Here is a 576,716-nt window from a genome sequence, read left to right on the forward strand (position 1 = left end):
TTTCATGGTCGAGCGGCTGCTCATAAGCCACACATCACGCCGGTAAATGCCGAACGACGCCTCGCTTGGTGTAAGGAGCGTAAACAATGGACGATTGAACAGTGGAAAAACGTTGTGTGGTGACGAATCACGGTACACAGTGTGGTGATCCGATGGCAGGGTGTGGGTGTGGCGAATGCCCGGTGAACGTCATCTGCCAGTGTGTGTAGTGTCAACAGTAAAATTATGAGGCGGTGGTCGTTACGGTGTGGTCGTTTTTTCGTGGAGTGGGCTTGCACTCTTTGTTGTTTTGCGTGGCACTATCACAGCACAGGCATTGATGTTATAAGCACCTTCTTGGTTCCCACTGTTGAAGAGCAATTCGGGGATGGTGACTGCATCTTTCAACACGATAGAGCACCTGTTCATAATGCGCGGCCTGTGGCAGGTTGGTTACACGACAGTAACATCCCTGTATTGAACTGGCCTGCACAGAGTCCTGACCTGAATCCTATAGAACACCTTTGGGATGTTTTGGAAGGCCGACTTCGTGCCAGCGACCGACATCGATACCTCTCCTCAGTGCAGCACTCTGTGAAGAATGGGCTGCCATTCCCCAAGAAATCTTCCAGCAACTGATTGAACGTATGCCTGCTAAAGTGGAAGATGTCATCAGGGCTAAAGGTGGGCCAACACCATATTGAATTCCAGCGTTACCGATGGAGAGCGCCACGAACTTGTAAGTCATTTTCAGCCATGTGTCCGGATACTTTTGATCACACAGTGTATGTTCACTCGCTAGCCGGGCGCAACCTATCGACTCACGGCAGGGCTCAGATCTGACTACCGGACGTCCTCCTCCTCTTTCCTCTACTAGGCCAGCACCCACTTCCTCTCTTGAAAATATCCTTTCATAACGAATAGGCTTCTTTCTTTCATATAAAACTACTAACAAGAATTATTTTTTAATTGATATCTGGTTTGCCACTATAAGGTAAAAAATGAGCAGGCTGTCCGTGGAGTCAGGGACAAGAAGAATATGTGGATAACATTGGAAAAAAGTACAACATGATATGACATATGTGAAAATATTGAGGAATAACGTTCATGGTACTTGGAGGGAGCTGTAGAAATTGGAAAATATCAAAGAAACGATTGAAAACGTCGCTTGCAGGTGCTACTGGACATGAATCGATTGGCACAGAAGAGGATTTCGTGGAGGGTTGCATAAGACTAGACAGAAGACTGATGACTTAAAATAATAATTTGGTCTTCAGGATATAAAGATATTGTCGTTTGGCAGTCATCGATATCGAGCATTATTAAGCATAAAAGTGATGTTTGACACTATCTGAAAACTGAATACGAAAGCGCAGAGTGGCCCGGACTAGTTGGTGCTACTGGACCTCAATGTATGCATACTGTCACACCCCGTGATGTGCACACCACTTGTAAGCCCGTCACGTGATCCACACCAGTGCAGAGTGTAGGGCGGGTTGTGTCAGTGTGAGAGAAACAGTACAAAGGAAATGATGGTACTCACAGTGAAGCAACGGTTATTCGCTGTGAAACGTGATAACAAAGTCGTGGAAACGGCGTGGTCACTTGTTTGGTGATAAGTTTAATACCGTTTTAATGGAGCGCGAGTGCCAGCAAAGAATTCCATGCAACGCTTATTCCGAAAATGACGTCAGTGCACATGCACCCCCACCGAATGTCTGTTGTTCATGTATTAAAACCAGCAGGTGCTTCTCAGTGCAAGTTCTAGGGGACTAATGACCTCAGCAGTTGAGTCCCATAGTGCTCAGAGCCATTTGAACCTTCTCAGTGCCTCCAGTTTTGTGAGTGGCTGTTCACAGAGATAACAATAAATACTTTAGGTACGGAACTGTTCTGTATGTTTGATGAAGCCTGGTTCCAGCTGAGTGGTTATGTTAACTCACAGAATCACATTTTCTGGGCAGCGGAGAATACGCATAACTTCCACGAAACACCACTGAATAATCAGAAGGTTGAGGTTTGGTATGCAGTGTCTGCACGCCGCAGTATTGGTCCCATCTTCTTTCATCAGACGCTGACTTCGGCAAGTTACATTACCAAAATTGTGAAACCGTTTGTGGCAGTAGTAACGGAGGAGAAAAAGACGTGCAATTATTTGCAAGAGGATGGAGCAGCTGCCCATACAGCCGGCCGAGCCTTGGAGCACATTTACACAATCTTCAAGCCCGACGGAGGTGTTAGCAGAGGTCAGTCTGGTAGCGGGCGTAGCTGGTCACCCAGGCCATCTGACCTGTCAAGGTGCGATTACTTCGTGTGGGAAGACCTCAAGATGTATCGCAACAACCATTACACTCTTCAAAAACTGCAGCAGAACATTTCGGATGCGAATGCAGCAATTCCAGCAGTCTGGCTTCCATCCACCTTCAGAAACTTTCTGATTAGGACCCAAAAGTGCCACGAAATGAATAGTGGTCACTTTAAACATCTGCTATAGTCAGGTTAGTACCGTCTTTTCTTTCCTCTGCTGTTTTTCTCTCTACCCTCGAACTCTGTTCTCCTGGCGACTTTTATTTGCCCCATGTCGTAATACCCAAGCGCTTTCAGTAAATTTAGGGGACTAAGTGCAAATGATCCAGCAATTTAGTTTGATATCTAGACAGACTATAACTAAACTGAAACCTATAAGTCGAGTAAGTCATTGAATTTACTTCGTTACACACACAAATGCTTGGAATTCATGCTTATGGATGGAACATATTGTACCAGAAGAAAGCAAAAGACGCCGCTTGTCTGTTTTCAATAGGAGGCGCCCTTGATCGTAAGGCAAATGCCTGAATTGAGAATCGAGAGACTATTCAAAATGAATAATTCGATTACTAACAGCTGTAACTATTTTACTATAGGGAACCAAAAAAGAAAGTTCAAACTTTTTAGATACTTTCTATCTGCACTCCCCTTAATCACACAGACAGGCATCTAACATTTCACGCCATACATTCTGAAGAATATGTAGAGTCACCGACGCTGAAGTATTAGAAATGCGCATTTTAAGTTATGAAATTGTTTTTGCAAGGGAGGTGCACATACAAGGTCTTTCACAAAATCCCATAAAAAGAAATCCATGGCTGTCAGGTTCAAAAATCTAGGTGCCCAAGTCCAGAACAGAGCGTCTTCATGTTCAGCACGACCGACCAAAGGTTTAGAACACACTGTTTTAAAAACATGAGAACCTGCATTCCCCTATGTAGGGGTGCACCATCTTGCTGAAAGACGTAATCCGAGGAATCGGTACCAAGCTATGCATCAGCCATTGCTCAATCATATACAGATAAATGCCTGATGAAACAGCTCAAAGGTAAAATCTGATGGTAGAACTTTTGTGGTTCAAAATGGCTCTGAACAATATGGGACTTAACTTCTGAGGTCATCAGTCCCCTAGAACTTAGAACTACTTTAACCTAGCTAATCTAAGGACATGACACACATCCATGCCAGAGGCAGGATTCGAACCTGCGACCGTAGCGGTCGCGTGGGTCCAGACTGTAGCGCCTAGAAATTTTGTGCTGACACCGTACAGATCACATTAACTTTCGGTGAGTCACGCCCACATTCAGTTAGGCAGGAAGGCTTTTCTGTACCACATAACAGAATGTTGCGCCTGCTATCCTTACTACTTAAGTCGCCACAAATAACGAGACGTGCTGCGTTTATATTTCCATGTCTTACAGCACAACTGTTACGTTATTCGTAACTTTGACGCAATGTTCCCGTTTCAACTCCCCTAAAATCTGCATTACTTCTGGTTACATTTTCAGCTTCGTTATGAAAATACGACAGACCGTTATATTTTGAGATTGTAGCTCTCCAACAACTTCGTACTTCGATTTCCGTGGACTACGTTCATATGAAAAGCGATTTATTTTAACCTTTTGTGCTCATACACGTGGCCAGTCAGTACTTTCCCTTGAAAAACCATTCTGCTTTATTAAACTACCGATGTCATGTGTGAATGTTGACGGCCTCTGGAGCTGCCTGACTGCACTACCGACGTGCAGAACAGTGATGACACAACCACTGTTAAATTTTAATACGTAGAACGCCATCTCTGTGGGATCCGCTTTGTTCACTTACTATAACATAATTTGTCTATGGTTCATTTAAATTTTTTTAAATAATTTTTTGCTTTAAAATTTTCGCATATTGGTACTGTATTTTCTGTATATGTAAAGTGTGCTTTACTGGAGACTGAAGTTCTTTGCATTGTATGTGAGTAATGTATGTAAAATACTATGTAAATTGTTTATTACGTTAAATAATTTTCTGATGACTTTTGTATTTAAAAGTACTTGTGTGTATAAATTGTTCATGTTGATGTAAATTTGACATTTTCAGAAATGGTCACCTTTAGGAACAATGTAAGAAATAGCTGTTTTGCAAAAGGTAGTGTGCTTTTGTTTGAAACGAAAGTGGCTGTGGGGAGTGGGAAAGGTGGCAAGGGCGAGTTGGCGTACTACCTGGAGCAAGCGCTGGAAGTCAGTCACACAATCTGGAGGCAGCAGTGATTGAAGCAACACCCTTGTGGAGTAGAAGCTTTGCCTGTAGATTTGCACAAAAATGCCTCGGATAAAGACTGCAAACGGCTTACGGCGTAGCTGCGAGTTGTTTGGCTACTGTATGTAAAATTGAACGACGCCAAGAAGAGAAATTGAACCCACACAGCAAGATATTTGCAGGCCTTACTGTCGGTAATGTAGCCGTCGTAATTGTTCGCCACACCCAAGTCTACAGCCACCAGACAACATTTATTTGTATTTTTACTTTTTTACGGCGTGAACCATTACTTTAAACTCTGTTTCAATAATCATTCGTGAACGTTAAAGAAACTGGTTCATCCTGTTAATTCATCCTAATTATATAACTACATAGGAGTTCCTTCCTGGTATTTGATTAATTCGAGTATCCCATTTTACAGACTTATGAAGTGTCAAGTTAACATAAAGAGACACTATTTAAATTGTTTTTGTGTAAATAATGAGAAAGTTTTCTTAACTATTGCAAAGTGTTATAGTTAAAGTTTGCTTACGAAAAATTCAATCAGAGTGAAGGAAAGTTACTAAAATCTATTAAATGAATACACACAGGTAGTTCAAAGAGTATTAGCTTTTGAAAGGAAAGTCCAGTAAAGGTTTTCTTGAAGTGAAATGTTCAATATAAAAAGTGTGTGCTTTAGTATCTAAGTATTTTAGTATTTAAGTTTGTTGATTACGGAAAGTGCTTTTCTAAAGTTCCCTCCTGGCCAAATTTGTTTAGCTTCCCCGAAGTCGTCTACTGGGCTTATTCTCTTTTTTAAAACATAATGTATAATGTTGTAGTCCAACATTGTTTAAGTGTAGTAATATTTATTTGAAGAACCAAATTAAACAGTAGCAACAATGTAGGCAAAATTCATACTTCTGCTTTTCCAGTACTTCACTGCTTCATTGCCCGGACATGCTGGCGGCTGTTAGTACATGTTTTAAACTACTAAATGAACTTGGAACTGAGTTGTCCTAGCTTCGATATAATATTATTCATACTCAGTTTCTATCTAACCGCTATGTAATATCTTAGGAAAGGAAGTGAATATTCTGATTTACTTAAGCATTAGACACAACACACTGTCAAATCTAGTAAAAAGAGTAACCCTACTGATTAGCTTTTCCTATTAACAGGACTATCCTCCCATAGTGTACATTATTTCTAAACTAAACTAAATTTTAGTAAGAGGGCTATACGTGGCTTTTCCCGCGACTAGACTATTTGTGTATATTACGACACGGAAATTTTCACTAAGACGCTATCACGCATCCGCCACCTTCCGACCCATTGCGTTTACACTGTAGGGAAGCAGCCTACTCACGCCTTATAAAATTCGCATCAGTCTTTCCATTGTGTGCCAGCCAGTCCGCTGTAACTAGCTCTGACATCATAAATGTTGCACAATACTTTAAAAATCAAGTAAATAACCTGAAACGTTTCTAGCATGTCAGGAGTAATACTAAATCAATATGTGTTGAATATCAGTTCAATAACTTTAGCCATTTTCGAAATCTGGATGTTTTTCTGTAAAAATCATTGGCGCAACAGAAAAGAGCTAGAAACTTAAAAATTTATATTTAGATTCCTTTTGCATAATAATTTAGTAGAAACAGTATTCTGGATCTCACAAATAAAATTTTAGTTGAAATTCATGATTTTCTGGTTTTTACCTTAAAAATTAAGGAGGCAAGATAGATTAAGTAGACGAATAAATAAAGCTAAGTTGTTTAAATTTAAGTAGAAGGGAGATCCGCTATAATCATAAGGATGTGAGAAGTTTCAACTGAATAACTATAAAACTATAGCGATAGCGTATCTCCAAAGAGCAAGTTCAGAGCTCGTCTACTGCATGTAGTATAATTAAATTAATTATCTCGCCCAAAATATTTGACTTAGCCACGTCAGACTTTTATTATGATTACTAACCTGTGTGCTGATTGCACAATTAAATTGAAAGCTTCATCAGCCATCAGCAAAGGAAGCAATGATTTATTGGATAACCTAAACTGGTGCATTACTAGCCCAGCGGCTAGTCGGGAGAGCAGATTTGATCAGGCGTTCCCTTAGCTGTCCGCACCGCGGCTTTATATGTAAGAACGCTGCGTGAGAAGAGGAAGGCCCCAGTTCTCTCCAGACGCTGATTAGCGCACTACCTGTGCCGGGAGTCGCGTCGCGTCGGTATCGTTGATATAAACAGCCTCGGATGCAGTAATAAGTTACCATGAAATTGTTTTCGAGCGAAGTGTTTGGGATGACATTAATGATCTATCTTTAGTTTGCGTATGTCGTATTTTCAGGTGCCGCCGCAGGACAGACATTCTACCATCATTAGCATGGCGTTTGATGAACATTATCATCAAATTATGGCGAGCATTCACTTAAACATTTAATTTGAACAGTTATAGCTGCATCAGAGCATTAGACTCTGAACTGCTCTGGTAGTTGGATTGTGTGGATTCTTTTTGGTCTGTGACTTTTAGAATATAGTGAACACCTTAGAGAGAATGGTTTCTGATTATGAATCCCAGACAATCTCCTAATTCCTCAGAGCTATAAGCTGTAGCTATAAATGTATTTCTCAGATGAAGTGGGCACTAGGAATTCTAATTACGGGCTTCACGTTTTGCTAATCACTTTCTGGTTGCCAATATTGTAGTTAGAGAGCCAGTGTTGAGAACAGCAAACAACAGCATTAAATAAATAATAGGAACATTAACAATTATTCCACCTGCTGCCCCACAACACAACAGTGGAAATGTTGAAATCGTGAACGTTCTTTTATGTTCTCAATAACTCTTACTGACGTAGCGCCAAGCACTGAACAGTTATAGCCACCTGTAATCACTATATTAATTTTCAGTTGTCCTGTACTGCCTATTCAGAAGAATTCACATGCTGAAACAAAGGGAGCTGTAAAGTGTGTCCTCCTACAGGCTATTTCACGCTGTTACGATCCCTCCACAGCGCACCTTTTCAAACAGTAGCGACGCAGTATGCAGAAAATCCTGGTAGTGTTTGTTACACTCTGAGAAAAAAAAAAGTCTACGCACCGTGAAGGAATTATCCAAATGCGGCGGAAATTGGTAGAAATGTTGTACATGGACACAGATACAAAGGAATACAATTAAAAAAAGGATAATTGATTAAAGACAAAGAGCTTCATAAACTGAGCACGTTAATGATGCGTAGGCCCATCTCTGGCCTCATTGATAGAGCTGTTGCATTTTCTTCTAAGGGATAATGTGCCAAATTCTATCCAATTGGCGCGTTAGATCATCAAAACTGCGAGATAGTAGGAGAGCCCAGTTCATAAAACTCAAATGTTCCCACTCCTTGTGTTTGTGCTTGTCAAACCTTACCTTGGCCAGCTAGGTAGCCGATCTCTCCCCCACTGAGAACGTTTCCATCACGATCGGCAAAGTCCTGTTCGGGATTTTGATGCTCTAACACGCCAATTGGACATAATTTGCCACGATATATCTCAGGAGGACATCCAACAATTCTATCAATGTCAGGCTCAATAACTTCTTACCTAACGGCCGAAGGCGGACGCCCGCGTTACTGGCTCGCTCAATTTGTGAAGGTCATTGTTACGAATGAATCATCCTTTTTTTCTGAAATTGTAATTATTTGTTTGTCAGTACGTGTGCTTCACATTCCGTACTATTCGGATAATTTCTTCGTGGTGAGTCGTTTTCTTATTTTAGGGCGTATTTTACATTAAATGTGTAACCATTGTTCAGAATACAGTAATTCATAACTAACGTTACTAACGGAAGAAATGTATACGAACTAACATAAATGACAGCACTCTGCACTGCACCACATGGAGGGAAACTGATTCTCAGTCACCCTGCACGGCATTTGTAGCTTTCTGCCGCTAACAACCATTTCCATCACCACAAGCGATGCTCGCTCTTCAGTTTGCAGACAGACCATTCTCTGCAGGAAGGAAAGACGGAAAGTTAGTGTTTAACGTCCTGTTGACAACGCAGTCATTAGAGACGGAGCAAAAGTTCAGATTAGAGAAGGATGGCGAAGGAAATTTGTCGTGCCCTTTCAAAGGAACCATCCTGGTATTTGTCTTAAGTGATTTAGGGGAAACACGGAGAACTGAAATCTGGATGGTCGGACGGGGATTTGAACCATCGTCCTTCCGACTGCGGGTCCTGTGTGCTGACCAGTGCGTCCCTTCACTCGGTACACCATACTATGGACTGGATTTTAAAACAATGAAAACATGAGAAAAATGAGACTTATGGCACTCATAATAAATTGTATGTGTTGTTGCGTTCTATATGTGATATGAGAACACTGCACACGCACAAAAAAGCAAGCAAAACAAAAAGAAAAGATATAAAAATAGTAAACACATCTTTGTCGGGAGAAAATTCGAAGCCCTTGCAGTCCGTGCGTTCTGACAACGTAAATGGAATATAACAGCAGGGCAGTGTCTTGTGTTTTAGAGTCCATTGTTTCTACGGATATGCGAGCATGGAACAGACACTACTGACGATCGAGAGTCGTATTAAACTGTGAAATGTATTCGCTAACTGCGAATACGGTTATAAATGCAACTATATAAATACGAAGACAGTAACCTGTTCTCGAAAGAACAGTTACTGTTGATGACCGTGCAGCTTTTCCCTGGAATAAATGATGACTAACTGACAACCTCACCTGCCGATAGGTGTTGTTGATATACCTCGATGTGGACAGCTGAAAATGTGTGCCCCGATCAGGACTCGAACCCGGTATCTCCTGCTTACATGGCAGACGCTCTATCCATCTGAGCCACCGAGGACACAGATGAATAGCGCGACTTGCAGGGACTTATCCCTTGCACGCCTCCCGAGAGACTCACAGACCCATAGAGCGTCTGCCATGTAAGCCGGAGATTCCGGGCTCGAGTCCCTTTCGGGGCACACATTTTCAGCTGTCCACATCGAGGTATATCAACAACACCTGTCGGCAGCTGAGGTTGTCAGTTAGTCAGCAGCTATATAATTTACTAGAAGCGTATGAAAATTTATGCCCGCATTTGATTGCCTTGCTTTGGCATGAATTACAGCAGCACAGTGTCAGTATTGTGCAGTGTGCACACACGTCCGAAGGAACTTTACGTCGAACTATACAGACAGTCTAAAATACAGACACTGTCATGCCAAGACAAAGGAATCTGAGGAGAAAAATAATGTCTCCCCCAATGCGGGAATCACGTGAGCACTGTGGGATGTAGAGACTAGGACATGTTGAAATTTGGGTGACATGCTCAGATAGCAGAAGTTGTTAGGGCAACCGCTCGAGACATGCACGAAACACTGTTCGAGTCGTATTCCGGGACAGATTTTTATATAATTTTAATAAATAGTAAAACTATTGTATAAATGAATTCGCATTTTGCGAGTAAATTTCATAATTGAAATGTATATTGTTCTGTCTTCAGTTACAATACCGATTTACGTAGTCCTTACAAAGTTGTCCACACAATTCTAACCTTCATTTACAAGATGTTACTCCTGGCGGGTGTAAAACGAATGTCCGCAACGGCAAATACTGAACGCGAAAATAAAGATTTGGCCCTGACTGACTACCCCCTGAAGCAAATCTTAAGATCTCTTAACTGTGATGTTATTTCTTCCTTCTTGCTCTTTAACATATCAATTAAACCTAAACATAAATGAATGATTAATGGAACTAGTAACTACTGAATGATAAATGTTGTTTCTGCTTATACATTTATTGTAGATTAAAAACCCCTTTATATTACAAATGTTTATATTTCCAAACTAATATTACTGATCAATTGCCCAAATCTGCCCCTTTTTATGGCTACTGAACCTAATATAAGTAACACGAAATGACTGACATCATCTACGTACCAGGCACTAGAAAACACTACTTTTCAAAGATGATCTACAGTGGTGTGCAACCTCAGTGGAAATAAAACTTACGTGATCACAGCTGTTTAGCCCTAATAAGCCGAAGCAGTTAGCAATATCACCGTAGCTACCACATCCAGTGCGTCGGTGTGATGGTTCTCGTACACATCTGCAACGATGCAAGAACTCCAGCTACAAAATAAACTCTTTCAAACATTAGGTCGGCAGAAGGCGGTCCTCTGACTAATATAATCTAATAATGTCTTCTCCTCTCTGTGTTGTACAGACAAGAAACGCGAACTCCCAGCCACAAGGACAGAATTCAGATAACGTCTCTACATGAGTATAGACAGAAGAAGAGCTCTCAATCACCGATTGCTGCATACTCAACGACGACTCCCTACCTGGAGGCGAAGTCCAGAATCGTATAGGTTCACAACAGTACAGTTCTAACTATAACATCTGCTGAGAGCAAAGACAGCAAGTCCATCTGTACAAACAAAAGCTGATACTGAGCTACTGTGAAACATGGGCGCTCAAAACGGAAGACCTCTTTCTCTCCACTGCTGGCTTCCCAGCAAAGCTCGGCTTCCCTCGCTCGTAACTGCAGAAGGCGAATCACATTCTCGAAACCACAGAATATTCTCCCTCTCTACAGATTCTTCCGAACGCCGACCAACCATATTTTAGACTTTTGTCGTACAGTGCGGGAAGTTTGCAAGGAAATACCTACACCTGTTAATTAGGAATTCATACAATGGTACGTTCCTCTGAGTAAAAATCCTCGGAAATAACCCAGCCTGCGTGATTTACGAGGCAACGCTTCCTCGTTGCTCTCTGTGGCGCCCCAGTTTTTCAGAGTTTCCGAAGTATTATCTGGTTATCCTTCCGGCTCCACTACAATACTGGCCGGGCGCCGCTGTATTGTGCTTCAGCGCTAAGGTGTCCAGACCGTCTGTCTTGGAATATTTCCTGTGTTAAGCAGCCCAACACACCTGTGCGTGCTTTTCCACCCAGAGCCTGAGTTACGCCTGCCGTTTCATTTCCAATGGCATTCCAACCTCTGCTAGTACAGGCAATCATTCATTACGCCGATTTGATAATAGACACACTCCATCACCTACCATGCAATAAGCGTTAACAACTATTTACAAGGTGCACTTGACAGTGTCAGTCTTCTTTAAATATTCATGTATACGATGTATAACATATCAAATGATACCTAATTCCGGTTGTAAATCACGGCAAAGTACGTAGATGAGATCTTGTAAGGTGTGAAATTATAGCCATCTTACATATGTTGCAGATTTTTACCCTTGAATTCACAGGTTATATGCTGTCTTGGGTGTTTTACAACTATACGGCTGTACTGGTAATATTTGTGTCAGTTTCCCCTCATTTGCTAGCGTAACACTCTTCATCTAGAGAAGACAGAAGTATCACACTTCGTCTTCAAATTGTAAAAGAAAAGAAAAGCTATTTTTATCTATAATATAAATTCTGTGAAACACTCGTTTGCATTTCATGCTATCTGCTGTAATTAGTTCTGGAATAAACCACTGAACTTCCCATGCAACCGTATTCGTTACTTACTGAAACAAATGAACTAAGGAACTGAAGTACAAATGAGGATGCCTCACGATCGGTGCCGAAAATGTTGTCCCACGATGGGAACCAAAATGTTATAAAATGAACTTACCGAGAAACTGAAATGCAAATGACGTCCCCCCACACTGGGTACCAAAAATGTTATGGAAATTCAGAAATGATAAATACTTGCAAACATTTACTTTTGTTATCAGTTTCAAGTCAACAATGCAAATATTATCTCAGGACCGGTTTGACTGGGCGCACGCAGGACTCAGTAACTGAGTAAGTAGGGGGAGGGGAGGAGGGAAGAGCTCGGGAATTAGCCGTCTCATCTTACACTTTGACAGAGTCGCTGTTACGAACAGGCGACAGGCGCGGGCAGCCCATGAGACGACGTCGGGTCTCTTGTGGTGTCACGTGGCAGTGGGCTGACGGGCGGCTCTTTGCATCTCCTTGTTCCTCGGCTCTAGGCGGTGCTCCCGTCAGGTCAACTCCCTCCTTTTTCCTCTGGTTGACAGCCGGCCTAATCCGTTCCCAGGTAGAGGCTGGCCGGTGGACGACGCTATGTTCCTGTCCGCAGTAATTAGCTCACAGAGGCAGTCTCACTGCTGTATCTGGAGGATGAAGTCAGACGAGATTTCCGGCCGCTGTGGCCGAGCGGTTCTGGGCGCTTCCGACCGAAACCGCGTGACTGCTACGGTCGCAGGTTCGAATCCTGCCTCGGGCACGGATATGTGCGACGTCCTTAGGTTAGTTAGGTTTAAGTAGTTCTAAGTTCTAGGGGACTGATGGTCTCAGATGTTTAGTCCAATAGTTCTCAGAGTCATTTGAACCATTTTTGAACCAGATGAGATTAGCACAATAGGACTCTTAGATATCCAAGCATCGGACCGCAACAAGGACCATCCAACAAAGTATGGAAAACGAGCACCTTACAAAGAGATCCGAATCAATGTCTCAAACTGAGTCGACAATAGGCTCATACGCCTCCAAAGGGCAAAGTCAGAACACTTTTAGCGAAACAGCATGCAAATCACTCGATAAGGTTGATCCAGCTGACGATGAATATGCTACTTGGCCCTGATTGTTCTTTAAGCGATTGCTCTCCCTGTTATCAGTTACATACTACTGCCTGCAACGTTAGCGTGTTTGGTATTATTTCTATGGGAATACACCTTTGAATTAATTTACAATAAACGAGAACAGAACACAATGGCAGATGCGTTATCGCAGATGCAGGAAGGAATGAAAAGGTCATCTTTGTGTAAGAAAGAGATCGGAGACATAAAAAATTTATTGATGTAAGGTGGATCATATCACAGGTACTACCTAGACATACGTAAAAATATGAGTCAGTTGCAAGACGCAGGTCCTGCATGCTTAACAGTAAAACAAATTCTGAAAACAGATCCACACAGCAAGCCTGCCACACACAACACCCTTGTCGGAAAAATGAAGGTCTTGTCATGGTCCCCATTTATTATTTTGGTCATCAATCTTGGGACTGGTTTCATGAGGCCCGCCACGAATTCCTCTCCTGTGCCAACGTCTTCATATCAGAGTAGCACTTCAAACCTACAGCCTTAATTATTTGCTGAATGTATTCCAATCTCTGCCTTCCTCCACAGATTCTGTCGTCTACAGCTCCCTCTGGTACCATGCAAGTCATTCCCTGATGTTGTAACAGGTGTCGTATCATCCTGTCTCTTCTCCTTGTCAGTGTTTCCCACATATTCCTTTTCTCTCTAATTCTGTGCAGAGCCCCCTCATTTCGTAACTTAACAGTCCACGTGATTTTCAACATCCGTCTGTAGCACCACATCTCAAAAGCTTCGATTCTCTTCTGTTACGGTTTTCCCACAGTCCATGTTTCGCTACCACACAATGCTGTGATCCAGACGTACATTCTCAGAAATTTCTTCCTCAAATTAAGGCCTATGTTTGATACTAATAGACTTCTCTTGGCCAGGAATGTCCTTTTTGTTAGTGCTAGTCTGCTTTTTATGTCCTACTTGCTCCGACCGTCACTGGTTATTTTGCTGCCCAGGAAGCAGAATTCCTTAACGTCATCTACTTCGTAACCATCAATCCTGGTGTTAAAGTTTCTCGCCGTTCTCATTTCTGCTACTTCTCATTCTTTCGTCTTTCTTCGATTTATTCTCATTCCATATTCTGTACCCATTGGACCATTCATTCCATTCAGCAGACCATGTAATTCTTCTTCATTTTCACTCAGGATAACAATGTTTTCAGCGAATAATTGATATACTTTCATCTTGAATTTTAATCCCACTCCAGAATCTTTATTTCCATCATTGCTTCTTCGATGTACAGATTGAATAGCAGCAGCGAAAGACTACATCCCTGCCTTACACCCTTTTTACTCCTAGCATTTCGTTCTTGGTCGTCCACTCTTTATTATTCCCTCTTGGCTCTTGTACATATTGTATATTGCTCATTTCTCCCTACAGCTTACCCCTATTTTTCTCAGAATTTCGAACATCTTTCACGATTTTACACTGTCGAACGCTTTTTCCAGGTCGACAAATCCTATGAACGTGTCTTAAATTTTCTTTAGTCTTGTTCCATTATCAACCACAACGTCAGAATTGCCTCTCTCGTTCCTTTATCTTTTCTAAAGCCAAAAATGATAGTCTTCTAACACATCGTCAATTTTCTGTTCCATTCTTCTGTATTATGTTCTTCTAAGTAACTTGGATGCATGAGCTATTAAGCTGATTGTGGAATAATTATCGCACTTTTCAGCTCTTTCCGTCTTCGGAACTGTGTGAATGATATTTTTCCGGAAGTCAGATGGTATATCGCCAGACCATACCAACGTGAATAATCGTTTGGTTGCCACTTTTCCCAATCACTACAGAAATTACCCTGGAATATTATCCATCCCTTCTGACTTACTTGATCTTAAGTCTTCTAAAGCTCTCTTGAATTCTGATTCTAATGCTGGATCTCCTATTTCTTTCATATCGACTCCAGTTTCTTCTTCTATGACATCAAACGTATCTTCCCCCTCATAGAGACCTTCAATGTACTCTTTCCACTTATCCTCTCTCTCGTCTGCATTTAACAGTGGAATTCCCGTTGCACTATTAATTTTACCACAATTGCTTTTAATGTCACTGAAGGCTGTTTTGACTTTCATGCCTGCTGAGTCGGTCCTTCCGACCATCACTTCTGTTTAAATTTCTTCACTTTTTCGTGCAGCCATTTCGTCTTAGCTTCCCTGCACTTCCTATTTATTTTACTGCTCAGCGACCTGTATTTCTGTATTCCTGAATTTCCCTGAACATTTTTGTACTTCCTCCTTTCATCAAGTATTTCTTCTGTTACCCATGGTTTCTTCGCAGTTACCTTCTTTGTACCAATGTTTTTCTTTCTAACTTCTGTGATTGCTCATTTTAGAGATGTCCATTCCTCTTCAAATATACTGCCTACTGAGCTATTACTTACTGTTGCATCTATAGCTTTAGAGAACTTCAAGCGTATCTCGTCCTTCGTTACTACTACCGTATCCCACTTTTCTGCGTATTGGTTCTTCTTGAGTAACCTCTTAAACTTCAGCCTACTCTTCATCACTACTACATTGTGATCTGAGTCTGTATCTGCTCCTGTCTACATCTTACAATCCAGTATCTGATTTCGGAATCTCTGTCTGACCATGACGTAATGTAACTGAAATTTTCCCGTATCACCCGGCTTTTCCAAGTATACCTCCTCCTCTTGCGATACTCTGAGCAGGGAATTCGCTACCACTAGCTGAAATTTCTTATAGAACTCGATAGTCTTTCTCCTCTCTCATTCCTTGTCCCAAGCCCATATTTTCCTGTAACCTTTTCTTCTACTCCTTCCCCTACAACTGCATTCCAGTCCCCCATGACTATTAGATTTTGATGTTCCTTTATGTACTGTGTTACCCTTTCAGTATCCTCATCTACTTTCTCTGTCTCTTCATCTTCAGCTTGCGATGTTGGCATGTATACCTGAACTATCGTTGTCGGTGTTGGTTTGCTGTGGATTCACACAACAACAACGCTATCACTGAACTGTTCACTGTAACACAGTCTTTGTCCTACTTTCCTATTCATAACGAATCCTACTACCGTTATACCGTTTTCTGCTGCTGTTGATATTATCCTGTACTCATCTGACCATAAATCCTTGTCTGCTTTTCATTTCACTTTACTGAAACTTACTATATCTAGACTGAGCCTTTGCGTTTCCCTTTTGACATTTTCTAGATTGCCTGCTACGTTCAAGCTTCTGACATTCCACACCACCTGTCCGTAGCTCGTGGTCGTGCGGTAGCGTTCTCGCTTCCCGCACCCGAGTTCCCGGGTTCGATTCCCGGCAGGGTCAGGGATTTTCTCTGCCTCGTGATGACTGGGTGGTGCGTGATGTCCTTAGGTTAGTTGGGTTTAAGTAGTTCTAAGTTCTAGGGACTGATAACCATAGATGTTAAGTCCCATAGTGCTCAGAGCCATTTGAACCACCCCACGCCCCTACTCGTAGAACTTTGTCCTTTCGTTGGTTATTCAATCCTTTTCTCGTGATCACCTCTCCCTTGGCAGTCCCCTCCCAGAGATCCGAATGGGGGACTATTCCGGAATCTTATGAGAATGGAGAGATTATCATGGCACTTTTTCAACTACAGGCCTGTGGATACCGTCATGTGTCTTTAATGAAGTGCTTTCCATTGCCTTCTGCATTCTCACGCCGTTGGTCAGTGCTGATTCTTCCACCTTTAGGGGCAGCTTCCCACTTCAAGGACAAGAGAATGCCCAGAACCTCCGTCTGCTTCGTAGGCCGGAAGTCGTCGGCCGCCAGTGCTGATTATTAATCAAAATTTGAGCTGTGGCGGGTTTCGAAACGGGTCCTAGGGCTTTTTGATTATGAATCAAAGATAAAGTAACTACTTTATCCCTACTAGTTCTGCTACTACTGGAATGTATTTTTCTTCATTTTACTAATGTAAAATTCAAGGAATTAATCATATCACTGTAGTCATGTAACACACAGAACTTATTCTCTGAAAATCACTGGTTTATTTGAAAAAATGTAAGACAATTTGTAAGGGCACCTTTTTTATGTCTACAAAGTCCCAGCGTTAGCAGAGGAAGGCAAGATGCTTTTTCTTCTCTCTAGCCTCACTTGTTTCGCGACAAATGAAAATCACAAAGCAACAGAGATCAAAATAGCTCGTGTGAGTGTCTAATCTATAACGAAAATGTACTTGATGAGTAAAAATAAACACGAAGACGGTACCTAAAACCATAAAACTAAAGGGACGGAGTGATATACTACAAATAATGACTGGGTGTCGACTTACTGATCAATTCATGTGCACTCCTCACACCACTGAACTCGCGGCTACCCCTACTCGGCAGTTTTGTTCGTTTTCTTCCTCTCCCTCCTTGAGGCTGCTGAATTTCCCGTCTCCGCATCTTTGCTGTTCTAACACTCTTTGTGCAGGGACCTAAAATTTCCAATTATACAGCGGATGGCGTGTTATCTGGCAACTCCTGATTCTTTCGCATGCTAACGCTTCCCACCGCTGCTACAGGTTCCCTAGTGGCTTAAATGATAGATTTTCCTGGGAAAACAGTTAAGAACTCCTCCAAGTATTTATCTAAATTCTTGAGTTGGCAAGACGGCTGCATGTGCCTCAGCCGCTCGGGATTTGTCAGTCACTAAAAGATCGCAGCCTTTCATGGCGAAGTAGACATTTAAATTAAACCGTGCCTGCCCATCTTCTGCGACTTTGCGGAAAGTCTCTCTGTTTAGATGCTATCTAAGTGGAGGTCTTTTTGTCCTGAGCATCTGGCGGCAAAGTATCCATACATATTATAAAATTGGATATATGTATGTTCCACATCTTCTCCTCAACAAGTGGAACAGTTTCAACTAAACTTCGTACACATATCACTTACTACCTAGAAAGAATCACTGCGGCCGTAGAACCACCTGCCTCTCAAAGGGTTGAGGGAGGGTGAAAAAGAAACGTAGCACACAACAGGCAAATAGCCATACTATATTAACACAGTATTTGAGAATGAGAGCACTTAGTGACTTATAACTAACTTAACAGTGAAGGCAGCAGAGGATGAAGAAGGTAAAAGATGAGGGCTAGTAGAAACCCCTGGGTAATAGAGGAGATATTGAATTTAACTGATGAAAGGAGAAAATATAAAAATGCAGTAAATGAAGCAGCCGAAAACGAATACAAGCGTCTCAAGAATGAGACCGACAGGAAGTGCAAAATGGCTAAGCTGTGATGGCTAGAGGACAATTGTAAGGATGTAGAAGCATATATCACTAAGGGTAAGATAGACACTGCCTACAGGAAAATTAAAGAGACCGTTGGAGAAAAGAGGGCCACCTATACGAATATGAAGATCTTAGATGGAAAACTAGTCCTAAGCAAAGAAGGAAAAGCAGAAAGGTGGAATGATTATATAACTGGTTCATACAAGGGAGATGTACCGGAGGGCAGTACTATGGAGATGGAAGAGGATGTAGATGAAGATGAAATGGGTGATATGAAACTGCATGAAGAATTTGACAGAGTGGTGAAAGACCTGAAGAATTTGACAGAGTGGTGAAAGACCTAAGTAGAAACAACACCCCGGGCATAGACAACATTCCATTAGAACTTCTGATAGCCTTGGGGGAGCCAGCCATAACAAAACTATACAATCTGGCGAACAAGCTCTATGAGACAGGCGAAATACCCTCAGACTTCAAGAAGAATATAACAACTCCAATCTCAAAGAAAGCAGGTGTTGACAGGTGTGAACAGTACCGAACTATCAGTTTAAAAAGTCACGGTAGCAAAATATTGACACGCTTTCTTTACAAACGAATAGAAAAACTGGTGGAAGCTGACCTCGGGAAAGATCAGTTTGGATTCCGTAGAAATTTTGGAAGACGCACGGCAATACGACTTACCTTAGAAGGTAGATTACGCAAAGACAAAACAACGTTCCTTTACTGCTTGCTCAATATACAGATTGAACAACGTCGGGGAAAGGCTTCAACCCTGATTCACTCCCTTCTCAATCACTGCTTCCCTTTCATGCCCCTCGACTCTTATAACTGCTATCTGGTTTCTGTACAAATTGTAAATAGCCTTTCGATCGCTGTATTTTACACCTGCCACCTTTATAATTTGAAAAAGAGTATTCCAGCCAACATTGTCAAATGCTTTTTGTAAGTCTCTATCAAAATCTTTCATCTGCTAACTATGCCTATTAGCAGTTAGTGCCTCCAGTAGTTAGAATCTTTCATTTAGCTGGCAGTATTGGTGCTCGCTATATTGCAGTAGTTCGAGTAACGAAGATTTTTGTGAGGTAAGTGATTCATGAAAGGTATAGGTTATTGTCAGTCAGGGCCATTCTTTTGTAGGGATTTTTGAAAGTCAGATTGCGTTGCGCTAAATATATTGTGTGTCAGTTTAGTGTTGATCAGAATAGGTAAAGAGCGAAATGTCTGAGTACGTTCAGTTTTGCTCAGCTGTTTGATAATCAAATAATGTAAGAGGTTTATCAGCACAGTCATTCATAAATTTTTCTAAGGGGACGTTTCATATGGTGACCATGAGATTTCGTTTCTACACATTTGTACCGTAATTTTTCGACCTGTGAATTTTTATAGGTATCAAACTGTCACTGTAGCGGATACATAAATGTTTCGTTAAGGAAGGTAAGTGACCATGACGTAATGCGTAATGGGCACCCAGCTGTAACAGTCACCTGCCTTGAAAAAAACCATTAGGTGGAGAAAAAAGAGGTAATTAGCCACACTATTGACATTCCTTTGTTGAAAGTATCGCAAATATGACACGCTATTTCTTGGAAACATATGATTATACTGTGGAGCTCGTACTTTCTGATATTTACTGAAATGCCTAATGGACTGATGAGAAATATTTTATGTCTATACACCTGATTATGACTACTGTCTTTCTAGTTGTAGAGACTTTTTTTACTGCCTTACGAAATGCCATATGGCTACTGAATGATGTTTCATGCCTTGCTTTATGTATATATTTGCCAATTTTGTTTGATATCTGGTTTCCAGCTGTGTTGCAGCATTGGTTTTATGAAATAAAATTAAATGCATTTGCTAATGTGAACACTTTCTGTCAACAGATCTATTAAATAATAATTTTATGATCCATATTCTTCGAGAAAGGAGCACTTGGAAAGGAAAGAACAATAAGAAGGGACTAATAGCAGTAACTGGATACATAATTTACTTTTCAACTACTCGCTAATATTTTTGTAGAATAAGTTGTTGTGGTGCACCACTTTAATTGCATAGACATTATGATGCGAATAGATATTCCCCTTATCTGCATTGTTGTCTTTAGTGTACTATTTTTTCTGCTTGAGCTTTGTCATGTTTAGGTATAAGTTATAGTAATTGCTGCTGCTGTTTGCCAGGCATAGTGTTACTGAATTTGACTTTGTATTACTCTGTTAAGCCAGTTTTACTACTGATTTATTTTTCTTGTTGCTGCACATTGGCTCATATCCGTTGTAATGTTGCATTTGCTCTGCTAATTTAGATATACTGCTGCTTGCTTTGCCAATTTCCATTTTTTTGTCATTGCTGTTTGTGTTAATTTGTTACGTGCGGCCGCATTGCCTCGTCCCTTAGTATATATATCTGAGCTCAGTAGATTTAAGTTAGCTTAAGAGGGGGTAGACTATTTAAGAAACTAACTACGAAGAATAGGGAAAGAATGCATTGAGAAGTATATGAAAAATATTGGGGAAAAAATGAGTATTATACAACGTGAAATATCTATTTTGAAAGAGGATACGAACAAAACAGCAGGGTTTAGGGTCATCAGGGTTAGATAGGATGTTTTTGTGCAGTAGCAAATGTTGAAATAAGAGGAAAGATCTATGGAATAAAGATTTGGGTTGGACTGCAGTACCAAATGTTACACTGAAAACGAACCCTGTCCTTTCCTTTTGTCTTATTCCGCTATGTGTATTTATGTTTTTCCTGTCTTTATGTCTTTAGCTAATATGATTTATGTTGTAGAATTTTTCTAATACTAAGCTACATTCACTATGATGAGGAATACTGTTATCCTCAAATATAATTTGCATTAATAATATGTTATTTACTTTGTTAAAATGTTTAGACATTATTTTCGAAAGCTATTCTGATCTTTTATGTATTTACTTATGTCATAATTCCTGTAACACCGATGTATATGTTTATTTCTATTCTTTTGTAAAGCCTGTATTGCTACAAATGTTATCTGTACTATTACGTTCTTTAATGATGTATTTCGTACCTTTGTAATTGTTTTGTTATGTTGTAAATTTATAATTGTATAGACACCAGTTCTTCAAATTAAGTTACATTTCACTGCACACGTTTCTGTTGGGCATAGTATATGCACAATATGCGAGAAGTTGGGACTGTTAGTGTTTGCACACGTGTTGATAATTCAGCAAGTGACTGGTTAACAGCATTTCTGGTTCTAAGGACAATTCCACAAACTTTGTGAGTGCATAAGTGGTGGTTTATGGACTTGCTATATTATCCGCAAGACTCTTTTATGGTGATTGTGCACCTGCACAGTCGCAACAGATGGCTGCTGACCGTCTCTACAAGAACTACAGTGATTCTGCATCTTTGACGGCCCACCAATACCATTATTTCTACAAGGACTGCAGTGGGTCTGCACCTCTGGTGGCTCACCAATACCATAATCTCTACCAGGACTACAGTGGGTCTGCTCTGTTATGATCTACCTACCAATATTCTTCAAACCTGCGACTGACTCTGCTGTGGGTTCGCTCTGTTGTGGCCAATTACCTGTCTGCAGGTCAAGAATCAGCACTGTCGTCCGTTGGAAGGACAACACTACTTCTTCAAGACTGCATGGAAATCCACTACTTCCGTGTGCATTTTCTTTTACTGCTCAGACTTTGTGCATAAAATTGTTATTAAAACTGTGATGAATGATCAGGACTGTCTTTATGGACTGTGAGAAAATTTTAGCTATTCATCAACATTGTATCGATAAGTGTGTGCATTTTATATATTTGTTAGCGTTAATATAAAATTTTTTTAACAAATATGTATTGGCCAGTGCCCAAAACAATTTGTAAATTTTTTTGTGGGGAGCATGGGGGCTATGTAAGTAGGCTGTTTAGGTTTTTATGCTGGTAACGCCACGTAGCGCTCTATATGAAAATCACTGGCTGTGCTGTGTGCAGTCTGTGGCTGGTTGGGATTGTTGGAACATTCGCTATTGTAATGTTGGGCAAATGGATGTGAACAGCGCGTAGCGTTGCGCAGTTGGAGGTGAGCCACCAGCAGTGGTGGCTGTGGGGAGAGAAATGGCAGAATTTTGAGTGCGGACGATATGGACGTGTGTCCATCAGAAAGAGTAAATTTGTAATATTGGATATCATGAACATGTGATGACTTTGGAACATTATTAAGGTAAATACATTGTTTGCTCTCTATCAAAATCTTTCATTTGCTAACTATGCCTATCAGTAGTTAGTGTCTTCAGTAGTTAGAATGTTTTATTTAGCTGGCAGTATTGGCGCTCGCTGTATTGCAGTAGTTCGAGTAAAGAAGATTTTTGTGAGGTAAGTGATTCATGAAAGGTATAGGTTATTGTCCGTCAGGGGCAATCTTTTGTAGGGATTTTTGAAAGTCAGATTGCGTTGCGCTAAAGATATTGTGTGTCAGTTTAGTGTTGATCAGAATAAGTAAAGAGCGAAATGTCTGAGTACGTTCAGTTTTACTCAGCTGTTTGAAAATCAAAAAAATGGCTCTGAGCACTATGGGACTCAACTGCTGAGGTCATTAGTCCCCTAGAACTTAGAACTAGTTAAACCTAACTAACCTAAGGACATCACACACATCCATGCCCGAGGCAGGATTCGAACCTGCGACCGTAGCGGTCTTGCGGTTCCAGACTGCAGCGCCTTTAACCGCACGGCCACTTCGGCCGGCGTTTGAAAATCAGGTAATGTAAGAGGTTTATCAGTACAGTCATTCATAAATTTTTCTAAGGGGACTTCTCAAGTTTGAGCAGTGAATTTTTCAAAGGGCGCACGAGTGCGCAACGTTTACATATGTGGAAATGTACAATTTCAAAAAACCACTTCCAGTGCAAATTTTAAACGAACAATATTAATTTTTTTGAAGAGTTGATTTTCTGGTGATACCTTATGGACATTGTGTTCTCCGTAGCGGACGTAGTGGCCGAGCGGTTCTAGGCGCTACAGTCCGGAACCGCGATGCTGCTACGGTCGCAGGTTCGAATCCTGCCTCGGGCATGGATGTGTGTAATGTCCTTAGGTTAGTTAGGTTTAAGTAGTTGTAAGTCTAGGGGACTGATGTCCTCAGATGTTAAGTCCCATAGTGCTCAGAGCCATTTGAACCATTTTGTTCTCCGTATTATCTGATGCATTGCGCGTCAAGGAGATGGTTATCAATCATGTGCCTGAAATGCTATACGAGTACAAAATCTGACGCCGTACCTCCCAGCTGTGAGCACGTTTTGCAGGCGTGCAAGACGTGTCAGGGTAGTTCCTCCTGTCCCATCCACACTGCCATCGCACCACTCCAATCACAAAAATAAGAAGAAGATAAGAGCCCCCTCCCCCTACAGATCACGAACCGTGACGACAACACTAAGACATCTGTCATTCAATTCTACTTTTAAATTTGTGACCGTTGGGGAAATAATTATGTGACTTTATCAATCAGATTTTTACTTACGTTCGTTCCTTTGATTTTTAGAATTTTATATGCTGTGTAGTTACAGTAATAAACGAACATATTTGTTTAGTTTTATGAGACTGGAGGTCCCGACGTCGTCAGTACTCGTTTTTCCTCATTTCTTTTTATTCTCATAATTGTGGTTCATTGTTAAAGGAGACCACTCTCCGAAAAGCATAGGTGGTGAGTTATCGATAGGCACACAAAAGAGAAAATTTGCTAGTTTTATCTTTTGCCAAGCAAGATTGGAGTAAAACACACACACACACACACACACACACACACACACACACACATGCTGATACATGGTAACGGCTAGATCCACACTAGATCCACAATGTACCAGCTGGGACCATGCAGGGGCATAGGTGTGTGTATGCCCATGTGTGAGGTGTTTAGAGCATAAGTGCTGGAATTTTATTGGTGACTAAGGACGGTGTACTGAACAACATTACAGCAGTAATTACTTCATTTGCAGACTTAGAATTATAGCTATTAGGAGAAGTATGTTTTTAGGTTTGTTAGTGCCTCCAACTACACGCAGAGAAAGCAAGCTTATTCTCACCTGGGCAGCAGGTCAGTTGTTGGAGTGTAGACACGTGGACGCGAAACGGTTAATCTACACTGGCAGGCGTAATCCACTTAGTCATGGAGCTAGGACGGTGAAGAAAACAGCAGCGTTTTTGCAGGAAGACTGAAGACACAGATAAAAACAACTAATACCTTGAAATGGATACATATTAATACACTAATGATCGCAATATCTGCACTTATACCGCTGACGCCTGCACACACATGTCAGAAAGCGTCCTCATGTACCATCTCATAAATACGAAACATGAGCAGATATGGCTTTGAATTTTGTCCTTTCTGTAGTTTTTAGTTCTGGCAATGACTTACAGAGTTCGAAACGATAAACTGTTGTGAGTGTAGGCAAAACAGTGAATGAAACAATATTTTACAAAATAGATCGTTAGTCCACTTTCACAACGTCAATTTTCACTGCACATATTTTTGTTGTAATGCCCAGTTACGGCCGAATTTGGACTTGACACTGACCTAAACATTTGACGAAGTATATCACCTGAAACTGGTGAGAGCTATCATATCTCAACTTATGAAAAAGTAATCGAAATAAGGTGCTAACCTTCAATTTAGTATGGATTAATCTGGTCACGTTATCTGTTGTGTTTTCGAACGCAGCACATGGTGGTAACAAGTGGGTCTATATGCTACGCCAGAAAATGCCGTCTATTACATAAATTTCCCTATCTTATTGCATTTCTGTTGTTTTACTTTATTTTAACCAAAAACCTAACATGGAATAACGCAAAACATGCCCTTGTGGTTAGCACTTTCTTCTACCAAAATTGAGTAATAAGGTTGAAAGTGATCACAGCAGTAACAACAAAATCGTTCAGATGGCTCTGAGCACTATGAGACTTAACATCTGAGGTCATCAGTCCCCTAGACTTAGAACTACTTAAGCCTAACTAACCTAAGGACATCAAACACACCCATGCCCGCGGCAGGATTCGATTCTGCGACAGTAGCAGCAGCGTGGTTCCGGACTGTAGCGCCTACAACCGCTCGGCCATAGTGGCCGTCCAGTAACGTACAACGCTTCATTTCTGCATACGGCGACCTATTCATAATTAATTATATCACAAGTCGTTTACGGTATCAATCGACGTTAGACATGTAATGGGTATTGTAAAGACATTGAAATTTATCGGAGATAAAGTTTTTCTTTTTCTTCTCTCTTTCCTTGTGCTTCACTTACTCTGTACGCATATGTTAGACAGTTTAAAATACTTTTGTCTGTTCTACAGTACCAAATACAAATATTTTTAATTCAGGAATCTCTTACTGAGTACGCAAAAGTTTCAATGTAGGTTTACTCTTCTTTGTTATACTTATGGGAAATGCATTGTGTAACACTAAATGTAATATGCAGCACTGTTAAACGAGCAGTGATGCGAGAGCGGAATCAATAGCCAGCAATCGAACAGTTAAGAGTGAACTTGTGTTCAGCGTCACGGCGTACGCGCTTTTATGTTGTGTATTCATACTGGACAGAAACACACGAATATTTACGGCCGCGTTCTTATTTTTCGGTCACAGTATAAACCAACTTTCACCGTGGACGTTGTGAAACAAAATGTTAAACAGAGAATAGTGTAATCGGATTGATTCGCAGCTAACCGAACTGCACGAACTAACGCACTTTGGATTTATTATCTTGTGTGCAACTTATGGAAATTTCTGCGGGACCGAGCGAGGTGGCGCAGTGGTTAGCACACTGGACACGCAGTCGGTAGGACGACGGTTCAATCCCGCGTCCGGTCATTCTGATTTAGGTTTTCCGTGATTTGCGTAAATCGCTTCAGGTAAATGCCGGGATGGTTCCTCTGAAAGGACACGGCCGACTTCCTTCTCCCTCCTTCCCTAATCCGATGAGTCCGACGACCTCCCCAAATCAACCCAGCCATTACTGCGGGGCTTAAAAAATTAACTGTTTCCGATAAGAATCTTTTTTAATTGTTTATGACGTGCGATACTATTTTCGGCAGATCTTTGAACTCGCAATTGTGATTACTAAAAGCGTATGAACTGTAAATTCACAGTCGTCGACTCAAATTGAATATTATACTAATGGACACTGATAACACTCTTGTGTTTAAGAAACCTTACGTCACGCAGATACGAAATCACGCAGATACGAAAATAAGCCTACAGCACAGCGATTACGACGTTCTATCGGCTTATGACAAAAGGAATGCAAAGAACGGCTGTGTTACCGCCTGGAGAGTCGTACTCTGAACAAGAGCAGGTATTCGCTGCAGCTTCTCGACTGATGGAGCCACTTTAATTATACCGCCAGCATCAACGAACTGGCGCTGACGTCACAACGCATCTACTAGAAAAAGACAAGCTGCATTGCAAAGCGCTCCCCCCCCCCCCCCCCCCCTCTAAAGACTCAAAGCGTTTCGGGTATTTTCAAGTGGAAATTCCTTCTTTTTCGTAATAAAGTTTCCTCAGTATTTGCTTTCTTTGAAAAGAAACGTAATTTCAGTGACGTGTTCTTCGTATTTATCTTCACATTATTGATTCCACTTTTAACAGCAGTTATTACTTTTTACCACCTTTGCCTTGTTTTTATTTTACTGCAACTGTTATTGCGTGTACTTTAATAGTCTTTTGGAGGGGTTTGTTCTCATATACGCCTGTAGTGTTTCTATCGGGTGCGTATAGGTTGTGCGTCCGCCATTAATTCTGAGCGTCGACCAGTCACAGCTAGGCGTCTCGTTCGCTATTGGTGCAATACACGTCATAGGTGGAAATTTTGAATCTGGTAGCTGTCAGCTAGGTAAACTGTGTTTATATTCAATAAGATGTCACATTACCACAATGACTGAGTATGAGGTTGTTTGGCTTTTCGTTACCAATTGAACAAAAAGACAGCCATTTCGGCCGGTGTGGCCGAGTGGTTCTAGGCACTTCAGCCCGGAACCGCGCGTTGGTACGGTCGCAGGTTCGAATCCTGCTTCGGGCATGGATGCGTGTGATGTCCTCAGGTTAGTTAGGTTTAAGTAGTTCTAAGCTCTTGGGGACTGAAGGCCTCAGATGTTAAATTCCATAGTGCTCAGAGCCATTTGAACCATTTGACAGCCATTTCCATAAATATCTACAAAATTATTTACGGAATTTTTTCGCGTTTATGTTTTTTTGTCGGAATTCTGAAGGGGCTACTTTAGTTAGCCTTGGGAGTAAAACGGGTTCTTTTGAGTTTAGTTAATCAAAATTCATGGTCAGAATTGTGCGAAGTCGATATACGTGAACCCTTTTTTGACAGTATCTAGGTGTGACATGCACATAATCTGATATCAGCTTTACCCATATTTGCATCTGTACTCCTCAAGTCACATTGTGGTGTGTGACTGAGGGTATTTCGTGTACCTGTCACTTCCCCAATTTCCTGTGCGAATTGCAAATTGCGTGCGGTCCCACTAATTGCTGGTAGGTGACCGGATGAGCTTGAATCCCTGTACCGGTCTTTTAGTGGGATACATATAGGAGCAAGCAATACAGGGCGACTTTCCTAAACGGTGACAAAGTGCAGGAGACCAACCCAGAGAGGATACTGTGCAAAAAAATGTTAGTATGGAAATGTGGCCAAAAATGTGTTCCGTGGCAAGTACACCCACTTGAAGATGGAGACAAAATTTTTTTGGCAGTGTAGGTTTCAGTGACTGAAAGCAAAAAAGGCAACACACTAGACAGGTGAGAATGTTCAGTCTGGACTGGTGGTTTAGCTCTACACTCAAGAGATGAATGAGATGGAGCACCATGATATACTAGCCACATAACCCATCGTACCTATTCCGCCAGAGGACGTAGGGTCACCCACAGGGGGTGCTGATATACCTCGCTTGTAAGACACTGTGGGGGGATGACTGGTCCCCATGAGAAGGTCAACAATAATCTTCACCCTCTCTAAACCGGTGCTAATGGTTCGCTGCCACCATACCACGTGGATACCCCGTAGTCCACTGGGAGGTGTTGTGGAGGTTGACCGTAGCGCCCCCCGCCCCCTTCCCCATAAAGGTAACCTCATATCTGTAGTGGCATGGATGAGAAATATCCCAGCACCTTGGTTGCCTGTGTGACGAACCAGCGACACCGTGAAGGTAAGTCCGGTCCCGCATGCTTTGAAAGTGATACGGGTAGCGGCAGATGTCACGCAGAGTGTTCCACACGGTCGTCTGGCTTAGCCCATGCTGACGAAACACCTGCGTGGTGCTGATGCCTGTGTCACCGCCAAACATCTTTTATCTCCACCTTCAGGTAGGTGTACTTTACTCGGAACGCATTTCCAGCCATGCATCCATATGACCGTTTTAGCTCCTTGTCTTCTCACGGTTGATTTCCTGCAGTTTCTTCCCGTTGTTGCAAAACCGTTCTGTGCATTGGTCCAGTCCACTAGGAACGCACGTTCTCAGAAATTTAACACTGAACCACTTCGTGATACACAAAACGCTTCTTGTAGGATATGCCAGTGGAGTTACATGAGAATCTAAGCGAAGCTTACGTGATTATTAAACGAACCTATGACGAAACACCCTGCTCTTTGGACCTTTTTTGTTTCCTCTATCATTACTATGGGCTGAAAGACCCAGACGTACGAATTCTGTTCAAGTAACGGTCGAACTGCCTTGTCGGTCGTTACACTTTAAAAATTATTTATGTATACTCTCGGATTTTATAGTTGAATGGTATATATATATATATATATATATATATATATATATATATATATATATATATACTCCTGGAAATGGAAAAAAGAACATATTGACACCGGTGTGTCAGACCCACCATACTTGCTCCGGACACTGCGAGAGGGCTGTACAAGCAATGATCACACGCACGGCACAGCGGACATACCAGGAACCGCGGTGTTGGCCGTCGAATGGCGCTAGCTGCGCAGCATTTGTGCACCGCCGCCGTCAGTGTCAGCCAGTTTGCCGTGACATACGGAGCTCCATCGCAGTCTTTAACACTGGTAGCATGCCGCGACAGCGTGGACGTGAACCGTATGTGCAGTTGACGGACTTTGAGCGAGGGCGTATAGTGGGCATGCGGGAGGCCGGGTGGACGTACCGCCGAATTGCTCAACACGTGGGGCGTGAGGTCTCCACAGTACATCGATGTTGTCGCCAGTGGTCGGCGGAAGGTGCACGTGCCCGTCGATCAGGGACCGGACCGCAGCGACGCACGGATGCACGCCAAGACCGTAGGATCCTACGTAGTGCCGTAGGGGACCGCACCGCCACTTCCCAGCAAATTAGGGACACTGTTGCTCCTGGGGTATCGGCGAGGACCATTCGCAACCGTCTCCATGAAGCTGGGCTACGGTCCCGCACACCGTTAGGCCGTCTTCCGCTCACGCCCCAACATTGTGCAGCCCGCCTCCAGTGGTGTCGCGACAGGCGTAAATGGAGGGACGAATGGAGACGTGTCGTCTTCAGCGATGAGAGTCGCTTCTGCCTTGGTGCCAATGATGGTCGTATGCGTGTTTGGCGCCGTGCAGGTGAGCGCCACAATCAGGACTGCATACGACCGAGGCACACAGGGCCAACACCCGGCATCATGGTGTGGGGAGCGATCTCCTACACTGGCCGTACACCACTGGTGATCGTCGAGGGGACACTGAATAGTGCACGGTACATCCAAACCGTCATCGAACCCATCGTTCTACCATTCCTAGACCGGCAAGGGAACTTGCTGTTCCAACAGGACAATGCACATCCGCATGTATCCCGTGCCACCCAACGTGCTCTAGAAGGTGTAAGTCAACTACCCTGGCCAGCAAGATCTCCGGATCTGTCCGCCATTGAGCATGTTTGGGACTGGATGAAGCGTCGTCTCACGCGGTCTGCACGTCCAGCACGAACGCTGGTCCAACTGAGGCGCCAGGTGGAAATGGCATGGCAAGCCGTTCCACAGGACTACATCCAGCATCTCTACGATCGTCTCCATGGGAGAATAGCAGCCTGCATTGCTGCGAAAGGTGGATATACACAGTACTAGTGCCGACATTGTGCATGCTCTGTTGCCTGTGTCTATGTGCCTGTGGTTCTGTCAGTGTGATCATGTGATGTATCTGACCCCAGGAATGTGTCAATAAAGTTTCCCCTTCCTGGGACAGTGAATTCACGGTGTTCTTATTTCAATTTCCAGGAGTATATATATATATATATATATATATATATATATATATATATATATATATATGTGTGTGTGTGTGTGTGTGTGTGTGTGTGTGTGAGAGAGAGAGAGAGAGAGAGAGAGGGAAAGACGGAAAGCTTAGGCCACTCCCACAGGTACTGACAAGCAGCTCCTGATATGCAGAATGAATTATGTTATGCTCAACGTAAAAGTTTCTAACACTATCTGAATTGAGAACCATCTCTAACATAATCACGCGCCACATACTTTCATAAATTCTGCGCAATGGAAAGAGATAAAGGGTCTTCGTCACTTAAAACAGTACGTAATGCATGAGTCAACAGTTTCGTGAGTATGCGTTAGCCTTTCGCTGGTAGCATCCAACAGTGCAATGGAGCGCTTCCCCCGGTTTGTGCACATAAATTCAGAATTCGGAAAATAGTTAACTGGCCGTAAGATCATTTAACAACAGACCGAAATTTTACCGACCGCGTACTGACAGAAGTTCAGTGAAGCAGTGCAACCAACTTTTAGTGATGAGAAGCAATTGCAAATTGCTTTGCACCTGCTTGTCATCAGTGAAAGTTAGCTTGGTATTTGTTATCCACTATGGTAACGTCAGTCTCGGTTATTACGCATGAATGGTATTGTGTATTTATGTCTTAGAAAACGATGAAAGCCGATACTCGTAATGCATAACAAGTGAATAAATACTGTTGCCAAGACATATAGAAGCTGCTGAGTGCCGTCAGTGGCCGTGCCATCTCACAATTGTTGTGACCGTAGAAAATTTTTAATTTTTATTCTTGCTTTTGTGACCATATTAAGAGTCCAGGCTCCATAGGCAAACAGCCAGCCGACATTAAGAAATAGTCCACCAGGATGTATGGACAAGATAAGCGGCGGAGGCTGCCAGAGTAAGCAGCATGAGTCAAACTTGCGCAATGGAAGATGCAAACACCAGGGCGACAATACAACAAGAGAGTGTGTGCGGAAAAGACTCATGTGGAACCAAATTAAGTTGTGTCCAGCTAGAGACGAGAGTGTTGTGTGGAACCATAGGTATTCTTGTGCAATCCGATCAGTTAGAAATGAAAGGGTCGTGTGAAACAAATTAACTCGTGTGCACCCAAGTACATGAGAAACGAGATAAAAGGCCAGGCAGCGGAATAGCTAGAGGCAGAGATTCAGATGCAGATTCAGAGCCAGTGCCGGCAGTTTGGAGATTCCGCAGCGAGACGCCAGCAGGGGCCGAGTAGGTCCATAGCAGCCGATACAGCTGATAAAGACTTCAACTACGAGAAGACGGTGATAGACTCTGGTGGACACTCAGGAACTGCAGGTCAAGTGGGATTTTTAGAGTTTCATTGGAATAGTGTTGAACAGAGGCTGTCAGTCTTTGTCTCAATTGCTTAGAGAGATTTCAGTGCTAACCAAGAACAAGTCATTGCTTTGTACTTGTTTCTTATATGTGTCGGCAATTAGCTTTGAAGTAGCAAGTCCGAATAAATAGACTGAATCTTACTAAGGGGTGTATGGTCCAACACCTCACATAAGTACAGGATGTTACAAGATTCGGTGACCGATGGATTGGTAGAGACGGACCAATTCCATGGCCTCCACGCTCTCCTGAACTCAACCCTCTTGACTTTCATTTATGGGGGCATTTGAAAGCTCTTGTCTACGCAACCCCGGTACCAAATGTAGAGACTCTTCGTGCTCGTATTGTGGACGGCTGTGATACAATACGCCATTCTCCAGGGCTGCATCAGTGCATCAGGGATTCCATGCGACGGAGGGTGGATGCATGTATCCTCGCTAACGGAGGACATTTTGAACATTTCCTGTAAAAAAGTGTTTGAAGTCACGCTGGTACGTTCTGTTGCTGTGTGTTTCCATTCCATGATTAATGTGATTTGAAGAGAAGTAAGAAAATGAGATCTAACATGGAAAGGAAGCGTTTCCGGACACATGTCCACATAACATATTTTCTTTCTTTGTTTGTGAGGAATGTTTCCTGAAAGTTTGGCCGTACCTTTTTGTAACACCCTGTATATGTGAGAACAAACTTGATAGAAACTAACCAATCTTTTCTGCCTACTGCAATTCTGTAACCTATTTTCAGGAAACTTATTTGCTTCAAACCAAGGAGATTCCCTCCCTCTCATCTCTGATATAAAGGCTGACAGCAATTTATAACCAACCCATTGTCGTTAACGTCCCGATTGCGCTACGCACTTTGCACTTACTTCATTCTGGTATAGTGAGGCTGTGCCGGGACGCGACACAATACATTTATCAAATTTGTAGGTGGTGCTTAATACAAATAATCAATATTTGTTACTGAAACTGAGTAACAACAGCATACTTTAATATCACGAGATGGCAACTGGGTACTGTGGCACTTCTAAATAAGGTATGTATTGGAAAATATGTCTCAGACAAACAAGTCCTAAACACAAAGATTTTAGAATTAACGTATTGTCCATTAAGAACTAACCACGTAGTTTATATCTTCGTGGTGATGTTCAAACCCATACTTCTTGTTACACAATCAAGATATATCATCATGAAGATTATCCAGAAACTTCCTAGAGAAAGAAACTTGACTCTCCAGAAACAGTCAACAGTGAAGAATTCAAGAGTGTGCAGAATGAAATGAAGTTATAAACGATGCAGAAACTAACCTCTATGGACTTGATAATTGTCAACATCTCTGGAACTATTCCGTCACGCACAAGCACGGGGAAGGATATCAGCGAGTGGAGCGGTACTAATAAACAAACCCGGCTTAACTATCATGGTAAAGCGTACTTCAGCACAGGAAAGAAATGGTACTGATCTTACCAGACATCTTCCACGTAGTAAAGACTTCTCAATAACTCAGCTCTTCAAAAAACGAAAATGACTTCATCAGAACAGCCATACAGCCTCAGTTGTTGCTCCCGATCATACATGTATTAGCACTTCAGAGTACTCAATAAGCAATGGAACTAAGCAAATAGAAGAATGGCTCCCTTCCTTCGGACAAGAAGCTCACATGGTTGCTAATGGTCAACGAATTCTGTTCTCTGATGGCCAACCAACACTCCGGAGGTCAACTACCGATGCATTGTTGTAGCAAAGAGTTTGCAAAAGTATCTGAACCGATGTACAAGTATACGAGTATAATGGATTTTGTTAGTGCAACTTTTCAAACACAATAGTAAAATACATGTTACAAATAACAGAAAAATAAAATTGATGTCTAATTCCATGGGGAACCGTGTGCACAATGATAGTATTATTGTCAATGTATTTTGGATAAATATCAGCATCGGTCGTAAAGATTGAAATCCTTTATTTTACAGATCGATTTCAGTCACTGTGTGACCATCTTCAGCGCTAAAAATACGTAAGAACCATCAGACACGAGGATCTTAACACAAATGTGGCCCTATTTATAACCACCATCAAAAAATAAAGAAACAGAAAAACATACACAAAAAAAAGATTATCGTACATACCAAACTATTCGAACCTTGTAGACCCATATCATAATTCCAACAAATTTTCTATGACGTGTAACATGTACTGTGAAGATTATTTCCAACAGATGTTTTCGCTTTTACTGCATATAATTGTGGTGTCACCGCCAGACACCACACTTGCTAGGTGGTAGCTTTAAATCGGCCGCGGTCCACTAGTACATGTCGGACCCGCGTGTCGCCACTGTCAGGGATCGCAGACCGAGCGCCACCACAAGGCAGGTCTCGAGATACGGACTAGCACTCGTCCCAGTTGTACGGACGACTTTGCTAGCGACTACATGGACGAAGCTTCGCTCATTTGCAGAGCAGATAGAATAGTCTTCAGCTAAGTCAATGGCTACGACCTAGCAAGGCGCCATTAGTAACGTTGCATGTATCTAAAGAGTCTCACTTGTATCGCCACAATCTCCAGATGTACCAAAAGAATGGATTAAAGTTAAGTATTCCAGAAGCTACGTACTTTTCTTTATAGCATTCATTACGAATCCTGTTTCAGACCTCACGCACCCTGCTTTGGCTTAGCGCGTGCTTTCGGCTTCCTCTCATTGTGTCTAGGCTGTCTTGTCTAGACACAACAATAATTATTTTGAAATTACGGAAGAGCCTATCTTGCGGCCTCAGCAGTTGCCGATCCAAAATACAGTGAACTTATAGCTTACACAGCACACTAGCTAAGCTCAGTATAGAAAAAACAAGCATCGTTGTGCCCTCTATGTCCAAAAGCGTACAACACGCAGACGTCATATACAACATATACCATTAATTGAAAAACCAAAGCTTGCATAAAGTAACCTTTATAATCACATGACGAGTTTTTACCGTCGGAAGTCATAGCAAAACTTTAAAAAACGTAGTACAGGTATGATAAAAATACAGGGGATTATGCCCTCTGACGTAACGTACAACGTAAAATTTTTATAGGAATACACCTAACTTTAAAGGACGCAGTAACCTCTCAGAAACAAACACAGAAATGTTACCATCAGAAACATCCTTATTACATTTTCAAAAGTATCGATTAAGTATAAAAACATTAATCCTTTATAATGGGACTTTACGTCCTCAAAATATAATATATTGTGAGGAAACGAAAGAGTCAACACACAAGTAGCTTTCAATAGAGGTACTGTAATCCTGTTAGCTCTCTATCTTGTAAAATTTTCTGTATGTATGGTATGTATATGTGAACACACATCAACAACAGTTTTGCACCATCGCTATGCGTCGCGCAAGTGTGTTACTATTGTGACTGTTCCTGTACCGATTGGAAGGTCACCCCTGACGTTTGTGAACGTACATGCAGTTGACATGAGTGCTACTTACAGGTCAAATGCCACAAGCGAATGAATTGCAGCATTTAAGTTCAAAATAAGGCAAGAATAGGAACACATTGTAGACGTCTGTGTAACAGCAAAGTGATGATCCGCCATGCCACGAAAGACACTGGCAATCAATGATAGGGGCTGTATCGTCACGTTACGTGCAGGAGGCTTGTCAACCACGGATGCAGCTCGATGAGATGCTGACTTGGAACCGATTCACATTGGCAACCGAGCGGGGTGGCGCAGTGGTTAGACACTGGACTCGCATTCGGGAGGACGACGGTTCAATCCCGCGTCCGGCCATCCTGATTTAGGTTTTCCGTGATTTCCCTAAATCGCTCCAGGCAAATGCCGGGATGGTTCCTCTGAAAGGGCACGGCCGACTTCCTTCCCAATCCTTCCCTAATCCGATGAGACCGATGACCACGCTGTCTGGTCTCCTTCCCCAAACCAACCAACCAACCATAACATTGACAGGTAATGATGAAGAGAGACATCGCTCAGCCCGTCACTTTCGACAGGTACAGAGGTTGATCGATACCGACGAACGAAAGGAACCGTGGCCAGGTTGCTCCGTAACTGGATTCGGCGCTCAGAGAGGCCACAGGACGTCAAAAATCACTCCAAACTGTTAGAAAACGGCTGCATGATGCGAATCTGAATTCCCGATGACCATGACGACCACCAAGTCGTACACTACAGCAACAAACACTGTTACAGATGGGAAAGAAATCATGCAGATTGGATGCCCCAGGATTGTAATCGACTGTGGCCGGCCAGGGTGGCCGAGCGGTTCTAGGCGCTACAGTCTGGAACCGCGCGACCGCTGCGGTAACAGGTTCGAATCCTGCCTCGGGGATGGATGTGTGTGATGTCCTTAGGTTAGTTAGGTTTAGGTAGTTCTAAGTTCTAGGGGACTAATGACCTCAGCAGTTGAGTCCCATAGTGCTCAGAGCCATTTTTTTTTTCTAGGGGACTGATGACCACAGAACTTAAGTCCCATAGTGCTCAGAGTCATTTTTTTTGTAATCGACTGTTGTTTACGGACGAGATCGAAACCGTATGGACCCTCATAGACGCAGGCAACGTGTTTAGAGACGAACCGATAACATCGAATGCCTTAAACAGAGTCTGAAGTGATGTTCTAGGGTGGCATTACATGCGCCCACCGTAAACCTCTTGTGGTTGTTGAAGCCTGTTGCACCGCTCCATGGTACAGGGACGAGATTCTGCAACCAATAATCTGACCGTACCGTCGATTACATTATGACAATTACTTCTTGATGGATGATAACTCCCTTGTTCATTGTGGCAATCTCGTGAATATGTTCCATCATCAGAATGGATTGGCCTGCCTGTTCCCCGGACATGAACACTATGACACATTTGCGGGGCTGATTGAAATGAGATGTTTCTGGACGTTGACAAAGACTACGTACCCTGCGCGACTTACGCACAATCTCCATCGTAGTGTGGTCCAGTTTGGGCCAGGGCTGGCTGGCTTGATGATTTCGTCGATGATATGCTACGACGGATTCAAGCGAGCATCTCAGCAAGGGGGCGTTCCGCTACGTATTGACGTTTCTCAGAAGTGGAGTGAAAAACCCCATTGGGGAGGGTTACAAAAATGTTTTTTTTTTATTTGGTGATTTGGACATATTGCAAATGAATATATGTGCAGGCTTCAGAGTCAGTTTTTGTTTCCGTCCCATGAATTTCGAAATAAAGGGGTGATGCAAAAATTTTGTTAATGCAGCAAAGTAGTGGTGAAATGGTATTCTGGGGTGGCATTACATGCGCCCACAGTAAACCTCTCGTGGTTGTTGGAGGCAATCGCACTACAATCCCAATGCTCGCGCGCGTGCGTGTGTGTGTGTGTGTGTGTGTGTGTGTGTGTGTGTGTGTGTGTGTGTGTGTGTGTGTATTAAACATCTCTTCCTAAACTATTGGATCAGTTTCAGCCAAATGTGGTACACATACCACTTGCTGTCTCCAAATAAGCACTATGTGTTAACAACTACATACCTCTCAAGCGCGTGTGGATGAAAAAGTAGCGTAACGAACTGCACACAATTGCCCAGAATATACTGATCGAATGGTTGATGATGAGATTACTACGCGACTAGCAACAAACTTTCCATAATTTAAAACTTTTACGAAAATTTTTCTCGCTGACATATCTCAGAAATGATTCAAGAAGGAAAGTTCATGGCTTACTACATTTTTCCCTGTGCATGCCTTAAAACTGCTGCATCACGCATGACGATACAATCTAGTACAGTTTTACTACTAACACTATCCGCAACTCATTTTGCAGGCAGTATCCACACATTAAACTACACGTGCCTGCAAAATTGTATAATTCTACGACATATGGTTCAGGAAATATGATTTCAGAAACATTGAATTGCGTGCAAAACTGCAACATCAGGAATGCCATTTTAATTTATTACGTCTTTACTTGTAACTCTATTCGCAACACATTTCGCGACTAGTGTCTATATATACCACTGAATCTACCTGCAAAACTATATTATTGTACGACACATAGCTCAGCAGAGATGACGTCATAAACTCGGAGATGCGTGAAAATCTAGGGTCTTCTTAAAACAGCGCCCAAGATATGCAGAGTCTACTCATAAAGCCCGCCTGGCTAGCCGCGCGGTCTAACACGCTGCTCCCCGAGCGTGAAGGCGTGCCGGTCTCCAGCACGAATACGCGCGGCGGATTAGTATCGAGGTCCGGCGTGCCGGCCAGCCTTTGGATGGTTTCTAAGACGGTTTTCCATCTGCCTCGGCTAATACCGGCTTTCCTCTTATTCCGCCTCATTTACACTACGTCTACATCTACATCTACATCTACGTCGGCGATTGCTGCGCAAACACTGCCTCCACGTACGTGTACACCATAATTGCTCTACCATGCAGACATTTGGGGCTACACTCGTCTGGTATGAGACGGTCCCGGGGAGGGGAGGGGCGGGGGGGGGGGGACACTGGTGGCCGAACCGGGGGCGGGGGAGGTGGTCCATTGGTGGCCGAACCGCACATTAACCTTGGGTTCGGTGGGGGGTGGCGGTGGGGTGGGTGGACTGCTGTGGCCTTTTGTGGGTTTGTGAATCACTGAGGGCTACGTCAATAAGCAAAACTGGCGCATTTGGGGGACTGAGGATCCACATTTCGCGATCGAGAAATCTCTTCATCCTCAACGGGTGACTATGTTGTGTGCAATATCCCTTCACGGAATAATGGGTGCGATATTCCTTGACGGCACGGTGACTAGGTGAGAAAGTCTTGGAAGATGATTTCGTCTCTATTATCTAAAGTAATCCTGATTTTGACAAGACGGAGCTCGACTCTACCGAAGCAGGAGAATGTTTGATAACCTGGAGGAGCACTTCGGGAATCGCATTCGGGCTCCGGAGAACCCATAGGCCACTGGTATGGGCCTCGATTTGCCGCCATATTCACCGGATCTGAACACATGTGACCCCTTTCTGTGGGGCTGTATTAAAGACAAGGTGCACAGTAATAACCCCAAAACCATTGCTAAGCTTAAAACAGCCATGCAGCAGGTCATCGACAGACACTTGGGCGGGTCGTGCAGAATTTCGCTATTCGTCTGCACCACGTCATCGCCAATGACGTCAGGCATATCGAACATGTAACCTAAATCCGAATATCTGTAGTGACATTCACATGTTGAATAAAATGTGTGCACGCCGTAGTTTGTACCTAATTTACGTTTTTCTTTCCATATAGTTCAATAATTGTCACCCCCTACGTAGCGTGCTCGTATGTTCAACATCTCCTCCTTGATCGGTTTCAACCACACTTGATACATAAATTATTTAGTATCTAGAAGGATATTCTGTGGGGGCTAAAAATCACCAAAGTGCAACTGTAGTGGGGATGCGAGTGATAACGAGGTGAGGGACAGAGTAGGGCTGGAGGAGTAGGTGGACAGTGAGAGAGGGATGAGAAGGTGGACAGACAGAGAGGGGGGAGGAGAACGGGTGAGTGTGGGGGGTTGAGGGGGTGGATAGACAGGGAGGGGAGAGGAAATTGACAGAGAGGGAGGATGAGGAAATATGGAGGAGACAGAGGGCACCGGGGGGGAAGGGGGGGGGGAGGAGAAGGGCGGAGAAAGGTGGGAGACAGAGACGGACAAATAAAGGGAGGGAAGGAGTAGATGGAGGGGTGAAGGGGAAGGAGAGAGTGAAGGGGACGAGGAGATGGAGAGAGGGAAGATGAAGCGATGGACAGAGAGATGGAGGAGACTAGGAGGTGGATAGGGGAAGAGGGGAGGGGTAGATAGAGAAATGAGGGAGGAGGAGATCGACTAATACAAGACTGGAAGAGATAAATAACACAGCCCATGCTGGGTTTATAGGCCATTCATACAATAATATCGCTTTTGACTGGTGGTTATCAAGTGGCTGGACAGTGTTTGTGTAGTGTGTGAGCTGGTGCGTTGCTGGCGCCAGTTTCCATCTATTATTTCTTTATATCGTTGAGTCGACTTCGATGTTGATTTGTCTTCTTCACATCTTTGGCAACGGGGAATTTCAACTGCAGTGTGCCCGCTCTACTGGGGGCTGGTGTGCGGGTATCCGCGGTGTGAGTTGGAGTGACGTGGGACTGTGTTTGTATGCAGTACGGCGAAAGGCCGACTCGGCATGACGAAGGAGCGTGGCTAGTCGCTATTGCGAGTTTAACCGTTACTCTGGAAATCTTCTGCCCATGGTGATTGGGGATTCCCTCGAGGTTGGAAGGACAAGTTCCGTCGAGTTGGTTACAAGTTACACAGGCCGAATGAATTGGAGTCGTCAAGTTGCTTCGGTGGGTGGTGTTCATGTTAACTAAATATATATTATGACTGAATTTGGTGTCGTCACTTGATACCTTGACGGCAGTTAAGGAAGTGTAACGAAGCCCACCAAACAGACATGAAGCATGGCTAAACACGTAGCTAGAAGTGTAACTAAGTAGTGCGTAAGTCTGTGTTTGGCGTTCCAATATACGCTGAAATATTTTTCCCCTGCTACCTGTTATGTCATTATTTTAGTCTCGCCTTTAAATGTGTGCCGAGATTGTTCTTGCTAATCTAACTTAAATGCCATTATTTTAGTGATGGTTTTAAGGGATTGGCAAACCAAAATTTAAGAGCCGTGACTACCCAAGTAAGTCACGGTGGTTAATTCTGTTCGTTTCATTTGTGGAGTATATCACTGAAAGATATTGATAATTAGTTATGCAGTTAGGGTTGTGTATCTGATGCTTCAAAGTACTGTCTGCGCTGATGTGTTCTATGTTGCAGTTAATTTGCAGTGGGATCGGAGTACCACGGTGGCAGAGTTATACTTAAGGCCCTGCCCCCCCCCCCCCCTCCCACGTCTCGGGTTATGTTGTTACTGTCATGTGATTCCATTCCTTCGATCGAGAGTTATGGTTTCTGAAGCTCAATCGCAGTGCAAAGTTGAGTACTTTTCAAACTTTTAACCTTTTATTTCATTTCTATCACGTGGATTTCTTGTATTGGTTACACTCTTTTGGTGTGCTACCGTCCATCACTAATTCTCATGGAGAGCGGAAGCGGCCGTGTTAAGTTTTTCTTGGGAATATCTGCTCGTTATAGTCAGGTAATGAAATCATTCGAACCTGGTCTGTGCAAATAGTATTGTTCTAATTTATCAGAAGTTGGCTGAGTAAACTTTAAAAATTCTGGTGTTTGTTGAACTCGGAACTTTGATGTGAGTTAGTCATATTTTACGAATCCGGATTTTGTGAACATCGTATTAATGAAAACTTGGCCTAGTAAACCTTAAAATTTTGGTGTTTTGTGGACTCAGAACTTTATCTGATATAGTTACGTTAGTCATGTTTTATGAGCATGCTTTTATGAATATTGTGTTTGAATTATGAAAAGTTGGCCAAGAAAGCCTTAAAACATTGCTGTCTGTTGAAACTGGGTTGGTTATGTCAGCCGTATTTATCTTAATAACGGTTTTATGAATAGTGTTTCATTTGATGAAAAGTTACCTGAGTAAACCTTACAAATATTGGCATTTGTTGAACTCAGAACTTTTCTCTGAGCTAGTTAAGTCAGTTACATTTTTCGAAGGATGTTTTTATGAATATTGTCTGTAAATTACGAAAAGTTGGCCAAAGAAGTCTTAAAACATTACTGTATGTTGAACTCCGAACTTGGATGTGATGAAAAGACAGATGAAAGGGTTTCCATGCAAGTGATGAAGTAGGTGTAATTTATTTGTCAGTCATATTGAATTAATTATGGGTCCATGGACATGGTCAAAATTAATGTAAGTGGTTGAAAGAAAACGATATGTGGAAGATACCTCAAAAGATCTTTGTGTTCTATAAGACAAGCTTTGTTGCAATTGTGGTTCCTGTGAATGTACACTACTGGCAATTAAAATTGATACACCAAGAAGAAATGCAGATGATAAACGGGTATTCATTGGACAAATGTATTATACTAGAACTGACATGTCATTAAATTTTCACGCAATTTGGGTGCATAGATCCTGAGAAATCAGTACCCAGAACAACCACCTCTGGCCGTAATTACGGCCTTGATACGCCTTGGCATTGAGTCAAACACAGCTTGGAAGGCGTGTACAGGTATAGTTGCCCATGCAGCTTCAACACGATCCCACAGCTCATCAAGAGTAGTGACTGGCGTATTGTGACGAGCCAGTTGCTCGGCCACCATTGACCAGACGTTTTCAATTGGTGAGGGGCTGGAGAATGTGCTGGCCAGGGCAGCAGTCGAACATTTTCTGTATCCAAAAAGGCACGTACATGACCTCCAACATGCGGTCGTTCATTATCCTGCTGAAATGTAGGGTTTCGCAGGGATCGAATGAAGGGTACAGCTACGGGTCGTAACAAATCTGAAATGTAACGTCCACTGTTCAAAGTGCCGTCAATACGAACAAGAGGTGACCGAGACGTGTAACCAATGGCACCCCATACCATCGCGCCGGGTGATACGCCAGTATGATGATGACGAATACACGCTTGCAATGTGCGTTCACCGCGATGTCGCCATACACGTATGCGACCATCATGATACTGTAAACAGAACATGGATTCGTCCGAAAAAATGACGTTTTGACATTCGTGCACCCAGGTTCGTCGTTGAGTTTACCATCGGGGGCGCTCTGTCAGTGATGCAGAGTCAAGGGTAACTGCAGCCATGGTCTCCGAGCTGATAGTCCATGCTGCTGCAAACGTCGTGGAAATGTTCGTGCAGATGGTTATTGTCTTGCAAGCGTCCACATCTGTTGACTCAAGGATAGAGACGTCGCTACACGATCCGTTACAGCCATGCGGATAAGATGCCTGTCATCTCGACTACTAGTGATACGAGGCCGTTGGGATCCAGCACGGCGTTTCGTATTACCCTCCTGAACCCACCGATTCCATATTCTGCTAACAGTCATTGGATCTCGACCAACGCGAGCAGCAATGTCGCGATACGATAAACCGCAATCGCGATAGGCTACATTCCGACCTTTATCAAAGTCGGAAACGTGATGATACGCATTTATCCTCCTGAAGCATCACAACAACGTTTCACCAGGCAACGCCGGTCAACTGCTGTTTGGATATGAGAAATCGGTTGAAAACTTTCCTCATGTCAGCACGTTGTAGGTGTCGCCACCGGCGCCAATCTTGTGTGAATGCTCTGAAAAGCCAATAATTTGCATATCACAGCATCTTCTAACTGTCGGTTAAATTTCGCGTCTGTAGCACGTCATCTTCGTGGTGTAGCAATTTTAATGGCCAGTAGTGTATCATGAGCAAGGTGTTTGTAAGAAAGAAGTGTGTGGCAACTACAACTGATTTCGATCGTGATTTCGGTGTGTCCTTAGGGGCCACACCCGAGTGTGTTTCCAAAATCTGCGTGTTCAGTTGGAATGTGGGTGGGGAAACGCCGCCGTCCGCCGTATCGAACGCAGCAGCGCCGCCACTCACGCTGTGGCGGGGCGGTCGGCACGGGAGTTGCGCGGCCGGCGGTCGCGTGCCGCTGGGCTGGGCCAGGCGGGCTCGCTTTTTCCTATCGCGATGCATACGAATTGCCGGCCACTCTGGCGCCCACCTGAGCTTCCGAAAGGAGTCACGCGCGGCCCCAGTCGCTGGCGGCGCGCCTGTATATAACGTGTCGGCCGCTGTGCAAACACGCCGCGGCCCGCAGTGCGGGGAGCTCTGGCCGCCACGTCACCTGCCTCTTCTCTGTCTGGGCCTCTGCCAGCTCGGCACTAGCGCATCAAATGGCTCTGAGCACTATGCGACTTAACTTCTGAGGTCATCAGTCGCCTATAACTCAGAGCTAATTAAACCTAACTAACCTTAGGACATCACACACATCCATGCCCGAGGCAGGATTCGAACCTGCGACCGTAGCGGTCACGCGGCTCCAGACTGAAGCGCCCAGAGTCACACGGCCACTAGCGCATCAGTCCCCCACTCGGACCTCAGGGAGGGGAGTTTAACGAAGAGAAAAACACTGATTAAGCAACGAAAGGGTGGCGTACTAAACCAGTCAGAGCGTGGAGTTTCAGAAGTTTGGACATAGTAGGTGAAACGCACGCTAAATCATGCAGAGGTAACAGGTAATTAGGGTTGTGGAAAGGGCCAAGGGAGTTGCGGTCGGATTCATTTCACAACTGTAATTTATTATCATTTAGTTCACAAATACACTTTTGAAAGAATTAAATTTGCTTCACGGCTGAAGGCCTCCAAACAGATGCTTTAGAATAAGTTCATGTTTGAAAACACATAACACACAGTTAAATTTACGAATTAGATAAATCGTATACATATACGAGATCAGCATGCGGAGCGGATGAAGGCCGCCGGATTAAATCTTCAAAATTCCAAATACAATATGATGATTACTGAAGGCAGAAGGCCTCAACGTTTTAAGATGCTAAAAGGGCTGATGGCCCGCAAGGTCCACAGAAAGAGATAAACAAACGCAAGAAGATGGCTGAAGGCCGCAAAGTTAAATTCTGAAAATTAAGGAAATATATATATTTCAACAATCAGTAAAAGAATACACTAACTTTACAAATTCCCTTTTGCAACACCAACGCCGGAAGGGCCACAATAACATATAAAATCTTTCAGAGGAAATAACCTTTCAAGAGCAGAAGGCACTAATGTTTGGACCTGAAGGAAGCTTTGAGTACATGTTTTCAGGGCTGAAGGCCCTCAATTAACTTCGCCCAGTTGAAAATATAAAATAGAGTAAAGCCCCAAAAAACCTTTTAAAATAAATTACAACAACATTAACACTGGCAAAGAATGATTAAGGGAACAGCACTCAGGAGCCTTCAGGGGATCGGTCTGCCCTTCTTCACTTAGCCGGCCGTGGTGGCCGAGCGGTTCTAGGCGCTACAGTCTGGAACCGCGCGACGGCTACGGTCGCAGGTTCGAATCCTGCCTCGGGCATGGATGTGTGTGATGTCCTTAGGTTAGTTAGGTTTAAGTAGTTTTAAGTTCTAGGGGACTGATGACCTCAGTAGTTAAGTCCCATAGTGCTCAGAGCCATTTGAACCATTTGAACCTCCTTCACCTAGGCGAGACAGGCGGTGAGCCCAACTACACTCGATTCATCCGAATCCAACCAAGGACAGTTACGGACCGACCGACCAACCGCTTGCTTGCCACGTCGGAGTACACGAGAATTCAAGGCCCCAAAAAAGTTACAAGTGTCACTAATCCCAAACAAACGTGTATGTGAACTGAGCTGCCAAAACTACACACCATGTTGGGCAGCAACAACAGGTGAGGAAAAGACACTGCCTAAAACTTACGTTAGCGGCCAGGGCAGGTAACCAGAACACTAACGTCCACAAGGCAGAAAATTCGGCTGGTGCACTTAACTACGGATAAATTAATTTAATCTCGAACACTTCACTCGTTTTTGCTCACAGGAAAACCTCCACAACAGCAACGCCGGAAATAACAACGCCGTGAACTCTCCTCCTCGCACGTCCCGACTCACTCCACGACAGATGACAACCGGGAAGTCATAGCAGCCGAGCAAAGATCCTATCAGAGGGGATATATCGATACTCGCTACTAGCGCCGATGACGGTCAGGCAAAACAGCAACTCAGTAACGCCAGTAATTTAAATCAACGTGGTGAGATAGAAATACGTTAAAACAGGGTGTAAAATACCAAATAGTTGAACGGCGAGCCATGCACGGCTCAGCAGGAAAGACAAAAATTCTGAACAGGGCTCTGTCTAGACACAGTGTGGTCACCAAACTGAAATGCAATGAAGGTAAGGTTTTCTCGTCACGTGAATGTAAGGTAATATGGACAACAGCAGAAAATAACGGGAGCGACAAGAAATTAGGGCTGAAAGGGAGTTACCCTGAACGTTTCAGTCATAGGGGTATTTACGTCACAACTAACAACAAACCAACAGTAACAACAATAGACCACGTACACACGTCGACATCAGAAGCAGACGATGATGAGTTAGAGAAAGCATATGAAGGATTGAACGCGTATTTCAGTAGTGGTATGTAGAATGAGATGGTCATCCAATAATCGTGGGGAATCGCAGTTCGGTACTAGCGGAAGGAATGCAAGACAGACCTAAAGGACAGTATGGACTTGATTGTAGGAATAAGGGATGAGTAAGAATAACTGATTTCGGTGATACATTTTAGTTAGTAAGAGTGAAAAAAGCAGATCAAAAATGAGAAGAGGAGGAGGCATATTTGAAAAAGGCCTGGTTCTTCAAGGCTATAGAAACTGCAGTAATGAATATCGAAGTAGCCAGCTCAATTGACGAGATGTAAAAATCTCTAAAAAAGGCAATTACAAACGTTAGGCGGACAAACATAGGTAAAAGGAAGGTAACTGCGAAGAAACCTTGGGTAACAGGAGAAATACTACAGCGTAGTACACAAAAGGTTTAGGGAAATCCGGAAATATAGCAATATAGGCAGTTATAAGAGTCGAGGGGCATGAAAGGGAAGCAGTGGTTGGGAAGGGAGTGAGACAGGGTTGTAGCCTCTCCCCGATGTTATTCAATCTGTATATTGAGCAAGCAGTAAAGGAAACAAAAGAAACATTTGGAGTAGGTATTAAAATCCAGGGAGAAGAAATAAAAACTTTGAGGTTCGCCGATGACATTGTAATTCTGTCAGAGACAGCAAAGGACTTAGAAGGGCAGTTGAACGGAATGGACAGTGTCTTGAAAGGAGGATATAAGATGAACATCAACAAAAGCAAAACGAGGATAATGGAATGCAGTCGAATTAAGTCGGGTGATGCTGAGGGAATTAGATTAGGAAATGAGACACTTAAAGTAGTAAAGGAGTTTTGCTATTTGGGAGCAAAATAACTGATGATGGTCGAAGTAGAGAGAATATAAAATGTAGACTGGCAATGGCAAGAAAAGCATTTCTGAAGAAGAGAAATTTGTTAACATCGAGTATAGATTTAAGTGTCAGGAAGTCGTTTCTGAAAGTGTTTGTATGGAGTGTAGCCATGTATGGAAGTGAAACATGGACGATAAATATTTTGGACAAGAAGAGAATAGAATCTTTCGAAATGTGGTGCTACAGAAGAATGCTGAAGGTTAGATGGGAACATCACATAACTAATGAGGAAGTATTGAATAGGATTGGGGAGAAGAGAAGTTTGTGGCACAACTTGACTAGAAGAAGGGAGCGGTTGGTAGGACATGTCCTGAGGCATCAAGGGATCACAAATTTAGCATTGGAGGGCAGCGTGGAGGGTAAAAATCGTAGAGGGAGACCAAGAGATGAATACACTAAGCAGATTCAGAAGGATGTAGGTTGCAGTAAGTACTGGGAGATGAAGGAGCTTGCACAGGATAGATTAGCATCGAGAGCTGCATCAAACCAGTCTCAGGACTGAAGACCACAACAACAACAATGTCACCTGACAATCACACAAACAGACAGTGCGGGTAAGCGAAGGTAAAATGGCTCCAGGACATGTATGAAGAAACAAAAAAAGAAATTGTCATCGGATGAAAAGATTCAGCAGATAAAACGTCAAAACAAACTTACAACGAAGTTCAAAGCAAGCGTGTCAACATCAACAGTGCCATGGGAATTGCACTGTTATGCGCAGAGAGAGCAGGTAGGTGGAAACAGTACACTGAAGCCGTCTTGTCGGATGATGTAGTAGACAAAGAAATTGGAGTTGATATGGAAGACACAGGGCGTCTAGTATTAAGAGCCAAACTCTAATTGAACTTTGGAAGTTTTTGGGATGAAATGAAGGCAGAAGGCATTGACAAAAATACTTCGAAACTTTTGAAACTACTGCGACCGAGCGACGAGGCTTAGTGGTTAGCACACTGGACTCGTATTGTGCAGGACAACGGTTCAAACACGAATCCTCCTATCCAGATTTAGATTTTCCGTGATTTCCCAAAATCGCTGCAGGCAGATGCCGGGATGGTTCCTTTGAAGGGCGCCGCCAATTGATGTAGACGGGACGTTAGACCGAATCTTCCTTCCTTCCTTTTATTGAAATCATTGGAGGAAAAAGCAACCAAATGAGTATTCAAATCGGTCGGTAGAATTTATTAGTCTGGAGAGGTACCATCATACTTCCGAGAAAATTATCCACAGAACCCCGAAGATAGCACGAGAAGATTGTTGCGAGAACTATCGCAGTATCATTTTAACAGCTCATGTGTCCAACTCGCTGGCAAGAATAATGGAAAAGAAAACAGAGGATCTGTTAGATCACAATCAGTTTGGCTTTCGGAAAGGTAAAGGCATCAGTGCGGCTATTTAGCCGTTGCATTTGATAATGAAAGAAAGCCTGAAGAACAATCAAGACACGTTCATAGGATGTATCAGTCTGGAAAAGCCGTTCGACAATGTAGGATGGCGCAAATTTTTTCTGAGAAAAAAGGGGAGGTAAAATATAAAGAAAGGCAGATGATGTGCAAGAGAGTACAGTAAGAATGGAAAAGCAAGAACGAAGTTCCCGGTTTGAAAGATAGGTAAGACTGGGATGTAGTCTTTCTCGCATAGAGCTCAGTCTCTCCATGGAACAAACAATGACGGAAATAAAAAAGAAAGGTTCAACAGTGGGATTACAATTGAGGCTGAAAGAATATTCATGACAGCACTCGTTGGTGACATTGCTATCCTGAGAGAAAGTAAAGAAGCATTTCAAGAGGACGTGTTGACTGGAATGAACAATCTAATGAGTACAGAATTTGGTCTGAGAGTAAACCGAAAGAAGACGAAATTAAGAACGAGTTGAAGAAATCAGATTAGCGATAAACTTAACATAAAAATTGGGGACCACGAATTAGAGAAAGTAATTCTGCTACATTGCAAGCAAAATAACGTATGACGGACGAAGTAAGGAGGACATAAAACACAGACTAGCACAAGCAAAGAGGCATTTCTGCCCAAAATAAGTTCACTGATATCAATCATCGACCTTAATTTGAGGAAGAAATTTATGAGGGCGTACGTTTGGAGCAGGATACGATTCGAACGTGAGTGATAGACTGTGGGAAAAACGGAACAGAAACACATCGAAATGTTTGAGATTTGTTGCTACAGACAAATGTTGAAAATTAGGTGGACTGATACGGACTAAAGAGATTCTCACTAGAATCGGCGAAGAGAGGAACATATAGAAGCCACAGACAAGAAAAAGGGACAGGATGCCAGGACATTACGGAATAGCTTTGATGGTACAAGAGGAAGCTGTAAAGTATAGAAACTGTAGTGGAAGACAGAGTTTACATTATACAAGCTGTTCCAGGAGGAATGCTCAATAATCAGGGATACTGCAATAATACTGATTTGAAGCAAAACGCTTGGGATGAACGTATACCCCATTTTGAATGTTTCTCGAGGTAGAAAACAAAGTACGCCTCTTTTGGGCTAGTAGCGCACATGTGTGTGTCTTACCAAAAAATGGTTCAAATGGCTCTAAGCACTATGGGACTTAACATCTGGGGTCATCAGTCCCCTAGACTTTGAACTACTTAAACCTAACTAACCTAAGGGCATCACACACATTCATGACCGAGACAGGATTCGAGCCTGCGACCGTAGTAGCAGTGCGGTTCCGGACTGAAGCGCCTAGAACCGCTCGGCCACAGCGACCGGCTGTGTCTTACCCCCTCAACCTGTTTGACGTTTTATACTAACCCAACATACCTCGCTGCTTTTAACCTCTTCGCTCTCGGTGTCTTTTTGCCATTAAGATAGAATTTGAACGCGGAGTTGTCCATGGTGTGCTGTAAGTAGTAGCAGGGACTGAGGATGTATAAGAAACAAGCATTGGTTAACTGCGTTTGCGTTTGTACACGCACTGGCTAGAGCGTCACACATCTATACTAATAAAGAATATACGTATACAGAGCACGTTTACGATTTCTGCTGTAGAAGAATACCTTCGGCGCTTTGCAATACATCGGATACTGATCGTAGAGTGTTTACTAGAGTTTTCGACACATTGCGTGTAACAAGATATTCTCCCAAGCTCCCATTTTCCTTCTGAAAATGTTGTTCGACAACCTGTGCAGGAACAGCCACAAATTGTTGAAATGGTGCAGTGTAGACCTGCTACATGCTACTACCACACAGTGACTTTCTGCACGTGTCTGCGTCCTATAAACATGGGTATGGCGAATATTACATGCGGAAGACTTGTACCTATTTCACATATAAAGAGTCCACAATCTTCACTTTCGCGACAGTGCCACGCTGCTTGAATTTTGCCACTGGTTAAGTTACAGTTTTTATTTTCTTCCATTAATACTATTTACTGATGAAGCCACATTTACACAGAATGTAATAAACAACACACGTAACAGTTATCGATGGTCACAGGAAAATCAACACCGCACAGTGGAAACCAATTTCCGAGTTTGTTTATCGATCTGTGTTTGGTGCAGCATGTCCGGTAACATGTTACGAGAGTCATTCAATAAGTAACGCAGCACTTTTTTTCTCGGATAATTTCGCTTGAAAAATGCGGAATTTGTTGTGGTACATCACAGAATATTCCGGATTCAGCACCTGTAGTTTCATAGAGTTCCAGTAGGTGGCAACACTATATGTAGCCTTCAAAATGGCGTCTGTAACCGGGGTGCGTTCCAAGCAGAGAACTGTCATTGAGTTTCTCTTGGTTGAAGAGCAGAGTATCGCAGATATTCATAGGCGTTTGCAGAATGTCTGCGGAGACATGGCAGTGAACAAAAGCACGGTGAGTGGTAGAGCCTCGTCTGTCATCATCGCAACAAGATCGCGCAGATGTGTCCTATCTCCTGCGTGCCGGCTGGCCGCACACAACTGTCATGTTGGAACGTGCGGACACACTCACTCGAGGTGATCGATGGATCACAGTCAGACACATCGCTGTACAACACGACGTATTCTGTTGGCAGTGCAGACGCACTCGTCCACCACATGGGGTACTCGAAGATGTGTGCCCGTTAGTTTCTTCGCCGCCCAATGGAAGACCATAAAGAGCTTTCCTCTGTTTAGCCCAATCAAGGATACACTTCGTGGGAAGCAGTCCGTGGGTGGTGGGAAGGTCATTGATGCAGCAAGACGCTGGCTCTGAAGTCGACCAGTAGAGCGGTACCATGTGGGCATACCGTGATGTAAGGGCCGACGCACTGAACTGAAATTATGCTGAAAAATAGGATTTTGTAGGCAAAAACTGTGGGGAATAATACGGTGTGTTGGAATCGTGAATGAAAACAACCTGATTTCAGAAAAAAAAAGTGTTGCATTACTTACTGAAAGCCCCTCGTAACGGGCAAAGTCGCTTTAGAAGAGCCAACGACGGCACATAATTATCCGCATTTTTTATTTTATTTTTGAAATTTCGTTTGTTGAACACATTTAGGACGACCTTTTGGCCACGCCGAATGGACTGCAATGTACTTCTAGCATGATGGAGCCGCTCCACGTTTTACCAGAAGTGTGAGGGAGAATCACAACCGCACTTACGCCTAATCGCTGAATTAGTCGTGGTAATACAATTTACTGACCACCAAGATCGGTAACCTTACGCCATTAGATCTTTGTTTGTGGGGTTGGATGAGGTCTGAGGTGTACAAACGAAAGGTGAATAGGCGAGATGAACTGTTTGGTCGCATCACGGGCGCTGCTGCCTTCATTGGAGAACGTGCAGAGGCACTCAGACAAAGAACACATGTTGTCTCAAAAGTGCACAAATGCCTTGAAGTTGACAATGGCGCATTCGAACATTCATTGTGAACTATGACACGAGAGCTGAATGCCTTAAAATACGCATTTTTTTCTTGTAAAATACATTTTTAAATGTTCACTAATTGTTGTACATGTGTGCATATGTAAACCTGACAATGTAGTGAATGACAGAAAATAAATGACACTGTACATTACATGTATACTATCTGGAAAATCATTCGGAATAAAGAATATGTTCATATCACCGTAAACGATTGTTCCTGTCATACACCTGAATACTGATCATTCCTCGTCGGGCAACCTCTTTTAACAAATCGTTGAGGACTTCGTTGATGGGGGTTGGGGGGGGGGGGGGGGGCGAAGGCGAGATGAAGAGCTTGGCACAGGAGAGAAATTCGTGATGGGCTGCGTCAAACAGGTGAGTTGGTTGATGACCACAATAAATTGTATGTAATAAGGAAATATAGTTTTGCCTTGAGGAGACAATTTTTCTTGTTTCACTACCCATACATGTGTCAGGGAAGTTTTCCGATCATAAAAAATTCACCGAAGATGGAAATATATATAAGTAGTAAATATACGTAGTAAAACAAGAACAATTGTGGTTTCTCAAGGGAGAACCACATTTCCTCATTACATATCAGAAAGCAAACGCGGACAAGGAAATACAGGGTGTATCAAAAAGAATCATCCGATTTAGCAGGTATGTACTTCCGAAAGTAATAAACATATACAATTAATTTTGTTTTTTTTCATGAACGGAAAACTCAATCTTTTTTCATACCTTTCCATAAGTGTTCAACTTGCCCTCCTTGAGATGCAAGACGTATGTCAATGCGGTATGCAAATTTTTCCCATACTGCAGCGAGCATATCTCGACTTACACCTGCTGTTATGCGATGTCTCGGTTCATTCATTGTTGTTGGTAACGGAGGCACATAAACAGAGTCTTTCATAAACACCCGCCGGTCAGGGTGGCCGAGCGGTTCTAGGCGCTTCAGTCTGGAACCGCGCGACCGCTACGGTCGCAGGTTAGAATCCTGCCTCGTGCATGGATGTGTGTGATGACCTTAGCTTAGTTAGGTTTAAGTAGTTCTAAGTTCTAGGGGATTGATGACCTCAGAACGTAAGTCCCATAGTCCCATTTGAACCATCATAACTCCCCATAAGAAATAATCACATACAGTCAAGTCCGGTGACCTTGGAGGCCAGTAATGTAAAGCCGGTTCATTTGGTCCAGTGCGACCGATCCATCGTTCAGTAATCCTTTCATTTAAAAAATTCCCGCACTTCTAGATGTTGGTAAATGAAGTCGTTCCAATCAGTATCCAACTGTGGGAAAAGCAAGTTCTCTAGCATATCAAGATATTTGCTTCTTGCAACAGTGCTCTCGGCAAAGAAAAATGGACCATACACGTTTTCCCGCGAAACCGCACAAAACACATTAAGTTTTCAAAAAATGGTTCAAATGGCTCTGAGCACTATGGGACTTAACATCTTAGGTCATCAATCCCCTAGAACTTAGAACTACTTAAACCTAACTAACCTAAGGACATCACACACATCCATGCCTGAGGCAGGATTCGAACCTGCGACCGTAGCAGTCCCGCGGTTCCGGACTGCAGCGCCTAGAACCGCACGGCCAACGCGGCCGGCCTATTAAGTTCTCGAGAGCCCCTCTCATGTTGCGCAACCTCATGTGTTGTTCCGTACCCTATGTTCTCAAATTATGACAGTTCACCTCCCCAGTTAAATGGAATGTTGCCTTGTCACTATACATTAAGCGTGGAAGTGCTCACGTTGTTATTTGTCGCCTTCACGAAGAGCTTGCGGTATCTGAATGTTGTATGGTTTCATGTGTGAACGTCGACACAACACACGCCACATGGACATTGGTGTCATGTTGAGCTGTCGAGGTGCACGATGAACGGATTTCTGCGGACTCCTTGTGAAACTATGGCGGACACTCGAGGACGGCCCGGCGATTTTCCTTTACACAAACAACCCGTTTCTGGGTATTATGCATGCGATCGTCTAATGCTCTGTGCTGCAGGAGAATCTACACCATATTGTGGCGTGTATGGTTTGATTGCGTATTGCACAAGTTCAGCAATATTACAATAAAAGTAGTTACTTATTATTAATGCAACATGAGGTTTTATTTAATCACTGCTTTTCCCTGCAAATATTCGTTATTTTGTTGAAGAAATCTCCACCTGAAAATGTGTTGCAATGTATTCTGTCAAGCAGTATAGATAGCACTAAGTTAATGCACAGAAGTAATCATATATAACAAGCAGACAAGCTAAATGTATGATAAGTAATCTAAACTAAACAAGAGCAATGATTTTTAGTAATTTTCAGTGCTGTCGTATAATAGCCTTGTGCCATCCCCATGACGTTACTGCGAAAATTTACGAAACTAGTGCGACGATACAAAAACGATCGTAATAACGAAAATATTGATAAAAGTTCAAATGGTTCAAATGGCTCTGAGCACTATGGGACTTAACATCGGAGGTCATTAGTAGCCTAGAAGTTCTTAAACCTAACTAACTCAAGGTCATCACACACATCCATGCCCGAGGCAGGATTCGAACCTGCGACCGTAGCAATCGCGTGGTTCCGGACTGAAGCGCCTAGAACCGCTCGGCCACCGCGGCCGGTGATAAAAGCCATAAAGACGATGTGTTGTGATTATTGCAGTGAAATATTGTAAAATAATATAGGAAAAGAACAATGAAAATTACTATTAATATGAAAACTATGTATTTCGAGGAAAATCTGTGAACAAAGATAAAAATGGATAGACAGTCCTCTAACGAGGAAGAAAGAGAGAAAAAACCACTCTTCGTTTTGTTCTTGAAGGACGCCATTGACGAGTCGTGATGAGAATGATATGTGTGTGTTACAAATACTGTAAGAAAAAAGGTTCTTACGAAAATAATAGCCGGCCGCTGTGGCCGAGCGGTTGTAGGTGCTTCAGTCCGGAACCGCGCTGCTGCAACGGTCGTAGGTTCGAATCCTGCCATGGGCATGGATGGGTGTGATGTCCTTAGGTTAGTTAGGTTTCAGTAGTTGTAAGTCTAGGGGACTGGTGACCTCAGATGTTAAGTCCCATAGTTCTTAGAGCCGTTTGAACCATTTTTTGATAATAATACTTAATTCTGTAAATGTATTCACTTGTGTTTTCCTTTCAGTACTGTAGGGAAAGGCATCCCATAATTATTACTGAACAATTTGAAGTTTTGATATATTGAGCTGATTTTGTTTCAAAGACGCCATTACGGGCAAGAACATAATTTTAAGTTTTTCATTACGTCACATGGCTTAAAAATAGGAACTCACTCGCTGAAAATTATCTACTTAAGAGTTTCACGCGAAAGTGAATTAATATTTCATTGCAGAAACAGTTTTGTGTTAGCCCGGACCAGTCAGCACGGATCGGGTCTCACACGATTCACTACATAAAAAATAACTGTAATTCAGATGTAAATAGAGAATGTCATTCAAAGAATTTTAATCAGTTCAATAACAAGATTTCAATGCGAACCTCACAGAAAGCCCAGAGTCTCTTCTCATTAACAGAGCAATCAAGGTGGTCGGATTTTAATGTGCGCGACATTTAGCTTTGCTGCATTTCATGTCTAATACATTAAACACAAACATGCTAGACTGCTTAAACTCACAGTTGAAAAGAAATTAACACTATGCGCACAACAATCGAAGCCTATCACGTAACCGTCAAGATTATGGTGCACTTTAACACAGCATTTCAGCATCGTATTGAAGAGCAATACTGCGCGTCTGCAAAAGACGAAAGGTACGTGAAACATAACGACAGGCCCTCAGAAAACCAGAGTATCTGGGGCCAAGGCGCCCAAGAAAACTACATTTCTTTTTATTGAAAACAGCAAAGCTGCATTAATGTGGCTTTAATGGTGTTTCATTTTCTAATTTGCAACCTTTCATATCAGAGAACATCATTTCGTGTTAGTAGAATTGAGTATTCTGCATTTAGAACTGCATTTACCATTGATACTGAGAATAAGTCATCTTAATTATTTCTTGTGCTGCACGAACATTGACAATAATATCATACAGCACGGAAAGTAGTACAGCCTCTTTACTAGTTGCAGATCGTTTATTGCATTTCATGCTAATGTTATTCGAGGTAACAACACTTTTCTTTAAGCAAACTGAACAGTTTTGCCACACAATACCACACGCATACTACATTTATGCATTTTTTCCTGTCAAAAGATTTCATAAGAGTTGTTACGAAATAAGCAGATAAGAATTTATATCACGTAAGATGCTGTTTGCATTCATATAAGTTCACTGTATTCACAGTATAACTGGAATATATTACCTCAGAGTGGGTACTGGGCCACCAATACAAAATTACTATCGCAATTATGACCAAGAACATTTATGTCTGTACAAAAAATCAATTTAATACTGCCGCTGCAATATTTCACTAAGATGGCGGTTCAAAAACAGTTCAAATGGCTCTGAGCACTATGCGACTTTACTGCTGAGGTCATCAGTCGCCTAGAACTTAGAACTAATTAAACCTAACTAACCTAAGGAAATCACACACATCCATGCACGAGGCAGCATTTGAACCTGCGACAGCAGCGGTCGCTCGGCTGCAGACTGTAGCGCCTAGAACCGCACGGCCACTACGGACGGCTAAGATGGCGGCGAACATGAAACAATCACTTATAGATTCTGCTTCAGGCCCTGTTTTACTACTAACAAATAATATATATTAAACGTTTTTGTGCCTTCACTATATGCATTAACACTTGAAAATATTTCTCAATGTTAATCGCTTATTTTTCTGCATTTACCAATAAACCGCGCTGTAGAGCAATAGCGCTAAAGGCTGCACTCTTTTGTAGCTGAGCAGAAAACTTAACATTTATAAAGGACGAGAATTAAAATGAAATAAAACTCCAAACAAAGAAGATTCATTTCAATAACACACAATCTCTGTTTTTCAAATATTAAATTGAACATGATACAGTTTTTTACAGACCTCTGTGTTACGAGACATCAGTCACATCCTATCAGTAGAACAGTTCCAACGAGAAGAAGGCTTTTTCTAGAAGAATTACAGATAACAAAAGATCGAGATTTTCATTATCTTTTTCCATGGGTGTTGTCTGAGATGTAATTATTTAGAAAATATGAAATTAAATGGTTGTCAATAATTATTTATTATTTTATTAACGATTAAGTCCTTTTTATTAATATCACGAGAATAGGATTAATGTTCATTCAAATTCCACACAGAGTGCTTTCGTGAAAATTATTCTGAATAAAATATAGGCGTGGGTATTACAATACCCAGCACGAAATTCACGCTGAACTGTTATTACTGACACGCAATGCGCAAAACCTAGAATACAAAACGTTTTTAGTTGTCCCGACACCATTTTTACAAGAACTGAAGTGGACGCACACTACTGCTACCTAGCGGGAACCATGTAAAACTCGGGAGTTTCCACTTCCCAAAAGTACATTATTTACGCACATGTCCCAAATAACATAATAGTTGTGAATAAATTTCCTTTACTTTACGTCTATGGTCACAATTTTTTGTCATCAGACTACCGGTTTCGCTCTATAATGACCATGTTCAGATCTTTTTTATTAATCAGACCTGCATATGGAACGAAACCGGTAGTCGGATGACAAAAAATTTGTGCCAATAAACGTAAAATAAAGGAAATTTGTTCTATATTGGGGTCATTCTTTTATTCGCGACCATGTCGCAGCAGGTGGTAATACACTACTGGCCATTAAAATTGCTACACCAAGAAGATATGCAGATGATAAACGGGTATTCATTGGACAAATATATTATACTAGAACTCACATGTGATTACATTTACACGCAATTTGGGTGCATAGATCCTGAGAAATTAGTACCCAGAACAACCACCTCTGGTCGTAATAACGGCCTTGGTGCGCCTGAGCATTGAGTCAAACAGAGCTTGGATGGCGCGTATAGGTACATCTGCCCATGAAGCTTCAACACGATACCGCAGTTCATCAAGAGTAGTTACTGACGTATTGTGACGAGCCAGTTGCTCGGCTACCATTGACCAGACGTTTTCAGTTGGTGAGAGATCTGGAGAATGTGCTGGCCAGGGTAGCAGTCGAGCATTTTCTGTATCCAGAAAGGCCCGTACAGGACCTCCAACATGCGGTCGTGCATTATCCTGCTGAAATGTAGGGTTTCGCAGGGGTCGAATGAAGGGTAGAGCCGCGGGTCGTAACACATCTGAAATGTAACGTCCACTGTTCAAAGTGCCGTCAATGCGAACAAGAAAAAAATGGCTCTGAGCACTATGGGACTCAACTGCTGTGGTCATAAGTCCCCTATAACTTAGAACTACTTAAACCTAACTAACCTAAGGACATCACACACATCCATGCCCGAGGCAGGATTCGAACCTGCGACCGTAGCGGTCCAGACTGTAGCGCCTTTAACCGCTCGGCCACTCCGGCCGGCTGCGAACAAGAGGTGACCGAGACTTGTAACCAATGACACCCCATACCATCACTCCGGGTGATACGGCAGTATGGTGATGACGAATACACGCTTCCGATGTGCTGCGTTCACTGCGATGTCGCCAAACACGGATGCGACCATCATGATGCTGTAAAAACAACCTGCATTCATCCGAAAAAATGACTTTTTGCCGTTCGTGCACCCTGGTTCGTCGTTAAGTACTCCATGGCAGGCGCTCCTGTCTGTGATGCAGCGTCAAGGGTAACCGCAGCCGTGGTCTCCGAGCTGATAGTCCATGCTGCTGCAAACGTCGTCGAACTTTTCGTGCAGATGGTTGTTGTCTTGCAAACGTCCCCATCTGTTGACTCAGGACTCGAGACGATGCTGCACGATCTGTTACAGCAATGCGGATAAGATGCCTGTCATCTCGACTGCTAGTGATACGAGGCCGTTGGGATCCAGCACGGCGTTCCGTATTACCCTCCTGAACCCACCGATTCCATATTCTGCTAACAGTCATTGGATCTCGACCAACGCGAGCAGCAATGTCGCGATAAGATAAACCGCAATCGCGGTAGGCTACAATCCGACTTTTATCAAAGTCGGAAACGTGATGGTATGCATTTCTCCTCCTTACACGAGGCATCACAACAACGTTTCACCAGGCAACGCCGGTCAGTTGCTGTTTCTGTATGAGAAATCGGTTGGAAACTTTCCTCATGTCAGCACGTTGTAGGTGTCGGCACCGGCGCCAACCTTGTGTGAATGCTATGAAAATCTAATCATTTGCATATCACAGCATCTTCTTCCTGTCGGTTAAATTTTGCGTCTGTAGCACGTCATCTTCGTGGTGTAGCAATTTTAATGGCCCGTAGTGCAGTTATGATTTTTTAAAAATCGGATGATTCTTTTTAACACACACTGTATGTTGTGTTTCTCGCGATTGGCTCGCGACACTGGAAAGCCGCTCTCGCACAGCTGTAGCGGGACCCTCGGCAGCGGCGACCCATTTCTCCTGCTTGCGTCACGCCGTGCGGCGTGGCGGTTCGCCAGCGCGGCGGCCGGCGGGTGGGAGGCGGCGCCGGCGCTGGCGCCTGCGAGGTGAAGGTCGCGGCCGCGTGGCCCGGCTGCCGGCTGCCGCGGGCCACTGCCCTGGAGCGCCGCAGCTGGCCGGTCGAGAGCACCCAGCGGGGACGAGAGCTACTGGAGCAGGCGAGGCGCGGGGTCAGCCGCGGCGCGAGGAGAGGCGAAACGGCGTACCGAGGGGGGGTCACAGCCGAAGCGATTACGTTTTCACACACACACACACACACACACACTCATACCGATACCTTCGCGACTACGTCGCGTACCTCATACGTCCCAAGACGCCGCGCATCAAAACGGGGTTCTTCAGGAGCTCATTCCTCGGACACTGTTGGTGATAGAAAAATACTGTCAAGTGGTCTGGATAGTCTACGTGCTTGGGACCATTCGGATACCCAACAGAACGATCGTCTTAGTGTAAGTATCGTATAGTACGCTGTCAATGCCCACCCCGTTAGCCGAGCGGTCTAACGCACGGCTTTCCGGAGTGGTAAGGAGCGCCAGATCCCCGGCACGATTCCGCCCGGCTGACTTGTGTCGAGGTCCGGTGAGCCAGCCAGTCTGTGGGTGGTTTTTAGGCGGTTTTCCATCTGCCTCAGCGATTGCGGGCTGCTTCCCCTTATTCCGCCTCCGCCACACTATGTCGGCGACAGCTGCGCAAACAAGTTCTCCACGTACGCGTACACCACCATTACTCTACAACGCAAACATAGGAGTTACACTCGTCTGATGTGAGACGTTCCGCCTGCTGGAGTGGCCGAGCGGTTCTAGGCGTTACAGTCTGGACTTGCACGACCGCTTCAATCGCAGGTTCTAATACTGTGGACCACTGCGTCTGCGGTGGGGACGGAGCCTCTCCGTCGTATCTAGGCCCCGGTTCGCAGACAATACAGTACAATATGCGGTCAAAGTACACTCCTGGAAATGGAAAAAAGAACACATTGACACCGGTGTGTCAGACCCACCATACTTGCTCCGGACACTGCGAGAGGGCTGTACAAGCAATGATCACACGCACGGCACAGCGGACACACCAGGAACCGCGGTGTTGGCCGTCGAATGGCGCTAGCTGCGCAGCATTTGTGCACCGCCGCCGTCAGTGTCAGCCAGTTTGCCGTGGCATACGGAGCTCCATCGCAGTCTTTAACACAGGTAGCATGCCGCGACAGCGTGGACGTGAACCGTTTGTGCAGTTGACGGACTTTGAGCGAGGGCATGTAGTGGGCATGCGGGAGGCCGGGTGGACGTACCGCCGAATTGCTCAACACGTGGGGCGTGAGGTCTCCACAGTACATCGATGTTGTCGCCAGTGGTCGGCGGAAGGTGCACGTGCCCGTCGACCTGGGACCGGACCGCAGCGACGCACGGATGCACGCCAAGACCGTAGGATCCTACGCAGTGCTGTAGGGGACCGCACCGCCACTTCCCAGCAAATTAGGGACACTGTTGCTCCTGGGGTATCGGCGAGGACCATTCGCAACCGTCTCCATGAAGCTGGGCTACGGTCCCGCACACCGTTAGGCCATCTTCCGCTCACGCCCCAACATCATGCAGCCCGCCTCCAGTGGTGTCGCGACAGGCGTGAATGGAGGGACGAATGGAGACGTGTCGTCTTCAGCGATGAGAGTCGCTTCTGCCTTGGTGCCAATGATGGTCGTATGCGTGTTTGGCGCCGTGCAGGTGAGCGCCACAATCAGGACTGCATACGACCGAGGCACACGGGGCCAACACCCGGCATCATGGTGTGGGGAGCGATCTCCTACACTGGCCGTACACCACTGGTGATCGTCGAGGGGACACTGAATAGTGCACGGTACATCCAAACCGTCATCGAACTCATCGTTCTACCATTCCTAGACCGGCAAGGGAACTTGCTGTTCCAACAGGACAATTGTAAGTAGCGTGAATAAAAGGACGCTATGTGCAAGAAGCATGAAGCGCCCTTTGAATGTATCCAGATAGCTAAAAGAGCCACGCGCACTTTGAATAAAAAAATGCTACTTGACACTGAAATCAATATAAAAGATAGGGTCGCCACCAACTCTAGCCACACAACAAAGAAGAGGTAGCACTGAGTCGGAAAATTACTTAATTTATTAATAAGAAAAACTCACAAAAGAACATTCATTGTAAATTCATTGATAAAGAATGGGATGTAGTTATTAATATGATCCAGGCATTCTTCCCGTGAATCAAATATTGAGTAAAGTAAATAGCTCGTGAACACCATGCATAAGTGCAGCCTGAAGCAAGATTCGTGAAAACACGATCTATTCCAGAGCATTTGTTTCAGATAAAAAAAGGGACACTAATCACTACACCTGTGCACATGGAAACGCTATAGGTGGGCCAACAAGGAAAACTACAAGGTAAATGGCGAAGGTAACGGCGACGTAACATCGGTACACAAGATAAGATTGAAGGCAAAATTATTTATTCCTAAAAACATTGATGTAGTGCATCTATAGACTGCTGTTGCAATCTAACTATGTACAATTGCTTGTGAAATGCTATACGTTTCATAACAGACTCGCGTGCCCACTCGGTCCGCGGAGACAACTTCTATGGACCTTGGCCAAATTTTAATCACATGAGACAAAGAAAATCCACAAATACACAAAAATTACCAAGATCCGGAAAAGATTAGAAGCATACACACACAGTTGTAGGCACATAAACATTCACACTGAACCGAGGGCACTTCAACATATGCAACTCCTTTGTGCTGCGTTCCTCTCACGGATCAAAGTCAAGACTGCATTGGGAATCAAACTGAAAGTCTACAAAACCCTTGCATTCCCTGCTGCAACCCAGCAAGTAAATCTTTATAAGACGAAATTCGAGACCAAAAGCTAAAAGCTCCCCTCTCTATGTGACAACGCGCCACGCGGTCAGTCCAACTCACCCTTCTTCGACTGGAGCACAGCTGTGTACGCTTCCCGTACCGGCGGCAGACTCCTCCCGCTCCTCCAGCCTCTTCCACGCTCCGCGTGGACCGGAAAACCCCAGGATTCCATTTCCGCCACCAACCTAACGCAGGTGGATTTCTCCCAAGTAGCGGAAACCTCTTTGCCGACTTGACCACTACGAGAGTTGGCAATGAAAGGTGGCTACAGGACCCTTTCATCACCCCAAACGTCCCGGAGAAGACTGTGCCGCGAATTTTCTCGCCATGCTAGGAGATTCGCCAACAGTCTTCGAAACAAACATACCCTAACGAGTAACAATTGCAACAGTAAAGAGCAGCACAAAGGAGTTGATTAATCTCTTATATCCAAGTGAGCTTTATCTGACCTTAGTCAATAATTGTGACCTCATGCGGTCCGCAAAGCAAACAGAACAAATTAAATTAAGCGTGATATACTACGCTAACATCATGTCATCTGACCTACTACGACCACAACCATGAGATATTATTTTAAAATTGCTTTAACCAACTATCAAAAGTTAACATAGAGACATAGGTGAACAGGTACATAATATATATAAATACATAAACAAATACAATGATGCAAAATCATTATCACGAACCAAAGCAGTATCATCTGGTGCTGACATATATAAAAACATGCAAGTGAAAGTGCAAAACACAATATTCATAACAAATACAGTGATACAAAATCATTAATGAACCCAATGGTATGACAGCTGGTAAATAATCACCTATGGAAAGTAAGACATGAGTACAAAAACACATCCAGAAATCAACTCGTTGACACGCTGTCATTTTTTCAGTTTTGCCACATGGTTGTTTCACTGGGTATTCTCTTTGGGTGCTGGGGTGGGCGTCTCTTCTAAAGGCGACTTGGAGGATAAGCTACTAGAGGACCACAACACTGAACTGGGGAGTTCGCAGCAGCGTTGATTGTAACGTCCGTTGTAACCCAGGTTGTTCATCCTAGACAGCACCCCGCGACGTTGCCTCGTGCCCGTTTCCACCCTCTGCGTCCATACTGTGGGATGGTTCGGCGTTGCAGATTTGCAGGACATCGCCACTTGTGGGCCCTGCCTCATCATCGAGAAGGCGGCTTGGCGGTCGTCGTCCGTGTGTTGTGGAGGAATGTGTTCTACCGACACACGCCCTCGTCTCCTGTCATGTCAATGGGGAGACACGCGCTCTTCTGCGTCGCATCGAGGTCGACGTAAACTCGTGCGGGTGTCGGGCTTGAGACCCGCTTATCACCTCTTTGCACCGTCTCAGCTGATGCGTCAGTGGTGGGACCCGCGTCCCTCCGGGCAGTGGGCGTTACCTCACCGCAGCAGCCGTCTGGACTAGCGGCGCTCAGGGATCGGCGGCCTCGCCTGGTGTGCGTCATACTTTCCCTTTCGCTTGTCAGATGACTAGCGCATGGGGTGGAACGCCGGCCATCAGCTGGTGCTGCCGTGGTGACACGCCTGCGGGCTCCGGTGTGAGCCTGCGCCTGGGAGAAGACCAGCATCCCCTCCCCTCTGACGGGGAAACAGCTGTGACCGCTCGCCGCATCACTGCTTCGCCGTTGATACCAGGGTTCGGCAACGCCTGCCGGTGGACCAAGCCCTGTGCTTTCTGATGCGGAGGCTCCCTAGGCGGCCTTGCACCCACTTAAGAACTGCGCTCACAGGGATCGTTACAAAATATCATGTGTACAGATTCCCACAAAATCTTCGGAGTTTCTCACTCCTGATCAATACATGGAATAGTGCCCAAAATTAACTTGACAAAAAGGGCCTTCTTAACATTACTAATAAAAAAAAACAATGAAGAAAATTAAATAACCAATATTCACACAAACAAAAAAAAAATCCTTTTTATAAAATATAGTTCCAGCATTACATCTGCTGTCAATCATTCAGGGTAGATCTTGTACAAGGTTTGGTCAGGATTTGGATAGGATTTGGCGCCGCTGCTAGCTACAGACACAAAACTCTACCTGCTCCTAACTACGCTCTCACACACAATCTACACAGCTCGTACTAGTCACCATCACCATATAGCCCGACTACAATTCCCACATATAAACAAAATATTCCTTTCAACACCAATACCCATATCGTTGTTCATTGACTGCTCCTCCAAGGTTTGCAGAACATGTTTGCTGATCTGTGAAAAATTTCCGAGACTTCTTTTCTATGGACATTGCATAATAAAAGTTAATGATTAATGAGACACAGAAGGTTCATTCAAGTCACATCTGGAATGGTAAATGTTTCAACATCTATTCATCAGACTAATGCAAAAGGTCAGTGGGCATAAAAATGAAAATAAAAAATCATCCTATCCTATTAGCAAACACATAACCACTTCGTCCTATAAGTACATAAAAAAACTGTCAAAAGAAATCCATTGTCCAGGGCCATGAGTACCCAACTTAACTGCTATCATAAGATACTCATAATGATTACACACTTACTCACCACATGTCCCCAGGGGTCCTCACCTACCGTCATGTTATTTTAGCTTGGAGGTAGTCGCATTGATTCTCTATTAAATATCAAGCTGCTTGAGGTTATAAGCTGTTTCCATATACATCTTCTGGGGTTTCACACCCTGGTGTCCTCAACCGTACCTAGTAGTATGTGACGGCAAGTTACACTTTCCAAATATCTTATAAGATGGCAACTCTGAAAATCAAACACCATTAATCTCCCTTCATACACAAGTCCTTCACCTACAAGTCACCAAGTTGCTTCATTAACATCGCAGTACATTTGAAAAATCTCACTGAATCATGTTCACCTAAGGGGAATAATAACACTACAACTGTAATTTCTTAACAAGAATTACCTTACGACCATTGACTCGCCACGCCAACACATCCGATACCTTTTTAGTCATCAAAAAACGAAAGCCATCTTACCGTAACAGGAAACACTTCATATGAGCCTCATGATCATTCACATTCAGACGTTTTGAAGCTGCACAACACTACTCCTTTCTGCTGAGAAGAAGAAATAACTACACACATATTGGGGGACCCTTTACAATTCATAGAAAATATAAACTTTAATTTCAATCACACCAGAGTGAATCAAAACATTGGAAAATATACACTGTAATTTTACGAAACAGAGGAGACTGGGTTTACCGCGGGCACACCAATACTGTGGCCCTCCCTCAACAAATCTTCCCTAATATCGCCTTCCTTTATTCAAATGCACATCAATATCATCAATAGCGCCGGTCCCCATTAAGTTTGACGCCAACCGAGCCAGCCAACAGTCATTGATCCCTTTGATTAGAGGCATTTGTCGGATTGTGCCGCGGGTTTGCGGGACGAATTTCAACACCCACTGGCGGACCACCCGTACTGTTTACGGCACCCCTGTTGTTGCTTGTTCGATAATTATTCTGGGGTCGGTCACGACTACCGTTCCTAGGTCCGCTGTAATTGCGCCTAAATCTCTGCTCATTACCATATCTTCTAAACTCCCAGGGGTGTCTTTGATTTCCTCTAGGCGAATGATGACCATTGGCATAGTTCGTTCTGCCCGCGTTCCGTGAGGAGTCGCGACGCTGCCAACGCTCGCGCATTCTGTAACTCTCAGGCGACTCATTACGTCTGTATTGCCACCTGTCTCTACGGCTGCGGCTTCGCTTGCGCGGCCGCTGCTCGTAGGCGCTCTGGCCGTAATTCTGCGTGGTGCCATTCGCATCGCACTCAAGCTCTAAAAGGAGACTGCGAAACCCCTCTACGTCATCCTGACATCGTCCTGCAAGGATAACGTGCCGCAACTGCATTGGAAACTTTCCCAGGCAAATACGAATAATTTCTGCAGGTCCATAAGGATCGTCAAGATGTTCATTCGCCTGCAGCATGTGCTCGAACATCTGCACAGGGCTGGAGAATTTTGACCTGTTTAACTCTGGTAGCATAATGAGTCCGTGTTTTACACGACTTTGCGCTGCCACTGACCAATATATCGACAGGAAGTGTTGACGAAACTCCCCAACAGTGTAGCAATTGCGTGCAATTGACCTCATCCGCGCTGCTGGCTCACCTTCGAGGTAGCCGCACATATACTCTATTTTGTGCGCACTGGGCCATGTAGGAGGGAGGGAGAACTCGAACTGCTGTAACCAGGCCCGCGGGTGAATCCCCGTAGCCGAGTTACGGAAGACTTCAAACTTCCTCACGGTCAGAAAATGTTTAAAGTCAAATTCGTGAGTTTCCCTTGGCGAACGATCCTGAGGGGATCCGCGCCGTTCCCACCTGGTACGAGATCCGTGATCGTGACGATGATCAAATTCGCCATCGTTCCCGGAATCATCGTCGGAATAATGGCCCTTTCGTTCATTTCTTTCAACTTCATGGGCCTTTAACCCTTTTAGGTGAAGTTCTAAACGGGCCATGCGCTCACGTATTCCCTCGATAACCCCTTTTTGTTGTATTTTTATTTCACACTGTCCACGCCGACATTTCGCTATCGACCGTATTTCGTCTGCATCCGCTGATGACGAGGTAATCGTTTCCCTATTATTGTCAGACTTACGCGCCACTGCGTCTGAGATCCTGGCTATTTCTTCTCGCATCTCTCGGTGGGCCGTGTCTTGTTTTGTTTGCGTGAGCCCTTGCTCTCGCTCGAGAGCTATTATCGCCTGGCTGAGGGTTTCTACCTGCGCGCTAAGGTGGACCGGGCACTTAGCCGCAGTGTCCTCTATTCGGGACACAAGACCCGCGTGGTCACTCTGGCATTGTTCTGCTAACGCGCGGAGATCCCTGGCGGAATTTCGTCCTACTCGGGACTCAAGAGCCGCTTGTTCACTCTGGCATTGTTCTGCTAGTATACGTATATTCCCAGCGAACCTTTCTTCTTGCTCCATCATCTGCTTGCTAATGACTTGCTGCCCCTCTTCTAAGGCGGAGATGCGTTGGTCAATGATCGCAAGTTTCTCCCCAACACCCTGTACTATTTCACTACTCAATCTTTTATTTGCTTCCTCGATATCCCTTTTATTACTGTCTAGTAATTGCCGTAGCATAGTCTGTAATGAATTTGCATCTATCGACTGATTCGAAAACACTACAGCGGGCTCAGGATGGACAACACTTGTGCTTGCGTTTTCTGCGTTTCGTTCCTGGTCGGACTCGACGTTCTGATCTCGTCCTTGTTCAGATTTGTTGTCTGACTGGTTTTTCCGATCGCGGCTCCCTGAACAGCTACGCGTCTCCATCATAAGGATAGTTACTCCGTGCTCCAAAATACAAGAATAGTACCAAAGTCTCCTAATGGATTCACAGTCCCCACAAGGCAGCCAAGATTTACTATATTACACCGATACACGACACAGGACAAGAATCGACCCACACTTGTAACACAATTGAATACTAAATCACAATATCTATACAGTAATACATATACAAGATAAAACATGTAAGAAAATGCACACCTATATCATAAATTCACGTAAATTCTGTATCACAGAAAGACAATATACCAATTAGCACATCCAACCGAAAATAACTAATCCTCACTGCGCATCAGAAGATCTCTGGTTTACCGAAATCCGTGAGCAGGGTAAGCCATGTGTAAGTAGCGTGAATAAAAGGACGCTATGTGCAAGAAGCATGAAGCGCCCTTTGAATGTATCCAGATAGCTAAAAGAGCCACGCGCACTTTGAATAAAAAAATGCTACTTGACACTGAAATCAATATAAAAGATAGGGTCGCCACCAACTCTAGCCACACAACAAAGAAGAGGTAGCACTGAGTCGGAAAATTACTTAATTTATTAATAAGAAAAACTCACAAAAGAACATTCATTGTAAATTCATTGATAAAGAATGGGATGTAGTTATTAATATGATCCAGGCATTCTTCCCGTGAATCAAATATTGAGTAAAGTAAATAGCTCGTGAACACCATGCATAAGTGCAGCCTGAAGCAAGATTCGTGAAAACACGATCTATTCCAGAGCATTTGTTTCAGATAAAAAAAGGGACACTAATCACTACACCTGTGCACATGGAAACGCTATAGGTGGGCCAACAAGGAAAACTACAAGGTAAATGGCGAAGGTAACGGCGACGTAACATCGGTACACAAGATAAGATTGAAGGCAAAATTATTTATTCCTAAAAACATTGATGTAGTGCATCTATAGACTGCTGTTGCAATCTAACTATGTACAATTGCTTGTGAAATGCTATACGTTTCATAACAGACTCGCGTGCCCACTCGGTCCGCGGAGACAACTTCTATGGACCTTGGCCAAATTTTAATCACATGAGACAAAGAAAATCCACAAATACACAAAAATTACCAAGATCCGGAAAAGATTAGAAGCATACACACACAGTTGTAGGCACATAAACATTCACACTGAACCGAGGGCACTTCAACATATGCAACTCCTTTGTGCTGCGTTCCTCTCACGGATCAAAGTCAAGACTGCATTGGGAATCAAACTGAAAGTCTACAAAACCCTTGCATTCCCTGCTGCAACCCAGCAAGTAAATCTTTATAAGACGAAATTCGAGACCAAAAGCTAAAAGCTCCCCTCTCTATGTGACAACGCGCCACGCGGTCAGTCCAACTCACCCTTCTTCGACTGGAGCACAGCTGTGTACGCTTCCCGTACCGGCGGCAGACTCCTCCCGCTCCTCCAGCCTCTTCCACGCTCCGCGTGGACCGGAAAACCCCAGGATTCCATTTCCGCCACCAACCTAACGCAGGTGGATTTCTCCCAAGTAGCGGAAACCTCTTTGCCGACTTGACCACTACGAGAGTTGGCAATGAAAGGTGGCTACAGGACCCTTTCACAATGCACGTCCGCATGTATCCCGTGCCACCCAACGTGCTCTAGAAGGTGTAAGTCAACTACCCTGGCCAGCAAGATCTCCGGATCTGTCCCCCATTGAGCATGTTTGGGACTGGATGAAGCGTCGTCTCACGCGGTCTGCACGTCCAGCACGAACGCTGGTCCAACTGAGGCGCCAGGTGGAAATGGCATGGCAAGCCGTTCCACAGGACTACATCCAGCATCTCTACGATCGTCTCCATGGGAGAATAGCAGCCTGCATTGCTGCGAAAGGTGGATATACACTGTACTAGTGCCGACATTGTGCATGCTCTGTTGCCTGTGTCTATGTGCCTGTGGTTCTGTCAGTGTGATCATGTGATGTATCTGACCCCAGGAATGTGTCAATAAAGTTTCCCCTTCCTGGGACAATGAATTCACGGTGTTCTTATTTCAATTTCCAGGAGTGTATAAACATTACACACTTCCTCCTGCTTAGGCAAATGGAGCAAATCGATTGGTTCTTATTGCATATGATGCGGTCTACGTGGGACTTAACGGCTAATGGAGGCTACATTAGTCCACCGGCGCTTCGTTAGAAAACAACAAAAAAGGTTTTACCATTTTTTTTTCGTACGAAACCCGAGCCGCGGGCTCCAAGACGTCTGTGCACAACAAACGGCTGAAATTTTTACGATATGTTCCTAAGATCCCGATCTCAAACAACGTTGAAAATCGTATTGTTGTCTGTTTCTGAGACACACAGGGTCGAAGTTAACATGTTTGCACACGTAAAAGACGCACGTAAAATCCATATTAAGCTGAAAAATGGTGTGCGCTGTGACGTCGAGCGCAGAAATGTGCAGTACAGTATCTGCCTTATTATCATAAGGGTTCTGAGGCTCCCATCTTGCAGTTCGAAAGGACATGCAAAATACTTTTGCAAGTAAAATCCGGTCTGAGTAAAATTAGTTTTGCATTATTTCAGTCTGACGTAAGCAAGATATCAAAATCCCGATGACCAATACAGGGTTATTACAAATGATTGAAGCGATTTCACAGCTCTACTATAACTTTATTATTCAAGATATTTTCACAATGCTTTGCACACACATACAAAAACTCAAAAAGTTTTTTTAGGCATTCACAAATGTTCGATATGTGCCCCTTTAGTGATTCGGCAGACATCAAGCCGATAATCAAGTTCCTCCCACACTCGGCGCAGCATGTCCCCATCAATGAGTTCAAAACGGTAAGGCTTCTGCTTTAGCCTTTTCCGTAAGATTTTCCAAACCGTCGGCTGTGGTACGTTTAGCTCCCTGCTTGCTTTATTCGTCGACTTCCGCGGGCTACGCGTGGAACTTGCCCGCACGCGTTCAACCGTTTCTTCGCTCACTGCAGGCCGACCCGTTGATTTCCCATTACAGAGGCATCCAGAAGCTTTAAACTGCGCATACCATCGCCGAATGGAGTTAGCAGTTGGTGGATCTTTGTTGAACTTCGTCCTGAAGTGTCGTTGCACTGTTATGACTGACTGATGTGAGAGCATTTCAAGCACGACATACGCTTTCTCGGCTCCTGTCGCCATTTTGTCTCACTGCGCTCTCGAGCGCTCTGGCGGTAGAAACCTGAAGCGCGGCTTCAGCCGAACAAAACTTTATGAGTTTTTCTACGTATCTGTAGTGTGTCGTGACCATATGTCTATGAATGGAGCTACAGTGAATTTATGAAATCGCTTCAATCATTTGTAATAGCCCTGTACTTTTCGTATTATATGAGCGACATGCCCTGCTGCAGCAAGGAAAAGAAGTAAACCAGCGGAAAAATCCTCTTATTGGAGCACAAAAATTGCGAATATATTCTTTATTTAAAAGACTCTGAGTGAAAAGTGTGGTACCAGCTGCCTCATTCTACCTTCCTCAGCACATTTAAAAATTTTCACAAAAATTTTGGCATGTGAACATATTCCCTTTTTTTGTACCGGGAGAGAAATATCTAGTGACAGTGGCTGTGGTATCGATAGCTAGGATGCCACGGCGTTGCTGCCAGTTAAGTTGGTGCTACGACAGACAACGACGACAGCGCCCTCTAGCAGGCGCTGTTCAGCTCTACGTGCACCACTTAAACTCAGCCCATTTGATCAAGAGCAGACAGCCGGGACACTTCGCACCTCATTGTAAAGTTATATAACCATTTATCAACTTGTTTTTGCCTATAGTAAACATCTATAAGTTGAAACGCAGTACCGACGTGTATTTCCTTTTTCTGCTCCTACTCACTTCCCTCATTCGGCTAACCTTTCAGTTTTCCGGAGCACACCCACGCGCCGCCTTCCAGGCGGGATACAAAAGTGGTAAAGACGGAAAAGTAATAAATAATGGAAGATAGTAGAAAGCGGTTGTGTTATAGAGAGTGAGATAATGCCAGTGTGAGAGAAAGGGGAGGAGGCAGCGACATTGGAACGTAGCTGACAGTGACACGACAGTGATAGGAAAGGAGTGAAAGAGACAGAATGTCACATCAAACACCTTTCAGCTGTCTAAATTACGAAACTCTTATTTTATTGGGCAGATGATCTTCAAAGTGATCGCTTTATCAATAATCTACAGATACCAGTATCTGAATGGTGGCCTCTATTTTGACCGGAACCAAGGTTGGAGTCTTCCTACATATCGGTCACGGGGCCTGAAAATGGTGTAATATATCGCCGAAATTGGTATCCCAATAAAATAACAATTGGTTATTTAGACGGCTGAAAGGTGTTTGATTTGATTATCTGTACTGAACAGCCGAGGTCCTGTTAACCATTCTGAAAAGATGGCCATACAGAGTCTGAAAGAGACAGTGCCAGTGGCACAGGAGGAAATAGGAGGGGAAAATGCAAGTGGGTGAGGGCCAGTGATCAAGAGAGATAGAGTCTGTGACTCTGAGAATGAGAAATAGGAAGATAGTGGCTGTGAGAGATACGGCGACAGTGGGAAAGAATGAATGAGATAGTGCAGTAAGAGAGAGCCAGAGGGAGACAGTGATAGAGGAGACAGTGGTAGTAGGACAGCAGATTGTGGCTATCAGACAGAAGACAGTACACAGACACAAACAAAGAGACATTGGCAATGAGTTAGGCTTTATGAGTGAGCGAGAATGGGAAAGTTGGAATTGATGGGTAAGAGCGACTTACAGAGGTGTAAAATAGTTCAAATGGCTCTGAGCACTATGGGACTAAACTTCTGAGGTCATCAGTCCCCAAGAACTTAGAACTACTTAAACATAACTAACCTAAGGACATCACACACATCCATGCCCGAGGCAGGATTCGAACCTGCGACGGTAGCGGTCGCGCGGCTCCAAACTGTAGCGCCTAGAACCGCTCGGCCACTCCGCCCGGCTACAGAGGTGGACTAATGGGTGTGAGTGAATTACATTTACGTTAGATTGTGGGAGTGAGAGGTAAGTAACATGTTAAAAAGAGCTCAACTATTTTCGCTTGCCAAAATCTTTGAGGAAATTTTTAACCGTGCTGAAGGAGGTAGAATGAGGCAGGTAGTCCCAATTCTCGCTCAGTGTTTTAAACAGCTTTTTCTGCTCCTATAGGAGCATTTTTCTGCTGGTATACCTTCTTCTTCTTCTTCTTTAGGACCATGGGGCTCGTTACGACTTTTTACAAGGGTCTTCTCCTTCTTCTTAGCCCAGAAATCTTTCATTTTCTGGCTGTAAGCAAGCTTCTTGCCCTCTGACACTTAGCTCAGCTGGTTCCTGTGATCTCTTTGCTGGGAAGGGACACTGGAAATGCCACTTGTCGGGTGATCTGTCAAAATTCGGACCGGTCCCGTATGGATTCTAATAGAATTCCTCGTTGCTCCAGATTTCACTACTGTGATCCGTTTGTTCTTGGAAACTTTCCCTCTGCCTGTCTTGATGACGTAGCTTCAAAGGCTTACAGTATTACTGAGTTGTAATGTTTGAGATTAAGGTTCTTCGAAAGGTACGTGTAGATGAAAATTCTCTTGCAAAAGTGGTAGACCACTCCAATTTGGCACACCTGGTATCGCCAATTTCTCACTCTAATTTACTGAAATTCAGTATCCTAAAGATTTGACTGCAGAGACTTTACGAATGAAGGTGCTTTCTAGTGGAATTGTAGATGAGGCTCGCTGTATGTTAGTAATTAACGCAGATTTTTGTATGCTGAGCTTGATAACGGTCTTAGCTGTTACGCTGTAGAGCAGTGGTCGCCAAACTGCAACCTGTATTCGTGTGGTCCGCAGTTCTCAGCTGGATTTTATAATAATGAGCATCCAGCAACTAATGGCCGAATCCAAAAATTCCAACTAACGTTAAGAGCTTATGAGAGTAGCTTCCCTGCTCAGCAGAAGAAAAAAAAGAGCTTACAGAGACACAGATATTTTAAGATGTGCCTTAGCTTAATTGATGATGATATATTCGGTCATGAGCTAAATTTAGTTAGTTGTTTTCCTCAGGGGAGTAAGTCCATGGCCACTGCAGGTTTAGATTAGTTGTCTTCGAGTACTGGAATCGCATGAGTGTACACGACTCACAGTAACGAGCTGCTGTGGGTATATTTTTACACGAAGTAACAAGGATTTACCGTGCGGAGTGGCCGCGCGGTCTGTGGCGCCATGACACGGGCTGCGCGGCTCCTCCCGCCTCAGGTTCGAGTCCTCCCACGGGCATGGGTGTGTGTGTTGTTCTTAGCATAAATTAGTTTAAGTTAGTCTAAGTAGTGTGTAAGTCTAGGGACCGATGACCTCGTGTCCCTTAGGAATTCACACTCATTTGAACATTAACAAGGATTTAGGTATGCGGTTTATAGACATGGTCATATTCAAATGCCATACTCATTTATAGCAAGGAAATTAAATTAAAACTGTGTAACAAAACGCAATGAGAAGAAGAAAAATAACATTCAAACAATTTAGTACATTTATGACCATGTGTCATATTGCACAGTGAATTTAAATACAAGTACAATTACTGTTATTAACAATAAATCATCCGCTCATACAGATTACTTATCGATACTTCATCGGGCAAGTACAGTGTCACAACTTTGAGGTCGCTGAAAGTGGCAGCAGCGTGGAAAAGAGGAAGTCAACACGAAACGTTCCGACTTACTTTTCTGGGCCAGCGGCCAATTTATGGTGTCCTTACTACTATTTGTGTGGGCTACCAGTTACTTTTAAGTTCAGTACATATACGGCCCGAGACGCCATCCCACATTGTCAGTGATGACTCTTTAGGGAAAAAGTTCCACGACCACTATTGCAGAGGCTCTGTAGTGGCGAGAAGCTTCCCTTATATTGTTGGCCAACAAGACCAAGTCAACTGTAAAGGCTAGGCAGAGTACACTGAGGTTAATTTTCTTCTGGCCAATCTTCATTCCAGTTACAGATGAGAGAGTGCAAGTCCATTCCCTGATAATCTCCAGTAGACAACTGAAGAGCATGCACCGGAGGCCATCACATTCTTTAATTGCCCTTTCAATGATGAAACTCTCAGACAGCTCGTCTCTAAATTTGACTTTGGAGATGGTGTTGTACAAAGTGGCCTGAACTAGCCTGATGGTCTTCTCATCTAGGTCCAGTTCTCGCAAAGAGGAGATGAGGGTCTGCTGAGGTTCCTACTACCTTGAACTGAACAAAAATTTGACTGCTTTACATGTTTATACTCCAAAAAGTTTTCAACTGTTTAGACTGTGTCTCAGCTCTGAAAAAGCGCCCCTCCACAATGAAATACTCTTTCCTACTGACTAAAATTTGCCGGCCGCGGTGGTCTAGCGGTTCTAGGCGCTCAGTCCGGAACCGCGCGACCGCCTCGGGTATGGATGTTTGTGATGTCCTTAGGTTAGTTAGGTTTAAGTAGTTCTAAGTTCTAGGGGACTGATGACCACAGAAGTTAAGTCCCCTAGTGCTCAGAGCCATTTGAACCATTTGACTAAAATTTCAAAGGGCGAGACAGATACATGCATAGTTTCAGAGAGAGAAATATTGTCAAATAATGTACAAAAGAGTATTGGAAGTTTGGAGAAGTATTTTGTGGTAAAGATCGCGCGAAAAATATTGCAATTTTTTTAGAAATTGTATTGCGGAATAGAGGCATGATAAAAATAACAAATTTCTCATGGCAAGTAAGTGTTTAAATTCTATAATCAGATACATATGCCAAGTGATCTTAGTAGCTAACCACGTGAACAGGAGCTGTTGCATCTAGTCCTTCAGTATGAAATAAATATTATATATGGAAGGAAATCTTTGATTAATTATCACGCTACACAAAGCTCTTAGAATCAGTGAAACGAACACAAATGGAATTCCAGTGACATTAAGTGGCGTGTATTGGAGGAAAAGAAGTACAGAGCTACTCTAAAAAGGGCTTAATGTGGCTGGAGGACAAATAAGCTGAACCTTGTTTACAAGTGTCACGGTATTTGGAAAGTTCGTGACTTCACATCCCACCGAGTAGAGAACTTCACTCCATTCCACAGTATTTACAGTTGTCTGGCCCCACGGAAGTCATGAGCTTTGAAAAGACATCAACAATCAGTTTTCAGGAGGCAGGGACATACAGATGTCCGTATGTGCATTAAACTAGCAAAAAGTCACTAAGAAACGTGATGATGAAAGCCTGCGGAATTTACAACCACCTCCAATCGTTGACTGGATGGTGGGAAAAAAAATAAAAATGATTTTTAGTGCTTTAGGTACGTTAAGTAGAGTTTCAGAACTAATTCTCTGATGTAAAACTTTCATCCGTTATGGATACGGGGCAATGCGACTGTGGTGAATAGAGGTTTTTCAGCTCCAATCAATCGCCTTTCGTGATCATTCTATTTTTATAATTCCACGATTGTTTTCAAATCGTCTAACTACTCATTAACAAGTGATACACACTTTTAATTAGTGACTGTGGCAGATACAGCTACATCTTTCCATCTCATCCCCCGTCGCAACCCCCTCCCCATTTTTCAGTCGCACACCTACTTACCCCTCTCTCTGTTTTTGCATAGACATGGAACCCCCTTCATCCCCCTCCCCTCACCAGCTCCGATGCTCTCTCTAAGATGACCCCCAAGCATAATTATCATTAAATGACGAGACAAACATGCCATTCTCTGGTGTCTAGAGCATGATCAATGAGTATTAAGTAAGAATAAAAATGTAAACTTAATTTCGGTACCACACGTTGTAGAAGAATTATTATCTTGAAACCAGATTTGAAGACTTCGTTAGAACATACCAATTTTGCAATAGTGAATACATGTTACTTTTGTCATAATCAATGTAATTCAAATCAGTGTAACAAACTTTCAGAGGTGGTAGTATAAACCAAAACAAGAAAGAATGCCTATTAAGCATGGGCTCTAGAATGTATACCTTAAGAGCTGTGAACAACTGTTCAGTAGAAGAGAAGTGTTACGCAGTAGCGAAGATGAACAAGTGCTCATATCGCTTAAGATATGCATTTTAGAGCCCATGTTTACTTGACCTTTTGTTTTTTGTCACTGGCCAATATTAGTTTCTGGAAGTTTATCGGTGGAGTTCTGGTTCACCCTGTATATATTAACTGCCATCGATGTACAGCTCTCGCGAATGCGAGTGCTGACAAAACAAAATCACTGCTCCCACTCTAAATGTCTCTACATTAGCTTTAGTCACACCTCGTTGGCTTACATCCTGTAAAGCATGTGGCCAAGTTTGTTTAGTGTTGTGGAATTAGAGCAAATGGAGGATATGGATGTATCAAAATTAAACTCGTGGACGCTAATAACTGCACGTAGTGCCTTCTACGAAACCTCACGATGCAAATCGTTCCTGACACCTCGCCACATTCATTCAGCAGTTACTTGTTTCATTTTTGTATCTTGCTACAGGTACGCAACAACTCCCACATTTCTATAAACAGTCATTAAAAACGTGTACCATCTGATGATGAGTCATTAGGCGACCTGAAACTTGTCACAGTATAAAAATAGTAGAATTGTCACAAAACGCGGCTTGTTACCACAATTCTGAAAACCATTAAGTGTCTGAAGTGCATAAAAGCACAGTTTACGAGCAAGGGTTTTGGTACTCGTCACCTACCACAGTAAAAGTAGTAGTTTTATTGTGGAAAACTTTCAAAACCGTAGGGTTGCCTTGTAAAGAGTGGTGAGATGGAAATTACTTTGAGGGACTTGCCTGAGTAGAAGTAATATGGACTGCAGTGGGAAAGAAATGGGGACACGCGAAACATTACTGTTGGAAAGTAACTGGACGAAGAAGTTCATTTCTGTATCTCAAGAGATAAGGAAAGATCGAGCAGACGTCCTGATCGAATGTGAAGAGATGATATTATAAAATTTTCTGCAAGAACTTGGATGTGCATAACTGAAGAGAAGTCTGGAGAAGACTGTGTCCAGCAGCGAATGTCAAACGCTTGATGGTCATGACGATAACTGAAATTATTCCATCGGTAAAGCTGAGTAAAATTTATCAGCATAAAGAACTCGTTGGCACTAAGTTCGTGAGTTTGCCGTTCTGAGAAAGTTTCACCTTGCCTTAGTACTTCCGACACCATTTATATACCGTTAGTGCTGAGTGAGTTTATCCTTCTGTGCTCCATCTGTTGAAGAGCGATGTCATCGCTGTATCAGCTCACTGTAGGCACATTTACATTTATTTAGGCTGAATACATCGGTCTACAAAAACACGCAGATTCACCCTCCTCGAGAATTCTTCCAACAGGTTGTTCGTCAACCATCAGAATCTGTGTTGTTAAATTACAGCGATACCCTCTCTTCAGGCCAATTTAAATCAGCTCACCTTCTGATACCACCACCCACTTCTCAAGATAAAACAGTCCAAAACCAAGGCATTAATAATAGGACAAATCAACAAAAGTTCCCGTAACCATGGTCTTTCTTTCTTTCTCTTTTTTTTCTTGGGACCGTTTTAACCAGTTAACTAACGCACTAAAATACCTGGGACTAATCTTGAATCATGAACTAAAAGCCGGCCGTTGTGGCCGTGCGGTTCTAGGCGCTTCAGTCCGGAACCGCGCTTCTACTAGGGTCGCAGGTTCGAATCCTGCCTCGTGCATGGATGTGTGTGATGTCCTTAGGTTAGTTAGGTTTAAGTAGTTCTAAGTCTAGGGGACTGATGACCTCAGATGTTAAGTCCCATTGTGCTGAGAGCCATTTGAACCATAAACTAAAATGGAAAAGCAACCTCGTAACCATCTAACAGAAAGCTCACAGTAGACTTAAATGATGGAAATACTAACTTCCACAACAAGGGGATTGCATCCCCTCCATCATCCTCCACGTCTTTAAAGCTTCGATTCATCCCATCTTCTACCATGCCTATGCAACCCAGAGTTGAATCACTCTTTAAATCCTCGAGCCCCATGCAGACCGTCTTGCTTCCCTCATTCATTCACCCTCTCCTATACTATTACTTTTACCAGCTCATCACTTTCGCTTTCCTTCTCACTAACACTGACTACCTCCGCATTTCCTATATGTCTCGCAAGCATGACTCTAGTAACACCGATGAGCTCGCACCTGGCAGCACTGTTGCCATCTTTCAGCACCTACAATCTTTTAATTTCGTCTCCCTACGTATCCGTAGCAAATTCCCTTTACCAGCCAGTGAAGCCAGATGCCTCAAATAACAATATGAAAATTTTTATTTTTTAGTACACTGATGGAAAAAAATCGCAACACTAAGGAACTGTGCGACATAAATCAAAGTTGATAAGCGTGTTTTACATCTGAAAGATGATGTTTATTGCAATTTCGCAACAGTCGTATAAGAGTGGCGCTACTTTGCTTTAAATAAGCGCTGTAATTGACGGGAGCGCTAATTACCTTTGAGACTGGACGTGGTGAGATCATGTTAGTCAAGAACGCCTTTAAGGCGACAAAGACGCTATGTCAACAGTTCACTAGGTTTGAACGAGGACGTGTAATACGGCTACGAGAGAAAGGATGTTCCTTCTCTGATACTGGAGGAAGTCTTGGTAGGAATATGGCCACAGTAGTTGATTGCTGGCAGCTGTGTTCACGAGAGTGTACAGTCGCAAGAAGACCGGACTCCGGGCGACCACGTGGCTCTATGTAGGTGTAAGACATCGTGGTCGGCGTGTGCCTCTGGTACACTGTACCGCATCTGCAGCAGCAATTTGAGCAGCGGTTGAAACCACAGTAACACAAAGAACTGTTACAAATCGGTTACTTCTAGCACAGCTCCAAGCCTACGCCTCGTAGCACGCATTCCACTGACCCCAAACCACCACCATTAGTGACTTCAGCGTTGCCAAGCGACAGCTCACTGGAGGGTATGGTGGAGGTCTGTTGTGTTCGCTGATAAAAGCTGGTTCTGCCTCGGTGTCATTGTGGCCAGTTGATGGCCTGCGACCAACCTGTCTGCATTCTAGGCTCGCTGGAACTACAACTGGAGTTGTGATCAGGAGTGCATTTCGTATGACAGCAGGCGCACTCTCGTGGCTATCCCACGCACTCTGTGTACAAATTTGTGCTTCAATATGGAGATTCGACCTGTTGTGCTGCCATTCATCAACAGGTGTTTTCCAACAGGATACCGATCGCCCACATACCCCCGTTTATCCAACATGTTCTACAGAGTGTCGACATGTTTCGTTGACCTGCTCGATCACCAGATCTGTCTCCAATCCAGCACAACTGGCACACCATCGGACACCAACTCCAGCATCATCTACAGACAGCATTAATCGTCCCTGTACTAACCGAGGAAGTGCGACAGGCATGGAACTCCAATCCACACACTGACAAATTCGGCGCTTGTACAAGACAATGCATGCACGTTTGCATGCTTGCAAATCAACATTCTGTCGGTTACACTGATTTTTATTGTGACAGCATTTCGCGTTTCCAGTGGCTGATGGTTCAAATGGCTTTGAGCACTATGGGACTTTTTAACATCTGAGGTCATCAGTCCCCTAGAACTTTAGAACTGCTTAAACTTAACTAACCTAAGCACATCACACACATCCATTCCCGAGGCAGGATTCGAACCTACGACCGTAGCAGTCGTGCGGTTCCGGACTGAAGCGCCTAGAATCGCCCGGCCACGGCGGCCGGCTCCAGTGGCTGATCTCGTGATCAGTTAAATATGTCACTTAGAAAACTGTATTTTCAAAATTTCATTCTTCATTAATAACTTTTTGTTTGTTTTTCACATTGCTCACCATGTTTCTCCATCTTTATGTAATGAAGTTACAATATTTACGTTGTTAAAAGCACATTGTCCGAAGAAATAGCTATATCCAGTGTCAAAAGAACAATAGTACACAACAAAAAAGAAAGAGAAACATGGCGAACAGTGTGGAAAAATTCGGAATGCAAAATTGTACTTATGTGTCGGAAATAAAGTGGCTGTGTGATCTTCAGACCAGATGAGAGGAAACGCAGATTACAGCAAACCATCCCACTGATGATCCCTTAGAGCAAGAAGAAGGCGAAACGCTTCTGGGAAAAATAAATTAAGTTGTAGCTCTGGCCGGTTTTATTTAGAAAACAAGTATTTCTGTGCTTGCTGCGGAGGATGGCCAAGCAAACAAACTTGTTAAGAGTTACAATAGTCTTTATTTTATTTTTAAGAACTCGCAAATTGTTGTTACAAAGCGCCGTTTTCCCCAGCTTTTCTCACTGCTTGCTAAGAAAATCGACGATGAAAGTTGGTGTTCCAGGGTTTGGTGCTAACGGTGGTTTGAATGCACGAGTGAGGCGGGTTGCCTAAAGGCAGGAGGCCGGGGACACGCTAGTCGATCAAAGTGCTCTTTTCGGCAGCCGTCGCGCTGGAGCCGTTGTTGACACACCTCGGGAGCGAACAAGCGCCCCAAAGGTCTGACGCAAGGCAAAGCGCGAGATGAAAGCACGCGTCACAGTCGCTGGTAAACTTGCGACAGTGCCGGCTCGTGAGAGCGGGACCAAAAATTCCGCTCTGCGGGGACGGCGGGAGAGCGTTGCCGATAAACGAACGCTGCAACCGGGAAAATCTCTCTTCTGCTTCAGCAGTTCGCCGTCCACTAGCAATTCGAGTTGTTACTGGCTCGGAAAAGCAGGAACAGGTTTTGTGTACTTAACTGCGTACTGATCTATGACATACGTTCTCATGTATGAAGCTTGCCCAGAATGTAATGCACCGCATTTTTTTCTTCAACAATTCTTTATTGAACATAGTGAGAATTGCACATACGAAAGAATGGTGTTTTATCTACACACCCTACTTTTCCACGTAATTTCCATCCCATTCTACGGCCTTTCTCCATCGCGAAATAAGGGCGTGTATGCCCCGTCGGTACCAATCCTTGTCCTGGTGGCGGGGCCAGTGCTTCACTGTGTGAATCACCTCCTCATCGTACTCAATATGTCTTCCACCTATGGCAGACATTAATGCCCCAAACAAGTGAAGGTCCGACGGAGCCAAGTGAGAGCTGTAGAGTGGAAGCGGTAACACCGTCTGATAAGTGGTACCATGGATGCGGTAACACCGTCTGATACGTGGTACTTACTGGAATTAAGGAAAACGTGGAAGGGAGGACCCACCAATATAACTTTCTTTTCACACAACCGGTGTTCAATAATGGTTCAAATGCCTCTGAGCACTGTGGGACTTAACTTCTAAGGTCATCAGTCCCCTAGAACTTAGAACTACTTAAACCTAACTAAGCTAAGGACATCACACACATCCATGCCCGAGGCAGGATTCAAATCTGCGTCCGTAGCGGTCGCGCGGTTCCACACTCTAGCGCCTAGAACCGCTCGGCCACCCCGGCTGGCACAACCTGTGATTAACAATATACAAACTGTCTTTTACAGATAATCGCAGCATTTCGACATAAAGTTTTCAAATGTTTTGAGTCACTCAATCTCTCTTGTCATCAATGGCGCTTATATAGTTTTCATGATAGTTTTCTTTGATAAAATAAGCAAATTGGCCAAATTCTTTTGATCTTAAACCTTGAGTCGAATAAGCTTTTAATCTTAGCAAAAGAAATCTGAAGTTCTGTATTGCAAAACAGCAAACAGTATGATAATGATTACAAGACGGCCGGACCTCCAGCCCGCCCGTTATCGGGTGAAACAGTGGTGTTTACTACAGCGCTGGACACAGTCTATCTTATTAAACGCTCTTCAGCAACACATGAAAACTATATAAGCGCCATTGATGACAAGAGAGATTGAGTGACTCAAAACATTTGAAAACTTTATGTCGAAAGGTTCGGGGTTAAGATGCGCACCTGTACTTAAAAGTTAAACAGATTACCAATATGACAATGATATGGCTTACTTCAAAGCAACCAACCTCTCAATTTCAATCGGCAACCAAGGTGCGACTCGCTCCCAACCCGTCCCTTCTGACAATTTTATTTTAACTAAAGCCCTGTTGACAGCTGGCTCTTAATATTTTCAAAGTTAAACTGATTGTCAATTATTAAGAAAGCTCCGAAGGAACGTCTTGAAACATTACTTGTGAACACTTACTACAAGAGAACTCACTCGGGGCAACCAAAAGATCCAGCTAAAATACGACAATAGTGACCTGGTCTTTCGAACACAGAAACGAACACCTTAGTACAACAGGTTGTTCAGATTATAATTAACTACAGAGAAATGCAATTACAGTCAAAGAATTGAAACGGGTAACAGCTACATCTAACCACAAGGCCGCTCTTTTGTTTAACGGCGACTTGTGCCTTAGTACAATAGTTCCGTCGGTGTTTGCGACCAAGAGCTGATTAACTATGACATTAATGACCGGATACAAACCAGAAAGGAAAAGCCATATGATACCAGTACAAATTTTCAAACGACAACTAGTGTCTTGGTACAACACTACTGCCTATATTTACGACCAAAGAGCTGACCGAGTGAACCTCTGAGGGTCTGGTGCAAACCAGAAAATAAAAGGAGGGCAGGTAGACAATGACACAAATCACCAAGAGGATTACAGAAAGTTACTCCCCTTTATCAGCAAGCAGTTGTATGGATCCACGGTGCGTCGCAGCGGTTGCTGCGGTTGCTGATTGGTGCCGATGGAAGCCAGGTAGAACGGGGCAGCCAGGCCACGAGCGGTCCTCCGACACAAATTTTGCCAACCGACCTACTGGATGTGGTCGGCCTGCTGCTTGTAGTCGACGCTGACCGCGGTGGAGTACTCCGGTATCCTCGCTCTGTGCACGCCCTCCTAGCACAGCTCGTGGTTTCGGCCGCTCGGACCTCGCCGTCACCTCTTGTCGCGAAGCTACCGACAATCGCCAAACTTCCTGGTTCCGTCTTGGGCCAGCGTACCCCGTATATATATCAGCAAGCAAAGACCTTCTAAGGCCACAACCCACTGATACCAACTCTTCTTCATAGATATTGGCAATTGTGCCGAAAGTGGGATAGTTGATACTACACCTGAGACAGTGGCACAAGACAGAACAGTTTACTAACTCCATGGCGCCACGGCTCACTGTCCAACCCTGTTTTGCGATGTGTTCAGCAGTTCTCAGAGCGTTATCGTGTTGCAGCAAAACATCTCTTGGGTTGCTGTGGCGCCGAAGTCGCTGGAAGGGCGTCGTGAGTTTTGTTAATGCGTTGACACATGCTTCTGAATTAATGGTGCCGCCTCTTGGCATCACATCAGTGAGAATCACACCTCCACCGTCCCAGAACACGGTGATCACGACCTTACCGGCGGAAGCAGTTGCTTTGAATTTTTTTCTTCTGCGGGGAGTGGGAATGGCGTCATTACATCCACCGTCGTTTTGTTTCGGGCTCAAAATGGTGAACACATGTTTCATCACCTATCAGCGACAAGAAGGCTTCCCCCTCAGCTTCAAAACGCTGCAACAAATCAAGAAAAATGTTTTTTCTTTGCGAATTGTGGTCCACAGTTAGACACACCCATCTTGCACACACTTTTGAATATCCAAAAGTGCGGCTAATTGCATCCACACTTGTTTTGCTGGTTGATAGCTGCAACGCCAACGACCGAGTCGAAATGCGTCTGTCCTCATGAATGACGCCATCAGCTCGGAACATGTCAGGCGTGATAGCCGTGCATGGTCTCCCCGAGCGCTGAAAATCGTGGAGCTCCGCCGAACCGCCCTCCGTGCCCAGCGACTAACTGTACTTCTGTCGACAGCAGATGCTCCATAGACTCTGCACAATCGTTTGTGAATGTTCCCCACAGTCTCTCTCTCTGCAGTGACAAATTCAATTATGACACGTCGCTTGTAACGAACAACACCTACAGACGTCATTCCTGCCGCTACGCTATCTGTCGGAAGTGACGAAAACTTGGCACGCTCACTCGAGAGATTTCAGATAATACATACATGACGTTTCGCATTTGTAGCATTGTTTTCGGCTATGAAAATAAAATGTGGTGCATTACTTTCTGGGCAACCTTTGTATCTACACTCACGCTCATAAATCGAGGATAATGCTGATACATGGTGAAACAACGCTCCGGTGGGCGGTTTGAGAGTCTAAATCACCTCGGGGTATGTCCATACGGTGCATTTGACCTGCGGTCGTCGGACGGTGGCGCTGCCAGCAGTCCACACACGCAGAGGTGTGTCGGTGCATGTCAGAGTACGGTGCAGCGAGTGAGTTTGCAGACGTTTTCAGACGTACTAATGGTGACTGTGTGTTGAAAATGGCTCAAAGAACGCATATTGATGATGTTATGAGGGTTAGAGTACTAGGGTGACTGGAGGCTGGTCAAACAAGGTCATAGCAAGGGCCTTCCGAGTGCCGCAAAGTGTGATCTCAGGATTATGGCAACGATTCCAGCAGACAGTAAACATGTCCAGACTCTACAGTATGGAACGTCCACAGTGTACAACACCACATCAAGAACGATATCTCACTATCAGTGCCCGCAGATGGCCACGGAGTACTGCAGGTAGTCTTGCTCGGGACCTTACCGCAGCCACTGGAACACTTATCTCCAGACGCAAAGTCTACAGACGACTGAACAGACATGGTTTATTCGCCCGGATACCTGCAAGATGCATTGCACTGACCCCTTGTCACAGGAGAGCCCGTAAAGCATGGTGTCATGGTCATTGGAACAGTGGTCCCAGATTATGTTCCTGGACGAGTCCAGGTATAGTCTGAACAGTGATTCTCACAGGATTTTCATCTGGCGTGAACCAGGAACCAGATACCAACCCCTTAATGTCCTTGAACGTGACCTGTATGGAGGTTGTGGTTTGATGGTGTAAGGTAAGATTATGATTGGTGCACGTACACCCCTGCATGTCTTTGACAGAGGCACTGTAAGAGGTGAGGTGTATCGGGACGTCATTTTGCACCAGTATGTCCTCCTTTTCAGGGGTGCAGTGGGTCCCACCTTCCTCCTGATGGATGATAATGCACGGCCCCACCGAGCTGCCATCGTGGAGGAGTACCTTGGAACTGAAGATATCAGGCGAATGGAGTGGTCTGCCTGTTCTCCAGACCTAAACCCCACTGAGCACGTCTGGGATACTCTCGGTCGACGTATCGCTGCACGTCTTGAAACCCCTACGACACTTCAGGAGCTCCGACAGGCACTGGTGCAAGAATGGGAGGCTATACCCCAGCAGCTGCTCGACCACCTGATCCAGAGTAATCCAACCCATTGTGCAGCCTGTGCACGTGTGCATGGTGATCATATCCCATATTGATGTAAGGGTACATGTACAGGAAACAGTGGCGTTTTGTAGCACATGTGTTTCGGGACCGTTTTCTCAACTTACAGATCTGTGGCGTGTGTGTTCCCCATGTGCCTATGCTGTTAGCGCCAGTTTTGTGTAGTGTCTCGTGTGGCACCACATTCTGCAGTTATCCTTAATTTATGAGCATGAGTGTACATCTAGATCCGCTGACGAGCCAAACCTTTCTAGCGACGATACGGGTAGCAAATGCAGAAATCCACCGATATAAGTCATTCAGAGACGGCGAAGCTGGTCCGCTGCTAGTTCTTAATTCTCGTGAACGTCGAAGAAAAGGGTTGAAGAACGGTGAAACAAAGAGTTGGCAACAAGGTGTTGGGTGTCGACGCCTCATCACAGGACGTGGAGGCTTACCCTCTCTGTAAAGCAGGATGGACGGCGATATGCTGCAGATCTCTCGACAGAATACAGTGCTGACGAACGCACAAGTGTTTCGCACCACACCGTTCAGAACACAGTGTTAAACATGGGGCTCTGCAGTAGCAGTATCTGCGTGCTGTCCCTACAACATCGTCAGTTACTATCGCAGTTGACACTTCACCGTCGAAACTGAACCGTGAATCAATAAAAATGTATCCGCTTGTCGGAAGGACGACGTTTCTTGTTACGCCAGGCTGATGGTCGTGTCCGAATACATCATCAGACCCGGGACCTGTGGTGGTAATGAAAGGCAATGTGACAACTACGAACAACGTGATTATTTCGTACCATCTGCATCCCTTCGTGTTTGATGTGTTCCCCCACGGAGACGGCATCTTGCAGCAGGAAAGCTGTCTGTGCCACAACGCCAGGAAGGCGCTTCAGTGGTTTGATGAGCGCTATAGTGAACTCAAGCTGTCGTCGGTCTCAACACGATGGAACAAATCTGGGACACTATCGGGCACCTGTTCCGCGCACACAAGCCACTGCCTTGTAAAGTGCAGAAAATGCGTGCCTTGTTTGTAGACATCTGGTGCTACACCCCTCCAGAAACTAACCAAGAGCATGTCGAACGCATGTCATGCAGAATCACTGCCGTACTGCCCTCCAAATGGGAACCAGCACGTCATTAAGCACCACATCTCATACCCTTAGATTATCTTTTCTTCCGGTTTTGCCACTGTCCAAACCAGGCTATGTCCAAATGTTCATTCTCAAAAATTATTTCCTTGAATTGCACTACTGGCCTTTAAAATTGCTACACCGCGAAGATGACGTGCTACAGAAGCGAAATTTAACCGACAGGAAGAAGATGCTGTGATACGCAAATGATAAGCTTTTCAGAGCATTCACAGAAGATTGGCGCCGGTGGCGACACCTAAAACGTACCGACATGAGGAAAGTTTCCAACCTATTTCTCATACACAAACAGCAGTTGACCGGCATTGCCTGGTGAAACGTTGTTGTGATGCCTCGTGTAAGGAGGAGAAGTGCGTACCATCACGTTTCCGACTTTGATAAAGGTCAGATTGTAGCCTATCGCGACTGCGGTTTGTCGTATAGCGAAATTTCTACTCGCGTTGGTCGAAATCCAATGACTGTTAGCAGAATATGGAATCGGTGGGTTCAGGAGGGTAATACGGAACGCCGTGCTGGATCCCAACTGCCTCGTATCACTAGCAGTTGAGATTACAGGCATCTTATCCACAAGGCTGTAACGGAACGTGCAGCCACGTCTCGATCCCTGAGTCAACAGATGGGGACGTTTGCAAGACAACAACGATCTGCACGAACAGTTCGACGACGTTTGCAGCAGCACGTACTATCAGCTCGGAGACCATTGCTGCGGTTACCCTTGAGGCTGCAACACAGACAGGAGGGCCTGCGATGGTGTACTCAACGACGAACCTGGGTGCACGAAAGGCAAAACGTCATTTTTTCGGATGGATACAAGTTCTGTTTACAGCATCATGATGGCCGCAACCGTGTTTGGAGACATCGCGGTGAACCCACATTGGAAGCGTGTATTCGTCATAGCCATACTGGCGTATCACCCGGCGTGATGGTATGGGGTGCCATTGGTTACACGTCTCGGTCACCTCTTGTTCGCATTGACGGCACTTTGAACAGTGGACGTTACATTTCAGATGCGTTACGACCCGTGGCTCTACCCTTCATTCGATCCCTGCAAAACCCTACATTTCAGCAGGATAATGCACGATCGCATATTGCAGGTCCTGTATGGGCCTTTCTGGATACAGAAAATGTTTGACTGCTGCCCTGGCCAGCACATTCTCTAGATCTCTCACCAACTGAGAACGTCTGGTCAATGGTGGCCGAGCAACTGGCTCGTCACAATACGCCAGTCACTACTCTTGATGAACTGTGGTATCGTGTTGAAGCTGCATGGGCAGCTGTACTTGTACACGCCATCCAAGCTCTGTTTGACTCAATGCTCAGGTGTATCAAGGCCGTTATTACGGCCAGATGTGGTTGTTGTGGGTACTGATTTCTCATGATCTATGCACCCAAATTGCGTGAAAACGTAATCACATGTGGGTTCTAGTATAATATATTTTTTCAATGAATACCCGTTTATCATCTGCATTTCTTCTTGGTGTAGCAATTTTAACGGCCAGTGGTGTAGATGCGACATTTGATCCTAGCATACGTCTTTCGCCAGGAATGTCCTCTTTGTCCTAGTCTGTTATTTATACTCCTTCATTTCGTCGGTCAAGCGATATTTTGCTTCCGAAGCGGTAGGATTCTTTTATTTCACCTACCTCGCAGTCACCAGTTTCAACGCTAAATTTGTCACTAATCTCATTTCTGCTAGCCGTTATTACTTTCGCCTTCTTTCAGTTCACCTGCAGTCCATATTTCGTACATCAGTCGAATTTGTAATACATTTTCATTTTCACTAAGGTAAGCAATGTCGACAGCAAATCTGGTCATTGGTACAAATTCACCTAGAATTTTAATGTCACTGCTGAAACTTTCCGCCATTGCTTCTTCGGTGCACAGACTGAACAGCAGGGCCGAAAGAGTGTCTTGCATCGTTTTTATTCCGAGCACATCATTCTTTGTCTTCATGCTCACTGTTCCCTCTTGGTTTTTGTACACGTTGTGTATTACCCGTCTTCACCTGCACCTTACACCTATTTTTCTCAGAATTTCAAAAATCTTGCACTATTTTACATCATTATCAAGTGCAACGTCAGAACTGCCCCTCACATGCCTTTAAGTTCCCGAAATCCAAACTCATCGACAACACAAAACGTGGTTAGTACGCGTCATATAAAGAAGGAAGATTGGAATTGTCCAATGGGAAAGTTTGAGGAGATAATTCGCCTTTATTAACAGATTGTATGTCATGGTGGACGTTTACCCAGACAGTATCGGTGGTTTCACGCAGCTTCCATCTAGAAGAGGGTTCTTAGCCGGGGATACATGTTGAGACACTGGCCACCAGTAATCCCTTGCAGCGACAATTGGAGTCGCAAAAGGTACGAGACAAGACGACTCCAGATTGTGGAGAAACGAGCAGAATTGTCATTATTAATAATTTAATACTATCCCAACATACCATTCAAGCTTCAGAGAAATTCCAATGTTTGGATGTTCGAATGCGAGCACAACTAGCCACTTTCACTTCGAATAATTAATAAGTGACTGGATAGCGATACTCACATATGCAGATTGCGGTAGTGTGTGTGTGAAATCTTATGGGACTTAACTGCTAAGGTCATCAGTTCCTAAGCTTACACTCTACTTAACCTAAAGTATCCTAAGGACAAACACACACATTCATGCCCGAGGGAGGACTCGTACCTCCGCCGGGACCAGCCGCACAGTCCATGACTGCAGCGCCCCTGACCGCTCGGCTAATCCCGCGCGGCATTGCTGTAGTAACGTAGTACAACCTTCAGAGATCCACAGTGTCAAGAGTGTGCCGAGAATACCAGATTTCAGGCATTACCCCTCACCAAGGACAACACTGTGGCCGACGGCCTTCACGTAACGGTCGAGAGGAGCGGTATTTCCATTGAGTTGTCAGTGCTAACAGACAAGCAACACTGTGTGAAATAACCGCAGAAATCAATGTGGAACGTACGACCGATGTATTCATTTGGACCGTGCTACGCAACCCGGGGCGTTAATGGGCTATGGCAGCAGACGGCCGACGTGACTGCTTTTGCTAACAGCACGACATCGCCTGCAGGGCCTCTCCTGGACTCCATACCGGTTGGACTGTAGGCACTGTAAAACTGTGGCTTGGTCAGACAAGTCCCGATTTCAGTTGCTAAGAGCTGACGGTACGGTTCGAACGTGGTACAGACCCCATGAAGCTATGGACCCAACTTGTCAACAAGGTAGTGTTCAAGCTTTTAGTGGCTCCATAATATTGTGACCGTGTTTACATGGAATGGACTGTGTCTTCTGGTCCAACCGAACCTTTCATTGACTGGAAATGGTTATATTCGGCTACCTGAAGACCATGTGCAGCCATTCGACGATGGATTTTTTATGGACGTCAATGTGCCATGTCACTGGGCCACAACTGTTCGCGACTGGCTTGAAGAATGTTCTGGACAGTTGGAGCGAATAATTGAACCACCGCCTTCCTCCGCATTGACAGGAAGTGTCAAGTGTCTGTGTCGTCCGAATGACTGTCCGCCGAGCTTAACGTTCGCATCTGACAGATGGCCACTAGCATGTGCCCTCACTTCATGAGACACTGTGGACAGATCTGGAACTTAATCTAGGACATTGGCGGAAAGGCCGGTGATCAGGAGCCCTACGTCCCCCTTTACCGGCCAGATACTGTCAATGAAAATTTTGCACCACCAGGATTCGAACCCGTATACCTTATACCTCCGAGTCGAACTCCCCTGCACAGACGTGCGAAAGCGACGTCGACTACGGAGGTGGACTCGTTTAGCATCCCATATGCAAATATATCCGGGAGTCAAGAACCAGTGTTGGATCTGTTATACTACCTTGAAGGAAGTTTCATATTAGCACAAATTTTTCTGTTGGCGATTTTTCTTTGTATATATTTGCCCCCGTTTTTTCTAGACGAGGGTGGTCTACACCAGCCACAAAGTGTTGTGGATCACATATGAAGATAGGTTTAAGTTCTTACAGTACGAGCAGGTCTGAACGAGTTTTCCGACTTCGTTTTAACAGCTTTTGTCTGACCTTTGAAGACGTCGCCGTCAGATTACGTCCTACTTGGTTAAACGCGAAGCTCCAGTTCAACCGCGATCCTTATCTAATCCGAGTAAGTGCTTTATCTCGAATGAGCTCGATGCCAGCGTGAATGCGGCCCTAACAAAAAGGTATTATCTCTCTTCTCTCTGTTAAGTTTTTGTGTTTCCAAATAATGGAAAAAGAAGTTCTTTGTTTCAGAAAGACAAATGACTGATAGGCTGCAGCTGTTACTGTTCGGGCCATTGATACAATACTATGGCAATCCAAGTCTTATTTTGAAATTATAGAGGATATCACAATGAATGGCTTGCAGTATTCAAGACGAGATACAAAGGAAAAAGCTATTGGACGGAAGGTGGCCCCAATTTTTTAGAGGACCCTTTTTTTTGTCAGTGGATTTAACTGGAATAAACAAGTAGGGCATTTTTTTGAGTGACTTACGTTCACCTACGTAAGCATTTCATTAATCTCAGTGATCATGAAGTGAAATTGATCTTCCTGATTTTATTCGTCAGCTCTGTCCGTTGACGGCAGCTTCTAACGAAAATTTCTAATTCCAGTCCCCGAGGCTGTAGTTAAGCCAGTTCTCAGCATTGGCCTTCGTTCCAGAAGTGCTAGAGCCTCAAGATATGCAGGAAGAGTTCTGCGAACTTTTAACTTCAACTCCCGTTTCTCACAGATGTAACATGGCGGTGGGCTGGCAATAAAACCAGTTTTGGTTGTGTTTCTGCAAGGTGAGTTACTGTGTAAGTGTGAAATACGGTCAGTCATATATATAACAGTGAAACACGTTGTATTTCTTTGAGACGGGTTCCTGTGGAACTATGAATATGATACGAAGGTGGGCGACAGTCTGAAGCAGGTTATCGTGAGATCATAAAGAACATCGCTCGACAGACTGGAAATAAGCGTATTTTCTAGAAATTATGAACACGGGTCACTCCTTACTGCGAGGTATGTCCTGTTTCAGAAATAATTTAGAACATTCACAGCATTCACGTTAAGGTGATGAAAGTCATGTGATAGCGATAGGCACGTATACAGACGGCGGCAGTATGGCGTACATGACGTATTAAAGGGTGCATCGGCGGAGCTGCCATTTGTATTCAGACTATTCGTGTGAAAAGGTTTCCGACGTCATTATGGCCGCACGACGAGAATTAACAGATTTTGAACGCGCAATGGTACTTGGATCTACACGCATGTGACGTTCGATTTCGAAAATCGTTAGGGAATTCAATATTCCGAAATCCACAGTGATAGGAGTGTGCTGAGTTGTCAGTGCTAACAGATAAGCAACACTGCCTGAAATAACCGCATAAATCAATGTAGGACATAGAAAATTGAGAATGCGCTAGGTGACGATCAGTTTGGCTTTAGGAAAAGTAAAGGGACGAGAGAGGCAATTCCGACGTTACGGCTAATAATGGAAGCAAGGCTAAAGAAAAATCAAGACACTTTCATAGGATTTGTCGACCTGGAAAAAGCGTTCGACAATATAAAATGGTGCAAGCTGTTCGAGATTCTGAAAAAAGTAGGGGTAAGCTATAGGGAGAGACGGGTCATATACAATATGTACAACAACCAAGAGGGAATAATAAGAGTGGACGATCAAGAACGAAGTGCTCGTATTAAGAAGGGTGTAAGACAAGGCTGTAGCCTTTCGCCCCTACTCTTCAATCTGTACATCGAGGAAGCAATGATGGAAATAAAAGAAAGCTTCAGGAGTGGAATTAAAATACAAGGTGAAAGGATATCAATGATACGATTCGCTGATGACATTGTTATCCTGAGTGAAAGTGAAGAAGAATTAAATGATCTGCTGAACGGAATGAACAGTCTAATGAGTACACAGTATGGTTTGAGAGTAAATCGGAGAAAGACGAAGGTAATGAGAAGTAGTAGAACTGAAAACAGCGAGAAACTTAACATCAGGATTGATGGTCACGAAGTCAATGAAGTTAAGGGATTCTGCTACCTAGGCAGTAAAGTAACCAATGACGGACGGAACAAGGAGGACATTACAAGCAGTCTCGCTATGGCAAAAAAGGCATTTCTGGCCAAGAGAAGTCTACTAATATCAAATACCGGCCTTAATTTGAGGAAGAAATTTCTGAGGATGTACGTCTGGAGTACAACATTGTATTGTAGTGAAACATGGACTGTGGGAAAACCGAAAGAGAAGAGAATCGAAGCATTTGAGATGTGGTGCTATAGACGAATGTTGAAAATTAGGTGGACTGATAAGGTAAGGAATGAGGAGGTTCTACGCAGAATCGGAGAGGAAAGGAATATGTGGAAGACACTGATAAGGAGAAGGGACAGGATGACAGGACATCTGCTAAGACATGAGGGAATGACTTCCATGGTACTAGAGGGAGCTGTAGAGGGCAAAAACTGTAGAGGAAGACAGAGATTGGAATACGTCAAGCAAATAATTGAGGACGTAGGTTGCAAGTGCTACTCTGAAGTGAAGAGGTTAGCACAGGAAAGGAATTCGTGGCGAGCCGCATCAAACCAGTCAGTAGACTGCTGACCAAAAAAAAAAAAGGACATACGAGAATGTATTTGTTAGGACAGTACGGCGATTTTTGGCGTTAATGGGCTATGGCAGTAGACGACCAACGCAAATGCCTGTGCCAACAGGACGAAATTGCCTGCAGCGTCTCTTCTGGGCTCGTGACTGTATCACTTGGACCCTAGACGACTGCAAAACCATGGTTTGGTCAGGTGAGTCCCGATTTCTGTTGGTAAGACTTGATGGTAGGGTTGGCGGAGATCTCACGAAGCCATGGATCCAAGTTGTTAACAGGGCACTGGGCAAGCTGGTGGTGGCTCCATAATGGTGTGGTCTGTTTTTATGTGGTCTGGACTGGCTCCTCTGATCAAATTGAATCGCTCATTGACTGGAAATGTTTATGTTCGACTACTTGGAGACGATCTGCAGCCATTAATGGACTTCATGTTCCCAACCAACCATGAAATTTTTGTGGACGACAATGCGCCCTGCTACCAGGCCACAATCGTTCGCGAGTAGTTTCAAGAACGTCCTGGACTAATCAAGCGAATGATTTAGCCTCCCAGATCGCCCGACAAGAATCTCATGGAATATATATGGGACATAATCGAGGGGTCAGTTGGCGGACAAGAACCTGCACCACCAGCACTTTTGCAGTTATGGACGGCTCTAGAAGAAGCATGGTTCAAATGGCTCTGAGCACTATGGGACTTAATTGCTGAGGTCATCAGTCCCCTAGAACTTAGAACTACTTAAACCTAACTAACCTAAGGACAGCCTACAAACCCATCACCGAGGCAGGATTTGAACCTGTGACCGTAGCAGGTCGCGCTGTTCCAGACTGAAGCGCCTAGAACCGCTCGGCCACTCCGGCCGGCGAAGCATGGCTAAATATTTCTGGAGGGCACTCCCAGCGACTATTTGAGTCTGTGCCAAGCCGGGAAGAAGGAGGTCCGACACAGTATTGGGAGGTATCACATAACTTTTGTCACCTCATCATAATTAGTACTAACGGTAAAAGAACAGTTTCAAGGCAGGTCTATCCATTAGTTAAGAGGTCGTGGTCGATGTACAAAACTGTTCGCTAACGTTTCGTTCCTGTCTTCTGGAGGTACCTTCAGGGATAAAACTGAAACGTTTACCTCTGAAGATGCCTCTCGCAGATGGGGGCGAAACGTTAGTGAAGAGTTTTATACTTCAGGCAAGACTTCTAAAGCCGTAAACCTTAACTGAGATATAAGTAGCGCTCTTCCCTATATACCTCAGCTGAAGCAATAATGCTTCATTGACGCAACTCTGGAGTGATGTGAGCTAACGGAATGGCAGTCTGAAGTTATATCCCCACCAAGCATCTTTTTAGCGTTGACGTCGACTGTCAGTCATGACCTCAGATATCAGCATGATCCTGAGTGGACTGCGCACGTGACACCTACAGAATTTTAAAACGAAAATAACATCGGAGTTACAAACGAAGCTCCCCATATGCGATCAACCGTGACTATTTACTACAGAACCTGGCAATGCTTCGCAATTGGTATATACGAGGGCTGTCCATAAAGTAAGTTACGATTGATCGCGAACTGAAAATCACAGTGAAAATCAGAAATGTTTCATTTTTAACAGTTAGCTACACCTTTCAGCTACTTCACTACGTAGTCGCCGTTCTGACTCAGACATTCGTCGAAGCGTTGTACCAATTTTCCAATACCCTCACCACAGAAGGCAGCCGCCAGTGCTTTCCACCAATTCTCTACGCTGGCCTAAAGCTCGTTGTCTGTGCCAAAATGAAGTCTTCAAAGCCAACGGTTCGTTTGAGCAGAGATGAAACTCAGTGGGAGACAATTACGCGCTGTATTGTGGGTAACCAAACATTTGCAATTGAAGCAATGCAGGAACATCTTCATTGCCCCTGCAGAATGAGGCTGAGAATTGTCTTGAAGAAGAAACCGCACGACAGTTATGTAATGTTGGTTGCATAGCTTCAGGGGAAAATTCTCACCAGGCCCTCGTACTTGGAGGGAGACACTAACATCTTTACGCGCTCACTAAGAACTCAGGAATGAAAAGAGCGACATAATTCTACCTAGAGTCATACTAGAGACACTGCCCAACACATCTTTGAAAAGCTTTATCGGATTTTCATAGTCGTTTCCATTTCGCAGCCGATCGTAACTTACTTTCTGGACAGCCCTCGTATGTATGGGAACTGTACATTCGTTCTAATATCCTTCTCCAACCTCTCTCTTCCTCTACCATCTCTCTGTGCATCTCCAAATTCCTCTCTCTCTGCCCATGACCTTCTCTCAATGTCAATCAGCTCTCTCTCACTTCCTCTCCTCTCTCTGTCACTTCCCCCTATCTATGTCCATTTCCTCCCGCCTCTCTGTCCATTTTCCCTCGCCCCCCCACTGCAACTATAAATACAGTTTTCATGTATTTTCTTAAAATCGTCTTTGGGGAAGAAAACAAAACAACAGATTGTTGTGTATACAATATATGAGGAAAACGAATATACATGGGAGGAATAATTTGATAGTCTCTTAAATGTCAGGTTGTTGTAGTTCAAATTGAATGCGGAAAAGAAAATGAAACTGCACATTTTCACAGCGCAGTACAGCACTTTCTTTTTCATTACTGGTTGTAAAAGAAAAGCTGCGCACTGTTGCTTAGAAAGTTATATACCCTCTGTCCGACTGAATATTATAGCACCGAGCAAAAATTTGAAATAAATCGGTCAAGTATTTTTCGAGATTTTTGCCAACTACGTTTCTCGATTATATATTACATGTCTACACATATTTATGTATTGGGGAAGGATATAACCTATATAAAAACACGGGCATATTGGAATGAAACGTTGCCTCAGAATTTCAAAGAAGTGGCAGAAGAACTTTCGGTGATTTAAGAGTTTGAACAAACGAACATTTACGTTTTTATTTGTATAGATTTAACTAAATATTAATTTTTCGTAGGTCCGGCATTAAACATGGATTCTTGGTTGTCTTTAAATTGTTAATAATTCGTGCTATATTGTAAATTTACGTGCATATGAATGAGGAATTACAATTTTTTTTAAATTTATTGCAGCTTTTTGCCTCTGTTTCTGCCAGTCTTCTCCTGTCACATATAATTCCGTTTCAGTAAATGCAGAGATGAACGGGAATATACAGGACACAATTTCCTCATTGTGTGGTGACGTACTGGCTTGGATTTTGAAAATATACAGAGTGTACATCAAGTCCGGAAACACTTGCAGTTATTTGTGCACAAGACCTAAACTTTGTACAAATGTCATACATATTGCATTTTGAAGAGAAACTAAAAGGCTTTTTTTTTTTTTTTTTTTTTCAAACATTCGATATGTGAACCATGAGTGACCCGGCAGAAGTCAATACGGTAATCGAATTCTTGCCATACCCGTCCCAGCATGGCATCGTTAACTGTGGCAGTCGCTTCCCGTATTCTCTCCCAGAGCTCTGCTACATCACGTGGCAGAGGCGGTACGTACACCAGATCTTTAATGTGTCCCCACAGAAAAAAGTCACACGGAGTGAGATCTGGTGATCGGGGAGGCCATTTCAAGAAACAGCTGTCCCCTTCTGTAGCACGGCCGATCCATCGATGCGGCAGCTCCCTGTTCAGGTACCTACGAACTTCACGATGAAAATTGGGTGGAGACCCATCCTGCTGAAAGATGAACGGAGAGTCCGATTGTATTTGAGGCGTCAGCCATTGCTCCAGCATATCCAAGTAGGAATATCTAGTGACGGAGAAGAAGAATGGCCCGTACAGTTTTCGCCGTGACAAGGCACAAAAGACATTTACCTTTGGGGAATCACGCTCAAATTCAGTGCATTCATTTAGATGTTTTGACCCGCGATTTGACAATTCTGCCTGTTCACTTTCTCGTTAATTAAGCGATCGTCAGTGCCATCCCCATCCTCATTTAGTTGTTGCAACTGCGAACAAAACTCAAAGTGCTTGTCTTCGTTGTCGTCATTGAGCGTCTGCACTAGCTCCAATTTCAATGGTTTCGTAGACAGCTTCTGTCGCTCGACTTTCCACACTGTCATTGGAACCATTTCGAGTTCACGAGATGCACGACGCACCGATTTCTTTGGACTTCTTATGAATGTCTCTCGTACGCGCTCCACATTAACTTCACTCATACTGGGACGTCCGCGTTTATTTGCCGGGCACAATCAACCCGTCGTAACGAATTTGTTGTGCCAGTGGTAAATGATCTTACTTTTTGGTGGCTTCTTGCCGTACTTGGTTCTAAACATCCGTTGAACAGCTGTAGCACACTTGTTTTTGTCGAACTCCAACACACAGAAAGCTCGCTCCGCACCTGAACTCGATTTGACTATCGGCAACTTACCAAGGCACGCTGTGGCGGTATACATGAAAAAAAAAAACTCTCTTCAAAATGACAGTATGATATCTGTACAATGGTTGGTTCTTGTGCAATAAATAATTGAAAGTGCTTCCGGACTTTATGTACACACTATACTGTCGTTTGTTGGAAGTCACCTTTTGCGAGAAATATTTGTCATCATTCGTTAATTTTCTTTGGATTTCTTTAATTCATAGCGTTTCAAAATATGAATCATCATTGCAGATAATGTATACGCACTAAATTAGTCTTTAGGATTGCTTTTTATCCAGTCATATGATTTCTTGCATTCTCTCGCCACTGAGCGTTTTAGCGTTCTGACCCGGACACAGAGATTACTAATGAAATGACACAACTTCGATATGATTTTATGTATACGGACTGAAGCAGTGAGTGAAAATTTGGTCTTCTGCTAACTAGGCAGGTGACGTAGCCAATAAGCCTTGGTACAAATTTTACTCGCCGCTTAAGTACATATGATCATGTCTGTATGAGACTAGTAACCTCTCTGAAGTTGTGGGTGGGTGGGAGATTTGGGGGAGGGGGCCAAACAGCGACGTCATCGGTCCCGTCGTATTAGGGGAGGCTGCGGAAGGAAGTCGGCCATGCCCTTTCAGAGCATTTGCCTGAAACGATTTGGGCAAATAACAGAAAACATAAATTAGAATGGCCGGGCGCGGATTTGAACCGTCGTCCTGCTGAACGCTAGTCTAGTGTGCTGACGACTGCGCCACCTCAAAAAAATGGTTCAAATGGCTCTGAACACTATGGAACTTAACATCTGAGGTCATCAGTCCCCTAGAACTTAGAACTACTTAAACCTAACTAACCTAACGACATCACACACATCCATGCCCGAGGCAGGATTCGAACCTGCGACCGTAGCAGTCACGCGGTTCTAGACTGCGCCACCTCGCTCGGTGCCTCAAGTTGTGTTATTTCATCTTCATAAGTACCATCGCCTGGGTATCAGGTTCGATCCTCCATTTACATTCGATACTGAGGTACTGTTACAGAACATGGACGGCCTGGCCAATTATGTTCGGTTGTAGGGGGAAATTTAAAGTAGGTTCAGGTGGTAGTGAGCATTTGGATCAAAGAGGGATGTGTGCCTGGCCAATCCGTGCAGTTTTATCAACCTCTGTGCCAAGGTGGCTTAGTGGCTAACACACCTGCCTGTTAAGCAGAGGACACGGGTTCGAATCCCGGCTTCAGTCTATATACGTAGAAATTACTGCTGAGGAAACGCCTGTTAATAAATGTGGACGAAAACTGAACTAGAAGCTACTTACTGGCGCTAAACGGCAAGAACGCTGACGACAGGTGATAACAACGGCGAAAGAATCGAATGTTTTCATTCAGAACTAGATACGCCGTCCTGCGTCGACTGTGTTCATTCGGTTGCTCCCGCAAACTGGTTTCATGCGAAAGAAATGAACGAATAATAACCTTACGGATTCATAAAACTTCAGCCGACTGAATAGACTGTTTTCTTTTGGTTGTCTCAAGAGACTGGTTTCTGTCAGGAGACTGAGTGAAACGTCTAACCGATACGTAAGACTACAGCTGATGGAGTCGATTCTTTTCATTCCCTTGCTGCCATATTGTGGTTTTACTCAAAAGAGTGATGGAATAATTCAAACAATACGTAAAACAACACTGATGCTCATATATTAAGGACAACTGCAGAATGTGGTGCCACACAATGTGGCACTGCACGGAACTGACGCTAATATCATAGGCACATAGGGAACACACACGACACAGATCTCTAAGTCCACGGTATTGGTGATAAGTTGAGAAAACCGTCCCGAAGCACATGTGGTGCAAAACGCATGTACCCCGACATCAGTATTGGACATGATCACCATCCACACGTCCACAGGCCGAACAACGGGTTCGCATACTCTGGATCAGGCGGTCGAGCAGCTGCTGGGGTATAGCCTCCCATTCTTGCACCAGTGCCTGTCGGTGCTCCTAAAGTGTCGTAGGGGTTTGAAGACTTGCTGCGATAGGTCGACCGAGAGCATCACAGACGTGCTCGATGGGGTTTAGGTCTGGAGAACAGGCAGGCCACTCCATTCGCCTGATATCTATTGTTTCAAGATACTCCTCCACGATTGCAGCTCGGTGGGGCCGTGCGTTATCATCCATCAGGAGGAAGGTGGGACCCACTGCACCCCTGAAAAGGCGGACATACTGGTGCAAATTGACGTCCCGATTCACCTGACCTGTTACAGTTAATCTGTCAAAGACATGCCGGAGTTTACGTGCACCAATCATAGTCCCACGCCACACCATCAAACCACAACCTTCATACAGGTCACTTTCAAGGACATTAAGGGGTTGGTATCTGGTTCCTGGTTCATCCCAGATGAAAACCCAGCGAGAATCACTGTTCAGACTATACCTAGACTAGTCCGTGAACATAACCTGGGACCACTGTTCCAACGACCATGTAATGTGTTCTTGACACCAGGCTTTACGGGCTCTCCTGCGACCAGGGGTCAGTGGAATGCACCTTTCAGGTCTCTGGGCGAATAAACTATGTCTGTTCAGTTGTCTGTAGACTGTGTGTCTGGGGTCAACTGTTCCAGTGGCTGCGGTAAGGTCCCGAGCAAGGCCGTCTACAGGCACTGATGGTGAGATATCGGTATTCTTGTGGTGTGCACTGTGGAAGTCCCGTACTGTAGCGCCTGGAGACGTTTCCTGTCTGCTGGAATCGTTTCCATAATCTTCAGATCACACTTTGTGGCACATGGAGGGCCCGTACTACGACCTGCTGTGTTTGACCAGCCTCCAGTCGCCCTAGTATTCTGCCCCTCATGACGTCATCAATGTGTGTTATTCGAGCCATTTTCAGTACACAGTCACATCAGCACGTCTGAAAGCGTCTGCACACTTGCTCGCTGCACCATACTCTGACATGCACCAACACAGAAAAAAAAAAGGTTCAAATGGCTCTGAGCACTAGGGTACTTCTGAGGTCATCAGTCCTCTAGAACTTAGAACTACTTAAACCTAACAAACCTAAGGAGATCACACACATCCACGCCCGAGGCAGGATTCGAACCTGCGACCGTAGCGGTCGCGCGGTTCCAGACTGTAGCGCCTAGAACCGCTCGGCCTCTCCGGCTGGCGCAGCAACACACCTCTGCATTTGTGGACTGCTGCCAGCGCCACAGTGCGACGACCGCAGATCAAATGCACCGCACGGTCATACCCCGAGGTGATTTAAACCCGCAAACCGCCCATCAGAGCGTTGTTTCACCACGTATCAGCATCATCCTTAATTTATGAGCATGAGTGTGCATCTGAACGAGTAGATTGTTTTCACTCGGTTGTTGCCACAGGTTGGTTTCACTCGAAAGATATGAATGAATAGTAATCCTACGGATAGGTAAACCCGCGACGGGTCATTCTGTTGCCCGCACGACCGCTTTAGGGAGGTCGACCGTTCGGCAAGTGTGAGGCGGGCGTACCGCGCGACAGGAAGAAAGCGGGCGGGCCAGCAGTACGAAAAGCGAGGCCGACCGCCGCCGCCGCCGCCGCCACGCGGCAATCAACCTCTTTCTGCCGGGTCGGCGGCCTCGGCTGAGGCGCTGCACAGTGGCAGAGGCAGTGGTGGAGGCAGTGGCACAGCGGTAGTGGCGGAGGCGCGGCCGGGCTGCTCGCTTTGTCGGCCTCCAGTCCGCCTGCTGGCCGCATCGCATCGCCTCGCCATGCCGAGGCGCCGCCTCGCCTCCGCGCCGAAGAAGAACCGCAGCAGCCTTCGTCGCTCTCCGCTCTCACAGCCATGCTGCTGCAGCTACGGCTGCTGCTGCCGCTAGCCACGGCTGCGATCGTCTTCGCAGCTGCCGGAACTCACGGCTCGTTCCCGTCTCCGGTAAGTGACCAACTATCTGCACACTGTTTTGCTACATTTTACGTCGTCCGCCCAAAACGTTACGAGGCTGTTCTATTGCCGGCCGAAATGGCCGAGTGGTTCTAGGCGCTACAGTCTGGAGCCGCGCTGCTGCTACGGTCACAGGTTCGAATCCTACCTCGGGCATGGATGTGTGTGATGTCCTTAGGTTAGTTAGGTTTAAGTAGTTCTAAGTTCTAGGGGACTGATGACCACAGATGTTAAGTCCCATAGTGCTCAGAGCCATTTGAACCATTTGAACCTACCTCGGGCATGGATGTGTTTGAGGACCTTAGGTTAGTTAGGTTTAGGAAGTTCTAAGTCCAGGGAACTGATGACCTCAGATGTTAAGTCCCATAGTGCTTAGAGCCATTTTAACCATTTTTGAAAGACAAAGAAACATGGACGAATACCGCGACTTGGTTCAGACGCAAAACAAGGACAATTCTTTTCTGCGAAAAATCATGGCGGTTGTCAAGACTTGACACTATCAATCCGAACCTTCCACGGAAGGACAAAGCGCAGAAATACAAATGGGGGATCACCGATTCGACGACGGAACCTACATTCAGGCCAATGGGACTAGCGAGGAAGAACAACATCCCAAATAAGGACTTTTTTCACAGTTTGACATGGTTGTTGTATGAGCACTTTGTGCGTTGTATTCTACTCGATGGCGGGATGGGAGGGGGGAATGTGTGCATTATCGTAACTTTCTCTACTTTTTACTAACCCAGTCACCAAAATTTTAAAGGTTTATGGGATATGTCGTACCTCAACACCAATGAATGGGTTTCTAATCGGATTTTTATTCAACAATATCTTGCAAGTTTCTTATCACGCGCTGTCAAGAGCTGCATAAGACATTTCGTCCGCTATTATAATCTGAGCCATCAAAAAACACGGGAACGGTTGTCGCACTTGAAGGCGAGCCGTGTCTGACGTCCGAATATACGTCTAAACTTTCCAAACCTGTGTGAAATTTATGGCAGAGGATACGTACTATTGTACCAGTTGTTAGCGCTTTCTGCCGTTCCACTCACGTAGGGAAAATGGTGCAAATGGCTCTGCGCACTATGGAACTTAACATCTGAGGTCATCAGTCCCCTAGAACTTAGAACTACTTAAACCTAACTAACCTAAGGACATCACACACATCCATGGCCGAGGCAGGATTCGAACCTGAATCGCCTAGAACCTCTCGGCCACACCGAACGGCTCACGTATGGAGCCAGAGTACAATTATTGTTCAAACGCCTCCTTGCTTGCTGTAACTAGTCTAATATTCTCTTCACGATCCCTGTTGGGCCAATACGCAGGAGCTTATAGTATATTCCTAGATTCTTCATTAGAAGCTGGTTCTAGAAATCTTCAAAGTATCTTATCAAGGGACAGTCTATCTTCAAAAGTCTGACCAGTTTCTTCAGCTTCACCGTAACACTCTTCCACGGGTCAAACAAAACTGCGAAAGTTCGTGCTGTCCTCCTTCGTATCCGTTCAATATCCCCTGTTAGTCCTATTTGGTACGGGTCCCACACACTTGAGCTCTATTCTAGGATGTATCAGACGAATGGTTTTTAACCAGTCTCCTTTGTTAACTGATTGCATGTCCCTAGCGTTGTAACAATAAACCAAAATCTGCCACCTACTTTACCAAGGACTCAACCTATGTGATAGTTCCGTTTCATGTCCCTGCAAATTGTTACACCCAAGTGTTTATATCAGTTGGCCGATTTCTACTGTGACTGACTGGTATTGTACCCATAGGACAGTACATTTTTTTCGTCGTCTTAAGTTCACAATTTGACATTTCTCAACATTTACAAAAAGTTCCCCATCTATGTAACAGTGTGAAATATTATCAAGGTATGAATCAATATTTGCGCAACTTCTTCACTGTAGACAGTTCTTCACTATAAATAACTGCATCTTCTGCAAAAAGTCTGAGGTTACTATTAATATTGTCTGCAAGATCGTAAATATTCATCACCAACAGCAATGGTCCCAACAGAATTCCTTGGGCCACTCCCAAAACTACGTCTGCATATGTCGACGACTTTTCGTCCAACATAACATGCTGCATCCTTCGTATCAAGAAATCCTCAGTCCAGTCACAAATTTTTCTTGATAGCCCAACGACTGTGCTTTTGACAATAAGCGTAAGTATGGAACTCAATCAAACGCTTTTCGGATGTGAGGAAAAACTGCAATTACGTGGTTACCTCCATCCATGGCTTTTAACATGACTCATAGGAAAATTAAGAGTTGAATTCATATGATCGTTGTGTACGGAACCCATGTTGGCTGGCATGGTGGAGGTAATTCTACTCGTGGTACATTATTAGGTTTGAACTCAGAATATGATCCAAGAGTCCACAATAAATGAATGTCAGGGATATTGGACGATTGTTCTGTGTATCACTTCTGCTACCTTCCTTGCAGATGGCTGTGACCTGTGCTTTCTTTCAATTAGCGGTGCGGCTTACTCGCGTATGGCGCAAGCGTGCACAGTCTGTTACAGTGAGGCGTGAACTAATCCTGGTAGCGCGCAGTGGCTGAAGCGACTTTATTGAACACGCAACGATAGCCGATGAAGGACGTACGGCCGATATGATTTTGAAGGTAACACAGGATGGCGGGTTACCGAAAAAAAATATCTGGGTTGATTCTTCACTATGGCAGAGACAATGTTTCCATAGGTGCGCACCACCGTATAGGGCGTGCACACGTGTTAGAGGTAGAACCGTACGGGGTGACCGACAGCCTTCTGCAATATGACCGCCTTTTTGAGTGTGGAGTGTGTGGGAGCCATAACCCGAAAACTGTTAATTTGTATTTCTCACACGACAAAACATTTCTTCTCGTGTTATCCGACTATCTGTCTGTCAAGACTCATTTCTGTCAGGAAAGAGTACGAGTATCTAGTTGAAATGAAATTTATGTCACATACTGAAGTCCACAGTCCCTTGTCAATGTAAAAATTTAAGTATCTACATAAATGAAATCAAAATATACGGCCTTCATGTCAGATATTTTAATATGTTGCCAGTATCGATGTCAACAACACGCAAAAATTGTAAAAAGTCTCGATTCCCGGGACGTATGAACTTTCTAAATACAAAATAAAATTTGTACAGAACCCGCGGAGCTTGAGTCATGCTCGCACATTTCCGGATTTTTATTTTACGAGTCACTTAAAAATTCTGTAGCACCACGTCTCGAACGCTTCGAGTCTCTTCCTGCTTTTTACTTTCCACAGTCCAGAATTCGTTTCCATACAGTCATTTGCTCCAGATGTTCATTCTCAGAAATGTGTTTCTCATTTTGAAGCCAGTAATACAACTTTACCTGTGCAAGTCTACTTCCAATGTCCCCCTTGTTTCTTCCGCCATGAAAGATTATACTTCCCAGCTAGGAATTCAGTCTAGTACGTGACACTTAATTTCAAATTTACGTTCGTCGCTAGTCCTACTTTTTCTGATCCTCAGCAGTTTCTTTTGTTTGCTTTTAATCCCTATTCGGTGCTCAGAAAACTGTTCACTCCGTACAAAAGGTCCTTCACTGTCTCTAAATATTAGTTATTTACTTAGTTTCATGTTTCATTGATCATTTTTATGATAAATCGTAATGGGGTGTGAAACGAGTCACTTTACACTCACATCGAAAATTAGTTTGTACATATGGTTACATTCTGAATATTTCTAGGTGTTTTTTGAACAAAAAGTTACACAGATGTGAGTTAGTAGTTCTTACCCACCACCTTTTACACCTTACAATAATAGAAATTCTTCTACGGAAGAGAAAGAGTTGTGAAGGAGAAACTTTCTCATTTTGTTTTCAAATTTGGCTTTGCTGTCTGTCACATATTTTGATAGGAGTATCGTCAGCGAATCTTATCAGTGATATTCTTTCAACCGGTATTTTAATCCCATTTATGAATCCTAATCACTCACTACTGCTGCTTGTATCGCAACCTTGATGGTCCTCGGCGATTCCTTCTCTCAGCAACTTCTTGTACTCCTGTCTCAATATCTTGTTTTGCCTTGTGACATGTCCCACGAATTTGTCCCTTTCTGTTTGGAGGAGGAGGAGTTTAGTGTTTAACGTCACGTCGACAACGAGGTCATTAGAGACGGAGCGCAAGCTCGGGTGAGGGAAGGATGGGGAAGGAAATAGGCCGTGCCCTTTCACAGGAACCATCCCGGCATTTGCCTGAAGCGATTTAGGGAAATCACGGAAAACCTAAATCAGGATGACCGGAGACGGGATTGAACCGTCGTCCTCCCGAATGCGAGTCCAGTGTGCTAACCACTGCGTTTTGTTTGGATGTCATTCCAGAGAGGTTTCCTGAGTTCTTCTCACCTCCTATTCACTAGTAACTCCGCCTCTCCAGATGATCTTCAATGTCCTTCTGCTGCACTAAATGAGTAGCGCTTCAGGCTGTGTCAGAAAGAGAGAGAGAGAGAGAGAGAGAGAGAGAGAGAGAGGGAAAGGGAGAGAGAGAGAAAGGGGGGGGGGCGCCGACCCCTCTTTCTCTCTCATCTTTTTTTGTCTAACTGTAAAGATCACACTCCAAACAAACGCTCTCATGAGCCGTTTCCTTATTTACAGACTGTTGTTTTTGCTGGTAAGTTCGTTTTTCTTGACTTGAATGCGATTCAAAAACCGCAGTATTCTGTTCGCAGTCTCTTCCTGGATCCTACCATAACTTTGTATTTCGCTTCCCAAGTAGGTAAATTTAACTATCTCTTCCAACTCATTTTCAATTCTCATTCGTCACTGTTCACTTTCTCTAGTTCTCCGTTCGGAAATGGTAGTTTTATTCTTATATCTCTTAACAGGATGAAAGGAAACTGGGAAGACATCCACAATAAAGATCAAAAGTCAAGATCACTTTATGGCGTATCACAACATGAAGTAAACAAATATGCAGACTGGTACTAAATATTAGTTGAGGCCGAGCGGCCAGTGTTTGACGTTCCGTCGACGATGGAGTCATTAGTGATGGACCGCAAGTTCAGATTGGGTAAGAAAGGGAAACCGGCCGTATCCTTTCCGAAGCAATCATCCCGACGTGTCTTCAGCCCTAAGCGAGTTAAGAAAATCACGGTAAACGTAAATCATAACGGCTATTCTGCCGACTCCGAGACCAGTTTCTTAACCACCGCAGCTATGCTGGGTTTACAGGAAGCTTAGTGTCTAATGTCGTCCTCTATCAATGAATTTCTCATAGTCCTTTAGGTTTAAGCGGTCATAATCTTTCTGCTGACTTTCCTTTGGTCTTAGCTATTTGATACTCTCTTCAGTGCCGATCGTGTAATACAACATTGTGCTATTTTACAGAATGAATTTTTCACTCTGCAGCGGAGCGTTCGCTAATATGAAACTTCCTGGCAAATTAAAACTGTCTGTCGGACCGAGACTCGAATTCGATACCTTTGCCATTCGCAGGCAAGGACTTGGGTTCTTCACTCGGTAAAGCACTGGCCCGCTGAAGTCTCGGTCCGTAACAAAGTTTTAACCTTCCAGGAACTTTCATTGTGTGCTTTCTTCTCGTTTTCATCTGTGGTTGCACTTGTAACACTTCTTCCTAGTGGATCATCTAAATGTGATGTGCGATCCTTTACGAAATAAGCCTTCAGAACTGTTCGGGACAAAAGAAGAGACACCTTATGAACTTGCACGTAATTGGCACAGGTTTGCGCCGTTAACAAACCATCAAAAACAAAAACAATCTTATTCATTACCTCTATGCTCCGTAAGCCACCTTACAGTGACGGAGGGTACTTTCGCTAACGCTGCCGTATCCCGCCGCCCCTTCCTAGTTCCATTCCTGAATGTCTTGTATGAAGAACAATAGTTGGTATCCATATGAGCAATAAATTCTCTGACCTTTGTGGTCATTCTGCGACGTGGAAGAAGCAGAAGAAGTAGCACAATGCCTCTTCTTGCAACATTCGCTCTCGAAAACTTAACAATAAATCGCCCAGCAATGTGTATTTACAAGTGCTATTCTAGGATGAAGAGGCTGGCACAGGAAAGCAATTCGCGATGACCCGCACTAATCAGTCAGAAGACCGATGACTAAAAATTTAAAAAAATTAAGAAAACGAAGAAAAGTCCCAAACGTCTGGCCCTGGAGTCTGTTGGCCACCTCTATAGCCCTAATCTTCTCGCGCTTACTGACAGAAACAATGATGAACGTACCTCTCTTCTTGGAACCTAGTCCATCTCCTCTATTTATTTACTTTACGTGTCCAGGACACAAAATAACAAAAATAATAACGAAATTTCTCGAGACACTACTGATTTACTATCAAATGAATCGTAAGCTCCAGAATTCCATTGTGTTGATGGGCTTATCACTTGCTGCATATATGTAGGCCTTCTGTAGGGTGAGGATCGGGCAGGTTTCTGCAGACCAGGAGATAATGTGAGTCCTGCAAGTCACACACTCACAGAACTCCTCTTCATTCAAGAAGCGCCATTTCTAGACGTTCGTTTCACATCGTGACACTCCTTTCCTCAATCTATTCATTGCCTTTCATGCCACACACGACCGATGAAATCCCACTGCAAGTTTCTCTTTGATGTTCTCCCGAACGCTTTCGATTAATGCATTTCGCTGTAGCTCTGTTTGGCTAGTTGCAGGTGCTGATGGAATTGCTGATGATGGGCTCGTGAAGCTCCTTCTTGACTTCAGCCTAGGTTTTTGTGGTTCATGTCCGAACAGGGTGCGTCTGGGATCGATTTCCTGCATCTTTTTCTGCATTTCTGCGGCTGTTCTACCGGTAAGGGACTCGCGCTGAGGAGCAGAACTCAGCAGCTGGCGGAACGCGTGTTGCACGCCACTTCTCTCGTGGATGACCCGCAGTCTGCCGTCACCTGTTCCTAGAACTACTTTCATGTAGTCGCTCCACTTAGGTCGCCCCAGACGGGTACTGCCAGATACCTTACGACTGTTACTGTTTCCAGGACTCACCGCCATTAGAATAGTCGAACAGCTATGAGTCTTTCTGCCTTTCATGCACAACACGTCACCTTTATTTATGTTGAGTGTCAACTGCAAACTCATGCATTAAGCGTCGTTTTCAGCAGGTCTTCCTGAATTTTGCTCCAGTTTTCTGGTCCCAAATTTGCTATATACATCATCGTCCTCCAACAGCCTCATAGAGTTTTCTCTGTTTCCACAAGCTCGTTGCGATAAATTTCAGTTACCCATTTAAATTACGTACACGCCTCTGCTAAAAGAAGTAGCTTAAACTAAATTATATGCATTTAAGTAATGGAGTAAACACCAGTGACGTTGCTAGAAGCGTTTCAGGAATTTATTACCATTTTAGAATGCTGTAGATTGCGTAGCACTGTAGTATGCTAACGTCGTCTGGCCGGTACAACTAAAGAATGCATGCATATTATCTGGCAGTGGCGCGGCGAGAATACGAGGTTACAGTGAAGCGTTCTTTGTCTGGGAAATGGATACCAACGGAATTTTTTTTGTTATGTTGGTGAATGCCACGCAGTAAAGTCAGTCGTATGGCAATTCTGTGTTCCAAATGATTCTAAAATCTCGCACCGCTAACGATACTTCTGGGAAACCTGCAGCACTGTCGTCAATGATTTAAATAATAATGTAGTGCACCATTATGTTGTTCTTTTTAAGTGTAGCACGACGCTACATTCCCATTTTTAAGTGTTCTGAGAGTTTACGTTTCAATAGATGTGATGTCTGCATGTGTGTTGACCTTGCTCTCTTTCCCTGTTGATGTTTTCTTATTTTTTGAAGATATAATATATTCTTAATAGGGCAGAAAATGGCTCTGAGCACTATGGGACTTAACTGCTGTGGTCATCAGTCCCCTAGAACTTAGAACTACTTAAACCTAACTAACCTAAGGACATCACACACATCTATGCCCGAAGCAGCATTCGAACCTGCGACCGTAGCGGTCGCCCATTTCCAGACTGTAGCGCCCAGAACCGCTCGGCCACTCCGGCCGGCCAATAAAGTAGAAATTCGCACACAACCAACATATCATTCACAACGTAGGCTTACTATGTATGGATTGATGTTAAAAAATAAATAAAAATAAAAAACTACGAATGATTAGTTGTGAGTGTGCGAATTTCTGCCTGACGGAGGCATAGTGCTTTGAGAACATAAAATGGTGATTATAGCGAAAGAGAGGCAGAAAAACATACACACAGAGACACCACATCCAATACGTGTGCACTCGAAAATGGAAGTTCATTCCTGAAACGCGTTGTGCTGCACATTAAAAGCGCAACTATTGCAGTTCGCAATTATTTAAATATTTATTGACACAGTGGTAAGTCTTGCAAAAACATCGTTGGTGTTGGGCAAAATTCATATTGTTTGATACATCTAATTGACGCATGAGTGACGTTGTTGCTGCTGATGTCTTCAGTCCGAAAGTTGGTTTGATGCAGCTTTCCATGCTATTCCATTCAGGGAGAGCCTCTCCATCTCCGAGTAACTACTGCAACCTACATCCTTCTGAACTTGCTTACTGTATTCACCTCTTTTGAAGTCTCTCTGTGATGCTCCCCACCACCATACTTCACTTATCTTCCATTTCCATAATACTGCCTTCAAGTTCATCTCCCTTGTACAGCTACTAACGTTGTACCATGAGACGTACCAACGTCTTGCTGTTGTGCTTATCAGCCAGAAGTCTGGTTTGAGGCAGCAATCCTGTGTGAGTCTTTCCATCTTAGCACAGATGTTGCTGCCTGCATCCTTCTGAACCTGCTCGTTGTAATCATGCCTCGGTCTCCCTCTACCATTCTTACGTCCTCCCCTCCCACTGCCCCCTACATACTTCCCTCCATTAACACATTAGACTGTTCCTTGATGACACAGGATGTGCCCTTTCAAGTGACATCTCATTGCAGTCAGCTTGTACCATAAATTTCACTTCTTCCCAATTCCATTCAGAGGGATCCAGAAAAATGTAGACACTGTATGGTAGTTAATATCTTTGGAACAAAACGACATATCGTGGCAATTTTGCGCAGTATCGTAGTCCATCGTTTTTTCAACAGATCTTGGCGTGCGTGTTCCGCCACATGACAGTGGTACTGAAAGTACCAGAACATGATGGAGGTACAACGACAGTGGCGTAATGTGTACGGAACTCAGCCACAAACACGTACAACAATTTGTCGCATTCGGCATATTTTTTAAGCCGACGGTACTGTCCAGTATGCGCATAAGGACTGAAAACATCACCAATTCCTGCTTCCGGCGCTGCTATGTTGCAATATTTTACTAGGTCATCTCAGAAATCTGTGAACTAGGGTGCACGCGACGGTGGGGTAAGCCGATCAAGGGTACGATGTATTCTGAAGGTTGCAAAGTGGAAAACGTAAATGCCAAGATCGCTGCATTCTATGAAGGGGACAACCTGGACTGAAGGATGCAGTACTGCGAGTTGCTTGAAGGCATGCTTTGCGAGGATGAACGGTTTGCAGGAATGGTTACCTTGTCTGAAGAGGTGCAATTCAAACTGAACTGCCACAACTGAGTGTACTGGGTTCCTGAAAATCCTCATGTTGACGTGGTCAAACATGTTTATCTACCGGGTGCTTAAGTGGTGTGTAGTGTGCCATCGCCCGTTTTGATTGGTCCATTCTTCTTTGAAGGTACCGTAACTGGTGAGGTGTATCTTCATATGCTGGAAACATCAGTTTTAGCTGCCATCCGAGAGTTGTTTGGATGTGAAAGATTTTACCCAAAACAAGATTACGCTCCGCCTAACTACTACTGAGATGTCACAGCCTACTTGAATGAGAATCTACCTGGATGATTAAAAGGTCGAAGAGGAGCCGTTGCTTAACCACCACAGTCTCCGCACTTTACACCTCTTGAATTCTACCTACGGGGGACCTCGAAAAATGAAGTTTGTCAGAAGAAACCAGCTACATTGAACGAGCCACGAGAAACCATCGAAAGTCACTTTGAACACATAAAATATTCTTTCCTGCCGTGCAAGAATTATAACGGTGTGTCATAATGTTCCATTAATACTGATTCTCAACGAGTATCTACTTTTTTCTGGAAGCCTCTGTATAAGACCTCGTCATTAGTTATTCGATGTATCCGTCTAATCTTCAGCAGTCTTCTGTAGCGCCACATTCGTGTCTCAGCCGTTTATCGTTCCCGTTTCACTTACGTAACAACGCTACACTCCAAGCAAATACCTTCAGAAACGTGTTGCTAACCTTTAAATTTATATTCAATGTTAACACATTTCTCGTCTTCAGAAATTCTTTCCTTGCTACTGTCAGTGCACATTTTATGTAGGAACTTTAGAAAGTACGTTGCGTATGTCATCCCTCCCACACTGAGCCTTACTACGCAAAAGTAGTGACATACTTTGAGAAGAGAGTACTTGTTCCGGGTTTCCTACCGATTCAGTTATGCTGCGGTACGCTGAAATGGCGTCGCAACTGCAAACGTACTCCAAAGTTTAAGAACGCGGGACAGGGCGATTCTTGTGTGCAACAACCGAGCGAGGTGGCTCTGTGGTCACCACACTGGATTCACATTCGGGAGGACGACGATTCAAATTCGCATCCAGCCATTCATATTCAGGTTTTCCGTGATTTCCCTAAATCGCTTCAGGCAAATGCCGCGATAGTTCCTGTGAAAAGGCACAGCCGATTTCCTTCCCCATCCTTGACACAGAGATCTTGCTCCGTCTCTAATGACTTCGATGTCGAAGTGACGCTAGACCCAGTCTTTCTTCTGTAAACTCTCTTGTGCGCAAAACGTCTAAACTGCACACAGCTTCACCGTGAAATTCTGATGGTATGTGGAGCAGTGCCAGGGCCGTTGTGAAACGGTGACAGTAATTTGACCGAGACCGCAATGACGTCGGTGATGCTAATCGGGAGCGAAGGCCAATGCTATTGGGCACAGCGGGCGATGTCCAGGCAATCGTGGAGAACGTCTGAGGGGGAAAGAGAGACTCCAAGGATGAAGACGTTCACACAGTGATTCTCGAATGGCTCCCTGGTCGAGGAGCAGATTTCTGTCGTCAACGATTGTAGATTGATACTTCCTGGCAGATTAAAAATGTGTGCCGGACCGAGACTCGAACTCGTGACCTTTGAATTTCGCGGGAAAGTGCTTTACCATCTTTTATTTTTTAAAAAAATCTCATTTTGTTCGTTTTTTAGTTCGTTGCATCTGCTCGGGGCGGACATCGCAAGACACCGGTTTCAGTTCGTCGTTTATCCATTAACTCAGTTTTTTTATTATTTTTTTTATTTTTTTTATTACAGAGGGCTGCTAGCTGCTAACCCTCTGAGCGAACACGCTGAGATACCGTACCGGCAGCATCTGAGCTACCCAAGCACTACTCACGCCCCGTCCTCACAGCCATACTTCTGCCAGTACCTCGTCTCCTACCTTCCAAACTTTACAGAAGCTCTCCTGCGAACCATGCAGAACTAACACTCCTGAAAGAAAGGATACTGGAGAGACATGGCTTAGCCACAGCCTGAGGATGTTTCCAGAATGAGATTTTCACTGTGCAGCGGAGTGTGCGCTGATATGAAACTTCCTGGCAGATTAAAACTGTCTGCCAGACCGAGACTCGAACTCGGGACCTTTGCCTTTCGCGGGCAAGTGCTCTACCATCTGAGCTACCCAAGCAAGGCTCACGCCCCGTCCACACAGCCTTACTTCTGCTAGGAAGTTTCATATCAGCGCACACTCAGCAGCAGAGTGAAAATCTCATTCTGGAAACATCCCCCAGGCTGTGGCTAAGCCATGTCTCCGCATTATCCTTTCTTTCAGGAGTGTTAGTTCTGCAAGGTTCGCGGGAGAGCTTCTGTAAAGTTTGGAAGGTAGAAGACGAGGTACTGGCAGAAGTAAAGCTGTGAGGACGGGGCGTGAGACGTGCTTGGGTAGCTCAGATGGTAGAACCGCGAAAGGCAAAGGCCCCGAGTTCGAGTCTCGGTTCAAATGGCTCTGAGCACTATGGGACTCAACTGCTGAGGTCATTAGTCCCCTAGAACTTAGAACTAGTTAAACCTAACTAACCTAAGGACATCACAAACATCCATGCCCGAGGCAGGATTCGAACCTGCGACCGTAGCGGTCTTGCGGTTCCAGACTGCAGAGCCTTTAAGCGCATGGCCACTTCGGCCGGCTTCGAGTCTCGGTCCGGAACACAGTTTTCATCTGCCAGGAATTTAATATCAGCGCACACTCCGCTGCAGAGTGTAAATCTAAACGATTGGAGATTGTTCTGAAGGCTACCTACAGAGACCTGGTAACTATATAAGGAAACCGTGCTATGCATCTATGTTAGTTTGAAGTGTAGAACAGCAACCAGTGAAAGTTACTTGGCCTGCGGTAATAATGTTTACCTTACATTCTGAAGTCCCCTAATATATCCTCTTTTATTTGGCTACCGTTGCTTATTCTGCTGCCCAAATATACTAAAAGCTAGTGTCTCATTTCCTAATCCATTTAACTCAGCATCCACTGATATAATTCGAATACACGGCTTTATCCTCGTTTTAGTTCTGTTACGTTTTTTCGAGACACTACCGACTCCATTTCGGCTGAATCTAAAACAAAATTCCATAGGTACCTGTGCATCTGCCAGAAAATGGTTCAAATGGCTCTAAGCACTGTGGGACTTAACATCTGAGGTCATCAGTCCCCTAGACTTGGAGATTGTTCTGAAGGCTGGCTACAGAGACCTGGTGACTATATAACTAACCTAAGGACATCACACATATTCATGCCCGGGGCAGGATTCGAACCTTCGAAAGTAGCAGCAGCGAGGTTCCGGACTGTAGCGTCTAGAACTGCTCGGCCACAGCGCCCGGCCGTCTGCCAGAGAACGTTTCACCGTGACCTCGTACTCTCAGGGAGCTACTGCCAAATAATAAGAGTACATTCATTAGCTGCACCGGCTGCGTTGTTAGCATACTAGTGCTACGAAATCGACAGTGACGTTAGATAGTAAAGAAGACAGGGAGAGTGTGGACCAGGCAGTTGTCCGATGTGCTTCTCGTGTGTTTACGCAACACGTTCGCGAGGAACTCGCCGCTCGGCTTGGCAAAAGAGGTCAGCGTACGCTGGAACAAGGTCGCTCTCGCCCGCGCGCCGTAGCGCACGCGGCACGCTGCACCGGGTCCCGAGGATGGGCCCCACGTCACAGGCCAAAACGTCCGCATCGGGCGCGCAATTTGTGAAATGGAACCCTCCTGACTCTCCCCCCCCCCCCCATGGAGTAATAATCGCGGTAATGCCGACCTGCCAAATGCTCGAGCCCCTTCCCATGTTCGGGGTCCCGTTATCCGGAGAGATATACAGAGCAAGAAGTGAAACCCTGCCTCTCCGTGGCCGAATTCCTATGTGCGTGCGTAGGCGCGTTTGTGTGTGTGTGTGTGTGTGTGTGTGTGTGTTTGTGTGTACATGGCACCACGTTTTCTGCGTACGTGGCATTTTTCCGGCGTATACGTCACCTGGGGAACACATTTGTTCCACCGCAATGAAAGGGGCACAGTTCATTGTCAAGTTGTGCGGCCGTTTGCAGCAAGAGATGTGGCACTCCTAACGTGTCCATCAGAAACAAGCGGGATGCCAAGATAACCGTGCAGCATCTCGTAGCGTCGTAGCTTCATTTCGTTTACGACTTGTTATCATACAATAGGCAGCAGAAGTAGTAATTGAGAGTTATATTTAGCAAAACACCTCTTTTTTTCAGAAAGTTTTAAACATAGCTGCGAAGTGAGCTATCGTTTACAAATTAAAGTTAAAGCAATTACAGCCCTCGGTCACAAAATTTACGTCTTTTGACCTGCCCACAGCACTAAACATTCTCTCCTATTTCAGATATGTTGATGATATTTTTTGTCATCTACAACGGACCTGCGAGCGGTGAAAGGTCTCTGTTGAATTCCTTTCATGTTAATTTCTTAAATCTGTTGTCATTTACGGCATAAATTCCTCTCCTAAATTTACTGTGGTGTTTCTGACTATCGAGGAGGAGACTGAGCAGTGGAACGTGTTACTTTTACACATAAACAAGAACGATCTGTCACACTACTACACTTTAAAACACAGTTTATAGGTAATTCATGACACACAGTCTCATACGGAACCTACATCCGCTTTCTTTGATATACTGTATATGATAAGATACTGTCATCCTCCTTCCCTTCTGTGTGAGAGGATGAATGAGCAAATGTATTTCTAGTTGCATGCTTGTGGGTAGCAGACAAGCCTGTCTGCTAGAGAACAGTAGGACTAACGTCGGAAAAGGTAGCTACGCTTTCTAAAAGCAGAGAGGTTTCTATTCTTAGTATGGTCCTGTCCGTCTCTTGTCATGTTGGTATAGGAAGCTGCCTCTCTGGTCACTTCCGTTTGTATCTGTTAGCACGCTCGGTAGGAGCCCAGGTCAGTCTGTCCGCGGCGAGCGTGTGAAGTGGTAAGATCTCCGGCTAAGCGCGTGTCTGCTAAGTCCGTAGGACAATGGATTTCTTAAGTTCAGCCTAAATGAAAATTTAATCACCTTTATTTCAGGTTTGGATCTAAAATATCTAATGTTATCTTAAATTGCAACGCAGTGTATTTCGAGTGTGAAGTTCAGAATATCTTCCAGTAGTTGCTTTGTCACTACTTCGTGAGTAAAGTGGAACCACGTGTTGATCAGTAACTCTAACTAAGATCATCAATCTTAAATGCGAATGTGCGTGAGATTATAACGTCTCGTCTTGACAATATTTTTCAATATAGCAACTTTTCTTTATGTTCAACCCACGTGGGGTGTACTTTGTGAGACCAGTACCACGTGCTTATACAATTGTTTGACCCATCAGGTTAATAATAAGACGATAGTAACCAGTTCGAGGTTTTTCTTTAGTAAATTGCGTTTCGATGTAATTTATTTTAATTATCAAAATTATTGTGGAGTTACACTCTTTGTGTAAACCAAGTTGACCACGTGAAGCATGTGGTGTAAGCACCAAAGTAGCCCTCAGCTATTCTTTTCGGGAAGATTTCACAGAGAGTTTGTATGAATTTAGTATACCAGTGTGTGGTAAATTCATAACGGACAGGATTGCGCTACGAACGTAACTTCTTTGGGTGAAAATTGAATCGGTTGGTTGTGGTTAATTTCCTCTTGCATATGTTTCAACGTTCTTTGTGTGTTATTTTATGAATGCAGTGTTGTATGCAGTCTCCCAATCTTGGCTCCATATTTGATGTGTTCCGTAAGATTACAAGCTCACATTTTCACAATCCTAAATAAGGCACCAGCTTCGTTACGACTCAAGTTTAATATGCTGAAATTTCAATGATCAATGTTAAAATAAATTTCCAAATATAAACTGATTTATTTCTTTTTATTTAAATTCTCTTATATATATATATATATATATATATATATATATATATATATATATATATATATATATATATATAATCACCGGTTGTCGTATGACTATTAAAAGATTATAATTAATGTTAGTCTGGCTGGGAATTTGGTAAGCTAGACTGGATACCTGGTGCAACATTTGCGCAGTAATGCAAGGTTAACTTCCCCAGACAGCTCACAGCTTTTAAACAACAACATTACACCGGCATTGGCCGTATTTTCAATCTCCTTATTGAACTTCGTGAGAAAATATCCGTCACCATCGAACTCAAAAACGAGGCCCGCCAATTGAACTTCCTTGTCGCTCACAGTAGAAGAAAAAATCTCGTTCAATGTTTTGCGTAAAGAATCATACACTGATCAGATCGTATCTGCGTATTCCATGCACACACAATCTCATAAAAACGCTTTCTTTCACTCTGCTATTCATAGAGCTACTTCTCTTCCACTCTCGAAAGAAAAATTCAATGAAGAAATTAATTTACTCAAAACTATAGCAATTAATAACGAATGTGAACATGGCATAGTGGATGACATCCCTGAAAGGAAAACTGTTGAAAGAGTTACTACGCTCGGCACTTCTATAATTGAATCTAACCCAAAAAAATATTTTTCTGTTCCTATCTTGGGGACCATCTCCTATCAGATTCAACGCCATCTTCGTAATAAGTACAACTGTAACGCTGCCATTTCTACCAATAATAATTTGAAAAAAAAAAAAACTTCATTCATAATTTCAAATCGATTTTCTTCCCTTTTGGAAAAGTCTGGCATGTATAAGATTTTCTTCCTACCCCAGCTCTTCTTACTATATAGGACAAACAGGACGTGCTTAGCGACCAGATATAAAGAACTTCTTTTAAGAAAAAATGGCACTAGCATCCAAATGGGCAGGCCAGGGTGGCCGAGCGGTTCTAGGCGCTGCATTGTGGAACCGCGCGACTGCTGCGGCCGCAGGTTCGAATCCTGCCTCGGAAATGGGTGTGTGTGATGTCCTTAGGTTAGTTAGGTTTAAGTAGTTCTAAGTTCTAGGGGACTGATGACCTCAGAAGTTAAGTCCCATAGTGCTCAAAGCCATTTCAACCCATCCAAATGGTTCAAATGGCTCTGAGCACTATGGGACTCAACATCTGAGGTCATCAGTCCCCTAGAACTTAGAACTACTTAAACCTAACTAACCTAAGGACATCACACACATCCATGCCCGAGGCAGGATTCGAATCTGCGACGCAGCGGTCGCGCGGTTCCAGACTGTAGCGCCTAAACCGGTCCGCCACTTCGGCCGGCTCGATTATGGATCAATTGATGCATAAATTTAAATATAACTGCATGTCGTGGGATCAACAACTAACTACGAATCCACAATGCTAATTTGGTCAAATGTCCGCCCCGGGTAGCTGAGTGGGCAGCGCGACAGAATGTCAATCCTAAGGGCCCGGGTTCAATTCCCGACTGGGTCGGAGATTTTCTCCGCTCAGGGACTGGGTGTAGTGTTGCCCTAATCATCACCATTTCATTCTCACCGAAGCGCAAGTCGCCGAAGTGGCGTCAGATCAAAAGACTTGCACCCGACGAACGGTGTATCCTAAGGGAGGCCCTAGTCACACGACATTTACATTTGGTCAAATTATGAACTGAAGCGTAATTTCTGTCATTAACGAGAGGAACGATATACATACAAAGATACTGACGACATCGAACATGAAATATCACCTTAGTACCCTTCACATGGTCGCCGAGATTCAGTCTCGGGAAAGATTCAATGATTGAAAGGCAGCGGAGAAACTATTCCACGATTTAGATTCTCGTGTATTCATCCCACAAAAATTAAGGTCAGGGGTGCTACAGTTTTGACTTTATGCATGGCGAGCGCTGCTGTCGTGTCACATGATGAGGTGGCTCGTGAAATAAAGTGAGTATGTGAATCAGGCCCGCCGATCACCAATGTCTGTCCATACCTTCTGTGAACATTGCTAAAACATGTTGTTTTCTATGCAGCTACATATGAAGCAGAGATGCTGTAAATTTATAGAAATACTGTATGGATATCATCCAATTCATGAAAATATTCCACAAAGAATCCGTAGTCACAGATCCAGTTCAACTACATAAACATACACTCCTGGAAATGGAAAAAAGAACATATTGACACCGGTGTGTCAGACCCACCATACTTGCTCCGGACACTGCGAGAGGGCTGTACAAGCAATGATCACACGCACGGCACAGCGGACACACCAGGAACCGCGGTGTTGGCCGTCGAATGGCGCTAGCTGCGCAGCATTTGTGCACCGCCGCCGTCAGTGTCAGCCAGTTTGCCGTGGCATACGGAGCTCCATCGCAGTCTTTAACACTGGTAGCATGCCGCGACAGCGTGGACGTGAACCGTATGTGCAGTTGACGGACTTTGAGCGAGGGCGTATAGTGGGCATGCGGGAGGCCGGGTGGACGTACCGCCGAATTGCTCAACACATGGGGCGTGAGGTCTCCACGGTACATCGATGTTGTCGCCAGTGGTCGGCGGAAGGTGCACGTGCCCGTCGACCTGGGACCGGACCGCAGCGACGCACGGATGCACGCCAAGACTGTAGGATCCTACGCAGTGCCGTAGGGGACCGCACCGCCACTTCCCAGCAAATTAGGGACACTGTTGCTCTTGGGGTATTGGCGAGGACCATTCGCAACCGTCTCCATGAAGCTGGGCTACGGTCCCGCACACCGTTAGGCCGTCTTCCGCTCACGCCCCAACATCGTGCAGCCCGCCTCCAGTGGTGTCGCGACAGGCGTGAATGGAGGGACGAATGGAGACGTGTCGTCTTCAGCGATGAGAGTCGCTTCTGCCTTGGTGGCAATGATGGTCGTATGCGTGTTTGGCGCCGTGCAGGTGAGCGCCACAATCAGGACTGCATACGACCGAGGCACACAGGGCCAACACCCGGCATCATGGTGCGGGGAGCGATCTCCTGCACTGGCCGTACACCACTGGTGATCGTCGAGGGGACACTGAATAGTGCACGGTACATCCAAACCGTCATCGAACCCATCGTTCTACCATTCCTAGACCGGCAAGGGAACTTGCTGTTCCAACAGGACAATGCACGTCCGCATGTATCCCGTGCCACCCAACGTGCTCTAGAAGGTGTAAGTCAACTACCCTGGCCAGCAAGATCTCCGTATCTGTCCCCCATTGAGCATGTTTGGGACTGGATGAAGCGTCGTCTCACGCGGTCTGCACGTCCAGCACGAACGCTGGTCCAACTGAGGCGCCAGGTGGAAATGGCATGGCAAGCCGTTCCACAGGACTATATCCAGCATCTCTACGATCGTCTCCATGGGAGAATAGCAGCCTGCATTGCTGCGAAAGGTGGATATACACTGTACTAGTGCCGACATTGTGCATGCTCTGTTGCCTGTGTCTATGTGCCTGTGGTTCTGTCAGTGTGATCATGTGATGTATCTGACCCCAGGAATGTGTCAATAAAGTTTCCCCTTCCTGGGACAATGAATTCACGGTGTTCTTATTTCAATTTCCAGGAGTGTATTAACTGATTACTTTGTAGATACAGGCGCACTGCCATGGCAGCTGGATTACCCTCTCTCAGTTCGTATGTAGTTTCTGTATTAATAAAATGTAAATAAGACAAATAACTTACACGGGGTGAATTGTTCCTGTGCTGTTGTACATTCGCTGCCAATGAAATCAAACTCATTTCTTACCACATTTTCTCTTTCTTTGAATGTGTTATATGACGCATGGATTGTCACCCATGTAGAATGAAGAAGACGTCAGGAAGATAGTAGATTTTTTAAAATAACTTCTTTATTCTGATCCTCGGCTGAAGTACATCACAAACAGCTTGGTGGAGGCGTCCAGTTGCCTCTTATGCGAAAGAATAGATGTCCAGCATTGCTGAGAGCGCAAAGATCGGGGCCAAGCAAGACGTCACTCGAATGCCGCTGTCAGCTGGCTGTGACCTTGATGACAGCATTGCAGCGCAGCTGACCATTCCCCGTTGGCAGCCGTGACCTCCCTCCAGTTAGCAGACGGCTTTCGGCTCTGGCGGTGGCTGGTCTCGCGACTCAGGGAAGGCTGGTCAAACAGCAGACTCGGTATTGCATTCCGGGATATCACTCTGGGTGTCACAGGCTCGTGGTGTAGGCTTTGATACTGAGACTAGAATATTTTAGTATGCAAATGGCTTAGTACTTATATGCTCCAGACTATGTTCGTTTAGTGCTTAAGGTACTTACTATAAAATCTTCCGAGGTGGCGCTAGCGTATTGCAGCATCGGCTGTTGCTCTGCTGCAGCCAGCTGACTCTGCTTTGTAACCTGTCAGCCGTGTCTTGCTTCGCAATGCATAACTCTTGTGTCTGCCTGCAACTGATTCTGTTGCAACACACTCCTGCTCTGGCATACTTTCTGAATGATTACGTCTGACACATTACACTGCCCTCCTTCTTGTCATGACCCGGCCCCTTGAGTCGACCAAACTAGATTATCCTTTACAGTAGACTTCCTGGCAACTGACCCTTCCGGCTCTGTTTTGGCTCTGAAGAATTATCCTAACAGTTGCTTTCCTTAACCCTATGACTTAATCTTATATATTTGTACATGGGCCGTTGCCCTGTTCCATAACTCAAAAACTATGGAACTTATTTTATTACGCGGCTTCTTGCACAATAACTTCTGACCCATTATTCAATGATTAAAGCTAAAATGATTCAATTAACCTTAACAACCCCCTTGTGTGATCATCTTCCTTCTGCTGCCATTCTGCTCGGGGAATACAGTTCACTGGGATCCAAACAACGGATGGGTCCAAACTCAGTCTTGTGCTTCGTCTTATATGTACCAAAAGAAGTGGCCGTGCGGTTCTAGGCGCTACAGTCTGGAACCGAGCGGCCGCTACGGTCGCAGGTTCGAATCCTGCCTCGGGCATGGATGTGTGTGCTGTCCTTAGGTTAGTTAGATTTAATTAGTTCTAAGTTCTAAGCGACTGATGACCTCAGAAGTTAAGTCGCATAGTGCTCAGAGCCATTTGAACCATTTGAGCCATCCTCAGCAGAAGAACTGCTGCTGCGGTGTTGGTATGACAATAGTCAGTGTACTGATTTTCCCAATAAAAATGTATACGCTGCAATAACGTTTCCAAGGAGACTCGCCCCTCCTGTTGCTTCAGTAGTCTGTTTATAAACTGCATTCATTCCAGCCCTAGAGTTTGGTTTGTGCTGGTTAGACTTGCAGCAGGTATCACTCTGGCCAATAAAAACGGGGCTGCGAAATATTGAGGTGAGTTATCCCTCAAATCGCGGCGGGCGGATGGAGAGTAGGCCTCATTATCTCGCACGCTGTTCCATTTAATAACAAAACACTCCCCTTTAATTCTAGCCTCTTTGCTGACGTGAAGTTCCCCTGCTGGAAACAACTAGTCACTACTAGTGTCTTGGCAAAGGTATAGTACAAACGATGCGAATAGACATGCTGAAAGTACAGTTCTGCCTCGATCACTTCTTTATTGCATTCTATTGGCTCCTTTTGTCTCAGTAGCAATTTCACTGCGCAGGAATCCTGCCTCTCTCTTATTACCATATTCAGACTTACTGTGATTTCTCCCTGGTAGTATTTTTGTAACTTTGCTTCCTCAGTTTCTACGTATCTTCCCTCATCTTTTGAAATTAATAATAGTTCCTGTGTTTTTACTCTTACAAAGTTCTTCAATATCCCCCATTTGATAGGGTATGCATGAACTATGTAGCACTCGTAACGTGTTTCTTTCCCTCCTACTGGTATACGTACGGAAATGTAAAGTTCCACTCCATCAGATTTCACCAATACTGTGTGTGGCTACCTTGAATTGAAATGGTAAGTTTTTGTACCCACGTTCTAAAACCAACCCCAAATCCGACGGATCCTTCTTAGACCCTCTAAATACTGCTCCGGCGCCAACAAGTTTACCCCTAGCTGACTTCTTACAGCCTGCTGCACAGCCTCCTGTAGTACTCTTACTTTGCCTCGTGCTTCCCAAACATTATCTTCTACAGACTGATACCATTCGTCATTACTACTTCCCTAGCTAACACTTCTGCTTCGGTTTGTAGTTCCCTGGTATTCTCATTAACTCCCCCTTCTATAGCTCTAGCACACCGCGTTTCTTCTTCAGTCAGTTGTTGTAATAGTTATGTGTTACTCAATACAATCTTCTCTAAACTCGAATTTCTGCATAGTGTGCCAGTCAGTCACAGCTTCGTTCCCTTTTGCCCACTGTTTAACCTCTTCTACGGTGTCGTTCACACTTCGAATGTCTTCCTCATCAGCAGCGCCAAATATTCTTTTCACTAGCCAGCCTCCAGCGTCGATCCAACCCTTCTTCGTTTAAGTAGGCGGAATAATCCCCAGTACCTGGTTCATTTCACTCCTCAATTTCTCGTATGCCCCATGTACTCCCTCATATACCCCGGCATTGCCTTCGAGTATCCTGTGCCTTTGTGTTCCCTGATGCAGCTTGTCCAATGCGCCTTCCCATCTTCTCGCCTTACGCATCTGCCATGTATTGAATACCACCCGTATCACGCAGTGATGATTCATGATCACTATGTCTTCTTGTTTGGCGAACAGCACTCCCCCCTTCCGGGTGCTGATCCGTAACACTTCAATCCCGACGAAGGTCAGTAGTCCCGCTACGAACCACATCATCTCGCCTTCCCTGCACCTTACCTACGGCCAGAATACCTATTACTTTCTCCACCTTAAAGTCAAAGCTGCTTCGCAGCTGCTTATACTAATTACACTAAATCTATCCCTAACCTAAGAAAAATATTAAATGACTATCTCGTAGGCCGTAATCCATAGGGGTTCCTGTTACCATTTCTTTCACAGTCTCTTGTTTACCTTCCGATACCTTTCTTCTCACTCTTCCTTTCCGGTCCACATCTCCTATCCCTCCCCTTGAAAAGGTTCAAATGGTTCAAATGGCTCTGAGCACTATGGGACTTAACATCTAAGGTCGCCGGCCAGGATGGCCGAGCGGTTCTAGGCGCTACAGTCTGGAACCGCGCGACCGCTACGGTCGCAGCTTCGAATCCTGCCTCGGCCATGGATGTGTGTGACGTCCTTAGGTTAGTTAGGTTTAAGTAGTTCTAAGTTCTATGGGACTGATGACCTCAGCAGTTGAGTCCCATAGTGCTCAGAGCCATTTGAACCATCTAAGGTCATCAGTCCGCTAGAACTTAGGCTACTTTAACTTAACTAATCTAAGGACATCACACACATCCATGCCTGAGGCAGGATTCGAACCTTCGACCGCAGCGGTCGCGCGGTTCCAGACTAAAGCGCCTAGAACCGCTAGGCCACAGTGGCCGGCCCTTGAAAAGGTTTCAGCCGCCCTACGTGCACAATTGTCGTTCTCGTCGGCAACTGAATTTTGACATTTACTGGTGGCTTGGTATGGAACCTGATACTTCGAAAAAACTGCTTTGTCATTCCCTTCGGTGTATATGAAGTTGATAGCATCACCGACTGAACAACCTTACACTGTGGCATTATTGCGGTACGCCCGACTGCTTCCTCCTGATTCTCCAGTGCTAATGTATTTGCTCTCGTGATAACTCTGGCAAAGTTCGTAACAGATTTTCCAGTCTTTCCACAGAGTGCGGTGGCGTAGTAGTTAGCACATTGGACTCACACTCGACAGGACGACGGTTCAAACCAGCATCCGGCCATACAGATTTATGTTTCCTGTGATTTCCCTAAAATCGCTCCAGGCAAATGCCGGGATGGTTCCTTCGAAAGAGCACACCCGATTTGCATTCTCATCCTAGACACAATCCGAGCTTTTGCTCCATCTCTAATGACCTCGGTGTCGACAGGACGTTAAACTCAATCTTCCTATTTCCCAAGCTTGCCTTTCCTGGTTCTCGACATGTCGAACGGTGGTGGCATTTTACAACCATATACTGCTTCATATAGCGATAATATAGTATTCGTATGCCGTTTTGAGTTGTAGATGGAGACAATGTACTTCAAATAGACATTCCAAATGGTTCAAATGGCTCTGAGCACTATGGGACTTCACTGCTGTGGTCATTAGTCCCCGAGAACTTAGAACTACTTAAACCTAACTAACCTAAGGACATCACACACATCCATGCCCGAGGCAGGATTCGAACCTGCGACCGTAGCGGTCGCACGGTTCCGGACTGAAGCGCCTAGAACCGCTCGGCCACTCCGGCCGGCTTAGACATTCCAGTTGGTGTGTTGTGAATCAGGGATAGTTGGTTGATTTGGGGGATGGGACCAAACAGCAAGGTCATCGGTCCCATCGGATTAGGGAGGGATGGGGAAGGAAGTCGGCCGTGCTCTTTCAGAAGAACTATCCCAGCATTTGACTGAAGCAATGTAGTGAAATTGCGGTAAACCTAAATCAGGAAGGCTGGACACTGGTTTGAATCGTCGTGCTCCCGAACGCGAGTACAGTGTGCTAAACACTGCGCCAACTCGCTCGGTGTGTGAGTCAAGGTAGTATCCAAGCATCTTCCTGATTGACCTATGCACTATTTAAGTTCTTCCACTGGTTTGTGGATGGAGAGGTCTTTCACTTCTTTAGTACCCTACACAATCCCTAGAATAGATTTAACATGAATTCGCTTCCTGGTCTGTTATTATTGTCTCAGGGACTCCACACTTCAGTATCCAATTATTCACAAGTGCTGGTGCCACTGTTGCTGCCTGTTGGTTTGTTTTACTGCATGTATCTAAAGATGTCAGTCCTCAAAAAGACGAATGGTGTTAATGCTTCAGGTAATCTCTACAATTGTACTCATGTTCGGCCCAAATCGCCATCTGTGGGTACTGTTTGCAATTCTGCACATATTGACTTGCGTGCGTCTGCCTATTCCTCCACCAGTACCTTTCTGCTTTCCTTTGGTAGATCTGCAACCTCTGTGACCTGCTAACATGTGATCAACAGCTTCTTGTAGCTCTCTATTCCTTGGCTTGATAGATACCACTTAACTTGGGTTCTCTGCATAGCAACCCATCCTACATACAAAAATGTGACTGCTGAAAATCTACATCTACATCTACATCTACATTTATACTCCGCAAGCCACCCAACGGTGTGTGGCGGAGGGCACTTTACGTGCCGTGGTCATTACCTCCCTTTTCTGATCCAGTCGCGTATGGTTCGTGGGAAGAACGACTGTTTGAAAGCCTCCGTACGCGCTCGAATCTCTCTAATTTTACATTCGTGATCTCCTCGGGAGGTATAAGTAGGGGGAAGCAATATATTCGATACCTCATCCAGAAACACACCCTCTCGAAATCTGGCGAGCAAGCTACACCGCGATGCAGAGCGACTCTCTTGCAGAGTCTGCCACTTGAGTTTGCTAAACATCTCCGTAACGCTATCACGGTTACCAAATAACCCTGTGACGAAACGCGCCGCTCTTCTTTGGACCTTCTCTATCTCCTCCGTCAACCCGATCTGATACAGATCCCACACTGATGAGCAATACCCAAGTATAGGTCGAACGAGTGTTTTGTAAGCCACCTCCTTTGTTGATGGACTACATTTTCTAAGCACTCTCCCAATGAATCTCAACCTGGCACCCGCCTTACCAACAATTAATTTTATATGATCATTCCACTTCAAATCGTTCCGCACGCATACTCCCAGATATTTTACAGAAGTAGCTGCTACCAGTGTTTGTTCCGCTATCATATAATCATACAATAAAGGATCCTTCTTTCTATGTATTCGCAATACATTACATTTGTCTATGTTAAGGGACAGCTGCCACTCCTTGCACCAAGTGCCTATCCGCTGCAGATCTTCCTGCATTTCGCTACAATTTTCTAATGCAGCAACTTCTCTGTATACTACAGCATCATCCGCGAAAAGCCGCATGGAACTTCCGACACTATCTACTAGGTCATTTATATATATTGTGAAAAGAAATGGTCCCATAACACTCCCCTGTGGCACGCCAGAGGTTACTTTAACGTCTGTAGACGTCTCTCCATTGATAACAACATGTTGTGTTCTGTTTGCTAAAAACTCCTCAATCCAGCCACACAGCTGGTCTGATATTCCGTAGGCTCTTACTCTGTTTATCAAGCGACAATGCGGAACTGTATCGAACGCCTTCCGGAAGTCAAGAAAAATAGCATATACCTGGGAGCCTGTATCTAATATTTTCTGGGTCTCATGAACAAATAAAGCGAGTTGGGTCTCACACTATCGCTGTTTCCGGAATCCATGTTGATTCCTGCAGAGTAGATTCTGGGTTTCCAAAAACGACATAATACGCGAGCAAAAAACATGTTCTAAAATTCTACAACAGATCGACGTCAGAGATGTAGGTCAACAGTTTTGCGCATCTGCTCGACGACCCTTCTTGAAGACTGGGACTACCTGTGCTCTTTTCCAACCATTTGGAACCTTCAGTTCCTCTAGAGACTTGCGGTACACGGCTGTTAGAAGGGGGGCAAGTTCTTTCCCGTACTCTGTGCAGAATCGAATTGGTATCCCGTCAAGTCCAGTGGACTTTCCTCTGTTGAGTGATTCCAGTTGCTTTTCTATTCCTTGGACACTTATTTCGATGTCAGCCATTTTTTCGTTTGTGCGAGGATTTAGAGAAGGAACTGCAGTGCGGTCTTCCTCTGTGAAACAGCTTTGGAAAAAGGTGTTTAGTATTTCAGCTTTACGCGTGTCATCCTCTGTTTCAATGCCATCATCATCCCGGAGTGTCTGGATATGCTGTTTCGAGCCACTTACTGATTTAACGTAAGACCAGAACTTCCTTGGCTTTTCTGTCAAGTCGGTACATAGAATTTTACTTTCGAATTCACTGATCGCTTCACGCATAGCCCTCCTTACTCTAACTTTGACATCGTTTAGCTTCTGTTTGTCTGAGAGATTTTGGGTGCGTTTACACTTGGAGTGAAGCCCTCTTTGCTTTCGTAGTAGTTTCCTAACTTTGTTGTTGAACCACGGTGGGTTTTTCCCGTCCCTCACAGATTTACTCGGCATGTACCTGTCTAAAACGCATTTTACGATTGCCTTGAACTTTTTCCATAAACACTCAACATTGTCAGTGTCGGAACAGAAATTTTCGTTTTGATCTGTTAGGTAGTCTGAAATCTGCCTTCTATTACTCTTGCTAAACAGATAAACCTTCCACCCTTTTTTTATATTCCTATTAACTTCCATATTCAGGGATGCTGCAACGGCCTTGTGATCACTGATTCCCTGTTCTGCACTTACAGAGTCGAAAAGTTCGGGTCTGTTTGTCATCAATAGGTCCAAGATGTTATCTCGATGAGTCGGTTCTCTGTTTAATTGCTCGAGGTAATTTTCGGATAGTGCACTCAGTATAATGTCACTCGATGCTCTGTCCCTACCATCCGTCCTAAACATCTGAGTGTCCCATTCTATATCTGGTAAATTGAAATCTCCACCTAAGACTATAACATGCTGAGAAAATTTATGTGAAATGTATTCCAAATTTTCACTCAGTTGTTCTGCCACTAATGCTGCTGAGTCGGGAGGTCGGTAAAAGGAGCCAACTATTAACCTAGATCGGTTGTTGAGTGTAACCTCCACCCATAATAATTCACAGGAACTATCCACTTCTGCTTCACTACAGGATAAACTACTACTAACAGCGACAAACACGCCACCACCGGTTGCATGCAATCTATCCTTTCTAAACACCATCTGTGCCTTTGTAGAAATTTCGGCAGAATTTATCTCTGGCTTCAGCCAGCTTTCTGTACCGATAACGATTTCAGCTTCGGTGCTTTCTATCAGCGCTTGAAGTTCAGGTACTTTACCAATGCGGCTTCGACAGTTTACAATTACAATTCATTTGTGCAGTCTGCGATTACTTATGCTCATTACCCCCAATATGTAATGCAGATACTTTTCTGCTTAAGTCGTCTGCATTTCCGTGCTTGTTCGCCGCTTGTGGTCTATGGACTAGCGTTGCTGCCTCTAGATCACGGCGTCCCGAGTTCGATTCCCGGGAGGCTTGGGGATTTTCTCTGCGCGGGACTAGGTGTTTGTGTTGTTCTCATCATTTCATCATCATCATCATTTGTGAACTAGACTGGATTGTGAAAAGACATTGGACTGTGTAGAAAGTGAGACTCTGTACGGGCGCTGATGACAGCGCAGTTGAACGCCCCACAAACCAAACATCATCATCATCATCATCATTTACATGCTTCTTCCGAGGTTTACGTGTGACTTCGAACTCAAATTCACATAGTATTACTGCCCACTGCATCAACCTACTAGAAGGATCCTTCAACCCTAGCAACCATTTTAATGCCGCATGATCTGTTATTACTCTAAACTTTTTACCGTACGGATATCATTTGAAATATGTGATTCCATAAATAAGGCTGAACATCTCTATCCCGTTGTGGAATAATTTCTTTCTGCAGAATTTGATGTGTAAGCATCTGGATGTTCTCCACCTTCTACCTCATGTGACAACACACGGTCTAGTGCACGGTTTGATCCATAAAATGATAAAACAAATTCTCTATTAAAATCCAGAAACACCAGTATCGGACTCGATGTTAAAGCTTCATTAGCTCCTCGAAAGCATGCTTGCGCTTTTCTACCACAAAATAACATTTTTCTGTACGTAGTGTTATCATCGACTCTTTTAACCTTAGGAATACTTCCCCTAATTAGGAATGGAACACACAGAAAACCAAGAATCAATCAATGCAACTGTCCTTAATCGCTGCATATGCTGTCCCACATCACTCACACAGATGATTATGTCATCGAGATACACAAAGCATTGTCATGGTCGTAAGCCTCTGAGTACTTCGTTCAACAGTCTCTGAAATGTAGCAGCTGCATTTTTTAATACGAATGGCATTCTTCGGAATTCTTGATGCTCCTAGGGAGCCAAAAACGTGACCTTACGGTGCAACCTCTATCTGGCGGTAACCACTCTTCAAATCCATTGTTGAAAAATATTTGCATTGCCCTGAATGATCCAAAGTTTTTATGATGTTTGGTAAAGGGTGGCCATCCGTTATGGTTTCCGCATTTAGCTGTTTGTAATCACAACAAAACCTACGTGTTCCATCCCTTGATTTTTTTGGCATGACAACTGTTTTCACCCCCCCCCCCCCCAATTCACTACTACTTTCTTAAATTATTCCATCTTTCAGAAGTCGATAGATAAATTCTCCAAAATTGGCTGCAAGTACTTAGGTATTCTGTAGGGTTTGCAGTATACTGATGACTTATTTCCTGTTGGTATACAGTGCTGTGTAATATTCATAGCTCTTAATGGCCCTTTTGGAAAAAATAAACCCTTAAATTCAAAAACTAATTTTCCCATTCGTTCCTTATTGCTTCTCTCTAGGTGCTTCACTTTTCCTCGTGATACAGTTTCAATGGCATCTAACGATTGTCCGTGGTTGGCACCCCTCATGTCCCATTCTTCTTCCTCCAGGTTATCCATCTTAGAGATTAACAGGATCTTTGTTAATCCTATGTCCTTTGCGCTAAAATTATCTATAAAAACAGGTACTTTCTTTTCACACTTTATTTCTTGTACACATACAATACGTCTTTAAACTAAGCAAAATGTCAGATCTAATATTTCATTCTCTTCTAACAATTCCACCATACACAAAATTCCTGCCGGCAAGCTAGACTCAACACTGATCCAAAAGTGATTTCACAGTACCCTAAGGCACACAATCGTCCGAATCAAGTCTTAGTGAAATCGTTTGTGATTTAATAGGTTTGCTTTCACGATAGACTGTGCTGCACTGGCAGCGGCTTCACCTAACTGAAACACTTTTCCGTCAAGTTCCACCCTATGTTGCCGAAGATGATCATGGCACAATGCTGATATAAGAAATCTAATCCTAGAATCATGCCATAGCTGCCACTCGTGTGTGGCACAATCTCTACATATTGTATAAATTGTGCCATATCAAGGCAAAAGTCTATATCCACCGATTCTAAGGATGTGGCACCTCCACGCAATTTATACCACGACGGGCCCCATTTCTTACATTTCACCAGATCACCACTGGCGATTGACACATGCGCCCATGTATTCAATAATATCCTGCAACACTTTTTTCCCAGTATTCCCCTTCCCACACAACCCACCTATGCATACGATTTTGTACCATCGAATCTTACTGGGCATGACAGTAGGTAGACCTTGGGTTCCCATTGGCGTTTAGTATCTTTTTCTTTGCCAGTCCTCTACTTCTAAAACTATTACTTCCTATTGCTTTATTCACATCACCATGAGGCAAGCAACACTGCATTCTTACATGCCCTGTTGGTCCACACCTGAAACATTTTATACTAGCTGCTAACACTGTCCGTTTACCCTGCAGTTGACGGTCCGATCTCCTCACACCCTATAGCTAATGGGACTGCAGTGTGCGAATCCATCAGACCCCCCGTCCATATAGATCTTGACATTCCTCCATGAACTCTCTTAAAAGAAGCATTGAGCACCCTCTGCTCAGCTTATTGCAAAATAATTTCATTTACTGGAGCATTATGTCCTAATTCATAGGCACATCCATTAATCTTCCTTATCGTATCCGCAAATTGTTCCACAGTTTCCGTATTTCTCTTAGTTATTACCCCTAATTGTTCCCTATAGTCTCTGGCACTATTCTTCGAACGGTGTAGCTCCCTTAAGATCTTCTGTATACTCTACCTAAGTTTTAACTGCTGTACCACACCGTAGCCAATCTCTCCTTATCGTCTTATCGTTGTGTACGTAGTCGAACAGAACAGAAACGACGAGCTATACATCAAGGAACGCGCTTCTCATCGTGATTTGGGACCACAACGGTCTCCAACGGCAGTTTCCGGCTGCACCTGGCGCGTGAATCACACAATTTATTCACGAAAATAAACGAGCGTAAAATAGTTGCGTCAACTCTTTTAGCGATTGTCGAACAAGAGCAGAGAAAATCGCGATGAAGATTCTGGACTCGTCGATGACTTGAACAGCGAGCTCCTGAGAGACGAAAACTACAAACGTTGTGCAACGATTTGAGATCCATGCTGGTAGAAATTATTCGTTAACTCAACTGAATCTCCATCTCATTTCCGGTTTTACATTGAATACAATAAAAGTATACCCTGTAACGTCAGTTTGCACGTGCATAATATTGTATTGGCTACCATCACTTTAGAGAAACGTAGCTGACGTAGGTTTCAAGCCCTGGATTCGTTTTGTAATTTCATTCGAAAGGAAGACGAGATTTTTTGGAAGCTGTTTACTATCACAGAAAATTGTATTTCCTGGAAAGACAGGCAGTCCGTAAAACAAAGAGGTCTTTTGGGTTGGCGGCACCTTCGTTTTACGAGAGCCTGAAAACTATTTTTGTGGTCAGCAAGGAAGCGATGGAGAACAAAAAATGGTTCAAATGGCTCTGAGCACTATGGGACTCAACATCTACGGTCATCAGTCCCCTAGAACTTAGAACTACTTAAACCTAACTAACCTAAGGACATCACACAACACCCAGTCATCACGAGGCAGAGAAAAATCCCTGACCCCGCCGGGAATCGAACCCGGGAACCCGGGCGCGGGAAGGATGGAGAACATACTGACCGTAGTTTCCAGTCTGCAAGTCCGCATTCTTCTTTAGTTCATTAAAAGAAATGTTTCTACTCTCCATTTACTTAAAAGGATCGGGAACTATGATTATAAATGAAAGTTTTGAATTCTAACTGATCGATATATTTTATAAACCTTCACTCGCACAACTTAATAATACTCAATTATAATAGTAATAATGATTTCTCTGTCATAATCAGCACTATGAGCAGTTCAGAGGTGACCTCTACAGTAAGTTCCCATTGAATGATTTTTCGCCCTGACTTCTGATAATCAAAGTTAATTGCTCCCACAAAAGTGGAAAATAATCTCACCACTTGCTGCCCGCTTCTGTTAACATTACGGGCGCCACACAGACTGTTACTGTCGTGAAATCTAAGCAATCCAGGAGGTGAACAGTCTTCACGAGTTCACTTCCCATTTGTGCCAAAAACATGCGATTAGCAGCACCATAGGTGTGACGTCATCCGAGGCAGCGGGTAAGCTGGCGTTGACTGACGCGGACCGTGTGGTAGATGAGTGCGAAGTTAAGTCGTCTCACTGCTTCTCAGGCCGTATTTATATATGGGCGCAGCAGACGGCCGAAGGGAGTATCTGCTGTCATCCACTCTATGCTCCGGTGGCAGCCTCTAAATGGTTCAAATGGCTCTGAACGCTATGGAACTTAACAGCGGAGGTCATCAGTCCCCTAGAACTTAGAACTACTTAAACCCAACTAACCTAAGGACATCACACACATCCATGCCCGAGGCAGGATTCGAACCTGCGACCGTAGCGGTCGCGCGGTTCCCGACTGAAGCGCCTAGAAACGCTCGGCCGCTCCGGCCCGTGGCAACCTCTAAATGGCCGATTGCTCGAACACATATAATTTCATAACACTCTTGTGTATCAATTTAGAATCTTTGTAATTTTTGTATGAATAGGATTAAGTCGGTTTTAATCACTGAAGCCTTGAAATTTGTTATGGCTGTATTATTTAATGGGTTTCACCATTCTGTAATCAAAACATTCTCTCATTAATGTAAACGGTACTTAATCTAATACAAATAAGTATGTTTTTGTTCCAAACCTAGCTCTCAGTAAATTACTCGAAAGCTATTAGTGGTAGCTTAATCAGGTCCCACAACGTTTTTATATCGAACTGAGGCTTCATACGAATTTTGGGATTTCGAGCTTTATTATTTAGCGTTACTTATTTTTTTTATTAAAATGATGTACTTAGGGATAGATATTCATCTGATCACTCTACGATTTAACAGTTTAAACATAATATACTGAAGCATATATTGTCAAAGTTTGGACGCGCAACTTTAATTTTTAATTTCATCCTTCGGTTATGGGGAAATACTTGCGTGCTATCCACAGGCGCGTTATGGTGACGTGGCGCTACTACCAGCGAACTGGGGTAAGTCCCGGCACACTTGCTCGCCTCTGTATCTCTCAAATGATACAGCGCTTGTTTCGCGTCTGTAACCTGCGTTTAATTATGGCGTCGATCGGCAGTCAAGGTTTCTGGCCAGTGGGAAGCATTCCAGTCCGTCTATGCAAGAAATGCAGCAAATACATTATTTATAGAAAATAACTTCGACTACCGTAGATAATACTTCTTCTAAATTAATAAGAAAGACTCAGAATCCAATACAAATCAAAACGTGAAAACAAACTGGAAGTAGCCAGACGCGAACCTATTACGTTTCACTCTAAGATTCACGACGCTGTCAAAACTACGCTTCGGCTTCAAATCGGCTGCAGCATCTTAGTTACATGATATACACCCTGTAATCGTTTTCGAGTTCGGAGAAGATATTAAAATCCATGGAGAAGCAATAAAAACCTTGAGGTTAGCCGATGACATTGTGATTCTGTCAGAGACAGCAAAGGACTTGGAAGAGCAGCTGAACGGAATGGACAGTGTCTTGAAAGGAGGGTATAAGATGAACATCAACAAAAGCAAAACGAGGATAATGGAATGTAGTCGAATTAAGTCGGGTGATGCTGAGGGAATTAGATTAGGAAATGAGATACTTAAAGTAGTAAAGGAGTTTTGCTATTTGGGGAGCTAAATAACTGATAATGGTCGAAGTAGAGAGGATATAGAATGTAGACTGGCAATGGCAAGGAAAGCGTTTCTGAAGAAGAAAAATTTGTTAACATCGAGTATAGATTTAAATGTCAGGAAGAGAATAGAAGCTTTCGAAATGTGGTGCTACAGAAGAATGCTGAAGATTAGATGGGTAGATCACATAACTAATGAGGAGGTATGAATAGAATTGGGGAGAAGAGGAGCTTGTGGCACAACTTGACTAGAAGAAGGGATCGGTTGGTAGGACGTGTTCTGAGACATCGAGGGATCACCAATTTAGTATTTGAGGGCAGCGTGGAGGGTAAAAATCGTAGAGGGAGACCAAGAGATGAATACACTAAGCAGATTCAGAAGGATGTAGGCTGCAGTAGGTACTGGGAGATGAAGAAGCTTGCACAGGACATAGTAGCATGGAGAGCTGCATCATACCAGTCTCAGGACTGAAGACCAAAAAAACAACAATCGTTTTATCTACAAATGTCTTTATTTGATACTTAACCGTGGCAGATTGTACTCAAAAGATGCGCTTTTGACAGATCATGTTTGAGCTGTATCACTGAAACGGTATACTTTCTTAGATCACAAATTATGGCGGTAAAACTATAAATACGGGAAGCCTTTAACTACCGATATATGGGTTTCCTATAGCAAATTGTAATTATAACGACGCATTTTCGAAATATTCTCAATGAGATGATGCTTTGCAACAGCTTACATTCATACCATGTACTCTACAACAATAATAAAAAGACAGCAAGTACGCTGTAAGTCCGTATAATATGGTGTCTCGTAATTTGTGCTTGTGACGTAAAAGCGATGCCGCATTTCATCGGCTACATTCCTCTCCACGCAAAAATCTGACGTCCCAAATTCTTCATTTCACAGTTCGCAATGTAGCTGAACATGGAAATCCCGCTGTGACGTCACCAGTTCGCGTCACGTGTCTTTTCACATCCCGTGTAATCACGTGAGACAAACTACGCGGCGTGCTTTTGACCCGCGAGAGACAATTAAAATTATCGCTACTCCTGAACAACTAACAAACGTCCTGTGGCATGGGTGACAAACTGTTATCGCCACATCTCGATTAGAGGTTAACAAAGCCTTGATGGCCATGAAAGATATTTCTATTTAAAGTTATTAATATTAACTGTTATTTGTGGTTTTGTGGATGTTGTGAGGGCGGACGAGAGACACAAAATAGACGATGATGAAGCCGTGACATACAATTATTATCCATAAATACAATGAAGGGACAAAGAAACTGGTACACCTGCCTAACATCGTGCAGAGCCCCCTTGACACGGACTCGACTAATCTCTGAAGTAGTGTTGGAGGGAACTGAGACCATGAATCCTGCAGGGCTGTCCATAAACCCGTATGAGTACGAAGGACTTCTGCGTGCTCGCTGGGGTCCTTCATGATATTAGGCAGGTGTACCAGTTTCTTTGGCTCTTCAGTGTAGTTTCATGCGGACTCTCCGGTTCTAACGTAAGTTTGTAAAAATATAGCCCACAAACACACACTACGTCGCCTACAATTGTTTTCTAGCTAATTTCGCCGATAATCTCCAAAAACTAATGAGCATAACACTACAAAGATATGACTTAAGTAAGTCACGTAAAGAACACCAAACACTTTGGCTACCATAGAGATACCTTGGTATAGTCTTACTGTAATTGATTTTCAAGCCTACTTCCAAAATTTCTCCATTAGGGTCTTCCGTTTGTTGTTGAAGTTCTTTCTCACACATTAGAAACCAATAGTCGAATTTGTTTGGCTCTCTCTCATTGTGGTACGTGAAACAAAGTACAACGGCACTGATTTGCAACAAAAAAAAATTTAAAAAAAAGGATCAGTGTCTATGCTGGGCACAATCAAGTAGGGATTTGCGGTTTGAGCAGGCAAATGTGAATTGAAGTTACTGACATGTGCTGCAATAACTTTGTTGAGTAGGCTCACACCACATGGCACATGCAGTGGAGCACTACTCCAAACTACGGTGTACTATCAAGCAGCGTTTTCGTTCGTTCCTGAACGTCAGTAATATATCGCCTTTTCTAGTGTGACGTCACACCGATGGCTAACCAAGGTCTGTGAAGGTGCTCTACAATACTGGTCACGCCACATCCAGCTCTAGCTTATCTCTGCCCAATTCAGATGTTTCTGGCGGGCGCCACAACGAAAGAGGTTCGAGTTTAGAAACAATCCGCACACAATAACTGAGCTACCGCAGAAGCGCAAGTGGTAGGCGTTATAACGGTGAAAGCTCGATTCTGCTTTGCATCGTCGATTTACACACACGTTCTGTAATCCAGTTTTTTCCCCGACCCGGTTTCACATTTTTGGCAACTTAACGCAAAACACCGTTCGACAACTACAGAACCCGTATGCGAGTGGAAGAACCAGATTTCAAAATGAAGACGGACGATCAGGATTTTACATCCGAGAGACAATCATTTTTACTTTTCTGTTTAAGGTTTTTGCTGTAGATCAAGTCACCTAACTAACCTAAGGACATCACACACCTCCATGCCCGAGGCAGGATTCGAACCTGCGACCATAGCATTCCCGCGGTTCCGGACTGAAGCACCTAGAACCGCTCTGACTCAGAATAGGGGTCAACACATTCAATACAGAACGAGACGTCTTCTTCGTCAAATGACCTCTCTCGTCGCACGTTTCTCTTATAATTCTTTGTCTTTTAACTCGATTTCTCCGTTGGACCAAGGTATACACTATGCCATCAAAAGTGTCCGGACACTCTCAAAAATATACGTTTTTCATATTATGTGAATTGTGCTGCCACCTACTGCCAGATACTCCATACCAGTGACCTCAGTAGCAATCAGACATCGTAAGAGAGCAGAATGGGGCGCTCCGCGGAACTCGCGGACTTCTAACGTGGTCAGGTGATTGGGTGTCACTTGTGTCATACATATGCACGCGAGATTTCCACGCTCCTAAACATCCCTATGTCCAATGTTTCCGATGTGATAGTGAAGTGGAAACGTGAAGGGACGCGTACAGCATAAAAGCGTACAGACCGACCTCGTCTGTTGACTGACAGAGACCGCCGACAGTTGAAGAGGGTCGTAATGTGTAATAGGCAGACAGCTATCCAGACCATCACAAAGAAATTCCAAACTGCATCAGGACAGTTAGATGGGAAGTGATAAAACTTGGATTTCAAGGTCGAGCGGCTGCTTATAAGCCACACATCACGCCGGTAAATGCCAAACGACGCCTCGCTAGTTGTACGGAGCGTAAACATTGGACGACTAAACAGTGGAAAAACGTTGTGTGGAGTGATGAATCACGGTACAAAATGTGCCGATCCGATGGCAGGGTGTGGGTATGGCGAATTCCCAGTGAACGTCAAAAATGGTTCAAATGGCTCTGAGCACTATGGGACTCAACTTCAGAGGTCATCAGTCACCTAGAACTACTTAAACCTAACTAACCCAAGGACATCACACACATCCATGCCCGAGGCAGGATTCGAACCTGCGACCGTAGCGGTCACGCGGTTCCAGACTGAAGCGCCTAGAACCGCACGGCCACACCGGCCGGCCCAGTGAACGTCATCTGCCAGCTTGTGTAGTGCCAACAGTAAAATTCGGAGGGGGATTGCACCCCTTGCTATTCTGCGTGGCACTAAACAGCACAGGTCTACACTGATGTTTTAAGCACCTTCTTGCTTCCCATTGTTGAAGAGCAATTCGGGGATGGCGATTGCATCTTACAACACGATCGAGTACCTGTTTATAATGCACGGTCTGTGGCGGAGTGATTACACGACAATAACATCTCTGTAACGGACTGCCCTGCACAAAGTCCTGACTTGAATTTTATAGAACACCTTTGGAATGTTTTGAAACATCAGCTTCGTGCCAGTTCTCTCAGACCGACATCGATACCTCTCCTCAGTGCAGCACTCAGTGAAGAGTGGGCTGCCATTCCCCAAGAAATCTTCCAGCACCTGAGTGAACGTATACCTGCGAGAGTGGAAGCTGTCATCAGGGCTATGGGTGGGCCAACACCATATTGAATTCCAGCGTTACCGATGGAAGGCGCCACGAACTTGCAAGTCGTTTTCATCCAGGTGTCCGGATACTTTTGATCAAGTTGTGTAAATATGATAGTTGCACGACCTTTCAGCATGTTAATGGCACGCCGGCCGGAGTGGCCATGCGGTTCTAGGCGCTACAGTCTGCAGCCGAGCGACCGCTACGGTCGCAGCTTCGAATCCTGCCTCGGGCTTGGATGTGTGTGATGTCCTTAGGTTAGTTAGGTTTAATTAGTTCTAAGTTCTAGGCAACTGATGACCTCAGAAGTTAAGTCGCATAGTGCTCAGAGCCACTTGAACCATTTGTTAATGGCATATCAGTCAAAATACGACTCACATTTGCTGCTAGTTATGGATCACCTTACGCAAGCCAGTTTAGGAAACGGTCCAATATTTTGCAGGTTAATATGAATTTCTGACTTCGATGTGATTTTAGACGATCAGCCACGACCGACAATATACACTCTTCGGCATAGAGTATGTGGGATTCAGAAATATGTAGAGCCATCTTTCTTGACCTAATGTCACTTGATATCTCTGATCGAAGAGCACGAAGAGCACAGGACACATTAGCGTCACTCGAGAGACTTGTGGGAGAAGTAGGTGGAAATACTTTCGAAACTATACTGACAGAAAAAAAATCGCAACCAAGAAGGAGTTGTGCGACGTAAGCTAAAGCTGGTAGGCGTGTTTCTACACCTAAAAAATGACGTTTATTCAAATTTCGCTCCAGTCGCGTAAGAGTGGCACTAGTAGCGCCACTAGGAGGATGCTTTGCTTTAAGTACATACTGTAACGTTGGTGAACGTTAGTTACATCTGAGATTGGACGCGGTGAGTTGATGTTCATCAAGAATGCCTTTAGGGCGACAAAGAGACCATTATCACACCTCACTGAGTTTGTTGGTTGGTTGGGGAAAGAGACCAAACAGCGAGGTCATCGGTCTCATTGGATTAGGGAGGGATGGGGAAGGGAGGCGGCCGTGCCCTTTCAAAGGAACCTCACTGAGTTTGAACAGGGCAGTGTCATCGGGCTATGAAGAGCTGGATTTTCCTTCTGTGATACTGCAGAAAGCTTGGCAGGAATGATGGCACTGTACATGATTACTGGCAGCGGTAGTCACAAGAATGTAGGATCGCAAGAAGAACGGGCTCCGGACTGCCAATTGGCACTACCGAGAAGAAAGACCTTCATTTCGGCGTACGGCTCTGGTGCATTGTACTCCGTCTACAGCAGCAATTTCAGCAGCATCACACCAAACTGACACAAATCGGTTACTTCAAAGACAGCTCCGAGACAGACGCTTTGTAGTGTTAACTCAAATCAAATGGTTCAAATGGCTCAAATGGCTCTGAGCACTATGGGACTTAACTTCTTTGGTCATCAGTCCCCTAGAACTTAGAACTACTTAAACCTAACTAACCTAAGGACATCACACACGCCCATGCCCGAGGCAGGATTCGAACTTGCGACCGTAGCGGTCGCGCGGTTCCAGACTGTAGCGCCTGCAACCGCTCGGCCACCCCGCCCGGCAGTGTGAATTCCATTGATCCCAAACACTGGTGTGAAGCGAGAGCTCATTGGAAGGCAGGGTGGAGGTCTGTAGCGTCTTCTGATGACAGCTGGTTCTGCCTCGATACCACTGAGGGGTTTGTGTTGGTCAGAAGGATTTGATGGTCTACAACCAATCTGTATTTGTACTAGACACACCGAATCTACACCCAGTGTTATGATCTGGGGTGCGATTTTGTGTAACTTCGAGGTTATCCCACGCACCCCGACTGAAAATTTGTACATCGATCTGGATATTCGACTTGTTGTGCTGCCATTCAATAACAGCGTTCCAGGTTGTGTTTCCCAAGATGATAACGATCGCCCATATACCGCTGTTGTAGCCCAACAAGCTCTGTAGCGTGTCGAGATGTTGTCTTGATCTGCTCGGTCACCAAAGCAGTCGATCTGATGAGCACATATGGTACATTATCAGACGACAACTTCAGCGTCTTCCGCAAACAGCATTAACCGTCCTTTATTGACCGATCAAGTGCCACTGGCATGGAACTCCATTCCATGTACTGACATCTCACACCTGTACGACGAAGTGCATGCACTTTTGCGTGCTTGCATTCAACATATTGGCAGTTACACTGGTTACTAATGTACCAGCATTTCACATTTGCAATGGCTTACCTCACGCTTATTTTAACCTATGTTCTTGCAAGGTTGAATACGAGACGTGTTTTTAAGTAAGTACCGTTTTGAAATTTAAAAAAGGCGTGCTAAGATATCTCAATAATTTTATTGTAACATGAAAGCCCGTACCTTTATCTACGCTCTGACGCCATTACAGTCTGATTCTTCATTGTTTACGTTGTGTACTGAGTGTTTAAGATGCCTCCGATAATCGTGAGTCCCGCCGACTGTGAAGTACGAGCTGTTATAAGATTTCTTAGTGCTAAAGACCTAAAAGCGATCGATATTCATCGTGAGATTTGTGCAGTTTAGGGAGAAAACATTATGAGTGATGGAGTGGTGAGAAAGTGGGTGAGAGCATTTTAAGATGGCCGCACAAATGTGCGTGATAAACAACGGAGTGGGCGTCCTTCGGTCGTTAATGGAAGTTTGGTGCAGTAAGTGGACAATAAGGTGAGAGAAAACAGACTCTTTACGATTTTCTCCTTGCGGGATGACTTTCCTAATGTTTCTCGTGCTGATTTGTATGGCATTGTGACCGAGCACTTGAATTGCTGAAAATTGTGCGCACGTTGAGTACCGAAAATGTTGACGGATGTGCACAAAACCAAACGTTTAGACAGTGCATTGACTTTCTGTGAGCGGTACCACAACGACGATTATGATTTCTTAAGCAAAATTGTTACGGGCCATGAAACATGGGTGGCCTACGTCACACCAGAATCAAAGCAACAGTCCATGTAAGTTGAGCAAGGGCATCGTTTTGCTGCAAGACAATGCCCGTCTGCATGTGGCGAATCAGCCTAAAGATCTGATCACATCTTTTCGATGGGAAACTCTAGATCATCCTCCGTACAGTCCCGATCTTACGCCCAGTGACTAAAATCTGTTCCTGCACTTGAAGAAACAACTCGGAGGTCAGCGTCTTCAAGGCGATGACGAAGTCAAAACAGTGGTGATGCAGTCAGGCGGCAGACCTCTATGAGGAGGGTATTCAAAAACTGGTACAACGTCATGACAAGTGCCTCAGTATTGACGAAAAGCATGTAGAAAAGTAGATTAAGGCACAGGCTTTCATGTAAAAATAAAATTATCGAGATATCTTAGCACGTCTTTTTTAAATTTCAAAACGGTACTTACCTAGATAAATTTATTCCCGAAATTTCGTAACTCTACATTAATTATTTTTTGATGTTGCGATTTTTTTCCCTCCGTCAGGGTATATAATCCTCAAGCAGATGTAACAGTCGATCAATAAATAGAACCTTCCTTAATAATTTAAGACGTTTATATCCTTAAATACCAGTCGGGTCATTATGACCTGAAAGAGATTTTTTTAAGGAAAGGAGTAGCGACATAGAATGTAGTCGGCGTTACACCTAACCAGAGTCTGCTAAGCATTTGCATGTCGAAGTATACATGGTGGTCCATTGATCGTGACCGGGCCAAATATCTCAAGAAATAAGCGTCAAAACTACGAAGAACGAAACCTGTCTAGCTTGAAGTGGGAAACGAGATGGCGCTATGGTTGGCCCGCTAGATGGCGCTGCCATAGGTCAAACGGATATCAAATGCGTTTTTTAAAATAGGAACCCCTATTTTGAAACTTCCTGGCAAATTAAAACTGTGTGCCCGACCAAGACTCGAACTCGGGACCTTTGCCTTTCGCGGGCAAGTGATCTACCATCTGAGCTACCGAAGCACGACACACGGCCCGTCCCCACAGCTTTACTTCTGCCAGCATCTCGTCTCCTACCTTCCAAACTTTACAGAAGCTCTCCTGCGAACCTTGCAGAACTAGCACTCCTGAAAGAAAGGATATTGCGGAGACATGGCTTAGCCACAGCCTGGGTTTGCAAGGAGAGCTTCTGTAAAGTTTGAAAGGTAGGAGACGAGATGCTGGCAGAAGTAAAGCTGTGAGGACCGGGCGTGAGTCGTGCTTCGGTAGCTCAGATGGTAGAGCACTTGCCCGCGAAAGGCAAAGGCCCCGAGTTCGAGTCTCGGTCGGGCACACAGTTTTAATCTGCCAGGAAGTTTCATATCAGCGCACACTCCGCTGCAGAGTGAAAATCTCATTCTGAAACCCCCATTTTTATTACATATTCGTATAGTACATAAAGAAATACGAATGTTTTAGTTGGACCACATTGTTTGCTTTGTGATAGGTAGCGCTGTATTAGTCACAAACATATGGCTCACAATTTTAGACGAACAGTTGGTAACAGGTAGGTTTTTTAAATTAAAATACAGAACGTAGGTAGGTTTGAATATTTTATTTCGGTTGTTTCAATGTGAACTTATCATTTCTGAGAACGCATACTGTTACAGCGTGATTATCTGTAAATATCAAATTAATGCAATAAATGCTCAAAATGGTGTCCGTCAACGTCAATGCATTTGGCAATACGTGTAACGACATTCCACTCAACAGCGAGTAGTTCGCCTTCCGTAATGTTCGCATATCCATTGACAATGCGCTGACGCATGATGTCAGGCGTTGTCGGTGGATCACGATAGCAAATATCCTTCAACTCTCCCCATAGAAAGAAATCCGGGGACGTCAGATCCGGTGAACGTGCGGGCTATGGTATAGTGCTTCGACGACTAACCCACCTGTCATGAAATATGCTATTCAATACCGCTTCAACCGCACGCGAGCTACGTGCCGGACATCCATCATGTTGAAAGTACATCGCCATTCTGTCATGGAGTGAAACATCTTGTAGTAACATCGGTAGAACATTACGTAGGAAATCAGCATACATTGCACCATTTAGACTGCCATCGATAAAACGGAGGCGAGATATCCTTCCTCCCATAATGCCGCACCATAAATTAACCCACCAAGGTCACTGATGTTTCACTTGTCGTAGCCATCGTGGATTTTCCGTTGCCCAGTATTGCATATTATGCCGGTTTACGTTACCGTTGTCGGTGAATGACGCTTCGTCACTAAATAGAAAGCGTGCAAAAATCTGTCATCGTCTCTTGTGCCCAGTGGCAGAACTGTACACGACGTTCAAAGTCGTCGCCATGCAGTTCCTGGTGCATAGAAATATGGTACAGGTGCAATCGATGTTGATGTAGCATTCTCAACACCGACGTTTAGAGATTCCCGATTCTCGCGCAATTTGTCTGCTACTGATGTGCGGATTATCCACGACACCAGCTAAAACAGCTACTTGGGCATCTTCATTTGTTGCAGGTCGTGCTTGACGTTTCACATGTGGCTGAACACATCCTGTTTCCTCAAATAACGTAACTATACGGCGAACGGTCCGGACACTTGGATTATGTCGTCCAGGATACCGAGCAGCATACATAGCACACGCCCGTTGGGCATTTTGATCACAATAGCCATACATCAACACGATATCGGCCAATTCCGCAATTGGTAAACGGTCCATTTTAAAACGGGTAATGTATCACGAAGCAAATACGTCCGCACTGGCGAATGTTACGTGATACCACGTACTTACTCGTTTGTGACTATTACAGCGCCATCTATCAGAAAGCGAAAAAAGTGGTCCAAATAAAACATTCATTTTCCTTTACATACTACACGAATATGTAATAAAAAATGGGGGTTCCTATTTAAAAACACGTAGTTGATATCCGTTTGACCTATGGCAGCGCCATCTAGTGGGCCAACCCTAGCGCCATCTGATTTCCCCCTTCAAACTAGACGAGTTTAGTTCTTTGTAGTTTTTTCGTTTGGTGCTTATTTCGTGAGATATTAGGCGCGGTCACTATCAATGGTCCACCCTGTATAATCCTGAAGCAAATCTTACAGAACCTAACTTAATAATTTACGACGTTTGTATCGTAAAATACCAGTCGGGTCATTATGACCCGAAAGAGACTTTTTTAAGGAAGGGAGTAGCGACATAGAATGTAGTCGACGTTACACCTAATCAGAGTGTGCTAAGCATTTGCATGTCGATGTATATACTCCTAATACAGTTCGCACCAGTATGACGTCCGTTGCACGCTACCTCCACGGAGGTGCAGATTTTATTGCTAACGGCGAAGGAATCGCAGACACATGCAACGCATCGCAACAAGTGGCGCGGCGGAGAAGCGCCCCGCTGCTCGCATTGTCTCCCGGCGTCCCAGTTGAGGCGCAGACCGCGCCAGCGCGTGGGCGTCGCGGAACCCGGTTAGGCTGGCGCCAGCTGCCGGCGGCCGCGCATTCCTGGCGCGCCAGCCGCGACCTCTGCTCCCCTCGTCGCTCAACTGCGGTTTTCACCATCTGCAGGCGTCGCGAACGGCACCTGTTGGGCAGACTTCGGCTTCTGGTTGCCCGTACCCCGTTCCGAGAGTTTTTACCTTTCCGGGTCGTGCCCCAGTTACCGTTTTATGAACATGTGGCTAAAGTGAGAACAGTGACGCCAAATCCACTGCAACGTTCTGTTTGGAACTGAATCCAGGCACCAGATTATATCGCAAAGTCTCACATCTACGGTCTTTCAAATAGAAAATGTGATGGTTGGCCCTCAACTACATACCCTCTGACTCAGAATTGAAATATTAAAAGTTTTGGTTGGTTTCGTTGTCTAGGGGCTGAGATACTTAGTTGCCCCATTACAAGTCAAACACTGCCGAGTCTGCAGTATGCAATATGAACATACACATGAATCGAAGGTTCCTGTCTCTCGGCCATCGCGAATTTTGAATGCAACACAGAGATTTATAAATGCAAGATTGCAATTAAATAAAATCTGCAGGTACTATTTTTAGCGACTTTAAATGATGAGTACGATAGCAGAAGTACCTATAAGAAAGCCGTTTATTACTGCAAAACACTTACTGGTGTCGATGGTCCAGCAATTAAATAAAATATAAGTTGAATAACAGGGAAACAATAAATTCCTACTTCACGTAGTTATGAACAACAACATAGCTCACGAGATATTCACTTCTAAATGCATACTACGTCTTTACTGCAGAAGCTACGGAACTCTCACAAGCGCACAAGTCAGCACTACGAAATATTTTTATCTTCTGCAATCACGCGAAAACTGCTCCACTCTCCAAGTCTTTCCTGCTACAGTACGTCGCTGCTTCCTGTCCAGCACTCTCCTGTGTCCTGTGCAACCCGATGCTCCTCCCCTGCTTCCATACCGTCTCTCCATTCTTCGGTAGTCGCCTACCATAGTAACTTGCCCTGTGATTGGCTAGAGCGCTCCCGCCATGTCTCCAAGCCAACGCACACTCACAAACATAATGAAACACATACGAAATACTGGATTTACGTTTCAATAACTTGAAATTAAATAAATATTCCTACCGCTGGATCATAAACATGCTCTAACACTTATTATGAAACTCATAAACAAATCGAATAACCCGGCCGGTGTGGCCGTGCGGTTGAAGGTGCTTCAGTCTGGAACCGCGTGACCGCTACGGTCGCAGGTTCGAATCCTGACTCGGGCATGGATGTGTGTGATGTCCTTAGGTTAGTTATGTTTAAGTAGTTCTAAGTTCTAGGGGACTTATGACCACAGATGTTGAGTCCCATAGTGCTCAGAGCCATTTGAACCATTTGAAATCGAATAAACATATATCAAAGGAATAGAAACAAAAGCAGGCCAGTAGCCTAATGTCTCCGTGCTTTCTAAAACACAGTAAATATTTGACCAATTTCTTCATGAATAGTCTCGTATACCGGATATAAACAAAGACACAGAGGAATAAATATATTTATTAGTATGCTGCTACCGTGTTTTCGTGTAACTGTGGAGTACTTATGGCCTGATGCGATTAATATTAATCGGCCACTTTGACCTCCAATAACTCATATACTATTCAAGTTACATGCCTGTAATTCATACCAATTTAGGTTTACACTAACGGCTTTCTAAAGACACATCGATCGACAAAATCGGATGAACCATTTAGATTTCGGAAAAATCGTTGCTGGGTGTTACTTATATAATTTGCAGTCAGATACTAAACTTTAAACTAATAAAGATATTGAAAATCTGATTACACCATCAGAATTGTCGTTCAAATAATGGTAATGTACATGTTTATTTTTAAGGCATCACGATTCCTCTGGCTATTATTAATTTCTGCATGAGCTGTGAAATGCTTGCTATTATGGTTTCATAAAATCTGCCATCTTCGGCACTCCCGGCATACAGATCTCCTTCATCGACACAAAGCACAGTCCTCGACATAGCATCAACATGGAACTCCCCGCCACGCGGTCGGCCTGGACCTTGCGCTGGGGCTACTACCCCTCTTGCTCCGCCCAATGTCCGGCACCACGCGGTCGGCCTGTTGAGCGGCCCATGCGGCCGCGCCAACTCCGAACTTAGAATACTTTCAGCGCGCCACAACTCGCCCGTTGCCTCACATATCGTGTCGCTTGTGGTTTGTGACTAGAGATCTGTGCGCTTAACAGAAATGCTATCCACATCCACAAGTCTTAAAACATCGTATGTCATTCACTGCAGTGTACCAACCAGTACTTGCGAGCTCTAAAGGTAAGCTCGCACCTGTCCTGAATTTTCGTCCACGTAAGTCGGGACTTATAATTTACTTACGATTAACGTAGAACTAGAGGCCTATAATGACCGTATTTCATTACGACATAGTCCGTTACAGCCTTCAGAATTACTGAAACCGATTTCGTGAATTTTTCTGAGAAATATATGCGTGACATTAGGAAGTCATAGCAAGTCGACGACTGGAATAAATTAATAACTGAATCATTTTCATCTACCTTTCGACTCAGATGACGTAGCTACTAAAAGGTTCAAGGAAAATGTCTCATATCGATCAGGTACTCTACTCGTACAACACACTCAGACGTTTATAGGTGTTGGTGACTTTAATCTATCCTCGACATGTTAGAGGCAATACAAGTTTAAAGTCGATGATAGGCACAATTGTTTTAATTGCTTTCTCCAAAAATTAATGTGAGTAATTATTTCGGGAGCCCACATGAGGTGTACATCACTGTGCTAATCTCTTAGCTACAGACAATCCTGAGTAAACGTAGAGTGTCATAAGGAATACAGATATTAGCGGGCACACGGTGGCTATAGCGAGACTGAATACTGTAACATCAAAATCAACTAAGAATAGACGCAACACATACTTATTTAAAGAAGCAGGTAAAAATTTGCTTAACGCATTTTTTAAGAGACAGTCTGCTCTACTTGCAAACTAACTCTGTGAAAATGGACCCTATGTAACACAAATTTTAAGAAAAACATTTGACAGGAAGTAAATTAATAAGATACGGAACAGATCCCCCCTGGTAACAAAACCTGATCACGAAAATGTTGTACAAGCAACGAAAAATGCATGCTAGATTTAAAAGAACGCAAAATCTCCAAGATTGGCCAAGTTTTATAAAACGTGGAAGTTTAGCATGGATTCCAATGTGAAAATCCTTTTTCCGCACCGACGTTGTCTTGGTAGACATTCCAGCTAGATTCTCACTGCATGTAAAGTAAATGTAAATGTCGTGTGACCAGGGCCTCCCGTCGGGGAGACCGTTCGCCGGGTGCAAGTTTTTCGATTTGACGCCACTCCGGCGACTTGCTCGTCGATTGGGATGAAATGATGATGATTAGGACAACACAACACACTGTCCCTGAGCGGATAAAATCTCTGACCCAGCCGGGAATCGAACCCGGCCCTTAGGGCTGACATTCTGTCGCGATGACCACTTTTTTTTTTTTAAATCTCATTTTGTTCGTTTTCGTTCGTTGCATCCGCTCGGGGCGGATGTCCTAAGACTTCCGTTTCAGTTCGTCGTTGATCCATTAACTGACTTTTTTTATTACAGAGAGCAGCTACCCCTCTGACCGACCACGCTGAGCTACCTTGCCGGCAGCCACTCAGCTACCGGGGGCGGACTGCGTGTAAAGTGTACCTGCGCCAATAAACAATCAATACCTTCACTGCAAGGCAGGAGTGGAAGTGTGCTAATGTTACCAATGACAGTAAGATTAAAGCGCAGTTCGTTAACATGGTATTGTGAAATTCATTCCCAAAGAAGTTGTAGTAAATGGACTCGAAGGGGCAAAAAAAAAAAAAAAAAAAAAAATAGAAAAAAAACCACTCACCGAGAAGGAATGGCTCTGAGCACTATGCGACTTAACTTCTGAGGTCATCAGTTGCTTAGAACTTGGAACTAATTAAACCTAACTAACCTAAGGACATCACACACATCCATGCCCGAGGCAGGATTCGAACCTGCGACCGTAGCGGTCGCTCGGCTCCAGACTGTAGCGCCTAGAACCGCACGGCCACTCCGGCCGGCTCGAGAAGGAATTATCGTAAACGGACGCAAATCAGTAGATGTAATGTACATGTACACACAAGCAAATGAATTCAGAAAAATTGGATGAGTGTTTCAAGAGAAAGAGCTTCACACATTTAACAAGTCATTAAGGCGTTGGCTTACTTCTGGCTCTTATGCAATTAATTATTCCTTTCGGCATTGATTCATAGAGTTCGTGGATGTCCTCTTGAGTGATATCTTGCTAAATTCTGTCCAACTGGCATGTTAGATCCTCAAAATTCCGACCTCTTTGGAGGGACCTGCCCATAATGCTCCACAAGTTCTCAAGGATCCGGCGACTTTGCTGACAATGGTAGGGTTTGTCAAGCATAACGACAAGTGGTAGGAACTCACGGCGTGTGCGGGCGGGCATTATCTTGCTGAAATGTGAGCCCAGGGTGGCTTTGCATGAAGGGCAACTTAACGGGGCGCAGAATATCGTCGACATGCGACTGTGCTGTAACGGTGGCGACGATGACAACCAAAGGAGCCCTGCTATGAAAAGAAACGGCACTGTAGACCATCACTCCTGGTTGTCGGGCCGTATGACAGGTGACAGGTTGGTGTCCTACCGCTGTCTGGAGCATCTCCAGACACGCCTGCGGCCTGGAATCTCATTGGCTGGAGCAGAATTGTCTTCAGTGATGAGTCCTGGTGATCACTAAAGACGTGTCTGGTGACACCCCAGAATGCGGTGGGACAGCAACCTGACTATATACCGCTGAACGTTCTTTAACGTATCTTATTCTTACGTTAGTTGCGCGGTGTATACGATGTTGGCAGCAGTCTTCTCTCAACACCTGTTCTCAAAATTTACCCAACAGGACTTTTCGAGAACTACGTACTGTATCTTCCAAGAAATGACATTTAAATGTCCAGAACACTTGCGTTTACTTTTGTGTGGGCTAACCGACACGACGTGGGGACGTTGAATTCCATGTTTGCTGTAATTGTTACTTGACAAAGGCTCCAAATACTAGGAGAATATTCTAGAACTGGTCGCATAGCATCTTGTGATATCATTTACATATGCAGTATGTTCACGTCTGAGTCAGGAACAGCTGGACTGCTGCCAGCGGGCAGAGCTCAGGCCTGCGTTACGCGAGGGCGCTTCCATTCGGGCTTGCGGTCACGCTTTCGATGCGGAAGCAACAGCTGAAGCCGTTCGTGACTGCTTTCGCCTTTTCAGAGCGACTGCGGCTCCGGTTAGACCGATGTTACGGTACAGATCTATGTTGCTTGCTTCGTCGTTCTCTGTTTAGTCAGTAGCGACCATACAAAACCTTGAGCTCAAATTCGAAATATTTGCCTACTTCGATCGCTTTCCAATAATTTTGGAGATATATTTCCTTTTCCTGAAAGGGTAGATGTAAAAATTATAGCAATGATTGTTACGCATCATCGTTTTACCTCGTGAACATTAGTTGTAAATCACCCTCCCCTCTCAGTGCTCGTCAGTAGTATACAGGGTGGTCCATTGATAGTGACCGGGCCAAATATCTCACGAAATAAGCATCAAACGAAAAAACTACAAAGAACGAAGCTCGTCTAGCTTGAAGGGGGAAAATAGATGGCGCAATGGTTGGCCCGCTAGATGGCGCTGCCATAGGTCACACAGATATCAACTGCGTTTTTAAAAATATAAACCCCCACTTTTATTACATATTCGTGTAGTACGTAAAGAAATATGAATGTTTTAGTTCGACCACTTTTTTTGTTTTGTGATAGATGGCGCTGTAACAGTCACAAACATATGGCTCACAATTTTAACGAACAGTTGGTAACAGGTAGGTTTTTTAAATTAAAATACAGAACGTAGGTACGTTTGAACATTTTATATCGCTTGTTCCAATATGATACATGTACCTTCGTGAATTTATCATTTCTGAGAACGCTTGCTATTACAGCGTGATTACCTGTATATACCACATTAATGCAATAAAACGTAAAGTATGTGGTACCACGTAACATTCCGCCAGTGCAGACGGTATTTTCTTCGTGATACATTACCCGTGTTAAAATGGTCCGTTTACCAACTGCGGAAAAGGTCGATATCGTGTTGATGTAGGGCTATTGATGTATGGTATCCTGGACGATATCACCCAAGTGTCCGGACCGTTCGCCGGATAGTTACATTATTTAAGGAAACACGAAGTGTTCAGCCACATGTGAAACGTCAACCACGACCTGCAACAAATGATGCCCAAGAAGGTATTTAGCTGCTGTCGTGGCTAATCCGCACATCAGTAGCAGACAAATTGCGCGAGAATCGGGAATCTCAAAAACGTCGGTGTTGAGAATGCTACATCAACATCGATTGCACCCGTACCATATTTCTATGAACCAGGAATTGCTAGGCGACGACTTTGAACGTCGCGTGCAGTTCTGACACTGAGCACAAGAGAAATTGCGGGACGATGACAGATTTTTACACGCATTCTATTTAGCGACGAGGGGTCATTCACCAACAGCGGTAATGTAAACCGGCATAATATGCACTATTGGGTAACGGAAAATCCACGATGGCTGCAACAAGTGGAACATCAGCGATCTTTGTGGGTTAATGGTGCGGCATTATGGGAGGAAGGAAAATTGGCCTCCATTTTATCGATGACAATCTAAATGGTGCAATGTATGCTGATTTCTTACGTAACGTTCTACCGATGTTACTACAAAATGTTTCATTGCATGACAGAATGGCGATGTACTTTCAACATGATGGATGTCCGGCACGTAGCTCGCGTGCGGTTGAAGCGGTATTGAATGGCGTATTTCATGACAGGTGGATTGGTCGTCGAAGCACCATACCATGTGTCGCACATTCACTGGATATGACGTGGGGAAAGTTGAATGATATTTGCTATCGTGATCCACCGACAACGCCTGACAACATGCGTCAGCGCATTGTCGATGCATGTGCGAACATTACGGAAGGCGAACTACTCGCTGTTGAGAGGAATGTCGTTACACGATTGCCAAATCCATTGAGGTGGACGGACACCTTTTTAGCATTTACTGCAGTAATGTGGTATTTATAGGTAATAATGCTGTAACAGCATGCGTTCTCAGAAATGATAAGTTCGCAGAGATACATGTATCACATTGGAACACCCGAAAGAAAATGTTCACACGTACCTACGTCCTGTATTTTAATTTAAAAAACCTACCTGTTACCAATTGTTCGTCTAAAATTGTGAGCCGTGTATTTGTGACTATTACAGCGCCATCTATCACAAAGCGAAAAGAGTGGTCCAACTAAAACATTCATCTTTCTTTACGTGCTACACGAATATGTAATGAAAATGGTGGTTCCTATTTAAAAAAACGCAGTTGTTATCCGTTTGTCCTATGGCAGCGCCTTCTAGCGGGCCAACCATAGCGCGATCTGGTTTCCCCCTTCAAGCTAGACAAGTTTCGTTCTTCGAAGTTTTTTCGTTTGACTCTTATTTCGAGTGATATTTGGCCCGGTCACGATCAATGGACCACCCTGTGTAGTGTGTGTGCACTGTCACTGAACTTCATAAAGGATAATAAATATGTGCCAGACTAGAACAAGAAGCAGGTCTTTGCCTTTAACGATTCGGGGTTCGAGTATACAGGGTGAAGTACCTGAACAGCCCACCCTTAAATGTCCAGAGTGAATAAATATATCAAGGTGCGGTTTTTACCAATTATAGTGAACAATATGGCCAATTTCCTGACGTTCACAAGTAATTTGTATAGCTTATAATCTCCAAAGTACCAAATCGAATTTAAAATTTTGAACATAGCAGCTGTTCAGCAACAGTGACGCTAAATGAATATTTTGAGAAATCAGCCAAACAGTTGCAGGTACAAAGTTTTATTAACAACCTTGATGATGGTTTCAACAGTTGCAAAATTGTATTCTTCGGTTGGACCTGCTGAGGAAATTTTTTACATCATTCCTTTGTCAGTCGCAGAATGAAACGAGCCGCATAGGAGTAGTTTCGCTGCCTTGTAATGCCATGTGCATTTTACTGTGAACATTTTTACGCTTAATACCTCTCCAATGGGAATTATTTTTAATCGATTTTATTTGGTTTTACAGAAGGGCACACATACTATGTTACTAGACATGAGCTTCTTTGCTCTCAAATTTGTCGATGTCAGTATGTGATTTTACATGAAAATAACTTTTGTTAATTATATTTTTATCCAGTGGTTTTCTACGTCCTTTACATCTTGATAAATTTTTTTAACCAGTATGTAAAAAATTTCCTCTGTAAGTCCATGTACTCCTGGAGATGACAATTTTACTATTTATTGAAACCAAGGTCAAGTTTAGTTCATGAATCTTTGTACTGCAACTGATTGGCTAATTTTTGAAATCCTTCATACACATAGATATTTTTAATTTTTTTTAACTGAACTATACACTTTGTTCTGTGGCATTTGAAAGAATCTTCTAAGAGAACGTCAACGACGTAACATGTATCGGACAAGATCAAATATTATCAAGAGGACAGCACAACAAACCACTGCCCTGCCGTCTGGAGAAGAGGTTCCACACACTTCTGCCCGCTTATGCCGTATGTAAACAAACACGTAACTCACGTACGGCTCGTGTGGTTATTATTACGGCTGTAATAACAAGTACCCAAATCATTGACCATGAGCGTTGCTATGCGCTGTAAAGTAATTCTAGAGCTACAATACTGCATGTTGTATTTCCTCTGGAGTTGCCGGCTGCTCAGGCCCGTGTTATAAGACATTTCATGCCTTCGGGTCTCGTCGGTGTTTCCTAATCGACCTCTTGTTTTAATTTTCGCCACTGATGCAAGTATAGTAGTGTTAAGTTTGGTGAGCGTGAAGCCTATTTAGCGACCGTTACAACATTCTCCAAATGTTCTCTTGAAAGGATGTGTCATTACATGTGCGGAATAGGGGGGACACCCGTCATAACATGTTGGTACCGTATTGATTGCTTACGTTCAGTAGAATCTTTTCCCAATTACTGTGGGAGAGATACTTGAGTTTATTTAGATTCTCGTCAATAAAGCAGGGACCAATTATGCGTGTCTTACGAAACACGCACCAAACGCTGCTAAACCAAGAGCGTTGCATGTATCCACTTCCTTGAGTGAGCGTAGATTGTCAGCGGACGATTAGTCATGTTGACTTGCCCATGGATTGTAAACGATGCTTCTTCCTTAAACAATATTTTGCATAGATATGATGCTTCACTTTTCACTTACTGCAGAGAACATTCGCAGAAGCGTAACAAATTTTGGAAGTCACTGCCATAAAGCCGTAGATGCAGTAGAGTGTGAATAGGAGGAAATACAATGGAATTCAGAATTCGCAGAACACTCGTTTTTTTATCCCTCTCGTACTTCCATTACTGACATCTTAATTGTGTGTTAGTGCTGCTAAAATGTCACTTTCATTGCTTTCATCAGTACTCTTCTTTCTCCTTGGCGCACTTTATTCTTCACGCTTACAATTTCTAGATATTTTTTTTTTTTTTTTGTAACCTTTGCAAAGACAGAACGTGAGCACTGGACACAATCAGGATGCTCTTCAATATACGGTCGCACCGCTGCTCTGATAGTTAGGCGACTTTCGCCGTGGAAGATATTCACTTTTTCAACTGTATACACTGCGAATGCCTCAATAGCTTTGGGAGCAGCGTATCTGATTGCTACAGCAGCAGAACACAAGTTGATGGGCATCAGGCGCACAGTAAACACAAGTACCATACCTTAGCTACGTGTTTCCTTGCATTTAGTAGAACAGGACAGACGTTTGTGACGGCAGGACATTGGTTTGCACTGCTGTTATTTTGACACTACTCATATTTAACCACGTCCTATACATGTTACGTCGTGAAGTTCTCTTAGAAGCTTCTTTCAAATGCCACAGAACAATGTACATAGTTCCACTAGAAAAAATAACCAAGTCGGCGTCATATTTCGGCGATTATAAACCATGTAAAATTTCTTGCGAACATCAGGAAATTCGCCATATCGCCCGCTATAAGTTGGCGAAATGCGTACCTCGAGGTATTTATTCGCTCTGGACATATTTCGAGTGGCATGTCTTAGCTGCCTCACCCTGACATAGGCCGCCCAGTACCGTATCCTGTGTACTTACTTATTAACGGTGTAATTTCGGGCGCACTTGCCTATCATCAGTGGCACCTTATAGATACTGGTTTCTCTGCATATTCCAAAGACGTTTACTGATTAAAACCATATAATCATCTAGCTGCATCTTAGGATATAAAACACAAGGCCATTGGCAGTCAGACAGTATCCTAATTTATGTACTAATTACTACAGATATATAAACAGATAACAAGAATGTTATCAGTAAACGGCTTTGATATGTGCTATATATTTCCTTTCCAATTTGTCTAGTATCTGTTCATTCGTTCTGATATTTTTTGTCGTTCCTCATCTCTGAATACCTTTTTTGTGTTTTTGTCTATTGTCTGTTTTTGGTTTAAATCTAATTATTATGTTTTTCAGCTTCTTTAAATTTTATGTTTTGTATTGCAGATCGTCCAGGGTTAATTCTAGCTCTCTCATATCCTCCATGATTCCATTTATCCATCCTACTTGATGCTTCATATTCGAAAGCTTCTCTATAACTTTTCTTGGTAATCTGATTTCTGGTGTCCTCATATCGTGACAAAAGAATGATCCTTTTTTCCGCATAATATGTGTAATGGGCTCCACTTCACTGTACACCACTTTATTTGGCACTGCTCACTATTGTCCATCTTTTTGATATTTCTTATTTACTTATGTTCCAGCTATTCTGCTCTCCAATTTTAGGATTTTGTCAGTTCTGTTTTTTCTGGGTCACTCTGGAAAGAGTTTCACTTCTGTGTATCACCTCTGTTTGAACCAACGTCTTAAAATGTTTTAATTTTATTTTGATTGATAGACATTTGTATTGTATGTAGACCATGTTAATTTTTGAGCTCTTATCATTTTGTTAGTTTCTTGCCGTGCAGGTTTCTCGTCAAGTTGTATGTTATAATTTCTCACAGGTATTCAGACTGTTTCACTATTTTTACCTTACTGTTATCCACAGTTATATGGTTAATTACTAGTGGATCTCCTACCATTATTTCAATCTTTTCGAATGATATCTGGAGTCCTATTTTTTGTGCTATGTTTTGTAGGGTTGTCATTTAATTTGAGGCTTCTTTAAAGCTAATAACGCTAAGTCATCAGCGAACACAAAGAAGTTCAATATTTCATCTTTTCTGGATCCAGTTCTTATGTTTTTAGGATATTCCTTGCACCATTGTCATATTACGTACTCCAAAGCACATTTGAGAGGTAAAAAATGGCGATAAACTTTCTCCCTGTCTTAAACTTGTTTTAATTGTAAATGGCTCAAATATTTCTGCTCTGAACTTTACTTTATGTTTGGTGTTTGTTAGAGTCGAGTTTATCATTTTTATTAACTTGGGATGGAGACCGAAATTCCTTAGTGTCTTCATTACTGAAGACCTGTGGATACAATCATAACCTTTTCTAACTTGTTGTTTTTGTCTTCTTTTAAAGTAATTCGTTACTAATTTAGAAGTTATTATCTGTTCTAGGCAGCTTCTCCACGATGTAAGTCCTCCTTGGTATCCTCCTAGTTGCAGTTCAAGATGATCTTTACAACGTTTGTACAGAGTTCTTCACAAGACTTTACATATGATATCCAAATGGGAAATTCCTCTATAATTATGTGGATCTTCTTTTACGTGTAATGAATAGATTATTCTGGTACTTATTATTTGTTCCAGATTTTCAGTATGCGTTGGTGTAACCTCACTGGTCCTGCTGCATATTGCCAAAGCTCCGCAATTGTTTGATGTTCTCCATTTGCTTTGTAGTTTTTGAGCTCTTTTAAAGATTTGTAGACTTCGTGGACTGTGGGAGGGTTTATATTTTCTGCCGATGTTTTAATATGGGCATCTGTGTTTACTTGACATACGTCTGGCAGATCTTCGCAACTTAGTAATTTGTTAAAAGTTTCTACGAAAATTTCTGTACTTCGATTTCTATTGCTATGGGTCATCTTATTTTTTTTTATCCTATAATATTAATGTAGGAGGATCGTACCTTTGTAGTTGTCTGCTAAATACTTTGCAAAGTACCTTGAGTTTGTTTTCGCGCTATTTGTTAACAATTATTAGAAGAATACCTTTTTGATATTGGCGTTTAATCCTTCTTATTATTTTTGGGGTTATCTTTCTTTGTTCCCTGATTAACATGTGTGATTCTTCTGTTTTATGACTGATGCCTTAACCAAGCTTGGTGTCCATCTACCACCGTTTTCTCAAAACCATCATACCGTCATTGGTGTGTTCTCGTCGTATTTATTGGAGATATCTGTTCAACTGGGGAACTACTTCCTCTAGTTCATCTGTTATTTTTACATTCCTTGTTTTTTCTTCTTATTTCTTGTTCACTATCAATTTTCTTTTGTCGATAGGGTGAATTTAATTTTTATTTTTATCATGTAATGATCTCATCCGATATCTGTCCCTCTCAGAGCTTTCACATTGTAGATTTCACCGTGGTAATTTTTATCTATACAGGCATGATCCAGTTGTCATTTTCCTTTTCTCCAGTATGGATGTTTGCTGATGTTGAGCTTGTTTGGTCTGCTCTTGAGGTATATTGGATTGAGATCGCGTCATGGTTTCTGCAGAATTCCACAAGTCTCGTTCCATTTCTATTTGTTCTTCTTTGTGCTGGCCGTTCCCCAATTATGTCCCTATATCTCTTTTTCCCTTCCTAACTAGGCATTAAAAGCTCCAATTAAAATTTTGATGTGATTTTTATTTATGATTGTTCTTTTCTGATCTAAAAGCTCCCGAATTCTTCCATATATTCTTTGTGACCTTCCTTATAATTTTTATCATTAGTTGGGGCATGGGCATTTATCACTGTGTATATTTTACTTGCAGATTTTATAGTTAGTGTTGATAGTCAGGGAGATTATGATTTAAACTCTATTACCGAATCAATTATTTTCGGAATGACCACAAATCATGTTCCGAATTGTGGACATTGATTTGTTACCATTTTTACTGGTATTCTCTCTTAAATTCTATATCCTTGTGATTCTGTTAGTTCCTAATCAATACATCCCATTTTATGAAGTCCAGTTATTTGAATCTCTTTGCGAAATCTCTTTGCGATCCATTTCAGCTGTCAAAATTTTTAGTTTCCATGGTTCTATGATGGAATTTATATTGTGCGTTGCCATGTAATTTATCTGTCCTGTCTTGAGTCTAAATTTTGATTTCTGTCAGCCTTTGGTATTTTCAGATGCTCAGACTTATGTAAGTTATATCTAAGTTATGTTTCAAGTAACTGGTCATAGTATCCGGGTGCAGTCTTCTTTGAACTATCAAACGGTGGATTTTCCCATATATATCAGATGCCGCTGATGATGGACAAGTGCACGCGATACTAGTCCGGCAGTAAATAAATAAAAAAGTATCATCATTTGATAGCTTACGAAAGAACTTCGAAAGGTAAGTTACACACTCCTATAGCAGAGCAAGTGACTTTTATTGAAATTAGCGCTGCACTTCAAAGTGACACAAATACTTGACACTATTTTTCAACATAGCCGGCCAGACATTGTAAACGACGGTCGGAACATTTTACCAATCATTCGATTCTTCGGTGACAGAAGACCACCCGTTGGACATGTGAACTTCCTCATATCGGAAAATCTGCGATTGTTGTGAATCAATGTCTCGATTGTCTGGACATTGTCTGCGGCCGACGTGCATGACTCGATCATACCACCCACGCCTGTGTCTTGCTCTGATGGCAACGTCCAATACAGCTGGACCCGACCCTGCATTTGGTCTATGTAATGCCAGAGTTCCACTGTGACACTGTATGTAATTTAGGAGTGGTATCCACAAAAATCGTTCTATCCCTCGTACTTTAAGTTTGGAGTACCCTTCCTGTTACCGTGCAATTTCACTCGCAAACAATGATGCACCTTTCAACCTTTTAACCGTACTGCAGAAGATCCGTGTCCCCAGGAAACTGGGCACCAGTGACTCATTTCACAAAGTTTTAAGAGGATGATCACTGAAAGTGATCGGCAGTGTCCGCTGATGGGCAAAGGCACCCTCCAGATCTTTTCATAAAATACTTCATGCATGTTTTCCAGTGTCATATGTCAGGGATTTCTGATTTCATTTACGACATCTGAACCGATAAAAAAACGTACGTGACAAGTGGGACATCTGAACTGAAATGATGACAGTGTGCTGTTTGCCCCTGCCGCAGGGATGGGAAACTTAATAAAACTAACATTGTCGTGTATCAGGAAATACGGTTTATAATTAGTGTGTATTCTCAGTTTCGACTGACGTCACACCCTCATCCAAATACCACATACATACTCCGCATGCCAGCGTACGGTGTGTGGCGTAGATAATCTTGTATTACTACAAATCATTTGTTGTCCTGTTCGTCTCACAAATGTAGCGAGGAACGGTCGACTATCTACACGCCTTCGTACGAGCACTGGTTTCTCGTGTCTTGTCTTCGCGGCACTTACGAAAAATGTTAGGTGGTAACAGTACAAGAGTTCTGCAGGCAGCCACTAAAGCCGGTTCTCTAAATGCTCCCTCTAGTGTTTCGCGAAAGGAAAGCGCCTTCCTTGCAGGGATTCCTATTTGAAGTCACTAAGTATCTCTGTAATCCTCGAGTGTTCATCAGGCCTGCCACTAATAAAACTAGCAGCCCGCCTCTGAGCTGCTTCGATGTCTTCCTGTAATCCGACCTGTTGGGGATGCCAAACACTCAACCAGTATTGAAGAACGGGTCACACTAGTGATCTACACGCGGTATCCTCTGTAGATGAGCTACAATTTCCTAAATTGTTTCAATCATTTACCTTCCCTATTATCGCCCATACGTGCTCATTCTATTTCATATCGCTTTGCAACGTTACGATAATAGATATTTAATCGAATTAACTGTGTCAAGCTGCGTTCTACTGATGCTGTATTAGAGCGTTACAAGGCTGTTTTTCCTACTCACCCGCATTTACTTACATTTTTCTACACCTAGACCAAGCTGCCACTCATGACACCAACTAGAACTTTGGTACAAGTTATCCTGTATCCTCCTACAATCACTTAACGACGCTCCTTCCCGCACACCTGGGCTGTAAATCACTGCTCACCCTGTCTGTCGCGTCATTTGTGTATATACTGTAGAGGACAAAAGCTGTGCTGTCACACTTCGATGGGACGCTCCTCAAGATACGCTTGTCTGTGATGAATACTCGCCATCGAGGACAACACACTGGTATTGGTTAAAAACAGTCTTTGTTGCAATTTTAGTTTTTTATTTTTCAACGACGCGTTTCGCCTCATTTAGGCATTTTCATGTTATCTTTTCTAGATGGACGCGAGGGGCACCAAGATCTGCATAACGCGTTCCCGTTCACAGGAGCGAGTAACAGAGTAATATGGGGGCACAGGTAGTAAGCATAATGCGTCCATCTAGAAAAGAAAACCTGAATATGCCTAAATAAGGCGAAACGCGTCGTTGAAAAATAAAAAAAAAATAAAAAATTAAAAAAAAATTGCAACCAAGACTGTTTTTAACCAATACTGATAAGCACTGGTTTGCTGTATGGCACATATGGATTGCAAGAATTTCTACAACACACTGGCTTCTGTTACTTAAAAAGTCTTCGAGCCTCTCACGTATCTGGGAATCTAAAGTATACGCTCGGACCCTCGCCAACAATCTGCAGTGTGACACCGTGTCAAATTCTTTCCGGATTTCTAGGAATATGGAATCTCTCTGTTGCTCTCCATCATGGTTTGTAGTATATAATTTATATAACTGAGAAAAGGCAAGTAGAGTTTCGCACGAGCGATGCTTTCTAAATCCATGGTCACTTGCTCACAGAGGTTTTCCTGCCGCAAGAAAATTTACTAAACTTAGCAGATCCTGAAGAAAAGATGGAGAATGGGAGCGAAAAAAAAAAAATACACAAACGGGCCAGGGAAGTCACTGGAATGAAGGCGTAATGGTGATGAGTGCGAAAGTGACTGCAGGTGAACAAAGGAGGTTCCTTGTTAGATTGCAAGAGGTAAGGAAAGACTGAGAAGACTACTTAATGACATATGACACTGGAAAACATGCATGAAGAAGTATTTTATGAAAAGATCTGGAGGGTGCCTTTGCCCATCAGCGGATACTGGCGATCTTTATGATGAGCCTCGATCAATAGTGTTACCAGACTAGGGTACTAGCTGAAGTCACACGGGAGAATTACAGTTCCTGGCACTGTGCGACTGTGTGACACACTTGGCAGAAACGTGTAGTTGCTTTACCGACGCGCACGGGCGGGGCGTTGTACTGGGTGACACACCTCCCGACAACTTCTGGCGACATACAGCAGGTTGCGCTGCCGAAGGGTCGAGTAGAGATGCCTCTTGCAACTACGGGGAATCACTCCTCAGCGGTAGCAGCAGTCGTAGCAATGTAACGCGTCATCCTCGGGTGTGGCTACTATTTGACGTCTGGACAGGTCTCCAGTACCCAGAGGACGGGCTCTATCGTACCGCCTGGATACGACGGGCCAGTCTTTCCATAACCCTCCTAAATCAGTTCCATTCGAGTCCTACAGGGCGTTACTGAGGGCCTAGTATTTTCGCGGGAGGTTAGTTCTGTTATGCAGAACATGTCGGAAAGTAAGAGGGCTATTTTGGTTTCCTAGGTTCAATCGGTCGTCAAATGGAAAGAACAGTGAAAATAAAAAGAAAATGTTTTGTTCGCAACATTTAGTTACACCTTTCAGCTACTTCTCCACATTGTCGCTGCTCCTAGTTAGAGATACTTCGTTGTGCCGTGCCAACTTCCCAATACCCTCGTCATAGAAGGCAGCCGCCTGCGCTTTCGACCTATTCCATACGCTGGTCTGTAAATTGTTGTGTGTGCCAAAATGCTGTCCTCAGAAACAGCTTTCCATGCGAGCAAAGAGATGAAAATTAGAGGGAACCGAGTCTGCGTTGTATGGCGGATGATAAATCACTGCTCATCGACAACGTTTCAGGAGCACCTTTGATGCAGCTGCAGTGTGCGGCCGAGCACTGTCATGAAGAAGGACAGTATTATGTATAATAAGGAATAGATATTTTGTGCTCCTTTAAATTATTATAAGCGTATGAATCAGTAATAGGAAATAAATAAAAAGGCTATAATTGCGTGTTCTTTCGAAGAACTGTGTTCTTATTATAATTTTACTATTCATTACCTTCCTTTGAGCACAGCTGATTCAATGATGACGTCACTGAAGCCAAATTTAGCAGCTATGCCATATTACATCGGCAAGATACACCATGTGATCAAATGTATCCAGACACCTGCCGAAAATCACTTACAAGTTCTTGGCGCCCTCCATCGGTAATGCTGGAATTCAATATGGTATTGGCCCACCCTTAGCCTTGATGACACCTTCCACTCTCGCAGGCATTCGTTCAGTCAGGTGCTGGAATGTTTCTTGGGGAATTGCAACCCACTCCTCACGGAGTGCTGCACAGAGGAGAGGCATCGATGACGGTCGGTGAGGCCTGGCACGAAATCGGTGTTCCAAAACATCCCAGAGGCGTTCTGTAGGATTCAGGTTTGGACTTGGTGTAAGCCAGTCCATCACAGGGATGTTATAGTCGTGTGACCACTCCGCCATAGGCCGTGCATCATGAACAGGTGAATGAAGCAATCGTCATCCCGAATTGCTCCTCAGCAGAGGGAAGCAAGAATCAATGTAGGCCTGTGCTGTGATAGTGCCACGCAAAACAACAAGGGGTGCAGGCCCCCTCCATGAAAAACATGACCTCGCCATAACACCAACGCCTCCGAATTTTACTGTTGGCGCTACACACGCTGCAGATGACGTCCACCGGAAATTCGACACACCCACGCCCTGACATCGGATCGCCACATTGTGTACCGTAATTGTTCACTCCATACAACGTTTTTCCACTGTTCAGTCGTCCAATGTTCACGCTCCCTACAACAAGCGAGGCTTCGTTTGGCATTTACCGGCGTGATGTGTGGCTTATGAGCCACCGCTCGACCACGTAACTGTTTCAGTACTTGCAGTGGCTCCAGATGCAGTTTCGATTTCCTGTGTGATGGTCTGGATGGATGTCTGCCTATTACACATTACGACCCTTATCAACTGTCGGCGGTCTCTGCCAGTCAACAAACGAGGTCGGCCTGTACGCTTTTGTGCTGTACGTGTCCCTTCACGTTTCCAGTTCACTATCACATCGGAAATAGTGGACATAGGGATGTTTAGGAGCGTGGAAATCACGCGTACATACGTGTGACACAAGTGACACCCAATCACCTGACCACGTTCGAAGTCCGTGAGTTCCGCGGAGCGCCCCATTCTGCTCTCTCACGATGTCTAGCGAATACTGAGATCGCTTATATGGAATACCTGGCAGTAGGTGGCAGCCCAATGCATCTAATACGAAAAACGTATGTTTTTGCGGATGTCCGGATACTTTTGATCACATAGTGTAGCTGAATTTTTTCTACATCTATACTCCACCATAAATAGTTTTTGATCGTCTTTAATTTGCTGCAACTGCGTTGAAATTGTCATAAATATCGTAAAAGTAATTTCTATATTTGGATAAGCATCTCGTAACCCATACACTGGAAACAACGAATTAAAAATATCCCTTTGGGAATCTGTGTTAGTGCTCTTCATCAGTTCTCTCTACTGGAATTTGAAAGCAGCTATGTTGTTAACTAGCTCTGCTGTATCGATATTTCTGTTAAATTTGGCAACAAAATCGGTTGCATATTTTTGAAAATAAGGTACAGAGCTCTCATCGAACGGTTTCCTGGCAGGAAATTAAAGTGAGATGAAATGGTGCGTTATATGTCAGATACATTTCCCATTTCACTGATTATTCTATGAAATATTTTGAAACTGTCTAGCTGAAACAGTTTCTCTGCAGTCCTTAGATTGCTGAAATCGCGAAAAACAGTTAGCGGAACTGTAAACAGCTTCAACGTTTGAGAACCTACAGTCTGTAGCGAACTATCGGAAAAAATTACGTTGCTGAAATGAGTTAGCTGTGTAGGGAGCAGCTGTATGAATTAACGCGCTGTTGATACATAACTGAAATATGTTCGGTCCACATTTAACCCGCTCCCTCCCCACTCTTCTACTGCCATTCATGAACGGTCACATTTCTCAGTAATGCTTCGTATTCTGCAGCTGTGTAGTTGGAATTCGAGTATTCGCAGAGTGATTTTAAAATGAATGAAGGAAATGGTTCGCTGAAAGCGCTCTTTAATTTATTATGTATGGACCAACAAGCATATTATAGATACAACACTAAAAATATCATCATCATCATCATCATCATCATTTAAGACTAATTATGCCTTTCAGCGTTCAGTCTGGAGCATAGTCCCCCTTATAAAATTCCTCCATGATCCCCTATTCAGTGCTAACATTGATGCCTCTTCTGATGTTAAGCCTATTACTTCAAAATCATTCTTAACCGAATCCAGGTATCTTCTCCTTGGTCTACCCCGACTCCTCCTACCCTCTACTGCTGAACCCATGAGTCTCTTGGGTAACCTTGCTTCTCCCATGCGTGTAACATGACCCCACCATCTAAGCCTGTTCGCCCTGACTGCTACACCTATAGAGTTCATTCCCAGTTTTTCTTTGATTTCCTCATTGTGGACACCCTCCTGCCATTGTTCCCATCTACTAGTACCTGCAATCATCCTAGCTACTTTCATATCCGTAACCTCAACCTTATTGATAAGATAACCTGAATCCACCCAGCTTTCGCTCCCATACAACAAAGTTTGTCGAAAGATTGAACGGTGCACAGATAACTTAGTCTTGGTACTGACTTCCTTCTTGCAGAAGAGAGTAGATCGTAGCTGAGCGCTCACTGCATTAGCTTTGCTACACCTCGCTTCCAGTTCTTTCACTATGTTGCCATCCTGTGAGAATATGCATCCTAAGTACTTGAAACTGTCCACCAGTTCTAACTTTGTTCCTCCTATTTTGCACTCAATTCGTTTATATCTCTTTCCCACTGTCATTACTTTCGTTTTGGAGATGTTAATCTTCATACCATAGTCCTTACATTTCTGATCTAGCTCTGAAATATTACTTTGCAAACTTTCAATCGAATCTGCCATCACAGCTAAGTCATCTGCACATGCGAGACTGCTTATTTTGTGTTCACGTATCTTAATGTCACCCAGCCAGTTTAATGTTTTCAACATATGATCCATAAATAATATGAACAATATGCTGGCAACAATCAGAACAAAAAAAAACACTAAAAACCAAAACAAAAAATTGAGATCACTTCTGTACATGCTTCGTTAATAGCTATAGTATTTCTTGGAATAGTCCAATATTAACAACTGTGTAATTGATATACAGCGTGGTCCACTTACCCATTTCAGCTCAGATATCTCTGGAGTAACTGTAGCCATTGAACACCGACTTTCATGGGTATAAAAGTGTGGCAGGGGCTCATGAAAGTAAACAGTACAAGAGATTCTAAACCGTAAGCAAACATTATTTTCAACACAAACTTGCGGTCATCCTGATTTAGGTTTTCCGTGATTTCCCTAAATCGCTCCAGGAAAATGCCGGGATGGTTCCTTTGAAAGGGCACGGCCGACTTCCTTTCCCGTCCTTCCCTAATCCGACGAGACCGATGACCTCGCTGTCTGGTCTCCTCCCCCAAACAACCCAAACCCCAACACAAATTTGTCTCTTTTTTTAAATGGACGGCCCCTATTATTTCCTATGCAATCACTAACATGAAAAATCTCAAAAAGAACAGCGTTGGTTGCATCGCAATACGTCAATTACATCTCGAGAAATTGCCAAGCCAAGCTGACGCTTGAAATAAACGAAATGCACCGCTATTGCATATTCCGAGATGCAAGTGTGAACCTCACGTTACTCGTAATCGTCATGTGATCGAAGTACTACGTTGTACGCGACCGCTACGGTCGCAGGTTCGAATCCTGCCCCGGGCATATATGTGTGTGATGTCCTTAGGTTAGTTAGGTTTAAGTAGTTCTAAGTTCTGGGGGACTGATAACCTCAGATGTTAAGTCCCATTGTGCTCAGAGCCATCTGAACCATCTGAACTACGTTGTAACAAAGACTGTACTTACTGCTATTTATACTGCTATTAAGTGGTCTGGAAATAATGCAGATGTCCAGTCACCCACAATGAAAAATAACCGCTTGCAGTTCATGCTATGTTGACCTTTAGTACTGTTCTAGAATGGTCATAAGGGTAACGAAAAACCCTGTGTCATCGGCCAGGGTAAGCGTAATTGATGGCTGACTAAGAATCTAACAGAGGGGTAAATGATAGTTGCACATAGCTGTGTGACTGGACATCTGCCCACTTCATAACAGTGTAAATAGCAATAAACAGAGGGTTTGTTGCATCGTGGTACGTTTGTCACATCGCGATTACGAGCAACATGGGGTTCACACTTGAGTCTCAGGATGTACAGTACCGGCGCCTTTCGTTTATTTCAAGCTTCGACTTCACTTTTCAATGTCTTGGGATATAATTAACGTATTGTGATACAAACAACGCCGTTCTTTTTGTGATTTTTCATGTTATTGATAGCATAATTGATAACACAGTTTGTGGTGGAAGCAATATTTGCTCACGTTTTAGAACATCTTGCAGTTTTTACTTTCACAAGCACCTGCCTTACATTCATACCCGTGAAAGTCACTTTTCAGTGTCTATCCATGGGTGTATAGCATTGAAGATAAAAGAGGCAATACAGTTCTGGAAAGATCCAATGGTATGGAAATTTGGGGGGAATATTTTGAGGAGGTTCTAAATGTTGAAGACAGAAGTGCAGAAATGGTGCAACAACATAATTACCAGAGTGTGGATCCCTTGGTGAAACCGCCGTCGATGTAAGAGACCACAGACTCAATCAAAATACTAAAAAACAACAAAACTCTAGGGGAGATAGCATAACAGCGGAATTGTTTAAGAGGTGAGGAACAAAAATTGTATAACAAATACATAAACTTGTTACGAACATCGGGAATGAAGAAAGAATGCCAGAGGAGTGGACAGAAGTGATAATAGTACCAATTCATAAACAGGGCGACAAACAACGATGCGCCGGCCGCTGTGGCAGAGTGGTTCTCGGCACTTCAGTCCGGAACCGCGCTGCTGCTACGGAGGCAGGTTCGAATCCTGCCTCGGGTATGGATGTGTGTGATGTCCTTAGGTTACTTAGGTTAAAGTATTTCTAAGTTCTAGGGGATTGATAACCTCAGAAGTTAAGTCCCATAGTGCTCAGAGCCATTTGAACCATATTTAGAAGAGATAATACAGGATAAACAAGCGAGATTTATGAAGATGCACTCAAATTCTGAGCAGATGTTCATACTGAAAGAAGCCATATTCAAATATTGGGATATAACAAAATAATAGCAATACTATTTTTTGCTTTTAAGAAAGCCTATGACTGTCTATCCAGAGATAATTTGTGGAAGAAAATGCAGATATTCGTAATTCCGAAGATGATTATAAATATTGTGAAAGTGACACTGAAAGGTTCGAAAGAGGTAGTGAAAATTGATGGAGAATACTCCAACGTGATTGACATAAAAACAGGGTTGGGTTGTTTTGGGGAAGGAGACCAGACAGAGAGGTCTTCGGTCTCATTGGATTAGGGAAGGACGGGGAAGGAAGTCGGCCGTGCCCTTTCAAAGGAACCATCCCGGCATTTTCCTCGAGCGATTTAGGGAAATCATGGAAAACCTAAATCTGGATAGACGGACACGGGAATGAAGTCCTCCCGAATGCGAGTCCACTGTGCCACCTCGCTCGATGACATAAAAACAGGAGTCAGGCAAGGAGATGGAGTATCACCCATCTTGTTGTTGTAAAAACGAAATTTATGAGGGTAGAAAGAAATTACTGAACAAACAAGACGGGAAACTCTGCAGATCGATAACCACTTGTTTAAAGAACCAGATGAGCTTGAATATTTGGGGGAAGTAGTAAACAACAAAACCGATTAGAAGCAAGAAATAGAGGCGAGGATGAAAGCTGCATCCAGAGCATTTCAAGAGGAACCAAAGTAAGAAAATAGGAAACCAGTATTACTGTATGACGCAGAAATAAGGAAATAGATAAATTCACGGAGAGAAAGATAAAAGTTTTTGAAACTAAAATCCTATGAAAGATTTTTGGACCAATCTATGAGGGGGGAGAATGGCGAAGAAGAAAGAACAGAGAGCTCATGGAGCTATACAATGTACCTGCGGAAGCCAAGACGAGAAGACTAAGATGGGCCGGAAGCGTCTATAGAAGACAGCAGGATCTTTACTGAGAAAAGTCTCAGAGAATAAACCGGAAAGACGAAGACCCCTAGGCAGGCAGGAGAGACCAGGTTGCGAAGGATTTCCAGATACTGGGAGCAAGGAAAGAAGATGCCGTAGACTACTGTGGAAGAGGCTATTTAACGAGGACGAAAACTGACTGCGGTTCATGTGCCCAGGGCAGTAAGAGTAGGCGTAAGTATTATTGCTCCAGAGATATTTGCTCTGAAACGTTTAAGTGGACCACTTTGTATTTGCTATTTTCCTAGTGTTTTTGAACAGTATGATACAAATTAAGATTATACAGGGTGGTCCATTGATACAGACCGGGCCAAATATCTCACGAAATAAGCATCAAACGAAAAAACTACAAAGAACGAAACTCGTTTAGCTAGAAAGAGGGAAACCAGATGGCGCTACGATTGGCCCGCTAGATGGGGCTGCCATAGGTCGTACGGATATCAACTGCGTTTTTTAAAATGGGAACCTCCATTTTTTATTACATGTTCGTGTAGTACGTAAAGAAATATGAATGTTTTAGTTGGACCACTTTTGTCGCTTTCTGATAGATGGCTCTCTAATAGTCGCAAATGTATAAGTACTTGGTATCACGTAACATTCCGCCATTGCGGACGGTATTTGCTTCGTGATACATTACCCGTGTTAAAATGGTCCGTTTACCAACTGCGGAAAAGGTCGATATCGTGTTGATGTATGGCTGTTGTGATCAAAATGCCCAACCGGCGTGTGGTATGTACGCTGCTGCTCGGTATCCTGGACGACATAATCCAAGTGTCCGGACCGTTCGCCGGATAGTTACGTTATTTAAGGAAACAGCCACATGTGAAACGTCAACCACGACCTGCAACAAATGATGATGCCGAAGTAAGTGTTTTAGCTACTGTCGCGGCTAATCCGCACATCAGTAGCAGATAAATTGCGCGAGAATCGGGAGTTTAAAAAAAGTCGGTGTTGAGAATGCTACATCAACATCGATTGCACCCGTCCATGTTTCTATGCACCAGAAATTGCATGGCGACGACTTTGAACGTCGTGTACAGTTCTGCCACTGGGCACAAGAGAAATTACAGGACGATGACAGATTTTTTGCACGCGTTCTATTTAGCGCCGAAGCGTCATTAACCAACAGCGGTAACGTAAACCGCCATAATATGCACTATTGAGCAACGGAAAATCCACGATGGCTGCGACAAGTGGAACATGAGCGACCTTGGCGCGTTAATGTATGGTACGGCATTGTGGGAGGCAGGATAATTGGCCCCCATTTTATCGATGGCAATCTAAATGGTGCAATGTATGCTGATTTCCTATGTAATGTTCTACCGATGTTACTACAAGAGGCATGACAGAATGGCGATGTACATGATGGATGTCAGGCATAAAGCTCGAGTGTGGTTGAAGCGGTATTGAATAGCACATCTCATGAGAGGTGGATTGGTCGTCGAAGGACCATAGATTGTCCTGGACGTTCACCGGATCTGAAGTCCCCGGATTTCTTTCTGTGGGGAAAGTTGAAGGATATTTGCTATCGTGATCCACCGACAACGACTGACAACATGCGTCAGCGCATTGTCAATGCATGTAAGAACATTACGGAAGGCCAACTACTCGCTGTTGAGAGGAATGTGGTTACACGTATTGCCAAATGCACTGAGGTTGACAGACATCATTTTGAACATTTATTGCATTAATGTGGTATTTACAGCTAATCACGCTGTAACAGCATGCGTTCTCAGAAACGATAAGTTCACAAAGGTAAATGTATCACTTTGGAACAACCGAACTAAAATGTTCAAACGTACCTACGTTCTGTGTTGTAGTTTAAGAAACATACCTGTTACCAACTGTTCGTCTGAAATTGTGAGGCATATGTTTGTGACTATTACAGTGTCATCTATCACAAATCGAAAAAAGTGGTCCAACTGAAACATTCATATTTCTTTACTTACTACACGAATATGTAATAAAAAATGGAGGTTCCTATTTAAAAAAAAAAACGCAGTTGATACCCCTTTGACCTATGGCAGCGCCACCTAGTGGGCCAACCATAGCGGTATCGGGTTTCCCCCTTGAAGCTAGACGAGTTTCGTTCTTTGTAATTTTTTCGTTTGATGCTTAATTCGTGAGATATTTGGCCCGGTCACGATCAATGGACCACCCTGTATAACGAACAGTTAGGAGCAATTCCGTTACAAAGTTTACTGACTTGTTCCTGGGCTCCTCGAACGATAATGAGCACCAGCAGGCGCTGTTGTGTTAGTGTGCGCTACAGACGGCGTGCCCCGCCGCTTAGCCGGACGTGAACGGCGCAGCAGCGCGTGCGGGCGCTGTGAAGCCGCCTGGCGGACGAGAGGGCCCCGCTGCACCTCAGAGCACCTCGTCTTGCCAGCTCCGCCGGAAGCTCCCACCCCGCCGCCCCCTTCACCGCTGTCCGCCCCCGCGTGCATTATGCATGTCCGTAATTGGGCCGCAAGCAGCCTGCAGTGGCCAACCGGCCGGGCAGAGGGCCGCAAGTCACGCTGGCTGGCCGCGGCTCGCCGTCTGAGTGAGTGAGACCCCGGTGTATTGAAGGCAGTAGCGTGCTCCCCGACTCTGGAGCTACTCGTATATCTCTGTCGCTAGCAACGCCAGGATAACTACGAGCAGCATGTTGAATTTTTGCATAAACAATGAAAACTTTTGTGGTGGGTAAGCCGTCATAATTTGTAGGTTTGATTTTCTATTGCTGCCGTGTTTGTGTTGAGCACTACCCCTTGACACCCAAGTCACGGTGTTGCAATTCCGTTCGAATAGTCAAATGTGTGTGAAATCTTATGAGATTTAACTGCTGAGGTCATCAGTCCCTAAGCTTACACACTACTTAACCGTCCGCAGCTCGTGATCGTGCGGCAGCGTTCTCGCTTCCCGCGCCCGGATTCCCGGGTTCGATTCCCGGCGGGGTCAGGGATTTTCTCTGCCTCGTGATGACTGGGTGTTGTGTGCTGTCCTTAGGTTAGTTAGATTTCAGTAGTTCTAAGTTCTAGGGGACTGATGACATCAGAAGTTAAGTCCCATAGTGCTCAGAGCCATTTTGAACTTAACCTAAACTATCCTAAGGGCAAACACACACACCCATGCCCGAGAGAGGACTCGGCCGAGATCAGCCACACAGTCCATGAATGGTTCGCACGCTGACACTTTTTGATGGCCAAGCACTGAAATCTGCAGAAAATTGCGGAAGGTATGCTCTTCTGTCACGTTGAACGGTTATCTTCAGTCGTCGTTGGTTCCAGTCTTGTAGGATCTTTTTCCGACCGCACCGATGACGGAGATTTGATGTTTTATCGGATTCCTGATATTAACGGTACACTCGTGAAATGATCGTACGGGAAAGTCCCCACTTCATTGCTAACTCAGAGTTGCTGTGTCCCATCGCTCGATCGTCGACTATAACACTTAAATCTTTTGGAGCAACCGATCTAACAATGCGCCAGACACTTGCTGTCTTACATAGGCGTTGCCCGCATATCTCTGTGTTCGAATAGGCATGCCTATACCAGAGTCTTTGGCGCTTCAGTGAATTTTTTGTATTCCGATTTCTTTTCCCGTCATTGTATCTGAAGACCAAGTAACGATGTTCCACGTCAACGCCAGAAAATTGATGGATCTCTTTTGTTACAGTTTTTATAACACTTTATATATTCTTTCACGTAGTCCAAGTCACATAACGTGAATATTCCACAAAAGAGAATGTAAAAGCAATTAACTAAAGATGAAACATACTGCCCATATCAGTAATCTCTGGCAGCACCGATGGTTGTTTGCAATGTACGGAATTTTTCTGTCGGTATTTTTAATAAACTGGTCATTGGCTCTGAGGACTATGGGACTTAACTTCTAAGGTCATCAGTACCCTAGAACTTAGAACTACTTAAACCTAACTAACCTAAGGACATCACACCCATCCATGCACGAGGCAGTATTGGAACTTGCGACCGTAGTGGTCGCGCGGTTCCAGAGTGTAGCGCCTAGAACCGCTCGGCCACTTCGGCCGGCAAACTGGTCATTCTCTGACATTTACATAAAAATTTTCAAATGGTATTTGGATAAAACACACGTAACTAAATACATGTGACCGAAATCTGCTTTTCACTGCTATATTTGCAACAGGCTTGGCGATAAATATTACTTACGGACTTTTATGAACAGCAGCAGAGCCATTTTTTATGAAATAAATGTTTTTGTTTCTCGTTTTGATGTTCTTACGAGGTCGCGGCAGCCACAGCAGAACATTTCGGGAATTGGCGAGTTCCGGTAAAGGAATCGCCCGCTGGATTTGGCTAAGCAACGGCGCCAGCGTTTGGTCGGAGTGATTTAGGGAAACCCTCGCGGAAACTAAATTAGATTTACTGGGCCGTTAATCGAACCCTCGGTCTCTGAAACGCGGATCGAACGCTTTACCGCTTCGGCACCTCGCTCAGTGCTGAGGGATAGAAGTCTAATGAGGAAGAGCATTAGCGCTGGGAACTCTTCCTCGAAAATATTTCTCGAAAGCTTGGAATTATTACTGGATACTGCGATAGCGGGAATATTTCCACCGGTATTTGATGAGTAGGCTTAACGAGCTGTAATACGCCTTGCGACCGCATGGGTTGGAGCCGAGTACTACGTACGTTTTAATAGACAGTTAGTTAGTTACTTGACGCACAGAACAAATTAACGATAAACTTTATGATGTGGAACGAGCCAGCAAAACAAACACAGAACACTAATGACTACTTATCTGTACTTATCTCACGTCATTCGGTTGCCGTATGGTGTTGTGGGGCCACCACACCGCTCTCCAGCCCTTGTCGGCCACTGCAGACCTCGGATTGTTTCGGTTTTGGCGAAGTTGAAAGCGCTGCTGCTTGTTGAAATCTAATGTCACTGCGTAACAAATTATGACTACAATGTTACTGTCCTAAAATTATTTACCTTTGTATCAAATTTGACCTATTAATGAGCGACATTGTGATCTGACTATATTTAATGAAATATGAAGTAGTGAGCGACATTTGATAGCGCAGTGGAACAACAAAGGGGCCTTGAGCATAAATAATAACCAAATTGTCAACCGCCCTAAACAGACTACTTGTAGGAGAAACGGTACACTGTAGATATAATAGCACAGTGTATGTTCTAACAGCTGTCGTTAAGGAAATGGTAACTTTAAGGAAAAATCTCATAGTATTCACTGCTTCAGCACATTTCTCGAAGTTTTCTGCGACCTGCACTGCACTCACCTTATTTGGCTGAAAATCGTGCGTAAAAGCCTGAAATAGTACACTTGTGTGGTGTCGGTTCTTTCGCAAATATCCAAAAGGACAGACACCATGTTATCCTGCAGACGTCGTAAGTCAAGATACAAAGGAATGATTGACATTTAACTGTCTAGTGGACATTGATTTCCACCAATGGGGGAAGCTGAAAATTTGTGCCAGACCGGGATTCGAACCCAGGTTTCCTGCTTACTAGGCAGATGTTCCGGCCACAATTCTTTAGGAACCTACCTGGCGCCCATATGGAGCGGTGTGGGCACAGTGGGCAGGGTTGTAACCCGAGGCTTGCCCACGATGGCCCGTTCCTTCCCTCCCCCTCCCCCTTCCCCCCCACCCGGAACAAAGGAAAGCATAGGGACTGTGGAGAGGTACATGGAACATCAATGATTTATTGATTTATTTTTCCTTATTTGTTAAATTATTGTCGTCGTGAGGTGCAGGGAGCGGCGAGATCCCAGACTCAGTGAGACTATCGACACATAGTTTTATGGAGAAGAACATTCCAATGATGAGAGATTATCCGGTTCTAAGAGTGGAAAAAGGAAAAGGCGTGGATCAAATCCTCATTGCAGTAACCCCAACTGTTGTAGGTTAAGGAAAGACACCTCAAAGGAAATTGGAGAAAATTTGTCTGCATTTGGGATTGCGGACAACTGTACAGTGGCGTTCATTAAGAAAGTACGAAAAATGAAGGACAGTTTTCTCGCCTTCAGCAAAGAAGTAGTGAACTGCTTGTCCACAAATGCACCTCATAGAGTTTGTTGCGGGAAGTGTCCCGAGTCCGGAAAGAGGAGCAACTGAGGAGGTATCTGATGAGGAGTCGTACGGGTAATTAGGGCCAGCATCTGTCGCACCAAGAACCAGACGGCTGATGTTTATCCGGACGCCAGGCGATGCTCTTCCGTGTCCAGAAAATCACAGTCGTTATGCAATGGGGTTTCTCTAAGGCAAATCCCATGAAGGTGTAACCAGCATACTTGCTTCCCATTGACCGTAATATACCATGCAGACTGGACGTCAGTGACATTATAAGGAGCACACAGCGATCGCCAGACGTCACGCCAGTCGACTTGGAGATGATTCCCCTCAACCACATTCGGTAACCTGCGCTGCTGGAGAAAGCCATAGATCTCCTTCGTGGATGCCAGACGCAATGACAAAATCACAGTACTCTGGTACCTCGCGCCGCGGAATTTGAATCCGCGCCAGACGTCATGGACATCGAAGATCCCTAGAGGTCTCTGCACCATCACGCCGTAAGCTGTGGCGGCGCGTGCCTCCTGGCCCGCTTTTACTGTGAGGGCGCTGCAGTGGAACTCATGGTTCCAGCGGCCAATAGCGGCGCCCCCGATAGAGTACTTAAGCGCCTGCCTCTCGCTCAGCCATTCCTTTGCTACGCCCACCCTGCCTGGATCTCCACTCCCCCTACCTTTCACAAATCCCTTTAGATCCTAGAACGCCATGCTCTTCGCCTCGCCTATCGCATCCGTCTGCCCTCCCCCACGCGGATCCTGTATGACCTTATTCCCTTCCTCCACCTCCTCCTTTTCCTTGAATGGATACGGACCCTCTACACCTCCTGTAAACTCGATCCTCCTCACCCGCTGGTCTCTCCCAACCTCTCCTGCCCCCGTCCGCTGCCACACCTGTACTCCCAAGTCCCACCTGCTCTCCATCTCTCCACTCTCCATACACTCTCCAAAGATGGCTTCCGCCAGCTCCCCCTCCCTGATTTTGCCCTCCTCCCCTCCATCTACCCGTCCTACCAACTTTGATCCTCCCTCCCTCCCTCCTGTGATTTGTTCCTATGGGCACCCTCTGTCCCTTCTCTCCCTCCTCCCTCCCTCCCCACTCCTCCCCCGGGCTTCCCCTACCACCATTCCTCCTCTCCTACTCCCGTCTCCTCTGCCACTCCCCCTTCCTCCCCTCTTGGCAGGTCTCCGGACCCGTACACGCTACGTGGGCATTCGCGCGCCAGAGATCATCGCCATCAGTTTCTCCTGTGTGTGCCGTCGTGTTTGTGTTAGTGTCCGCCATCACGCTCCAACGTTCACATGTGCCGTCGAACTCATCAGTGTTTGTGCGTCGTGTCGACAGTTTTAGTGGTTTTTCGTCTAGTGTGAAAGGCTTCGTGTTTTTTATGTTCTGTATCTACTGTTTTTTACCCGCCTTTGTTCAATATCTTATGTGTCTTCTACATGTTTTATAATTGTTAACTCTGAGGCTGAAGAGCGGCGTAAAATGCTGCTGCCAGCCTTCCTGTTCTTTGTACAGGTATGAAAATAACAATAAAGGAAAAAAAAGCTCAGCCATTCCCATACCTCCATTCCTCCTACCATCTCCTCTGCCATTGGCATATTTGCTCTCCCCTCTCTCTCCCCCACCTCCGCCTTCCCCTCTTGGCAGGTACCCGGACTCGCACACATTACGTGGACATTCGCGCGCCGGAGATAATCGCCTAGTGTTTGTGTGTGGCGTCGTGTTCGTGCTCAAGTTTTCCAGTGTTTATTCGTTTGTACTCCAACGTTCGCGTGTGCCATCTAACATCTCTGTGCGTGTCCGCATGCCTGAACATTCTTATCTTGGACTCTGCGCCCGTGAACGGCTCCGTGTGTTTTAATTTTGTATGTCTCCGTCTGTATATCCACCCTGTCTGTTCTACGATTGTCTTCTTGTGTATCTTTAGTTTTATCTGTGGCCGAAGAGCGGTTTAATACGCCGCTGCTGGCCTACCTGTATCAGGTGTGAAAATAACAATAAAGAAAAAAAAAGTTCAGCCAGTCAGTCTAATCTCGCGTACGTCTGTGGACACATCGCCTCGCGTTAGACAGCTTACTTACTTGTTCTGTGTACGAGTGGACGTGTTTGTTAAGTTTCCTGTGACTCCGTTGTTCGATCTTGTTGCTGTTCGTTCTGTCCTTCGTTGGTCGTGTCCGTCCTCTCCCGCTGTGTTGTAGTTTGCGGGCCTCTCCGCAGGTCCCGCCGCGCTTTCTGTCATTTCAAACCCGCGACTGTCCCGGTCGCAGTTACAACAAGTAAGGACATAGCTCAGTTCCAGGAAAAAATGGCGGACGTAAAAGAAGGGCGGCGGGACCTCCGAAAGCTGTAAAGGCGTTGAGGAAGAGCGTGGTGCAAGGGCCTCCAGCAACAGGCTGGCAAGGCACGTAGGACAACGTCGGCACAACACCGTTCGAGAGCAGACGGACATGATAGAGACCTAAACCATCCATGCACCGTGGGAGGGTGAGGGTACGTACCTTATCTTGAACAGCAAGCTGTGAACTATAACAGGGTGTGTCTGCGCCACGTGGAGGATATATTACATTTTGCGTCCGTTGCAGAAGATCGAGGGCTCGTAAACGGTGATCTAGTAGCCAGCTCATAGTTGGGACACTAGGCTGCGGCAGTTGAGGACGAACGTGCGTCGCATATCACTTGCGAAATATAGTCCTAAGCATCGGATCGTGACAGCCATACACAATTGGGCAGCGCTGCCCCCGGGAAGCCCCGCACCTGTAGCCATGGCGATCGATTTGCGGACGTTAAGGCAGCTGCCAGAAGCTTCGCCGTAGGTGGTAACTCATGCCGGTGACTCCCTGATCCCAGCACCGCGACGAAGAATGATAACGAGATCCCCTGCATAAGCAGTGCAGCTGAATACATGGCCACCGAGAGACATCATACACGCGTTGAAGGAGACTGCACAGCAACGGTTCCACGGCAAAAGCATACAACAGTGCAGAAAGCGGGCAGCCTTGATGCCCGAAAGATGGATTGAAATGAGAGACAGGAGACTGCCATTGTAGAGAACATGGAATGTAGCTCCACAAAGGAGATGCGTAATGTCGTGAATGGTATGGTTAGGGTATTCCACACTGCGGAGCACCCCATCGAATAGTCGTGATTGAACTGATCGAATGCCTAGCTGAAGTCAAGATGTTAGGAAGACCTCCGCTGGCAGCTGCTAAAATTGGTGTTTGTTAAAAGCCGCATTATCAGGCGCAACAACGTTAAAACAACATAGGTATACCATCGCTTCTAGTCGAAATTTATTATTCAGAGAATATCGTCAATACCATGGCGAGCGTAAGGTAAAGAAGACGTGCTTCATTATCTTTCCCGGAGAATGGTGAAGCAGAAATCGTGGGTTCGTCACTGCCACCTCCCTTCTGTAGCCCATCAAGGTCTTGCGGAAAGGAGGCTTTGCGTAGAGGACCCACCATCACCGGGAGAAAGGGATAAAGTAGACAATTTTAGACCTTTTTCTAACCCATCAGCGTTTGCTAAAGTTAGAGAAGAGTCTATGTATGTAAGGAGAATTGATCATTTTATATCACATAATTTGCTATCGAATGTAGATATCAGCTTTAGAAGTGGTTTGACAACTGAAAATGCTATTTGTCTTTTCTCTGTCATGTACTGGATGGATTAAACAAAATGTTTCGAACGCTAGACATATTTTTTTGGTTTAAGTAAGACTTTTGATTGTGTTGATCACAAAATATTTCTCCAGATGTCGAATCATTACGGAATACGGGGAGTACCTCAAAATTCGTTCACATCTTACTTTAGCAACACACAACAAAAGGTCATTATTCACACTGTTGAGAATGGCTATGATGTGGGCTCTGAGTGGGGCATGGTAAAAGGGGGGTGTCCCAAGGATCAATGCTGAGGCCACTCCTGTTCCTTATTTACTTGTATATAAATGATATGCCCTCTAGTATTACAGGTAATTCTAGCATATTTCTGTTTGCTAAAACACTAGCTTCGTTGTGTGCAACACTGGCTCTGCTTCAAATAGTGCAGTTCATGTCATAACTTTATGGCTTGTAGAAAATAAACTAACGCTAAATCATAGCAAGACTCAGTTTTTATAGTTTCTAACACACAGTTCAACAAAACCCGACGTTTTAATTTCACAGAATTGGCATACGATAAGTGAAACTGAACAGTTCCGATTTCTAGGTGTCCAGACAGATAGCAACTATCATGGGAAGCCCAAGTTCAGGATCTTGTTCAAAGACTTAATACTGCCATTTTTACTATTCGAATGGTATCTGAAGCAAGAGATAGTTCGACACGAAAAGTAGTCTGCTTTTATTATTTTCATTCGCTTGTGTTGTATCGTATTATGTTTTGGGGTAACTCTTCCCATTCTCAAAGGATATTTTTGGCTCAGAAACGAGCAGCTTGGCGAATAAGTAGTGTAAGTTCGCGAATCTCTTGTCGACCACTGTTCACTAGACTGGGTATTCTGACATTGTCCTCTCCCTATATATACTCTTTACTGTCGTTTCTCGTTATTCCTAAGAATTAGCAGCTTTCACTCAGTTAATACTAGCCAAAAATCCAATCTGCATTTGACTGGCACTTCCTTCACTCTTGTGCAGAAAGTGTACAATACACTGCTGCATCCATTTTCAATAAGCTGCCACAAGAATTCAAAAATCTTAGCAGTAATCTAGGCGCTTTCAAATCCTCATGGGTCACCCCTTCTATTCTGTCGAGGAGTGCCTTGAAAAATTAAGCTGATTGCTATGTTATATTGTTGATTGCGTTTACTTAAACTTATTGATTGCCCTTTTTTGGATTTATAAACATTTTATCTGTTATTACTTTTATGTTGTAATTACATGTACTGACACGTTCCATGACCTTGGAGGTTTGCTCCTCAATTTGATCCCAACGAACTAGACGTGTCAAATTAAGTAAAATAAAAATAAACGAGAAGCTGTCCACGTGGTCTCGATGAGCTGCCTGGTGAAGTAAGATGGATCATGTTCAGTTTTCATGGTCCCCGGCCGCGCCACACGCTTTGGCGGCAGAGACTGATGGCACAGATATGTGCGTCAAAGTGAGAGAACGCGACGCTGCAGCTGGTCTTTGGACACCTGGGTGGAATTGAAGTCGCCTCCCACGTTCAGTTCAGCCTGCCGACCCAGGAAGAGAGGCGTAACTACCTCGGAGAAGAAAGTGCAACGTTCACGTTGGCGACCTGAACCAGATGGCGCATAAACGTTGATGATCCTGATGCCACTAAATGTGAAAGTCATACATTTGGCATCAGGGAGGCAGGCATTTGTATCCGTATGGATACCGTCACGTAGGAGGATCGCCAACGCACTAAGAGACGTGGGAGACTTGTCGTAAATCCATGGGGAGCACTAAAGTTTTGTAAAGTTGATGCATTAAGTTGTTCTGAAAGCGGTGCTGATATTCAAGACAATAAAAGCGGGTTAAGAGCTGTGAGCTATCTGGGGAAATTAACCTTGCATTACTGAGCAACTGTTTCACCAGGTATCCAGTCTACCTAACCAAATTCCCAACCAGACAAACGTTAATTATAATCATTTAATAGTAATCTTACGACAACCGGTGATATATATATATATACACTCCTGGAAATGGAAAAAAGAACACATTGACACCGGTGTGTCAGACCCACCATACTTGCTCCGGACACTGCGAGAGGCCTGTACAAGCAATGATCACACGCACGGCACAGCGGACACACCAGGAACCGCGGTGTTGGCCGTCGAATGGCGCTAGCTGCGCGGCATTTGTGCACCGCCGCCGACAGTGCCAGCCAGTTTGCCGTGGCATACGGAGCTCCATCGCAGTCTTTAACACTGGTAGCATGCCGCGACAGCGTGGACGTGAACCATATGTGCAGTTGACGGACTTTGAGCGAGGGCGTATAGTGGGCATGCGGGAGGCCGGGTGGACGTACCGCCGAATTGCTCAACACGTGGGGCGTGAGGTCTCCACAGTACATCGATGTTGTCGCCAGTGGTCGGCGGAAGGTGCACGTGCCCGTCGACCTGGGACCGGACCGCAGCGACGCACGGATGCACGCCAAGACCGTAGGATCCTACGCAGTGCCGTAGGGGACCGCACAGCCACTTCCCAGCAAATTAGGGACACTGTTGCTCCTGGGGTATCGGCGAGGACCATTCGCAACCGTCTCCATGAAGCTGGGCTACGGTCCCGCACACCGTTAGGCCGTCTTCCGCTCACGCCCCAACATCGTGCAGCCCGTCTCCAGTGGTGTCGCGACAGGCGTGAATGGAGGGACGAATGGAGACGTGTCGTCTTCAGCGATGAGAGTCGCTTCTGCCTTGGTGCCAATGATGGTCGTATGCGTGTTTGGCGCCGTGCAGGTGAGCACCACAATCAGGACTGCATACGACCGAGGCACACAGGGCCAACACCCGGCATCATGGTGTGGGGAGCGATCTCCTACACTGGCCGTACACCACTGATGATCGTCGAGGGGACACTGAATAGTGCACGGTACATCCAAACCGTCATCGAACCCATCGTTCTACCATTCCTAGACCGGCAAGGGAACTTGCTGTTCCAACAGGACAATGCACGTCCGCATGTATCCCGTGCCACCCAACGTGCTCTAGAAGGTGTAAGTCAACTACCCTGGCCAGCAAGATCTCCGGATCTGTCCCCCATTGAGCATGTTTGGGACTGGATGAAGCGTCGTCTCACGCGGTCTGCACGTCCAGCACGAACGCTGGTCCAACTGAGGCGCCAGGTGGAAATGGCACGGCAAGCCGTTCCACAGGACAACATCCAGCATCTCTACGATCGTCTCCATGGGAGAATAGCAGTCTGCATTGCTGCGAAAGGTGGATATACACTGTACTAGTGCCGAGATTGTGCATGCTCTGTTGCCTGTGTCTATGTGCCTGTGGTTCTGTCAGTGTGATCATGTGATGTATCTGACCCCAGGAATGTGTCTATAAAGTTTCCCCTTCCTGGGACAATGAGTTCACGGTGTTCTTATTTCAATTTCAAAAAATGGCTCTGAGCACTATGGGACTTAACATCTATGGTCATCAGTCCCCTAGAACTTAGAACTACTTAAACCTAACTAACCTAAGGACATCACACAACACCCAGCCATCACGAGGCAGAGAAAATCCCTGACCCCGCCGGGAATCGAACCCGGGAACCCGGGATTTCAATTTCCTGGAGTGTATATATATATATATAAGAGAATTTAAATAAAAAGAAATAAATCAGTTCATATTTGGACATTTATTGTAACATTGATCATTGTTCCGTTAAAATTTCAGCGAATTAAATGATTCATAACTAGACTGGTGCCTTATTTAGGATTGTGAATACGTGAGTTTGTAATCTTACGAAATACATCAAATATGGAGTCAAGATCGGGAGACTGCATACAACACTGCATTCATAATATAACACACGAAGAACATTCAAACATATGCAAGAGAAAATTAGCCACAACCAACCGATTCAATTTTCACCCAAAGAAGTTACGTTCGTAGCACAGTCCTGTCCGTCATGAAATTACCACACACTGGTATACTAAATTCATTCTAACTCTATGTGAAATCTTCCCGAAAAGAATAGCTGAGGGATACTTTGATGCTTATACCACATGCTTCACGTGGTCAACTTGGTTTACGCAAAGAGTGTAACTCCACAATAATTTTAATAATTAAAATAAATTACATCGAAAGGCAATTTACAAAAGAAAAACCTCGAACTGGTTACTGTCGTCTTACTATTAACCTGATGGGTCAAACAATTGTATAAGCATGTGGTACTGGCCTCACAAAGTACACCCCACGTGGGTTGAACATAAATGAAAGTTGCTATATTGAAAATTATTGCCAAGACGAGACGCTATATTCTCATGCACATTCGCATTTAAGATTGATGATCTTAGTTAGAGTTACGGATCATCCACAAGTGGTTCCACTTTAATCTGAAAGTAGTGACAAAGCAACTACTGGAAGATATTCTGAACTTCACACTCGAATTTCTCTGCGTTGCAATTTAAGATAACATAAGATATTTAAGATCTAAACCTGAAATAAAGGTGATTAAATTTTCAGTTAGGCTGAAATTAAGAAATCCTTTGTCCTACGGGCTTATCAGAGACGCGCTTAGCCGGAGATCTTACCACTTCAGACGCTCGCTGCGGACAGACTGCCGTGGGCCCCTCCTGAGGGTGCTTCCAGATACAAAACGGAAGTGACCAGAGAGGCAGCTTTCTATACCAACATGACAAGGGACGGACAGGACCATACTAAGGATAGAAACCTCTCTGCTTTTAGAAAGCGTAGCTACCTGTCCCGACATTCGTCCTACTGATCTCTAGCAGACAGGCTTGTCTGCTACCCTCAAGCATGCAACTAGAAATTTGCTCATTCATCCTTTCACACAGAAGGGAAGGGGGATGACAGTATCTTACCATATACACTAGATAAAAGAAAGCGCATGTAGGTTCCATATGAGACTGTGTGACATGAATTACATATAAACTGTGTTTTAAAGTGTAGTAGTGTGACAGATCGTTCTTGTTTATGTGTAAAATTAACACGTTCCACTGCTCAGTCTCCTCCCATATAGAGTCAGAAACACCACAGTAAATTAGAAGTGGAATGTATGCCGTAAATGACAACAGGTTTAAGAAATTAACATGAAAGGAATCCAACAGAGACCTTTCAGTTTGAAATATGCATCTCCTGGATGAGGGCAACATCATCGTCCGCAGTGAATAACATTTCATGGAGTAAAGCCAGTTTGTGGAGTACGCAAATAGTATCGACATTGATCGTGGCTACGCGATAACTTTGAGGAGGTGCCATGGTCATGACAGATGACGCAAACACGGGGGAAGCACAGGGAGCTTACCTGTTAGGCCCCCTTGGATGGGAACGTTGCTGTGACAGGGAGGGAGCCAACCCCATCAAGGGGATTCCATTGCTCTGTATACCTCTTGAACACCAATTCTCAGTGTCGACCCATGCAACAGAAGTCTAACCAGGTCGGTTCTGTAGAACACTATCACTAGTAGCGTCAGACACAGAAAGGGAGACAACCGCATCAGGCACAGGTGGGGTAAGGTCAGTGTCCATAGGTAGATGGACGCCTCCGCATCGTCTGTTGCCCGGGCCTCAGAGGACAGCACATCTTCAGTAGGGGGTGTTTATACAGTGCACACGTCAGACGGACCCAGAGGTCAGCAGCGGAACAGCATTGTTTGCTCCGTTTCCTCGGCGACCGTTGCTTCCTAACATGTAGTTCCGAGTCGGATGGCGGGCGGTTATCGTCCGACATGTGGCCAGACGGCAGAAAAACTCCATGATCGACAACATTGGCAGAATGAGATTTTCACTCTGCAGCGGAGTGTGCGCTGATATGAAACTTCCTGGCAGAATAAAGCTGTGTGCCGGACCGAGACTCGAACTTTCCTTTCGCGGGCAAGTGCTCTACCAACTGAGCAACCCAAGCACGACTCACGAAGTTTGGAAGGTAGGAGACGAGGAACTGGCAGAATTGAAGCTATGAGGACGAGTCGTGAGTCGTGCTTGGGTAGCTCAATTGGTAGAGCACTTGTCCGCGAAAGGCATAGGTCCCGAGTTCGAGTCTCTGTCCGGCACACAGTTTTAATCTGCCAGGAAATTTCAACAACATTGTCGTCAGGACGGACGGCTTGCGTCGGCTAACGGCCATCGTCCGTTGGTACTCCCTCAGGCAGCAATGTGGGAGAGACAAGCGACACGTCCATCGTATCACTGATAGGAGTCGACGCCGGTACCGACTGACTCGGAGGGGACGCAGCAGGCAGCCCCGCCGCAGACGCGTGAGATAGTGCTAATACAATGGGAGTCGCAGGAGGAGCGACGTCTCGAATCGACGTCTGAACCAGTTTCCGTCGGAGGCATTCAGAACGGACGTGCCTTCCTGGGCACAACCTGAGCAAGTGTGCAGCTGGTCACCGTACAAGGCGACAGCTGTACAAACGGCAATAACCAAGTAGGAATGGCGTGTTTCCTCAGTTCAGTTTTGATCTGACGGACACCATCGAGGAGACATAGGTTTCGAACGCCTTCCACGCTTCGGAAACTTGACCGACGACGTTGCCGTAAGGTTTAAAAGCGGCCACCGCAACATCCGACGCACCTCAAGCGGAAGTTCGATAACCGTCAACGTTCGGAAGCCAAAACCAGCATGATCAGCGTATGAGGCGATCGGAGCTGGGGATCATTATCGTGCCACCGCACAGCTATAGAATCGCCAGCTTTATGTACACTGAAATACTGAGGATCGAGAAACGAATTCCGGCAACATCTTTCGGCGGAAATTGCATTTCGTCCCGTATAAACGATTGTACTTCATACTCCTTTGGTCGTTCATGATCCAAAGGAAAAGCTAATTTAATCGTGGCTTGGCGGTAGGAAAAGCCGTGAAGATCGATGAAGTCTGACTCTGAGATAAGCCGCAACGCTGAACTAAACAAGCGCGCGCTCGCGTGCAAGCAGCGGAACAGGCGAGACGCAAACAAGGCGTGGGCTCCTCACCACAGCCAAAGGCATTCTGACCACCGAGCCATCCAGACACAGTGGTCACTACCCTAGCAGGCCTCGGAAATGTCCGAAAGAACAGACAGCACCCACATAATTTAGGCGAGACTGGTCAAATATCCTTTCAGTACAGATGCATATCATGCTCGAGCTCTTACGTGAACTGGCGAAATGTCGCGAGTAATAAGGATAATGGTCAGGGGTACTACCTCAGTAGTGCGTGGGCAAATTGAGAATTAGGGTCTGACGAGAGCTCAGTCCGTGCAGTTGCGTTGACCACTGTGTCCGGATAGCTTAGTAGTCAGAGCATCTGCCTAGAAAGGTCCGGCACACAAAAAAAAAAAAAAAAAAAAAAAAAAAAAAAAAAGGTTTAAATGGCTCTGAGCACTATGGGACTTAACATCTGAGGTTATCAGTCACCTAGAACTGAGACCTACTTAAACCTAACTAACCTAAGGACAGCACACACATCTATTCCCGAGGCAGTATTCGAACCTGCGACCGTAGCGGTCGCGCGGTTCCGGACTGAAGCGCCTAGAACCGCTCGGCTACTCCGGCCGGCAGATCGGTCCGGCACAAATTTCAGGTTTCTCCATCGATGTAAATCAATGTCTCGTTCATTCCTTCATTCCCTAATATGGCTGCTGAAGACAGTTTATAGGAATAGTAGTTCCCCTGTAGGCAGTTCATTTTAAATATGCTACACTCGCACCTGCTGCGGTTATGAACAAAAGGTAATTTAGCATATGTGCAACCAGCAAGGAAATTCGTAGGACCGAAAAAAGACTTAGGGAGGAGAATAATAATTCATGAGAGATGTTAACTTATCTTCAGTATTACGACGGTTGTCCAGAAAGTAAGTTCCGATTGGTCTCGAAATAGAAACCATAGGGAAAATCCGGTAAAGCTTTGCACACATGTGTTGGGCAGTGTCTCTAGTTTCCTCGTCGATCGTGTCGCGTCGCTCTTTTCAGTTTTGAGTGAACAGTGAGCACGTAAAGATGCGTAGGGAATAGCGTCTCCCGCCATGTACGAGGGCCTGGTTAGAGATTTCGCCTGTGTCATGCAGTCCACATGACACAACTGTCGAGCAGTTCCTTCTTCATGCCAATTCTCGGCCGCACACTGCAGGGGCAGTGAAGACGCTCCTGCAGCGTTTCCGATTAGAAGTGTTTGATCACCCACAATACAGTCCGTAATTGGCTCCCCCTGAGTCTCATCTCTGCTCACAAGAACCGCTGGCTATGGAGACAAAATTTTTCCATAGACATCGAGCTGCAGACCAGTGCTGATAACTGGCCAAACACAGGCGGCTGCTTTCTAGGAGGAGGATATTGGAAAGTTGATACAACATTACAACAAAACTTGAAGTTGCAGTGGAGACTATGTAGAGAAGTAGGTGGAAGGTGTACCTAACTGTTGCAAGTAAAACGTTTCTGGTTTTCACTGTGGTTTCCATTTTGCGACCGATCGGAACTTACTTCCTGGACAACTCTCGTATTAAAAGAAAAAAGGTACGAAAAATTAACCTCACGTTTAAAGTTTCCTCAGTATTATATAGAGACTGCGAGTGTAATGTTAAAGACGACCTATATCTTCAGACGATTCAAAGGAAAATCTATACTCATACTTGCATATTCAAACACAGACTTGATCGGCACAAATAGCTAATCTTGATTAATTGGATGAGAAAATTGAGAAAGCACGTCTCACAGATGCACCTAGCCCATTTCGGAAATACACAAGACAAAATGTCCAAACTAAACAAACCGTGAGCAGGTAGAACGACGTTCACAGCTCGGTTGCCGACCTGGGGGACGGGTGTCTCCATGTGGCCTTACTGGGACCTCAACTTTTCGCCAAGCAACCTGGTAGTCTGAGACGGCTCATCGCTCAGAGACAACCATTTTCACTAGTCAGCCAAAGATATCAATTCTTTAGCAGACGAGAACATGGACTAAGAAGTGTTCGAAGCGCGTGCTTCGTAACTCGCGAATGAAGTATAAGGTGAAAAACGTTTGTTGACAAATGACTTTCAAAGTTTAATGGAGCCACGGCACTATTTCCATTCTACATTAACAGAAAACGTGTATTACGTTCGTCACCTGTAACAGTTTTTATAGAGAACAGTGCATAACTCTGTGGCCGATATGCAGTGAAAATAAAAGCTGCCAAATGGATGCTGAAACCAAGGTCTTAGTTTTTCCACGCAACTTGCCATGTAACCATAACCTATAGTGATACAATAAATTGTTCCTTTTCTTTTTGTCACGAAATCTGTTCCCAGCTACAGTCTACGAAAGTAAATTTGTTTCTTCTGCGTGGACCATATCAAGACCGATCTGAAAAGGCAAAAAAATAGTTGAGGGGAATAAACAAATATTTCGTAAGTGAATTGCCGCAGTTCCTGGTATTTTTATTCCATAATATGTATCGCATCAGGGGGTTCATTAGCATTACACCTCTTGCAAACGCATCTCATTTTGAGTGCAATACAGAGGCAGAAAAATTGTTTTTCTAGACATTGATGTAAGAATCATTTACAGGGTGCACTCGGATTGAAAAAACACACCGGTAGCAAAGTATCCGTGGACTATTCGGATGCAACTATTGGTAATGTAGTCTGTACCCAGGATTTTTCAATATATCTTGTACTTTATATCCATATCAAAACAACATGTAGTGTAGTACAATTATCGCTGAATGCTTTTGAAGCCTGTTGTTGAAGAATGACAATCGTGAGATACTTCCCACGGCTAGTATAATTCAGACTAACAAGGAAGGACTCGATTTCACACGGGCCTCTGAGTAAAGTTGTAATACACTGATGGCCAAAATTCAAGCAACAAACCGATGCTTCCTTGTCCTCTGTCAAATACACGACATGGTCATGCAAACTGACAACAGATGACCGAACGATTGTGTTCTGCACGGAAGATGGCATTCTGGTCAACCGACAACCGCGCCAACGATGACGTCAGGGCACCTAACAAACAGGGTAGTGTTTGCAGGGTAGTTCCACACACACAACCGCTCTGTGCACAATCACAGACGGTCCAGTATGATACAGAGAAGACTCTCTGCTGCGAAGGGCAATAGAAAGAATGGAAACAGGACAGTGGCAAACTAATGTAGGCCGATGGTTTAATGTGAATCGTTCTGTTGTTTCTCGGGTGTGGTAACAGTTTATGAGATCGTGACTGTATCTCGAAGAGCAGGACAGGGCCGACCACGTGTGAAAACATAAAGAGAGGATCGTTATTTGGCTGTAAGAGCACGACGGTACCGCCTTAGTACAGCACGGCAGCTGGTATCTGACCTCGCAGCACCCAGTGGACGTTTTGTACCGGGGCAAACTCCACAGAAGGCTTCGGCAGAGTGGTCTTCATTGTCGGAGACCTGTTGCATCTTCAGAGAAGGAAACGTCTAAAGTGGAGTCGTCAACATGCCACCTGGACAGTCGAACAGTGGGCCAATGTTCCTTTCACAGTGAGACCCGATTTGGTATGGAGAGCGATTCTCGACGGATTTACATGTGGAGGGAACGTGGAGCAAGATTGCGGAATCCAAACGTTGTAGACAGAGACCGATATCGAGCAGGATCCCTAATGGTGGGGGGAGGGATCATGTTGACCACTCAAACATCTATTCATGAAATTGTACGTATGAATCGGCAAGGTTTAACTGCTGTCAAGTATCGTGACGAGATGTTCGGATCTAATGTGCGTTTGTTTGCGAGGAGCTGTGGACCCAGGCTTAGCAATGATGGACAATAATGCTCGAGTTCATAGAGCACAGGTGGTTGATGTTTTCCTGGAAACCGAAGACATTGCATGCATGCCGCGGCCTACTTGCTCTAACGAATTGAATCCCATAGTACACGTCTGGGGAGACGCGTTGCATCAGTCAGCATCCAGCAACCACTCTCCTAGAGTTGTGAGCAGCTCCGCAGGAAGAACGGGCGTTATTGCCTCACCGTGATATTGATGACGTCAGTTAGAGCATTCTCCATCGTTGTCAGGCCTGTGTTGCTGCCATAGGGGGTCACACCCCATACTGAGCACATTAACCAGTTTTCGGAATGTGTTTGAAAATCCATTAAGTTAGAATAAACGAAGAACATTTTTGTCTGTAGCTATGTATGTTGCACCTACGTTCTGTATACTTCACATCGTTTCTACTTTACTGTCACATGTTATACTGTTTTGTGGCAAAATAAACACAACCTTGCAAAATTTCTATTTGTTGCTATAATTTCGGACACCAACGTATGTTCTGTGACGTTGCGAGAACAGGTAGGGAGGAAGATTACCCCGAGACGTCGCCAGTACAGGCACAGACAGACTAAGGATAATCAGCTCGGTCGTGCCACATAAAAGGAGTGGTTACTTTTTAAGGAAATGATAGGAAACTTTATACTGGATAACCGGACTGATGTCTGAACCGCCGCCTTCCTGAATACGACTGCAGTGTGTAAATGTCCCCCTTGCTAATCGATTAATGCGATAATATACTGTGATCAAGTATGCCTAGTGAATTTGATTTTGGATAAGGCTATTGTCTCAGAAGAAATTTTTGACCGGTCAGTTGAGAGGAGTGTACAAGAATTTGTTCTAATGAACAACTTATTCTTCTCCTGCACTTTCTACTAATTTGGAATTGGCTTGATACTAAAAACAGTGTCATCACTCACATTAAATGCTAAACGAAAAGGGATACCATATGGCTCAAAGAATCCACAAAAGATCTTGGTGAAATAATACAGAAACGCATTAAAACCGCCGCCAGCCCAAATGGGAACTGGTTGTTCTATATCTGATCAGTAACGCGGACAGCAATGAATACGTAACCGTTTGGCTGTACATGCAGCAACAGAAGGCTTACACACGTTTCGGACAACCCACTACGTTACGAAATAATTACGTATAAAGCAAGTAATGTCTTATGTCGTTAATACTCAGGTATGTTAATTTCGAAATCGGTATTTAAACTCGTTATTGAAAGGTAAGTGATTGACTAGAAGTAGCTCTTTTGTTACGACAGTAATTTACTTAACCTCAGATTAACGTTTACTTACGTACGCTAAACTTGTAGACATGGCAAGCTACACACTTTCAATAGATTGTAATTACTATGAAAATTTAATGGATAAAAGCAGCTTTTGGCTGTCAACAGTTTTACAACGCCAAAATACGAACCGTGTAGCACACACTAGCACCATTACAATGGACACAGATACGAGAAATGTGAACTTAATTTATTCTTTCTTGCATTTTAAATTGCCAGAATTATTTTAATTTTAGATACTTTACTTTACTTTGTCATCAGTCAGCATGAATGACGTTGCCTCTAATTATTATTGAACAGCACTGTTACCTTATGGAGGCTTCATTATTACTTACTTTCAATCATATTTTAGCAAGCAAACAGAACTGACAGTAACAGTCTTTTAATACTTTCGTTAGCTACTTAAACAGCGACATTCGACTAACCAATAACTGGAAAGGAATGGGACGATATGTTGTTGTTGACAATGACTGAGGATAATACAAGATCAGGTATCTGTAGCTTTTACGTGCAACACTTATTACTGAAATAAAATTCGCTGAGAATGTCACTCAGTAATGTCTTACATAGATTCTAACGTGAACGAAAATCAAACAGTCTTACAGTTCGTTGTAGATGATAAGCCGTCGACTTCGTTGTCATCTACAGTGCGCCTACTGCTGCGTGTCATATTGCTAGCAAACCTTGATTCGCAGTGACCAGTTATGTGGGGGGGGATCTTGATGTTATTGGAGCTTCTTTCATCTTTCATGTGCCCGCACTCGTCATGTTCCCGGTGCCTCGCTAGTAACATCTGCGTCTCACGTAGGCGCGAAGTGCCCACCACTTACGTGTGTTCACTTACGTCCGACAACCAAGTAGGTCTTCCGCTCCCTCTTCTCTGACGTCACATTCGCATCCAGAGACAGCGCTGTTACACAAGTCTTCACCCTCTGCCCACGATACTGGTTTCCTTAACTTTCTCTAACGGCATTAACCCAGACTAAATACATCATAATACAAAATAACTTATACAAGTTGCAGCACATATCACATTTTTGATTAACACATGGTATCAAAAGATTTCTAGAATAAAACAAGTACGTTATATTTACAATAAAAGAAACGTAAGAAAAGTCAGGTAGCACATCTGTATTACAGTGTCGCATGTGTTTCACCAGTGCGCCTCCTCGTTCGCTGTGTTGTTAAAGAGATTTTCTTTGTCTGATTTCCTTTCCATTTCATATGTGAATCCATCCGTATAGAAACTGCTGGTAACAAACCCGGAGATAGAAATATAGACTCAAAGCGTGGAGTGAACAGGAAAACGGGGCACTGAACTTTGTCTGCGGCTAAAAGTGATTACTTTGCAAACATGACATATGTCGCGTTTACATCTCGAATAAGCGACGTACCCGCTCCTAGCGCCAATGCAACTTTTTCCATACAGCTGTGAAAGGTCGTGCAGTCTTTTGTACTCGACAGGTAGCCTTCTGTGCAAAAAACAGAAGGAGTCGCGGAGTTACGTAATATAAAACGATGTAGCAAATAACAGACTGGATAGCATAAACTCGTTGCTTATGGAAAAGAGATTGACGCTTCACTCCGACAAAACACGATACATTCCACAAAGCGCACGGAACTCACGTGGGAACGATATTTCAGTATCAGAAGCAGATGAAATAATTAGTGAAGTCAGATATTTTAAATTATTATGACTGAATATAGATGAACAGCTATCTTGGAAGTCATGTTAATGGATTCTTTCGTATTTTCTCGGTTGGGAGTATCACATTCAACATCTAGTACAGAAACTAAACGCTGCTATTTTAGTTTACTTTATTAGCGTTCGTACCTCCTACGGTACCAGGTTTGGAGCCAACTCTCCCCCGCCACTCCCCCTCCCACCCTCTCTCTCTCTAAATAATGTTCTTATCCCATTCACACTAGACGGAAGAACGGTGTGCATTAGCACAACTCTTCTACAACTATTGTACAGAAAGTTTTGCGCTATACTGTTGGCCTCCTTTTCTGTAGCCTTCCAGCAAAATTAAGAAAAAAATGGGTGGCAAGCCAAAGATTTTCAAATGTGGAAGAAATGGAAAGCTTACTGGTGGCAAACTCTTTTACTCTGTACAGTGAATCTTCACTGTAGGTCAGAGCATTGAGCTATAATATGTTATTTATTGTACAAACGATTGTATGTCTTCTTTCTGGATTTAAATTGCTTAAAAGTTTTTTTAATTGGTTTCTGTGAATAATGTAGCGACTCCTTCAATGATGACGTAGTTCTGAATTGTGTGTTCACAGGACCTCATGAATTAAATTTCCGTAAGGTGTTTGTTCAAGGGAAAAGTTGCAAGTATAGAGGCTGAAACTTATATCACCGAACAACACCACCAGTGAGTTTAAACAGGCTCATCGTACCTCAGGAAGAAGACTAGCGGATAGTGATGTCTGCTGTAGGGTAGACAGGAAACAGAGTTCGGTGGCCACAGAATGACCGGCCTTAGACTACACCGAGTTTACAAATGTCGTGGGATAGTGATAAGCACATATTCAGATGGCGTTAGTATCGCGTACACAAGGTATAAAGGGGCAGTGAATCGACGGAGCTGCCATTTTTACTCAGGTGATTCATATGAATAGGTTTCCGACGTGATTATGGCAGCACGCTTTGATTTAACTGAACATGAACGCGGTAAGGCAGTTGGAGTTGGACGCATGGGGCACTCTGTTTGGGAAGTCCTTACGGAATTCAATATTCCGCGATCCACGGTGTTAAGAACGCCGAGAATAGAAAATTTCAAGCATTTCCTCTCACCCCGGCAACGCAGTGGCCAACGACCTTCAGTTAAGGACTCAGAGCAGTGGCGTTTGCGTTAGGACAGTGCCTCTCCTGGACTCGTGATCATTTAGGTTGCTCACTAGACCGTAGGAAAATTGTAGCCGCATCAAATGAGTCTCGATTTCAGTTGGTAAGAACTGATGGTAGGGTTAGAGTTTGGCGCAGACCCCAAGAAGCCATGGAAACAAGTTGTCAACAAGGCGCTGTGCAAGCTGGTGGATAGGGCTCAGAGCCATTTGAACCATTTAAACCAAGCTGGTGGTGGCTCCATAATGGTGTCGACTGTGTTTACGTGGAATGGAGTGGGTCGTGTAGTCTAACTGAACCGATAATTAATTGGAAACGGTTGTGTTCGGCTACTGGGAGACCATTTTCAGCCATACATGGACTTAATGTTCCGGAAAAATGAAAAGATTTTTAAGTAGTTGTATATCAATACGTCATGTCTATAGGCCACAACTGCTCGCGATTGGTTTAAATAACATTCTGGACAGTTCGGGCGAATGATTTGGCCACCCACATCGCTCGGCATGAGTGCCATCGAACATTTATGCGACGTAACAGAGTGGCAGGTCGTGCACAAAGTTTTGCACCCCCAACAGTTTAGCAATTATGCACGGCTGTAGAGGCAGCACGGCTTAATATTTCTGCAGAAGTGTTTCAACGACTTCTTGAGTCCATTACTTATCGAGCTGCTGCACTACGTCGGGCAAAAGGAGCACCGGCACGATATTAGGAGGTACTCACTGCTTATCACCTCAGTTAAAGCACGAAGCTCTAAAAGGGTGGTGATCCTAACGACCATGGTCGCATGCTGCTGGCTTAAGAAGGGGAGAGACGACAAGATCAGGGATATGGCAGGAGAAGTCATCCAACTCCAACCTCAAATAAAGACGTGGCTGATGGATGTCTGGCAACGGGAGTGGGACCAAATGGATAAAGGCCATAAGATGCACAAGTTTTTCCCCAGTTTCGGCTTACGGGTACGAGCGAATCATGCCAGTGGCTGCAGCATGGTTCATTTCCTGGCTGGTCACGGCCAGTACCTAGCGTGGACCTACAGTACATCAAACTTTCTGCAGCAGCAACTGTCAAAGCGATGAATACCGATCGCCCGTGCAACGCTGTGAGCGGTACTCACACAAAAGGCGGGACGTAACAGGAGTCACAACAGAAACACTACAAAACGCAAATGGGGACGACTAAATAAAGTAACAGACCACATCTCCAAGACAGAAAACACCATCTGCAAACAAATGAGAGCTTACAAGCATGGTAACAGACGTGAAGAGAGACGACTAGGTTACTTCGGGGGGGACTGCAGTAGTACGGACTCCTCCAACTCCGACTCAAAGGACACAACACACGAAGGAGGACATGTAGACACCCAGATATAGGAACATCAAACTGAGGTCAAAAGAGAGAGAAATATGTTATCATACAGAAATCAAAGAAGTTTTGCATCACCTCGGTTCCGAGAGTTGCGGAACCAGAACAGAAAATTGGAATAGAGATCAAAATAAACATCATTTCGTCGTTTTATATTGTTCATGAAAACCACAAATTGAATGATGTACCACCATACAGCGAGACCTTTAGAGATGGTGGTCCAGATTGCTGTACACACCGGTACCTCTAATACCAAGTAGCACGTCCTCTTGCATTGATGCATGCCTGTATTCGTCGTGGCATACTGTTCACAAGTTCATCAAGGCACTGTTGGTCCAGATTGTCCCACTCCTCAACGGAGATTAGGTGTAGATCCCTCAGAGTGGTTGTTGGGTCACGTCGTCTATAAACAGCCCTCTTCAATCTATCCCAGGCATGTCCGATAGGGTTCACGTCTGGAGAACATGCTGGCCACTCTAGCCGAACGATGTCGTTATCCTAAAGGAAGTGATTCACAAAATGTGCACGATGGGGGCGCGAATTGTTGTCCATGAAGACGAATGTTTCGCCAGTTCGCCACCGATATGGTTGCGCTGTCGGTCGGAGGATGGCATTCACGTATCGTACAGGTGCTACGGCGACTTCAGTGACCATCAGCGGCGTATGACAGCCCCACATAATGCCACCCCGAAACAGCAGGGAACCTCCACCTTGCTGCAATCGCTGGACAGTGTGTCTAAGGCGTTTAGCCTGAGCGGGTTGCCTCCAAATACGTCTTCGACGATGGTGTGGTTGAAGGCATATGCGGCACTCATCGGTGAAGAGAACGTGATGTCAATCCTGAGCGGTACATTCGACATGTTGTTGGGCCCACCTGTACCGCGCTGCATGGTGACAAATTTGTAAAGATTGACCTCGCCATGGACATCGGGAGTGAAACTAAGCATCATGCAGGCTATTGAGCACAGTTTCAGTCCTAACACGACGTCCTGTGGTTGCACGAAAAGTATTATTTAACATGGTGGCGTTGCTGTCAGGTTTCCTCCGAGCCATAACCCGTAGGTAGCGGTTATCCACTGCAGTAGTGGCTCTTGGGTGGACTGAGCGAGGCGTGTCATCGACAGTTCCTGTCTCTCATCTCCATGTCCGAACAACATCCTTTTGGTTCACTCCGAGACGCCTAGACACTTCCCTTGTTGAGAGCCCTTCCTTGCACAGAAGAACAATACGGACGATATCGAACCGCGGTATTGATCGTCTAGGCATGTTTTAAGTACAGACAACAAGAGCTGTTTACCTTCTTCCTGATGGAGTGACTGCAACTTATCGGCTGTCGGACCCCCTCCGTCTAATAGGCGATGTTCATGCATGGTTGTTTACATCTTTGGACGGGTTTAGTGGCAACTCTGAACAGTCAAAGGGACTATGTCTGTGATACAATATCCGCAGTCAAGGTCTATCTTCAGGAATTCTGGGAGCCGGCTGATGAAAAACTTTTTTCGATGTTTGTATAATCGTGGCCGGTTATTGTACCAGGTGTCGCGTTAACCCCGCTGCTATAATAATACAGACTTTTTAACACAGAGCCTAAGTTAGAATAAGAGTAAACAAACAATTAATCACACGAAGTGGCACAACACGTAGCATACACAACACATATGAATAGCAATTCCTTATCACATAGTATGTAGACACGATGTAGAAGACACGATGTAGAATGTTTAAGCTGTTGTGGTCTGTTATTGCTTCAGGCGCCACAGAAAATCTGTAAAACACTACCCTGGAATTAAGAAGACCTGCATATGAAGACACATTAGTTAGAGGCACAGAACAGGGATCTTGGGCTCGAGCTAACACTCCGGGACCTCCTCCGTGTGCAGCGCAGATGAAGGGATCTCTACTATTCAATCTGTCCTGTCTTCCAATATCGCTGTTCTTAAACCAATTCTTTCTTCTATGATTTCTTTTTTCCAGTATGATGTGTAACAGTTTTATAAGTATAACACGGTTGCGAGTTACACTAAGAAAAAGGGCAAACGTTCTCTACGAGGCCGCACTTCCGCACGGTGCTGCACGGGCAGCTGCCTCAGCTGCGTGGCGTGACAGCTGCGGGGTGGAGGCCGCTGATTCCGGCTGAGTGGACCGAGTGGAGGGACCAGTAGGGCCAGCACAAAAGTTATTAAATGACGGGGCTTAGCAGTCTAAATGCAGCGTGAAAGAAAAATTCAATGCAGCATGCTTCCAACGCCTCCACCGTCTACCGAAGAACCGTCTGCAGCGACATTACAGTCGACAGGCTGTTAGAACTTAATGTTTTTTTTATTTTTTTGTGAAGGTATCTGTCGACGTCAGGAAGAGATACTGATAGAATGTTATTTTACTCAGTATTATTTATTGCTGTAGTTCTTCTGACCTGTAACAGCACTGACAAACGGACTGTATTTACGATGTAACTAAAATTCGTTTGAAAGTGAGACTATCTTAATATTGCACTGACGAAAAATAATCGCAACACCAAAGAATTATTAACGAAGAGTAAGGAAATTTCGGTAGTGTATGTGTCTAGGAAACACAGTTAAGTAATTAACATTGCAAGAACGCAGATTAATCTAAACGCGAGATAAGCCACTGCACCTTTTAAATGCTGTACATTAATAACCGGTATAAGCATCACAAGTTGAATGCAGGCATGCAAACTTCCACGCACTGTGTTACAAGCACCAGATGTCAGTTCGTGGTCTACATCTACATTTATACTCCGCAAGCCACCCAACGGTGTGTGGCGGAGGGCACTTTACGTGCTACTGTCATTACCTCCCTTTCCTGTTCCAGTCCCGTATGGTTGGCGGGATGAACGACTGCCGGAAAGCCTCCGTGCGCTCTCGAATCTCTCTAATTTTACATTCGTGATCTCGTCGGGAGATCGCCTCTCTAGCAGAGTCTGCCACTTGAGTTTGCTAAACATCTCCGTAACGCTATCACGCTTGCCAAATAACCCTGTGACGAAAAGCGCCGCTCTTCTTTGGATCTTCTTTATCTCCTCTGTCAACCCGACCTCGTACGGATCCCAAACTGATGAGCAATACTCAAGTATAGATCGAACGAGTGTTTTGTAAGCCACCTCCTTTGTTGATGGACTACATTTTCTAAGGACTCTCCCAATGAATCTCAACCTGGCACCCGCCTTACCAACAATTAATTTTATATGATCATTCCACTTCAAATCGTTCCGTACGCATACTACCAGATATTTTACAGAAGTAACTGCTACCAGTGTTTGTTCCGCTATCATATAATCATACAGTAAAGGATCCTTCTTTCTATGTATTCGCAATACATTACATTTGTCTGTGTTAAGGGTCAGTTGCCACTCCCTGCACCAAGTGTCTATCCACTGCAGATCTTCGTGCATTTCGCTACAATTTTCTAATGCTGCAACTTCTCTGTATACTATAGCATCATCCGCGAAAAGCCGCATGGACTTCCATGCCTGTTGCACTTGGTCGCTCAATATAGCGCCGGTTAATGCTGGATGTGGATGGGACTGGGGTGGTTGTTGTATGATGTCCCATATGTGCTCGACTGGAGGCAGATCTGGCTACCGAGCAGGTCAAGGTAAGAATTCGACAGTCCGCAGAACATGTTGCGTTAAAACAGCGGAATTTGGGTGAGCGTTATCCTGTTGGAAAACACCCCTTGGAATGCTGTACATGAATGGCAGCATAAAGGGTCGAATCACCAAACTGACGTACATATTTGCAGTAAGGGTGTGTGGAATAACCACGACAGTACTCCTGCAGTCATACGAAATCGCACCCCATACTATAGTTCCAGATGTAGGCACACTGTGTATAGCAAGCAGTCAGGTTGGTTGCAGGTCCTCTGCTGGCCTCCTACTACCCAACAAACGGATATCACTGTCAGAAAACACAACAGATCTCCAAGCTGCCCACCAGTGACACCACTGAAGTAAATGATAGTGGTTTGGGGTCAATGGAATGCACGCTACAAGTCATCTGGCTCGGAGCAGTTCGTGAACTATGCAGAGGCTACAGTGACTACATTCCTGCCAAGTCTTTCTGCAGTATCGCAGAAGGAAGAGACAGCTTCTCGTAGCCCTATTACACGACCTCATTCAAACTCAGTGAGGGGATGACAACTGCGTCTTTGTCGCCTTAAAAGCATTCTCAATTAACATCAACTCAACACGTTCTGTCTCAAAGATAAGTAACGCTCATGACCATTACATCGTGTGTTTGAAGCAAATATGATTTGCTTCCTCATAGTGGCGCTACTAACGCCACACTTATGCAACTGACCCGATATTTGAAAAAGACAGCATATTTCGGATGTATAAACACGCCAACGAGCTTTCGTTTATGTCGCATAACTTCTTCTTGGTGTTGCGATTTATTTTCCGTCAGTGTATGCGCAATGTAGATATTTTTAAAAAAATCATTCGTTACCTGACGTTTGTTATCTTTCAAGATTAAAATTATGACTGTTTAAGCAGCCATACATACTAATTAAGGTGTCGTGTTGACCTGTAACAAAACTGACTAGATCTTAATCGGCTTATAGCGGGCGAAACGACAAATAGATTAACTGTGACTTTATTAAGGAATGAGCTTGAGTTTTGCAACAGGTGCTACATCTCCCCAGAGACATTATGTCTGATCTCATACGACCGTACGCAAGTTTAAGAAATGTGCCTAGTATTACGATCTTCTGAGGCGAATGAGTACCATAAAGTTTAGCTGTTGACGAAGTAAAAGGTAGTTGAGAAATAATTTTTTTCCCATTGTAGCCGTTAAGCTGCTCGCGTACGACAGTGCTGTTTACCGGAAAACAGCAACGCAGGAGTATTCTGTATTCTGTAGTAAAGTAGGTAGATCTGCTGAAAACCGATGCTCGGTTCAGGAACTGGCTGTTGACCGTCATAATAAAAGCCATTTTCGTCACCAGACGAACTCTTGCAGCACCGGACATCGGTCCTGCATATCCCACGTCGTCCTCGGGCGCACTGAACGGTTAGTTATAATGGCACGAACACTTTTTACGGAAGACTTAATTTATTTAAGAATACTGTCATTGTAAAATGTCATTCATATGACAAGGCCGTTTTCTGGGAAATACGACATTAATTCCTGACACGAGAATGGTGATCGAAACCAGACGTATTCGCTTTGGAACGAGATAGATTGCCGGTTTAATGCAGTTTTTTGCGTGCTCAATGGATGATGTGCACCACAGTTCGCCGTGACATGGAATGAATCAGTAAAGTTACTAGTGTGAGTCGTGTTATCTATTAAAACGTGACAAGTTATCCGTTTACATAATTCGAATTTTTCTTTTAGTTTAATCTACAACAAAATTTCCAAATATAACCTAACCACGTAAGCTATATAGGGTGAACCGGAACACGACAAACTTCCGACGTGGTAGTATCGACCAAAACAAGAAAAAAAAGTTCAGTAAACATGGGCTCTAATATGCATTCCTGAGGTGCTATGAGCACTTGTTTATCTTCGTTACTGTGAGATGCATCTCTTCTGCTGAAATTTGTTTTCCATACTTCGAAATGTGGTAGAATGGACCAAAACAAGAAACAATATGTCCAGTAAACATGCGCTCTAAAGTGCTATGAGTACTTGTTCATCTTCGCTGCTACGGAACGCATCTATTTTACTGAACAAGTGCGTATAGCTCCTAAGCCATGCATTTTATGGCCCATGCCTTCTCAACTTTTTGTTTTCTTTTCCTGCATAATACCTCCTCTCAAACTATGGGGGGCAGAGAGCTTGCAGTAGAAGAAAGTTTCGGAGTATGGAAGATGAACGAAATATGGAAGATGAACGAAATATGGAAGATGAGTGAAGATAGGTCTTAACGTGTGTATTTTAGAGCCTACGTTTCTAGAGATTTTTGTTTCTTATTTTGGTCGGTACTACGACCTCTGAAAGTTTGTCGGTGCAGTTCTGGTTCACCCTTATACTATTCACTCAGACGCTCATCACTGGAGAAGAAGCGGCCATGAAACTGTTTGTCAGCATCTTTAATTCTCGACAGAAGTCGTCAAATATTTTCATGGGTGCACACTTCGCTTCTTGCTGCGCAACAGCAAGCTGACGTTTTGGATTGTGAGGGCTGTTCTTGTTCCTCGTGCTACTCTTACGGATAGTTCAAAATGGTTCAAATGGCTCTGAGCACTATGGGACTTAACGTCTGACGTCATCAGTCCCCTAGAACTTAGAACTACTTAAGCCTAACTAACCTAAGAACATCACACATATCCATGCCCGAGGCAGGATTCGAACCTGTGACAGTAGCGGTCACGCGGTTCCAGACTGAAGCGCCTAGAACCGCACGGCCACACCGGCCGGCTACGGATGGTACTATTATTGTCAGACTTTGGCGGATTCTTTAAGTCACGTTCTTAATATTGTAAATATGTTCTGAAGCTCTTAATAGTAAGCCTACTTGTTTAAAGAAATGCCTGTGTGAATGAACACTGTGTGTCCATGTATGGAACTGTCCCAGAAAATTATTCCAAATGACGTCAATGAATTACATATGTTAAAAACAGCGATGGTCCCAGAAATGAACCCTATGGAGCACTAGTAGTTGTTTGTCCTCACTCACACGAAGATTCATTGTGGGATATCCATGAGCTACCTAACATAGTCTTTTGCTTCCTTTCAGTTAAATTTGAGGTGAATTGGTTACTAGAAGTCATAATTATTAAGCTTCTCCAGGGGATAAAGAAAAACTGATCCGTAGCAATGCGGCAAGCTTGCGTTGCGACCTCCGGCGACCGTCGCGAAATGGACTGTGCTGGCGCAGCGCGCAGGTCGCCTGCGCGGCGCTTTTGATGGCGAAATAACAGTGTTTATTTCGCAATACATTCAATTTGGAGCTGCGTAATCGGCGGTAATCCGGGCGCTCTATTTATGCGGATCGGAGCGCGACCGCAGCGCTGCAGCGGCTGCCGCGTGCAGCTGCTCATAACTGCGTTGGCGCGAGCCGACGTGTGTGCGCTGATTGCCGAGTGCGCGGAGCCGCTGTTTAACGCCGCTCTGACCCGCCGCTCGTCTGGCAAACGATAAGCGGCGCCAGATGTGTTCTGTCTGCCGCGAGCACTGGTTCGAATACCCACTCTGCCACCGTGATTTACGTTTGCTGCACCAACCACATACTACACCAGTCGAATTCTGTGTATCCTTGGCGATCGAGAATGTGGATCGTTTTCCTGCATCTACAGTTGACGTCTACGAGGGACAGCAGGTTTAAACATCATCTCACAAAAAGTCGAGCTGCAGCCATGAACTTGAAATACAAAACTATTATCTGTGTCAGTCGTAGGGCACCAGCTGGAGGGTGCAGTGACGGCTGCTACCATTAGCGAGAACTGACATAGACTGAGATTTTCACTCTGCAGCGGAGTGTGTGCTGATATGAAACTTCCTGGCAGATTAAAACTGCGTGCCGGACCGAGACTTGAACTCGGGACCTTTGCCTTTCGCGGGCAAGTGCTCTACCAACTGAGCTACCCAAGCACGATTAACGCCCCGTCCTCACAGCTTTAATTCTGCCAGTATCTCGTCTCCTACCTTCCAAACTTTACAGAAGCTCTCCTGCGAAGGCAAAGGTCCCGAGTTCGAGTCTCGGTCCGGCACACATTTTTAATCTGCCAAGAAGTTTCAGAACTGATATAGTTTACGATTATGAAAAAAGGGCTTGTAACCGCCAAGATACCCGAAAAATTATCACTAAAACTGCATGAAAAATCGATAAAACGTAAAACTCATACTAAATATATATTGATTCTTGCAGAGAAAACAACAGCAACCAGCCACTTTGTACAAATATGTTTATTTATTTAAATAACATCGTTATCGGTTTCGAACAAAAAAATGGTTCAAATGGCTCTGAGCACTATGGGACTCAACTGCTGTGGTCAGCAGTCCCCCAGAACTTAGAACTACTTAAACCTAACTAACCTAAGGACATCACACACATCCATGCCCGAGGCAGGATTCGAACCTGCGACCGCAGCAGTCGCACGGTTCCGGACTGCGCGCCTAGAACCGCGAGACCACCGCGGCCGGTGGTTTCGAACAGACAGGTTCATCCTCAGAAGGCTTGTTCACGTTAACACACACTTCTTTTGTAGTTTACAATAGTTTTCACATTTCTTCCCCCGTGTTGTGAAAATCCCGGGGGTGGTGCACTACAGCAAAAACACGACGTGAGAAACTCTATTCAAGCGTAGTTGCGCCTCATAGTGATTTCGAACGATGTAAACAGATTATTAACTACTTATGTCGAGAAATTCGCGCCATTACGTTGAAACTGATTACAACTACGGTAAACAAAGAAAGAAACCGGGTAGCTATAAAATGACGTTATGTAAATATTATCGTATACACTGGAAGCAAAGTAAATGATGAGGGTTGGATGTACATAAATAAATATTACAAAAGTGAACACTCAATGAACAGACCGAGTTAGTCAACCCATTTTTTCAAAATTTAGCTCACCTGATTTCTGGTTTAAAATAAACACCACTCCCTTTGACAATAACAACAGGCAGGCACTAACCCAACGTCAAATAGTGCCTAAAATATAACAGCTTACTTAATCATAAAATGCCTCTAATTAGCTATCAAAATGAAATATAACGTCCACTGTTGTAATATCTATTTATGTATATCCGCAACTCATTATTTAGATTCCCGTGTATACGATAATATTTACAAAATCTTCTCTCTAACATTTTATAACAAACTGGCTTCTTTATTTGTTTATCTTAATTGTAATCGGTTCTCTTTTAATATGAACTGCAAGTAATGAAATATTTGTAGTTTGTAAATTTCTACTGTGACATCACTGTATATATCGCAATATCTCTGAGCGAGAAAAACTTTGGGACTGTTACGGTTGTGATATCGACATCTTTGCATGAATTCGTCCATGTGGCAAAGCTGTATCGGTGAGTCAGGATATTGCTTTACGCTGTGTGTGAACATCGTATATGTCAAAATATGCTTCGTATACCCTTCGCTAGTGCATCAACACAAGCAGTCACCATTGCAACACCAAGGTCGCGGAATTTTCGATGTAAGTAACTGAAGCATTTTCACTTTAATAATTTGTTTATATCGTTTGAAATCGGTATGAGGTACCATCACAGATAAACAGACAGTTTCTCACGTAGTGTTTTGGTTGTAGAGCACCGCCGCACCAAGGAATTTTCTCTACGAGGGGGAAGAGAGAAAACTAATGTAAACTACAACAGAAATGTGTCTTAACGTGAACAAGCTGTCTGATGATGAACTGTCGGTTTGAAACTGGTAACGGCGTCATTTATGTAAATAAAGAAGATTGTAAAAAGTGGCCGGTTACTGTTATCTTCTCTGCAGGAATCAATCTGTATTGTGTGCACAGCCACATATTTCGGCAAAATATGTATGAAATGTAATAGGTAGAATTATGAAATGGGCTAGGACAGTGAATAATTTATGGGAGGCTCGAACCGAAATGACAAAAAGGATAATTAATTTAAAATTGCCAAGTTTTCCATTAGGGAATTTTATTCTTTGAAGATGTACGAAAATTGTCGTAAAACCATCGCAGGGCTATTATTGCACTGAACAGCTGTCAACGAGCAGAGGTTCTCGAAAGTGAGTGAACGTCTGTTTTTCTACATTTGCTGAAACAGTTTCGATATCTAATTCAGATTCAAATACAAGTCTAAAAAGGAAATCAAGACAGAATGTCCATACCTCACAAATGGACAGTAACTATGTTTCGTACAATATCGACACGCGGTATCGATATATTTGTTTCACCACCCGCGCCCGGCACACATTGATAACAGTAAAGCTCACCAGAGTAAATCATGAGACAGTGACGATAATCAGAAGAACTATGAGTTTGTTTTCAGCTTGTACGAATACGTTCTTGAGCGACGCTGTTGCGTTTCTTTTAGAGGCATGCCTGTTGCTCGTTATTGTCGACATCAAAAGAATTATTTGATGTGTGATAAATGGATATTAAAAGTAAACACGTAAAGAAGGGAATAAAATCTGAATTATATACAGTTTTATGTTACGCAATATCTTACCGGGAGCGGGAGCACAGTGCAGTCTCCACATAAATCGATTTTAAAGCTTGTGGTAGTGGTTCAAAAGCGGAAAATGTGTGGGATGTTATCAATACCAACATTTTTATGACAAGAAAGCGTTTCAGTGAACAGAGCTTATGACGGGATTAACATAAAATAGCATAAATGGGGAAAACGTAAAACCTGGGAATGTAAAAACCGTTTTATTTTAGGAGAAGGTGATGATCACATGAAAACAATGTCTGCAGTATCTCTGAATCAAGTCTATGGGGAAAATATTTCGCCCCTGCTTATATGAAAACGTGCGTGCTCCCCTGTATCAGTGAGTTTTATTTTCTACCGCGACGCGGTTTGCGGCTTCACACTCTCGTCTTCAGACGGTTCTGTGCGTTGCAGTACATACATCTGAAAAGACAAGGGTGTGAACCCTCCAAACGCGTCTCGATAGATAATAGAAGTGACCGTCTCAGATAACTTGTCTTAAATTATCTTTTATGTCATAAATAGTCCCAGATTCCAAACCACAGTCCAACGTGGACGATCTGAGTCGCAGCCATGAAATCTGTGTAACGGTGTCAGTCCTGTTCTACATATTCCGTCATCAATGCAACTTATTTTTTTCAAACGACGGATAGCTTTTGAGGTGAGGTTGGCTGGAGAAGACCGCATTTTGGCTCTTTAGGTCTTGTTCCACGTCCAGAATCACCTCGCCGCCATTTTGTAAATGCCTTCCACGCAATAGCTTCTGGATCCAAGGAAAGAGGAAGAGTTCACTGCGTGTCATGTCAGGTGAATAGGAGTGAAGGATGGGAGACAAAATATGGTACCCCAAAGAAGAACGTCCTGTGTGGATGAATTAACTAGGGCACTGTCGTGGAGCAGAAACACCACACTGGACAGCTTCTCTCGACACTTCCTCTTGATAGCCTCCCGTAAGCTCTTCACGAGGTCTCCACAACATGCTCCTACGATGGTATCCACTTTACCAGTGTTGCGTACATAGTTCCGCGTAGTCAGCGCGTACACAACTTTCCCACTAGAGCGCACCCCGCTAAGCACAACAGAGCAGGCGCAGCGCTCGTCCGTCTCCGCACTACGAGATGGCACTGTCTTAGAGACGGACCAAGTTCTGCTTCCGCCAATCCGCGTATTAATATGTCTCGCAGCCAGTGAGATTGCTGCTAACGTAGAACCTTTTCTCCTCACGGATCACACTCGCGCAGTGATACCTGAACGCTCGAGGTATTATAACTAGTGTACAGACCTCCGATTAGTCAGTCTGCATTAGTCTGTACCAGTCTGCATTAGTCTGCATTTGTCTGTACAAGTCTATAGTCAAGTTTCAGTCTGCGCCTAGTAAGATAATCATATTCCTGTACATAGCCACGAAGAGAAATGTATAGACACTTTGTCAAGTATCAGAGATATGTGAGAATAAGATTAGTGTACCAAGACCAAAGGAACTTCAGATTGTCAGTTGTAAACAGCATCCAGAATCAAGTTACATAATGTCTATATTTTTTATTATTTTAATAAATGTGTGTGAAAATTAATCAAGTTCTGTTTAAAGTTGGTCACCGTCAATCTGCTACTCTAAGCGTGCAAGTGGCATTTCTATCGTCTGACCTAATGGCAGAAGATAAACACGCCACGATAAGACCACGAGACATAATGCTGACACTCGCCTACTTCGTTAGAGCGACAAGTCAAATAATCTGATGGTGTGTGTACCGAAGGTCTTACAGCACGCACGCCACAACGAGCATAATCTGTTAGCACCACGTCATGACAGAAAAACTCAGTATCACACTGCCAGATTTTGGCTGGATCCTCGCCTTTTTCGATGGTGGTGGACCCGCATGTTTACACTGCTTGATTTGCTAATATTTCCCGCTGTCACAATGATTAGCGGCTAAGAATGTCAGCTGGACTGGCCTGACACAAATGCAACATTTCCACTGTTGCTTCAGCTTTGTGGGCTTTTACGAGGTGCGTTCAAGTTACAAGACCTCCGATTTCCTTCTCAGACACTAATTACACGAAAACTGTGGAACCTGTGGCACTTCTCGACTTAATCTCCCTGTAGCAGTTCGCGTTTTTTTTTTTACAACGTCGACGCCCTGATTCCATTGCCACTACGAACGCTTCTTTGAGTCTGGCTTGACCACTGGAAAATCTCTGATGGAACAGTGACATGGTTAGTGAATGTGCGACCACCGAGAGGTCCTTCTAGGAGCTCTCGCTTCCCGCGCCCAGGTTCCCGGGTTCGGTTCCCGGCGGGGTCAGGGATTTTCTCTGCCTCGTGATGACTGGGTGTTGTGTGATGTCCTTAGGTTAGTTAGGTTTAAGTAGTTCTCAGTTCTAGGGGACTGATGACCATAGCTGTTAAGTCCCATAGTGCTCAGAGCCATTTGAACCATTTAGCCTTCTAGGACAAGGTCAGGTGAGGAGAGACCACGAGAAATCACTTCAAAGTTGTCGCTTTGAAGACACTACAGTGTCGCGTTAACACGATGCTCAAGTGCGTTTTGCGTTGTCTTGGTGAAAGAGCACACTTGCAGCCTTTCCGACCGTTTCCAGGTAATGCTGGAAGGAGCTTGTGCTAAACATCTCGGCAGGATGCACCTGCCGCTGTAGCGCCTTTTGGAAAGCAATGAGTAAGAATTACATCTTTATCGTGTAACATGGCCACCATCATATTTCCAGGATTCGAACTTTCCCGAAATTGTTTCAGTGGCCGTGAGTGTGTGCGCTTCCATTGAAGTGACTGGCACTTCGTTACAGGATTGTCACATTCGTTATCACAATCGATTACTGCCCACTGATGCCGTCATCACGGGTCAAAATTGCCTGGCAACGTATCATGTGTGCAGTCTTGTAGTCATCCGTCAATATTCGTGGCATGCACCTGCAGGCCACTTTTCACCTATTCTGGTCCTCGTGCATGATTTCGTGCAGATACCCCACTGACATGCTGAGTCTGGAGGCTACGTCTTCCATATCCTCCAAAACAGCTTTCTGCACTCGCTCTATCATGTCGTCGAACAAGGTGCGAGGCTGAGATTGTCTTGCTTCGCTGTCACAGGTCGTTCCTCCCTGCTTTGATCTGTCGAACCTACGAACACACATCGGTGACATCATCACTATATGTATCACTCCACTGACGCTGAATTTCAGTCTCAGTTATCCCACGTAAACAGAGAAAACGAACGATTACAAACTGTTCTCGTAACGCAAACGTCACCATTTTAAGTATTACGCACTGTCCTCACATCGCCATTGCCGCTAGAGTCCTGTGTGCTGCATAGTGCTGCCGTCCCTGTCACGCTGTGACAAGGAATGGATGCTTATTTCAAAACAAACCACGTGTTTCTGTTTCCAGTAGTAATAAAAAAAAAAAAAAAAACATCGGTGGTGTTATAACTTGAAAGGAACTCCAGATGCGAGCAGTCACGGAAACCATCAGGGGGTGCCTTTGTCACTGATAAAAGTTTTCTCCAGCTTCCAGTCGCGCCATGTCATTAAGTACACACGAGCTTACGGCCGAGCGGTCTTCGGTCACTGATGACAACCGATTGTTATCGTCGGTCTTAAGACAACAGGACCTCTACATTTTTTGCGAATCCTGCTGCAATGAATAGCTATTTCGTCCTTCGTCATTTAGGCTAGTGTTACCACAGTGGATGCGTCTACCACGCCTAACCACTGTGCCATATAATGGTGCGTTGTTGCCGTGGTCTTTTACCAACTCAGCACGGATTGTTACCGCGTTGTTGTCCTTCAGTACACAAAACGAATTACCGCTCGATACTCCACTTCAACAAAGGGCTGCGCCATTTTGTTTCGTCCCTCTATGGTACTGTGACACGGTGATGTGAATGTGCACCAGGAGTAAGACATACATCTGCAAAGAGACAGCAAGTAAAGTACGTAATTCTATTTTTTGTTTCTAAATGATAGCTCAGACTTTGTGACTAGTACTCGAACATCTAGACTTATACTCAGGTGTGTGGCAGAGTGCTAGAGTTGTAAAACTACCGAACGCTATCGTTAAGTAAATCTGTACTACGGTAGTCTTCCTAGTAGCTAAGATCGTAACCACGTTACCCGTATGACACGTGAGTTTCATACCTATCTGGCGTTACCTCATTTCGATCGCTTCGTCTGTACGTGATGTTTCTGTTATTGCTAAACAACTTTCGCACTTCTCAGTATTAACAAGAAACTCTTGCCTTATATCATGAGTACAAAATAACAACGATAATTATATTTTTTTGTGTTTGTGCATGTAAACAGTACTTGCTTTGGGTACATAAAGCGCAAAAGTTACGTGGCCAACAAATTTTTATTGCATCTAGAAAGCAATTCATATTTTACAAGGATATAGAATACACAATGGACTAACGCTGAAATACGTAGTGTTCTAGTTATAGGCTAAGAAACAAGAAACAAAGAGAAGTCATCGGTTCCCAGTTTCCTCTCACACAATCATTCACGTGTCTTTCCAATCGACGCTACCATATTACCTGTAATCCTACCATTTGCTACGTCTTTTATGTACTATAACAAAAGTACTGAACCGTAGTTATGGTAAAGTGCTATTTTACAGAGTACAAGCGGTGCGGCGCTATCGTCTCCTTCCTTTCCTGTTAGGTTAGCAGACGGCTCAGGACAATAATTTTCTCAATAATACTTCAAAATTTTGTGTGGATTCCTGCGATGAATAATGCATATCCATTTGGTTAAGAACACCACGCTGACCGAAAGAAGCCCGAGATTAACATTGCGGCCTTGTTTGAATATTTTGGGAACCACATGGAGCCCACCATTCATGAATATTTTCTGCCTCTTCCGTTAGCCGAATGTGGTAAGATTTTGCCAGACCATGATAAGCTGGATACATGTCAAAACGTCGCTCCGAAACGAACATATTACTACGATGTTCTGTCATCGTGCATTTTAATGGAAATTTAATGCAAGAGTTACAGATGAGTAAAACACTACTCAATCAAAGTGAAGCGGTTGTCTGTGCTGTAAACAAATATTCTTTTTGATTGTAGTTATCAAGCGTACAATGACTATTTTCAGCCATCCAAAGCTCAGTTTGCACTGTAAGCTATTGCCATTATAGGATTTACAAACAAGAAAAACCAAATGATCGTTATTCTTCATTTCTTCACTTTGCTTAGTTTGATTTCTCTTGTTCATACTTCTGAAAATTACTGTAGGTTCTCAGTTATAAAGCAACAGGATGATTAAGTAACTCACAGTATTTTCAAAAGCTACCACCAAAGTAGTGAGCGAATATTGTAATGGAATAAATACATTACTCTAGGATGACAGGAACATTGAAATGTTGGTGGTATTGAATTCATTACAGAGGGCATTATGAAATAGTTAACTGATATTATAAACTGAATTTTTTGTATGCATTTTATCAAGCTTGACAGTTGAAGCAGTAATAGCAGTTGTGGGAAAACTGCAAAAAGTAAAACTATTCTGATGTGACATATTTAATTCACAGCTTTTACAGCAGGGCAGTGTTTAGCTTATTAAACGACTCGATTTTCAACGACTTCAATATAGTTTACATTTATATATAGGAGCTGTTTACAACTTATCGTTCATTATTAACAGTCTCGCTGCTAGAAATAAAATTTAGAATAACGTTAGAGTAGTTACATTGGACTGCAGACATCCCTGGGTATGAATCCTGCACACTACTAAATGTCTTTTTCCAAAGCTGTTTCACAGAGGAAGAGTGCACTGTAGTTCCTTCTCTAGATTGTCGCACAGATGACAAAATGGTAGATATCGAAATAGACGACAGAGGGATAGAGAAACAATTAAAATCGCTCAAAAGAGGAAAGGCCGCTGGACCTGATAGGATACCAGTTCGATTTTACACAGAGTACGCGAAGGAACTTGCCCCCCTTGTTGCAGCGGTGTGCCATAGATCTCTAGAAGAGCGTAGCGTTCCAAAGGATTGGAAAAGGGCACAGGTCATCCCCGTTTTCAAGAAGGGACGTCGAACAGATGTGCAGAACTATAGACCTATATCTCTAACGTCGATCAGTTGTAGAATTTTGGACACATATTATGTTCGAGTATAATGACTTTTCTGGAGACTAGAAATCTACTCTGTAGGAATCAGTATGGGTTTCGAAAAAGACGGTCGTGTGAAACCCAGCTCGCGCTATTCGTCCACGAGACTCAGAGGGCCATTGACACGGGTTCACAGGTAGATTCTGTGTTTCTTGACTTCCGCAAGGCGTTCGATACAATTCCCCACAGTCGTTTAATGTACAAAGTAAGAGCATATGGACTATCAGACCAATAGTGCGACTGGATTGAGGAGTTCCTAGATAACAGAACGCAGCATGTCATTCTCAATGGAAAGAAGTCTTCCGAAGTAAGAGTGATTTCAGGTGTGCCGCAGGGGAGTGTCATAGGACCGTTGCTATTCACAATATACATAAATGACCTGGTGGATGACATCGGAAGTTCACTGAGGCTTTTTGCAGATGATGCTGTGGTGTATCGAGAGGTTGTAACAATGGAAAATTGTACTGAAATGCAGGAGGATCTGCAGCGAATTGACGCATGGTGCAGGGAATGGCAATTGAATCTCAATGTAGACAAGTGTAATGTGCTGCGAACACATAGAAACATAGATCCCATATCATTTAGCTACAAAATAGCAGGTCAGCAACTGGAAGCAGTTAATTCCATAAATTATCTGGGAGTACGCATTAGGAGTGATTTAAAATGGTATGATCATATAAAGTTGATCGTCGGTAAAGCAGATGCCAGACTGAGATTCATTGGAAGAATCCTAAGGAAATGCAATCCGAAAACAAAGGAAGTAGGTTACAGTACGCTTGTTCGCCCACTGCTTGAATACTGCTCTGCAGTGTGGGATCCGTACCAGATAGGTTTGACAGAACAGATAGAGAATATCCAACTGAGAGCAGCGCGCTTCGTTACAGGATCATTTAGTAATCGCGAAAGCGTTACGGGGATGATAGATAAACTCCAGTGGAAGACTCTGCAGGAGAGACGCTCAGTAGCTCGGTACGGGCTTTTGTTAAAGTTTCGAGAACATACCTTCACCGAAGAGTCAAGCAGTATATTGCTCCCTCCTACGTATATCTCGCGAAGAGACCATGAGGATAAAATCAGAGAGATTAGAGCCCACACAGAAGCATACCGACAATCCTTCTTTGCACGAACAATACGAGACTGGAATAGAAGGGAGAACCGATAGATGTAGTCAGGGTACCCTCCGCCACACAATGTCAGGTGGCTTGCGGAGTATGGATGTAGATGTAGACATATTGGTCTTGTACACATCTACGCACACGCGTTATTGCGAATAACGAACGTACAGCTTTTCAGCATGTCCACTTCATGAAATCGAAAGTGTAAATTGAAGGAGAATTGTTGAAGTGATGGAGTTCATAATCGTTGCTGGGTGTGAGGTTACTGCTGGCCATCTACATGCTCCTGTGGATCTCAGAAAGGGTTGTACCGAGTGACCTACCTGATAATCAGCTCGCTGCACGAATTTAACTACAGATGTCGTGCAACAGATGACCTAACGAATTTACTTTATTGAACAGGGTGGTCCACCACACGTGAAACAAGGTTGCTGCAGCTCACCAATTGACAAAAGAGTTTCACCGAAGTACTGAATGAGACAAAAGTCAGTAAGGCCTATAATAATTTGCTGTGGAATTCAACTTAAACACAACTATACAAGGACCTGAAAGCGCTATGTTCACTGAGTATTACTACAAGTTAAAATGGAATCAGAATAATAGCATCTTTGCAAAGTTTAGGTAACGAGGTTGAGATGATTACATGAAAGTTAATAACGGGATATTGGGGAAGGAGGGGGAGGGGCAGACTATTACGTTCGCGGAAGTTGCACAATGGTTGCCAAATGCCAATCAGAGAATCATGCAAGCACCGACTATCTGCACTGAGAAAATGTCGAATCCGAGATGGATAATAAAGTTACTTGACTTAGAAACGTAGAAGTCCTAACATCAATGTGAAAACAACTCCTACATCCTGTCTCTTGGGCTGAAAATGCTGCAAGGGCTCACCGTACTTAGCACTACCTGTCCCTCTGAGTGGTGGCTGAATATCCCAGCCCATCTGGTGTACACTGAAGGATGCTCTTCCTCAAGAGCCCAAAATCGAAGTTCCTCTCTCGGTCAAAACATCTCACAGCGACCGTCGGATGGAAGCAGGTTCCACAGAGCGCTCCAAGTAAGCAGCAGAATTTTTTACTTGTGCTTGGTTTTGCGTACTAATGACTGTTTCCTCTAAGTGATGGCCAATGACTTCCATTCTAATAACGTAATAATCTCCCTTCCATGTTAAGATTAAACATAATTAACCAGACGTGTGAAGTTTTAGCGCTGGAATTCAGAAACAAGCAGCTCCTGACTGCCACCGCCTGTCCTGTTCGACTTCCCACGCCCGGGTTCCCTGGTTCGATTCCCGGCGGGGTCAGGGATTTTCTCTGCCTCGTGATGAGTAGGTGTTGTGTGATGCCGTTAGGTTAGTTAGGTTTGATTAGTTCTAAGTTCTAGGGGACTGATGACCATAGCTGTTAAGTCCCATAGTGCTCAGAGCCATTTGAACCATTTTTGTCCCGTTCCATGTTTTAGCCAACCAGGTATTTCCCCATGTACACATAGCGATGTCTCTTCCCCCACTCTAGACTTTACTGGTATTATCGAATGATAGGTACTCTTATTGTTTCTTAACGGAGTCAACAACAAGGCAAGTAACTGGTATTATCGAATGATAGGTACTCTTATTGTTTCTTAACGGAGTCAACAACAAGGCAAGTAACTTTGCACCAGCCTGACGGCTGCGTGTGCCGTAATCTTAAACACAGAAGTGCCAGATGGCCACCGACCTCAGTTTAGTTCAGATGTTTCTATTTTTGTATTGCTTCGGGTCTAGCATTTTCTAGAATACTGGCTTCTTGTTCAGGGCAGGGTTCAAATGGTTCAAATGGCTCTGAGCACTATGGGACTCAACTGCTGTGGTCATAAGTCCCCTAGAACTTAGAACTACTTAAACCTAACTAACCTAAGGACATCACATACATCCATGTCCGAGGCAGGATTCGAATCTGCGACTGTAGCGGTCGTGCGGTTTCAGACTGCAGCGTCTTTAACCGCTCGGATTCAGGGCAGGGGACCTCGATGCTGCTAACACTTATTGTTTGGTCGTGGAGTATCCCTTTGGTGCCGGTGGACCTTCCAAGTTAAACCACGACGTTGCCTCATTGGCGGAATTTAGCCAGGACGCTGCGTATTGTTCCGAACTTTCTACCTGTGCTCCTCCTTCCCCTGGCAGTGTTCTTCCTTTCAGAAGTCCTTCACACCCCTCTTCATAACGGGACTCTGGCTGCCTCCCTATTTGGCTGACCTCTGTTCGGCCTCTAGTGAACAAGCCTCGCATCTACACTCCTGGAAATGGAAAAAAGAACACATTGACACCGGTGTGTCAGACCCACCATACTTGCTCCGGACACTGCGAGAGGGCTGTACAAGCAATGATCACACGCACGGCACAGCGGACACACCAGGAACCGCGGTGTTGGCCGTCGAATGGCGCTAGCTGCGCAGCATTTGTGCACCGCTGCCGTCAGTGTCAGCCAGTTTGCCGTGGAATACGGAGCTCCATCGCAGTCTTTAACACTGGTAGCATGCCGCGACAGCGTGGACGTGAACCGTATGTGCAGTTGACGGACTTTGAGCGAGGGCGTATAGTGGGCATGCGGGAGGCCGGGTGGACGTACCGCCGAATTGCTCAACACGTGGGGCGTGAGGTCTCCACAGTACATCGATGTTGTCGCCAGTGGTCGGCGGAAGGTGCACGTGCCCGTCGACCTGGGACCGGACCGCAGCGACGCACGGATGCACGCCAAGACCGTAGGATCCTACGCAGTGCCGTAGGGGACCGCACCGCCACTTCCCAGCAAATTAGGGACACTGTTGCTCCTGGGGTATAGGCGAGGATCATTCGCAACCGTCTCCATGAAGCTGGGTTACGGTCCCGCACACCGTTAGGCCGTCTTCCGCTCACGCCCCAACATCGTGCAGCCCGCCTCCAGTGGTGTCGCGACAGGCGTGAATGGAGGGACGAATGGAGACGTGTCGTCTTCAGCGATGAGAGTCGCTTCTGCCTTGGTGCCAATGATGGTCGTATGCGTGTTTGGTGCCGTGCAGGTGAGCGCCACAATCAGGACTGCATACGACCGAGGCACACAGGGCCAACACCCGGCATCATGGTGTGGGGAGCGATCTCCTACACTGGCCGTACACCACTGGTGATCGTCGAGGGGACACTGAATAGTGCACGGTACATCCAAACCGTCATCGAGCCCATCGTTCTACCATTCCTAGACCGGCAAGGGAACTTGCTGTTCCAACAGGACAATGCACGTCCGCATGTATCCCGTGCCACCCAACGTGCTCTAGAAGGTGTAAGTCAACTACCCTGGCCAGCAAGATCTCCGGATCTGTCCCCCATTGAGCATGTTTGGGACTGGATGAAGCGTCGTCTCACGCGGTCTGCACGTCCAGCACGAACGCTGGTCCAACTGAGGCGCCAGATGGAAATGGCATGGCAAGCCGTTCCACAGGACTACATCCAGCATCTCTACGATCGTCTCCATGGGAGAATAGCAGCCTGCATTGCTGCGAAAGGTGGATATACACTGTACTAGTGCCGCCATTGTGCATGCTCTGTTGCCTGTGTTTATGTGCCTGTGGTTCTGTCAGTGTGATCATGTGATGTATCTGACCCCAGGAATGTGTCAATAAAGTTTCCCCTTCCTGGGACAATGAATTCACGGTGTTCTTATTTCAATTTCCAGGAGTGTACGTTTAGACCCATCCAGAAGAACCCTTAATACGGAAATGTAGTAAAGGATGTAGCTATCACTGATAGTGACTTAAATCGTACTCTCTTTTCCACCTGACTAATTTATGGGAGTTTCATAATGGTAAGTAACAATTTTGATAAAATGGTTTCGTAACATGCGCAGGGCTTATACGAGACTCATCAACATCAGGATCATTGAAAGACGGTTGGAGGAGCAATGGAGGAAACAGCATCCTGACACTTGCATGAAACAATTTAATGATTCGACGATCGCTCTTTCCGGATATTATATGTCTAGTGTCTTAACTACTCAGACACTATTTCTTGTTCTAAAGGTACTGAGGATATATAAAAGGCTTATGGAAACTCACAACAAACGTAAGCTTTGATAATGATAGAACCAGAAGTGGCGAAATGTAAAGATGATATATGAGGTTGCTAGTAAAGATGGACAATATACTCATCACTAAGTATGGGTAATGGATAAACACAGCAGAGACAAATGTGCTAATCAGTATCAGAATTGAAAGTAATGATTTGCTTATCAAAACTGCAGTTATATATTAGCGGAAGAAGTGAGAGAATACTTCTATCTACGAAGCTAGATTACATGGGATGAGCAAATAAAGGGAGATCTCAGGAGTAGATTACAGAACTGACGAAAGAGTTCTTTACACGAGAGAGAGAGAGAGAGAGAGAGAGAGAGAGAGAGAGAGAGTGAGAGAGAGAGAGAGAGAGAGAGAGAGGGAAACAAGTTGCTGAAAATATACATCTAGAGCACAGAATTGTTCTAGTGTTTAACTTGGACTGCCGGAAGTCCAGATAAGAAGAAAATTGAAGCTTCAAAAATGTTGTTTTGTCGAAGAGCGCTAAAATTGAATTGGACAGAGAGCAAATTAAATAAAAAAGCACTAAAATTAGAGGTAAGATCAGTTTCTCTCTGGCATATGAATTTCTCCCAGCGCGCTAACACGCCCAGGAAGATGTTTAGCCAAAGAACTGACGGATTAATAGGACATCCCCAGTGATTTCTAGGGATATCGAACCTTGTACTTGAAATTGCAATACAGGGGGAAAACAGTAGGTAGAGACCACGACTAGAATACGAAAAACAGAGTATAGGTAATGTGGGGGTCTAGCATCATCTGGAGACGAAAAGATGGGCACAATATAGCGAAAAGTAGAGGACAGCATCAAGCCCATCAAAAGAGATTATAACTTAAAAGAAAGAAGAGAGAAGCTGAATCCCAGTGAACGACGACAGGACTTATTAATCGAAACCTCAAAAGATAGTCAAGGAGGCATGACAAATTAGCATAAAAGTTTGTACACTGTGAGCGTACAAGCTGTGGCGGGAGTTCAGAGCGGCAGTTTCTAGCCGCAGAGCACGTGGCTGGCGGTTGCTATGGGGCCGTGGCGAGCGGCTAGCGTTTATGCGGCCTTGAAAAAACCAAGCGGCAGTTGGCAGGGGTGCGTATGGCCGTGTTAGCGCACTGGGAGAAATTCATATGCCAGAGAGAAACTGATAAAAACAGAGCTAAGAGTGACACGCAAGTGCGAGTTGGCACTCATGGACAGAAAAATATGTAAATCTAAATTATCTAGACGTGCCACAGAAGTATATAATAGTTTAACAGTTACTGTCGTATTAAAAATTGTAAATTTATGAAAGTTCAAAAGCTAATATCTCGGTAATGTTTTGGCTGATTAATATGAACAAAGTATTTACGGATGTGGCTAGTAGAGCTGCATCGAACAATTATAGCCAATTTAGGTGAATATGTACTATTGTTGAATGAGAGGTCGGAATATGGGATTCGACTGAGAGAAACTGTTTTTTGGTAACAAATTTAAAGAGACGACACTAGCGGAAGCATTCTGAAGTTAAATAGATAGATGAGTATTTAAGTATGCAGTTTGATTTGTTTATTTATATTTAGTATGAAAAATTTGGAAAAACAATATCACGCCACAAGAACATTTTTTGTGAAAAAACGGTGCAAATAAAGAAACTTGGACCTTAAATTGGTACTGCCTGGGAATTTTCCATAGTTTTCAATGTGTCATATGTGTTTTTGTGTTTAGTTTTAGAAAATTCGTAATTCTTTTTGTCAAACATTGTTTTGAGTTAGGCAGTCGTTTCGAGGGTGCATAGGGCGGCCATCTTTGATGACAGGGAGTTGGGTTTGACCGACGCTAAGAGACGGACGTGCCGCCTATCTGGGGGTAGTAGTGGGTTGGCAGCTACGTTCGCGGCAAGTGTGTATGTAGCGACGTTCGAAAACGATCAAGTTGAGCGGAATATAGTGGATTAGGACAACAGACAACAGTATATTTTGTGAACCGTGAACAGATTGTCGAGTGTCGTGATCGCTACATATGAATTTTATAGTGAACTGTTGTAGCATCAATTATTAATATACGCTCTTACGTAAAAGCCCCTCAGACTGCATTTTAAGTTTTTAGTGAATATATTGAAGACTTTCATGGAAAAATAGAAATAAACTACTTGTTCAAATTAAAAATCAACGTGAGTGACTCAATATTTTTTAAATTTCACCGCAATACCTGCGTGCATTGTGTTTTTATATTTTATTTCGGCTTGAAAATTGAGTGTGCTGGTACCCTTTGACGAAAAACGTAGCCAAACATTGAGACCAGCCACATCTCTGGGCCGCTCAATTAACCTGATGTTGAGTATAACAAATATGTATATTTTATGTATATTTTCGTACCATAGCACGCTGGGGCTCGAGCCAAACTATTCAACTACAGTAGGTAGTGCCCAGTACCGTCGTAACACACATTTCAGTCGCCTGTGATTTCTTTTCTATTTGCATCTAAAAGTCTTGGCAGTTCAGACATACGCCATTACAAGTGGTATTATCAAGCGCACCGTACAAAATAATCACTTGCCCCCTCCCTCCCAGGAGACATCGTTTTACTGCCATGGTAACGCCGCCTCTGGTCTTTACAATGGCGTCAGTTTGGTGAGGAAGAGGGTACACACGTTTCTTCAGGTATCCAGCTGAAACCACCCACTCAGCGATAATTAGGTCCAGTTGAGCTACAAAACTGCTGGAATGTTCATTATTGCGCTGCATTCGCTGATCTGCATAGTCCCAGATTTTCATATGGGATTAATATCGCGCCAGTTGGTGTGTGCTGGTATAGTGAGTGTTTATCAAACCAGAAACTCATGCATGCAGCAGTGTGAACAAGGATGTTTTCATCCTCGATGAGGAGAGTGTCTCAGCAAACTCACCATGAAGATTTAGAAGAAACAGAGACTCTTAGCCAGCACGAATGTTTAAATAAGCTTTTTAAAGGTAACTTCAATGAATCAGCTAGAGTCATGGTACAAATAACGCCACAGAAACATCGCAGAACCATCCCCACGTTCCATACACAGTGGCCTAAGCACCTCATTGGCTTGTCGGTGTATTCGACACCTTTTATCATTTGAAGAGAGGCAGAAATGCGACTCATCCGACCAGAGTCCCGGTGATATGTGAGCTACTGGCCGGGTTCTGTGCTTTCACATTTATTGAAGATGTTCAGCTTCTTGTGCCATTGCCTTTTGCGAGGCACCCAACACAAATATCCAGTGCATGCAGTTGCTTTTGCAGTGTTCGTTCGCAAACTAGATGAGGTGGACCCACATTTACTGATAGCTGCAATTTCTGTCGACAAACAGACCGTCGTTGACAATTCTTCTGTAATGCCCATCGACGACGTTGTTTTTGCGACCAGTGTTCTCACAGTCTGCTCCCTCGTTTTCTCCCAGTCTGCTCACAGAAAGATGAATGAGTGCTCCCTAGTTGCGGATCGTTAGAAGTCGGTAGATGTCGGCCGACTTCGGCCCGCACATGTTTCACGTCCAGCCGCTGCCAACCTCTGGACTGTAATACCGGACTCTTGAGTACGTATCCATTACGAAGTGACTGTAGTGCCGTGTTGTGCTGTGTCGCAAATATACATCTCTTGATGAATAACGAAGCGGTTCCTGGCCCATCAAGGACAGTACCAGTTACTTTTTCCACTTCCCGGAGGAATCAAGGAGTAGTACTTTACGGAGTTGCACTAGGAAAATAATTAATTCTGTCGCTGAATGTTACGAGCTGGGGAACAAACATAAGTTGCCACCCCTCTCTCATCACTCTCAGCCGTTGACGGTGATGTATGCGGGAGTAAGCTTCAGCTCTGTGAGACGGTTCAAATGGCTCTGAGCACTATGGGACTCAACATCTGAGGTCATCAGTCCCCTAGAACTTAGAACTACTTAAACCTAACTAACCTAAGGACATCACACATATCCATGCCCGAGGCAGGATTCGAATCTGCGACCGTAGCGGTCGCGCTGTTCCAGACTGAAGCGCCTAGAACCGCTGGGCCACATCTGCCGGCTCTGAGAGACGAAAATTTTTTTTTTTTTTAAAGGTAATCCTGGGATATCACCAAACTCACTCATCAAAAAGAAGTATATTTCAGCGTTTCATTTGAATTACTTTAAAAATGGTCATTTTGTTCATGTGTGTAAGGTCACGCGTACGGCTGCGTATGTTATGTTACCAGATCACACCCTGCAATCATTTATCCTGGTGGATTCTCACTTGCGAGTAATAAACAAAAAGAGATTCCTTTGGTATACTGGACGACTAATGTAACAGTAACAACGTCCATTAATCAATGTCTATTGCAGCGTAGCGGTAAAGTTGTTTGGCTGGCTTGCCGAAGGTAATGGATCAGAGTCCTGACACATCAGGATGTGGAATCCGCATCAGACAGGATTGATGGATGACACCGAAAAACTTCAAAGACGGGCAGCTCGTTTTGCAATGTCGCGAAAAAATGGAGAGAGTGCCACGGATATTACACGCGAATTGGGGTGGCGGTCATTAAAACAAGGCGTTTTTGGCTGCAGCAGAAACTTCCTATGAAATTTCAATGACCAACATTCTCCGCAGAGAGTGAAAATATTTGTTGTTGCCCACCGACATAGGGAGAAAATATCATCATAGTAAAATCTGAGACATCAGAGCACGCACGGAGAGTTTTAAGTTTCTTCTTTTCCCTCGGAGTGGTGGAGAATGGAACGATACAAAAATTACCCGAATGTGGTTGGATGAACGCCCTATCAGGCACTTAATTGTGAATTGCAGAGTAATCATGCAGATGTAGACGTTGAATATGAAGATCAATGTCATCATTATTTTTATTCTAATTAATTACGGTTGAAATAAGAATATGGTTCTCCCAAGTCTTCTTCCAGAGACAGTCATTGACTTGGACAACGATCCATAACATAACAGACAGGTGGAAAACCACGGCACGATGCCAAAGCGAGGTTATTGAGTGGCTGGAAAACGGATGTGTTGCTTGCGATGAGTGGGTGAGGAAGAAGAACGTAGACTTGCTAAACAATCGTAAGTGGTCAACGCGATTGCTAAAGAGAAAGGCGATGCGGTTGTCCGCTTGCCGCTCTACAACTGTGATTTTAGTGCTGTGGAACAATAATGGGCCAAAATGAGAAGGATGTTTAGGGAGCGCAGCATTTCGTGGCACACGTGCAGTGACAATCTGTTTAAAATTTCCCGTGAATCCCTTTTGTTAGTAACTGCTGGTGACTCGGAAGGCTACTGCAGGAGGGTTCAACAGCTGGAAGGTGGCGCTACGGTCACGTCGAACTCGCAGTAGAGGAAATCATTATTTATGCTACTGAATCGGGCTGTAGCGATGGTAGTCATGAATTATGCACAGATGAGGAATATAATGAGACTGATTCTCGACTGGTTTACGTGTGCTTACAGTTCAGCGGTACATATGTTAATAAGTGTTCGAAATTTAAATCAATTTTTTTTTCATTGCCGCAGTGTAAATTTTACTATTAGGTCTTTTTAATTTTGATTTCACGAATCGTGTATCTTTCGACAGGCTTATGTGTCAGTTTTTATTTCCGTAGACCTGCAATACGTAGCAGTTGACAGCTGCTAAGGCGCCCAGTAGATGGCACAGTCTGCGTGTGGTAAGTGCGGCCCGTTCCTCACGTGTGCCCTCTCCCTCTTCTGCTGAACATGTGCTTGGGAGGCGATTGGCCTACCTCAAATATCCATCACCTCCTTGTGAGCAGACTATCAGTGGTACATCTCTCCTTGTAGATACATTGTACAGTCCGCGACGATAGACCAACGAAACGGACACTTTCATTGGCGATGTGGCCATGTTGACGTTCAAACACGAGAGCTCCCTTCTGAAGTTTCGTTAAGTCTCTCCATCAACCCATCTTAATGCTCTGATTCCATACAACGACTCGCACGTACACAGTATGTCCTGTGCATTGAGTTTGCTATTACAGGTGGCGCACGAAAAACCCACCCAGAGTGCTAGACTGGACATTGCGCCCACCAACTGTCATCTATCGTTTCGAAGCTGTTGTGACTACGTATTGTATTGTCAGTGCGAAAGCCGTTAAGATGCGTGAAGTAAATAGAGATGTTTCCTCTTCAAGAAAGAATCGCAGTAGAGAAGGCGTACGAATCTGGTCGTTCATTTAAGGAAACTCGAGACATGTTTTAAAAGAAATTTCCTGCCTTTCCCATACCAGCAAAGAGAAGTTTACAGTATTTGTTGACAAAATGGCGTATCATAGCGATAGTAGCAAACGCAAAAAAAGGGGAATCGAGCCCCGTCCGCTCGTAGACCTGATGTGATCGCAGATATAGAGCACGAATGATCCATACTCCAAAGAAGTCGACACGTAAATTGTCACTACAAGTGCACGTTTCGCTTAGTTCTTGTCAGCATGTTTTGTGCCATATGACGGTGAAACCTTGAATACAGACATGTGTCTAAGAGCTGCAGCAGGTAGATAAGGCAAAGCGTGGGAATTACTGTACGTGGCTATACTGAACAACTGCAAGTGGATCCACTGCTGTACTTCATGACTGGTGAAGCCTGGTTCCATCAGATAGCACATGTGAACTTCTAGGAAGACAGATACTGATCAACATATAATCCCTGTAGGATTAATGAGGAACCTCTTCACGGTGAAAAAATCGGAGTGTGATGTGCCGTTTCAACATGTCGGATTGTTCGTTCCATATTTTAGAGAAGAGTAAACACTGCAGTCTATAGACAAATATTTGAGGAATTTTACGCACAGATGACCCAACACGAACGTACGTGTGCTGCCTTTCGACAGGATGGGGCAAGCTGTCACATTTCACGCGAGTCATCTCGCGAATTCATCAAAGATTCACAGAAGAAAAGACTGTCGGCAAAGGATTGTGGTCGCCGAGTTCGCCGGAACTGTGACCTTAAGATAATTATCTGTAGGGCAGTCTAAAGTGAAAAATGTAGGCAAGTCACGTAATAACTTTGGAAGACTTGAAGTACAACATTCGTTATGAAATTTTGAGAACTGACGCGGCAGTGTTGCGAAAAACGTATATTAACGTATTAGGGCACGCGCAAAAGTGCACTGAAGCGAAAGGTCATTCTTCAACACGTAATATAATGTACCAACGGCCTTGTTGCAGTGGTATCACCGGTTCCCGTCAGATCACCGAAGTTAAGCGCTATCGGGCTGGGCTAGTACTTGAATGGATGACCATCCAGTCTGCCGAGCGCTGTTGCCAGGCAGGATGCATTCAGCCCTTGTGAGGCGAACTGAGGAGCTACTTGATTGAGAGTAGCAGCTCCGGTCTGGTAAACTGACATACGGCCGGGAAAGCTGTATGCCGACCACATGCCCCTCCATGTCGGCATCCAATGATACCTATGGGCTGACATGGCGGCTGGTCGGTACCGTTGGGCCTTCATGGCATTTTCGGGTCGTAAGAGGTCCATGACTAAGGAATTTATTGCTAGCGAACTCGAGAAGATGTAATTTCGATGGACTGCTCACGGACTGCCTGCGATATGTAAGCTATAAGAGAATCTCAGACCAGAGAGCAGTGTTGGCTGCAGTAAGAGCAGTGTCAGTAGGAGTAAGTAGTAGCTACCAGTCGTGTGTATGGAGTTGGCTGGGCTGGTCGTGGGGAGCGATGGCGGTGCCTGAGCAATGTAGTATAAGGTGAAAGCAGCCGCGCGCATATGTAGTATTCTTATATCTGGTCCCATGTAAAAGATTCAAAAATTCTTTTAATAATAATCCTTTTTATAAAATTAACTTTTTGATAATCATTCATCTCAATTTAAAGAATTTACTAATATCTGCAATCCATGGTCATCCCGATTATTGTAAAGAAAAATCAGTCGTTTCTTTTTATGCATGACAAATGTAGCGGCCACCATTCCACTGGGCTGTGCCAGAAAAATTTCATATAGGAGCAGATATATACGGGTTATCTGGCGACTTCATTCAGGTAAGAATTTTCTATTTATACAGATTGATCTTTCAGGGCCATGACGCAGCACTGCTGACGTCCAAATTTACCAGTTTCGATTCACAGTCAATTATTGAAAGGTTATATATGAGTCACCAATTTTATTGGGAGGTTAGTTACTTTATTATTGCGAGGTTAGAGAATAATAAACTGTTGGGAAGTTACACTAAATGTGAATGTTATGCGTATTTTTACTGTTGGGGGTTTACACTACTAACTAACCTCTCAATAAAATTGGTGATTCACATATAACCTTTCAATAATTAACTGACTGTGAATTTAAACTGATAACTTTTGGACGTCAGCAGTGCTGCGTCATGGCCCTAAAAGATCATTCTGAATAAATTGAAAATACTTACCTCAGTGATGTCGCCGGATAACGCGTATGTATCTCCTCCTATAAGAAATTTTTCTGACACAGCCCAGTGCAATGCTGGCCGCTAGGTTTGTCATGCATAAAAAGAAACAACTGATTTTTCTTTACAATAATCGGGATGACCATGGATTGGAAAAATTAGTAATTCTTTAAATTGATATGAATGATTTTCAAAAGTTTATTTTATAAAAATGATTATTATTAAAAGATTTTTTGAAACATTTACATGGGACTTGATATAACAATAGTACATATGCGCGCGGCTGCTTTTACCTTATACTACATGGCTCAGGCACCGCCATCGCTCCCCACGACCAGCCCAGCCAACTCCATACACACGACTGCTAGCTACTAGTTACTCCTACTGACACTGCTCTTACTGCAGCCAACACTGCTCACTGGTCTGAGATTCTCTTATAGCTTATATATCGCAGGCAGTGCGTAAGGAAACCATCGAAATTACATCTTCTCGAGTTCGCTAGTAATAAATTCCTTAGTCATGGACCTCTTACACGGTGAAGTTTAGTTCATAATGTAATGTAATGTAAAACACAGAATCAGTCCAATAAATATAGACCTTAGCATTATCTTATTTGTTATTTCTTTATTATCCAGTTATTACACATTTATCTATTTGTTGTTGTATCTGTCGGGGAGGACAACAGTTCGTGCGTAGTTGGCGAGCAGTTTGTACTCGGGCCCAGTTTCTCGTGCGCAACGGCATAGTATGTAAGGGTTTGGTGTGTATTACGAAAAATCGATTTTGGGGTTGACGGAAATGCACTACTGGCCATTAAAATTGCTACACCAAGAAGAAAAGCAGATGATAAACGGGTATTCATTGGACAAATATATTATACTAGAACTGACATGTGATTACATTTTCACGCAATCTGGGTGAATAGATCCTGAGAAATCAGTTCCCAGAACAACCACCTCTGGCCTTAATAACGGCCATGATACGCCTGGGCATTGAGTCAAACAGAGCTTGGGTGGAGTGTACAGGTACAACTGCCCATGCAGCTTCAACACGATACCACAGTTCATCAAGAGCAGTGATTGCCGTATTGTGACGAGCCAGTTGCTCGGCCACCATTGACCAGACGTTTTCAATTGGTAAGAGATCTGGACAATGTGCTGGCCAGGACAGCTGTCGAACATTTTCTGTATCCAGAAAGGCCCGTACAGGACCTACAACATGCGGTCGTGCATTGTCCTGCTGAAATGTAGGGTTTCGCAGGGATCGAATTAAGGATAGAGCCACGAGTCGTAACACATCTGAGATGTAACGTCCACTCTTCAAAGTGCCGTCATTGCGAATAAGAGGTGACCGAGACGTGTAACCAATGGCACACCATACCATCACGCCGGGTGATACGGCAGTATGGCGATGACGAATACACGCTTCCAATGTGCGTTCACCGCGATGTCATCAAATACGGATGCGACCAGCATGATGCTGTCAACAGAACCTGGATTCATCCGAAAACATGACGATTTGCCATTCGTGCATCCAGGTTCGTCGTTGAGTACACCATCGCAGGTGCTCCTGTCTGTGATGCAGCGTCAAGGGTAACCGCAGGCATGGTCTCCGAGCTGATAGTACATGCTGCTGCAAACGTCGTCGAACTGTTCGTGCAGATGGTTGTTGTCTTGCAAACGTCCCCATCTGCTGACTCAGGGATCGAGACGTGGCTGCACGATCCTTTAGAGCCATACGGATAAGATGCCTGTCATATCGACTGTTAGTGATACGAGGCCGCTGGGATCCAGCACGGCGTTCCGTATTACCCTCCTGAACCCTCCGATTCCATATTCTGCTAACAGTCATTGGATCTCGACCAACGCGAGTAGCAATGTCGCGATACGATAAAACGCAATCGCGATAGGCTACAATCCGACATTTATCAAAGTTCGAAACGTGATGGTACGCATTTCTCCTCCTTACACGAGGCATCATAACAACGTTTCGTCAGGCAACGCCGGTCAACTGCTGTTTGTGTATGAGAAATCGGTTGGAAACTTTCCTCACGTCAGCATGTTGTAGGTGTCACCACCGGCGCCAAGCTTGTGTGAATGCTCTGAAAAGCTAATCATTAGCATATCACAGCATCTTCTTCCTATCGGTTAAATTTCGCGTCTGTAGCACGTCATCATCTCCGTGGTGTAGCAATTTTAATGGCCAGTAGTGTAGGTAGCCATGAACTGTCATAGGCTGTAGTGAAGAGTGTAGTGGTATCTCCGCTTCGCACAAAGACTAATGTGCAGGAAAGCACCGCTTTGGTGTGAACCTCTTTTCGTCAGTTTCGGCTCCCACCCAGAAGCGCGCTTTGCCGTTCTCCGCGGACGCTGTCAGAGAAGGCTGCCCGGGGAGGGAAACTCGAGCGGGCTAATTCCTGGGGGACTGCTAGTGCTTCATCGCAATGCGACACCGCGCCGACCCCCTCTCGTGTAGCGCGGCGTTGCGCTCATTTTCCTGCCAGCGACAGCCAGTCCGCCCTGCTTCGGGGCTTTATTGCTTCCTGAACAGGTGAAACACGAGCACATCGCCGTTAGGAGCGAAACTCAAGTGTGCTATTCGGCAGAAAGAAAGCTCGAACCGAAATAAAGGTGAATGGGCTCCTGCTGTAATTATTACAGAAAGAAAGCTGCAGTACGCATTTCCACGGCTGATAGTCGCGCGAAGTTTACTGTGAATACGACTCTACTAGGAAGGATAGGGAATTTTTGCGACAGATTTTCTCATAGGTCTATAACACTATCAGTGCACCTACATCTACATTTATGCTATGCAAGCCACCCAACGGTGTGTGGCGTAGGGCACTTTACGTGCCACTGTCATTACCTCCCTTTCCTGTTCCAGTCGCGTATGGTTCGCGAGAAGAACGACTGCCGGAAAGCCTCCGTGCGCGCCCGAATCTCTCTAATTTTACATTCGTGATCTCCTCGGGAGGTATAAGTAGGGGGAAGCAATACATTCGATACCTCATCCAGAAACGCACCCTCTCCAAACCTGGACAGCAAGCTACACCACCATGCAGGGCGCCTCTCTTGCAGAGTCTGCCACTTGAGTTTGCTAAACATCTCCATAACGCTATCACGCTTACCAAATAACCCTGTGACGAAACGCGCCGCTCTTCTTTGGATCTTCTCTATCTCATCTGTCAACCCGACCTTGTACGGATCCCACACTGATGAACAATACTCAAGTATAGGTCGAACGAGTGTTTTGTAAGCCACCTCCTTTGTTGATGGACTACATTTTCTAAGGACTCTCCCAATGAATCTCAACCAGGCACCCGCCTTACCAACAATTAATTTTATATGATCATTCCACTTCAAATCGTTCCGCACGCATACTCCCAGATATTTTACAGAAGTAACTGCTACCAGTGATCGTTCTGCTATCATATAATCATACAATAAAGGATCCTTCTTTCTATGTATTCGCAATATATTACATTTGTCTATGTTAAGGGTCAGTTGCCACTCCCTGCACCAAGTGCCTATCCGCTACAGATCTTCCTGCGTTTCGCTGCAGTTTTCTAATGCTGCAACTTCTCTGTATACTACAGCGTCATCCGCGAATAGCCGCATGGAACTTCCGACACTATCTTCTAGGTCTTTACATATATTGTGAAAAGCAATGGTCCCATAACACTTCCCTGTGGCACGCCAGAGGTCACTTTAACGTCTGTAGACGTCTCTCCATTGAGAACAACGTGTTTTGTTCTGTTTGCTAAAAACTCTTCAATCCATCCACACAGCTGGTCTGATATTCCGTAGGCTCTTACTTTGTTTATCAGGGGACAGTGCGGAACTGTATCGAACGCCTTCCGAAAGTCGAGGAAAATGGCATCTATCTGGGAGCCTGTATCTAATACCTTCTGGGTCTCATGAACAAATAAAGCGAGTTGGGTCTCACCGTTTTGCTATGTTAGCATATAGATAATACCCAAGTTTAGTATTTGAATACAGTATAATGTTACCCTCTGTAAGGATTTTTATACATTTAACCGTGAAATGCCTAAAGGATTTTTCCTTATCGGACTTGAAATGTAATTTTACGTAAAATCACTGGAAGCGTCAGATCTAATCTAGAGAATGTTTTCAACTAATCAAATTGATTCAAAAGATAAGAATAAGGTCGCCAGCATAATTAGCCATAGAAATGTGAAACATTTCTTTTAAAGACAAGGTAAATAGTTTGGTGGAAAAACGGCACCTATACCCCTTTCTTACGAGAGTGCAATGAACCGTATCACAAGCAGAAAAATGTTATAGCGGATAAAAGTAGATATTGTGAGATATTCAACTTTTCACAAACAAAAATGATACTTTAACACTCGTCAACATTAAATACTTTGCCAAACCTGAATTATTTCATCATTACAGCAATTGCAATTCATTACTAAACTAGAAATGGATATGGGCCTAGTCTTATGTAATCAGATACTTCCTACACAGTACAAATTTAATTAAAATTCACTTGCATTAACATTCACACATTCCTTAGTAAGCAACGTTGTAAATGTTTTTGTGAATAAGGGCACTCGTAGTAGCTTTACCTTCAGTAATGAAAAGGGCGGCCGGTGTGGCCGTGCGGTTCTGGGCACTTCAGTCTGGAACCGGGTGACCGCTTCGGTCACAGGTTCGAATCCTGCCTCGGGCATGGATGTGTGTGATGTCCTTAGGTTAGTTAGGTTTAAGTAGTTCTAAGTTCTAGGGGACTGATGACCACAGATGTTAAGTCCCATAGTGCTCAGAGCCATTTGAACCATTTTTCAGCAATAAAAACAGTAAGTAGGGGACTCCCAATCTGATATTACTCTTTTTATCACAAAATGTGCACAAAACTCAACATAAACTTTAAAAACATTTGGTATATTCACTAACCAAGTAACTTCATGCATTTTGAACAACTTACAATTGGGGGGGGGGGGGGGGGGGCTTAATCTTGACTGCTATTATAAAGCAAACTGGACACACTTTTCTGAAGCAAATTAAAATCAGTAAACTTTGGTAGCACTCTTTCATTAATTTGACTCACCTTATATGCCTTTTCAACAGTTAATGCAGCAGATTTTTTTACCAGATATTGTATTTCAAATCTACCTTTGAAAACATTTACTTTAACTAACCTCAACATGACTTGTTAACTGTTCGTCATCAGCACAATCATTTACTTTTATAGCCAGAATTAAGGCAAGAAATCTTTAAAACCACAAAAATTTGAACTGAAGCAATTCAGCCACTAGGGAGGCTTTCATAAAGGCAACACTTACTTCCTCCCTCAACTTCAACAAAATCCACGGTAATTTTAGGCACCTGTCTGCACTCAATTTCAAGCAAAAGTCATCAAACACTTGGTTTTGATTATCAGTTCTCATACTCAGTTCACTCGGAAATCATTATTCAAAACGAGAGGATCCTAAGAGGTATCAGGATAGAAAACAATTCGAGGCAGGTACACGAATTTAACATGGGTAACTATTTGCACATAATAAATGTGCTGATCCAACACTTTACGAAAGTACTGACTTCTCCTCTCTGCTGAAGTGATTGCGCAATGTCGGTGGCGAGTACATAACAACAGGTTGACTCTCCGTTGGAAGTGATGTGCTCTGTTATTTTCTTCCTGGCGACAATCATCAGCTTTTATGGTATGTTCCAGCAACAGAACAATGTATTTGAGTCATTCATCCACCCGAGGCTTTTCCATAATATCTCCAAGCACTGAAAGCCTCACTCGGCACCTGCACAATGCACCTTCCAATTACTATCTGCCGACTGTACGGTTGCTAGTCTCCGACTGACTATTGTTCCACCTTTTCCCTTGCACCAACCACATTTTGCGCGCGCTAACTCACTTTCGTTTCAGAGGGAAGCACACCAAGTTTTCATTTATACAATTCAAAAGTCCTAAGTGTGAATCAGCATATACATACTTGCATATTCATAACTGTTACAAAATCCTTTCATTTACATATATTAGTAAATCAACAAAAAATACATATAATTAAAGTCATCCTCCTCCAAATGATGTAAAGTGTTCTAACGGTGAAGAGAAAACATAGTGCATATCTTTCTACACCTTTACAGAATGTCAAAGATTACATACCGAAGAAAACATACTTTATATAAAGCACAATTACTCAGAAAAAAAATATTTATGATCTTAACTATGGTGTTACAGGTGATCTGATGATCAAATACTCCCGGTAATGAGAAGTGGAACACTGGAGTGAAGACCACAACACAACACACACAAAACCACTCTCCTGTTATAGTGTATCAATTATTTATGTACCTTCATTCGAGCCGACATGCTGACGACTACTAAAACTATAGATTTGAAAAAGAGATTGTGAGTTGTACATTGGCTTAACAGGTATCGTTCAGTTCCCTGTAATTCTCACAACTTACATATATTCTCAATACGCCTGCCTTAAAGCCAATTTTATGTACTGAATCCACTTTCTATCACTTGCTGAATGTTTCCGCTATATGTTTAATAGAAGCCACTCAGACGTAAGTCTCTGGTCTAAACGTTTGACGGCATACGCTGTTTGAGACGGACTTTGGATTTTGACTTAACTTGTTACCTTTCTTGCTGTCTCTTTCTGTGGACGTCTTTATCAGAATATAAGGAAATATGTGCTTCATCTAGTAACTCTATTTTCTGTCACAATCGCCTATGATTTATTTTTCATCTTAGCTAGGAATCTTCTGCAGAATTTATACTGTACAATCCGTTCTGAAGACGTCTAAAATATCTTAACTAGTTAGAAATGCGTAAACTTTACGGGACTTGGACAATAAACGGCAATTAATATATTTAATCACACTGTGGCAAATATAAATGCTTAAACTCTATGACGCAAATAGTTCCCTGAAATAAGTGTGTCAAATAGTTTTTGCAAACAATACTGAATTCAGCGAAACGATGTCTTTCTCTTTCTTTAATTTGTGCAACGAAAGATCATGTGAAGAAAGGAACCATGAAGCGGGTCCATTGTAGTTAAACACCTTTGGCAGCATTTGAAACTGGGAAAGTTAAGGCTGTATTGGCGATGGAACAGCGTTAACGAGACTACTTGACGTTTTTGCTGGAATACACGAGAAGAGAAGAGAATGTTTCTATGGGTGGTGGATCAGGTACAGTTCCTTTCTGTCGGTATGCTTTTATGAGTAGTAAAAGAAAAATGTAATGGCCTATGTAATCAGAAAGATAGTGGGCGTTCTGTCTATACTAAATCTCTAAAACGAAAAGAGGCTGTCGTATTGAAGCCCGCATCTCGTGGTCGTGCGGTAGCGTTCTCGCTTCCCACGCCCGGGTTCCCGGGTTCGATTCCCGGCGGGGCCAGGGATTTTCTCTGCCTCGTGATGGCTGGGTGTTGTGTGATGTCCTTAGGTTAGTTAGGTTTAAGTAGTTCTAAGTTCTAGGGGACTGATGACCTAAGATGTTAAGTCCCATAGTGCTCAGAGCCATTTTGTCGTATTGAAACAGAGGGCTCATTATAAACTCTTTTGTGCACAGTATTTTCCCATTGTGGCATTCTCTGAAATTATTTCAATACGCAAATTATATGCACCACGACTCCCACTCCAACGCCCTTAAAAGAAAGGAAATTCTCTCCTCAACTCAGCTTTAAGTTGTGGCGCATTCGGGACACGAAACACCTAGAGCATAGGAGTGGCTTTCCACGTCCACAATTATCTCCCCACGAAGGGGAAAACAGGATAAAGAAATGCACTTCAGTAGATCAGCAACGAAAGACTTATAGCCAGTACGAGTAGGTGTGTTATTGCGCAAAATTTACGCTATCCATCTCAGTATTCTCAGTTAAAATGAGCGAGAAATCACAAACCCTCCTGGCCAATGCCTTTTAAGATCTCTTTTCATGTTGCTGTAAGAGATTTAACTTGGACAGTTTGCAGTTCCTTAGTGGGAAATTGGATTATTTCGTATTAGATCACTATCAGTAACAACGGAATTGTTTTACCCTCCTTCCACAAAAAGAAGTCAATGGCCCTACAGAAGAAGCGCAATGAGTTGGAATGAAATCCATAAGACAAGTCGCTGACGTGGCAGACATGCTACTTAACCTCGTGTTGTAGATGTCCACTGCAGTGGACAGGTGTTACTGGTCGCTTCTTTGGCGTTTTCGATTAGTCCTGGCGCTGAAAATGCATGCAGCCCACTCCAGTGGACACTCCCAACAGGTGCTTTGCCCTACCTTCATTTGCAGGCACAGGATTGGCCGAAAACGCCGAAGATGCGACCAGTAACAGTTGCCGCTGCAGTGGACATGTGCACCACGAGGTTAAGACAGACGTCCCGCATTGTCCAATAGCCTGCGACTGTTACACTGGCGCCAGCGTATTTCTCGGATACGGAACATGAGAATACGATTAGAGAGGTTGAGACGAGTACAGAGGCATATGGCAAGTCATTTTTCCGTCGTTCAACACGCAAATCGAATGACAGAAAATCAGTAACGTAAGAAAATGAAACGGCTACAGCTGTTCTTACGATCTTATTTATTGTCTACCTACCAGTTTCGACGCTTCAATGTGCTATCTTCAGGCCTTAATTGATGCCGAAGGGGTTATCATGATCCATATATTCGCTGCATTCGTGGTCAATATAACTGATTGGGGCAGACTATCTGTAACTGAGATGTTAGCACTCCAACCATCAACATCACAGTTAGAGGTAGTCTGCGCAAATCAGTTATGTTGGCCACTGATGCAGCGTATATATGGTTCGTGATAACCCCTTCACCATCAACTAAGGCCTGAGGTTCCCGCACTGAAGCGCCGAAACTGATAGCTACACAATAAATGAGATCATTAGGACAGCTGTAGGCGTTTCATTTTTTTACAGTAATGAGGGGCCGTGGTCCTCAAGACCTCCAGTCAAAAGGATGGCCGGCCGCGGTGGCCGAGCAGTTCTAGGCGCTTCAGTCTAGAACCGCGCGACTGCTACGGTCGCAGGTTCGAATCCTGCCTCGGGCATGTATGTGTGTGATGTCCTTAGGTTAGTTAGGTTTAAGTAGTTCTAAGTTCTAGGGGACTGATGACCTCAGATGTTAAGTCCCATAGTTCTCAGAGCCAGTTGAACCATTCAAAAGGATGGACATACTAAAACCAGTGACGTTGTTATTAGGTACTCAAGACCTCGCCTTTTTTCAGTGGCTTCAACACCGGATAAAACGTTGCTCAATCTCTGGAGACATCAAGCTAATACCATGTAACACCGCCTATTTGCCTTGATTATGGCATATTTTCAGCGAGGAACAGAGTACTCAAATTTCCTCCGTATCCAACTGAAGAAACACTAATGAATAAATTCCGCAGCATGACGAAATTTAGGGTGATGTTGACATACGTTTGACCCACAGTTCCAGAGAGTCACCGACATGTTGTGTGTGTATAAGGAACGTATGCATATAGTCCAATACACTTGTTGGTGGGTTGGTGTTTCACATGTGTACGGAGTCCTTTAGACTCGTAGTCATATGCAAGAGCAAGAAGACCACTTTTTGCTCCCTTTTGAAGGCAGCTCATATCAAGTAGTCTTCTGATGGTGTAAAGATGCGCAAGCTGTCACCCTAACTGCAACAGGAACTGCCGCCTCTTCTGATTTGAATTCAGGCTTCGTGGGTGATGATGCAACCATATAATCATTGCAGCGATTCCACCAATGCCGATCATATTATACGAAGGTTGGAACTTTAATACTGGCAACTATTAATTTACAGCTCGTACAAAATAGATACGTTTTTTCAAAGTTTTACTGACCTTCAAAGTAGTCACCAACATTGTGTATAACCCGTTGCCAGCGATGTGGAAGTCGCGGATACTCTTAGCAGTGTCAGTTGTGGTGACAGTTCGAGCGGCGTGGTCTATTGCCCGACGTATCTGTAGCAGTTCTGAAGCGAATGCCGTGAAGTGTTTCCTTCAGTTTAGAAATCGAGTTGAACTCACGAGAGCTTAAGTCAGGGAGTGCAGTAGGTGGTATAGCACTTAGCACCCCATCAGTCAAACAAATCAGTAACAGCTTGCACTGTACGTGCTTGACCATTGTCCTGCAAAATGATGATCTGGTCCTGCAGAAAGTGTGATCACTTCTGTCTCTAAGCTGGTCGAATGATGTATTCCAAAAATGAACAGCATAGAGACAGAAGCGATGACACTTTCTGCAGGACCTGACCATCATTTTGCAGGACATGCAGAATGGATGGTAGATTTCGTATTTTCAGTGAACTTGACTCCACACTGCCCACAGTAAGAGAGGCTATGCAACATAACTTCTTTCTGATTTGATGGGGATGCATTTCAAATGGAAACCGCTTTAAACGACGGATACATTCTGACAAAGCTTAGTTCCTCACTGGAGTTAAAGAAAATGCAAATTCGGAAGAATTCATTGCGGCCTTGAAGTAATTACGAGGATAGTTGTACAAAGGTTTTTAAGCCGTTTTCGAGACCGTTTGCCGTTTCAGTTGAAAGCATCCCTGTGCACATGCAAATGTAACCGACCTACGTGCAGGGTAATTCCAGTTTTAATGACAAATATTTTTACATTAAAACTGTCCACGACATCTACATCACTTTCCTCAAGTGGTGTTTCCTTAACAACGTTGCAAAAGTGCTACAACATTTCAATCGACATATTTGTGTCAAATGCTTTTATCCGATTGTGAAACTAGATAAGTTACGATTACATGGCCAATGAAGTGCGAAACTCTGTGAAATTTTCTGCGTCTGTCCATAAGCCGACAGTTTGTACCAAATAAACGTTATATTGCGTCTTTAGTGCCTCAAAAATATTTAGATAATACTGAAAATTTGTCTTGCTTGTGATCTATCTTGTTGAGAAATTTGAAGCGTTCACAGATTTCCCCTCCCCCCCCTTCCTCACGCCTAGACAGCGTGGCGTGGCAGTGGGGGAAGCGTGCCAGCCAGGCTGAGTGCTTTGGTACTCGGGTTCCAACCATGGCCTGCAAGAAAAAAACGCATCACAAAGGAATTATACAAATTGGCTACAAATCGATATTCCTCTGGTATCGACGGAAAATGTGAAATTGTAAACTTTGACAGTCGTTCCATGAATGTGTGACGCTGCATTGCAATTTCATTACACAGCTGGCAAGGAAAGTAAACAGGGGACATGTCGATACCAGGGTGTAAAGTCTTTGCGACTTTCATTGTGGGTACTCAGCTGTACAGTATCTATGTCATGCAGAAGCCCAATGGACAAAATATGCAGATGTCTGGATTAGAGAGTGGACATATAGGTGGACTCAAAGAATCCAGCTGGAGAAACTTGTTTCTGTACATGGGCTATCGCCTGTATTAGTCACACTTACAGCACGAATGGTTTGAAACTGGACACAGGTGGCCGGAACTAGTCACCATCAAGAAATAAAAAATGGATACTTCTCAATGCAACTTATGACAAAGTACAACCATTTATTGCAATTATTTTTATTTATAAATTAATCATCTGCTAGCGCAGGCAATACAACACCTCATCAGGCAACTACAGTCTCACACCTCTGGAGCATCTGAGGAGGGCAGCAAACTGGAACGAAGAACAGCCGAGAGGAGATGTTCTGAACTTTTAAGGGGACCCTGAACGTCCTATAACTCCAATGTTAAATGTACATTTTCTTATGAACTATTAACACCAGAATGATGAAACTTTTACAGTATAATATGACATATATTTAATACCATGTACAATCTGGATTTTAATTTATTGGTGTTTTTTTGGGAACATATTAATTATTGCAATTATTTTTATTTATAAATTAATCATCTGCTAGCGCAGGCAATACAACACCTCATCAGGCAACTACAGTCTCACACCTCTGGAGCATCTGAGGAGGGCAGCAAACTGGAACGAAGAACAGCCGAGAGGAGATGTTCTGAACTTTTAAGGGGACCCTGAACGTCCTATAACTCCAATGTTAAATGTACATTTTCTTATGAACTATTAACACCAGAATGATGAAACTTTTACAGTATAATATGACATATATTTAATACCATGTACAATCTGGATTTTAATTTATTGGTGTTTTTTTGGGAACATATTAATTATTTTGTTACTGAAAATAATTGACACATTTTTTGGCATAGTATCTTGGAAATAAAATCTGTTATCAATTATGTGTCACAAAAAGGCTATGATACAAGGTGTATATTGGCACTGTTTACATTTCTTGAAAATTTTAAGTCTTTATCTTTAATAGTTTAGCAGAAAATGTTCCTTATATGGCAACAAAGTGAACTTGTGGAAAACGTGATTCAAAGTATCACTAACATTTTAGTGGAGTCCAGCACCATAAGAGGGGTTTTCACTGTCACTAGACATCTCCCCATCTAGCCTTCTTTTCACACCTTTCATTCTTTGTCTCGCTTGCCTCTCACACTCCTTTTCTTTCCTTTCAGCATCCCTCATTGTCTATCGACGTCATTGCACTCACCATGTACTTTCCGGGCATCACATCCCACTTCTGCAGCACATTTCACTTTATAATGTTACCTTTGTCGTACGTGGCAATGGCATCATATACTCCAAAATGATGAGTATGAATTTCCACAAACACATTTTTTGGGATTCTGGTCCAAATTGCATTATTCATACTCTCATTTTGATTTTGTGTACGTCCATGGAGACATTTCTTCAAAAGTTCAGTTGAAGAAAGATCTCTGAAAATTGGTTTTATAGCCTTCGTGACAGTTTCTGGTAGACTGTGATGATGCTTGTATACACGTTCAGATCCCTGATCCATAGTCTCTCTGCAATCTGTTGATTACCTCGTCTGTCAATCTTTTAGCTCCACCCAAAGGTTTTCCATCACTGAGTACTTGGCCTTTCATTGTGGTCTTCAGTCGACGCAGCCTTGTTCCCATACGTTTCTGAACGTGACCTATGCACTCCTGTTTAGTAGTGGTAACATCATTTCCATAAGGTTTCAGCTCAGATACTGCAGCAAAAGACTTCGAATCACCATCACCCAGGAACTGTAGGTATCTGACCTTGTACCACAGAAGAGAGCGACTGAAAATATCTTTCACACCGGAAACTTCCATGGCCCCACTAGACCCACTGTAATTCCTTCGACAGTTTTCTGCATGCTCATCCTTCACTGTTTTAGGACACCTACAGTGCTTGGATTTAATTACAACATCTATAACTTTTGTAGTATCAGCACTTGTTGCCGCTACTACCCCATTATGTGAAGTGTGCTCGCGCTTCTGCCACGTACCATCTATTGCGACAGTCAGGTCCCGAGGATTCTGAACATCTGGAATTTCTTCATTCACCGTCACAGCCTCCTCCATTGCTTCTTTCATGGATTCTTGGGCAAAATCTTCAACACAGGATCCAACAACCGAGTTATATTTTGAGAATTTCGTTGGTGGTGGTGGCAGATTCAATACACCACAAAACATTTGACCAGCAGAGTATCCCTTACCGATTGACCTTAGAGCATAAACACATCTAATATTTACACCATAGTACTTGCTTTTCTCACTATCAGTTTCACCTTGGCCTATTTCGACATATTCTGAGTTCCAAAATGAAACACTATAATGACAATTAGTACAATGGAGACAGATTTCTGCTGCAAGTCCTATGTGTCGCTTGACATTTACTGACATACTCAATTTGCAACATTCCTTGCACAGTACTGAACTCTCAATCACCTTTGAGAGCAATGAAATGTTAATTATTTCGTTCACGTTATCCCCACTACACTTCTCCAATAAACTGCAATATTTTTCAGTTGATCCATGCAACTTCTTGCTTGTGCTTGAGACGGGAGTAGATTTCACTTCATGAATAACCTCACTATTTTGAGAATCATTTCCCAAGGTCGGAGAAATTGTCACAGTTCCACTAGTGTACCTCGGAGGAGGCTTCTTCCGCTTGTAAACTCTGTTACTAAATCGAGGCATATTTAATAAGTTCCAATTACGCAATAGAAATAAAACACAAATCGTGCAATAGCCACCAAATGCTCAATGTAAACAACAGTATCCAAAGACTACAATACGTAGACAAAACAATTGCCTATCAAATCGTGTTGCCAACAGAATATAAAGTCTTTGGAAGGACCGGAAGTTTTGAAAAGCGATGTTTTCAGTGAACATGTATCCTTGGAAATTCAATGTCGCGACATGCCCTCTATAGCACATTATTGAAAATAATATTTTCAAAACTTGGAGTTGAGCTACAGGGAAGAATAATGCAGTTGAGCTACAGGGAAGATTAATACGTCATTTTAAAGAGGAAGATCTGTAGTATTTTATTTCACATTAAACTGAAAACAAAATTTCATTAATTTTAGGCCCCGGGTTCACTTAACATTCAGTATTTGATACTGGGACGTGTTGTTCCTATAGAATATTTAATCTGCTGGGGGCTCATAGCATTTGGGTTTGTCTAACCCGAAGTGCCGTTCCGCTATCACTGTGAACCAAAAGCAATGCAAATTTATTGACTAGCTCTAAAAATTCAACAGCGAGAAATAATGTTATATTCCCAAGAGCGCAGTTACTTAATGTCGAGTTGGATATGTAAGGCTAATTCATCGAGTGACCTCAATAAAGAGTACATACGAATGTATTTGATTTTAATATTGATTCATATAAACTGACAGGCGTGTTAGTCACGTTAAGCTTGTGCAGCATATGCTTATTTAGACCTGAAATAAAATCAACTAAAATATTAAGTGCATTATTAGTAACCTAACCGTTGATTTTGTATACCAGTTTTGCAGGTGTCTTAAAAGCTTTAGTTTATTTTTAGGGTGAATTTGGCTAACAGCTTAGAAACGCATAGTGCAAGAACATCGCCTGTTTTCGACAATTCACACATGTCGCTATTTGTTTCTGTGGTAAAAGGGCTGCCTTCATTTTTCAAACTACAGTAATATTCAAAGTTTTCACGTCTTTATTTATCACATTTCATAATAAATTTTGACTTCATTATACAACAAATATCGCGTCTCAAAATTCAAAAACTGAATAAATATCCAGAAAAACCAGCTAAAGTTGGAAAAATTTTTTTAAAAAAAGGTCACACACAAACAGCATCTCATAGAAATAAAATTATCTGATCAAAGGAATCCGGATGCAACTATATAGTGCGGAACTGGACACTAGATGTCAGTATAGGCGGACCCGCCGGTATAGAAGGTGGCCGGGAGTACTGTGTTGTCCAACAGGAATGTCCCGAAAACCTTGGTCGGAACCGGAGGATTGTAGCCATATTGATTTATTTCTGAGACAATGCCCTTCAACGAGAACTTTCTCGCCGCCAAACGTTAAAATTGGTGTGTGTGTGTGTGTGTGTGTGTATGTGTGTGTGGGGAGGATGGGTGTGTTGTACAAGTGTGTGTATACAGGGTGTTTCAAAACTAATATACGTATTATAAAGTATCATTTTGTCCCAACTAACGATCACTGCGCCTCGGCTCGACTATTGGAGAAACGAATATATATTCTAGTTTATATTACTAGTCGATAGATGTCAGTTGCCTTCTGTTTTGCTTCGTAACCATCATGTTTTTAAAATGGCTACTCCGCAGCAGAAATCATCTTGTGTTTTCGTGTTTGCGAAGTGCAATTTCGTGATTATAGTGCAAGGACGTTTCAGGCTGAGGCACCAAATCGATCCTCCGAATGGATGGAACATTCGTAGTTGGTACCGACAGTTTCTACGTACAGGATGTGTATGAAAAGAAACTGTCCTGGCCGCCCTCGTGTTCCTGAAGAAAACGTTGCACGAATCCAAACTGCTTTCCAACGTAGTCCGTCAAAATCAACTTGTCGTGCCAGTCAGGAGTTACAACTGCCTACAACACCAATTTGGCGTGTTTTGAGACGTCGATTGGTTATGAAAACGTACAAGTTACAGCTGTTACAGGCTCTGCGTCCTGATGTCAAACGCAAACGTGTGGCTTTTTGTAACGAGATTCTTGATGCTATTGACAATGATAACACTTTCGCACAACGCATTGTGTTCAGTGATGAAGCGACTTTCCATGTTAGTGTTCAGGTAAACAAACACAACATTCGAATTTGTGGCCTACAGAACCCACATGCAGCCATTGAACATGTACGAGAAAGCCCAAAGTCAATGTGTTTTGGGTGGTAGCCCGATCATCTGTTTACAGCCCATTCTTCTTTGAGAACTGTTAACATAGCAGCGCGTTAGCAATCGTGAATAATTTAATGATTACAAAGAATCCGCCTTGATTGCAAATAGAAACCGGATGTTGACCTAGGTTTCGGCGCGTATAACCACGCCTTCTTCGGAACACACTAAAACTACAAACTGCCTAAAGAGGCATGATGGTACAACATTAATACAGAACGCCAAAAAGGGCAAAAGACTCGCATAAAATGTAAAATAAACGGTACGTGTGTACCATGTCAATAGCTGTACTTAGCTCAATCGTCAATTTACCTGAGAGCCCGCGGCCCACCGAACGTTGGCTGGGGTGAGGAATCACACTTCTGACGTTTGAGCTAAGTACAGCTATTGACATGGTACATACGTACCGTTTATTTTACATTTTATGTGAGTCTTTTGCCCTTTTGGGCGTTCTGTATTAATTTAGGACCATGCCTCTTTAGGTAGTTTGCAGTTTTAGTATGTTCCGAAGAAGGCGTGGTTATCTGCGCCAAAACCTAGGTCAACATCCGGTTTCTACTTGCAATCGAGGCGGATTCTTTATAATCATTCCATTCTTCTTGGATGGAAACACGATTAACGGTCAGCAGTATCTCGCTATATTACAAAACTGATTTTTTCCGAGGCTTCACGAAGACAACCTCATTTTTCAACAAGACGGGGAGTCGCCAAGTGCGTGAATATCTGAATGAAACTCTACCGAACCGTTGGATTGGTCGTCAAGGAGCTGGCGAGTTAGCATGTCTCAGCTGGGCTCCACGGTCACCGGATTTGAGACCCTCTGACTTCCTCCTGTGGGGTTTCGTTAAAGACAACGTTCGTGTACCACCACTCTCACAGGACCTGGAAGAGTTGAAGAACCGGATCTGTACTGCCATAACACCAGTGACGAGTGACATGCTTGCCCGCGTATGGGAGGAATTTGAGTATCGATGTGATATTGTTCGTGTCACTGATGGAGGATATATTTAACATCTGTAATCTGAACTTGAGAGATTCGTAAACATGTGTGTAAAGTTTCATATTTGTATGCCGTAAAGTTTAATAAATATTGTTGTTGTTGTTGTGGTCTTCAGTCCTGAGACTGGTTTGATGCAGCTCTCCATGCTACTTTATCCTGTGCAAGCTTCTTCATCTCCCAGTACCTACTGCAGCCTACACCCTTCTGAATCTGCTTAGTGTTTTCATCTCTTGGTCTCCCTCTACGATTTTTACCCTCCACGCTGCCCTCCAATACTAAATTGGTGATCCCTCAATGTCTCAGAACATGTCCTATCAACAGATCTCTTCTTCTAGTCAAGTTGTGCCACAAGCTCCTCTTCTCCCCAATTCTATTCAATACCTCCTTATTAGTTACGTGATCTACCCATCTAATCTTCAGCATTCTTCTGTAACACCACATTTAGAAAGCTTCTATTCTCTTGTTGTCTAAACTATTTATCGTCCACGTTTCATTTCCATACATGGCTACACTGCATACAAGTACTTTCAGAAACGACTTCCTGACATTTTAAATCTATACTCGATGTTAACAAATGTTTCTTCTTCAAAAACGCTTTCCTTGCCATTGCCATTCTACATTTTATATCCTCTCTACTTCATCCATCATCAGTTATTTTGCTCCCCAACTAGCAAAACTCCTTTACTACTTTAAGTGTCTCATTTCCTAATCTAATTCTCTCAGCATCACCCGACTTGATTCGACTACATTCCATTATCCTCGTTTTGCTTTTGTTGATGTTCATCTCATATCCTCCCTTCAAGACATTGTCCATTCCGTTGCATTGCTCTTCCAAGTCCTTTGCTGTCTCTGACAGAATTACAATGACATCGGCGAACCTTAAAGTTTTTATTTCTTCTCCATGGATTTTAATACCTACTCCCAACTTTTCTTTTGTTTCCTTTATTGCTTTCTCAATATACAGATTGAATAACATCAGGGATAGGCTACGACCCTGTCTCACTCCCTTCCCAACCACTGCTTCCCTTTCATGCCCCTCGGCTCTTATAACTGCCATCTGGTTTCTGTACAAATTGTAAATAGCCTTCCGATCCCCGTATGTTACCCCTGCCACCTTCAGAATTTGAAAATATTATGCATTCGATATACGTATATTCTTTTTGAAACACCCTGTATTACTGAATGGAGTGAAGGTGTATGCCGGAACTGGTAAGCCCTCCCATTTATTGGCAGTTGGGATTCCCCGTCTGTCCACTGCCAGCTTGGCTGAAGAGAACTGCGCTCTTGAGTAGGCCAGATCTCAAACAGCCCGCTCCACTACTAGAAGTGGAGAATGAGAGGAGTTTTAAAAAATGGGTCCTCACAAGGGAACCTCCCCATCGCACCCCCCTCAGATTTAGTTATAAGTTGGCACAGTGGATAGGCCTTGAAAAACTGAACACAGATCAATTGAGAAAACAGGAAGAAGTTGTGTGGAACTACGAAAAAATTAGAAAATTATCAAACTGAATAGTCCATACCAAGATAGGCAACAACATGGACTGTGGGACTGTAGGAGCGCCGTGGTCCCGTGGTTAGCGAGACCATCTGCGGAGCGAGAGGTCACAGGTTCAAGTCTTCCCCGAGTGAAAATTTTAATTTTTTATTTTCAGTTTATGTGACAAACTCTTACGTTTTCATCACTTTTGTGGGGGTGATTATCACATCCACAAGAAAACCTAAATCGGGCAAGGTAGAAGAATCTTTTTACCCATTCGCTAAGTGTACAAGTTAGGTGGGTCGACAACATATTCCTGTCATGTGACGCACATGCCGTCACCAGTGTCGTATAGAATATATCAGATGTGTTTTCCTGTGGAGGAATAGGTTGATCTATGACCTTGCGATCAAATGTTTTCGGTTCCCATTGGAGAGGCACGTCCTTTCGGCAACTAATCGCACGGTTTTGCGGTGCGGTCGCAAAACACAGACACTAAACTTATTACAGCGAACAGAGACGTCAATGAACGAACGTTTAGATCACAACTTTGCGAAAATAAAGAAAGTAAAATTTTCAGTGGAGGGAAGATTTTAACCAAAGACCTGTCATTCCGCAGTTGCTCACGCTAACCACAGGACCACGGCGCTCCTCAGCCCACTCTTTCCTTGATGTTGCTTATATTGCTCATGGACTACTCAGTTCGTATATTTTGCTTATTTTTTTCATAGTTCCACACAACTTCTTCCTGTTTTCTCGACTGACCTGTGTTCAGTTTTTCAAGGCCTATCTACTGTGCCAACTTATAACTAAATCTGAGGGGGGTGCGATGGGAACGTTCCCTTGTCAGTAGGAAAGCTATACCAGCAGAACAACTCAAGCAGCTCACGTATACTGTTGGTGCTCGACTGTGAAGTGGAGACGCGAAGGAACAGCCACAGAACTTAGAACTACTTAAACCTAACTAACCTAAGGATAACACGCACATCCATGCCCGAGGCAGGATTCGAACCTGCGACCGTAGCGGTCGCGCGTAGCCTGTTGCACAAAGACCTTTATGTTTTTAAATATTTTAGCGATGACTATCCTTTTATAAAGAACTATCTTTATCGGCTTAACATGTTGTGCATGAGTTCAGCGTAAAATAAAAATGTCTTACAACAAGACGTTTTACGACCTTAAGATGACGGCATAATCTGTTGAAACCTGGTTGTCTTAGATCAAAAAATATTTCATGCGATCTTGGCTGTTGAATGGTTTTTTAACGACAGCTAAATGAAGATGAGGTGTACACCTACTGAAGGAGAGGAACTGTGCACTGCAGAGAGTGGTTGTAAAGAATCGCACACAGCTAGAAGGCCGTACACAGCTAGAAGGAATAAGTCATGAGTTCCAAAGTGCTACAAGCTGTCCGACTAGCACGACGACTGTGTGTAGGGAGTTAAAAAAGAATGTGGTACAAAGGCCGAGTAACTGCTCGAACATCATTCCAGTCAAAGCTAAGCGACGCTGGAAGTGGTGTATAAAGAGTGGAGTCACTGGACAGTGGATGACTGGAAACTAGCGATAAGGAATGATGAATCACGCTGTGCCATTCGACATTCCGATGGAAGTGTTTGGGTTTGGCTAATGCCTGAAGAGCCTTACCTGCTATCATGAGAAGTATCATCAGCGAAATACGGAGGAGGTGGTGATACGGTGTGGAGGTGTCTTTCGTGGTAGGAGTGTGGTCCCTTTGTTGCACTGAATGAGGACGGAGAACATTACATTTTGTAGCACTGTGTACTGCGTGCAATAGGGGAGCAGTTCGGAGACGATTTTGTTTGCATCAATATGGCGTTTCACCCTGTCGTAAAACAGAATCTGTGAGGCAATGGTTTTTGAACTGTAACATTGCCGACCTGAACCAAAGAGAACACTTTTGGGATGAGTTACACAGTCGACGTTGTTCCAGACGCCAGCACCCGACATCAGTAGCTTCTCTGGTTTCGGTTCTTCAGGAAGAATGAGCTGCCATTCCTCCACAGACATTCAGACACTTCTTTGATAGTGTCCTGAGCAGAGATGAAACTGCCGTAAAGGCGAAGGGAGGACGCAACCCATATTAGTGCTCGCTACTGGGAGTCCGGATTCTTTTGACCAGGTTGTGTACACTTTTAAACATTTTGAAGGACAAAATTCTTCCGTTTTTATTTCTCGTGCAATATTTTTTATCTTCGTTCATCTCTAGGCAAACTAAGATATTAATCGCACATAACCATTTGCCACATCTTACGGACTAGTAATGTACCGGCCGCGTGCGACTGTAATAACTGATATGTTTATGCGAGTAAAACGTAAAAAATTAGTCATCCTGTCGTCTGCAAATGTTATCTGCAGATTGACAGTGCTCGAAAAGTCGAAATGTGTATTCATTGAATGGGTTGACTTACAGTATACTAACACAGTTGTAAATTTACATTGACTTGTAAAATATCTCCATGGGAGATCAGTTTGGGTTCCAGAGAATTGTTGGAACACGAGAGGTAGTACTGACTCTTCGAATTATCTCAAAACATTCACTGGAGAAAGGAAAACCTACGTTTTTAGCATTCGTAGATTTACGTAGAACTTTTGACATTATTATTTCGAATACACTCTTTGAAATTCTGTACCTGTTGCGGGTGGAATGCACGGAGGAAAGATTTATTTACAACTCGTACAGGAGCAAGACTGTAGTAAAATAGTCGAAAGCCATGGAAGGGGAGCAGTATTTGAGAATGGATTGAGACAGTGTTGTAGCCTCTCACCAGTGTTATTCAGTCTGTGTACTGAGCAAACATTAAAGGTAAGCAAGAAGAAATTTAGAACTGAAGAGGAAATGAAAACCTTGAGTTCTGCCGATAACGTAATTTCATCAGAAACGGCAAAAACGTTCAAGATCATATGGTCGGAATGGATGGCATCCTGAAAGAAAGTTATAAGATAAGAGTCAGCGTCAGTAAAACAAAGGTTGTGGAATGTAGTAGGATCAATTCCATGTAATGATGATATTAGATTACTAATGATCCACTAAAAGTATTTGATGGGTATTGCTGTTTGGAAAGGAAAATAGCTGTAGATGACCGAAATATGGAGGATTTAAAGTACAGACTGACAATGGAAGAAAAGCTTTCCTGCTGGAGCCAAATTTATTGACATAAAATATAACGTTTAATGTTAGGAAGTCTTTTCTGAAGTATTTGTATTGAGTGTAGGCTAGTACTTAAGCTGTGGTGAAGTAAGCTTGTGGTGCGCCGGGGAGGGGAATGGGGATTAGCCCATAGCCCCCACCCTCAGGACAATAACTGCTTCTTCTTGATCTGAGGAATCAAAAGATGCTTTGTAACATAACTTTCAGAGTGAACAGCCTCGGAAATTTTCTGTATATTTTAGTTGATTTTATAATAGATTAGGGAAGCATCTTCGTCTTCGTTCACTCTAAAGGTTTTGGCACAGTGATACAAAATTTCTATAGCGTTAGCCCCCTGGTTCGACTCTGACCGAAGGGAAATGTGGACAATAAGCATTTCGGGCAAGAAGAGAATAGAAATTTCTGAAATGTGGTGATACAGAAGAATGCTGAAAAGTGGCTTGGTCAAATAACTAAGAAGGAGATACTGCTCGGAATCGGGGAAAAAATATAACTGTAGCACAGTGTGACTAAAAGAATGGCTCGGTTGATAGGACGCATCAGAGATACCAAGGAATTTTCAATTTGGCGAAGAAAGGAAGTTGGTTTATGAGGTTTGGGGAGGGGGTGGGGGTCGAGCGACCAACGTTTGAGTACGATAAGCAAGTTTAAGTGGATGCGATGCTGGTTGCAGTAGTTATGCAGACATAGAGAGCATTACCCAGGATAGATTGTTGGGAGATCTGCGTGAAACTTACTTACGGAATTAAGACCACAACAGCAACACTATTGGAAAAGTTTGTCATGTTTTATTACTCCTGCATTACACTCTGTCTCGATATTGTCTAGTATGTAAAGTACTTCTTGATAGTAAAATTGTAATCAGACAACTGTGAGACTTTTCCACAGAGAGTACGGGTAACTCTTCCTCCTTTTATAAGAATTTCTCGTTGTACCTGTAGTAACAAGAGTGGTTCAGCACTATAGTCATAAATCATAAAAGGAAGGTGAGTAAGTGCTGTAATTTCGCTTTTTGCGTACCGTTTAATGGAACACCGCTTTACCTAAGTCAGGTGACAGTCGCAAACTGATGTTGACTATATGCGGGATTAAAAATGCTGACATTTCTATCCGTATTTGGTACTAAAGGTATTTCACCTCCTATACATTACGATGACGCAGTGTGACCACAGTTTCTCTTCCTTGTTAAGATAGCGAAGCTGACAGCCCGTGCTCCCAGTTTTGTTAGTTGACTGAATCTTTTTCCCCATTTTTTATATGTTGGCTCCAGGACCACGAGCCGTATCAACTGAAGTCTTCTTCCCATCTTATCTTTGACTCCGTAACCTAGCAACGAGTGCTGCGGTGTCCCGCCAGAGTGCAGCACTTGCGCTTCCCCCCCCCCCCCCCCCCCCAAACCCCACTCCTCGCTTGCCTGCCATTAGAGCGGTGTCCGCTAAGGCTCGCTCGTACAGGGGAACTGCGCCTACTCGTAAATCAGCGATTTCGTCCATACGAAAGTGACAAAAGTGGGAAATACAGATGACCAAGTGTCATCAGAAGTAGCATTTTTCGTGCGGTTCGGGCGAAGCATGAGCCATCTGTGTTAGCTTTGTTTTCAGAAAGCGGTGGGCGCAGCGGCAAGATTACCGAACCATAAGCCGCGATAGTTGTGTCGAACCCCTGCGCGGGAACGATTTTCGTATTTCAAATTTTTACGTTATTTCAATGCAAAGAACGGAAGTAATGCTTGGTATAATATGCTTACTATCGTTTTCTTAAAAGGCATCAAAAGTAAAGGAAAAGAAAATTTGGAATTATAAATAAATTTCCAGGGAGATTGTAAGGCGTACATTTAGTATTTCACAGTTGACGGTTTACACGTGTTGCGGTAATATTCATTGTAAAAACAGGGGAGTCAACTAAATACCAAGGAAGTACAATTACAGACGACTTAAATTGGAACAATCACATAGATAATGTTGTGAGGAAGGCAAACCAGAGATTGTGTTTTATTGGCAGAACACTCAGAAGATGCAACAGGTGTACCAAAGATACTGCCTACACTACGCTTGTCCGTTTTCTTCTGGAGTACTGCTGTGCGGTATGGGATCCTTATCAGACAGGATTGACGGAGAACATCGAAAAAGTCTAAAGAAGGGCTGATCGTTTTGTATTATCGAGAAATAGGGGAGAGAGTGTCACGAATGTGTTAAGCGAGTTGGGGTGGACATCATTAAAACAAAGGCATTTTTCCTTGAGGCGGGATCTATTCCCGAAATTTCAGTCACCGGGTTTCTTCTCTGAATGCGAAAATATTTTATTCCCGCAAAACTACATAGGGGGCAATGATCATCATGATGGAATACTAAAAATCAGAGCTCGTACAGGAAGATTTACGCACCGTTAGTTTGTGGAACGGTAGAGAAATTGAATATGGTTTAAAGAATCCACTGCCAGGCACATAAGTGTGAATTGCAGTAATTTTCTTGGCATCTTGCACACAACATAAATGCGGCATTTTTAAAGTTTCTTGATTGTTTTACGTTTTTCGTAAAAAAACGAACTTGATTTATATTCATAAAAGGTTCTCCTTCATCCGACAGTTTGGCAGAAAATCAGGAGTAACGCGTCATTTCGTCAAATATTAGCGAGGACAGAAGGTAGTAAGCAGTGGAATGTACTTTGATGCAGTTTTCTCGGGATGCGATTTCTTTAATAGTACGGTACTATTGAGATGCCGTAAAATACAGACTTTGAAAACCTAATTTCGTTTCCTCTTCCGATGTGTTAAGATCAGTTTTGAAGCCTTTTGATCAAATTCTTTACTCAACGACAAAAACAGACATCGTAGGGTTGCATTAGTGGAGTGCATCTGGAGACGAACACTTTAATACTGCACAATGACATTCTGTCTCCATACTGAGAAATCTCGTCGTACAACTGTTGACTTTTTTTTTTTTTCCTTCCTACGAGTCAATTTGTTCCCTTCCACGTAGTCATTCATCATATCAGTTGAAAAAATTTTATATAAGTTTGTTGTAAGACACCAAGAACCTGATAAAGTAGACATTTTATGTTTTCCCGCGCACTCATCCAACTTTTCTTTGAATCCTCGGTCCAGAAGAGCACTGGGGCCTATTGTTCGCGTACAGCTGCCGCGGGCTGTGGACGCTGCAAGTACAATCCTTCCTTTAGAAATTCGTTCGCAGTTCGGAATTTTCCTTTGCCTTCCTTTTCCATGAATTTTATGTAAATATTAATAAATAGAACGTATAGAGTATTATTTCCTTTTTTTCAGTTTAAATACCGTAAAAACTGAAATTAATAGTTTTGGTATAGGACCTCGATGCACTCCCTCCCCTTCTTACCGTTCTGTAATGTTTACGCAGCGGAAACGGCTGCCTGGGAAGAAGACTAACAGGAATGGCACATACTCGCCCGACTTTCACCAAAAATGGGTAATTTTTTTTGTAAACGCTTGGCAACCTGGGCTGATACTTCCTTCACTTTCATTTATGCCCAAGCACTGCATATACCATAAAACTGGTCGAATAGGTGCGGTGCTCTTGTCAGTGAAAGAATCCTCTCCGGACATAGGACACAGTCACTGCGGTGCTGGTTCAAATGGCTCTAAGTACTATGGGACTTAGCGTCTGAGGTCATCAGTCCCCTAGACTTAGAACTACTTAAACCTAACTAACCTAAGGACATCACACACATCCATGCCCGAGGCAGGATTCGAACCGGCGACCGTAGCGGTCGCGCGGTTCCAGACTGTAGCTACTAGAACCGCTCGGCCACACCGGCCGCCGGCCGCTGCGGTACGCGACATTGTTCAGACCAGCATCGTTCGAGAAAACCTCGAAACCTCGACCTGTGCACGCGATAGTCTGAAGGGTTGGGCTGCTGGCACACCAGGGCCAGCTATGCCGTCGGCACACGGGCCGTTCTTTCGTACACCAGCGGCAGTTGTCGGTTCAGAAATCACACAGTTTACGAAATGGACAGGCGTAAAATTCCTGCTTTAGCTCTGCTAAAACGCAAATTTTCTCCCTTGTAAATACGTTAGTGATGTTCTGCTGGCAGTGTAAATGAATAAAAATTTCAAAATACATGAATATTGTATAAGGCAAAAGGGAAAGTAACACGTCCAGTCAGTGAGGACATCGGCTTACAAAATGTACATTACAAACAATGGCATACAAATTTACAATAATTCTCCATATAAGATAAAAATTATTTCAACATTCTCACTTTTCAGTAAAACCTTAACGTCATTCTTACTTTGTCAGTGTTCCTATTCAGTAGCAGAACCTTTAAGACAAGTGAAATAAAAAAAACTGAAATAAGAAAGTGGAAAATATCTTACTGTAATTAGTGCAAGCTGATTTGTAGATGAAGCCAATCGAACAAACTGATTCCTCAGATCGAGCGCACTTATATTTACGTAACATCAAATATTATAGAACATTCTTGTTTAAACTAATAAGAACATTTCAGAAATACTAGAAAACACGAACGTTAGTAACGAACTCGCATCAAGTGGGACACGAACCAGAACAAATTACGTGTTACGTTGCTAACCTGCATCTTTTTTCATTACATTTGTCCATCGCAAAAGATCTGCGACCATATTTTGCATCTTACCATCTCCTGAAAGCCTTAATCATAGATGTGTAATTAAGTGACATTTTATTATAAAATTTGTACCAAGAATAATGCGTTTTTATGGATTCTCAGTATTCCTTGAACCGGTATACGTTCAAGATACACGACCTACAATAATACTTTAATCGCCGTTAGGACCTTTCCCGTCATCTTATTACAACAAATCGTACAATTAATGACCGGTTTTAGAAGGATCCGCAGCTTGCTTCGTCGAACTACCAGCGGAGCGCCGAAGAAAATCAATCTGGCGGGAAACCTTTCTAACACACGTTTTCAATCGCCTTTGTAGCGCAGCAAGTGCCTTGTGTACGTGACTGATTACAAGAGGAACTTCAGCTAACTTTTCCAGCTTAATTTCAGTTCAGTGTCGTGTCAGTGCAGCATGTAGTCTGTCTCTGACCGCGTTCTCATAATTTTTGCTCCCTTACTAAAATGCTAATAAGGCTCGTAGACCACGGCTGCAGTGTTTAACAAATGTCTTATGCAGGACCATCAGCCCCACACCGCAGGCGGCGGAAGTTCTTCTTAGAGTTATGTATAGAAGGCTATACGGAACGCTGAAAGATGCACTTGAAGAGGAGCAATATGGTTTTAGAAAGCGAAAAGGGACACGAGATGTCACAGGACTTATAAAGACTGTTGGTGAAATATAGAAAAGAGGTAAGAAGTATTTGCGGCCTTCGTAGACCCCGCAAAGGCCTTTGGATATCTTCAAGAGCATGGGAATAAAGTGGAAAGAAGGAAGACTGATAGCAAATTTGTACTTGAATCAGAAGGCAAAAATACGAATAGGAAGTGAGACCTCGCAGGGCAGCAAGATCAGGAGAGGGCTAAGACAGACCTCTTGTCTCTCACCGCTCCTATTTAACATTTATTTGAAGAAAATAGTGAAAAGTTATTTGCATGAGAAAAGAGGTTTCAGGATAGGGGGCAGCAAATACATGTAGAATAGTTAAGATTCTCAGTTGACAAGATAATTCTTGGTCTCGGAGAAAATGAAGAGACACTGATTCAAATACTAAATGGCCTGAATGAAGCCTGTGTAGCATAAAACATGAAAATAAAAACAAAGCGGAAGGCGCGGTTATAGGCTTAAAGAAAAGAAGAGCGAATTATAAGTTACGGCCAGAAACAATAGAACAGGCAAGAGCATTCATATATGTGGGAACTTGGATTAGGGAAAATGTGCATCGTGAACAGAACAACAGATTCAGCATGGAGCATGCCAAAGGGGCATTTCAGAGGCAGAGAAGACTCTCAGCTGATAATTTGAACACGGAATTAAGTAAGTGGGTAATTAAATGCCTGATCTAGAATATGGCCTTTTATGAAGCATGGACATTGAGAACGCAAAACGAGAGGAGAATTGAAGCTAGTGAAATGTGAATGGGGCGCAGAATGGAGAAGATCAAGTGCGTTGGTAAAGTCAGGGATGAGGATGTACTGGGAGGAGTTGGAAAGGATGGGAGAATTTGCTCACAGTGAAGAGTAAGAACCTAAACTTTATAGCATATAATTCGTGAGGTGATTGCCTTCTAGTAAAAGTAAGTGAAGGTTTTGTCCCGAGGAAGAGAGGGAGGGACAGAAGAAGACACCAGATGCTCAGTAGACCGCAAGGAAAAAGGAAAGTAAGGACATCTGTTCCTCTAAGCATGGAGAGATATGAAGTCCAAACCTGCCGAAAGGCACATAACCAAATACTGCTGATGGTTCGGAATGAAATTTTACTCTATGCTGGTATGAAACTTCTGGCAGGTTAAAACTGTGTACCGGCTCGAGACTCTAACTCGATACCTCTGTTTTTCGCGGGCAAGTGGTCGACCGACTGAGCTACCAAGACACGACTCCTGACATGTCCCCATAGCCTCACTTCCGGAAGGTGCTGATGATGAATAGCCGCGCGGGATTAGCCGTGCGTTCTAAGGCGCGAGTCCTCCCTCGGGCATGGGTGTGTGGGTTTTTCCTTAGGATATTTTAGGTTAAGTAGTGTGTAAGCTTAGGGACTGATGACCTTAGCAGTTAAGTCCCATAATATTTCACACACATTTGAACATTTTTGATGATGAATATATAGAGCTAACCAGAGCTCTGCCGACAAACTTTCAGAGGTGGTAATGTGGACCAAAACACACACACACACAAAAAAAAAGAAAACAGCTAGTTAACATGTGATCTAAAATTCATACCTTAAGAGCTATGAGTACATTAAATAAAGTATTGTCAAATTATGAATTTTTTCCGTGGCGAGCCGCACTTTCAGTTGCATAGGAAACATTGGTACTTCTGATGAAGTTCCTGTTTTAACATGTTCCTTTTGCAGTTCTCCCCCTTTACTTGCAAGTGGTTAAGGTACGCATTTTTATCCACGGCTGGGACTTCTCATAAAATGCTGAAATTTGGTAACTTACAAGGGAAGTGTGTGACCACGAAACCTCGTAACTGCACAAAAATGTTCGCAGAATATAAATCGCCCATCCCAGAAACAGTGGCACGAGTCATTCGCATGGAGAACTGCGTGTCTTACCCCTACAGACATTTGAATAAACACATATACAAGGTCTAAGAGAGGAACTTCGGGTAGCGCTAACAAACTTAACGTCGATATTATGGGATCAAAAATATACTTATTGCAGTGTGGTACCTTACTGCTATATTTACCTTTACTTTAAATAATTTTATTATCTGAACAATAAACGTTTTCTGCTGACCTGCCAGTGTTGCACAGTTATTCAGTCTTGAAAGTTCACGTGTGGTATTTCAGTGAAGTGGTCAAACCAAGGGGGGACAGCACTGCATTCACATCTGACAAAGACTACTTTTTCACCTTCAGCATCACTTCTGCATTCAAACAGCTCAATATTAAATGCCACTATAATTACACTGTCAAACGATGCTATTGGTATGTCATCGTCATTACCTCACGTTTGCAAAGCATATTGTAACATAGGCTTGTAATTCGATGAAGAAAATTATTTGTAAACACTGTCAGGTAAGTATAAAAAGTTTGTTGTTCGGATAGCGCAAATATTTTAAGGGGCTCCGGAAAGGCTCAAAATCATGAAAAGTTCAATTTTTACTTTTTTGCGTTTTCTGAATCAGCAGACTATTACCTTTTAATAGATATATAATTTATTCAATTCTGAAGACTACAACTATTTTTAAATTTTTTTTGAAATGTGTTCTACATGGGCGTGACCCACTGTGGCGCTGTTAAACTGCTGTCAAATGGTGTTATTATTAACGTCCGTGTTCATCAGGTACATTTTAGTGATGTGAGATAAAGTATGTGTTGTGGCTAACCTGTGATGGTTCAATATATATCGCTGGTGTGATTGTCGACTGTTTCATGTTTATTTACTCTGTCGTTATCTCGAAAATATTCATAATTAATTCTGTTTCTTGAGTCTCTGTTTTGTTGAAGTATAATAATGAGTAAAAGTAAAGTTATTAGAAATCCTCTGAAGGCTTTTAAGAAAAGGAGAAATGTTGGAAAGCCAAAGGTATGTGTTATTACTGTAAACAATAAAGACGATAACCAAGTGAGTGAACCTAACCTCTCAAGTACACCTGCCCATAGCAGTCAAAGTGGGAAAGAAAATACTTCACAGAAGAAGCTTGGTTCACTGAGTGAAAACTATGAATGTTTTATGGGCGAATCGGATGTGAATGAAATATTTGATATGTCGGTTCTCAAAGGAATTTTTTCAAACTGTGTAAGATGTATTCATTGTAGTGAAGTTGGTCTGGAACTCTCCATAATAAAGCACGTAGGACTTGCTAGTGAAATACAACTGAAATGTGATAAGTGTTCATACATGACCACCTTTTGGAACAGTGTTGCAGTAACTGCAACTGAAGAAAATGGTAGCAAAATCTACGAACACAACAACGAGCGATGCTTGCTTTAGACAAGGAACGCCTTCGGGCTGCAGACAGGGCTGTAAAGAGTCTAGAAATACAAGCAAGACTAAACAGGAGGAGGAACAAGAGGAAGCTGGAGGAGGAGTTTGCAGAGGATGAAGATAATCTATCCCATGGACCTGGAATGCACTAAAAAGTTAATCCAATCTTTGTCGCTCGATTCCCAAAACTTTTATTTTCTCATACTAATTACATGTTTTCTAAGGATCTTCCAAACGTATTTGTTTCAAACTTTCAGTAAATGTTACACAGTACCTTCTGCATAATTTAACACAGCCTTTTTCCAAAAAAGCTGTATATTTTTGAATATATAAATAAAAAATTGCAAAAAAATGTTGTGAATTTTCATTACAATTGGAAAAAAATCATATTTAATAACTGAACTAAAATTTTGTAAAATCCCTGTGTTAAGTTGTAGCCCATATTCCAATAAATAATCTGTAAAAAGTTCAACTTCCTACCTCAAATACTTTGTGAGGAAAGATGTAATTTATAAGCGTTATTTTAACATTGCAAGTATCGGGCGTTCCGGAACCCCTTAAGCAGAGGTATTTATAGCCGGAAGTCACGACATGAAGAAATATGTGTCGTTTTCTTCCTATAATATAGATGTTAAGTTTCTTCACTTTTGCAAATTTCCTCTCTTAGGTCGTGAATAGGTGATCAATGATCATTTAAGTATCTCCTCCAATAAGACGGACAGTTTTGCAAGCGACCGGCTCATACTACTGTTTATAGGAAGATCGATTTGTATTGTAAGCACATTTTCGTACTGTTCTAAGTGTTCGAGATCACACATTTTCCTTGTTAGTATGTACGAAGATTAGAAGGTGTTAGTGGTCAGCAGTTGGTATTAAAACCTCACTGTAACTGCATGACGTTAGTGAAGTTTGCTTGTCAAATCTCGGTACAGTTCGTACATGGACACACACGCACACAACGTAAGGTGTTTTCCTGCTACGATACAAGAGCACAAGAATACACCCCTTCCATTTGTGCCAGCTGAGTGCAACAGAGTGCACCAAGGGCAAGACATTTGTCTTGCTCTTCGTAAGCGTATGAGATACAAGGTTTTGGTTCAAATGGCTCTGAGCACTATGGGACTTAACTTCTGAGGTCATCAGTCCCCTAGAACTTAAAACTACTTAAACCTAACTAAGGACATCACACATATCCATGCCCGAGGCAGAATTCGAACCTACGACCGTAGGGGTCGCGCGGTTCCAGACTGTAGCGCCTAGAACCGTGCGGCCACACCGGCCGGCTTCAATGTTTAATGTAATTTCTTACTAAATGTCGAGATTCGTAGTTGTCTCTAGGCAACCACAACATTTCTTATCGATGATGTATTACGGATGGCGCAATGTAAGATCTGATCACTGGGGGCTTCACAATGTCTCACACCTGTGAAATGCATCACCCCTTTATAGCGGTTACACTGCACTTCATACATCACATCGCCTGCTGTAGATAGTGACGTACGTACGGTGCCATATGAACAGAAGAAGTCATCGGCTTTTGCTGGTGTACGTATAAACAAATATGGATGGATATACATACACTAAGCTTTCAAATCTCGGATAGTCTCAAAACACAACTCAAAATAGTTCGTATTTCACGGCTCCGAATAAGGTTTTCGGAATGTTTCCCTTGGCTGTAACACAAAAATGCCGGTGCTCGATACAGCTTCCCTCGGTACCACTATTCAGCTGGAAAGACCCTAGCGCTATAGTCGGTAAAAGATCGAAAAGAGTGCACTATTTTTAGGGGTAGTGAACAAAAGAATGAAAGTTAGTAAAAAGAAATCCGAAACTATCATCCTTTTGACAACTGCAGTATTGACAAAGAAATTTGCTGTCGAAAATTTAGAATTATATATATTTCACGCAACAAAACCAAGAACTATTTACGCTTCAGGGAAAACACATTTCTTAAATATGTTCTTGGCGTTACGCAGCGTCATTATCAAATACTAACATAGCTATAAGGTCAACGGCTTTGCCGCAGTGGTAACGCCGGTTCCCTTCATATCACCGATGTTAAGCACAGTCGGACAGGGTTGGTGCTGGGATGGGTGACCATCCTGTGTGCCGAACGCTATTGGCAAGCAGTCTGCGCTCAGCCCTTGAGAGACAAACTGAGGAGCTACTTGACTGAGAAGTAGCGGCTCCAGTCTTGCAACCTGACATACGGCTGGGAGAGCGGTGTGCTGATCACGTGCCCCTCCATATCCGCATCCAGTGACGCCTGTGGCCTCAGGATGACACGGCGGCCGATCGTTACCGCTGGGCCTGTTCGGATGGAGCTACAAACAACTGTAAATAAAAAACCACACAACTATGAAGACGACGTTTCGACCGTTGTTACAGGGGTCCTATTTAAGACAAGTAAACTGTAGTACAAGATGGCTTTGCACTTGGTTTGGTGTTCCGTAATGACGCGGCGTAAAAACCAAAAGGCACGAAAAACAATATTTCCTTTATGTAATTTTGTCATGTGATGACATGATGGAGACCGTGGCTGTTGTTTGAAGACAAATGTTGGTGGTGTTAGGACAGCAACCAGCCACAAATTTGCTTTTAGTTCCTTTATTCAAAGGGTACCGTTACCGGTTTCGAATCGTTGTGATTCATCCTCAGACGGTTTACACGCTTTTTTTATGACACGTGGTGTGTTTTTTACAGATTAATTTTCCCAAAATATAAATAATACATAATTATAAACACGCCACACACAGATGGTTGCGTTACAGATTTTCGTTGCATGTGACTTACGTGAAACGTCGGTTTGGAGTGTTTGTTTTCATAACATTCGTCCAACAGATGCAAATACATTCCCACTGCATTCTTATTGTTGCACACGTAAATTGTTCTCATTGAACACTATAGATTTGTCACTGAGGAGATTTCTACCACGCACCACATGTTTTGATACATGCAAAGAGCTTACAAACATACGCTCCTGGAAATGGAAAAAAGAACACATTGACACCGGTGTGTCAGACCCACCATACTTGCTCCGGACACTGCGAGAGGGCTGTACAAGCAATGATCACACGCACGGCACAGCGGACACACCAGGAACCGCGGTGTTGGCCGTCGAATGGCGCTAGCTGCGCAGCATTTGTGCACCGCCGCCGTCAGTGTCAGCCAGTTTGCCGTGGCATACGGAGCTCCATCGCAGTCTTTAACACTGGTAGCATGCCGCGACAGCGTGGACGTGAACCGTATGTGCAGTTGACGGACTTTGAGCGAGGGCGTATAGTGGGCATGCGGGAGGCCGGGTGGACGTACCGCCGAATTGCTCAACACGTGGGGCGTGAGGTCTCCACAGTACATCGATGTTGTTGCCAGTGGTCGGCGGAAGGTGCACGTGCCCGTCGACCCGGGACCGGACCGCAGCGACGCACGGATGCACGCCAAGACCGTAGGATCCTACGCAGTGCCGTAGGGGACCGCACCGCCACTTCCCAGCAAATTAGGGACACTGTTGCTCCTGGCGTATCGGCGAGGACCATTCGCAACCGTCTCCATGAAGCTGGGCTACGGTCCCGCACACCGTTAGGCCGTCTTCCGCTCACGCCCCAACATCGTGCAGCCCACCTCCAGTGGTGTCGCGACAGGCGTGAATGGAGGGACGAATGGAGACGTGTCGTCTTCAGCGATGAGAGTCGCTTCTGCCTTGGTGCCAATGATGGTCGTATGCGCGTTTGGCGCCGTGCAGGTGAGCGCCACAATCAGGACTGCATACGACCGAGGCACACAGGGCCAACACCCGGCATCATGGTGTGGGGAGCGATCTCCTACACTGGCCGTACACCACTGGTGATCGTCGAGGGGACACTGAATAGTGCACGGTACATCCAAACCGTCATCGAACCCATCGTTCTACCATTCCTAGACCGGCAGGGGAACTTGCTGTTCCAACAGGACAATGCACGTCCGCATGTTTCCCGTGCCACCCAACGTGCTCTAGAAGGTGTAAGTCAACTACCCTGGCCAGCAAGATCTCCGGATCTGTCCCCCATTGAGCATGTTTGGGACTGGATGAAGCGTCGTCTCACGCGGTCTGCACGTCCAGCACGAACGCTGGTCCAACTGAGGCGCCAGGTGGAAATGGCATGGCAAGCCGTTCCACAGGACTACATCCAGCATCTCTACGATCGTCTCCATGGGAGAATAGCAGCCTGCATTGCTGCGAAAGGTGGATATACACTGTACTAGTGCCGACATTGTGCATGCTCTGTTGCCTGTGTCTATGTGCCTGTGGTTCTGTCAGTGTAATCATGTGATGTATCTGACCCCAGGAATGTGTCAATAAAGTTTCCCCTTCCTGGGACAATGAATTCACGGTGTTCTTATTTCAATTTCCAGGAGTGTATGAGTATCACAGATGTTATGATATATCGCAACATTTGACGATGATGTCCTATGTTTGGAAAGGATCATATATTCATTTACGCAACTGTAATGCCTTTTACACTAGTACAGAGACATTGAATTTTTGAGTTGATATTGTTAAATTAATCATAAAGTAATATATAACTTTGCTACTTGATCTGCACATAGGTGTACTAATATTATTTGATTTGGAGGTTGGAAAGTAATTTTTGGAAATTTTTCAGGAAAGGGGTGTTAGCTAACTCTGTTCGTTAAGGATATAGTCTGGGGTGCTGTTTGTCCGTGTGTGTATTTCAAATTCTTCTAATATATTCCTGATTTACGGTAAGGGCTCTTGGAGGTATTTACATCATGGATTACTTTTTGTTGTAATTTATTATTTGTGGAAAAGCTGATTCTTCTTTTTAAATAAGTTTGCTATTTGGTATGAAAGTGGGCCTATGTATGGGAGAGTAGCATATTTAGGTTTGGCTTCCGTGGCACACTGATTTACCTTGAAGTGACTGCTGTGAAGTGGATCTGTGGTTTTTGTTTGCATTTTGTTGTGGAGTTTTTCTATTATTGTGGGTTTATATCCATTATTATGAGCAACTGTTTTAATTATATTGATTTCATTTTGTTGATCCGTGTCACTCATTGGTACTTTTTAATTCGATGTAGAAAGTTAGTTTGCAGAGATCTGTGAACTTACATAAATACTTTCACTTATTCTAGAGCGTAATTACTTTAGCTTCAACAACAAACTGTTCCAACAACGTGATGGTTTGGCAATGGGAAGTAGCTTAGCTGGGATATTGGCTGACATTTACATCGACCATATAGAACAAAAATTCTTCTCAACCAACCAGCACATCTCAAACAAAATAATCTACTACCGAAGATATGTTGATGATACAATCTTTCTTTTTGATGGTACAAGCGATGAAATCGATACATTAGCAGCAGATCTAAGCAAAATGCACAAAAATATTAAATTCACAGTTGAACATGAAACTAATAAAAGCATTAACTTTCTAAAGTGTTCAGTGAGAACAATTTACGTGTGCAACAATAAGAATGTAGTGGGAATATATTTACATCTGTTGGACGAATGTTATGAAAACAAACACTCCAAACCGACGTTTCACGTACGTCACATGCAACGAAAATCTGTAACGCAACCATCTGTGTGTGGCGTGTTTATAATTATGTATTATTTATATTTTAGGACAATTAATCTGTAAAAAACACACCACGTGTCATAAAGAAAGCGTGTAAAACGTCTGAGGATGAATCATAACGATTCGAAACCGGTAACGGTACCCTTTGAATAAAGGAACTGAAAGTAAATTTGTGGCTGGTTGCTGTCGTAACACCATCAATATTTCCTTTAGTTCATAGTTCAGTTTTCGTTTTTCCTGCTGGCTGCTGGTTTTGGTACTAAGCATCATTATCAGGTCGCCTTATGATGAAAAAAGCACAGTACACAGTTAAAACAATTTCTTAAGAAACATAAAAGAAATATTTTTTCCCATGCTAGCAAATGCATGGTTTAGAGCGCAACCGTGAAGTGTACAGGTAGCCCCGGTGTGCAATCGTCATGCCCACTTCCTAAGCAGATGTGGCATGAACTGGAAATAAAGTTCAGTGCTGTACTTTAACAGGTATAAAACTGCTGCTAGCAGTGATTGGAGTAACGCCTTTTTCTTCCTAAAAACGTATGACAGTATAAAAGCAGTCCAAAAAGCAAAAAAAATCATAAATTGTGAACAAAGAATAAAGCAGTCCCCACTGTAATAACATTAAAAGCAAAACAACAAATCTAGGTTGCTATGTTTCCGTTCATCGTTTGTCTATGGCATGTATCACTGTAAAATCCCGTTCTGAACATGAATATTTTAATCAAGCAATCGTTGGTCATAATAATACCATTATATACTAACAGCCGAAAGTACTTATACTGGAAAGATTAGCTAGTATCCAGTGAGAATAGTGGCGCACTATAACTGTATATTTCGTGGAGTGCTGGAAATAGTACGTGGGGCGGTCAGTAAATGACGCAACACACTTCTGTTCCCGGAAGCAGGTTGGTTTTTTCAGGATTTCAATACACCAGATTATTCACCACTCCTTTGGCGAGAAAACTCTATTTTGCAACACAATATTCCTTCAGTGCGACATCCTTACGCCACTTTACTGGGAGGGCCTGTGCGCTCGTATGGTTGTACTCTGCTGGTCGACGTTGGAGCCAACGTCCTGTTGCATCAATCATCTCCCAGTCATCCACGAATTACTTCCCACCGAGTGAATCCTTCACTGGGCCAAACCGATGGAAGGCTGAAGGTGCGAAATCCGGGCTGTAGGGTGGAAGGGGAAGAACAGTCCAAAGACGTTTTGACTGCTCTCGCATGCGCAGACTTGTGTGGGGCCTTGGGTTGTTATGGAGATGGAGAAGTTCGTTTGCAGTTTTGTGGCGACGAACACACTGAAGTCGTTTCTTCAGTTTCTGGAGGGTAGCACAATACGCTTCCGAGTTGATCGTCGCACCGTGAGGGAGGACATCAAACAGAATAAACCTTTTAGAGTCCCAGAAGTTTGTCGCCATTTGCGGCTTTGAACTTTCTTTTCGAAGGAGAGGTAGTGTGGCACCACTCAGTGGACTGCCATTTTGTTTCCAGTTTGGAAGTGAATCCACGTTTCACCGCCGGTGACGATGTTCCGCAAAAATTTGTCACGATCAGCCACATATTGCGCAGGCAGATCCGTGCAAATTGTCCTTTGTTGCTCTTTATGGTCTACCTCTTGGAGGCGAGGAATCCAGTGGGCCCTGGAGGCTTTTAAATAAAATGATGTGGTGTGATGTCGTGGCCTTCAACTACGTACGCTCTGAATCAGAGTTGAAATATTAAACGTTTTGGCTGGTTTCTTTGTCTACTTGCCGCATTACAAGCCACATACTGCTGAGTCTACAGTATAAATTATGATTAGACACATGAATCGAATGGTCGGAGGTTCCTATCACTCGGCAATTGCGAATTTTAATTGCAACATAGTAATTTATACGTGAAAGATTGCAATTAAATAAATTCTGCCGGTACTATTTTAACGATTTTAAATGATGAGTATGATAGCAGAAGTATCTTTAAGAATGCCCTTTATTACTGTAAAACACTTATTGGTGTCGATGGTCCAGCAGTTGAACAAAATATAAGTTGAATAACAGGAAAACAATAGATGCCTACTTCACGTAATTAGTTATGAGCAACGACATGTCTCGCGAGATATTCACTTCAAAACGCATACTACGTCTTCACTGCAGAGGCCATGGAAATCTCATAAGTGCACCACTTTGCACTACGAAATACTTCTATCTCCAGCGACCGCACGCAAAACTGCTCCACTCCCCAAGTCTTTCCTGCGACTGTGCGTCCGTCGCGCCGTACTGTCCCTGACTCTCTCCATGTCCTGTGCGACTGTCCCTCGCGGCTAACTGTTCAGAGCTCTCCCGTGTCCTCTCCCGTCTCTTCTCACACTTACATCCAGTCTCCCCATTCACGAGCTCTATGATTGGCTAGAGCGCTCCTGCCATGTCTTTAAGCAATGCACACTCACAAACATAATGAAACACATTCGAAATACTGGATTTACATTTAAGTAACGTGAAATTAAATAAATATTCCTACGGCTGGACCATAAACACGCTCTAACACACATTATTAAATACATGAACAAATTAAATAAATATATATCAAAGGAATGGAACAGAAGTAAGCCAGAAGCCTAATGTCTCTGTTCTTTCTAAAACACAGTAAATAATTGACCAATTTCTTCATGAATAGTATATGTGGGATCCAAACAAATTATTTACAAGCATGCTGCTACCATTTTTTCATGTCACTGTGGAGTACTTATGCGATTAATAGTAATCTGCCACTTTGACCTCCAATAACTCATGTACTATTCAAGTTACATGCCTGCAATTGATACCAGTTTACGTTTCAGCTAATAGCTTTATATAGACACATTGATCGACAAAATCGGATGAACCGTTTAGATTTTGGGAATTCTTTACTGGATGCTATACAATTTACAGCCAGTTACTAAACTTTAAACTAATAAAGGTATTGAAAATCTGATCACACCATCAGAATGGTTGTGCAAATAATGGTAATGTACATGTTTGTTTTTGAGGTATGATGATTCTTCTGTCTACTATTAATTTCCATATTAACTGTTTGCCATGAAGGTTTCACAAAGTCAGACATCTTTGGCACTCCCAGCGTACAAGTCTCTTTCATCGACACAGCGTCACGAAGGAATTCCCAGCCACGTGGTCCGACCATTGTGCGGAATCACGCGCTTGCTAACGAACCACGGTCCGAGCGGCCACACCAACTCCGAACAGAATATTTTCAGGGCGCCACAACTCACCCGTTACTTCACAGCACACACCTTTGAAGGTGGACGAGTGTGTGAGCGCTGCCAACAGGCACGCCCAGGTGTGCAGCGAGGTGTTTTTTCGTGATCTGGCACCACGAATGAAAGTGTCTGCACGTCCCGACTCTGCAGATACACTCCTGGAAATTGAAATAAGAACACAGTGAATTCATTGTCCCAGGAAGGGGAAACTTTATTGACACATTCCTGGGGTCAGATACATCACATGATCACACTGACAGAACCACAGGCACATAGACACAGGCAACAGAGCATGCACAATGTCGGCACTAGTACAGTGTATATCCACCTTTCGCAGCAATGCAGGCTGCTATTCTCCCATGGAGACGATCGTAGAGATGCTGGATGTAGTCCTGTGGAACGGCTTGCCATGCCATTTCCACCTGGCGCCTCAGTTGGACCAGCGTTCGTGCTGGACGTGCAGACCGCGTGAGACGACGCTTCATCCAGTCCCAAACATGCTCAATGGGAGACAGATCCGGAGATCTTGCTGGCCAGGGTAGTTGACTTACACCTTCTAGAGCACGTTGGGTGGCACGGGATACATGCGGACGTGCATTGTCCTGTTGGAACAGCAAGTTCCCTTGCCGGTCTAGGAATGGTAGAACGATGGGTTCGATGACGGTTTGGATGTACCGTGCACTATTCAGTGTCCCCTCGACGATCACCAGTGGTGTACGGCCAGTGTAGGAGATCGCTCCCCGCACCATGATGCCGGGTGTTGGCCCTGTGTGCCTCGGTCGTATGCAGTCCTGATTGTGGCGCTCACCTGCACGGCGCCAAACACGCATACGACCATCATTGGCACCAAGGCAGAAGCGACTCTCATCGCTGAAGACGACACGTCTCCATTCGTCCCTCCATTCACGCCTGTCGCGACACCACTGGAGGCGGGCTGCACGATGTTGGGGCGTGAGCAGAAGACGGCCTAACGGTGTGCGGGACCGTAGCCCAGCTTCATGGAGACGGTTGCGAATGGTCCTCGCCGATACCCCAGGAGCAACAGTGTCCCTAATTTGCTGGGAAGTGGCGGTGCGGTCACCTGCTGCACTGCGTAGGATCCTACGGTCTTGGCGTGCATCCGTGCGTCGCTGCGGTCCGGTCCCAGGTCAACGGGCACGTGCACCTTCCGCCGACCACTGGCGACAACATCGATGTACTGTGGAGACCTCACGCCCCACGTGTTGAGCAATTCGGCGGTACGTCCACCCGGCCTCCCGCATGCCCACTATACGCCCTCGCTCAAAGTCCGTCAACTGCACATACGGTTCACGTCCACGCTGTCGCGGCATGCTACCAGTGTTAAAGACTGCGATGGAGCTCCGTATGCCACGGCAAACTGGCTGACACTGACGGCGGCGGTGCACAAATGCTGCGCAGCTAGCGCCATTCGACGGCCAACACCGCGGTTCCTGGTGTGTCCGCTGTGCCGTGCGTGTGATCATTGCTTGTACAGCCCTCTCGCAGTGTCCGGAGCAAGTATGGTGGGTCTGACACACCGGTGTCAATGTGTTCTTTTTTCCATTTCCAGGAGTGTAGATCGGCGGGCGGGATATCGGACAAGTTTGCTCGGACAAGTTTGTTGCAGTGATGAGAGACGCCTCGCCCAACGACTCACCGTGATTTTGTTCACTACCAGGTCTCCGTAGACATTTTGCACGCAGCTTTGAACATCTGCGATGCTCTGGGTTTCCGCCAAAAGAAAATAGTGGCTATCTGCTCAGAACGCACCTGCGTTACAGACGACATTTTGAAGGCTACGTATAGTGCCAGAACCTATGGGAACTCCATGGAACTGTAGAGGCAGAAGCGGAAATATTCCACCATGTACCACAACAAATACCGCATTTTTTTCAACTGAAACTACCGAGAAAAAAGTGTTGCATTCTTTATTGAACACCATTCGTATATCTTCAGTTGGCCATGCTGCTAACATGCATATGTGCTTGCGCCATCTGCTGCATGTGATTGGACGCGTATAGTATACCATTCACTTCAGAACGGAGCGATGGCAGCGGAGACGGATATTAGGGCAGTGCGAGGAGTTGTGTCGCGTGTACAGCGCTGGAGCTGTCCAACGCAAAAAGCGGCTGGAAGGGCACCGCCCGCCATATCTGTGTTCCAGACAGGAGTACGTATCCAGATGGATAAAACAATACCGTGAAATGTATTCCGTAACCACTGTGAAGAAAAAGGACCTGAAATGACAGTCCGAACACCGGGAAATATCCGTGCAGTTCTGTACGGAATGCCACAGCGATCCGCCAGTCGCCATTCCAGAACATCAGAGATCCCTGGCAGGTGTCTGCACAGGATTGTGAAACGGGTTTACCGGCCATTGTGACCGAGTGGTTCTAGGCGCTTCAGTTCGGAACCGCGCTGCTGCTACGGCCGCAGGTTCGAATCCTGCCTCGGGCATGGATATGTATGATGTCCTTGGCTTAGTTAAGTTTAAGTAGTTCAAAGTCTAGGGGACTGATGACCTCAGATGTTGAGTTCCATAGTGCCTAGACCTATTTGAACCATTTGAAACGGGTTTGAAGTTTCACAGTTACTGTTGGCAGATAGGCACAATTTCTGCACAACATTAGTAGACGGAATTGACCAATATGGCGCATTTCCGACAAAACTTGTGATACCTGAAGAGACAAACTTTCGTCTGCATGGGTTTGTCAATAGACGAAATGTCCGACATTTCTCGCACACAAAGCACAGCCGACGAAGTCACCAGTCTTTTCAGCTCCTGATCTCGTTCTCCACAAACTGATGCGCTGAAAGCTGCAATCCGGGAAGAGAGAGAGGTTTTAAGAAATAAACCTGTATTTGGCCTTTTAGTGATGACAATGTATGTGGAACAGTTATCTATAAATTAGGTGCATGTAAATGTACACTAAATCTCGTAGTAGCCAAATGAAAGTGTATAACTTTCTTCCACTGTGTGTTATTCCGCAACTGTCAGTTGACTATCTTTCGCCGCTTTTCCAGTTCTGTGTTTAAGCCAGCAGTGTCCGTGAGTATGACAGAGCTCTCAGTGGCGCCGCATAACGCTTCCAGCATACCATGTCGCAGTTGATCAACCCTCCACTTTCACGATGAGCACTTCTCTTGTGCAACGTGCAGACGTGAGAGGCTGCACCGATGCCCTTCTGGTATTAGGAGAAGAACCCAAAGAACTGCAACTCTAATTCATACAATCGTGTCGTGATGTAAAAGTTATGCCCTTCTGCCATTTAAATACAACATTTTTGACCAAATCGTGGTGGTGCTGTAAAGCTATCAGCGAGGAGAACACTTTACGTATATACACTACAGGCCATTAAAATTTCTACACCAAGAAGAAATGCAGATAATAAACTGGTATTCATTGGACAAATACACTAGAACTGACATGTGATTACATTTTCATGCAATTTGGTTGAATAGATCCTGAGAAATCAGTACCCAGAACAACCACCTCTGGCCGCAATAACGGCTTGATACGCCTGGGCATTGAGTCAAACAGAGCTTGGATGGCGTGTACAAGTACAGCTGCCCAAGCAGCTTCAACACGATACCACAGTTCATCAAGAGTAGTGGGTGGCGTATTGTGACGAGCCAGTTGCTCGGCAACCATGACCAGACGTTTTCAATTGGGGAGAGATCTGGAGAATGTGCTGGCCAGGGCAGCAGTCGAACATTTTCTGGATCCACAAAGGCCCTTACAGGACCTGCAACATGCGGTCGTTCATTATCCTGCTGAAATATAGGTTTTCCGCAGGGATCGAATGAAGGGTAGAGCCACGGGTCGTAACACATCTGAAATGTAACGTCCACTGTTCGAAGTGCCATCAATGCGAACAAGAGGTGACCGAAACGTGTAACCATTGGCACACCATACCATCACGCCGGGTGATACGTCATGATGGCGATGACGAATACACGCTTCCAATGTTCGTTCACTGCGATGTCACCAAACACGAATGCGACCATCATGATGCTGTAGACAGAACCTGGATTCATCCGAAAAAATGCCGTTTTGCCATTCATGCACTCAGGTTCGTCGTTGAGTACACCATCGCAGGCGCTCCTGTCTGTGATGCAGCGTCAAGGGTAACTGCAGCCACGGTCTCAGAGCTGATAGTCCATGCTGCTGAAAACGTCGTCGAACTGTTCGTGCAGATTAATGTTGTCTTGCAAACGTCCCCATCTGTGGACTCAAGGATCGAGACGTGGCTGCACGATCCGTTGCAGCCATCCATATAAGATGCCTGTCATCTCACTGCTTTTTTTTGTTTTTTTTTGTTCGTGATTGATCGTTGTGTTTGGTCGTTGCGGACGTCGCAAGACATCCTGTTCATGTTCGGTGGTTGATCCTTCCGCTCAGTTTTTTTTATTACAGAGGCAACTGGCTCTCTGACCGAACACGCTGAGTTACCGTGTCGGCGCTGTTAGTGATACGAGGCTGTTGGAATCCATCACGACGTTCTGTATTACCCTCCTGAACCCACCGATTGCATATTCTGCTAACAATCATTCGATCTCGACCAAGGCGAGCAGCAATGTCGCGATACGATAAACCGTAATCGCATTAGGTTACAATCCGACCTTTATCAAAGTCGGAAACGTGATGGTAGGCATTTCTCCTCCTTACACGAGGCATCACAACAACGTTTCATCAGGCAACGCCGGTCAACTGCTGTTTGTGTATGAGAAATCGGTTGGAAACCTTCCTCAGGTCAGCACGTTGTAGGTGTCGCAACCGGCGCCAACCTTGTGTGAATGCTCTGAAAAACTAATCATTTGCATATCACAGCATCTTCTTCCTGTGGGTTAAATTTCGCGTTTGTAATACGACATCTTCGTGGTGTAACAATTTTAATGGCCAATAGTGTACTTCCCTTGCATATCAAGATACCTTAAAATAGTAGGTGGATTGCATTTAAAGTGTCATTGTATGTAGGCTGAAAGCGTTTTATGCAAAATGAAATCGCTCATGCAAGTCTACTTTCTTAAAATAGATATTTGTCTACAGAGCATTTGTTATGGTATTTCTGGCCTTTCTGTTCTGATGAGCGTAGTGGAACCGTTGGCCGGTTTAGGTGATGAGCGCAATTGTCGAGCACCGTTAATCGGAGTTGGCGAACGCCCTCTACGGATATCATTGCCGGCGTGTGCTGGGCTCGCAGTTTGAAGCTCCCGAGAAGTGGGAGCGGCAACTTTCAGAAAGTTGGGCGCTATTAGCGTTATGTCTACGGAGGAAGGAATGCGGGCAGCCAAGTTGCACGTCAGCGGGGCTCGCTCAAGTTGAGCTGGCGGGCCGGGATTCAGATAGAGCTGCAGACGCGGCGACGTCGCGTGGGAGGCCGCTTATCTGGCGGCGCACGGGTGCCGCCTCCGCCTCCGCCGCCTCCGCCGCCCCCGCCGCCTTCGCATATCGACCATAACGCGGCGCCAGCTGCAGGCGCCACGCCCCGAGTAAGCCCGCCGCGACTGACAGCCGCTTCCGACGCTGCGCCGGGGCCGGCCAGCGGGCTGCCTACCAGGCAGGCGCTCGTGCCTCCGTGAGTGGCCACTGGCAGTCGCTTTGCCCGTGTTATACGCTGCCGTCACTGGCCTTCCAGTCATGGTAGTGGTCCCAAGCCACCCAGGAAGCCTGTTACCTTGCGATGCTCTTCCGTCCGTTTGCACCAGCAGTTCCAAGCCTCGTAGTCGCTGCCCAGACGCTGAGCAGTGACGTGACGAGCACCAGGTAGATTTGACACTGATAAGCCAAAACATTAAGACTAACTCTTTAATAGTTTGTTTGTCTGTCTTTCGAACGAAATACGCCACTGATTCTGCGTACCAGGGATCCGACAGTGTTTTGGTAGGTTTATGGATGTGTGTGGCATTAGATGACTACGATCGGTCATGCAGTGACCTAGTTGATAGTGTCGGAAGTTCCATGCGGCTTTTCGCGAATGATGCTGTAGTATACAGAGAAGTTGCAGCATTAGAAAATTGTATCGAAATGCAGGAAGATCTGCAGCGGATAGGCACTTGGTGCAGGGAGTGGCAACTGACCCTTAACATAGACAAATGCAATGTATTGCGAATACATAGAAAGAAGGATCCTTTATTGTATGATTATATGATAGCAGAACAAACACTGGTAGCAGTTACTTCTGTAAAATATCTGAGAGTATGCGTGCGGAACGATTTGAAGTGGAATGATCATATAAAATTAATTGTTGGTAAGGCGGGTGCCTGGTTGAGATTCATTGAGAGAGTCCTTAGAAAATGTAGTATATCAACAAAGGAGGTGGTTTACAAAACACTCGTTCGACCTATACTTGAGAAATGTTCGTCAGTGTGGGATCCGTACCAGGTCGGGTTGACAGAGGAGATAGAGAAGATCCAAAGAAGAGCGGCACGTTTCGTCACAGGGCTATTTGGTAAGCGTGATAGTGTTACGGAGATGTTTAGCAAACTTAAGTGGCAGATTCTGCAAGAGAGGCGCTCTGCATCGCGGTGTAGCTTGCTGTCCAGGTTTCGAGAGTGTGCGTTTCTGGATGAGGTATCGAATATATTTCTTCCCCCTACTTATACCTCCCGAGGAGATCACGAGTGTAAAATTAGAGAGATTCGGGCGCGCACGGAGGCTTTCCGGCAGTCGTTCTCCCCGCGAACCATACGCGACTGGAACAGAAAAGGGAGATAATGACAGTGGCATGTAAAGTGCCCTCCACCACACACCGTTGGGTGGCTTGCGGAGTATAAATGTATATGTAGATGTAAATAACAAGCCGCTGATTTACGTAAGCAGTGATTCGATGATGGCGCCAGATAGTGACCCAGAAGGGTTGCATCCGTTTACATCAGGCGAATTTGGTCGCGGAGACATCAGTGTTAGTTCACTGTACTGCTCCTCAAACCACTGTAGCGCTGCTCTGCTCCGAAACACACAGTTATACTGCTGAAAGATGACATCGTTGTCGGGGAAGACACCAAGCATGAAGGGATGTAGGTCATTCGCAGCTGTCAGCGTATCTTCGATTACCGCCACAGGTCATATATAAACGCAGGAGAATAATTGCTATAGTATAATACTGCCCCCAGCAGCCTGCGTCCGTGGTGCGCTGGACGTTTCGAGCCGCCGTTAACCATGATGACGGCGTTTGTGGAGACGACCATCAACCTAGTGTAGCAAAAATGTTATTCACCCAAAGAGCCGACACATTTCCATTGATTGACGCTCGAATCCAGACCACCCCGTGCCCACTGCAATTGTAATTGACGATGTCGTTGGGACATCATGTGAATATATAGGGATGGTCGGCTGCGGAGCTCCATGTTCAAATGTTCGATGAACGGTGTGTTCCGAAACACTTGTGCGAGCACCAGAACTGTGCTCTTTCGGCAGAGATGCCACCAATCAACATCTATCCAACTTTACAGAGCAGACAAGCCTCCGAAGCACACGTTCTGTGAAGAGTCGTGGACGCCCAACCACTTAGCGCCTTCTACCTCTTTCTGTAGATGTTCACGACAGTAGCACGTGAACATTCGACCAGCTTCGCCCTTTTCGAGATACTCGTTAGCAGACTCTGTGTAATAATAATCTGCCCTTTTCTAAGTCACTTATCTTCATGGATTTCCCCATTTGCAGCCCATACCTTCACTAGGGGGATCCCTTGTCCGTGTCTGCTGCGCTGACGTAGTTTTGTTACTGCGTCACGTGCCCGTAACGCCACTAGGCAGCATGCAACGTCGCGGCAGATTGTCAGCATGATGTCTTGTCCTATCAGGTGTACATTGAATACGCAACGAAATTTGATTCTTTAATCTGCAGGCGCAGGTCAGTTCTGGGGGGTTAGGGTTGGTCCCAGTTTATTACTCTTCTCAGTCGTCTTTACCCTCTGAAGCAAAATTTATTTTCGCCACGAACACATGCGTAGCGTTTCAAGATCCTTGTGACAAACGTCTAAGTGTGATGGGGAACAACTTCTGTTACAAACAAAACGTTCACTGTCGCTTCGCAGCAACGCTAGGCGTCCTTCAAGCGTTCGCCGGCTGCGAAATGGCGAGATTTCGCAGAACCAGCAGGGTCTACTAACATGGCGTGCAGCGTACTACCTACCCCAGTAAACTGATAGTGATTCTCAACAAGAAAACCAAAGAATGAGTGTCTCTAAACGTTGAAAGATGTCTTAGAATCAAATCAGGGACTTCATTTTGCACACCTTACCGCCTCTGAAGCCCAGCAGATGACTGGGAGACACACAACACAAATTCCCTACTCCCTGCCGCATGTTAGGGGCATAATGAGTTTTAAAGGAAGTCTAATGTCGCCGGGAAGCATTAGCAGACATTTTCGCCCTAACAGAATACGCGGTTGCAGTGCCTATGTTGTTAGGAAGAACGATGAAACTGCGAATACATTTTATGTGTTTCATACCCGCTGCAGTCGCCGCAGTGCATCTTCCTTTGGACATACCTGCATGTCCGAAAGAACATTGCATCGTTCTTCTGAACAAGACAGCACTGCAATATCGTTCTTATCCATCGATACCAGGCAGCGAGTTTCAGTCAAAATGTCCTCCCGGGTACACGAATTACACACTGTGTGTACGAGCACAGGTTATTGCGCAGGAGCGGCGATATGGAAGTTCGGGCCCGCCCGTGAAACGTGCACGGATAGCTACAGCGGTTAAGGGGGGTAGGACGTCTAACGGACCGACTTGGAGCAGGAGAGACACCACAGGACATTTTAATTTCCACTGCATATCCTTTTACAAATAAATTAATCAAACTTTGTCAGCATCACCAGGAAGGATTCAGAATTCACACTCATAGCAGTGGAAGTTCGAAAACATAACTAAATGATTTTTTTTACATGTGAAATTTCATCATTTTTTCACTTACTAATCGCAGTATTTGTTCCTATAGGTACACTTTTCTTCATAAGTAAGAGATCGTAATTGCCAAGAATATTCACTGTGGTTGTTATGACACTAAGTAATAGCTACCATCGTCCTTGAGGGGTAAATAAAAGGAAAAATCCTTATGGAACGACAGAGAGTCGAATACGTCCAATAAATGAGGTCATTAATTGTACATGTTACTCTGAAACCAAGACGTTTAAATACAGAAGGTGTAAGAGTTGCAAGTTATTCCCCGATGCCTTAACACGATACCTATAACCCTGTCCCTTCTTATTGTCAGTGCTTTACATGTTTCTTTCTTCGCTGATTCTGCGAAGAATCTCCTTATTTCGTACCTTATCAGTCTATGAGTCCAGTGTAATACCACATCTCTAAAGGTTCGATTCTTTTCCGGTTCCTACACAGTCCATATCCCACTATCGTACAATGATGTGAGCCAAACGTATACGTTCTCAGAAATTACTTTCTCAAAATAAGGCCCATGTTTGATACCAGCACATGTCTTTTGGCCAGGAATGCCCTCGTTGCATGTGCTTGTCGGCTTTTCATATACTTCTTGGTTCATTTCTCATGTGTTATTTAACTTCCAAGGCAGCATAATTTCTTAGGGGGAGGTTTACTATCTTTTGGGTAAAAAAATCATTTTTTTAAATTGCATTTTTGGATCAATAAAAGTGTTTAGAATCCACACCTGAAACGGTTTTTCCGAATAAGGAACGGAAATGTTTGTTATTAGCGGCTGAACAAAAAAATGCACCTGCCCGAAATCGGCCTTTTCCACGCACCAGTTTTTTTCTTTCGGAAGACGAGTTATTGTACCGGTACTTGGGAGGAAACACACAAAATTCAAATGAAAGTTTGAATGCGTGTGTTTGGAAGTTAGCCCCCAAGCATTTGCATTCTGGTGAAAAGACTGTGGAGATTGCGACTTTCCAGCTTCAACGAAGGGTATTCAGCAATTCTGAAGACCATGAAAACGATGGACGTCACCCTGGGACTCTATTCGACGCAGTTCGCCAAGCATTCGGACGACCACCGGATTCAAGCGGCCCGAAAACTGCTTGTCGCCGGCCATACGAGTGGCTCTGGAGCAGCACAGGATAGCCCAGATCGAGCAGAATGCCCTCTATGAGAAAGAGGAAGGATTAGTTTATGGACCCGGAATACGAGATTTAACGTACGTTGCATAATATTGCATTTATATGTAGTCAAAACCTAAACGCGTTTTTCTCGAAATGACTTTTTTTTTATTGCGCGGTATGGTAACTTCAAATCTACTGAACCGATTGGCATGATTCTTAGTTTCCGACGAAGCTATCTAAATTGTCTTGGAGTTGTACCACTTTTATTCCGATCCATCAACTATAAATATTTTTACTTGGCCGACGAAGTCGAAAAATCGATGAAAAAGAACCCTATTTTTTTTTCAAATGGCCGCCATTTTGTTCCTACAGTCAAAATAACTTAAGCGAGGTACAACTCCTAAAGAACCTTATATACTTCGCTAACGTCAATTAAATTTTGATCTCAGACGAGCCGGCTGACCTGTGACATACCGCGCGTGGAAGTCTACATCGAAATTTTGTTTCGTTCCGACGGCACTTCCGCCTTTGCTCTTCGACATTTCCGGTCGAATAACTTCCAGTTTGTAGAGGAAATATCAATAAACATTTTGACCAAATTTGACACTGATATTTATAACACATACCGCGAAAAAAATCTCAAAAAACATGCTTTTTTCGGGCCAAAGGTAGTAAACCGCTCCTTCGTATATTCTGTGGTCACGAATTTTTGTAACTTTATCGCCGATCTCATTTCTGCTAGTCCTCTAAATCTCGTTGCGGGTTTAAATAAACCATAACTGAAGCAGAAAATTATTATTACTGTTATATTCTGAAATCGGCCATAGCCCTTTAAAAACAGTACACTGAGGACAAAGCGTTTTAAAAGTAATTTAGTAATTGCCAGCGCAAGAAAGAGACAGGCTCTACCATTTCTGCTATGAGACTGTATCCCGTGCACGAAAGACCGAGCACAACCCCTAATGCTGCTGCACTTTCACTGCCTTATGAGGAAGCATCCGGAAAGGTAAGGGAACAGGGGAGTTGGAGAACAACGGGTTCATGCTGCTATATTGGATTTCCTGACGCTGCTAGGCGGCACGACGTCGATGCAGACTTGGCAAAATAACCTCCTCCGCTCGTGAAGGGAGCGTTCCCGGACAAGAAATTGCCCGCGATGCGAACATCCCCTCAGAAGAGCCAATAGGCGCCGGTAGCGGGGCAGGCAAACAGGGTGCGGTGCTATACGCGGATCGCGGGGGTGGATGCCGAAGAGACAGGTGCAAAAAAATACGCGAGGGAGTAGCGGAGCTTTGCCGGCGACGAGTGGAGGGAAGCGGCGGGCACGTGCTGATTCCCCCACTGTGGAAGAAAGCGGCAGAGCGCTTTGAGGAGTCGCTGCTAGGGGAGCGGCCCCCGCCTTTAGGGCTCCCCAGGCTCTGCTCGCGTTCTAACAGCTCTGAAACAAGACCGACAACATTCAGAAGTCCTTTCTTCCAGTACTGATCTACTGGAATTGCTTTCGGTCCTTAGAGATGCGTACCATATTGAGGAGATCCTTTAGGCAAAGGAGCAAAAATTTATAATACTTTTTTACGAGGTATTTTCATTTTTAACTATCACCTCGAAAAAATAAAGTTACTCAATTAATTTTTTGTTTGTTTGTATGCTCATGAAAATAGTGGTGGCAAACAATGAAATACCGCGTACCGTAACTTGCCAACGGAGCAACCTCCCATGACGTGTTACCGAGTTGTGATCTGGGTATTTGTGTTTACACTATTACTACAAACGTAGACGTGCAATGAAAACGCTGGAGCGTAGTAATCAGTCGTCCTTTCTTTTCAGGCTTTATTAAAGCAAATCTAGATTTCGGCTAGTAACTAGCCAATATCAGTGCTGATACAGTAGTCTCGAAGAACTGTGACAGGTGCCCGAACAACAGGGGCCCGACGTATTAGGACATGTATTGAAGCTCTCAAATACTGCACTGATAATGGCTACTTAGTAGCCTAAATCAAAATTTGCTTTAATAAAGTCTGATAGAAAAGGATGGCTGAACGCTGCGCTCCATCATTTTGAAACTCATATCATAGTCGTTGAGCGCATTCCACACTCGTAATTGAAGGTAACTTGATGCACATGCATTGGATTGGATTGGATTGTTTGGGGGAGGAGACCAGACAGCGAGGTCATCGGTCTCATCAGATTGGGGAAGGACGGGGATGGAAGTCGGCCGTGCCCTTTCAAAGGAACCATCCCGGCATTTGCCTGGAGCGATTTAGGGAAATCACGGAAAACCTAAATCAGGATGGCCGGACGCGGGACTGAACCGTCGTCCTCCCGCATGCGAGTCCAGTGTGCTAGCCACTGCGCCACCTAGGTCGGTACACATGAATTATGTAAAACAATAACTAGATATTAAATTCAATTTAATGCTACTGCTGTAATAATAATTCAGCCAGCACATCTGCTTTTTTTGTATTTTGTTTACTGCTACGAGTTTCAAGCGATGGATCATTTCCAAGCGCTGTCTTAATACAATAAAGCTATTACCAGCATGTACGACAGCTGTCCCGAAAGTAAGGTCCTGTTGTTGTTGTTGTTGTGGTCCAGAGATCGGTTTCATGCAGCTCTCCATGCTACTCTATCCTGCACAAGCCTCTTCATCTCCGAACAACCACTGCAACCTACATTCCTCCAATACTTGATGCCTCAGAACGTGTCCTACCAACCGATTCCTTCTTCTAGTGAAGCTGTGCCACAAATTCATCTTCTCCCAAATTCTGTTCAGTACCTCTTCATTAGTTACGTGGTCTACCCATCTAATCTTCAGCATTCTACTGTAGTACCACATTTCGAAAGTTTCTATTCTCTTCTTGTCTACACTGTTTATAGTCCATGTTACACTTTCATACACGGCTACACTCCATACAAATCCTTTCAGAAGAGACTTCCTGACTCTTAAACTATACTCGATGTTAATATATTTCCCTTCTTCAGAAATGCTTTCCTTTCCATAGTCACTCTTCATTTTATATACTTTCTACTTCGATCATCATCAGTTATTTTGCTCCACAAGTAGCAGAACTTATCTTCTACTTTGAGTGTCTCATTTTCTTCTTTAATTCCCTCAGCCTTACCTGATTTAATTCGACTACAACCCCCGACCCTCGTTTTGTTCATATTGATCCTCAGATTATACCCTCCTTTCAAGACACTGTCCGTTCCGTTCAGCTGCTCTTCGATGTCCTTTGGTGTCTCTGACAGAATTACAATATCGTCGGCAAACCTCGAAGTTTTTGTTTCTTCTCCATGGATTTTAATTCCTACTCCTAATTTTTCTTTTGATTCCTGAATTGCTTGCTCAACATATAGATTGAATAACATCGGGCTAGGCTACAACTCTGTCTCACTCCCTTCCCAATCACTGATTCCCTTTCATGCCCCTCGAATCATAACAGCCATCTGGTTTCTGCACAAATTGTAAAAAGCCTTTCGCTCCCTGTGTTTGACCTCTGCCACCTTTAGAGTTTGAAAGAGAGTATTCCAGTCAACAATTTCAAAAGCTTTCTTTAAGTCTAAAAATGCCATAAACGTAGATTTACCTTTCCTTAACCTATCTTTTAAGATAAGTCGTAGGGTCAGTAGGTGGTCCAGTGAGGTCCTATCAGACGGGAAGTGGAAACCACAGTGAAAATAAAAATGTTTTATTTGCAACAGTTTGCTGTACCTTCCACCTACGTATCTACATAGTCGCCGCTATGATTCAGACTTTTGTCGTAGCGTTGTACCAACTTTCCAATAACTTCGTCATAGAACGAAGCCGCCTGTGCTTTCCGCCACTTCTCTACGCTGGTCTGCAGTTCCTTGTTTAGGCCGAAATGTTGTCTTTATAGCCAGCGGTTCATGTGAGCGGAGATAAAACTCAGCGGCCGCCAATTACGGGCTTTATTGTGGGTGATCAGACACTTCCCATCGAAAACTATGCAGCAGCGTCCCCATTGATCTTTCAGTGTGCGGCAGAGAACTGTTATGAAGAGAAAATACGCGACTGGTACGTTATGTGGTGTTCCATGAAATCAGGCGAAACCTCTCAGCGGGCACCCATTCTAGGCGGGAGACACTATTTTCTAGGCTTCTTTATGATCTCAATGCGTGCTCATAACTGAAAACAGCTACGTGACGCGATCGACAGGCATACTAGAGGCACTTCCCAGCACATTTGTGAAAAGCTTCATCGGATTTTCACTGTCATTTCGCGAACTATCGCACCTTACTCTCAGAATAGCTCGTGTATACAGTAAAAATATGCTGCCTGTTATTATATAGCAGGTCGTACATTGTGCGACTTCGTATGTTATGTCATACAAATTTAGTTTTATTAATAGTACATTCTTTTTGTTGAAAGTTTTACAAAAGGATAACTAAAAGAAAATAACAAGTAAAAAATGTACATATACTATAAGTACTATGCATATATACAATTTTATTTAAACTTGTTGATAACTTAGGAAATGATAGTAAATAAGATATATGTGGATGTATTTTAAATCAAAATTAAAGCTGTATTTAATGGAAGAAACAAGAGAGAGGAATTTGACTAATACGTAATGCAACAGTTCTTTTCTTCACACATTCTGCAGGTATGGTTACATGTGTTACATACGTTGCCTTGACAATGGTAATACTTAGTTTAATTTATTGATTAGTTAGCTTATACCGTGTTTCCGAACTTGACGTAACAGCGCAGATCGCGACTTGATTTAAAATGTCATAGTCAGCTGCATCAGGTGCGAGGGCTCGGTAAAACTTCCAGTCAGTCACCCCTGATGCAGCGAAAGAAGAAGAAATGTCACATCTTCATACTGTGTTACATGCTATGAAATGGTATAACAACAGTTACATAGAGAATTACATTTTCATACTTATTCGATTTAGTGGTAGAACCCTCGCTTACTTTTGTTATGTTTGTATGTTTACCTTGTCTTCATTTCCTGTGTGTGTTATAGCGTCTGATTTCGTGTCTGTGTTTGTGTCAGTGTCGTTTACTATGTACTGCTGATCTGCCCCATATGGAGTCTGTCGTATTCTAGCGTACGGTCTCTCCAGTTTGTATGCCGCATAAAGTGCTTGCAATACTTCGTCGGAGATGTTATTTATATACTACTAGTCATCTTGTCTGCGTATTAACTGTCCTACTTCCTGGTTACCTAAACTCGGTCTTATGTGACCTAGAGCATCACAGATGAGCACTACGTGTTCAGGTGTGCCATTCTCACCACAGGGACAAGTATGAATCTTTTTTAGGCCAAACATGTGGGGATGCACAGGATACGGGCCACGGCCCGTGAGAAAGTGCACCATGCCGCATGCTGGATTTATGTACTTCAAATTCATCAGCTCTTGTACACCGGTGAAGAAAGAGTAGAGTCGTCTTTCCTTATCAGTTGCGTCCCATTCTGTCTGCCATGTATCGATTATCCAGTTGTTGATTTCCGTTTGTGGGTTATGTCTTGTCCAGTTATTTCTCTCATTTTCCCACGTCTTCCCCCTCTTCTGCTCTGTGGCGAACTGAAATGTCATAGGGAAAACTCCCAGGACCACGCACATTGCCTTAATCGCGGTAGTGCCGAAAGCCCCTGAGATTCTGAGTACAACATGCCTTAGCGCTTATTGAATGAAACAGTAACGAAACGCCCTGCTCTTCTCTGGATCTTCTCTATTTCCTTCATCAGTCCTGTCTCGTACAGATCCCAGGCTGACGAGAAATTATCGAGTATTGATCGAGCGAGGGCTTTGTAAGCTAGCCCCTTCCTGGGTGGGCTACATTTCTTGACGATTCTTCTAACGATCTCAGTCCAGCATCTGCCTTACTTTTATGTGGTCATTCCACTTTAAGCAGCTCCGTCGGCAAAACCATATTTGTTTCAGTGACGTAATTGCTTCCAGTGATTATTGTGCAGTCTTGTAGTCATACAGTAACGGATGTTTCTGTCTATTCATTCGCAATACGTTACATTTGCGTGTGGTGAGGATCAATCGCAACTCCCTGAACCAAGGGCCAATCCTCTGTAGATATTCCCGAACGTACTCGTGGCTGTATATGGTATCCAGCGACGAGGGAGCGTTTCGGCCACACTCGCACAACTCCATATCCGCCTGTCGCAGGTGGAGCTGGCGCGCCAGCACGGCTACGCGGCCGAGGAGCACCGCGCGGTGACGGCGGACGGCCACGTGCTGGCGCTGCACCGCATCCTGGCGCGCCAGTCCGCTGGCGCCACTGCCGCCCCCGTCGTCCTGCTGCAGCACGGGGTGCTCGCCAGTTCGCTGGACTGGGTCATCGCCGGACCGGACACCGGCCTGGGTGAGTTAAGGCAGCCCCTTCCCTTCTTTACCTTCCTCCCAAACGGGTCGAAAAGGGCAACAGTTAACGCGGAATGTAAACCATTTTAAGTGTCTTAACACAATGAACAGCCAAAGAAACTTGCGCACCTGCCTAATATCGTGTAAGGCCCCCGCGAGCACATAGAGTTGCCGCAACACGACGTGGCATGGACTCGACTAATGTCTGAAGTAGTGCTAGAGGGAATTGACACCATGATCCTGCAAGGCTGTCCATAAGTCCGTAAGAGAACGAGGAGGTGGAGATCTCTTTTGAATAGCACGCTGCAAGGCATCCTGTTGTTGTTGTGGTCCTCAGTCCTGAGACTGGTTTGATGCAGCTCTCCATGCTACTCTATTCTCTGTAAGCTTCTTCATCTCCCGGTACTTACTGCAACCTACATTCTTTTGAATCTGCTTAGTGTATTCATCTCTTGGTCTCCCTCTACGGTTTTTACCATCCACGCTGCCCTACAATGCTAAATTTGTGATCCCTTGATGCCTCAGAACATGTACTACCAACCGGTCCCTTCTTCTTGTCAAGTTGTGCCACAAATTCCTCTTCTCCCCAATTCTATTCAATACCTTCTCATTAGTTATGTGATCTACCCATCTAATCTTCAACATTCTTCTGTAGCACCACATTTCGAAAGCTTCTACTCTTTTTCTGACCAAACTATTTATCGTCAATGTTTCACTTCCATACATGGCTACAGTCCATACAAATACTTTCAGAAACGACTTGCTGACACTTAAATCCATACTAGATGTTAACAAATTTCTCTTCTTCAGAAAAGCTTTCCTTGCCATTATCAGTCTACATTTTATATCCTCTCTACTTCGATCATCATTAGTTATTTTGCTCCACAAATAGAAAAACTCCTTTACTACTTTAAGTGTCTCATTTCCTAATCTAATTCCCTCAGCATCACCCGACTTAATTCGACTACATTCCATTATCCTCGTTTTGCTTTTGTTGATGTTCATCTTACATCCTCCTTTCAAGACACTGTCCAATCCGTTCAACTGCTCTTCCAAGTCCTTTGCTGTCTCTGACAGAATTACAATGTCTTCGGCGAACCTCAAAGTTTTTATTTCTTCTTCATGGATTTTAACACCTAATCCGAATTTTTCTTTTTGTTTCCTTTACTGCTTGCTCAATATACAGATTGAATAAAATCGGGGAGAGGCTACAACCCTGTCTCACTCCCTTCCCAACCGCAGCTTCCCTTTCATGCCCCTCGACTCTTATAACTGCCCTCTGGGTTCTGTACAAATTGTAAATAGCCTTTCGCTCCCTGTATTTGATCCCTGCCACTTTCAGAATTTGAAAGAGAGTATTCCAGTCAACATTGTCAAAAGCTTTCTCTAAGTCTACAAATGCTAGAAACGTAGGTTTGCCTTTCCTTAATCTTTCTTCTAAAATAAGGCGTAAGGCCAGTATTGCCTCACGTGTTCCAACATTTCTACAGAATCCAAACTGATCTTCCCCGAGGTCACCTTCTACCAATTTTTCCATTCATCTGTAAGGAATTCGTGTTACTATTTTGCAGCTGTGACTTATTAAACTGATAGTTCGGTAATTTTCACATCTGTCAACGCCTGCTTTCTTTTGGATTGGAATTATTATATTCTTCTTGAAGTCTGAGGGTATTTCGCCTGTCTCATACATCTTGCTCACCAGATGGTAGAGTTATGTCAGGACTGGCTCTCCCAAGGCCGTCAGTAGTTCCAATGCAATGTTGTCTGCTCCCGGGGCCTTGTTTCGACTAAGGTCTTTCAGTGCTCCGTCAAACTCTTCACGCAGTATCGTATCTCCCATTTCATCTTCATTTACATCCTCTTCCATTTCCATAATATTGTCCTGAAGTACATCGCCCTTGTATAGACCCGCTATGTACTCCTTCCACCTTTCTGCTTTCCCTTCTTTGCTTAGAACTGGGTTTCCATCTGAGCTCTTGATATGCATACAAGTGGCTCTCTTTTCTCCAAAGGTCTTTTTAATTTTCCTGTAGGCAGTATCTAACTTACCCCTAGTGAGATAAGCCTCTACATCAGGGATCCTAGATATGCTTAATAATGTTCATGTCTGGGTACTTTGGTGACCAGTGGCAGTGTTCATGGAGCCACTCTGTAGCAATTCCGGACGTCTGGGGTGTCGCATTGTCCTGCTGGAATTGCCCAAGTCCGTTGGAATGCACGATGGACATGAATGGAAACACGTAATCAGACAGGATGCTTACGTACGTGTCAGCTGTCAAGAGTCGTATCTAAACATATCAGGGGTCCCAGATCACGCCAACTGCGCACGCCTCACGCCATTAGAGTCTCCACCAGCTTCAACAGTCTCCTGCTGACATGCAGAGTCCATGGATTTATGAGGTTTCCTCCATACCTGTACACGTCCATCTGCTCGATACAATTTGAAACGAGACTCGTCCGACAAGGCAACATGTTTCCAGTCATCAACTGTCCAATGCCAGTGTTGACGGGCCCAGGCGAGAAGTGTCGTCCAGTCATCAAGTGTGCTAGAGTGGTCCTTTGGCTCCAAAAGCCCGTGTCGTTGATGTTTCCTTGAATGGTTCGCACATTGACACTTGTTGATGGCCCAGCATTGAAATCTGCAGCAACTCGTGGAAGGGTTGCACTTCTGTCACGTTGAACGATTCTCTTAAGCCATCGTTCTTGCAGGATCTTTTTCTGGCCGCAGCGATGTCGGAGATTTGATGTTTTGCCGGATTCCTGATATTCACGGTGCACTCGTGTAATGTTCGTCCGAGAAACCCCGACTTCATCGCTACTTCGGAGATGCTGTGTCACATCGCTCATGCGCTGACGATAACACCACATTCAAACTCACTTAAATCTTGATAACCTGCCATTGTAGCAGCAATAACCGAGCTAAGAACTGCGCCAGAGACTTGTTGTCTTGAAACTTCCTGGCAGATTAAAACTGTGTGCCGGACCGAGACTCGAACTCGGGACCTTTGCCTTTCGCGGGCAAGTGCTCTATCAACTGAGCTACCCAAGCACGACTCACGCCCCGTCCTCACAGCTTTAATTCCGCCAGTACCTCGTCTCCTACCTTCCAAACATCACAGAAGCTCTCCTGCGAACCTTGCAGAACTAGCACTGCTGGATGAAAGGTTATTGCGGAGACATGGCTTAGCCACAGCCTCGGAGATGTTTCTAGAATGAAATTTTCACTCTACAGCGGAGTGTGCGCTGATCTGAAACTTCCTGGCAGATTAAAGCTGTGTGGCCGTGCGGTTAAAGGCGCTGCAGTCTGGAACCGCAAGACCGCTACGGTCGCAGGTTCGAATCCTGCCTCGGGCATGGATGTTTGTGATGTCCTTAGGTTAGTTAGGTTTAACTAGTTCTAAGTTCTAGGGGACTAATGACCTCAGTAGTTGAGTCCCATAGTGCTCAGAGCCATTTTTTAGATTAAAGCTGTGTGCCTGACCGAGACTCGAATCGGGAGGTACTGGTGGAATTAAAGCTGAGAGGACGGCGAGTGAGTCGTGCTTGGGTAGCTCAGTTGGTAGAGCACTTGCCCGCGAAAGGCAAAGGTCCAGAGTTCGAGTCTCGGTCCGGCACACAGTTTTAATCTGCTAGGAAGTTTCATATCAGCGCACAATACGCTGTAGAGTGAAAATTTCATTCTACTTGTCTTATATAAGCGTTGCAGACCGCAGTGCCAAATTCTGCCCTGTTTACGTATCGCTGTATTTGAATATGCAAACCTAAACCAGTTTCTTTGGCGATTCGGTGTGTGATTTAATTAAAATGTGCAGTTGCGAGCGGCTAGGAATGGGAAAGGAACCAGTTTCTACTGCCTCAGAGATTGGAATAGAAAACAACTAAAGTCTTATGTCACTGTTGGCTGCGAGATATCAAAGAGAAGTTCAGCTGGCTAACTAAATGTTTTCTTATCCTTCGCGCACATTTGCACCTTTCCTTCGCAAAATGTGAGAGTTGCATGTTGAAGTGTATGTGATAAGTATAGTAGTTGAGTGGAATGGGAGTGTGTGTAGTGTGGTATCTGTCTGTGTCGGATGATGATGTGAAGATGGACTGTATCAAAGCCGGTGCTGGCTCATAGCCTACTCCTCTCGAATAGAAACAAAAGACGTTGCCGAGTTTAACGTCCCCATCCAACGGACGGATCACCATCAACAGTCTCATGATAGCTTCACTCCATGACTCAATGCGGAGGGGTTTGGAATTTAATTAAGGGCACAAGCGTAAAATCTGTTGAGGAGGAAATTTACGCCGCCATCCTTCCGCCAGTTTCCGTAGAGGCAAAATGTGAACCAGCCAACAGGGCGCGAATTCACTGTGAAATGTTGATCTATGTAGTACAAATATACTTGAAGCAGGAGCTTTTTAATTCACTTCCCATCCAATTGGGCTCAAATGTCTGCAATGGCCACTGGATAGGAACGTGGTTCACACACGAGGGGAACTAACAAATTTTACTGCTGATTTGAGACTGCATCTAACGCTCCAGTATGGTCCACGGCCTATAAAGACATAGAGTTCCGCGTTGTGGCCCTAGAGGGACTAGTCGGTCTAGCCGACCGCCATGTCCTCCTTTGGCAGTGGCGTCATAGAATGCGCCAAATGGTCAGCCCACCACTCTCTCGGCCGTTGCCGCGTTTCGTGATCTCGAAATAGCGACTACTTTTGGAAATAGTTCATCATTTGACCTCCACCAGTCCTCTCACCGAGGAAAAATTCCTGGTAGTGCCGGGAATCGAACCCGTGTCCCCCACTTGGCAGTCAGACGCGCTGACCATGCATGTACGGAGGCGTACTACAGTCTACACCTCGTACTTAAAGATGAGCTAACATCAATCTACAGAATTTCTCTGAGGCGATGCTGAGATCGCTGGATAACTGTCTGAAACAATTCGTAACCCACTGCAGAGACGAGTTCAGTAACACTGTTTCCAAATGAGAGGCGATACGTGGACTATCCTCTGCAAAAGGTACTTGCGTGCAATGAATTGTAACGTACGCTGAGGTGACAAAGTCACGAGGTACCTCCTAAAACCATGTCGGACCTCCTTTTGCCCAGTGTTGTGCAGGAACTAGACGTGGCATGGACTCAATAAATCGTTGGAAATCCCCTGCAGGAATATTGAACCATGCTACTCCTATAGCTGAATTGAGAAAGCTTCAACATAGGAATGACGCATCCAACCGGTTGCAAATAGCTGTTATTTGCAACCGGCTGGCTGTGTGATTCCTATGTTGCAACTAATATACGGTTGCTTAGAAACAGCCATGTTTAAAACAGTAAAATGGAGAAAGTGTTGCTGGTGCAGGGACCTGTGCACGAACTGACTGTCCCATAAATGTTCGTGGGCTTCAGGTTGGGTGATCTGGGTTGCCAAACCAATCTCTCGAACTGCCCAGAATGTTCTTCATAGCAATGGTGAACAATTGTGGCGCAGCGACATGGCGCGTTGTTATCCACAAAAATTGCATCGCTGTTTGGGTGCGTGATATCCACGAATGGCTGTAGATCGTCTCCAGAGAACCCAATCCATTCCTTGCAAACATAGCCCACACCATTATGGAGCTATTACAAGGTTTCACAGTGCCTTGTTGACAATTTGGGTCCTTGACTTCGTGATGTCTGCAGTACACTTGAACCCTACCATTAGCTCATACCAGCTGAAATCAGATCTGACCAGAACACGGTTTTACAGCCATCTAGGGTCCTATCGATATGGTCACGAACCCACGGAAGGCGCTGCAGGCGATGTCATGTTGTGAGCAAAGGCTCTTGGCGTATGTCGTCTGCTGCCATACACCATTAAGGCCAAATTTTTCCCCAATGTCCGAACGGAAACGTTTGTCGTGTGTCCCACACTGACTTCTGCGGCTACCACTGACAATCATATACAAAGGCCGCTGCTCTCGGTCGTTAAGTGAAGATCGTCCACCACTGCGTTGTCCCTGCATAATGCCAGAAATTTGGTATTTTCGACACACTTTTTACACTGTGGATTTCAGAATAGTGAATACCTTAACAATTTCCAAAATGTAATGTTCCATCTGTCTAGCTCCAACTACCATTCCACGTTGAAAGTCTGTTAATTCTCGTCGTGCGTCCGTTATCACGCCCGAAACCATTTTACATGAATCTCCTGAGTACAAATCACCGCTCCACCAATGCGCTGTCCTTCTACAACTTCTGTAGGCGGTACTACCGCCATCTGTGTGCGTGAATATCATTACTCCATGACTTCTGCCACATCAGTGTGTAAAGCGCTGAAGTTCTTGTGTGTTTTAATTGCCTAACATTGTTAGTGTAGCAGAGTTGTAGTTTTCCTTAGAAAAAGTATTTATTTTCCAATATCACAAGGAAAGATACATCGATTTCTACCACTTACGTGGCCCTCTTCAGATCACATAATAGAATGCATTATTTACGTCGACTCCAATAGCAAGACGTTTAGTCACAATCACGTTTACAGTTTTGACTTTGAAACTGTGACGGTGACAAAGCGTCATACTGCAGGAGCCAATGTAGACACTGTATTCTACTATGCAATCTGAAGAAGGCCAATTAACTGGTCTAAACTAGTAACTGATGCATCCTTCCTTGCGATCTTCCAAAATAAAAAGGTTTATTTCTCGTTAAGGTAAGGCAAGGGTGACATTTGATCCAAATTTGATAGTCACTGAATCTTAAAGTTTACGTATCGAATATTTTGTTAAAAGAAGGAACATTTCATACAGAAGGCAATGGTAGAGAGTAACCACACATTCACTAAGATACTAGCAGATGTTGAGGGTACCATTTGTAAATTATTGATAGACTAAAGTGTCTACCTGAGACAGAACTTTTTAACCGAACAGTATCCGCTTGATTAAGTCTTACTAAAAAGCATAACCCTACAACATTATAGCCCAAAAAAGACAGGGGTTACAACCGTTAAATAACATTGCCTCAAAGTACACGAAGAAATTTTCTTCTTCTCTCTCCTCAGTTGATATGTAAATACTCTATCTTTTCTGTAAGTGACGCATCAGTGTTCTACGAGTGTACTGCTCTTAAAACAACTATTCTTAAGTTAAGATTTCGCAACATTTGATACAGCATATTTATTAGTATATGCTTTGGTGGAGACATCACCATCGGAATTTCGAGAGCAGCTTGCACACAATAGAGGGCTTCATTTCTGTCATGTGAGAATTTCCCTTTTGTAAAAAAATTAGGCTTGGGTGGTTCACACAGTATTCAGGGCATGCTGTACGCGTGACTTCATAGCAAAATCAGAATTTAAAATTTTTATGCTAATGTGGTTTAATGCAGAATAATAGAAATAACTTCTTGCGGAAACATTTCACATTGTGCTGCGGCTGTATCGCGCAAACTGAGGAAATAATTCAACATATTCGTGATAAATTAAAACGCATTTAATTGGAAATTTCCATTCCATTATAATTTATAATTTCATCCCTGCCCCGTTTCTGATATCTATACAAAAGAGCACTTACTCGTAAATGAGTGTATCTGAACTCTATCATCGTGATTTTACTATATTTGTACATGAATCCTGTTTCCTAGTGGATGATTGTTTAGGCAGAACTATTATGGGCTCATATTCGCACGTATATTGAAGGAACATTCTCCAGGACTTCAGTTTTCACTGCGTGCAAAAATCACCTTACATGGCACTATCTGCATCTGCCTGGGTACACCACAAGTCGCCATATGGTGTATGGCGGAGGGTAGATTTTGCACTAAATTAAATCCTCTCCGCACCCTCGCCCCCTCCGCGGGCGGTACGCGAGAAGATTGATTAGAAAATGTTCCTCCGTAGTTTATGTCTGCGACACTACCACGCCGATTTAAAGAACTATACAAAATATGCAGTTATATTTTGAAAACGAAATCAGTTTTACTGTTGTAACTATCCGTTTATATTGCACATGTGTAAATGAAACTTACAGGAATAGAAATAGAATGTGTGTGCTTATTAAAATGAATATAACACGTCAAATCGTATGTTTTCTATCTCCAATAATTCAACTTTCAGAAATCTTAGATGTATGGTGAACGTAAGTGTCTACATCATTTGAGTGGTTTTCATAGTTCTCAGCAATCGCTAAATCGATTTTACGTCATGTTCTACATCTCCAACGTACAGAGAACCCAATTACTGTATACACGTTTATTGATCCAGACACCTTTTTTTCTATTGTCCTACAGATTACACGTCCATCCGAAAGTGCGACACTATATTTCATTTATTTTCAGCAGTATCTCAATGTTTTGTTGCTATTATTAAAAGCAGATCATCTTAGACAACTGTTTAAATTTTATGTCATATTTTCTGAGATTTTACCAGCGTATGGATACTGAACAATTTTTTGTCAGTGCTGATTAATTCACGTTAGCCTGCACGCAGAGGGGGTGTAATATTAAGTCTTTTTGAAAGTGTACAATGTTGTAAAATAGAACTGTTGCTGAAAGGGTGTATTTGGTTGTCTTGTTGCCAAAACCTTAACTGCCCAGGCTTCACAATATGCATGCTTGCTGTGAAGGCCGGAATAATGCGGCAACTACGTCGGTTTCTTCTCTGGTGTTATCGTACCATATTAGAGCCTCAGAGTTCATCAGCTTGATAGTCTGCTAGTGTATTGGAAAATAAGTGAGGAATGGATATATTCGGCAGATATTCGTCTGAGTGGCTGTGAATCTAGTTACAGTCTCGAGGAACTTTTATACAGCGTTATGGAATTTCCGTGACTTCCTAACAATGAACATGGGAACGTTTTCATTACGAGCACACTGCCGGACCTGGACTCGAACCCAAGATCATTACATTTCCGGACAAATGCTTTTCTTCCCGTTCCCCCTTATACCTCATCCATTCGCTTTCGTTTACAGCCTTCTTCGACTAACTTCATTAGCTATATTTCATGAATGGTCGAATAAAGGCGAATTTTTTCATTTTCTAGTATTATCTCGTATTTGTATGAAGCGTTAAAAAAATGGAAACAGCTTCAGTGAGCTTCCTGCTACGTTATCTTCGTTGTCATGTAAACATAATTAAATTTCTTGAAGTTATACTTTTTGCAACTAAAAATTGCCTTCTTGCGTTTTGGATAACATTTTTTGTATCTAAATGCAATTCTTATGACTAGTGCTGGTATGTATAGTACGTAAAATGAATGTTCTATTGAAATTTTTTGTAGGTGACTGTCTGCAGCTGTTAAATATTAAAAAAAAAAAAAACATTTGTGCCGTCAGCTCTACCACTGTGTGTTCATTTTCTACCCGTTTCGGTTATTACAAACATCTTCACAGGAGAAACGTGTAAGGCACAAAAAAGACGAATACAGAATGTACACAAGCATCATACAAAATGTGGGAATTAAAACAGGTCATTTTAAAGCCATAGCATATCATAATGTACATCAATAAATCAAAAATACAATTTCGTCAAATATGACTCAACCAAATTAGACGATACATAGCTAATAATGGTACGCCTGGACACAGTCCATATAATGGGCATGCCTTGGCACAGCTTCAGTAATACACAGTTGGTGATAACTCCATACTTAACAACTGACACGTTATAACTGTCAAAAGTACAGATACCATATGATCGCCAAAGAGATTAAATTGACGCACGCACAAAGTACAAATACCTACAAGGTAATACTCTTTGGTCTGTCGAATTTTACCTGTAACAAAAATAAAGAAACAATATGACTTGCATTCTCTGAACCACGACATGGTAAGTACGTACATAGCTCATTGTAGTAGGGCACATCGCATTTAGTGTTACAGAAATTAAAAAGTAAATATTTACTTAAACTGAACACTCTGGAATAAGTCAATTTATCTTATTGTAATGGAATAGAAACTGTCTGAAAATCTCTGGGAAGTTTGGTGGCCAGCGCAAGTGTTTAAACTCAGAATAGTGTTCCTGGAGCCACTCTGTAGAAATCTGGTCGTGAGGGATGTCGCATTGTCCTAATGGAATTATCCAAGTATGTCTGAATGCACAGTGAACATGAATGGATGCACGTAGCCAGACAGGATGCTAACGTACGTTTCACCTGTCAGAATCGTATCTAGACGTATCAGGTATCCCATATCACTCCAACTGCACACAACCCACACCATTACAGAGCCTCTACCATCTTGAATAGTCCTCTGCTGACATGCACGGTCAACGGATTCATGACGTTGTCTCCGTACCCGTACTCGACCATCCGCTCGATACAATTTGAAACGAGACTCGTTCCACCAAGAAACATGTTTCCTGTCATCAACAGTCCATTGTCGGTGTTGACGGGCCCAGGCGAGGGGTAAAGCTTTGTGTGGTGCAGTCACCAAGGGTTCGCGAGTGGGGCTTCGGCTCCGAAAGCCCATATCGATGATATTACGGACAATCGTTCGTACGCTGATACTTGTTGATGGCCGAGAATTGAAATCTGCAGCAAATTGGAAGCAAGTTGAACGATTCTCTTAAGTCGTCGTTGGTCTCGTTCTTGCGGGATCTTTTTATGGCCCCTGCGATGTCGGAGATTTGAAGTTTTAGCGGATTCCTGATATTCACGGTTCATTCGTGAAATGTCTTCCGGGAAAATCACCACTTCATTGCTACCTCGGAGATGCTGTGTCCCGTCGCCCGTGCAAAGACTATAACTCGACGTTCAAACTCACTTAAATCTTGATAACCTGCCATTGTAGGAGCAGTAACTGATCTAACAACTGCGCCAGACACTTGTTGTCTTAGATAGGTGTTGCCGACCGCAGCGCCGTATTCTCCCTGTTTACATATCTCTGTATTTGAATACGTATGCCTATCCACTTTCTTTGGCGCTGCAATGTATATGCAAATGATCAGCATGACAGCGCCAGCAACGGCACGAAACTGGTTGGGTAGTGCCTTCCACGTATACGTGTAATCTTTCAGCCTCGTCACTTTCTTCTGTAGCAATACGAGTATCTACCCGAACAATGCGACGACATGTGGAGCTCCAGGGGCTGTCGTCACGTCACTCTACAGTAGTGTCGCGGGAACAAAGAGTGGGCGGTGGCTGGGAGTGGGGTGGGGGTGGGGGGGGGGGGGGGGGGGGCTCCGGTAGTGGTGCGCCCAACCACAACAAGGGCCACAGGTCTGCCACCACGTCGTCTTTTCGAACGAATCTTGATCCTGTGTGCACAACGGGCGTATCCGTGTGTGAATCAAGTTTTGACGCACTGCTTTCGTTATCGTCATTTGGACCAGCAAGTTGTGGGGCGGCAAGTAATAATATCTCAAACAGTTTCATATATAGTTTATAGGTTATAAGCAGAAATATTTGGTAGGCCTATGCAATTCTTATGTACCACGCACGGCCTTTTAAAAGGGCCTGAAAACTATTTGTGCAGACAACCAGAAAGCGATGGAGAACGTACTGTCCATAGTCTTCAATCTACAGGTCCACTTCTCAGCTCACCTAACTGAAACAAAATGTTGTAATTAGTTTCCTTTACTACACGTCTACGGTCACAAATTTTTTATCATCAGACTACCTGTTTCGGTCTATAACGACTGTCATCAGATCTGTTTTATCTCGCTATGGCTCCAGTATATTAGGACATGTTTTTTTAAAACAGATCTGAGGGTGGTCATTATAGACCGAAACCGGTAGTCTGATGAAAAATTTGTTACCATTAGACGTGTAGTAAAGGAAATCTATTCTATATTCGTGTCACTGTTCAATTCGCGACCATGTCGCAGCTTCTGAAAAAGTTCTAACTCTCTAAGAATAATGCAAAGGAGTCAGGAATCACGATGATAAATAAAAGTCTACTGTCATTTAAAGAAACAGTATATTATGATAAATTTTCACATGCAACAGAATAAGTGTGAAAATCATTAAAACTCGTTTTCAGCACTTGAAACAGTTCACAGGAGATTTCTGCTGTTTGTTCCCGTTTACGAAAAAGTTAATTGCTCGTCTGAAAAATGGAGAATAATTTCGGACATTAGCCACACGGTTTTCTGTAACACAGCGGGCAGCATACAAAACAGAACTCGGAAAACAAAACACGAATTTTCCAGATAAATTCATAATCCAGGTACGTTCACTTTTACACAGTTTCACCAGTTATACGCGATATATCAATGAACCGAAACACAATAATGTCAGCCATTATTAACGCCAGCCGAGGGTTAGGCGGACGAAACATACTCGCAGCGGAGCGCAGCACATTCCCGTATGACTGACAACGATCGAATAACCTTTCAGGTGCAGAGGCCTCGTTATTTATATACGCTCGGTGCGGACGGCGAACGGAACGCTTGCTCCAAACTGGTTCCGCCTCACCAGCCATCACTTTTTACGGTTACAAAATTATTTATATCGTTGTTATTTGAACACTAACAACGATCCAAATTTTTCTGTAAGTATGTCTGTACTTCATTTACTCCTAGAAAATCCTTAGCCCAGTAGCTCTTATATTTTGAACTCCAGAATTTTCTAAACGAATCCGACAATAGATGGTACTCTCTGAAGTGTCTCTGTCTTAATTCCGTACTGTGGCGTTCGTTGTGTTATTCAGTGGTTTGGTGTTTAACTAATTTGTAAATGAAAATGATAATCTTATTTTATTACATTGAGTAATTACTAAATAAATTTTCTCCCGGCTAAAGATTTGGTCAAGTTGCTAAAGAACTCCAAGTTAACGGCGTGTTAAAGTGTTGTCTGTAAGTTGTGTAAGTGTCACTAAATCACAGTTCATACAACAGATTCTATACAACTATTGATTATGATGGAAATAGTTATCTTCAGCAAAATGATCATTAAAACCATCGAATATCAGCCGCGCACAACACTGACGTATGTTACCTGAAACAATATTATTCGCAACTCGTGCGTAATTAATTTCGGCTCCATACATCAGCTAGAAAAGTTTGTTATAACGATCGTGCTATGAGCACTGTTTTTAAAGAACCAATCTGATTCGAATCATTTTCATTAAAATGAGTTCGGGACCACAGGTGCACACTTATTTTTACACATTTGTATTATGTTCGGCATTTATGTCTGCAGAGTTGCGTAATTTGAGTTTTCCGCTGAGATAATCGTTAAGATGGCGGCAGACAACTGATAGAGACTTTCTATTGTTAGACGAAATAAGTAAGTATTTGAAATGCTTATTAAACTCCATAAATTCTACTTTCGTATTGTGCACTATTTAGACTTCATCAAGCAAACATTTGATTTGTTTCTAAGGAAAACACAGACAAAAACGCGATACAAATCGCTATCATCAATGGCTGCGCTCCTTGCAGCGGAAAGAAATAATTTAACACAGATAATGCTTATTGAGAGAGGAATTAAAGTTACAAATAATTATTCACTCATATTTATAATAATAATGAACTCTATTCTCAAGTAATAATTAACAAATAATTACAATTTCTTAACAGACCTCAGTTTGATATCCGCCCGCAACCTACAAAAGCCAACCAACAAAAGGTAAAAACAAAGGAAGAGAAACGCAGATGATAAAACGAATTTACAATTATCATTGTCTTTGTATGATACACATCGAGATGGCCAATTACATAATAGAATATTATATAAATAATTAATATTTATCATCGTTTTCACTATTTTTTTTTCATACGTCGAATAGATAATGTTTATAACTGTTGGAGGCATAATTTCCTCTCGTCGCACTGTAGCTAAAATTTATCTCGTGGATGTTACAGTATCTTATAAAATTTACAAAATTATCTTGAGACTTGATACAGCTTCATTATTGCACATAACGAATATAGTGCTGTCATCTTGGTATTGTTGATTAACAACAAAGCTGAGTTAATCAAACTCGCTTTAGAAAATTTGGGCACAATTTAATAATTCAAAATGTGGATGTGGTATCTTCATGAATACTTACGGTATACTTCTTCTGATGAAGTGAACCTAATTCCAGAAGTTGAGCTCTGTAACTCCAATATTACATGCTTGTAATATTTCGAAAAATGTGAGATAAGTGAGAAGGTGAAAGAGGTAACTTCCTGAAAACTTCTACCATGATTTTTAAAACAACACACCGCCATTTGACTGTATTGTTGTTTATTTCATTACGACTTAGGTTTCAACCTTTCATGCCATTTTCAAGTGACTGGGTTTATGTCATTAACGTTTATTGCAGCACATAGACTCAGTCACTTGAAAATGTCATAAAAGGCGTAAACCTAGGTCGTAATATAAATAAACAACAATACAGTCAAATGGCGGTGTGGTCATTTAAAATTATTGTATGAATGTTGCTTAGCAACATCAAAAACTTCTACCACGTATTTTTATGGTAAGCTGCATCAAATTCCGAAACTTGAACTTTCTAGCATTAATATTATGTGCGTCTGAGAATTTTACAAGAAGAGTGGTTGTGTGAAATAACTAATTAGCGAACCATGCTGCGATTCACAATATTAAATATTTTAATAATCTCACAGAATCTGACCAAGTTTTGGAACAATACTTAAATACTTTATTTTATGTAAGTGTATGACGCAGACATTTTGTTAGTGGCATCAGCATACATCAGGAACTCTATTGCACTGACATTAATACTTATTCGCTTCAGTACCGTTGCCTTGCTTGCCCACAGTCTGACAGCGGTTAGTTCTCGTTCGTGGAGCCGTTTATTTTGAAGGCAGCCGTTACATTTCTGACATGTTGATTGCGGGTGCTGTGTCCCGTCAACGAGTTTCAACAAGGTAATCCAAGACCATATTTTACCCCTGCTGTTCTTACAGGGTAACAATTATTGAACTACATGAAATAAAATCGTCATAATTTCTCAACGTTTTGCGTTAGGACGTTCGAATTGCATGGTTGGTCACGGACCATGATGAGAATTAGTATGTACAAACCTGTGGTTTGCTTTAGCAACGAAGACCACTTTCATTTGGATACGTTTGTCAATAAGCAAAATTGGGGCATTTTGGGGAGTAAGAATCCGAATTTCGCAGTCGAGAAGTCTCTTCACTCTCCACAGGTGACTGTGTAGTGTGCAGTGTACAGTCACCGAATAATTGGTGCGATATTCCTTTCTGGCTCGGTGACTACCGAACAGTACATGGAGGTTTTGGATTATCCAAAGTGGTCCTGATTTCAACGAAGTGTGATTCTTGCAAGATGGAGCTCGACCCCATCGACGTAGGAGAGTGTCTGATGTCCTGGAGGTGCACTCTGGGGACTGTATTCCTGCTCTAGGGTGCCCAGAGGCTACTGGCTTGGGCCTCGATTGGGCACCATATTCTCCGGATTTGAACACAAGTGACTCCTGTTTGTGGGGCTATATTAAGGACGAGGTGTACATCAATAACCACAAAACCATTGACGGTGAAAACATTCAGGAGGTCATCGACAATATCGATGTTTCGACACTTAAGCGCGTCATGCAGAATTTCGCTATTCGTCTGCGCCCCATCATCTCCAATGATGGCAGGCATATGGAACATGTTATAACCTAAATCGAAATATCTAAAAATGGTTCAAATGGCTCTGAGCACTATGGGACTCAACTTCTGAGGTTATTAGTCCCCTACAACTAAGAACTAGTTAAACCTAGCTAACCTAAGGACATCACACACATCCATGCCCGAGGCAGGATTCGAACCTGCGACCGTAGCGGCCTCGCGGTTCCAGACTGCAGCGCCTATAACCGCACGGCCAATTCGGGCGGCTCGAAATATCTCTAGTGACGTTTACATGTTGAGTAAAGTGTGTACACACCGTAGTTTGTGTATAATTTAGGTTTCTTTTCATGTTCACTAGTGTCCAAAATTAAAGCGTTGCAACGTTGCGTTTATTTCGCCACAAAACATTATAAACAGGTGATAGTACAGCACAAACAATGTAGAGAATACAGAACGTAAACAACTGCAACGTGCATAACGATAGACAAAAACGTTATTCGTTTTTTTTTTTCATCATAACGGGTTTGCACACACATTCCGCCAACTGGTTAATGTGCTCAGTATGGGGTATGACCATCTCTGGCAGCATTACAGGCCAGACAACGATGGGGCATGCTGTGAATGTCGTCATCAGTCTCATGTTGAGGCAGTGACGCCTATTCTTCCTGCAGAGCGGTCGCAGTCTTGGAGTATGGTTGGTGGACGCTGACGTGTCTCCCTAGTGCATCCCAGACATGCTCTAGGGGATGCAAATCGGGAGCAGCCCACGTCATGTGTGCAGTATCTTCCGTTTCCAAGAAAACATCAACCACGTGTGCTATATGAGGTTTAGTATTATCGTCCATCAATACGGAGTCCGAGTCCACAGCACCTCGCAACAACCGCACATGAGACCCCATGGTCTCATCAAGATACCTGACAGGAGTTAAATCTTGCTGATTCACCCGTATAATTTCATGAAGAGGTATTCGAGGGGTCAACACAATCCCTGCCTATACCATTAGGGATCTTCCTCGATATCGGCCTCTTTCCGCAATGTTTGGGTATAGAAATCGTATTCCACGTTCCCTCGAGATGTGAACCCATCTAGAATCACTTCCGAGACTAAATTAGGACTCATTTGTGAAAAGAACCTTAGCCCACTGTTCGACGGACCAGGTGGCATGTTGAGGACTCCACTCTAGTTCTTTTCTGTGAAGACGTCTCGGAGGTAGACATACAGCCGGTCTCTAACAAAGGTCTCTTTTCTGAAGCCTTCTGCACACTCTTTACCTCGATACATAACGTCCAGTCGATGCTGCGAGGTCAGAAGCCAGGTGACGTGTAGTACTAAGGCGGTACTGTCGTGCCCTTATAGCCAAATAACGATCCTCTCTTCTAAAGTCACACGTGGTCGGCCGCGTCCTGGTCTTCGGGATACTGTTTCAGTCTGTATAAAGTGTCGCTTCATCCGAGAGAAAACAGAACGATTCACTTTAAGCTATCGCGCCAAATTTTTGAGACTGTTGCGTCTCATTTCTTTCTATGGTCCTCCACTGCAGAGTGTCTGGTAGGCAACTTGTCTGTGCCGCACTGCACAGTCTGTGTCTGTGTACACAGCGGTTGTGGGTGTGGGACTACCCGGCGAACACTATCCCGTTTGATAGGTGGGCTGATGTCATCTTTGGGATCGTTGTCCGTTGACCGGAATGCCATCTTGCATGCAGAACACGATCGTACGGACACCTGACTTACAGTTTGTATGATTATATCACGAATTAGACACAGGTCGGGGAAATAGCAGTTTGTACAATATTGTCACCCTGTATGGCCCTCGATACACAATGTTTTCGCCTGAAGCGCTTGCCAGCTCGGTCTCCAGACGTCTCAACCATTGTAATGACCTGGTCACTGGCACACCTCCACTCGTCAGTCACTGAGAACTGCGGTTCAGAACCAAAGCAGTATGGTCCACAGCCCGTGGTCTCGCGGTCGCGTTCTCTCTTTCCGAGCATGGGGTCCCGAGTTCGATTCCCGGCGGGGTCATGGATTTTCACCTGCCTCGAGGTTACTGGGTGTTTGTGTTGTCCTCATCATTTCGTCATCATTCATGAAAGGGGCGATATTGGACTGAGTAAACGTTGGGAATTTGTACGGGTGCTCATAACCGCACAGTTGAGTGCCCCACAAACCAAACTTCATCATCATCATCGTCAAAGCAGTATCGGGCGGCAAATCCATATCTGTCGTGAAAGCTCAGAATGACTCCTTGATTAGCCGGATTACGATTGTGGTTTGAACACCAAGTAAAAAAGTTTCATACCTGGTCTTGTATGTCCCTGAATCATCTACAGTCATGCATTCTTAATGGATGTAGCATACTCACAATGTGTAAAATCATGCCCATCCAGGTTGTGCAGTTCTAACGGTCAGCCGCGTGGGATTAGCCGAGCGGTCTAAGGCGCTGCAGTCATGGACTGTGCGGCTGGTCCCGGCGGAGGTTCGAGTCCTCCCTCGGGCATGGGTGTCTGTGTTTGTCCTTAGGATAATTTAAGTTAAGTAGTATGTAAGCTTAGGGACTCATGACCTTAGCAGTTCCATAACATTTCACACACGTTTGAAGGTTTGAATCTAACGGTCAGCAGTGTAGCACAATGCGGGCCCCACTGCGACTGTGCAGGTCGCAGGCACCGCCGACGCTGCTAGGGCCAGCTTCTGGGCAGACGGACGGCCTCATGCAGAATGCAGCAAGACGGGCCGGAATTCCTCGGCCGCGCCGGCGACTGCGGAGGCGTGCTCGCTTAAACGTGTTTATTTTGGCCACGCCGGCCTGCCGCACTCTGGCGTGCGCGTAATTGCTATTGAATTCACAATGCAGTCCGCGGAGGCACGCGGCGGCGTTTTCTGCAGCGTAATAACTGTAATCCCGTCTGGCCCTCTGGATTAAAACAGGCCTCGCGGTGATCTTTACGGAATCAATATCGCCCAAGAGAGGCAGTCCGAATAGGGGCTACACTGTGGAGACGTCAGACGCACACTGGTCAAATGAATGGATGGAAGGGCACAAGTGTCTGACATCCTCCAACCACAAGTTTCCATGCATAGGTCGTGCATACATTTCTAAGAGCACTAGGAACTCTTGAGTGACAAGGTACATTCAACCCATAAGTGAATAATGAAGAAAAATCGGGAGTCACACTAAGCGCCTTCATATTACAAAATACAAAAAATGGCTCTGAGCACTATGGGACTTAACTTCTCAGGTCATCAGTCCCCTAGAACTTAGAACTACTTAAACCTAACCTAAGGACACCACACACATCCATGCCCGAGGCAGGATTCGAACCTGCGACCGTAGCGGTCGCGCGGTTCCAGACTGTAGCGCCTAGAACCCCTCGGTCACCCCGGCCGGCTACAAAATACACTGAAGCCCCATAGAAAGTGGTATAGGCATGCGCATTAGAGTACAGAAATATGTAAACACACAGAATACGGCGCTGCGATCGACAACGACTGTATAAGACAACAAGTATCTGGAGCTGTTGTTAGATCTGTTACTGCTGCCACAATGGCAGGTTATCAAGATTCAAGTGAGTTTGAACGTGGAATCATAGTCCACGATGGGACGCAGCATCTCCGAGGTAGCGATGAAATGGGTATTTCCCGGTACGACCATTTCACGAGTGCACCGTGAATATCAGGAATCCACTAAAACATCAAATCTCCGACAACGCTGCGGCCGGAAAAACATTCTGCAAGAAAGGGACAAACGACGACTGAAGAGAGTCATTCAGCGTGACAAAGTGCAACCCTTTCGCAGATTTCAATGCTGGGCCATCAACAAGTGTCAGCGTGCGAACCATTCAACGAAACATCATCGATATGGGCTTTCGGAACCGAAGGCCCACACCTGTACCCATGATGACTGCACGGCACAAAGCTTTACGCCTCACCTGATCCCGTCAGCACCGACTTTGGACTGTTGACGACTGCAAACATGTACGTTGGTCGGACGACCCTCGTTTCAAATTGTATCGAGCGGATGAACGTGTACGGGTATGGAGACAACCTCATAAATCCATGGACCCTGCATGTCAGCAGGGGACTATTCACGCTGGAGGAAGCGTTGTAATGGTGTGGGGCGTGTTCATTTAGAGTGATATGGGACCCCCGATACGTCTAGATCCGACTCTGACACGTGACACGTACATAAGCATCCAGTCTGACCACCTGGATCCATTCATGTCCATTGTGAATTCCGACGGACTTGTACAATTCCAGCAGGACAATGCGATAGCCCACAGATCCCGAATTGCTACAGAGTGGCTCCAGGAACACCCTTCTGAGTTTAAGCACATCCACTGGCCACCAAACTCTCCAGACAAGAACATTATTGAGAATATCTGGGATGCCTTGCAACGTGCTGTTCAGAAGAGATGTCCATCCCATCGTACTCTTACGGATTTATGGACAGCCCTGCAGGATTCTTGGTGTCAGTTCCCTCCAGTACTACTGCAGACATTAGTCGAGTGTATGCCACGTCGTGTTGCGGCACTTCTGCGTGCTCGCGGGAGCCCAAAACGATATTAGACTCCTGTACCAATTTCTTTGGCTCTTCAGTGTGTATACTGAGCAGCGCTAGAGGAAGCTTGCAGACACTTCAGTTAGAAAAACGTAGAAGGAATATGTGGTTCTCTAGTTTTTCGCGGCGTCTTCGAGGGCAAAATAATCCACGGGTGTACTGTCGGCAGTATTTGGAGACATCCTGTCATAGCCATGAAGTACCTGATAATAGGGACAGGATCGATCGTCGAAATATTGTACCATTTGGACCGTATCAGCTGACAATAAATCAGTGGATACCTTTGTCAAGGAATCCGTATTAACGCTGCATACCTGAGTCAGCTTCGTTTATAAGCTTATATGTTTATTTATATATAGCTTCTTATTGGCTGAGAGAATCAGCGAACTCATCTGCTTTCCATTATAAAATTTTCTTCAGTCACAGTTCAAAAAATTGTTTTTTTGAATCTGAATTTTCAAGGGGGTACAGCTTTCGTGAATCAGACAAGTTACGATACAGCATGGGGAGAAAGGCCGATGCTAAACTTTTTTATGTAATTCCTTGTCAGAAGCTAGAGCCTTTAAGGAACGAAATACTCTCCGATCGCCCTTTTCCAAATTTCTGAATGGAAAAGTATCAGATGAATAATCCACAACAATGGCCCGCCTAAAGGCTCAGTCGTCGTTCCCACCATGTTATTTTGTTTGTCCACGAAATACCAGCAACTGGCTCCAAGCAAGTCCAGTATGTAGATGACATGGCGTGAACGTGGTGGAAGGAAAATAGCAAGAAAAGCAAAAGAACACTCTCACGTGGCCTTACCAAACTGAATGAATACTTTTGCAAATGGAGAATCCAAATAAACTGAAGTAAATGAGAAATCACAACTTTTCCGTGATAATGAGGCACACATGAATTAAGACGCGTTGTTTTACGAGGTCAAAGTTTTCGACAATTACTTCGTTGAGCCTGTAGGACCTATGACCGATTTAAAGTAACATCTAATACTGTGAGAACTTGTCAAAGAAGCCTCGATCAAGAGTAAATCCATTCCACTAAACAAATGGAAACAACCGGTGAGAGAATGCAGAAAAGCAACGCAGCTCCGCAGTTTTTTCTTGTATTGTCAGCTGCTGAATTTTGTGCTACTGCAAAGGAAAACAAAGCACCTGTAACTAAGGTAGATGTACGTCTGAAGAAGAACATGCTGACCATTACTGGCACTGCTAGCTTCGGCTGCCTGTTTTCTCCAATATTACCTTTCCGGATCTCAGAAGAAAAGCTGCCTTCAGCGAAAACTTTTGACAGAATCGCAGAAGAGCTCATATCTGAGTAGCACCTCCCAGAACCCACCAAGTATTAGTCTGAAGCCACGTAAGCAATCTTCGGTCGATTTTAGGCATTTTCGATGTCACCGAGAAATGGAAAGAACACTGCAGTGAACACGCATCATTCCCAGCGGGGTCAGGGATTTTCTCTGCCTCGTGATGACTGGGTGTTGAGTGATGTCCTTAGGTTAGTTAGGTTTAAGTAGTTCTAAGTTATAGGGGACTGATGACCATAGATGTTAAGTCCCATAGTGCTCAGAGCCATTTGAACCATTTTGAACACGCATCACAAAACGCCCGCCCATCTAATTCAAAACCCAACGGCGAAGGCTCCAGGGTCTGGTTTTCCCCGCCACTCGACGTGACAAGCTAGCTGTGCCAGGACCCTGAAGAATCGTGGTTGTTGGGAAAATTATGTGCTCCGGTGGAGTAGACAATAACGCAAGTAGTGGAGTAGTTACTTCTCGATGCTTTTAATGATGACCTGTAAGACTGGCATGAAGTTACTCCAGGTGCTGCGATCTGGTTGTGAAATTTAAACACTGGTGTATAAATTTATTGAGTATTTAAGTATTTTTTCAACGATGTCCTACAATAATAATAATAATAACAATAATAATTACCACACAATATCCACCAGTACATCAATGCAATACAACTACATCCAAACTTATATATACAATTACAGAAATCCGTAATTATTGATACATGTTCAATTACCTGAAAGTTCCTAAATGCAATACAACATATACCGTACAGTTAAAAGGAAGTGACGCTTGATCAAGGTCCGCGTCACTTTCCATTTTTAACCAGACTTAACGTCTGAGAAAGTAAAGAAATAATAATAATACTGCTTGCCGATGGCTGCTCAAGACATGCTAGCAGTCAACGTTTCATTCATGATCCTACTAGATGATGGGGTTCAAACTCCAGTTCGCCCTACCCGATTTTAGTTTCTCGTAATTTTCCTGAATCGCCTAAAGTGAGTGTTACGATATTTCCCTTTATAAGAGAGCAGTCGTTTTCCTTCGTCATCCTTCTCCAGTCGGAGCTTCTCGTACACCTACGAGGGACCGTTCATTAAGTAAAGCAATACATTTCTTTCTGAAAGCGGGTTGGTTTTATTCAGGATTCCAGTACACCATATTTTTACGCACTCTTTTGGCTACAAAATCCTTTTTTTCAGCATAATCTTCGTCCAATGCGACGGCCTTACGCCACTTTACTGGGAGGGCTTCTATGCTCGCACGGTACCACTCTACTGGTCGACGTCTCGCTGCATCAATAACTTCCGCATCACCCACGTACTACTTCCCGGGGAGCGCATTCTTTATCGAGTCAAACAGGTGGAAGTCGGAAGGTGCGAGATCCAGGTTGCAATCAACGAAGTTTCGTGAGTTCATCTCGGGGGTGCAGGCTCGTATGAGGTCTTGCGTTGTCGTGGATAAGTTAGTTTGCATTTGTGTGACGACGAACAAGGTGAAGTCGTTTCTCCAAGTTGTTGGTGGTAACATAATACATTTCAGAGCTGATCGTTTCACCATGAGGGAGGACATCAAACAGAATAAACCATACAGAGTTCTAGAAGACAGTCACCATGACTTTGACGGCTGAGGATGCCGCTTTGCACTTTTTTATTTTTTATTTTTTTAATGGAGAAGTGGTATGGTGCCTCTCCATAGACTGCCCTTGGTTTTCGGTTCGACATGATGAACGCATATTTCATCACCGTGACGATGTTCGACAAGAAACTGTCACGATAAGCCTCATAAAGCGCAAGTTACGCGGCACAGATGGTCTTTTGTTGCTCTTTATGGTCTTTGCGTGACCTTGTCGTGATGATGACAGACGCCACGCCCAACGAATCGCCGTGCTTTTGTTCACTTCCAGGTCTCCGTAGACATTCTGCAAGAGCCTATCAATGTCAGCGATACTCGGGTTTTCTTTGAAGGCTACGTATAGCGTCGGCACCAATCGGAACTTCATGAAACTATAGGGGCGCGAATATTCCACCATGTCCCGCAACGAATTCCGCACTGCAGGGTATGGATGTAAATGTAGATCTTGTCGTCTCCATCCCACTGTCACCAACACAGTTACTAGCTTTCACTCGATGAGATTAGGCGGAGAGTTTCGGAAATTGGGCCAGGGATTGGCTTATGGTAGACTACCTCATAGTCTCTTCTGTGACTCATGGGAAAGTTTTACACCACAGTTATTGGAACCTGCCTACCACCGAGCGATGCCGCCAAGCTCAAGCGACCTCTTCGCAGAAGCCGATTCAAAATCGTCCCTGTGGTTGAAGCCGTGCTTACATACAGCGCGGTCGCCGTACGTAAGACGCGGCCACCACCTTCTCTAGCACCGTGTGCCATCGTTCCAATGGCAGCAGCGCGACACACTTCAAAGTGCTCACAGTGGGGGGAGAGATGCAGAAGTCATACTGCTAGAGACGGCAGAGTCAGTCACGATGCAGCCCCACTTGATAAAGTCGCGTCGTCGCGGCCCGCAAGGGGAGTCATCTGGTGGACCTCCCAGAGTACGGAGCAGGTATCCTCTCAGTCGCGACGCTGTTACTGTGATAGAGTTTACGGGACATGAACTTTGGCTACGGACTTGGACACGCGGGATTACGCTGAGTTAGGTTTCTTGTTTTCAGAGTAAATCTTCTAAGTTGTAATTAATTCCGAATTTCTGTTTGCTAGTTTGTATCTGTGACACAACATTAACCACCAGAATACGGGAAACTAGCGATGGTTAATAATAGCAAGAGGTCAGTGACACCTGGAGCGGCAATACGTTCGTAATCCGCGGGAATTCAGCGTCTGCGGATACTCGATTCCCCAACACCTGATCAGGTAAGCATGACATTATTGTGGTGCTCACGCACGCGTTAATGAGAGATAGAGTGGAAAATTGGGGGAAGAGCGAAACGACACCTGCGGACGGCTTCCCCGTGGAAGCCAGCAGAGTGAGATCCGGTGTTGGGCGAGTGGCGTATCTCGCCGTCTCTATCTTAAGCCCCCGCACGCAGCACGCGAGCTCTGCCAACAACTCCACAGACCGCCACGGCTGCCCGAGAGGTCGATGCAGACGCACCAGCGTATCCGGTAACAGCTCGGCCACGGAGTTTTCACTGTACCAACACGACGCAGGATTACGTACGTCTGAGCCTACAACAGGTACAATTTCCGCTGTCATTTTGTATTGGGAGACACTTCCTTCATTGAATCTTTTCGCTGAACATCTACACCGAAGAGCCAAAGAAACTGGTGTGCCTAGTATCGTGTAGGACCCACGCGAGCAATCAGAAGTGCCGCATCACGACTTGGCACGGACTCGACTAATATCTGCAGTCGTGCTGGAGGGAATTGACACCACGAATCCTGCAGGGTGTCCATAAATCTGTAAGAGTACGAGGGGGTGGAGATCTCTACTGAAGAACACGCCTAGAGTCATCCAAGATATGCTCAATAATGTTAATGTCTGGGGAGTTTGGCGGACAGCGGAAGTGTTTTAACTAAGAAGAGTGTTCCTGGAGCCACTCTGCGGCCATTCTGGATTTGTGGGGGTCGCATTTTCCTGCTGGAAGTGCCCAAGTACGTCGGAATGCAGAATGGACATGGATGTGATGCTTACGTACGTACGTATGTGTCACCTGTCAGAGTCTTATCTTTTCGTATCAGGGGTCCCTTATCACTCCAACAGCACACGCCCCACATCATTACGAGCCTCCACCAGCTTGAACAATCCCCTGTTGACATGCACTGGCCACGGATTCATGACGTACTCTCTATACCCGTACACGTCCGTCCGCTCGATACCATTTAAAGCGAGACTTGTCCGTCCAGGCAACAAGTAAAAACAAGTAAAAACACGCTCTATTTTTTAAAATTAATACCGCACCACAAACAAATTATCTGAATGGGACGGAAATCGTTGGATGTTATGTAATGAACAGCCAGACAAATGATTATAATTGTAGTAATATTTCAACAGAAAGAGTTTCACAAATTGATCAAGTCAAAAACGCGTTGGCCCACATCTGGCCCTTATGCAAGCAGTTATTTGGCTTCGCACTCATTGACAGAGTTGCTGGATGTCCTCGCGAGGGATATCGTGGCAGATTCTCTGCACCTGGCGCATTAGATCGTCCAAATTACTAGCTGATTCGAGGGCCCTGTCCATAATTCTGCAGATATTCTCAATGGGTGAGAGATCAGGCGACCTTACTGTCTAATATATGGTTTGGCAAAGACAAGCAGCAGAAACCCTCGCCGCGTGCGGTCGGGTATTATTTTGCTGAAATGTGAGCCGAGGATGTCTTGCGATAAAACGGGCCGTAGAATATCGTCGACGAACCGTTGTGCTGTAACTGTGCCGCGGGTGACAACCAAAGGAGTGCTGTTATGAAATGAAACGGCACCCAAAATCATCACACCTGGTTGTTGGGCCAAATGACACGCTGTAGCCAAGCGGACATGGCGCTTCAGTCCGGAACCACGCGCAGGTTCGAATCCTGCCTCGGGCATGGATATGTGTGATGTCCTTAGATTAGTTAGGCTTAAATAGTTCTAAGTCTAGGGGACTGATGACCTCAGATGTTAAGTCCCATAGTGCTCAGAGCCATTTGCATTTTTTTGCCAAATGACGTTTTGGTACCCAGCCTTTGTCCGGGGCGTCTACCAACACATCTTCGCTGATCATAGGGACTCAGTTCGAAGCGGTACTCATCCCTGACGACAATTCTACTGCACTCAAACAGATTCCATGTACTTTCTATCGGCTCTCTTGTGTGTGGTTTAATTTCACCGAGGGCTGTTTGACTTTTCTGTGTAGTGAATCAGTCCTTTTGACGGCTATTTCATTTTCGATCTCTTCACATTCACTACCTATTTACTTCGTCCCTTTTTTTTTTATTTGCTTCTGTCGTCGATCAACTGAAACATGTCTTCTACTACCCTGATCCTATATTTGTCCGTCCAACATCTCTAATTGCCATTTCCAATGTTTTTTTTCTTCTTAACTGGACTACCTGTCTTGGAATTTATTATCGTGGTACCCACAGCGCCTAAAGTCACCTAACCTTTCTTCAGTATCTCACTTCTTTCCTCATTGATTCTTCCCGACGATTTCCTTGAACTTGAGCCTACCCTTTATCATCAATAAATTGTTGTATCTTCTCCTGCGCAGATCTTACAAACCAATAAATGATTCCGAAATCTCTGTCTGGTCAGGATGTAAACCAATTGGAGAGCGCGGAATACTCAGAAATGGAGAAAACCGTTAACGAATCCCGTGTATGATATGCAAGCTGTCGCATGCTTCTGTAGGTACGAATGTCGCATGTTCAAGCTCAGACACAAAAAGAGGTTCTTTCCCTTGCTAAGCAAAAATACCGTAATAATAACGAGCTTGGAGACTGCGACTCTAAAATTAAATATTTTTGTCGTTTCAAACCTGACATTCACTTTCGTGATAGTAAAACTAATTTGCGAACTGTTCGTCTTGGCTACAAACATTCCAGGAAAACTGAATCACAAACCTGTTACTGGTACGATTGAGTATTTGAGGACTGTGACTGATGCGGCTACGCATTGCCACTTTGTAACCCTTAATTCTCGTTTCTTATGCTGTTAAAATGCTGTAGAATATACCAGTACTGGAAGGCTATGAATCTATGAATAATTACGTATGTTTCTAGTTTTCGTTTTTTACTGTTTCCGGTTCCAAATTTATTGCTTTACTTTAGAAGCGAAGCCTTTTCACCATACAACATCAATCTGGTCTGAACCTTAGACAAAGAGGAACAATATTTTTCTACCTTGTATTGTGATTACGTACATCAGTGTTGAGCTGAAACTGATTTGTACTGTCTGCAACATGAAGCATTGAGAAGTAAATCTACAGAGAAGTGAATGCAAGGCTTCAAGAGCGGAAAAAATGCTCCTAAAAGGCATACGATTATCTGCGTAACACAGTATTTCACAGCTAGACTTCTGATTAAATGCATGAGCTAAGAACTGTGAAAAAATATCTAACGTCGGCATCTTGATGTTTTTTGTAGTTTTTGTACCTCTCATAGAGTTAAAGATTGATGTCAGCTGTGGTCTCAACATGATCCAGGTTATTTCCTAAATAGTCTTTGACTGATTGTTCCTCCAGGCCAACAATCCTTTTAACATGTTCTAGGAAACGTTCAAGAACTTTGAATTTCGTTGTACAATTTCCATTTACCTATGTTTTATTAAGGCTACTTGAGATGGTCTTGTCAGTGAAGATGCAAGTACCTGTCCATAAATCATACACCTTTGCTGCTTTGGTGCCGTTCGATTTTTTTCGCATGAATGTACGTGTAGGTGCCATCTTTATCAGAAGTAACTATATTTTAAATAATTGATAATGACGTTCCTAACCATGTGGATGCACTTTAAGGTATTCAAGTTTCCACTGTGCCGGCCTTAGTGGCCGAGCGGTTCTAGGCGCTACAGTCTGGAACCGCGTGACCGCTACGGTCGCAGGTTCGAACCCTGCATCGGGCATGGATGTGTGTGATGTCTTTAGGTTAGTTAGGTTTAAGTAGTTCTAAGTTCTAGGGGGACTGATGACCTCAGCGGTTAAGTCTCATAAAGCTCAGAGCCAAGTTTCCACTGTGTTAGCACTATCTTAGACAATATGTATAGATATTATCAGAAAATAATAATTGAAAAATAAGCACCCATATCACTGTGTTGTCGGGGCTGACGGTCTACTGATAATTCGCGTGCCTGGTAACCGAAAGGTGGCGAAATCGAATCCCAGTGTACTTTAGGGACACCTATTAACTAAAGTGGCGTCCAATTGAAAGACTTTCACCAGATAATCGAGCGACATGGAATTATTGTTGTGTTGATATATTATCGAAACTCTTTTGTTAGCAACAGACGTACGAAGTCGTATAAAGAAGACGCATATAGATTCCGAAGAATTCAAAGCAACTGAAGATAGATCTACAGTGTCGAAAGCCATTGAACGTGACTTAAAATAGCGGTTTTTGTAACTTCTGGTGGAATTTATGCGTACATACGACAGAAGTAGCGCTATACTTCTGATTCTATTGTTACAAGCATAATGTATAAAATTATTACGATATTAATTTCTTGTTTCCTCAAGATGCATGTATGAGTTTACTCATCTGTATTTTCCGTCGAGCATTACTGCTGTTACGATTATATTAATTCCTTCTCTCATTACGACGCTTCTAGCAGTTTTCTCGGCTGTATTTATCGTCGAGTATTTTTGCTGTTAAGTTGGTATGATTCCATTCCCTCACAGCTCTCAGTGAGCTGACCAACAAAGTAGAGTCACCTCACGTTACCGGATCAGAGCGTCAACGTTCCTGTTGGAGTCTGCCCGCCAGCCACTTGTGGCGTCGTTAACGCTGCTGCAGATAGTACTTGAGGACATTTGAGGAGCTTTCGCAGAACACATGGGACTTGCGGGAGGTGCTACGTGTCGGGCACCATTTTCAAGTGCCGGTCAGACTTAAGAGCGACCGCCACACTCTCTCGCGGCTTCTGCTGGAGTATCCAGCCACTCGACAGCCTCACCGGGTCGGCTTGCACCAGCTCCGCTCTCTGAAGGGTCGTTCAGTGGAGAGCTGCTGGCTACTGAGGTGACGCGACGACCACCAAAAGTGTCTCCGAGCACGCACTGGGCGAAGCAAGAAAATAAAATACGGCATCCGGCTTCTGTACCCACAACGCCATACCTCGGCTCGAAACGACTGAAATCGAAAAGAAATTGTTTTAAAATGGGGAACTGAGTGCCTTCTACCAGCCATCAAATGCGTTTATCTTTAAAAGTGTCCATTCGAGAGAAGAAGCACCAGTTGCTGAACAAACTATGCAATGCAACAGGCAATTACGGCCAACAAATTTACAAGAGTCATTAAAGGTATTAGTTGGCATAAATCTAAACATTTGGTTGAAACAATCGCTCAGTTAAGGATATTGGACTAGCGTTTATATTAACTTAGGCTTCTTTAACGGACAAATGACCTTTTGCAGTACATTCGTCACAGTATTCGCGCAGCAAACTTACACACATCGTTTCTTGCTGAAGTGATGGTTCAAATGGCTCTGAGCACTACGGGACTCAACTTTTGAGGTCACCAGTCCCCTAGAACTTAGAACTACTTAAACCTAACTAGAATTAAGGGATCTTAAGATCTGCTTCACGGGGTAGTCAGACAGGGCGAAATCATCATTTTAGCGTTTATTATAACTCAAGCTCTGGGTGGAAGGCCCACACAGGTGTGTTGGTCCTGCTTAAACACAGGAAATAGCAAGTCGTACGTTGGGACACCTGAGCGCTGGAGCACAATAGAGTAGCGACTGGCCGGTTTTGTAGCCAGATGGAAAAGATTATACTTCGGAAACTATGATAATCTGGGACGCAGCTAAGAGGAACGAGAAAGCGTCATCTTGTAAATCACGCGGGCTGGGTTATTTCCGCGGATTTTTACTTAGAAGCGTACCATTGTATGAGTATAGGTATTTCCTCGCAAACCTCCCGCGCTGGACGACAAAAGACTAAAATATGGTTGGTCGGCGTGCAGAAGAATCTGTAGAGAGGGAGAATATTCCGTGGTTTCGGGAATATGATTCCTTTTCGAAATTACGATGGTGGGGAGTCGAGCCTTGCTGAGAAGTCAGCAGTGGAGAGACGAGGTCTTCCGTTGTGAGTGCCCGTGTGTGACGGTCGCTCGGTATCAACTATGTTGATACAGACGGACTTGCTGTCTTTACTCTCAGGAGAGTTTATAGTTAGAACAGTTAGGCACTGTCTGTTGCGAACCTATACGATTCTGGATTTCACCTCCGGGTTGGAAGTCGTCGTTGAGTACCCAGAGCTCAGTAATTGAGAGCACTTCCTCTGCCTGTACTTACATTGAGACGTTATCTGAACTCCGTCCTTGTGGCTGGGAGTTGTCGTTTCTCGTCTTTAGAACACAGAGAGGAGAAGTCAGCATTAGAGTATAATAGTCAGAGGACCGCCTTCTGCCGTCCGAGTGTTTAGAAGAGTGTATTTTGTGACTGGAGTTCTTCCATCGTCGCAGACGAGTACGAGAACCATCACTGCGACGCACCGGACACAGTACATACGATGACATCGCAAATTGTTCGGCGTATTAGGGCTATAAAGCTAAACAGCTGTAATCACTTTAGTTTATTTCCACTGAGGTTCCACATCACCGTAGATCATCTTTGAAAGTAGTATCTTCTAGTGTTTGGCACGTAGATGATGTCAGTCATTTCGCGTTATTGATATTAGAGCGTGCAGTCATAATAAGGGTCAGAGTTGGGCAATTGATTAATAACTTTAGTTAGGAAATATAGACAATTGTACTTAAAGGGTTGATTTTAATGTAAAATACATATGTATTGAACAACAACGTTTATCTTTCAGTAATATTAGCTGCCTTCATCATTCGTTTATGTTTAGATTGTTCAAATGTTTCAAATGGCTCTTAGCACTATGGTACTTAACATCTGAGGTCATCAGTCCCCTACAACTTAGAACTACTTAAACCGAACTAACCTAAGGACATCACACACATCCATGCCCGAGGCACGATTTGAATCTGCGACCGTAACAGTCGCGCGGTTCCCGACTGAAGCGCCTAGGACCGCTCGGCCACCGTTTAGATTGTAATTTATAGAATTAAGGGATCCTAAGATCTGCTTCAGGGGGTAGTCAGACAGGGCCAAATCATCATTTTAACGTTTACTATTTTCCGTTGCGCACATTCATTTTCAACCGCCTGGAATAGCATCTTGGATGGTGTTTGTTAAACGATCCTAGTGCGAGTCGTTTACGAGATAGCGTATTTTGATAAGTTCCCACACTGACAGCTGTTCAATACCTGTGGTAACTTACTACGTGACTGCATACTCTAGTTATGTGGATTATGACCAGTAACGAGACAACTATCACAGGTTGTATTCAAAATTCCCACCGGCAGCAGCAATACACGCTTCCAGTCTAGTATGGAACGTCTGCTGCACGCTTGTCAGTATTTTACCGGAGATGTCCGAGCAGGCTGCAGTAATACGTTGTTGCATATCATCTGGCGTAATTGATATGTCCCTGTAGACAGCACATTTCGACTTTCTCCACAGAAAAAAGTCTGCAGGCGTCAAATCCGGGGAACGATTCGTTAAGGCATGCTGTAGTACTTCCTGCAGTATGGGCTGGGCGGCTCTCACGTTGGTACCACAGGCTCCTCCCAGTCTGCAGAAGAAGGAGTTCTAGCATCCGTGGAAGATAATCTGTTAGGAGGCTGCGATACTCGTGCACGTTCAGGTTCCATCTGTGAAAAACGGGCCTGAGCTGATGCCTCACTATCCCACACCACACATTTACACACCATGGACGCTGACGTTCCATCTGACGAAGCCAACGGGGACTGTCAACAGACAAACAGTGCATGTTTCGGCGGTTTACCTGGCCATGATTGGTAAATGTGGCTTCATCACCAAGCAAAGTATATGATACATCTGGAGTGTCCTATCTTAAGGTACAGAAGTTAACACAATTCTCATAATCGCTGCCACGCAGCTCGCAGCTCATAACAGGTATCTACCGTCTTTACGTTTTCTAGGTATTACTCTACCACTTTCACGTACTGGTTGAAGAGCTGGATACATAATGGCCGTGATGGTTGACCTCTGTTGGAATATCTTGCTGCGCTCTTCATACACTCTCCGTACAACGTGAGCATTTGGGCTTTTTCTGCATTGGTAAACCCCATCGTCCACTTTTGACCTACTGCTTGGAATGTCACACTATAACTGACTAGCAAGTAGCAGTGCACTCAAGGAAAACACGAGCACACTGTTAGCAAACATAACAACATCGTACGTGGCAACTACGCAGGTTGAATGGCGCAGATAAACATCGGTGTGGATACTTTATACCTCTTAAACGACGCATTCTAGAATCCTCTAATAAACACCATTGACATTTAAAAAACCATTTATAATGGATCAAATCAGACCATTGACATTTGTTGATTAGCCAACAAAAAAAAAAAAAAAAAAAAATGGTTCAAATGGCTCTGAGCACTATGGGACTCAACTGCTGAGGTCATTAGTCCCCTAGAACTTAGAACTAGTTAAACCTAACTAACCTAAGGACATCACAAACATCCATGCCCGAGGCAGGATTCGAACCTGCGACCGTAGCGGTCTTGCGGTTCCAGACTGCAGCGCCTTTAACCGCACGGCCACTTCGGCCGGCCGATTAGCCAACAGTACGGGCCCATGGCTACCATTCCATTCCGTAAAAACCTCACGTGAATAGCATTTTCCATTTCGGCAATATATGCGGAGCAAATTTCAGCTTAGTCACCCTGTATTTAACCAACAGACGTCTCCACTGAGGAGAGACTACGGGTACATGAAAAATTGTCGGCGAGTGGAATCTCGACGGCACACCGCGTATGACTGTATCCTCCTTTTACTTACTTGTTCCTCTTCTCTCCTCATGGGTTATGTTATTCCACCTTTTCCAGTCAACAGGTCCACCCATCTCTTCCGTCGTCTTCCCCTCTGTCTTGTCCCTCTAGGTTTTGTACCCAAGAATTTATTTTAAAAGTACGTTTCCATACATTCTGTCCACATGTTCCCAGAATATGTTTACATCTATTTTCTTGTTCATGGAATTAACTTGTAATTCATTACTAATGTTTTCATTTCCGAAGCGGTCTCTCTAATGCACGCTTTGACACTACGGAGAAATCTCATTTCCACAGCGTGGATCCTGATTATATTTTTTGCGTGGGAACTCAGGTTTCAGATCCATAGAGCCTAGTGCTGCCACGTCTAAGTAAAACTTCGTTGGTGTCTTATCTTTGGTTACTTATCTTTGTAGCTGTTTCTAGTTCTTCCACCAACTGGTTAAATTTTAGCATCTTGTCATCAGTTTCGTTCACCATATTTTGCCCTATGTCACAGACGACATACTGAAAGTATTACTGTTCCAGTAATCATTATTTTTTATAATTTTAGACTTCATAGGCGATTTTCCCTTCATTGCCATAATCTTTGTTTTATTAGTGGAGGTATTCATGTTGTATTTAGAATCCAATAAATTAAGGTGATAAAAGGCTCTTTGAAGGTTATCTTTATTTTCTTGAATTATTATCTCATAATCTGCGTAAAGTAGAGTATTTAAACCTTTCTTCGTGTTGATATCGATGCAGCAGCCAATGTTTTGTTTCCAGGCCCTGACGGTCATTATATTGAATAGAGTTGGAGACAGGCCACGTCCTCACCCCAACTTCTTTTCATTTTGCTAACTGTTTAGACAAGTAATTTAAATAAATCTTTAAGTTATCTCAATCTACGATTATAATTTCTATCTATTTATGAAGAGCTTTAACAAAATAAATTGTACGCATTGGAAAACCTCTTTTTCATAACACCCGCAATAGGTATCTACTGTCTTTTTTAAAAGCTTTCGCATAATCTACAAAAGCTATCTGCGTCTGTATGCTACATTCTTTTCATTTCTCTGCCAATTGTTTTCTACTAAAGTACCATCAGTCCGTTTAAAAAACCTATTTTTTTCTAATAGAACTATGTCGGAGATAGGCATGTCCATTATTTGATGTAGTACTATAGATTTTATAGCCAATTTTAAAGGCGCTAATTCCTCTACAGTTGTTTGCGAAGCTTCTGTAGCCTTTCCTAAATGCAGAGAAAATTTTAGCCAGGTTGCACTCTTCAGCCACCGTATCCGTAGTTCATCATATGTTATCGAGATATATCAATGTCCCTACAATGAAATATCTCTACTTGACACTCATTCCCTATGTCAATTTACTTTATTTTCCTCGTATCCTCCCGCTACTTTACGTCAGTGGAAAATCTGTATGAGATTCATGCATATATGGGACAATGAGCAACTATTAACTTCACGAAATATGACAATTTCTACTGACTAAAATTGTGTTACTGCATGCAGTAAGTTGGTTTATTACTGACTCGGAAATATTTTAGCTTTCAATATACCTTTAGGTACATAGTCTCGTACAAGTTATGAATCATGACTGCCATTATGTACTCGTAAAATAAGTGAGCTCCAGGAATTGAAATAAGTACAAGTGTCCAGTTAATTTATATTTTGAGCTTAATTATAAGTATACAATTTTGTTTTTTGATACGTAAGATGGATGTCTTTAATCTGTATTTTGGTTACTGCTATGTACACGTGACAATATTTACTTTTACTGTCAATGTTTTTTGATGCCCAAAAATGTATTCAGAGTGAGTCGCAAGAGGATAGTCGGACGATACGGGACCGAAATATCAGTGGAAGAAATTTTATTTGCGCAGCTGCATGCCCGAAATTTAATGGACTAAATATGGGAGCACTTTACTAACGACATTCTTGTCAACCTGAACATACGGGAAGGTCTCTTACCTCATCTTTTACAAGTATTCTCTTTCTGCAAATACTGTGTCAAATGTAATAGCGTAAACGTCTTTATATTGCGAGATAATGGCTCTCCTTGGCTTTTAACCATCTCGAGGCGTGTAATACCCGTATATTTCATTGGTGTTATCGTGTGCCTACAGCGCTGGCGTACGTGGTTTCCGTGTAATAAGGTGAGCGAGCGCGTGTCCACGAAGCACGCTACGTACAAAATAATTCACTACAAACAAGGCAACACGTTATTTTCTTAAAGAAAAGTGCAGCAGATAGATTTTGTCACGCTGACCGCTGTAACTTTGGAACAGCACTTAGAAAATAATCTCCATTGCGAAATAGAGCTACATTAAACGGATTTTATACATCGCGATTTCATATGTTTGCAGCGGTCTTAATAGCTCTGGTAATGTCTTAGCATTAACATCTCTGTTGGCGCTCCCAAGGCGAGGATAATATTTCGTCCCGAAGCACGACGGTAATCTTTGCCCTGGGATAGAGAGAAACGCGTCACGTCTGAGGCACAAAAGGAGAATTTACACACTTGTGTTCACCTACAGCACTTTGAGGTTAAGAAACTGGATTCCTAAATTACTGAATGGTGACCCGACCCCCTAACAGTTCACGACTTCCTGGTGCTCTTTTTCTTTTTTACTTGCTTCTTGAAATCTATGAGATAAGGTGTAATTCTGTGCCGGAGGGAGCGCTATAGTGCTCACTCAAGCAACAGTTTGTTCCAGGGACAATACTGCGGAGCACCGAAGGTCAGTGGACTCAGAGGCCATTTAATTTTCTGTGTAGCCTACTTGTAGATGAAACTAAGTTTCTGAACACAAAATTGATGAGAAGCGAATCATCGGCTATCGGAAAGTCGTAGAAGACGAGAATCGAGGTGCCTGGAACGTGGTGTTAGGGAAGTATGCTAAATATTAGGTGGATTGACAAGAAAGAAATGATGTGGTTCTTCGCAGAATTACTGAACAGAGCACTTTGTGAAAATATGAACTAGAAGAAAAGTGTAGGAAGGCGCGATATGTGTCCAGGGAATAACTTCCATGGTTCTATAGGGTGCCATAGGAGACAATATTGTACTAGAAGTCTGAGACTCTGCATAACTTCTGCAAACTGCATCCAGACAAATCATGATCTGTACAGTTCTCACTTTTTACACTTTCCTACCAAGGAAGTGTCCTACCAAGCGATACCTTCTTGCGTTCATCTTACCCCATAAATTTCTTTTCGACCCGTTTCGATTCAGTACCTCTCTGTTAGCATTCCAATGTACTCATTTTTATGTAGCTTGTAACCTTTTCTTGTCTGTGCTGCCTATGCCCACATTTCACTTCCCAAATACCTAATAAAAACTTCCTAGAACTTAAAGTTTATAGTCGTCTTTAATAAATGTAGGTATTTTGGGAACACTTTTACTTCTTGTTGCCAATATACCTTTTATATCGCATCTGTTCCTCCAGTCATCAGCTGCTTCCAAATAGCAAAACTCATCTCCTACGATCACTGTCTGTCTCATTTCCTAATCAGATCCTCGTGACATCAACAGCATTAACTCAACTACGTTCATTTACTCTTGTTTTACTTTTATTAAAGTTCATTTTATAACCTCTTTACAAGACACTGTCCATTCCTTTCAGTGGAACTTCCAAATCCCCTACGGCCTCTGACAGAATTACAATGTCATCACAGAATCTTAACTTCTTCATTCCTTCGTTTTAAAATGTAATTCTCCTTCCCAATTTACTCTGCTGCTTGCTTTGTTTACATACTGAACAACATCGTAGAACGGCTACAACGCTGTCCTATTTGTGCACAACTTATAAATGTCATCTGTCTTGTGAACAAATTAAAGACCTGCATGGCATTTCATTTTTTTTTTTTTTTTGTCCCTGCTGACTTCAAAATTTCAAAGAGGGTATTCCAGTCAACATCGTCAAAAACACCCCCTAAATATTCAAGTACTATATACAAACGTAGGCTTGCCTTTTTTAAATCAGTATTCTAAGATATGTCGCAGGGTCAGTATTGCCCCGCGTGTTCCCCCATTTCTCCAGAATCCAATCTCATCTTCACAGAGCTCAGCTTCTACCTGTTTTTCCATTCTATGGAAAATTCGTGTTAGTATTTTGTAGCCGTGACTTATGTAACAGATGAGTCGGTAGAATATTTCGTATGTACTCAACTACATAGCCACATTGATATCAATTTCCTCCAACATACTCGCCAAATACAAGCCTATCTACGTCTCTAAAGATCTCGGGGCCAACTGGACGTTAAGGCCTAATATTTGTTTTAAGCACAGGTGTGCGTCTTCTTCTGAAATCTTGGAGCCCAAAAAATGTTACAGTCGGCTCTGTGGTTGTTCATAGCTGAAGGATATGTATTCAGTATACTGTGAGGATTGTTTTCGCTCACGTTTTCCGAACAACACTGCCTTTTTTGCCTTTAATTCGAACTTTTGTGGAAACGTCACGGGTGCTGAGGAAGTATTCCAGCCTCGCAGCAGCTATCGCGCCCGCTGACAAATGGCTCTCTCTGCTGTAGTGTTTTTGTACACAGCCTGACAGCAATAGCTTTTTGTGCCTAACAACGTTACTTGACCGCACACATGTCATCCATCGATCAACAGCGATTATTTCTGCTTCCAACAAATACGAATAACACCGCGGAATACAATAAATCAACGGGACGCGGAAGATTGATGGAGCTTCTCTCCAAATTCCATTACCGTTCTACCGTATTGAAAAGTTGCGTTTGAACATTTCCGAAACGTGACATTCGTATTAAAGCGAAATATGGTTTTGTTGTATTTGTCGTGTCACTTGTTACTATTCATAGTTATTGAGGGTAAGCTGCATTTCTACAATTACTAAGGCCGGGATTTGTAAGTCAAATAATTCTAATCTACAGTGGATCACAACCCCCGTATCCATTCATAACCTACTTCAGGTGAAAATTAAGTGAACTTTATAATTGTGTAGACGCTGAAGTGTTATCATTAAGTATTTGATACTACGGCATAATTTCATGTATCACAAATTACGTTCTCGGAAATATTGAACAGAGGAAGAAAATCACTGTCGTTTGTAACGCAGCCCTAGGATCATACTATATAAACATCTTTCCTAATTTGGAATTCTGACCGTAGACTAAACGGACACCTAACGTCGTGCTACAACAAAAATTTCAAACACACGTAGTACGAGTACTGTAACTTGAGGTGAGCATTTTTGAAATGAAGGAATTCAGTGGAATTTATGACGTAATTAATATTGACGATGTTGACGAAGGGGTTGTTGTTGTTGTTATTGTTGCGGGCGTCAGTCCTGAGATTGGTTTGTTGCAGCTATCCATGCTACTCTATCCTGTGCGAGCTTTTTCATCTCCCAGTACTTCCTGCAACCTATATCCTTCTGAATCTCTTGGTCTCCCTCTACGATTTTTACCATCCGCGCTGCCCTCCAATGCTAAATTTGTGATCCCTTGATGCCTCAGAATATGTCCTACCAACCGGTCCCTTCTTCTTGTCAAGTTGTGTGACAAACTCCTCTTCTCCCCAATTCTGTTCAATACCTCCTCATTAGTTATGTGATCTACCCATCTAATCTACAGCATTCTTCTGTAGCACCACATTTCGAAAGTTTCTATTCTCTTCTTGTCCAAACTATTTATGGTCCATGTTTCACTTCCACACAAGGCTACATTCCATACAAATACTTTGAGAAACGACTTCGTGACACTTAAATCTATACTCGATGTTAACAAATTTCTCTTCTTCAGAAACGATTTCTTTGCCATTGCCGGTCTACATTTTATATAATCTCTAATTCGACCATCATCAGTTATTCTTCTCCCCAAATAGCAAAACTCCTTTACTACTATAAGTGTCTCATTTCCTAATCTAATTCCCTCAGCATCACCCAAGTTAATTCCACTACATTCCATTATGCTCGTATTGCTTTTGTTGATGTTCATCTTATATCCTCCTTTCAAGACACTGTCCGTTCCGTTCAACTGCTCTTCCAAGTCATTTGCTGTCTCTGACAGAATTACAATGTGATCGGCGAACCTCAAAGTTTCTATTTCTTCTTCGTGGATTTTAATACCTACTCCGAATTTTTCGTTTGTTTCCTTTACTGCTTGCTCAATATACAGATTGAATAGCATCGGGGAGAGGCTACAACCCTGTCTCACTCCCTTCCCAATCACTGCTTCCCTTTCATACCCCTCGACTAGAACAAAATGTATGACAGGATTAATTACACTATGAAACGAAGAAATAATGAGCCCTCCCTTCTTGAATCTGTCTGCAAAAAGTGACGGTAGTTCGGACACTTCTGACGTCGTTGTACAGAAACATATAACCACCAATAGCAGATCAAAAAGGCAGAATTCAGTGTTCTGATCCACAGATTGTATACTGTCCCATTATCCCGCGAAGCTCATAATTGAAAATTGAAAATAGTTCATTTCATGGCGTATTCAAAAGGATTTTGTTGGTAAAATTAACGATAATATAACACTGAATGCGTAGTACGGCTCATGACTCACTGATATAAGGAGCTTCGACCCTCCTCACTCCAGCAAGTAGCACATATTTTCCTGAAAATAAATTCCGTATCATACCTCTATATGGCATTGTTTGTATCAGAATGGCCAAATACAGAGATATGTAAACAGGCAGAAAACGGCGTTGCTGTCGGCAACACCTGTGTCTGGCGCAGTTGTTAGATCGGTTACTGCTACTACAATGGCAGGTTATCATGATTTAAATGAGTTTGAACGTGATGTTATAGTCGGCTCACGAGCGATGGGTCACAGTATCTACGAGGTAGCGATGAAGAGGGGATTTACCGTACGACCATTTGACGAGTGTAGCGTGAATAACAGGAATCCGATGAAACATCAAATCTCCGACATCTCTGCGGCCGGAAAAACATCCTGCAACAAATGGACTAACGACGACTGAAGAGAGTCGTTCAGCCTGACAGAAGCGCAACCCTTCCGCAAACTGCTACAGATTTCAATGCTGGACCATCAACAAGTGTCACCGTGCGAACCATTCAACGAAACATCATCGATATGGGCTTTCGGAGCCGAACGCCCACTCGTGTACCCTTGACGATTGCACGACACAAAGCTTTACGGCTCCCCTGATCCTGTCAAAACCGACATTGGACTGTTGATGACTGCAAACATGTACGTTGGTCGGACGAGTTTCGTTTCAAATTGTATCGAGTTGATGAACGTGTACGGGTATGGAGACAACCTCATAAATGCAAGGATCCTACACTACTGGCCATTAAAACTACTACACAAAGAAAATACGCAGATGATAAACGGGTATTTATTGGACAAATATATTATGCTAGAACAGACATGTGATTAAATTTTCACGCAATAAGGGTGCATAGATCCTGAGAAATCAGTACCCAGAATAACCACCTCTGGCCGTAATAACGGCCTTGATAGGCCTGGGCATTGAGTCAAGCAGAGCTCGGATGGAGTGTACAGGTACAGCTGGCAATGCAGCTTCAACACGATGCCACAGTTCATCAAGAGTAGTGACTGGCATATAGTGACGAGTCAGTTGCTCGGTCACCATTGAACAGACGTTTTCAATTAGTGAGAGATCTGGAGACTGTGCTGGCCAGGGCGGTAGTCGAACATTTTCTGTATCCAGAAAGGCGCGTACAGGACCTGCAACATGTGGTCGTGCATTATCCTGCTGAAATGTAGCCTTTCCCAGGGATCGAATGAAGGGTAGAGACACGGGTCGTAACACATCTAAATGTAACGTCCACTGTTCAATGTGCCGTCAATGCGAACAAGAGGTGAACCGAGACGTGTAACCAATGGCACCCCATACCATCACGCAGGGTGATACGCCATTATGGCGATGACGAATACACGCTTCCAATGTGCGTTCACCGCGATGTCACCAAACACGGATGCGACCATCACGATGCTGTAAACAGAACCTGGATTCATCCGAAAAAATGCCGTTTTGCCATTCGTGCACCCAGGTTCGTCGTCGAGTACACTATCGCAGGCGCTCCTGTCTGTGATGCAGTGTCAAGGGTAACCGCAGCCACGGTCTGCAAGCTGATAGCACGTGCTGCTGCAAACGTCGTCGAACTGTTCGTGCAGATGGTTGTTGTTTTGCAAACGTCCCCATCGGTTGACTCAGGGATCGAGACGTGGCTGCACGATCCGTTACAGCCATGCGGATAAGATGCCTGTCATCTCGACTGCTAGTGATACGAGGCCATTGGGATCCTGCACGGCGTTCCGTATTACCCTCCTGAACCCACCGATTCCATATTCTGCTGACAGTCATGGATCTCGACCAACGCGAACAGCAAAGTCGCGAAACAATAAACCGCAATCACGATAAGCAACAATCCGATCTTTACCAAAGTCGGAAAGGTGATGGTACGCATTTCTCCTCCTTACACGAGGTATGTCAACAACGTTCCACCAGCCAACGCCGGTCAACTGCTGTTTGTGTATGAGAAATCGGTTGGAAACTTTCTTCATGTCAGCGCCAACCTTGTGTGAATGCTCTGAAAAGCAAATCATTTGCTTATCACAGCATCTTCTTTCTGTCGGTTAAATATGGCGTCTGTAGCACGTCATCTTCGTGGTGTAGCAGTTTTAATGGCCAGTAGTGTACATGTCAACAGGGGACTATTCAGGCTGGTGGAGGCGACTTGCGCGTCGATGAGGATGAAATGATGATGAGGACAACGCAACACCCAGTCCCTGAGTCGAGAAAATCTCCGACCCAGCCGGGAATCGAACCCGGGCCCTTAGGATTGACATTCTGGCGCGCTGACCCCTTGTTTTCATTTTGTTCGATATAGTTCGTTGCGTTTGTTCTGGGCGGACGTCACAAGATATCCGTTCGAGTTGATCGTTGATTCCTTGACAGTATTTTTCTGTTACAGGGAGCACCCAGCCCTCTGACAGATCACGTCCACTCAGCTGCCAGGGGCGGTCTATCCAATCGCGTCCGTTGTGCATTGCTGCAGTGGCTGCAGGAATACTCTTCCGAGTTAATACACTTCCGCTGGCCACCAGACTCCCCAGACATGAACATTATTGAGCACACCTGGGATGCCTTGCAACGTGCTGTTAAAGAGAGATCTCCTCGCCGTACTCTTACGAATTTATAGACAGCCATGCAGGATTCATGTTGTCAGTTCCCTCCAGCAATGCTTCAGACACTAGTCGAGTCCATACCATGTGGTTCGTTTTGCAACGCTTCTGCGTGCTCACGGGGGCGCTACACAATATTAGGCATGTGTACCAGTTTCTTTGGCTCTTCAGTGGATAGCTCCTGCGTTTTACATTCCAAAGAATAATGGAAAAATATTCGGCGCATGGCAGACTGCAACACGAGATAAATTTAAGTGATCGTGGATGTATAGTATCATTTGTGATGGCTGTAATACTAAATATGTAAGTCAGGTGGGGAGAGATCCGCTTTAGAAGGCTTCTCAACGATTCCAGATCAGACTCGGCACCAAGAGCGTATTTGGGAGTAACCTTATTACCGACATCCGAAAGAATATGCAGGTACTACATTTAGAAAGCAAAGTAAAACTCCTTAGTATTTTATAAGAAGTTGAGATTTACCGCAGCTCCAAAAATATTCCTTGAATCAACCTTGAATGAGCAGACAGAACTGCAGCACAAGGGTCTTTTAGTGAATTTTGACTGTCTAAACAGATAGGCGTTACCCTTATAGCCAACTATTTTATTTTAACGAAATTCCTAGCTGCCCAGATTATCGTTAGTCGATTAATATTGGTACTATTTTTGTGAAAGAGGTAATGTGTATTACTACTCGGGTTTTATTAATAGTTTACATTTAATCTATCCAATTTCAGTATTCTTGTAAGCTGTACTTGCGAAAGAGGAAAATTGTATTGTCACTCACACTTTATATTTTAACTGTCTACATTCAGTATTTTTACAAACGGTACTCAATCATTTCGTTACCGTCTTCCATATTTTTTTTTGTAGTTCAGCAAATTTACAGCCTCCCATCCATCTCGCACCCTTTACGTCTTCTATAGCAACGGGTTTGTTTCCGTCGTTGTGGCGCCACCTGTAAACACTTTCCGCATTGCAAAGTGGTCAGTACTATCTTCCTAGCCTGCCCGCTCAACCACATTCCTGCTTTTAGAATGCTAACGCTCTTCTCGTTGAGCGGGTTCATATATAGAAACTGTCTATGTGCGTTACTAGTCTATATCTTTGTTTGGCAGGTTTGGTTTTTAACAAAGTTTTATTTCTATAGGTTCTGCTAGCCCCTTCACTTTAACTATGGACTACCGCTTTTAACCTATTATTTGTGTATAATTTGATCAAAACCAACCAAAGAAAAATTTAGTGTAGAAATTTAAATCCATGGAGAAGAATAAAAACCTTGAGGTTTGCCGATGACATCGTAATTCTCTCGAGGAGAGAAGAACAGTTGAACGGAATGGACAGTGTCTTGAACACGAAGAAAAGCAAAACGAGGGTAATCGAATGTAGTCGAATTAAATCAGGCGATGCTGAGGGAATTAATTAGGAAATGAGATACTTAAAGTAGTGTATGAATTTTGCTATTTCGGCAGCAAAATAACTAAGGGTGGTCGAAGTAGAGACGATATGAAATGTAGGCTGGCGATGGCAAGGAAAGCGTTTCTGAAGAAGAGAAATTTGTTAGCATCGAGTATAGATTTAAGTGTCAGGAAGTCTTTTCTGAAAGTATTTGTATGGAATGTAGCCCTGTATGGATGTGCAACATGGACGATAAACAGTTTAGCCAAGAAGAGAATCGATGCTTTTGCCTGGTGTACTACAGAAGAATGCTGAAGATTAGATGGGTAGGTCACGTAACTAATGAGGTACTGAATAGAATCAGCGAGAAGGGGAATTTGTGGCACAACTTGACTTGGAGTAGTGATCGGTTGGTAGGACGCGTTCTGAGGCATCAATGGATCACAAGGTAGTACTGGAGGGAAGCGCGAAGCGTAAAAATCGTAGACGTAGACAACGAGATGAATATATTAAGCAGATTCAGAAGGATGTAGGTTGCAGTAGTTACTCGGAGAGGTAGACGTTTGCACAGTATAGAGTAGCATGGAGAGCTGCATCAAACCACTCTTTGAACTGAAGACCACAACAAAAACAACAACAATTTGACGTAAATGATGGGGAGTGGCTCTAAGGCAGTTAGCTTTCTGCCATGACTTGTTAAAAAGGATCCTTGTGCGTACTCTTCAAGTAATCCTATGAAATACTACTTTTCAGTATCCTTTTATTCTTTAGATACTTAAAGTAGTGTATGAGGTTTGCTATTTCGGCAGCAACATAACTAAGGGTGGTCGAAGTAGAGACGATATGAAATGTAAAAAAAAAGGAATTCCCTTATTAATTTTGTACAGATCGCCCGAGGATGCGTCTTCAACGAACGCGAAACCGGTCGTGACTCTTTAATAAAAAGTATTTTACAGTCAGTACTGATCATTTCATTCAAAAGCCATAGATATTTGCTTGAGGAGTTCTTGTTGCAATCGGGATAAGACCATATAAATATCGAAAGAAGTGCTCGTGGGATAGAAAGCAACTGAAATAGTTCAACAGAGGACCTGACGGAATACCAATTGCATTCCACACAAAGTATGCGAATAAACTTGCTGCTCTTCTGTCAGCAATGGTCTTCTTCCTCATGCGAAGCGTTGCAAATGGTTCGAGAAAAATCACAAGTCATTGCTGTTTGTAATGTATCATCAAACAGACGCATAAAACTATAGGCCTGCTTCTGTGACGACGGTCTGTTGTAGAATTTTGGGACATGTTTCATGCGCGCGTATTATGGAATTTCTGGGGACCGGATATCTCCTCTGTAGAAATCAAAGTAGGGTCAGAAAGTGACGATCAAGTGAAACGAAGCTTACATAGGCGTTGCCGGCTACAGCGCCGCTTTCTGCCTGTTTACCTTCCTGTATTTAAATATGCATGCCTATACCAGTTTCTTTGGCGCTTCGGCGTCTTTTTAACACAAACTTATGTTTTTTTTCTTTTTTTTTTCAAATGTAAACCCCGTATTATTTCCCAAGCAATGAAAAACATGAAGAATCACGGAAGAATGACGTTGGTTGCATCGCAATACATCGTCAAAAAGTGAAGTTGGAGCTTGAAATAAACACAACGCAACGCTATTGCACATCCCAAGCTGCAAGCGTTAACCCCACTTTGATTGTAATCGTGATGTGATTGACGTACTGCGATGCTACAAACGCTATATTTATTGCTATTTGCACTGTTACTAAGTAGGCTGGAATTATTACAGTTATCCAGTAACACACAATGAAAAGTGCAGTGTTTACGAGTTTGTACTTTATTCATCTTTAGTACAGTATTAGAATAAACATAACGGTAAGGAAAAATCGAGTGTCACAAGCCAGGGTAAACATAATTTATGGCTGACGAAGGATCTAACAGAGGGGTAAATGGTAGTTGTACACAGCTGTGCGACTGGACATCTGCACTGATTCCAATAAAGTGAATAACAGTGTTGATAGCAATATGTACAGCGACTGTTGCATTCTAGTACATCAGTCACATGGCGATTACAAGCAACATGACGTTCAAACTTGCGTCTTGGGAAGGGAAATACAGACGTATGTCGCTTATTTCAAGTGTCATCTTCACTTTGCAATTTATTGGGATGTAATTAACGTATTGCGATGCGACCAACCCCATTATTTTTGTGGTTTTTCATGTTATTGAGTGCGTAAGGTATAATATGGAGTATCCATTTGAAACAAAAAGTTCGCGTGGAAAACAATATTTGCTTACTTTTCAAAAAGTCTCATACTATTTACTTTCATGAGGTTCTGCCTTACACTCATACCCATGAAAGTGTTTTGCAATATGTATTTTTGTTCGAGAGATATTTGCGCTGAAACGTTTAAGTGGACCACCCTGTATATAGATGAACCCGTAGATAACGTCGAAAATTTCATGACGCATTTTGCGGACGATGCTATTCTATACACGGAAGTCGTGAGTCTAGAAACTTACTGTAGCGAAACCTAGGAAGACCTGCAGAAGGCTGAAACTTGGTGTAGAGAGTGGCAATTTGCCGGCCGGGGTGCGGGGTGGCCGAGTGATTCTAGGCGCTACAGTCTGGAACAGCGCGAGCGCTACGGTCGCAGGTTCGAATCCTGCCTTGGGCATGGATGTGTGTGACATCCTTAGGTTAGTTAGGTTTAAGTAGTTCAAAGTTCTAGGGGACTGATGACCTTAGAAGTTAAGTCCCATAGTGCTCAGAGCCATTTGAACCATTTTTGAAGAGTGGCAATTTACCCTTCAAGATAAACAAATGTAACGTATTGCGATTACATAGAAGAAGAGACCCTTTACTGTGTGATTACACGATTGTAGAACAATCACTGGAAGCAGTTACTTCAATAAAGTATCTATGAATATGGGTACAGAGGGATTTGAAGTGGAAGAAACACTTAAAATTAATTAAGGGTAAATCAGATGCCAGACTGAGATTCATTGGAACAACCTTCAAGGGAACAAAAAGGAAAAAATAAAGAGCTCACAAGACACTCATTCAAACAATACGTCTCAGTGGGGTCCGCATCGGACAGGGGTGATAGAGAAAATAGAGAAGACACAAAGACGAGCAGCAAGTTTCGTTACAGGTTCGTTTAGTAAGCACATTAGCGTCTCTGAAATGATCAACCATCTCCAGTGGAAGACGCTGCAAGAGGGGCGTCCTGCATCACGGTACCGAGAGCGCACGCTCATAGAAGAGTCAATCAGTATATTGCTCTCTCCTTCGTATGCCTTGCGAAAAGACCATGAAGATAAAATTAGAAAGACTCCAATCAACACTGAGCCTTCCTTCAGCTATCGTTCTTCTTGTGAACGATTCGCGAGTGGAGCAAAAAAGGGGGAAGTGAGATCGTACAAAAGGTACCCTCCGTCACACATGGTAACGCCGTTTGAGGAGTATAGACGTAGATGTATCTGCAGGTACACTACTGGCCATTAAAATTGCTACACCAAGAAAAAATGCAGATGATGAACGGGTATTCATTGGACAAATATATTATACTAGAACTGACATGTGATTACATTTGGGTGCATAGATACTGAGAAATCAGTAGGCAGAACAACCGCCCCTGGCCGCAATAACGGCCTTGATACGCCTGGGCATTGAGTCAAACAGAGCTTGACTGGCGTGTACAGGTACAGCTGCCCATGCAGCTTCAACACGATACCACAGTTCATCAAGAGTAGTCACTGACGTATTATGACGAGCCAGTTGTTCGGCTACCATTGACCAGACGTTTTCAATTGGTGAGAGATCTGGAGAATGTGCTGGACAGGGCAGCAGTCGAACATTTTCTGTATCCAGAAACGCCTGTACATGACCTGCAATATACGGTCGTGCATTATTCCGCTGAAATGTAGGGTTTCGCGAGGATCGAATGAAGGGTAGAGCCACGGGTCGTAACACATCTAAATGTAACGTCCACTGTTCAAATTGCCGTCAATGCGAACAAGAGGTGACCGAGACGTGTAACCAATGGCATCCCATGCCATCACGCTGGGTGATACGCCAGTATGGCGATGACAAATACACGCTTCCAATGTGCATACAGCGCCATGTCGCCGAACACGGATACGACCATCATGATGCTGTAAACAGAATCTGGATTCATCCGAAAAAATAACGTTTTGCCATTCGTGCAACCAGGTTCGTCGTCGAGTACACCATCGCAGGCGCTCCTGTCTGTGATGCAGCGTCAAGGGTAACCGCAGTCGTGGTCTCCGAGCTGACAGTCCATGCTGCTGCAAACGTCGTCGAACTGTTCGTGCAAATGGTTGTTGCCTTGCAAACGTCCCCATCTGTTGACTCAGGGATCGAGACGTGGCTGCACGATCCGTTACAGCCATGCGGATAAGATGCCTGTCATCTCTACTGCTAGTGATACGAGGCCGTTGGGATCCAGCATGGCGTTCCGTATACCCTCCTGAACCCACCGATTCCATATTCTGCTAACAGTCACTGGATCTCGACCAACGCGAGCAGCAATGTCGCGATACGATCAACCGCAATCGCGATAGGCTACAATCCGACCTTTATCAAAGTCGGAAACGTGATGGTACGCATTTCTCCTCCTTACACAAGGCATCACAACAACGTTTCACCAGGCAACGCCGGCTAACTGCTGTTTGTGTATGAGAAATCGGTTGGAAGCTTTCCTCATGTCACCATGTTGTAGGTGTCGGCACCGGCGCCAACCTTGTGTGAATGCTCTGAAAAGCTAATCATTTACATATCACAGCATGCACTTCCTGTCGGTTAAATTTCGCGTCTGTAGCACGTCATCTTCGTGGTTTAGCAATTTTAATAGCCAGTAGTGAATATCCCTTGTTCACTAAGCAGGTCTGTGCAAGATATCACTGCGTTCACACGACAAATATTGATTGTTATTACGCGTTTCTAGGCCCGAAAGACGTGGCTTGAAGAGTTACCCGCAAAAAATAATCCCATATGACATTAACGAATGAAAGTAGGCGTAGTACGTCAGCTTTTTATTTTTATATCACCTATGTCTGCCAACATTTGCAAAGCAAATGGAGATTTGTTTAATGCTTTCGCGGTTCTGTGGTATGCTCCTCCTCACTTGAATTTATTATCAATCAGTAATCCCAAGAATTTAACACTGACAACGTCTTCTATCCTTTTGTCGTCGTATTTTGGGGAAATTCTGGTGAAAAACCTCTAATAAATTCTTCACTGCATGTAGTGTATTTTTTCAAAACTTAGTGACAAAGAATTAGTTAGGAATCATTTATTAACACCAGTGAAAATTTCATTAATCCATCTTTCTAAGACTATACTCGTTTTGCTAGTTACTGCAATGTTTGTATCATCTGCAAACAAAAAAAACTTGGCATCTGGTAATGTTGCAGATAAAAGGTTACTGATATGCACAGGAAAAATTAAGGGCGCTAAGATGGAACCCCATTGGACACCAAATGCAATTATTTCCATATTGGATGATGCCTCATTGGTTAATAAATGTCTCTTTCCTCATGACAACCTTTGTTATTTATCAGGGGTAGAGGATATCAATCAGTTTAAATCATTTTCTTTTACACCGTAATTTTCTAACTTACTTAAAAGGATACTGAGACGCCTTTGACAGACCAAGTGCCTTTGACAGCTCGCAAAAATAATAAAAAAATCATGAAATTCAATGTCTAATTAATAAAGTACGTTATCACTGTATGTGCTGATAGCTTTGTTAACATTAGAGTCCTTCAGAAACCTGAGCTTTGATAATACGTCGTTTGTTGCTGGATGGTTAACAAGCAAATTATATATAACCTTTCCTAAAGTTTTGGAGAATACTGGCATGAATTGAAACTGGACATAAATTTGATGGTATTCCTTTATCTCCATTCTTAAACAACGTCTTAACTTCAGCACATTTTGATCATCCAAGAAACGTTCCACTGATAAATGACTGGTTACACACAGCTAACATGTTATTAAACTCAGAAGCATACTCATGCTATTTGATTTACTTTGTTGGCACTTTATGGCAACCACTAGAATTTTTTTGATTTTAAAGTACTTCTACTAATGTCGTCAGTCATATTTATGCTACGGAAGCTATGTGTAATAACTGGTCTGAAATATTCAATGGCACCATTTACTGAACCTGACAACCCTATATTTTCAGTAATAGTTATGAAATGCTTCTTAAAAACTCCTGCAACTCTGCACACATCTGTTATCAGAGTATCATTTCCTCTTAATGTTATCTGCTCCTCTTCCAGTTTGCTTCTACCATTCTCCTCCCTCACAGTGTTCCATACTGCCTTTATTTCGTTACCTGATTTAATTATCTGCTTTCATGTCCATATTACTGTCTTTCGTATTCTGTAATACGTCTTGTAGTGAGGTAGCATCAACGTCAGAGTTGTTTCTGACCGACAGATACAGCTTCCGTTCTGTTTCACAAGATACCTTTGTTCTTGAGTAACGCAGGGCTTGTTTGCAGGCTTTGGTCTAATGTGGGTTAGTTTCGGGGGAAAACAGTATTCAGATAAGGTAAGGACTTTATTAGTAAAGGTGTTGTGTTTTCCATTCATGCAATGAGCACTGTATACATCTCTACCGTTCGTGTCTGTAAGGAGTGTCCTAAGATAACCAATCGTTATCTTATTGATTATGCTCTTAAATTCAGGCTCAGGAGATTCTATTCCTGTTCAGAATTAACATTTAATAAAAATGGGCTCAGAGGCCTTTGAATATTAGTTTTGTAACATAATTTTGTTAATTAGACACTCCTATAAAGTTATTGCCAGTGGCTGTGAGCAGTTAGCTACCCAATTTTGAAAGTTCTACACTATTCGCAGAGGATCTTTTCTTTATGTGATTTGATCCCCTGGTTTAGTGTGCTGGACATACAAATCTACTTTTCTTTAGATTTACTACATGATGTTGATTGAAATAACGATGAACCTTACATAACAAAATCCTCTACCCTTTTCAGTTGATGTCCAGTTTTAATTTTTTGCCTGCTGTTATAAGTAATTTTTTGAATTAATTGCGACTATTGACTATGTACAACTTTTACCTGTATCTCGTATACAGTGAAGATTGTTCATAGATGATTTTGTATATGACTGATTACAAGAAAATAACTATTTAAACTTCAGATTACTCTTGCTGTTGGTTTCTGGACTGGAAAAAAGTGATGTGTGTAAGGAAGACACCACACAATAAATATTTCCTTATCGTATTTGTTTCGTTTTGTAATTCATAAAACATCGTATGTTATCTTGCCAACTTTTCTTCTTACTACATCTGTGGTTCTTTACGGTAACTACCACCTGCACAGATTTTAAACTGCATTTAATTTGTGTAAAAAAATTTCTAGTGCTGAACTACCAATTCAAAATATATGGATAGCGGCATATTTGCCTTTTTCCAATATTTAGGTTTTTCTCATGTTCACTAAGTTTTTGAAGTTGTCGATTTATTATTTTCCGAAATCAAAGACAATTCAGAAATGACTCAAACATTGCAAACTTGGGGGAAAATACTGGCAACAGAGAATTTAAAGCTGTGTAAATAGATATCAAAATGAGAAAGAAAATAGTTTTTCATAAGAAATAACTGTGCAATATAAAACTTCTGCTGGTCCAAAATATAACAAATCAAACCAATTTTATAAATTTTAAAACGAAAAGAGTCTCACATTGTCGTTAGGTAATGCCAAAGGTTAAATTTCATTTCATCCTCATCGCCTACACTATTTCATCCACCACTGTATTTATGTAACGTGAACCTTTTGCAGCGGGGGATTAGAAAATATAACTTTTTTATGACATGCCCACTCAAAACTGCAATACGTAACATACATCTGAGGACTATGAAGACTAGTGAAACTGCGTACTTTTTCAAAATATTGGACCGTGTTTAAGATTAAATTCTTTGTGTTCAGTTTGTCTTACGGAACTAATTGAACTCTGGATGGGAGCATGTTTAAAAACACGCAGGTCACAACATTATTTGCTTCCATAAGTTATAAGGGACAGTGTGCAATTCTCTAGGCAACTTGTCTTTCTGCTTCTATAAGCCAGTCTTCTTCTAAAATTAAATATCTAGCAGTTATTTCGTTCTTCGGTATCTTTTGTCATTGTTAGAGCCAAGTCCTCGCTTCTACAGACTGTAGGTGACTCGTAATACCGAATAGTAGAGACACTTGCCTGTAAATGCCAAGCTACTTTTCTTAAAAGATCGGAAACCGCTTTCATGTCATTACACTTGCTGTCGCTAATTACCGTAGAAGAGCGAATGGGAGAACCAGACGTATTACGCTTTATGGCAAAGAACAGTCAAATGATAACAGAAGGTTGCAGAAGTTCAGGCAAGAGAAATGAAAAGTATCCTGGGAAGAACGTTCTCACAGTGGCACCGAAACCTTGGGAAAAAGTGTTGAAGAAGAGGTGCCGCGATAACCCAAGAAGTTTTAACGCTTCCTGATGACGACCGTGAAATGTAAAAAGTATAAAAATCTTTTCTGACAGCCAGTGGACATTAAAAGTGTCGTTGCAGTGCTAAGGCGATAGTTCGAGAGAATGTTTTGCCATTACATTTGAAACGTCCCCTTAGAACAACTATACACGACTGTCCTTAAACTGATACACAATATTTTTTTAGCGCAACGCAATCTGACTTTCAAAAATCCCTACAAGAGAATGGCCCTGACTAACATTAACCTATAAGTTTCACAACTCACTTACCTCACAAAAGTCTTCGCTACTCAAGCTACTGCAATACAGCGAGCGCCACTACTGCCAGCTAAATAAAAGATTCAAAGTACTGAAAGCACTAACTACTGATAGGCATAGTTAGCAAATGAAAGATTTTGATAGAGAACAGCCAATGTATTTACCTCAATAGTCATAATATATATAACAGTTCATGACAAATTTCAAAACTCCGCCATCTCTCTCCCCACATCCACCACTGCTGGCGGCTCACCTCCAACTGCGCAACGCTACGCGCTGTTCACAGCCAGCTGCCTAACACTACAATGGCGAGTATTACAACAATGCAAAGCAGCCACAACAGCACTGCCAGTGATTTTAATACAGAGGTGGCGTTACCAATAAAAAAACCTAAACAGCCTACTTACACATTGCTAAACGTTAATTTGAAATCGAGAGAGTAATGATGGATATGTATTATCAATTAAAATGCACACAACAGTGGTGTAATATTCTACTAAAACATTTATTTCATAAACCGATTTTGGGCTGCTACGCCATCATCAGATGCAAAGAAAATTATGTGATGCAATGAAATTTTTCTGGATCAAAGATTGTAAACTAGTGCATCTACGGAGTATCTCTATTTCCAGAGATGAAAAATTTTAACATTAGGTTCAGGAATAAAACAATAGAGCTTATTTCAGTGTAAATGCAATTTAAGATTATTTAACTGAGATAAAACATGTGGCACATTAACTAATGAACTATACACAAATTACAACAGTTGTTCATAGCAGAAAAAAATTCAACTATAAACGTTAGTGACATATTGCAAAGGTGTGGCTACACAAAATAATCTTGTCTTTAGTAAGTCCTAAATTGTAAAGACCTAAGATATACTAGTGAGATTAAGCAGATAAGTGAAGGAGTTGTTTGTTATCATAGAAAGTAAAAAGGGTAAGAAAGGAATACATACAAGTACATGTAATTGTGGCAAATTCTGTACTGGTCAATCTGGCACAGCAATACGCACCCACTTGGAGGAACACCACAGAAGTTGGAAACTTTGAAAACGAGACTCTAATTTTGCAGTCCACTTGCTTAATGAAGGCCATAGTTACAAGGAGAAACATGAGCTATTACATCACAACCATAGAGAGGGAAAGATGAACTATTTTGAAATAACGGAAATTAATAGACATATATTCGTCTAATGTAAATACAGAAAACTTCAACGAATCACTCTGAAATAGTTGTTTATTCCATGAGCCGGTTTTCGAACTTTCCAGGCTCATCTTCAGATGGTGTAACGAGGTTATGCAGCAGTTTCAAAGTGTAATGCTGCGTGCTGCCTCTGTGGCAATAAGATGGAACATAATAGGTAACAAAAGAAATTAAAAGTGAACTTATATGTTATACCTACTTTTCTACATCGTCACCAAAGACCTCAACACATTTCTCCCATCGTGGTAACAAGTTCAATATGCCCCGTTCGTATAAGTCTGTGTGGTTCGTATAAGCCTGTGTGCGGACTGCTGATTTTACTTACACATCTGTCGCTAAACCTCGGTCGGCCACGAAATTCTTCGTGGGACCAGACAGATAAAAGTCCGACGCTCCAATGTCCGGATTATATGGTGGATGCTGGAGCACCTCCCACACAAATTTGGTGATTTTCTAAAGAACAGGAGCAGCAACGTGGGGGCGAGCGTTGTCACGAAGAAGTTCTGACACCGTCAGAATTAATGTTGTGACCTATGTCACGAAGAGCACGACGGATCTTAACCAGTTTTAATGTAGGCTGCAGCATTCACAGTGGTCCTGTGCACCAATACCACGCCATCCATACCCCAGAACATTGTCACAAGCATTTTCCTAGCAGATTGAGTCACTCTGAGTTCTTTTCGTGCTGGGAAAACGGCCTTCTTTGTTTCGGACGTGTAGTGGTAGGCCGATGACTCATCACAGTGATTATGGCTTTCAGAATCTCACACCTTTTTGCGGAGTAATGTAATTTCACTGGCCCTTGTGGTTGTTTGTTTGGTTCTTATTCACCTACCGAGCACTAATTTTACGAAATTTCAGCGTCTCGTGGACAATATCGTCTAGCACACCGTAGCAAATATTGAGCTACTGCGATGATATTCGCATTTGCGTTGAAAATTGCTGCCTCGATGACTCCGACATGCCGCTAGAAGTACCTCTACTCTTCTGTACTGCGAGTCACCTACAGTCTACAGAAGCGAGCTGGAAGAGGGGAGCTGGCCGCTGGTGGCCGAGCGGTTCTAGGCGCTTCAGTCTGGAACCGCGCGACCGCTACGTCGCAGGTTCGAATCCTGCCTCGGGCATGGATGTGTGTGGTGTCCTTAGGTTAGTTAGGTTTAAGTAGTTCTAAGTTCTAGGGGACTGATGACCTGAGATGTTAAGTCCCATAGCGCTCAGAGCCATTTGAGCAATTTGGAAGAGGGAACTTAGCCGCAACAATAACAAAACATATTGAAATTACTGCTAGATATTTACTTTTATAAGAAGACTAGCTTCTATGTTACCGCCCTTCCGGATCATACCGAATCACTAAGGTTCAAACAGCTTCGTAGAAGAATGCGCACCAACTGGAGACAATGCTACGCTCCATACAGTCCTTCCCGTAAACGCCACACATGTCCCTGTGAATTTTACTCGGTTTATGTCCTTCTACCCACAAATATAAAACTACACTTCGCTGCTCTTCACACGTTGACTATAGTAATATACGTACCATGTTTGTTTCGTAGTTCAGGCTTCTCCCACTAGAGCTGCTAGTGAAAACAAAATACTGTCTCTATCGAAAACTTCAAACTATATCGTTGTGAAATTTCAACATTCCATCTGCAGTTCCAGGAGAGGAAAAAATTACTGTGCGTTACTTTTCGATCCTCCCTCGCGTATTGCGTCCAAACAAAAGAGTGCTCCTCCTTTCCTCCCTATGTTTTGCGGCCCAGGTCACTTTCAGATTCGATACATTGGTTGGCAGAGACGGGTGTTATGTGCGCCTCGGTCTGTGTATCCATTAACTTCAATGGCACGTTATCATCATTCAGCCGTTCGTTAATGACCAAAGTGCTTTCTTTCGGAATAAATGGAGAGATAATGGCTGTCAATAACGAAGTTACGCGTGTAGCGCTCGCATGTGGCGCTGACAGTACTCTACTAGCACTGTGTCATAGTGACTCCCATTACGCCCTGCTGATCCGCCGTCAGGCGTTGTTAGTTTCTCTAGTCATAGACAAACAGTAAAACGTCAGAGAAACATTTAGTCTAATTAGATATAAAAGCATTTATATGTTCAACAACATTTTCTTCTCTTTGTGATTCATCTGGAGCACTACTGGCGAAGCAACTGAAGGTTTCTAACATTCTTTATCTTGAGCTGCTTGTTGGTGCTGAGTTACTTCCTAATATATTGCGTAGCAGGAATTTTAATTCTTCCAAAATAAAAGCTAATCTTTCAACGGAGACATCAGATTAAATAACACAAACCAGGACTGAATATAAATATGTTCGTTATCATTAGCATCTAGTGTATGATAGAAATTTAATAACCTAGGAAACACACTAGTTTTCGTGATCCAATGAAAAGTGGTAAATAGACAAATGGGGTATCGAGTTTGCCAGTACGAAGTCTAGTTTTGAAAAAAAAAATTAATTGCTTGAAAGTAATCAGGGAAGTTAAGAAAAAATGAAAAAAACAGTCAAATTTACTGTGAAATGATTTGTCTAATAGTAAAAATGAAATAGATTGGAGAAAAATTTGATGTCGGTTTGTTTGGGGCTCAGAATTGCTATTAGTGTTCATCTTAGACTTTTAAAGAGTGCTTGGAATATTTTTGTACTGAGATAGTATTGCTGTATCTGATATCGAACATTATTCAACGGCATATCAAATGTTTCTCTAATCTGTTTTATTTCTTACTTTTAACAAATAATTTTACAAGACATTTGACTGTTTTTCTTTAATTTTTTTATTATTACAATGAAATGAAAACCCTTAGCTGCTTACAGGCCATGATATACGTCAATGGGGACAGATGAAAATGTGTTCCGAAAGAACAGATACCATCTTAGTATATATGTAGTTAGGGCTCACCGGCCACTTGACCATCATCTTCTTCTGTGCGGATGCACAAACAGTGCCCGACCTCTTACGGAAATCGGCAACGTGGCGCGAGTAATGAGTATAATGGGCGGGGGCACTAAGAATGCAGTGCGGGACAATACGATGGAGGTTTCGCGGGAGGCGTGCCAGAGAGAAATCCCTGCAGTCCGACTACCATCTGTGTCCTCGGTGGCTCAGATGGATAGAGCATCTACCATGTAACCAGGAGATCCCGGGTTCGAGTCGCAGTTGGGGCACACGTTTCCATCTGCCCCCGTTGACGTATGTCAACGCCTGTAAACAACTAAGGGTTTTCATTTCATTGTAATTTCATTCTAACGAGCTGCATGGTCATGTCAGAAAGAACAGATACCATCTTAGTATATATTTCTTTTATTAATTCGAGGAATTCGTTCCTAGTCTTTCATTCCTACTGTCCTGTCTTGGTTTTTTTACATGATAGAATTTACTCGTCTTTCCCTTATTTTTCTCAGATTTTCTGACATCCTGCACCAAATTGCGTTGTCAAATGCTTTTTCTGTGACGATAAATTCTATGAACGAATCTTAACTAGTCTGAATTCAGGCTTTTATTATTATCGATCAGTCTCAGAACTGCCTCTCTCGTGTCTTTACCTTTCCGAAAGCTGAGTCTGATCGTTCTCTAACACTTCCCCAGTTTTCTTTTCCATTATTGTGTATATTATTACTTCTACATATACATCTACATCATACTACGCAAGCCAGCTAATGTGTGTGGCGGAGGGTATTTTCGGTATCACTATCTGATCCCTCCAACCCTGTTCCATTTGTGAATAGTGCGTGGGAAGAGCGATTGTCGGTAAGCCTCTGTATTGGCTGTAATTCCTTGAACTTTCTCCTCGTGGTGAATAAGCGAGATGTATGTGTGTGTGTGTGTGTGTGTGGGGGGGGGGGGGGGGGGGGGTGTAATATGTAAGTAACCTGGATTATGAAATGTTAAGCTGAGATTGCGATAATTATCTCACTTATCTGTCCGTGCAAACTTCGGAATTGTGCAAGTGAGATTTATCCGAAAATTTGGTTGTTGTTGTTGCGGTCTTCAGTCCTGAGACTGGTTTGATGGAGCTCTCCATGCTACTCTATCCTGTGCAACCTTCTTCATCCCCCAGTACCTACTGCAGTCTACATGCTTCTGAATCTGCTAAGTGTATTCATCTCTTGGTCTCCCTCTATGATTTTTACTCTCCACGCTACCCTCCAATACTAAATTGGTGAACTCTCGATGTATCAGAACATGTCCTACCAACCGATCCCTGCTTCTAGTCAAGTTGTGCCACAAGCTCCTCTTCTCCCCAATTCTATTCAATACCTCCTCATTAGTTATGTGATCTACCCATTTAAACTTCAGCATTCTTCTGTAGCACCACATTTCGAAAGCTTCTATTCTCTTCTTGTCTAAACTATGGCTACACTCCATACAAATACTTTCAGAAACGACTTTCTGACATTTAAATCTATACTCGATGTTAATAAATTTTTCTTCTTCAGACACGTCCCAATGTCCCAGCCTCATAGATTCTACACATTAACCTGAATAATCATTTGGTTGCCTTTTCTGCCAATTATCTTAGGAAGTCCTAAGGCATATTACCTATCCCTTCTCCATTAGTTGTTCGTAAATCTTAGAGAGCTCTATTAAACTCTGATTTTAATGTTATTACACCATGTTTTCCATATCAACTGCTATTTCTTCTTCTGTCACATCATCTGGCGTCCTCCCGCGCATCCCTCTCTCCCCCTCCCCCCGGCCCCTTTACATACCTCTCTCCTCCACCCGCATAGTGGCTTTGAATGTTGTACTCATTCCATGTATCCGTTATCTTTTCAGGTTATGAGAACAGAATTAGCCTTGCACTGTTAATGTTGACATCCTTAATTTATGAGGTCCTAAATGTACTTACAGGTAAATAAGAAAACATTACTGCAGTTATTGCCATGCTAACTTACAGTTTCCATAGACGAGTAGGTCGACTAAATGACCAATATGCATTTTTCCTATGCTTCCATTTGTCAAGTGCCAACTTCAGTAAGCAGTCGAGTTACATTTCCAGTTTGGTGCACTGTGTGTAGACAGAAGAGTCGAAGTTAATTTTCTGTTTTTAATAAGGCATGTCTCTGTGAATGGTGCACTGTGATACATTTATAAATATTTATTACAGAGAAGCAGTGTATTACCAAATATAAAAACGTAGGGCATTTTTAGGAAAGATGAACTGCTGTCATATCTTTGTGACGAAATAAGTTACAAGAAAGACAGTTGGGTTGGATAATGTTCTCTTGGTAAACAACTATTTCTTGATACATTATTTTATTTTGCTTCTGGACAAAAAGAATTGGGATAGTCAAGATAAAGGGATACGGTATCTATACACAGAAGAGCCGAAGAAACTGGTACACCTGCCTAATGTCGTATAGAGCAACTGCGGGCATACAAAAGTGCCACAACACGATGTGGCCTGGCTCCACTAATGTCTGAAGTAGTGCTGGAGGGAACTGACACCAATCCTGTATGGCTGACCATAAATCCGTAAGAGTACGAGGGGGTGGAGATCTCTTCTGAACAGCACATTGCAAGGCATACCAGATAGGCTCAGTAAAGTTCACGTCTGGGATGTCTGGTAGCCGGCGGAAGTGTTTAAGCCCAGAAGAACGTTCCTAGAGCCATTCTGTAGCAATTCTGGACGTATGGTGTGTCACACTGTCCTGCTGGAATTGCCCAAGTCCTTAGGAATGCACAACGGACATGAATGGATCCAGGTGATCAGACAGGATGCTAACGTACATGTCACCTGTCAGAGTCTTATCTAGACGTATGAGAGGTCCCATACCACTCCAAATGCACATGACCCACACTATTACAGAGCATCCACCAGCTTGAACAGTCCCTTGCTGATATGGAGGGTCTACCGAGTCATGAGGTTGTCTCCATACCTGTACACGTCCACCCACTCGATACAACTTGAAACGAGCCTCGTCCGACCACACAATATGTTTCCAGTCATCAACAGTCCAACGTGGTGTTGCCCGGCCCAGGCGAAGCGTAAAGCTTTGTGCCTGGCCGTCATAAAGGATACATCAGTGGGTCTTCGGCTCTGAAAGCCCATATCGAAGATGTATCGTTGAATAGTTCGTACGCTGACACTTGTTGATGGCCCAGCATTGGAATCTGTAGCAATTTACGGAAGGACAGCACTTCTGTCACGTTGAGCGATTCTCTTCCGTCGTCATCGGTCGTGTTCTTGCAGGATGTTTTTCTGGCCGCAGCGATGTCGGAGATTTGATGTTTTACCGGTTTCCTGATATTCACGGTACACTAGTGTGTGGTAATATGGAAAAATCCTCACTTCATCGCTATCTCAGATATGCTGTGTCCCATCGCTCGTGCGCCGACTATAACATCACGTTCAGACTCATTTAAATCTTGATAACTTGACATTGAGCGGCAGTAACTGATCTAACTGTGGGATCCTGCCCACTCATCTTGCATAGGGTGCCTAAAAGATGCTGCGTCCTCGCAATGCTATATAACAATTCAAGCAAATCACATTAATAAATTTTATTACAGTAAAGAAGATAGACAATACTTAACTTTGATTTTACAATGGTGTCGCTAGCGATGGACGACATGAAAATAAGTCAGAGTCCCTTGCTGTATACAAGGTCCATGTAAGCAATTGATATGGATCAGACGTGACTGGAATCATAGTGCTCTCCTAGCACTGTTAGCCGATGCTGGCAGGAGCGGCGCTTATTTTCTCTTTGTTTAGAGGGCGCTGCTGTAGTGGTGCTGTCCTTGTCAGCTGACGTCGTCTCACCGCCTTCTTTGCTCTTGCAATCTTCGTCTTTGTGACGTCACTGATCGTTATGCTGGAACACTAATAACATTGCTCGACACTTGCTGCCTTATATAGGCGTTGCTGACCGCTGTGCTGTGTTCTGAGTGTTTACTTATCTATGCATTTCAATATGCATGCCTATACAATACTACTGGCCACTAAAATTGCTACACCAAGAAGCAATGCAGATGATAAACGGTTATTCATTGGACAAATATATTATACTGGAACTGACATGTGATCACATTTTCACACAATTTGGGTGCATAGATCCTGAGAAATCAGTACCCAGAACAACCACCTCTGGCCGTAATAACGGCCTTGATACGCCTGGGCATTGAGTCAAACAGAGCTTGGATGGCGTGTACAGGTACAGCTGTCCATGCAGCTTCAACACTTTACAACAGTACGTCAAGAGTAGTGACTGGCGTATTGTGACGAGCCAGTTGCTCGGCCACCATTGACCAAACGTTTTCAGTTGGTGAGAGGTCAGGGGAATGTGCTGGCCAGGGCAGCAGTCGAACATTTTCTGTATCCAGAAAGGCCCGTGCAGGACCTGCAACATGCGGTCGTGCATTATCCTGCTGAAATGTAGGGTTTCGCGAGGATCGAATGAAGTGTAGAGCCACGGCTCGTAACAAATCTGAAATGTAACATCCACTATCCAAACTGCCGTCAATGCGAACAAGAGGTGACAGAGACGTGTAACCAATGGCACTCCATACCATCACGCCGGGTGATACGCCAGTATGGCGATGACGAATACACCCTTCCAATTTGCGTTCACCGAGATGTCGCCAAACACGGATGCGACCATCATGATGCTGTAAACAGAACCTGTATTCATCCGCAAAAATGACGTCAGTTAAATTTTGCGTCTGTAGCACGTCATCTTCGTGGTGTAGCAATTTTAATGGCCAGTAGTGTATTTAGTAGAAGGCACTGTGTTCTGATTTTCATTAATTGCTAATCAGAGAAGTAATTTTGCAACATTAGATTTTAATTTCACCAATTTGAAAATTGTTTGACTGAGACTTACTCATAGTTAACTAGGGCGAATATCTCATCTTGATGGTTGAGTAGGATATGTTTGGTGGAAACTGAGTAGGAACCATTGAACAAGAGGAACTGTTCCACGCGTCAGTGAAATGCGCAGCTGCGACAGTCAGTAGGGGAACAGTACTGCTTTGGCTGTGAGGAAGTGGGGTCTCCGACAGGGAAGAGCTGTTGGTGGGGGTGGGGTTGCGGTGCAGCCAGCTTTGGGCACCGTGCCCTCGGGGGGCTCGCTCGCACGCCCTGTGTTTGTCTCCACCGCAGGCAAACACAGAGCAGCAGCCGAGGTGGGCTTATCTGTGGTGCCAGACTCGCACCGTGTCACGCACAAACGCACCCAGCCAGCCTCGTGCGTCTGCGTATGTTGGCACTGACGTACCAGAGTTTGTCCCAGAAGCAGGCCACACTTGCGCTATCTGACAGTATCTGTCGTCAGCTACTATGTGGACTCTTGAGAAAACCTGCTGACTCACTGGCACAGTGCTTTATGTATGCAGCCTCTCTGTCTGAGAAATTCCTTCAGATCGCTGGTGTCTCATGCTAATACTGCCAGTGGAAATGCTGCAAATGAGTCGTTAAATTTTTACGAACTGTCGATTGGTTCTATTCAAGCTTGCGCTGGTAAACGAGTATTGCATTAGTACATGCTTAAGGTAAGTTCTTTAAGTGCCGATGATACACTGAAATGCCAAAGAAACTACACTACTGGCCATTAAAATCGCTACACCACTAAGATGACGTGTTAAAGTCGCGAAATCTAACCGAAAGGAAGAAGATGCTGTGATATGCTGATGATTACCTTTTCAGAGCATTCACACAAGTTTGGCGCCGGTGGCGACACGTGCTGACATGACGAAAGGTTCCAACCGATTTCTCATACACAAACAGCAGTTGACCGGCGTTGCCTGGTGAAACGTTGTTGTGATGCCTCGTGTAAGGAGGACAAATGCGTACCATCACGTTTCCGAGTTTGATAAAGGTCGGATTGTAGCCTATCGCGATTGCGGTTTATCGTATTGCAACATTGCTGCTCTCGTTGGTCGAGATCCAATGACTGTTAGCAGAATGTGGACTCGGTGGGTTCAGGAGGGTAATACGGAACGCCGTGCTGGATCCCAACGGCCTCGTATCACTAGCAGTCGAGATGACAGGCATCTTATCCGCATGGCTGTAACGGATCGTGCAGCCACGTCTTAATCCCTGAGTCAACAGATGGGAACGTTTGCAAGACAACAACCATCTGCACGAACAGTTCAACGACGTTTGCAGCAGCATGGACTAGCAGCTTGGAGACCATGTCTGCGGTTACTCTTGACGCTGCATCACAGACAGGAGCGCCTGCGATGGTGTACTCGACGACGAACCTGGTTGCACGAATGGCAAAACGTTATTTTTTCGGATGAATCCAGATTCTGTTTACAGCATCATGATGGTCGTATCCGTGTTCGGCGACATGGCGCTGTATGCACATTGGAAGCGTGTATTTGTCATCGCCATACTGGCGTATCACCCAGCGTGATGGCATGGGATGCCATTGGTTACACGTCTCGGTCACCTCTTGTTCGCATTGACGGCAATTTGAACAGTGGACGTTACATTTAGATGTGTTACGACCCGTGGCTCTACCCTTCATTCGATCCTCGCGAAACCCTACATTTCAGCGGAATAATGCACGACCGCATATTGCAGGTCATGTACAGGCGTTTCTGGATACAGAAAATGTTCGACTGCTGCCCTGTCCAGCACATTCTCCAGATCTCTCACCAATTGAAAACGTCTGGTCAATGGTAGCCGAACAACTGGCTCGTCATAATACGTCAGTGACTACTCTTGATGAACTGTGGTATCGTGTTGAAGCTGCATGGGCAGCTGTACCTGTACACGCCATCCAAGCTCTGTTTGGATCAATGCCCAGACGTACCAAGGCCGTTACTACGGCCAGAGGTGGTTGTTCTGGGTACTGATTTCTCAGGATCTATGCACTCAAATTGCGAGAAAATGTAATCACATGTCAGTCCTAGTATAATATATTTGTCCAAAGAATACCTGTTTATCATCTGCATTTTTTCTTAGTGTAGCAATTTTAATGGCCAGTAGTGTAAAAATAAAATGTTGTTTTTGTGATCTTATGTCTAGAGATTGATTTGATGCAGCTCTCCATGCTACTCCATCCAGTGTAATCCTCTTCGTCTCTTAATAGCTACTGCAATCTACATCCTTCTGAATCTGCTTATTGTATTCATCCCTTGGTCTCCATCTACGATTTTTACCCTCCACGCTTCTCTCCAGTACTAAATTGGTGATCTCATGATGCCTCAGCACGTGTCCTACCAACCGATCCCTAAAAAAATATTAATAATTAAATAGTTACCACTGAGGAGATGATAAGCGAATGTCTTTGGAGGAGACCAGGGTGGAAAGATGGGCTGAATTGGATGAAGAAATATTCGGATTGCAGTTAAGAAATAACTGAACATTTATTATCTGGTTAGATTACTCGAAACTCGAAAGATATGAACTGAAAACCATCGTGGCAAGGGACTGCTGGTACATAATACTCTTTTCAAAACAGAGCATGCACTTCATGAGTTATACCTCAACACGTGGAGAGTATGTGGTATAAGTAAAGAAAGGATTCAATGAAGCGTATGCACATGTATGAGTATATTCACACTAACAGGCAAAACAGAGAGAAGAATAGAATCTGTAAGGATATTACCATACACTATACATTGGACCAGACAGTAACTGTTTTTACCAGTCAGTGGCATGACCAGCAAATTACGTAACTTCGGAAATACAATAAACAAAAAAGCATGTCGAACAAAAGTGGTTTAGCACACTACATAGAATTTACATTAAACAATGAACATGACTATACCAACAGCCATACGATTGAGCAATGGACAAAGTTTCACTTCAGTAAACGTTCGGGAAGACCACGCATCTCTCCATAAATTCTACCAGAAAGAAACACATTTACCAACAAGATGATCTTTACAAACGTGGTCTAACTCAGACGAGATAGACGGTGCAAAACGCTGAACTAGCGGAAGATATTCGTATCACAAGAACTCACATTCACAGGGAAGACTATTTCAAACTCTACAGCAAAAGAATATGCATTACCAGAACTGAATGCTCGGTACTCCACATGAGAAACACGTGGGGGCGTTCGTACAATCCTGCACGCTGCAAGAAACACCAAAGGGCTAAAAACGTTTGTTTTGCAACTCGTTGGCTAATTTTCTCAACCTCTTCGGATTTACACAGTTGCTGTTTCGCAGCTTCGCAGCCATGTTTAAGATTTTGAAATATGGTATATGCTTGCCCAGGTATCAAAGGCTGTCGCCAAGTACATGGACATTAATTTAAAAATTTTAAAAATAGGGCACACTCCTTCTGAAGAATATATTTCTGTAAGTATCGAAACCTAGGTCAAGGGTTAATAAACCTTTGTTTTGCAACTGATGGGCTGATGTTTTCAACCTCTTAAAACACCAAACTCGCTAAATTAAATGAAATTGAACGATAGAAAAACAAATCTAGCACGAACATATAAAGAACACGCAGTCTATTCAGAAATAAGGAACAGAAAGTAACTGAATTTAGACAAAGGTTGGCTAAAACACTCTCCCATCGCTAAGCTGCGGTAAAACAAAGGGGTTAAGCTAATGAAAAGGAATATTAATAAACATGATACCACTTCCTAAAAAAATGAATTATACGGTTTAATTTGATTTGACTAGAACTTCAAAATAAACTAAGTCTTGCACATTCCAGCTGCCTTCATTACAGTACTAGAGATGAACTGAAAAAAACGTATTCGCTAACTGAAACCCCAAGGTGCAGCGATACTCCAAGCTACCCGACCGAAGTCCCTCGGTAGCGCCTGAGATGGTCAAAGAAAGTACGCTCCAGCTACCTGTACGAACCTAGGGACAATAGCTGTTGAGCAATGACAAAAAGTTTCTCTTTAACCCGGCTCAGCTCTATCAAAACTCTACACAAAAGTTGGCTAAACTGCCGCTACCATCCAAAAGGACACAGTGCCCATGGATCATGGCATTTTGAAGCATCACACACAGACAGTTATGCACTCTCTCAAGCAGACGGAACAAATAATAGGAAAGGGAACGCAGAAACATATCATGTTGTTGTTGTTGTTGTTGTTGTTGTTGTGGTCTTCAGTCCTGAGACTGGTTTGATGCAGCTCTCCATACTGCTCTATCCTGTGCAAGCTGCCTCATCTCCCAATACCTACTGCAACATACATCCTTCTGAATCTGCTTAGTGTATTCATCTCCCTCTACGATTTTTACCCTCCACGCTGCCATCCAATACTAAATTGGGGATCCCTCGATGTCTCAGAACATGTCCTACCAACCGATCCCTTCTTCCAGTCAAGTTGTGCCACAAGCTCCTCCTCTCCCCAATTCTATTCAATACCTCCTCATTAGTTATGTGATCTACCCATCTAATCTTCAGCATTCTTCTGTAGCACCACACTTCGAAAGCTTCTATTCTCTTCTTGTCTAAACTATTTATCGTCCACGTTTCACTTCCATACATGGCTACACTCCATACAAATACTTTCAGAAACGACTTCTTGACATTTAAATATATACTCGATGTTGACAAATTTCTCTTATTCAGAAACGCTTTCCTTGCCATTGCCAGTCTACATTTTATATCCTCTCTACTTCGACCATCATCAGTTATTTTGCTCCCCAAATAGCAAAAGTTCTTTACTACTTTAAGTGTCTCATTTCCTAATCTAATTCCCTCAGCATCACCAGACTTATTCGACTACATTCCATTATCCTCGATTTGCTTTTGTTGATGTTCATCTTATACCCTCCTTTCAAGACACTGTCCATTTCGTTCAACTGCTCTTCCAAGTCCTTTGCTGTCTCTGACAGAATTACAATGTCATCGGCAAACCTCAAAGATTTTATTTCTTCTCCATGGATTTTAATACCTACTCCGAACTTTTCTTTTGTTTCCTTTATTGCTTGCTCAATATACAGATTGAATAACATCGGGGATAAGCTATAACCCTGTCTCACTCCCTTCCCAACCACTGCTTCCCTTTCATACCCCTCGACTCTTATAACTGCCATCTGCTTTCGGTACAAAATTGCAAATAGCCTTTCGCTCCCTGTATTTTACTCCTGCCACCTTCAGAATTTGAAAGAGAGTATTCCAGTCAACATTGTCAAAAGCTTTCTCTAAGTCTACAAGTGCTAGAAACGTAGGTTTGCCTTTCCTTAATCTTTCTTCTAAGATAAGTTGTAGGGTCAGTATTGCCTCACGTGTTCCAACATTTCTACGGAATCCAAACTGATCTTCCCCGAGGTCGGCTTCTATCAGTTTTTCCATTCGTCTGTAAAGAATTCGCGTTAGTATTTTGCAGCTGTGACTTATTAAACTGATAGTTCGGTAATTTTCAGAACTGTCTACACTTGCTTTCTTTGGGATTGGAATTATTACATTCTTCTTGAAGTCTGAGGGTATTTTGCCTCTCTCATACATCTTGCTCACCAGACGGTAGAGTTTTGTCAGGACTGGCTCTCCCAAGGCTGTCAGTAGTTCCAATGGAATGTTATCTACTCCCGGGGCCTTGTTTCGACTCAGGCCTTTCAGTGCCTTGTCAAACTCTGCAGCTGTATCGTATCTCCTATTTCATCTTCATCTACATCCTCTTCCATTTTCATAATATTGTCCTCAAGAACATCGCCCCTATATAGACCCTCTATATACTCCTTCCATCTTTCTGCTTTCTCTTGTTTGCTTAGAACTGGGTTTCCACCTGAGCTCTTGATATTCATGCAAGTGGTTCTCTTATCTCCAAAGGTCTCTTTAATTTTCCTGTAGGCAGTATCTATCTTACCCCTAGTGATACTCGCTTCTACATCCTTACATTTGCACAGACGCGCCGAAGATCAGAGGTGTCAAGAAATACCGGAAAATCGAAGTCAGCAAAACCGGTGGAAAGCTCACATGACGACTTGTCATTATTACTCATCAGGGGAGTACAGCTAACTCGAATGGCTAAAACCTCCAAGGATACTAAATACATCAATGCAGACAAATAAATTGCTAAAAGGATTTATTTCGACCAATCGAAGCTGACTGTGACAGAAAGGAACTCGCGATCGAAGGAAAAAGAACAATGTGAGCAAAAAAATTAAACTGCAGATGAACAGGCAACTTTCAAATGTAAACGTTGAGCGAATGATTATAAACTGAACATAATCTGGAGAGAGGTGCAATTTCGTTCTCATTACCGCGAATCACACGTCTCGACGCGCCTGTATTTCACGAGCGCCGCCGACCAGCTGTGCCTGATTCAGACATTACGCCCAGCTTGCGCACACACAGCGGGCAACATCGGTAATTGCCGGTGGGCAAAGCTGGGTGCGCTTTAACCCGCTGTTGCTGCGTGACTGTCGGGGCTTCACGGCTCGATATGCGGCGGCATGAAAGAATGAGTTCAAGGAAAGCGCAGAAAATTGCAAATAAGTCTGATTCTCTCAGCAGGGAAAGTATGTGTGTCACGTGATCATTTAACGTCTTCTGTGGTACTAGAGGAAGCTGTAAAAGACGAAACTTATAGCGCCACATAGATACTGAAATATGTACAACAGATATCATCATCATAGGCATTTACTCGTTGACGAACATGAAATGTCTTTGGTACCGTTACTGTGAATTCTTTGGTCGCTAAATGGTCCTATTCTGGAGCCACAGATTGTTCCGCAGCAATGCCATACCCAGTTGATGTTAACTAAATGATGTAACAGGTTTGTTCCTCTCAAGAGCTCTTGTCCTCTTCTACGATCTCTCTTCCTACTCTCTTGTCCTGAGCTCGTGGTCTCGCGATCGCGTCTCGCTTCCCAAGCACGAAGTCCCGGGCTCGATTCCCGGCGGGGTCAGGGATTTTCACCTGCCTCGAGATGACTGAGTGTTTGTGTTGTCCTCATAATTGCATCATCATTCATGAAAGTGGCGAGATTGGACTGAGCAAAGGTTGGGAATTTGTACGGGTGCTGATAAGCGCGCGGTTGAGCGCCCCACAAACCAAACATCATCATCATCTTCCTATTCTCCTGCAGTTGTCACTGCTTTTCAAAATTAAGTGTTCCTTGGTGAACAATTTGTCCCCATTTGGATCTATATAGGGCTGCAGTTACCAGTCATATGAGTTTGTTTGACATTTTCTCATATTTGAGTTGAGGACTTCTTTATATCGTTTTGTTTGCCGTCCCTGACTGCGTTGGCCATTCTTCAATTGGGAGGACAAAATGCTTATTTTTCTTCGCCGATCCTGCCACTTTACTTTCAGTATTCTCCTTAGGCAGCGTTGGAAGTATTTTTCTATGGACTTTAAGTGATGCCTGTAGGTGGTCCGGGTTTCACATCTATAAAGAAGTGTAGGCACGATAATGGCATTGTAGACTGTAAGTTTAGTTTTAGCACTCAAATCGTTGTTATCAAACACTCTTTTAAAAAAGACGACCATGTGCAGTACTTGCACACTTTAGTCTGTGTTGAATCTCTACATCTATGTTTGAATTTGCGGAAGGATGGCTTCTCAAGTATGTAAAATACTCTACAATCTCTAGAGGTGTTTCATCAACTGTGATAAATGTAGCGGGTGCAGTGGAATTTCGGGCTGGTTGATAGACGACGTTCGCTTTGTCTGTGTTAAGCTCGAGACCAATGGATTAGTATGCCAGACTAAATGCATTTAGGGTAGTTTGTAGATCCTCCTCTGTGTTTGCCAAGATAACGTTATCGGCTGCAAACGGAAGTTCGATAAGAGCTGTTGTGATTCTTTTGCTTTTAGCTCGGAGTCTGCTAGGGTTGAATAGCTTAACATCAGTCCCATAAGCTATTTCAACACCCAACAGTAGGTTTTCCCTCATAAGGTGAGGTATGGTTCCCACAAATATCAAGAATAGGCTAGATGCAATAACACATCCCTGCTTGACTCCTAGGGTAATCTTTAACGTTTCTCCGGGTGCGGCATTCATGTTGTCATATAGAAGCCGAAGTATTTTGATGTAATTTCTAGGACATCCATTTGATGCCAGAATTTTCCAGTGTGCTTCTAGATTAACAGAGCCAAGAGTTTTGGCAAGGTCTATGGATATCATGTACAGGGAAGGGCTGGTTCTGTTCTTTAGGTTTTTTATGCATTTATCTTGCACTGAAAATCATATCCACCGTATGTAAGCGTGTATCGAGTAGCACTGATATCGATTATGATAACATCGCTATGGTCGCTTCCTTGGCTCTTTTTTTTCCGCTTCAGAACAAGCGAGGGAGTCACTTGGTGGTGTTTAACCGTGTGCGTGGTGTGAAGATGTTAAGGAATCAGGCTAAGAGAACAAGTAAATTTTGTGACTATAAAGGTGTTTGATGCTGTGTAATCATTCGTATACCTCACGAAACGTAATCCGCGATTCGCGAAGTCATAAACCACGAGAACAATCGCGAGAACATGATTAGATGCCAGCGAGAATCTCATCCACGCCGGCAAACTTGGATTACGTATATTGCCATGAACGCCGCATTTGGATAGCAGTGTGGGATGATGTATCGTGCGGTCTAAAGCCGCATTGTTTCAGGTAGGACTTTTTTTTCAGCCAGAGGAAGTAGTCAGTTGTAGAGAATCCTAGCAAGGATCTTTCCCACAAATTACGAGAGCTCTGGGTGTATCTGGTACTCTGAGATTGGCAAAGCGGAGGAAAAATTGGCAGACTGCATCAAACAGTAAGGGCTAGCGACCCCTCCATTCTCTCCCTCCCCGCTGCTCTCCTCACACACACACACACACACACACACACACACACACACAAAATGCTGTATTTTCAGCCATAGTTTCAGATTGTGGAATAACAGTCAACTGCGCTGGGACAGTTCCTTGAAGCTAAGGGTTTGGTTTGCCAAACAAGTTCTAATTTTACATACACTGCCGATTTCAACACATTTACGAATCGTTCTTAAATGTTTTTCTGTTTATTTCGAGGTAAATATCTGTGAAAAGCTGCTACGTTCCCCTTGTGTCTTGCTTTGCGCGTTGAGTGACGACAGCGAGAATCTGCGTAATTGGCTCGAGTTGTGTACAGCAGGGTACCGGCTGTCCGACGCCGGCTACGACGTCTGGATGGGAAACCTGCGCGGCAACGTCTTCTCCAAGGAGCACCTTACGCTGTCCACCAGCGATCAGGCGTACTGGAACTACAGGTGAGAGAACCTCATCTCTATCTACTATTAGTAGTACTAAATATTGCTGTCTTCACATCTACACTCACGCTCATAAATTTAGGATAATGCTAATACATGGTGAAACAACGCTCTGGTGGGCGCTTTCCGGTTGAAACCAACTCGAGGTATGACCAAGCGGTGCATTTGACCTGCGGTCGTCGCACGGTAGCGCTGGCAGTAGTCCACATACACAGAGGTGTGTTGGTGCATGTCAGAGTACGGTGCAGCGAGTAAGTGTGCAGACGTTTTCAGATTTGATAATGGTGACTGTGTGTTGAAAATGGCTCAAAGAACACATACTGATGACGTTATGAGGGGTAGAATACTAGGGCAACGGGAGGCTGGTCAAACACAGCAGGTCGTAGCATGGGTCCTCCATGTGCCACAAAGTGTGATCTCAAGATTAAGGCAACGATTGCAGAAGACAGGAAACGTGTCCAGGCGCTACAGTACGGGTCGTCCATAGTGTAAAACACCACAAGAAGACGGATATCTCACCATCAGTGCCCGCAAACGGCCACGGAGTACTGCAGGTAGCCTTGCTCGGGACCTTACCGCAGCCACTAAAACACTTGTCACACAGTTTACAGACGTCCGAACAGACATGGTTTATTCACCCGGAGACCTGCAAGGTGCATTCCACTGACCCCTGGCCCCTGGAGAGCCGGTAAAGCCTGGTGTAAAGAACTCAGAGCATGATAGTTGGAACAGTGGTCCCAGATTATGTTCACGGAGGGTCCAGGTATAGTCTGAACAGTGATTCTCGCCGGGTTTTCATCTGGCGTGAACCAGGAACCAGATACCAACCCCTTAATGTCCTTGAAAGAGACCTGTATGGAGGTCGTGGTTTGGTGGTGTGGGGTGGAGTTACGATTGGTGCACGTACACCACTGTATGTCATTGACAGGGGAACTGTAACAGGTCAGGTGTAACAGGACGTCATTTTGCACCAGTACGTCCGCCTTTTCAGGGGTGCAGTGGGTCCCACCTTCCTCCTGATGGATGATAACGCACGGCCCCACCGAGCTGTCATCGTGGAGGAGTACCTAGAAACAGAAGGTGTCATGCAAATGGAGTGGCCTGCCTATTCTCCAGACCTAAACCATCGAGCACGTCTGGGATGCTCTCGGTCAATGTATCGCTTCACGTCTTCAAACCCCTAGGACACTCCAGGAGCTCCGACAGGAACTGGTGCAAGAATGGGAGGCTGTACCCCAGCAACTGGTCGACCATCTGATCTAGAGTATGCCAACCATTGTGCGGCCTGTGTACGTGTGCATGGTGATCATATCCCACATTGATGTCTCGGGGTACATGCGCAGGAAACAGTGGCGTTGTATAGCACATGGGTTTCGGGACGGTTTTCTCAACTTATCACCCATACCGTGGCCTTACAGATCTGTGTCGTGTGTGAACCCCACGTGCCTATGCTATTAGGTATATGTCGTCCGTGTAAACTGGCCAGAAAAGTTTTTCCATCGCCCTCATGACAAGCACACTATCTATTCAGGTTACCTTCAATTCGGAAAGTGGGTGCACTCAGTGACTGTTATGTGACTTTTAAATTATAGAGTGCAGCAATCATTTGTCCTTTTTAGATTTTATTACGCAAATCCAGATTTCGGCTAGTAGCTAGGCATTCTCAATGCACTATTTTCTATTCTCAGTGTATGTAAGTCCCTGTTGTTCGGGCGTCAGTCACAGTTCTTTGAATACTACTATATAAAACCTAAAAAAAGGACGACTGATTGCTGCAGTCTATAAATTATATTCATACTTTCTATTTCTTTTTTATATAGAAAACCTGTTGCTGAGTACCCTTTTGGTACATTCAGCAACCTGTGTTGTAGTAATTGTGCCCATTTGGTCCTTAACTAGCACAGTTAATATTTTTCGTGCTTTGTGTCGATAAACCTCTCAGTTTCAGCTTGGTCTGATGTTTCCGATTCCAGTTGTTGTCTCGTCTTTGGATCCTTACCGTGTTTACGTGCTACTCAGCTATCTCATTCCTGTTACCGCGAGTCCTGTAATTTTTGTGATGATTCCTCCAGTTGTCCTCATTTGCCACCTTTTCTAAAAATTTAGCAGTCGTTGTGTAATTACTACTACTTTGATGTTCAGAGTTGTTGGGACCGAGCGAGGTGGCTCAGTAGTTAGCACACTGGACTCGCATTTGGGAGGATCAAGGTTTAAACCCGCGTTCGGCCGTCCTGAGTTAGGTTTTCCATGATTTCCCTATATCGCTCCAGGCAAATGCCTGGATACACTCCTGGAAATTGAAATAAGAACACCGTGAATTCATTGTCCCAGGAAGGGGAAACTTTATTGACACATTCCTGGGGTCAGATACATCACATGATCACACTGACAGAACCACAGGCAAATAGACACAGGCAACAGAGCATGCACAATGTCGGCACTAGTACAGTGTATATCCACATTTCGCAGCAATGCAGGCTGCTATTCTCCCATGGAGACGATCGTAGAGATGCTGGATGTAGTCCTGTGGAACGGCTTGCCATGCCATTTCCACCTGGCGCCTCAGTTGGACCAGCGTTCGTGCTGGACGTGCAGACCGCGTGAGACGACGCTTCATCCAGTCCCAAACATGATCAATGGGGGACAGATCCGGAGATCTTGCTGGCCAGGGTAGTTGACTTACACCTTCTAGAGCACGTTGGGTGGCACGGGATACATGCGGACGTGCATTGTCCTGTTGGAACAGCAAGTTCCCTTGCCGGTCTAGGAATGGTAGAACGATGGGTTCGATGACGGTTTGGATGTACCGTGCACTATTCAGTGTCCCCTCGACGATCACCAGTGGTGTACGGCCAGTGTAGGAGATCGCTCCCCACACCATGATGCCGGGTGTTGGCCCTGTGTGCCTCGGTCGTATGCAGTCCTGATTGTGGCGCTCACCTGCACGGCGCCAAACACGCATACGACCATCATTGGCACCAAGGCAGAAGCGACTCTCATCGCTGAAGACGACACGTCTCCATTCGTCCCTCCATTCACGCCTGTCGCGACACCACTGGAGGCGGGCTGCACGATGTTGGGGCGTGAGCGGAAGACGGCCTAACGGTGTGCGGGACCGTAGCCCAGCTTCATGGAGACGGTTGCGAATGTTCCTCGCCGATACCCCAGGAGCAACAGTGTCCCTAATTTGCTGGGAAGTGGCGGTGCGGTCCCCTACGGCACTGCGTAGGATCCTACGGTCTTGGCGTGCATCCGTGCGTCGCTGCGGTCCGGTCCCAGGTCGACGGGCACGTGCACCTTCCGCCGACCACTGGCGACAACGTCGATGTACTGTGGAGACCTCACGCCCCACGTGTTGAGCAATTCGGCGGTACGTCCACCCGGCCTCCCGCATGCCCACTATACGCCCTCGCTCAAAGTCCGTCAACTGCACATACGGTTCACGTCCACGCTGTCGCGGCATGCTACCAGTGTTAAAGACTGCGATGGAGCTCCGTATGCCACGACAAACTGGCTGACACTGACGGCGGCGGTGCACAAATGCTGCGCAGCTAGCGCCATTCGACGGCCAACACCGCGGTTCCTGGTGTGTCCGCTGTGCCGCGCGTGTGATCATTGCTTGTACAGCCCTCTCGCAGTGTCCGGAGCAAGTATGGTGGGTCTGACACACCGGTGTCAATGTGTTCTTTTTTCCATTTCCAGGAGTGTAGTTCTTTTGAAAGGGCACGGTTGATTTCCTTCCCCATCCTTCCCTAATCAGATGGGACCAATGACTCGCTGTTTGGTCCCCTTCCCCAAATCAACCAACGAACCCGAGTTGTTGGAAAGTTCCCAAACTATCTCTCATTTTCTGCACCGTACATTCAAATATTCTAATTTGTGGAGCCAGTTCTCACAAAGCTCCTTCATCTAGATTCTAACGTTGCCGTCGTATGATACTGTCACTTCGAAATTAAGCCACACGCAGTCTTGCTATTGCTCAGAACTGTACTATTTCGAGATTTAGTTTCTGAATTCTCGAAAACTCGTGCCAGAGACTCCGAGTTTCAAGCCCCACCCCTTAACATTCTCTGCTAATGCGTCAACAGCAGCATTAATTTTCTGTTAGTCTGTCCACATTCTTGGCAATACCAGTTCACTGTTCTTAACAAAATGCGTTGGGTACCATCCATCCTGCTTTTTGAGTGGATCAGATCGTTCCTCTTTCGCAACTATGCCTGTACTACGTGTGTTACAAGACTCTACTGCAGTTTTTGTTCTGTGTTCGCAATGTTGCTCATTATTTGTGAAGTGGTTGTCGCCTACGTATCCAGTTCCGTCTGTTTCTTTTCATAAGTTTCGATCTCCCTGTTAAACTTGATATCTTTTGTGGCTACAACCGTCCTCAGATTTGAAAACTTTTGTGTGTATGTGTTTTTCTTCTCAGTTTAATTTCGCAGTTTTCCAACTGTGCTTTCCGCAATGGACCGTCTGACAGCAACTGAATAAAACACAATTTTAGTGCCATACGCGTTTCACCTTTATTTTCTGCAAGGCATCATCTGTGGCCTGGAATATGTACATATGTTAGCTATTTTATTTACATTTTTGTCACTCTACCTACAGGTTATAAACAGTTCTGGTGGTTGCTATTTCCTATTAAGTAGTAATGTTTTGAACTGTACTTACAGGTTGCGTGGACAATTTCTTACATATTACGCTTCTGTTGCATTTTTGGTGTTGTTCTTCTTCTTATAAGCGCCAATTTGCGGTTTTTTCCACATTCCACAGCACTATGCACTGAACGCTTGTTTTAATGCAATGTTTTGGTTTCTGTTGCCGACTGTCAAATGTTTTTGCCCAAAGATCGAAACTTATGAGTGTAGTTATTAAAGTATCTCTGGTCTGTTCGTGTATGCATTTGTGTATGCGTTTGTATATATATATATATATATATATATATATATATATATATATATATATATATATATATATATATATCCTTTATTAAGTGTAGTAGGGAGCCTGTGCTGATGTGTGTTTGTTCATTTATCACATGTTTGTTTTCTGCTATGGCTTTCTGGATGTGGAGGTTTTCTTGTGTTTGTATAAGATGTTTGTCATGGTTGCTTATTCTCATTATTTTCATTTCTTGTTCCATGTTTGTAGGATGATGATTGTAGTGTTTTAAATGCTCTGCAAATGTGGAATGGTTTCTTTCTTACTTCCAAAATCTGATATGTTCTTTGTATCTTGTTTCAAAATTACTGCGTGTCATGCCTATGTATACTGCATCACAACTTTGACATTCAAGTTTATATATTCCTGATCGTTGGAATTTGTCCCTCTTGGTAGCTGGCTGGCTTAGGTGTGATTGAAGGGTTTGCCCAGGCTTATATGCTATTTTGAAGCCCTGTCTCTTTAGCATGTTTGCAACTCTGTGTGTTAGTTTATGTGTGTAGGTCATGGTGTACCATCTGGTTCTTTTCTGTGTGGTGTTGTCATTGTGTGTGTTTGTTCAGTGTGTTTGTAAGTTTTCAGCTTGTGAGTTCTTTTGTATTCTGGAAATGTTGTGTTTGTTTTTTATTTGTGTTTTTATTTTTTGATTGAGCCTGTGTACCACATGTGTGTCATACCCATTGTTCCTAGCTATTTGTATGATTGTACTCATTTCTTGTTCATAGTTTCTCTTGCTGAGTGGGATTCTGTGTAATCTATGTAACATGTGTCTTAGTGCTGCAAGTTTCTGGCTGTGGGGGTGGTTGGATGTGGAATGTATTATTGTGTCTGTGGCTGTTGGTTTTCTAAAGATGTTAAATGTATGTTTGCCATTTTCTTTTTTAATTGTAATGTCAAGAAAATTTATTTGATTTTCTTTTTCTTTTTCAAGTGTGAATTTTGTGTTCTGATGAGCTTTGTTTATTTCTGAATGGAGTTCATCTATTTTTTCACCTGGCTCATCTACCAGACAAGTAATGTCATCCACGTATCTGTACAAATATATGATTTTGAAACTTTCATTTGTGGTTATCTTTTCAAATATCTGATTTTCTAGGTGACTGATGAAAATATTTGCTAGTGTTCCTGATATTGGGGATCCCATGGGCAGTCCATCAGTTTGTAGATAATATTCTTTCTCAAACTGAAAGCAGTTTTGTTCAGTTGTCAGTCTGAGCATATCTGTTATTTCTTTTATTGCGTCTGTGGTGAGGTTGCTGTGGGATGAGAGATGTTGTTCTATGATTTCTATCGTTTCTGTGATAGGGATTGAGGTATACATATTTTCTATATCGAATGAAATCAGTGATGCTGTGTGTGGTACCTGTACGTTCTGTATGTTTTCTATTAGGTTTCCTGTGTTTATCACTGTTCTGTTGTTTTCTACTTCATAGTGTTTTGTAACTAACTTTTGGAGGTGTTTGGCTATGCGGTATGTTGGGGCTTTCTTGAAGTTGATAACAGCTCTCATTGGCATTCCGTCTTTATGTACTTTCGGTTGACTGTGGAGTGTTGGTGCTTGTGGGTTTTTCTGTGTTAAGTAGTATTTCTGTTTGTCTGTAAGTATGTGTTCAATGTTTTTCAGTGTTCGTTTCACATTTGCCTGGAATCGTGTAGTTGGATCTGACTTCAGTTTTAGTATGGCATTGGTGTTTATGTATTCCTTGATTTTTGTGATGTATTGCTCTTTATCCATGAGTACTGTTACATTTCCCTTGTCTGTAAGTTTCGATCTTTGGGCAAAAACATTTGACAGTCGGCAACAGAAACCAAAACATTGCATTAAAACAAGCGTTCAGTGCATAGTGCTGTGGAATGTGGAAAAAACCGCATACTGGCGCTCATAAGAAGAAGAACATCACCAAAAATGCAACAGGAGCGTAATATGTAAGAAATTGTCCACGCAACCTGTAAGTACAGTTCAAAACATTGCTACTTAATAGGAAACAGCAACCACCAGAACTGTTTATAACCTATAGGCACAGTGACAAAAATGTAAATAAAATAGCTAACATATGTACATATTCCAGCCCACTGATGATGCCTTGCAGAAAATAAAGGTGAAACGCGTATGGCACTAAAATTGTGTTTTATTCAGTTGCTGTCAGACGGTCCATAAGTAAAAATTATCAATATACTGTAATATTACACGCAACTGAGGAAGACAGGACTACAAAAGTTGTGACTACCAACTACACAGCTGTTTCCCCATCTCCGTGTCAGGTGGCCATCTACATCACTAATGGGCAGTAGTGGGCAATATGTCGAAAGACTTACAGCTGAAAGAAAATTTATTTTCAGGAGTTCATATTATTATTGACCAAATTAAAAAATTTAAAATGCAGTCTGTAAGGGGTCCGTAGGCCCTTACTGTCAGTTTGCACTTGGCACAGGTCGAAAGGGCAAACAATCGATAGTGTCGGGTTGCGAGAGCGAGTGAGAGTTGAGTCAGTCAGCCTGTTCCCAGGTTGCAGGCCTAGCCGTGTGGAGGCCTGTTGCTATATCCCAAGGCTGTACCGACAAAGGGAGTGGCCATCGCCGCGGTTTAACCCCTTTGTGTTAGAATAATACGGGAAAGTGAAAAAGTATAATTACGAGAGTGATCAGTGATATTTCTGTGCCGATATTTGTGGTTTCGCGTGTACCGCGCCGGCATCATTTGGATTGCAGTGTTGGATTGCAGTGTTGGATTGCAGTGATTGTATTTAGCGTGTGACGATTATGAATAACGAAGAAGCCTGTGCTGAGATTAGCTGTAATTAAATATGTATGACGAAGGCAGTGGCTGTCTCCTTTTTCTTGTGTTTTAGAGACGAACATAGGTTCTTGATTAATGAAGCTGTGTTGGCGTTCTTCTTGTCACCAGACGTTTCATTATTACAGCATTTGAGAAGGACAAAATGGAATGTAACAACTCCGTAGCAGTCAAATCCGATTGCTAGCCCCATTAGGTACACGGTCACATTAATTAATATTTACTTGGGCTGCTATTCAGATCCCGATCGAGCGGGATACATATATCGGAGGTGTTACAAGTCATATTACCCAAACTTCACAGCCTTGGAAAGACGATGTAGATTTTGATCCAATGCCATCTGGACGACAGTAGATGTATTGATAATGGCTTCAACGTCGTCCGCCAACAGACAGTATAGCTACCAGAGCGCCATCTGTGTCTACCCTCTAATAGAGAATGCTCACAGCCAGAAGGCTCAGTGTGGTGCAAACGTGTGAAACAAGAAGGTGACTATGCCACGAAGATGCACTCATGCTTCCTACAGCCAACTTAGCTAGTTTGAAATGGGTCAAATTGTGGCCTTCTGTGTGGCGAGATGGTCCTTTCGGAGAATTCCCACACAAGATGAGCGTGTTGTGTCAGTTGTGGAACGATGCTGGTATCAGTGGTCACGTGAACCTTCTCACACATGTAGATGAGGTTTTGGATTTCCAAGTCCAGTACAGTGATATGAAAAAGAAGGACACTTAATACAGATTCCTGTGGAAGACCATTCTCCTATGTCTGCAGGGAACATAGAACGGTGCCAACTCAGACTCTGAACGACCAGTGGGACAGAAAATGGCGAATAAAAAACGAGAAAGTGCCACAAAGACCTCGCTCATGGAGAGTAAGTAGGATGTGAGGGTGCCAAGCCATGTCATAGGCCTTACGAAGGTCGAAGAAAACTGCAAAAGGATGGCAGGACTAAGAAAAGGTCTACCGAACTGTGGTTTCCACTTGAAGCAGTTGATCGATCGGAGGTAATGCCTCTCAAAAGCCACACTGGCAAGAAGATAAAAGGTCCTGAAATTCGAGGACCAAAGTGAGCCGACGAACAACCGTCAAGTAACTTGCATGGAACACCGATTAGATTGATGGGCTGGTAACTGAACTTAACGACAGGGCCACAGTACTGTCTTTTCACTTAGAGGGGAAAACGCCTTGGAATCAAAAAAGGTTAAACACCTCGAGGAGATATTGTCATTGTGGAGGATCTAGGTGTTGAAGCAATTGATTATACATGGATTCAGACCAGGAGCTGAATTGTGGGAAGAAGAAAGGGCCAGAATTTCTCACTCAGTAAAAGCTTCATTGTAGAATTACGCCTGAGAAGGGGTAAAACGTGAGTGGGAAGCTGCAGCCTACTGTTTCTGGACAAGGAAACGGCTGTATAGATGGCTGACGCCAATGCCATCGCAAAGTGGGTCGTCAGGTGTCCCACGAGAACTGATGGATCTGTACAAAACCCACCTAGAATGATAAGGCCAGGAATAGAAGACGGCCACTGACAATCCTGGAGGGTGTGTAGTGTAGCCTAGACGCATGAGAAAGGGCCAGAAGAACCTAGGGAAGAGACAAAGCGTTTCAAAAAACCCACTAGTTCTGTTTTAGTAAGTAATGAACTTTGGCGTGAAGACGTTTAAAGGTAGTAAGACCAGTGGAAGAGCCGGCCGCGGTGGTATCGTGGTTCTAGGCGCGCAGTCCGGAACCGTGCGACTGTCTCGGGCATGGATGTGTGTGATGTCCTTAGGTTAGTTAGGTTTAAGTAGTTCTAAGTTCTAGGGGACTGATGACCACAGCTGTTAAGTCCCATAGTGCTCAGAGCCATTTGAACCATTTGAACCAGTGGAAGAGGGTGCCACTTTAGATATTGTAAGGCACGACGACGATCACAGATGACGGTGGCAATGGCTGTGCTCCACCACGAGACTGATCGGCGGTGAATGGAGCCTGTCGAATGAAGGATGGCAATGTTTGTAAGGCGAATTATCTTATTGGACAGATCACGAACTAATTTATCAATACCACCTGACAATGAAGGTATGAACACGACCTGGAAGATATGTAGAGACGATGGGAAGCCCATAAGCTTAACCTGGCGAGTAGGAGGTGGGAACAGAACAAGGAAATCAATGGGAAAGTGTCTCTATCAAAGGGGTTATCGTGTGGTGACCAGTGTAAGGAGGAAGGAGGGGAGGGGAAATGAGAAAAAGATCAATGGCAGAGAAAGTGCCATATGTGGCACTAAAATGAGTGGGGGAGCCATCATTGTGAAGGCACAGGTGGTGTTCCACAAGACATTGGTCAATGGGGAACCCTGACTAAATGAAAAAGCACTGTCCCACAAAGGATGGTGGACATTAAAATCCACAAGAATGAGCAAGGTAGAGGGGAGTTGCTAATGGAGGCCAGTTAGCTCAGTGGCTGTAGATGGCCAGACAGGATAGAGATAAATACTGCAAACTATGACTGCAGAATACAAGTGGACCTGTGGAAGTGCTCAAAAGACCAACTCAATTCCAACAGGAAGCATGAAACCTACAAAGGGTCAGTGAATGAGCGAGCATCAGTAAAATGAGATTCTGAATGACACAAGTTGCTGAGTAAAAGAAAATAAGGGATTGCAACTCTGGGAGGTGACATAGTATCCATTACAGTTCCATTGAATAAGCATGGAACTGGGATCCAAATGGGAGGTGAATGGGCTGGAGCCAATCACGCCACAGGGTCACCATCCATCACCAACGAGGATGGACTGATAACGATAAATAAGAGGTCTGACTCAGGTTGTGATGAGGAATATGGCATCACTGGGGCACTCAAGGGGGGGGGGGGATGTGCGCTTCTCCTGTTGTCCTGGGACTTAGATTTCTTGTTATTCTCTTTTATAGATAGAGAAGGACAGGGCACAGGCAGAGAGCAGGCTACTGCATTATCCTGAAATGAAAGAGTGTCGATAGCCTTGGGGCACACCGACTGTGAATTCCATGCCTGTGTTGTGACTGCAGGCCTCTGGTCTGGCAGGCACTGGGGGGGGGGGGAGGAGACCCAGGGGAGAGGGGGGAACGCCATCATTGGTGTGTGCTGAAGAAGGAGACACTTCTCTGACTGGGGAGGGGGAGTGGCACCCAGAGGCAACAGCATGGGAACGACAGGTGTGGTGGTGAGGAATTGGAGTGGGACTGGAGTAAGGGGAGGGAGGAGAGGGAAAGCCCAAGTAGAAGCAAAGTTAGATGTCATCTTAAAAGGGTGAATTCTGTCATATTTCTGACGATTCTCAGTGGAATAAACTATCAAGGGATGAAAATGAAATGAAATGTAGTTTGGCTAGGACCTCTCATTGGGTAGACCAGTCACCTGGTGCAAGTCTTTCGATTTGACGCCACTTTGTCGACTTGCGCGTCGATGGGGATGAGATGATGATGATGAACACAACACAACACAACACCCTGTCCCTGAGTGGAGAAAATCTCTGACCCAGCTGGGAATCGAACTCAGGCCACTTAGCATGGCATTCTGTCGTGCTGACCACACAGCTATTGAGGCAGACATCAAGGGGCTTATACTCCTGTACCTTCTTATAAACTGGTCAATGTGGTGAGTGTGGAGGGTGATGGTCAAGATAATTAACTCACGCGGGTGGTGGAATGCAGGGCCTCCTTTCATGGACTGGGTGTCCACATGCACTGCATAGTGGGTCCGTCATACAGTGGGATGACATTTGCCCAAAACGCAAGCATTGAAAACACTTCATGGGTCGTGGATGCCAGAATAAATGTGCTGGTGTCAGTGCAATTGTCCTTACGATCTTTCTGATCAGACCCAACAAAATGGATGTTTCATCTTTCGAGATTGGTCCATAGTTCCTAATCAGTTTTAAGGATGAGGTCTGTCTGAAGGAGGACTCCCTGAACCATATTCAAAGACCAGTGATGAGTAATGGACACCAGGAGGTCGCCTGGATGGTCAGAAGCACAAGGAGCGCAGATTGCGCATCAGAAGAAGTTGTGATCAACAGGGATCCCGATCGCATCTTACTGAGAGACTCAACTGCGACAAACTCGTCGATAATTTTCACAAAAATAGCGGCTTAGTGGCAGTGGATGTGTCTCTATCAGTCTTACTGCAGAACAGGTAGCGGGAAAAATGTTTGACTAAAAGCTGGCGAGCCTGGCCCTTCTCCCAGCATGTAGACAGGGAAGGGAACACTACAGGGTCATTAGAAGCAGCAATGAATGGTCCATTACTAGCTGAAGAGATGGCCATAGAAGTTCAACCAGTTGTTTGGAGCTTAACACGTATCACATGTGAAACGTCCCCTTTGAACATTTGTACAGGACTGTGCTTAACCTGACACACAATATTTTTAGCGCAACGCAATCTGACTTTCAAAAATCCCTACAAAAAAAATGGCCCTGACTAACATTAAACTATACCTTTCAGAAATCACTTACCTCACAAAAATCTTCATTACTCGAACTACTGCAATACAGGGAGCGCCACTACTGCCAGCTAAATAAAAGATTCAAACTACGGAAGGCACTAACTACTGATAGATATAGTTAGCAAATGAAAGATATTAATAGAGAACAAACAATATATTTACCTTAATAGTCATAATATATATAGCAGTTCATGACAAATTACAAAACGCCGCCATCTCTCTCCCCACATCCATCACTGGTGGCGGCTCACCTCCAACTGCGCAACGCTACGCGCTGTTCACATCCAGCTGCCGCTGCCCAACACTACAATGGCAGACAACAATGCAAACTAGCCACAGACTGCACACAGCACAGCCAGTGATTTTTATACAAATGTGGCGTTACCAATAAAAAAACCTAAACAGCCTACTTACATAGCCCCCATGCTCCCCACAAAAAATTTTGCAAATTGTTTTGGGCAGTGGCCAATAATGATTTGAAAATTTTTTTCATAATTACAATAACAAAGAAATCAAATGCACACACTTATTGATACAATGTTGGTCAAAAGCTAAAATTTTCTCACAGTCCATAAAGACAGTCCTAATCGTACATAACAGTAGAATATCAGTGTTTTTCTCAAAGTCTGAGCAGTAAAAGAAAATGCACACAGAAGTAGTGGATTTCCATGCAGTCTTGAAGAAGTAGCGTTGTCCTTCCAACGGAAAGACAGTGCTGACTCTTGACATGCTGACAGATAATGGGCCACAACAGAGCAAACCCACAGCAGAGTCATTCGACGTTTTGAAGAATATTGGTAGGTAGGTCATCACAGAGTAGACCCACTGTAGTCCTGGTAGAGAGTATGGTATTGGTGGGCCACCAGAGGTGCAGACCCACTGTAGTCCTTGTAGAAATAATGGTATTGGTGGGCCATCAAAGATGCAGACCCACTGTAGTCCTTGTAGAGATGGCTAGCAGCCATCTGTTGCGACTGTGCAGGTGCACAATCACCATCGAAGATTCTTGCGGAGAATATAGCAAGTCCATAAACCACCACTTGTGCACCCGCAGAAATTTTTTTTTGAAATGTCCTTAGAACCAGCAATGCTGTTATCCAGTCCCTTGCTGAATTATTAACACACGTGCAAACACTATCAGTCCCTACTTCTCTTATATTGTCCATATACTATGACCAACAGAAACATGTGCAGTGAAATCGAACTTACAAGTTACTTAATTTGATGAACTGGTGTCAATTACAATTTTATAACATAAGAATACAATTACAAAGGTACAAAATACATCATTAAAGAACATAACAATACAGATAACATTTGTAGTAATACAGGCTTTACAAAAGAATAGAAATAGATATATACACTCCTGGAAATTGAAATAAGAACACCGTGAATTCATTGTCCCAGGAAGGGGAAACTTTACTGACAGATTCCTGGGGTCAGATACATCACATGATCACACTGACAGAACCACAGGCACATAGACACAGGCAACAGAGCATGCACAATGTCGGCACTAGTACAGTGTATATCCATCTTTCGCAGCAATGCAGGCTGCTATTCTCCCATGGAGACGATCGTAGAGATGCTGGATGTAGTCCTGTGGAACGGCTTGCCATGCCATTTCCACCTGGCGCCTCAGTTGGACCAGCATTCGTGCTGGACGTGCAGACCGCGTGAGACGACGCTTCATCCAGTCCCAAACATGCTCAATGGGGGACAGATCTGGAGATCTTGCTGGCCAGGGTAGTTGACTTACACCTTCTAGAGCACGTTGGGTGGCACGGGATACATGCGGACGTGCATTGTCCTGTTGGAACAGCAAGTTCCCTTGCCGGTCTAGGAATGGTAGAACGATGGGTTCGATGACGGTTTGGATGTACCGTGCACTATTCAGTGTCCCCTCGACGATCACCAGTGGTGTACGGCCAGTGTAGGAGATCGCTCCCCACACCATGATGCCGGGTGTTGGCCCTGTGTGCCTCGGTCGTATGCAGTCCAGATTGTGGCGCTCACCTGCACGGCGCCAAACACGCATACGACCATCATTGGCACCAAGGCAGAAGCGACTCTCATCGCTGAAGACGACACGTCTCCATTCGTCCCTCCATTCACGCCTGTCGCGACACCACTGGAGGCGGGCTGCACGATGTTGGGGCGTGAGCGGAAGACGGCCTAACGGTGTGCGGGACCGTAGCCCAGCTTCATGGAGACGGTTGCGAATGGTCCTCGCCGATACCCCAGGAGCAACAGTGTCCCTAATTTGCTGGGAAGTGGTGGTGCAGTCCCCTACGGCACTGCGTAGGATCCTACGGTCTTGGCGTGCATCCGTGCGTCGCTGCGGTCCGGTTCCAGGTCGACGGGCACGTGCACCTTCCGCTGACAACTGGCGACAACATCGATGTACTGTGGAGACCTCACGCCCCACGTGTTGAGCAATTCGGCGGTACGTCCACCCGGCCTCCCGCATGCCCACTATACGCCCTCGCTCAAAGTCCGTCAACTGCACATACGGTTCACGTCCACGCTGTCGCGGCATGCTACCAGTGTTAAAGACTGCGATGGAGCTCCGTATGCCACGGCAAACTGGCTGACACTAACGGCGGCGGTGCACAAATGCTGCGCAGCTAGCGCCATTCGACGGCCAACACCGCGGTTCCTGGTGTGTCCGCTGTGCCGTGCGTGTCATCATTGCCTGTACAGCCCTCTCGCAGTGTCCGGAGCAAGTATGGTGGGCCTGACACACCGGTGTAAATGTGTTCTTTTTTCCATTTCTAGGAGTGTACATCAGTGTTACAGGAATTATGATTTAAGTAAATACATAAAAGAACAGAATGATTTTTGAAACATCAACTTCACACATGAGCATTAAAATGGAACAGAATTAATAATGTCTAACATCTTTACAAAGTAAATAACATATTATTAATGCAAATTATATTTGAGGATAATAGTATTCCTCATCATAGTTCATGTAGCTGAGTATAAGAGAAATTCTACAACATAAATCTTATTAGCTAAACACATAAAGACAGGAAAAACGCAAATATACAAGAGTACACAAACACATATCGAAATAATACAAAAGGAAAGGCAGGGTTCGTTATCAGTGTAGCATTTGGTACTGCAGTATTTTGCAAACAAACTTTTTTTGTTCTTGGAGATCTCCCTTCGTTCATCATTATTCCCAAAAAGTCCTATCTATACCTCTTTTCTGTACTCTAACCATATTTCTTTCAAAATAATTATGGCTCATAATACAATACTCATTTTGGCCCAAATCGTTTTCATATAACTTCTCAATGCATTTCTTCCAATTTGTCCATATTCAGTTTCTTATATGGTCTACCCCCTCTTAAGCTAACTTAAATCTACTGAGCTCAGATGCTTAAACTAAGGGACAAGGCAATGCAGCCACGCAAAACAATTAACACAAACAGCTATGATCAAAAATACAAATGGCGAAGCAAGCAGCATAAATTACAACTAATATAAGGCAATGAGCAGCAAACAAGAAAAATAAATCAGTAGTAACCTGGCTTAGCAGAGTAACACAAATTAAAATTCAATAGCACTATGCCTGGCAAACAGCAGAAGCAAAGGTAATAAATTATATCTAAATACGACAAAGCTCAAGCAGAAAAAATGGTACACTAAAGATAACAATGCAGACAAGGGAAATGTATATTCACATCTTAATGTCTATGTAATTAAAGTGGTGCACCACAAAAACTTATTCTATGAAATAAATTAGCAAGTATTTGAAAAGAGAATTATGTATGTAGTTCCTGTGAAGGGAAGTGTCTTTTTGTGCTCCCTCATTTTTTTGGAAGTATATCACAAAATTATTATTTACTGGATCTGTAGATAGAAAATATTTATATTAGTACATTTATAAAATTTTATTTTAACCAATGCTGCAGTGCAGCTAGAAACTAGATATTAAACAAAATAAGCAAAACAAGGCGTGGAATGTCATTCACTAGCCATATGGCATTTCATAATGCAGTAAACAATCTTTCAACTAGCAAGACAATAGATGTGAAATGTTTCCCATCATTTCATTTCAGTAAATATCATAAATTAAGAACTCTACAGTGTAATCATGTTTTCAAGTTTGAGCGTGTCATATTTGCGATGCTTTCTACAAAGAAATGTCAATAGCGAGGATAATGGCCTCTTTCTTCTCCAGCTAATGGCTTTTTCTCAAGGCGGCTGGCACACCTGGCCGCTCACAACGCATTATGTCACGGTCACTTACCTTTCTTACCGAAATATTTACGACAGCAGTTTCTGCTACAGTGACAATCTCTAACAAAAATTTCACAGCTCGAAAATTTGCGTTACAAATGTGTAAAAACAAAATCCTGTAACTATAACAGTGTCCAAAAAATTTTCGGCGGCATAGTGAAACATTCACGCATATACACACATTTCATAACTCTTAAAGTACGATTCTTGGTTTCCAACATTCTTTTCATAAATCAGAGTCCCTAACCACTACTCCTTATTCCTTACCTTGTTACATATGTACATATTCGTCGACACGAGATCTTGCGGCGACACTTCAATATTTCATCATTAAGAAATACGTAGCATAATCAAATAACTCATATAGCATCAGCTTATTAATCATAAACATACCTCAGCAGCATAATACACATCGTCATCGTAAAAATAACATCATAACACCTCAGTCAAATCCCAAAATCGTCGTAGCTTCTGCAAATAATTTCAAAACCTAAAAAAAATTCTCTGCTCATGTCAAAAGTGTCGTCTGCCTCAAACGTACTTTAAAAATCGTGATCCCATACCAAATACATCATTCAGAGCTCTCATAGTATCACAATGGTTCCAAAAAAATATGAACAGTTCACAAAGTACAGACAAAATACAATTTCGTAAGTGTGAAGTTACCCAACTGTGTAATTACGTAAACATCTGTCACTGATGTAGTAAAAAAAATGTTTATCTCTCAGTTAAATGATCAGATAGCTGTGTAATTCTGTGTTAGAGAAATATGGTACCGATGTGTAAAGTTGTATAAGCAAATACCATATTAGCTAGGGCTCCTTGTGCTTGCCAAACACATGATACACAAAGTAAGCGTGTACCCCCCTGAGGATTAATGAATAATACTCTCAGGTGTTACAGATTACAGCAATGGAATGAAATGTATCACGGAAAACCTTTCTATCATTGTGCTTCAAATATCTTTAAAACTAAATGATGTAAGTGCAAAATTAATCACTCAAATACGTGTCCTGTAGCGCTAAATGTGCGTCTTGCTGTAAGATAATCTCTGTGGAAGTGTCGTAGTTATTGTCCTCCGAAAGCTAAGTTCTGCAGAAGCCAATGTACTTACTTCATGATAAACAAAAGTGAAATGCTTTGCGTATAGATATCTTAGTTATTATGCTTATTGTTGTGATGAAGAAATTACTGTGCTGTAACGTATTGTTGTGCTACGGAAAAGGCTGTCTCATTGTAGCTATACCACAGAAGATACTACTAAAACATGTTTTACTTTCCAGAATAATACAGAAAACTGTGCAGATATAAAACAGAAACACTACAAAAGCAACATTGTAAATTGTAACTCATTATTAGCGTCGTGATAAAATCGTGTAGCTGTCACATAAACTAACCACTGTGTCATCTGGTATCTCACAGAAAGTACTTTAGATCCAGAATGTATTTTCGAGTAAACCAAAATGTAAATCTCATTAGCAGTACCAGTATATGTTCTAAGCATGTAAGTCTTATAGTCGTTACGTAATCGTGTAACTAACAAGCGAGAATGTACACACACAATAGCACTGTGTAGTCTGTTCTCAATAACAATGCATTCGTAATTTTTTGTTTAAATGAGTTCTCTTGGTTCTTGACTGGATATTTAACTTCAAACATTGTTGTATATTAACAGATTCTAAGTCTGACAAAGCATACCAGTAATGTAAAGTGAAAAGTTATATGGCAAAGACAAAGTTAAAAAGCTGATTATCTTTCAATAAACGGTTTTACATGTGAAATGTGGTGAAAACCTTTATTCTTCCTAGTATGCAGAATTTCAACCTTAACGCAATTATCATGCGGTATACGTCGGTAAGGAATGCTAAAATTTTTCTCAAGGTTAGCGTCTATGTTATTTTTCTCTGAGCCAGCCGGCGCACGCGGCTGCCTGTGGTGCGAGTCATTGTCTGTTCCTTTGTTGGCGCGCGTCGTTGTTGGGATTTGGAGACCTAACTTCTACAAATTCACCTTGCCCAGAGGGCCCAGCCCTGTTTAAATCCTGCCAGTTCTGATGCATTTCAGGTCTGTCGTTACGATCATATCGTCTGTCGTCATGTCGGTAGATTCCATAGTTTCTTTCTTGTCGGTCACGAGGTGGAGAATTTCTCCCTGAATCGTAACTGCGCGCTGGACCGTTGCGTCTAAAGTTATTCTGTCTCCCGTGATAATAATAGTTCTGGTTGCCAAATTGTCTGTTTCTATGATTGTCTCTGTCATATTCATTACTATGGAAGTGCGATCTTTCTCTGTAACTATTACTCTGCCAGTGGTTGTCATACGGGTGGTGTCTGTTTTGGTCACGATTTACGTTGTAAGAATAGCCTTGTCGTGTCCAGTTATTGTTTCTGTCATCGCGGAATTGTGACATATGTGACCTGTAGTGATTGTTTTCCTGTTTTCGCATCCGGCGACTGCCTGTGTCAATTTCTAATTCTTGTAACAGTCCCTGAAAAGCCTCAATGTCTTCTTTGCAACGTCCTGCTAAAATAATATGTCGCAAATGTTCAGGTAATTTGATTAAGCAAATGCGGATGAGTTCTGAGGGGCTGTATAGGTTCGAAAGATACTGATTCTTGTGCAACATGTATTCAAAATATTTCACAAGACTCGAAAATTCAGATTGTTCGAAATGTTTCATCATTATGATACCATGTTTTACTCGGTCTTGTGTGGCTTCAGACCAATATGCTGAGAGGAAGGCATGGTAAAACTCTCCTTCACTGTGGCAATCGTGAATGACAGATCGCATTCTTACAGCTGGTTCATTCTCTAAGTAGCCACACATAAATTCTAATCTGTGTTCTAACGATCAGTTGGGAGGAAAACAATGAGAGAATTGATGGAGCCATGCTTGTGGATGAATGTCGTTGCCAGAATTCTTAAACGTTTAGAATTTACGCGTAGTAATGAACAGCTTATAGTCAAAATCATCATGTCGGCGAGTCGCATATCGGTCATTGTTACGTCGTTTCGGCGGTTCCATTTCAAAATTCGGTGCACCTTGCCAATTTCTTTCATAATTTCCGAAATGCGCTGTGTTATTATTTTGTGGCTGTTCCGTATTTCTATGTCCCTCTTCCCGCATTGGGGCGCGAGTGTCCTCTGAAATACGTAATTCTTGTACTACCAGTGTCAGCTGATCTTGTACTTCGCGGATTTCTCTTTGGTGTTGCGTATTAATTTGATTCTGATTTTGTTTGAATTTCCTAATTTGTTCGCACTCTTCTGTGTCATTAAAGACTACCGGTTTTGTGTCATTCGGATTATCATCTACCTTCGTAGATAAATTATTTAGCTGATCCGAAAGTTCAACTACTTTCTCTGATAAAGTACTAATTTCCTCCATGTGTGTTTCTACTGTGTCCTTTAAGTTTTCCTGAGTTTTTGCAAGTTGCGTAACCGAATCGGTAGACGCAACTGAGTCAAATTTTAGCTTGCAAGGTCTCATGATTTTCATGAACAATAATTTGCAGTTCTTTTACGGCTACTTCGTGGTTCTGTAATGCATTTTCATGCCGCGAAAAAATAGGTTGAAAATGCTCACAAATTTGAGTTTCTACGTCATTACAGACTTTTTCACATTTCGATTCAATGTTATGTAACTCAGTAGTTAAATCTTCACGCGTTTGTTGAAGAGTTTGTTCCAATGAGTCTAACTTTTGAAGCTGTTGCTGTGTTTGTCTTTGATTTTGTTCCAGTGTGTCTAACTGTTGCTGTGTTTGTCTCTGATTTTGTTCCATTGTGTCTAACTTTTGAATATTTTGTTCCATTGTGTCTAACTTTTGAAGCTTTTGTCCCACTTGTTGCAGTAATTGTAATAACAATGCACTGGTGTCTGAAACATGTTCCTAAGTGCTTTTCGGCAGTGAATTTGCACCGGCAACATTCATATTTTGACAAGCGGAAAATGTGTCTTGACTCATTTGAGAAAACGGTGAGAACCCAAAACCTGAGTCTGCAGTATTTGCAATATTGTGTTCTGTCATTCCCGATTCCTGAGACGAGTTGTTGCCGACCGATTGATCGATAACGCTTCCCTGTTCACTACCTGTTTCACTGTCTACACCATTATTTGACGCCCGCTCCATTTCCCTATGCACAGTCACCAAATTACTACTTTGAATGTCTGTTACTTCATTACACAGTGGTGCTGATAAGCTACGCTCGTCGTCCCTATTATTTCTCAGTTTACTTTGGAGCCTAGTGTTACGTTTTTCACACGCCATTATTGTCACAATATTTCACACGATAACACAGAAAAGTACAATTTCAAGAGCAAAATAAGATAACACATTAACATAGAAATGGAAATAATGTCTACTTAAATACTTGGTGCAAATCTACATGCATGTCACAACTGTTTTACTGTACAACAATGCAAGACTGCAACTACAAAGGAGATTCTCTCTACAATTACGCGCTAGCAATAAACAAAATCTACGCTAATTACACAAACTACAAGGAAAAAATCAGAAGATTCCAGTGAGGTATCCTCGGCTAAGGGTCGACATATGAAACGTCCCCTTTTGAACAATTGTACAGGACTGTGCTTAACCTGACACACAATATTTTTAGCGCAACGCAATCTGACTTTCAAAAATCCCTACAAAAAAAATGGCCCTGACTAACATTAGACTATACCTTTCAGAAATCACTTACCTCACAAAAATCTTCATTACTCGAACTACTGCAATACAGGGAGCGCCACTACTGCCAGCTAAATAAAAGATTCAAACTACGGAAGGCACTAACTACTGATAGGGATAGTTAGCAAATGAAAGATATTAATAGAGAACAAACAATATATTTACCTTAATAGTCATAATATATATATTATATATATATATATATATATATATATATATATATATATATATATAAAAAATTACAAAACTCCGCCATATCTCTCCCCACATCAATCACTGCGGGCGGCTCACCTCGAACTGCGCAATGCTACGCACTGTTCACATCCAGCTGCCGCTGTCCAACACTACAATGGCAGACAACAATGCAAACTAGCCACAGACTGCACACAACACAGCCAGTGATATTTATACAAATGTGGCGTTACCAATAAAAAAACCTAAACAGCCTACTTACACATGCAAGGCATTCGTTCTGATACCACCCATCCCGATCAGAGGCTCTCCTCATGGGTGCCACCCACATACAGATAGGGCCATCTGGATGGCGGCCATTGTAAGGAGTTCTGATGCTCCAAAGTGACAAGCAACCACTCCTCAGCATGCATAGGGAGGCAACAGCTCAGGTATCACAAGTGTGATCCCTGTTCAGGGGTCTCAGCCAGATGGGTATATAAAAGGCTCACCATATGGAATGACTACATATGCTGGTGACAAAGTGGGGGGGAGAGAAGTTAGTGGAGAAGGAAAAGGGGAACGATGTGGGGAGAGGAATCCACGCTCTAAATGCTAGGGAGGGCATTCTTCCCCAAATGGCTCACACTTTGGAGAGATAATTTAGAAGCAGAGGTCAATTGGTAAAGATGGACCAAAAGCGCCAAAAAGGAAAAAGCAAGGGGAGCAAAAGCCAGAACGAGTACAAGAAACAAGATGGATAGCCAGGTCGGTTTAAGTAAGAAAACAGAGAGAAGGGAAGGAGTGGTCAGAGGGTAAGGAATGATAACAGGGAGAGAGGGGCTAAGGGAAGGAGTTTGATGAGGGTCCCCACTTCACCACTGCAGAATTCAGCGATCAGCTACTGCTGTTGTTGACTATGGTAGACCACCAATGATTCAAATGGCTCTGAGCACTATGGGACTTAACATCAGAGGCATCAGTCCCCTAGAACTTAGAACTACTTAAACCTAACTAACCTAAGGACATCACACACATCCATGCCCGAGGCAGGATTCGAACCTGCACCCATAGCAGTAGCGCGGTTCCGGACTGAAGCGCCTAGAACCGCTCGGCCACCGCGGCCGGCGATCGACCACCTCCTCTCCTACAAGCAACAGCGCCTGTAATTAGGATAGCTCCCCATGAATATGAAACAATGCTATGAGCAATATCACACTACAGGGATAAGCTTCCTCCAGTTTTCTGATGGTTCATCCATATGTGAAGTCACCCAATTGTTGTCACTGGTCATGATGAAATGAAGAGCACCAGCAGAGTGCACTGTAATTGCTCTGTGATTGACACACACAGTGATTTCCCTTTCTTTCAAGTGCCTCGTGTTGTAGGACGAACCCAGTTTGTCTCCATAATCACAGTGACCTCACACCATGTGGCGTCCACCTCTCTTTGCATGACTGGGAGAACTTGGGTAATATGCTCCCGTTTTCTCATTTATTTTTCACCGAGTAGTTAATTTTTTATGATACATTATATCTCTCATTGTCTAATTTTGCAGAGAAGTGCACATGGCAGTTCGGTTCTTTAAAGAATCTAGGATGAGAGGAGTTACTAGTTGTAGTTAGGTGGCAGGCTGAACGTCTCGTTTGGCCGACAGGCTACAGGGTTAAGGCGTCTCGTTGTTCAGTCAGTACTCTTATCCTACGGAACCTAAAATTGTCTTAGGTATTATCTTGCCCTTGATTCAGAACGGATTTAACACGACAATGCTTTATAAAATTCTGTATTGTTCTGTGAGCCTCCTGATGATTAGGCCTGTGTTGTGTGCTTGCTGCGCCGCAGCTGGCACGAGGAGGGCCTGCTGGACATCCCTGCTCTGGTGGAGGCGACGCTGAACGCTACTGGCGCGCCGCGGCTGGCGCTCGTTGGGCACTCGATGGGCGCCACGGCGGCGCTGGCGGCGCTGGCGCTGCGGCCGCGGCTGGCGCGCCACCTGCACCCGGTCGTGCTGCTGGCGCCAGTCGCGCGCCTCAAGCGTTCCACCAGCATCTTCACCAGCACGGCCTCGCTCTGGCCGCTCCTCATGGTAAGCAGCCGGTGCCGCCGGTCGCTGGCACCAGCGCCGAACCGAGGTTTATTTATTTAGCGTATGTGGTTTCCAAGTACAAATGGTTTCATGTTTAAATACATACAGACAGATAAAGATAAAACCAACATACATTATAACACATAAATAATGTCTCGTGTTATGGACATTCAATTAAGGATAAAGTAGGCATACACAGGTTGTTACAATAAGGTATCATGTCATAGATAAGATAAAATTATCATATAGAAATTGTTGCTATAAGGTCATTCAGCTATCTCTTTAAAGTTCTATGTCTAGGTTTTCCATCCACTCGACGGCTGCAGGGGAGACTGCATAAAGTTCTCGAATGGATCCTTTAAACGCACGTTTAGGGCATTCCTGAATGATGTACTGGATCTTTTGCTCTGGATGTCCACAATCGCACTGTGGTGAATCTCGTATGCCCCATCTACAGAGCATCTCGCCACTTCTGCCATGACCAGTTCTGAGTCTATTGAGTATAACCCAAGTTCTTCTTGGCAAGTCTGTACTAGATAGGTTTCCACCAGGTGATATTTCATTGCAGTTCTTGGATAGTCCAGTCTGAGACCATCCATTTTTCCATGAATACATAGCATCGTAAGACGTAGTCATAAGGTCTTGAGCTGTTCTCCATAGTGATCTTCTAGATCTTAGTCGGGAAAGATTTGGGGCAATGTCCTGATGGATTGAAAGGTTGGTATTGGAGGAGATGTTACGCCATTCATTAACTAAGGCGGTATGCCGCCTAAGTTGTGGTGGAGCTATACTGCGGAGAACAGGAAGTCAAGGTAGTGGGGTGGATTTAATAGTCCCAGAGGTGTAGAATTACCAGCCGCGCGGGTTAGCCGCGCGATGTCGGGCGCCTTGTCACGGATCGCGAGGCTCCCCCAGTCGGAGGTTCGAGTCCCCCCTCGGGCATGGGTGTGCGTGTTGTCCTTAGCGCAAGTTAAAGGTAGATAAAGCAGTGTGTAAGCCTTGAGACTGAAGACCTCAGCAGTTTGATCCCATAGGAGCTTACCACAAGTTTCCAAGTATTACCAAACGTGCACGCCACCCCACCACCTCCTGTTTCCCTCCGTAGCTGCGTGTAAATGACTAATCTGCAGTTTACACTTTAGTGTCTGGCAGAGGGTTCTTAACCACATTCAGACTGTTTCTCTAACGTTCCACTCTCGACATGAGCGCGGGAAAAGCGAGCACTTAAATGTTTCCGTACGAGCTCTGATTTCTCCTATTTTATTACGGCGATAATTGCTCCATATTCCATCACAGACTTACAAAGACATGGCTGCAAAATTTATAGATTTTAAAAAGCCATTTGATTCGGTTGATATGTAAAAACCAGGCAGAGTGATCCGAGAATTTAGCAATAAATTGAAACTAGTAAACCTTATTCTTGAGACGCTCACCAACACCAAATCAAAACTACGTTTCGGGGTGAAATATCTAAGGCATTCAAAATAAAAACAGGTGTAAGGCACGGTGACGGCCTGCCTCCACTCCTATTCAGCTGCGTCCTGGAGAAAATAGTAAGAGAATGGAAACAAAAAGTAAAAGAACATGAACTATCACCAAAATGACTCGGGACTAAGAATAAAGGTATATAAATTCATTGCGTGGCATTTGCGGACGATTTTGCCATTCTTTCTAACAACCTAACAAATGCTGAATTACAAATAGAAAACAAAGCCGGATTAGGAATTACTGTAGAAAAACCAAAACTGATGTCAAACATAACAAATGCTCCATAAATCCTAAAATCAGGTATTGGACGGATAAAGAAGGATAATAAATTTAAAATTTGGGAGAAAAAGTTCAAGAAAATGGCTTAAAAAACTCGTTGCAGAAGAACACAGCGTACGTAAAATCGAGAGTGTATGTGGTATAACCAGAAAAATTTACAACAGAAGGTCCCTGTCTAAAAAATCGAAAATATAGCACTACAACACAGTAGTAAAACCAGAATGTCTCTGTGCAAGTAAATGTTTAGTACTTGTGGTAGCGCGTTTCCCGTTCGTCCCTTACCTTCACCTAGCTGTGAACTCGTTGCAGCAGATCGCCGGTAGGAAAGCCGAGCAGAAACCTACCGTACTGCAACTCGCACCAGACTGCACACATCGTAACTGTTCTAAGAATCGGGAAAAGGTCTTAATTTTGAATGAAAGGTGGAAATACTGGCAAGACTTTGGTATAATCTGAACGTTGATTATGTACACGTTCACTGCCAAGCCCGTGCTAATCTTAATCTTAACACGTTATGTACAAACCCTTTCATTCACCTTAGCAAGTTTATGGTAATGTATTTCCCGAAATCTGAACTGCTACTAAGCATGGACTGTTCTTACATGAAAACGCTCGCCATACTATTAAGTTTATCGGGGTAATGCACTCATCTTTTTAGTCACCAATCTGCTCAATATGCCACGCGGAATTACTGTCTTTTCTCATACACAAAATTCCTTAAAAATTCCGTACTTTCTGAAAAGCACAACGGAATAAATATGTATTCATTTTAAAACATGTAGCGTAACTGAAACCGGCAAATAACTTCCTTCTGAGCTCATACGACACACGACAGTACTATTGAAAAGGCTGCCCACCAACTACCTTAAACTGCTGTAAGCATTCTATATCTCCAAGAGAAAAGAAGAGCGAAGAATATTCCGTTGTGATTGGTCAGTTTTCTTTAAGCCCATTAAAAAAACATTATTCTCCCGCGTTAGTCCGCGCTTTTCATGACTAACCAATCAACAAATAACACACTTTCGAACTGCACTTTTTCCCAAAACACGTATTTAACATTCTGATATTTTGTTCATACTTTACATTATTAACCATTGTCATTTGCACTCGAATTAGCTGTCCTTTTACCATAAACTTGCTAAACATATTATGATACAAAATTCCCCGTCGTCTGCGTTCACACGGTCTTAAAAATTTCTCACGCTAGTTCGTACAGCGTTTATCAGTAGAACAATGATCTACATATTTACTTTAGCCCATATTCATGCATCATTCACACTACTAAAAGCATATACAAAACTGTACAAACATAAACGAACAAAAAAGCCTTCAAGAAAAAAAAACACAATAATTCATAAAAACAAGCTCTTGACCTGTTTCTAGAATATCTCTGTGCGCTGTTGTACTCTGGCGGATGAAAATTAGAACTACGTACTCGACTTGACCCGCGTCAGACCGTCTGTCGTTGTGCACGCACGAGTCATTCTCCCGATACACGGGCTCCAGACAGGAGCAATATAAGGCGCCACGCCACATACTGAATTACAAATCACACGAACTCCTAGAAGTCCTAGAAAGAAGAATCATTCGAAAAATACTTTCTTAAATACAGAGATTTGAAAACTGAGAAGTAATAAAGAACTAACTATATCGTAATGTAGAAAACACAGCGGAAATGCTACGAAAGATGCGACTCTCATTTTTTGGACATTTATACAGAATGAACAGCAACAGGTTAACCAAACAGATTTATTAATATCTTTCGGACGATAAGTCAACAATAGCCAGGATTCAAGAAGTTAAGAGAGATTTGGGAAGAAACAACATAAATGATAAAGATGCAACGGAAAGAGAGATTTTTATGAAGCAAGTGTTGAAACGGAAGTATCCAAAGGCAGGAGAGAGAAGAAGACAGAGTCAAAATGGTCTGAGGATAGAAAAAGGATACCCAGTGGGAAGATGAAAGAATACTGGACGAAGAAGAAAGAAGAACAAAGGAGGAAGCATTGAAATTAGCACGTGGTGCTTAGTTAGCCCAAACGGAGAAAGAAAGAATTACTCCTTATGTAGCTGGACGTCAAAAAAATATATTTGCTTGCAGAAGAAAAATGGTGATCGAAATTTCAGGAAAATGTCTCGCTGCAACGAAAAGCGGCCCATCTCGCTTATCATGACCATGGCACTCTCTCCCCTGTTCCGCGCTAATACAAAACGAGCTGCCCTTCTTCGAATTTTCTCGGTGTCCTCCGTCAGTCCTATCTGATAAGGATCCCATACAGTGCCGCAATACTTCTAAAGAGGACGGAAAAGTGTAATGTAGTCAGTCTCTTTAGTAGATCTGTTATATCTTCTAAGTGTTCTACCAATAAAACGCAGCCAAGTACTGATAAGGATGACCTCACAGTTTTCTTTATTTAGAGCCAGCTGCCACTTTTCATACCATACAGATATCTTATCCAAATCTTTTAGCAATTATGTGTGATCTTATGATGATTTTACTAGACGTAAATGAGAACATCATCTGCAAACAATTCAAGAGGGTTGCTCAGATCGCCTCGCAAATCGTTTATATAGATTAGGAACAGTTGAGCACCAACAACATTTCTTAGGGGAACGTCAGATATCACGTTTGTTATACTCTCCGCGATTTACTGCAAACTGGGACGTTTCTCACTCGCCAGAGCTGGGACGATACTCCAGAAGAACGCTGTTTCTTCGGAAGCCACTTATGAGGAAGGGGTCAAAAGCTCTTGGTAATCTAAAAATGTGGAATCAATTTGAGATCCCCTGTCGATAGCACTCATTGTCTCGCCTGAATGAAGACCTGGTTTTGTTTCACAAGAACAATATTTTCTGAATCTGTGCTGTAATTTTATCTACGAAGATTCACCAAAATTATAATTTTGTAAGTAAGTTTAATAAAAATGATGCTCAGCGTAACCGACTGTACAGTGAAATCTGATTCAATAACTAGATGGTTCAAAATGGTTCAAATGTCTCTGAGCACTATAGGACTTAACTTCCGAGGTCATCAGTCCCCTAGAACTTAGAACTACTTAAACCTAACTAACCTAAGGACATCACACACATCCATGCCCGAGGCAGGATTCGAACCTGCGGCCGTAGAGGTCGCGCGGCTCCAGACTGTAGCGCCTAGAACCGCTCGGCCACTCTGGCCAGCGAACTAGATGCGTTATATGCTTAGCACAGTAGCAGAGTAACTTAAGACTTCCGATTTATTCATATGTATCAATTTCATTCGCTCTAGAATAACTGTAAACTACTGAAACGAATGAAAAGCAAACTAGATGTGGCATACTACCCTTCCACAAACGTATGCCTCGTAACATCTATCGACGAGTATCAAACTATGACAGTATATCGCAGTAGTCAGACCGTGTCATGTAGGTAGCAAAGTGCCTGTCCCTAAACAAGACGACTCAATAAAACCTTCGAATTAGAAGAAAAGAATTTCTTGCGAAAAGACAATGGGACCAAGGGTCGTACCAGATGGCAGGCGATGGTACACATCCAATCGTCAACTCTACCCACACCAAGGAAACTTTCCCGAGCCGTCAGAAGATGACCAGATTTCTGCTGCCACCTACACCGTGGACCTCCATAGGCTGTCTTGTAAGATCTTCAAAGTGGCAGTGGCCAACAAGGGTAAAGTCACTGGCTACCTGTGGATCAGGCAAACAGAGAATGACTTAGTAGAACTTCATGCAAAGTAAGATTTAATAACTAACAGTGCTGACTACCAATCAGCTATTGAAACCACACCGTTCGTAACATCCCTTACAAGAGCACAATGGTACAGGAAATGATATGAGGAACAGCATGTATAGTTTTGCGGGAAATAAAGAAATGTTGTGATAACAGAAAACCTCAGGGTACTAAAAAGAGAACCAAGAACACTAAAAGCACCGTGTTCCAGAGGTGGCCCAAACTATTTAAAAAAAATACCAAATACATAAGAAAGACCTTCTTCCAGTGATCTTACGACTGCAGCCGATGACGAATGGCAGAGCTTAAGTTTTTTGCATCAGGATTGCACTTAGATGAACTGTCTATAGGTACAACGACTAACAACTTCCATAATATTATTTATCAAGGTACAGAAGGCTGGTTTTAGAATTCTTTTCTATTTATGCAGCATATCCACCAGACGGAACTTGGGAGCAGCAAAAGTTCTGGCTGGAGGAACAAGTAAATTTCATATCCCATGCACCTAATTTGCTTGCTTCCTATACCGCTGCGTCTCGCTCCAGTCCTCATTCGGCAGAAATCGACAAATATCGGAAACCTTCGGTCAAATACAACATTTGCCCTAGCACCCGCTAGCCGACCTTCGTGGTTTTCCAACACCGTGGCCAAGTAGTTGCAACTTCTCCATTGTTGAATATGAGCGAGATGTGTAGGCGGCAACTGTGTGAGGCACTGTTAAGACGTAAAACACGTCAGCATGCGACCTCTGCCAGCTCTGCCAGGCAGAGGTCTTTTCTTTGTGGTGATTCTGGTACGAAATACCAGTGCAGAAATAAAACTGTCACAACAGCTTGCATTTACCAGAAGATATGTAAGGGAAGGGCAGGAAAATTCACGTAAACTCCAGTTTAATTCCTAAACCGTGTTCTAGTGATCAGAGACGCTTCCTATGTATCGAGGGATCCCGTGTTCGATTGCTGTCTAGGTCGGAGATTTTCTTTGCTTGGGGACAGTTTGATTGTCGTTATTATTTCATCCCAACTTCGTCATAAGGAGGCGAAAATCACCGAAATTGCGTCAAATAGTACTTGCACCAAGCGGCCACCCACCCTAGATGGGGTGGGGTCTCGAGGTCAGCAGTGCCCTACCGCCATTTTTGTTTTGATTTTTGTTTTTCGGTCTGTCTTTTGCGCCCCCTCTGCGCCTGCACTTGTGGCGGGGGCCTATCTCGCGCCGCCACTCCCCCTACACTCGGTACGGCACTGCCTGGCACCTGTTATCACCAGCAGCTGCACCATCAGCATTTTGACAACCACTGTGGCCTTTCCTCGTTCTGTACCAATCAAAACTCTGACACACCATCAGCGCTCTCACCAAAACTGATGCACTCATGGTACGGCATTATATTCATATCCTCCCTTCTGACAAAATCTTATTGCTGCACAATCAACGAACTGATCTTTGTTGACAAAGAAATATCAGACACCGAAATAGGAGACACTGCAGACACATTTCGTTCCAAACGTTGCTGACACTGTATGAGATTTCAACAAAAAAATTTGTTTTTTGTACGTCAGTGGTAACAATATACACTCCTGGAAATGGAAAAAAGAACACATTGACACCGGTGTGTCAGACCCACCATACTTGCTCCGGACACTTCGAGAGGGCTGTACAAGCAATGATCACACGCACGGCACAGCGGACACACCAGGAACCGCGGTGTTGGCCGTCGAATGGCGCTAGCTGCGCAGCATTTGTGCACCGCCGCCGTCAGTGTCAGCTAGTTTGCCGTAGCATACGGAGCTCCATCGCAGTCTTTAACACTGGTAGCATGCCGCGACAGCGTGGACGTGAACCGTATGTGCAGTTGACGGACTTTGAGCGAGGGCGTATAGTGGGCATGCGGGAGGCCGGGTGGACGTACCGCCGAATTGCTCAACACGTGGGGCGTGAGGTCTCCACATTACATCGATGTTGTCGCCAGTGGTCGGCGGAAGGTGCACGTGCCCGTCGACCTGGGACCGGACCGCAGCGACGCACGGATGCACGCCAAGACCGTAGGATCCTACGCAGCGCCGTAGGGGACCGCACCGCCACTTCCCAGCAAATTAAGGACACTGTTGCTCCTGGGGTATCGGCGAGGAACATTCGCAACCGTCTCCATGAAGCTGGGCTACGGTCCCGCACACCGTTAGGCCGTCTTCCGCTCACGCCCCAACATCGTGCAGCCCGCCTCCAGTGGTGTCGCGACAGGCGTGAATGGAGGGACGAATGGAGACGTATCGTCTTCAGCGATGAGAGTCGCTTCTGCCTTGGTGCCAATGATGGTCGTATGCGTGTTTGGCGCCGTGCAGGTGAGCGCCACAATCAGGACTGCATACGACCGAGGCACACAGGGCCAACACCCAGCATCATGGTGTGGGGAGCGATCTCCTACACTGGCCGTACACCACTGGTGATCGTCGAGGGGACACTGAATAGTGCACGGTACATCCAAACCGTCATCGAACCCATCGTTCTACCATTCCTAGACCAGCAAGGGAACTTGCTGTTCCAACAGGACAATGCACGTCCGCATGTATCCCGTGCCACCAACGTGCTCTAGAAGGTGTAAGTCAACTACCCTGGCCAGCAAGATCTCCGGATCTGTCCCCCATTGAGCATGTTTGGGACTGGATGAAGCGTCGTCTCACGCGGTCTGCACGTCCAGCACGAACGCTGGTCCAACTGAGGCGCCAGGTGGAAATGGCATGGCAAGCCGTTCCACAGGACTACATCCAGCATTTCTACGATCGTCTCCATGGGAGAATAGCAGCCTGCATTGCTGCGAAAGGTGGATATACACTGTACTAGTGCCGACATTGTGCATGCTCTGTTGCCCGTGTCTGTGTGCCTGTGGTTCTGTCAGTGTGATCATGTGATGTATCTGACCCCAGGAATGTGTCAATAAAGTTTCCCCTTCCTGGGACAATGAATTCACGGTGTTCTTATTTCAACTTCCAGGAGTGTATTACTAATTATTGAAGTCTCTGATTTAACAATTTATGCAGTTAAATATTTTTCATTAATCTTATGACTGGGCCGGCCGCGGTGGTCTAGTGGTTCTAGGCGCGCAGTCCGGAACCGCGGGACTGCTACGGTCGCAGGTTCGAATCCTGCCTCGGGCATGGATGTGTGTGCTGTCGTTAGGTTAGTTAGGTTTAAGTAGTTCTAAGTTCTAGGGGACTGATGACCACAGAAGTTAAGTCCCATAGTGCTCAGAGCCATTTGAACTATTTCTTATGACTGGTTTGTTGTGAACAGACAATACTTCCTCTCCTGTGCCAACCTCTTTATCTCATACCGCAGTAGCAGTCACGCCGTACCTCCTCAATTATTTGTTCCATGTACTCCAATATCTGTCCGTCCCTATAGTTTTGGTCTTTATGGCTTCCTCTAGTACCCTAAGATTTATTCCTTGCAGTATTAACATGCATCGTATTACTCTCTCCTTTCTTCTAGTCGGGGTTTTCCACATGCTCCGTTCCTCGCCGATTCCCTGAAGGACTTCCTCACTTTCTGTCAGCTCAATTAATTTTCAACGTCCTTTGTAGCACCATAATTGAAAATGCTGCTCTTTTTCGGTTTTGCACAGCGCATAAAATAGTATTAAGCGCTTTCGTGTGTGAATGGGTGTGGATGTAGTTGTAAGTGCCGATGACGAGAAAGTTTAATAGTATTTCTTTGCTTTGTTTATCACTTTTCTCGTCCATTTTACTTCGGTCTGGCTTTTACCAGAGATTTCAGAGCTAATTTTATGTTCCGCATTGCGTTCCATCGCTGTTAATACTTTACTGTACATGGTAAACGTCGCCTCAGCTGCTGCTGAGGAATGCTTTACTTTCTGCTACTGGATACATTCATTGATCATTTTCAGGCGACGGACGTCTAGAACCTTGATACAAATGGCAACAGTTTCTTTATGGTCGAGCTCCATGACAGAATAATAACGAGTACAAAAGCATCTGCAGCACAGTGTTGAAGAACCAAGCTGAAGTGAGCCAACTACATAATACGTCCGCCAGCACGAAGTGTTGCTTACCACATGCTTGTGGACAGACACGATGTGTAGCTATCTCTCTTCGTCTAGGCTGTCCCCCACTATGCTTTAGAGACATTTGTACTTGTTAGCATTCCATCATGAAGCTCGGAGTAAAACCTGTTCAAATTGTGCCTTTCTTAATAATCCTGACTGTTCGCCATATTAGATTAAGGCCTGTTAAAGCAAAGAGTGTGACTATCTTAGCAACCCAAAGTCAATAATTGTCGAAACACGTCATTTAATAGCTCTCACATATGTGAACTGATTACAAGTTAATAGTTGCTTTCGCATTAGAACTGACACTGATTCCGCTAAGCGTGATGCAATTACTATGAGCACCGGGACCATACAAAATATGACCTTCCGTAGCAACGAATCTGCTTTATAACTCAGCCTCGAGAGACCAGAATGAACCTGAGCGGCCAGGAGAACAGATGGTTCTGGTTTAGTAACCTTTACGCAGCACCAAACCTGTGTGTCGATTAGACCTCCCTTATACGAGAAAACCTGTACATTAGACATGTTACCGATCTGCACGTTCGTCATTATTAAGATTTTGTGACTAAGCTCACTTGAGACAGCAGCATCGGACTGCGTCGTCAAAGACAGGAAATTGACTGCGTGTTGAACGTGGCCAGCGACTTGACGCACGGTCAGTGTCCTATTTTTACTGAGCTAAAAACAAATTTTTCCTGAAAATAAAAGATGGGCTGCAGTACAAAGAAAGAGACGTGGCAAAGTGAAAACTATTCAACTCCAGGCTAATCTGCTTCATTGCTTTCTGTATGTTTTTTTCCACCTTAGGACGAGCTTTCCTCTCCTTCTTCTTCTGAGACGACTCCCAGTTCAAAATTTTCATTGGACACCAATGGTGAGGTATTCTCTGTATGTGTACCCTGTTGCCCAAAGTTTTTATTATTACATTATCTCCATTGGCCTCTATACCTCCTCATTTCGTATTCTATCTTGCCTCATGAAGAGCAGACGTCTTCTCATATAGTCCATTTCCACCGTTCTAATTTTCTCCCTTTCCTTGTCTGAGGCCACATCTCAGCTGCATACAGAACACTTTTTTTACGGCACTGCCGATTATTATTATTCATTATTACACCATGAAAAGCTTTAGTAGTTCTGTTCCCCGTTGCCATTGCTCAACAAATACCTATGTCACATGTAACGGAATTATTTATTATTGTTCCCAAATGTCTTTCGCTTTTGCAGTATTTTATTTCCCCTATCTCTGTCTCAGTTTTCACCAAATCCTGTCCCATCCCTACATCCAAGGAAGCAGATTAAAGCGGGAACTTGCAACACTCGTGAATTCTCAGTTACCAGTATTTGTCGCACGAGGGGCGTTTGAAAAGTCCGTGCAAAGTCAGAGAGCTGGCACCACCGGCGGGTATCGAGGTCATGTTTAGTTAGTAGCATCTTTGGAAAGAATGCACGCCAAGTTTCATCCATATTGGTCTATTTCTTAGTGTTTGGCATTCATGTGAATCAAGGAAGTCGAGTGAACGTCAAAAAAATGGACGAAAAAGAATTTCGTGTGGTGATTAAACACTACTTTATGAAAGGCAAAACACCTCAGGAGACCAAAGAGAAGCTTGATAAACATTAAGGTGACTCTGCACCCTCGCTTAGAAAAATTTATAAGTGGTTTCAAAATTTTCGGTGTGGCCATATGGGCATAAGTGATGCTGAACGTTCTGGACGGCCTGTGGATGTTACGACTCCAGAAATCATTGTTAAAATCCATGATATGGTGTTGGATGACAGAATAGTTAAGGTGCGTGAGATTGCTAGTGCTGCGGGCATCTCGAATGAACGGGTACATAGTCTTTTGCGTAAACATTTGGACATAAGAAAGCTATCCGCAAGATGGGTTCCGCACGTGTTCACGCTTGACCAAAAACGGAATCGTGTGTAGTGTTGCAAGGATGGTTTGCAGCTGTTCAGGAAGAATCCGCAGGACTTTAAGCGTCGTTTCGTCACTGTGGATGAAACATGGATACATTAACATACTCCTGAGACCAAACAACAATCTAAACAATGGTTTAAAAGGGAGAATCTGTACCAAAAATGGCGAAGACCATTCCTTCGGCCGGAAAGGTTACGGCGACTGTCTTTTGGGATTCGCAAGGGATAATCGTCATCGACTATCAGGAAAAGGGTACAGCTATTACAGGTGCATATTATTCATCGTTATTGGACCGTTTGAAGACCGAGTTGCAAGAAAATCATCACCTCAGCAGTTGCGGTCGCAAAATTATTGGAAATGGAATTCCAGCTCGTTCACATCCCCCCTATTCTCCAGACTTCGCTCCCTCGGACTACTATTTGTTCCCCAGTTTGAAGAAATGGCTGGCGGGAGAAAGATTATATTCAAACGAGGAGGTGATTGCAGAAATTAATAGCTATTTTGCAGACTTGGACAATTTCTATAATTCGGAAGGGATCAACTAATTAGAACAGCGTTGGACGAAGTGTTTAAAAGGAGGCTACGTCGAAAAATAAGAAAGGTTCACCCCAAACACGTAAGTAGTTTTTATTTTTGCACGGACTTTTCAAACGCCCCTCGTAGCATCTATTCACGAGTTTCCTTTCTTTCAGCAAAATCTATCCGTTCTGTAAATATCTGAGGCTGAATGTACCGCTACAGACAATATTTCGTTTGCGTGGGATATTTGAGCGATAGTTCGATATATTCATGTTTTGGACTTAGAGCTCTTGTACGTTTACTGTGTTTGCAGTTAAAATTATTGGATATACGTCCCATCTTTTATACAAAACACTGTTTTTTCTTGTTACCCGAACGTGTTTCGGCGCCCACTGATGGTGGTACAGAGGTGCCGAAACAAGTTTGAGTAACAAGAAGAAGCAGTCTTTTGTATAAAAGGAGGAATCTGTATCCAAAATAATAGTTCGGTTGTTGGTGCAGTCCACGATTGATCATTTATTGTGCAAGGGGATGAAGAGAGAAGTCGACCAGTCTTGTGGCCACTCCCCAGTTTCCCACACTCGTTTACGGAATGGACGAAGAATATCAGCTCATTCCTGTTACTGATAAACACCCGGAAAGAGGAGTTAATGAAACAGGGGGAAAATGTCAGACCCGTTTCAAAAAATGGTTCAGATGGCTCTGAGCAGTATGGAACTTAACATCTGAAGTCATAAGTCCCCTAGAAAACTACTTAAACCTAACTAACCTAAAGACATCACACACATCCATGCCCGAGGCAGGATTCGAACCTGTGACCGTGGCAGTCGCGCGGTTCCAGACTGAAGCTCCTAGAACCGCTCGTCCACAGCGGCCGGCAGACCCATTTCAATTTATACCAAAGAATGCCTACAATATTTTACATACATATAACCTCAAGATATTCGATGAACGTAACCGACAGTGGAAATTAAAAGAGTTCTTAACAACTGAAGAGGTGGTCTATTGATCTGATAGAATTATATTTTCCTTGAGAGAGATGAGTCTCAACTTTATCTTCGATAATGATAGAAGCTGAAGAAACAAATTAAAGTTTGTACCTTAACTGGACTTTGACCCTGGGTTTCGTGCCTACTAAGCAGATGTGCTAACCATAACGCCACCGCAGTGTGTGACTAACACAGCTGCATGGACCACCGTAGTCGAATGCCCTCCCTAACAGAAACTTCAAATCACATCTTCAGCACAGGCCATTGGATTACGGTAGTCAGCACAGCGTGGTAGCCATACGCTGTGGTGATGTAATATTTAGCATATCTGCCTAGTAAGCAAGAGACCTGGATTCAAGTCCCGACTGTGGCACAAATTTTAATTCATTTCTTTACTTTCTATCATTATCAAACATCAGAGGTACTGTTTAATATTGTCAGAGCCCTGTGGGTACACAGAGTGTTTCGGAGATGACGGACGGCCCGCTTGCTTTCCAGACGGCGTCACGTATGGGCGGCGTGTGGGCGTTCCCTCCGGACGCGGGGGCGGTGCGGTCGCGGATGTCTGCGCTGTGCCGGTCGCCGATCGTGGGGCGAGCACTGTGCGCCCGCTTCCTCGACACCGTCGCCGGATACACCGCCAACCTCAACATGGTCTGTCTCACTCTCCCTCTCAATACGTCTCTCTCCTCCCCCTACTGCTGCACGTTTTCTCTTCACTCATTACCACTGTTCTCTCCTCACGAGCTTACCCACTGAAATCTGTAAAGTTTTTTAAATTACCTCTCCCAGTCACAAATTTGTCAACTATTAGATTACTTATTTATTTAGCGACATGTTTCGAGGGTTAAACCTCATCTTCAGGCTAAATGGCACTACAAAAACAACTTTACATTAAGGTCATACTGATATTACATAATATTTTCGTAAATGCTGTGGTCATCTTTGTTCTTCTGGCGTGGCAGTCTCCTTGTGATGTGTTGTGGTGTATCCATTTCCGTGGCTCTCTTGGTTACTGTTCACAAATTGTCACTAATGTAGCAGTAACTTGGAAACACGATCACAAACAGTTCAGTAGAATAAGTATGACCTTAATGTAAAGTTGTTTTTGTAATGCCATCTAGCCTGAAGATGAGGTTTAACCCTCGAAACATGTCGCTAGTAAATAAGTAATCTAATAATTGACAAAGTTTGTGACTGGTAGCGGTAATTTAAAAATACCTTTACATATTTCTTGAGACAGTCACGGTCCAAAAATAGTCTAAATGGCTTCAAATTCATTGAAATCGGATTCGAATGACTTTCAGCTGCTGCAGACATCTGAAACTAATTTTTAATACTAACTGATTTATAACTCCGTTATAAAACGTGCGAGCGCTAGCCAGTCGTCACTTGATTTAACTCATTTGTTTATTATATATAATTACACTCACACACTCATTATTTGGCCACTATGGACGCGGAAACAGCATCACCTCGAAAACATCAGCACCTAGTTATGTCTGTTAAATAAGGGTCACCTAACCACGGAAGAAGTTGTAGGAAATAGGTTTCACAAATGGAAGTATATTTCACAATTAGCAAACTTCCGTTCAGTTTTAAAAACCAACATGAAATCTTACTGGAATGTTACTCCTAGAAACAGAAAACTAATACGAGAAACTGAAGCTAACTATGAGGGACTTTGAAGTCATTAGGAAGGTTGTAAGAAATGAAAAAATTTGCGCTTCTCATCTGGCCAACTCGCATTTTCAAAATTAAAGAGAGAAATAACACAAAAAACTCCGCTTTCTAGATGCACAAACGAATAAATTAAATGCGAGATGCTCGGAAAACGCGCTCTGACATATAAGAAACACCTCTTGGTAACAGCGTTTCTGCGAAACACCTCTTGGTAACAGCGTTTCTGCGAAACCGAAACTGTGCACAGTTTCGGTGAAAGCCAGAAAGCCAGAAAGCAAATGATTAAAAGATTTCTATGTTCACCTTTCTTAGCTGAACACGTATCAAAAACACTTTTAGAGGGGCGACAGGGTGCTTGTTGCCAATATGAGGAACGTGAAAGTGTTTTGAATCTTGAAACAGAGGGGAAGGAGCTAAAATGTACTACAAATACGAATATTACAGTTATCAGCTTAGTATCGAGCCTGAACAGTCTTTTTTATTGTTGGACACAGCACACACAGTGTCTTAGTAGGATGGGCGATATGCTGGAGGCGATAAGAAGTTCCTCATGTTGCAAGCGAAATGAAAAGGCGGTGTTCTTGTTAATGCCCATAGAAATATATACTTACAACAACTGAGGTGGGCACTTCAGAGTTTAGGCGCTCCTTCGGCTGGAAATAATGATGTATACCGGGAAAGTACCACTTTAGAATTACCTAAGGTGATCAACCCGACTTGTCCCTGGGAGCGTCACAGATGTTTGCTACTCGTGACTTCAGGCAAGTTTTTCTGTCGCAACTGGATAGCAAACACGGACTGTACCGGAAATCGCTTTCTTGAATGAGAACCATCAACCTAGAACAAAATGTTCATGCTGCCCGCTTTCATTGATGAAATAAACTGAGCTCATACAGATTGGTGAAACGATATTTACCTGCCGCGTTACACATCAAAATTAGAATCTTATGCTGCTGCGAATTTAAATAACGTATTTCTTTCTGTAAACTTGGTCGCAATTCCATACAAAATTTTTAGTATTTTTGGCCTCTGTCTAGAGATTCCCTTTCCTGACAGGTTGGAAATTAAGGTCAGTAACTTGAGCCCAACTTTCACGATTGTATTATGTTGGTGCGTAAGTTCGTAGAATTTTTGTTTTGCATTTTGGTATTGTGGTTGCTATAGGTCTATTTACCGATTGCCATTTTTTATCTGTAGTTCGCTGTTGCTGTCTGAGTTTACGTATTGACATTTTGTCATTTGAATATAGTAAGTGAAGCCAAATGGAGAAATCGGAACATTTCCGACATATTTTTCTGTTTGAGTTCACTGAAGAGGTAAGAACAGAGGAGAGAACCAGGAACATTTGCACCGTGTATAGAAATAATACCCTTGGACAGAGCACGGCAAGAAAATGGATTTTTTTCGTTTCAAGATGGATCTTTTTGAGATTAATGACTTTCCACGCTCAGCAAGACCTTCGGGGTTTGATGAAAATCTTTTAAACGTATTGACCCAAAATGATCCACGTTAATGTACTCGGGAACTGACAAATGTGATGAGCTGTGTTCATTTCACCACCGTGCGACATTTGCATGCAACGGCGAATTTCAGAAATTGTGTGTATGAGTATGGCATGCTCTAAGCCAGTGGTTTCCAACCTGTGGGGTAAAATTAAATTTTCTGAGGAGTGAAAACGAAACAATACGGTTCTGTTTCAGTCATGAAACTGAATTATTTTCAAAAAATCGTTACTGTTATCACAGTTTTGTAAGATTCTAATACAGGTAATATAAGTTATCAATAATAACTTTTTTTTCTCAATTAATAGCATTAATGTGATGGAGGTTACAGGTTCCTCACATAGTCCAACCACTGCACACATATGTTTTGCTTTCTTCCGTACATCGTTGATTGTAAAGCTAACACTTATATGTTACAAATACTAAATATCTCATGAAATTGCCGACCGCGGTTGTCTAGCGGTTCTAGGCGCTCAGCCCGGAACCGCGCGACTGCTACGGTCGCAGGTTCGAATCCTGCCTCGGGCATGGATGTGTGTGATGTCCTTAGGTTAGTTAGGTTTAAGTAGTTCTAAGTTCTAGGGGACTGATGACCACAGATGTTAAGTCCCGTAGTGCTCAGAGCCATTTGAACCAAACTCATGAAATTATCTTCTCCAAGATATAGATAGCATCTGCAGTAGTCCAAAAACTGCTTTGAAACAGATAAATGAATTAATTGACAGCACGACCCTTCAGTAACTAGAGAAGGGCTACTCTAGTGTTTTACACATTGCTACTATTATTATTATTATTATTATTATTATTATTACTATTAATGGCTGTGATCAGGCACTAAACATTAACAGCCTGAAATCGTCCAATTTCTCCCAGTTCAGAAGTAAGGCGCGTGGCAATCAAGTGGTTTACGAACGGTAAGTCTAGTGCACACATTTCAATTCGGTTATTTTAAATGGGACTGGAGTGTGCAGGTCAAGTAAGTGCCACAAAGGAGAGGAGTAATGCGGGAGAATAAGTATCTTTTGTAAGAACTGTCTGCCCTCACTGTGATTAGATAGCTTTCTTATCTGAGAAGAATTTGTAGGTAGCTCTTGTGATGCACCATGATTTCCATTCTAACACACACACACACACACACACACACGCACACACACACAAACTAAACATCATTCACCCTCAATCATTTTAAAAATAGAAGTGTTAAAAGAAGTCTTTCATTCTACATTGTAGTTACGAGCTATAGTTAATGATAAGGTGGGGGAGGGGGCGGGGAACCTGTGGTATAAGCCAATATCACATAAATCAGCGGGTGGCGATACGTTCATCTCTGCTTACTCATCGAACAACACCAACCATCCCTATCCTGTAATTTTACTGGGTGATAGAGGAATGATTGAGCCCCAACAGCCGGCCGCGGTGGTCTAGCGGTTCTAGCCGCGCAGTCCGGAACCGCGCGACTGCTACGTTCGCAGGTTCGAATCCTGCCTCGGGCATGGATGTGTGTGATGTCCTTAGGTTAGTTAGGTTAAAGTAGTTCTAAGTTCTAGGGGACTGATGACCACAGATGTTAAGTCCCATAGTGCTCAGAGCCATTTGAACCATTTTTTTTTTGAGCCCAAACAAAGTAACAGCTCACCGCACAAAGGCCCGCGCGCATCCACGAAAGATAATACACTCCTGGAAATTGAAATAAGAACACCGTGAATTCATTGTCCCAGGAAGGGGAAACTTTATTGACACATTCCTGGGGTCAGATACATCACATGATCACACTGACAGAACCACAGGCACATAGACACAGGCAACAGTGCATGCACAATGTCGGCACTAGTACAGTGTATATCCACCTTTCGCAGCAATGCAGGCTGCTATTCTCCCATGGAGACGATCGTAGAGATGCTGGATGTAGTCCTGTGGAACGGCTTGCCATGCCATTTCCACCTGGCGCCTCAGTTGGAGCAGCGTTCGTGCTGGACGTGCAGACCGCGTGAGACGACGCTTCATCCAGTCCCAAACATGCTCAATCGGGGACAGATCCGGAGATCTTGCTGGCCAGCAGCGTATGTGTACCGTTTTGTGACAAACTTCAAATATCTGACTTCTCATTTTAGCTGCGTATCGCTGGATGTACCGTGCACTATTCAGTGTCCCCTCGACGATCACCAGTGGTGTACGGCCAGTGTAGGAGATCGCTCCCCACACCATGATGCCGGGTGTTGGCCCTGTGTGCCTCGGTCGTATGCAGTCCTGATTGTGGCGCTCACCTGCACGGCGCCAAACACGCATACGACCATCATTGGCACCAAGGCAGAAGCGACTCTCATCGCTGAAGACGACACGTCTCCATTCGTCCCTCCATTCACGCCTGTCGCGACACCACTGGAGGCGGGCTGCACGATGTTGGGGCGTGAGCGGAAGACGGCCTAACGGTGTGCGGGACCGTAGCCCAGCTTCATGGAGACGGTTGCGAATGGTCCTCGCCGATACCCCAGGAGCAACAGTGTCCCTAATTTGCTGGGAAGTGGCGGTGCGGTCCCCTACGGCACTGCGTAGGATCCTACGGTCTTGGCGTGCATCCGTGCGTCGCTGCGGTCCGGTCCCAGGTCGACGGGCACGTGCACCTTCCGCCGACCACTGGCGACAACATCGATGTACTGTGGAGACCTCACGCCCCACGTGTTGAGCAATTCGGTGGTACGTCCACCCGGCCTCCCGCATGCCCACTATACGCGCTCGCTCAAAGTCCGTCAACTGCACATACGGTTCACGTCCACGCTGTCGCGGCATGCTACCAGTTTTAAAGACTGCGATGGAGCTCCGTATGCCACGGCAAACTGGTTGACACTGACGGCGGCGGTGCACAAATGCTGCGCAGCTAGCGCCATTCGACGGCCAACACCGCGGTTCCTGGTGTGTCCGCTGTGCCGTGCGTGTGATCATTGCTTGTACAGCCCTCTCGCAGTGTCCGGAGCAAGTATGGTGGGTCTGACACACCGGTGTCAATGTGTTCTTTTTTCCATTTCCAGGAGTGTATTATGCATGTGATGGAAAAGCGGCGGTGTGGTGTACTACGAACTGCTTCCCCGAGGTGTAACCACAATGCTGACATCTACTGTCAACAACTGAGACGTCTTGCAGACGCATCCGCAGAACAGCCACCAGGAAGACGTAATGTGATGCTACTTCACGATAACGAGCGCCCGCATTCTGTTAGCTTGTTAAGAAACACTATATAGGAGCTGGATTTGGAAGTCACTCCCCACCCACCCTGTTCACCTGATATTGTGCCCTCAGATTTTCCCTTTTCCGCGCTCTATCAAAGAACGTTCAAGGAACTTCCTTTCGGGATCAAAACGCGCTTCGAACGTGGCTCGGCGAATTCTTCGCCTCACAAGCGCGTTATTTCTACAGTCACGCAATGGGATAGATATGCAGTCATGGACTGTGCGGCTGGTCCCGGCGGAGGTTCGAGTCCTCCCGCGAGCGTGGGTGTGTTTGTTTGTCCTTAGGATAATTTAAATTAAGTAGTGTGTAGGCTTAGGGACTGATGACCTTAGCTGTTAAGTCCCATAAGATTTCACACACATTTGAACTTTTTTTTTTTGTTTTTTTTTTTGTTTTTTGTTTTTTTTTTATAGATACCCCTGTGTGGCCAGACGTAAATAGTAAAGGAGAAAATATTATTGCTGTCTAATAAACACGACAGATATACATGACACAGACTTTTAAACTTGTGGAAAAACGCTACGAAGCTATCCACCATCGTAATTGTTCTGATATAGTTCGACTCGGGTGAGCCTAACATAAAAATCCCCTCGAAATAATTTATCAGCACAAAACGCACAGCTACAGCCCTAGGATATCCATCTGACTGCTTAACTAATGTACTGGCTTTCCAAGCCTACTGGATGCCAAAATCCACACTAATATTATAAATCCGAAAGTAACCGTGGCTGTTATATGTCCACCCGTAAAGCGCTGAACCGATTTCGATGAAATTTGGTAAAAAAGAAAGAAGGAATATCGACTCCTAAGGGGGTCAAGTGATGCGCAGTTCTGCCCACACCCCTCTGCACACAGTACTAGGCAGCGATACGCAGCTAAAATGAGAAGTCAGATATTTGAAGTTTGTCACAAAACGGTACACATACGCTGCTGGCCATTAAATTTGCAACAGCGTGATGGGTAGAAAATACCTAAATTTTACTTATTGTGTGTATGTAATACAAAAAATGTTCAAATTTGTGTGAGTTCCTAAGGGACCAAACTGCTGAGGTCATCGAGTCCTAGACTTACACATTACTTAAACTAACGTTTGCTGAGAACAATAAACAAACACATGCCCGAGGGAGGACTCGAACCTTTGCCGTGCAGTCCCTGTAACAAATACTAAATATCTCATGAAATTATCGTCTCCAAGCTACAGACAGCAACTGCAGTAGTCCAAAAACTGCTTAGAAAAGGATAAATGAATTAACTGACAGCCCCAATACGCACGGCCTCTCCGCGCAGGGTATGTAACACAGCATCTCGTCGTATAGTATAACATGTAGCGCGCTAACTTGTGAGACAAGAATACAAACCAGGATCGGATCGACTGCGTGCAGAGGATTGATGATAGTGGGATCGTTTAAGCAACTGTTGCGCTGTTCCGCAAGGTGAGCCTCAGAGAATCTGTGCATGAACAACACACAAGACAATGCTTAGACGAATCATACACAGACAGCGCTCACGACTTCCCTACGTTAAGCTGTCCTCTCACGGGACGTGGAAACGCCCATGGACGAGCAGCTGGTGACGTCACAGCGGGGAATCTGACGTTTCTCTACATTGTGGAACGTGAAATAATCAATGTGGCGCGTCAGATGTTTGTCCCGTGGAGACGATCGTGGCCAATGAGGTGCGACAACGATTTTAAGTCAAAATCAGAACTTAGTACGAGGGTTGCCTAGAAAGTAGTGCACTGCATTTTTTTTCTCACTCAAAACAATACTACGAATGCGAAACATAACGTATGTATTATTTGATGTCTTCTGAGTGAGTGCGCCAGGTTTCCAACACTTCCGACAGATAGCGTAGCTACAGGACAGTCTCAAAATGGCGTCTGTATGTGATTTACGCCACAAGCAATGTGTCATCATTGAATTTCTCACTGCAGAGGAAGAAACTGTGGGGCATATTCACAAGCGCTTGTGCAAAGTCTATGGAGCATCTGCTATCTTCAGAAGTACAGTTAGCTGCTGGGCACGCAGGGTGAGGTCACCAGAAGGCGGTTTGGCGGAGCTCGACGATTTGCAGCGGTCGGGGAGGCCATCCACGGCTGTCACACCTGACATGTTGCAGCGAGTTGGTGTTTTCATTCTCGAGGACAGACACATTACGACCCGGCAGTTGGTGCTGCATCCGTCAATCAGCAGAGGAAGTGCGGATGCAATTATCCGCACTCTTGGATATTCAAAAGCATGTGCAAGATGGGTCCTACGGTGTCTAACGGTCGATCACAAATCGCACAGAAAAAATATTTGTCTTGATTTGTTGCAACGTTCTGAGCTGGGTGGAAGGCCTTCTTGTCCCGGATTGTGACAGGTGATGAAACCTGAGTTCACCATTTTGAGCCCAAAACGAAACGACAATCGATGGAATGGCTGTCCTTCTGCATATTGCATGGGGGCTTAATTAAATATGATTGAAAATACTTTTTAAATTTTTCGTAGCTGTATGTCCGATTACGCTGTGTCTCGTAATCGGTAGGCCCTGACTAGTATTATTACGCTATCTGACTGCAAAGAACAACAACAAAGAATGAAATGAAAATTTTCATAAACACAGTTAATTAATTAAGTCCCCAGCAACTATAAAATCCACGAAGCCAACAAGCACAAGTGTAGCTGTTCTGTATGTGGTAGTATGACTCAACGCACATCTGGCACGGTTCTTCTTCAACAAGACAAGAATTTTAAATACCAATTATACTGACGTGATAAAAGAAAATTAGAAAAACTATAATTACGCAAGAAAACCAGAATTACACTCTAATACAAGAGCACAAGCCAGATGCTTTGTTGACTGAACCTGTAATAACGCATTATTTAAAACCTGGAAATAATGAAAAAACACGCAAAATTTTACCTTCATATATATTGACAAAATGCACCCTGATCATTACAATATCTTCATTAGAATAACATCTGCTATCTCTCCCATCAAATAACTGGATAAAACATGGAACAAGCACTCCTAACTACAGCATCTCGACAAGCCTTGCCCACTCGCACATCTCAACACGAACTGTCTTCTACGAGCTCTGCCCACGCACTGACTTCTACGAGCTCTCAACAAGCACTGTGGAGGCGGCTTAATAGTACTCTTTGGCGCAATCTCTGGCGCAGTGGCTCCGTGTAGCCACCTTTCAATATACAGCTGTAAGAACATATGGTGACATGTACTGCCACGAATCCTTAGAAATATAACGAAAATGCACTGAATATGGCTATCTGTAGCCGAAATTTAGATTTTCAAGAATAAGAAAAGCTAATGGGATTGAAACTGACTGCTACGTGCCTCTCTTTCCTTCTTTCAAGTTTTTTTTTTCATCTTATCTTTTCTAAAGGTTTCTGGGTCTTCCTTATTAAATAAATAGAACGATTATCATCAGAAGTCGATGGTGTTTATTGTAAATAATGTATTTCATGCAATCCTTGTTGCACAGTCCAACGACTGCAATGTTTGCCCAGTGGCCGGAAATATTGACGTTTCTGCCAGTCTATGTCAGACAGCACACACAAGTTGGGTACTGGAAGTTTTTGCTACTATAAAATCTTCTGCAAAATATATATACCTACATCTGGGTTTTATGGAGTGCTTCATGTTTGGAGTTTGCCACTAATATCCCTTTTAGTGGTGGTGAGCAGTTTCGAAAAAATCACATCACTTCAAATGAAATTGCGAAACGAATCTCGATCTTTAAATGTATATCTGATGAAGTATGTTACTTCGAGTGATGGTAGTCAACGCAGTATCGATAGTGTAAAATATTATGCATGCACAAATTGACATTAAAGACTATACTTTCACTACGTTCCATTTAAAGTTGAAAATGGGATGGAGATTCCACTAAATTACCCAATAGCTTCTACTAATATGTGTCTAAGATCTCTTCTTCGACAGTCGCTAACGCAGCTGTATTAGAAACGTCCATTTTCGTAAAGAAATAGTGTGATTTACACGTCAAAAGCAGCGGGGAACCGCCCATGGAAAGCGCTAAGGTCGCATGTCACTGTGAGGAGCCAGGCTACGTTCCGTGGGGTACAGGCAGGTCGTTTCAGGACGTGCAGCACCCACGAAGGACACCACGTCTGGCGAGCTGTGCGATGAGAAACACTTCCCTTGTGAGGATAACTCTGGGTTACATTGACGACTGTGGCATCAGGAAGGGCACCCAGGCTCAGAGTTAAACAATAAATTAAAATTTGCCAAATCCTTACAATAATGTCCCCGTACTACCGAGGACATGGAGCAATGGAGATAAGTATATGTTTGAAATTTGTGGTCGATTTGGGGGCATAATGGTTGCGAACACGGGGTTTCCACCTCCGATAATAACTACAACTGTGAACCAGCTGGCCATCAAATCGAACTGGGCTGGGTGACAGACACGGGTACGTCATCGCATGCTTTTTCAGCAGTATGCCAGAGTCCATCAGTCTCAGCTGCTGGCGAGTGTTGGCATGCCAGTCCGTCAACAGCCCACGACCAGGTGTCGTCAGTGGACGAGAAATCTTCAGGACGTGCTAGCCAAAGGATGTCAGTCGTGTACCATCTGTGTCGAAGTTGGCCACGATGGCACGTCTTCATGCAGACTCATTCTGAGGTAACGTCTGAGAAATACCTAAGACCGGACACAGCCAACGGCCTTAACACATCGGCTACTGTCCAAAGGTCATCGTGTTTCGTACCCAGTGGACTTTGCATTTCGATATTTGAAATGTATATGACATGCGTAATAAACAACAAGAAGTTCTAATACATATGAGGCACCATAACAATGCTGAAGCTGTACTTTCCGAAACAAAAAAGAAAGGTACTGGTTGTGAATATCTGCTTGAGTTCGCGCGCGTTATTTTAGAGGAGTGGACAAAAGCAGTAGGGCGAGAGCAGGAGTATCCATCATTCTAAACAAATGGCGGTCAAAGTACATAACCTCTTGGGAAGCAGTTACTGAAAGGTTGATAAAGCTCAATCTGAGAGGTAGAGCCAAGAATGTAGTGATAGTGGGAGTGTATGTCCCTATTGAAGACGTCATTGGAAGTAAAAAAAGAAGAGTTTGAACATATGCTGATAGAGACTATAGAAGCCTTTGTAAGTGGTCATCAACTGACATTGACAGGAGATTTTAATAGCAGAATAGGGAAAGAGAGGAGTAGAATGGTATTGGAATGTATGGGGAGTATGTTAGGAATAAGAGTGGGGAAAGGTTGGTGCATGTATTGGAACAGTATAACGTACCTCCACTTCTTCTACTGGCTGTTGATGGCGGAGACTTGCCATGAGCACGAACAAGTAGTCATTTGCGGAATGGATATTTTAACGCTACTGAAATCGTCTGACACATATACGTTCCCCAGTAGGAGTACGTTATTCTCAATAATTATGTAAATTATCATGTGATAACGTACCCGTTTCCTAATCTTATCCGGTGGGTACGATAGAATCTCAGGATAAGCAGACAAAATCCAGTCCCCCCTTTTAACGAATAAGTTATAAAATGTACACAAGACACAAGATTAATTGATACAGGAAAATACACTCATGCTCATAAATTAAGGATAATTGCAGAATGTGGTTCAAATGGCTCTGAGCACTATGGGACTCAACTGCTGAGGTCATTAGTCCCCTAGAACTTAGAACTAGTTAAACCTAACTGACCTAAGGACATCACAAACATCCATGCCCGAGGCAGGATTCGAACCTGCGACCGTAGCGGTCTTGCGGTTCCAGGCAGAATGTGGTGCCACACAACGTGGCACTACACAAAACTGGCGCTACTAGCACAGGCCCTTAAAGAACACACACGACACAGATCTGTAAGTCCACGGTATTGATGATGTTGAGAAAACCGTCCCGAAACACATGTGCTACAAAACGCCACTGATTCCTGCTCGTGTACCCTGACATCAATATGGTATACGATCACCATGCACACGTACACAGGCCGCACAACGGGTTGGCATACTCTGGATCAGGTGGTCGAGCAGCTGCTGGGGTATAGCCTCCAATCTTGCACCAGTGCCTGTCGGAGCTCTTGAAGTGTCGTAGGGGTTTCAAGACGTGCAGCGATACGTCGACCGAGAGCATCCCAGACATGCTCGATGGTTTAGGTCTCGAGAATAGGCAGGCCACTCCATTCGCCTGCTATCTTCTGTGTCAAGGTACTCCTCCACGATGGCAGCTCGGTGGGGCCGTGCGTTATCATTCATCAGGAAGAAGGTGAGACCCACTGCACCCCTGAAAAGGCGGACATACTGGTGCAAAATGACGTCCTGTTACACCTGACCTGTTACAGTTCCTCTGTCAAAGACCTGCAGGGGTGTACATGCACCAATCATAATCCCACCCCACACCATCAAACCACGACTTCCCTACAGGTCCCTTTCAAGGACATTAAGAGGTTGCTATCTGGTTCCTGGTTCACGCCAGATGAAAACCCGGCGAGAATCACTGTTCAGACTATACCTGGACTCGTCCGTGAACATAACCTGGGACCACTGTTCCAATGACGATGTACTGTGTTCCTGACACAAGGCTTTACGGGCTCACCTGTGACCAGGGCTCAGTGGAATGCACCTTGCAAGTCTCCGGGCGAATAATCCATGTCTGTTCAGTGGTCTGTGGACCGTATGTCTGGAGACAACTGTTCCAGTGGCTGCGGTAAGGTCCCGAGCACGGCTACCTGCAGTACTCCATGGCCGTCTGCGGGCACTGATGGTGAGATATCGGTCTTCTTGTGGTGTTGTACACTGTGGACGTCCCGTACTGTAGCGCCTGGACACGTTTCCTGTCTGCCGGAATCGTTGCCACAATCTTGAGATCACACTTTGTGGCACACATAGGCCCCGTGCTACAACCTGCTGTGTTTAACCAGCCTCCAGTCGCCCTAGTATTCTACCCCTCATAACGTCATCTATATGTGTTCTTTGAGCCATTTTGAACACACAGTCACCGTTAGCACGTCTGAAAACGTCTGGAAACTTACTTGCTGCAGCGTACTCTGACATGTACGGACACACCTGTGCGTATGTGGACTGCTGCCAGCGCCACTGCGTGACGACCGCAGGTCAAATGAACCGCATGGTCATACCCCGAGGTGATTTAAACCCGCAAACTGCCCACCAGAGCGTTGTTTCACCGTTATCAGCATTATCCTTAATTTATGAGCATGAGTGTACTATCTACTAAAGGATAAATGGCTTGATTTTAACACATCTATTCATCAAAAAAACAATTTAAGGAAACAAAATAATGATTACAAATCTCAGAGTCTCCCTGTATTAATACTGGTCCTTAAATTGTCTGGCTCTGCCCTATAATGTGCTCGCGATCTGTGATTAGGCGCGGAGTAACTGACAGCCCCCGTTGTGCTAAACAGCAAGAAGGAATTACTATCTTAATGAGCAATGTGAAACAGCGCAGAAAGGAGTGGAATACGTAATTCACCAATGTAAATTCACTTTCCTACACGCCGATGCACAAGGAAGATCACCGTAATGATCAGAAGCTATTACCACAGAACTTCTCGCCTCAGCGAGATAATAGCAAAATTGTACTTCACCAAAATTACAGCCGAAGACGTCAGTCGACTTCCGTGGACCTCCAAGACGACTCTTCTGCTCCACGACCCCGCAACCACTCTCTTTTTACCTCTCTCAACTTTTCACTCCTCAAAGTCTTTTCTCCCCCTTAAAGTTGGCGAATCATCTTTCCGGAAGGCGCTCGTTTCTGAACGCCGACCAATCACAGTTTATAATCCAGATCGAAGTTTCTGGAAGTTGTTTCTATTTCCGTAGGAAAGTACGCGAATACCTGGTGCCATGTGTTTTTGGCTCACCAGGCCGTTTTCTCACGCCTACTTGCCGGACACATGTTTCCGTTTTGCAGTTGGTGCAGCTAATGGACGGGTCCCGGGATTAGCGCCGGAAGCTACTGTCCCGTCCTATTGTCCGAAGGAATGTGTGAGCTTCCTGTGTCCTTCCGTTCTACCACAAGTTTCACATCTCTGCTTGTTCCCCAGTCACCCAACATGCAGACATTATACAATAAATTAAGGGTACTAGACGATGTCAGTCACATACATGTTTTTAATGAACGAGCACAAAACTATCTTTTCTATCATTGAAGGGGCTTACTTATGTCGTATTGGACGTAAACGCAGTTTGTAAGTTGTAAAAGAACGCCACCTTACAACAGTATGAATTACGAGTGGAAAATACATCCTTTGCTCAGAAGAATATACGTAAATTTACATGGGATAACCATACAAGAGGGTTTAAATTAATTATTGATTATCGAATCTTGACGAAAAATACCAATTTAAAAATTCACGAGGTCAGGATTAAAAGACGGACAGATTACGGAAATGAACTTGGTGGAATGTAAAGTTTATATTCTCCATATTTTCTGGAGGATTGGCGAACAGAAAGGCACCTAAGTATGAATTGCACTGTAGCAATGTAGCTGTAGATGTAGATGTTATATCGCCTTCATGTGCTGGATGCAGCTATGATGCCCAAACGGAGGTGTGTTAAGTGGAAGAAAAAACTTAAATAGGAATACTGGCCACTAAAACCGAAACACCGTGAGGCGGCATACAACAAACGTCAGACTGAGGTGAAGTGTACTAAAAGCTTGGATAAGAAAATTTCAGCAGAATCGCAAAAATTTGGTAGAAGTAATGACGTTTATATTCTGTGTACAAGGAAAGATTACAGTCAAAACAGCACTTGAATGAAGATTGTTTTCTGATAAGACTGTGTTACGTCCCGTGGAAGAAGCAGAAATCTCTACTAGCACTAGCAAATTAGATACTGCGGTTTATATCTTCTCTATATTGGCCAGGATCCTACGACTGTGGTGTTAATAAGGAATCGATACTCTCACGAGGGCCTACTAAATGTCGTGCGCGATCTCTACGGATCGAAGCGCCTGGCGTCCGAGAGGATAGACATAAGGTTTCCTCGCCCGTGCAGCCACACCACGGCACGAGATGTGCTTGTTTGCTACCAGGCACTCACCTTTAGGGACACTGTGGCATCGTTTTAAGCAGCACACACTCTCGGAACAGTGACAGTTGCTGCGACTTCCATCAACACGTCAACAGCAGCTACAGAGGCACCCAACAACATTTGACATAGGAAAAAATGGCACCGAGTCCTCTTTATCAAGCGAGTTTCATTTCTGCATACAGCATCGCGATGGACCAATCCGCGTGTGGGGTCTCCGAGAGGAACTGCATTTGCCAGCTATGCGTGGCCAGCATCTGGCGTGGTGATACAGGATACCTTCTTCTTCTTCTTCTTCTTCTTCTTCTTCTTCTTCTTCTTGTTGATTATCTACGGCTGGCGCCACTCCTCCGCCCCCAGTAGCCTTCTTCTTCTGTCTTCACTTTTCTCGCCGTTCATATTCCTTTCCTCCATTGCCTCCTCCACATCATTTTGTCAGTTGCGTCGTTGGTGACCCCTATTCTTCCGCTAGGACGGTATTCACTGTAGTATCGCATTCATTCACCTTATTCATATGGCCAAACCACATCAGCTGTTTTTGTTGGATGTCTTCACAGATGTTCCTATCCATTTTCATCCCTTGCCGGATTACGTCATTTCTTATCCTATCCATCCTAGTAATAACTTGTGTTTCGTCTTAAGTAATCCATCTCAGTGGCAAGCAGTTTATTCTTAGTTCTTCTGGTAACGTCCCAGACTTCTGCCCCGCACAAAACTAGACTCTTGACTCCAGTCTTACACATTCCCTCCTTCGTTGTTCATCTTATGTTTTTGTTCCACAGAATAGAGTTCACTGCCCTTCTTACAGCGCCGTTGTTAAACCTACTAGCGATTCCAGCATTGCTTGTCCCCTGCTCGTTAAATAATACCAAAAAATATTTTGCATTTCCCACACCTACAATTACTTCTCCATCTACCTCCAAATTATTTACTTTTTCCGTTCGAACAGCCAAGTACTCAAATTTCTTCATGTTCATCTTCAGACCACCCATATTGTCTTCTTGTTTAAGCTTTCTTCTTTTACAGCTCAGATCATCTTCATATTTTACCCTTGCAATCTGGTCATCTGCAAAATACGGGCTAAATATTTTGCTGCCGTCTACTGTCACCCTCATAACTTGGCTTTTCCTATGCCAAGTCAGGTGAATTGCACCTAGATGCAGCTTAAGGAGTGTTGGTGACAGCCCACATCATTGCCGCAGACCCTTCTCCACATCGAATTCTTCTGTCCAACTAATCCAAGTCCTTATTCTGACTGCGTTATTTTCATATAATTTCATAGCAGTATTTAAGAACTTTATGATGTAACAGTTCACTAGCTGACGTTCGTGTTGACTTGATTGTTCTTCGGGCCTTAGCACTACGAGCTCCACCAACCATCCTTCTTACATATTCACATATTTCTTCCCATGCCTTTTTTCCTTTGTATCACTTCTCTTTTTACTTCTCTGTTTAGTGTCGTATATCTAGCTCTACTTTGACTGTCATTCATATTTAGGAATGTCAAGTAAGTTTATTTTTATCCTTTCAACCATGTCTGCTCTTTCTGCATCCCACCAAACTGGTTTCATTTTCTTCACATATGTTCCAACGGCTTCTTTCGCTGCTTCATCTGTGGCCTTCTTTATTTAAAAAAATGGTTCAAATGGCTCTGAGCACTATGGGACTTAACATCTATGGTCATCAGTCTCCTAGAACTTAGAACTACTTAAACCTGACTAACCTAAGGACATCACACAACACCCAGTCATCACGAGGCAGAGAAAACCTTCTTTATACACTCATATTTATCTTTTGCTGTTCTCTCTGCGCTCTCCAGTTTATTTGACAATCACTGTTGGTGTAAGTACTTAGTACTATCTTCCTTTAAACTGTCCAAGTCTCTGACAGAGGGAGGGACAAATGAATACTTAAATCGTTCTGTGCCATCTCTGATTTCTTTTATTTTACTGCGATGATCATTCCTCCCTACGCAGGTTCGTGAGAATATTTTCACATTCTCGAGAAAGTTGGTGGCGGAAATTTCGTGAAAGCATCTCGCGGGAACCGAAAATGCCTTTGTTTTAATGAGTGCCACCCCAACTCGCTTATCACACCCGTCACACTCTACTTCACGATAACAGAAAACGAGCTGTCCATCTTTGAATCTTTTCGATGTCCTCCGTCAATCCCGTCTGGTAAAGATACCATACTACATCCTCTAGCAGAGGTCGAAGAAGCGCAGGGGAGACAGTCTTTTCAGTAGAATTGTCGCATCTTGTGAGTCTTCTGACAGTAAAACACGGTCTTTGCTTTGCCTTCCCCACAATATCTTCTATGTGAGCGTTCCATTTTAAGTTGCTCATAATTGTAATTCCTAAGGATTTAGTGGAATTTACAGCGTTTAAATTTATGTGATTCATCGTGCAACTGAAATATAACGGATATCTTCTCGTACTCATGTCACACTTTTTCTTATTCATAAAAAACTGCCAGTTTTTGCACCATACAGATATCGTCTGTAAGTTTGTTTTGCGATTGCTTTTGATCTGATGACTTACTAAACGGTAAACAACAGCATCATCTACATCTACATCTACAGCTACATCCATACTCCGCAAGCCGTGGCGGAGGGTACGTTGAGTACCTCTATCGGTTTTCCCTTCTATTCCAGTCTCGTATTGTTCGTGGAAAGAAAGATTGTCGGTATGCCTCTGTGTGGGCTCTAATCTCTCAGATTTTATCCTCATGGTCTCTTCGCGAGATATACGTAGGAGGGAGCAATATACTGCTTGGCTCCTCGGTGAAGGTATATTCTCGAAACTTCAACAAAAGCCCGTACCGAGCTACTGAGCGTCTCCCTTGCAGAGTCTTCCACTGGAGTTTATCATCTCCGTAACGCTTTCGCGATTACTAAATGATCCTGTAACGAAGCGCGCTGCTCTCAGTTGGATCTTCTCTATCTCTTCTATCAACCCTAACTGGTACGGATCCTACACCCGTGAGCAGTATTCAAGCAGTGGGCGAACAAGTATACCTCCTTTGTTTTCGGGCTCCCTAGGATTCTTCCAATGAATCTCAGTCTGGCATCTGCTTTACCGACGATTAATTTTATATGGTCATTTCATTTTAAATCACTCTCTCAGATAATTTATGGAATTAACTGCTTCCAGTTGCTGACCGGCTATATTGTGGCTAAATGATAAAGGATCTTTCTTTCTATGTATTCGCAGCACACTACACTTGTCTACATTGAGATACAAGTACCATTCCCTGCACCATGCGTCAATTCGTTGCAGATCCTACTGCATTTAAGTACAATTTTCCATTGTTACAACCTCTCGATATACTACAGCATCATCCACAAAAGCCTCTTTAACTTCAGATGTTATCCACAAGGTCATTTATATATATTATGAATGGCAACGGTCCCACGACACTCCCCTGTGGCACACCTGAAATCACTCTTAATTTGGAAGACTTATCTCCATTGAGAATGACATGCTGCGTTCTGTTATCTAGGAACTCTTCAATCCAATCACACAATTGGTCTGATAGTCCATATGCTCTTATTTTGTTCATTAAACGACTGTGGGGAACTGTATCAAACGCCTTGCGGAAGTCAAGAAACACGACATCTACCTGGGAATCTAGGACGGCTGCTCAGATTGTCCCATAAATGGTTTATATAGATTAGGAACAGCAATATGACTATAACACTTCCTTGGGGATCGGAGGATATCGCTTCTGTTTTACTCGATGATTTTCCATCGGTTAATATTGTGATCCTTCTGACGGAAAATCACGAATGCAGTCGCACAAGTAAATCGATACTCCATACGCATGTAATTTGGTGAGATGTCCCTTGTGAGGAACGAGTTCAAAAGCCTTCAGGAAATCTGGAAATACTGAATCAATTTGATATCCGCAGTCGATAGTACTCATTATTTCGTGCGAATAAAGAACTAGTTGTGTTTCACGAGAATTATACTTCCTGAATACATGTTGACTTTGTGTCAAATCTCTTGCAATGTTCGCTATAGCAGACCCTTATAAATGGTGGCTGTAGCATCAGATCAGTCAGATCCCGTGCTTTCGTTCATACACACTATCTTTAATATAACTCCACAGAAAGAAGGCGTAAAAAGTGAGGTTAATGGCAAGCATATAACGAATCAGTGACGCATTCCAAAAAGACTCTTTTGGAAAACCCGTTTAAGGAACCAGAACAAAGGTGACATGCTGATGCATTATTCGTCTCCTCTTCCGTAACGCGCTCTATACTGCAGTTCGGGAATCGCAGGAGCGTCCGAAGCCTTATTTACCGATGAAGCAGGTTGAAGAGAGGCAGTCGCGTGACCGGTGAGCCAGTAATTAGCTTCCGCTGTTTACCGGCTCAGGTGGACAATGAGGTTCGGAAAAAAAAACAAAAAAAGTGTAGTCAGACGGTGGGACGACAGTAGCAAACAGCTTCACGTAGATACCTCTTACTGAAAAATGCGGTTTTTCCCGATCGACCGTTTGATAATTTATTTCAATTTTCGTCCTAAAACAGCGAATTAATGTGTTATGTGATAGAACAGTAATCGAAAACAGCGCGGAATTACTATATAGGGGATTGCCGTATCGAAGTGCTGCACACCTGGGCAAATTTAACTGTAGTTAAATTATGAGTTGGTATCTCTGAGCACAGTCGTGTCACATGCCCTTGCATTAAAGGGTTTGAGTACATTTCACTGAGAATGTGGATGAGGATGACGCCGACAGAACCACGGGGTTTACCAATCGCGCTTGGCTTTGCCTAACAGTGTTACTGTATGGTTTACCGCATTAGGTATTCTCCCATTCTGCCCCTGAGATTCTTTGCTTCCCTCATCCCACCAACTAAATGTTGTTTGCCAGAAACAAAACAAAGGTATAATCACGATGTAGAATAAAAGAATAGCTATTTTATCTTGTTACATGACTTTTAGCGCTAAGGACTACTTGATACTACACCAAAATCAGATTGAGGTCATTAATGTCTCATCCATTTCTATTCCCCCTCTACCCCTGTCTTTCTGTAACGGTCCATCTCTCGCCATATCTCCCCATACACTCTGCATTTCTTTCAGCCCATGACCGTACGTGATATGAATACTTTCCGCCCTTTGACTACTGCTTTACAATTCCAGCTCTCCGTCTGAACATGGATCACTAGAAGTTAATAATAATCTTACATATTTTCCGCGTTTCCACTTAATATGTGACGTTCTGTCTTCACGTATTCTAGCCAGGTACACGCGCTGCTCCATGAGTGCTGAATCGCTGGACCAAAGTCCAAGAGTACAGAGTTCGAAGACGCAGCTCAATCCAGCACTATTTACATTAACTCATTCAGCTTCTGCATAGTCTTGCTCCCTTGTGTTTTAGCTCTATTGCAGGTCAGATAGCTCGGCTGGCTCTGCCTGGTTAAAAACTGGAAGTATATCATGACACGTTCTGAGACGCGAAATATAACTTTTATTTTACTCTGTGACAGTCGAGTTCGCCCTGCTGACAGCTTCTCATCCGCTCTCTACCCAGACAGTCCAATTTCCAATGCATGTTTGCCTCCCAATAAAAAGGGGTCATCATTGTTATCTATTTCACAGTCCTGATCTACTCTTGAGTACTGCTCTGTACACACTTAGTATTCGTACGTTTGCTTTTATAGTACTGTGTCACATGTTTACATTCATGGCAAACACTACATTTTTTAAGTAATGACTAATACAATATGGTTGCTTAAAACTTTTTAACTCTCATCCGTAAAAATAGTCCAAGAGCGAAAGTGGTATATATTTGGGTTTAAAATAAAAACAGCTGATGGGTCGAATGTGCATTTTATACGTTATTTATTTCACTCTCTTTCACCACCCATCACCCTTCCTTCAAAGAGTTTAGCCTTCCAGTACTACAACTGCAGTCACTGATATCATTGCGAAATACATCTGACTCTATCGTCAAAGAACACAATACAAAATTACACATGACGGAGCGAGATGTATTACACAAGATTAAACACTGTAAATATACTACCGGTTTTAGAGCTGTATATTTAAGCATTGATTTATTATTTGTTATATCTGTACATCAACACACTAACAGCCTGCTTATCCTCCTTAGAGCAAGAATTGGAAGGAAAACCATGCACGTTCACTCTCGGCGATAACGACTTTGCTAACAAAGGTAACTGCATGTAAGTGGCACAATAAACGGTGTCTGATGGGTCCGTCGTTCGGTTTCGTCACATATCGGATTTGTCCAGAACACTTCATATCGACTTCCCCGTTTTTTGATTTCTGCAAACGCCTGAGACCTAGCAGTTGTAGTATCAAAATTGCGTGGTGAAGTTAAACGTTGCAGTTTGCGTTAGTAGCGCCGAGCGCCGATTACGTCAGCATTTCCCTCACACGCCTCCGCCCACCGAAAAGACTAATCTTGTCATTTAGATTTTTGTTCATATTTATCAGCAGCTGTTTTTGAAAAATGCCGGCTTTATTTTTTTATTTTCATTTATTTATTTATTTATTTATTTTTTACCGCAGCTGGTGTGCTATTTCTTCAGAACGGAAGTCTTGTGATTCCAGTCACGTCGCTACCCCTCAGTGCAATCGGACTTCCTATTTGTCCCATCTATACTAACTTGTTTCACACAAATAAAGAGAATGTCTGGACGTGATGAAAGCTCATAAAGCAGTAAGACACTTTCACACAGTGAAAGTAAAAGTTCTACTACAATATCAAAAGATCAACTTCAAATATTTACCGAAAATCTCCAAAAAATATAATATAAAAATATCGGCCATCGATATTGCCATTTCGATATCGATATATCGTAGAAAGTAAGAAACATAAATAAATCGATACTTTTGGAAAAAGAATCGATATATCGACATTTTACCTACAGTCCTAGTGCGTCTTTGTGTGTCTACCTTAAGGTTACATTTAAGGATGGTGCACTGAGACACAAGATTTATTCTAGAGGTACACAGAGGCTCTAAGCTACTGGCACATATTAGTTTGCCAGATAGTCACCATGGTTGTCCAAGCACTCGTTTCGTCGGAAAATAGGTATACTGTAACCAGCATGAAATAAATCAGGGTCCATGTGCAGGAGTCACCTAGCAAAAAGTATAAATGGCTTCTGAAGTGACGACCGGTCGCAGGGTTCCTCAGTAGACCGAAGAGATGTCAAATCGCTTCGTGCGGGATCCAGTCCGTTTGGACGACGTTCCAATGCATTCCATCGGAAAATCTGAACAAAATCACCCTTCGTCGTAGCCAACTGTGGTTGGGTGTTCTCGTGCAGAAATACGACACCTGTCGAACGTAATCTCAGTCCTTTCCTCCGGATCGCTGTCTGCAACCGTTCCAGCGGGGCAATATTAACGCGTGTTCCCATTGTATTCCCCCCCCCCCCCCTTCTCCTTCTTTCTTCCATCTATTGTCCACATTAAACAATGTCCAGTCCAAGTAATTAATAAGCAAAGTCTTTTATGAAGATTTGAAAGGAGCGAAGATTACAATAAACTTTCAAATTTACTTAGCTTGTCATGTTGAGATAGCTCCATTTCTTCCTGTCGGCGGTCTGATCCTTGAAGCTGAAAATCTAACATCAGGTCCTCACTGTTGGTTTGAACCAAATAAATCGGAAGAATGTTGTTATAGAATTTTTTTACGTATATATATATATTTTCCACTGATTTTCTCACGTTTTTAGTATTTCATACAGTGTTTTGATTTTTCACATTAACGAAGCCGAAATTACATTGTTGACGCCTATTATAGAAAATACGTCCGATTACAGCAGAGGCAAGCTTATGACTTTCACACTCTGCGGAAATAACAATATTCCAGACGGGTTAAAATTTTTCTTAATAAATGAATTCCTACTAGTTTTTGTTACATTATTAATTTCTATTATTATTTCATAAATTAATATAGATATAAACGTAGTAAACAGTACAGGATAATTATTAACAGAAATATTAAGTGTGCAAATAATTGGTAATTTCAAATGTTTCTAAAAAATAATTGTAACTGTACATTCTGAACCAGTATTTATCGATTGTAACATCGAAACTAAAATATTTTATAAAGTAATTCCTTTTCATAAATTTTAGATTGAAATATAAAATACTGTTTATAAGATTATATGAAAGTTTTCAGAAAAACAACTGAGATAATACCGACCTGTCCAAAATACGAAAAGTAATACTGGTGTCGACAACCACTGTTGAGGCAAAGTAATGCTAGAGGTGGACGTCCAATTATACCATGGGTGAGGATATAAGCCAGTAGTACAACCTGCGTGTCCTGAGTAACTATGACAATACCTTTATTGGCCGATACTGTTATTTTGAATGTTGTCAGGGGAAAAGGAGGGTGTGTCCATGACACTGACATTTTATTTGCCTTAGTTGCTACAATATGCTCCTACGTTTCGTCCCCTGTGACGATTCGGAACACGAATGGACTTGCGCTCCTCCTAATACAGCAAGAAGTGCTGGCGAGACAACACCATTCGCTTTGTTTCACTCTCATCTGACAGGTAAGAGTTGCTGCATGAATTCCTCTGGTAGTCCGACGTGTTATGCAACATATCGACTGCCCTGCCAGTGATGTTGAGTTCATGTGCAGTCTGCCACACACGAGTGCTACGACTGCGCTGAGATAAACCTTCGACCCGACTTACGTTTGCTGACAGGAATAACCAAATGAAAACAATCAACTCAGTCAGTAATACTTTTACGTATCGCTTGGACTATTATTCATTCATTCATTTCTTTCGAGTGAAATGTAATAGTTTTACTTGCCGATTGGACTATTACTCATTCATTCATTCATTCATTCATTCAGTCATTAATTCATTTCCTTCAAGTGAAACTGTGGCAGCAATCGAATCAAAAGAGATCCGTATAGTCCGTTGTAGTTTTGCATATTGGCTGAATTATTGATCATTTTATAGCAAGTAGTCTGTACTCTGTCTGTCGGCCAGTCTGAGTCTTTTAGGCGTTTTCCCAACAATCGTCTAGACGAATACTAGGCTGGTAAAGCCTTCAGAGAAAACTGACGAATGTGACAAGCATGTTTCGTGAAAATAAGCTTACGACAAGCAGCAGGATATGCTTGAAAAGCACGTGATTAATTCCCCAGTTAAGAAAAAAGGTATCCTCTAAGCTTGCTGTTCACATCACGCCAGTATTCAGCGAAAAATAATTATGGGGAATGGGTGCGAAACCAATTAGAGGAAAGGACCATGGTCTCAGCAATTAATAAGAAAAGTCTTTTATTAAGATTTGAAAGGAGCGAAGATTACAATGAACTTTCAAATTTACTTGTCATGCTGAAATAGTTCCAGTTCTACCTGTTTAGCGGTCTGATTCTTGAAGTTGAAAATCTAACATCAAGTCCTCACTGTTCCTTTAAACATGAATTTGTAAGGTAATGACAGTTATTAAACTGGTAAAAGCTAATCAAATATTGATACTTAAGGCCAGAAGTCCGAAAAATTCCTATTTCGATAAATAATACACAAATTCTGAAAATAGTTCATTTTTAGACATGTACTTTTCATTTAACTCTCTTTGAAATAAGGTATGTTACATGTCTTTAAAATGTTGGCAACCCTTGTCATGGGTCACGTGTAACCGAAAAGGCTGAAGAAGTATCTAAAAGGAAACACTCCTATCGGGAAACTGAGTGAAAGCTTTCATACAGCTACTGACATAGCAGTCAGAAACTTGTGTTAGCCGTTTGTCTCGCACTGAGTGAAACCAAAACCATTCGCACCCTGAAAGTAGGTGAAAAATATGCTTATACCTGATCATGGCCGCAAAGACTAGTTTCATCCAGTTGTATCTTTCAACTCAAAAAAAAAAAAAACCGACTGAATGGAAAAAAAACAGTGGACTGGCCAATCGAGTGTTTAAACTGGACGATTGTGATTTCGCCATACAGTTAGAGGCCCTTCGTCGCGGTGACTTTTGAACTCTCACACGTTTATTCAGCCTCTATAAAATTCCTCCCACAAAACCACACCTTTTTTGTGACCTTATACTCGCTCCGTAGGCTTTAACTAGGTGGTGATGAGTTACACCTGGAACGTTTTCTTTGAAAGCAAAAATATTATTACACTTCACACTTTAATCGGCGACTACCCGTATCAGTCAACCCCTCCACCTTGAAACTGTACTTTGGAGGGCAACGGCACAGCTACCTCCATCTACCGGCAGCACTTAAAAGCTTTGATCATCTCCTCTATCTAGACAAGGAATTTAATTCTCACGGGGTGTTTTTATACACGTGAGGGCTCTTGTTACATCGAATGATGGACTATCCTCGTACAACACAACAAAAACTACTACCATCAAAGCTTTATTCTCTGTCGACAGCATTTGTCTTTGCTTAACAACCATTTCTCTCTTTGCAGACTCTCTTGCCTGAGCTGTTTGCCCATTATCCAACGCAGACGTCCATCAAGACCATGTGCCACTTTATGCAGCTCATGGCGTCAGGTGAGATTTAGTATAACAAAGTCAAGTTTTTATATTTTATGTCGTATTTCTGAACTTGGGAGGTAGACGTTACTGTGCTGACCCAGCAGCGATGGTGTTTTGGAAGTCCGTCTTATCTAGATACACACTCCAAAAGTCAGCGTATGGAGCATGGTGGAGGGTAGCTTGTACCACTTCTAGTCGTTTCCGTTCCTCTCCCACTCACAAACAGAGCGAGTGAAAAACGACTGTCTAAGTGCCTACGTACGAGCCCTAATATCTCTTACCTTCGTAGTCGTTACGCGAAATGTACGTTGGCAGCAGAAGAATGGTTCTACAGTCAACGTGAAATGTCGGTCCAGTAGATATTCTCAGTACTGTTTCGCGAAAAGGATGTCATCTACCATAAAGTCATTCTCATTTGAGTTCACAAAGCATCTCCGTAATACTGACCAATCGATTGAACCTACCGGTAACAAATGTAGCAGCCCCACTCTGAAGGGCCTCGATGTCTCCCTTTAACCGACCTCGTGGGGACCCGAAACACTCCAGCAGCACTCAAGAATGGGACGCACTAGTGATCTACACGCAGTCTCCTTTACAGATGAACCACACAGTCTTAAAATTCTTCCAGTAAACGCAAGTCGACCATTCACTTTCCGCACTACCGTTTTTAAATGTTCGCTCCATTTCACATCGCACAGCACTGTTACGGCTAAGTATTTAATCGAGATGGACACTACTTATTCTGTACACCAATACAAGTGGATTGTTTTCCGACTCATTCCCATTAACTTACATTTTCCTACATCTAGAGCAATGTGCCATTCTTCTCACCAACTAGAAATTTTGTCTAAGTCTTCTTGTACGCTCCTACAGTCACTCAACTTCTTCCCCTGCACCACAGCAACAAACAGCCGCAGATTACTGCCCACCCATTTTGTGTATATAGCAGTCCTATAACACTCTTGGGCGCTTCTGATGATACCATCATCTGTGATGAACACTCGCCGTCGAGGACTACAAACTGCGTTCTATTACTTAAGAAATGATAATTAAGTCAAGACCTTAAGCTGTCGACAGGCGTTGATATACATCAACGGGGACAGTTGAAAATGTGTGCCCCGACCGGGACTGGAACCCGGGATCTCCTGCTTACATGGCTGACGCTCTATCCATCTGAGCCACCGATGGCACAGAAGATAGTGCGACTGCAGGGATTTATCCCTTGCACTCACCCCGTGAGACCCACATTCCCAAATTAATGTCCACACACTACATTCGTAGTGCTCCTGCCCATTACACCCATTACTCGCGGCAGACAATCTTACCGAGTCCCGTAAGAGTTCGGGCAATGCGTGTGCCTCCAGCTCAGAACAAGAAGGTTAATGTCCGGTTAGCCTTAATTATATGAATAAGGTATCTGTTCTTTCGGATATGTCTGGAAGAACAAATACCATCTTCATATATTACTTAAGAAGTCTTCGAGCCGCTCACTTAAAGCATCGGTCATTCGAAATACAGCTTCCCTTTTCTCACATGATATACTGAGAACTATGGATGAAGGAAGCGTAACATGCAGATTCCATATTTCCAGATTTCCGAAGAGCGTTTGACTCGGTTCCCCATTGCAGGCTTTCAACGAAGGTACGAGCGTACAGAATAGGTTCACAGATATGTGAGTGCCTCGAAGAGTTCTTAAGTAATAGAACCCAGTGTGTTGTTCTCGACGGCACGAGTTTTCATCAGAGACAAGGGTATCGTCAGGAGTGCCCCAGGAAAGTGTGACAGGACCGCTGTTGCTCTCAGTATACATAAATGATTTGGCTGACAGAGCGGGCAGTAATCTGCGCTTGTTTGCTGATTATACCGTGGTGTACGGTAGGATGTCGAAGTTGAGTAGGAAGACACAAGACAGACAAAATTTCCAGTTGGTATGATGAATGGCACCTTACCCTAAATTTGGAAGCATGTACGTTAATAAGGATGAGTAGAAATATGAACCTGTAATGTTCGGATACATTATTGTTGGTGTCCTGCTTGACCCAATCAAGTTGTTTAAGCAACTGGGCATAACGTTACAAAGCGAGATGAGCTGGAACTAGCATGTGAGGAGTATGTTAGGGAAGGCGAATGGTCGACTTCGGTTTATTGGGAGAATTTAAGGAAAGAGTGGTTCACCTGTAAAGGAGACGGCATACAGGACGATGGTGCGAACTATTCTTGAGTGCTGCTCGAGTGTTTGGGACCCTTACCAGGTCGGATTGGACGAAGACATCGAAGCAATTCAGAGGTGGGCTGCTAGATTTGTTACCGGTTGGTTCTAACAACACGTAAGTGTTACGGATATGCTTCGGGAACTCAAATTAGAATCCCTGAAGGGAAGGCGATGTTCCTTTCGAGAAATACTATTTAGAAAAAGTAGAGAACCGGCATCTGAAGCTCATTGCCGAACGCTTCTACTGCCACCAACATACATCGCACGTAAGGACTACGAAGATAAATACGAGAAATTAGAGCTCGTACGGAGACGTACAGACAGTCGTTTTTCTCTCGCTCTATTTGGGAATGGAACGGAAAGGAAATGATAAGTAGTAAGAAGGTAGCCTCCGCCACGCACTATACTGCGGCTTGCGGCGTACCTGTGTGGATATAGATGTAGACAGCTGAAAACGTATTCCGAACGTCCGTAGCTTCGTTAACAGTCTGCAGTGCGGCACCGTGTGTAAGGCTTTCCGATAATCATCTAGGTTTATGCCATCTGCCTTTTGCTCTTCATCAATGGTTAGCAGGATATCATGCAGGAAAAGTGCATGCTGAGTTTCGCACGAGCGATACTTTCTAAATCCGTACTGATTTGTGAAAAGTAGCTTTCCATCCCAGTGAAATTTCAAACTCAGAATAAGTTCAAGAATCTCTGAAAGCTGTATTCTGCAGCTTTCAAGGAACAAATTCAAAATTTTCGAATTGTGTATTTGGCTGATAGTTATGGAGAGGCAACTTGTACGACAGTTCTCGTGTTACGGCCGAAGGAATCAGTCCCAACTTACAGGCATTATTATTAGTTTGGTCACAGTCATTTATTTTAGACACTATTGATCACGTTGCCCATAAAACTATTTAATAATTACTAAGCTTTCTTTCCTAATTATAATGCCCGATTTCTTGTGAGCTGTGTTTCCATATAGCCACGCGGGATTAGCCTAGCGGTCACAGGCGCTGCAGTTATGGACCGTGAGGCTGGCCCCGACGGAGGTTCGAGTCCTGCCCCGGGCATTGGTGTGTGTGTGTTTGTCCTTAGGATAATTAGGGTAAGTAGTGTGAAAGCTTAGGGACTGATAACCTTAGCAGTGAAGTCCCATAAGATTTCACACACATTTGAACATTTTTTTTCTTCCATATCCTCGTTGCCGACATCATCTTACCGTAGTGACACAAATAAGGCCCGTAAGTGTCTTGGGACTATTATTGTATGTATTTACGGTGAACTACACATCATTTGCAATTTTAGAATATATTTGATAAAGTGATTTATTTTCTTGGTATTAGCACAAATTAATCATTATAGGTCTAGTTCGCTGATGACACTGTAATTCTGTCAGAGACAGCAAACGACTTGGAAGAGCAGTTGAACGGAATGGACAGTGTCTTGAAAGGAGGATATAAGACGAACATCAACAAAAGCAAAACGAGGATAATGGGATGTAGTCGAATTTAGTCGGGTGATGCTGAGCGGAATTAGATTAGGAAATGAGACACAAAGTAGTAAAGGAGTTTTGCTATTTCGGGAGCAAAATAACTGATGATGGTCGAAGTAGAGAGGATATAAAATGTAAACTGGCAATGTCAAGGAAAGCGTTTCTGAAGAAGAGAAATTTGTTAATATCGTGTATAGATTTAAGCGACAGGAAATCGTTTCTGAAAGTATTTTATGGAGTGTAGCCATGTATGGAAGTAAAACATAGACGATAAATAGTTTGGACGAGAAGAGAATAGAAGCTTTCGAAATGCGGTGCTACAGAAGAATGCTGAAGACTAGACGGGTAGATCACATAACAAATGAGGATGTATTGAACAGAATTGGGGAGAAGAGGAGTTTGTGACACAACTTGACTAGAAGGAGGGATCGATTGGTAAGACATGTTCTAAGGAATCAAGGATCACCAATTTAGTATTGGAGGGCAGCGTGGAGGGTAAAAATCGTAGAGGGAGACCAAGAGATGAATACACTAAGCAGATTCAGAAGGATGTAGGTTGCAGTAGGTACTGGGAGATGAAGAAGCCTGTACGGGATAGAGTAGCATGGAGAGATGCATCAAAGCAGTCTCAGGACTGAAAACCACAACAACAACAACAACAACAACAACAACAGGTTTATTTCACGTAAAAATTATTGTTGAAAACGTCGACCCGGTGTTAGACGGATAAAGTGTAAGAACCCTAGCATAAAAACTGATGGTTTACGAGGTGACTTTTGGAAACTTCGGTAACATGGAGAAATTGAGCACATATGTGCCAACAAGACATCTGATGGTTATGTGCGGGTGAGAAACAGTTACAAATCGGGATAGAAAAGGGAAGGTGATATAAAAGATATAGAAAATCCCTCCATGTAGTTAGTGTTTGAAAGAGCAGTGAATTACCTGATATCAAGGAAAGCAGGAGGTGTCCGTTTTCTGGAACTGTGGGAGATAATGGCGCAGAATGGTGTTGGAACAAGCGAAAAAAATCTCTGTAACTAATGACTTAACGTAAGATACCCAGAAATACGCATTAATGTAAGATTTCCACAAAAGTAGTATCATCGCGCTGTGAAAGAAAGAAGGAGCGACTGAATAAGGAAACTATCGAATGATTAGTCTGCCACTCACCCGTTTCCCTAAGGAAATTTCATAGGAAGAGCCGGAAAAAGTTACCTGTCTTTATTTGTAATGGTAGCATTTTTTTTCTCCGTGGAGTACGTGGTACGTACAATACGCCAACTTGCAACCAATAGAAGCAGTGAAGGCCACTGGCTCATAAAGTAATCATAAAGCTTGCTCTATCTGCATTTTCTGTCATCAGACTACCATGAAGCGCGGAAAATGTGATGGCTGCAAATTCCGATGCACGTCATCATCAAATGTGTTTCTGAAAAGAGTGACAAGAGTGGGAAAACATTTCGGCAGCATACTCGCACGTCAAATGAGCTGACAGACGCCCCTATCACCACTGTTTGAATTCGTGTCGATTCCGAAGCGCGAGGAGCTACGGGCGAGTGTGGGTATTTTTTTCAGAGAACGCGATAATAAGTTCGAGGTTTCACTGAGCGACGTCAGAATGCCTCGTGCGCACGCCACCTGTCGTTCGCATAAAATATTTTCATCTGTGGCTGAATAATTGAAAGGCCGATGTTGTCGCTCCGTACACCTGAGCGCTGCGTCCCGCCCCTGCACGAATGCTTTCTGTTCAGAGCGAACACTGACGTGCTGCGACACCCACCCTCTCTGCCCGTGCCGGTTCTCTGTCCTTCAGCCATTCCAGTGGTACTTAATTATTCCTCCGATTTCTGTTATCTTCCGATTCTAAATCGCAGCGACTGTATGCAGATAACAATTTCAAAACAGTTTATCCGTTTTACATGTTGCATACAAACTCAATAACCAAAGAAACTGGTTCACTTGCCTAATATCGTGTAGGGCCCCCGCGAACACGCAGAAGTTGAAACGTCCCCTTAGAAAAATTAATGAATTACTCTGCTGATAAACCTCTTACATTATTTGATTTTCAAACAGCTGAGCAGAACTAAACGTACTCAGACATTTCGCTCTTTACCTATTCTGATCAACACTAAACTGAAACACAATATTTTTTGCGCACGAAATCTGACTTTTAATAATCCCTACAAAAGAATGGTCCTGACTAACAATAAGCTATACCTTTCATGAATCACTTACCTCACAAAAATCTTCATTACTCGAACTACTGCAATACAGCGAGCGCCAATACTGCCAACTAAATAGAAGATTCTAACTACCGCCATCTCTCTCCCCAGATCCACCACTGCTGGCGGCTCACCTCCAACTGCGCAACGCTACGCGCTGAGCAAACAACAATGCAAACCAGCCACAGACTGCACACAGCACAGCCAGTGATTTTCATACAGAGTGCTACGTGGCGTTTCCAATAAAAGAACCTAAACAGCCTACTTACAAAGTGCATGGAGTCTGAAGTAGTGCTGGAGGGAACTGACACTATGAATGCTGCAGAGCTGTCCACAATTCCGTAAGAGTACGAGGGGTGGAGATCTCTTCTGGATAGCACTTTGCCAGTTATCCCACATTTGCTCAATAATGTTCATGTCTGAGGAGTTCGGTGGCCAGCGGAAGTGTTCAACCCCAGAAGAGTGTTCCTGGAGCCACTCTGTAGCAATTCGGGGGTGTGGGGTGTCGCATTGTCCTGCTGGAATTTCCCAAGCAATGGATGCAGGTAATCAGACTTGATGTTTATGTACCTATCACCTGTCAGAGCCGTATCTAGACGTGTCAGGGGTCCCATATCACTCCAACTGCATACGCCGTACACCATTACAGACCCTCCACCAGCCTGAACAGTCTCCTGCTGACATGCAGGATCCTTGTTGTTGTCTCCGTACCCGTACACGACCATCCGCTCGATCCAATTTGAAACGAGACTCGTCCGACAAGGCAACGTATTTGTAGTCATCAACAGGCCAATGTCGATTATGAGACTCAAAGCATTGAGTCGTGCAGTCATCATAGGGTACACGAGTGGGCCTTCTGCTCCGAAAACCCATATTCATGATGTTTCGTTGAATGGTTCGCACGCTGACACTTGTTGATGGCTCAGCATTGAAATATGCAGCAATTTGCGAAACGGTTGCAGTTCTGTCACGTTGAACTATTATCTTCAGTCGTCGTTGGTCCCTTTCATGCAGGATATTTTCCGGCCGCAGCGATGTCGGAGATTTGTTTTTTTACCGGATACCTGATATTCACAGTACACTCGTGAAAAAGTCGTACGGGAAAATCCCACTTCATCGCTACCTCAGAGATGCTGTATCCCATCGCTCGTGCGCTGAATACAAGACCACGTTCGAACTCACTTAAATTTTGAAAACCTGTCGTTGTAGCAGCAGTAACGGATCTAACAAGTGCGCCAGACACTTGTTGTCTTATATAGGCGTTGCCGACCGCAGCGTCATGTTCTGCCGGTTTACATATCTTTGCATTTGAATACGCATACCCTTACCAGTTTCTTTGGTTCTGCAGTGTCCCGTTGTTCAGCCTATGTGATGTTTGCCAACTCAGTCATTTGACGGTCGAACAAGTGAAGTAGTAACTGAAGTGGTGCAGTGGTCTGACAGCGAATTCGGTTTATGGTGCGCATTACTGTATATTAATTTTCTACCTGTTATATCAGAGTGACATCAATGTCGCATCTGCATAATAAGCCGTATCTGTTCGGTGCTGCGCTCATAGTTGAGCTCAGTGGATGGAAGGAATAAGTGTTAGTGAACACTGTGAGACGGAAGCCTTGCGGACAAATGGATTTGACATGACATTAAAATTCCAAGATTAACAGTTGGTTCGTTGGTTGATTTGGGGAAGGGGACCAAGAAGCTAAGTCAATGGTCCCTTCACGTCAGAGATGGATGGGGAAGGAAGTCGGCCGTGCCCTTTCAAAGGAACCATACCCGCATTTGCCTGAAGCTGTTTAGGGAAATCACGGAAAACCTAAATCAGGATGGCCGGACGTGTGTTTGAACTGTCGTCCTCCTGAATGCGAGTCCTGTGTGCTAACCACTGCGCCACATCGCTCGGTATTAACAGTTGTTGAAAGCGAGGGGTTAGAAGCGTTCATGTGATCAGGACTGGTAAGTAAAAAGTCATTAAAGTAACGTAACACTCAGACCAAGAAGTAAATATGTTTTCAGAAAAAAATATGCGGTATTCATTGATTAAGCAACATTTCTTTCTGGCATATACATGGTGTTTCACTACTATCGGCACAAACGAAAGGAGAGAGTAGAGGAAAATGACACTGGCAAATAACAGTAACAGACATAGTTCCAGAAATGAATGGTTTTCGCGATACGGCGTATGCACACTTGCAGTCAAGGCAATGTTGAAACTGGATCTTAATTATTTTTAAGCTAGTGTAGATTTGTAATTACCGCTTGTTTAGCTGAAAGACGCACGGAAATATCTGACGTTGCATCTCTGAGAATAATGGAATTCCGACTGAGAACATGAAGAAACAGACATTAGTTATTCTTTCTACAAATGATAAAGAAATAAGTTCTCAAATATCCGACTGCGAACTTTAAAATATTCTCTAACAGCTCCTAACAACAGGTCTGCAATACTCCTGTTCGTAACAGACAACATACCTCGTCATGCCACTGCGACTGCGTGATCAGCATCACGTTACAAATATTTCAAAACCAATACTGCGATCCATGCAGAGCGCAAAGCGTGATCATAACAAATTTTTATTTATATAGAAATTTAACGATCAGGAGGGGTTTCATCAACTACTCCTAAACTGGGTAAAAAACGAAAGAAACCAATAAAGACTTTAATTTACTACATTCACAAAGTAGATTATTTAAACACTGATAAAATTTACACAGACTTCAACTATTCCACAATGTCTTTACTCAATAAACACGTTTCTGGCCACGACAAAGATACGAGTATTACTCTCAATGTATGCACACACAAATCTGACAAAATCTCTCCAGTGCGCAAGCAAGTAACAACTACGTGCAACAAAAGGCAAATTACCAAGAAATCCTCAATTAATAGCCAAGTCTCCTCCGGCGCTGCTAGCACGATCAAGGGAGGCTGCGATCTCTCATGTCGCTCGGCTTGCCTCCACCGCACCCTGCGTCCGACCACTTCCAACTCTTCTCAACAACTACTGCTCGCAGGCTGCTATGCGTGATAATAACATCTCAGACTCAGAGTTTATGTCTGCACACCGCAGCAGAGTCATTTGTCAACTTTGCAAAGAAGTGTTAACGTCCAAGTTGCAACGTTACAACGTTGTCAGTGTCTTAAGGCTACGTTTATTTCGGAACACAGCAAGTAAGGTGTACATTACGAACTGATGAACTGCCCTTGTTTGATTTATTTATCATTCCGGAAGTACGCCAATACCATGGCCAGCTATGTCCTCCGACTCAAAAGCGTTGGATATTTTTTGTGTGGGGACATTTAAATGTTTCAGTTTATTCTAAGTCTGCTGATTGCGCTGATGAACTCTGGGAACGCGTTGTAGATGGCTGTCAGTGGGATCGGAAAGCGCCTGGGAGTTTTTGAACATCGGTGACGAGACGTGCTGAAGGCTGTCTTCACGTTACCAGAGGCCGCGTGGAACACCTGTCGCAACATACTCGTCCTCAATTGCACATGTGCAGTGTGGAACCACGCGGACTGTGTTACAAGGTGCTCATGATCTCGGTCGTCGCACGTCGCATCGGGGAAACCATTGGTTTCTGGACCTATATTTGGATTACTACTCGTTTTGTTGTCCTCTACACTTCCCTCTCATTTGTACCAATAACAAACACCCTACATATCGGTTCTTCCAACTTGTACTCTGAGACACAAAATATATTTAACAGTACGTCAAATTAGAACGAATGAAGACAAACCTGGCAAGGAGAATTTTTAATTTTTTAAAAGACAATAATTGTATTTAGTAATTTCCTGAATATAGGTGTCTGCTTTAAGAAAACCGGGAAAATGTTAATGTCATTCCACCACTCTGGAACTGTCGTCTTGAATTTATATCACATGGAAGTACAAAACTACACAGCTATCAATTCCATATACCGCATGACAGGAAGAGGATGACATATAATGAACAATTCTGAACCACTTGCAAACATATGAATTTATTAACAGACTAAAAAAGGCAGGAGGAGGCTGATATGGTTAAGAAACTTATGCTGCGATCAGAAAGTCTGCGTCTGAGGGCGTTGCTGCAGTGTATGTGTGACCCTACACGTCTCCGATGCGGGTATATAAGCACCGACATGTAGGCAAGGGGTTTGTGTGGGCTTAGAACGGTAACTTTTTGGGTAAAAGCAAAAGTCAGGGCCGCAATAACATTTGTTTATTGCGATCGGTTTCGGCTTATACTAAAGCCATCCTCAGAATACACAGTGAACGATCGTGGTATCACGTGAGAAATAGGGGAGCCGCCAGCACCATCCAAAGAAGGCAAAAAAATTTGAGGGTGGCTTTAACATAAGCCGAAACCGGTCATACAAAACAAATATTAATCCAGTCTCTTGTCTGTAACCAAAGTATAGCACCAGATCGCTGCGCTCCACGGACATCGTTGTCTAAATTTATGGAAACTTTCTGCTTGTCACTTATCATTGCCTAATAGACATTTCAAATGTTTCGGGTGCCTCTTGTGAGCAGCTCCAGAACTTAAATCTGTGGCACCCTTGTACAGAGGACTGTTAAATTTCCCTCAAAGAGCACGCATCAGCGCTGTGCGGTAACGTGGTGTTTCGTGTGCCCACAGGCCGCTTCAGCATGTTCGACCACGGCGCCGAAGAGAACCAGAGGGTGTACGGCAGCGCACAGCCCCCGGAGTATCCCTTGCACAGGGTGGCGGCGCACACCGCCGTCTTCTACGGGGACAGCGACCCCTTCACTACCGCCGAGGTGAGCTCCTCAACAGCTGTAGGACTGCGTGAGGGAGGTGACTGTACCTCTAAATAACTCGAAAACTCTTATACTCTTTTCACCAACTGCGACATAGTCACGTATACAAACATTGATCCAATATTGTCAAATGTTTTTTATTCCAGTCTTTGATCTCAATATCAATTCTTTAGACGATGACCGGTTTCAGTCCGTAATGACAATCCTCAGATCTTTTTTACACCATGTCCTAAAGTAACAAGGCCATTATGGCTCTTGTTCCGTGCCACGTTACCGAACATTGCCGACTGTAAAATATACACTATATGATAAAAAAAGTGTTCGGACGGCATCATGTAATAAGTAATTGACCACTAGAGATCTCGTAAGGCGGAACCACGCGTTTCTCCAGAGAAACAGCAACAACAGATGGGCCGGTTAAAAGAGCTCACTTACTTAGGGAGCTCACTGTAGTCTGATTAAAATTACTTGCAGAATGAAATTTTCACTCTGCAGGAGAGTATGCGCTGACAGGAAACTCCGTATCAGATTAAAACTGTGTGCCGGATGGAGACTCGAAGTCGGGACCTTTGCCGGGCAAGTGCTCCACCATCTGCGCTACACAAACACGACGCGCTATCACTCCTCACAGCATCAGTTGGTGCAGCACTTGTCCGGGAAAGGCAAAGGTCCCGAGCTCACTTCTCGGTCCGGCAAACAGTTTTAATCTGCCAGGAAGTTTCTTACTTGCTAGTTGACACTTCACGGGTTGGAGCTGGATTCTTCCAACCAGAGCGAACGTTTCACCGTTTTCGAATTGCCACAACACGTGATGAGTTCACATCCAGTTCCTTGTTCCGCTTTCTTTTCTTGATGTGTTTGGGTCCCGAATTCTGGGTCTGATCTTTTTATTTTGCGATTCATCAGACATGATAATCATACCAAAAACAAAACATACACACAACGATCGGAACGAAATACGCATATTTCATATACAGCATTGGCCAAACACTACTGGATCCTTTCGCTCAAGATGCGATACAGCGTCACATATTCAATTATTATCATCACAGAGACCGGCCTACAGCAGATAAACTTCATACGACACTGCATGAGGCTGAACTTTTCAAGGCAGCAAATCTTTGTCGAGAAGTTCTGTAGAGGGATAAATAAAACGTTGTTACGGCAAGTAGAGGTGTAGCCCGTGGTGCGTAAGTTACAGTCCTGACGCGCAGAAAGTCGTGGATTCGATCTCCACAGGAAATAATTCTTTAAATTTTTTATCCTTTGTCACGTCATTGTCATTATTCCACTTCACATCGCTTTACAACTTTACGCCAAGATATTTAATCCAGCATCTACATCTACATATATACTCCGCTAGCCACCAAGCGGTGTGTGGCGGAGGGCACAATTCGCGCCAAAGTCATATTTCCCCCCACTGTTCCACTCGTGGATCGCGCGGGGGAAAAACGATTGTCTGAACGCCTCAGTACGAGCTCTAATTTCCCTTACCTTTGAATGGTGATCATTGGGCGATTTTAAAGTTGGCGATAATAGTATATGCTCTACATCCTCGGCGAAGATCGGATTTTGGAATTTAGTGAGCAGCCCCTTCCGTTTAGCGCGTAGTCTATCTGCAAATGTGTCCCACTTCATACTTTATATGAGGTTTGTAACGCTCTCGCGATGGCTAAATGTACCAGTCACGAATCTTACCGCTCTTCTTTGGACCTTTTCAATCTCTTGAATCAGACCAAACTGGTAAGGGGCCCATACAGACGAACAATACTCTCATACTGGGCGAACTAACGTATTTTAAGGAATTTCCTTTGTTGAAGGACTGCATCGCTTCAGGATTCTATCAATAAACCGCAATGTAAATTTCGCCTTGCCGTTACTTGTGTAATCTGGTCATTCGATTTCAGATCGTTTCGAATTCTCACACCCAGATACTAGACGGATGTTACCTTTTCCAAAAACTGGGCATTTATTTTGTACTCTTACATTAATGGGGATTTTCGCCTTGTTATACGCAGTAGGTTACACTTACTAATATTGACAGATAACTGCCAGTCATTACAGCACGCATCTGTTTTCTGCAAATCCTCATTGATTTGTTCACAGCTTTCGTGTGATACTACTTTGCTGTAGACTACAGCATCATCGGAAAACAGTCTAATGCCTCCGTCAATACCACCAACCAGATCGTTTATGTAAATCGTAGAAAGCAGTGGACCTATTACGCTGCCCTGGGGCACACCTGAAGTTACGCTTGTTTCTGTTGAAGTCATCCCATTCAGGACGACACACTGCTCTCTGTCTGTTAGAAAACTTTCTATCTAACCGCGTATGTCATCGGATAAACAGGAAGCGCGCACTTTTTGGAGCAAGCGACAGTGCGGAACTGAGTCGAACGCCTTTCGAAAGTCGAGAAATATGGCATCAACCTGAGAGCCGGCATCTAGATCGTGTTGTACATCATGCACTAAGAGGGCCAGCTGTGTCTCGCCGGACCGCTGTTTCCTAAAACCGTGCTGGTTACTGCAGATGAGCTTCTCAGAGTCTAGAAAGGTCATTATGTCTGAACACAAAATATGTTCCATGATTCTACAACAAATCGATGTCAGTGAAATTGACCGGTGCATCCGATTTTCTACCCTTTTTATATATTCCTATGACGTGGGCCTTCTTCCAGTCCCATGGAACTTTCCGCTGTTCCAATGATTTCTCATAGATGATTGATAAGAATGTTGCTCTATTTGTAGCATAGCCAACATATAATCTTACGGGATACCGTCTGGGCCAGATGCCTTCCTGGCGTCTAAGGATCTTAACTGTTTTACAATCCCAGATACACTAAACACTATGTCAGCCATTCGATAATTGAAAGAAGTAATGATGCTGCAGTCTTCCACCGTAAACGAGTTTTTGAAAGCTAGGTTTATAATTTCGGCCTTCTGTTTATCATCATCCGTTACATTACCCGTACTGTCAGCAAGAGAAGGTACTGAATTACTTGTTGCATTCATAATTTTACGTACGACCATAAGTTTTTGGGGTTATTTTTAGAATCTGCAGATAAAATATTGCTTTCAAATTCGTTAAAAGAATCTCTCATTGACCTTTTGACACCTGCTTCCATTTCACATAATTTCTGTTTGTTAGCGGGGCAGTGACTACGTTTAAAACGACTGTGCATTGTGTCAAGCAGCCCACTACTAACGCCGTAGGGGGTGACGCGTAACATTACATGATAGTTTATCTTACTCATTCCCATTAACTAAACTTTTTCTACATTTAGAACGATCTGCCATTCATCGCATCAACTATAGATTGTGTCTGTCATCCAGTAAAGTCCTACCGTGAATTAGCGACGACACTTCCCTATACAACACAGCATCACTAGCAATCACAAACAGCTGTCCACCCTGTCCGTCGCATCATTTATGTGTACAGAAAATAACAGCAGTCCTGTCACACTCCCATGGAACATTCCTGACGATACCCTCATCGCTGATGAACACTCGCCGCCGAGGACAAATCCCTGGTATTATTCCTTAAAAAGTCTTCGAGCGCCTCACATATCTGTGAACTTATTCCATATACTCGGATCTTCGTCAACGGTCTGTACTGGGCCACCGTGTCAAACACATTCCGAAAATCTGCGAATACGCAGTCATTCTTAAACAGGCCGTAGAGGCGTCACTGGCTACCACGGACCAGCTTATCTTTTTTTTACGTACTTACATAATGCTCCTGATACGATTCAGTTAACAGATGTCGTAAACCTGTTCTACAACCGGAGCATTCCTTACAACTTAACAAAAAAAACTGAAACATTTATTCCAACAAATACATCCTGGCGAAAATTGGTGCCAGAATAATTAGTTGTATAGCAGTTAATAGTGACAGTTGTCAAAGTGACTGTATAAGCACGCTACTGTTTAATGTACTCGTGGACATGGTCATAGAGAAGGTATAGGTTCAAATGGTTCAAATGGCTCTGAGCACTATGGGACTCAACTGCTGAGGTCATTAGTACCCTAGAACTTAGAACTAGTTAAACCTAACTAACCTAAGGACATCACAAACATCCATGCCCGAGGCAGGATTCGAACCTGCGACCATAGCGGTCTTGCGGTTCCAGACTGCAGCGCCTTCAACCGCACGGCCACTTTGGCCGGCGAAGGTATAGGCTATCAGTGTTTATAGAATGGGGAACAAAGAAATAAAAACCGTTTGTTATGCTGACGATGCAGTTCTGCCAGAGAATAGTGAAGATAACCTCCATAAACTTGTACATTAATTTGACGTGGCAGCCAGACTCTTAATATGCGCATATCCACTCAAAAAACCGAATGTACGATTATTTATTTGGAGCCAATTAGACGCAAATTGGAAGCGGATAGGAAAATTATTCAGCGGGTAATGACATTTAAATGCCTTAGTATCGAACTGCCCAACTGTGGAAATGTTGCAAATGATGCTAGAAAAGAAGCAGCAAAAGTGGCGTGCCAGGGTCTTAAATGATACAATTTGTGAAAATACACTCCTGGAAATGGAAAAAAGAACACATTGACACCGGTGTGTCAGACCCACCATACTTGCTCTGGACACTGCGAGAGGGCTGTACAAGCAATGATCACACGCACGGCACAGCGGACACACCAGGAACCGCGGTGTTGGCCGTCGAATGGCGCTAGCTGCGCAGCATTTGTGCACCGCCGCCGTCAGTGTCAGCCAGTTTGCCGTGGCATACGGAGCTCCATCGCAGTCTTTAACACTGGTAGCATGCCGCGACAGCGTGGACGTGAACCGTATGTGCAGTTGACGGACTTTGAGCGAGGGCATATAGTGGGCATGCGGGAGGCCGGGTGGACGTACCGCCGCATTGCTCAACACGTGGGGCGTGAGGTCTCCACAGTACATCGATGTTGTCGCCAGTGGTCGGCGGAAGGTGCACGTGCCCGTCGACCTGGGACCGGACCGCAGCGACGCACGGATGCACGCCAAGACCGTAGGATCCTACGCAGTGCCGTAGGGGACCGCACCGCCACTTCCCAGCAAATTAGGGACACTGTTGCTCCTGGGGTATCGGCGAGGACCATTCGCAACCGTCTCCATGAAGCTCGGCTACGGTCCCGCACACCGTTAGGCCGTCTTCCGCTCACGCCCCAACATCGTGCAGCCCGCCTCCAGTGGTGTCGCGACAGGCGTGAATGGAGGGACGAATGGAGACGTGTCGTCTTCAGCGATGAGAGTCGCTTCTGCCTTGGTGCCAATGATGGTCGTATGCGTGTTTGGCGCCGTGCAGGTGAGCGCCACAATCAGGACTGCATACGACCGAGGCACACAGGGCCAACACCCGGCATCATGGTGTGGGGAGCGATCTCCTACGCTGGCCGTACACCACTGGTGATCGTCGAGGGGACACTGAATAGTGCACGGTACATCCAAACCGTCATCGAACCCATCGTTCTACCATTCCTAGACCGGCAAGGGAACTTGCTGTTCCAACAGGACAACGCACGTCCGCATGTATCCCGTGCCACCCAACGTGCTCTAGAAGGTGTAAGTCAACTACCCTGGCCAGCAAGATCTCCGGATCTGTCCCCCATTGAGCATGTTTGGGACTGGATGAAGCGTCGTCTCACGCGGTCTGCACGTCCAGCACGAACGCTGGTCGAACTGAGGCGCCAGGTGGAAATGGCATGGCAAGCCGTTCCACAGGACTACATCCAGCATCTCTACGATCGTCTCCATGGGAGAATAGCAGCCTGCATTGCTGCGAAAGGTGGATATACACTGTACTAGTGCCGACATTGTGCATGCTCTGTTGCCTGTGTCTATGTGCCTGTGGTTCTGTCAGTGTGATCATGTGATGTATCTGACCCCAGGAATGTGTCAATAAAGTTTCCCCTTCCTGGGACAATGAATTCACGGTGTTCTTATTTCAATTTCCAGGAGTGTACATTGGGAAAGATGCAAAGGCAAGAACGTACGCAACAACAGTGATACCAGTTATGACTTACACAACTGAGACAAGACCCAAAACATCAAAAACTATAAGATTTTTAGAAATGACGCTAATGAAAATACTGCGAAGGATTGTAGGAAAGACACTGACAGATAGAGAGGGAAGTGAAAGCGTTAGAAAAGGATGTAAAATTTTCTCCATAAATGAGTGGGTGCATAAGAGAAAACCTGAACGAAACAAACACGTAGAGTGAATTGTTACACTGAAGATTATGAAAATCGTAGGAAATAAATTACTAGCAGGTAAAAGAAATATAGGCCGTCCAAGGAAAAGATGGAGTGACAAACTCAGCGCACGTAAGGGGTACTGAAGAATACAGGCTAAGAAGAACAAATATTTGGGAAGATATTTACTGTTGTGTACTGGGATACGTAGCTATACGCCTGGACACAGGTCATAGTCCTTCGGCCGGCGTCGCAGATATCAACCGTCCGTATGCCAACAGCACTTCTCTGTGACCCGTTGCTTTACAGATTGTCCGTTTCCCGATTGCTTAAATAAATATCGTGTGATTCCCAGACTTGTCATATTCTTTTGATTTGATGCTTGAGTGTCAGTTTCACACTTTATTTAATCAATAAGATGATCATTTGTCCCCACTAGGTTTCTGTGGTACCAATTCCAGACAATTACCCCCTCCCCCCTCCGGCTCACCCCACCACCATCCCACCCTCACTAACTCCAGACTGTGGACTATGAACAGTGTCCATGAACAAACTGTCACCAGAGAGGATTTGTTCATGTGCTGGCTCTCCACAGTTTCTACCCACAATCGATCCAACAACTGTGGTGTTACCGTGCTGATAGGTTTAGTAAGTTCTTGAAGATTGCTTATTTTACTGGCATAAACACGTTCATTCACGTAACACGTAAACGAAATAACTGATTGATGTGGTGTCTAGAGAAACCCGCCAGGGTAGCCGAGAGCGCTGACGCGCTGCTCCCTGGACTCGGGTAGTCACGCCAGCCCCGGATCGAATCCGTCCAACGGATTGACGACGACAGCCGGTGTGTCGGCCAGCCTGGATGTGGTTCTTAGGCGGTTTTCCACATCCTCCTAGGTGAATTCTGGGCTGGTCCGCACGTCCCGCCTCAGTTATTCGACTTGCAGTCATTTGAACCCCATTCACACTATTTCACGATTCGCACTAGACGCAGACAGCTGGGGTACTCTTCTTCCATCCCGGGGGGTATGGGGTGGCGGTAGGAAGGGCATCCGGCCACCCTTTAAAATTAACCATGCCAATTCCGTACTTAATCCTGCCGATCCTGCGCACAATGCGGGATAAAGGCAGTAGCAAAAGAAAGTAAGAAAGAAAGAAAGAAAGAAAGAAAGTGGTGTCTAGAGAAATAGTACACAGAGCAGGGATTCGTCTGGCGCGAACCACTTTCATAGGAAAGTTTTTAGTGCTGTGGTTTTCTTTACTGCGAAATAAGTGATACGGTGCTTAGTTGACGCATCACTCCGCACCACATATCAATCTGGTGACAATTTTGTAGGTGTTCTCGATATCACGTTGATGTTCTACTGCTCATTTTAGAGAATTATGGTTGTCAACAAGTGTCACTTGTAACACAGTGTATTTTCTTTCGCCCAGGAAACACTGGGGTTTATCTGTTGGCAGCCGCCTCTGTATTATATGCTTTGTTTGGAATGAAGAAATAAATGGGAGAACAGCACGAAATAAAATAAAATAAAAGCATTTTGTACGAAACCATCGACACGTTTAAAATCGCTAATCATATAAGCATCTCACTAACTACTCTTTTCAGATATACAGTTAGTTGTGTATTATTCCCAGGCAAAATGCAATTTGCGACCACGACAGGTTTTGAAGCATTAAATACAAGAGAAGGTTGCAAAACCGAGAGAATCTATTAACTAATGTTCGACAGAAATAGTGATTTACAATGGTGATCAGCATCGTGGACCACAAAACATCGCCGGTTGACAAAATACGTAGAAAGATAATAACTTCTTGACAGTGGTGATACCGCTTATGCTCTTGCTTTAATGCGTTTTAGGTAAGGGTGCGGAAAATTATTCCCCATTTCGTAAATTACATCAGCGACCTCTCGCAGCCACTGAGGTGAGAAACGCAGATGAAACAACCGTTTATGTTGCGGTTTCCACTCGCGGTGTTGGCAAATGAGAAAAACGCGGAATTTTAATTACTGCAGTGTTATAAAAATACTGCATTTTTCGCTTCTCCGTGTTTAACGCGCTTGCAAATTACCGTCGTTTGCGGTTTTCTGTTTACTGAATTGTAGCGTTAACGGGTTCGACCAGACACACTGCGAAAGCGAGCAAGTTGCAGTCGAAAAGGCTTTGCTAAACAAGGCTCTCGCTACACGGAAAGCGGTATTTGCTCACATCACATAACACTGCAGCATTCTATGCAGCTAAGTTCAAAATAAATACGTAATACTTGTTGTCAGTCTTATTAATTTACACTCCTCATACTCAAATTTCATTATTTTACGTCGAAGGGTGCTTTCAGGACCGACTATGTAGTCCGTAATGCAGGTCTCGTCGGCTGATCGATGATTAATTTTACTATTGACTCTAGCATTTTGTGCTCTTTTCCGATATTTCCTTCGTTCTCATTTCTATAACGTTGGTCATCGTCCTTTGTCAAAGTGACTGACACCCACGGTTGGGGGAAGATTATACAGCTCAACTAAAAATCTCTGCATTCGAACAGAAAGTGGCCAGTCAAGAACCGAGGTATGAGTTTAGAGTTTTAGAACAACTGGTATTCAGTGCATAAATAGCAGTTGTTGTGATTGTATCAACAGGACTACCAGTCAGGAAACGCGTGGGGCCGGATTTTCAGTCTAAAGGAAATTTTATGGGTGTTGTTTTAGGATTTACTCTTAGGGGAACACTCTTCCAATCACGAGCGTTTCAGAGCGCTTCTCCCTTCAGCTTTTGCAGTCTGGAACAAACTTCTGACACAAAAGTAGATATTCAGTTCACTGCAAAACATTTTCTTGAAACGTGGATAAAAAATTCAGACGTATGTGTACAATGGACATCCAATGTGCACGGGCGCACGATGACATGAACTGAAACTATTTTCTAGAATTTTTGGTCTCACAAGTGTTTAAACGTTCACGAATTTTCGGACGAGCGATACTCATCCATTCTCCAGTGACGACAATAGCCGAAGAGTATTCGTCCGAAAGCTCGTGGATAATAAACCACAAGACGCAACTGAAGCGTTCCTCGTCCATTGTCAGGTGTCAGCTTGACAGTAGCCGAGGGGTACTGGTCTGGAAGCTCATAGATAATAAGCCACTTGACTCAGCTGGAAGCTCGAGGTAATTTTATTAGCTTCAGGTCTGGTATAATGTCGCAGAGAGACTACGTAAAACTGAACTCCAACAGTCTTTCATTCTTTTGATCATTCTCTGTCAACTGGCCCATTTTCAGCCGCTGTCTAAGGCGTCAGAGGAGAGCAACGCTGGACAATAGGAACGCATACTTGAGCAGCTCTCACAGGATTGTTCTCCCCCAACCTCCAAGGATCACTGATCGACCCCACCACAGACTGAAAATTTGTCGCTCATACGGCAGTAAGACTAACCAGTATGCCTTACCTTTATGTATTAGGGATGACCCTCCGGCTGTATTTGTGGCACTTGCTTTTATTGCTGCAGATTTCAATATGATACATTACAATACGAATAATGACTTTGCCCTCACTAGCGCACTTTACGTTTCAACTACTTTGGTTGGTTGTTACGTTTCTGTTTCGTGATTTATTCGGGTACCACCCCGTGTAAGTGACACGTTATGCGTTGTTCCACCTGAACTGTTTGTGTCAGTGACACAAGAGAACTACAGCACCCCTCCTATTGTTAATATAGCTCAGTTTGGGTGTACCCCCTATTGAATAATACCAAATGCATCGACCTACAATATGCGCTTTCATTGTTCTTGGCTGTTAGTACATCTATCTAAACTGCCTGATTTTAGTGAAATAAATATTAATATTTTGTAGTATACGCACTGTCCACAGCTCTTGTCTTTTGTCAAGGTCTTAACACTTTGATGGTCACACGTAATTATGAAACATGGAATTGTTTTAGTTAAACTGCATAAATGTATCATAAATTTAAAAAAAAACAGCTATAATAGTTTGCTACACCAAATACAATAATGACAAAGATCTGTTTAATGTAATCAGGGTCATGAAGATGGCGTAATGGAAAATTGAAAGCGATTGCAAATAAAACAAGAAACATAAATGCAGCTGAAGGTATCATCCCTACTACATAAACGTATAGTGATAACTGACGTCCTTGGTATATAAAAATGTAGCAACAGCTCTGATCCCCACTACATGAAGATATAGTAACAGTTGTCGTCCTCCCTACATAAAGATGCAGAAACATTTACCACTACTACACATAATGATATAATAACAGCTGTCATCCCATGATCCACCAGACGGTGGATATTAGTTTTTATTTATTGCAGTCATAAAACAAGTGTGTCCAAAGAAGATCGTATAATACATCAATACATTTAAAATTCTCTAGATAGTGGCATATATTTTTTTAAAAATTTGTGATGCAATATTAAGATATCAAATTACACACAAAATCTTAGTAATAAGCGTTTATGTAGAGAAAAGTAAATAGTTAGTAAGAAATAACACGAAAGTAAGTAATTAAATAATCAAAAGAGATGATGCTACTTTTTATGTAAATTTCTTCAGGTTACTACCGTTTGTGGTTACCTAGCTACATCTTCGGGTTTTGCCTATGCTGCGTAGGAAAATAGCCTACCTTTCAGCCATCTGTAATTAATTGTCCAGTTATACTAGATTTGTCTGCGTGGTTACCTTCCGCAGTACAATAACCACGGAAGATGATTTACAAATAAAAACGAAATGCGTCTATTGTAATTCTCTTTAATTAAACTGCAGTAAACTCAAGACGGAAAACCATTAATAACAGAATTGTCCGGTTGTTTAGCGACTCGGAAAAAAACCTCAAATTATCTGGATTATCATTATTAATAACTAGTTTATTGATATTAGAAATGAATTAAAACTAAGTTACTATTGAATATGCTATTGTTAACAGATCCCACACAATACTCCACTGATCACGCAGTGTTTTTCTCTTCCTAAGAATCATCATTCGCGTCTTCCCTCCCACTCATTTCCTCTCTTCTGTTGCCACTTCTCACACCCATATTTGTGTTTCCAATAGTGGTTCTGAACTCGTTTAGTTCTTTTCCAGATATATTGTTCTTGACTATGTTCTATAACTGGAATGTGTCAGCATTCCTAATTAGGTACACTATTTAGTGCACTTTGAGATTTGTCGATGACATTGCAATTTTGGCAGAGGCAGTAAAGGACTTGGAAGAGAAGTTGAACGGAATGGACAGAATCTTGAAAGGAGGATATAATGTGAACATCAACAAAAGCAAAACGAGGATAATGGAATGTAGTAGAATTAAATCAGGTGATGCTGAGGCAATTAGATTAGGAAATGAGACACTTAAAGTACAAGATGAGTTTTGCCATTTGGGAAGCAAAATAACTGATGATGGTAGAAGTAGGGTGGATACAAAACGTAGACTGGCAATGACAAGAAAAGTGTTTCTGACGAAGAGAAATTTGTTAACGTCAAGCATAGGTGTAAGTGTCAGGAAGTCCTTTATAAAAGTATTTGTATGGAGTGTAGCAATGTATGGAAGTGAAACATGGACGATAAATAGTTTAGACAAGAAGTGGTTAGAAGCTTTTGAAACGTGGTGCTACAGATGAATGCTGACGATTAGATGGGTAGATCACGTAACTAATGAGGAGGTACTGAATAGAATTGGGGAGAAGAGAAATTTGTGGTACAACCTGACTAAAAGGAGGGATCGGTTGGTAGGACACGTTCTGAGGACACTGGAGGGAAGCGTGTGGGGTAAAAGTCGTAGAGGGAGATTAAGGTATTAATACAGCGAGCAGATTCAGAAGGATGTATTTTGCAGTAGTTACTCTGAGATGAAGAAGCTTGCACAGGAGAGAGTAGCACGGAGAGCTGCTTCAAACCAGTCTTCAGACTGAAGACCACAATGACAACATTAGCTTTGAGGGGGTCCATGTCTTCTAGCAGCCACTTGGAGAGGGCATGTGAACACCACACTCTCAAAGGATCCTAAATCACCAGACTCATACAATGCTGACGCTGTCTTTCAAGTACTGTGTAAATAGCGGGGATAATGGCCTTGTCCTGTCATAAAGTGAAGCATACCTCCATTGAAGCCGATATAATTCATCTTTAGTCTCTCACTCTTATGTTCCGAAACAGACTACATACCCGACGTCCTGCAATTTGTGCTCTAATCCCGCTGCCATTCATCAAGTACCCAGTCCCGAAGATCTAACTTATTAGTTATTCTGGAACCCGTAATTTATTGTACTTTATCTGCGGTTTGCCGCCGCAATGAATATTCTGCAGCAAGATGTCGTACAGTGATGTCAGCGGGACTTGTTCCCAGAATGACGAGAAGGGCCTCTGTCGGTACAGCACCTTATGCTCCCGACTTCCGTAGTAGAGACGTCTTAGTTTGACTCTTAGTCTTGATGGACATATTCGATTGACCAATATGCTGTGGACTCTTTAGGAAAAGTATCTATGAGATATTAGTGATAGTAAAAGAAATATCCTGTTTCCAAGCTGTTTCCGAATTTCCGTGAATTTAAAGCAGAGGGCATCGCATATTTAGGAGAAACATTATCAAGCTCTTACACATGTATTACACTACACCTTCATATTATGCAAATGACACCTTGTTTTCTTAGACCAGCACCCTTAATGTTTTTGGTGTCACCTTTTGAAAAAACAAAACAAGTGCTGATGATTATTGTAACAAGAACCACCTGAAGCCAAACCCACACCAAACTCAGATTTTGCGTTTTCCACCTACGAAACAGACAGACAGGAATAAATCTGAAAGCGATTTGAGAAGGCATCGATCTGGAACATTGTTTCACATCCAAATATCTTGGTGTTAGAGTAGACAGATCACTTACTTTCAGGTGGCACTGCCCTAATATCAGACAAAAGTTGTCAGCTCCAAACATCATCCGGAAACTTGGTGGTAATTCGGGTGCCCAGTCCCAGGTGATCCGTTCTTCTGCTAAGGCACACTGTTTCTCGGCTGGTGAATATGCTTCCTCAGTGTGGAATAAATCCACCCACACGAAAGATGAACATGTAGTCCTTGAGGAAACGGCAAGGCTAATTACTGGTTGTCTGCAACCAACTCCTATTGATAAATTGTAGATTACGGGCTGTCTCTCCTCCTGATGTACATCGGTAAGTCACCGCAAATGCGGAAAGAAATAAAGTCGAAGAAAGAGTGATACTCTCGTTTCGTGGACGTAAGCCACCAAGAACTAGGTCTAGTTTCAAAAAGGAGTTTTTACAGTCAACATCTTCACTAAATACATCAGCCAAGAAAACCAGACAAAAGGGACTGTGATCTCTATGGAGGGTAAAGCCAGCAGGAAGCTTACCAGACGAACACCACCGGGACCAGACCACATAGAGATCGCAGAATAGGCAACGACCGTACGTTGGCAAATCTAAGGACAAGGTCATGAAATGGGAATAATGGCATCTGACAACAGTCTACGAACTTGTACAAGCACAGGCGGCGAAACATCTCCGTAAATGTTTATGTTGCCCTGTTTCTTGTAAAGAGGAATCGTCAAAGACACAAGAAAATGCTACAGCAGTTCGTCGCTTATGGACAAAGACTGTTTGATTTTAGTTTTTTGTAATTATATTCCTTCTATTTCTTTGCCCCATACTGTCTTTTGTGTATGATCCTGAGTCGAGTTAATAAACCACACTCCCACCCCCCAATCTTATAAATAAAGGACCTAGAGGTGCCTTACCCCCACTGTAATTTATCTGCTGGTACCAATTCATGCCTTTATCAATATCATTACGGACTCTTTCGCGACAGAGTCCTTGAATAAAAAGTTCTCAGTTTACTTTTTACTTGACACTTCAAATTCCAATACAATCCCAGGCGATGCTGGAAAGAGAGTGCAGACATAACAATCTACAGACCTCAGAAGGGTCAACTCCGTGTTGTCTTCATTACGTGATCCAGCCACTCGGATGCCATGCTTTAGACATGTGAGCCACGCCAGTTGCACGACGGTTAGATCTAACCCTTGATGATAATGATGGGGACAATTATCAAAAGTTCAGGATTTTATCCGACTTCGACACGGCAAGTAAATGGAGAGCTTCCTTCCATTATTTTGAACAGGACTGCTCTTTGGCAACTGTTAGAGACAAGTGAATGAATCCAAACAGTCTACCAGTTGCAATAAAAGGTGGTTATATTCAACTTCTGAGCGTGGTTTCGACGCATGTGAACCCATCTTCTTCAGAAATACTTGTAACCTGCAGACAATGTAAAAGCAATAACTACAAACTCGGAAACTCACATATATAATAAAACAAGTCCAAGAGAATAAAAACTAGTATTTACTAAAATTTCACATTGGAAAAACGGTAAATAATGAAGTGATCCTATGCTGTCAGCGCACATCATTGTGTACATTGTTAAATATGTTGACCCCTATGACCAGTGGTTGTCAGTATACATTCTTTGTGTGTACGTGTTCGTTTCTCCCCTTTCGTATTTTCTGAAGGCACTATTTTACCCACTCTCGTTACTGCATATTTTTTACTGTACGATGACTCATACACTAATGTCCTTTATCGTCACATACGTTTATCACAGCATGTTCACACACTAACTTTATTACTGCGCATAATATAATGTACTTGTGGTCTTAAAAGTGTTTTAATGAAAGTTAGCATATTTTACTTTAGAATAGCATCCTTTGGCATCCTTTATTTATCACTATTCCCTCATTAACTCCCCCCCCCCTCCCACTGTAAATGCATTTCCACTTACTGGCCATTTATGCCGCGGGCGTTGTTCCATCTCGACATACCCACCACCTGCCTGGTTTTCCTGGTGTTCGCGCTCTCCACTCCCTGTCAATCGGCGTACGGCTCATAACATAATCTGACATTTTATTTGATTGGTTTTATTTTTGTATTTTAACATTTTAATTATTCTTACTTGACAAGCCCTGACCACAAGGGCCAGAATATTTTTTAATGTATACAATGATATATGCTGACACTATGTTTTCATTGGACGAATGCCAATTTGCTTCGTTATTTGGTGTTTTGCAGATGTGAAATTTTAATAAGTACTAGTTTTTATTCATTTGGTTATATTTAATGATATATGTGATGTTACGACTCCTATGTGATGATTTAGTCTCTGCATGACGCCTGAGTTTGACAAGCACACTATGTGATCGGAAGTATTCTGACACCTGCCTCAAATTACTCACAGTTCGTAGCGGCCTCCATCGGTAATACTGGAATTCAGTATGGCCTTGATCACAGCTTCCAGCAGGCATACCTTCAATCAGGTGCTGGAAGGTTTCTTGAGGTATGGCAACCCACTCTTCACGGAGTGCTCCACTGAGGAGAGGTATCGATGTCTGTCGGTGAGGCCTGGCACGAAGTCGGCGTTCCAAAACATCCCAGAGATGTTCTATAGGATTCAGGTCAGGACTCTGTGCAGGCCAGTTCATTACAGGGATGTTGCTGTCGTGTAACCACTCCGCCGCAGGCCGTGCATTATAAACACTTTCTCGATCGCCATCCCCGAATTTGCTCTTCAGCAGCGGGAAGGAAGAAGGTGTCTAAAACATCAGTGTAAGCCTGTGTTGCCATAGTGCCACGCAGAAAAACAAGGGGTGCAAGCCCCCTCCATGAAAAACACGACCACACCATAACACCACCGCCTCCGAATTTTACTGTTGGCGCTACATACGCTGACAGATGACGTTCGCCAGGCATTATCCACACCCACACCCTGTCATCGGATCGCCACATTGCGTACCGTGATTCGTCACTCCACGCAACGTTTTTCCACTGTTCAATCGTCCAATGTTTACGCTCCTTACACCGTGCGAGGCGTCGTTTGGCATTTACCCGGGTGATGTGTGGCTTATGAGCAACTTGCAGTGGATCTTGATGCAATTTGGAATTCCTGTGTGATGGTCTACATATATGTCTGGCTATTACACATTACGAACCTCTTCACCTGTCTTCAGTCTGGAACCGCGCGACCGCTACGGTCGCAGTTTCGAATCCTGCCTCGGGCATGGATGTCTGTGATGTCCTTAGGTTAGTTAGGTTTAAGTAGTTCTAAGTTCTAGGGTACTGATGACCTGAGATGTTAAGTCCCATAGTGCTCAGAGCCATTTGAATCTTCACCTGTCGACGGCCTGCGTCAGACAACAGACGAGGTCGGCCTGTAGGTTTATGTGCTGTACGTGTCCCTTCTCGTTTCCACTTCACTATCACATCGGAAACAGTGGACCTAGGGATGTTTAGGAGTGTGGAAATCTCGCTACAAGTGACACCCAATCACCTAGCCACGTTCGAAGTCCGTGTGTCTAAATGACCACTGAGGTCGCTGATATGGAGTCCCTGGCAGTAGATGGCAGCACAATGCACCTAATATGAAAAACGTGTGTTTTTCGGGGGGTGCCGATACTTTTGATCACATAGTGTATGTTTCCGAGTTTTTAGTTTTTGCTGTTACATTGTCTTTAGGTTACAAGAATTTCTGATGAAAATGGGTTTACATCTGTCGAAAGCATACAAGGCTGCTTGCATTCATTTACTAATTTCTTACACACCTGTACCAAGTTTGGTTAAAATTACTCTACGCTTTACTGAGCTAAGCTGGAACATACGTACACAATCACAGACACATTTACACTGATACACCTGTTTTTATATATGTAAGTTTTCGATCAGAATTTCTCTGAACTGCTCGTTTTCCCTGTTCCCAGGATATGCGATGGTTGGCGAGTCGGCTTCCGAAGCTGATGGGCAGCTACCAGATACCAGCCAAGTCGTTCAGCCACCTCAGCTTTCTGTGGTCCACAGACGTCGTCGATGCCCTCTACGACCCGCTGATCAACTTCCTTAATTACGTCCTCGACCATAACTGCTGCTGAAGTCACCGCACTAACGCCCCGTTATAGGGCACGCGCACGCCATTTACCCTCAAGGGAAGCCAGTGTTGCTGAATGAAATCTCATCTACGAACTTACCGACCGCGCGCAATATGTTGGTTTACTTTGTACGCCTAGAGATGAATATTTAAAGCAACATCTTCCAATGAATGTCAGCAAGCCTGTTACGTGAAAGCGTGTTTATTTTCTAAAATGAACTGACCGTCCTTTATTTCGTTTTCCTTTCTTTTTTCTTCTTTCTTTTTTAACGGAAATTATCTTTCTAGAAGTTTCTGTAAATTCAGCTGTTTCTGCTTTCCCGTGATCCATTATTTATTGCTGCAAAAAAAATATTGTTACTGCACTAAGCAGAGGAAGCACTAGAAGCAAATTATTTACAAAAATTCCTAGTCTGTTTTCCTAGATTTTTACTCGTATTCAGGTATTTCTTGCTGTGGAAGTTCACATTCAGTCCAACAAGGAATCGTCAGCATAACTGCGTTGCACGAGTGACTGTGAAGGAAGCAGAGACAGAAAAGAGTAGGGACTGGTACATAGTTCTGAAAATGGTGAGTCTCCTGGGAATATGCAACAGTTTAATAGGTATCCGTTTTCAGAAGCAAATATAATGATGCGGATTCTGTTCTAACGTACTGTGATTTCTGCGAATCTTGATCTCATTAACGTGTTCGGTAATCAGACCTTCCAATTACTGAATTTCACTCTTTCGTATGTCTAAACTGTCGCATATTATTAATTATTTTGTGGCATTGACTACTGAAGACATCCGTGATGTCATAGCGAGGAAGGGAGGCAGGAATTGTTTATTTCATTGTTCATTTCTAGTAATTAAATGTAATCAGCTTTCCCCGAACGGTAACATAACTCGAGGCTGATTGTTACTTCCAGTTTAGTAATTTGTAATGGATCGGAAAAGTTAGAGATCTAAAATTTAGGTACCTGGATTGAAGAATCCGTGGAACAATGACGGTAGCACCACTGATTTTGTAGCAGACTATGGACAGAATCAAAAACTAAAATCGTGTATCAACGTACATACCGTGTACCAGTGTACAAAGTAAGAAACATCTACGGTCTATTAACGCGGTAAATGTAGCTAGCCGTGTGTTTGGAGCCAAGTTATTCGTAGATTAATCCGAGGGCATATTATAAAGCAATAAGTTTCATCAGTTCCGTTAATTTAAGTACGGTATAAACCAAAGATTGTAAAACAGTGGTATAAGCGAAGGATGGAGGGATGAGTTACAAATCCTGATAAACAAACCAAATTCGAGTATATCAGCTGAAAAGCGCTGTAGGTCTAAAGGAATAATGAGGAGCGAACTTTCCCCTACTACTCACTGCTAAGATATTGCGCAAAATTTTGTGGAAGGATCGGATATATTATATCGATGCTCGGTGACATCGACTTGTGAGCTGGAAAAAAAATCATGCACTGCGGTATACATTGAGTCGAATGGACAATCGAGCAAACGTATTTGTTTAATAAACGGAAGTCACTTTCGCATTTTTGTCAGAATGCTGTTGGATTCAGTGTCATTGATCTCACTCATGCTACTTACACGCGTATCCAAAGCATCCTCACAATATAATTTAAGAACTATATTATTCAGCATATGTTGTTTGTTGTTTAATACTGCGATGTATAGCAAGTTATTTTCTATGAAAATAAACACGTTTATAAAAATTTTGTTCCTTTATTTGATTTTTGGGGCCTATAGCCGCATTCTCAGGTGTACATGTTGCCTTTTGTCATTAAAAACATCATCGTAGAAGGAAGGGACCCTAGCTTTGTTGACGAAACGACATTATCCGTCAAGTGATTCAGTGCGTTTCGCGAATAACGCCGAGTAATGATGTTTTTAATTATAAAAAGCAGCATGTACACCTGAGGATGCGGCTATAGGCTATGAAACTGGTCGTGTCCAATTAAAGAGTTTTATGCACCCGTAAGCGGTGCTCTTTTTGCAATATGTGTTACCACAGCAGCGGATGCCCAGAACACAGAGTTGTTTGTATTAGTTACGAAACTAACACGAGCATACGTCACAAAATGTATTTTTCAATGTGATAGTCCTGGATGTTTGTGCTGATCTTTCTAGCTCTTTATTTCAAATACATAACGTGGCTCGATCTGAATCGTGAGATACAATCGGTTGAAATTGGATCACCAGCATCAATACTAGCTCGTGAAAAATCAGATATCCTTACACAAAAGGGAAGAATTGGCTACTGAGAATGTAGACAAATTAGACTCTTCTAAGTAAACTTTACTATTTCACTGTAGCTGGAGCTTCCATTACATCACTTTATTTTTATGAGAAAGATGCTGAAGTTTGGTTGATTTATCTTCATAACTATTCATAGCCTCCTTCCAAGACTTCTGATGTGTTGAATTATAACGCAGTATAACGGCGAGTTGCTGTGACACAAAATATATTTCAGGCGCCTGGAGTTGCCTTTTATTTAAATGTCTATTAACAGTCGTGGAGACCCCTTCTCCAAAATGAGGAAATTTCTGAATAAAATAGTGCTCTCTAGATTTTTAAATTCGCAGCTGAGACCGTAATTCTATCGATGGAATTTTCGCGGCTTTTGTTGCCCTCTTACTCAGATGTGTAGGATGCACATCTCAGTGGAAAGAAGACACGAGGGGCGTTCAGTAAGTAATGCAGCACATTTCTCTTGTCTGTCAGATTCGGTTGAAAAAAATGCTTAACTTGTTGTGGAACATCGTGTAATATTTCCGCTTCAGCCACTATAGATTCATTAAGTTCCGATAGGCGGCGGCTCTGTGCACAGCCTTTGAAACTTCTCCTTGGAAAATTTATGAATGACAGTGCTGGAAAAACTCTTACATTTTTGATTTTCAAACAGCTGAGCAAAACCCAACGTACTCAGACAGTTTTCTCTTTACCTATTCTGATAATCACTAAACTGACACACAATATTTTTAGCGCATCGCAATCTGACTTTCAATAATCCCTACAAAAGAATGGCCCTGAATAACAATAACCTATACCTTTAATGAATCACTTACAAAAATCTTCGTTACTCGAGCTACTGCAATATCGCGGGCGTCAATACTGCCAGCTAAATAAAAGATTCTAACCACTGAAGGCACTAACTACTGACAGGCATAGTTAGCAAATGGAAGATTTTGATAGAGAACGAACAATGTATTTCCCTTATTTACCTTAATAGCGTTCAAAAGTCATTGTACACACACACACACACACACACACACACACACACATATATATATATATATATATATATATATATATATATATATATATATATATATATATATAATTTTGTGACATCCAATTAAACAAATTTCCTTTTTCTGACGGACACACGTCCAGATCGTCCTCTCAAAACTCTGGCATCAGTCTCTCCACATCCACCACTGCTGGCGGCTCACCTCCAACTGCCCAACGCTACACAAGCGAATATTCCAACAATGAGTCCAACCAGCCACAGACTGCACACAGCACAGTCAGTGATTTTCATACAGAGCGCTACGTGGCGTTACCAACATAAAAACCTAAACAGCCTACGTACACCTTCAAAATGGCGTCTGTGACCGACGTGTGTTCCAAGCAAAGAACTGTCATTGGGTTTATTTTGGCGGAAAACTAGAGAATTGCAAATACTGATAGGCGCTTGCAGAATCTCTGAGGAGACCTGGCAGCGAACAAAAGCACGGTGAATCGCTGCTCGAGGCGTCTGTCGTCGTTGCACGGCTGTGACTCCTGCAATTTTAGGACGTGCAAACATTCTCATTCGAGGTAATAGATCGCAATCAAACACCTCGCTGCACAACTGGACGTCTCTGTTGGTAGTACTGACACGCTCGTCTACCAATTGGGGTACTGAAAGGTGTGTGATGGCTGAGTTCCTCGTCGGCTGTGCAGAATTGCTTGCTCATTAAGAGGCTGATCGTGACAATTTTCTGTCGAACATTATCACGGGTGATGAAACAGGAGTTCATTACTTCGAACCATAAACAAAACGGCGATCCATGAAATGGCGCCACACCGCCTCTCCTTCGAAGAAAATGTTCAGATCTGCACCCTCAGCCGGTAAAGGCACAGCGACAGTCTTCTGGAACTCTGAAGGGGCTATCCTGTTTCATGTCCTCCCTCATGGTGCAACGATCAGTTCTGAAGTGTAATGTGCTACCGTCATAAAACTGACGAAACGGCTTCAGCGTATTCCTCGCCACAAAAATGTGAACGATCTTCTCCTTCTCCATGAGAACTCAAGGCCTCACCCAAGTCCTCGCACCTGAGAGAAGCCCGAATAACTTCGTTCGACTATTCTTCCCCATCCACCCTACGGCCCGGTTCAAATGCCTCTGAGCACTATGGGGCTTAACATCTGAGGTCATCAGTCCCCTAGAACTTAGAACTACCTAAACCTAACTAACCTAAGGACATCACACACATCCATGCCCGAGGCAGGATTCGAACATGCGACAGTAGCGGTCGCGCGGTTCCAGACTGAAGCGCCTAGAACCGCTCGTCCACAGCGGCCGGCCTACGCCCCGGATCTCGCACCTTCCGACTTCCATCTGTCTGCCCCAGTAAAGGATGCACTCCGCGGGAGGCAGTGTGTGGATTATAGGACGGTTACTGATGTAAGGAGACATTGGCTGCGACGTCGACTAGTAGTGTGGTACTATGTGAGCTTACAGACCCTTCCAGTAACGTGGCGTAAGGTCGGTGCACTGAACGGAGATTGTGTTGAAAAATAGTATTTTGTATCCAAAAGAATGGGGAACAAAATGGTGCGTTGGAATCCGGAATAAAACGAACGTGCTTTACAAAAAGTGTGTTGCACTACTTTTTGAACGCTTCTCCTATTAACTGGTAGGAAACTCGGAAATCTGAAAATTACATACTTCAACGACCAATCGTGAAGGCTGTTTCTCGCAAGGTACGTGCACTCTTTTGCCACCCTGTCTGTGCAATTATTGTTTCTAGTTCACTTACTTTCTTGGATTTAAAGAAAATGAACTTTCACGTCGAATCCAGTTCAGGGATGCCGTACAAGCAGTTTAAGAGACAGCGCGCTCTGCACTTTTACTGAAACTACCCATTTTGTGAAATGTCGGGGCAGCACTGCAGCTAGACGGTCCACGTCAGCGTGTCTAGGTATTCAGGAGCAGGTGAGAGCTTTATAGCCATGGAACTGGTGGAGAAAGGGTTTGGGGGACGGGGGCGTGTGCGCCGACGGCCATGGTAACTCTTTCCACCACTTATAAATACATGAAAAATAGTAAAATTGAATCTAATGGAGCCTTAAAATGCATGAGAATATAAAATTGTGTGACTTGATTTCACGAGTACCTTTCAGCATTCCACTTTGTTGCATGTCCTACATTTCACAAGCTACACAGCTTCTTAAACTGTGATTTACGTCACATTATAAGTTAAACTGCTGGCAAACCACTGTAGCTACACCGTTCATCAATATGTCAAACTGAGGCTTTTGTATATTGTAAGTGCACAGTGATTTAGTCTACAACTCAAATGATACTAGAGTAACAACGACTCTAATAAATACTATTGAATGAAACGAGCCTGCCTTCGAAATAATTCCCAGAAACTCGTAGCAAGATACAAGCATTTGCTGTCTCACACGCTTATGCTTTACCTAAACATGGTTGACGTTAATTCTAAGTGACATTTGTATGCCAAGTTATGTTTTATGTTGGTAGACTCAAACTGGCCATTGAGTAAATAGCCGATATTGCAAATCTGGCGTCAGCTAGTTGTGAACTGAGCGCATCACAAGACAGAATAAAGTTTGTTTACCTTTTTGATATGGCACAATCGTTTACAATTATGTATTTCGTTATGTTTTGGTTGGTTGATTTAGAGGAGGGGACCAAACAGCGAGATCATCGAGTATGGTGAAAGAAATGGGCCGTGCACTTTCAAAAGAACCATCTGTGGGGCGGTGGGTGGAATATTTTCTATAGTTGCTGTTCTCAACACAGGCTCTCTAACTACAATGTTGGCAACCAGAAAGTGATTAGCAAAAACGTGATGCCTGCAATTAAAAGTTCACTGTGCCCACTCTGATGGAGAAATAAAGTTATTGATCATTGAAGTTCATTACGCTGAGGATTTATCATGATGTCTGGTATTCATAGAAAATGAAGTTTACTATAACACTTTTCACTGTGTTCTGAAAACGATAAAGCGTAAAGTTTACCTAAGCAATACTACGAGGGTCAGTCAAAAAGTAATGCCTCCTATTTTTTTTTCTACGTTTAATTGTCAGGAAATTTAAATGCAATTACATAGGTTGAAAACCACAACATTGAGGATCATTTTGTCATTTTTCAATGTAATCTCCGCCCATCTCTACAGTTTTGGTCCATCTTTGAACAAGGGCATGTATCCCAGCACGGTAAAAATCACAGCTCTGCTTCCTAAGCCATTGACGCACGGATGTTTTGACGGCCTCCTCATCTTCAAAATGAATCCCACGATGAGCTTCTTTTAGTGGCCCGAACAGATGGAAGTCTGATGGTGCCAGGTCAGGGCTGTATGGGGGATGAGGCAAAACTTCCCATCCAATTTTGACAATCTCGTCAGAGGTGTGACGACTGGTGTGTGGTCTTGCATTGTCATGCAAAAGAAGAACATCTGCCATTGATTTTGTTGGGCGAACTCGCTGAAGACGTGCTTTAAGTTTGTTGAGGGTTGTGACGTATTGAACAGAATTTATTGTGCATCCCTGCTCCAAAAAATCAACCAGAATCACACCCTCTGTATCCCAAAAAACTGTTGCCATAACTTTCCCTGCCGATCGCACAGTTTTGAATTTTTTCTTCCTCGGCGAGCTTGTGTGACGCCACTCCATTGACTGCCTCTTTGATTCGGGTTCAAAAAAATGCACCCATGTTTCGTCCCCGGTCACAATTTTTTTCAGAAACTCATCTCCCTCCAAACGGAAGCGCTGCAAGTGTTGGGAGGCTATTGTTTTCCTTGCCTCTTTATTCTGATCGGTTAACATTCTTGGAACCCACCGTGCACAAACTTTTGAGTACCCCAATTGTTTAATAATCGTGATCACACTGCCTTTACTAAGAGAAATAATGCGACACACTTCATCTGCAGTCACCCGACGGTCACCACGAATGATGTCATCAACTTGCTGAATGTTGTGTGGAGTCACTGCACTCACCGGCCTGCCGCTCCGCTTTTCGTCAGTCAACGGTGTTTGCCCTTCAGCTTCCTTACAACGACGAACCCATCGTCTAACAGTGCTGACATCCACTGTCACAACACCATACACCTTCTTCAGTCTTTCATGAATGCGTATGGGCGTTTCACCTTCTGCATTCAAGAATTCAATCACACAACGCTGTCTCAAACGAACATCGATGTCGGCCATCTTACAAACTTCTGCTGTGCTGCCACCTGTTGACACAGAAAGTTACTACTGCAGTGGATTGCAGAAGAAGGTTTGAGGAATGGCGCCAAATTCAAATTTTTCACTTAACTTAATTTCTTTAAGTAGAAAAAAAATGGGAGGCATTACTTTTTGACCGACCCTCGTACTATCAGTTCTTGTACTATCAGAGCTGTTCAGAGTCTATTGCGCAGATCCTATTATCCCCAGATAACGAAACTGTTCAATAACCGTTATCGATGTAAATGTTCAAAGTGAATGCTCGCCAAAATTTGATGTTAATACTCATCAAATGCCACCCCAGTAATGGTAGAATGTCTGTCCTGCAGCGAAAAGTGAAAATACGACGCACACACATTGAGAATAAATCACTGAGGTCGTTCCGCAACTAACACTTTACCGTAATGTGAACTCCTTGTTACGTGCATACCGAGTTACGTAATACGGCATCCAAGGCTGTTCCTTGCAACTGCACAGAAGCGATGCGGCTTCCGACACGGAGTGCGCGCTGATATGAATCTAGAAGAGAACTGGGGCCTGACTCTAGCTCACAACGCCCTTATTTACATAGCCGCGGTGTGGACCACCGCCGAAAGCGCAGCCGACAAAATTTACCTTCCTGACGAGCCGCAATAGATGAGCTCTGAACTTGCCCTTTGGAGAGACGCTGCAGCTATAGTTTTATAGCTACCTTTTGAAAACTTCTCACAACTTTGTTATTATAGCGTATCTCCATTCTACCTAAATCTAAACATCCTAGCTTTATCTAATCACTTACTTAATCTACCTTTCTTCCGTACTTTTAGCACACAAAAACAGAAAATCATGAAATTCAACCAAAATATTACTTTGTGAGATCCAGCATGCTGTTTCCATTAAATTAAAATGAAAAAGGAATCCGAATATAAATTTACAAGTTTCTAGCTCCTTCCTGTAGCGCCGATGATTTTTATGTAGAACGTCCAAATTTAGAAAACTGTTAAAGTTACAAAACTGAAACTTAACACATTATCATTTTAGCATCACTCCTGACATGCTATTAACTTTTCAGATTATTTACTTTACTTTTAAGGTATTGTGCAACATTCGTGATGTCATAGCTAGTTACAGCGGACTAGGCTGGTACACAATGGAAAGCACATGAATTCTACATGGCGTGAGTAGGCTACTTCCCTACACATCCCGGCAATCGCCTAAAGCGATTTAGGGAAATCACGACAAACCTAAATCAGGATGGCCAGACACAGTGAAACGGAACTTGTTGTACCGTTCCAATGTTTTATCAAATTGCTAGCACGCAGAAATTATTAGCAAGAGTTTCTTCTCTTGTACGTAATACCTCAGCTAGTGTCCAAAAGGAGAGAATTGACTAAACAGTGTTATTTATTGAATTTTTTTTCTGTTGTGTACCACGTTTCCCATTTTCCTTTCCTTTGTGCGCCCTGGACGGTATAAATTAGTGAGTGTGTGAACTAGCAGAAAGATTTAAGCACAGATTGTAACACTGCATGAATGGTCGTTCTGGGGTAGGGTAGTACCAACCCCCCAAGCGTGAACAAGTTTAGCAGAGACCAAGTTTGCAGGTCAGGGCAAAGATGACATGTAGGCGCGCGTATTGGCTCTCTCAGGTTGGCACGCCACCCCCACCACGTTTGTAAGCGGGACGGTTAGGCGAATTCGGCTGGAAGAGCACTTGTTCCTGGGTCGTGGTGCTGGACAGACATGGAGACGCAGCTCTCGTTTTGGTCATGTTAACATAGGTATTAGATTGTCTGAAATCTGCTCTGTAATGAAGTCCAGATGTTGAAATCAGGTGCGAAATTACCACTGAACCCCATAAGGGAACTGATTTTCTTAATTTACTCGAATTTCAGTAGACCTTGCGTTAGTGCCTTGTTCAGGCAACGCACCATGTGCCTTAAACTCACGGTCATGTCATTGCTCTGTGCTTAACGTAAATTCACTCATTCAATGTACTGTAATCTGCTCTTCCATTTACAGTAATATTATGGGGACTTTTATTTATTTTCCATATGTTTTCTATGTGAACTTACTTTCGCGCCACGTGGTCGTTTGGAGCAACCGCCGCACTGATAAATTGTAGTTTCCATCTGAAAATATATTGTACACAATGAATAATCAAACGATAGTGAGCGAATGTAAAATAGGGAAGGAATAATCGTGTGTGTCCATATTTTTCTGGGTTTCTGTTGGCTACTGAAACTTGGCCATGTGGGTTGAACAGCATTGAAGTGATGTTTCTTGTTCACCCCCATAACGATCTGATTTGTTGGCGATGTTGTGCGTTAAGTAAAATACTCGTGCCACTAAGAAAAGTATCGGATTTCAATGCCCACTGATTTGATAAAGATTTGCGAAATACTCTTCCACCCTGACCTAATTTTGCTTGTATTGTCTTCGCGGAACTTGTTCTGAGTAATCTATAGCAATTGAATGTAATAACCGTGGGTTTAGGTATAATTGTGCGGTTGTACGAAATTTCATTGAAGCCAGGTCTGCGCTCCTCTGTCCCATTCCTTGATTACGTGGCGAAACTGACCCATGTTAATTAGAGACCGGTTTTGATGATGTACATTGCAAGAGAAACTCAACTAGTTGTTGAAATACCATCGGTACTGAATAAATATCAATTAATCTCTAACCTCGACTGATTATTTACTCCTTCCATCATAAAGAATAGGTGGCAGTCAGTACCACAGTCGAATTCTGGGTCATGAAAGCAAATAAAAGCTATATACTGCCTATTAAGCCCTGTATAGGTGCCTTCTGTAGTGGTTCAAAAAAATGTGTTATCCGTTGCGTTCAAATTTTTACCGGTTCGTTAAAACCTTCCGCTATAAACTATTAATACCCAGCAATAAGTCGCTGGTGCCAGTAATTTCGTGGACCACACGAATTTAAGACACCATTTACTACAGACGGTAGCTTGCAGGAGCGGTAGGGCATGTCAAAGCGACGGTAATCTACCTACTTTCGTAGACTTTTACCACCACCAGTACTGGAAGGTTACGTTGCAACAGGTTTGAACTGTCGTCTTCCTGAATGTGAGTCCTTACGTTTTACGCATTTTAAAGTGGTATGAGAGCACCAATCAACGTTTTTATTTATAACTGCTGCAATATGCATGTCAGATAAATCCAGTGGGCGGGAGAGTATATAGCTGTGTATTTGTTCATTACGGTAACTTTAACGACCTTTCTATAACAAGTCATAAGTCTGACTTGTATGATTTAATTACCGGTGTTTTAAATGCCGACGCTGGTCGGCCATGTGGTCTTCTGTTGGTCAGCAGTCAGTGGAGAGAGAGGGTCGGAAGCGGAGAGTCTGGATGGCGCTTGGCTGGCGGAGTGGACTGTCTTCTGAGGGACAACACAGCCGCGGCGTTACTACACTAACAAGGGAAAACCCGAATCGCACCCCGCCAGATTTAGTGATAGGAGGGACAGTTTACGTCCCGTCAGAAACTGAGCACCGATCAAGCATGAAGACAGGAAGAAGGTGTACTGAACTGTGAAGAAAAAAGCAAAGTAGAAACAGTTAACGATCCAGATGAATTCTTCTCGGGTTATCAGCCGAGTGGTGGCGCCGTCTTGTCGCAACGTTTCAATGAGTTCCGCACCCATCATCTTCTGATGAAAATGGGTACGAAACTCATTGAAACGTTGCGACAAGACGACGCCACCACTCGGCTGATAACCCGAGATGAATTCATCAGTGGAATACGCCGAGAAAGACTGCAGTCGCAGTGAACGGTCTATCATGGACAAAAAGTGCAACACAGAGCAGCCAGAAAAGATGTGGGTGTCGTGGTTTAGTTGGACTTCTAAGCAGGCGAGCCGTGTTAGAACGCCCCTCGTGCAGTTCTTTCTTTTCTTTTTTTTTTCGCTGTATTTAGATTCGCATCTTTGTCGTGGTGTAACGTCCGTTTGTAACAGCGAGGTGTAAGGAAGGAACCTGTACTGACAGTTGATTCTGCACAACTACTCTATCAGCAGCCGAAAGGAAGTGGCATTTGAATGGGAACCGCAAACGTTTGACGACAAGGCGACAAGTCAACCGAATCCTGCACCGGAAAACATTTCTGGTGTGTCACACACGGCATTAGTGACAGTACTTGTGCATATGACAGGAATCTCTTATCGACGCACCTAATTTGTACGCCTCCTTGCCCGATTTAGGTGTTCGTATGAATGTGAATGTGATTACTCCCAAGGAAAAGCTGAAAACATAATAGTTTGTCACATAAGCTTCAACAAATGAACGGAATAGTTTCACAAACACAGAGTCTCTCTCTCTATGCTCTGTCGAGACATGTTTTTAACGTTTCTGAAGTTGCGTTCTCTTCTGAAAGTTTCGAATCCTGAATTCCTTTGTTGTAACATGGTTCACACCAGTTTGTTGTTTTTATTTCTGTGAGACGTCCGTGTGATATCTCACCTTCTCTCACCAATCATCACATATAACTCCGGCGGTAACGTATTCTTACCACATGACTCATATTTTATAACCGATGTATAGTGTGAGAACCGCCAAGACTACAGAAAGAGAACAGACATTTCAGCGACCGGACGGACAGTTCACAATGTTGTGAAAAAAATATAAAAATAAACAGTACGAGGGAGCTGAGAACACGGCTCGTCCAGTTTACAATCAAACACCGTACCCACTTAACCAATGGCTGTTCAACTTTGCTCAATATTGCACTCGTTGAGCCTAGGTCGTACATTGTTCTTATTTTTTATTTTTTTGGCAGTTCAGTACACCTTGTAACCTCCCAACAGCAAAATAATTATAATATTCACATTTGGTGTAACCTCCCTACAGAAAAATCTCGTTTGAGTTTCCAATAGAAAAATTTCATTCCAATAATAAAATTTCAAGTTTTAATGTGATCTTCCATTAAAGACTGACTGCATATCGAGATTAATAAGTTTTGATGTCAGCAGCTCTGCGTCATGGCCCTCCTGAGAATGTGAGAAAATTCTTACCTCACAATGATGTCGCCGGATAACGCTCTCTATACATCTGCTCCTACAAGAAATTTTTGGCACAACCCAATGTAATGCTGGCCACTAGATTTTCATTTGTACCGAAACAACTGATTTTCTTTTGCTTAATCAACATGAGTATGCACAGGTAAAATTCGTAAAATCTTTAAACTCAGATAAATGACTGGCAAAAGTTTTCTTCAGAAGAAAAGTTATTATTGAAACATTTCTGCAAGGAATTACATGGGACTTTAACATTACGATTCTGGTTAAATAAGTTGTGACAATTAACATATGCGCGTGACAACAAAGAACAACAATTTATCTATTTTTTACCTTATACTACATCTCTCAGGCACTGCAATCGTTCTGCACGACTGGCCCTACACAAGCCAACCGCTGGACTGCCCTGTCCGAACTCCAGAACTCAGGTGCTCTGTGCGAGCTACAGAAGACGAATGCTCTCTACGACCTACTAAACTCCACTTACTGCCAACACTGCTCTGACCTGCGGTACTATTGTAGCATAGATATTCCATACAGCAGGCAGTACGTGAGCAGTCCACCGAAATTAAATCTGCTCAAGTGCGCTAGCGAATAGTAATGAACCCGTAATGAAAGCTTTACAACCTTCTTCTTGTTTTCACGCTTGATCTGTGTACAGTTTTTGACAGGCTATCCACAGGGCCATCTTACTACTAAATCTGAGGGGGTGCGGTGGGGAGTTTCCTTGTTCGACAAGTTACGCGTCATAGAACTGGAGCAACCGCATGGGTTTAACCGTTTTGTCTCTGTTTCGAGTGTTGTGTTTTTCTCGAGACTGGAGGACATCAGCTTGCCTCGAGTGGTGGTACATTTCCTGATGAGCTTTTAAGAACAGTAATGCAGCGTAACTCAGGAAATTCCACTAAAATATTTCGCAAGAAACAAATGATCATTGAAATGAGTTAACTGTTACCTTGGAAAACATGAATAGAAGATATGAAGTGTAATTCAAATGAACATATGTCTGGACACGACATTTACATTCGTGGGAGTCGCACTGTAACCGCTGAAGCTTAGGACACATTTATAAAATACTACAGAGGGACAAACTTGTGCATCTGTTGCTAAGAGCAACCTCTAACTGCAAACAAGTCTTCGAAACAAAGATTTAATTTACTGAACATCGTTACTAGTTATTGGCCTTTTCCTATACTTTGCTGGATCTCACTGTACCTACGATCTGCAAGTAGCAGCTGAAGTGTCTGCAAAATCGGTCACTGGCTATGAACCAACAATTCTTCTCTGTCTCTCCCTAAGTTTAACTCAGCCAGAGACGATCCTGGATGTTCCGAAGTCGTCCAGAAGTGAAGTCTACCCGAGAAGGAGCCTACCTGATAAGTAACTATCGGCAGAGTGCCTCCGACAAGAAAAAACTCTGTTCTGTGTATTTTTCGGTGCCACGTAGTTTTGACTGGCTGAATACTAATTCTTGTGAGTATCATCCAGCAACAAGTAATCTTACAAGACGCTGGTCCCCCTCCTTTAGTTGGGTTTCAGGTGGTTAACCAGTGAAGAAACATGTTAGTCCTGATGCTGCAAAATGAGTCTGACGTTCTCTGTCTGCCCACTTTCGTGCTCTGGCCAATGCGGTAAGGCCTCTCTGCTAGTGGCTACTCTGCGGATGGTGCTGCTAGCTGACTCCCTGTCGTTTCGTGGTCCAACTTCGCTTGCCCTCATCCACAGTGGAGTGCAGCGTGCTTACACGGCGGATTGTCATTCAGCTATTCATGCAGTTTAACGTATTAAATCGTAATTTACGTAGTTAAGCATTGGCAATCACTGGAAATAATTCACTTTGCATTATACAGTGGAAATCAATTTATGCCAATTTGATTTCACAATTTCTTGTAAGTTTCACGTAAGTTACGCGACAGTTTGGGAACGACGGTCGTGTAACAGTAGCGGTGTTTGTCCCACCTCTCCACTCACTTCCAATGTCCTCAAGAACCTTACAGGCTTAGACAGTTCAGTGCCTCTGTCTCCATAACATTACTCTAACACTTAAAGAGTGGAGTAAAATTAGTAATTTAAAACAATGGGCTAGGACGTATTCCGATCAACTAGGACAGTTTTGCCCACCCTCGGGATAATAACCCTCAGAGGGTTAAACAAAATTTTCTGATGGGTAAAAGCTAAGCGATTCGATGATGTTTCTGTCAAGTATTTGCAGAAGATCATTACTACTACCACAATTTTGTAGGACTCTAACATTGGTTATATAAATTATTAATAATTACTTTATCCCTACTGTTGGCTTTAATGTCGTGAAGGTTACAGGTTCCAATCCACCAACTCCATACATATTTTGTGCTTTGTCCCATACATCGTTAACGATAAAAGTGAGACATGTACGTATCAAATGCTAAATACATTACGAAAACGTCTTCTCCAAGTTGTTGATAGTACTTCCAGCACTCTGGAAATTTTCATTACTTGCTTGAAAACAAGTAAATGAATTACTTGAGAGCATAACACATCTGTAATTACATAAGGCCTGCTAAATTGCTGTACACAGTATAATAATGTCCGCCCCCGGTACCTGAGTGGTCAGCGAGACAGAATGTCAATTTTACGGGCCCGGGTTCGATTCCCGGCTGGGTTCAAAAATGGTTCAAATGGCTCTGAGCACTATGGGACTTAACAGCTGCGGTCATCAGTCCCCTAGAACTTATAACTACTTAAACCTAACTAACCTAAGGACATCACACACATCCATGCCCGAGGCAGGATTCGAACCTGCGACCGTAGCAGTCGCGCGGTTCCGGATTACGCGCCTAGAACCGCGAGACCACCGCGGCCGGCTCCCGGCTGGGTCGGAGATTTTCTCACTAAAGCAGATAGAAGTAGTACTTTAGTTCTTATGGACAAAAGTGATTGTGTTGAGAAAGTGGAAAACTCCTCACACCCAATTCCTATCATATCCTCATCAAAGATCCTAATGCGGTGGACCTCGTTAACAAAATTAAACACCTCCCTATTCTACATAGTGCAAAGCTACTATCTTTTGATGTTAGCTGCTTATTCACAAACATACCAGTGAAAGAGTGCCTCGATATATTGACAGAACTGCTATACAGTGCAAGTGTAAGCCCAGTACAGGTAGGAGACATAATACTGGTCACCCAGACATGTTTACAAGAAAATTATTTTTCGTTTGGATGTGCTCTATACAAGCAGATAGATGGCTTGGCAATGTGGTCTCCCCTCAGCCCTCTTTTAACTGAAATCTCCATGGACCATTTTGAAAAACAGTTCCTAAATAATGAGCCTCTCAGTGATAATATCAAATATTAGTACAGATACGTAGATGATGTACTGTGTCTGTGGACTGGAACCAAGGGACAACTGAACACATTTCTTGAACATCTAAACTCACAACACAAAAGATACAGTACGCCATGGAGTTTGGTGAAAAATAAATTAACTTCTTTGATCTCAACATGGATATCACTACGCACATAGTTTCAAAATTTTCAGAAAACCCACCACAACAGACACTGTAATGCACTCATGTTCACAACACACAGTATCACACAAACCTGTTGCATTCCATTCCATGGTTCATCGTCTTAAATCCATACCAATGCCAAAACAAAATTTTCAAATAGAATTAGTCACTATTAAATGTACTGCAAAAAATTATTTCTATATCCCTGAATAAATTGGCAAAATTTTACATAAAAATACAAAAAAGAAAAATGTTATCCCATGTTTATGCCCCATCAACAGCAACAGTCATATCTAAAACCAACTGGTGGACTGTCTCATAGTTAGGAAAGCTATCTGACAAATTAGCTACAACCCCCAAATCATGCAATTACTAAACTTCATTTGAAGTAAGAGGCATCACAGACCATATCCTACTCAACAGAAAGGAAAAAATAACAGATTTATTAAATAACATTTGTGTTTACAGACTCACTTGCTATGACTCCAATAAACTGTACATAGGTCAGACAGGCAGGACCATAACAACTAGGCTGATTGTACACAAACGCTGCTGGAGATTGCACAAATCAGACTCCGTGTTTGCTGAAGGTGTACCAAATCCACACGGATTTTCTGCATGCAGCCAACAAAGGAAGAAAACTAAGCCTATTAGATGCCTTATAAAGTAGACGTTTAGCTCCAAATCATCAGCTGGTTCTAAATGATCATTACAGCTGAGCACATCTCCATTTTTAAGCTTCAGATGAAGATATCAATCAGTTACATACCCACAAATTGCTACTCAAAATTAAAACATACCATTTTTCCTATCCTTCACTCCACAAACTTCAACAATATAACTTGTAATGTGTGTGTGTGGCACAGCATAAATGAACAGTACTCAGTTTAACAGTATCTTGGAAAAAAAGGAAAAACATCCACTGAACATATAATATTGTCCAGTTTAATTATTTGTTGTACTTAACATTTTCCATTGTGTAATGTGTAATTTCAACATTAAGAAACAAGTTTGATGCATAACACTCTATGCAACTGATTGTATCTTCGCCTTTAATGTCTTGTTACCTCAGAACCAGTGTCCCTTCCACACGCTAGTCAATTGTTTCCTGGAAATGGCCTAATAAGCCGGAAACTAGTTCAAAATAAACAAAAATCAGCTGAAGAGAAACCGTGCAATTGTTATTCAACCTTAAATATGGAACTGTTCTGCCAAGAAGTAACGGTAATATCCATGAATTAAAAAAAGTAGTGACTTATTCCGAATTTAAATCTCTACACAAGTGTATTGTTCTAAGACGTATATTTACAGCGCCTGACAGGAAAAGTGAGACACCCAGAAACCATGGCGGGATATGAGTGTAACTTAATACAATGACACAACATCAGTGGATGTATACAGGGTGGTCCATTGATTGTGGACGGGCCAAATATCTCACGAAATAAGCATCAAACGAAAAAACTACAAAGAAAGAAACTCGACTAGCTTGAAGGGGGAAAACCAGATGGCGCTATGGTTGGTCCGCTAGATGGCGCTGCCATAGGTCAAACGGATATCAACTGCGTTTTTAAAAGAGGAACCCCCATTTTTAATTACATATTCGTGTAGTACGTAAAGAAATAGGAATGTTTTAGTTGGACCAATTTTTTCGGTTTGTGATAGATAAGTATAAGTAGTGGTACCACGTAACATTCCGCCAGTGCGGACGGTATTTGCTTCGTGTTACATTACCCGTGTTAAAATGGACCGTTTACCGATTGCAGAAAAGGTCGATATCGTGTTGATGGATGGCTATTGTGATCAAAATGCCCAACGGGCGAGTGCTATGTATGCTGCTCGGTATCTTGGACGACATCATCCAAGTGTCCGGACCGTTCGCCCGATAGTTACGTTATTTAAGGAAACAGGAAGTGTTCAGCCACATGTGAAACGTCAACCACGACCTGCAACAAATGATGATGCCCCAGTTGGTGTCTCAGCTGCTGTCGCGGCTAATCCGCACATCACTAGCAGACAAACTGCATGGGAATCGGGAATCTCGAAAACGTCGGTGTTGAGAATGCTACATCAACATCGATTGCACCCGTACCATATTTCTATGCACCAGGAATTGCATGGCGACGACTTTTAACGTCGTGTACAGTTCTTCCACTGGGCACAAGAGAAATTACGGACGATGACAGATTTTTTGCACGCGTTCTATTTAGCGACGAAGCGTCATTCACCAACAGCGGTAACGTAAACCGGCATAATATGCACTATTGGACAACGGAAAATCCACGATGTCTGCGACAAGTGGAACATCAGAAATCTTGTCGGGTTAATGTATGGTGCGGCATTATGGGAGGAAGGATAACTGGCCCCCATTTAATCGATGGCAATCTAAATGGTGTAATGTATGCTGATTTCCTACGTAATATTCTACCTATGTTACTACAAGATGTTTCACGTATTGTCAAATGCATTGAGGTTGACGGGCATCATTTTGAGTATTTATTGCATTAATGTGGTACATGTATCATACTGGAACAACCGAAATAAAAAGTTGAAACGTACCTACGTTATGTATTTTAATATAAAAAACCTACCTGTTACCAACTATTCGTCTAAAATTGCAAGCCATATGTTTGTGACTATTACAGCGCCATCTACCACAAAGCGAAATAAGTGGCCCAATTAAAATATTCATATTTACTTACGTACTACACGAATATGTTATAAAAATGTGGGTTCCTATTTAAAAGAAACGCAGTGATATCCGTTTAACCTATGGCAGCGCCATCTAGCAGGCCAACCGTAGCGCCATCTGGTTTCCCCCTTCAAGCTAGACAAGTTTGGTTCTTTTTAGTTTTTTCGTTTGGCTCTAATTTCATAAGATATTTGGCCCAGTCACGATCGATGGACCACCCTGTATACCATATTTCTCATGAGCCTTACTTGTCGAAGCTGTTGACAACAGTTTAACACTGAGACCATCACACCTCAAGCTGAGCTTTAAAAACTTGTTAAACTAGAATTATGAAATGGAAACCTGCAGAAGTGATGTACATGACAGAGAACATATGATAAAACTTTCAGAATTGGATGATTTATTCAAGAGAAACTGCTTCACATACTAAGGAAATCAGTAACGCGTTGGTCCATCTCTGGCATTAACGCAAGCAGTTAACTCGGCTTGGCATTGATTGATAGAATGTGGCATGTTCTCCTGAATGATATCGTGCTACATTTCCAATTAGCGCGTTAGACTGTCAAAATCCGGAGACAGCTGGAGGGCGCTGCCCATAAAGCTCCAGACGTTCTTAGATGAGGAGAGACCCGGCGATCTTGCTGGCCAAGGCAGAGTTTGGCAAGCACGAAGAGAAGCAGTGTAAACTCTCGCCGTGTGCGGACGGGCATTATCTTACTGAAATTTAAGCCCAGGATGGCTTGCCACGAAGGCAAACAAAACGGGGTGTAGAATATCGTCGACGTACGGCTGTGCTGTAAGTATGCCGCGGATCACAACCAAAGGGCTCCTGCTATGAAAATAAATGCCACCCCAGACCATCATTCATGGTTGGCGGGCCGGGTGGTGCGCGACAGTCAGGATGGTATCCAGCCGCTGTCCCGGGGTGAGCAGTGCTGCATCTCGCGTTGGTGCTGTTTGTATGTTTTGTTGTTTTTTTTTGGGGAAGGAGACCAGACAGCGTGGTCATCGGTCTCATCGGATTAGGGAAGGATGGGGAAGGAAGTCGGCCGTGCCCTTTCAGAGGAACCATCCCGGCATTTGCCTGGAGTGATTTAGGGAAATCACGGAAAACCTAAATCAGGATGGCCGGACGCGGGATTGAACCGTCGTCCTTCCGAATGCGAGTCCAGTGTCTAACCACTGCGCGCTGTTTGTATGTTTCCGCTCTCTGCTGGAGGCCAGACGGTACCGTCTAGTTGGCATGGTTGTGGTTGTGGTTGTGGTTGTTTGTCTTCTTCTCGTGTTGACTGGCGCCACTCGGTTCTGTAAGCGTTGCCTGTCCGCTAGTGGCAGCAGCGGCGGTTTAGATATGTAGTAACTGTTGCCCTATCTTTGGGGTGACGTCGTCGTTTTTCCGGGTTGTGTGAAAGGGACCAGTTCAGTTGGGGACTCAGGAGCAGCCAGGTCCGCGCAGTGCCAGAACACGCTGTGACAGCTGGCGGCACGCATGGACTGCCGGATGCAAGGGCTGTAGTCACGAGGGTGCACGACCTCGTGGTAAACCAGATCCTGCACGCTTTAAGATGAATGCATTTCAATCCAAGCAGAGCACAGTCAGTCACCCTCTAACATTCTGCGTGGTGCTTGTTGCTCTATATCGTGTCTCCCTACCACTTTCGCGCAACGACGCTCTGAGCGTGTTTTTTAGGGAATTGACTAGTTTGAAACTGGGACCTGTTGCTGGTAAGGAGACGTCAGACCACACATGACATGTAGAATTCAGAAGAGTTCAGTGAGACTAGCGATGATATAACCAAATACTTAATTATTTCAGCGTCAGCTCCACTGCACTCCCTGTAAAAGAATCTTAATACTAACTAAATTTAGTGGAAGGGGGTCAAGGATTTCCTATTTTTAGTTAGCTGGTAAAATAACGTCGAAAAAGCAGTTAAGTTTACCATTGGAAATTTTATTCTACTCACAAAACATTGTTTATAAATTGCACTATTGATAAAAGGAAATGTTTTAATACAGGATGGTAAAAACCAACTGCGTTCAACAAAAATGTGAACGAATATTCCCTGAATGGGTTTCCAAGTTCTACAATGGATCGAAGGATGACCTATGCCATATCACATCTATAATCTAGGTTTAAATTAAGTTTCACAAAAGAGAAAACTATCAAAATGGTCTACAGTGACCCTCAATTATCTTTAATTACTTATCTAACTTGTCGTAAATTACAGTGGCTGATGCCGCTTCTCAATAACTATATAACAGAAAAATCATCGCGTTCCAGATTTTTACTTCAAGTGGCAAATGTGAACACCATGAGCTTTAATTGACGATCGACACTAGTATTACGCAAAAAGGGGGTGTAACAGATGAGACTTCTGCAGTTCTGAGTGAAGCTTTATGCGCTGTTACGCGGCATCGCGTGCGTTCATTACCTTGTCAGTGTTCTCAGGGGGCGGCGGACAGCACAGCTCCTCTCACCTCGCCGTCTCGGAAGCAACTCCCTCCTAACTTCTCCTTACTACAATTTACCGAAGTTGATTTAAAAAATGCTATCAGGCTGTGTTTTCATCTGACCAATCAGGGTCTCAATGTTAAGCTTAAGCTCCGCCTACAAAAATTCTGTCTATCCAATGAGAAACGTTATATGTTTCATGGTGGGGCAATGTTTTCAAAGTTTGCAACGTAACAGAGACGCGAGAAAGTCTCACGCTAAAACTTGCAGCTGGTGTGGTCCTTTTAGTGTTATCGTAAGATCTATATTGTTCTTCTGGAGGGCTCTATCTTTTAACATGGGCTGGGGGGTGGTCCTAGCGGTTAGCTGGCGACGTGGGTGTCCGTCCCTTATCGTAGGGCCTTCTAGCTTAACACGGTTCTGCTCTCGGCTTCTGTTCTCGTTTCTCCCCTCGGAACTGCGTCTGTCTCACGGTGGGAAGGTATGACGTGCATTTAGGCATTCTTGTGTTAGTCTGTGGTATTCCATTTGCTCACTCGTTACTCGTATTACTTTGGTTAATTTAATGTCACGATTTATTCGGAGCTATGTGACATACTACTGGATTTGCTTATCATGTCAGGGTTTTCATGGAAGGTGTTGGATTTGCCTGACACCTTACAACCCGTGTGGGCCCTGTAGTACGTAAGTGATGTTGTGACAAATTATCATCGCAGCATCATGTGCAGTTTGGTGGATCTGAGTACGGCTTAGTACTTGAAGACTCTACTGTGTTAAAAGCACTTGGCTCAGTGATTAGACGGTGTGGTTAGTCAACTGTGAATTAATAAAGCAGTGAAGAGAAGCGTTTCATTCTGTCAACTGTCGTCAGAGGTGTCACAGTGAGTTCAGTGTGCGTTTGTGTGCCTAATGAATTTGATGTCAGTCATTTGGTACTTGGTTTTGGCTCGCTTTGCGATTGTTTCCGCAATGACGTGTGGTTGCTGATTCTGGTTGGTTACATTTCGGTTTTGCCTAGCACACAAATCGAGTGGGGTTTTAGTTACTGTTAGTTTGTCTGGTGTTCTGTGCTGTGACTTGTTTGTTCAGATTTTCGGGTTTGTGGAGTCGGACGGAAATGTGGTAGTGTTTCCTTTCACGTTGCGGGCGCTCTAAAAAAAACTATTCTGGGAACTTAGTGCAGACCGCCGGTTCCGGCTTTGGCGTATTCTTCCATCATTGCATTTCGTTTATCGGACGTGAGGTAGCTTCAGCAAGATTATCATTAGTCATTCGTTAGACTGCCACTAGTCTGAGTTACCATCTTGTGAAGCGAAAGTAACTCTTGGGTGCCTATCTCATCGCTTGCGAAAGTGTTTGTTGTCGGACCTTCTCAGAGGTCGATTCCTGGAGCACCGCCTGGATCAGTTGTTTGCTTTTTAATTAACTTCTGCTATTGTATTTGCTGTTTTACAGTAGGTTTCAAAATTTTTTAATATTACGTCCGTTCCTGGCGTGTAAGGCATTCAGCCGCGTTTGTGGTCATTTTTTTGAAAAGGTTTGGTATTTGTATTTTAGCGGTAAGCCGTAAAACCTAATTTTTTGCCATTCCTGGCGTCTGATACCTTCTGCTGTGTTTGTGGCCACTTTCCTTTTAATATTTCAATACCTGTAAGTTGTAAATTGCAGGGAGTCCTTAAACATTCTTAATTTATTTCCGTTCTTGGCGTGTAAGGCCTTCGCCCGTGATCACAGTCGCTTGTTTTTCTTTAAACATTATCTGTATCTCTATTTTGTGGTTGTAAGTCTTCGACCATAGATACTAGTAGACTGGCCTTGCTGTGCAGAAACTATAGGGCTGGTGTGGCTCCAACATAAGCCACGTGACTGTTGGCAAAACGTGGCGGGATTTCAAATCAGCGGTCTGCCACCCTATGTTAGTATCGAATTTTCCCCACATTTCTTAATTGACTGCCAAACGCTTCCAACAAAAATTAATTTTCAATTTGTGAAAAATTATGCCAGAACTACATTTGACCTGGATTTGTTCGCAGTACCATTTATAAAATCTAACTAATACATCGAACGACACTCTGGTGGGCAGCGGGACGAAATTACTATAAACTATCAATTAAAGTACCATGTCGTTAAAATTCTTTTAAACAGTAAGAGTAGGCTCGTGTCAAAACTTTAAACATTGGATTCGCCACGTTTTGAGCTCTAGTCACTTATAAAAGAAAATGGGATATGGGAATTATGTCAACTATAGGTGTCAAAATTGTTGACTTTAGGAGCAGGTCCATTTTAGAGTATCAATTTTAGGTGCACTTCAAAGGTTCAGTTCCCACTATTTTTACAAAAGTTTAAACTATCAGATTAAAAAAAATGATATTTTAGATGAAAGGTGAGACTTTAAAGTTTCAGAAAATAATTTTGGAGCCTAGGTTTAAAACTGACAGACACTGTAAATACAAATTATAGATATACATTGTAAATAATAACTAATCTATCAAAACACTTCTCCGCGAAGTGCTTCTGGCAAAGGCGCGTATGTGCAAATGGCTTAAAGTTTTTCCTTTTCAGGACCTGTATCCAAAGCTGCCTTCGGTTTTCATCCTTGGGGAACCTATGAGTAGAAAAGAGAAACGATTATACTTACTTATGTAACCGAATTATCACAGATACTTACCAAAATGTAATATGAGTCTGACATTACAGACATCACTTTCAACACTTTAATGTACGTGATATTCTATTTCAAGTGTAAAAAACTACAAAAGTCACTTCAGCAGATATCAATAAACGCATCTGCACTATCATAGAAACACTTACACGTGAAATGTAATGCCATTTCCCCCGACAAAACGCTGAGTACAGCCATAAGCGCAACACGAAACAACCATGTTTTGCCAACATTCACGTGACTTCAGCCCAGGGATGTTGGAGCCACGGAAATGACGTCAGGGCCAGTCTATTATATTTATGGTCGAAGTTGTAAGTGTATTGTCATATCGCTGACTTAGTTGTGGAATATCTTTGCGGGCAGCCGCGTCTGTAGAGTCGAGCACGGGACGCGGAACGGTAGTGCGTAGCTCTGCATGTGAGAGAAATTGTTAGCATAGAAGTTGAAGTGTTGCTACAAGTGCTATTACAGAAAAATGATAGAATAAGTAAATGATTCAGAGGAAAGAGCGTCAAGAAGTAATTTATAAACGAGCAGTGCTGCTGATAACGTATTTGTGTATCCTCTCGTTGCGTGTCGCACCGTACAGTATCAATGATGCGCGCCGTGTTCGGTCTCTCAGAATGAATTAATGTGAATCAGTAATACTATTTACCACAAAAGAGAGCATTTAAGTGCCAGTGTCTTGTAGCGAGCGTGAGGACGTGCGTTCGGTCATCGCGTTCCGCATTATCAACAATCAGCCGCGCCACGACTGTTACGCGCACGCTCGTACAAGTGAGAACTGAGAACTGAAAAATTAACTTTACGGACAGTGTTAAAATACCATTACTAGTGTCAAGGAGGACTAGTACCAAATATCTGTGTATGCGTGACGAGCGTAAGAGCTTTCGTGTGATCATTCGGCTTCCGCATCATCAACAATCATCCGCGCCGTGTTCGGTACTTGTACGCTGGTCCAAGTGGACAGATAATCACAAGACTGTCAGCTGGGTTTAACATTTACGACTTATAGTGTAAACAGTGCAACATGTGATTTCCACATCGTCTCAGAATACAGATGTTCATACCAGACGTAGGTCAGTGTTGTGCTTAACGTTGAGTGGCTCCCCTAATTCGATTGCATATTTCGATAAATAATGTCAGGCAAGCCAACAGCAGTGTGGAGCAGAACAGTACGACCGCCGCGGGATTATCAGGTACGTGATATGGACAGGGCGCACGCTCAAGAAAAGCAGAAACGTGTGGTGTGCGTACTGTAAGACCTTCGGTACACACACCATAAGATTATTCGACTTGTCGCTCTAGCGAAGTAGGCGAGTATCAGCAATGTGTCTCGTGGTCTTATCGTGGCGTGTTTATCTTCTGCCGTTAGGTCAGACGATAGAAATACCATTTGCACGCTTAGAGTAGCAGATTGACGGTGACCAACATTAAACAGAATTTGATTAATTTTCACATACATTTATTAAAATAATAAATAGGCATAGATATTACGTAACTTGATTCTGGATGCTGTTTACAATGGACAATCTGAAGTTCCTTTAGTCTTGGTACGTTAATCTTATTCTCACATCTCTGATACTTGGCAAAGTGCCTATACATTTCTCTTCATGGCTATGTACAGGAATATGACAATCTTATTAGTCGCAGACAGAAACTTGACTATAGACTGGTACAGACAAATGCAGACTAAAGCAGACTGATGCAAACTGACTAATCGGAGGTCTGCACACTCGTTATAATACCTCGAGAGTTCAGGTATCACTGCGCGAGCGTGATCCGCGAGGAGAAAAGGTTCTACATTAGCAGCAATCTCATTGGCTACGTTACATATTAATACGCGGATCGGCGGAAGCAGAATTTGGTCCGTCTCTAAGACAGCGCCATCTCGTAGAGCGGAGACGGACGAGCGCAGCGCCTGCGCTGTTGTGCTTAGCGGGGCGCGCTCTAGTGGGAAAGTTGTGTACGCGCTGACTACGCGGAACTATGTACACAACAAAACGACAACCACTTTGAGGTACCACCCCACCCATTTGTACTCCCGGGCGTGTTACATGGTGACTGCTGTATTGTAACGCATTGAATACACTACTATTTACACAGTTGTTTATTCCTTCGTTAATAACGTGTGGAATTTTTTAAAATTTATTTTGGAGCCTGGAAGTACTATTTTAAAAATAAATGTGTGTAAGTGTAAAAGGCAACCAATAGTAACTGATCACGGCCCCGTCCACAATTGTAACCGAATCCTGCCTACCCTTGACCACCAGGTCTCACGGGGGTTTCCAGACACGTATTCGGCCTGGATTGTCATTGATTGGAGTACAATTGTCTTCAGTGATACTCCTGCTTCGAATTGCAATCATTTGTTTGACTGTGAACACACATAACACTCTTCAGAGTACCGCCCCATAAGGATAGTTCGTGGTGCGTCGGTTTTTGTCTTGGAGTGTATTTATTGTGTCTGTTTGTAAGTTGTGAAGGCCCTGCAAGAAGAGTAACGGACCCAGTGCTGAACCCTGGGGGGACCCCTGGTGCTACATCTGTCCCTAGTTGTGGGGTCGTAGCGCCATTACCCGCTGTTAGCGGGTCGTAAGGTACGCCGCCCCCCTGGCGAGCAGGTGCCGGGCTGCCGGCGGAGTCCACACCGCGACATCCTCCCGGAGCGGCGTGTGGCGGCGGCCGCAGCTGGCGGCGCCGGATGCGCGCGTGCCGAGACGCACACACGTGGCCGCCGGCCAGCCGGAAGCCGCGGCCAGACCTCCGGCGGCACCTGGACCGCCCGCCGCCCCCGCCTCCCGCCGTAACCCGAGAGGCGGCGCCGCGACCGCCAGCTGCCCCCCGCAGCCACATCTGCACGCAGCCAGCAGCCAGCCGCCTCCGCCGCTGCCGTCTCCGACACATCCTGCCCAGCCGGCCGGCGCCCGCGCCTCCTCTGCACGCCGACAACCCAGTACCACGGCAGCACACAGTTAACCTAAACTCAACAGTGTGTACAGGGACGCTGGTACTTCACAGCGCTCGTGGTGTGTTATAAAAATACACTACTGGCCATTAAAATTGCTACACCACGAGGATGACGTGCTAAAGACGCGAAATTTAACCGACAGGAAGAAGATGCTGTGACATGCAAATGATTAGCTTTTCAGAGCGTTCACACAATGTTGGCGCCGGTGGCGACACCTACAACGTGCTGACGTGAGGAAAGTTTGCAACCGATTTCTCATACACAAACAGCAGTTGACCGGCGTTGCCTGGTGAAACGTTGTTGTGATGCCTCGTGTAAGGAGGAGAAATGCGTACCATCACGTTTCCGACTTTGATAAAGGTCGGATTGTAGCCTATCGCGATTGCGGTTGATCGTATCGCGGCATTGCAGCTCGCGTTGGTCGAGATCCAATGACTGTTAGCAGAATATGGAATCGGTGGGTTCATGAGGGTAATACGGAACGCCATGCTGGATCCCAACGGCTTCGTATCACTACCACTCGAGATGACAGGCATGTTATCCGCATGGCTGTAACGGATCGTGCAGCCACGTCTCGATCCCTGAGTCAACAGATGGGGACGTTTGCAAGACAACAACGATCTGCACGAACCGTCCGACGACGTTTGCAGCAGCATGGACTATCAGCTTGGAGACCATGGCTCTGGTTACCCTCGACGCTGCATCACAGACAGTAGCGCCTGCGATGGTGTACTCAAAGACGATCCTGGGTACACGAATGGCAAAACGTCATTTTTTCGGATGAATCCGGGTTCTGTTTACAGCATCATGGTAGTCGCATCCTTGTTCGGCGACATTGCGGTGAACGCACATTGGAAGCGCGTATTCGTCATCGCCATACTGGCGTATAACCCGGCGTGATGGTATGGTGTGCCATTGGTTACACGTCTCGGTCTCCTCTTGTTCGCATTGACGGCACTTTGAACAGACGGCCGTTACATTTCAGATGTGTTACGACCCGTGGCTCCACCCTTCATTCTATCCCTGCGAAACCCTACATTTCAGTAGGATAATGCACTTCCTCATGTTGCAGGTCCTGTATGGGCCTTTCTGGATACAGAAAATGTTCGAATGCTGCCCTGGCGAGCACATTCTCCAGATCTCTCACCAACTGAAAACGTCTGGTCAATGGTGGCCGAGCAACTGGCTCGTCACAATACGCCAGTCACTACTCTTGATGAACTGTGGTATCGTGTTGAAGCTGCATGGCCAGCTGTACCTGTACACGCCATCCAAGCTCTGTGTGACTCAATGCCCAGGCGTATCAAGGCCGTTACTACGGCCAGAGGTGGTTGTTCTGGGTACTGATTTCTCATGGTCTATGCACCCAAATTGCGTGAAAATGTAATCACATGTCAGTTCTAGTATAATATATTTGTCCAATGAATTCCCGTTTGTCATCTGCATTCCTTCTTGGTGTAGCAATTTTAATGGCCAGTAGTGTATGATTGTGTCATGATGCTCATATAGAAACACTATCCTCTTTGCCCTCGGTGGCTCAGATGGATAGAGCGTCAGCCATGTAAGGAGGAGATCCCGGGTTCGAGTCCCGGTCGGGGCACACATTTTCGGCTTTCCCTATTGAGGTATATCAACAACACCTGTCAGCAGCTAAAGGTTTTGATGTAATTATCATTTCATTCTAGAGAAGCTGCACTGTCATCAATGGTATCTGTTCTTTCGGGATCAGATACCGTCTTCGTACAATTAAAGGCTACGTGGCCATTGAGCTATGTCTGTGCGAATGCGCACACTTTGCCTGAAGTATTGATTGTGTCATGATGCTCATATACAAACAGAGATCTAATATGCTGAAGCACCAAAGAAACTGGTATAGACATGTACATTCAAATACAGAGATATGCAAACGGCAATGCAACCCAATTAGTGTCTGCCTAAGTTGTTGGATGGTTAGTGCTGCTACAATTGCAGGTTATCAAGATTTAAGCGAGTCTGAACTTGGCGTTATAGTCGGCGCACGAGCGATGGTACACAGCATCTCCGAGGTAGCAGTGAAGTGGGGATTTTCCCGTACGACCATTTCACGAGTGTGCCACGAATGTCAGGAATCCGGTAAAACACCAGATCTTCGACATCGCTTTGATCGGAGAAATATCCTGCAAGACTGTTGATGACTGGAAAGATGTTGCCTGGTCGGACGAGTCTCGTTTCAAATTGTATTGAGTGGATGGACTTGTACAGGTATGGAGATAACCTCATGAATACATGGACCCTGCATGTCGGCAGTAAATTGTTCAAATGCATACACCCCACACCATTACAGAGCCTCCACAAGCTTGGAGTGATGTGGGACCCCTGATAGGTTTAGATACGACTCTGACAGGTGAAACGTGCGTAAGCATCCTGTTTGTTCACGTGCATCCATTCATGTCCATTGTCCATTCCGAAAGACGTGGACAATTCCAGCAGGACAATGCGACACCCGTCACGTCCAGGGTTGTTACAGAGTGGCTCCAGGAACACTCTTCTGAATTTAAACACTTCCGCTGGCCACCAAACTCCTCGGACACGAACATTATTGAGCATATTTGGGATGCCTTGCAACGTGCAGTTTAGAAGAGATCTCCACATGTCCTACATTTGCAGGCTTATGGACATCTCTGTAGGACTCATGGTGTAGCTTCCCTCCAGCAGTACTTCAGACATGAGTCGAGTCCATGCCACGTCGTCTTGCGGCGCTTCTGCGTTTTCGTGGAGGCCTTACATGATATCAGGCAGGTGTACCAGTTTCTTTGGCTCTTCAGTGTGTAAACCTTGCGAAAGTACAAGATTATTTGATACAGTCTATTTAGCTATTCTTCTAACCTTAAATATATGAATAAACCAGGAATGTACAAATAAACGGTCCGAGCCTCTCCGACGTATACCTTACATCATTGTTACTTGATGCGAAGTATTCTGCGTAGGGAGTGTGGTAATCATTTGGCCGAGCGCGGTCAAGCTGTTCCCCTTGTTGTTCCATTCTGGAAACACCTTTTCTACAAGGGAACTGCACAGCAGTCCCAGTGGAAAGAAGTGTACCGCAGACTGACTGAACTGGGCAGAGGAGCCTGCTGGCAGTCACAATGAGAGAGCATCTTGTGGCACGACGTCCAGGACGTGGTCTATTTCTGCTAACTTCGGAACAATTTCTCCAGTACGTAGAAATCAACATGAGTTCCAACAGCTCCGATCGTGTGGAACATAGCTCGCTTTGATCGTTCACGGGACCCAGAAGATGATAGATATAGTGTTCCCTGTATTCTGAAAGACATTCGAACAGCTGCATTACCGCAAAATGAACAAGATACGGATTATCAAACCAAATGTGTCATTGGAGTGAAGAGGTTCTGACCATAAGAACATTGCATGTCATTCTCAATGGAGAAAATCTACAGACGTAAAAGTAACTTCGAATGTAATCCAAGGGAACACTGCATATGCATTACTTTTCACTATATGCCACATCAAACATCAGAAGCTGCGTAAGAGTTTTTGAGGATGATGCTGTTGTGTTCATAGAAGTCGAAGCCCTTGAAAATATTAGCGAAATGCAGCAAGACCTGCGGAGGGTTGACCTTTGTTGCAGGGAGTGCCATAAATGTGGTGTCACAGCCAGACACCACACTTGCTAGGTGGTAGCCTTTAAATCGGCCGCAGTCCGTTAGTATACGTCGGACCCGCGTGTCGCCACTATCAGTGACTGCAGACCGAGCGCCGCCACAAGGCAGGTCTAGTCTAGAGAGACTCCCTAGCATTCGCCCCAGTTGTACAGCCGACTTTGCTAGCGATGGTTCACTTTATACATACGCTCTCATTTGCAGAGACGACAGTTTAGCATAGCCTTCAGCTACGTCATTTGCTACGACCTAGCAAGGCGCCATATTCAGTTACTATAAATACTGTCTTCAAGAATGTATTCTGAACAGATAATATTGTGAATCATGTAGCGTCAAGAGCGACGTTCTTCATTAATGGATTAAAGTTAAGTATCAAACTAATTATGTCCGCTTTCTGAATTCACATTCCTTGTCATGTTCCAGACCTCACGTCAATATATTTCTTCCCTCCTCACGCCAGCCTGCGTGAGCTAAAACGCGTGAATTTCGGCCTCCATTCGTAACACGGTGTTGGCTCTTCTGCTAACACAAAAATAAATATAAACAAATGTAACTTATTCCGTATACATGCACGGAGATACCCTTCAATGTACGATCACACGACTGCAGAACAATCGCTAAAGCTCTTGCTTCCATAAAATATCAAGGAGTATAGGTACGGACCTATTTAAAGCAGAAAGACGATAAAAATCAAATCGCAGAAGGGCAGATGTCTGAAGGAATTCATCTGAATATCTTCAAAAATGTAGTCCATCAACAAATTTGGTACCTTAAAAAACACTCCTTCGACCAACATTTGCCGGCCGCTGTGGCCGAGCAGTTCTAGGCGCTTCAGTCCGGAACCACGCGGCTGCTACGGTCGCAGGTTCGAATCCCGCCTCGGGCATGGATGTGTGTGATATCCTTAGGTTAGTTAGGTTTGAGTAGCTCTAAGTCTAGGGGACTGATGACCTCAGATGTTAAGTCCCGTAGTGCTTAGAGCCATTTGAACCATTTTTGACCAATATTTAAATACTGCCCGTTATTACGGGTTCTGTAGCAGATAGGATAGATACAGGAAATAAAGCAGATCCAAACAGCAGCAGTTTGGTTCGTCACAGGTTCATTTAGTAAGGGCGAAAGCGTGACAGAGATGGTCAATAAATTCCAGTAGCACATGCTACTATAGAGGCGTTTTGCAACACGGTCTGGTTTACTGTTAAAATTTAAAAAAAAAAAAAAGAATAAAAGGACTTAACTTCTGAGGTCATAAGTCCCTAGAACTTGGAACTACTTAAACCTAACTAACCTAAGTACATCACACACATCCATGCCCCAGGCAGAATTCGAATCTGCGACTGTAGCGGTTGTGCGGCTCCAGACCGTAGCGCCTAGAACCACGCGGCCACCTTTCAAAGAGAGTGTGCTAATTTATTGTTACCACATATATCACGGGAAAAGACCGTGAAGATCAAATTAGAGAGATTGGAAGCCACACCGAAGTTTTCCAGCAATCCTTTTCCCCACGAACTATTCGCGCCTGGGAAAGGTAAGGGAGCACATGACAGTTGTATACAAGGTACCCTCTACAACACACCACGAGGTGCCTTGGCGGAGTATAGATGTAGACGCAACAAGCAATAACTAGCAGGCGGCCATTTATAGCAAGCAGTAAATAAGTTTTCAGAAGGATTGATCACAAGATGAGTGAGTTTCGATCCTGACCTAATGGTCTAAGTGCTGTCACTGCGTTTTAGTCGCCGTCTGTTAGAACAATAGTTGAAGGTAAGTGGCGAAGTTGATAACTTTGATTCGCAACGATCCCAAGTTGTGCTCCAAATCACTCCGAAGAAGTAAGAATGCTTATTTAATTTTCAGATAGCCATAAACGAGGTTAATAATATGAGGAATGTGTAGGTTATAAAAACGGTGTTCACAGTGTCGAAGTTGTGTTACGAAAGATAACTAGAATGGTGGCAAGGTCACAATGCTTTGCGAGCGAGACCAAAAATTCCTAACATAAGACGATGTTACGACACCAGACATTACGAATAGGAAATAGGGTGATAGGATCGGTTACAAGTCGAAAAGACAAACGTTTCAGAAAGAAAGTTTGTTTTAGTCTATAGTCGCAGTTTTCTTATTTTGTCTACTGGCAACCGCTCTTCGTACACAGTACCATCCTCAGGCCATTCTATGATAAATAAAATCACAATATACAGCTACAATAATAATCTCAGAGTCGTTTACAAAATATTTTCTCTCTGTGGTAACAAATGTGTGCTACAGAGTGCAACTTTAAAGTAAATAGGTGGACCCTTATTCCAGGCACATACTCATTACGCTCGCTTCCGAAGTAAAGAAACTGAACTGCTCCAGAGTAGGCCATGAGGGCCAACGGCACCGATCGGCCGCCGTGACATCCTCAGCCCACAGGCGTCACTGGATGCGGGTGTGGAGATGGATGTGGTCAACACACCGCTCTCCCAGCCGTATGTCAGTTTACGAGGCCGGAGCCGCTAGTTGTCCATGAAGTATCTCCTCAGTTTTGCCTCACAAGGACTGACTGCACCCAGCTTGCCAACAGCGCTCAGCTGACCGGATGGTCACCCAGCCAAGTGCCAACCCAGCCCGACAGCGCTTAACTTAGGTGATCGGACGGGAACCGGTGTTACCACTGCACCAAGGCCGTTCGCTTCCCAACTAGGTGTTTCAAATACCAAAAGCAAACGTCAATGCCGAGCTTTAAACAAACGCAAAATGCAGCCAGCAGTTACATGACCGCCCGTTATGTACTGAGTTTGTTTTCTGTTCTTTAAAAAAAGACACATTGTAAAAAAAAAAATATAAAGAATGAAAATAGCATAAAATACGAATTTTACGAAGTTATATAACGAAACAAAGAATAAAACAGCCCCCACAGTAATCCACGAGGTAAATGTGGATGTAAACTGGTCTCATCACTTACACAACAGCCGCGCGGGATTGGCCGAGCGGGCTACGGCGCCGCAGCCGTGGACTTTGCGGCTGATACCGGCGGAGGTTCGAGTCATACCTCGGGCATGGGTGTGTGTGTTTGTCCTTAGGATAATTTAGGATAAGTAATGTGTAAGCTTAGGGACTGATGACCTTAGCAGTTAAGTCCCATGAGATTTCACACACATTTGAACATTTGAACTTACACAACATTTTGGTTAAAGTGCCACACTAGGATATCCTTGACAGCACTACACGGTTGTATGGACTAGTGTTCGCCTATCCTGAGACCATAGTCCATCGGTGCAACCTCTCACAGGTGTACGGTAGGTACTAGGAGTACTTATTTACAATATCATAAAATTTCTTTTTCCCATTTAAATTCACAGTCACAGCGAATTAATAAACTGCGACACGGTGTGGAGAAAGTGCAACGCGGCGCTGCCGTGACCTCCAGCGTACAAACACGCAGACGCTGCCGGGCTAAGTACGACACTAGAAGACAGCCGAAGATCGTCCATTGACAGGTGTATAGTAATAATTGGCCACACCGCGCCTCTAGTCCCTCTGGTTGCTGGATGCCTTTCATTAAAGATAATTTCGGTTTTTTAAAAGCGTAGACTTCCTATTTTGCTTTTAATGTTTTATTACGGTAGGAACTACCTTATGGTTTTTTGATTATAATAATTTCGTAAATTTCACATCTTATCCTATTTTCGTTCTACAGGGTGATTCAAAAGTAACTATACACACTTCGTATGTGTAATGTAGTACTCAAAATAAGAGTTATGCAGTAGAGTAAGTATCTCAAGTGCAACAGAAACAACACAAGATTAATTCCTCTGCGAAAGCAACGACATGAAGGGACCCGAACTTCAACTCAACTACATACTGCTTATTTATCCCGAGACTTGTTCGGAATGGTGTCCATGTAGGCGAAGACAGTGAGGCGCTCGACTTTTTAGCGCTCTCAGAATGTTGCAGGCATCGCTCATCTTACTCTGCACACTTGCACAGCTGTTTTCAATTCGCTGCTGCAGTTGTGCTGCATTCTCAATTGCAGCATTACACAGGAGCTCCCTGAGACGAACTGCATAGGTAGGAGTCCAGGGGCTTAGGATCCCGAGTTTTGCGGCTCAAGAAACTGGTCCTGTACGACCCGTTGTCCGCTTACCGGGGTAAGCCACGCTGACATCTCTCTTGCCTCCCGACTGAAATGTGAAGGGGGACCGTCTACAAAGCAACCTCGATAGATAGACAGAGGAACACAACACCCCAAAAGCCTGTACTGGCCCACGGAATAATGCCTACCACAAATGATATTAAGCCGGCCGCCGTGACAGAGCGGTTCTAGGCGCTTCAGTCCGGAACCGCGCGACTGCTACGGTCGCAGGTTCGAATCCTGGATGTGTGTGATGTCCTTAGGTTAGTTAGGTTTAAGTAGTTCTAAGTTTTAGGGGACCTCAGATGTTAAGTCTCATAGTGCTCAGAGCCATTTGAACCATTTTAACAAATGACATTATGCACCATACCTCCGAAATGAAACAGTTTCAGACAGAACTTTATTTAACATTTTAATCTAGTTTAGATCCATGCATTACATCCACGAAGTGTCTACAGCCACTTTTGAATCACCCTATACACACGTTTCTTATAGTGTGTCTTCTTTAAAGAGCAAAAACCTTTAGAATTTCGATGGAGCAACAGCCTCACCTTTGCTTGCTCTGCTTCATTACTATCCTCCAAGGTCTTCTTTAAGTTTCGGAAATAGATGAAAATCAGATAGCCAAAGTCGGGACTGTATGGAGGTTGATCGATGACTATGAATTCATTACGTCAGTTTTTTTGCAGATATTGCAACACTCGTTCGTGGTCTGGCGTTGTCATACTGAAGGATAGGGTTTTCCAAGAGTAGAAAAACTCTTCGATTTCGAAACTCGATTATAAAACGCTCCGACATAAGTTATGTTACACATCGCCATATTACACGCTACAGTTCGGAACCATCTATCGGCAGAGGACAGAAAGTATGCAGACAAAGAGAATGAAGGTGCAGAATGTTAAAGAAGTTCGTTTTATTAAGAAAGCTTTAAGAGATTTCACATAAAAAAATCGGAGGCTTCACTTCTCAGCATGCCTTCGTAAATGCGCAGGCTGTTCACGGAAGAATGATCATAATTTTTATGGTCATAATTTCTCGCGCTAAAATTTAATCTTATGATATTCTGTTAGCTTAATGTGCAACAAACACTCTGTAGTAGATTCATTGTTAGGACTCCTGGTTCCCGCCTGTGAGAGGCAGGCAAGATCAGACATGTTCAGTACCACCTACTGCTGCAAAGGAGGTAACACGCTAGGGACAATACAGCTTTGAAATTCTGCTTTTGTCTCACCAAATCTTTAGCTGGTCCCTATACAATGTTACAGTAGGCCTATGGAGAGCCTTTTCTTCCCTACAGCACAGCTCGAAGGTGGTTTAAATTGTTTAAAGAGGGGAGACAATCAAATTGCTTCAAATTGCTCTGAGCACTATGGGACTTAACATCTATGGTCATCAGTCCCCTAGAACTTAGAACTACTTAAACCTAACTAACCTAAGGACATCACACAACACCCAGTCATCACGAGGCAGAGGGGGAGACAATCAATTTCAAAGGAAGGTGGACCCGGCGCTCCAGTTACGGAAAAAACATCATCACTGCTGGTGTCATTGTGAGAGAGGATCGACGAATTACCTTAGACTGAACATTTCTAGGCGCTTCAGTCTGGAACCGCGCGACCGTTACGGTCGCAGGTTCGAATCCTGCCTCGGGCATGGAGGTGTGTGATGTCCCTAGGTTAGTTAGGTTTAAGTAGTACTAAGTTCTAGGGGACTGATGACCTCAGAAGTTAAGTCCCATAGTGCTCAGAGCCATTTGAACCATTTTTTAAACGCGTCATTGGGTGCCACCGCCACGTTGGTGACAGAAAAATTAGATGACATTCGCGTGCACATCTGCATGGTAGTTGAAGTTGATGTTACAGGAAGAACCGGAGTTTCTTTCGCATGTAATCACTGCTGATGAAACTTGGCTACGTCATTTTGAGTCCGAGAGCAAACAGCAAAGCTCAGTGTGGAAATGTCCATCACCAACCCCCAAAAAAGCAAAGGTTCTACTGGAAAAGTTATGGTCATCTCATTCTTTGATATTCATGAAATGGTTTATCAGCAGTTCAAATGCTTCAAATGGCTCTAAGCACTATGGAACATAACATCTGGGGTCATCAGTCCCCTAGACTTAGAACTACTTAAACCTAACTAACCTAAGGACAGCACACACACATCCATGCTCGAGGCAGAATTCGAACCTGCGACCGTAGCAACAGCGCGGTTCCGGACTGAAGGGCCTAGAAACGCTCGGCCACAGCGGCTGCGTCACACATCAGTAACTGAACAAACTGAACAATACTACAGATACGTCCTGAAAACGTTGCAAGTCCATATTAGGCACAAAAGACCACATTTCCGCGAAGCAGGCTGGATGCTGCACCACGATAATGCGCGGCCTCATATTGCCAATGTATTTGCTGAATATCTTGCAAAAATCAACGTGAAGTGTATCCATCACCCTCCAAATAGTCCATATTTAGCCCCATCTGTAAGTCTTCTATTCCCTAACATGAAGAAATGCCTTCGTGGGAGGCATTATCAATCATCAGAAACAGTGGTGAAGGCTGCAGAGGTGATTTTGAAGGACCTCTCAAAAAATGGTTTCCAGCATGTATTTAAAGACTGGCAGGAACGCTGAGACAAGTGCATCGCATTCATGGGAGACTACGTTGAGAAGGACCATCAAAATTATGAGGATGGGTAAAGGTATGCTGTCAAAAAAAATTATGATCATTCTTTATTGAACAGACCTCGTATAAGTAAGCTTTGTCTCTGGAGTCAGTTAGTTCGATTTTGTGAGTTTTTTTTGTCTTATAACATGTTCATATGTTCATGGAGATGAGGCTTTTGTTTATATATACTACAGTCCGAACAACGTGACAACCATATGGACAGTGGAGGAAATGTCCGTTTTACCAGAGCTAACGCAGAAATTTTACGCGGGGCCCTTTTCGTAAATAAACTGCGTGGTTTGGGAACCAAATACAGCCGACACCTGCCACTGGAGATCGTTACAGTTTCAAATCACGTTAACCGGCATATCCCGTGTGAAGCGGGCGCTGTGACGCGTGAGGTGGACTTCCCGTCCGCGTCGACGTCAACGTTAGACGCCTCGTCCCGTGTGAGGAGGGCTACAGATTCCGTCCATATGAGCTCTGATTTCCTTGACGTGTGCTCATTTCCCCACACGTATGTGGAGAGGAGTAATGCTTTTCTTACACTTGTTGGAACGTAAACTCACCGAATGGTGTTAGTAAATCCAGCTGTGGAGTACAACGCTTCTGCCGTTGGAATTTGATGCACAGGTCCGTAACATTCTCAGTCTTGCTACCAAGGAACACGTGGTGCTCATTCTTAGTTCTTTTCTGGTAAGGCCCTACACTGACGATCCAGACGTAAGGAAGGAGGGACGGTAGAACATTTCGTCACTGACAAGTCTGAAAGAGCTATGACACAGTCTCATATAGAACAAAAACAGAGAAAAAAGTCATTCATGCTATTTAGAATGGAATAAACCCAGCGTTTGGGTTAAACACTTAGGAAAAGTGGCGAAAACTGTGCCAGCTGTCCGTATATTTCAAATCTCTCACTGGTGAAATGATATGATCGTGTGGCATTGATGGTCGGCAGCCCTCAACTGGAGAATTTCGGGCGTCGAGTTGCAATTCCTTTGAGTCGACCCCATACCAGGTGACATAGATGTCGGTGATGATGATGATGAGGAAGAGGACAGTACAATACCCAGTAACGGAGAGGAGAAAATCCCCGACCCAGTCAGGAATCGAACCACGGACCCAATGCATGTCAGTCAGACTCCATGACCACTCGGATAAGGAGGCTGACTCGACCACTCCTTTCTCAGTCAGAAGGAAACTGCCACGAATTCACAGTACGCGCTGGTCGCAGATAGGGGCGGAGTATGCAGACACTCATACCGCGTTTTGGAGTCCAGCAGGGCTCAACGAGTGTACCGTGGTTTGCGAAAGAGGAGGTTTTACTGCACGCAATAATGCAATCCTGTTTTGAGTTTGGCAAGAGAGATTACGTCTGGTAGATTGGTTCAAATGGGTCTGAGCACTATGGGACTTAACATCTGACGTCATCAGTCCCCTAGAACTTAGAACTACTTAAACCTAACTAACCTAAGAACATCACACACATCCATACCCGAGGCAGGATTCAAACCTGCGACTGTAGCGGTCACGCGGTTCCCGACTGAAGTGCCTACAACCGCACGGCCACTAGCGGCCGGCACGTCTGGTAGAAACCAATACTAGTACCAGAGTTGTGTGAGCGCCCAGTGTATGGGAGGAAGAAGCATCTGGTTACATAATGTTGGCTGGATGATTCATAGCATTCGGAGCTGTAGTCGGTAAATGTTTGTGGCTGGTACCGTGAGGAATATAGGGCATGTCCTGTGGTTTTGCGCATACATTACAGGATGCTGAACTGAAATTGAACTTTGTTCTCTTTAATTGAGGCCGCTGAACGCTATTTCGAATAACGGAGGAGGATGGCTGTCGTCAGAAGTTTGATATTGCATACTGCAGGTGGTGAGACATTACAGACTCGGTGTGCCCTTCTACTGGTTATTTGGAGCTTTTGGTTTCCTTCCTGGACGTATCTTAAGACACAGGAGCGATTTCTTCATAGTTGTTACGCGTGTAGGATGTTCTGGTACGACCGCTATCACACCCTCGCTGTTGATCTTCACAGCGTTGTTAGCTGTTTTTAACGGCAGATGGGCGCCCTGGTACCGTAGTTGTATGCTGTCATGTTAAGGGGGATTTAAACGATAAAATCTCAGCGGTGTAAATGTTAATGCAGATTTCCATCTGCATGTCAAGCTGCTTGCCTTTGCTATGCATGAATGAGGAAACTGAATGCTATTCATGATTGTACACTATATGGGTAGTGGCCAAAATTTGTTTATATTTATTTATATGGAGGCCACAGTGCAGACGTCGGAGAACGTCTGGCATTTCTGGAATGGTTTCATGACCTGCAGTTTATAAAGATTTTTAGTTATTGTGTTTATCTAGATATTTTAACCATTTGATGTGGCTGGAAGCTCGAGAATATATTTTTTTCTTTAGTTCAAGTTTGTGATGTTAAAGTCCAAACTATTAAATGTTAGTTGATGTTATGTTTAAATGAGCTTGTGCCTGATAGCTGTTTGGTGGCTGATTTCAATAAATTAGTAATAATGTGTATGTTGTGGCTGATGTAATTTGTGCATTTGAAAATAAATGTGTAATGAAAGGTGCAACCTCTTCGTTAATTTGGCCCAACCCACTAAGCCATCTCTCTCTAGTCGTTTTGATTTTTATTGATTTTGTGTTATGTTGTCAACTCCGAGGGGCAGTGAGGTTCGAAACCTACGTCAGGTTGACTGGATTAGAATTTCAATCCCACTCGCCTCAAATGCTTGTCCATTTCCCATATGTTATTCCTGTCAATAACTTGGTACACTTCCAACATTCACATGACACATTCGTCGGGCAAGGAGTGCTATGCACCCTCGGTGCTGCGACCGGCGACTTGTAGGGGACAGAAAGCTTAAAAGCTTAAGGGCTCTGGAATTGGCTAGGGTCACCGCCTCACTGGCGCCTGGGGTGGATCCTTTACTCGAGAGGGGACCATCAGAAGAGAATGAAAGAGTGGATTAGTGGATTTCACGCAGGCTTATGCGGCCAGTACAGGAGAAAGGAAGGGTCCGAGAGAGGGCAGCATGGACATCGCGCCTTGGAGAGGCGAGTTTGCCACACTGTGGAACGGAGTAGAGGTTTAGAAGACCACTGCATGCCAAGGAGAAAATTTCCGGGGGCACTCTTCACCTTAGAGAAAACTGTGGAACAATATCTTAAACTGCCGGCAACTGTCATGTAGCCGATTACTAAAATTGTATTATCAGTTTTGCATCTCGGATTCCACAAAAACTGGCAATGCCTTTAGATGTTCAATCGCCAAATGACACGCTGCAGCAGCACTAGGCAGCAGCAAATGATTTGCAGCGCTGAAGCAGGAATGTGGAGGACAGGACACACTACATCACAGCTATCATGGAGGAAGCAGCTTATCTGGGATGCAAGAAATGATGATGACAGCTGTGGAATGATGATTTCTAAACTTTTGCATTCCATTTCTCTCAAAATAGTATCATTTCAATGATAGTACTATCATGCTCGTGTCATTTGAGTGTAACAGATGTCTGATATAACCATCGTCGTTATCTCCTAAAATGTAATTAAATCTGTTCCTATCCTCACTATCAAACGATTTCTTCAAAATGACGAAAGCAATACGCGTTTCTTTCTTAATTTTTTGGTGCTTTAGTATTAATATTTCTCAGTACAACAGCCACCACAACATCTCCTTTCAATTGAAAATCTTTTTTGTTCTCTACCTATCAGATTTTCAAAGTGAGTTCCGAGTTTAGTACTTATAATACTGGTCAAAATGAACAGGAAACTTTCTGTTCCACTTGCCTGTATGAGTTTCAATAGATGATTACTTCGATCATGGCAATTTTTTTTGTAATAATGTGAATCTAAATCATCTTTACTTTTGCGAGAAGAACAAGATACTCTATTGTGCACACAAGATACCTTTCATGGACACAGTCGGTCTGCTTTCGTTTAAGTGCCGTAGGGATACCACACAAGAAATTAGGTGATAATGCTACGTAATACCACTTACTGCCTTGATAATAATACCAGTTGAAACTTCCTTGCGAATTAAAACTGTGTGCTGGACCGAGACTCGAACTCGGGACCTTTATCTTTCTCGGGCAAGTGCTTTACCAACTGAGCTAACCAAGCACGACTCACGCACCCTCCTCACAGCTCAGTGCCTCGTCTCCTACCTTTCAAACTTCACAGTAGCTCTCCTGCGCTTCTGAGGGGCTACACTGCACGTAGTCTGCGAACTTTAAATTCGCAGACCCTTGATCAAACCCTAATTACGGGCGCCATTCTGCTTTTTTGAAAATAAAGTCTAAAGTAAGGTCATTCATAATCCCCAAACAGAGCCTATGTATATCTTTTCATTGTCTTAAAAAAATTCCAAACCTTGCCTATTTTTTGCTCATTCTAATGAGAACCTGGCCTTCAATTTAGCGTAATCACGGGAAAGCTGAAACTGGATGGCTGGAGGGGTATTTGATCCATTGTCCTCCAGAATGCGAGTCCAGTGTGCTGGCCACTGTGCCGCCTCGCTTGGTTACTTTAGGTCGCTCCAGATGGTTATTCCCAACCATTGTACGGTACAGTACTAAATCTATTAAATTAATACTACTGGGTAGAGTTGTGCTGTACCAGCACTATGGTTCGGTAGTTTTAGTACATTACATAACTGACAACGTAAACAGTAGGATCACTGGTATTATTGGTAGCACTGGTAGAGAAAGAAACATAAATGAATGTGTAAGAGAAGCTGGCAAACGACGATTTCTCTTTGCTTTCTGTTTGTTTTGCACATAGTATTAGAACGGCACATTATTTAGTGTTACTCCATCGCTTATTTTTTATCCTTACAGAATATAAATTGCATTTTCTAAATAACAAAAATTATTTGATCACGTAGCTTCTGCGCTTTTATATGGTCAAAGAAAGCAATTATTTTGTATGGAAATACAATTTACATTCACATACATATGAGCCAAAGAAAATTATACACCAGCCTAATATCGGGTAGGGCTCCCGTGAGCACGCAGTAGTGCTACAACAGGACGTGGCATGGACCTGACTAATGTCTGAAGTACTACTGGAGGGAAAAGACACCATGAATCCTGCAGGGCAGTCCACAAATCAGAGTACTAAGAGGTGGAGATCTCTTCTGAACAGCACTTTGCAAGGAATCCCACATATACTCAATAACGTTCATGTTTGGGGAGTTTGGCGGCCAGCGGAAGTGTTTAAACTCAGAAGAGGATTTCTGGAGCCACTGTCTAGTGATTCTGGACATTTGGGGTGTTGCAGTGTCCTGCCGGAATTGCCCAAGTCCGTCAGAATGCACGATGGACATGAATGGTTGCAGGTGATCAGACAGGATGCTTTTGTACGTGTCATCTGTCAGAGTCGTATCTAGACGTATTAAGGGTCACACATCATTCCAACTCCACAACTCCCACACTATTTCAGAGCCTCCACCAGCTTGAACAGTCCGCTGCTGACATGCAGTGACCATGGGTTCATGAAGTTATCTCCATATTCATCCCCTTGATACAGTTTGAAACGAGACGTCCGACCAAGCAACATCTTTCCAGTCATCAACAGTCCAATGTCGGTGTTGACGGGCCCAGGCGAGGCGTAAAGCTTTGGGTCGTTCAGTCATCAAGGGTACACAAATAGGCCTTCAGCTCCAAAACTCCATTACGACGACGTTTCGTTGAATGGTTCGCACTGTCACACTTGTTGATGGCCCTGCATTGAAATCTGCAACAATCTGTGGAACAGTTGTACTTCTGTCACCCTGAACGATTCTCTTCAGTGTTGGTTGGTTTCGTTCTTGCAGGATCTTTTTCAGGCCGCAATGATGTCGGAGATTTGATATCTGACCGGATTCCTGACATTCACGATACACTCGTGTAGCGGTCGTACGGGAAAATCCCCACTTGACCGCTATCTCTCAGGTGCTCTGTTCCATCGCTCGTGCGCCGACTATAACACCACGTTCAAACTCACTTAAATCTTGATAACGTGGCATTGTAACTGCAGTAACCGATCTAACAACTGCAACAGACACTTGCTGTCTTATGTAGACTTTGCCGACCGCAGCGACGTATTCTGCCTGTTTACATATCGCTTTATTTGAATACACAGGCCTGTACCAGTTTCTTTGTCGCTTCAGTGTATAATTATCGTTGATGTTTTGCTCTCAACAAGCCATTCTTCATCAGGATCAAAGGTAAGCATTCCCTGTTATTAATGATAAATGCGAAAGTTTTCTTTAAATTTACTATATCATCCATCGTTTCACGTTACCAATCAACAATTTTCGAATAAAACTTCAATTAAACACCCACAAGTTCAAGTTTGCTATAAATACTGTGTGTATTTGAGTAATAGACAGGAGGGTAATTATGTAGAACAGTAATATTCCGTAGTTTACGCGGCCCTTTATATCTCCTGACTTAGTCTCTAGACAGTTCACGAGTTTCCGTATTCAGGGCAATCTAGAAATACGAGAGCCATTCGGAAAGTAAGGTCCGATCATCGCGAAATGGAAACGACAGCGAAAGCGCGATTAGGCTTTGCACAAATGTGTATGCCCATCGATCATGTTAAGTCGCTGTTTTTTGTTCTGAGTGCACAGTGATTACGTAAAGATGCCTAGAAAATTGTGTCTCTCGCCAAGTGTGAGGGTCTGTGGAGAGAGATTTCGCCTGAACCTATACAACCCTCATGACATGACTGTCGTGCGAATCCTTCTTGTGAATTTTTTTTTTTTTTGCGTTGTCAAATGCATGAAGCTGTGTTCAGTGTATGCCGCCTTTAGAATCTGAAGATGATCATTGTATGGCCGAAGCCGGTTATGACTGTGTTATAAACATGTGATTGCGTCTTAAATAAACAAAAAACATCGATCACGCACTCCATAGACAAAATGTCATTTTTCCCGAATCCTTCTTCATGACGATATGCTCGCCCGCACTCTGCAGGGACAATGAAAATGCTCCTGCAACGTTTTCGATGGGAAGTGTTTGATTACCAACAATATAGCCCGTATTTGGCTCCCACTGAGTTTCACCTCTGCTCACAAGAACCACTGGTTATGAAGACAACATTTTGGCACAGACAACGAGCTGTAGACCAGCGTAGAGATTTGGCGGAAAGCACAGGCGGTTGCCTTCTATGTCGAGAGCATTGGAAAGTTGATACCATGCTACGACAAAGTCTGAGCGGAGACTGAGCAGAAAAGTAGATGGAAGGTCTAGCTAACTATTTCTGATAAAACATTTTTGAATTTCACAGTGGTTTCCGTTTCGCGACCTATCGAACCTTACTTTCCGAATGGCCCTCGTACACTGACCGCATGCGTACAGAAAGTTATGAGGTAACTGCTGATGCAACACACGTTACATAACGTATCAAGAGTGCTAAAATAACTACCGCACTCTACGGTTACTTATGGCAGCCTCACTGGTGACGCGCGGGCAAGGCCCCCCACATTCGCACACGCTAGTGAACGTTGTTTCTTGCAGTCGGGAGCAGAGTGGAGAGGAGATTTGTGGTACTGGTGTGGGCGAGGAGACGGCGAATGCCGGAGACAGCCCCGGAGCCTCATCCTCCCGCCCCCCCCCCCCCCCAAGAAAAGCAGCGGTGGCACGATATTGCTTCCCGGCAGCCAGCAGCCAGTAGCGGGACGGCTGAAGCTCGGGGCGTCTCTCAAGGCTACGGCCGCTCGACGCTACACGCCCGTGAACGGGCCAGCACCAGAATTTACTTTCGAAGCCGGCACAGTCCGCCAACATCCATGGTGCTGTTTGATCACGTGCCGGATCCGAAATGGTGGGGGGGACACAGCCCTGTGTGAGGAGGCAGGTTGGGAGGATGCAAGGGAGGGGGCGTATGATGAGTGGGGGCGGTGCCGGTGCCTCCCCCTATCTCCGACTCTCTCTCGCTTCTTATCCTCGGGGCCTTTGCTCGCACTCCTCGTCTGCCGCCTCCTTTTCTCTGCCGCAACCCTCGCTCCCCTCCAGAAGTAATTTAAAGCGCGAACGCCGCGCGGGTTGCGACGGACGGAGTACAGCCGGAGGTGCCGGCCGGGAATGTGAAAAGTGGTCCGCGTCTCAAAGGAGGGCCGGTGCGCCGCCGCTACCGTGCGGCCGGTGATTTATAAGCCGCAGTTTGTGCCTCCTCGCTCACGCGGGGAGGACGCGCCAGCCAGCGGCAGAAACGGGTGGAGCCTATTGGGGGTGGAAGTGGGGAGGGGGGGGGGGCGGGATGAAAGGGGACAGGGCGCTTTGTCGCTGCCCACTACCTGGCGTGATCTACGCCGCCTCCGTATTGGCACAAGTAGGCCGGCGCATTCGAACAGAACGGCTTCTCTTTGACCAACAAGTGTCAGGGGAGGGTACGAGACGCCGCTATGCATCTCAAGCGAGCTGCTTCCTCGCCGAAAGCTGACAGCGCATTACTTGTCCACTCGCAAAACGAGAAGCAGCTCTAGAATCTCGGAACATATAAGGTTCGTATGAGCAGTTGCCAGCGGGCTCGTGCGCATGCGCAGAGCTGAATTCGCATATGAGCAGTGCCTTCCTCCCGCTTCTGGCTACTTGAAGCGTGGCTGTTTGCTGTATGAGCAGTAGCAGCTAGTAGCCAGAAGCTACCGGGAAAAATTTTTCTGACGCGCCCGAGCTGCCAGATTCGCGCATGCGCAGAGCAAGCTGAGTTATAGTGGGGGGGGGGGGGGGGTGGTCCTTCCTCACGTGATCCCGTGTTCCGTGTATATGTTTCGTGTCTTCGTTTACAGCTCCCACGTCAAATGAAAACAAAACAGATTTCTGTGGTCAGGAGCCATCAAGTGAATTAATATACATTCTCATAACCATGAAAGACCAAAAGAAGTTAGTAGTTTCAATTATCTGATTTTATATTATTTCCACGTTATTAGCAATCGAACATTAATGCCTTAATGAAGCTACTTCTGTCTGTTTTATAGAGAAATTTGCTTCAGTTAATTTTTTCCACTAAGGCAGATAGTTTATTTGAAACGAAGTGTTTCATTCCGCACTACTGCCTACTTTCAACCCCGTTCAATTTAAAGTGCAAATTTTCATTTTCTGGGACGAATGACGTTATACAATAATAAAGAACCAAACATGAGAACACAGTACTGGACCTCCAAGAAAATTGGTATCACGAAAATCACATGAAAAGCTGAATATCATGTACTTCAGAATGTATCTGGACATAGAAATGTGCAATTAGAACGGAATGAAGCATTTTAGTATGGCTTATGAAATTCCGATACTGCTGGAGTAGTCTCTGATGTCCTTTTATGACACTGTAACATCTCTTGATGCTATATACTCGTACATACGAACATACGTAATCATTGACTTGAAGCTGACTAAGTAGGCAAATTTGGTCAGTAGTTTTGAACTAAACATTTTGTTTCAAATATGACAGCTGTAGCAGAATTTTACAAATCTGCCTTCTCTGAAAGTGTTTTTCGATCACAAGGTACTTTTCTAGTACTTCCTCTAGGCCTGAAGTTATTTCTTAATTTGTGTTTACGTCTTAAATTTATAGAATGCCATTCTATGCTAAATTTTAGACTGGAAGCATATCGTGTTTTGTCATTTTAACTCCCAACACGGCTTCATATTTATTCCTAGAGTAGAATATAAACTGCCAGTCGTACAATTTCTTTGCCACACGCACAACCATGTTAATTTTTTCACATTTTGAAATAGTCATGAAATTTATTGTCCTATATTCCGGTGTAAGCTACACAAGAAAGTGTCTTTTTTTGTTGCAAGAAATTTGTATTCCATCCTACTAGCTTTTTGCAGTGTTGTGTAGATGTAAACCTGTTGGAAATGGTACATAACAATATTGCAGAGTACGAATTAAAAAAAAAAAATGTGTTAAAGTCACCCCTTAGCAAAATTTTATGCTACTTCTAGCTGTGGAGTCTAATTTTGAAATGATATTTTGCCAAGAACTGCTTCCTTATTTGCATCCTTTATCTGTGTGGGATATAATAAAACAATTGCTCTAAGTACAACTCAGTATGTCCTCTCAACAACATGCCGCACGGCTACACATGATGCCCCGCCAGAAATACGACGAAAAGCGTATGAGCAAGCACCAAGCACGGGCTGCCTACCTCATCGTAGCTGCGCATGCGCAGTACAGCCTGTCGTCTGACGCTTTCTGGTAACTGCTCAAACGAACCTATATTCTCAGCTCAAATGCAATGAGGAGTCTCGAACAGAATGACCTCCTCCACGCCAACCAGCACTAAGCGAGGTGGCGCAGTGGTTAGCAGACTGGACTCGCATTCGGGAGGACGACGGTTCAAACCGGCGTCCAGCCATTGTGATTTAGGTCTTTCGTGATTTCCCTAAAGCCGGGATGGTTCCTCTGAAAGGACCCGGCCGACTTCCTTCCCCATGGGACCGATGGCCTCGCTGTTTGGACCCCTCCCCCAGATCAATCACGTCAACCGGCATGGATTCCGAAAGCAGTGGCCAACGAAACCCAATTTATACTTTTCTCTCATTGCTCACTGAAAGGCATGTATCAAAGGAGTCAGGTAGATGAGCATTTCTCGATTTCCGAAAATGATTTTACTCAGTACCATGTTTACCCTTAGTATCAAATGTACGATCGCATGTTTTGTGAGTGGTTTGGGGATGTTTTGAAACTGGTCACGTAGTAAGCTATCTGGAATGGAGAGTCATAGACAGACGTAGAAGTTACTTCGGGTGTGCCTCAGTAAGGTGTGTTGGGACCCTTGCGGGTTCATCGATCAACGATCTCGAAAACAATGTCGACAGTAAACATACTTTTCACGGATCATGTACTTATCTATAATGAACTACTGAATACATTTGTTGTAACTGTGATTCAGTCATAAAAAGTTTTTTGAAGGACATCATCTTTACGCCAGTGACTGTAATAAGTTTTTATTATACTATTGCAATTTCGGCCATAGGCCTTATCGAGTGCTGATGTTATGGCTTTAAACCATGTCAGCGTAATGAAAGCTGACACATTTATGTGTCGTTGTCAATCTTGTGTAACAACGACACGAATGTACACTCCTGGAAATTGAAATAAGAACACCGTGAATTCATTGTCCCAGGAAGGGGAAACTTTATTGACACATTCCTGGGGTCAGATACATCACATGATCACACTGACAGAACCACAGGCACATAGACACAGGCAACAGAGCATGCACAATGTCGGCACTAGTACAGTGTATATCCACCTTTCGCAGCAATGCAGGCTGCTATTCTCCCATGGAGACGATCGTAGAGATGGTGGATGTAGTCCTGTGGAACGGCTTGCCACGCCATTTCCAACTGGCGCCTCAGTTGGACCAGCGTTCGTGCTGGACGTGCAGACCGCGTGAGACGACGCTTCATCCAGTCCCAAACATGCTCAATGGGGGACAGATCCGGAGATCTTGCTGGCCAGGGTAGTTGACTTACACCTTCTAGAGCACGTTGGGTGGCACGGGATACATGCGGACGTGCATTGTCCTGTTGGAACAGCAAGTTCCCTTGCCGGTCTAGGAATGGTAGAACGATGGGTTCGATGACGGTTTGGATGTACCGTGCACTATTCAGTGTCCCCTCGACGATCACCAGTGGTGTACGGCCAGTTAGGAGATCGCTCCCCACACCATGATGCCGGGTGTTGGCCCTGTGTGCCTCGGTCGTATGCAGTCCTGATTGTGGCGCTCACCTGCACGGCGCCAAACACGCATACGACCATCATTGGCACCAAGGCAGAAGCGACTCTCATCGCTGAAGACGACACGTCTCCATTCGTCCCTCCATTCACGCCTGTCGCGACACCCATGGAGGCGGGCTGCACGATGTTGGGGCGTGAGCGGAAGACGGCCTAACGGTGTGCGGGACCGTAGCCCAGCTTCATGGAGACGGTTGCGAATGGTCCTCGCCGATACCCCAGGAGCAACAGTGTCCCTAATTTGCTGGGAAGTGGCGGTGCGGTCCCCTACGGCACTGCGTAGGATCCTACGGTCTTGGCGTGCACCCGTGCGTCGCTGCGGTCCGGTCCCAGGTCGACGGGCACGTGCACCTTCCGCCGACCACTGGCGACAACATCGATGTACTGTGGAGACCTCACGCCCCACGTGTTGAGCAATTCGGCGGTACGTCCACCCGGCCTCCCGCATGCCCACTATACGCCCTCGCTCAAAGTCCGTCAACTGCACATACGGTTCACGTCCACGCTGTCGCGGCATGCTACCAGTGTTAAAGACTGCGATGGAGCTCCGTATGCCACGGCAAACTGGCTGACACTGACGGTGGTGGTGCACAAATGCTGCGCAGCTAGCGCCATTCGACGGCCAACACCGCGGTTCCTGGTGTGTCCGCTGTGCCGTGCGTGTGATCATTGCTTGTACAGCCCTCTCGCAGTGTCCGGAGCAAGTATGGTGGGTCTGACACACCGGTGTCAATGTGTTCTTTTTTTCCATTTCCAGGAGTGTATTTAACAGGATACATGATTGACAATGACGCACAAATGTGTCAGCTTACATTACGTTGACATGGCTTAAAGCCATAATATAAGCACTTGATAATGGCCTATGGCCGAAATTGCAATAGTATAATAAAAACTTATAACAGTCACTGGCGTAAAGATGATGTCCTTCAAAAAATATAATGAACTACTGTGTGGAAGAAGCTGCACAAATATCCAGGCAACTTCAGTTAGATGTTCAGAAATGTACTGGAGGGTACTTCATAAAACGAAGAAGCGAAGTATGCTATGACCACAACATCAACGATCACGGTTTTTATCCGTCAGCTGATACAAAAACCCAGTGTCAATAACTCATAGGAACCTATCAGACAATCTCAGTAGTAGGTAGAGCAGTTGCCAAACTGCGGTTCATTGTTAGAATACTAGCGAAATACAATCAATCTAAAAGGAGACAACAACATCATAGAATATTACTCAAACGTGTGGGACACATACCAAACGGGAAACGGGGGATACAGAACTGATGCAGTGAAAGACAGCACGACTGAATTGGTTTTTTTTCTCCCTTTTCTCCCGACAGCGGACGGTCCCAAAGATGCTGAAATAAATGAAATGGCAGACACCTCAAGGCAGACGCAAGTATGACTTAGAAAGTTTTTAGAACCAGCTGTAAATGACGATTCCAGGAACATATTACAACCGTCTATATATCGCCTCCATAGGGATCGCGAAGTCAAGATGGGGCTAATTAAGCCGGACACAAAGGAGTTTCATCAATCATTCTTCCCTCGCGCCATTCTTGAATGGAACGAGAAGAGGTTCTAATAAATGGTACGATCCAATATACCCTCTGCCATGCACTTCACAGTAATCTGCAAAATGTGGATGTATATGTGGGTGTGGAAGTTTTATAGTCTATTTTTTAATTAAATGGCATCTAACGCTTACCCCTTTGATGCTTAAAGTTCATTTTATATACATATCTCAAAAATGAGAGGTAAAAAACTATCTTTCGTCATTATTAATAATTGTCAGTTGACCGATTTTGAAAATCAAAGGAAAAAATTACAAAAAATAATAAGAAAATACATTTATTGTGACGCCTGTGAAAAACATGGCCGGCCGGGGTGGCTGAGCGGTTCTAGGCGCTACAGTCTGGAACCGCGCGACCGCATCGCTAATGGAAAAAGAAGCAAACGTTGACGTAAAAATGTACAGTTTCATTTTCTTTTCCTGTCTTTCTACAGGAACAAAATTCGAGAGTCAGTTTCTGTAGGTGGATTTCATGCCATCAAAATCACAGTAAATCAGCTAAACAATTTTGCTATTCCAGAGCAGAATTATCAGAGGTCATCAGTGCACAAGGTCCAAAAACAGTTCAAGTTAAAGAACTCCAAGAAGTAGTTAAAACACTACAGTAGAAGAACAAGACAACTACAGTTCTGTGGCTCTAGGGAATATTTAAAGGCTTGAACAAAATTAACAATGTAATTATTTAATAAAAATGTTCACATTACAGAATAAACGGAAACCCACTTACGATGGCGCAGTGGTGCTGAAATATGTTTGAGTACTGAGAAAAAACGGTGTTCTGCATAACTGGCGGACCTCACATTCTACAAATTTAATTGTGATTACGACTGTACAACAATATATCAGTGTCTTCGGAAACAAGAGGGCAAATGACGATAATACATGTGCTAGAGCATAAAATAGTAATAACAATGATTTTTTAAAGAAAATTATGTGTTGTTTCATGGGGCCAGCGGCCTTGCCGCAATGGTAACACCGGTTCCCCTCAGATTTCCGAAGTTCAGCTCTGGCGGGCTCCGTCAGAGCTTGGATGGGTGACCGTCCGGTCTGCCGAGCGCTGTTGTCAAGAGGGGTGCACTCACCCTTTGTGAGGCCAGTTGATTAGCTACTTGACTGGGAAGCAGCGGTTCCGGTCACGAAAACTGTCAACAGCCGGGAGAGCGGTGTGCTGACCACATGGCCCTCCATACCCGCATGCAGTGACGCCTGTGGGCTGTGGATGACACGGTGGCCGGTTGGTACCATTGGGCCTACAGTGACTGTTCGGATGGAGTTAATTTTATTGTTAATCGGACATATGTGCAGCAATAATTACAAACAGGGTACAAATCAGCATAATTGCTCGAGAGTGTAGTAATATTTGAAAACAATGTCTATAACCTAGAGAGAAACACAGTTACACAATTCACACATTCTTGCAACGGAGAAGACGATGACACGAATTACTCTTCGTCTAACAGATGTGCAGTGCCACGTAGTAACACACGACGCCACACTTAAACGCTCACGGCCTTCTGTATAGTCAATCCATGGTCAGTCTCCCAGTTCCGAATGCTTCTCGCTAGATGGCAGCACTGAACAGATATGGGCCATAGGTATCCAATCGCTTAAAACTGCATAACATTTTAGTGGGACGTATGTGTCCTATCGCCTCGAAAGCGTTAGTCACAACTTCCTTGCGATTACTGCTCCGCTTCTCAGGACGATACAAAATGGCTCTGAAGTATATATCTCTTACCAGAAATACGGAATGAAATCTGAGATTTAAGTACGTCACAGATCTCTACAGTGTTACTAAGCATGTCAAAAATTTGTTATTAATTTTAATTAGAGCCATACTGGTGGCTTTCTTTTTATTATTTATATTTTTTATACGGTGAAACGAAGCATGCTGGACACATCTTTCATTTTAAATTTCATCAATGGAGTATTTTGCTATTTATAGAAGTCACAGTTTTCCTGAGGCTGTATAAAATTTGAATAAGATGCTCTATTCACAACTTCGATTATTTTTCAACCTAACCGCCATTTTCAGCTGTACCTAGATTTTCTGTTAACAAAAGAATGAAGTAATCTCTGGGATTTCAATAGTCTAGAACTGACGATTCGGAATCCTCATACAAATGAGGATCTAACCCGCACAGTTGAAGTTCATCTCAAATGTTAAACAGCTACTTTGTTTCTGAAGTAAATGACAGCATGCAGTGGATTTTAACGTATATTTATAGCAATCTCATTGCCAGTTTTGAGTGCTTATGAGTATGATTTTCTCTCACTTTCAGACAGCATATAAATTTAACAAAACAAAAAAAAATTATCTTTGAGCCTTCAGTTAAAAAACATTTTACCATGTTTACATTCCAGCCTTGATACGCTTTGCCTGTCCATAGTAAAATGAGCTCAGTGTGCAACTGTGAAACTATGCATTGTTTTTGTCTTGTCTTTGGGATAGACGTATTTGGAAATACCTGCCGCTGCAGATCCCAAATCTTTTTCCTTAAAGCAATTCTGAACACGTCACGAGATGTTATGCGACCATATGCCAAAGACACTAGAGTCTGTTCGAATAAAAATAAACCAAAAATAAATAAAATCAATACCGTAATAAAATATTAGAGGCCTTCGCTTTTAATTAGAGGACACTTGACACTTCCGTTTTGCAATTTGCATTGAGTAAAGGTATGATTACACTACTTTTAGACCGCAAAATCAATAATGGTTAGAAAGTTTCACAAGATGCATCCGGTTCGTTACCTACAGCGATTTTAATTGTACTTCCCACTCAAAATCACCAGAGATAATACAAGAAGTGTAGACGCACAACTGATGCTGTCGACAGCGTAATTAAGATCTAAGGGCTGTACGTATACTGCCACACTAATCGACAAACGTGTCGTACGTTTTACGTATTATGCGTTATAGCTGTCATCGTGATATGAAAGGGCGATAAAAGTTCAAAGGATACGTGGATCTGGGATAAACATGGAAAGAAATGTAAGATCGTCTATCACCATCGGAAAAACGCAGGAACGGAAAATGAATGGTTCAAATGGCTCTGAGCACTATGGGACTTAACATCTGAGGTCATCAGTCCCCTAGAACTTAGACCTAGCTAACCTAAGGACATCACACACATCCATGCCCGATGCAGGATTCGAACCTGCGACCGTAGCGGTCGCGCGGTTCCAGTCTTTTTGTTGTTTTTCTTTTGTTTTTTTTCATTTTATTCGTTAATGATCGTTGTGTTTGGTCGTTGCGGACGTCGCAAGACATCCTGTTCAAGTTCGGTGGTTGATCCATCCACTCAGTTTTTTCTTACAGAGGCCAATCGGCTCTCTGACCGAACACGCTGAGCAACCGTGCCGACGACTGAAGCGCCTAGAACCGCTCGGCCACACTGGCCGTAATAATAGAAGTTGGAATCAATGTATGAACGGCAGAGTATCCGCTGGATATATAAAGGTGCCTGGGCAGTTCAGGACATCTGCTGAAATTTCTGTTGAAAAACTTCCGAGCTGGTAAAGCGACACAATATTGCTCGTGAACTGCGCCAAAGGGCTTGTGGTCTCAGACACTGACAGCTGAAGAAATCCACGGTGGCTCAAATGTGGACTGTCTGCACAGCATCTGTAATGGACTTCTAGGACACCAGCTCCGGTCACAGTCCTTGGAAATTCGAGATGGCCACTGCGTCAAAGACCATGAGAGCTGACCTCCAAAACTGAAATATTCCAAAATTTTATGCGAAGAGTCATCGAGATTCAGTACATCCTTCGCCAGCTAGAGTTCAATGGATACGAGAAGGATGGTGTGGATATGAGAAAGTTGGACACTGTCGTGGTCCATTGGAGTGTTCTGCCACTGCATGTGCACGGGCAACGTTGCTCGCATCGTTTTTGAACTAGCCGTGTCGATTGCGGGAGCTACGAATGTCAGTAGCTGCTTGTCTTGTGAAAAACTGAAGTTATATGTGACGTTATTTAAGAGACAATCTCAGCTTCACCATCTAGTAAAGTCCTCAGAAAATCAAAACGAATTACAAAATTATTTAGCCAAGATTCTGATTGGCGCGAAAAGATTTGAACTGGTGCAATAAATAGTATGACGTGCTCCACATATGTTGAGTTTCGGCTACACAATAAATCACAAAAAATTAAAGTTGTCGATTCAATTCTATACGCAAGGATAACAGGTACGAACGAGTTAAATTTGAACCATCACGTACAACATGGGGCCAAGGTGAACCAAAGATTGCTTTATCGACAGAGCACTTAGTTGTCGCAAGAAATCTACAGTTTAAACCTTTTCGTTTCAATTAAATACCAAGAGTTTACAGGTACGGACAACTTAAATTGGAGCCATCTCAAAACTTCAAAGATTTTATTAAATAATATTTTACGGAAATAATGTTAACATAATACAATTAATGAAATGTGAAATATGCATACATGTCATACAAGATACTTCATCTGCTATATATACATTTACAGGGACACACTGCAAATCACACTTAAGTGCCTGGCAGAGGGTTCATCGAATCATCTTCACAATAATTCTCTATTGTTCCACTTTCGAACAGCGAGCGGAAAAAACGAACACATGTAACTTTCCGTGAGAGCTCTGATTTCCCTTATTTTATTATGATGATCGTTTCTTCCTTTGTAGGTCGGCGTAAGGAAAATATTTTTGCATTCGAAGGGGAAAGTTGAAATTACGTGAGAAGATTCCACCCCAACGAAAGACGCCTTTGTTTTAATGGTGCCCATCTCAAACACTGTATCATGTCCGTGATACTCTCTCCCCTATTTCGCGATAACACAAAACGTGCTGCTCTTTGTTGAAATTTCTCGATGTACTGAATTAATCCCATCTGTTAAGATCCAACGTCGCGCAGCAGTACTACAAAAGAGGACGGACAAGCGTAGTGTTGCCAGTGTCTTTAGTAGCTCTGTTACCTTTTCTAAGTGTTCTACCAATAAAACGCAGTCTTTGGTTTGCCTTCCCGACAACTTTTTCTGTGTGTTCTCTCCAATTTAAATTGTTCGTAATTGTAAATCCTAGGTTTTCACTTGAATTTGCGGCCTTTAGATTAGACTGATTTATCATGTAACTGAAGTTTAACGGATTCCTTTTAGCACTCATGTGGATGACCTCACACCTTTCATTATTTAGCGTCAATTGCCAATTTTCGTGCCATTCGGGCACATTTTCAAAATCGTTTTGCAATTTGTTTTGATCTTCTGATGAGTTTGAGAGGTGCCGGGGCTAGCAGTGTATTTAACACTAAATTCTATATGGAAATCATGCTCTAAGTCCCCCCATTTCTAACTCCGACTTTTGCTGATGCACATGGATTAAGAAGAGACGCGAACTGACTCTAATCGACCCTGCAAGTGGGGTAGGAAAGAATTTGGCAGCTGCAATAATTTAATTTGATAAAGAAGTTTCATTAACATGGTGAGAAATGAAAGGGTTGCTCAACCGATCTACAGAATGAAAGTTCTGTCCAAAATAACAATTTGATTTATTATGACTAATCTCAAAATAATAAACAAAACACATGAAACATTTACAATACGTCAAATTGGATACTCAAATAAATGCTGTGAAGGTGAAGTTGTCCATAAACTAGCTTGTGACGTTTATGACCAAGTGGTATGTGGAGCCGATTCCTTGCAACTCAAATCTTGACAGAAACACCCAGCCAACCCAGCATTAATTGCTGCTACAGTAGTGAGAACTCAAACAATGAACACTCAAGAAAGAACCACGTAAGAGAAGACGGGAACAGGCGCGCTCTGTTGAGCTGATTATCACAGAGCAAAATTCCCAAATCTGCCGGTGCTGCGGATATACATTACCAAGCTGTCTTCTTAACTGCAAGGACACGATCTGGCGTCACGAATATAGACCGAAACAAATTATCCTGGTCTGGTTGTTCCAGACTAAATACTTCCTATCAATACAAATGCGCCTCTGAGGGAGACGAAGAAGGCTCGCCACACAATCACTGACGGCACAGTGATTGATTTTAACTCCGATACAGTCGACTTTAGCCAAAACTGCTCAAGACAGACAACATAGGCCGCTTGTACGCAGAACTGCCAACTGTATTCAGAAAGTTACGTTGAAGTCGAAACTGCAGCAACTTCGTCAAACAGTTACAATCAAATAAAAGTATATTAGACAGCCAACGGAAGGCAGGTTTTCCAGAGCAGCGAGAGCTCAGTCTTGTAACCTACTCCGACCGAAAGGCGAGAGCTGACTCTCTCAAGAGCACCCGTACAAGCCGAACACAGAACATTCCCGCCCCCACGACAGTGGCCATGGTTAAACGTTCCAATCAGGAACCGGCAGAAAATTCCACTCTATTGCCGAAGCACTACCATTCCAACAATGAAGATTCTTGGCCCCAATTTCTGCGTCGATTTTGTTACGTCACGGAGCTATGCCCTGAGCAAGCAAGTCACATTTACGACACAAGTCATTCCCACGCCTCGCTAGTAGCCCGCCAGAAAGTGTTTTCACAAAGTTTCTGCGAAGTAACGGAATCTCTAGCCCAGCCATTCCTAGGACCCTGTGGGTGTGTCGCCCCCGCTGTTATGACAATGTCGGCGTCTGGAAAGCATCCACTCGACTCCCTGACACCCATCGGCTTAACCCTTTCAAGATCGGCAGAACCCGCCTGTCACCAGACCACCCGGGTGACGAGAGACGCTGTGTGGGCTCTCTGTGAGCACTATGGGACTTAAGATCTATGGTCATCAGTCCCCTAGAACTTAGAACTACTTAAACCTACCCAACCTAAAGACATCACACAACACCCAGTCATCACGAGGCAGAGAAAATCCCTGACCCCGCCGGGAATCGAACTACGGTGTGTGGGAAGCCCACGTGTGAAGGAATAGCAACTTTTCACCGCATGTAATTAGAGAGGAAAACCGATGAGGATGAGATGATTATGATCAGTGTTTTAGGACACACAACAACGAGGTTATCAGCGCCCGTAGGAAAATCGAATTACTCAGAGTAAGATAGAAATATGAGAGGGGTCTCATGCCACCTCTCAAGTTTAGCAAACCGTAAACGACAGGATCGTCTGCAAACAACCTAAGACGGCTACAATGATTGTCTCCTAAATTGTATAAGGAACAGCAGCCCTATAACACTACCACAGGAAACGCTGGAAATCTCTTCTGTTTTATTCGATGACTTTCCGTCAATACTACGAACTGTGGCCTCTCTGACAGGAAATCACAAAGCAAGTCACATAACTGAGACGATATTCCATAAGCACGCAATTTCACTACCCATGGTTTCCTCACGGTTACCTTCTTTGTACCCACCTTTTTTCTTCCCAACTTCTGTGACTGCACTTTTTAGAGACGTCCATTCCCCTTGAACCGACCTGCCTACTGAGCTATTCACTATCGCGGTATCTACAGTCTCGGTGAACTTCATTCCTTAGCACTTCCGTATCCCACTTGTTTGCACTCTGATTCTTCCTGACTAGTCTCTCGAACTGCAGCCTGCTCTTCTGACTGAGTCTGTATCTGCTCCAGGGTAGGCCTTACAAACTAGTATTTGATTTTGGAATCTCTGCATGACCATGATGTAATCTAACTGAAATCTCCTCTTATCTCCCGGCCCTTCCGAAGTGTGCCTCCTCCTCTTGCGATTCTTGAACAACGTATCCGCTATTACTAGCTGAAATTTATTTTAAAAAATTAGTCTCTCTCCTCTCTCATTACTAGCACCAAGCCCATATTCTGCTGTAACTCTTTCCTCTACTCCGTCCACTGCAAACGCATTCCAGTCTCCCACGACTGTTAAATTTTCATCTTCCTTTACGTACTGAATTACACATTCAATATCATCATACATTTTCTCTACTTCTTGATATTCGGCTTGCGACCGCCTACCATGACGGTATAAATGATCTGAAGACGGTCACATTCTGACCGAAACCGATAACTACAGTACGTAGACATTTTATTGCTTTCAAGACTTTTTAATCCATTTTTGAAATGAGACGAATGTTATCTCTGCTGCTAATGCCGAAGCAGAGAGGACTGGAACTTCCTTCGATGGTTCGCTGAAACACTGACTACAAACGGAACAAGAGCGAGCATCAGCGAATGCGAACCAAGCACAACCGACTGCTGTTCGCCAGGCTACCTTTTACAGCGGAGAGAAATCTTGTTCGCTGTGATCGTTTGCTTTTGTTCGGTCAACTCAGATGGAAAGCATGCATGATGGGGCAAGCATCGCAAGAGCAACAAGTCCGTGGGCTGGCTACTTCTGATTGTTTTACTGATACTCTGGTACTTCTGCAGAGTGTATCACGTTTTGAATCATCTGAGTTCCATTCTGGGGAAAATTCATATCATCATCGAAGCTGAATTGATGGATGGTTCCTGTTTTTGCAAGTATTAGCTTAACTCTAAACCGATGATACCCATATAAGCAGTTTACCCATTCGTTTCTGTTGATTGTCTCTTCCTCCGATTTCATCCATCTGTGGACAACGCGAGGTAACTTCACGTTTTTGTCTCTTTCCTCATTTTTAGGTGTTTCTACTATGTTTCATTCATTCACTGCGCTCTTTTCTTCTTTCGTCTGCCCGTACAGTGATGCCTTTTCTCACCTTTTCCCGAAAACTCCCGAACCTCCTGATCCTGTGTCGATAAGTTGACCTGTCAAAAAATTTCTGCTGTCGTGACTAATTTCTGCTAAGTCCTTTTCTACTTCAAGCGGCGCACTTGCGTTTAGGGATTTCTTGTCGAAATGGTCAAATACGTTTAGTCAGTCTTTTCCTCTTCATTGGAAGCAAGTGACCATAAAAAGCTATTGTCCTTTTTCTGACAGTCTCAGATGGCTTCTGAGTTGGTTGCACATTTCTTCTTTACTTTTTCTCACTCACGTTTCCCGAAATTTTCACGGACAGAGTATTTTCCACAGTTACTTTCTTTCTTTTTCCTCAAATTCCTGAATTTCTCTCATTATTTTTAGAACTAATCGTTCTTCTGCGTAAAGGCACTTAGATTTTGTGAGAGTGTCGTTGTGTTGCATATTTGTTCTTAGAATGACTTTCATTATAAATGTCGGCAGATAACTGATAAGCCATTTCCATTTTTGTTTGCCTATTTATCTAGACCATTTGCCTGTACTGTATCTCCTGAGCGCTTCGTCTTCAGGCCACAAGTGGCCAATCGGGACCATCTGACCGCCGTGTCATCCTCAATTGAGTATGCGGATAGGTGGGGTGTGTGGTCAGCACACCCCTCTCCGCCGGCCTGAGTGGCCGTGCGGTTCTAGGTGCTACAGTCTGGAACCGCTACGGTCGCAGGTTAGAATCCTGCCTCAGGCATGGATGTGTGTGATGTCCTTAGGTTAGTTAGGTTTAATTAGTTCTAAGTTCTAGGGGACTTATGACCTCAGAAGTTAGGTCGAATAGTGATTAGAGCCATTTGAACCATTTGAACCACCCCTCTCCCGGCCGTTATGATGGTTTTCTTTGACCAGAGCTGCAACTATTCGGTCGAGTAGCTCCTCAATTGGCATCACGAGGCTGAGTGCACTCCGAACAATGGCAACAGCGCATGGCGGCCTTGATGATCACTAATCCAAGTGCCGGCTACGCCCGACAGCGCTTAACTTCGGTGATCTCACGGGAACCGCTGTACCCACTGCGGCGAGGCCATTACCTACTGTATTCCCTAAACACTTAAATTTATTCACACTATTGATTTCACTGTATCTTGCGCTCAGGAACTTTGCAGCGTTTTTAATGTTCGTTATGAAGTCTGTCTTCTCAAAAAAAAATCTGTATCCAGCCTTTTCCACCTCTCTTTCAAGAGACTGATATGCACACTCGCTGTATTATTATCATTATTATCTTCTTTCCTTTCTCAGACCTTAGGTCTGGTTAAAAATGGAAAGTGATGCGGACCTTGATCAAGCGTGACTTCCTTTTAACTGTACAGTATATGTTACATTGCATTTAGGGACTTTCGGGTAATTGAACAATAATCAATAATTACAGATTTCTGTAGTTGTATATATAAGTTTGGATGTAGCTGTGTTGCGTTGATGTACTGGTGGATATTGTGTGGTATGACTCCTGTAGTTGGTAGTATAATTGGTATAATGTCAACTTTATCCTGATGCCACATGTCCTTGACTTCCTCAGCCGATTGGATGTATTTTTCAATTTCTTCTCCTGTTTTCTTCTGTATATTTGATGTATTGGGTTTGGATATTTCGATTAGTTGTGTTAATTTATTCTTTTTATTGGTGAGTATGATGTCAGGTTTGTTATGTAGTGTTGTTTTATCTGTTATAATGGTTCTGTTCCAATATAATTTGTATTCATAATTCTCCAGTACATTTTGTGGTGCATACTTGTATGTGGGAACCTGTTGTTTTATTAGTTTATGTTGTATGGCAAGTTGTTGATGTATTATTTTTGCTACATTGTCATGTATTCTGGGGTATTCTGTATTTGCTAGTATTGTACATCCGATTGTTATGTGATCTACTGTTTCTATTTATTGTTTGCAAAGTCTGCATTTATCTGTTGTGGTATTGGGATCTTTAATAATATGCTTGCTGTAATATCTGGTGTTTATTGTTTGATCCTGTATTCCGTCTCACTGTACATATTCCCTTTTGTTAGCCATGTGTTGGCTGCGTCTTGATCGATGTGTGGCTGTGTTAGATGATACGGGTGCTTGCCATGTAGTGTTTTCTTTTCCCAATTTACTTTCTTCGCATCTGTTGATGTTATGTGATCTAAAGGGTTGTAGAAGTGGTTATGAAATTGCAGCGGTGTAGCCGATGTATTTATATGAGTGATTGCTTTGTGTATTTTGCTAGGTTCTGCTCGTTCTATAAAGAATTTTCTTAAATTGTTTGCCTGTCCATAATGTAGGTTTTTTATGTCGATAAATCCCCTTCCTCCTTCGTTTCTGCTTGATGTGAATCTTTCTGTTGCTGAATGTATGTGATGTATTCTATATTTGTGGCATTGTGATTGTGTAAGTGCATTGAGTGCTTCTAGGTCTGTGTTACTCCATTTCACTATTCCAAATGAGTAGGTCAATATTGGTATAGCATAAGTATTTATAGCTTTTGTCTTGTTTCTTGCTGTCAATTCTGTTTTCAGTATTTTTGTTAGTCTTTGTCTATAATTTTCTTTTAGTTCTTCTTTAATATTTGTATTATCTATTCCTATTTTTTGTCCGTATCCTAGATATTTATAGGCATCTGTTTCTTCCATCGCTTCTATGCAGTCGCTGTGGTTATCCAATATGTAATCTTCCTGTTTAGTGTGTTTTCCCTTGACTATACTATGCTATTTTTCTTACATTTGTCTGTTCCAAAAGCCATATTTATATCATTGCTGAATACTTCTGTTATCTTTAGTAATTGGTTAAGTTGTTGATTTGTTGCTGCCAGTAGTTTTAGATCATCCATGTATAGCAGATGTGTGATTTTGTGTTGGTATGTTCCAGTGATACTGTATCCATAATTTGTATTGTTTAGCATGTTGGATAGTGGGTTCAGAGTGAGGCAGAACCAGAAAGGAATTAATGAGTCCCCTTGGTATATTCCACACTTAATCTGTATTGGCTGTGATGTGATATTATTTGAATTTGTTTGGATATTAAGTGTGGTTTTCCTATTTTTCATTACTATGTTTAGGAACTGTATCAATTTAGGATCTACTTTGTATATTTCCAATATTTGTAGTAACCATGAATGTGGTACACTATCAAATCTTTTTGGTAATCAATGTATGCGTAATGTAGCTACCTTTGTTTAATTTTAGCTTGATATGTCACTTCTGCATCTATTATCAGTTGCTCTTCACATCCTCGTGCTCCTTTGCAACAGCCTTTTAGTTCTTCATTTATAATTTTGTTCTGTGTTGTATGTGTCATTAATTTCTGTGTAATGACTGAAGTTAATATTTTGTATATTGTTGGTAGGCATGTTATGGGGCGACATTTAGCTGGGTTTGCTGTGTCTGCTTGATCTTTAGGTTTCAGATAGGTTATACCATGTGTAAGTGTATCAGGGAATATGTATGGGTCTGCAATGTAACTGTTAAATAATTTAGTTAGATGTGAACGTGTTGAGGTGAACTTCTTTAGCCAGAGATTTGCTATTTTATCTTTTCCAGCGGCTTTCCAATTGTGAGTAGAATTAATTGCTCAGGTGACTTCATGTTGCAAAATTACCACTTCAGACATTTGTGGTATCATCTTGTATGTGTCTGTTTCTGCTTGTATCCACCATGCATGTCTGTTATGTTGTACCGGGTTTGACGATGTTGCTCCAGAAGTGTTCCATGTCTGTTATGTTTGGTGGATTGTCTATTTTAATGTGTGTGTTATCTATTGTCTGCTAAAATCTCTTCTGGTTTGTGTTGAATGTTTGGTTTTGTTTCCTTCTATTTCCACTTTTTTTGTATCTTCTAAGTCGTTTGGCCAATGCTTGTAATTTTTGCTTCTTTTCATCTAATTGCTCTATCGCTTCTTGTTGTGAGATTTTACCTAACCTTTTTCGTTTTTTGTCTGATATTTCATTTCTTATAAATTGTGTTAGCTGTCCGATGTCATTTCTAAGTTTTTCTATTTTGATCTGTAGCCTGTGTTGCCATGCTGGTTTTGTGGGTTTCTTCAGTGTGTTGGTTGGTTCTGATCTCTACCTAGTGTGTATATTTAGTGTAGTGAGTGCTCCTATATAAACCAGTAGTTGTAACTCTTCCATAGTTGTGTTTTCATTTATTTTGTTGTGTATGATTGTGTTGATAGTTTTTATTGTTGTTTCGACTTGTGGATTATTTGGTGGTCTATGCAAGAATGGTCTAATGTCTGTATTTGTGTCTTTGTATTCTATATATGTTAGCTGAAATTTTTCTTCTATATCTAACATCTGTGTCACTTCGTGTTCTATTTGTGCTTGTTCTGGTGGCTGTCTTAAGATTTCGTTTTCCTCTGATTGTTTAATTGGTGCGTGTTGTTCTTTGTTTGTTTGCTCTGGGATGTTTGATTCCATTACTGTATTTTCCTCTTCTTCTGACTGCACATTATTTTGTTCCAGTATTTGTTGTACTTGTTGTTTGATGTTTTCTAATTCTGACTGGGGTATCCTGTTATTTTTTATTATTACACGGATCTGATCAGCTAGTCGTTGTTCTGTTAAAAATTTTAATTCTGGGTATCTGGTAATAGACGTTGTGTATACTTGTGATCTGTATCCAGTTGTGTTGGTTCCTAAGTTTGTTGCTTGGTAATAACAGAACATGAGGTGTCGATTAACTTCATCTGACCATCTCATCCTCTGTCTTTGTTTTCCTTCTAGGGTGGTTGCAGGAAGCATATCCTGCAAAACACCTCTATTTGGATTTAAATCATTTTCCAGTTGGCTAGCAGTGCCGTTACCATTGTGGGCGGGCATAGGGTTCAAGCGTCGTCCCCGACCATGACGGCGCTTGTCCGAGGCTTCTTTAGTTCTGTCCTGAACCAACTAATCACACTAAAAGGGGGGTTAGCCCTATTAGTGGTTTGTTGTTTTCGTCGCCTTTTACGACTGGCAGAACATACCGGAGGCCTATTCTTTTCCCGGGCCTCCACGGGGTTTATTATTATTATTATTATTATTATTATATACATGTTGGCAGCTGTAATCCTCCTTTGCAGAAACCGGTGTCGTCGCTTGCAGATGGAACGCAAGTTAATCACGAGAAGCACAGTCTACAAGAATTGTTTGCGCAACCGACCTAAATAGACTTCAAATAGTTGCTGCAGGCCACCTAAAATTCCTAAGACTTTGTAGTACAAACGTAAAGTGGGTCCGTTGATGGAAGAAGTGCTTACATCTGTAGCAGCCTCTGCGAAACTTCATTACACAGAGATAACTTACATCGTAGTGACGCAACTCACGGTGTACCTCGTAATATCGTGTCGGACCTCGTTTTGCCCAGCGCAGTGCAGGAACTCGACGTGGCATGGACTCAACAAGTCTCCGGAAATCCCTGCGGAAATATTAAGCCAAGCTGACTCTATAGCTGTCCGTAATTGTGGAAGTGTCGCTGGTGCAGGATTTCGTCCACTAACTGACCTCGCGATTACGCCCCATAAATATTCGACGAGTGGTCAGATCGTTCGCTGGAACTGTCTGAAATTTCTTCAAACCAAGTGCGAACAATTGTGGCCCCGTGTCATGGAGCACTGTATTCCATAATAATTCCATCGTTTTTTGTGAACATTAAGATCATGGATCGGTGCTAATGGTCTCCAGGTAGGCGAACGTAACCATTTCCTGTCAATGATCTGTTGAGTTGAACCAGAGGGCCCAGTCCATGCCATAAAACCACAGCCCACGTCATTATGGAGCCACCGCCATTTTGGCAACTTGGCCCCATGGCTTCGTGGGGAATGGGCCAGACTCGAACTCTATCAACAGCTCTTACCCATTGAAATCGGGGCTCATTTCACTAGGACACCATTTTCCATTGGACTAGGGTCCAGCCGATATGGTCACGAGCACAGGAGTGTCGCTGCAGGCAACGACGCGTTGTCAGCAAAGGCACTGGCATCGATCGTCTGCTGCCATAGCCTATTAACGCCAAATTTCGCCGCACTGTCCTTCATTGTGCGTCGCACATTGATTTCTGCAGTTATTTCAGGCTGTGTTGCTAATCTGTTATCAGTGACAACGCTACGTAAACGCCAAAGCTCTCGGTCGTTAAGTGAAGGCTGTCGTACACTATGTTGCCCATGTTCAGAGATAATAGTCAATAAAATTCTTCTGGGTTTCGTACCGCATCGTCAACTATAAAATTCCGACGTTTCGGCCACTACTGCAGGTCTCCTTCCTCAGGGTGTACTGCTGATTGCAATACACCCTGAGGAAGGCGACTCGCAATAGTCGCCGAAACGTCGGAGTTTTATGCTTGACAATGCGGTCCCAACCCAGGAGAATTTTACTGACTGTAACAACGGCTGCGGAATCCTACTTCTACATTCAGAGATTAAAAAATCACTTAGTCGGGACCATCCGACCGCCGTGTCTTCCTCAGCTGAGGATGTGGATAGGAGAGACGTATGCACAGTACACCGCTCTCCCGGTCGTTCTGATGGTTTTCTTTGACTGCAGCCGCTACTATTCGGTCGAGTAGATCCTCAATTGGCATCACTAGGCTGAGTGCACCCCGAAAAATGGCAACAGTGCATGGCGGCCTGGATGGTCACCCATCCAAGTGCGGGCCACACCCGACAACGCTTAACTACAACGATCCGACGGGAACCGGTACATCCACTGTGGTAAGGCCGTTGCTACACTCACAGATAATGCCTGAAATTTGGTATTCCAGGCACGCTCTTCACACTGTGGATCTCGGAGTATTGAATTCCCTAACCATTTCCTAAATGGAGTGTTGCTTGCATCTAGCTCCAACCATCATTCTGTGTTCAAAGTCTGTTAATTCCCGCCGTGCAGCCATAATCACGTCGGAAGCCTTTTCACATGAATCACCTCAGTGCAGATGACAGCTCTGACTATGAGCTGCCCTTTTATACGTTGTATACGCGATACTACCGCCATCTGTATTTGTGCATATCGGTATCAGCTGACTTTTGTCATCTCATTGTAAGGAAGAACAACGTCTATGCTTATGATTGTTGCAGAATTGGGGAATACTTTGTCTGTGGAGCCTACATAGAGACCTGATTGGCAAATAAGAGAACTACAGAATGTATGCTTCGTAAAATAAGGATTGTTGTAGTAGTTAGCAAAAGCATTAATGGTAGGATTTGTAGTTGGCTAACTGGAAATGAGTTTATTAATAGTTTTTATAGTAAGAGGCACAAAATATCTCCACCTCCCAATGTAGCCGAGAGCCCCCAATGCGCTGCTTCCTGGACTGCGGTAGGCGCGCCGCCCCCGGACCGAATCCGCCTGGCGGACTAAGGACAAGGGTCGGTGTGCTGGACAGCCTGGATGTGGGTTTGACGCTGTTTTCCACATCCCTCAAGGTGAATACCAGGCTGGTCCCCACATTTCGCCTCAGTTACACGACTCGCTGACATTTGAAACACGTTCGCATTCTTCTGCGGACTACACTAGATGCAGGCAGTTGGGGTACACACATTCCATCCTGTCCATCCTGGGAGGGGGGGGGGGGGGGTACAGTGTGACGACAGGAATGGCATTCGGCCACCCTTTAAAAATTAACACGCCAACACCAGTTAACCATAACAGCAGACCCTGCAATGCTTGGAAAGAGAGAGAGCGAGGCACAAAATGTCTCCATTTAGTAGCACGTAGAAAATAGTAATTTTCATTATGCAGAGCTACATCTGTGCATCACAAGCCATCATGTGGTGCCTCGTGGGGGATTCATAATGCAATAGTGTCACCCCCCCTTTCCCTACCAACGCCACAACACACACACACACACACACACAGACACACACACACACACACACACACACACACACACACACACATTGCGCGCGCGCTGCTCCGTCTCCTGTTCTAGTCACAGACTGCAGTTGTGAGTAACTGTGGATACCGTTCCGTAAAGGTTCGAATTTAGTTGTAGCGCGGTATTTATCATGCGAAATACATAGTGGTGGAAGTGCTGAGTTTCTTGATGCGTTATGGAACTACCAGCACAATAGAAAACAGCTCTGATTTGTCCAGTACATAAGAAGGGCTACGAACTGAAATCTGAGAACTATCGAGGAATCGCCCTTCTTAACGTCTGTCTTAAGATCCTGTCCAATTGCCTCATACATAGAATTCAGCCAGTGGCAGAATCGGTGATTGGGGAGTAGCAGGGAGGTTTCCGGCAGAGGCCGATCAACAGTACATCACATCTTCAATCTCCGGCAGTTGATTGACAAACTGGGTGAATATTGCAAAGATTTCCATATTTTATTCGTTGGTTTTAAGAGAGTCTATGATTTATACATCGCAAGAGCCTGCTCAGCTGTTTAAGGGAATCTGGCATGGCACAGAGACTCATCAATCTGATAGAGATTTGTCTGAGCGAATCTCGTGCAAAAGTGAAGATGGGAAATCGCATAACTGAGTAATTTGAAATTGTCAGAGGACTCACGCATGGAGATGGTTTTTCCCCTATCCTGTCCAACTTTGCCGTCGAGAAGATCGTGTGTGATACCTTCCAAAGAGAACGAAGGGACTGCAATCGAAGGAAAGAGACTGGCATACTTAGTGTATGCAGACGACATCTGTTCACTCTCTAGGTCTGAAGAGGAGTTGGAGCAAATGACCTGGGCACTTAAAAAGGCTACCAGCAAATGTGAGCTAGACGCAAACGAAGCCAAGACAGAGTACCTCGCTATGACGCGTGGTCAGAGTCAGACTGCTGGTCATCTACAATCACTGCAGGTGGGAGACCAGTTCTACAAGGTAGTGCATGAATTTAAATACCTTGGGGCACTTTTCACTGGGAACTAGTCGTGTGAAGCAGAGATCAATGACAGAATACAGGCAGGAAACCGATCGTACCACGGCCTGACACAACTGCTTCGGTCCAGATCTCTCTCCAGACAAGTATTCGGCTATACAAAAGCCTGATCCAGCCTGTTGCTCTATACGACTGTGAGACATGAAGTATCCGGAAACTAGACATCCATAAGCTCCTCATTTTTGAGAGAAAAGTGCTTCGGAAGATCTTCGGTCCGGTTCTGGATGCAGACACAGGGGAATGGAGGATCGGATACAACCAAGAGCTTGAGGAACTATTCCAGCAGTCCAACATAGCAGGAACTGTCAAAGCCAAACGAACGCAGTGGGCCGGCTATGTGGCCCGGATGGAAGATCAGAGATGACCTCGGAAGCTCCAGGATTTCACACCTACAGGAAAGAGACCCCCAGGGAGGCCCAAGAAGCGGTTGAGGGATGGCATTCGTGAAGGTAAACCAAGCATCAGTAGATGTGGATGGATGGCTGATATCAACAATGGACAGAACAAAATGGAGGAGGAAACTTGTAGCTGCGTGCGGTCCACTGAGCCTGATCACATAGAAGAAGAAGAAGAAGAAGAAGAAGAAGAGTTCTGGAACGTGGGCTGTTCTGTAAGACTCTCAGCCACACAAGACGTTATTCTTACAACGCCTTCCACTGCAGTTCGATGAGCATTTCTGAAAAACTAACACATTGACCAAACTAATCTGTATCGAATTGCGCAACTCTTGCTTGAATTTTTTTCCGATGATCCAACTAGGTGAGCATCCGAGACTGATGAACGACAGCCTACTCAGGAATATCTCTGAGGTCTTTTTAACGCCTTCTTTCCTACCTGAACCATATTTCCGCATGATTCGTCCAATAAAACTATTCAGCATATACATTCCCCATTCCTCTGGGCTGGATTTATGTGGACATTCCGCCTTATAATCTTTCCGGACAGACACTCCTAGATACTTGAAGTTTGTCACTGATTGCGCTAACTCATCGTCGGTCGCCTAGTGAAGTGAGTGAAGTGATAACGGATATTCCGTCTTTCTTCCACACATTATATTAGCTTACATTTATTTATAATGAGCGTAAGAGCACAATTTTTTAATCACCAAGCATATTTCATGACAGTTTTGCCATCTACAACGATCTTTTTCTTATAATATTACCGAAACATATATGTACAAAGTTTGTGTAGATTAAGATATGTTGACATCAGGTTTTGTTGTTTGTTTGGATTACACATGCACTTTACCTATTTTTTTACCTTATGTCTGCCCCCTGTCTACCAACGGAAATCAGCCACAATCTTTATTAATGAAGCATGTCATCTGCAACTCAAGGGTGTTAGGGCAACATCTGGACTGAATTTCTTATTATAATAAACTATAAACATTGTATTCCCCCACATTATTGACATGTGTCCTTTTATGAAGCTTACCACTCCTGCGGTTGACCTGTTCTGAGATGCACTTCATTATTTTTTGCCGGATAAATGTGCTGTTGTTTCTGTTTTTATGTTTAAAATGACCTGAGGGCATCGGTAAAATTAGATGAGTTTTCGATTTGGAAAATTATTTGGTGGTCGGCTATTTATAGATCGTGCGTTCATCACTGTTTAATTAGGTCTTCTCATGCTCATTGGCGAGTTCTGGATGTTACCATGTTGCTGTGAGGCCCACGCGCTTTTCACCGCACATTTATGTTTGACATACACTGTTTACAATTGTTTGCGTCACTACTTTGTTTTTGAGGGGCGGCCGCGAAGTTTAAATTTGTTCTCATGTGATTTCATTTAGTTTGCGTGCGTGCGTGTGTGTGTGTGTGTGTGTGTGTGTGTGTGTGTGTGTGTGTGTGTGTGTGTTTGTGTAAGTGTATTTGTACGCGCGAGTTTATTGCGTGGTGTTTGATATTTCACTTAGTTTTGAATCACATTATATTGCAGAGTACTGTCAGATCAGTGATGACTCTTTTACAGCATGCAGGCAAAAAATATTCAAGTACAGCTCAGGACAAGTCAACTGCAGCAACGGTAAGCGTCGGAAAGGGGCATATGCCACTGTTTTACCAGAAGACTTAGTTTTGCGGTTATATTCTAAGAAAAAGTTCATTTCAAACGTTGTCTTAACACCCCTGTGTTACAGATGATTTGCTGTATTAATATACACTCGTGACTTATTTCTGTTGGCAGCCACAGTGCACAAATAAAACAAAAAAAGTAAAGTGGATAATCGTTTAATCTATACAGCAACAAAATCTGATGTCAGTACATCCGTAAACTACCTAAAACTTGTATATATGTATTTCAGAAACTGTAAAAGAAAAAAACTCACTGAGAATGCCGCAGATATGGTGAAGCGTGTTTGAAAATTAAACAAAAAACTGTGTTCTCTTAAATTCTTTATAATTTTCCGCAATCACAGAAATAGGGCATAAGATTCCATTATCATAACACCTGGCGCTGATCATCTACACTATGTACGCAAAAGTATAAACATAATTTAGTGGTTTTACCCCACGTTACAGCATTACAGTGGCTTGAGAGTGAATAAAAAAAATAACAACACACTTACTGCATGTTCTTATGGCTGTGTGAGGCAGTGATAAATATTTATATTAAGAGTTTATAAACATGGAAGTGTGCTTTCCTTTAGCACTAAGTATTCCTCGTACTCTTATGAATATTCATCAAACGTAAGGTGAAACTGTTGTGAACAATACACAACTCGCTGAAGGTGAAAATAACAACGCAAAACTCTTCATGTTCCATTAACTGTGTTTAAAGGTCGTTACGTCTTCAGCGTAATAATGTACTGGTAACACCGCGCCATCACAGGTTATATAAACTTCTTCGTTTTTAGCCGTTACGCAGAAACACCAACAATTTGCATTGTCTTTCTATCACGACAGCATGATCGACTAAGTAGCTCTCAACATAAAACTCCGGTTTATTAATCTTGAGGGTTTTGAGGTCAAAACAGTTTGGCATGCACTAATTCTTACTCAATGAATTTCGAAACATTTGTGAGGTACCCGTCACATTATGGTCTACATAAAGGCAACAAGCCGCTCGCAGACTTCGTAGCTGTATTTAATGGAGAGCCTTTCAAGTGCTTTACAGGATATAGCATTCGCGGTTTCGGAGTCGGTTTGAAAAGGAGATGAAAAAAAAAAAAAAAAAAAAAGAAAAGGAAAAAAGCTGTACACACAAGGACACTTATCTTTTACTTGGCGTGTTTAAACAAACCGAGCACGCTTTTCTGCTTATCCTGCTCAAACGAATGAAATTAAAAACTTTCAAACACAGCAAGGCGTGTGCTTTCGTTGAGTGCGTTAACCAATTAAAAAAGTTACGTAATTATCTTTTTCATTCTTTTACTGAATTACAGTACGTTGCATTCATGCTGATGTTTGACAGAAATTAGAACTGAGCAACGAAATGCAGTATTTCTGTGCTGTATTATGGAATCCTTCATTCCCTTAAAGCTAATTTTGCAATTTACAGAAGTAATTTTTTGTGCTTTTAGAAGATTTACCAGCTTTGAAATGTATGCTATCCACAATCTGCAACGCATTTTGAGGAGTATCCTCCCGATATGCTACCACTGATCTAATTTTTGAATGGTAGATCCTATTTTTACTTATTATTAGAAATTAGACATAAAAGTCGGCTACCGAGAAGACACGATCCGTAAAGAACTGTTATTTTTCAAAAGACATCTTCTGCATTCAAAATGTTATCGAGAGAAAATTAATACGTAACTCTGTTACGCTAACTCAAAAAGAAACGCGTCGTGGCATAAAGCTGTAAAGAAAAGTTACTGCTTGCTTTATTTATCCAAATAATTTCCTTGTAGTGATAAATTAGGTATTAGGAGAAATATGACAAAACTTATAGGAACAATAAGAACAGAATACCGAATTTTAAGGATTAATTAATAAAGCTAACAAAATATAAGAGGTAACATAAACAATAAGTAAAAGAGAAAAAAACATTTGAAAGGACCAAATGACGTTAAGCTAATAAAATATTTAGTAGCTTATGTTTGGTATCTATGACAGTGTTGTGAGTTCTCTTTTTATTTGGTGTGGCATACTTTATACATTTTCACTGGATATATTTCAAACAAAAGTTTTCAATAGCCGATATGTTACGGTGCAGAGGTTCTTAGTACAAGTGATGTGGTCTTTGGTTGTCGGTAGTATTGTCATTGCCAGTGTAGTATCCACTGAGAGGTAAGTGAGAGAATCGGGTGTTGTTCATGCTGCTGAGTGGTCTGGAAATAACTAGCACAACACAGAGAGGCAAACACATAGGTTGTTGCTTTTTGAAAATATGATTTTGTAAATTCTGATTTGAAAAGTGTGGAAATACTCAGATAATCAGATAACGCTGTGGCGGCAGTACTTGTTCGCACGTAATTTATCGAGAGTTTGAAAAAGGCAAACTTTTAGCATGATGGTGATGATGAGATGATGTACATTTATTATGCATGCGGGATCTGTATGGTAACTCTCCTTCGAATGACATTTCTGGAGTTGAGAGCAAGCACGCGGTTTGGTTATTCAACGGTAAAACTCTTGACATTCAGTGTTTGGAAGCCACGTGCAGCTGTTAGGGAGAAGAACATCTCAAAGCACTTACTGGGGACAGAATACTGGTCCCCAGAATTTCTTGCGCCGGTATGCAGACAATGCTTTTGGTAGAAGAGACGAAAAACAGCCCATCTGGATTCACCTGTTAGGCGTATGTGGCCACGGTAAGGACAAGGGTGCAGGAGAGGAAGTAGGTCGCCTGATCGAAGCTTTTCGCCAAGCGCCCATTACGTACAGAGCTGGTGTCCATAAACATCCGCGAGTTTCCCTATTCGCGTTCGACCAGACGCTATAGACGGAGCTACCAGGTGGTGTTGTCCCTCTACCTGGTGAGTTTTTTGGGTAGCCGCAGGCCTTTGAAAACATTTTAGGATGGAACGCAACATTTACGGTAGCTCTGAAATGGTCTATGTTGGGACACAAAAGGACTTCTCTTAGCAGTTTAACTGTAACATTTGCCTTTCACAATAAAAATCTCTGTGATATATGAGTTGTTCACTTTAGATCTAAATGAAACCACTGCCCAAAATGGCCGTGGGAAACACAGTTTGGGACCATAACGCGTTCTCCTTCAGATATGGAATTTTACGAGTCAGCGAGAGGATGCTTCTCAAGCAGGGAAAAGAATAGTATTAACTTTAGTTCGGATTGGTTGGAAGGTGGAGCGGACCAGCTAGTGGGGAGACATGGCGTTCATGAATTCTTGGGATTGGCACAGAACCCTTGTGGGGGTGGTTGTGTTGGTGCACTTTTCGAATTTACCTAGTTTTGATGGAAAGGGATGAGGGGGAGATGTGCCTTTTGATCCAGACTCCGGTCTTTGATTCTTGTTATGAGTGGGTTGCACTTGGGACACCACTTCTGAGCATGACTTTGCACTGGCACTGGCCTTGACTGTGGATCCTATGGTTAAATCTGAGCTGTAGCAGCAGTTTGGACCTCAATCACCTCAGACAACTTACTGTGCTAAGAACAACTTTATTCCTATCAGGTCTACTGCCTTGACGTTTGATCTCCATGTGCACACCGCCGTGTAAGTGAGACAAACTAGGCCACGGTATGACCGATGAATGCGAGTGTCCCACGATGGAATTTGCTGAGATTACTACATCCACATGATTACTCTGCTATTCTCAATGAAGTGTCTGGCAGAGGGGTCAATGAAACACCTTCAAGCTGTCTCTCTACTGTTCCACTCTCGAACGGTACGTGGGAAAAACGAGTACTTAAATTTTTCTGTGCCAGCCCTAATTTCTCTTATTTTATTGTGATGATCATTGCTCCCTACATAGGTGGGTGCCAACAGAATGTTTTCGCAACCGGAGGAGAAAACTGGTGATTGAAATTTCATGAGAAGATCCCTTCGCTACGAAAAACGCTTTTGTTTTAATGACTGCCACTCCAGTTCACGTATCATGTCTGTGGCACTACCTCCCCTATTTCGCGATAATACAAAGCAAGTAGCCCTTCTTTGTACTTTTTCGATGTCATTCGTCAATCCCACCTGATGCGGATCGCACACCGCACAGCAATACACCAAAATAGGGCCTACAAGCGTGATGTAAGCAGTCTCTTTAGGAGACCTGTTGTCCTTTTAAGTGTTCTGCCAAAGAATCGCAGTCTTTGCTTTGCTCTACCCACAACATTATCTATGTGATCGTTCCAATTTAGGTTATTTGTAATTGTAATCCCTAAGTATTTAGTTGAATTTACAGCATTCCGATTTGTGTGACTTATCGCGAAGTCGAAATTTAGTGGATTTCTTTTAGTACTCACGTGAATAACTTCACACTTTTCTTTATTCAGTGTCAGTTGCCACTTTTCGGACAATACACATATCTGAATCGTTTTGCAATTCGTTTTGGTTATCTGATTAGTTTACAAGATGGTAAATGACAGCATCATCTGCAAACAATCTAAAAGGGCTACGAAGATTGTCTCATATATCGGTAATATAGATCAGGAACAATAGAGGGCCTATAACACTTCCTTGAAGAACAGCGGATATTACTTCTGTTTTACTCGATGACTTTCCGTCTATTACTATGAATTGTTACCTTTCTGGCAGGATATCACGAATCCAGTCACACAACTGAGGCGATATTTCACAGGCACGTAGTTTGGTTAGAAGACGCTTGTAAGGAACGGTGTCGAAAGCCTTCTGGAAATCTAAAAATATGGAATCAATTTGACATCCCCTGTCGATAGCACTCATTACTTCAGGAGTATAAAGAGCTAGTTGTGTTTCGCAAGAACGATATTTTCTGAATCCGTGCTGACTATGTGTCAATAGATCGTTTTCTTCGAGGTACTTCATAACATTCGAATACAGTATGTGTCTAGTGCCCTTCTGCAAATCGACGTTAGTGATATGGGCTTGTAATTCAACGCATTACTCCTAGTTCACATTTTGGTTATTGGTGTGACTTGAGCAATTTTCCAGTCCTTAGCTACGGACCTTTCTGTGAGCGATCGGTTGTATATACGCTAAACACGGAGCTATTGTATCAGCATACCCTGAGAGGAAACTGACTTGTATACAATATGGACCGGAAGCCTTGCCTTTATTGACTTAAGCTCAATTGAATCTCAATGTAGACAAGTGTAATGTGCTGCGAATACATAGAAAGAAAGATCCTTAGGAGTGATTTAAAATGGAATGAGCACATAAAATTAATCTTCGGTAAAACAAGTGCCAGACTGAGTTTCATTGGAAGAATCTAAAGGAAATGCAATCCGAAAACAAAGGAAGTAAGTTACAGTACACTTGTTCGCCCACTGCTTGAATACTGCTCACCGGTGTGGGATCCGTACCAGGTAGGGTTGATAGAAGAGATAGAGAAGATCCAACGGAGAGCTGCGCGCTTCGTTACAGGATAATTTTGTAATCGCGGAAGCGTTACGGAGATGATGGATAAACTCCAGTAGAAGACTCTGCAAGAGAGACGCTCGGTACGGGCTTTTGTTGAAGTTTCGAGAACATACCTTCACCGACGAGTCAAGCAGTATATTGCTCCCTCCTACGTATATCTCGCGAAGAGACCATGAGGATAAAATCAAAGAGATTAGAGCCCACACCGAGGCATACCGACAATCTTTCTTTCCACGAACAATACGAGACTGGAATAGAAGGGAGAGCCGATAGAGGACTCAAGGTACCCTCTGCCACACACGGTCAGGTGGCTTGCGAAGTATGGATGCAGATGTAGATGTAGAAGCTCCTTTGCGACACCGAGGATGTTTACTTCTATCTTTCTCATCTTGGCAGTTGTTTTTCATTGGATTCAGGAATTTTTTCTTCGTCTTCTTTGGTGGAGGAGTTTCGGAAAACCGTGTTCAATAACTTCTTTAGAAGGTAATTGCGATGCATTTGAAGATCACCTTCCAACAACTACGCATATTTTGTGCCTTCAATAACGAATTACTGGCGCCGCACTTCGCTCATTCCCGGGTTCTATTCCCGGCTGGGTAGGGACTTTACCTGCCTCGAGATGACTGGGTTTTCGTGTTGTCCACATCATCTCATCATCATTCATGAAAGTGGCGAGATTGGGCTGAGCAAAGGTTGGGAATTTGTACGGGCGCTGATAAGCGCGCGGTTGAGTGACCCACAAATCAATCATCATCATCACATCGCTCATTTTCTCACACTTGCATCATGACTGTCAGCTGAGACAGAGCTATGCATCCAGAAAGGGGGATAGTACTGCTGCTCAGCTTGTTAGGGCAAAGACAATGACAGTCTTGTCCCCTGCTCTCAGCTGCAACAATGTAGTATAACTTCTGTGTAGAAAATGTCCATCAAAAGCCATTCGGCATTAGATAATTTCACATTGCATTATCGATGTTTTGAGCCAAGGTACATAGATTATGTAGATAAACCCTAGTCTCTGCCAACCAGACGCCACACAGTGGAGTGCTAATTCTTTCTTGCTTTTATTTGTGTTGCCAACAGTTGATGAATTATTTGTTATCACTTTTAATTTGTTTTGTTCTATTTTATGAATAATAAACTTCTGCCATTTTATAAATGATTACAATTCTACAATGGTATATTAATCACGCATCACTAATTCAGTACAGTAATGCGAGGGTCACAATTTTATTAATTTTTTTTCAGCATTCAATTTTTATTTAAGAGTCTGATAAAAGTGATAGCTTCCAATGCAGGCTAGCAATAACAACCACTGTCAGATCAAATGGTTCAAATGTATCTGAGCACCATGGGACGTAACTGCTGAGGTCATCAGTCCCCTAGAACTTAGAACTACTTAAACCTAATCAACCTAAGGACATCACACACATCCATGCCCGAGGCAGGATTCGAACCTGCGATCGTAGCGATCGCGCTGTTCCAGACTGTAGTGTCTAGAACCAATCGGCCGGCTCACTGTCAGAGAGCACATTTAATTTAGCAGACGTATGCCAAGGTACCCCCCCCCATGAACCATGGACCTTGCCGTTGGTGGGGAGGCTTGCGTGCCTCAGCGATACAGAAGCCGTACCGTAGGTGCAACCACAACGGAGGGGTATCTGTTGAGAGGCCAGACAAACGTGTGGTTCCTGAAGAGGGGCAGCAGCCTTTTCAGTAGTTGCAAGGGCAACAGTCTGGATGATTGACTGATCTGGCCTTGTAACAATAACCAAAACGGCCTTGCTGTGCTGGTACTGCGAACGGCTGAAAGCAAGGGGAAACTACAGCCGTAATTTTTCCCGAGGGCATGCAGCTTTACTGTATGATTACATGATGATGGCGTCCTCTTGGGTAAAATATTCCGGAGGTAAAATAGTCCCCCATTCGGATCTCCGGGCGGGGACTACTCAAGAGGATGTCGTTATCAGGAGAAAGAAAACTGGCGTTCTACGGATCGGAGCGTGGAATGTCAGATCCCTTAATGGGGCAGGTAGGTTAGAAAATTTAAAAAGGGAAATGGATAGGTTGAAGTTAGATATAGTGGGAATTAGTGAAGTTCGGTGGCAGGAGGAACAAGACTTCTGGTCAGGTGACTACAGGGTTATAAACACAAAATCAAATAGGGGTAATGCAGGAGTAGGTTTAATAATGAATAGGAAAATAGGAATGCGGGTAAGCTACTACAAACAGCATAGTGAACGCATTATTGTGGCCAAGATAGATACGAAGCCCACGCCTACTACAGTAGTACAAGTTTATATGCCAACTAGCTCTGCAGATGACGAAGAAATTGAAGAAATGTATGATGAAATAAAAGAAATTATTCAGATTGTGAAGGGAGACGAGAATTTAATAGTCATGGGTGACTGGAATTCGAGTGTAGGAAAAGGGAGAGAAGCAAACATAGTAGGTGAATATGGATTGGGGGACAGAAATGAAAGAGGAAGCCGCCTGGTCGAATTTTGCACAGAGCACAACATAATCATAACTAACACTTGGTTTAAGAATCATGAAAGAAGGTTGTATACATGGAAGAACCCTGGCGATACTAAAAGGTATCAGATAGATTATATAATGGTAAGACAGAGATTTAGGAACCAGGTTTTAAATTGTAAGACATTTCCAGGGGCAGATGTGGACTCTGACCACAATCTATTGGTTATGACCTGTAGATTAAAACTGAAGAAATTGCAAAAAGGTGGGAATTTAAGGAGATGGGACCTGGATAAACTAAAAGAACCAGAGGTTGTACAGAGATTCAGGGAGAGCATAAGGGAGCAATTGACAGGAATGGCGGAAATAAATACAGTAGAAGAAGAATGGGTAGCTTTGAGGGATGAAGTAGTGAAGGCAGCAGAGGATCATGTAGGTAAAAAGACGAGGGCTAGTAGAAATCCTTGGGTAACAGAAGAAATATTGAATTTAATTGATGAAAGGAGAAAATATAAAAATGCAGTAAGTGAAACAGGCAAAAAGGAATACAAACGTCTCAAAAATGAGATCGACAGGAAGTGCAAAATGGCTAAGCAGGGATGGCTAGAGGACAAATGTAAGGATGTAGAGGCCTATCTCACTAGGGGTAAGATAGATACCGCCTACAGGAAAATTAAAGAGACCTTTGGAGATAAGAGAACGACTTGTATGAATATCAAGACCTCAGATGGAAACCCAGTTCTAAGCAAAGAAGGGAAAGCAGAAAGGTGGAAGGAGTATATAGAGGGTCTATACAAGGGCGATGTACTTGAGGACAATATTATGGAAATGGAAGAGGATGTAGATGAAGATGAAATGGGAGATATGATACTGCGTGAAGAGTTTGACAGAGCACTGAAAGACCTGAGTCGAAACAAGGCCCCCGGAGTAGACAATATTCCATTGGAACTACTGACGGCCGTGGGAGAGCCAGTCCTGACAAAACTCTACCATCTGGTGAGCAAGATGTATGAAACAGGCGAAATACCCTCAGACTTCAAGAAGAATATAATAATTCCAATCCCAAAGAAAGCAGGTGTTGACAGATGTGAAAATTACCGAACCATCAGGTTAATAAGTCACAGCTGCAAAATACTAACACGAATTCTTTACAGACGAATGGAAAAACTAGTAGAAGCCAACCTCGGGGAAGATCAGTTTGGATTCCGTAGAAACACTGGAACACGTGAGGCAATACTGACCTTACGACTTATCTTAGAAGAAAGATTAAGGAAAGGCAAACCTACGTTTCTAGCATTTGTAGACTTAGAGAAAGCTTTTGACAATGTTGACTGGAATACTCTCTTTCAAATTCTAAACGTGGCAGGGGTAAAATACAGGGAGCGAAAGGCTATTTACAATTTGTACAGAAACCAGATGGCAGTTATAAGAGTCGAGGGACATGAAAGGGAAGCAGTGGTTGGGAAGGGAGTAAGACAGGGTTGTAGCCTCTCCCCGATGTTGTTCAATCTGTATATTGAGCAAGCAGTAAGGGGAACAAAAGAAAAATTCGGAGTAGGTATTAAAATTCATGGAGAAGAAATAAAAACTTTGAGGTTCGCCGATGACATTGTAATTCTGTCAGAGACAGCAAAGGACTTGGAAGAGCAGTTGAATGGAATGGACAGTGTCTTGAAAGGAGGATATAAGATGAACATCAACAAAAGCAAAACAAGGATAATGGAATGTAGTCTAATTAAGTCGGGTGATGCTGAGGGAATTAGATTAGGAAATGAGGCACTTAAAGTAGTAAAGGAGTTTTGCTATTTGGGGAGCAAAATAACTGATGATGGTCGAAGTAGAGAGGATATAAAATGTAGGCTGGCAATGGCAAGGAAAGCATTTCTGAAGAAGAGAAATTTGTTAACATCCAGTATAGATTTAAGTGTCAGGAAGTCATTTCTGAAAGTATTCGTATGGAGTGTAGCCATGTATGGAAGTGAAACATGGACGATAAATAGTTTGGACAAGAAGAGAATAGAAGCTTTCGAAATGTGGTGCTACAGAAGAATGCTGAAGATTAGATGGGTAGATCACATAACTAATGAGGAAGTATTGAATAGGATTGGGGAGAAGAGAAGTTTGTGGCACAACTTGACCAGAAGAAGGGATCGGTTGGTAGGACATGTTCTGAGGCATCAAGGGATCACCAATTTAGTATTGGAGGGCAGCGTGGAGGGTAAAAATCGTAGAGGGAGACCAAGAGATGAATACACTAAGCAGATTCAGAAGGATGTAGGTTGCAGTAGGTACTGGGAGATGAAAAAGCTTGCACAGGATAGAGTAGCATGGAGAGCTGCATCAAACCAGTCTCAGGACTGAAGACCACAACAACAACAACAACAACATGCCAAGGTAGACAAGTGGATGGCTTAAAAGTTAAAATTATTGCTGTTAGTGAGTAAACTTGCAGTCGCCTGTAGTCAAACTGCAAGGTCAGTGTAGTCGGGCAATGCTGTACCACAATAATTACTGCATTCATTTCTTCTATATTTCTTAAAGATATAACATCTGCAGTAGTTGATGGTTTCAAGATTTGGCGTTTTTGTCAACACGTATTGTGTAAATGAAGAAGTTTTAAGAATAATCCCCCATATTTAAGTAGCTCGGAGTTTATTCTGTCAGGGCCAATTGCTTTCCAGTTTTTTGTATTATTTACGGCCTCCTCAGGGCGGCAGGGGAGGAGGGTGGGTCCTCCTCTAAAAAAATGGTTCAAATGGCTATGAGCACTATGGGACTCAACTGCTGAGGTCATTAGTCCCCTAGAACTTAGAACTAGTTAAACCCACTGCAGCGCCTTTAACCGCACGGCCATTTCGGCCGGCCCTCCTCTAAAGCTTGGTTTTCGTTACACCAGAGCAGCTTATAATGTGCAACCCATTTATACTCTTGTATGTGAGACTCATTACTGTAGACAGTGCTTGACCACTCTCTACGATTGTTACCTCTAGAACTATTTGCCACTTCTGTACAAGTGCCTTCAGAAAAGACGTGCTGACACTTAAATTTACGTTCGATGTTAAAGAATATGTTGTTGTTCAGTAACGTTTTTCTTGCTATTGCCAGTCTGCAGTTTATATTCTTTTCATTTCGGCTGTCGTCAGTTGATTTTACTGCCCAAAGAGCAAAACTCATTTCGTGCTTGTGGTATGTTATTTCGAAATGTGATTCTATCGCATAATTTATTTCGACTGCATTTCATTAACTCTGTTTAACATTTTATTTGTTCATCTTATGATCTCTCTTCAAGCCACTACTCGTTCCACTCAACTGATCTTCCACCGGCCGGTGTGGCCGTGCGGTTCTAGGCGCTTCAGTCTGGAACCGCGTGACCGCTACGGTCGCAGGTTCGAATCCTGCGTCGGGCATGGATGTGTGTGATGTCCTTAGGTTAGTTAGGTTTAAGTAGTTCTAAGTTCTACGGGACTGATGACCACAGATGTTAAGTCCCATAGTGCTCAGAGCCAGCCAACTGATCTTCCGATATATTTGCCGTGTCTGACTGAATTACAGAGTCGTCGCCAAACTGCAAAGCTTTTATTTCTTCTTGTTGAGCCTTAATTCGATTTCCAAATTTGACCATGTTTCCCCTTATACTTGCTTAATGCACAGACTGAATAACGCCGGGGCAGCCTACAAAACTGTCTCACATCCTTCTCAGATTTTACTTTCTTTTCGTGCCCTTCGTCCTTCTCATCTGCAGTTGTGCTTGTGTACTATCTCTCTGTAATTTTTGATTACTTGTGTTTTCGCCCTCCTACCTTGGGAATTCAAAGAGTTAGGCTAGCACTGCTGAAAGCTTTGTTTAGATCTACATTCCCCTAGAACTTAGAACTACTTAAACATAACTAACCTAAGGACGTCACACACATCCATGCCCGGGGCAGGATTCGAACCTGCGACGGCAGCGGTCACGCGGCTCCATTCTACTCTATCCTGTGCAATACTCCCCATCTCTGAATAACTACTGGAGCCTATAACCATTTGAAACTGATCTCTGTATTCATTTCTTGGTCTTCCTCTATAATCCCCCCCCCCCCTACCCCGCCCGCCCACTATGTCCAGCACTAGACTGACGATCCTTTGATGTCTCAGAATGTGTCATATCAACAGAGTCCTTCTTACAGGCTTTTCGCGCCATAAATTTTGTTTCTCCCCAATTGTACTCAGTAGATACTCTTTAGTTATACAGTTTAGTCACCTGAACTTCGGTATTCTCCTGTAATACCAAATTTCAATGGCCTTTTTTCCCTTGTCACCCGAATTACTTATCGACCATGTTTCACTTTCGTACAAGGCTACACTCCACACTAATATCTTGAGGAAAGACAGAATAGTACTTAACTTTACTTTCGATGTTAATGAGAGAAACGAGACGGCCCCAAATTGCGTTGGCCTGGATCCCATCAGGCAGCAGACCAGTGGGAAGACCTAAGAAGAGGTGGATAGATGGGATGAAATAAGACTTGCTGCAGCAGGGAATGTTGGAGAACTGGAGACAGGTAGCAGAAGACAGAAAGAGATGAAGACTTTAAAGTGATGTCGCGTGGTCCTCTGTGTGTGATCGCGTAAGTCAACAAATTCCTCAGCTTAAACACCTTTCATGGTAATACCAAACACAAGAAAACCGTACAGTAACGGGTGTCTGGGGTCAAGGGTAGTCTCGATGGCTTCCACGAACTGACTACATCTGCAGCAGCTGGCGCTGATGCTTTGTCGCGTGTTTACACGTTTGGACAGCAGCAGGCCCTGGCGGTAGTTCGGCCCGCCGGCCGCGGCGCGGCGCTGGCGTCGCCTACACCTGCACCTGCAGCCGCTGGCAGGAAGTGTGGGCGGGCGGCGTGACGGACCCATGCGCAGCCGCAGCCGCCGCCGCCGGATGTGGCGGCCGGGCTGGTCCTCCTCCCTCACCCCTCCCACCCTACTTTTTCTTGTTTTTGCGGCCCTGCTCTCTGCTCTGCTCGCAATCACCGCGCAGCCCGGCCGCTAATAAGCGTCCTACCTGACGCCAGGCACACCGCTCCGCACCGGCGGGGAGGCGCCTCAGTTTTTCCCGCGACCCGCTGCTGCCCATTGTCTCCGGAGGCGCTGCTCAGCTGATGTCCACGGCCTGAAATGAGCGTCGTAGCACTACTGCCAACACCAACAAGGACATGAGCGACTACCGGCTACACACGGAATTTAAAACAGTATAAGTTATGGTTGAGAGGGGTCTGAGCCAAGATTGTATCCTATCCTCGACGTTATTCAATCTGTACATTCATCTACATCTACATGGATGCTCTGCAAATCACATTTAAGTGCCTGACAGAGGGTTCATCGAACCACCTTCACAATTCTCTATTATTCCAATCTCGTATAGCGCGCGGAAAGAATGAACACCTATATCTTTCCGTACGAGCTCCGATTTCCCTTATTTTATCGTGGTGATCGGTCCGCCCTATGTAGGTCGGTGTCAACAAAATATTTTCGCATTCGGAGGAGGAAGTTGGTGATTGGTAGTTCGTGAGAAGTTTCCGTGGCAACGAAAAACGCCTTTCCTTTAATGATGTCCAGCCCAAATCCTATATACCTCTGTGACACTCTCTCCCATATTTCGCCGACCGAAGTGGCCGTGCGGTTAAAGGCGCTACAGTCTGGAACCGCAAGACCGCTACGGTCGCAGGTTCGAATCCTGCCTCGGGCATGGATGTTTGTGATGTCCTTAGGTTAGTTAGGTTTAACTAGTTCTAAGTTCTAGGGGACTAATGACCTCAGAAGTTGAGTCCCATAGTGCTCAGAGCCAACCACCTCAGCAGTTGAGTCCCATAGTACTCAGAGCCATTTGAACCATTTTCTCCCATATTTCGCGATAATACAAAACGTGCTGCCTTTCTTTGAACTTTTTCGATGTACTCCGTCAGTCCTACCTGGTAAGGATCCCATACCACGCAGCAGTATTCTAAAAGAGGACGGATAAGTGTAGTGTATGCAGTCTCCTTAGTAGGGCTGTTATATTTTCTAAGTGTCCTGCCAATAAAACACAGCCTTTGCTTAGCCTTCCCCACAACATTTTCTATATGTTCTTTCCAATTTTCCCACGCCGGGTTCCCGGGTTCGATTCCCGGCGGGGTCAGGGATTTTCTCTGCCTCGTGATGACTGGGTGTTGTGTGCTGTCCTTAGGTTAGCTAGGTTTAAGTAGTTCTAAGTTCTAGGGGACTGATGACCATAGATGTTAAGTCCCATAGTGCTCAGAGCCATTTGAACCAACCTTTACAATTTAAGTTGTTCGTTATTGTAATACCTACGTATTTAGTAGAATTTCCGGCTTTCACATTAGACTGACTTATCGTGTAATCGAAGTTTAACGAGTTCCTTTTCTCACTGATGTGGATGACCTCACACTTTTCGTTATTTAGGGTCAACTGCCACTTTTCGCACCATTCCGATATTTTTTCTAAATCGTTTTGCATTTTGTTTTGATCTTCTGATGACTTTATTAGTCGATAAACGACAGCGTCATCTGCAAACAACCGAAGACGGCTGCTCAGATTGTCTCCCAAATCGCTTATATAGATAAGGGCCTATAACACTACCTCGGGGAACGCCTGAAAATACTTCTGTTTTACTCGACGACTTTCCGTCAATTACTACGAACTGTAATCTCTCTGACAGGAAATCGCAAATCCAGTCACATAACTGAGACGATATTCCATAAGCACGCAATTCTACTACGAGCCGCTTGTGTGGTACAGTGTCAAAAGCCTTCCGGAAATCCAGGAATACGGAATCGATCTGAAATCCCTTGTCAATAACACACAGCGCTTCATGTGAATAAAGAGCTAGTTGTGTTTCACAGGAGCAAGAAGTAAAGGAAACCAAAGAAACAGTTGGAGTAAGAATTAGAGTTCAATGAGAAAAATGGACAGCGTCTTGAAAGGAGAATATAGGATGAACATCAACAAAAGCAGAACAAGGATAATGGAATTTAGTCGAATTAAATCAGGTGATGCTGAGAGAATTCGTTGAGCATACGAGGAACTAAAAATAGTAGATGAGTTTTGCTATTCGGGCAGTAAAATAACCGATGATGGTCGAAGCAGAGAGGATTCAAACTGTAAACTGGCAATGGCAAGAAAAGCGTTGCTGAAGAAAAGAAATTCATTAATATCGAATATAGAGTTGATTGTTAGTCAAGTCTTTTCTGGAGGTATTTGTCTGGAGTGCAGCCTTGTTTGGTAGTGAAATATGAAAGATAACATTAATATCGAATATAGAGTTGATTGTTAGCCAAGTCTTTTCTGGAGGTATTTGTCTGGAGTGCAGCCTTGTTTGGTAGTGAAATATGAAAGATAACAGTGTAGACAGGAAGAGAATAGAGGATTTTGAAATGTTGTGCTACAGAAAATTGCTGAAGATTAGATGGGTAGATCACGTAATTAACGAGTAGGTACAGAGTAGAATTGGGGAGAAATGTAATTTGTGGCACAACTTGACTAAAAGAAAGGAAAGTCAATGTTCTGAGACATCAACTGATCACCAATTTACTATTGGAGCGTAGTGTACGTATGCGTGTGGATGGGGGAGGGGGACAAAAATTGTAGAGGAAGACCAAGAGATGAATACATAAAGCAGATTCAGAAGAATGTTGGTTGCCATAGATATCCGGAGAAGAAGAGTCTTGAACGGGATAGAGTAGCGTGGAGAGCTGCATCAAACCAATCTTCAGAATGAAGACAACAATAACAACGTGTCAAGAACATTGGTTTGATGCAGCTCTCCACACCATTCTATCCTGAGCAAGACTCTCCCTACCTGCGTAACTACTGCAACAACCTCTACAGTGTTCACACTCTCCATTCCGAGGTTTGCTAATCATTGATGCGTCAAGATGTCTTGCCTCACAAGGGGATAGTTTGGATAAAACAAATAGTATATTTCCCTCATGAAAAACCCTTACTTTACTTTACCTTACATGTGGCAAGGGCCTTATCGACCGTACACCTGCTGATGAGCCTCTTCCACTTCTGCCTGTCCTATGCGCTGTTTGTCCAGTTGCTATTCATCCTAGTTGTGTCCTCCCGAATGTTATCCCGCCATCTGATTCTGGGTCTCCCTCTTCCTCTCGTTCCATCTATTGTTCTGCTGAATGCCATTCTCGGTAGTCTATTCTCTGTCATTCTTGCTATATGGCCTGCCCAATTCAAGCTTCTCCTCTTGAGCACTTCGACGATGTTACGATGTTTGTACAGCCCTCTGAATTCTTCATTTCTTCTTATTCTCCATTCCATGTTATTTTCGTCGTATACAGGTCCAAAAATTTTCATTAGTAATTTTCTTTCGAATATTAACAGTTTTTCTTAATCTTTCTTTCCAAATATTGATGTTTAACATCTGAATAACGTCACAGGTATAATGGTCGACTGATATAAGCGGATTTTGAAGTTACTGCTAACTGATATTTTATAAGAAATTTTGATGAAACTAAAAGGTGTCTTGTTTGCTGTTGATAAACGGGCATCTATTTCTATATCTGTTGTGTTGTTATAGCTAAAAAGACTTCCTAGGTACTTGAAGGGGTCAACAGTCTTGAAATTGGATCCATCTACAGTCAGAGGTGCATCTTTTCTGGTTTTCTTACTTATGGGCAGGTATTCTGTCTTTTCTTCATTAACCTGTAATCCTGTTTTCTCAGCAATTTTGTAGTAATTTTGCATCATACTGATTAATTCTCTTTTGGAACTACTTATTAGTGCTACATCATCTGCATACGCAAGTCTTGTAATGTTCACATCCTGTAGCTGGATCCCTTGTGGACTGGTTTTAGAAAATTCTCTGTCGATCTTCTCTAAGACAGGGTTAAATAAAATGGGTGAAATGGCATCCCCTTGTCTCAATCCAGTGTACACCTTAAAATCTTCAGTTTCTTCTACCGGTGTCTTTATGCGACATAAAGTTTCATCTACACACATTTTAACTAATCTGATTAATTCTCACGGTATTTGAAATTCCTTCATTATATTTAGGAATGCGTCGGTGTATGCTATCATAGGCCTTTTTAAAATCTACAAATAATATGTGGACATCAACATTGAATTCCCACGCCTTCTCAGTTACTTGTCTTAGGGAGAACAAGTGATCTAATGTGGATCTGTTTCTTCGGAAACCGCATTGGTAGTCCCCAATCAGTTCTTCTGTTATTGGTATCAGCCTGTTTAATAGGCAGCTCGATAAGATTTTGTAGGTGACATCCAGTAAGGCTATTCCTCTGTAGTTATCACAAACACGTGGATCATTCTTCTTAAACCCAGATGTCCTAAATTTTATCCGCCCTCTCGGACCTGTTCTTTTCAGTGATCAGGCTTCATTTTCAAACTGCAGTGAGAGATTATTTTAATGTAAAATATATTTATTAACGTAACATTAGTTCGTGCTGCAAGATCGTGTGGAATGCTGAAGCACTATGATAGTCACCTCCACAAATTTATGTCTATTGTACGGAACTTGAGTAGCGTAGACTTCTGTTTCTGCAGTTACTGTTGACACTGGAAATAAAAGGAAGTGAATCTTCTTAAATGGCAGAAATCCATCCAACCATCGTAACTCTTCCATTCGATGAACGGATTAGCAGTGTCTCAAGTGCTATTCCTATGATACTTTGCAGAAATAGATCCTCTTTTTGCTGTCAGATATTGGAAATTTTTGTAATCACCAACATTAGAACCAACTATCTCTATGCGGAGCAGTTCTATTATCGTCTATGATAGCGAAGTCGGCTACGAAAAGATTGGAAGGAAAGTAGGTTTCGGTACTACAAACCAACATCGACGTGATCAGAGCCGAAATAGTTACACCGACTGCCCGAGATGGAGTACTAAACTGATCTTGCTTTTTAGGTAGTTTACGAATACCACATAATACTCTGTTCGTGAGAAAGTGCCAATCATTGACCTATTGTGAAACTGCACGCCCTAGAAAAATGGAAAATCGGAATCAACGCACGAAATCGTTCATGATTAGCACAACATACATTAATTTGTGACAATTCTGTCTATTATCAATAGGGTATCATATCGTCTTCACAAGGTTTCTGCATTTTTCAGAAACCATGTAATCATGAATAAAGTGATAATATTACAAATAATTATAATATTTGACGTTCCTAGATTACACCCCCCCCCTCCCCCCATGAACCATGGACCTTGCCGTTGGTGGGGAGGCTAGCGTGCCTCAGCGACACAGATGGCCGTACCGTAGGTGCAACCACAACGGAGGGGTATCTGTTGAGAGGCCAGACAAACATGTGGTTCCTGAAGAGGGGCAGCAGCCTTTTCAGTAGTTGCAGGGGCAACAGTCTGGATGATTGACTGATCTGGCCTTGTAACATTAACCAAAACGGCATTGCTGTGCTGGTACTGCGAACGGCTGAAAGCAAGGGGAAACTACAGCCGTAATTTTTCCCGAGGACATGCAGTTCTACTGTATGATTAAATGATGATGGCATCCTCTTGGGCAAAATATTCCGGAGGTAAAATAGTCCCCCATTCGGATCTGCTGGCGGGGACTACTCAGGAGGACGTCGTTATCAGGAGAAAGAAAACTGGCGTTCTACGGATCGGAACGTGGAATGTCAGATCCCTTAATCGGGCAGGTAGGTTAGAAAATTTAAAAAGGGAAATGGATAGGTTAAAGTTAGATATAGTGGGAATTAGTGAAGTTCGGTGGCAGGAGGAACAAGACTTTTGGTCAGGTGATCACAGGGTTATAAATACAAAATCAAATAGGGGTAATGCAGGAGTAGGTTTAATAATGAATAAAAAAATAGGAGTGCGGGTTAGCTACTACAAAAAGCATAGTGAACGCATTATTGTGGCCAAGATAGACACAAAGCCCATGCCTACTACAGTAGTACAAGTTTATATGCCAACTAGCTCTGCAGATGATGAAGAAATAGATGAAATGTATGACGAGATAAAAGAAATTATTCAGGTAGTGAAGGGAGACGAAAATTTAATAGTCATGGGTGACTGGAATTCGTCAGTAGGAAAAGGGAGAGAAGGAAACATAGTGGGTGAATATGGATTGGGGGGAAGGAATGAAAGAGGAAGCCGCCTTGTAGAATTTTGCACAGAGCATAACTTAATCATAGCTAACACTTGGTTCAAGAATCATAAAAGAAGGTTGTATACCTGGAAGAATCCTGGAGATACTAAATGGTATCAGATAGATTATATAATGGTAAGACAGAGATTTAGGAACCAGGTTTTAAATTGTGAGACATTTCCTGGGGCAGATGTGGATTCTGACCACAATCTATTGGTTATGAACTGCAGAGTGAGACTGAAGAAACTGCAAAAAGGGGGGAATTTAAGGAGATGGGACCTGGATAAACTGAAAGAACCAGATGTTGTAGAGAGTTTCAGGGAGAGCATAAGGGAACAATTGACAGGAATGGGGGAAGGAAATACAGTAGAAGAAGAATGGGTAGCTCTGAGGGATGAAGTAGTGAAGGCAGCTGAGGATCAAGTAGGTAAAAAGACAAGGGCTAATAGAAATCCTTGGGTAACAGAAGAAATATTGAATTTAATTGATGAAAGGAGAAAATATAAAAATGCAGTAAATGAAGCAGGAAAAAAGGAATACAAAGTCTCAGAAATGATATCGACAGGAAGTGCAAAATGGCTAAGCAGGGATGGCTAGAGGACAAATGTAAGGATGTAGAGGCTTATCTCACTAGGGGTAAGATAGATACTGCCAACAGGAAAATTAAAGAGACCTTTGGAGAGAAGAGAACCACTTGTATGAATATCAAGAGCTCAGATGGAAACCCAGTTATAAGCAAAGAAGGGAAGGCAGAAAGGTGGAAGGAGTATATAGAGGGTTTATACAAGGGCGATGTACTTGAGGACAATATTATGGAAATTGAAGAGGATGTAGATGAAGACGAAATGGGAGATAAGATACTGCGTGAAGAGTCTGACAGAGCACTGAAAGACCTGAATCGAAACAAGGCCCCGGGAGTAGACAACATTCCATTAGAACTACTGATGGCCTCGGGAGAGCCAGTCATGACAAAACTCTACCATCTGGTGAGCACGATGTATGAGACAGGCGAAATACCCTCAGACTTCAATAAGAATATAATAATTCCAATCCCACAGAAAGCAGGTGTTGACAGATGTGAAAATTACCGAACTATCAGTTTAATAAGCCACAGCTGCAAAATACTAACGCGAATTCTTTACAGACGAATGGAAAAACTGGTAGAAGCCTACCTTGGGGAAGATCAGTATGGATTCCGTAGAAATGTTGGAACACGTGAGGCAATACTGACCTTACGACTTATCTTAGAAGAAAGATTAAGAAAAAGCAAACCTACATTTATAGCATTTGTAGACTTAGAGAAAGCTTTTGACAATGTTGACTGGAATACTCTCTTTCAAATTCTGAAGGTGGCAGGGGTAAAATACAGGGAGCGATAGGCTATTTACAATTTGTACAGAAACCAGATGGCAGTTATAAGAGTCGAGGGGCATGAAAGGGAAGCAGTAGTTGCGAAAGGAGTGAGACAGGGTTGTAGCCTCTCCCCGATGTTATTCAATCTGTATATTGAGCAAGCAGTAAAGGAAACAAAAGAAAAATTCGGAGTAGGTATTAAAATTCATGGAGAAGAAGTAAAAACTTTGAGGTTCGCCGATGACATTGTAATTCTGTCAGAGACAGCAAAGGACTTGGAAGAGCAGTTGAACGGAATGGACAGTGTCTTGAAAGGAGGATATAAGATGAACATCAACAAAAGCAAAACGAGGATAATGGAATGTAGTCAAATTAAGTCGGGTGATGCTGAGGGAATTATATTAGGAAATGAGAAACTTAAAGTAGTGAAGGAGTTTTGCTATTTAGGGAGTAAAATAACCGATGATGGTCGAAGTAAAGAAGATATAAAATGTAGACTGGCAATGGCAAGGAAAGCGTTTCTCAAGAAGAGAAATTTGTTAATATCGAGTATAGATTTTAGTGTCAGGAAGTCGTTTCTGAAAGTATTTGCATGGAGTGTAGCCATGTATGGAAGTGAAACATGGACGATAACTAGTTTGGACAAGAAGAGAATAGAAGCTTTCGAAATGTGGTGCTATAGAAGAATGCTGAAGATTAGATGGGTAGATCACATAACTAATGAGGAGGTACTGAACAGAATTGGGGAGAAGAGATATTTGTGCCACAACTTGACTAGAAGAAGGGATCGGTTGGTAGGACATGTTCTGAGGCATCAAGGGATCACAAATTTAGCATTGGAGGGCAGCGTGGAGGGTAAAAATCGTAGAGGGAGACCAAGAGATGAATACACTAAGCAGATTCAGAAGGATGTAGGTTGCAGTAGGTACTGGGAGATGAAGAAGCTTGCACAGGATGGAGTAGCATGGAGAGCTGCATCAAACCAGTCTCAGGACTGAAGACCACAACAACAACAGATTACACCGGAAAGTCTACATGTGATTTGCTGTTAAAGTGATGTTTTATTCAACACAAGGTGTCGGTGAAGAGGTGATGCCGGAAAAGTGTGTTATCCACGTGTGCTTCAGGTACGGCTGCTAATGACAGTTTACCAACGAACTGGAACGTATACAAAAAACTGGAACGTATACAAAAAGCTGAAACAACTTTTTCTGATAGTATTTTTACTTCGTTGAACAAATCATTGTTCCGCAGAAATGTAACTTGATTAGCCTGTCAGACTGACTGACTGCAAGTGATTAATTGCGTAAATGGTTTGCGTTCATAACAGCTGTTATGTTTTCATTCCTGTCGTGTGCGTATAAAACGAGGTCTGTCAGCATTTGATTTTTATGAATGAGGAATGAATCATCAGTGTATTTGTTATAAAATATGGAATAATCTACAACAGTTGTTTACAAAATCATCGTGATTAATTGGCATAGTATTTTTTTCAGGAACACGTTAAGTCGCCTTCATTTAAAGTCAGTATTGAGACCCGGCAGTTCTCTCAATGTCTTTACCAAAATGAAAAATTCTCCTGTCATAGCACAAAAATGTCCCGGGCGAGATAACGGATGTAAAAGAAGAGAACTAGCTTTTTTATTTATGTGGCAGCTTCAAAGACATTTAATTCAAAACATCTTGACATGTTCACTCTTTTTTAGTTGTAGCCGTTAGTAGCCATGCTGTGTGATATAATGCATCGCGTCGACATGTCACGTCGTGTCACATGCCGTCATGTCGTGTTTAATATGGCTGACGAACCTTCTCGATTTTGGGCACGAGGCCAGGGACTTTAGCCAACAAATTGGAACAAGGTGCAGGTGTGCCAACACCTTGCAGCTAAGGGAGCCCACTGCTCTGGGGAAGCAGGGCTAACCCCATCAGGGTATTTTGATTGAAACATCTGTAAAACTCCAACGTAAGTCGAAAAGTTAGTTTCCTTCTTTTACATCCCTAATTCAGCCCAGGACATATTCGATTTTTTGTACTGTGACAGATGCATTTCTGGTGTATGAAATTTTGTATTCTCAGCACAATCTTGACACAGTTGAATTCTGAATATTTTATTCCCTAACGATTTCCGAAATGGAATGTCCCATGCGTCTAGCTCCAAGTACCATTCCAAGATTGTTAATTCCCGTAGTGCGGCCATAATCACGTCGGACACATTTTCACTGAATCAGCTGAGTTCAAGTGACAACTACGCAAATGCACTGCCCTTTTATACCTTGTGTACGGGATACTACCGCCATCTCTATATGCGCATATAGCTATCCCATGACTTTGATCACCTCAGTTTACGATCTCGAGCAAAGGATTCAGTTCCTTATAGGTACTGCAGGTATGTTGTTGTTTTTTTTTTTTTTTTTTTTTTTTTTTTGCTCAAGAAAATACATGACGTGGCACAGCAACCGTTATTCCCAGTACTGCACCGCTTTGAATTCGTTACGGTTTCATACAAATTTACCGAACTCAAATTTATTTCAACTAAGGACCCCTGACGACTAATCACTGCTGGTAGGCTTTTGTGTTATCAGCAGCTAATGGCCTCCCTCCAGTACGATATGGAGGGGTGTGGTTTCAAGATGCATCTTCCCCCATCAGTGCCAGCTTCGCAGAACTTAGCTGCTCACTCGAGTAGAGCCTAGGTGACCCTGTACTACAGGGCTCAGTGCACTCCGTTCCAGTCCATTGACCAAGACAAAACCAATTGCAGTACCGGGAATCGAACCGAAGTCCTTCAGATCGCAGTCATACATGCTGACACGTAAGATACGGAAGATGAAGCCTTTTTATGTGTCTGGAACATTAGCGAAAATGTCCGTGCGTTTTTGCGTATGTATGTGTTGTGGGGTGATGGGTGGAATAATTATAAATGTTCTTACTATTTATTTAACGCTGTTGTTTGCCGTTCTCAACACTGCCTCTCTAACTACAATATTGGCAACCAGAAAGTGATTAGCAAAACGTGAAGCCTGTAATTAGAATTCCTAGTGCCCACTTCATCTGAGAAATACATTTATAGCTACAGCTTATAGCTCTGAGGAATTAGAAGATTGTCTGGGGTTCATAATCGAAAACCATTCTCTCTAAAATGTTCACTACATTCTGAAAGTCACAGACCAAAAAGAATCCACACAATCCAACTACCACAGCAGTTCAGACTCTAATGCGCTGATGCCACTGTAACTGTTCAAATTAAAAGCTTAAGTGAATGCTCGCCATAATTTGATGATAATATTCATCAAACGCCAATAATGGTAGAATGTCTATCCTGCGGCGGCACGTGAAAATACGATATACGCAAAATGAAGATAGATCATTAAAGTCATCCCAGAATTAACACTTCACTCGAAAACGATTTCATGGTTACGCGTATCCCGATTAACTTATTACTGCATCTGAGGCTGTTTATATCAACGATACCGACGCGACGCGACTCCCGGCACAGGTGGTGCGCTAATCGGGGTCTGGAGAGAACTGGGGCCTTCCTTTTCTTGCGCAGCGTTCTTACATATAAAGCAGCGATGCGGACGGCTAAGGGAACGCCTGATCAAATCTGCTCTCCCGACTAGCTGCTGGGCTAGTAATGCACCACTTTAAGTTATCGAATAAATCATTGCTTCCATTTCTGATGGTCGATGAAGCTTTCAATTTAATTGTGCAATCACCACACAAGTAAGTAATCATAATAAAAATCTGATGTGGCTAAGTCAAATATTTTGGGTGAGAGAATTAATTTAATTACACTACACGCAGTAGACGAGCTCTGAACTTGCCATTTGGAGATACGCTATTGCTATAGTTTTGTAGTTATTCTGTTGAAACTTCTCACATTTTTATAATTATAGCGGATCTCCCTTCTACTTAAATTTAAACATCCTAGCTTTATTTATTTGCCTACTTAATCTATCTTGCTTCCTTAATTTCTAAGACAAAAATCATGAATTTCAACTAAAATTTTAATTTGTGAGATCCAGAATACTGTTTCTACTAAATTAATATGCAAAAGGAATCTAAATATAAATTTTTAAGTTTCTAGCTCTTTTCTGTTGCGCCAATGATTTTTACAGAAAAACGTCCAAATTTCGAAAATGGTTAAAGTTATTGAACTGATATTCAACACATATTGATTTAGTATTACTCCTGACATGCTAGAAACGTTTCAGGTTATTTACTTGATTTTTAAAGTATTGCGCAACATTTATGACGTCAGAGCTAGTTACAGTGGACTGGCTGGCACACAATGGAAAGACTGATGTGAATTTTATAAGGCGTGAGTAGGCTGCTTCCCTACATCGTGTGTGTGTGTGTGTGTGTGTGTGTGTGTGTGTGTGTGTGTGTGTGTGTGTGTGAGGAGACAGACGGCTTGTATGGGTGTGTAGGAAGAAAGACGGCTTGTATGGAAAGCAGGTGGGAATGGAGGGAGTGCTGTTTTGCAGGTTTTGAGGGCACCAATTTGAAACTTGTCCGCAATCACCCGATACGTGAAAGTGGGTGGTCGGACTGAAATTCGAGGTGCCACGTTTCACCCTCCTCGTTTAGCCAGAACTCGATTCCCCCACGTTACCAGTGCACATCTTCATGAGGTTTCCTCTGAATGATTTATGAACTGATTAAAAAAAAAAAGAGTACGCTAAGAGTACGCTAAGAAAACGATTTTCTGGCAGTGATTAGTGTAGTGTAAAATTTCACTACAGTGTTTCCAAGTTTTGCGGCAAGCTCCCAGGTAACATGCCACGAAGTCTCCTTCATAATTATAGTGTCGTAAAATCTTTTGTAGACGAAAGGCGACAGACGACTGGAGCTATAAAACACTTTTTATTCCTTTCGTTTCTCCTGTTTACGCTATTCGGCTTTCAACATCTTATGCTTGGTCTGACCACTTACCGAAAACTTGCTTTGGGATCCTGATCTATGTACTACGTTCCTTTCATTCCTTTGTTCTACTCTTCACATTTCACTGTTGTAAATTTCACGCCTCGTTCTGCCAACATTTACTTGTTCCTGATTTTATCCTCGTAAAGAAAAATAAATAGTTTACACCATATTATTTAGTTAAAACAAATAATTCATGTAGTGTTACTGATCAGTTTCAAATTAGGCTCGGGTTTCACCAACGGATGTAGACACATTGTTGTAGTGTCTCCTTGTTGGTGTGTCTGCTTACGAGCACCGCATGTGTAAATATGCATGGCTGGTAAACTGTGGTATATTATGATGTACACTTACTGGGATGATTAGTCCACATCTACTTGTGCTCTTGAGAAAGAAAGATAGAAACTGTCCAGGGAAGAAATCATGTTTCTCTGGCTCTTGAATACTGTTACAGATTTGTTGAATTTCATATCTGTGACCTCCAGTAGCCTCAGATTTTTCTCTCTGGGAAACTAGCATTACTCTCCGCATAATACGATGGGAAGTGTTACTACATCATATACTTTCATTTGAGTCTCTTTTTTGCAAATGTCCCACATATTCTCTGACAGGTTTCATTTAATTTTTTTTATTTTTATCAATTTAACAGGCAATATTTCAGGTAAAATACTGGAAATGGAAATACTCCAGTGTTTCACCATCGAGGCAGAACTTTCATCTCACTTCCTCCTTCCTAGGAAAGCCAGTATCCCAGTTTTAGATGTTGAGATCTACAGAGTAAAAGAGATGTAGCTGCAGTTCGTTCATTTTCTTGAATAAATACTGAACATTCAGTAAAAAAGTGCTTACATAATTTTAGATTTCTAATTTATCCCCAATATTCTCTTTGCAGGTTACTATCAAGTCGCGCACGCACTTGTTAAACAGCTGCAGAGGTCTCTAACCGCAGGAAGATGATTGCCAACGGAGATGTAACGAATCCTTACATGGGACCCTGGTTTATGTCACAAAAATAAATAGGGTATTCCGTGATGATGTTACATACTTTCATCGACGATGTAGAGTGGTAATTACCTCGAAGAAAACGGTCTATTGATACACAGTCAACATGGGTTTAGAAAACATCGTTCTTCTGAATCACAACTATCTCGTTATTCACATGAAGTGTTGAGTGCTATTGACTAGGGATTTCAGATCAATTCCGTATGTCTGGATTTCCAGAAGCCTTTTGACACTGTATCACACAAGCGGCTCGTAGTGAAATTGCGTGCTTATGGAATATCGTCTCAGTTATGTGACTGGATTTGTCATTTCCTGTCAGAGAGTAGCTGACCGAAAGTCTTCGAGTAAAACAGAAGTGATTTCTGGCGTTCCCCAAGGTAGTGTTATAGGCCCTTTGCTGCTCCTTATCTATATAAACGATTTTGGAGACAATCTGAGCAGCCGTCTTAGGTTGTTTGCAGATGACGCTGTCGTTTATCGACTAATAAAGTCATCAAAAGACCAAAACAAGCTGCAAAACGAGTAATAAAAGATATCTGAAAGGTGCGAAAAGTGGCAGTTGACCCTTAATAACGAAAAGTGTGAGGTCATCCACATGAGTGCTAAAAGGAACTCGTTAAACTTTGGTTACACGATAAATCAGTCTAATCTAAAAGCCTTAAATTCAGCTAAATACCTAGGTATTACAATAACGAACAACTTAAAATGGAAGGAACACATAGAGAATGTTGTGAGGAAGGCTAACCAAAGGCTGCGTTTTATTGCCGGACACATAGAAAATGTAACAGACCTACTGAGGAGACAGCCTACACTACGCTTGTCCGTTGTCTTTTAGAATACTGCTGCGAGGTGTGGGATCCTTACAAGATAGGACTTACGGAGTACATCGAAAAAATTCAAAGCAAGGCAGCACGTTTAGTATTATCGTGAAATATGGGAGAGAGTGTCACAGAAATGATACAAGATTTGGGCTAGACATCATTAAAAGAAAGGAGTTTTTCGTTGCGACGGAATCTTCTCACGAAATTGCAATCACCAACTTTCTCCTCCGAATGCGAAAATATTTTGTTGACACGGACCTACGTAAGGAGGAACGATCAGCAGGATAAAATAAGGGAAATCAGAGCTCGTACGGAAACATACAGATGTTCATTCTCTTCGCGCGCTATACGAATTGGAATAATAGAGACTTGCGAAGGTGGTTCGATGAACCCTCTGCCAGGCACTTAAATGTGATTTGCATAGTATCCATGTAGATGTAGATAGATGTAGATGTATCGAAAGCCATAAGCGAAAATCGTTCTGGAATCTCTGACAGTGGATTGCTTATGCTGCCAGCTCCTTGCTTTAATTTTTTGGAGATGTGTGGACTGGACCAAAACAAGAAAAAATTGTCAAGAAAACATGTGCCCTAAAATGCATACCATAACAGCTATGAGCACTTGTTCAGTAGAAAAGATGTATTTCATACTAGGGACCTATCAAGGTGAACATTTATTTCTTGTTTTGGTCCATACACCCAAAATATGTGAGGCAAAAAGCTGGCAGTAGCAGACGTTCAATGTTTTTCGCTTATGACTTTCGACTCGGTCGTTTCCAGAACAGGCTCCCGTACTGGTGTCCAGTAGGAATACTTGCAACAGGTCGTGGTGCAACACCCATTTGTTTCATTTATTGCTTCAAATTGATGTATTTGCCCTTCTCCACCATCGCTGAAAGTTTGTAATCACTCTGTAGTTATATAACTTGAAACATATCTGCCTTCGCGGTAACATCTTTGAAATCGTGTACTCGCACACCACGCGTAAATCACTTGTCACCTCAAAGACGATTCGACGCTAGCCGACTTCGTGTGCTGGACAGAAGCGTCATTGTCAAGAGCCCGGCAGACATTTCTTACGGACACGCATAAGCTTTGACCGCTGGATGTCATTCACAGCGCTGGGCGCGTACAAGCTCTAATCGAAAGAATCCGGAGAGTCCTATGTGCTATGAAGGAGACCACGAGAGGCGGGCCTCCCAATATAAATGAAAGCAGGGAATACTGTATTGTCAGAAGAGAAGCAGTAGCAGCAGTATCGATCAATCAGGACTTCGAACGTCGCCTCATTTGCTGTTATTCGAGAAACAAATCCATAAAGGACCTTCCAGCCTTTCTAAAGCTGCCCAAGACCGCTGTTGGTGATGTGACTGTGAAGTAGGAACGCTAAGGAACGAACACATCTAAACTAAGGCCAGGAAAACATCATATTCTAATTTATTTAGTAAACACAGTCGTGGTCGCATGTAAGTTGTTACTTTTCATTCACAGTTGAGTGATTTCGATCTACTACAGCGATAATCATCAGATCTACAATCCTTTGTGTTCGTAGGAATTTATATCTGATGATGATCTCTGTAGCAGATCGAAACCAGTCAGCTACGAATAAAAAGTAACAACTTGTATGCTACTACGACTGTGTTTACTAAATAAGTTATTGTGTTATTAGGTCGCTGTTTTTTGGAACAATGTTCCGAAAAATTTACGTCATATTCTAACGGGCAGGGACCGTTGGAGATTGCAGAGATTGGTCGTTTTAAATCGCTTTAAATCAAAGGAGGCAATCATTCGTAAATTCCGAAGTGGTACCAGCAGTCTAGCCAGCATAATGACTGTGTATAAAGGGTTAAAAAGAACCCGTTACAGTGGTCGAGCAGTTCCTCATAACCCAACCATTTTTTAAAACTCCTCCCGAACAGCCCATGAAGGCCCAACGGTAGCGACCGGCCGCCGTGTCATCATTAGCCCATTAGCGTCACTGGATGCGGATGAGGATGGGCATGTGGTCAGCACACCGCTCTCCCTGCCTTACGTCAGTTTCCGTGACCGGAGCCACTGCTTCTTAATCAAGTAGATCCTCACTTTGCCTCACAAGGGCTCAGTGCACCCAGTTTGCCAACAGCGCTCGGTAGACCGGATGGTCACCCATCAAGAGCTAGCCCAACCCGACAGCGCTTAACTTCGGTGATCTGACGGGAACCGGTGTTACCACTGCGGCAAGGCCGTTGGCCCACACATTTCTTGAGATGCTGTAAAGAAAGAGGACAGTGAACAATGGATGACCGGAAACGAGTGATTTGGTGTAATAAATCATCCTATACCTTGTTGCAATCCAATGGAAGACTTTGGGTTCGGCTAATTCATGGATAACGTTACCTGCATATTTTGTAGTGTCAACAGTGAAGTACACAGGAGGTGATGCTATTCGTGGTTAGGGTGTGGCCTCCTCATTCCCCTTAAAAAACGCAGGATGCGGAACGATATGAATATATTTTACAGAATTGTGTACTGCGTACAGTAGAGGAGCAGTTCGCGAACAGTGACGGTATCATCGCGATAACGCACCATGTCATAAAGTGTCACCTGTAAGGTAAGGGTTTGTGGACTGGCCTACCCAGAGTCTGACTTGAACCCAATGGAGCACTTTTGGGATAGGTTACGAGGTCGACTTCGCTGTGAACCACAGCGTCCAACATTCACTACCTCTACTGCTTTCTGCTCTTAAGATAGAATAGGCTGCCGTTCCTCCACAGACATTCAAACATCTGAATGAAAGTGTCCCCAGCCGACATCAAGCCGACACAAAGGCGATACTGGACATATTAATGTCGACTAATAGGTGCTCGATCAGGTAATGCATATCTCGATATATGCGTACCACCACATACGAATATTCTTCGTCACATTCAGAATGGATCCTGATCCTAATCTATTCGGTTCTGATCACAGCAATGACTCATACTCATAATTTTCGTCTGCCGGATGCAGCGACAGCAGTGCCAGGGCACTCTTAGTAATGGCTTGCCCATAGTGCTCATTCTAAGTTCTTACTGAATAAATATGTTATACTGTTCATACATACCAGGTTATTATCCTGTTTAGATAGATTACGCTCGTCAAGTTTCCCACTTGTTATTACCTTTTCCACTGCTGTGATTAGAAGGATACCATCTCGCCTTCGACAGACTCCGATAACAGCCAGCCGGGGTGGCCTAGCGATTCTAGGTGCTACAGTCTGGAACCGCGCGACCGCTACGGTCGCAGGTTCGAATCCTGCCTCGGGCATGGGTGTGTGTGGTGTCCTTAGGTTATTTAGGTTTATATAGTTCTAAGTTCTAGGGGACTGATGACCTCAGAAGTTTAGTCCCATAGTACTCAGAGCCATTTGAACCATTTTTTTTCCGATAACGCGGTAGGAGACACTTGACTTCAAAGTCCTGGTTTTAATTGCTGAGATGAATCCACCTACGTCTACTAGCCGCTGGGTCGAGGAAGTCAAGATCTCTAGATATTTAGATAGTGTGGCTGGACGAATGTTGTTTCGTCTGGTCACGACAGTTCTGGTTGCTGAATTCCAGAGCAACACGAAGTTTTCATACTACGTTTTTATCTTTGACTTCTTTTCGTGACTAGTTTCGGCGCTCATTCCTGTTTACAACCAAGCTGTTGACGTGAGGTCTGTTATCGTCATAGGTTACAGTTAAAGTCGATTCACACTTTAACGGGCCGTCAAAACGTTCCACAATGCACGTCAAATGGCGAAATTCACTCATGCCGTCAACGGTACGGGAAGGGATGTCAGAGACAAGGATTATCGGGAAGAAACCTGCGACGTTGACGTCGGTGGCGGGGGTCGGGGTTTGATGTCATTGAATGCTAACATCGGAGTTAACATACATTTTCATAACGTCAGATTCATGTTTTAGTAGTTTATTAGCTTCTTTTGCGTCTTCTCAGTATTCATTAATTTTCTTTCGTGACGCAATGCGTATGTTCCATGACGACGTGGATATTTGTTCCGTTGAATGTTCTTTAACAGGAAAAGCTAAATGTCTGAAAGCGAAAAATGTTTTAGATTCTACAATACTTTGGAAGACATAAAGAACATAAACTCTAAACAAAAATTTGGTTAAATAAACTTTTCATTTACAGTGAAAAAGTCAGCTCTGTTGAAGGTGAAAATTACAGCTGTTTCTGATGCTGTTGGGTACTTAATGGGAAAAGGCGGAATGAATAAGAGAAAGAGATTATATGCATTATCTTATACATATTGTTTAATGTGCTTTTACTCGTTATCTACATATTTTCGCTAGCAAAAAATGTGAATGTTTTGGAATGTTTGGATGATAGTTTTTCTGTTGTTCCACTTTTTGACAGTTCACCATTGAAATTGTATCCACAAGAACCGTTATGAGGTTGGCTTTGGTCGCTAATAAACCCTTTCGTTGGTAGTGCCTTAACCCTCTGCTTGCCAGAAAATTTGTATAACGTTGCCTATCAGTCGGAACTCCCAGACCCGTGTAGTTTAAATTAACATTAAATGGACACTATTTTGTCTACTTACGACGTGAACCATCACTGGGTATTAATACTTTTAAAATAATTTTCTTTATTGAAAGTTTACGTTGGAAACGCAGTTTCTATACTTTTATTGGTGGCTTTTTAAGGATGCATAGCTGACTCTCATTCTACACGAAATGTTTTTGTAATATAAATGTAATGTAATTAAGGAAGCAGGGGAGTGTGCTTTAGGAAGGAAAAAGGAGGTAGGAGTATGAGCTGAATGGATGACCACTAGGTAGTTGGAGGTGGCTGAGGAAAAGAAGAAACAATATCCTAAATGGTTTTGTTCAGAGTGAAGAGGGCTGGAAAAGGTACAAGGTATATAAAAAGATAGATACTATTAGGGTAGTTTCGCATACCTCATAAAGTTCTTTGATTGGTTCCTGTTTGTCATTTGACCTATGTTCAAGACGTGTTGTTGGATTGTCGAAGCACAACACCCTCAGAGTGGCATGGAAGTGGTTGCGAGACATAATTCCATTGAGTAGCGGTCGGCCATTCTCAACACTCCAAAACTGACTGACATAGTAATTGCTTGACTTTAAAAAGCCTGTCAGGATCAGAACACCAAGAAACTCCCTCCTTTCGTGCAAATTTGTATCCACTCACTCCTTGTATTCCTTGTTGGTCCACATACGCACTTTCTCAGTGAGGGGTACACGAAAGAACAGCATAAAACGAGACTAATAATTATCACATTTTCTAATCGAATATCTTGTAGGTCCCTGGTGTTCTTTCAGTACATTCTTTTTGTTCTGCCCACCAGAAATTCCAGCCTGAGTGGCTGTAGCTCATATTTCATTCCCATTACGAGAAAACAATGTCACACTTAATTGAACTAAAATGTTCTTCTCGTCCTTCGTAAAGGGATCCTTCAATATCATGACCGTCTTCGTGTTGATCTGTGTGTTCAGGACGTCTACCTCATGTTCATCACTATCGGAAAATTTACTAGTTGTGTTTTCAGAATCAGAAGACTGCTCCAACAATTCCTTTGTCTTCTCATTTGGTAGTCCTCTTCTCTGCAACAGTTTCAGCTTTCGAAACAGACAACTGTTAGGAAATAATGCATCGAAACTAAAATAAACACGTGCTTATAGCAAGGACTGTTGAACACTGAAAGAATAATAATGCGAGTCAACAGTAGAAAATGACGTAACAGACGTTGCCTGGACAGACAACAATTTGTTTAAGACTTACTTCTAACCGCACGGTCTTGTGAAGCCCGTAGAGAAGAAAACGTCAACATACATTTAAACACAAAGGAATACGTAAATTTTTTATAATTAGTTTTCAAAATAATGACTAACAATACAAATTAGGAAAAGTGCTAAAATTTCACAATCATAAAGTGTAGGGTTGCTAATAGAGAACTTAATAAAAGTCACAGACGGGTCTGTGAGACTCAGTTTACTTAAAGGGCGAATTCTGATACTATTTGCCTACTACTTGTCACACTGACAGTGTTTCGTAATGTCAAGGGGCTAAGCAGTGATGCTGAATTGATGTTCCGTAAAGTACGATCGGACCACGATTTGAAGGTGACGTCGCCTGCCGTTGCATTCTGTTCTCTCAGCGTCTAGTCCGAAATAACCTTTCATATACACAAAGTGTATCTTCGGAATACCACCTGTAAAAAAATATATTTTAGGAAAGTGTTGTTCATCTGAAAAGGAAGCCACATATAGGATGCTAGTGCGACCCATTCTTGAGCACTGATCGAGTGTGTGGGATCCGCATCAGGTCGGAGTAAAAAAAGTCATCGAAGAAATGCAGAGACGGGCAGCTAGATTTGTTACCGGTCGGTTCGACCAACACCCAAGTGTTATGGAGATACTTTGGGAACTCAAATTAGAATTAGAGAAATGGCATTTGTAACTAACTTCAGATAGATTGTACTTCCTCCAGCATACATTTCACATTAGGACTACGAAGATAAGATATTCATAGCTCTCATAATGAAGTAAATGATATTCGTCCATAATTGGGCAACAGTAGCTGCATCACTGTCAGCATACATCATTTCTTTAGCATTGCTTCAGGGCAGCATGGATAGTGGCACATGTCATGTACTGTCCGTTCTCCTTCACATTCATATTCTGTAGCTTCTTTGGAAAGTCCCTGGATTTGCCAATAGCTTATCTTAGTACGTGCAGTTATTTCCAGGTGGACCAATCTGAAGTACCTTCAGGCGGTTGACACTCATTTGGTTTCAACCACAATGAACTTGGTCACATCTAGCAGCCCACGGTCGTTCTTTGGCAGCGCGTGGGGACATAATACTGACGCTGAACTAAAGACACTTCTGGATTTCTATGTGGGGCTCGATGCTTCATAGCGGTGGAAAGCGTGTAAATGCTTTAGCTCAACCTTTTTCCTTTCAAGGTCTGCAGCTACTTTAGACGTGTCTCAGGTGGAGCAATACCTGCTCAGCAATAAGCCTAGTCTGTAAGTGTCAGTTTCAGACATCCAGTGGCCAGACGTGGAGTGTCATTTAGTACGATGTCCACTCGTTTTGCAAGGGGCTGAGGTGTACCACACATTACACTTATACACCGCTGCAAAGAAACAAGAGTCCCGTGGCGGAAGTTCTGACGACTTGAGTTTGGACTTCCCAGTTACTATAAGATTTTTGAAATTTTTGAAAACTAGTTCAGCGATCTTAAAAGTTTTTTAACTATCTGTAACTCATATTTTATAATTTTTCAAATTTTAAAAACCACAACACAACAACATGTAAACTGCCACTTCACACTTTTCTTATTTTTTTTTTGGTATCCATGTTTTTCCATCGAAGGATGCTAGTCGTCGCTTGTTTTTCATGTCTGCTTTGTACTTTGCCATAGCGGTATCAGGCACCTGGTTCGCACCAATCACCATTCAATTTCATTGGCACCCTGTTGCCAATATTAGAATCTATACTGTGTCCAACCTGACACAGACAATTTCTTGTGAATAGATTTTAGAAGAAAGCGTAATTTTAAGCTGATGATAAACCTATAATTTTATCGTTTTATGACGTATAATTTTGTCATAACGACGTTCGCTATGCTCATATTGACAAAGGCGTCAAATTCCGCCAATTATAACTTGTTACAGCACCATTGATTGTCGCAGTGAAAATAAGACGTTATTTCCTTGGCAACCGCCGACGTATCTATGCAAACATTGTTTTCGAGGTCGAATTGTCAACCCTTGAGATACCTTTTGCAGTACACAATAATCTCTGATCATCTGATGCCTGCCTCACCGAGCTAGGACGTCGTTTCCACGGCAACTATCGATGCATTTTAGTAACATCGTTCCGCTAGGACAGTTATTTTCCATGGCGCTGTCATCAGAAGAGAGCAAAATTAACCGTATTTCTATGGCATCACATAACCGTAACATACGACGTATCTTCCCTAGTACAATCTTTGACAGCACCACTAACGTCTACAGCGAAACAGGACGCCATTTCCATGGTGACCCTCGATTATCCACATAAACGCTGGGGCAACGACAATCTTTGGTACAGATTTTGTAGTTCTGAGTTTAGAGGGCAGCATACTCTAAGCCTTATTTCATACCAATGAACCATTTTAATAGTATAATTTATATTCATTGACGAATAATGATCAGTAACTGACATTACGATGTATTTCAACTGTAACTGTTCCTTCGTAGTTATATATTAAGTTATCTAATCATGAACGTGTTTTTCTGATTAGCTACTTATGTCATACTCAGAACGGAGGGTGTGACCAGCCCTATTACTACCCGTTCCCTCCATGCACAGTCAGCAGTTACACGGGCGTCGAGGGTGGAAGGAACTCTCTAGCAGTGCCCGTCCACCGCTACGGGTATAATTTATTAATACTTATCTTACTTTTATATATTTTTCATATGACTTTTATAACGTCTATACTATTTTGGCAAAATATCTTTACAGAGTCTGAAGATGACTCTTTCTTAGGTTCGAAACCGGTTACTCACTCCAATTGAAAAAGAAAAAAAAAGTAACAAGATTGCGATCAAGACTTTTAAATTTTAATTTTCCCAGTTACTGCCAGTGAGTTTCTGACAGATGTTTTTTGGTTTTTTGGGGCTGACAGTTGCAGCAAGATGTTTTGGATAGGGTGGATAGCAATGTGCGGCTGTTTGCTGATGATGCTGTGGTGTACGGGAAGGTTTCGTCGTTGAGTGACTGTAGGAGGATACAAGATGACTTGGACAGGATTTGTGATTGGTGTAAAGAATGGCAGCTAACTCTAAATATAGATAAATGTTAATCAATGCAGATGAATAAGAAAAATAATCCTGTAATGTTTGAATACTCCATTAGTAGTGCAGCGCTTGACACAGTCACGTCGATTAAATATTTGGGCGTAACATTGCAGAGCGATATGAAGTGGGACAAGCATCTAATGGCAGTTGTGGGGAAGGCGGATAGTCGTCTTCGGTTCATTGGTAGAATTTTGGGAAGATGTGGTTCATCTGTAAAGGAGACCGCTTATAAGACACTAATACGACCTATTTTTGAGTACTGCTCGAGCGTTTGGGATCCCTATCAGGTCGGATTGAGGGAGGACATAGAAGCAATTCAGAGGCGGGCTGCTAGATTTCTTACTGGTAGGTTTGATCATCACGCGAGTGTTACGGAAATGCTTTAGGAACTCGGGTGAGAGTCTCTAAAGGAAAGGAGGCGCTTTTTTCTTGGATCGCTACTGAGGAAATTTAGAGAACCAGCATTTGAGGCTGACTGCAGTACAATTTTACTGCCGCCAACTTACATTTCACGGAAAGACCACAAAGATAAGATAAGAGAGATTAGGGCTAATACAGAGGCATATAGGCAGTCATTTTTCCCTCGTTCTGTTTGGGAGTGGAACAAGGAGAGAAGATGCTAGTTGTGGTACGAGGTACCCTCCGCCACGCACCGTATGGTGCATTGCGGAGTATGGATGTGGATGTAGATGTAGTTGTGCCACTGGTTGTGGTATGTTAAAGACCTTTCTAAAGTGACGGCCATGTTTTTAGGCGTGAAATATTGCTGCAATGAACTTTTAGTTTTCTATTTCCCTGGCGGTTCCGGAGGTGGAAGAGCATATATCTGGGTTTTTTGACGATTTTATTACGACAATGCGCGTGTCCCTTCGGCAGTGACTCCTCGGGCAGTTTCCATCCTTCCAAGAATTACTTGTTAGCTAGGTTATGTCCTCGGTCAAGCTATGCGCCTGCAGCAGGTTATGAGTTGTCAAGGTGTGGTGATTGGTGCCACATACTCCACGCCCGCGCCCTCCTGTTACAGACCGGAAGCGGGCCTTCCATCCGTCGTGCACGCATTCCCGATGCCGTGTGTCGATAGCGGCGCCGCCTATCCGCTCCGCTCGCGTTTATCAATTAAGTCATAACACACGGCTTCCGGTGCGGCGGCGCCTGTCCGCCGTGTTATTACTGCTGCTGTGGTGGGCGGGACGGGCCGGTTGCTCCGGGCGACCCATTGTCTTCTCCTCCCAGCCTCGGCGTATCCCCCGATCGCATCGCTTTTTGCCCCGTTCTTTGTTACCTGTGGCGGCCGCAGCATCTCGATTCCATTAGCGGCTTCCTGGGTCCGTAACGAGGCGGCAGCGGCAGCAGGTAGGCCCGCCACATGGCGCGGGCAAAAAACCGGCGACGACTTTTATGGGTTCCGGCGTCCGGCGCGCCTTGCAGTCCTCAGAATTCCGGAGTGAGTAACCGCCGGCACCTGCCGGCCAGCACACGTGTTCGTCGCAGCTAATTCACCTCTACAGCGAGGTAACTGCCCGACAGGCAAAACTGTTACATGCACACAGAATTCCAGAAGTTGAGGAAATGAAAAAAAAAAAAAATAATTGAAAACAGTAGCCAAATGTTTTCTTGAAATGATTTGTCTGAAAGTAAGAAATAAAACACAGAAACATCTGGCGCATCTTCGAATAATATTCGATATGATTTACAGCAGCCGAGATGCACATACCTTAGTGACGTAAGGAGACCACTGAGTGAAATTCTACTCACTTGGAAAAACTTAAGCTTTACGGAACCGTTGACTTTACACACAATTGACATGAATCATGCTTAACACACCGTATGCAGAACGCTGTGCTGAATAATTCAAGCAATCTTGGTAGGAGAGAAAGATTTAATGATGGGCAGAAATCATTGAAGAAGTTCCACAAGGCTCAATTTCGGGTCCGCTTCAATTTCTTGTACATGTGATAGCCTACCATGTACACTACTGGCCTTTAAAATTGCTACACCATGAAGAAGGCGTTTTACGGACGCGAGATTTAACCGACAGGAAGAAGATGCTGTGATATGCAAATTATTAGCTATTCAGAGCATTCACTCAAGGCTGGCTCCGGTGACGGACACCTACAACGTGCTGACATGAGGAAAGTTTCCAACCAATTTCTCGCACACAAACAGCAGTTTCTGACCGGCGTTGCCTGGTGAAACGTTGTTGTGATAAGGAGGAGAAATGGGTACCATTACGTTTCCGACTTTGGTGAAGGTCGATTGTAGCGGTTTATCGTATCGCAACATTGATGCTCGCGTTGGTCGAGGTCCAATGACCGTTAGCAGAATATGGAATCGGTGGGTTCAGGAGGGTAATGCGGAACGCCGTGCTGGATCCCAACGGCCTCGTATCACTAGCAGTCCAGATCACAGGCATCTTATCCGCATGGCTGTAGCTGATCGTGCGGCCACGTCTCGATCCCTGAGTCAACAGATGGGTATGTTTGCAGCAGCATGGACTATCAGCTCGGAGACCATGGCTGCGGTTACCCTTGACGCTGCATCACAGACAGGAGCATCTACGATGGTGTACTCAACGACGAACCTGGATGCAGGAATGGCAAATCGTCATGTTTTCGGATAAATCCAGGTTCTGTTGACAGCATCATGATGATCGCATCCGTATTTGGTGACATCGTGGTGAATGCACATTGGAAGCGTGTATTCGTCATCGCCATACTGCCGTATCACCCGGCGTGATGGTATGGTGTGCCATTGGTTACACGTCTCGGTCACCTCTTATTCGCAATGACGGCACTTTCAAGGGTGGACGTTACATCTAAGATGTGTTACGACCCGTGGCTCTACCCTTAATTCGATCCCTGCGAATCCCTACATTTCAGCAGGATAATGCACGACCGCATATTGCACGTCCTGTACGGGCCTTTCTGGATACAGAAAATGTTCGACTGCTACCCTGGCCAGCACATTCTCCAGATCTCTCCCCAATTGAAGTCAATGGTGGCCGGGCAACTTGCTCGTCACAATACGCCAGTCACTACTCTTGATGAAGTGTTGTGTCGTGTTGAAGCTGCATGGGCAGCTGTTCCTGTACACGCCATCCAAGCTGTGTTTGACTCAATGGCCAGGCGTATCACGGCCGTTAGTACGGCCAGAGGTGGTTGTTCTGGGTACTGATTTCTCACGATCTATGCACCCAAATTGCGTGAAAATGTAATCACATGTCAGTTCTAGTATAACATATTTGTCCAATGAATACCCGTTTTCATCTGCATTTCTTCTTGGTGTAGCAATTTTAATGGCCAGTAGTGTAACATCCAACAAGAAAAATTGATACTTCTTGTAGGCGATAAAACTTTTATAATAAATCCCATTACAGAGAAAGCAACAGAATAGACTGCTGATGGCGTTTCTCCAGCAATTATTAAGTGGCTCTCCGAAAATTTTGAGAAAAAGCAAGATTTTCATTTTTGTGCAACAGATGTGTGCATAATGATGTAGCAAACGAACACGAGTCAGTAAACATTGCAGAGTACTCCAGATTTTTGGGAGTGCATATAGATGAAAACTTGAACTAGGAGAGGCAGTCTCTGAGCTGGCGAGACAATTGAATTCACCTACTTTTGCTCTTCGTGTAATTCCTGAAACACACGAATCAGTGCCCTGACATCTTTTGTATATTCCAACTCAATGATGTCTCACAGGATAATTTTACGAGATAAATCATCACTTCCAAAGAAAATATTGATTGTGCAAGATCGAGCAGCAAAAATAATACGAGTTCTTGGTGTTCAACAGTGGTCATTATGTTGGTACCTCTTCATGCAGTTAGGCACTTAAATTGCGTCATGGTTCAAATGGCTCTGAGCACTATGGGACTTAACATCTTAGGTCATCAGTCCCCTAGAACTTAAAACTACTTAAACCTAACTAACCTAAGGACATCACACAACACCCAGCCATCATGAGGCAGAGAAAATCCCTGACACCGCCGGGAATCGAACCCGGGAACCCGGGCGTGGAAAGCGAGAACGCTACCGCACGACCACGAGATGTGGGCAAAATTGCGTCATCACAATACATATATTGCCTAAACAGGAGGGAGAACTGACTTTTATAACCGATTATTATAGCTGTCAGTGGCTCAGATATGAGTTCAATACTCGTATCCATCATCAAAAATTTTTGTTTGCCCAATACCATAAAATATCTGACAGCTAGCTTATTTCTCCTGAACAATTCCTTTTATCCCACGGAATAATTTATATTTAAAAAATAGTCGCCTATAAAGAAAAAAAGTTCAAGCGTAGTTGCATAGTTAGGAATAAGAAATAATATTTTCATTAATCTTAACAGTAATGAGGTATATGTATCCTGTAAACTGACTTCTTCATATCATTTTGACGAAAGAGTAGTTTAAACTTAGCAGATAGCTATCATCTGATAATGTTTAAAATTCTGACATTCTAAGTAAGTCACTGAGTTGTTAAGTCCACATCGGTACCGCACTTGTTCCAGATCATTTCGATCATCATTCAATGGGGTGTCAAATGTTCTTCTACTCTATCTTATTTCTTACTTTTAGACAAATCATTTCAGAAAACATCTGATCTTCATTTGTCAAAATATATTCAAGTTTTGTAGAAAAAGCATGAAATACACATTTAAAAGTGGATCGGTATTGTTTTATTATTAAGAATACATAGGTCAAGAGAAAGCATGGAAGTTTGAATTGAAGCTGTGATTAGATATTTTTTGACACTCCATTCACTTAGCTATCAGCAGCTGTTGTAAAACATTTCAGTTTTCACTCAAATTTCTAATCACGTTATTCTTACTTACCCCCACTACTTTCAAGGAAGTAATTTTTTTTTCTTTTTTCTTCTCAAGACAAGACTTCACGCTGGTCAGTTTCATACCTCATTTGTGCATTTCCCACTCTTCATTTGGCTATGAAAATTCGGACAAAAGTCCGTTGCGAAATTTAGTGGCAGACTTGTTCTAACTTCGATCAAAATTTGACATGGAAGTTGGGGACTGCAAAGTAAATTGAGTAACGGAAATTAGAAGCAAAATTATTACTGATGAACCAAGCAAGGACGATATAATAAGCAGAGTAGGACAGGTAGGGAGACTATTCCCCACTAAAAGACGTCTGCTGCTATGAAACAAAGACGATAATCTGAGCAGAAAGTTACGAGATGTGCGGCTGGAACCGCAGCATGGTACGGAAATGAATCATGGAGTCTAGGAGAACCGGGAAGCAGAATGGAAGTGTGTGACATACGGTGTTATACAAGGAGATTGTGAGTTATGTGGACAGAGAAGATGAGAAATTATGTTCTCCACAGAATCGGCGAGTTTAGGAGTACGTGCAAAATAGCGACTAGAAGGGAATGGGTGGCACGACATGTTTTATAACATTCATGAGAAGATCCCGTCGCAGCGAAAAACGCCTTTGTTTTAATGATTCCCACTCCAATTCACGTATCATGCCTCACCTATTTCCTTATAATACAAAACAAGCTGCCCTTATATGTACTACCGAGCGGGGTGGCGCAGTGGTTAGACACTGGACTCGCATTCGGGAGGACGACGGTTCAATCCCGCGTCCGGCCATCCTGATTTAGGTTTTCCGTGATTTCCCTAAATCACTCCAGGTAAATGCCGGGATGGTTCCTCTGAAAGGGCACGGCCGACTTCCTTCCCAATCCTTCCCTAATCCGATGAGACCGATGACCACGCTGTCTGGTCTCCTTCCCCAAACCAACCAACCAACCTTATACGTACTTTTTCGGTGTCATCCGTCAGTCCCACCTGATGCGGATCCCACACCGCACAGCAGTACTCAGTGGTGTAAGCAGTCTCTTTAGTAGACCTGTTGCAGCTTCTAAGTGTTCTGCCAGTGAATCGCAGTCTTTGGTTTGATCTACCCACAACGTTATCTACGTGATCGTTGCAATTCAGGTTATTTGTAATTGTAATCCCTAAGTATTTAGTTCAACTTACAGCCTTCAGATTTGTGTGACTTATCGCGAAGTCGAAATTTAGCTGATTTCTTATAGTACTCATGTGAATAACTTCACACTTTCCTTATTCAGGGTCAATTGCACTATTCGCACCATACAGATATCGTATCTATATTTTTTTGCAATTCTTTTTGGTCATATGATGAGTTTACAAGACGGTAAATGACAGCATCATCTGCAGGCGGTATCGACGGGCATACTAAAGACACTGCCCAATACATTTGCGCTAAGCTTCATCGGATTTTCGTTGTTGTTTCCATTTCGCATCCGATCCCACCTTACTTTCCGAATAGCCGCCGTAGCAGTAGTATAACACTATCGCCGGCTGCGGTGACCGTGCGGTTCTAGGCGCTGCAGTCCGGAACCGCGGGACTGCTACGGTTGCGGGTTCGAATCCCGCCTCGGGCATGGATGTGTGTGATGTCCTTAGGTTAGTTAGGTTTAAGTAGTTCTAAGTTCTAGGGGACTGATGACCTAAGATGTTAAGTCCCATAGTGCTCAGAGCCATTTGCCATATAACACTACCTGCAAGATCCTGAGGTCGATGGTGAAGTAACAACTCGGGTAGACTCAACGGAATAGCAGCGAGTGTACGAAGGAGGAAGCAATGTATTTGTTGAGTCTTGTAGGAACGTACGCTCTCGGAACTTTAACAGTGAACCACACCATGACGCAGAACACTTCTCTTCCAGTGTCTGTCACTGGAGTTAGTTCATTATCTCTGACGCTTTCGTGCTTACTAGATGATCCTGAACGGGATGCGCTGCACTTTTTCGGATCTTCTCTAGCTCCTGTATCAATCGTATCTGGTACCGATCACATACTGAAGGGCGACATTCGAATGTTGCTCAAACGAGCGTTTTGTAAACAACTTCCTCTGATGACGGACTACATTTCCTAAAGACTGTTCCAATGAATCGCAGTCTGGCATCTGCCTTTCCTGGTCTTTCCACTTTAATTCGCTCCGCACGCAAACCCCTAGATATTGAAGTAACTGCGCTTCCAGTGATTGGTCTGCAATCGTGTGAGCACTAAATAATGGGTCTTTGTATATGTACGCAATGCGTTACATTTGTTTGTGGGTAGGTGCTTAATATTTGTTTATGAACAGCGTTGAAATCAAAAGGTACGAAAAGCCGTAAGAAGCAAACCGGTTGAAATTTGTATATAACTCTTTGTCATAACGTGGTGAGACATGTAGGGACGTGAATGTAGTGTCGTCACCTCTCCATAAAAAATTCAAAGCTGCGCCGTTAGCAGGCAAGGCGATGGCCACCGTCTTCTTCGACTTCCGAGACCTGATGGTCGAATTCAACGAGCACGGACAAACCATAACACTCCGTAGCCAACGCATGTTGTTCAAGAGGAATCGGCCTGGAATGCTCAAGGAGGAAGAGATCCCGTTTCATGGTCTCCATGGTCACCTAAAGTGTAATGGCCAAGTTCAAGTGGGAGCAGCAGATTGGGTATGCGCCCTACTCCCAGATATGTCGCCCTGCGACTTCCATGTGTTCGTTCCGCTAAAAAGCAGCTCAAAGAGATGGGTTTCATCTCAGACGACGCACTGAAGGACACAGTGGAGGACTGGCTGCTGTCACAGCCACAGGAATTCTGGGCACAGGGAGTCCTTCGGCTTGTAAAACTGTAGGATAGCCGCGCTCAGGCCTCAGGTGATCACTTCTGAATGAAGACATCTGTTATACCCACAGTGTTGCTTCGTAGCTTTTCTTTGGAACAGCCCTCATAAAATACAACCACGTAAATGTGGACTGCAATGTACATCTGAATCACGCAGTAGAATTTTGGCTCTTCCGGTTGTTAAGATTGTGGTACTGCCTTTTCTGCTCACCTACATCCCCACTATTAGCGATGATTATTCGAAGTGATTGCTTGATTCACACGTGCAAGTAGGTTCGAGTCACATACTTCAAAATGCCACGTGGTATGGTATCGCCTTCATCCGGTGTCAGTTACCGGTAGCAGTGGACAGGCGGTGTGTAAGCCCACAAAGTGGAACGGTTGCAATAGGTAATTGGCGCTGATGTATTTCCTACGTCGTTCAAATGGCATTTAATTCCCTCCCCCTATATGCGGATTAGAAAAATGCCAATCTTTTTCTTGTCTGTACCAGATTGAGGTTTGTAGCATACTGTCTTCACGGTGTTGCAGTTATACGCTGAAGAGCCAAAGAAACTGGTACACCTGCTTAATATCGTGTACAGCCCCGCGAGCACGTAGAGGTGCCGCAGCACGACGAGGCGTGGATTCGACTAATGTCTGAAGTAGTGCTGGAGGGAACTGACTCCATGAATCCTGCAGGGCTGTCCATAAATCCGTAAGACTAAGGGAGGGTAGGGGGGAGCTCTCTTCTGGACATCACGTTGCAAGGCATCTCAGATTCAGATATGCTCAATAATGTTCACGTCTGGAGAATCTGGTGGCCAGCGGAAGTGTTTAAACTCATGACTGTTTCCGGAGCCACTCTGTACAATTCTGGTCGTGTGGGGTGTCGCATTGCCCTGCTGCAATTGCCAAAGTCCGTCGGAATGCACAACGGACACGAATGGACGCAGGTGATCAGAGAGAATGCTTACGTACGTGTCACCCGTTAGAGTCGTATCTAGGCGTATCAGAGGTCCCATATCACTCCAGCTGCACACTCCCCACATCATTGCAGCGCCTCCACCAGCTTGAACAGCCCCCTGCTGACATGCAGGGGCCATGGATTCATGAGGTTGTCTCCATACCCGTCCGCTCGATACAATGACACGTGACTCGTCCGACCAGGTAACATGTTTCCAGTCATCAACAGTCCGGTGTCGGTGTTGACAGGCCCAGGCGAGACTACAGCTTTGTGCCGTCTAGTCATCAAGGGTACACGAGTGAGCATTTGGCTCCAAAAGCCTATATCGATGATGTTTCGTTGAATAGCTCGCACGCTGACACTTGTTGAGGGCTCAGCATTGAAATCTGCAACAATTTGCGGGAGGGTTGCACTTTTGTAACGTTGAACGATTCTCTAGAGTCGTCGTTGGTCCCGTTCTTGGAGGATATTTTTCTGGCCGCAGCGATGTCGGAGACTTGATGTTTTGAAACTTCCTGGCGGAGTAAAGCTGTGTGCCAGACCGAGATTCGAAATCGGAACCTTTGCCTACCGTCTGAGCTACTGAAGCACAACTCACGCCCCGTCCACACAGCTTTACATCCACCAGTACCTCGTTTCCTATCTTCCAAACTTCACAGAAGCTCTCCTGTGAAATTTGAAAAGTAAGAGACGAGATACTGGTGGACATAAACCTGTGTGGATGGGGCGTGAGTCGTGCTTGAGTAGCTCAGATGGTAGAACACTTGCTCGCGAAAGGCAAAGATCCCGAGTTCGATCTTCGGTCCGGCACGCACTTTTAACGTGCCAGGAAGTTTCATACCAGCGCACACTCCCCTGCAGAGTGAAAATCTCATTCTGGAAACTTGATATTTTACCGGATTCCTGATAGTCACGGCACACTCCTGAAATGATCGTACGGGAGTATTCCGACTTCAGCACTACCTCGGAGACGCTGTGTTCCACCGCTCGTGCGCCGATTATAACACCACGTTCAAACTCACTTAAGTCTCGATAATCTGCCTTTGTAGCAGCAGTAAGGGATGTAACAACTGTGCGAGACACTTGTTGTGATATATAGGCGTTGCCACCGCCGCGCTGTATTCTTTCTGTTTACATATTTCATACTAGTTTCTATGGAGGTTAAGTGTGATATCTGTCATTGTAAAATAGAAACTGCAGCGGCGTATCACGTGTGCTGAGAACTCGGAATACGAGTTAAGCGCGTGGGAAGCTCATTTATTCCGGAAATGCTGGCCGTAATACTGCGGCCTGTGGCAGCGTGCCACCGTAATGATAAAAGCCGGCGGTGGCCGGAAGCGGGCGGTGGCAGCGGCAGAGGGGCGGTCAGCGCCAGACGGCCCCGAATTCCCGTCACGAGGATAATTAAGGTCGCTAGCCGGGCCGCGGCCGCGCCGAGCCGGGGCGTGACCAAACATCTCGCCCCGCAATAAAAAGCGATACGTCTAGCGGCGGGATGCCGCTCGCATACCGCAGCCGCCACACGAGGGCGAGGGAGAAAGAGCGGGAGAGGGAGACAGGCGGACAGAAAGAATAACAGAGGCCAGCAGCGATTCCGTGTTTTTCTCTCTCACGTCTAGCGAAAAAAAGAAAAAAAAAAAACACGCGAGGCTTAGACACTGGAGATCCACTAGGAAAAAGACCTCTAGTGAACCTCCAAATCTCAGAGGACTACCCACGTCCGCAACAGCTTTATAAATACGTGTATTTGCTACTGCAGTAGCTCTTGGTCTGCAGACACAGAATACATCATCTAATTAACACTGAAGTTTGTTGGGTGTAGAGCTGCGAATAGCTCGATTCACAAGCATAATTAACTGATCTACGACACCGTCAGACAGGGGTGTGTTCGTACTAGCCAGAACGGTGACGGTCGGCCTCTGTGGCCGAGTGGTTCTAGGCGCTTCAGTCTGGAACCGCGCCGACCGCTACTGCCGCAGATTCGAATCCTGCCTCTGGCATGGATGTGTGTGATGTTCTTAGGTTAGTTAGGTTTAAGTAGTTGTAAGTTCTAGGGGACTGATGACCATAGATGTTAAGTCCCATAGTGCTCAGAGCCATCTGAACCATTCTCTTCTGTTCTGGTTTTCCCACAGTCTATGTTTCACTACCATACAATGCTGTACTCCAGACGTACATCCTCAGAAATTTCTTCCTCAAATTAAGGCCGGTATTTGATATTAGTAGACTTCTCTTGGCCAGAAATGCCTTTTTTGCCATAGCGAGTCTGCTTTTGATGTCCTCCTTGCTATCTCCGTCATTGGTTATTTTACTGCCTAGGTAGCAGAATTCCTTAACTTCATTGACTTCGTGACCATCAATCCTGATGTTAAGTTTCTCGTTGTTCTCATTTCTACTACTTCCCATTACCTTCGTCTTTCTCCGATTTACTCTCAAACCATACTGTGTACTCATTAGACTGTTCATTTCGTTCGACAGATCATTTAATTCTTCTTCACTTTCACTCAGGATAGCAATGTCATCAGCGAATCGTATCATTGATATCCTTTCACCTTGTATTTTAATTCCACTCCTGAACCTTTCTTTTATTTCCATCATTGCTTCCTCGATGTACAGATTGAAGAGTAGGGGCGAAAGGCTACAGCCTTGTCTTACACCCTTCTTAATACGAGCACTTCGTTCTTGATCGTCCACTCTTATTATTCCCTCTTGGTTGTTGTACATATTGTATATGACCCGTCTCTCCCTATAGCTTACCCCTACTTTTCTTCAGAATCTCGAACAGCTTGCACCATTTTATGTTGTCGAACGCTTTTTTCACAGTCGACAAATCCTGTGAAAGTGTCTTGATTTTTCTTTAGCCTTGCTTCCATTATTAGCCGTAACGTCAGAATTGCCCCTCTCGTCCCTTTACTTTTCCTAAAGCCAAACTGATCGTCACCTAACGCATTCTCAATTTTCTTTTCCATTCTTCTGTATATTATTCTTGTAAGCAGCTTCGATGCATGAGCTGATTGTGCGATAATTCTCGCACTTGTCAGCTCTTGCCGTCTTCGGAATTGTGTGGATGATGCTTTTCCGAAAGTCAGATGGTATATCGCCAGACTCATATATTCTACACACCAACGTGGATAGTCGTTTTGTTGCCACTTCCCCCAATGATTTTAGAAATTCTGATGGAATGTTATCTATCCCTTCTGCCTTATTTGACCGTAAGTCCTCCAAAGCTCTTTTAAATTCCGATTCTAATACTGGATCCCCTATCTCTTCTAAATCGACTCCTGTTTCTTCTTCTATCACATCAGACAAATATTCATCCTCATAGAGGCTTTCAATGTATTCTTTCCACCTATCTGCTCTCTCCTCTGCATTTAACAGTGGAATTCCCGTTGCACCCTTAATGTTACCACCGTTGCTTTTAATGTCACCAAAGGTTGTTTTGACTTTCCTGTATGCTGAGTCTGTCCTTCCGACAATCATATCTTTTTCGATGTCTTCACATTTTTTCTGCAGCCATTTCGTCTTAGCTTCCCTGCACTTCCTATTTATTTCATTCCTCAGCGACTTGTATTTCTGTATTCCTGATTATTCCGGAACATGTTTGTACTTCCTCCTTTCATGAATCAACTGAAGTATTTCTTCTGTTACCCATGGTTTTTTCGCAGCTACCTTCTTTGTACCTATGTTTTCCTTCCCAACTTCTGTGATGGCCCTTTTTAGAGATGTGCATTCCTCTTCAACTGTACTGCCTACTGCGCTATTCCTTATTGCTGTATCTATAGCGTTAGAGAACTTCAAACGTATCTCGTCATTCCTTAGTACTTCCGTATCCCACTTCTTTGCGTATTGATTCTTCCTGACTAATGTCCTGAACTTCAGCCTACTCTTCATCACTACTATATTGTGATCTGAGTCTAATCTGCTCCTGGGTACGCCTTACAATCCAGTATCTGATTTCGGAATCTCTGTCTGAACATGATGTAATCTAATTGAAATCTTCACGTATCTCCCGGCCTTTTCCAAGTATACCTCCTCCTCTTGTGATTCTTGAGCAGGGTATTCGCTATTACCAGCTGAAACTTGTTACAGAACTCAATTAGTCTTTCTCCTCTTTCATTCCTTGTCCCAAGCTCATACTCTACTGTAACCTTTTCTTCTACTCCTTCCCCTACAACTGCATTCCAGTCGCCCATGATTATTAGATTTTCGTCCCCCTTTACATACTGCATTACCCTTTCAATATCCTCATACACTTTCTCTATCTGTTCATCTTCAGCTTGCGACGTCGGCATGTATACCTGAACTATCGTTGTCGGTGTTGGTCTGCTGTCGATTCTGATTAGAACAACCCGGTCACTGAACTGTTCACAGTAACACACCCTCTGCCCTACCTTCCTATTCATAACGAGACCTACACCTGTTATACTATTTTCTGCTGCTGTTGATATTACCCGATACTCATCTGACCAGAAATCCTTGTCTTCCTTCCATTTCACATTATAAGTTCTAGGAGACTGATAACCTGAAATGTTAAGTCCCATAGTGCTCAGAGCCATTTGAGCCAATTCCAGAGAAGGCATTTCTAATTTCTGATCTGGTTGCTACTGAGGTGGCAGACAAGAATGAAGGGTATAACACTGGCTGTAGAGAATGTGCTCATGTTGTTCTCCCACAGAAAGGCAACCGAAGAGTTGAAGCACAGGTTGATAATGAGCCGATGCACAGGAACATCGTTCACAGAAATTACTCCTATGGCTATCTTGGATCCATTACCATCGAAAGAAAACCGCTAAATTTCTCACAGAAGGGAGTCGCAAAGAAGCAGCAAGAGCTAGCCCACAGTGAATTAAAAGCAAAAAAATCAACTCCAGGTGGGCCTAAGTTTAGCAAACCAAGCAACTCAGCAAATGACAGTGATTATTGTGCTGTGTGTGCCAAGAATTACTGTGTTAAAAATGCGCCACATATGGGTTGGATTCAGTGTGTCATTTGCTATAAATGGTGGCATGAAACGTGTACAGAGGAAGAAAACATGTGCAATAACTGTGCAAATGAATCCTGGTTTCATTTGGGTGCTTTCTTGACATTTGCTTATTCTTAAATGTATTTATATATATTTTTTTGTGTTCTATTTCTTGCAAACGTAATAAATTTGCTTTCTGAATTACTTATGTAGCTATGTTGTATCATAAATGCACAAAACTAGTGCTGAAATCTGCCTGTAATATAACTGTCATCTCTTCCCGATGCCTGGGGTGAGATGCCTAAACGACACTGCTCATTAAAACAATGAATACGCATTTAATTACTAATGGTTTCGTAACGCCAGCTGGCCTTGACATAGAAAAATCTCATCAGTTAACAATATTTCAGTGCTGATCCTGAATCTCCAGTTCTGACTCGCCTTTTGATCCTCCAAACCTTAAAAACGGTATCTTTGTAAAAAGTAATGGACCTATAGCTCTATTGTGGTACGCCCGAAGTTACGTTTACGTCTGAAGGCTCCAGTCCATTGCGAATGACACAGTGTGTTCTGTTTGCTGGAAACTCTTCGATGCAATCGCACAGTGAATCTGGTATTATCCATTCGCTCGTGTATTACTCATTACACGGCAGTGCGGAACTATACAGAACGTCTTGCATAAGTCAAGGAACGTGAGATCTATCTGGGCACCGGTATCTACCGGCTTCTGGGTCTGCCGGCCGGGATGCCCGAGCGGTTCTAGGCACTACAGTCTGGAACCGCGCGACCGCTACGGTCGCAGGTTCGAATCCTGCCTCGGGTATGGATGTGTGTGATGTCCTTAGGTTAGTTAGGTTTAAGTAGTTCTGAGTTCTAGGGGACTAATGACCTCAGAAGTTAAGTCCCATAGTGCTCAGAGCCATTTGAACCATTTTGAACCTTCTGGGTCTGGTGGACGAAGAGAAAGAGCTGGGTTTGACACCGTCGTTGTTTTGGGAACACATGTAGACCCCTACAGAGCAGATTTTCAGTATTCAAAAATGTCATTATACGCGAACATAAGAGGTATCCCAAATTCTGCAACGGACCGACGTGAGAGTTAACAGGCCTACAGTTTTGTGTGACTGTCTGACAACCGTCATTGAAAACGGAAATGACCTGTGTTTTTTACACTTCACGCCTCCAAAGACCTACGGTACATTGCAACTAGTAACTGTATGTAACAATATCCCGCCATGTCCAGTGGCCTCCCCTCTGTTGAGCGACTTCAGTTGATTCCCTACCCCACAGTCACTTATTTCGTTATTTTACATTAACAATATCCCGCCATGTCCAGTGGCCTCCCCTCTGTTGAGCGACTTCAGTTGATTCCCTACCCCACAGTCACTTATTTCGTTATTTTACATTTTGTCGTTCGTGTGACTATTGCGTTGCAGTGCGATCTTCCTCTAGGAAACCGTTCTGCAAAACGAGGTTTGATATTTCGGCCTATTCTGTGTCATTTTCAGTTTCAGTGCCATTCTGGTCACAGAGTATCTGGACAGATGATTTCGATCCTTTCGCTGGCTGATTTAACGCAAGACCAAGATTTCATAAGATATTCTGTAAAGTCTGTAGACAGAATTTTACTTTTGGAATTTGCTGAATACCTCACACATGGCGCTCCTTACGCTAAACTTGGCTTCGTTTAGTTTCTGTTTGTCTCTACGGTTTTGTCTCCGTTTAAATTTGCAGTGAAGCTTTCTTTGCTTCCGTAACAGCAGCCTAACGTGGCTGTCGAAACACGGCGGGTCTTCCGTCACAGCTTTTCTTGGCGCGTACCTGCCTAAAGCATACTGTACAGTGAAAGCGAACTTCGTCCGTTGATACCCAACACTGAAAGTGATGGAGATTAAATTTTCGTGCTTGCCGCTCAGGCGATCTGAAATCTGTTTATTGCCGTTCTTACTGAGCAGAAAGCCAATTTAGTGCCATATTCAATGCTTAATGGCCCTATGATAACTGATTGCGTATTCTATGCTAAAAGCGTCTAAAAGTTCAGGTCTGTTTGTGACCATCGGATTTAGGATGTAGATCAGATCGAAGATTAGTAGACCTGGAGGAAGGATTTAGAGTGTAGGTCACATCTAAGATTGGTAGACCTGACGCCTCTGCTCGCACACAAGATTACTAAAATTAGGAATAATAATTTGATTTTAAGTAGAAGTTCAAATTAATCACTGGAGCGCAAACTGTTAAAAAGAACTATATCAGACGGCCATTTTTGAAGGTTAACGCATCTTTTTGTGGCAAAACTGACTGCTAGAAAAATGCTGTAAAATTTAGAAAAGATTATAAGTGAGTAGCCTTTACTTGAGTAAGTGTTATCTTAAATACAAATCTGGGAATGTGAACTGACACCCTAAATGTGCTACAGAGCTCAAAGCCACATTACTTACATGAAATTGAAAAAGTCCTGGGTCCGTGAAAACCGGTCTCATTCGTAAGCCAATAAATAAGAAAACCAAAAATTTCATGCTCAGTAGACATGGTGAGTGGGAAGTGTTAAAAAAAAGATAATTGTAAAAAAATTTAAAACAGTTGTAATGTCGATCTGTATAAGAATGTAACCTGAAACACACAGAAATATCTGCACTGACATATGGCCCCGGTAAAACTAAGAAAGTGACAGAACCTACATTGCGCAAGGGAATCGAAACAATCACGTATTGTAAATCTCATCTGCAAAATGAACTACTGGCAGGAATTGCAACACAGCAGACTCGTGACAGCTAAAAAAATACTGCTAAATACTAACTACGTCCAGGGATCTTGGGTTCCTAACTTTGACAAAGAATGCCAATGAAACATATGACTCAACTTTTAAGTTCTGAAATTTCAGTTAGAAAGGAACTTATGAAAAAAATGAGAGACTCTAATAGAAAAATTCATTTAATCTAGTAGCTTCCATGGTACAACAGAACTGACCGATCAATAGAATAATCATCAAAAACTCGACTGTGACGAGGGTGAAGTGGGCCAACATTACAAGTAAAAAATAGAATAATCATCAAAAACTCGACTGTGACGAGGGTGAAGTGGGCCAACATTACAAGAAAAAAAAAAAAAAAAAAAAAAAAAAAAAAAAAAAAAAAAAAAAAAAAAAAAAAAAAAAAAAAGAAAAGGAAAGGTTCAAATGGCTCTGAGCACTATGGGACATAACTTCTGAGTTCATCAGTCCCCTAGAACTCAGAACTACTTAAACCTAACTAACCCAAGGGCATCACACTCATCCATGCCCGAGGCAGGATTCGAACCTGCGACCGTAGCGGTCCGTCGGTTAATACAAGTCTATAAAAACAAAAATAAACTTTTTACCTCATCACATAATACCTTTCTCTTCATTTGAAAACATCCAAGCACTGTTCTGAGTCATCATTCCTCCTGGTAATAAATCTGCAACTCACATAGCACTAAAAGCGCTTCCGTACAGACCGTAAACTCCACGAAAAATCCACCTGCTGCACACCGCAGCTATGCGCTATTCAGTGTGAAAGAGTCTACGACTCCACATTGCTGTCATCGCAGACAGAGATACTGGTGTCCAACAATTGTTTCTCTCACCACAATACTTCAGATATATCATTTTCCTTTAAAGTATTAACACATCAAAAAATAGCCATCTTACATCACCATCAATCTTGCGGGACCGGTATCTGTTATTTACGAGCGAAATGGAATCGTAGCTTGGAGACTGTGGCCAGGTCATTTACGGTTCCGCGCTTGCATTCAAATTTGCAAAACGTTTCGTGATGATCGGCAATTAACCTCAGAGACGCTGCAGCAAGTTGCAAATGAATAAATGGCGGAATACTAATTGTAATCTGCCATTACGTTTCCACGCCACGATCAGTTAAGCTCATATTGGCCGTTGGCTGTAACAATAAACCATTATAAAGTTTAATGTATCATATATCTATTAGGATAAGTGTTAAAATGAGATCTCATGAGACTTAGCTAATTTACATTAATTTTATCGCAAATGGTTCTGAAGCTAGTACATCTCACATTTGTCTACAGGAAATAAAGGTTAGTTACTGATACGCAAGGAACACAGCAATAGTGCGTACTATCGGAAAAAGGCTTACAGACAAAAGAGGGAGATACGAGCAGCAAAGATATTCACTTACTTTCTAAAACAAAAAAGAAACGTATTACAATCGAAGGCAGTCAGTCACAGTCTGATTGCCGCTATATCTTTGAAATATTATTTATGAAATAATAATTAGATTTCACAAAATTAAAGACGTAAGTTATTTAGATTTGAAGTTATTTACAGTTCATAAATAGATAAGTGCACATATTTGTGCTTTGTGTGGTTTTTGCGACGTGAAATTTTCGTGAAATTATGTGGGTCTCTCCATGTAACGCTTCAGACCCGGAAGAAGACCATTTCAGCCGTGGTCGAAACGTTACTTTGTTCATTGATTGGACTTTTTTTAACAACACTGCGCGTTTCTACACACAGGAAACTTGATTTACTATGGCCGTGGAAGCTTATTCACTTCGTTCGATTAATGGTTTAAATGATCTCAAGGATTCGTGATTAGTAACAATAACGTTTCTAATTGATACGTGTGTTAGAGGGCTTTTTAAATAACATATTAAATATTAACACTTACTATGCCTCGAATCTGCGGAAAATGGCGGAAATAGTTTCAGAATTTCAAATTTCGGATGATGGTACCGCTGAACAGTTCTCTGAAGACAGAAATTTTCTTCGTCAGAAAATATTTAGAACAAAAAAGAGACTCTACAGCAGTCTTCGTAATTCTTCGAGTTACGTTTCTACGTATAGATTCTCTTCTTTATCATATGTGAGCGACGCCGACTCGCATGATTTCCTGGTGACGCGGCCGATCGACGTCCGTCCACTGTCCATCACGGAGCCCTCCCCCACCCCCACCCCCACCCCCCTCCCCCCGGCGACCATCTTTGACGGCGGGTTTGGCGTGCGTTTTTGGGTTTCAAATACCGGACGCGAAAGCGCGGTGGGCAGACGGACAGTGGGGGAGTTTTGCAGCTTCGGTGCCGGGGAGCGGAACTGGCGCGTGTGAGCGCCGCCAGCAAGAGGACGGAATATGTCTTGCACGGGGCCGGAGGCTGATTGTGCAGTTATTACTGCTGGTGGACAGAACGCCTTTGGGAATTAAGTGTACCTTGACTGGTCAAATATGCTGGATGGTGAAACAGGAACCTGTAAACAAATTCGTTTTGTGAGCAGAACTGTAAGTGTAGCTCTTGGTATTGTGTACTGCTCACCTGTTGTTCGATCAGTGTAATGTGCGAAGTCGTTTCTGTTTATCTAAAGTGAGTCTGACGTCACGTTACTGGAAGTCAGTTGAATGTAACTAGTTTTGAACTGCCGCCTTGCTTAAGTGGGTCTTGTGATTCTATTTTGAGAATGACGAATGTGTGAACAGCGATTTGTTCTGCAAGTTCTGAGGCAGTACTTACAAAAACAAATAGGTGATGCTTGACTTGCTTTAAGTCTTCTCGGACCGTGTGGCATGCACTTCAACGGTTGTTCTGTTCAGTGGGGTCTATCGGTACATGGTAGCTATTAAGAGAGTAACTGAAACTATAAGCCTTCTGCAGGTGGTTCCTCTATACACGTTTATCGTAACAAACCTTTAGTACTCTTGATGATTCCATTAAGGATTGGACAGTCTAGGTGTATTGCTATTAATACCTTGCCGTTAGTACGTTTGGTTAAGCGATAACATTGTTAAAAACGTGCGCCTCACTCAGTGTTGTGCTGCAATAATTATTGAACGGTTTGTTAAAGTATCCAGTGTTATGAGTGAAATACTGTCAGATATTTAAAGGAACCACCTATTTATGGTTTAGATATGACGGTCGTAAATACTGCTGTTTTAAAATTGGTTGGTATATTCTCAACTGATTTGGAGTAAAGACGATATTTTACTTGTTGCGAGCCGTATGTGGGGTTGTGTGTAGTGGAATGTAATATTATACCACGATCGGTTGGAATGTGCACTTGAAAACTGATATGTTCGCTACCAGCTGTCTCCTGTCCGCCACCGTAGGTGAGTGGAGCCGGCGCGGTAGCTCAGCGTATTCGGTCAGAGGGTTAGTTACCCTCTGTAATACAAAACTGAGTGAACGCATCAACGAAGAACCTGAACGGGCGCCATCGGACGTCCGCCCCTAACAAACTCAACGAACAATATAGAACAAAATGAGATAAAAAAAAAATGTGGGCACCGTTAAGCCGGAGGGCCCTGGCTCAATTCCCGGCAGGGTTGGAGATTTTTTATCGCTCAGGGACTGTGTGTCTGTATCATCATCCCCATCGACGCGCCAGTCTCCGAAGTGGCGTCACCTCAAATGACTTGCACCAGGCGATCAGCTCAACCCGCCGAGAGGCTGTTTTCCAACGGCCAAATGTCTGAGACTATTCATTACCTGAGGTAACTGTACAACACGCTCGTCTGGGACGGTATTTAGCGGGTATTCTAAGCATGTACATGCAGTAGAATTTATCATTCTAAGCAACCTCATTAGCTTGGCCTCGAGTATGTATTCCCGCCTTATCTCAAAGCTCTGTTACGCCCCAGGATAAAAATGGTTCAAATGGCTCTGAGCACTATGGGACTTAACTTCTGTCATCAGTCCCCTAGAACTTAGAACTACTTAAACCTAACTAACCTAAGGACATTATACACATCCATGCCCGAGGCTGGATTCGAGCCTGCGACCGTAGCGGTCGCGCGGTTCCAGACTGTAGCGCCTAGAACCGCTCGGCCACCCCGGCCGGCGCCCCAGGATAGTATCCCTGAGTGCACACAACAAATTCGGCCAAATTCCACGTTGAAAGCTCCTGGAAGGCAAACCACATATCTCAGTGACTAGTAGACTGCCAGCTAGAGGGAAATGTTGAGCGAGATGCGGCAAATACGGAAGCTTGCGCATCACAAAGGAAAGCCCGAGCAAGAGAATCATAATGACATCATGAAAGACTAGAGATACCGTCGTAGTAGTGACGTATCAGAGTTTCACAAGGAAGGCTAGGTGCAAAGCAACTTTAAGCATTCAGGTCCGAGCCAGCAGAAAAGAACCTCTGAAAGGTGAAGTTGCGAAAGTCCCGAGTCACTAGGAGAGGCGATGGCGAGGTAAGACCAGGTCACATGATGTCTTAGCCATCCCCAACGCCGCAGGCTGCATGGGAAGCGCCATTATGAATACCCCACCCTTCCTAACAAATGTCTGATTGGTGATTCGTGAGTGCTGACTGCGAACTCCCCAGTGTGTAGTCTGAGCCCTGGTGTCAGCTGCAGCTATCCAGTGTGAGGAGAGGCTATAGACCCTCTGCATGCCTAGTTGTCACCGTTCGTCTATGGAAACACAACTCTGGCTGGAATGACGCTGCTCCTGCCAGCTACACTGCCTCCTCATGAGACAACACTGGTGGAGTGCAGAGACCGCCATTACCCTGCAGGCCTGCTGGAGGAGTAATCTGCGTGACCTGGACGTTGTCCACCTTGCGCCTCTGAGAGAGGGAGCGCAGGAGTTGCTCATCTCATTCCTATGGCCGACTCCTATGCTGCTGGCTCCTGTGAACCAGCGACTGCTTCAGTGGAACGGGGATGAGACTCCTCAGTAAAAATCTTCGACATCCATGAGAGCACTTTGGAGATCGATACACAGAGTTGGAAGCAGGCAGATTCCGCAGTCGACGGCCGCCAGTGACGGCGCAGCTGCCACCCGGCACTTGCTGTGTTGGCAGTACTACAAGATGAGTGCATGCCAGCCTTCCACCGCTGATAAGACCATACTCCATAGGCCCTGAATTACTGCCTAATAAATGTGTTATTTTAATGACTTTTTTTGGGGTTCTCAAGTGTAGCTAGGATCTCACCATTGCATCCCACCCAGCTCTCTTCTGACGACTGTAGGATTCTGGGACCACACCCGTATGTTTGGTGTCTGCCAGTGGTGGTCACTGGTTGAGACCTCTACACCTGGTGTCACATCCTCAAATCTAGCACAACAGCCAACCATCTGTGAACCTCCAATGTGAGTTCAACAGCTACAAGTTGAAGTTCATTACAATAAGATGTTGTGAGTAACTGTTTGCTATCTTGTTCTGTATATTTTTATGGCCGCGTTGACCCATATTGACCTTTACAGTACGTTAAAAGAGTCGTTTGGTAGACCGCAGGAAGCTTCAGACTTGTCTCAGTTCCGTTGGAAGACTTGAAATGTTTACTCGTAGCCAGTAAGGCGTCCATACTGTTATTTATTGGGCACGATTTGCCATGTCTTCAAACTGTGTCAGCTACCTGTAGTATGTGTAGAAGGGTTGGTCACGATGCACATCAGTGCACAGAATCTCGATGAGCTATGATACGGCAAAAAAAAAAAGAAGTTTAGTTTAATTCTTTTTTTTTCCTTTTGTGTGTACAGTTTCCTTCTTTTCCGGTATAACGGCAGATGGAATTAAACAAATGCCAGAAACACGAGCAGCGAATCCGAATGAAACTGTGCAAGCTTTGCAGGGGCAGACAGCCGCGTTGTTACAAACTACTGCCCAACAGGGACAAGACAATTAAGCATTGTGTAGGAGCATAGAGAGATAGGAAGCCTTTCGGGGCAAGGGCTCCTTTATTCAGGAGAAAATAAAACCGTGTGAGAGTTCCCACCCATTCCATCGGTCATGCAGCAGCCCACCTCCTAGCGCTGTTTTCGGGGAAGGCAACCGAGGGTGTATCTGTTTTTACTAATAACGTAAAGCCTGCCGCCAAATTGAAAAAAAGGTAGGAAGAAACGTCCGTGAATAAGACTAGATTACTGTTAGTGGGTGACGGGAAAACGAACGTTACGTAATACGAGACCCTCGGTAAGGAACAAACGTTTGATGAATTGGCTAAAGGTCTAACATAGCGCTTTCGGAAGCAGAACGGCTCGAGATTCTTTAAGGAAAAAGTAAATGGAGTATCGCAGAAGCATGGTGAATCAATGGAATCCTTCTCAGACGGGATTAGAAAACTGGACTCGCAAACGTATCGACTAACACAGATTGCGGAGGCCGATAGAGTGATTCTGCGCAAGTTATAGAAAAGGTCTCTGGATGTGTTTTTAGAGGTATTTGTGTGATGTATCAAGGAGCGTGAAAATGGAGAACCCGAGTGATTCATGCGCTGTCGTTATGATCGCTACGCAGTGGGAGGAGATCGACAGTTGCTGCTGGAAGGTCGCGATGTTTCTTGTTGTGAAGTGAAGTGTTCGAGATATGGACGCAAGGGCTACATCAGGAAACAATTTAGGCAGCCCGAATGTTACGAATCTGGAGAGGCGGGCCATAAAGTGCGCAGCTGTCGGGTGACAGCACTGGACAAGGAACATCCTAATAATATGTCGATAAACGGGAACGGAAAACACGAGACTGTAGAAACGTATGCAGAGACAGAGTATTGTCTGCTAGCCAAAGTAAATGATACCGAACATAAATTTCAGGTGGACGTAGGGGATCAAGAGTCAATAGTCAGTTGGGATATCTTGAGCAGAAAGAGACTGCAGTGGCCACTGTGTAGGTTACGCAGAGTAGGGCTCATAACGTGAAGTCGCTGGGGACAACTCTGTTCAGTTTTAAGGTGGGAGGTAAGTGTTTTCAACAGCATGTAGAAGTATTGCAGCGTATTGGTGAGGGGTATTGTGCGACCCTGGGACTCGACTTTCTTGCTAAACGTGACGTAAAATTTAACTTTTCGCAGCTACAGCTGAATTTGATGGGACTTTGTTTCCGCTAGGGGCAACACCTACAAGTGTTACATTGTCGCAAGATTTACGTATATGAAGCTGATACCCAATACCCAATAATCTGCGGACATGGGCACTCAAGGTTGCCTCGCGTGATACGATACCGCGAGGTACGGATAAGTTTATCTGGGTGAGAATAAATACGGACCTCCCTAAGTATATATTACATTTTGGACACTAAAGAAGAATTGGATAAGTCACGCTGTTTTGTACGCAGGTATGTTACGTGTCAGGAACGTCGACAACTTTACGGTTCCGGTCAGTCTTGGTAATTTTGGCAAGGACGAAGGATGTTCGCCAAACTCTCTACTAATTGCTAATTTAGTTGTTTTGGAGGAAGATGACTTGGACAAACCAGGCAAGGACCTCTGCTACAAGCAAACCGTCAACGAATCTACATTACGTGAGAACATGAAACAATTACAGTGGAATGATAGAGAAGTAATAGGAGTTTTGCCACTGCAGTTCGTGGATTTGTTTAATCCGAGTGATCTGTTACCAGCAACGCCACTCACGTAACACGGAATACCAACAGGGAATAATGCTCCACTTTACAAGAACCCACATGGATTTCCGAAGTGTACGTAACCGACAATGGAAGAATTTATCTACCAGCAGGTAGCTGATGGTATTATTGATTATAGCGACAGGCCATGGGGTGCACCCGTCATTTTTGTCCCCAAAAATGCACCAGGTGGCACTACAAAATACAGGTTTTGCTTCTACTACCGATACCTCAATGACGAACGATCACCGATGAGTATCCGATATCACAGGTAACAGAGACTCTCGACGACCTGGGTCTGTGATACTATTTCTTCACAAGACTCTGCCTCGTGATGACAGTTATTCAGGTAGTGAAGGGAGACGAAAATTTAATAGTCATGGGTGACTGGAATTCAACAGTAGGAAAAGGAAGAGAAGGAAACGTAGTAGGTGAGTATGGATCAGGGCTAAGATATGAAAGAGGAAGCCACCTGGTAGAATTGTGCACAGAGCATAACCTAATCATAGCTAACACTTGGTTCAAGAATCATGAAAGAAGGTTGTATACATGGAAGAATCCTGGAGATACTAGAAGGTTTCACATAGATTATATAATAGTAAGACAGAGATTTAGGAACCAGATTTTAAATTGTAAGACATTTCCAGGAACAGATGTGGACTCTGACCACATTCTATTGGTTATGAACTGTAGATTAAAACTGAAGAAACTGCAAAAATGTGGGAATTTAAGGAAATGGGACCTGGATGAACTGAAAGAACCAGAGGTTGTACAGAGTTTCAGAGAGAGCATAAGGGAACAATTGACAGGAATCGGAGAAAGAACTACAGTAGAAGAAGATTGGGTAGCTTTGAGGGATGAAGTGGTGAAGGCAGCGGAGGATCAAGTAGGTAAAAAGACGAGGACTAGTACAAATCCTTGGGTAACAGAAGAGATACTGAATTTAATTGATGAAAGTAGAAAATACAAAAATGCAGTAAATGAAGCAGGCAAAAAGGAGTACAAGCGTCTCAAAAATAAGATCGACAGGAAGTGCAAAATGGCTAAGCAGGGATGGCTAGAGGACAAATGTAAGGATGTAAAGGCTTATCTCACCAGGGGTAAGATAGATACTGCGCACAGGAAAATTAAAGAGACCTTTGGAGAAAAGAGAGCCACTTGTATGAATATCAAGAGCTCCGATGGAAACCCAGTTCTAAGCAAAGAAGGGAAAGAAGAAAGAAGAATGGTGGAAGGAATATATAGAGGGTCTATACAGGGGCGATGCTCTTGAGGACAATATGATGGAAATGGAAGAGGATGTGGATGAAGACGAAATCGGAGATGTGATACTGCGTGAAGAGTATGACAGAGCACTGAAAGACCTAAGTCGAAACAAGGCCCCGGGAGTAGACAAAATTCCATTAGAAATACTGACAGCCTTGGGAGAGCCAGTCCTGACAAAACTCTACCATCTGGTGAGCAAGATGTGTGAGACAGGCGAAATATCCTCAGACTTCAAGAAGAATATAATAATTCCAACCCCAAAGAAAGCAAGTGTTGACAGATGCGGAAATTACCGAACTATCAGTTTAATAAGTCACAGCTGCAAAATACTAACACGAATTCTTTACAGACGAATGGAAAAACTGGTAGAAGCCTACCTCGGGAAGATCAGTTTGGATTCCGTAGAAATGTTATAACACGTGAGGCATTACTGACCCTACGACTTATGTTAGAGGAAAGATTAAGGAAAGTCAAACGTACGTTTCTAGCATTTGTACACTTAGAGAAGGCTTTTCAGTTTTGACGGGAATAGTCTCTTTCAGATTCTGAGGGTGGCAGGGGTAAAATACAGGTCCAAAAAATGGTTCAAATTGCTCTGAGCACTATGGGACTTAACAGCTACGGTCATCAGTCCCCTGGAACTTACAACTACTTAAACTTAACTAACCCAAGGACATCACACACATCCATGCCCGAGGCAGGATTCGAACCTGCGACCGTAGCAGTCGCGCGGTTCCGGACTGAGCGCCTAGAACCGCGAGACCACCGCGGCCAGCTAAAATACAGGGACCGAAAGGATATTTACAATTTGTACAGAAACCAGATGGCAGTTGTAAGAGTCGAGGGACATGAAAGGGAAGCAGTGGTTGGGAAGGGAATGAGACAGGGTTGTAGCCTCTCCCCGATGCTATTCAATCTGTACATTGAGCAAGCAGTAAAGGAAACAAAAGTAAAGTTCGGAGTAGGTATTAAAATCCATGGTGAAGAAATAAAAACTTTGAGGTTCACCGATGACATCGTAACTATGTCAGAGACAGCAAAGGACTTGGAAGAGTAGTTGAACGGAAAGGACAGTGTCTTGAAAGGAGGGTATAAGATGAACATCAACAAAAGCAAAACGAGGATAATGGAATGTAGTCGAATTAAGGCGGGTGGTGCCGAGGGAATTAGATTAGGAAATGAGACACTTAAAGTAGTAAAGGAGTTTTGCTATTTGGGGAGCAAAATAACTGATGATTGCTGAAGTAGAGAGGATATAAAATGTAGACTGGCAACGGCAAGGAAAGCGTTTCTGAAGAAGAGAAATTTGTTAACATCGAGTATAGATTTAAGTGTCAGGAAGTCGTTTCTCAAAGTATTTGTATGGAGTGGGGCCATGTATGGAAGTGAACATGGACGATAAATAGTCTGGACTAGAATATAATAGAAGTTTTCGAAATGTGGTGCTACAGAAGAATGCTGAAGATTAGATTGGAAGATCGCATAACTAACGAGGAGGTATTGAATAGAATTGGGGAGGAGTTTGTGGCACAACTTGACTAGAAGAAGGGATCGGTTGGTAGGAAATGTTCTGAGGCATCAAGGGATCACGAATTTAGTACTGGAGAGCGGCGTGTAGAATAAAAATCGTAGAGGGAGACCAAGAGATGAATACACTAAGCAGATTCAGAAGGATGCAGGCTGCAGTAGGTACTGGGAGATGAAGAAGCTTGCACAGGATTGAGTAGCATGGAAATATGCATCAAACCAATCTCAGGACTGAAGACAACCACAACAACAACAACTTAGGGAACTGCAACGAAAACATTTCTGATGTTTGTAGATGACAAAAGTGTTTTCAAAGCACACGGAACAGCATGTACGACGATTGGAGATGCTATTCGAAAGACTGAGAACATCACGACTAAAGCTAAGCGTCAATAAATGCCATTGTCCAGTAACGGAAGTATATTACTTCATCATCTTCATCTTCGTCTTCATCTTCTCTTCAGGTATTAGGCTGGAATTGCTACCCATCTCTGTCGGTGTCTTCCTCTGTCTCTTCTCCCATGGCACTTATAATTTCTTGCCTTTAAGTGAAGTCTCTCACACTCCATTCTTTGTAGATGTTCGTTCCATTTTCTTCTGTAATCTCGAATTTTATCATTGAGGCTAAAGATTTGCAGTTCTTCTCTAATATCTTGATTTCGCCCGCATCTCGTGGTCGTGCGGTAGCGTTCTTGCTTCCCACGCCCGGGTTCCCGGGTTCGATTCCCGGCGGGGTCAGGGATTTTCTCTGCCTCGTGATGGCTGGGTGTTGTGTGCTGTCCTTAGGTTAGTTAGGTTTAATTAGTTCTAAGTTCTAGGCGACTGATGACCTCAGCAGTTGAGTCGCATAGTGCTCAGAGCCATCTTGATTTCTTAACCTGTCTTCTCTTGTGCAACCTTTAACACCTCTAAGGAATTTCATTTCTTATGCCTGAATTCGGATTTCTTGCTCCTTGGTAATCACCCATGTCTCGCTTCCACAGAGTAGTGTGGGAACTGCAACAGTTTTGTAAAATTTAATTTGAGTGTCTTTCCCGGTTTTGTTTTTTAGGTTTCTGTTAATTGTTCCACATACCCGGCTGAATTTACTAAGCTTAATTCCAATATCTCTGCTGCAGCCATATATCATTTCACAATGGTTTACTTGCTCTAAAATCTTCTGATTTATCACTATTTTGGTTCTGATCGGTTCTTTCCCCATGAAGGCAATTATCTTAGTATTTTCCATGTTAAATTTTTCACTTATTTGTTTTAGCAAGTGGATTCCTTTCTATTACTTTGAGAATATAATTAGCAAGGACGGTGTGGGAACAGATACACGTTTGATCTCAGTATTTCAGAAATTTTCACCATCGAAGACACTTAAACAGTTGCAGCGTTTCATCGACCTCTGTAATTATTATCGTCGATTCGTGAAGGTCTTCGCTGAAATTGTCTTACCTTTGAACCGTTTGTTGCGGAAGGGGGGCAAATTTTGAGTGATCTACCAAATGTCAGGGTGCTCTTGTCCTTTGATACTCCCCAATTTTGAAAAAGAATTTAATCTGTTTTGGGGTGCCAGTAATACAGCTTTTGGATGTATCCTAAGACAGAATATAGACGGCAAAGAGCTTTCTGCCTTGTACGCATCCCGACGGTTGAAGACAGGAGAGGCCGGCCGCAGTGGCCATGCGGTTCTAGGCGCTACAGTCTGGAACCGCGCGACCGCTACGGTCGCAGGTTCGAATCCTGCCTCGGGCATGGATGTGTGTGATGTCCTTAGGTTAGTTAGGTTTAAGTAGTTCTAAGCTCTAGGGGACTGATGAGCATAGCTGTTAAGTCCCATAGTGCTCAGAGCCATTTGAACCATTTTGAAGACAGCAGAGCAAAACTATTTCACGACTGAGGAGGAGAAGCTAGCGAAAATCTATGATAATACGTACTACCGCTATTACTTATATGGCCAAAAATTTAAGGTATTGACGGATAACGCTGCTCATGAATGGTTTTAAGGATTCAAGGTCCCTTGCAGCAGATTAACAAAGTGGGCACTCTGTTTGAGTGGATTTGATTACGAAGTAATATACAAATCAGGGAAAAGGCATGCTAAAGCCGACAGTTTGAGTAGAAAAATTGCAGTTCTACAAACACTGGAAGGAGCGCTGCTGAAGAGCGAATGGCTCAAATTTCGGAACTGACTGTCAAAAATGAAAGTCGCAACCTCTGTTTATGACGCACGACCACTTGCTGTGCACAACAGGAAAGAGCGAATTACGACTGGTAGTACCTGCAGCAGTGCGGAACGACCATATGTCTTCAGGCCGTGGTGGGCGAAAAGCAACTGATAGACGAATTGCCGAAAAAATGTTGGCGGAGAACTAGAAAATGAGATTTCGAGTAATACGCCAAGAAGTGCGTACCTTAGCAACCGACTGATTCCGTTATAACATCTAACTGAAGCATGTAAGTCTTTAGAAATTCTTGGAATGGACATTTTAGTCCCAATTTAAAAAAAAAAAAAAAAAACATCATGAGGAAATAAATAGATATTGTTTATGATTGACGTTTTCTCGCATTATATAGTACGCCATTCCTGACCAAAAAGGGAGCACAGTTGCTCAAGCTTTAGTAAATAATTGGTTGCTCACATTTGGCATTCTGGACACGCTAATTACAGTGTGGGTGACCAATTTCATGTCCGGTCTTATGAAGTAGTTGTGTCGATTGCTCCGATTTCGCAAGCTACGAACAAGCCCCTTCCACCCTCGTGCCAATGGGAGAGCAGAGAGAGTTCATTGCTCGACTCTGAATATGTTGAGCTGCTGCGTTAGTAGTAATGAAAATTGGGACGTATATTTAAATTTTGTAACCGCAGCTTACAATTCTAAAGTCAATACGTCCACTGGTCTTTCGCCATACGAGATAGTATGTGGGCGAAAAATGCCTTCACCTTTCAAAGTGATTAAGACGAAGTGTGGATCCGACGTAGAATCAGCAAAAAAGTTTGCTAAGAAATTGCGAGACAGCTAGTAACTGGTAAAACACGCAAATAGGAAAGCTTAGAACGACAAGAGCAGATAGGACAGCAAGTAGTTGATTTACCACAATACAGGATTGGCCAATGGGTCCATATGCACCAAAAGGCAAAACAAAGGGACTCTTGACCCGATACCGCTGACCATACCAAGTAGTGTAAATACCGTCATTTGTCAGTGTTGAAATACAGATGCCAAGATTTCGATTATTCACTTGGGAAATATCGAGCCTTTGAAGGAGATGTCAATTCGTTGCCACAGATACCAGCAGCAT

At 43.5% G+C, this 576,716-nt stretch overlaps 1 protein-coding gene and 1 pseudogene across 1 annotated transcript; one reads left to right on the plus strand and one right to left on the minus strand.

The window, feature by feature from the left end:
• Window positions 1-31,736: 31,736 nt before the first annotated feature.
• LOC124620034 (lipase 3-like) lies at window positions 31,737-442,373 on the plus strand. Its single transcript, XM_047146699.1, has 10 exons — window positions 31,737-31,892; window positions 59,167-59,391; window positions 101,405-101,656; window positions 279,931-280,126; window positions 350,488-350,605; window positions 373,758-374,001; window positions 387,485-387,640; window positions 412,882-412,966; window positions 423,491-423,633; window positions 440,581-442,373. Exons 1-10 carry the CDS (start codon window positions 31,737-31,739, stop codon window positions 440,746-440,748), a joined length of 1,743 nt encoding a protein of 580 aa, XP_047002655.1. The 3' UTR covers window positions 440,749-442,373.
• A 97,646-nt stretch (window positions 442,374-540,019) lies between these two features.
• On the minus strand, window positions 540,020-540,136 carry LOC124620501 (annotated as a pseudogene).
• Window positions 540,137-576,716: the final 36,580 nt, after the last annotated feature.

This window comes from Schistocerca americana, chromosome 6 (assembly GCF_021461395.2).
Source record: "Schistocerca americana isolate TAMUIC-IGC-003095 chromosome 6, iqSchAmer2.1, whole genome shotgun sequence".
NCBI lineage: Eukaryota > Metazoa > Arthropoda > Insecta > Orthoptera > Acrididae > Schistocerca > Schistocerca americana.

Excerpts from the sequence above, each read along its gene's own strand:
- LOC124620034 (XM_047146699.1), top strand. The coding sequence starts at position 31,737 with ATGCAGATTCAGAGCCAGTGCCGGCAGTTTGGAGATTCCGCAGCGAGA. Across the intron at positions 280,127-350,487 it reads CGGACCGGACACCGGCCTGG|CAGGGTACCGGCTGTCCGAC; the intron begins GTGAGTTAAGGC and ends AGTTGTGTACAG. Across the intron at positions 387,641-412,881 it reads ACACCGCCAACCTCAACATG|ACTCTCTTGCCTGAGCTGTT; the intron begins GTCTGTCTCACT and ends CTCTCTTTGCAG.